This window comes from Meles meles, chromosome 18 (genome assembly GCF_922984935.1).
Source record: "Meles meles chromosome 18, mMelMel3.1 paternal haplotype, whole genome shotgun sequence".
Taxonomy (NCBI): Eukaryota; Metazoa; Chordata; class Mammalia; order Carnivora; family Mustelidae; genus Meles; species Meles meles.
Genome location: NC_060083.1, coordinates 25382943 through 25902633, shown reverse-complemented (window position 1 = coordinate 25902633; position 519691 = coordinate 25382943). Strand labels below are relative to the sequence as shown.

The window sequence follows — 519691 nt, the reverse complement described above, 5'->3', positions numbered from 1 at the left end:
ATTACAAGGCTTCTGTGAGAAATGGAGAGATGATGCTGCATTTGTGATATATAGTACCTTAGTGGGGAATCCTAGGTAATCATGTAACCATTTCTGCTGCCTGATACCAAAGCAAGTTTCCTTTTCCAGAGAAAGATTGTCTATATCCCTGATGCGGGGCTCTATCCCAGGACGCTGAGATCATGACCTGAGCCGAAGGCAGCGGCTTAATCCACTGAGCCACCCAGGCGCCCTAAATCAGTTGTTTTTAAAACGAATGTTCCAAAAAAAAAAAAAAAAAAAAAAAAGAATGTTCCAAAAGCCAACAGAATTACCCAGAAAGAAATCAGACTCACATTGATAAACACCGATTTAAAACAAATAGGTAGTAGCGATTGCTGTAAACCTTGAGCTCATAGACTCATGTATTTAGAATCTTTAAAATCTGTTTTTATATGATTACGCACTAAATTGAGATCAGCTTTTATTTCTGTAGCACTCCTTTAAAGTACAAACCCCCTTGGGAGGAATGTATAAAAACTTTCCTTGGATTATAATTTTTCCAAATGGAAATGAAACTGTGTTATATGCCTAACTTGATGTGGAGTGATGTGTTATGGTTCTGTGCACTTTCTTTTCAGTTGCTCAAATGATCGCTCCATCTTCATAAACACTTGTCTTTTAAGAATGGAGAATCAGGACATCTATGCCATCCATCATAATTCATAAGGACTTACACAGAACCTACTACATCTATCCAGGAAACATTTAATAATGAATATTGTGGATGATGTTTCTTGAGAAAAGAAACATCATCCTAACAATCTCCCCATTCATTTGAATTGCAGATCTTTATTTTTTCAGCAGACATTTTCAAAATGGAAACATTTGTTTCAATTGCTGCAGTAAAATTAGTGGTAGTTTAAACAATTCTGCAAATAAGCTGACTGGAAGAAACACTCCAAAATACTATTGGGGAGAGGGCAAAATGTCTTCTAAAATATGTTTACAATGAGCACAAATTTTTTTTCTTTTTTTAAATTATTACTTGTATTATTACTTTTTAATGCCACTATAGTTAACATACAGTGTTATATTGGTTTCAGTTATGACAATGAGCACAAATGTTAAAACTTTATTTTGAGAATTCAACTGTCCTTTGTTTATAGGCAAAGACACATTGTTGTATGTTCATATCTCATAGAAAGCAATTAGCAAATGGTGAGAAGATAGCTTTCAGGTATACAATTTATGTGAATCAAAGTCCCATCAGAAAGCCATGACCCAACTGGCAAGAGACTCACTGTAGGAGATTTTAGCTAATTAATTTGTGTACCTGCGTTTCTCCAAAGCATGGGCATGTCAGTGAGGGCAGGTCCAACTAAACCAGTCATTCTTCACTTAGCATCATGTCATCCTCATGTGTCACGAACATTGGGAAGCCGTAGAAACAAAGACGATAAGGTGAAACTCTCAACCCAGACATAGAAAAAAATGTTTACAAGCTGCACTTTGTAATCTGAAAACTTTAAAAATATATGGAGAAAAATAATTTGTAAAATGCTAACATAAAGAAACAATACAAAAGGCCATGTCAGATTCATTCTAGATATCATCACAATAGACCATGAGGAAAGTAAAACAAGCTTTCTTCCTTTTATGTCTGTGTGTATACCTAGTACAGTAAAAGATTCTGAGAGAACTCAAAGAAGGCTTTATGAGGGAGGTGATTTAAAGCACACTTAAAAAAATGGCTAGAATTTTAATTCACTCATTCACCAAATATTCATTGAGTACCATCTATGTACCAGACACAATGAACAAAACAAATAGAATCCCCGAGGTCATGGAGTTTGTATTCTGGTAGAAGCCGCAGGAAAAAAGGTGACAAAACTATGATGGCAATAAACAATATTGAAATGAAAAATTATGAAAGACTACACTAGTGAGGGTAGTAAGAGAAAACATTTTTGAATGAAGGACATTTAAGCTAAGACTGGAGTGGCCAAGGGATTGCAGTTTAAGGAACAAGTGCAAAGGCCCTGAGACAAGAAAAGGCTTGCTGTGTCCCAGGAAATGAAAGAAGGTCCTGGCAGGTAGAATGAAATGATGGTGAGGAAGGAGGCTTCTTGACTACACTGGTCCAGGGGACACCATTCACATTTTATTCTCTAATAGCCCAACAAAAGAAGTAGGAGACAGAATCAGAAAGACAAGTAGGAATCAGATCATGCAGGGCCCTGAGAACACAGTAGAGGATTTGGATTTCATTTTTTAAATTATCATTTATTTATTTTTCTTTTTTGAGAGAGAGATGAAAGAACAGGAGTTGGGGAGGACCAAAGGGAGAGAGAGAATTTCAAGTAGGCTCCACACAGCACGGAGCCCAATGCAGGGCTCAGTCTCAGGACCCTGAGATCATGACCTGAGTCAAAAATCACTCAACAGACTGAGCCACACTGACACCCCTGGATTTCATTTTATAGCTGTGGAAAAAGATAAAGACAAAAACCAAACAAACATATTTTGACCCTGCCTTTTGATCTCAAGGACTTAAAAATAATTATATTATTGGGGAGTCTGGGAAGCTCAGTCGATTGAGCGTCAGACTCTTGGTTTCAGCTCAGGTCGTGATCTCAGGGTTGTGAGATGGAGCCATGCATGGGGCTCCAAACTCAGCAAAGAGTCTGCTTAAAAAAGAAAAGACTCTCTCTTCCTCTCCTTCTGTCCCTCCCCTCCCCCTGCGCTTTCTGTCAGATAAATCTTTTTAAAAATTATGTTATTATTTTACCTTTTTTTTTGTTTCATTCATTTATTTGACAGAGAGACACAGTGAGAGACGGAACACAAGCAGGGGGAGCGGGAGATGAAGAAGTAGGCTTCCCGCGGAGCTGAGAGCCCTATGTGGGCCTCGATCCTAGGACTCTGGAATCATGACCTAAGCCAAAGGCAGACACCTAACGATTGAGCCACCCAGGCACCCCTATTTGACCTTTTTATGTGTAAAATTTAAAATATAATCAAAAGTAGACGGAATGTTATAATGAACCCTCATCATATGCCCATCAGCAGGTTTGATAATTATAAACTCATGGCTTATCTTATTTCATATACTCCCATTCATTTCCTCTCCAGATTATTATTATTTTTATTAAGTAAGTTCTATGCTCAGTGTGGGGCCTGAACTCATAATCCTGAGATCAAAAGTTGCACACTCCACGATCTGAGCCAACCAGGCTCCCACCATATTATTTTGAGGCACATTCTAGATATATTATTTCACTCATTAATAGTTTAGTATGTCTAAAAAAAACTTTTAAAAAACATAATCATGATACCATTATTACACTAAAGAGAATAACAATAATTCCTTAAGGATATTCTGACCCTCTCCTTTGATCTGTGTCTCACCAAAGGCATGGAGTGATCAGAAGTTATAGAGAAATCAGACAAGCAATACAGTTAAGAGATCTTGGGCAAAAGAACTACCCTAGATTACTAAGATCCGCCCACAACTTTTCAGGCATAAATTTAAAATTTGATATAAACAGTTGGTCTTTTACCCAATTACTGTGAATATTACTAGTGGAAATGGCTAAAACAGTACATAGTAGGAGCACCTGGACAACTCAGCTGGTTGAGTGGCAAATTCCTGGTTTTGGCTCAGGTCATGATCTCAGGCTCATGATCTTAAGGTCATGAGATTGAACTCTGAGTCAAGCTCCCTGCTCAGTGGGGAGTCTGCTGGAGATTCTCTCTCTCTCCCTTTTCCTTTTTCCCTCCCCCGCTCATGGTAGCACTCACGTGCTCACACTCTCTCCCTCTCTCAAATAAACAAATAGATCTTTAAAAAAATAAAATGGCACACAGTAAATTTTTTAGCTATAACATTTGACCCAGGAAAATTGCATATGATCAAAATCATGACCACAAAGGATACTCAAAGAAGACATGAAAAAGAGGGGAAAAAAAAACATTAAATAAACTGTAAGAAACCCTGATAAGTCAAATTTCTTTTAAAAAATTATTAGAAGGGGCGCCTGGGTGGCTCAGTGGGTTAAAGCCTCTGCCTTCGGCTCAGGTCATGATCCCAGAATCCTGGGATCGAGCCCCGCATCGGACTCTCTGCTCAGCAGGGAGCCTGCTTCCCTCTCTCTCTCTCTGCCTGCCTCTCTGCCTACTTGTGATCTGTCTCTCTGTCAAATAAATAAATAAAATCTTTAAAAAAAGAATAAAAAATTATTAGAAGAAAGAACTGATGCCAATGAAAATAATTTCACTAAAATCAAAAGTGAAAATAGAAAAATCGGAAGTGGTTTAACTCTGCTAAACAGAGAATTGATCAAATAATTAAATCGGTTAATAGAGATTATTCTGATAAGTTCATTTTCCCTAAAAATGCATTGAAGTTGCTATAATTATGACTAAAGCACTTGGATTTGCAAATGTTGAGGTATCATGTCCTTAAGGTCAATATATAAGGGTCAAAACTTCCTGGCTCTAAGGCATGTTGTAGACATATAATACAAACCATGCATGTAATGGTAAATTCTGTGGCAGTTACATTTTCAAAAGTAAAAAGAGATGGAATTAGGGTTTTTTTCCATACTTTTTGAAATCTGGTGTTTATTTTATATCTATAGTATATCTCATTCCACACTAGCCACATTTCAAGTTCTTAATATCCCATGTGGCTAGCAGCTACCATACTGGGGAAAGGAAATCTAGGTGGAAAGAATGGCTTGAGCAAAGATATGGAGATATAAATGTGGAAAGCAAGTTCTGGAAACAAGAAATGGTACGAGGCCCCTGGGTGGCTCAGTGGGTTAAAGCCTCTGCCTTCGGCTCAGGTCATGATCCCAGAGTCCTGGGATCGAGCCCCACGTCGGGCTCTCTCCCTGCTTGGCAGGGAGCCTGCTTTCCCCTCTCTCTCTGCCTGCCTCTCTGCCTTCTTGTGATCTCTCTCTCTGTCAAATAAATAAATAAGAAAGAAAGAAATGGCTCCAAGGCAGCTGAAAAGGAATGTTTGTGTATATGAGAGAGATGGAGGGCTGGAGAGGGAAGAAGGGAGAAATATACGGGCCGTAAGACTGGAAAGATAATCTGGACTGGAAGGTTTTAAAGATTTTTTTTTTTTCCAGACAGAGATCACAAGTAGGCAGAGAGGCAGGCAGAGAGAGAGGAAGGGAAGCAGGTTCCCCACTGAGCAGAGAGCCTGATGCAGGGCTCCATCCCAGGACCCTGGGATCATGACCTGAGTCCAAGGCAGAGGCTTTAACTGAGCCACCCAGGTGCCCCTGGACTGGAAGGTTGAGAGCTTCCAGTTGAGAGCTAGACTGTCCTATTGGTTATGGAGCTGCTTTCATTGTCTTTGTGTAAGACCATAAACCAGGAGCCTTCATCTTCCAAAGAGAACGTTCCTGACTCCCTTAAGAGTACACTTTTTCTCTCTCAGTTGCTATTTCTACTTTTCTCTCTCCCCTATTGACTGTACAGAGAAAGGAAGGACTGAATTTTGGGTCTCCAAATGATGGTCCAGAAAAACCACTAATACTAAGTTACATCAAGACATACCCTAAATCATGGTTTTTGTACTTTCTTTTTCTCCAAAGTTTATTTTTTTCGAACAAAATATTACACAGAATGTCTACATATATATATATATATATATTTTAACCCCAGAGCTTCTCTGTTCTGTTTGAAGTAAGGTCTGGGGACACAAACTGACACCCCCTCTACACCTGCAGAAGAAAGTTTCTATAATCTCGCTCTCCGTCCTGAAGAGCATTCACAACTCACACCACATTCATTTCTTCATTGAAAAAAATTAATGCACTAACTCAATCCTTTTTTAAAGGTAAGTTGATATGGCTACATGTCCAGAATTTATTATTTCCTTCTGTACTCCAGTGTACAGTACTTACAATATTATTTTCCTTAATCACTTTTGACACATCTATATTTAAAAGCATGTAGTGTTTTGGAGCACCTGGCTGGCTCAGTTGGTAGAGCATACCATTCTTGATCTCGGAATTGTAAGTTCAAGCCCCATATTGGGTACAGAGATAACTTTAAAATAAAATCTTATAATATATACAAAATAAAAGCATGAAAAATTTTGTTCCAAACTCCTTCCTTGTAAAATTCAATGGTTTTTGCGGGGGGGGGGGGTTGTTTTTTTTTTTAGTGTCCCTCACAGGGCCTCTATTGGCATTTTGGATGGGACAGTTCTTTATTATTTTAATATAATTATAATTTATATAATTATATATAATTTAATGTAATATATGTACATATGCAATATGCAATACATATGCAATATGTACATATATTATATTAAATTATATATATAATTTTAATTACATTTTTTATTTTAGGGGGCACCTGGGTGGCTCAGTTAGTTAAACATCTGCCTTTGGCGCAGGTCATGATCCCAGGGCCCTGGAATTGAGTCCCATGTCAGGTTCCCTGTTCAGTGGGGAGTCTGCTTCCCCGTCTCCCCCTGCCGTCACTCCCCACTCATGCGCTCTCTCTCTCTCTCTCATTCTCTCTCAAAGAAAAAAATAAAATCTTTTTTTTTTTATTTTATTTCTTGGGGCGCCTGAGTGGCTCAGTGGGTTAAGCCGCTGCTTCCGGCTCGGGTCATGATCTCAGGGGCCTGGGATCGAGTCCCGCATCGGGCTCTCTGCTCAGCGGGGAGCCTGATTCCCCCTCTCTCTCTGCCTGCCTCTCTGCCTACTTGTGATCTCTGTCTGTCAAATAAATAAATAAAATCTTTAAAAAAACTTTTTTTTTAAATTTCTTTATTTGTCAGAGAAAGAGCACAAGCAGGGGGAGCGGCAGGCAGCGGGAGAAACAGACTTCCTGCTGAGCAAGCAACCCAATATGGGATCATGACCTGAGCTGATGCTTAACTGACTGAGACATCCAGGCATCCCAAATAAACAAAATCTTTAAAAAAAAAAAAAAAAGCCAGCTTTTTATTTTAAGACAATTATCGGTGGGTACACAGCTGTAAAGAATAATACAGATCCCTTAGATACTACCCCAACAGTAACATCTTGCAAAACTATAGTACAATATCACAAGTAGTAATATTGACATTGGTACAATCAAGATACAGAACATTCCCATCTGTAGAAGGATCCCTCCTATTGCCCTTTTAGAGCCAAACCTAGTTCCCTCCCTCCCTACCCGTTTCATAACCCCTGACAACCACTAATCCATTCTTTATTTCTAGAATTTTATTAACTTAAGAATGTTTTATAAATGGAATCAAACACTATGTAAGCCAGTTTTTTTGAGACTGGCTTTTGTTTCACTCAACGTAATTCTCTGGAGCTGGATCTAGACTGCTGTGCGTGTTCACTAGTTCATGCCTTTTTATTGCTGAGTATTAAGCCACAGTACGGATGTAACACAGTTTAACAACTCACTTGTTAAAGAGCATCTTGTTTGCAGTCTGATGCCATTATGAGTTAAGGAGCTCTGAAATTTGTGTAAGTGTTTTTGTGTGAACATTTTCATTTCTCTTAATATTCATTAAGTTTTCATTTCTCTGGGATAAACATACGGGACTGCAATTGCTGGATCACATGATAGTTGCATGTTTAGTTTAAAAAAAGCGGGGGAGGCGCCTGGGTGGCTCAGTGGGTTTAAGGCTCTGCCTTCCGCTGGGGTTGTGATCTCAGGGTTCTGGGATGGAGCCCGCGTCGGTCTCTCTGCTTGGTGGGGAGCCTGCTTCCCTTCCTCTCTCTCTGCCTACTTGTGATCTCTATCTGTCGGATAAATAAATAAACTCTTAAAAAAAAAAAACAAACCCTGCCAGACGATTTTCCAGAGTTGCTCTACGATTTAATATTCCCACTAGTAATATATGAGTAATCCTGTTTGCCAAATCCTTGCCAACATTTGGTGTTGTCACTAATTTTTATTTTGGCCATTTTTAATAAATTTGTAATGATATCTCACTGTGATTTTAATTTACAATTACCTGATGGCTAATGATACTGAACATCTTTTCTTGTGCTTTTTGCCATCTGTATATTCTCTTCAGTAAATTGGTTCTTCATGTTTTGGCTCCCTTTCTAATTGGTTTGTCTCTTACTGTTAAATTTAAGACTTCTTTATATATTCTAGATACTAGTCCTTTGTTTCCAAACACTTTCACAGAGTTGGTAAACTTGACTTTTCATGCTCTTAACAGGGTCTTTCACAGCAAGATTTTAATTTTGATAAAGCCCAGTTTATCAATTTTCCCTTTTATAAACTGTGTCATCTAGTGTCGATCTCAAGACCTCTGCCTAACCCTAGATTGCAAAGATTTCTTCTTATTTTTTTCTGATATTACTATAGTTTTATATTTAAGTCTGTGATCCACTTCAGGTTATTTTTTTATTTTTTTTAATAATTTTTTTTTTATTTGACAGACAGAGATCACAAGTAGGCAGAGAGGCAGGCAGAGAGAGAGGAGGAAGCAGGCTCCCCGCCGAGCAGAGAGCCCGATGCAGGATTCGATCCCAGAACCCTGGGACCATGACCTGAGCCGAAGGCAGAGGCTTTAACCCACTGAGCCACCCAGGCGCCCCACTTCAGGTTATTTTTTATATAAGGTGTGAAAATTAGGGTGATGCTCTTTTTTTTCTTACTATGGATGTCCATTTACTCCAGCCCCATTTATTGGAAAGACTATCTTTCCTCGACTGAATTGTTTCTTACACGTTTGTCAAAAATCCATTAGGCTTATTTGTGTAGGTCTCTATCTGAAGTTTTTATTCTGTCCCATTGATCTGTGTGTCTACCTCTTCACTTGTCTGTCAATACTACACAGTCTTGGTTACTATAGCTACGTGATAAAACTTAACTGACACAAGTGATTCCTCCTACTTTATTCTACTTTTTCAAGATTGTTTTAGTTCTTCAAGTTCCTTTGTCTCGCTGTATACATTGTAGAAAAATCTCGTCTGTATCTAAAAAAAAACCTAGGTGGGATTTTAACAGTAATTTCATTAAACCTATATATAAATTGGGAGAGAATTGACATCTTTACTATGTTGAGTCTTGCAATTCATGAATACCATATGCCTCTCTTTTTCTTTATGTCCTTTTCCCATCAGCAGTTTATATATTTCAGTATATAAGTCCTGTACACATTTTGTTAGATTTCTACCTAAGTAATTCACATTTTTTCAGTGATTATAAATGCATTGTATTTTTAATTTGGGTGGCTACTGTTCATTGCTAGTATACATAAATGCAACTGATTTTTGTATGTTTATCCTTTATCTTCAAACTTTGCTAAAGTCACTGATGAGTTTGGATGTTTTCTTTGGAGATTCCTTGGGATTTTCTATGAAGACAATTATGTTATATGAAATAGGGACATATTTATTTCTTCCTTTATGAGTATATGTCTTCTATTTCTTTCTTGTGCTTATTGCATTTGCAGAATGAGGTTAAGAGTGATAAGAGCAGGTATCATTGTCTTGTTCCCAATCTTAGAAAGAAAGCATTCATGATTTCTGAAGATGTTCTTTTTTTTCTTCTTTAAGATTGTATTTATTTATTTGACAGGGAGAGACACAGCTACAGAGGGGACACAGCAGGGGGAGTGGGAGAGGGAGAAGCAGGTTTCCTGTGGAGCAGGGAGCCCAATGCGGGGCTCTATCCCAGGACCTGAGCCAAAGGCAGACGCTTAATGACTGAGCCACCCAAGCGCCCCTCTGCAGATGTTCTTTATGAAATTGAGGAAGTTCTCCTCCATTCCTATATTTGTGAGTTTTTATCATGAGAGAGTATTGGATTTTTTCCAGATGATTTTTCTGCAGCACTTGTTATGACCATGTGATTGTTTCTTCTTTAATCTGTTAATAAAGTAGATTATATTAATTTCACATATTGAGATAGCCTTGCATCCCAGGAATAAATGCCAGTTGGTCATGATGCATAATTATTTTTATATGTTCCTGAAATCTATTGGGTAGTATTTTGTTCAATATTTTTGTGTATGTACTCATGAGGGACATTGGTCTATAGTTTTATTATCTTTTTTTATGCTGTCTTTTCTGGTTCAGGGACCAGGATAATACCAGGAGGGAAGTGTTCCCTTGTCTTCTATTTCCTGGCAGAGATTATGTAGGATTGGTGTTAATTTTTTCTTTAAATGTCTGATTTCTATCTGGGTCTGGAAATATATTCTTGGAGGTTTTAAAATTCTAACAAAGTGAGAAACACAATTTACCAATATCAGGAATGAAAAGGGGGATATAATTATAGACTCTGCAGACACCAAAGAGATAACCAAAGAATATTATGAAAGACTCTACACACAGAAATTTGACAGCTTAGATGAAATGGACCAATTCCTCTAAAAGCAGAACTATTCCAATTCTACACAATGTGAAATAAACAACTCACACAGCCCTATTAAGGATATTGAATTTATATTTTACAGACTTCCAATTCTAAGTGGCCTCTGATCTATTTTGAGTTGATTTTTATATATGGTGTAAGGTAAGGGTCCAATTTAATTCTTTTGCACATGGATATCCAATTTTCCCAGCACCATTTGTTGAAAAGACTGTCCTTTCCACATTGCAGGATCTTGGCACCCACACTGAAGAGCAACTGACCATACATACAAAAGTTTATTTCTGGGTTCTTTCTTCTGTTTCACTGATCCATGTGTCTGTCCTTATGCCAGTTTCACAGGGTTTTGATTACTGTGACTTTGTATTAAGTTTTGACATTATGATGCAAGTCCTCTAACTTTGCTCTTCTTTTTTGGCTGCTTGGGATCCCTTAAGATGCCTCATGAATTTTAGAATGGGTTTTTCTATTTCTGAAAAAATAACAAAGAAGCATATGAAAAGATAGTCAACATAACTAATCATCAGAGAAATGCAAATCAAAACCCAATGAGATATCATCTCATATTTATGATGGCTGATATAAAAAAATAGGAAATAATAAGTGTTTCCAAGAATGTAGAGAAATGGGAAACTGGAACGCTTACACCCTATTGGTGAGGGGTTGTAAAATGGTGCGGCCACTGTAGAAAACAGTGAGGTGGCTCTTTAAGAAATTAAAAATAGGGGGCGCCTGGGTGGCTCAGTGGGTTAAAGCCTCTGCCTTCAGCTCAGGTCATGATCCGGGTCCTGGGATTGAGCCTGGGATTGAGCCCCGCATCGGACTCTCTGCTCAGCAGGGAGCCTGCTTCCTCCTCTCTCTCTCTCTGCCTGCTTCTCTGCCTACTTGTGATCTCTGTCTGTCAAATAAATAAATAAAATCTTAAAAAAAAAAAGAAAGAAATTAAAAATAGGAGTGCATGGTTGGCTCAGTCCATTAAATGTCTGCCCTCTGCTGGGGTCATGACCCAGGGTCCTGGGATTGAGCCCTGCACCGGGCTCCTTGCTGAGCAGGGGAGTCTGCTTCTCCCTCTCCCTCTGTCTTTGCTCCTCCCCCAACTCGTCCTTTCTCTTCTTGAGAAAGAGAGAGAGCACAAAAGTGGGTAAGAGACAGAGGGAGAAGCAGACACCCCGCTGAGCAGGGAGCCTGATGAAGGGCTCAATCCCAGGACTCTGGGATCATGACCTGAACAGAAGGCAACCACTTAACTGAAACAAAACCACTCAGGTGCCCCAATAAATAAAATCTTTTAAAAAATTAAAAATAGGTCTTCTGTGTGATCCAGTAACCCTACTTTTAGGTATCCAAAAGAATTGAAATTATGGTCTTGAAGAGATATTTGCTATGTTCATAGCAGCACTACTCACAATAGCCAAGAGGTGGAAGGAACCCAAATGCCCATGGATGGATGGATGAATAAAGAGAATGTGATATAGACATACAATGACATATTATTCAGGCTTTAAAAAGGAAATAAATCCTGTCACATACTACAATGTGGATGAAACTTAAGGCCATTGTGCTAAGTAAAATAAACCAATCCCAAGAACAGAAATACTGTATGATTCCACTTATATGAGCTATCTAAAGTAGCCACATTTGTAAAAACAGAAAGTAGAATGATGGTTACCAGGGACTGGGGAGAAGGAGAAAAAGCAGAATAGTTCTTTAAAGGGTATATCAGTTTTGCAAGATGAAAAAGTTCTGGAGATCTATTTTAGAACAACACTTCTGATATATACTTAACATTTCTGAATTATATACTTGAAAATGGTTTATGTTATGTGTTTTTTTGCCACAATAAAAATATTAGCATATCAAATTTTTAAGTACATTAAAATAATAACACTATGACCAAGAATAATTTATTCAAGGAACTATAGGATTGTTTGACATTTGAAAATGTATTAATATAATTCATAATACTATTTTTTTAAAGATTTTATTTATTTATTTGACAGAGAGAAATCACAAGAGAGGCAGGCAGAGAGAGAGGAAGGGAAGCAGGCTCTCCACTGAGCAGAGAGCCCGATGTGGGACTCGATCCCAGGACCCTGAGATCATGACCTGAGCTGAAGGCAGCAGCTTAACCCACTGAGCCACCCAGGCGCCCCCATAATGCTATTTTTTAAGGTTTGTTTGTTTGTTTGTTGTTTTTTATTTATTTGACAGAGAGAAATCACAACTAGGCAGAGAGGCAGGCAGAGAGAGAGGAGGAAGCAGGCTCCCTGAGGAGCAGAGAGCCCGATGTGGGGCTCGATCCCAGGACCCCGGGATCATGACCTGAGCTGAAGGCAGGGGTCTTAACCCGCTGAGGCACCCAGGCACCTCTATTTTTTAAGGTTTTATTTATTTATTTGACAGGGAGAAAGACAGTGAGAGAGAGAATACAAGCAGGGACCGAGGGAGAGAGAGAAGCAGACTCCCCACTGAGCAGGGATCCTGATGTGGGGCTGGATCCCCGGACCCTGGGATCATGACCCAAGCTGAAGGCAGACGCTTAATGACTGAGCCACCCAGGCACCCCCATAATATTATTTAAACTAAGGAGAATATCTATATGATCACCCTAGTGGATGAACAAAAAAGTCTTTAATAAAATTCAACAAACTAAGCCGATAAAATCTCCTACTTAAATAAGAATAACGGGGTACTTTTTAGCATGTCAGAAACCAACAGCCAATATTAATCGCAAAATATTAAAGACATTACCAGTGAAGTCAGGAGCAAGGCAAGGGTATCATCTCTCTCTCTCTTTTCTTTTTTAAGATTTTATTTACTGATTTGACTGAGAGAGAGAGAGCACAGGTAGGAGGGATGGCAGAGGCAGAGGGAGAAACAGATTCCCTACTGAGCAGGGAGCCTGATGTGGGGCTCAGTCCCAGGACCCTGAGATCTTGACCTGAGCCGAAAGCAAGGGCTGGACATGTAACTGACTGAGCCACCCAGACCCCCCTACACATGCATTTTTAAAATAAAATTGGGATCATAGTATATTATTATCCCGCAACATGTTTTCTAAACTTAGCAAAATAGCATGGACTGAGTTCATGGCGGCTATTAGCCATCTACCTTATCCTTTTCAATGGCTGCACAGTATTTCATAGTATAAATGTGCCATAATTTACCTAACTATATCCTACTGATGAATTTTAAGTTGTTTTAATTTTTTTTACCATTAAAAAGTGCTTCAATGAATACCTTTATATATACATCTTAGTTCACTTGCGAAAGATAGTCTTTTAGAATTGAAATTGCAGGGACACCTGGGTGGCTCAGTGGGTTGAGCCTCTGCCTTCAACTCAGGTCATGATCCCAGCATCCTGGGATTGAGTCCACATTGGACTGCCTGCTCAGCGGGGAGGCTGCTTCTCCCTCTCTCTCTGCCTGCTGCTCTGCCCACTTGTGCTCTCTCTCTTTCTGTCAAATAAAGAAATAAAATCTGAAAAAAAAGAAAAAAAAAAAAAAAAGGTTGGGACACCTGGGTGTCTCAGTGTGTTAAAGCCTCTGCCTTCACTCAGGTCATGATCCCAGGGTCCTGGGATCGAGCCCCGCATCGGGCTCTCTGCTCAGCGGGGAGCCTGCTTCCCCTCTCTCTCTCTCCCTGCCTGCCTCTCTGCCTACTTGTGATCTGTCAAATAAATAAATAAAATCTTAAAAAAAAAAAAAAGGCAATTGCAATTGCTAGGTCAAAAGATATGCAACTTAAGATTTTTGCAAATACTCAAATTATTCTTCGAAAGTATGTACCAGTTTATAGAGTTTTAGAGCATCCATCATGCATATTCTCACCAACAAATATAAATTATGAAATCTTGCAACTTTTGCCCATCTGGTAGATAAAAGCAAAAAGTCATGGATGTGAAGGTGATCTGGCTGAGACATCTGTCACTCCACTGATCGTCAGGGTCGAGTCAGCTGATCTGGGGGCTAGGTTCCCCTCCACCCTCCCCGTACCATGTGTGTCACTCCCAAGACTGTGGCTTACCCGATAGAGGAGGACCATTCTTCAGTCTGGGGTATAAGAGCAGCTGCAGTCCTCTGCTGGAACCTCTAAACAAGCTCTCAAAAGTCGATTTATGGGAGAATCTAGGGTGGTCAAGCTTCCAAGGCTCCCGACATATCCAAATGGAGTGCCGCATGTAGCAGTCAGGCTTTGTTTAAAAAAAAAAAAAAAAGTCATTATTTGTAGATTATATGATCATTTACCTGGAAAAAAATTAACTAAGTAAAGCTTGGACTTTTAAAAAAAAATTTTTGGGGGGGGTGCCTGGGTGGCTCAGTCATTAAGCTCTTGTCTTCGGCTCAGGTCACGATCCCAGGATCCTGGGATGGAGCCCCGATTTGGGTTCCCTTCCTCAGTGGGAAGCCTGCTTCTCCCTCTCCCACTCCCCCTACTTGTGTTCCCTCTCTTGCTGTGTCTCTCTCTGTCAAATAAATAAATAAAATCTTTGTAAAAAATTTTTTTAAGTTTTTTTGTTTAAGTAATCACAACAGCTAACATGGGACTGGAACTCACAACCCCTGAGGTCAAGAGTCCCATGCTCTTCCAACTGAGCCAAGGAGGCACCCCTTAACTAAGTAAAGTTTAGACTGGAGAGCTGGGTGTGTGTGAAGGAAAACACTTTCATACTGAGAAGATGTATACATTGTATTCTGGAAGGAATTTTTCAGTCTGAGTCAACTGTAAAAATACGCATCACTTCTGACCCAGCAATCAAAATCCAGGATTTCTTTCCAATGGAAATAAGGAAAGATGCAAAGTTTTAGTTATAATAATTTTTACTGAAGCATGGTTTATAGCTATGAAAAATTGAAAACAACCTAAATGTCCAAGAAGTGACTAGTTAAATAAATGGTGGTTCATTCATACAGTCACACACAACACAGTCATTAGTTGTATGGTAGATTAAAGTTTGTTGACAACTTTATATTTTTGTATTAGACTGCTCAATGAATATCACAAAACAGCATATCAATATAATATCAATACAGATATGTATGCATACTTCTGAATTACTCATCAAATTAATTTTGGTCAAATTTAGTCTGTCTAAAGGTAAATTATTTGTGAAGTCCAAGTCAAATCCAATCAATCCAAATGTACATCAGTCCAAATGTAAGCTTAACACTTGACATCCCAGTTAAGTTACAAGGAGTGGATGCAGAATATAAAACTCAGAGATAATCCTGACATAATAATAAATACCAGTTCTGGGATCTTAGAACGAGACTTCTTAATGAAATTAAAGGTGATTTGAATAACTTCTCTCTGTTTGTTTACAAAGATCACCAGCTCTGTCAGGGTAAATCAGGATTGTTTTAAGTGCCCCTGGGGACCCTGGGAACCCATGGGAACCCCATATTGCGCCAGTCATTTAGATGCTTATCCACTGGTTGGAAGAATCCAAACAAGATGCTTTCAGCCAAACATTGCAATGTCCCCAGCAAAAAGGAGGGCCACTATTTGCTCTGTGACGATGCACTGTTTTCCCAAACCATGAATCAGCCCCATTGTCCCACCCTCTCCTTTTCATCATTCATTTTGTTCATCAAAGTTAATGGCAAAGGCAGGAAAATGGCAAACAAACAAACAAACAAACATACCAAACCTGAGACTCTGGGCAAGGCGGAAAACACAAGGCCACAGTATTTAATTCTGCTTGTAAAGAAAGAGTCATTTCACAAAGGCTGCTTCAGAGAAATGGCTGGAAATGTGTCAGAAAGTGAATTTCACAGAGAACATATAATTTACAAAATAATACTTGGCAACTGATCAGCATCTTTCATCCCAAGGTACAGGGGTTTCCAAATGTAAATGCATACAGATTTCCTGGGCACTACATCATGTTACACTTTTTTTTCCCTTTCTCTACTGGCTTCCCTCCCACCCTCCTTTTTTTCTTGCTCCTCCTCCCTGCTCTTTCCCAGTTGGAAACAAATGATAGTTCAACCTGGATAATACTCTCCATTGTCTCATTGTACAAGCTGATGTTCACTTAGTGGCCCAAACTTTTCAAGCAATTTATTTTAGAAAAAAAATGGGGGGAAATTTTGTCTCCCAGTTACAGCACCCATTGCCCCAAAAGTCAGCTCTATTTTTAAATCCCCATAAACCAGTTCAAGGTCGTTGTCTTTCAACCCGATGATAACTCAATTTACCTCTATGGTACTAGTTAGGACTCTTTGGTTATCAGTAGCTTAAGAAAAAGGGGCAACTTTTTTTTTTTTAAGATTTTATTTATTTACTTGACAGAAAGAGATCACAAATAGGCAGAGAGGCAGGCAGAGAGAGAGAGAGGGAAGCAGACCCCCTGCTGAGCAGAGAGCCCGATGCGGGACTCGATCCCAGGACCCTGAGATCATGACCTGAGCCGAAGGCAGCGGCTTAAGGTGCTTTCACAGAGCCAAAGACAAGTAGGCCATTGAAATGGTCTGAAACCAGAAACATAAAGCAATCTTGAGTTCCTACTTCTCTCTCCCTACTTCCTTCTTTTTCTCTCTGTGTATCTGTTTTCTTTCTGCCTATCTGCTTTTATTTCTCCTCCAATTCACCTGATGGGCAGAATATGGCTGCTGTGCATCTCCCAGTTCACAGGTTAAAATTCCAGCCAACTACAGACTCAGTTCAGTCCTACATTCCCCAAAGAAACAATGTAATCATCACGCTGAGTGACGTGTCCACCTCTGGCCGGGGAAGCAGAGTCAGGTAGTAGCAAAATGGCTCCAAACAGCCCATGCCAATGGTGCGACATATGACTGTGCTTCCCAAAGAAAGGGGGATGTCTAGTGGGTTGAAGAAATGATCAAAACCATAAACCAAATCAGTTTGTTGCTTTGATATTTGGACTATTTGGTAACTGATTTTTTTCTTGCTGAAGCTCAGTAATATTCTAAAGAAAAAAGAAAACAAAAAACACAACAACAACAAAAAACCCTACATGTTAAAAAAAAGAAAGAAAGAAGTCATAGACCTAAATGTAAGCCTAAAACTACAAGTCTTCTGGAATAAAATAGAGGACAAAATATTTGTGATTTAAGGTTAGGCAAAATTTTGTAGATAAAAAACAAAATGTGGAATACCTGGGAGTCCGTTAAAAACCAACTCTTGGTTTTGCCTCTGGTCATGATCTCAGGGTCCTGGGATTGAGCCCCACATTAGGTTCCATGCTCAGTGTAGAGTCTGTTTGTCCCTCTCCCTCTGCTCCTCCCTCTGTCCCCACTCTCTCTCTCTCTCTCTCTCTATGGAATAAATAAATAAAATCTTAAAACAAAATCTTGAACTATAAAAGAAGAAAGTTGGTAAATAGACTCATTAAAATGAAAACTTCTACGCTGGAAGAGACACTGTTAAGAAAATGAAAAGACAGAGGGCACCTAGGTGGCTCAGTTGGTTGAGCATCTGCCTTTGGCTCAGGTCATGAACCCAGCGTCCTAGGATCAAGCCCAGAGTTGGACTCCCTCTTCAGCAGGCAGTCTGCTTCTCCCTCTGCCTCTGCTCTTCACCCTCCCTCGTGCTCACTCACTCTCTTACTCTCTCAAAATAAATAAAATCTTAAAAAAAAAAAACGAAAAGAAAAGACACAGAATGGAAGAAAATATTTGCAAAACACACATCTGATAAAAGATATGTATCCAGGGATACCTGGGAGGCTCAGTCGGTTACAAGTCTGCCTTCGGCTCAGGTCATGATCCCAGGGTCTTAGGATCGAGTCCCGCATAGGCTTCCTGCTTAGCAGGAAGTCTGTTTCTCCCGCTGCCTGCCGCTCCCCCTGCTTGTGCTCTTTCTCTGACAAATAAAGAAATTTTAAAAAAAAGTTTTTTTAAAGATTTTATTTATTTATTTGACAGACAGAGATCACAAGTAGGCAGAGAGGCAGGCAGAGAGAGAGGGGGAATCAGGCTCCCCGCTGAGCAGAGAGCCCGATGCGGGACTCGATCCCAGGCCCCTGAGATCATGACCCGAGCCGGAAGCAGCGGCTTAACCCACTGAGCCACTCAGGCGCCCCAAGAAATAAAATTAAAAAAAAAAGATTTTATTTTTTTCTTTGAGAGAGAATGAGAGAGAGAGAGAGAGCACATGAGTGGGGAGTGACGGCAGGGGGAGACGGGGAAGCAGACTCCCCACTGAACAGGGAACCTGACATGGGACTCAATTCCAGGGCCCTGGGATCATGACCTGCGCCAAAGGCAGATGTTTAACTAACTGAGCCACCCAGGTGCCCCCTAAAATAAAAAATGTAATTAAAATTATATATATAATTTAATATAATATATGTACATATTGCATATGTATTGCATATTGCATATGTACATATATTACATTAAATTATATATAATTATATAAATTATAATTATATTAAAATAATAAAGAACTGTCCCATCCAAAATGCCAATAGAGGCCCTGTGAGGGACACTAAAAAAAAAAACAACCCCCCCCCCCCGCAAAAACCATTGAATTTTACAAGGAAGGAGTTTGGAACAAAATTTTTCATGCTTTTATTTTGTATATATTATAAGATTTTATTTTAAAGTTATCTCTGTACCCAATATGGGGCTTGAACTTACAATTCCGAGATCAAGAATGGTATGCTCTACCAACTGAGCCAGCCAGGTGCTCCAAAACACTACATGCTTTTAAATATAGATGTGTCAAAAGTGATTAAGGAAAATAATATTGTAAGTACTGTACACTGGAGTACAGAAGGAAATAATAAATTCTGGACATGTAGCCATATCAACTTACCTTTAAAATATTTGAAGCACTTAGTACACGGAGTGAACATTCATTAAGATATGTTTAAAAAAACTAAAAATAGAACTACCAGGGCTCCAGGGTGGTTCAGTCAGTCAAACATCCGACTCTTGATCTCAGCTCAAGTCTTGATCTCAGGGTCGTGAGTTCAGGCCCCATGTTGGGCTCCACACTGGGTATGGGGCCTACTTTTAAAAAAGAAAAAAAGAAATAGAACTACCATACAATCCAGGATTCCCACTTCTGGGTATATATCTAAAGGAAATGAAAACAGGTATTCAAAACGATATCTGCACACCCATGTTCATTGCAGCATTATTCTCAATAGCCAAGATTGGCAAACAACTTGAATGTCTATCTACAGATGAATGGATAAAAATGTGGTGTGTATTTATACAATAACATACTACTGAGTCATGAGAAAAAAAGAAATCCTGATAAACTAACAACAACATGGAGAAAGCTTAAGAATATTATACACGGGACATCCAGGTGGCTCAGTCAGTTAAGTATTTGCCTTTGGCTCAGGTCATGATCCCAGGATCCTGGGATCAAGTTGGGCTCCTGGCTCAACAGGGAGCCTGCTTCTCCCTCTGCCTGCCCCACCCCTGCTTGTGTGTACACTTGCGTGCGAGCTCTCTCTCTCTCTCTCTGACAAATAAATAAATAAATAAATAATCATTAAAAAAAAAAAAAGAACAGGGGCACCTGGGTGGCTCAGTAGATTAAGCGTCTGCCTTTAGCTCAGGTCATGATCTCTGGGTGCTGGGATCAAGACCCTCAAGGGGCTTCCTGCTCAGCAGGGAGTCTGCTTCTATCTCTCTCTCCCTCAGCCCCTCTCCACTGCTTATTCTCTTTCTCTCAAATAAATAAATAAAATCTTAACAAAAGAAGAACATTATGCCAAGTGAGATAAGACAAAGACAAGTACTGCATTATATCCTTTACTTGTGGAAATATAAACAACAAAAGCCCTCGAAAAACACCTCCAAAACAAAAACAAAACCCAGAATGGAATGGTGATTGCCGAAGACGGGAGTAGCAAAAAGGGAGAGATGTTGTTCAAGGGTACATACTTGCAATTAGTAGATAAATAAATCCCAGAGATCTAATATACAGTAAAATACACAAAATTGTATTATCAATGCTAAATTTGCTAAGAGCCTAGATCTTAATGTCTTCACCACTAGAGGAAACAATAATTACACACAATAGAGGTGTTAGCTGATGATGGCAATCATTGCATTATCAATGTATGAAAAGAAGTATGTTGTGTACCTTAAACTCACACAATGTTATAGGTCAATTATATCTCAATTTAAAAAGTGTAATGTTCTATCCAGCTTCATAGTTTTATCCTGAGGCTCAAGAGCAAGGTGTGGAATTACTGGATCTGCTTGATAAAGTGTCTGCTGTTGGCCTCCACAAGTTTGTAGGCAAACATTTGCTTCTCTCACCAGTGTTGTGCTCTAGACAGAGCTCTTTGGGTTTTAAGAAAAAGAAACCTGATGGAAATAGATAGCTCAAGTAAAATGAGGGTTAGTATAAAGATAAAGAAATCAGAGAAAAGTAAAAACGAACTAGGAGCCTCATGGAGGGCTGGAGCTCATCATTCTGGAACCAACCACCCTCTCAATCTCTGTGTTCTGGTTTACCTGCTTAGCTTTTCTCTAGCTCCCTCCCCACTGTCTTCCTCTGGGTCTTACTTCTCCCTGACTCTAGTTCGCCCATGCTCACAAACTTGCTACCCCATCCTTGAGTCTTTTTTTTTTTTTTTAAGATTTTATTTGTTTATTTGACAGATAGAGATCACAAGTAAGCAGAGAGGCAGGCAGAGAGAGAGGAGGAAGCAGGCTCCCTGCTGAGCAGAGAGGCCGATGAGGGGCTTGATCCTAGGACCCTGGGATCATGACCTGAGCCGAAGGCAGAGGCTTTAAACCACTGAGCTCCCCAGGCGCCCCCCCATCCTTGATTCTTCATGGCGTTTCCGTTCATTTGGCTTCTTTGGACTGACTACTTCCCTCTATGTTATTTCCTGAGAGAGGAACATGTGAGGTCAAACTCACCTTTTCCAACTTCATCATGAAAACCCGGAAATAGTTAACCTGATGGTGAATTGGCTCCCTTTAGATAAGGTCTCTGTCTCTTGACAAATCAACTTTGGTTCTTCCCATTTCCTGGTTCTGTCAGGTGGCTTGCTGATCAAAGACTGCCGATGGGGGAAGGCTATCTGTAAATAGGAGGTGAGTGGGACAGGCATCCAAAAATATGCTTAGTAAAAAGTGAATATTATCAGGGCCCCGAGGTGGCTCAGCTGGTTGGGCATCCAACTCTTGATTTCGGCTGGGGTCCTGATCTCACGGTGAAGGAATGGAGCCTGGTGTAGGGTTCTGCACTCAGCGGGGAATGGGCTTGAAGTTCTTTCACTCTGTCTCTTGGCACCACCCCCCTGTTTGTGCCCACAGGTGCATTCTCTCTCTCTCTCTGGTGAATAAATAAATCTTTTTTTAAAAAGTGAATATTATCATAAAAATCTATCATGCTAATTTAGTACATGAAAAATGGTATTCCATTTTAATTTGCATTCTTTATTAGGGAAGCTGAACATTTCCCCCTTTATTTATTTGTAATCTCTTTTCTGTTTGTCTGTGTTCTTGGTGCATTTTTCTACTGCTGTTTCTACCTTTTCTTTGTTTAAAAAAAATTTTTTTATATTTATTTGTCTTAAACCAAGAGAGCATGTGTGTGGGCAGACAGGGGAAAGGGTGGAGCGAGAAGGAGACAGAAAGAATCTCAAGCAGACACCCCGCTGGGTGTAGAGATTCCTGGGGTAGGGCTCGATCTCAGAACACTGAGATCCTGACCTGAGCTGAAATCAAGAGCGGGATGTTTAACCAAATGAGCCACCCAGGCACTCCTCTACCTTTTCCTTGTCTATTAGTAAAAGGCTGTTAATCATTTGTCTATTTCATCTATTACAAATATTTCCCCGAGTTTGTCATTTATATATTAACTTTGTATGTGGTAGGAGTTGGCATAAAGAAGTTTTTATGTTTTGGGTTTTGGTTTTATCTTTTGTTTTTTTGTAAAGAGCTGTTATCTTTTCCTTCATCCTTTCTACCCTTAGGGTCTTATTTAGAAAGTCTTCCTGGTGCACCTGGATGGCGCTGTGAGTTGACCATCTGACTCTTTGCTTGGTCTCAGGTCGTGACCTCAAAGATGGGAGATGGAGCCCTAAGACAGGGTCCACACTTAGCTTGGAGCCCTAAGACAGGGTCCACACTTAGCTTGGAGCCTGATTAAAACTGGCTCCCTCTCCCTCTGTTCCTCTCCCCGCACTCTTTCTCTCTCTCCCTCTCTCTCTAAAATAAATAAATAAGTCTTGAAAAAAATAAGTCTTCCTGCTTCCTAAGATAATAATAGTACTCATTTATTTTCTTTCTGGAACGTTTATGGTTTCATTTTGTACATTACTCTGCATGTAGTAGAAATAATAATAGCTAACATTTATGAGGCACATTTTGTGTGATAAAAACCATTTTTTAAATTATTTATTTATTTGGGGCGCCTGGGTGGCTCAGTGGGTTATGCCGCTGCCTTCGGCTCAGGTCATGATCTCGGGGTCCTGGGATCGAGTCCCGCATCGGGCTCTCTGCTCAGCAGGGAGCCTGCTTCCCTCTCTCTCTCTCTCTCTCTGCCTGCCTCTCTATCTACTTGTGATCTCTCTCTGTCAAATAAATAAAATAGAATCTTTAAAAAAAAAAATTATTTATTTATTTATTTATTTTTAGAGAGAGGGAGACAGAGCGTGTGCAAACAAGGTGGGGTGGACAGAGGAAAAGGGAGAGAGAGAGACTCACTGTTGAGCACAGAGCCTGACATGGGGCTCAACCCCATGACCCTGAGATCATGACCTGAGCCAAAATTAAGAGCTGGATGCTGAACTGACTGAGCCACCCAGGTGCTCCTCTTATTTTATTTTATTTTATTTTTTAGAAAGAATATTTTTAAATTTTTTAATATTTTTTAACACCTACTACTGCCCCTCCCCCCACCATGCGTATGTGCTTTCTCATAAATAAAGAAATAAAGAAAATCTTTTAACAAAATTGACACTTCGTGCTTTTCTTGTTATAACCATGTAAGATTATTCACAGCTGAGCCATATAGTAGGCTATGCCCTTTCTTTGACAACTCTCTACTTTCCCTGGCATTAAAAATGACATTACATTGGGGCACCTGGATGGTTCAGATGATTAACATCTGCCTTTGGCTCCGGTCATGATCCCGGGGTCCTGGGATCGAGCCCCACATTGGGCTCCCTGCTCCATGGGAAGCCTGCTTCTCCCTTTCCCACTCCCCCAGCTTGTGTTCCCTCTTTCGCTGTGTCTCTCTCTGTCAAATAAATAAAATCTTTTTAAAAAATGACATTGGATTGTTTTTCTATGTACCCATCACATACTCCAAGTCTGCAAAATACCTCTAAAACTGCTCTCAATCTTGTCAAACAGTTGTCTTTGTAACTCTGCCTCTGAAGCTTTCCATCCTCCTGCTCCAGCATAAGCCCATTACTCCGAAGACCTGCGGAAGCACTAGTATCCCAGACTTCCTCACGTGTCCACCCTTGGTCCCTAATGTAGGCTGGAGCTCCTGTTTCATTGACCTCTAATGTCTTCATTGTGGTGGAAATTGTACTGCTGGAGCTTACTGGGAAATGTATTTGCAAGGGAGATACATTTTGGGAGACCAGTGCTCGCTTCGGCAGCACATATACATTTTGGGAGACCATACGTGTTCAAATATGTATTCACTAACCTTTCAAATTTGAATTATCGTTTGACTAGATTTTTAGGTTGGAAATAAGTTTTTCCTCTGAATTTGGAGGCATTTCTCCATTGTCTACTAGCTGCCAGTATATATTTATAAGGCTTTATTTTGTGCTTATATAGATTTTATTTACTTATTCATTTAAAGTATAATTGGTATGGAACAGGTTTCAGGTGAACAGCATAATGATTTGATGTTTGTATATTAACTGCCAATATTTATGATGAGAAATCCAGTGTCGTTCTGATTCTTGATTCTTTACATGTGACCTTTTTTTTAAAAAGATTTTATTTATTTATTTGACAGAGATCACAAGTAGACAGAGAAGGGGTGCCTGTCTGGCTCAGTTAGTAGAGCATGAGACTCTTGATCACAAGTAGACAGAGAGACAGGTGGGGGGTGGTGGAAGCAGGCTCCCCACTGAGCAGAGAGCCCGACGCGGGGCTCGATTCCAGGACCCTGGGATCATGACCTGAGCCGAAGGCAGAGGCTTTAACCCACTGAGCCACCCAGGCACCCATCTCATTCTCTCTTTCTTATTCTACATCTTAGGAGATTTTTTCAACCTCGTCAACCTTATCTTCCTCATCTTCCAACTTTATCTCTTTTTATATTTTTATGTCAAACAAGTACTTCTTCCTTGTTGATTTTTTTTTAAATCAACCTGTGTTATTTCATAAATATGACACCTCTCAGAGTGCTCTGGGAATATTAATTACAGTTGGGGTTTTTTTTTATATATTCTCTTGTCTGCATTGTCTACATTTCACCTGAGCACCATCAAATGTCTGTTCCTCATCTGTCCATTTACTTTTAAGAGCAAGGTACAGAAAAGGTAATTGGAAACTCTGCATGGTGAGGCTCATTATCTGTAGTCTCACTGTCGGCGAGTGACCCTGTCATTTGGTTAAATGACCCACACACACTAGTATCTGTAGACCTTTTCATGCATGTGGTCAGTTTCTCCAAAGAGAATCCTCTGATTCCAGACAGGAGATTAGTAAGAAGCAATAATAATCCTGGCGGTCAGTGTTCCTGAATCCAAGAGAGGGAAGGAGGTGGGTCTTAAGTGACCGGACCTCTGTGCTCTCTTCCTCCTTTTGGTAAAGTATCAAAATATAGCTATGCCTCGTTTGCCTGGTCCAGAGCCTCTTCATTCTTTCCAGGTAATGAACCTCCCATCTCCTACTTGGAGAAATTACCTGCTTTTTCAGGCTTGGAGAGAGAACTACTTCTTACACAAACTTTCAGCTAATGCTCCTGTGTTTTGCACGTTAGTTCCACCCTGAGCGATATTCAATCTTCCAACTCCTATAGCTTTCTACAGCCATTCTTCAAAGTGAGTGTGCTGTGTCTTCCTTCTTGGGGCCTTATTTCTCTGGAGGACTTAGTAAAAAAGCAAAAGCTGAAACCGAAATCAATAATCCTTAATCCATCCTCTTTCCATCTTTCAAAATGGGGTTGACATCATTTATATGTTTTTCCTGCTATTGTTCCCTTTGATCTGTGGGCTCATCATATTTGTACTCTTTCACTGTGACTTTCATGGGGCAACAGGAGAGACCAAACACACATTTACGTACAGTTGGCAAGATTAATCAAATAGTCGTGACTGAGATTTTTACTCTATTTCTTAAAATGTGGTAAAATATACATAAAACTTACCATTTTTACCATTTTAACTGTGCAATTCAGTGGCATTAAGTATATTTACAATGTTGTTCAACCATCACCACTATTCATTTCCAGAACTTTTATCATTCCAAACAGAAACTTTGTACCCATTAAACGGCAACTTTCCATGTCCGCTTCCACCTCCTGATCCCTATAACCTCTATTCTACCTTCTGTTTCCGTGAAATTGCCTATTCTAGGCAGTTAATATAAGTGGAATCATACAATAGTTGTCTTTTTTGTGTCTGGCTTATTTCACTTTGCATACTGGTTTCAGGGTTCATTCATGTTGTAGCATGTGTCGGAATTTCACTCTTTCAAGGCTAAATATTAGCCCATTCTATGTGTACAACACATTTTGTTTAACTCTACATCTCTCTATTATTACCGAGTTCCATATGTTGATCTTCTATCTGACCCTATTGCTAAATTCTATTTATCCCTAGAAACTCGCTAAATCTGTGGGGTTTACTTGTAGATACTTATACCATCAATAAATAATGATAATTTTGTCTCTTCCCTTCTGTATTAATTTCCTATTGCTGCTGTAACAAAGTACTACAGATTAAGTGTTCAGAGCAATACAAACTTATTATCTTATTACAACTGCTCAGAAATCCATGGGGTGCCTGCATGGCTGAGTCATTAGGCATCTTCCTTTGGCTCAGGGTCCTGGGACACCTGGGACACCCACATTGGTCTCCCTGTTCAGCAGGAAGCCTGCTTCTCCCTCTCCCACTCCTCCTTCTTGTGTTCCCTCTCTTATTGTCTCCCTCTGTCAAATAAATAAATAAATAATCTTTTTTAAAAAGGGGGTGCCTGGGTGGCTCAGTGAGTTAAGCCTCTGCCTTTGGCTCAGGTCATGATCTCAGGGTCCTGGGATCGAGTCCTGCATTGAGCTCTCTGCTCAGCAGGGAGCCTACTTCCCCCTACCACTCTGCCTGCCTCTCTGCCTACTTGTGATCTCTCTCTGTGTCAAATAAATAAGTAAAAATATATATTTTAATCTTTTTTTTTTATTTGACAGACAGAGATCACAGGTAGCAGAGAGGCAGCCAGAGAGAGAGGAAGGGAAGCAGGCTCCCTGCTGAGCAGAGAGCCTGATGCGGGGCTCGGGACTCCATCCCAGGACCCTGGGATCATGACCTGAGCTGAAGGCAGAGGCTTTAACTCACTGAGCCACCCAGGTGCCCCTATTTTTTTAATCTTTAAAAAAAAAGAAATCCAAAATTATTCTCACTGGGCTAAAATCAAAGTGCTGGCAGGCCTACATTCTTTTCTAGAGTCTCTAAGAGAGAACCCATTTCCTTGCTTTTTACGCTTTCTAGTGGCTGCCTGCGTTCCTTGGCTGGTGGTCCCTTTCATCTCCAAAATCAACAAGCCTTTCTCACATACCATCACTCTGGCCCTCCTTTTCTTTGACTTGTAAGTATTCTTGTAATTACAAGATAATCCAGGATAGTTTCATCTCAAAATCCTCAGGTAATCACATCTGCAAAGTCCCCTTTGGCATGAAAGGTAACAGTCAGGAAATCTGGGGATTAGTGCATAGACATCTTTGGGGGCTATAATTCTGTCTACCACATCTTCAAATCCTTAAACAACTTCTTCTTCTTCAGAGAGAGGGGGTGGGGAGGAGCAGAGGGAGGAGAGAAGGAATCTTAAGCAGACTTCATGCACACCCTGGAACCTGATGGGGACCTTGATCTCATGACCCTGAGATCATGACCTGAGCCAAAAATCAAGAGTTGGACACCCAGGGCGCCTGCGTGACTGACTAAGTCAGGCGGGAAGCCTGCTTTTCCCTCTCTCTCTCTGTCTGCTGCTCTGCCTACTTGTGATCTCCATTTCTCTGTCCAATAAATAAATAAATAAATAAATAAATAAATAAATAAAATCTTTAAAAAAAGAGTTAGATGCCCAACTGACTGAGCCACTCAGGTGCCCCCTATACTTCTAATTTTTAAATTTGCCCTGTTTTGTTGGTGATGACATAAATGTTGAACAACAATAGCATTAGTAGTTATCCTTGTTTTATTCCTGATCTTAAAGGGAATGTTACCTAAAGTTTCTCTGTTAAATATTATGTTTATACATAATAGATGTTTGATGGATAATCAGATTTACAGAAGTTCTGTTCTATATTCTCTGGGAATTCTTCTGATAAATAGGTACTGAAGTTTATCAAATTATTTTCTGCATTATTTAGATAATCCCATGTTTAATTTTCTTTTGTTTGCTCATGAATTACCTTGCTAGATTTTCTGATGTCAAATCATCTTTACTTACATTCCTAATTTGATCATGATGTATTATTACTTTATATATAATTGGATTTGATTAGTTAATATTTTATCTAAGAGTTTCACATCTATGTTCGTAAGTGACATAAAAAAGCGTTTTTTGTTTGTTTTTGCTTTTCTTTTATTGTCATCATCCGGGCTAGAAACATAGCATGGACGCCTGGCTGGCTCAGTCAGTGGAACATGCAACTCTTGATCTCAGGGTCATGAGTTTGAACCCCACATTGAGTGTAGAGTTTACTTAAAAAACAAACAGGGCGCCTGGGTGGCTCAGTGGGTTAAGCTGCTGCCTTCGGCTCAGGTCATGATCTCAGGGTCCTGGGATCGAGTCCCGCATCGGGCTCTCTGCTCAGCAGGGAGCCTGCTTCCCTCTCTCTCTCTCTGCCTGTCTCTTTGTCTACTTGTGATCTCTCTCTGTCAAATAAATAAATAAAACCATTAAAAACAAACAAATAAAAAACCCACACCCACATAGTGATATTAAACTCTAAAAGGAGGTAAGAAGCTTTCAGTCTGTTTTCTAATTTCTGGAACAACCTGTTTCTAGGTTTCTATCCTATTATTTTTTTTGAAGATTTTATTTATTTATTTGACAGAGAGAGACAGTGAGAGAGGGAACACAAGCAGGGGAAGTGGGAGAGGGAGAATCAGGCTTCCTGCCAAGCAGGGAGCCCGATGCAAGACTCCATCCCAGGACCCTGGGATCACAAACTGAGCCGAAGACAGATGCTCTATAACTGTATATCTTGATGTATATTGTTTTTTTCATTCCAGATCCAAAGATCTTTTTCATTCTAGATCATTTCATTCTAGATCCAAAGATCTAGCCACTTGCATTGCATTGAAGTATTTCATAAGTATGCATTATAATTTCCCTTTGACCCAAGAGGTATTTAGTAGCACAAATTTTAGTTTTCAGACATGAGCACCTTTTATGGTATCTTTTTGCTGATTTTCTTTTTATTGCATTCTGGCCAGAAAGCCTAGTATATGTAATATCGAAGTTTTCTTAGAGACATGATACACGATTAATGTATTCAATGTTCCTAATGTGCTTAAAAACAATATATACTGGGTGGCTCGGTTGGTTGAGACTCCAACTCTCGATTTTTATCTCAGATCATGATCTTGTGGGTGTGAGACTGAACCCGAAGCTGAGCTCTGCACGCAGCAGAATCTCCCTAGATTCTCCCTCTCTCTCCCTCTCTGTCCCTCCCCCCTACTCTCGAAATAAATAAATAAATAAAATCTTTTAAAACAACAATGTATACTTTTGGGGGGGTTATTTTGGGAAGAGGCTGTACATTAATGCATATATTACCACACTTATTTATTCATTTGACCCATGTACTAGTTTAATTTGATTATGTCATTCAAATCATTTGTATCTTTGCTTAGTCTTGTCTTTTGAGTTAAACGTTTCTAAGTGGTGATGTATCTATTTGTGATTGTAGTTCTGCCAGTTATTACTTTACAGAATTTGAAGCTAAATAATTAGGCACATATATGTTAGTAGTTATTGTACCTTCTGGATCTGTTATCCCTTCCTGTTCTTCTTTGCCTCTTATGATCATTTTTTTCCCTCAAGCTCTGTTTTGTTTATTCTAACGTTAAAAATGTTACCATGGCTTCTCTTTGGTTCATATTTCCATGGTTAACTTTTCCTAATCCTCTATTTTTAATTTTACTGTATTGTTTTTGTTTTTCTTTTTTTTTTTTTTAAAGATTTTATTTACTTATTTGTCAGAGAGAGAGTGAGCATAGGCAGAGTGGCAGGCAGAGGCAGAGGGAGAAGCAGGCTCCCCGCCGAGCAAGGAGCCCGATGTGGGACTCGATCCCAGGACACTGGGACCATGACCTGAGCTGAAGGCAGCTGCTTAACCAACTGAGCCACCCGGGCGTCCCTGTTTTTGCTTTTCAAAAAAAAAAAGTCCTTTGTAGATAACATTTGCTTGATTTGTTTTTCAATACAGCTAGAGTCTCTTTTGATAGATAAGTCCAATACATTTATATTTATTGTAATTATTCCTGCCTCTTAATTTGTTTTCTTCTTATCATATTTCTTTCTTTCTTCTTCTTTCATGCCTTATGTTGGATAAATTAAATTCTCTATTGTTAATTTAAAAGATACATCTCTTTTTATTTTCCTTGTGGTTACTCTTAAATAGCACAGTGCTTGCAAATATTTTCCAGCTGGTTCTCTGGGGGAGAAAAAGTCCTTTCTTGTAGTATTTTCCAATATCCATGGTGTAAATACTCCTATCAAGGCCAATTTTAGGCTTCCAACATGACATCACTTAACATGGAGTTGGGAAGACAGGTGCAACAACACACCATTACGTATTTAATGTATAATCAACAGTGTAATAATTATTACATTATATACCACAAACTGGACAAGCCAGTCCCAGTACACCAGTGCCCCAAATCGGTAAAAATCCAAGCTTACACTTATTTCCCATTTTGACAGTTTTATTGAGGTGTAAATGGCATTCATAAGATGCACATATTTAAAGTTTACAGTTTTTGTAAGTTTTGACGTGTGTGTCTGAAAATATGACCAACATCAAGCCTATCAAACTTTGAGCTGGAAAGAAAATCAGAATCTACTACTCTTTGATTCAGAATTTTCATCTCTAAGAATTTTCCTACTGAAAACATCCATTTGCTTACAAGAAGAAAGTGAAGAGTCTGGACAGCAAAACCACGATGTAGCCATTAAGGGTAAAGTAGGAAGAGAAACTGTATGAAGGAACCATCCTTATAAAATCATTTGCATGTCAGTAATCTGTCGCTGCATTGTAAACCACCCCTAAACTTACCGGCTTGTTCATGATTCTGCGGGTCAGTATTTTGGGTTAGTGACATCTGGGCAGTTCTTCTGCTGGTCTTATCTGGACTCATTCCTCTGTCTGTAATCATCTGGAGTCTTATATAGGGCTGGATGGTCTAAAGTGGCCTCATTCGCATGCCTGGCAGTTGGCCAGTTATATACAGGCAGGCTGCCCACTGGGCATCCTCAGTTCCCCTGCATAGGGCCTCTCTATTGAACTAGCCCAGGTTTGTTCATATGTCAGTCTCAGGGGTACAGCCACAGCCAAAAAGGGGCCAGTCCTTTTGTGCAAGCACCTTTCAAACCTCTGCTTGCATCACATTTGTGAAAGTAACACTGGCCGAGCCCCGTTTCAAGGAATGAGGGATTATTCTCCACCCCTTGATGGGAAGAGCAAAGAATGGGAAAAATTATCACAGCCATCTTTGCAAACAAAATGACCACTCCCATGACCTATTTGATATATTTTTATTTAGTAAATATCATATGCCACGAGCTAGACCCTAGGTTTAGCGAGGAAACAGCACACTTTCTGTACTCACAGAAGTTCAAACACACAGACAGCTAAGCTAGCGGCACAGTGCAGTGCACCTCAAAGTTTAGAGGATACTGTGGAAGCAGGTGGGAGGGCATGTGAGGAACAGAGGAAGAGCTGCCTGGCGTAAGTGACCGCTGAGGAGTCTGGAGACCCTCTCTATTTTGCCTTGTCAATAGGTAGGAAGGGAGGGAGAGGAAGAAGGGAATGCTGGGAAATGAAGTCAAAGATCTAGCCACTTGCATCAGCCTTCAATCTCCAATCAACTTCCTTTCACACATTAAATATGGAATCACAAAATCAAGATGGAAGCCTCAAGTCATGCAGAACAAAAGAAATATGCCAAGACCATTTTTTCCAGAGGCTCCCCAGTCTCTCAAAATCTCATCGGATTACATTCTTCATAAAAGATCCTTTGTTGAAGTGACTTTCCTAGGTGGAGATTGTGGACACACTGCCTACTTGCTTTAAGTTTAGACACAGTCTTTTTCACTCGTTCTCAGCAATGCCACCTGTCACATGTTTCTGGAAGAAGGCTATGATCTGCATCACAAGACAAAATGCCCTAAAAGACACCAGAGGAATGGCGTTGAAAATGTAACAATGAGGGGCGGCTGGGTGGCTCAGTGGGTTAAGCCGCTGCCTTCGGCTCAGGTCATGATCTCGGGGTCCTGGGATCGAGTCCTGCATCGGGCTCTCTGCTCAGCAGGGAGCCTGCTTCCCTCTCTCTCTCTCTGCCTGCCTCTCTATCTACTTGTGATCTCTCTCTGTCAAATAAATAAATAAAATCTTTTAAAAAAAAAAAAAGAAAAGAAAATGTAACAATGATACATGGTCGGTGCTCAGTGAATGATTCAAATTTATAAAAAATGCTTAGAAGAGGGGCGCCTGGGCGGCTTGGTGGTTTAAAGCCTCTGCCTTCAGCTCAGGTCATGATCCCAGGATCCTGGGATCAAGCCCTGCATCCGGCTCTCTGCTCAGCAGGGAGCCTACTTCCCCTTCTCTCTCTGCCTCTCTGCCTACTTACTTGTGATCTCTGTCTGTCAAATAAATAAATAAAATCTTTATTTAAAAAAATGTTTAGGAGAAAGAACATACACCTCATAGTAATCTGTGTTTATCTCTGGTCTAGTCATCGAAATTTAATGGGAAAAGGAATTCTCATTTCCTATATTTACTTCCATATTGTTTGAATGTTTTGGGTTTTTTTGTGTTTTTTTTTAAAGATTTTATTTACTTATTTGATCACAGAGAAGCAGGCAGAGAGAGAGGAGGAAGCAGACTCCCCGCTGAGCAGAGAGCCCAATGCGGGGCTCGATCCCAGGACCCTGGGATCATGACCTGAGCCGAAGGCAGAGGCTTTAACCCACTGAGCCACCCAGGCGCCCCTTGTTTGAATGTTTTATAATCAGCAGATAGTACTGCTAGTACCATAAGTTTAAAATTTTTGAAAAAAGAGCTAAAGGTCTGAAACATTTCCCTCTGATTCTACTATTATTACCAATAATAAAAACTCTTAGTGAATAGTTGGTATGTGCTAAGCATTTTATAAGCATTTAATGTATACCTCTATGAGTTAGGTACAATCATTTTTCTTGTTTTATAGATTAGGAAACTGAGACTCAGCCAGGTTATAGAACTCACCCAAGATGACACAGCAAAGAATTGTCATAGTGAGAGTTTGACTCTGGGCTTTTTGGCTTAAGAGGTTTATGTATAATCGTTATGTTATGCCAAAATACCACTATCAGCAGGGAAAGGGAAAAATATTCCTGGAAACCTGAGAGTAAGATCCAAAGTGGCAAGTATAATGTCACAAAAGCTTTATATTTTACCCTTGAACTTGGTAAGATACTCTCTGTCTCGTAATACATGTACAGTTGTTTGAAAATGGAAGCATACAAATTATTTTCCATTGAGTCAAATGAATGATCCAGAAGGATGCCCATGTCTGTCCTGGGGCCTTGTGTGTCCTGGCCACATCACTTTGCATGTTGAGACAACTGTTTCTCAAACAAAATCAGTGGGGCGCCTGGGTGGCTCAGTGGGTTAAAGCCTCTGCCTTTCGCTCAGGTCATGATCCCAGGGTCCTGGGATCGAGCCCCGCATCGGGCTCTCTGCTTGGCAGGGGGCCTGCTTCCTCCTCTCTCTCTCTCTGCCTGCCTCTTTCCCTACTTGTGATCTCTATCTGTCAAATAAATAAATAAAATCTTTAAAAAAAAAAAAAAAAACACACAAAATCAGTTCTTCATGTTCTACCATTCTCCGGTAAATCAACTAGGTCACAATGTTTTCTTAAGTTCCTGAAAGAGACCAAACATCAGTTTGGACAAACTTCAGTTTGTCCACTGGTTCCAGTTCAGGAGATAAAGTCTTCCTATCAAATAAAGCATCCCAAACTCTGTCTGGTGACAGCTGACAGATCAGCAGGCCTGCTGGCCCAGGGCATGACATTCCTCAGGCTGGCCCCAGCTGTCTCTGACATGGTCATCTCCTCCACACAGCCCACAGCCCACTCTCTAGGAACTCGGCCTTTTGGCTAAGATCAAGTGTAGGAATTCATACACAATGACTGCTCAATGATGCAGTTCAAGCTTTCTTTTTTATAAGGGATCTTTCTGGAATCTTTTATAAGAGCACTAATCTCATTCATGACTGCTAATAACCCTCATGACCTAATCACTTCTTATGGCCCCACCCCTTAATATCCTATTGCCTTGGGGGTTAGTATTCAACAGATTTTCAGTCAATAGACTTTCAGAAAGACACAAACATTCAGACCATAGCAGGAGCCTTGGTGCCATTTAGGGGGACCTAAAAGTTACAGTACTTCCTGCATAGAGTTAAAAACAAATGACACTTACTGAGTACCTACTATGTTCTAGACATTGTCACCTAATCCTTAGGACTGCTCTAGAAGGGAGGTTTTGGTGTTATCCATTTGTTTAGAGGAGGAAGCTATGGTTTAAAGAGGTTAATGTCTTGTTCAAGGTCACATTGCTGGGAAGAAGCAGAGTGAGGACTTGAACCGGGCTCTGGCCCTGAAAGCTGGTGCTGTTAGCCATCACCCAAGCCTGTGTCGGGAGTAGGCTGCAAAGTGAAAACTCTAGGTCCCCTACTCCTCCTGCATACCAGTCCCAGGCTAGCTCAGCATCCCCCAGTGCAGCCTTGACACCTCAGACCACCTCTGTCTAATTCAACCCACAGTCTTTCGTTATAACTAAATCACTCCTAGAAAAACTAGGAGAGGAGAGGGGAAATAAAATCAGTGCTCATACCTAGCAGGATGGCTATATTTTTTTAAAGATTTTATTTATTTATTTAACAGAGAGATAGAGAGCACAAGTAAGCAGAGCAGCAGGCAGAGGGAGAGAGAGAAGCAGGCTCTCCTCTGAGCAGGGAGCCTGAAGTGGGTCTCCATTCCCAGGACCCTGGAATCATGACCTGAGCCAAAGGCCGGTGCTTAACCAACTGAGCCACCCAGATGCCCCAGGTCGGCTATTTTTATTTTTTATTTTTAAAAAATATTTATTTATTTATTATTTTTTTTTTTTTTCACAGACAAAGACAAAGCAGGCAGAGAGGCAGGGAGAGAGAGAGAGGGAGAAGCAGGGTTCCCACTGAGCAGAGAGCCAGATGCGGGGCTTGATTCCAGGACCCTGAGACCATGACCTGAGCAGAACGCAGAGGTTTTAACCCACTGAGCAACCCAAGCACCCCAGGATGGCTATTTTTAAAACAAAACAAAGCAAACCCCCCAAACAGAAACAGGTGTTGGCAAGGATGTGGAGAAATTGGGACATATGTGCATTGCTGGTGGGGATGTAAAAGGATGTACCCGCTCAGAAAAGGAATATGGTAATTCTTCAAAAATTAAACACAGATTTACTATATGACCCAGCAATTCCACTTCCAGGTAAATACTCAAAAGAAATGAAAGCAGGACTGGAACAGATACACCCACGTTTATAGCAGCATTATTCACAAGAGCCAAAAAGTGGAAGTAACTCAAGTATCTATTGATAGATGAAACAAGGGGTGCCTGGGTGGCTCAGTCAGTTAAGTGTCTGTCTTCGGCTCAGGTCATGATCCTGGGGTCCTGGGGTCGAGCCCTGCATCAGGCTCCGTAATCGGCTGAGAATCTGCTTGTCCTTCCCCTCTTCCCTGCTCGTGCTCTCTGTCTGTCTCTCTCAAATGAATACAATCTTAAAAAAAAAGAAAGAAAGAAAGAAACAAAACACGGTATTGAAATATAATGGGATATTATGCAGTCTCGAAAAGGAAGGAAATTCCGACACACACTGCACCATGAACGAACCCCGAAGAGATTCTGCCAAGTGAAATACGCCAGCTACAAGAGGGCAAATACGGTATGACTCCACGTAGATGAGGTTCCTGGAGTAGTTAAATTCACAGAAACAGAAAGTGAAATGCTGTTGGCCAGGCGTTGGGGGAAGGGACAAATGGGGAGTTATTGTTTAATGGATACGGAGTTTCAGTTGGGGAAGATGAAAAGTTCTGGAGGTGGAAGGTGGTGATGGTCGCATGACAGTGTGGATGTAATTAGTGCCACAGAACTGTACGCTTAAAAATGATTAAAGTCACACATTTCATGTTATTTACATTCTGCGACAAGCAAAAAATTAGTGTTTTCCAGTGGGACTCCCAGGCTGGGCTTCTAGGGGTGGACAGAGTGGAGAGAAGCAGGAAGAAGAGAATTGCTCAGGAACCTCGTCCGTCTTCCTTGGGCGGTCTGCCTCCAATGAGGTTGGGTGGAGAGAAGGACCAAGTTCATCTACGGAGGGTGTTATGAATTTGTTCTGGTCTCTGGATTCTTTAGCAGGGGCAGGGACAGGGGGCGTTGGGTGGGGTGCCGAGCAAACACTAGACCCTTTCTGTATCCCTGGGCCTCTCCCACCTCCAGCTGCACTTGGTGCTCTGCTGGGCCCCAGTGAGCTGTGCAGGGTCAGGATAATGAACTAACAGAACTATACCCGGAGCTCCTTCTCTCCTCTCCATTCCTGGTGTCCTCTGGCCTTTGGGTTCCTCCCAAGGATGAATGTCCCGCTGCTATGGAAACCCTAGCATTTCAATTTAGAAACATCCTCGACAATGTGGCCGCCTAAGCAAGACGATTCTGTCAGGACCCAAGGGATGTGTGCCGGGAAGTCCTTTCCTGCCCTTTTAGTCATTGAGCCTGCCTGGGCGAGGTGTCCCATCCTGGACCACCATCCCCGACAAAAATGTGGCCCAACCAGGACTAGAGCAGGAAGCGGGGATCCATTTGACATCCCCAGGAGAAGAAAAAGTCAAGGTAGTACCAGACCTGTTTTCTGGTCATTGAAGGGGATTTTGAAAAATTCCATTAATGATTTTACCTTTCATAACATAAGTGCGGAGAGCTAAAAAGCTAAAAGAAAAAGATAGGGGAGAAAAAGACTTAAAGGGGAAACAGAGATCCTCTGCTCTCCCACTCCCACCTCAAGTCCAGTTCCTCAGATCCAACCACTCCTTATTGGTGGTTTCTTCTGGACTTACATACTTCTAGCAACAAGCTTACATGGCATTTCTGAAAATTTCATTTGCAGGATGGGCTTCCTGTTAAGGACTTGAAGGATCTAATACTTTGTGTCCTCCTGACAATGAGGGTAAATATGCATGAGGGCAGACTCAAGTACATTTCTCTTTCGTTTTCCCTAGACTTAATGCTCTCTTTTTGTCACCTGCTCAGCTTTGTTTGAATCTGTGAGTCTTCTCAGACCCTCCAAGAACTCTGTAAACCCCTCTCAGGCCAATTTTCCACACAAACTTGTCCGATAAGCCCTCAATTCATCCACTGTACCCCACTCCCCATGAGTCCCTCTTATGGCCCTTCCCCACCTTGTAAAGCTTCCTTCCTGACACTTTCCTTTGCTGACCTCAATTCTGCAGAGAATTGTGTTATACAATTTTATATGATTTCCAAAGGCCTACTTGCTTATTGTAGAAAAATGTAAAAGGCACAAGAAAGAAAATAAAGGTGATATATAATCCTTCCATCCAAACATGACTGTTAACACTTTGATATCTATCTTTCCAATCTTTTTTGTGCGTATCAATATATATCAAAGAGAGGAAAATACAATTCAGAAAACAAAGCCCGGGGGCACCTGGGTGGCTCAGTGGGTTAAAGCCTCTGCCTTCGGCTCAGGTCATGATCCCAGGGTCCTGGGATCAGGCCCCACATCAGGCTCCCTGCTCAGCAGGGAACCTGCTTCCCCCTCTCTCTCTGCCTGCCTCTCTGCCTGCTTGTGAACTCTCTCTCTCTCTGTGTCAAATAAATAAAAAAAAAAAAAAAAGAAAGAAAGAAAGAAAGAAAACAAAGCCGGGACAGCCACGCTTCTGCCCTTGGGAGAGTAGCATGACTCCCATCTGAGTGGCGAATCTTTTATGGGGGAAAACAGCTTGTTGGTCCCCATGAATGGATGAATATCAAACGTCACCCTGCCCTCCACCCAGTCCCTGCAGCTGCTGGTTTAAAAGACAAGGACAGAAAATGTGCCTGAGAAAAACAGAGCAGGGACACCTGAGTAGCTCAGTCTGTTAAACATCAGACTCCTGATTTGGGCTCAGGTTAGGTTCTCAGGGTCATGGGCTCAAGCCCCCTCTAAGCTCCCCACTTAGCGGGGAGTCTGCTGGAGATACTCTTTCTCTCTCTCTCCCCCTTTGTCGCTCTCTGTCTCCTTCTGACCCTCCCCCGATCAAGTTCTCTCTCTCCCTAAAATAAATAAACAAATCAAAAAAAAAAAAAAAAAGAAAAGAAAAACAAACAACAATAAAATGTTCTGCCAGGACAAAGGAATTTAAGCATTGAAAAATTAAAATTTTTAGGGGCGCCTGGGTGGCTCAGTGGGTTGAGCCGCTGCCTTCGGCTCGGGTCATGATCTCAGGGTCCTGGGATCAAGTCCCGCATCGGGCTCTCTGCTCAGCAGCGAGCCTGCTTCCCTCTCTCTCTCTCTGCCTGCCTCTCTACTTGTGATCTCTCTCTGTCAAATAAATAAATAAAATCTTTAAAAAAAAAAAAAGAAAAATTAAAATTTTTAAAGATTTATTTATCTTGGAGGGAGGGACAGAGGGAGGGAAACTTAAGCCGACTCCATGCCGAGCATGGAGTCGAATGTGGGGCTCAATCTCACAACCCTGAGATCATGACCTGAGCCAAAACCAGGAGTTGGATGTTCAACTAACCAGCCACCCTGATGTCCTGAAAAATTAAATCTAAAAATTTAGGGAATAACAAAAATGATAGTTTGAGAGAGAAGGGTCTAGTGCCACACTGTCCAATATGGCAGCCAGCCCATATGAAGCCATTTACATTGACTAACATTCAAAACTTCAGTTCCTCAGTTGTACTAGCTACATTTCAAACACGCAACAGACACACGTGGGGCTACCATACTGGACGACACAGACCAAAACATTCCATCATTGCAGAAGACTCTGTTGGATTGCACTGGCTCTAAAAAAGCTCAAAAACTTGCAAAGCATGGGCCAAATTTAGGTCATAGTGGCAAAGCATGATGATTAAGAGGTAGTCCCTACAGCCAGATGCCTAAGTTCAGACCCTGTTCTGCCACTTGTTATCCATATGATTTTGGGCAATTTAATCTCTGTGTCTCAGTTTTGGTTTTTTTTTTTAAATATCTCTAAAGCACAGATAATGATAGTAACAACCTTCCAGGTTGTTATAAAGACCAAATAATTAACACCTATAATGTGTTTAGGAAGGTACCTGACATATAGTAAGTACTTAATAAATACCTTGATTTACTCATTAGTTACTAACAAATGAAGTTGAGGATTTTAAAATAAAAACCTAGGTTTTGGGGTGCCTGGGTGGCTCCATCGGTTAAGCATCTGCCTTTGGCTCAGGTCATTATTCCAGGGTCCTGGGATCGAGCCCCACATCAGACTCCCTGCTCAGCAAGGAACCTGTTTCACCCTCTCCCTCTGCCCCTCCCCTGGCTCAAGGTCTCTCTCAAATAAATAAATAAAAATCTTTGGAAAAGCTAAAACAGAAACCTAGGTTTCTGGTTTTTAAAAAATCTGCAAGGCCTGGCTGGCAACCTTAGTTTGCATTTCTACAATGTTACAGTTGGCCAGAGTGGAGTAGCAGCTGCCCAGGTAAGGTGGAGCCTAAACCCTCCAGTAGCCCACACAGGTATTCTTGCCCACACAGGTTCTTTCTGGACAGGTGTTACATCGGCTCCACTCAGACTCCACCCGTGTCTTTTTCTAACTGGCACAAAGGCGCGACGTAGGCTAGTGGGCAGGCCTGGGGAAAGTGACAAACACACGGACATCAAGAAATAAATGCCTTCAGGAGGGAGAATGGCAGGTGGCTCCCTAGGGCACCAATATCCAAGGCTCCATTCTGAGCTGGAACCCACACTGTGAAGTGTTGTGATTCTTACCTCAAATCTTCAGGAAGTCTGTTGCACACGGAGTTTTTGGTGTGCTGTGGTTTTGGTGAAATGAAGGTATCCAGCAAGGAACAAAAATGGTGGTAAAAACAGAGTGAAAATTGAGAATTTTGGCATGTCCAGGAGAAGAATGAGCCTCTTGGAAAAATCTTAGGAGCTTTAGTGAAGGTGGGCACCAGAGTGTGTGGGATACATGCAGTCATTCTATCTGAATAATAAGGACAGTGTGACTCTGAGGCTGGGAATATTGGCAATGTCCTGAGGCAGACATCCGGATTATAGGCTCATGTACACTGAGAAAGGAGAGCGGAGAATCAGATGATTTGTACTTTCATGATTGTCTTCTATCTCATCATGTCTCATGAACATCCTTCCATGTCATTATTCTTTTACATCAGATTCTCAAAGAGGGGAGAGGCCACATCAAAATCGAGCCACACAGGTGTATCAGTCAGGAATCAGGTGAGGAAATAAATCAATTCCTATGTTTAAAAACAGAATGGATTCAGCACAAAGATTAGGGGATGACCAAATCCCTGGAAGGGGGAGGAGTGCGCTCAAGGCTTGCTCACCTGAATGACTCCCAGAGCACTCTCGGGGGAGTCATCCCTTCCATCACCCTCACGAAGGTTGAGTTCTAGGACTTACTACGCAAGGTACAATCCAGGGAACAGAGAACTGGGACCAGGAGGCTATTGCCATCACCCCAACCTGGACACTGGAATGTGAAATTCTGCCCAGCTGTCTCCACAATTTCCTCTCAACATCTGTGCACCTGGAGATGGGACATTGGCATCTCATAGCTTTGCCAGCCGGAAGCAAACAACAGAAAGCAGCAAGAATGTGGCCCAATCCCACCTCACTTCTATTTTTCAAATCTCATAGAAATGGATCTAAGTGGCAGGACTTAATATGCACCCAGAATCCGCTGCATGCAATCTGGGAAGTGTAGCTTTATCTTTTCAGCCTCTGTAGCACAGAAAGGGGCGCTGGAGTAGAGCTCATCAACCACACCCTGCACAGAGATCCTAGTACATCACCTCTAGGAAATCATCATTCTCTCAGTTGTGGGCAGAGCTATTTTTGTTCTCCCTGCTATCCATGTCCCCTTCTTCTAATAATGGTCCCCCAGTGTTCCTTTGGAGACCCCCCTCTCCTACTTGCAATCCATGTGGTTGGGTGAGGCTTATCCCAGACCTCAGTCCCAGGGAAGGGCACAAGTCCTAGACCACGGCAACCAGCGCCCTCCGTCTCCTATTCTTGCTCAGTATGTAATCGCTCAGAGAATATGTAAAGGGATGTGATATCATCTTTCCGGAGACATCAAGAAAAGAAGGGACAGCCATTCATCTTGGACTGTTGAGACATTTACCAATCTAGAAGCTGGGACAGGGTATTGATTCATTGTTGCTTTCTGCCCTAAGATTTGGCAGTTGTCCGGCCTGGATGATACAGACAAACAAATCATTGACAGATATCTTCAGAATTCCAAACTATCTACAAAGAAGACAATCCTGACTTCAAATATTCTGCCCCTTAATTAAATGAAGCCTTAGGCCACAGTCTCAATAGTCAATTTGGAAAATGTGGTCCCCATAACACCTTCAAACTCAGCCTAAACTTTCCCGCGAACACACACGTGTGCATTCACACACACACGTGTGCATTCACACACACACACGCACACACACTTCTTTCTGTCTCTCATTTTCTCTTACTCACTTGTTCCTAGGTGAGATGTCTATTTCTTTATAACAACATCCTCAGATGCTGGGTCACTAATTTTTCAGGGAACTGAGCACAAGAACACCCAGTTAAAGGAAAGATGAGGGGCGCCTAGGTGGCTCAGTCAGTTAAGTGTCTGCCTTCGGCTCAGGTCATGATCTCAGGGTCCTGGGATTGAGCCCCACATCGGGCTCCCTGCTCAGCAGAGAGCCTGCTTCTCCCTCTCCCTCTGCCTGCTGCTCTTGTCTATTTGTACTCTTTATCACTGTGTCAAATAAATAAAACCTTAAAAAAAGAAAAAAAGGAAAGATAAAGGAGGGGCAGAGAATAGTTATCTACTACAGGAGTCCCTGGGGATTCTGTGTACCTGGAGACATGGCACTGCTATCTATGGTGCTCAGTCTTCTTTGGCCGAGAATCTGGACAGTCAGCAATGGAAATAGCTGTGAATGAGACCAGAGAGCTGGCTCTGAACCTGGACAGCCAAGAGACCCTGGGTAATCTCTCTGGGCCTCAGTTTCTCATTTGTAAAATAGGTTAAATCCATTTGTTTTCTAGTTTTGATGGCTCACAGCCAGATACAGGGTCAGTGTTGATTTCAGAATAAAATGTCACAAGGTGTAAGACAGCTTGCTTTAGAAATTCCCCATTTGTGAAGAAGACAAACAGAATTCTATTAAAGCAGGAAACAAGGGCTCTGTACTTGCTGCATCATAAACTAAGTATCACTGGGCAGGTCCCCGGATTCTCTGTGCTATAAAGGGAGAGGCTTGGAGATGACGCCTGATGGGTTTTCCAGCTCTGAGGTTCTATAGGAGCACATGATCCAAAATCACCAAGAAGATGTCAGTCCTAATATTTTGCTGGGGAAGTAAATCAGAAAGGAAAGTGAATGCCCTTGGTGGCCAAAGGGGTAGCATTTGAGATGTTTGATCCCCTCCAGTATTTGTAGGAGGCTTCCCTCCTGGTTGTTCCACCCTCATTCCCAGTGTCCAGGTTGAAGGGCAGGAGCCAGCACATCTGAGGCCCAAGCCAGCTGGATGAGGAGGACCTTGAGTTCTGCTGAGTCCTCTCATGGCTGGAGTCCAAAGGTTGAAGACCAAACTTTCCTAGCAGCTTATCAGGGCCCATTATTGGCCCAACCCAGGTGACTACTTGGCAGTGGACTTTGGTTATTTCCCCTCCTCCCAAAAAGTGCCACTTTGGCTGGTACACTGGTCCATGCCAGGCCCCACACCACAGGGGACCAAGTCTGAATGCAGTGAAGGTCAGTAAAGGGCAAACCTCCTTGGAGATTTTCCAAGCTGAGCCACTTCAGAGAGGTGTCAGAAGGGGGCAAGGCCCACTTTTGGAAAGAATGTGCACTAAGGATGGCTGGAGGGGATAGAAAAGGGACTCCTGCCTGGGAGGTCGCAGAGGCAATGAAGGGCAGGGGACAAGAAGAGAGAACTCTGGAGTTACCGCAAAAGAAAAATCAGGGCTGGGGCACCTGGGTGGCGCAGTTGATTGAGTCTGACTTTGGTTTCACTTCAGGTCATGATCTTGGGGTCATGGGATCGAGCCCTTCATAGGGCTCCCTACTCAGGGAAGCGTCCATTGAAGATTCTCTCTGTCTCTCCCACTGACCCACCCCCCACCCACCAAAGTGAACAAATAAATCTGGGGGGGAAAAAAAAGAAGAGGGACACATGGGTGGCTCAGTCGATTAAGCATCTACCTTCAGCTCAGGTCGTGATCTCAGGGTCCCGAGATCGAGCCCCACATCAAGCTCCTTGCTCAGCGGGGAGACTGCTTCTCCCTCTGTCTGCTGCTCCCCCTGCTTGTGCTCTCTCTCTCTCTGACAAATAAATAAAATCTTTTTAAAAACTTAAAAAATTTTAAAAAAAGAAGGAGAAGAAGAGTAGGACTTGAGCTGTGTAATGTGAAGAGTCACAGAGTGCAAGAAATCCATTTCAGTGCTGGTGGAACTTGACATGAGTAACAGATTAGAATGTGTAAAATAATATATTTCAAGTAGCCTAACCACATATACTACCTTTCAGTGTCTTTCCCTGCCCTGGACTTAAAAACTAATGTGTAAAGTGGCGCCTGGATGGCTCAGTGGATTAAAGCCTCTGCCTTCGGCTCGGGTCATGATCTCAGGGTCCTGGGATCGAGCCCCACATGGGGCTCTCCGCTCAGCGGGAAGCCTGCTTCCTCCTCCTCTCTCTGCCTGCCTCTCTGCCTACTTGTCACCTCTGTCTGTCAAATAAATAAATAAATCTTTAAAAAAAAAAGTAATGTGTAAAAAATATGGAAAAGAGTAACCGAGAAAAGAGAAATCAGCGTTATCATACCACTTACTGATGAATCACAATTAATATGTTGGTGTGTTTCCTTCTGGTCTTTTATTTTATGCATATGTACTCTATATAATTTTTTAAGAGATAATACTATTTATGCTTTTTTCTAATCTGTTCTTTTCACTGAGCATTATAGCATGAGTATTTTTTCTTCTCAGTCAATATTGATTCTTGTAATCATTTTTTTAAAGATTTTATTTATTTATTTATTTATTTATTTATTTATATCAGAGAGAGAGAGAGAGAGAGAGAGAGAACAAGCAGGCATTGTGGTAGGCAGAGTCAGAGAGAGAAGCAGGCTCCCTGCTGAGCAAGGAGCCCGATGTAGGACTCGATTCCAGGACCCTGGGATCATGACTTGAGCCGAAGATAGCAGCTTAACTGACTGAGCCACCCAGGCGTCCCATCTTGTAATCGTTTTTAATGATGGCACATTGTTTGATCATATGGCTATGCTATTTATTTATTTATTTATTTTTAAATTTTTAAAAAAGATTTATTAGTTTATTTGACAGACAGATCACAAGTAGGCAGAGAGGCAGGCAGAGAGAGAGGAGGAAGCCCCCTATGGGGGGCTCGATACCAGGACCCTGGAATCATGACCCAAGCCAAAGGTACAGGTTTTAAACCACTGAGCAGGGGCACCTGGGTGGCTCAGTGGGTTAAAGCTCTGCCTTCAGCTCGGGTATCAGGATCCTGGGATTGAGTCCTGCAATTTTTTTCTTAAAAAAAAAAAAAATAAACCACTAAGCCACCCAGGAGCCCTTGGCTATGCCTTTTTTATGCACCATCCTTTATTACTAGATATTTAAACAATGTCTATTTTAAACTATTATAAACATGCTTCTTTGAACATCCTAGCACATATATCCTTCCTTCAGATAAATTCCCAAAAGTGGAGGTGCGAGGTCAAAGTGTGGTCAAACAGAGGAGAGACAGGCGATTACTCATGCTCCTTGGACAGTGCCACAGTTGTTCAAAGGGTGGACCCCCGTCCACAGTCTCTACCCTCCAGAACCTCCCCTACCTTCCTCAGAGACATGAGGCCTCTGTTCATCCACAGTTGTCTGCCCTACCCTGTCTGCGAAAGGTCACTGGTGACATATGCCTAAGTATTTTCACAGCACTTGTATGAGACATGATAATACTCTGAGATGATGATTAGTGTTTTCTTTCCGTTTCCCCGAATTCTTCTTAAATCCAAGCCCACCATCCTTCCTTTTAGATTGTAACGCTTGAAGCCACCTAAAGAATTTGCCCATGCAGAACCCCAGAAGACATTCAAGAACAGTTCAGCCTTTAAACTCACCAGCTGTGTGTCATAAGTGTGAGACCAAGAGCCGTAGGAAGAGACCTGTCAAAACATGTCCACACCCCACCTCCACTCCAGCAAAGATAAGACTTCGTGAGAGAGGAAGACAGGGACAGGTGGAGGGTTTGAAGCAGGAGTGAAACAGTAGGTGCTGTGCACCTGGCCGCTTCTGAAGTTTGAGACCCACTTTCATCGGGGATGGAAAAGACCTCAATTCCTGGGCAAGGACTGGGCAGGCACCAAGCTTTCTCGGCACATCTCCCAGCAGTGCCGCATAGTGTCTACGGGATGGAAATGAGAGCTTGGCATGAAGAGGTTTGAGACCAGGAATAGAGTCTCCCGGATTCCACTCGTGGGCAGGAGTGGGGAAGAGGCTCCTGGATGGGTTAGGAGGAAGCCACATGGACAGGTGAGGATGTGGTTACACAGAGCAGATGGTCAGTGCAGAAGAGGACCCTTCCCACTCCCATACCACCACCATTACAGCCTGTCTACGAGTGGGATACGGGTGGCTCGCCTGCCACGTTGAAATAGGAGGCCACCATGGGACAAAGCAGATGAAGCTCAAGAAGAGGTTGTCCCCTCCCTACTTACTTCTTGGTGACATTTCCAGACGTCTCCCAGCAACAGAGAGGTGAAGAGCTGGGAAGAGCAGAAAGATTCTGAGTATGACTGAGTTTACCTGAAAATGACGTAATTATATTTTTTGTTTCTAGAGACTTGAGGTTTAAGAAGGAAATTTAGGGGGTGCCTGGGTGACTCAGTGGGTTAAAGCCTCTGCCTTCGGCTCAGGTCATGACCAGGGTCCTGGGATGGAGCCCCCCCACCCCCCAGTCGGGCTCTCTGCTCAGCAGAGAGCCTGCTTCCCTTCCTCTCTCTCCCCCTGCCTCTTTGCCTGCTTGTGATCTCTGTCAAATAAATAAATAAAACCTTAAAAAAAAAAAAGGAAATTTAGTTCACTTATAAGAAACCAAAGCTATATTTTTCCTCACCTGATTTCATGTAGCTGTGAAGTTTGAACCTGCCTTACAATAGTGAAAAATTAGGAAAACTGGAGCATTAAAAAGAGGGAACATAAAAGAATTACACAATCATTGACTGTTTACAAATACTAATACAGTAGCATAAAAACGTTTATGATATGTTAAGTGAAAAAGCAGGATACAAAAATGTAATGTCCTTTTTGATTACAACAATGTATAAAAGAAGATACTCAAAATATACAGTGAGATAAAATTCAAAAAGTAAATATACAAAAATATTAAGTGATTGTCTTTGGGTGGGAAAACTGCGGGGAATTATTTTCTTCTTTCCATTTTTTAAAAATTCTCCTCCATAAGCACATTTCTCTTCCTTCCTTTCTTTCTTTCTTTTTAAAATTTTATTTATTTATTTGAAGGGGGCTGGAGGGAGGATGAGTGGAGAGGGAAATGGGAAGCCGACTCCCCACTGAGTAGGCAGCCAGATGCAGGTGATCCCAGGATCCTGAGGTCATGACCTGAGCCAAAGTCAGGCGCTCAACTGACTGAGCCACCCAAGGCACCCAAGCAGTTTTCTTTATAATGAAATTTATATTTAAATATGTGTGTGTGTATTAGTTTAAACATGGCTTGAGGGGCACCTGGGTGGCTCAGTGGATTAAGCCGCTGCCTTCGGCTCAGGTCATGATCTCAGGGTCCTGGGATCGAGCCCCCCATCGAGCTCTCTGCTCCGCGGGGAGCCTGCTTCCTCCTCTCTCTCTGCCTGCCTCTCTGCCTACTTGTGATCTCTCTCTCTGTCAAATAAAAAAAAAAAAAAAAAACATGGCTTGATCTATGGCCTAGAACTGTTTTTGAAATTGAAATATAGTTGACTTATTTTTTTATTTATTATCATATTAGTTTGTTTATTTATTTATTTATTTTAGTACAATAGTCTAGAGCTTTGAAAGGGGGAAGAAGGTAAAAGGAATTTTCCGGGCCCTGTTTAACTGTGCTGCTGAGTGACTAAGTTGGTCATCAGTTGTCTCCTTCTTCTTGCCTGGTAAGTCGATGATGGGTGATGTCACGGACAGAATGAGCCAAGAAATGACGGGTTATGATGAATGGGAGCCTCTGTTCACGGGAGATACAGGAAAGCCCATAGAGTTGAAATCTGAAGTCAGTGATTCTCAAAGTGTGATCCTTAGATCCGCAGAGTCAGCAGAGCTTCTTAGAAATGCAACATCACTGGCCTGCCCCAGACCTAGTGAATCACTACTCAGGGAGTGGGCCTACCTAACCGAGGTGCGTTTTAACAAGCACTCCGGAGGATTCCGATGCCTGCTAAAGTTTGAGAACCACTTTCTTTTTGCTTTCATTTTTTTTATGATTGGGTTTTTTAAATATTTTTTTTAATTTTTGAGTAGTTTTTTTTCTTAAGTTTTATTTATTTATGTATGTATTTGAGAGAGAGAGAGAGAGAGAGAGAGCACAGGCGAAGTGAAGGGCAGAAGTAGAAGCAGATTCCCTGCTGAGCAGGGAGCCTGACATGGGGCTTGATCCCAGGACCCTGAGATCATGACCTGAGCCCAAAGCAGAGGCTTAACCCACTGAGCTACCCAGGCACCCCAAGTAGTTTTAGAGAAAAATTGCAAAGATAGTACAGAGAGCTCTATATACCGCCCCCCCCCCCAGTGCCCAGTTTCCCCTATTATCAACATCTTACATTAATATGACCTATTTGGAGAACTACTTTTCTCCTGAATAATCACTGAAGAGCTTTTTAGATTAGTCACTGGGGTAGGTATCAGTTCTGAGCCTGGAAGGAGCTAAGAGAGGTGCTTATCATCACCATCACCACTATTCACATTTGAGTAAAATGGGTCATTTCATTGGATTCTCAATAGAAGCCTTTGAAATCAGCCACGGAAGTTATCCCCACTCTGCAGATGAAAAATCCAGGGATCAAAAAGATTAAATGACTTGCCCATGATCGCACGACTAATAAAAATTGGGAAAAAAAAAATAATAAAAATTGGGAAAAAAAGGATATTTATTGAGCTTTTCCAATGGACTAAGTTTTATTGATAATATATCAATAATATAATCAACAGCTAATATATATTACCTCATTTAAACCTCACACAAATCTTCTAAGGTAAGTCCTATCTTCATTTAATAGACAAGAAAACGGAGGTACGGGAAGACTAAGTAACTTACTCTCAGACACACGGCTTGAGATAAAGGAACTGTGATTCAAACCTAGAAAGTCTGTCTCTGGGGCGTATATTCATAACCAATAAGCTATAGAGTTAAGTGTGACAACTTTGAAAGGTATCAGCTTGGCTAGGCTGAATTACATTTCCCAGAATTCCCTTTTCAGTATGTTTCCAATTAGCATGAGCCACAAGAGATTCTTGCTGGAGAGTCAGAGGGCAGAAGTGAAGCAGCAGCCATCTTGTAGCTGACACCTGTTGCCAGTTATCTGCTGTGTCATCTCATTAGCGTGGGGCAGTGGGCATGGGTGTAACTGCTTTGCCTTCCCCTGGATCTTCCTTCAGCTTCTCCGACTCCTGGGCCAGGTGTGGGTGATTAGCTCCATGCACAGAGCCCTGGTTTTTGCAGGACACCCACCCCATCAACATTAGAGGCAACAAGAACTGACAGGGGGTTCTGTTAGTCCATGTGGGCCTCAGCTCTCGCTTGTGAGTTCCAGCTTATTCTTCCTCATATCCACTCTAAATCCATTGTCCATGCCCAAATGCCTGCCCTGTAGATTTCAAGCTCCAGCATCAGATGTGAAGACAACAGTCTTCCGGAAGCTGCTTTAGCAGCTAACAATTAGAGGTCAAATCTCTGTAATTCAATGTAATGAGTATATACGGGCAGTCTTTGCTTTGCATGGTACTGTGGGACTATAAGAAATGACGGTGAGAGCTGAAACCATTCAAAGCCATCCGAATAGTCAGTGAGAAGAAGTATGATTGTTCTGTGATCTTTAAATATTTTGGTCAAAACATTAAAAACTCTCGGGGCGCCTGGGTGGCTCAGTGGATTAAGCCGCTGCCTTCGGCTCAGGTCATGATCTCGGGGTCCTGGGATCGAGCCCCACATCGGGCTCTCTGCTCCGCAGGGAGCCTGCTTCCTCTCTCTCTCTGCCTGCCTCTCTGCCTACTTGTGATCTCTCTCTCTCTGTCAAATAAATAAATAAAATCTTTAAAAAAAAAAAGCATTAAAAACTCTCTACTGTTATAAGTGTATAGAGAAATGAGAAAAAAAAGTTAATATTTATTTAATCCACTGTTATTTAAAACATTAAAACACTGAAAAATAAAATGTTTTATTTCTTTGTAAAAAAAATCAACAATGCTTCCCTTATCACATAACTTACAGAGTAAGCATCATTTTCTTAAAAACTTTTTTTTTAAGATTTTTAGTTATTTATTTGACAGAGAGAGAGAAAGCACACAAGCAGGGGAGCTGCAGGCAGAGGGAGAGGGAGAAGCAGGCTTCCTGCTGAGCAGGTACCCCAAAGCAGGGCTTGATCCCAAGACCCCACAATCATGACCTGAACCGAATGTAGACACTTAACCGACTGAGCCACCTAGGTGCCCCGAAAGCATCATTTTCTATGGCTGGGTGAACTGTCATATTCCTTTCTAAGTTTCTGCTTCCAGCTTTTTATCCTTTGAGCTTTCAATGTCATGAAATATCTGAGAGTTCCTTTAACGTTAGCTCTTCTTTACCAGCATCATTTCCTCTAGGGCATCTTCATGTTTTTGCACCTGCTTTAGAATGGAGACGCAAATGCCATAGCAGCGCCCTTAGTGACTGGTAGTCCCACCAGTTTAGCTTAATATTAATCAATTCAGGGGCGCCTGAGTGACTCAGTGGGTTAACCCTCTGCCTTCGGCTCAGGTCATGATCCCAGGGTCCTGGGATAGAGCCCTGGGTCAGGCTCTCCACGCCACAGGGAGTCTGCTTCTCTCCCTCTGGCCCTCCCCCAGCTCATGCGTGCCCTCGTGCACTTTCTCTCTCTCACTCTCAAATAAATAAAAATTTAAAAAATATTAATCAATTCGGGGCACCTGGGTCTGCCCTCGGCTCAGGTCAGGATTCCAGGATTCCCCTCCCGTGCTACCCCACACACTCTCTCTCCCTGGGTCTCTCTCTCTCAAATCAATAAACAAAATCTTTTAAAAAAAATTAATCGGGGGGCGCCTGGGTGGCTCAGTGGTTGAAGCCGCTGCCTTCGGCTCAGGTCATGATCTCAGGGTCCTGGGATCGAGTCCCGCATCGGGCTCTCTGCTCAGCAGCAAGCCTGCTTCCCTCTCTCTCTGCCTGCCTCTCTGCCTACTTGTGATCTCTCTCTGTCAAATAAGTAAATAAAAAATCTTTAAAAAAAAAAAATTAATCGGGGCGCCTGGGTGGCTCAGTGGGTTAAAGCCTCTGCCTTTCGCTGGGGTCATGATCCCAGGGTCCTGGGATCAAGCCCCGCATTAGACTCTCTGCTCAGCAGGGAGCCTGCTTCCCCCACTCTCTCTGCCTGCCTCTCCGCCTACTTGTGATCTCTCTGTCAAATAAATGAATAAAATCTTAAAAAAGAAATTTTTTAAAAATAAAAATTAAAAAAAATTAATCAATTCGTGCTGATTTCTGAAATGGTAGAACCACCCATTATAGCAGCGAAAGGGTTTTCTTCAGTCTGTTTACAATGATCATTTTCTTCCCATGTGGCTATTAACTTCAATGCTCTGGCCTGAACGTTAGCCAAACTGATTTTTAAAAAAGGTTATTATGGGGCGCCTGGGTGGCTCAGTGGGTTAAAGCCTCTGACTTTGGCTCAAGTCATGATCCCAGGGTCCTGGGATCGAGCCCAGGTCATGATCCCAGGGTCCTGGGATCGAGCCCCGCATTGGGCTTTCTGCTCAGTGGGGAGCCTGCTTCCTCCTCTCTCTCTGCCTACTTGTGATCTCTCTCTGTCAAATAAATAAATAAAATCTTTTAAAAAATTTTTAAAAATTTTAAAAAAATAAAAAAGGTCATTATGTTCTTCAGTCGGAAGTGCAGGTAAACACTCCACTTAATCCATAAGTGGCTTTCTGTTTCTTGTTCAATTTGATGAAAAGCTGTTGGAGTGACTTCTCCTTGTTTTTTTCATATTCCTCAAACTTTTTCAATATGATTCATAGGATAGCTTCATGTGGGTCTAGGTCTCTTTTTTTTTTATTTTTCTTTTTTCTGCCTAAAAATGTTAACTATGAGACTAGACGATTATTTGGAGAAACTGGAAGAAAATTCCTTCTTCCCCCTAGTTTGCTATCTACTACCGTGTCTCATTCATTTTATTTTTTTAATGAACATATAATGTATTATTTGTTTTCTTCCTATCTTTGCTTTGTTGTCACTGTCTTCAAATCTTCTAATCACATCCAGTTTCACTTTTAACATTTTCATTTTTCATTTCTTTGTTTCACTTTTTTTTTTTTTTTTAATGTATTTGACAGACAGAGATCACAAGTAGGGAGAGAGGCAGGCAGTGAGAGAGAGAGGAGGAAGCAGGCTCCCTGCCAAGCAGAGAGCCCGATGCGGGGCTCGATCCCAGGACCCTGGGATCATGACCCCAGCGAAAGGCAGAGGCTTTAACCCACTGAGCCACCCAGGCGTCCCTCTTTGTTTCACTTTTATCTTTGTTGGCCAATTTTCTCCTTCAATTGTCCCTTTTGGTAAAAATGTCATATGGGTTTATCACTCGGGGACAAGGAGGAAACACAGAGACATAATTTGCTGTCTGTGAGTGAATTGAATAAAAGATAGACAATGACCAATCACCAACAGATTTTAAAAGAAGTGACATGATCAGTCACTGATCATGACGGCACCTTATTGGCATGGAGATTTGTGGACTAAATTTGCCAGCGATGAAGTTTGCACTTTATATAGTCAATTACTCACAGGTAATATACTGTGGTAACTAAAATTAGAACTATGTTGGGGCACCTCAGTGGCTCAGTGGATTGAGCGTCTGCCTTCAGCTCAGGTCCTGATCTCAGGGTCCTGCAACTGGACCCCCAGTCGGGCTCCCTACTCAGCGGGGAGCCTGCTTCCCCCTCTCTCTCTGCCTGCCTACTTGTGATCTCTCTCTCTCTCAGTCTCAAATAAATAATCTTTTAGAGGCGCCTGGGTGGCTCAGTGGGTTAAAGCTTCTGCCTTCGGCTCAGGTCATGATCCCGGGGTCCTGGAATCGAGCTCCTTGTGGGGCTTTCTGTTTGGCAGGGAGCCTGCTTCCCCTCTCTCTCTGCCTGCCTCTCTGCCTACTTGTGATCTCTGTCTGTCAAATAAACAAATAAAATCTTTTTTAAAAATTGAAATTAGGGGCGCCTGGGTGACTCAGTGGGTTAAAGCCTCTGCCTTCGGCTCAGGTCATGATCTCAGGGTCCTGGAATCGAGCCCCGCATTGGGCTCTCTGCTCAGCAGGGGGCCTGCTTCCTCCTCTGTCTCTGCCTGCCTCTCTGCCTACTTCTGATCTCTGTCTTCCAAATAAATAAATAAAATCTTTAAAAATTAAAAAAAATTGAAATTAGAATTATGCTGTTGGGACACTGATATTATTTTATTAAACCATGGTAACTGAAATTCATGCATATTGGAAGTATGTAGAGTGAGGACAACCTGAGCATGTATGTGTAGACTTGGCAGCAATCTCGTAAAATAGCTGTTCCTCCTCCAGTCTCAGCATAATCCCAAGACACAGTAGGGATTATCTAGAAGAGACTTGTGGGTATAGCTTTTGTCTAAGGGAGTGAAGTTCCAATAATAATAATAAGATAGGGGCGCCTGGGTGGCTCAGTGGGTTAAAGCCTCTGCCTTCGGCTCAGGTCATGGTCCCAGGGTCCTGGGATTGAGCCCCACATCTGGTTCTCTGCTCCTCGGAGAGCCTGCTTCCTCCTCTCCCTATCTACCTCCCTGCCTACCTGTGATCTGTCTCTCTCTCTGTCAAATAAATAAATAAAATCTTTAAAAATAATAATAATAATAATAATAAGATAGATAATAGACCCACAAAAATTCTAAATAACTATATTGACAGAAACACTGCCAGTTTGGACTGGAAGGGACTGAAACCACATCAAATGAAAAGAGGCCTATGGGCCACACCCTGCCTCCCCAAATCTATTAGCAATAAGAAAGGTGACAAAACTAATCAGTTGAGGGCACCTGGGTGGCTCAGTCAGCTGAGCAGCTGCCTTTGACTCATGTCATGATCTCAGGGTCCTGGGATTGGGTCCCGCATCAGACTCTGCTAATCGGGGAGCCTGCATCTCCTCCCATCTGATCCAGACATTCCATTACTGGGTATTTACCCAAAGAAAATGAAAACACTAACTCAAAAAGATATATGCATCTCTACGTTTATTTTTTATTAACAGAAAACAAAAATTGACAATTTTTAAAAATTTTTAAAAGATTTTATTTATCTATTATAATCTATTATCAGAGAGAGAGAGAACGCACAAGCAAGGGGAGCCGCAGGCAGAGGGAGAAGCAGGCTCCCTGTTGAACAGGGAGCCTGATGTGGGACTTGATTCCAGGACTCTGGAATCATGACCTGACCTGAAGGCAGATGCTTAACTGACTAAGCCACCTAGGCTGCCCCCCAAAAAAACAATTTTTAAAAGAAGAAAAGCAGGGGTACCTGGTCAGCTCAGTCAGTTGGGCATGCTACTCTTTTTTTTCTTTTGAAGATTTATTTATTTATTTTAGAGGAAAAGAGAGTATGAGAGAGGGAGCAAGCGCAGAGAGAGGCAGAGGGGAGGAGAGAGAGAAACTTTGGTAGACTCTGTGCTGAACATGGAGTCCAATGTGGGGCTTGGTCTCAAGAGCCTGAGATCATGGCCTGAGCTGAAGCCAAGAATCAGACACTTAATCAGCTGTGCCACCAGGGACCCAGACTGTGCTATGCTTGATCTTGGGGGTTGTGAGTTTAAGCCCTGCATTGGGTGCAGAGATTACTTTAAAATCTTTTATTTTTTTTTTATTTTAATAATTTTTTTATTTTTTTATAAACATATAATGTATTATTAGCCCCAGGGTTACCAGTCTGTGAATCGCCAGGTTTACACCCTTCACAGCACTCCCCATAACACATACCCTCCCCAATGTCCAAACCCCACCCCCCTCCCCCTGGGCAACCCTCATAAAATCTTTTAAAATAAATAAATAAAAAGGGGCACCTGGGTGGCTCAGATGGTTAAGCATCTGTTTTCAGCTCAAGTCATGGTCTCCAAGTCCTGGGATCAAGTCCCATATCAGGCTTCTTGCTCAGTGAGGAGCCTGCTTCTCCCTCTGCTTCTCTCCCTGCTTATGCTCTCTCTTTCTCTGGTAAACAAATAAAATCTTAAAAAAAAAAAAAAATACCCCTTTCAGGGCACCTAGGTGGCTCAGTAGGTTAACCATCTGCCTTCAGCTCAGGTCATGACCCCAGTGTCCTGGAATCGAGCCCCACTTCCGGCTCCCTGCTCAGCGGAGAGCCTGCTTCTCCCTCTCCCTCTGTCTGCTGCTCTACTTGTGCTCTGTACCTCTCTGTCAAATAAATTTTTTAAAATCTTAAAAAAAAAAACCTTCTTGGGGCGCCTGGGTGGCTCAGTGGGTTAAAGTCTCTGCCTTCGGCTCAGGTCATGATCCCAGGGTCCTGGAATCGAGGCCCACATCTGGCTCTCTGCTCCTCGGACAGCCTGCTTCCTCCTCTTTCTGTCTGCATCCCTGCCTACCTGTGATCTGTCTCTCTCTCTGTCAAATAAATAAATAAAATCTTTTTAAAAAAAAAATAAATAAAAATTTAAAAAAATTTTTAAAAACCTCAAAAAAATTAAAATTAAAATTAAAATAAAGCCCTCTCTTTGTAACTAAAGAGCAAGCAAATGAGTAATCAGATATAAAAGTTATAAAATATTTCACCAATTAAAAAACTTGATTCCATTAACATATGTAAACCATTCAGCAATTGCAGGATACAAATTAGCATATATTAGCCAGATGAAACATTTACAAGAATGAGTGAACTGACAATATTTTTGAGTATCAACAAATTTTTAAGCATTTAAATCATATGGAGTATTTTCACTGACCGCAGTGTAATAAAACTCAAAATGAGTAACAGAGGGGTGCCTGCGTGGCTCAGTCAGTTAGGCATCTGACTCTTGAACTCAGCTCAGGTCTAGAACTCAGGTTTGTGAGTTCAAGCCCTGCATTGGGCTCCATGCTGGTCATGGAGCCTGCTTTTAAAAAAAATTAGTGGGGCGCCTGGGTGGCTCAGTGGGTTAAAGCCTTCGGCCTGGGTCATGGTCCTAGGGTCCTGGAATCGAGCCCTGCATCGGGCTCTCTGCTCAGTAGGGAGCCTGCTTCCTCCTCTCTCTCTCTCTGCCTGCTTGTTAATCTCTGCTTATCAAATAAATAAATAAAATCTTTTAAAAAAATTAGTAACAGTAGGATCAACTAGGAAATGCATAAAAGTTTTTAAATATATTTCTAAATAATCTGTAGATCAAAGAAGAACTCCCAGTGGAAAGGGGAGTTTTCAATTTAATTTAGTTTTCAATTTAACTTCAATTAAATGCTAATATAACTATGACGTACCCAAGCTTGTGGGATGTAACTGTGGTAATAGAAAGTTTATCGCCTTAAATACATACATTAGAGAGGGAGAGAGACTAAGAATCAATGTTTGAAGCAGCCATGTCAAGAAGCATTTTTACTTTTTTTTTTTTTTAAGATTTTATTTATTTATTTGACAGAGAGAGAGACACAGCGAGAGAGGGAACACAAGCAGGAGAAGTGGGGAGGGAGAAGCAGGTTTCCCGCTGAGCAGGGAGCCTGATGCAGGCCTTGATCCCAGGATCCTGGGATCATGACCTGAGCTGAAGGCCGATGCTTAATGACTGCTCCATGCAGGCGCCCGAAAGAGTATTTTTAAGTGACAGATTACACCCAAAAAATATAGCAGAAGAAATTATTAAGAGCAGAACTGAATGAAGTAGAAGGCAGACATAAAACAGAGAATATTAATAAATACAAATATTTGTATTTTGAAAGGACTAATGGCTAAACCCTGGCAGAAATGATCAAGAACAAGAAGAGAAAATGTTTAAATAGCCATTATCGGGGGACACCTCGGGGGGCCTAGTCAGATAAGCAATCAACTCTTGATTTCTGCTCAGGTCATGATCTCAGGGTCCTGGGATCGAGCCCCACGTTGGGCTCTGCACTCTACATGGGATTCTCTCTGACCCTCTCCTGCCCTACCTGCCTACACACTCTCTCTGTCTCCCAAATAAAGAAATAAATCTTAAAAAGAAAAATAACCACTATTGGGAATTAAAAAACCCACGTGTCATTATAGAGTCTATAAATATTTTCCATGATATTATGGACTTTATTCTAGTAATTCTGACTTATTAAAATGGGCAAATATGAGAAAAAATAAAAGTTACAAAACAAACACCAGAAGAAATGGAAAATATGTATAGTTCTATACTTATGATTGAAATCGAATCAATACTTAAAAACATTACCACAAGTCACTCCAGGCCCAGAGGGTTTTATCATTTGAATTCTACTGAAATAATTAAGAAAGAAACAATGCTAATTTTACACTAACTTCATCATTGGACCTTAGTTTCCTTGTCTGTAAAAGGCAGGTGTCTTCCAGTGTCAGCCCTTAATAACTCTCTTGGTGCCCCTCTGGGTGGCCCTGGTCCAGAGGGAAGTTAAAAGATACTTGGATTTGGGGCGCCTGGGTGGCTCAGTGGTTTAAGCCTCTGCCTTCGGCTCAGGTCATGATCCCAGTGTCCTGGGATCGAGTCCCGGATCAGGCTCTCTGCTTGGCAGGGAGCCTGCTTCCTCCTCTCTCTCTCTCTCTCCCTCTCTGCTTGCCTCTCTGCCTACTTGTGAACTCTCTCTGTCAAATAAATAAATAAATAAATCTTTAAAAAAAAAAAAGATACTTGGATTTGGTGGGAAAAGATTTCAGAATTCTGAGGTTTAGAACCTGATGATACCACTGGATGAACGGGAGTCAACCTGAGCTCTGTTCTCCTTGCTCTGTAATTCACTGTTGGTGTTGCTATTGGAACTGAGACTGGTTTTCCTCCAATGGTTCCATAATCTCCACATGCCCTTGGGGCGCCTGGGTGGCTCAGTGGGTTAAAGCCTCTGCTTTCAGCTCAGGTCATGATCTTGGGGTCCTGGGATCGAGCCCCACATTGGGCTCTCTGCTTGGCAGGGAGCCTGCTTCCCCCTCTCTCTCTGCCTGCCTCTCTGCCTACTTGTGATCTCTGTCTTTCTCAAATAAATAAATAAATAAAATCTTTAAAAAAAAAATCTCCACATGCCCTTTACTCCGGGGGAGCCTGTTTTAATTACCTGCTTAGATATCATGCTAAATACTTTACGTCTTTTTCCCTTACATCCTTCTTTCTAAGTCTAGGTTAACAAGTATGCATTATTTAGTTTTTTCTTCAGTATATAAGATCATAGAGATGAATATCAGTAATTGCAATCTCAGAGAAGGAATCAAGGAAGTTAAAATACGTATAGTTACTTACTTCTATACCAACTAAGTCCAATTTTCATGATTTGATGAATATCAGTAATTGCAATCTCAGAGAAGGAATCAAGGAAGTTAAAATACGTATAGTTACTTACTTCTATACCAACTAAGTCCAATTTTCATGATTTTTGAATTCTTGTCTCCCTTATTATTTTTTAAAAAGATTGTATTTATTTCTTTGACAGAGAGAGAGAGTGAGAGAGCACAGGCAGTGGGAATGGCAGAGAGAGAGGAAGAAGCAGGCTCCCAGCTCAGCAGGAAGCCCAATGTGGGGATTGATCCCACGTCCCTGAGAACATGACCCCAGCTAAAGGCAGACACTCAACCATCTGAGCCACCAAGGCACCCATATAATAAGTCTTGTTCTACTAGTCTCAGGGACAGTTTGTGGCTCTTAGTGAAGAATCAGGGGTTGAGAAGAGATGGGTTTCTTCTGATGATGGGGAAAAAAATTACATCTTTATTTTCACTAATATGTATCTGAAACATAGTATTTCTTTCAATGAAATAAGTAACAACAAACCACTGTTGAACTAACAGTACCTGTGTATTTGGCATCTGTAGAAATAGCGCTTTTCATATCTTATTACAGTTGCTGCAATATGTTGAAATATTGTTTACATTTATCACTATTTCAAAAGTATAAAGTTATTATATCCATCACTAGATCTTGGTATTTAATGTGTTTTTTTTTTTTTTTTTAATGTGCTTTTTAAAAAAATCCATACGTTGGGGCGCCTGGGTGGCTCAGTGGGTTAAAGCCTCTGCCTTCAGCTCAGGTCATGATCTCAGGATCCTGGGATCGAGCCCCACATAAGGCTCTCTGCTCAGCAGGGAGCTGCTTTCCCCTCTCTCTCTGCCTGCCTCTCTGCCTGCTTGTGATCTCTGTCAAATAAATAAATAAATCTTTAAAAAATCCATACATTAGTATATCAGAGGTCTGTTTTTAAAATATTTTGGGAGGCACCTGAGTGGCTCAGTCAGTTAAGCTTCTGACTCTTGATTTCAGCTCAGGTCATGATTTCAAGGTCATGGGATCACTACCCCTGAGCCTGGTGTCAGGCTCTGAGTTCCGCATGGAGTCTGCTTGAGATTCTTTCTCTCCCTTTCCTCTGCCCCTCCTCCGGGCTCACTCCCTCTCTCAAAATAAATAAAATCTTTTTAAAAATAATGAAATATTTTGACAATCCTATATCAATATTTCCCCCGAGGCTGATGGAAGGAAAGAAAGAGCGAGCAGAAGGCTGTGAGACCGTGATTCCCCGGAGGGCGTGGCAGCTCACTGCATCCAGGGACAGAGTCCAATGTCACCAAGTTGGGAGTAGAAACAGTTGACAGAGCCACTGTGACCTGTGGGGACCACTGCCTGATGGGGCCCCCAATAAAAAGTTCTCCCAAAACAGTACATAACTCATGGGTACTGAGGATCCCACCCCCCAGCTGTATTTCTTGTACAACTGAGTTTGAGACTTGAAGTTTCGGCAGTTATAAAGGCACAGAAAGGCATGGCTCTACCCTCGTCACAGAAAGGCATGGCTTCAGTTATAGGACTTCTGTCCAATGTAGACATACAGCATGGAAAAGGTTAAATACCTGTGTTCATGGGTGCCTGGGTGGCTCAGTCGTTAAACATCTGCCTTCGGCTCAGGCGGCTCAGGTCATGATCCCGAGGTACTGGGATAGAGCCCCAGGATGGGCTCCCTGCTCAGCAGAAAGCCTGCTTCTTCCTCTCCCTCTGTCCCTGCTTGTGTTCCCTCTCTTGCTGCGTCTCTCTCTGTCAAATAAATAAATAAAATCTTAAATGCAGGGGCACCTGGGTGGCTCAGTGGTTAAAGCCTCTGCCTTCAGCTCGGGTCATGATCCCAGGGTCGTGGGATCGAGCCCCACATCGGGATCTCTGCTCCGCGGGGAGCCTGCTTCCTCCTCTCTCTCTCTGCCTGCCTACTTGTGATCTCTGTCTGTCAAATAAATAAATAAAATCTTTAAAAAAAAAAAATCTTAAATGCATACCTACAAACATACATACATATGTACCTGTGTTCAGATTGTAAGATCTGGCCCAGATTTGCTATACTATATCGCCATGTTAAATGAAAAAAACTCCCCTTTGTATTACAGTCATGCAGTCTTATAAAATTAAATAATTTTTTTAGGGGCTCCTGGGTGGCTCAGTCGGTGAAGTGTCTGCCTTCAGCTCAGGTCATGATCCCGGCTCCTGGGATTGAGCTCTGCATTGGGCTCCCTGCTCAGTGGGGAGCCTGCTCCTCCCTCAGCCCCTCCACCCCCCGCACACCACTTGCGCGCTCTCTCTCTCAAATGAATAAATAAAAATCTTAAAAAGTAATAATAAAAAGTCTAATTGGGCTGCTCAGAGACCTTTGATGGAATTCCTGAATAGTGGCCATGTTTCAGATGGGGGCTTAAGTATGACAGTCTGTGTGCAGGTCAGGGTCGTGAGAGGTCATGTGTAGTCCTGGCCTCTCCGTTTGCTGCCTCACAGTTCAGGGGACCAAACTGGGAGCCCAGACATCTTTGCACTGGGTCAGGCTCCACTGCCTTCATTAGGCTCTCCACTGATAGCCTTACAGAACAGCTCAGCTCTCTGCCTCATTTTCTCCTATTTCTCTGTATCATATATAAACTCTCAACTCATGAGCTGAAAGAAGGGCCAACCCAAAAGCTTCTTCCTCCTCCCTTCTTCCTTGTCTGTAAATTCCCTCCCACAAAGAGAAGACCTCTTTGATGATGAGCCAGAGGACTAGCCCCAGAGAGCTGCCGCCCCGTTTCCCCTCCTCCCGCCTCTCCTCCCTTCACAGGGAGAGGTGGGGATAGTGCCCAACCTTTCTATTATTCTCTCACTCTGACCTTTCCTCTTCACAGCTGGGCCTAACGTGGGAAGAAGAATCTCAGGCCTCAGCATGCCAGATTACGCAATGGACCAGCTGATAGGTGAGGCAGACTCCTTCCACCCCCAGATAGGGCCAGCCTCATCAGCAATTTCAAAAGCAACATCTTCTAAGAATTGAGTGTGTTGGCCTTGGATGGAGCTGGGACAGAACTAAGTAAGTATGTCCTTCTCCCTCACCTCTATGCCTCAGCAAGCAACAGGGAGGCAAGGTAATGGAAAGACAGGAAACCTGAGTTCTACTCTAATATCTGCCATTAAATCATTCCTGACCCATCCAGGCCCCCTCCCCATCCTAGCTTTAGTTTTTCCATCTTCAGTATAAGTGAATTGGAGGAGTGTCTAACTCTTAATCTTGGGGTCATGAGTTCAAGCCCCACGTGGAGTATAGGGATTACTCAAATAAAACTTTTTAAAAAGTGGGTTAAACTGGATGAACTTCAAGTTCTTTCTATCTTGTAATGGTCCTTGCACATTATCAACATCCCAAAAGACAGCTAACCATGCAATCAGAGGCCATCACTTAGTGACAGGTACAGTCTATGAGACACAGACAAGGAAGGGGATAGAATACGTGCTTGCCCCAATCTCTGAATGGTCAGATGGAGGTGGATTTTTACAAGCTTCTCTTGGCCTGTTTAGGCTTGACAGCTTACTTCCTGGTCCCTAGTGTCTTTTGGAAAGATGGGGTGTGTGTATTATTGAGACACTGCAACTGCAGCCAGGGGATTTCAATTTTCTTTCTATTTTTTTATATTTTGAAATACTTGATATACCCAGAAGAATTTGTTATGTATATACAGTCATATGCATAATAATAAAATAAATGCCCGTGAGCGCACCACCCACTAAAGAACTGAAACACTGGGGCGCCTGGGTGGCTCAGTCGTTAAGCATCTGCCTTTGGCTCAGGTCATGATCCCAGGGTCCTGGGATGGAGCCCCGCATCGGGCTCCCTGCTCTGCGGGAGGCCTGCTTCTCCCTCTCCCACTCCCCCACCTTGTGTTCCCTCTCTCACTCTCTCTCTCTGTCAAATAAATAAATAAATCTTTAAAAAAAAAAAAAAGAACTGGAACACTGTCTGTGCTCAAATTTTTCATCCCCTGCCTGACCCAAGGTGACCACTATTCTGAATTTGTCCCACAATATTTTGCTTTTCTTTCTACTTTTTCATATACAAATCTCCATGCAGTATAAGGTTTAGATTTATTTTTAAACTGAACAAGAATAGGGGCACCTGGGTGACTCAGTAGGTTAAAACCTCTGCTTTCGGCTCAGGTCATGATTCCGGGGTCTTGGGATCGAGCCCCTCATCGGGCTTTCTGCTCAGTGGGGAACCTGCTTCCTCCTCTCTCTCTCTGCCTGCCTCTCTGCCTACTTGTGATCTCTCTCCCTCTGTCAAATAAATCTTTTTTTTAATATTTTATTTATTTATTTGAGAGGTAGAGAGAGACAATGAAAGAGAGACAGTATGAGAGGAGAGAGGTCATCGGGAGAAGCAGACCTCCTGCTGAGCAGGGAGCCTGATGTGGGACTGGATCCCAGGACTCCAGGATCATGACCTGAGCCGAAGGCAGTTGCTTAACCAACTGAGCCACCCAGGCGCCCCTGTCAAATAAATCTTTAAAAAAAAAAAATAAATTGAACAAGAATGTATTTATTTTATGAATTAATTTTTTTGCTTATTATTGTTTCTAAGATTCTTCCTTGCTGATGTGTAAATGGTTCGTTCATTTGTACTGTATATAGTTTGTCATTGTGTGAATACATTACAATGAATTTATCCACTTATTTATCTAAGGGCTTTGGATTATTTCTAGTTCTTTGCTGTTTTCAATAATGCTGCTAAGAACATCCTGGATGTTTATGTTTCCTGGAACCCATGTGTAAGAGTTTCTCTGGGGTATATATCCTGGAGTGGAATTATTGAGTTAAATTGTTTTTAAGAGTGGTCGGACCAATCTATATTCACTTATGAGAGTTCTTGTCGCACTATATCCTCTCCAAGACTTGGTATTGTTCTTTTCCTTCCTTCCTTCCTTCCTTCCTTCCTTCCTTCCTTCCTTCCTTCCTTCCAAGATTTTATTTATTTGAGACAGAGAGACAGGGAGAGCACAAGCAGGAAAAAGAGGAAGAAGCAAGCTCCCTGCCAAGCAGGGAGCCCAATGCGGGGCTCGATCGCAGAACCCTGGCATCGCAGACACCCAATCGACTAACCCACCCAGGCACTCCTGTCCTCCCACTTTCTAGCAGCATCCCTAACTTTGGCTACCTCTGCGGATGACCTAGGATGGCTCCCACCTTTTCCAGCCAGAGCCTGGGGGGAAATGCACTGAGATGTTTCTATGTACCCCTGTATTCCTAACTGAATAACATTGACCACAGGGAAGGGAGGAAATGTAAGTTCAGGGATAGACTGGGAGACTTGAGGTCTGTCTATGTGACTATTAGAATCCTTGGATCCTTTTGGAGAACAAAGGCCAGTGGATAAATCTGTGGGTTCTGCCCTAACCCTAAGCACACTAAAGCCTGGTCTCCTGCAGGTGACCAAAGACGCTTAATTCATTTTCCTCCCTATCAGCCCCCATAGCCTCTCCTGTTTCTTCTTCTTCTTCTTTTTAAGATTTTATTTATTTGTTTGAGAGATAGAGAGAGTGAGAAAGAGCAGAAGTGTAGAGGAGAGAGAGAAGCAGGCTCCCGACCGAGCAGGGAGCCTGATGCGGGAGTCCATCCCAGGATCCTGAGATCACAACCTGGGCCGAAGGCAGACGCCCAGCCGACTGAGCCACCCATGCATTCCTGCCTCTCCTCTTTCTTAAATGAATACTCTTTCCCTCCCCACACATCCCCCTTCACTCTGTGTCCGTTTTCTCCAAGTGTGGCCCAGCAGCCATCTCCAGAATCAGCTGGGGTGCTTATAAAAAATGCAGATTCTCAGAAACCTTTTCAGATGGAATCAGACTCTCTGAGGTCGGCTTAGGAAGCTGCTGTTTAACAGGTTCCTCTGATGATCCATGTGCACCTCGAGGTTTGAGAGCTGCTGCTCTAAGCCCTACCATTAGGAAGGTCAGGTCAAGGACCTCTCCGAAGGTTCAGACACTCTCCCAACAGTTCCTCCACGAGGGCCAAGTTGAATCTCATCCTTCCATGACCCTTCCCCTACCTCTACTGTCCCTCAGGGCAGAAAGGATAAGGAGATGACTTTAATCAAAGCCATCAATGGAATGCTATGCGACTATTTAAGTGAATTCATGTTGCTAATATTGCCTTTGCACTTCCAGCAAATCTTTAAAAAGTGTGTTAAATTTTACAGTTTCTGGTATTTGAGTTTTCTACATAAGCATGCATTATCCTTTTATTTTTTTAAGATTTTATTTATTTGTTTGACACAGAGAAAGATCACAAGTAGGCAGAGAGGCAGGCAGAGAGAGAGAGGGAAGCAGGCTCCACACCGAGCAGAGAACCAGACGCGGGGCTCAATCCCAGGACCCCAAGATCATGACCCGAACTGAAGACAGAGGCTCAACCCACTGAGCCACCCAGGTGCCCCTGCATTATCCTTTTAATCAGAAAAACACAATAAAACACAAAACAGAGAAACATCCAGAAGCATTTGCTGGATACTTATAAAGGAATGGGTTTAGATTATTCTACAGGCACTGATAACAAGAATCTCTTTGAAATATCAAAGGAAGGGGTGCTTGGGTGGCTCAGTAGTTTAGCCTCCACCTTTGGCTACAGGGTCCTGGGGTCGAGCCCCACATCAGGCTCCCTGCTCAACAGAGAGCCTGCTTCTCTCTCTCCCTCTGCCTGACGCTCCCCTTACTTCTACTCTCTCTATCTCTCTGTCAAATAAATAAAAAATATTAAAAAAAAAATATATCAAAGGGGGGCACCTGGGTGGCTCGGGGGTTGAGCCTCTGCCTTCAGCTCAGGTCATGATCTCGGGGACCTGGGATCGAGCCCCGCATCGGGCTCTCTGCTCAGCGGGGAGCCTGCTTCCCCCCTTTCTCTCTGCCTGCCTCTCTGCCTACTTGTGATCTCTCTCTGTCAGGTGGATAAAATCTTAAAAAAAAAAATATCAAAGGAAATAGTATAGGAAATTTTCTCATAGCTGAAGAACCTGGGTTTCTAGGTTGAAAGAGTTCAACAAAAGGCTAGCACAACAAACTGTTGTTTAATGATTTTGTTTTTGTCTTTTAAGATTTTATTTATTTATTTGAGAAAGAGAGATAAAGAATGAGCACAAGTGGGGAGAGGGGTAGAGGAAGATAGAGAATCTCCAGCAGTCTCTGCACTAAGCATGGAGTCCAGCTCTGGGCTTGATCATGACCTGAGCCGAAATCAAGAGTCAGACACTTAACCCACTGAGTCACCCAGGTGCCCCTAATGATTTTGTTTAATGATGCAGGTATTTGTCCTCACCTCGGATGAACTTTCATTACTGAGTTTTTAGTACTTACTATTTTATTATTAAACTTTTTTTTCGAAATACCAAGAATGAAGAGAAGATCCTAAAAGCTTCCAAAGAGAAAAAAAGGAAAAACAGGTCAAAGAAAAGCATCAAGAATCAGAGTACCATTTGGGTTCCTAACAGAGGCAATGGATATTAGAAGACCATGAAGCTTTGCTTTCCAAAGAATGGGGTGCCTGGCCCAGTCAGTAGTTCATGAGACTCTTTTTTTTTTTTTTTTAAAGATTTTATTTATTTATTTGACAGAGAGAAATCACAAGTAGACAGAGAGGCAGGCAGAGAGAGAGAGAGAAGCAGGCTCGCTGCTGAGCAGAGAGCCCGATGCGGGACTCGATCCCAGGACCCTGAGATCATGACCTGAGCCGAAGGCAGCGGCTTAACCCACTGAGCCACCCAGGTGCCCAGTTCATGAGACTCTTGATCTTGCGTTGTGAGTTCAAGCCCAATGTTGGGCATAGATAGAGATTATTTTTTTTAATTTTTTTGTTTTTTGTTTTTTAGATAGAGATTATTTAAAAGAAAGAAAGAAAGGGGCGCCTGGGTGGCTCAGTAAGCCTCTGCCTTCAGCTCAGGTCATGATCCCAGAGTCCTGGGATCGAGCCCCGCATCAGGCTCTCTGCTCAGCAGGGAGACTGCTTCCCCTTCTCTCTCTGCCTGCCTCTCTGCCTACTTGTGATCTCTGTCTGTCAAATAAATAAACAAAATCTTTAAAAAAAAAATACTTCAACCAAGGGGTGCCTGGGTGGCTCAGTGGCTCAGTGAGTTAAGCCTCTGTCTTCAGCTCAGGTCATGATATCAGGGTCCTGGAATCGAGCCCCGCATTGGGCTCTCTGCTCAGCAGGGAGCCTGCTTCCTCCCTCTCTCTCTGCCTGCCTCTCTGCCTGCTTGTGATCTCTCTCTGTCAAATAAATAAATAAAATCTTTAAAAAATAAAATAAAATGAAATACAGAGAAAAACTAGGGGAAAATAATTAAAAGAGTTGGAAGTGTTTGCCTCTTGGGTAGGAGACATCTTGGGTAAATACAGTTGTATTTTGCCACAAATCTTGTATTTTTTTAAAAAAACTGTTTTTTTAAAAACTATTCAAAACTATTTAAAAACTATTTTTAAAAACTATTTTTTTAAACTATACTCATTCTCTCTCTTTTTAAAGATTTATTTATTTATTTGAGATACAGCATGAGAGAGAGAGAGAGAGAAAATGAGCTGGAATCAGAAGGAGAGGGAGAAACAGGCTCCTCGCTGAGCTAGGACCCCAACATGGGACTTGATCCTGGGATTACAACCTGAGCAGAAGGCAGACCCTTAACCAGTTGAACTACCAGGTGCCCCTACACTCATTATTTTCATAATAAAAGTTGGAACATTCATACACTGCTGACTGAATACAAAATGATGCAGCCATTAACTTTAAAAAGTTAAACATAGGGGCACCTGGGTGGCTCAGGTGGTAGAGCAACTGCCTTCATGATCCTGGAGTCTGGGGATCGAGTTCTGCATCAGGTTCCCAGTTCCACGGGGAGTCTGCTTCTCCCTCTGACCTTCTCCCCTTTCATGCTCTCCCTCACTCTCTCTCTCTCTCAAATAAATAAATAAAAAATCTTAAAAAAAAAGTTAAACATAGAGTCATTACATGAACCAACACTTCCACTCTTAGGAATATACTCAAGGGAATGGAAAACAGGTGTTCAAACAAAAACTTGTACAGGACTAGTTCAACATCATTTATTCCAACAACCAAAAAAATGGTAATGTCCATGAACTAATGAACAGATAAGAAAAGTGTGGCTTGGGCGCCTGGGTGGCTCAGTGGTTTAAGCCGCTGCCTTCAGCTCGGGTCATGATCTCAGGGTCCTGGGATCGAGTCCCGCATCGGGCTCTCTGCTCCACGGGGAGCCTGCTTCCCTCTCATTTTCTCTCTGCTTGCTTCTCTGCCTACTTGTGATCTCTCTCTGTCAAATAAATAAATAAAATCTTTAAAAAAATAAAAAAAGTGTGGCTTATCGGGCACCTGGGTGTCTTAATCGACTGTCTTCGGCTCAGGTCAAGATCCTGGAGTCCGGGATTGAGTCCCGCATCAGGCTCCCTCCTTGGAAGGGAATCTGCTTCTGCCTCTGACCCTCCCCCTTCTCATGTTCTCTCTTTCTCTCTCATTCCGTCTCTCTCTCAAATTAAAAAAAAAAAAAAGTGGCATATGACATGGAATATGATTCAACCATAAAAAAAAAAATGAACTATTGATACAGGCTACCACATGGATGACCCTTGAAAACATTACCCTAAGTGAAAGAAACCAGCCACGTAAGGTCACATATTACATAATTCCATTTTTATGAAATGTTCAGGATAAGTAAATCCACGGAAACAGAAACTAGATTGGTGGTTCCTTGGGGTTGGTGGGAGGGGGGAGATGAGGACGGATTACTTAACGGATATGGAGTTTCTTTTGGGGTGATGAAATGTTCTGCTGATGCTTCCATAACATTGTGACTACATGAAAAACCAGCAAATTATACACTTTAAAATGATCAAATGGTGAATTTCATTTTAAGTAAATTTGGTCTCAATAAGCACACCTTGGGTCGTAGCAGAACACCCAATTCAAGCTGCCTTAAACAATAAAAGAGATGTATTTGGGGATGCCTGGGTGGCTCAGCTGGTTAACAGTCATGATCCTGGGCTCTTCACTCAGCAGGGAGCCTGCTTCTCCCTCTGCCTACCACTCCCCCTCCTTCTGTGCTCTCTCACTCTCGCTCTCTGGCAAGTAAGTAAATAAAACCTTTTTAAAAAAATCATAAAAAATAAGAGAGATGTGTTTTGAGTTGAAAGTGGGGTTTTTTTGTTTTGTTTTGTTTTTGTTTTTTAAGATTTTACTTATTTATTTGACAGACAGAGATCACAAGTAGACAGAGAGGCAGGCAGAGGGATAGAGGGAGGGCGAAGCAGGCTCACTGCTGAGCAGAGAGCCCGATGTGGGGCTCAATCCCAGGACCCAGCGATCATGACCCAAGACAAAGGCAGAGGCTTTAACCCACTGAGCCACCCAGGTGCCCCGAAAGTGTTTTTTTTTTTTTTTAAAGAACAACTACCCAGTGTGCATGTTTTCCCTCCACTCTTCCAGGACCTAAAATCCACTAGGCCCCAAGACCCCTGTACACAGGACCTGCAGGGGTGCTGGAGAGGACACTTGTACTGTAGTAGTAAATAAGCTCTTGGGACCCAGACAGATTAGAGTTCCACTGCCTTGCTTGCCAGACCTTGCACAGATTCTTAGTAAGTCTTACTTTACTCGTCACTAAAACTTGGCAAATAACAGCCCTTATCTTATCGGTACTTGTTAAAATTAGGAGAGATAGAGGCTCCTGGGTGGTTTTGTCGGTGGAGCATCTGCCTTCCACCCAGGTCATGATCTCAGGATCCTGGGATGGAGCCCCTTGTCCGGCTCCCTGCTCAGCGGGAGGTCTGCTTCTCCTTCTCCTCCCTGCTCCTGCTCTCTGTCTCTATCTCTGTCAAATAAATAAAATCTTTAAAATTTTATTTTATATAGAAGAGATACCCTTTTTAGGAACCCCAGGCGCAGTGCCTAGCCCATAGTAAACACTCAGATCTGTTATCTGGGGGTAAAGTTCTGCTCCCAACAGGAGCAGTCACGTTAAGCATCATGGAGCAGAGCAGGTTAGAGGAGAGGATTTCAGGAAAAAGCAATACTATCCAGTATTTATTGAGCGCTACGTGGTGGCCGACCCTGTCCCACGGCCTTTCTACGCATCCGCTCGCCTCGCTAAGGCACTAGGGCACCCGGCCCGCCGCCGACCCCCAGCCAGGGAGCGGTGCCCGTGGGGCCTGGGCTGAGAGCGGCCGCGACCGCGCCCCAGCGACGCGAAGGCGGCGGGCGCCTGGGCGACAGGCTCGGGTGGCGCTCTGCGGGCCGTGCCGGCCACCCGCGCGCTCCTGCAGCCTCAGCGCTGCCCGCAATCGGGGCCCGGGCCCAGCAGCCACCCTCCCCGAGCTCGGCCCCGCGGGCGGTGAAGGCCTGCGCCGACTTCGGTGCTGGCCGCCTGCGGGAGGGCCCCAGGGGACGCGGGGATCGAAGATCCGGTCCCGCACTGCGGCCCCGGGCGGCACCCAGGGCGGAAGAGGCGGGAATCTGGGGATCCGAGGGCCGTGGGGCGCGGCGGCCAAAGGCTGCTGAGACCTGGTGGTGCACGGGGCGCGGGGGGCCAGTGGAAGCCCGGCCTGGAGGAACCCGGAGCGCTGCAGGCATCGCAGGAATCAAACGGGCGTCGGAAAACCCAGGACAGCGCCGCCCCAAAGTCGCCGCTGACCGCGCGCTGTCTGCCCCCTCGGCTTAGAGGGCGCGCTGCGGGTGGGCTTGGCGCTGACCCTCTGTTCACCGGGCTCGTTTACTCACTTGTCTCCGCGAGTCTGAGATTGTTGGTGCAAGTGCTTTGTCTTCATTTTAAACAGCGGACAAAGGAGCCAAACGGTGTCCCTCCCTCGGGCTCCGGTCGGCCTCCGGGGTCCTTGAAGGCAGAGCTGGCCCTGCACCACTATGTCCCCACAGCGTGGCCCATGGTAGGCTTCCAGTGGAGCGTGATGAGATACACAAGAAATGGTTGTGTGAGAGAACGGGTTCCCTTGAGACACTGATCTCGCTCTGGGGACTCGAAGCAAAGGTGGAGGGCTGTGGTCGGCGGCCTGACTCGGAAGCGCTAATAGCTACTGGAACCCCCATGCGTCTATCGGTGGACAATGTGAAAGCACACTCATTGCTCTTCTCTTTTCTGGGCCTCACAGTCCTTGGAAAGAAGAGGCTACTGGGGTTACTGTCCTTTGACAGACGAGGAGACCAAGATTCAGAGAAGTAGCCCAGCTAGCTATGTGTTATGCAAAATCCAGTCTGGCGTGCTTTCTGCCGCCAGGCTTCCTGGAGTTCCCGCACCAGGCTTGTAGCTCTGGATTCCCATAGAGCTGGCATTTCTCCTGTATTTTCTGTGCCCACTGAAGTATTCGGGCTGTAGGGTACAAAGGTGGGGGGGGGTCTTTGTTGAAAACTATTGTGCTAATGCAAAATTGTTGATTGTGGACCAATAAGAGAAGAACACAAATAACTACAGAGAACATTGGGGTGGGCACCTTAATAAAGAGACACAGTTTTTGGGGGGAGGCTAGGGAGTTTCAAGTCACATCTGGATGGAGGAATCAGGAAGTATTAGGGTGATGTGGCGTTTGTGATGGGACATAAAGTCTGTGCAGGATGTGGGCCAGTAGAAATTGTGAGAAGGAGAGGAGGACGTTTCAAGATTGAAAGACCAACCAGAGAAAGGAAAGAGAGACAAAAAAGAACATGAAGGACGTTTGGACACCAGATTATTAGGGAGTTGGCCTGGAAGGAGACTGAACATGGCTGGGAAAGGAAGGGTGGGACATGGCTATAAATCGTCTTGTATGCTAGGATGAGTTTAACTATTATTAAATACAAACGAAAAGTCAATAGTGTGGAGAGGCTAACCTTCTCAAACTTGGTCTGTATATTTAATGTAATAACAATGTAAAAAAATCCCCAAAGGATTTTTGTAGAAAACTTCACAAAATGGTTCTAGAGTTTATTTGGAAGCATAACTATGTGGGAGAAGAGTTAGACAATAGAAAGCTACAATAATTAAACCGGATGTGTACATGTGTGGAAACAGGTAGACCGGTCAGGGAAACAAGTGTGGAAATGAACCCAAGCCTATGTGGGAACTAATGAATTACCAAGAGAAAAGTCCAAATCAATGGGTTCAAATGGTATTCAAATGAGAGAACCCAGTCACAAAAAGACAAATACTGTATGGTTCCACTTGTATAAGCTATGTAAAATAGTCAAATTCACGGAAACAGAAGGTAGAACGGTGGTTCCCTGGGGGAACACCTGGGGGAAGGAGGAAATGGGGAGTTGATGCTTAATGAATATAGGGTTTGAGTTTTGCAAATTGAGAAAGCTCCAGATCTGTTTCACAATAATGTTCAAGGTTAACACTACTTAACTGAATACTTAAAAATGGTGGGGCAGGGGCGCCTGGGTGGCTCAGTGGATTAAGCCGCTGCCTTCGGCTCAGGTCATGATCTCAGGGTCCTGGGATCGAGCCCCGCATCGGGCTCTCTGCTCGGCAGGGAGCCTGCTTCCTCCTCTCTCTCTGCCTGCCTCTCTGCCTACTTGTGATCTCTCTCTCTGTCAAATAAATAAATAAAAAATCTTTAAAAAAAAAAAATGGTGGGGCAGCTGGGTGGCTCAGTCGTTAAGCATCTGCCTTCGGCTCAGGTCAAGATCCCAGGATCTTGGGTCCGAGTCCCACATCGGGCTCCCAGCTCAACATGGAACCTGCTTCTCCCTCCCCTCCCTGTTCATGCTCTCTCTCACCATCTCTGTCTCTCTTTCAAATAAATAAATAAAATGATAAAAAGAAAAACAAACAAACAAAAAAACCCCAAAGACATTACCAAAAAAGGAAACTACAGATCAATGTCTCTTATAAACACTGATGCAAAAACAACAGATTCTTAACAAAACACTAGCGAGTTGAATTCAACAGCATATTAAAATGATTATACAAGTATATTATACCAAGTGGGTCTACTCTTGGAATGTAAGAATAGTTTACCATATGAAACTCAATTAATATATCACATCAATAGAATAAATGGAAAAAAATGCATCATTTCAACTGACACAGGAAAAGTACTTAGCAAAGTTTGGCACCTTTTAAAAAAATTTTCTAATTATTTTTATTAACATATAATGTATTATTTGCCCCAGGGGTACAGGTCTGTGAATCATCAGGCTTACACATTTATTTCACAGCACTCACCATAGCACATACCCTCCCCAATGTCCATCCACCCTATCCCAACCCCCCCACCAACCCTCAGTTTGTTTTGTGAGATTCAGAGTCTCTTATGGTTTGTCTTCCTCCAGATCCCATCTTGTTTCATCTTTTTCCTTCCCTACCCCCCACAACCCCCCACCGTCTCTCAAATTCCTCATATCAGAGAGATCATATAATTGTCTTTCTCTGATTGACTTATTTTGCTTTGCATAATACCCTCTAGTTCCATCCACGTCGTTGCAAATGGCAAGATTTCATTTCTTTTTATGGCTGTATAGTATTCCATTGTATGTATATACCACATCTTCTTTATCCATTCATCTGTTGATGGACATCTAGGTTCTTTGCATAGTTTGGCTATTGCGGACATTGCTGCTATAAACATTCGGGTGCACATGCCCCTTCGGATCACTACATTTGTATCTTTGGGGTAAATACCCAGTAGTGCGATTGCTGGGTCGTAGGGTAGCTCTATTTTCAACTTTTTTGAGGAACCTCCATGCTGTTTTCCAGAGTGGCTGCACCAGCTTGCATTCCCACCAACAGCTGGCACTCTTTCTGGATAAAAACACTCTACAAACCAGAAATAGAAGGAAATTATCAACTTACGAAAAGCCCATAGCGAATGTCATACTCAGTGGTGAAAGACCAAATGCTTTTCTTAAGGATTAACAAGTCAAAAATGTCTGCTTTTGCCACTTCTGTTCAACGTAGTCTAGAAGTTCTAGCCAGAACAACTAAGCAGGATTAAGAAATAAAAGGCATTCAAATTGGAAAGTGTAAGGGCCTATTTAGCCAGAGCGACTCCATCTTGGTTAAAAGCCATTTTATTGTTTGTGCAGTAAAACTTAAACCGACCCTGCCTACCCCCCCCCCCCACCCCCGAGAAACTTACTTAGAAGCAAGTCTGGGAAGCCAGTAAAATATGGTCAGTCAGTTCCTAATAACAGAGCCCAGAATACAAGGATGAGTCGGGCCGGGTGGAGACATCCGATCAGTAAGAAACACATATACTCGGAGCGTCTGGGTGGCTCAGTGGGTTAAAGCCTCTGCCTTCAGCTCAGGTGATGATCTCAGGTCTGGGATGGAGGCCCACATTGGGCTCTCTGCTCAGCGGGGAGCCTGCTTCCCCTTCTTTCTCTGCCTGCTGCTCTGCCTACTTGTGATCTCTCTCTCTGTCAAATAAATAAATAAAATAAAATAAAATTAAAAAAAGGACAGAAAAAGAAACACATATACTCTTTCCCTAACCACCAAAGAATGTAAACCCCACCATTTGGGTGCCAACCTTGAGCACCAATTCTGACCAGAGTAATAGGTTAGGTCAAACAGCTACTATAGGGTAAATTGTAATTCAATTGGCCACCTGCACGTGGCCTAACATGACTATACAATGTTACAATCTTATTGGCTACCTATATGTCGCCAGGTTTTTGCTCTATAAAAATTAGTCTGTAAGGCTGGGGAGGGGTCGCTCTCTTTGGAGACGGCCCTGACTGGTCAGTCTGACTTCTAATGCTTGGCATAGAATAGAGCTTTGCTAACTTTAACTTTGTTTCAGTCTCATTCCCCTGGCCAATCAGTTTGATTTCTAATACTTGGCATAAAATAAAGCTTTAAATAACTTTTACTTTGTCTCAGTCTCGTTTCATTTAATAACGGACTTAACAGAAAGAAAGAAGTAAAATGAGTTATATTGACCGATACCATGATGTTACATGTAGAAACCCTAAAGATCCACCAAAGGACTGTTAGAACGAATTTTAAAAATTGGCAAAGTTTCAGGATGCAAAATTAACATACAAAAATCAGTTGCATTTGTATACACTAAAAATGAGCAAAAGAAAACTAAGAAAACAATTACATTTACAATGGGAACAAAAAGAATAAAATAATAATAAATGGAACTAAGTAGACTGTATTCGTTTGTTAGGGCTGCTATAACAACAAAACAACAACAACAGAAAACACGGACTGGGTAGCTTAAACGACAAAGACTTATTTTCTCACAATATGGGAGGCTAGAAGACCAAGATCAAAGTGCTGGGAGATTCTGTTTCTTCTGAGGCCTCTTTCTTTGGCTCACAGATGGCTCCCTTTTTGTTGTGTCCTCATATGGTTGTTCCTCTGTCTGCATTGTGTATGACCTTAATCTCTTCACCTTATAAGGATACCAATCATACTGGACTAGACTTCACACTAACAACTTGACTTGGCATGGGCCTTTCAGAATTCATTCAGTTTGGTAACAGTGAACTCTTCCAATTTCAAGACATATCATCCTCCGCTTTAGGAAATTTTCTTCCATTATTCCTTTTTTTCCTCCATTATTCTTTTCTGTGTTTTTACTTTCCAGAACTCCTACTAAACAGAGTTGGAGCTTCTGGATATATCTTCTAAATTTCTTTTATCACATATTACCCAACATTGTTTTCCCCTCCAAGCTGTCGTTTGGTTCTTTTTTATTTTTTAAGACTTTCATTTATTGATTTGACAGAGAGAGAGAGAGAGAGCCCACAAGCAGGTAGAGCAGCAAGCAGAGGGAGAGGGAGAAACAGGCTCCCCGCTGAGCAGAGAGCCCGATGTGGTACTCGATCCCAGGACAGTGGGACCATGACTGAGCAGAAGGCAAACACTTAACAGACTGAGCCACCCAGGAGCCCCCAAGCTGTCATTTCTTACGTGAGTTTTAAGCTGTGGGGGATTTGTTTTTTGTTGTTGTTTTTTTTTTTAAGATTTTATTTTATTGGGGCACCTGGGTGGCTCAGTTGTTGAGCGTCTGCCTTCAGCTCGGTTCATGATCCCAGCTGGGGTCCTGCGATCAAGCCTGGCATTGGGCTCCCTGCTCAGCAAGAAGCCTGCTTGCCCCTCTCCTTTTTTTTTTTTTTTTTAAGATTATTTATTTATTTGACAGACAGAGATCACAAGTAGGCAGAGAAGCAGGCAGAGAGAGAGAGAGAAGGAAGCAGGCTTCCCGCTGAGCAGAGAGCCTGACGCGGGGCTCCATCCCAGGACCCCGGGATCACGACCCAAGCCGAAGGCAGAGGCTTTAACCCACTGAGCCACCCAGGCGCCCCTGTCCCTCTCCTATTACCCCTGCTTGTGTTCCCTCTCTCACTGTGTTTCTCTCTCTGTCAAATAAATAAATAAATCTTTTTTAAAAAAGATTTTATTTTATTTTATTTGAGAGAGAGAGAGCACAAACATGAGCAAGGAAGGGGCAAAGGGAGAGGGAAAAGTAGGCTCCCAAGGAGCCTGATGCAGGGCTCGATCCCAGGGCCCTAGTATCATGACAGGAGCCAAAGGCAGAGGCTTAACCAACTGAGCCACCCAAGTGCCCCAAAGTTGTGGGGTCTTTTTGACAAACCTGATTTTGTCTTTTCTTTTCCTTTTCATTTTTTTTAGATCTACTTTTAAGTTATACAAATATATCTTGTCATTATAAAATACTTAAATGATGCAGAAAAAACATTTAAGGGCACCTGGGTGGCTCAGTGGGTTAAACCTCTGCTTTCGGCTCGGCTAGGGTCATGATCCGAGGGTCCTGGAATCGAGTCCTGCATTGGGCTCTCTGCTCAGTGGGGAGCCTGCTTCCCCCTCTCTCCCTCTGCCAGCCTCTCTCTCCGTGCTTGTGATCTGTCAAATAAATAAACAAAATCTGTAAAAAAAAAAAAAAAAAAGGAACACAAACGAAGTCTTCTTCTAGTCCTGTCTTCCAGTCATTAGTACTTCACTCCAGAACCAATCATTGGCATCAGTTTCTTCCTTTCACAGGTATCCAGGAGGATTGGATGTTTTGGAATTTAAAATGTATATTGCCAAACGAGCCCTGAAAAGACAATTTATACTAGCTATGATAAATTGCAATTGGCCATATTCTTTGCTGTTCCTTCTGCCCAAAGGTGAATTCTGCCTTCCCACTCCTTGCATTTAGGTTGGCCTAGGCCTTAAGCGCTATTTGTAGCTTACTTTCTCACTCTCTTGGAATGTTGCTACCATGTAAATAAACCCAATCTATGCTACTGGATTGGGAGAAACTGTGAAGCAGAGACAAGCACTCCCCGCTTGGGTTTCCTAGACCAGGGGTTAGCAGACTTTTTCTGTAAAGGGCCACATGGTAAGTTTCAGCTTTGTGGGCTGTGTGGCCTCTGTTGCAACAACTCAACTCTGCTGTTGTGTTGTGAAAACAGCCATAAACAATTTGTAAATAAATAGGTGTGGCCAGATTTGGCCCAGTGGGAGTAGTTAGCTAACCCTGACATTAGATCAGCCAGCCTGCCAACTGTTAAGCATGTGAACAAGGTCATCCTGGGCCACCCGACCCCCAACTTAAGGGAAAAATGCAGAGATCAGTGAACCAGAACAACTGCCCAGCTGATACACAGAATTGTGAGTGATAATTAATATCATTGTTTTAAGCCACTAAGCTTTAGGGTGGCTTGTTACACAGCAAAAGCTAACCAACACATTAACATAATTGAACATTATCAATATATTTTTAAAATATCTCATTTACTTATTTGTCAGAGAGAGAGAAATAGAGCACAGGTGGGAGGAGCAGCAGGTAGAGGGAGAAGCAGGCTAGCCTCTGAATAGGGAGCCCGATGCAGGCCTCCATCCCAGGACCTGGAGCTCATGACCAGAGCTGAAGGCAGATGCTCAACCAACTGAGCCATTCAGGTATCCTTATCAATATTTTTTATTTTCATAATATGACACATTACATTTTAGGCTTTTTCATAGCCCCTGAATTCAGAATAAAAGACTTACTTAAAAAAAAATGATACATTACAAACAGTAGTTATAGTTATTTAATTATGTCTCTCTATGATTACTTATGTATTTGAGCATTTTTCCTATATATTTATTGATTTACTATATATACTCTTTTGTGAATTTCTTTTTCATATCCATTGTTCATTTTAACATTGGATTACTGCTGATTTGACACTGTTTGAGAATGTATTTTGGATATTAATTCTTTGTTACATATATTGCAAATATTTTCTTCCTGTTCCTTATCAATTATCTATAGTATCTTTTATTATATTGAATTTTTAAAATTTTTATATGATCAAATTTAGCAACCATTTCCCTTATGGTTTTTGAGTTTTGTGTCTTTAGGAGACCCTCCCTATTCTTTTTGTAAAAAACATTCTTCTACATTCTTCTGACACTTCTATAGTTGATAATGTTTTTATAATTGTTTTGTTTATTATCCATATGGGATTTATTTTACATGTGGTATAATTTTTTTCCAACTGGAAAAATGAGCTATTCTTGCACATTTTGTTTTCCAAACATATTTGAAAATCATCTATAGTTCCCTATAAAAATCTCTTGGCATTTCAGCTTTTATTCCTATTTGTGTCCTGTTTTTTCAGAGTATCCTCAAAATTTCTGGTCTGTCAAGGGCACCTGGGTGGCTCAGTGGTTTAAGCCGCTGCCTTCGGCTCAGATCATGATCTCAGGGTCCTGGGATCGAGTCCTGCATCGGGCTCTCTGCTCCACAGGGAGCCTGCTTCCCTCTCACTCTCTCTGCCTGCCTCTCTGCCTACTTGTGATCTCTCTCTGTCAGATAAATAAATAAAATCTTTTAAAAAAAAATTTCTGGTCTGTCAATGCTGTTATTTCTGGGTTTTCAGTCCTATTTGGGATTTATTGGTTTTGAAATTAATATATTCTGGTTCATGGGATTTGGACCAGGAAGGAGAGTAGTCAGATGTACATTTAGATCCAGTTCTTCCGCCAACTATTAATTTTTGAAGTTTACTTTTCAAGTCTTGAAAGCATTCAGCATTATTCTTATTCTTATTATTTAAATATTTATTTATTTACGAGAGAGAGAGAGAGAGAAAGAGAGAGAGAGAACGTGTGCACGGTACAGGGTGGGAACAGAGAGAGAGAGAGAAAAAAACTTTAGTAGACTTCTGCACTGAGGGCAGAACGCAGCACAGGGCCCGATCCCAGGACCCTACTATCACAACCTGAGCTGAAAGCAAGAATCCGATGTTTAACCAATTTTACCACCCAGGCACCCCACTATTATTATTATTATTTTTAAAGATTTTATTTATTTATTTGACAGAGAGAGATCACAATAGACAGAGAGGCAGGCAGAGAGAGAGAGAGAGAGAGAGAGAGGGAAGCAGGCTCCCTGCTGAGCAGAGAGCCCGATGTGGGACTCGATCCCAGGACCCCGAGATCGTGACCTGAGCCGAAGGCAGCGGCTTAACCCACTGAGCCACCCAGGCGCCCACTGACAGACTTTTCTTACAAGATTACATTCTTTGGGATTTGAAGGTAAGTCAGAGAGATAAGACCTAAGAGGCAGATGCTTAATATGTTATTAATATATTTTGTGGAGTCTCTAGACAATATTCATTTAATGTAAAAAAAATTTTTTAATATTTTATTTATTTGACAGAGAGAAATCACAACTAGGCAGAGAGGCAGGCAGAGAGAGAGGAGGAAGCAGGCTCCCTGTGGAGCAGAGAGCCCGATGTGGGGCTCGATCCCAGGACCCTGGGATCATGACCTGAGCTGAAGGCAGAGGCTTTTAACCCACTGAGCCACCCAGGCGCCCCAATGTAAAAAAATTTTTTGAATGAGAAGTACTTATCATTGTACCATAATTTCAGGAAAAAGCTAATATATGCCCATCTATAGGGAAATTAATTTTAAAAATGTGGCACATCCGTACAATGGAATACTATGCACCCATCACAAAGGATGGTATAGAAATATATTCATTGAGGTAGGACAACCTCTAAGATTTATATCTGAGAAAAAATATATAATGTTATTTCTATAAAAACGTTTAGTTATATATCCATATATATATCCATATCCATATATTTTGTTTGTTTTGTTTTCATATAGAGGTCTGGAAGTAAGGTTAACAAATTTTTTTTAAAATATTTTATTTATTTGACAGAGAGAAATCACAACTAGGCAGAGAGGCAGCCAGAGAGAGAGGAAGGGAAGCAGGCTCCCCGCTGAGCAGAGAGCCCGATATGGGGCTCGATCCCAGGACCCTGGGATCATGACCCGAGCCGAAGGCAGAGGCTTTTTAACCCACTGAGCCACCCAGGCGCCCCAGGTTAACAAATTTTGACAAGTAGCTCTAGATAGTGAGATTTGAGATAATTTTTGCTTTCTTTGTTATAGTCCCCTGTAATATTTAAAATTTTTATAAATTTTCTATAATGAACATGTTTTATCATTATGAAATAATGTTTATTTATTTTTATTTTTTAAAAGATTTTGTTTATTTATTTGACAGAGAAAGAGAGATCACAAGTAGGCAGAGAGGTAGGCAGAGAAAGAGGAGAAAGCAGGCTATGCACTGAGCAGAGAGCCCAATGCAGTTCTCGATCCCAGGACCCTGAGATCGTGACCTAAGCTGAAGGCAGCCATTTAACCCACTGAGCCACCCAGGCACCCCATGAAATAATTTTTAAAAATGGAAACTGAGGGGTGCCTGGGTGGCTCAGTGGGTTAAAAGCCTCTGCCTTTGGCTCAGATCATGATCCCAGGGTCCTGGGATCAAGCCCCGCATCGGGCTCTCTGCTCAGCAGGGAGCCTGCCTCCCTTCCTCTCTCTCTGGCTGCCTCTCTCTCTGGCTACCTGTGATCTTTGTCTGTCAAATAAATAAATAAAATCTTTAAAAAAAAAAAAAAAGGAAACTGACCAAAGGAATTGTAAGGAATAATAACAGTAATAATACTAATTATAGCTTACTATGTGCCAGAAACTGTGCTGTTTTGTATGTATTACTTGATTTACAACAACCTATGAGATTACTAACCTGTTTGGCAATATTGAACAAACCCAGGCTTGAATAGTTTTTTTTTTTTTTTACCTGCTATTATTAGGAAAGAGGACTTTTTTTTTTAAGATTTTATTTATTTATTTGACAGAGAGAGATCACAAGTAGGCAGAGAGGCAGGCAGAGAGAGATGGGGAAACAGGTTCCCTGCCAAGCAGAGAGCCCCATGCGGGGCTTGATCCCAGGACCCTGGGATCATGACCTGAGCGGAAGGCAGAGGCTTTTAACCCACTGAGCCACCCAGGCACCCCCAGGCTTGAATAGTTTAAGTAAATTGTTCATCATCACAGGGTTAGTATTGTGGTTGGGGGCAAGATTAAAGCCAAAATTCTCTGGCTACAGAGCTAGGATCTCTTCAGTTTGACCCACAGGGGAGTTGGATCTCTGTTTGGAGCTAATAAATTCACTGGCATCTAAAATATAATCCACTTACAACCCTACAGTCATACCTCCAGTGCCGTTTTCTCTTTTACATTTCCAGAAGCAAACACTAAATACTATAAAAATGACAAGTACCAAAGTCACTACCAACCAAAGACAAAAAAACCTTCTGTGGTGTTCTGTTCATTGGTAGATCCAGTGAACCTCGGCTTGTAGTATTGTAGTATATCATAGCATAGTGCCCTCCTCTTGAACCTGGACTAGCCCTTTGAGTTGCTTTAACAAATATAACTGAGTGAATAATGAAAGTACCAGTTCTGGGCCTAAGCCTTAAGAAAGCCTAGCAGCTTACACTTTTGCCCTTTTGGGAGCCCTGAGGTAACACTTAAGAAGTCTGGCTACTCTGCTGGAGAGATTATATGGAATGGTCACAGAAAGAGGGAGAGAATTTAAGACTACAGGGAGAGAGGGGCCCAGCCACTCAAGCTGAACCAGTCACCAGCTGATGCTACCATCAGCAGCAAGTACGGAACAAGAATGGTTGGGCTAATTCCAACCCAGACTGCAGAACAGTGAGCAAATAAAACAGTTGTTGTTTTAAGCTATTCATTTTAGGGTGGTTTGTTACACAATAGATAATGAGAACACCTCCTTGCTTTCCTTGGGTGACTAATGGTACACTTTGTTGTACATAAAACTTAAATCTTCATTTCTTACACTTTATCTCTCAAGTTTATGGCTATGCTTTGCCAGAAGCTTTCGCATTAATTACTAGCACACAGGGAAGCTTTAATGGAGTTACTAAGTGGGGGTCCAGAGGCTGACTTTAGTTCCAGCCTTAGCTGTATGCCTTTTGAAAGTGACTTACCTTTTTGTCTCAATCGTGAAATGAGACTAATGCTATTCTACCTACTAGAGAGTAAAAATTAGTATAACCGAGTTGAAAAGAAAAACGCAAAGCATTGGATAGAGATTCCGGCTCAAGAGGCAGGTGAGGAAGCACAAAGAACATGGATTTGATGTCACCTGGGTATAAGATCTTGAACAAATGACTTAATATTTCTGATCCCCAGTTTTTCCCGCTGTAAATGAGATCATTCCTTCTCAAATCTGTAATGATTAAATGAGACAATACATGAAGCAAGAGACTTGTTGCAGAATAAATGCTAACCGCCCGCCAGCCATCAAATCCTAAAGCTCTCCGCCTCCTCCTTCCGCCATCCTCATAGTCCCGCCTAACCGCAGTGTGATTTAGTAAGTCTAAAGTGGGACCCAAAAAGCTACATTTTCCCATTTTTAAAAATCTACATTACAAAAAAACCAAATTTCCCAAACAGATTCTAATGCAGGTAGCCCTCACGCAAAAGACTCCACTTGCTACCACGCCCCTTGCGTCAGGAGCCGCAAACTACAGGTATCGCGATGGTTTTTCTTTCTTCAGACTCTGCTACAGGTCGCGCGAGAGTGGTTCGTCCAATCACGAGGCTGGATGCTTGCCCAACATGGCGGCGCGCTAGGAGCGTAACATTTGCGTTTCTAGGTGTGCTTCGCTCTGCGGGTGGTTTAAGACTCTGAAGTTGTAGAGGCATACTCCAGACCGGTCATTTGGAAGAAACTTTTGATTTCAGATGTGAGTCATTCAGTATCTCTCGGGCGGATTGAGAGGTCATTTAACTTATATATGGTCCAAGTTCCTTATTCTTGGGTTCGGGGCTGGTGAGTGGCTGGTTTGGGGCCTAGGGAGACATACCTAATGGGTGGGTAGTTATGTTTCTGTGTATGTGCGTGCGTGTTGCGCGAGCGGGTTCTGGACCGTTGAGGTGACTGGGGGTTTAGGGAGAGAGACCACATGAGTGAGTGAATAAGGTTGGGGTGGGTGGGTGGGTGTGTGTGCGCGACTGCGCACGTGGAGTAGGTTAATGGTGGTGGGATGAATGGGAGGAGTTGGCGCCTAGAATGGAGACTAGGATTGAAGTACGAAAGACCCTAGAGGCTGAGGAGGTTTAGAGAGATGTGAAACTGAGGCGGGAAGACTGAGTCGATAAAATGAGCGTATGGGAGGAGTGGAGGAGATGGGGAAATGGCAGTAGCTGAACTAGAGGAAAAAGTCGGATTTATGAAGGAAGGCGATGAGAAAAAACGGAGACTGGAGTTGAACTGGGAGAGGTCGATAGAGAAGAAATTCGAAGTTAGAATCGGAAATTAGAATTCGAAGAGGAATTTAGATTCTTTTGAGTGTTAAGGTAAATGGTAGTTGAAGAGTGGGAGAAACCAAGGAAACAGTAGTATGGAGATGGCAAAAATCAAAGAAAGTCGAAGCGTCAGCTTCAAGGGTGTACTGCTTTGGCTTTCTGCAGTGACTCGGGTAACCCAGCAGAAGAAAAAGGTCCAGCCCTGAGTAGGGCTGATTCTTTTTGAGTGCCAAGATGAGGACTGTTTACAAAAAATGAGAGTGCTGTATTTCAGTGGCTTGGGACAGTGAAAAGAGTTCCATCATGTTTTCAGTCAACAAATAACTTATGAGTGCTTACTCTCCCAGACCCTGATTTAGGCACTGGGATATAGCAGTGAACAAGACAGACAAAATATTTTCCCTCACGAAGCTTATTGGCAGGGCAGATTTTTTTTTTTTTTTTTAATATACTAATAATATTTATTTTTTTTTTTCAGCGTAACAGTATTCATTCTTTTTGCACAACACCCAGTGCTCCATGCAAAACGTGCCCTCCCCATCACCCAACACCTGTTCCCCCAACCTCCCACCCCTGACCCTTCAAAACCCTCAGGTTGTTTTTCAGAGTCCATAGTCTCTTATGGTTCGCCTCCCCTCCCCAATGTCCATAGCCCGCTCCCCCTCTCCCAATCCCACCTCCCCCCAGCAACCCCCAGTTTGTTTTGTGAGATTAAGAGTCATTTATGGTTTGTCTTGGCAGGGCAGATTTTAAAGAGTAAGTAAATGCTGTATGTGAAATGTCAGATGCGTAAGTTCTGTGTTGAAGACGGAAAGTATTAAGGGAGAGGAGTGTGTTCACTCACTCACTGCACATTTAAGTGTTCACTCATTACACTAAGAAATGGTTTCAGGGTCACCTGACTGGTTCGATCCCTATAGCATGCTATTCTTGATCTCGGGATGGAGAGTTCAAACCCCACCTTAGATGTGGAGCCCACTTAAAAAAAAAAAAAAAGAGAAGGGAAAGGCAGTGAGAAGGTGAGGTTTTATCAAAGGCCTGAACAAGGCAAGGATACCTATATATGTATTTTTAGGGGAAGAGCAGTCCATTCAGACCAACCCAAAAATCCAAGGAGACTAATGTGGCTAGATAAGAATGAGCCAGGAAGAGAAAAGTAGATTAGACTAGAGAGAAGGCGGAGTGACAGAGTTAATGCCAGGTAAGAGTTTGACACTTGATTAAATTCTGAGAAATAGGATAGATTTAGCTGCGGTTCCATGGCCTTCATTAGGAGGTTAGCAAAAAAGTGGATTTATTGACTCTTTATCTGTTCTGACCAGAAAGGTTGATTAATGTAGGATATAAATGAAATCTGCCATATCTGTAATTTAATTTGTTCCATATATGTTCAGAGTGTCATGTGTATACACTGATGTTAACTATGCAATCTTCAGAATAGTTGCAGAGCCCTAACATATCAGTGTCTTTTGAAATTACTGTTGGAATACTTTTCTTTTTTCTGTTGCTTGCCAGAATCACAAGAAAGGAAAACATTTTCCTTTTAAACTTTTTTTTTCTTGGGGCGCCTGGGTGGCTCAGTGGGTTAAAGCCTCTGCCTTTGGCTCAGGTCATGATCCCAAGGTCCTGGGATCGAGCCCCGCATCGGGCTCTCTGCTCAGCAGGAAGCCTGCTTCCCCCCCTCTCTCTGCCTGCCTCTCTGCCTACTTGTGATCTCTGTCTGTCAAATAAATAAATAAAATCTTTAAAAAAAAATAAACTTTTCTTTCTTTTCTTCTCTCTCTCTCTTTTTTTAAAGATTTTATTTATTTGTCAGAGAGAGAGTACACACAAGCAGGCAGAGAGAGAGAAGGAAGCAGGCTCCCTGCCGAGCAAGGAGGCCAATGCGGGACTCGATCCCAGGACCCCAGGATCATGACCTGAGCCAAAGGCAGCGGCTTAACCAACTGAGCCCCCAGGCGTCCCTCTTTTTTAAAGATTCTTTAATCTCTCTACCCAGTGTGAGGCTTAAACTTAAAACCCTGAAATCAAGAGTTCCATGCGCCATTGACTGAGCCAGCCAGGCACACCTTTTTCATCTTTTTAGTGGGGACTGATTCTTGTCCTAATTTTATGCTCCCCTCTTTTTTGAGTCTGTAAAGGATATGTTAGGAAATTGCAACTTGTACATAGTGAGTTTCTGTGATAACACTGGGGCAAAAGGTGGTAGCTTAGAATGCTGAAAAACTTCCAGGTGACTATTAATTCCCCTAAATTCTGAATTATTCACTCAACAAATACTTATTGTATGTCAGTTGTTGGAGGAATACAGTGAAGAGTAAGATGGATGTGATTGCAGCCTGGGTGATGGGGTGGAGGTCGGAACAGACAAATGTAAAGAGCTTTGAGGGAAAGCATAGAACGCTTTAAAAGTATATAGAGTGGGCACCTGATTGGATATGTGGTGTCATAGAAAGCCTACCTGAGAAAAGGATGCTTAGAGTATGATTTGAAGGACTAGTGGTCCTTCTCAAGGAGAAAGGATGGTAGGCGGGTGAAGGGGGTATTAAGGGAAGGAAAACTTTCCTGAAGAAGAGACGCTCGAACTGAGTAAAGATGAGTAGGAATTCATCAGGTGAAGAGGAGAAGGGAAGAACTTTAGAGACAAAGGAAATAAACTGTAAAGACCTGATTGCCAGGGGCGCCTGGGTGGCTCAGTGGATTAGGCCACTGCCTTCGGCTCGGGTCATGATCTCAGGGTCCTGGGATCGAGCCCCGCATGGGGCTCTCTGCTCTGCAGGGAGCCTGCTTCCTCCTCTCTCTCTGCCTGCCTCTCTGCCTACTTGTGATCTCTCTCTGGCAAATAAATAAATAAAATCTTAAAAAAAAAAAAAAGACCTGATTGCCAGAGTGGAGGGACAGAAAGAACGACACGAGGTGTGACTCAATCTGATGGTGAAAAAATAGGTAAGGCCACATCATGCTGGGCTTTACATGTATGTTGAAATAATTTTTGGTTTTTTTTAGATTTTTATTTATTTGACAGGCAGAGATCACAAGTAGGGAGCAAGGCAGGCAGAGAGAGAGAGGGGGAAGCAGGCTCCCCACCCTGTGCAGAGAGGTCGATGCAGGGCTCGATCCCAGGACCCCGGGATCATGACCTGAGCCGAAGGCAGAGCCTTAACCCATTGAGCCACCCAGGCACCCCAAGGTTTTTGTTTTTAATCCTAAGTAAAGTTTTGAGCAAGTGGGCACAGGAGAAGGAAGACATAGTGAGATTTGTGTTTAGGAGATGATCTCTGCAAGGTGGAAAAAGGAAATCTGAGAGAGGAAGAGTGGATTCAGGGCGACCAAGTAGGAGGCTGTTCTAAATCTAGGTGACTTTTACTGGGCTGATATTGGTGGAGATAGGGAAAAATACGTGGATTTGAGAGGTATTTAGCAGGTAAATTCCACATGACTGTTGATTTCTTGGGCTATGAGATGGGTATGGAACTGTCAGGTGATGCCTAGGATTCTGGTTTACATAACACTCTTTAATGAATGCACCTCATAAAAAACAGTGGGAAATACAGAATGATATAACAAAGAAAATACAAATCACTTACTACCCAGAGATAAGCACTAAAATAATTTTTAAGATTACCAACTGCATAACTTACTAAACCACGACCATCAGGGCGCCTGGGTGGCTCTGTTGGTTGGGTGTCTGCCTTCGGCTTGGGTTGTGATCTTGGGAGTCCCTGGATGGAACCCTGCATCAGGCTCACTGCTCAGCGGAGAGCCTGCTTCTCTCTCTGCCCTTTACCCTGCTCATGCTTTCTCTCACGCTGTCACTCTTCCTGTTGCAAATGGATAAATCTTAAAAGAAACAAAACAAAACACTACAGTCAATGGTTTTTCTTCAGTTTCATATCTTGCTATAAATGTTAATTTTTTTCTTTTTTTGTAATCTGGAAGAAGACAGATTGTTTGTTTTCATTTGGTTTTAACTACCTCCAAATGAAAGACTGAAATTTATAAAATAGGAGATACATTTTGAAACATTAGTGACTTAATGATGTGTTACCAAATATTCAGTCCATATGAGATCCTTGTAAAAACTAACCTCTGACTGTTAGTTCTTGGCTGTAAATTATACTGCCTTCTGCCCCTTTGGTACTTTCAAAAGAATAGTTTGCAGTTTCCATGGTTTAAAAAAAAATGGTGTGTATACTTTTCAAACTGTGATAAAATATACAGAACATAAAATTTACCATTTTAAGCATTTAAAAAAATTTTTTAAAGATTTTATTTATTTATTTGACAGGCAGAGATCACAAGTAGGCAGAGCGGGGCGGGGGTGGGGGAAGGATGCTCCCTGCCCAGCAGGAAACCTGATGCGGGGCTCCATCCCAGGACCCTGAGATCATGACTTGAGCTGAAGGCAGAGGCTTTAACCCACTGAGCCACCCAGGTGCCCTCATTTTCAGCATTTTTTTTTTAATATTTTATTTATTTGACAGAGAGAAAGCACAACTAGGCAGAGAAGCAGGCAGAGAGAGAGGAGGAAGCAGGCTCCCTGCGGAGCAGAGAGCCCCATGCAGGGCTCGATCCCAGGACTCTGGGATCATTACCTGAGCCGAAGGCAGAGGCTTTAACCCACTGAGCCACCCAGGCACCCCCCCATTTTAAGCGTTTTTTTTTTTTTAAGATTTTATTTATCCATTTGACAGACAGAGATCACAAGTAGGCAGAGAGAGAAGGAGGAAGCAGGCTCCCCGCCGAGCAGAGAGCCCAATGCGGGGCTCGATCCCAGGACCCTGAGATCATGACCTGAGCCGAAGGCAGAGGCTTTAACCACTGAGCCACCCAGGCGCCCCCATTTTAAGCATTTTTAAGTGTACTGTTTCCTGGCATTATGTACATTCACACAGTTGTATAACCAGCACCACTCTCCATTTCTAGAAGTTTTTCATCATCCTAAGCAGAAACCCATTAAATAATAACTCAACATTCCTACCTCTTCCCCAAACCCTGGTAACTTCTATTCTACTCTCTGTATGAATTTGCCTATTCTTGGTATCTCATTATGAGTGGGATAATACATTTGTCCTTTTGAATGTGGCTTATATTCCTTAGCATAATGTTTTTAAGATTCATTCATGTTGTAGGGTGTATCACAGTTTTAATCCTTTTTATGCCTAAAGGACATTGGATTGTATGTATGTATGTACCACATTTTCTTTATCCATTTGTGGACACTTGGGGTTGTTTCTACTTTTTGGCTCTTGTGAATAATCCTGCTGTGAACATTGATGTGCAAGTATCTGTTTGAATCCCAGCTTTCTGTTCTCTTGGGCATATATACCTAGGAGTAGAATTGCTGGATCCTATGATGCTAATTCTATGTTTAACTTTTTTTTTTTTTTAATATTTTATTTATTTGACAGAGAGAAATCACAACTAGGCAGAGAGGCAAGGCAGAGAGAGAGGAGGAAGCAGGCTCCCCGCGGAGCATAGAGCCCGATGTGGGGCTCGATCCCAGGATCCCGGGATCATGACCTGAGCCGAAGGCAGAGGCTTTAACCCACTGAGCCACCCAGGCGCCCCTATGTTTAACTTTTTAAGAACTGCTTTACTGTTTCCACAGACATTGTATATTTTCCCACATGCAATGCTCCGATTTCCTAACATCCTCACCGGCACTTCTTAACTTTTTTTTCTCTTTTAATAATAACCATCCTGCTGGGTATGAAGTGATACTGTGGTTTTGATTTGCATTTCCCTAATGACTCATGGTGATGTTAAGCATATTTTCTTGTGCTTATTTGTTGTGTACATTTAAAAAATATAACCTACTTTCTCAGTTGATTGGCAAAAATATGTTGGCTATAATTGTTGACTTGGCAACCACCACTTTTCCCCATTAATGTATTTTTTTGACTAAATATGCTGACTTTTTTCCTTTTTTTTCTTTTTAAAGATGGCTCTGAGTAAATCAATGCATGCAAGAAATAGATACAAGGACAAACCTCCTGACTTTGCGTATCTGGCCACCAAATACCCAGATTTTAAACAGCATGTTCAGATAAATCTGAATGGAAGAGTAAGGTAGGTTACATGAAGAATTCTTTTTTTTTAAAGATTGTATTTATTTATTTGACAGACAGAGATCACAAGTAGGCAGAGAGGCAGGCAGAGAGAGAGGCAGAGAGGGGGGGGAAGCAGGCTTCCTGCTGAGCAGAGAGCCCGATGCGGGGCTCGATCCCAGGACCTTGGGATCATGACCTGAGCCGAAGGCAGAGGCTTAACCTGCTGAGCCGTCCAGGCACTCCAACATGAAGAATTCTTATTACTGTATTCTAGCATAATCTGAATGGAAACAGGGTAGTGGAAAGCATACTGGACTGATAATACACCTGAATGCTAATCATAGACATTTCCTGAAATTTCTCATCTAATTTTGGACAAATCACTTAACCTGTCTGGGTTTCCTTTTTGTTTGTTTTTGGGGGGGTGTGAGGCCGGGGAAAGGAGAGGGAGAGAAAGAATCTTAAGCAGTCTCCGTGCTCTGCTAGGAGCCCTACTTGGGGCTTGATCTCACAACTCTCAGATTGTGACCTGAGCCGAAATTAAGAGTTGGATAATTGACTGACTGAGCCACTCAGGCACTCCTGGGGTTCATCTGTTTAAATTATAAAATGAGAAGATTGGACCAAATACTTTTCAGTTTCTTTCTGACTTTATGAAACCTTGATGTCCAAATTATTGCCTACCCAGTAGGGATCCCAGAGTTAAATGCAGAAACCTTGGGATTGTGCTCTAAAACATGGTGCTGGGGCGCTTGGGTGGCTCAGTTGGTTAAGCGTCTGCCTTCATCTTAGGTCATGATCCCAGGGTCTAGGTGTCGAGCCTCATGTTGAGCTCCCTGCTCAGTGGGAAGCCTGCTTCTCCCTCTCCCATTCCTCCTGCTTATGTTCCCTCCCTTGCTCTCCCCCCCCATCTCTCTCTGTTAAATAAATAAATCTAAAAAATAAAACATGATGCTGATGTGGGCCTAGAGTTCTTATTTTATTTACTTATTTTTTAGCAAGGATTCTTTATTTTTAATTTTTATTTATTTTTTATTTAAAGTAGAGTCCTAATTTTAAGTGTGTTTTTACTTTAATGTATGTAGAAAAATAATAACCAGACATCAAAACTGATTATTTCAGTGTTGATAAATTTATTTAAAACAATTTTTTTTTTTTATTAGAGAACGAGAGCCCAGGCGGGGGTAGAGGGGGCATGTGGGGAGGAGCAGAGGCAGAGGGAAAAGCAGACTCCCCCTGCTGCGCAAGGAGTCCGATGTGGGTTCTTTCCATCCCAGAACTCCGGGATCATGACCTGAGCCGAAGGCAGCTGGTTAAGTGTCCAACTCTTGATTTTCTCTCAAGTTACAATCTTAGTGTTTTAAAATCAAGCCCCACATCAGTCTCTGTCCTCAGTGTGGAGTTAGCTTGTCTCTCTCCCTCTGCTCCTCCCGTGCTCACACTTTCCTTCTGTCTCTCTCTCTTTCAAATAAATAATTAAGTAAAACCTTTTTTTTTTTTTTTAAGATTTTATTTATCTGACAGAGAGAGATCACAAGTAGGCAGAGAGGCAGGCAGAAAGAGTGAGAGGGAAGCAGGCTCCCTGCGGAGCAGAGAGCCCGATGCGGGACTTGATCCCAGGACCCTGAGATCATGACCTGAGCCGAAGGCAGCGGCTTAAATCACTGAGCCACCCAGGCGCCCCAAGTAAAACCTTTTTTAAAAAAAGTTAAATTTAGTTTAAAAGTTGATTTTTAAAAATTAAGAAAATACTGTGTGCTGTGGGAAATGGCAAACATGATAATGTTGTGGGAATAACTGATACGTGTCTTATACTGTTGAGAAGGAAATCTTTAACTGCATTACTAAACTCTGTGGGAGTTAAAGGCTGGACATTCCAAGCCTTCCTGGGGAAAGTTGTGATTTAAGTATGAGGGCAGGAGGAGCAAGATTGTGGAGAAAAGGGAAGGTAAGGAATAATAGTATCACAGGACTTGAGGCATTTTGATGACCTCTTCCTACTAGCAGTCTCCTTTTGGCTTTAGAAATGGAGGTCCTAGGGCAGGATTTAACCTGAGGAGCAAGATAGCCTAGAAATAATATAAAAGTTTAAAAATGTGTATTGAGGGTGCCTGGATAGCTTGGTTGGTTAAGTGTCTGCCTTCTGCTCAGGTCATGATCCTGGGGTCCTGGGATCAAGTCCTGTATTGGGCTCCCTGCTCAGTGGGGAGCCTGCTTCTCCCTCTTCTACTCCCTCTGCTTGTGCATGCATGCGCTCTCTCTCATTGTCAAATAAATAAAATCTTTAAAAAATATGCATATTTATACTCATATTTCTGGGAGATAATCCTTAGTTTTCATCAGATTTTGAAAGCAATTTGGGCCCCTTTCCTCCCCCAGTACTAAAGGTTAAGATCAAATGCCCTAGGACTATGGTTTCCAAGTCTTTTTGTCTACTTAGTTAAAAGTTGAGAATAGTTCCTTATCAGTGTTTGTACAACTGACCGTGTTCCTATATTAAGCACATTAGAAAACAGTTCAAACTAAAAAACATCTTTAAATAAGAGTTATAATATTTTCTTTGCATGCTTTTAAGAATTATTTTCAGCACCTCACTTTGGTGAAAACCTTAGAGAGATTGAGTTGGTATTTCTCTTTGTTTAAATCCCTGCCATTGTTCTTTTTTTTTTTTTTTAAGATTTTATTTATTTATTTGACAGACAGATCACAAGTATGCAGAGGCAGGCAGAGAGAGAGAGAGAGAGAGAAGCAGGCTCCCTGCTGAGCAAAGAGCCCCACGCAGGGCTCGATCCCAGGACCCTGAGATCATTATCCAAGTTGATGGCAGAGGCTTAACCCACTGAGCCATCCAGGCGCCCCCCCTACCATTGTTCTTAAATCTTTGTTCCATAATTATATATGTGAATGTTTTATTTAGTCCATGTAGTGTTAGGACAGCTACAGTTTTGTTATTCTTTGTTTTCTCTGTATACCTATCATTGTACTTAATTAACAAATTCCTATTGATTAGCCATTTTGTGCAAAGTTTTAGGAAAGCCATAATAAACAAGAAACACAGTGACTGGGACGCCTGAGTGGCTCAGTGGGTTAAGCCGCTGCCTTCGGCTCAGGTCATGATCCTAGAGTCCTGGGATCGAGTCCCGCATCGGGCTCCTTGCTCATTGGGGAGCCTGCTTCTCTCTCTACCTCTGCCTGCCACTCTGCACTCTGCCATCTGTCTCTCTGACAAATAAAATCTAAAAAAAAAAAAAAAAAAAAAAAAAAAAAGAAACACAGTGACTGCTACATTTGGAGTTTACACATTAGTGGGGCAAGTGGACACATAAATAAGCAGTCAAGCTTTTGGTGTGGCAGAATCTGTGGAATCACACAGAAGGGAGACCTCATTGTGACTTTGGAATGTACAGAAAGATTTGAAGCGGAAGTGGTGTCTCGGTTGTGCTGAAGAATTGAATAGGAGTTAATCAGAAGTGTTACAGGCAGAGGGGGCAGTATGTGCAGAACACTGAGTAGTAGAGGAAATGGAAAAGCTCAGTATGTCTAAGATGTTGTGGACAAATGACAGGAGATGAGGTTGGTGAGGATTATGCTTGTAGTACTTTATAAGGTCCACTTAGGAATTTGGAATTTTTAATTTTTATCCTTTTTTTTTTTTTTTAAAGATTTTGTTTATTTGAGAGAGAGTAAGCGAGAAAGACTTGAGTTGGGGGAAGAGCAGAGAGAGAGGGAGAAGCAGACTCTCTCATGTGGGGCTCGATCCTGTGACTATGGGATCATGACCCGAGCCAAAGGCAGACGCTTAACCAACCGAGCCACCCAGGTGCCTGAATTTCTTTCTTTCCTTTTTTTTTTTTTTAAGATTTTGTTTATTTATTTGACAGAGAGATCACAGGCAGGCAGAGAGGCAGGCAGAGAGAGAGAGGAGGAAGCAGGCGCCCCGCCGAGCAGAGAGCCCGATGCGGGGCTCGATCCCAGAACCCTGGGATCATGACCTGAGCCAAAGGCAGAGGCTTTAACCCACTGAGCCACCCAGGTGCCCCTGAATTTATTCTTTTTGAGAGAGAGAGCTTGCTCCCACATGGGGGCAAGGGGCAGAGGGAGAGGGAGACTTAAGCAGGCTCCACACCTAGCGCTGAGCAGAGCTCATTCTCATGACCTTAGCTGAAATCAAGAAAGAGTTGGACACTTAACCGACTGAGCCACCCAGGTGCCCTAGGAGTTTGGAATTTAATTTTAAGGACATGGTATAAAGGGTTCTTGTATCTTCAGAGTTACCCATCCCTGTCCTAATCCACTAAAGTTTAAAGGCAGAGGAATAACATGTTCAGAGTTGTGGTTTTTTTGTTTTTTTTTTAAGATTTTATTTATTTATTTGACAGAGATCGAGATCACAAGTAGGCAGATGCAGGCAGAGAGAGAGGAGGAAGCAGGCTCCCTGCGGAGCAGAGAGCCCGATGTGGGGCTTGATCCCAGGACCCTGAGATCATGACCTGAGCCGAAGGCAGCGGCTTAATCCACTGAGCCACCCAGGCGCCCCCAGAGTTGTGTGTTTTTTTTTTTTTTTAAAGATTTTATTTATTTATTTGACAGAGAGAGAGATCACAAGTAGGCAGAGAGGCAGGCAGAGAGGAGGAAGCAGGCTCCCTGCAGAGCAGAGAGCCCGATGTGGGGCTCGATCCCAGGACCCTGAGATCACGACCTGAGCCGAAGGCAGCGGCTTAACCCACTGAGCCACCCAGGCGCCCCCAGAGTTGTGTTTTAAAGAGAAGTATTTTTGGAGCATGAACGAAGATGGGTTGCAGGATAAATTAAGATCAGAGGTACAGAGAAGTGAGTAGGAAATGGTTTCAGTGATCCAGATTAAACACTGGTGGCCTAACTAGGTAGAGGCAAGAGGGATAAGAAATCACTGATGAATTTGAATGAAATTCATGAATAGAATTAGCAGGACATAGTGGAAATTAAGGAATCTGAGCCAGATATGGTGCTTGTGGTTGTAATTTAGCGAGAGGATGGGTGGTAATACCTAGTTTATTGAGTTAGGGAACAAGGAGGAATGAGCTCATTTGTGGGGAAGATGAGATTTTCAGTTTACGGCATATAGTATCTGAGAAGGCTGTGGGATAAAGTTGGGAGAGAGGGACAAAGCAGTGATGTGGAGGTGGTGGTAGTGAAGGTCATGGGTCTTTGAGCTGAATCCTGAAGAATGAATAGAAGGGGGAAAAAATTCAGGTATAGAGAACAGGTTTTTGTGTAAGGTGTGTTTCAGGTTTGGAGAGCTGTGTCTAGATGGGGCTGAAGTGAATATAGGATAGCGGGCTCAAAATAACAAGATGAGACTGAAGGGAAAAGAACAGGTCACAAAGAGCCTCTCATAGCATGCAAGTTCACTTGATTGCTCAGATACTGGAGGAGTCAGAGGAGGGTTTTTAAGATGGTTTAAGATTAACATTTTTTAAAATATGGCTCAGAGAAAACCAAAGAGATCTGTTATTACAGTGTATCTGAATGGATTAAAGGTATCTGGCAAGTAATAGACATTTAGTAAATTTGTTAAACTCTTGAGAGTAGGGATGCCTGGGGTAGGGATGCCGTCTGCCTTAGGCTCTGGTTGTGATCTCAGGGTCCTGGGATTGGGTTCTGCATCTGACTCCTTGCTCAGGACGGAGCCTGCTCCTCCCTCTGTCTGCTGCTCCCCCAGCTTGTGCTCAGTCTCTCTCTCTCTCTGGCAAATAAATAAGTAAAATCTAAAAAAAACCACAAAAACAAATAAGCAGCCCTGCATCTACCACATGACCCAGCAATTATAATCTGGGACATTTACCCTTAAAAAAAAAATTCTGTAAAATCTAACTCTGTGCCATTTACCAGTGGCATACTTTTTTTTTCCTCCAAGTTTTTAATTTAAATTCTAATTAACATACAGTATTAGTGTAGAATTTAGTGATTCATCACTTACAGATGCCTGCTGCTTATCACAAGTGCCCATCACTTGTTTAATCCACCCCCACCCACCCACCTCACAAAGAGTTTACTTAATTACAGATAAATGAAAAATAAAGGGATGGGCAAAAACATACTGGGCAAATGAGAGTTCCCCCAAATTAGAAAAAGTAAAATAGAAGGCAAAAAATTATCAAATTAGAAAAAGAGGACTAGTTTACATTAATAAAAGCAATAATTTTTGGGTACCAGGGTGGCTCAGTGGGTTAATAAGCAGCTGCCTTCGGCTCAGGTCATGACCCTGGGGTCCTGGAATTGAGCCCTGCATGGGGCTCCCTGCTCAGTGGGGAGCCTGCTTCTCTCTGCTTGCCACTCCCCCTGCTTGTGCTCTCTCTGTCAAATAAATAAATAAAATCTTTTTAAAACAATTTTCATTGAAAGTTTAAAAAATGATTTTAGCACTTTAGAAAATATAACACAAATATTTTTTAGTAAGTGTTTGATATAACTTGGAGACGTTTTTCCTTATATTTCTAACCAAGTAGACATAAATAGAGCAATTGCCTTAGGGACTTTGAAAGGATTCAGGAATGCTTCAGGAACAATTAGATAAAGATACTTGTGTTGGGGCCATGTCTGACTGGCTCAGTTTTAGACTCTTGATCTCAGGGTCATGAGATGAAGCCCCATGTTGAGTGTAGAGCTTACCTACAAAAAAATAAGTATGTTTTTTTCTTGAGATAGGGTTCAGAGCTCTAACCTATAATTTAGAACTTCACTTTTCAAAAGGGTCATTGACCCAAAAAAACATAAAGTACTGCTGATAGGGGTCTAAATAATATAATCAATAAATTTGATTCAGTGATATGTGTTTTTTTTTAAAGATTTTATTTTATTTATTTATTTGACAGAGAAGAGATCATAAGCAGGCAGAGAGAGAGAGGGGGGAAGCAGACTCCCTGCCGAGCAGAGAGCCTGATGCGGGGCTCGATCCCAGGACCCTGAGATCATGACCCAAGCCGAAGGCAGAGGCTCAACCCACTGAGCCAGGCAGGCGCCCCAGATTCAATGATACGTTTTGAACATTTAACCTGTAAACATGAATGCATATTCTCTTTTTTTTAAGAGTTATTAATTTTGAAGACAGCTCAAGAACAGGGGGAGAGGGAGAGGGTAAGGTACAGAATCTCAAGCAGACTCCCTTCTAAGTGTGGAGCCGGGTGTGGGGCTTGTCTCAGGACCCTGAGATCATGACCTCGGCTGAAATCAGGAGTTCAACACTTAACTGACTGAACTACCCAGGTGCCCCACTTTTTTTAAAAGTTTGATTTATTTAAGTAATCACCCCATGTGGGGCTCAAACTGATGACCCCAAGATGAAGAGTTGCATGCTCTACCGACTGAGCCAGCCTGGCACCCCATGAATGCACATTCTTTTAAAATCATTTGCTCAGGGTTGTAACAGTAAGAAATGACTGAGCTGGGGGTGCCTGGGTAGCTCAGTTGGTTAAGTGTCTGCCTTTGGCTCTCAGGTCATGATCTCATAGTCCTGGGATCAACTCCTGAGTTGGGGTCCCTGCTCAGCAGGAGAGTCTGCTTCTCCCTCTGCCTGTTGCCCCTGTCCGTGCTTGTGTGCTCTCTCTCTCCAATAAAGAAATAAAGTCTTAAAAATTGTGTATGTATTCATATACATGTATATGTACATGTGTATACATATGCGCACACACGTATATACATGCGTGTACATATATGTATATGTACACGTACACACATGTGTATATATGTATATGTATACACACATATAGTTATATATAACTACATATGTATATAGTTAAAATGTTGCTGCTTCCCCCAGTCAAAATCCTGTTTTGGGGAGGAAAATTGGTATGTGTCCAAAATTCAAAGAAAAGATGCTCAAAGCAATAAAAGAGTAATGGGTGGTAAACAAGGTGTGTGTGAACTTTAGCTTTACAATATATTTTAATATCTATCTGGATATTTAAGATACTTAACATCCAGATCTTTAGGTTCGAGCAATTAAAATATTAGTACAGTATTGGAGCAAGAATGGGCATTCCAAAATAGTGTGGCATTCCAGAACACACCTAAGTGTGTGTCTAAACAGCAGAACAACTGCATGTGCACGTTAATGGGTGGGATGATTCCTGTCAAATGACTCCATAGCGTACCTCCCACAGGGAGTGCAAAGTGAACAGGGTGAATCTTTTTTTTTTTTTTCAAGATTTTATTTATTTATTTGACAGACAGAGATCATAAGTAGGCAGAGAGGCAGGCAGAGGGAGAGGAGGAAGCAGGATCCCCGCTGAGCAGAGAGCCTGATGCGGGGCTCAATCCCAGGACCCCGGGATCATGACCCAAGCTAAAGGCAGAGGCTTTAACCCACTGAGCCACCCAGGTGCCCCAAATCTTCTTTCTTAATCAGTCTTGACTCCTGTGTATTTCTCATCATATGAATATCATACCATGCTATAAATGATTAAAGAGATTTTTCCAATCTAAAAGTTTTGAGCATAACTGGATTTTTACTTTATGTGCTTACTTTAGAACCTGTCAGGTAAGTCTATAGTGTAGAATAGGGTAGCATTTCAGTTCGTATGGGGTGAGGCAGATAGTAATGAATTTCTTTTTTCGTAATAGATTTTTTTTTTTTTTGGAGTGAGAGGGCTGAGCATGTATTAGTGGGTGAAGGGGAAAAGGGGGAGAGAGAGAGAGAGAATCCCATGCCCAATGCAGAGCCCAATGTGGGGCTTTTCCCCAGGACCTGAAGATCATAACCTGAGCCCAAACCAAGAGTTGGACACTCAGCTGACACCAATCTAGGCGCCCCCAATAATGGATTTTTAAAAAAAATATTTTATTTGTTTCACAGACAGAGATCACAAGTAGGCAGAGAGAGAGGAAGAAGCAGGCTCCCTGCTGAGCACAGAGCCCGATGTGGGGCTTGATCACAGGGCCCTGGGATCATGACCTGAGCCAAAGGCAGAGGCTTTAACCCACTGAGCTGCCCAGGTGCCCCAGTAATTTTTAATAGATGCTGTTGGGACAGCTATGGGGAGGGTGCATTTAGATTTCCTTTCCTATATGTTATGCAAAATATATTCCTGATAACTGAATGATTTCAATATTTTTTTTTAAGTACTAGAAAAAAATGTAGGTGAATATCTTAACTTTGGGTATAGAAATGGACTTTCTAAACATACTCCAAAGGTAGAATTCATAAAAGAAAAGATGGCTGGATTCAACTACATGAGGTGTAAACAATTTTACATGTCAGGGAATACTAAAAGTAAAACATGACAGAACACTACAAATATTTACAGCATATGGCAGAGAATTAGCCTTCTCAGTATAAAGAATTCTTTTTTTTCTTTAAAGATTTCGTTTATTTATTTGTCAGAGAGAGTGAGTGAGCACACAAGCAGGTGGAGCAGCAGGGGAAGGGGAAAGCTGCCTCAGCTGGGAGCCCAATGTGGGACTTGATCCCAGGACCCTGCGATCATGACCTGAGCTGAAGGCAGACACTTAAACGACTGAGCCACCCAGGTGTCCCTCAATATAAAGAATTCTTAAAAGACAGTAAGAAAAAGAAACCTTTATAGGCAAAGGTAAAGGTTAAAAATGGGCAGTTCATAAGAGGAAAGACAGTGGACCTAATTAGCAAAGATAAAGTATTTTTTTTTTTAATTTTATTTATTTATTTGACAGAGAGAGAGGTCACAAGTAGGCAGAGAGGCAGGCAGAGAGAGAGGAGGAAGCAGGCTCCCTGCGGAGCAGAGAGCCCGATGCGGGGCTCGATCCCAGGACCCTGAGATCATGACCTGAGCCGAAGGCAGCGGCTTAATCCACTGAGCCACCCAGGCGCCCCCAAAGATAAAGTATTAAAATACCCATTGGGACACTTGGGTGGCTCAGTCAGTTGAGCATCTGTCTCTTGATTTCGGCTCAGGTCGTGATCTCGGGATCATGGGATTCAGCCCTGTGTTGGGCATCATGCTTAGTGTGGAATCTGCTTGTCTCTCTCCCTCTTTTCCTCCCCTTGCTCACTCACTGACTCTGTCTCAAATAAATGAATAAATAAAACATTTAAAAAAAGGAAGAAAATATCCATTAATGGCCAAAATGTAGTCAAATGTGGGAAGCCTGGGTGGCTCAGTGGGTTAAAGCCTCTGCCTTTGGCTCAGGTCATGATGCCAGGGTCTTGGGATCGAGCCCCGCGTTGGGCTCTCTGCTCAGTGGGGAGCTTGCTTCCCCTTCTTTCTCTCTGCCTGCCTCTCTGCCTGTTCGTGATTTCTGTCTGTCAAATAAACAAATAAAATCTTTTAAAAAAAATGTAGTCAAATGGTATAGAGAAAATGCTGGGTAAAATTGCAACTTTGAAGATAATGTTTGTTTAAGGATGTTTATCCTCAAGCTGTTTATAACAAGAAAAATTGGAAGTAATGTAAGTATCCAGTGTGTAGGTTCTTAACAGTGCAGTTCCATGGAATATTGTGGAGCTTGTAGAATGGATGTTGCAGGTGATCAAATGTGATAATTTTGTTTCAGGCTAAAACCATAGAAAGGGACTAAAAAGTCTTGAGTTGTGATGTTCAAACACATTCATGTTCTTTTTGGAATAGGCAAAAGTTTTTTTTTTTTTTTTAAGATTTTATTTCTTTATTTGAGAGAGAGAAAGAGTATACAAGGAGGGGGAGGGACAGAGGGAGTAACAGAGTCCCTGCTGAGTGGAGAGCCTGATGCTGGACTCATCCCAGGACCCCGAGATCATGACCCAAGCCGAAGTCAGACGCTCAACCAGCTGAGCCACCCAGACACCCCCAGGCAAAAATAATTTTTAGGGGCACCTGGGTGGCTCAGTGGATTGGGCCGCTGCCTTCGGCTCGGGTCGTGATCTCGGCGTCCTGGGATCGGGCCCCGTGTCGGGCTCTCTGCTCTGCGGGGAGCCTGCTTCCTTCTCTCTCTGCCTGCCTCTCTGCCTACTTGTGATCTCTCTCTGTCAAATAAATAAAATTAAAAAAAAAAATAATTTTTAAATTTTTTGCAGGATAGGGATGCCTGGGTGACTCAGTTGGTTACCTCTCTGCCTTCAGCTCAGGTCATGATCCCAGGGTCCTGGGATGAGTCCTGCATCAGGCTTCTTGCACAGTGGGGAGCCTGCTTCTCCCTCTGCCTCCTGCTCTCCCTGCTTGTGTGCATGTGCGCGCGCGTGCGAGCGCACGGCGCGCACACACTCTCTCTGAAAAATAAATACAATCTTTAAATTTTTGCAGGATAAAACAGGCTAGTCTAGGGTGCCTGGGTGGCTCAGTGGGTTAAGGCCTCTGCCTTCGGCTGGGGTGGTGATCCCAGGATCCTGGGATTGAGTCCCGAATCGGGTTCTGTGTTCAGCGGGGAGCCTGCTTCTCTCTCTCTCTGCCTGCTTGTGATCTCTCTCTGTCAAATAAATAAATAAAATCTTAAACAAAAAAACACAGGCTAGTCTGTGAAAGAATAGGAAGATGATGAGGCAAGCTTGAGGAGAGCCTCATTTGTTTCTCTTTTTTAAAATAGTTTTTTCAAGATTTTATTTGAGAGAGAGTGAGCACAAGTTGGGGGAGGGGCAGAGGGAGGTGGACAAGGAGGCACCCCACTGAGGGGGCTGGCTTCTGGAATCGTGACCTGTGCTGAAGGCAAAGGCTTAACTGACACCCAGGCATCCAGAGCCTTCTCTTCTTTAAAGATGGAGGCAATATGAGCTTATTAATAGGTGGCAGGGTAGCATATTTAGAAGGACTCCCTCTTCTTGATTACTTAGTTAAGAGTTCTTGATGATTGTCTATACTGATAATTTTTATTTTATTTTATTTTAAATATTTATTTATTTGAGAGAGAGAGAGTGAGAGAGAGCATGAGAGGGGAGAGGTCAGAGGGAGAAGCAGACTCCCCGTGGAGCTTGGAGCCTGATGTGGGACTCGATCCCAGGACTCTGAGATCATGACCTGAGCCGAAGGCAGTTTATTAACCAACTGAGCCACCCAGGTACCCCCATTATTTTATTTATTTTTATATTTTTAGCATGGCTTTTTATTTTTGTAATGGCTTTTTATTTATTTCCATGAGATGTATGAGAAAGAATGTCAAAATATAAACCCAGCTGGGTGCCTGGGTGGCTCATCCCAGTCACCTTATCGATTACATCAGGCATAACAACCTATCATTTTCAAACTGTCTATAATGCTGTCACCTTACATGCATTATCACTAACCTTTATGACAAAAATCCAAAGCATGTCCTTTTATCCCTCTTCTTTAGATGAGGAAATTCAGTATCAGTAAAGTTAAGAAAATTATGTAAAGGGGTGACTGGGTGGCTCAGTGGGTTAAGTGTCTGCCTTTGGCTGGGGTCAAGATCCTGGGGTCCTGGGATCAAGGTCACTGGGCTCCCTGCTCAGCAGGAAGTCTGCTTCTCCCTCTCCCTTTGCCTGCCACTCCCCCTGCTCGTGGTTTCTATCAAAACCCCTAGAACTGCTATGTGGCACCCTTAAAACTGGTCCTTATGATGACTGACTCAGAAATGAATCCCCTCTCTCCATACAACACCCTGCTTAAGAGTTGAGCAAACAAATGACACTTTGATCAAGTCTACCCTTTTGTCTGATACTCCTTTTTCATAATTAGCTGGGTTTATATATATATTTTTAAAGATATTATTTATTTATTTGGCAGACAGAGATCACAAGCAGGCAGAGAGGCAGGCAGAGAGAGGGCAGAAGCAGGCTCCCCACTGAGCAGAGAGCCCGACACGGGCCTCGATCCCAGGACCCTGAGATCATGACCCGAGCCGAAGGCAGAGGCTTAACCCACTGAGCCACCCAGGCACCCCAACTGATTTGTTTTTAAACCAAAGACCCAGCTCTTGAAAGGTTTTTTCATATGTTATGCCTGTACATTTTTAACCCCTCAGTGAAGATCTAATAGAAACCAGCATCGGAAAATTAGGTTGGGAATAATTACCCCTTATTGTTGTTACATGAGGTTCGGTGGTCTCTATAGTGTTAGAATGATTGTTATTTTAACCATGGATCACAGAATGTACCCTTCCAAACTCTATAATGGTAATACTGTATTCACCAGTAGCAGAGCAGGAGTTATTCTGGGGAAATCAGACATGAGTCTGTTGACAATAGGCTATTTTGTGAAGTTGGAAGTGTTAAACAATAAAGACTTGATGGAATAAATTGCTAATTTCCACGTGAGAGCTAATTTTAGTTCCGGTGATCTCAGAAATGAGAATGAAAAAAGATCTTGCCTGTATTCAGGATTTTTTAATGTCCCAGGGTGCTACAGTGACCTAGATATTTAACTAGTAAAGCGGGATGACTAGACTTTGTCCTACAAAAGGATTTCCAGGGGCGCCTGGGTGGCTCAGTGGGTTAAAGCCTCTGCCTTGGGCTCCGGTCATGATCCCAGGGTCCTGGGATTGAGCCCCATATGGGGCTCTCTGCTCAGCAGGGAGCCTGCTTCCTTTCCTCTCTCTCTGCCTGCCTCTCTGCCTACTTGTGATCTCTGTCTGTCAAGTAAATAAATAAAATTAAAAAAAAAAAAAAAGGATTTCCAACCCTTAGATTAGTGTCTGTGTTTTCTCAGAAGGAAGAAAATGAACGCTTGCCTTGCTAACAAAGTCTAAGAATCAGCTCTTCATAGATGTTTTTCAGTTTCTTTAATTTGACTAGCCTCTGTTTGATGTCTTGCATGTTTTGGTAATAGGATGTTCCTGTTGGGACACCAAGTGTCCAACTCTTGATCTCAGCTCAGGTCGTGATCTCAGGGTCGTGAGTTCAAGCCCCGTATTGGGCTCCATACTGGGCATGGAGCCTACTAAGAAAAAAAAGAGGTGTAGTTCCGTATTAATAAATTGTATGCTATAGTCCATCAAGGTGAACATATATATATTTTTTTAAATAACAATTGTTTATATAAACAGTAACTTTCTTTGAAGCCACTAAGAAAACATTAATTATTATGCTGTTTCTCTTGCTCCAAATGTTTCATGAGGCCGTGTAATTAATGCTTAAGCTGCAATACTCTCTTTGGTGATTGTTGTCACCGTGGGAAATATCCTGGTTTGGTTTTCAACAGAAATGTCCCTCTTTCATGGAAAAGTATCCTGGAACCATGGGCCTGTTTTCCTATTTTGGAAAGGGGATTTTTGTTATCATACAGATATTATAGAACCCTTAATGGGATTATTGGGAAAATTAATGGGAAATTATATGGGGAAATTACAATGGGAAATGGGAAAATTTTAGAAGTATTTCCTTCCTAACTACATTTATAATGGTAATGTTGCATACGTAAAAGAAAAATGTCACCATTCTTCCATCCCCAGAAGATCAAATTGCTTTGTGTTCCTTTCTGAGTCTTTGTCCTTACGCATAGATAGTATTTTTTGTGATTGTAATTTTGATACAGATATAATAATAGGACTTTTTTTAACCGCCCCAGACTTTTTTTTAACCGTTGACATTATAAACATTTTCCATATAGTTATAAAACAGTTATGAAGGTGATACTATGTAAAATGTATTCAGGTAAAACAAAAATAGGAGGCGAATGGAAGTGTCTGCCCTACTTACCCACCCACCTATTTGCATATCCAGAAGTGGCTATTAACACTTCCAGACTTTTTTTTACCATATACACATGGGATCATTTTTGTTTGGTTTTGGGGTTTGTTTTTTTGTACAACAATGTGATCACAATGTATATATATGTTTTCTTTTTCTTTTAAGGTTTTATTTATTTATTTGTCAGAGAGAGAGACGGAGCACAAGCAGGCAGAGTGGCAGGCAGAGAGAGAGAGAGAAAGAAACAGGCTCCCGGCTGAGCAAGGAGCCTCATGTGGGACTCTATCCCAGGACTCTGGGATCATGACCTGAGCCTAATGCAGTGGCTTAACCCACTGAGCCACCCAGGTGTCCCTATATATATGCTTTTATTCAAAGGTGATATATATATGTATCAAGGAATATTCTTGATGCAATAATATGTGGACCAGCCCAGTCTCTCTCCTATTTATTTATTTATTTGAGAGAGAGTGAGAGAGAGAGAAGAGTACACACACACAAGCAGGGGTCAGGGAGGGGGATGGGGAGAGGGAGTCTGATATGGGGCTCAATCCCAGAACCCTGCAGTTGCATCCGGAGCCAGAGGCAGATGCTTAACCAACTGAGCCACCCAGGCAACTTCTTAGTCCTTTTAATGAATGCAGACTAATCTCCTTATTGGTTACTATTAGATTGTTCCTAAAATTTCTGTATATGAAACTTAAATTTTTTTAAGATTCTTTTACTACTGAACTTTTTAAAAGTTTTTTTTTTTTTTTAAAGATTTTATTTATTAGAGAAAGAGAAGGAAAGAACACAAACAGGAGTGGCAGGCAGAGGGAGAGTGAGAAGTGGGCTCCCCACTGAGTAGAGAGCCTGATTTGGGACTGGAGCCCAGATTATGACCTAAGCCAAAGGCGGATGCTTAACCAACTGAGCCACCCAGATGTCCCCCATATTTTTTTTTAAAGATTCCTTATTTGAGAGAGAGAGCAAGGTGGGGGTGGGTGGAAGGAGAGGGAGCATACTCCCCTCTGAGTGTGGAGCCAGACATGGGCTCTATGGGGTTTGATCCCAGACTCTGAGATCTTGACCTGAGCCAAAATCTAGAGTCAGCAGCTTAACTGCCTAAGGTACACAGGTGCCCCCAAAGTGTGTTTTTTTCCACACAGCCACCCCAGAAGTGTGTGTGTGTGGTTTTTTTTTTTTAAGTGTTTTGTTTTTGGGGATTTTTCTTAAGTGAATTTAGGGTAAGTTGCTGGACTTTGCTAGAAAAGTTGCAGTACTCTTACCTGTACGTGGAAGGCTAAAGAGGTGTTTGGATGACTAGGTTTTTATTTCCTGTTACCCACTTTTTTGCTACCACAGGGATTTGCATTTATGAGATTAGTTTGATCACAGTTTCTTGTCATTTGGCAAGTAAGATTTTGGGTTGTTTAGTCTAAGATTATTAATAGTCATTTGCACTATTCCAGAACCTTTTTTTTTTTTCATGATATTACTATCTAATTGCTTATTTGACCCATAGGATATAAAAGTTAAAAAAATTTTTTAGGGGGCTGCCTTGGTGGCTCAGTTGGTTAAGTATCCAGCTCTTGATTTTGGCTCAGGTTGTGAGATTAAGTCCCATGTTGGGGTCCATCTGCTTAAGATTCTTTCTCTTTGCACTTCTTTCCTCTTTCTCCACCCCTCCCCCCGCCAAAAAAAAATGAGTCATGGATAAGTATGATTTGGTGGAAGACACAACAAAAGACCATGGGTCTGCTTTTGGTTTTGTTCAACAAATTATTATCATAATTCTCACTATTACTATATTCTAATCAGATCTGTCATGTGGAACCCATAACTCATCCCCTCATCTCCGTAGTCCTAATTTTCCTTCTCCTAATTATTTAATCTTTCCCCATCAATTGGCTTCTTCTCTTTGACTTTTTATAAATTTGAGATAGAATTCACATACTATAAAATCATTTTGTTTCATTTTTAAAAGACTTACTTATTTGAGAGAGAGAAAGAGAGAAAGCACACGTGTACCGCCAGGAGGGTCAGCGGGAGAGAGAAACTGAAGCAAACTGCGCTTTGGCTCAGTCTTCCATGCAGCTCTGTCCCATGACCTGAGCTGAAACCCAAGTCAAATGTTCAACTGACTGTGCCATGCAAGTGGCCCTAAAATCATCATTTTAATATGTTCAGTTCAGTTCTTAATATGTTGCAGGGTTATACAAGCATCACCACTAATTCTAGAACATTTTCGTCACTCCCCGAAAGAAACCTATTCAGCAGTCACTCCCAACTCTGTCTTCTCTCTCTTTAGCTCCTGGCAACCACTAATCTTACTTTTGCTATATATTTCCATGTTTTGGATATTTCGTATAAGTAGAATCATAATGTGTGGTCTTTGTGACTTTCCATTGACTTTTTTTTTCTTTTAAAGATTTTATTTCTTTATTTGATAGAGATGTGGCAAGAGAGGGAACAAAGGGAGGGGGAGTGGGGGAGGGAGAAGCAGACATCTGTTGAACAGGGAGCCCAATGCAGAGCTCCATTCCAGGACCCTGGGATAACGACCTGAGCCGAAGGCAGATGCTTAATGACTGAGCTACCCACCCACTGACTTTTAAACATGTTTGAGTCTTCAATTAAAAAATTACTAATAGGGGCGCCTGGGTCGCTCAGTGGTTTAAGCCTCTGCCTTCGGCTCAGGTCATGATCCCAGGGTCCTGGGATCCAGTCCCGCATCGGGCTCTCTGCTTGGCGGGGAGTCTGATTCCTCCTCTCTCTCTCTCTCTCTCTCTGCTTGCCTCTCTGCCTACTTGTGATCTCTCTCTGTCAAATAAATAAATAAAATCTTTATAAAAAAATTACTGGGGCGCCTGGGTGGCTCAGTGGGTTAAAGCCTCTGCTTTCGGCTCAGGTCATGATCCCAGGGTTCTGGGATCGAGCCCCGCATCAGGCTCTCTGCTCCGCGGAGAGCCTGCTTCCTCCTCTCTCTCTGCCTGCCTCTCTGCCTACTTGTGATTTCTGTCTGTCAAATAAATAAATAAAATCTTTAAAAAAAAATTACTAATAAAATCTCCATCAATACTACCACTTATGCTGTCCCATCTCTCTTCTCCCTTGTACAACAACTTCTTGAAGAATTGTTTATTTTTACTGTCTTCATTTTTTCCCATACCATACTTAATCTTCAGCTCATTCCAGGGTGGTTTCTAATTCCACCTCTACCAAAGCAGCTCTTGGAAAAGGTCTCCAGTGATCTTGTGTCACTAAATGCAATTTTGGTTTTCAGTTGACTTTTGAGTGGCAGGTTACTTTGCTGACACTGTTCTTCATGGACACCTTCTTCCCTTGGCTTCCTTGGCACCACACTTTCTTTCACCCTTTCTGTCTCCTTGTGTAGCTTCCTTTGTAGTGATTGTATGCACAGCCATTAAAGAAAGGAGTCTTTAAGGCTTCGTGCAGAGCTCTCTTCTTCTTCTTTTTTTTTTTTTTTTAAGATTTTATTTATTTATTTGACAGATAGAGATCACAAGTAGGCAGAGAGGCAGGCAGAGAGAGAGAGAGAGAGAGGAGGAAGCAGGCTCCCTGCCAAGCAGAGAGCCCGATGAGGGGCTTGATCCCAGGACTCTGGGATCATGACCTGAGCTAAAGGCAGAGGCTTTAACCCACTGAGCCACCCAGGCACCCCAGAGCTCTCTTCTTCTAATCTTGTATTTTCCCTTTAAGCATTCTCATCACTCTGGGGCCTCACTCCTTTGTTTGCAAATCGCTCCTACATTTGTTTCTTCAGACCCGTTTTCTGGACTCTCTACCTGGAGGTCACTGCTTCCTCAGTATCCCTACTTGGATATCTCAGATTCAGCTCAGATTTAGGATATTTATCCTAAAAAATGGTTCTCTGTTAGAGTTCCCAATTTTAGTGTATGGCACAGTTTATCCTGTTGAACAAGCCAGAACCCTAGGAAACATCTATGAATACCTCCTTTCTCACTTCACATACAAGTCCTCTAGCAAATTTGGTAAATTTTCCTTCCTGAATATCTCTTTTTTTTTTTTTTTTATTTGACAGAGAGAGATCACAAGTAGAGAGGCAGGCAGACAGAGAGGGAAGCAGGCTCCCTGCTGAGCAGAGAGCCCGATGCGGGACTCGATCCCAGGACCCCGAGATCATGACCTGAGCCGAAGGCAGCGGCTTAACCCACTGAGGCGCCCCTCTTCCTGAATATCTCTTAATTCTTTTCACTTTCCTCTGCCTTTGCCACCACCACCTTTATCCAGCCTCTTAACTCATGTTAATGCGGTATTCCCTTCCCCCACGTTTTTTCTTTGTTAATTTTTATTCTGCTCTCAGTAATTAGCTAAGTTACCTTTTCTGACTTATTCTAAGGTAATTCCACGAATTATTTAGGTTTCCTAGCACCTTGTACCTATCTTTTACAGCATTCATCACAGTGACAATTTTAAATGTATTTGAGTGATTCTTGGATGAATACCTAACCTCTGTCAGACTGTCACTATCATGAAGGGAGAGATCGTGTCTGTATTTGCATGCTGCTGTATCTCTAGCACTTTGCCCAATGTCTAGCGCATAGTTGATACATGATAAATGTGGAATGAATAAAGGAATAAATGCCCACTGTCAAAACTTCTTGAAAATTCTCTTTTATTCTGTATAACTCAGTTGAACAAAGTGAAGTAATCTCTGCACCCAGCGTGGGGCTCAGACTCACAGCCCTGAGATTAAGTCAGCCATGCACCCTGGGATAGAAACTTTTTTTTACTTCATCTTTGAAAATACAGGGGAGCCAAGTACCCCAGCTTTTTTTTTTTTTTTAAGAACTCCACTGTTTACAATATAGGTACAGCCCGTCAGCGTGTGAATTGTTTAAGGCTTGCAGTTGTTTATTGCCCACATAGATTTTAAGAATCAGGGAAATTTCATATAAAATTATGGTTTGTTGGTTTCCTTTAGAAATTTTTTTTTTTTAAGATTTTATTTATTTATTTGACAGAGAGAGAGATCACAAGTAGGCAGAGAGGCAGGCAGAGAGAGAGGAGGAAGCAGGCTCTCTGCGGAGCAGAGAGCCCGATGCGGGGCTCGATCCCAGGACCCTGAGATCATGACCTGAGCCGAAGGCAGCGGCTTATCCACTGAGCCACCCAGGCGCCCCAGTTTCCTTTAGAAATTTTAAAGATCTGGCAAAATGGCTGGTAAACTCACTTGACATTAATTACCTGGAACTGAGTAGTGATCATACTCTTTGAAATGGCCATTTGTGTCATCTGGCATAATGCTACTAAAAGTGTGGTTATTAAACTCGTGGCTTGTCCACAGACTGTTACTGTCTACAGAGTTAAGGATCTTGTGCTACATGTTTAAGTTCAACAGACATTTCTTTTTTTTTTTTTTTTTAAGATTTTATTTATTTATTTGACAGAGAGAGAGATCACAAGTAGGCAGAGAGGCAGGCAGAGAGAGAGGAGGAAGCAGGCTCCCCGTGGAGCAGAGAGCCCGATGCGGGGCTCGATCCCAGGACCCTGAGATCATGACCCGAGCCGAAGGCAGCGGCTTAATCCACTGAGCCACCCAGGCGCCCCTCAACAGACATTTCTTTGGTCAAATGACTTTCTTTAGTGTTCTAACTTACAGGCCAGCACAAGCTCTCTATCTTGTTAGGGACTGGCATTTTGAATAGCACCATGTAAATATTTGAGTTTATATTCCCTGATTTTCATAATTTTATTAAAAATGTCAGTGCAAGGGACGCCTGGGTGGCTCAGTTGGTTAAGCCGCTGCTTTCGGCTCGGGTCGTGATCCCAGGACCCTGGGATCAAGTCCCACATGGGCTCCTTGCTCAGTGGGAGCCTGCTTCTCTCTCTGCCTCTGCCTGCTGCTCTGCCTGCTTATGTTCTCCCTCTCTCTGTCTATGACAAATAAATAAATCTTAAAAAAAAAAAAAAGTCAGTGCAAAGTCACATTCAGAAGTTGTGGGAAGGTAATTATGTCATGTCAGGTGTCCTGCTGTTTCTGTTACACTGTTTAAGGTAATACTGTACCAGCTTATTTTATAAGGTATCTAGCCTATTACGTTTCTTTGACAGAAAAATTGTGAATTTTTACCTTTCAGATTTTAAGGCTTTGAACATAGACACTATACTGGGACATAATTCATTTGTGTGTTTAGTCATGAAGCTTAATAGAGTAGGCTACTTTTACAGAATAAAGGTTGTGAATTCATTTCAGTGCCCTAATGTGGTACTCAGTGAACTTTACATATGTAAAAATTCGATTATTTCTCTGTCATTGAAGGAAATGAAGTCCCATCTTTTTCACAGATTTCACAGGAGTCAAATGCAGTATTCTTTTTTAAAAAAGAATTTATTTATTTATTTACAAGATATTTATTTATTTGACACAGAGAGAGAGGGGGAAGCAGGCTCCCTGCTGAGCAGAGAGCCCGATGTGGGGCATGATCCCAGGACCCTGAGATCATGACCTGAGCCAAAGGTAGAGGCCCAACCCACTGAGCCACCCAGGCACCCCAAGATTTTATTTATTTGACAGAGACATAGTGAGAGAGGCAACAGAAGTAGGGGGAGTGGGAAAGGGAGAAGCAGGCTTCCTGTGGAGCAGGGAGCCCAGTACAGGGCTCGGACTCAGGACCCGGGGATCATGACCTGAGCCAAAGGCAGACACTTAATGACTGAGCCACCCAGGCACCCACCCCTAAAATGCAGTATTCTTATTAGAATGAAAAGTTTTTGTTGTTGTTGTTTTTTAAGATTTTATTTATTTGACGGAGAGAGAGATCACAAATAGGCAGGCAGAGAGAGAGAAGAGGAAGCAGGCCCCCCGCTAAGCAGAGAGCCTAATACAAGGCTCAATCCCAGGATCCTGGGATCATGACCTCAGCCGAAGGCAGAGGCTTTAACCTGCTGAGCCACCTAGGTGCCCCTAGAATGAAAAGTTTTTATAGATTTAATCCCCCCCCTTTTTAAAAATATTTTATTTATTTGACAGAAATCACAACTAGGCAGAGAGGCAGGCAGGAAGCAGGCTCCCCGCGGAGCAGAGAGCCCGATGTGGGGCTCGATCCTAGGACTCTGGGATCATGACCTGAGCCGAAGGCAGAGGCTTTAACCCACTGAGCCACCCAGGCGCCCCTACCCCCTTTTAGCTACATTTATCTTGTTGACCCTGAGATTGTACTGCTTTTAATTGAGAAAAAAATCCAAAAGTAATAGAAGTCCTTTTTTTTTTTTTAATTGATTGAGGCAATTGCTGTGCAATAGCAGAAATGTGTTCGTGGTTGCTTGCCCATGACTAATTCTCTTTTATTAGCCCCCACAAATGACAAAATTAATATATATCTACTTAGATGTCTAGGAAGAGACTTAATTTTCCTTTAAATCGTCTTAATATATTTTAATGAGAATTTTTATTGCTAGCATATATTGTTACAATAAACTTCTACTTGTACTGTTCTGTAGAAACTGGTCTTTAAAAGCTCATCAGTCCCCACCTAAATGTAAGAGGGTTATCACTTTTGAAATTACTGTCCTCCCTGGGGTGCCCGGCTGGCTTGGTTGCTAGAGCATGTGATTGTTGATCTTGGGGTCATGAGTTAAGCCTCATGTTGGGGTAAAGTTTACTTTCATAAAAAGATAATTCCTCTCTTCCAAATTTTGCTCTGACATTTTGTATTTCTGCCTGTTCCTGCATATTTGCTTTTTCATCTCACTGAATGCTTTTTATCCCCCCTCAAAAATTGATTGTTATTTGGTGAAAGGTAATGCCTGGGGGGCAGAGGGAGAAGCAGGCTCCCACTGAGCAAAGAGCCCAGTGTGGAGCATGATTCGAGGACCCTGGGATCATGACCTGAGCCAAAAGCAGACACTTAACTGACTGAGCCACCCAAGCGTCCTTCCCTGAAGCATTCTTTTTTTTTTTTTTTTAAGATTTTATTTATTTATTTGATGGAAAGAGAGCACAAGTACAGAGAGGCAGGCAGAGAGAGGGAGAGGGAAGTAGGCTCCCTGCTGAGCAAAGAGCCCGAAGTGGGGCTTAATTCCAGGACCCTGAGATCATGACCTGAGCCAATGGCGGAGGCTTTAACCCACTGAACTACCCAGGCGTTCCCCCTGAAGCATTCTTAAAGGTCATAAGAAACCATATATTCAAGTGTACAGTGCAGTTTTTGTATAGATAACAAATTTTGTGTATATTCCTGAAATCTAATCCTGCTCATCATAACTCTTCGCAAATTGTTTTACTGTTAAAACTGTGTTTTTCTGAAGTTTTTTAAAAGAGTAGATCATATTTCTCAGGGGTGTGAGATTGAGCCCTGTGTTGGCTCCGCACTGGGAGTGTAGCCTGCTTAAGATCCTCTTTCTCCTTCTGTAGCCCCCCTTCAAAAATATAAAAAATAAATCATGTCATCGACAAACACTGATTGTATATTCCTTCATATGTGTTAATAGTGTTATTAAATGCTTAACTGTCATAAAGCAGAAGGATAATGTTAGGTATCAGACTGGGGGATAATGGAAATGTTTAATGATGTTTGGTTATTCATAACCATTTTGTTCAGTAACTGTATTGATTATTCCATGTCACTATAATTTGCTCTACTATTATTTAAGTGAGTACCATCTTACTAATTCATAGTATGCATCATAAACTCTTAAAATTTTACTAGGAAGGACCCTTGGATTTTTGTTTTGTTTAATCCCTTAGTTTTATAGATGGAGAAACCGAGACCTAAGAATTGAAGTGACCTTCAGTCCATGGCTAGTTAATTGCAGACTCCAGATTTCTGAACTCCCATACCCTAGAATATTTTGCTGTGGGTGATGGTGGAGCTTGGGTCCCTGGTATATACCTGAAGTTTCCATGGTAGCCAGGTGGATAAAGCACTCTTCCTTCTATCTGGGCATTGAGTTTTTCAAACGATTGGTCACTTGATCGCTAAGATGGGAACATAAAACTTAGGCCAGAATTTAGAGCAGTTTAAAGCTCCTTTTCTTAGTTCAGTCCCATCTACTGGCTTTCTGCTCCCTTTTCATTGCCCCATTTATAAATAAGATCTTTGGTTTTGTTTTAATGTTTCAACTTCAGTAGCATTTTAACATTAAATTGGCATAAGTTTCTTAAAAAGTTAAATAAAGGGGCGCCTGGGTGGCTCGGTGGGTTGGGCAGCTGCCTTCGGCTCGGGTCGTGATCTTAGGGTCCTGGGATTGAGCCCCGCATCGGGCTCTCTGCTCGGCGGGGGGCCTGCTTCCTCCTCTCTCTCTCTGCCTGCCTCTCTGCCTACTTGTGATCTCTCTCTGTGTGTCAAATAAATAAATAAAATCTTTAAAAAAAAAAAAAGTTAAATAAAAATATCGTATCAGATGAAGACTTGCATGTGAAAGTTTAAAACACCATTGTTCATGAGAGCCAAAAAATGAAAGAATCCAATGTTCATTAAGTAGTGAGTGGATAAACAAACCACTAATGCAGTTATTCCTGCAATGGAATATTATTTGGCCACATAAAGGTAGAAAGTACTGATACATGCTGCAGTATTCGTGAACCTCACAAATGTTGGGGCAAGTGAAAGAATCCAGACATGAAGACCACATATTTTATGATTTGATTTAGATGAAATGTCCATAAGAAGGAAATCTGTGGAGACAGAAAGTATGTTAATGTTTGCTTAGAGCTGACAGTGAAAATAAGGAATGGCTTGCAAATGGCCATGAGGTGTCTTTTTTGGGATGATGGAAGTGTTCTAAAATCGGATTGTTGTGATGGTTGCCCAACTCTTAATTTAATAAAAACTGTTGAATTGTATACTTACGCATTTTATGCAAAATATACCTCAGTAAAGCTGCTAAAAATAGTTGTATTTAAAAATTGTTATTTGTAATATATAATATCTTAACCTGTTTTCATTATTAGGCATTTTATACTGCTTTCCACTTTTTTTTTTTGCTTTCTACTTTTAAATGTGATTTTTAAAAAGTGCCAAAGTCAAATGATGTTAATGATAATAGTAAAAATAGCCAGCATTTGTATAATAGTTACTATGTACTGGGCATAATATATATATAATGCCCAGTACATATATATTATATATGTGTGTATATATATAACTTCTCAGATTATCTCATAGCAATACTATGATGGAGGTATTATTATCCCCATTTTACAGCTGAGGAAACAGTCTTTATGGAGGTTAAAAAACTTGTTCAAAGTCCTATAACTAAGGAAGGAGATGATTGGGCAGGAATTGGAACAGAGGCACTCCTGTCCTCCATGTTCTTGTATGAAAATGCAGTGTTGGTGGTGGACATTTATACTGCCTTTCATACAATATGCCTCTGTAAACACCCATATGTGTTTGTCATTGCCCTGAACATTCTATATAGCCATTTACGTATGGTCTCCTAGAAAATTCAAACAGGTGTTGGTATTGTCTGGCTGCCATAGTTTGTATATAGCATAGTGAATCTTACTAATCAATGTTCTTTTTCTCCACTCCTCAGTCTTAATTTTAAAGACCCTGAAGCAGTCAGAGCTCTGACCTGTACTCTCCTAAAGGAAGATTTTGGACTTTCTATTGATATTCCGTTGGAAAGACTGATTCCTACGGTTCCCTTGAGACTCAACTACATTCATTGGGTAGAAGATCTGATTGGTCATCAGGACTCTGACAAAAGTACTCTCCGAAGAGGAATTGACATAGGTATATAAGGTTCTAAATTCCATGTAGTTTTAATTTTTAAGATTTTATTTATTTGACAGAGAGAGAGAGAGATCACAAGTAGGCAGAGAGCAAGCAGAGGAAGAGGTGGAAGCAGGCTCCCCATTGAGCAGAGAACCTGATATGGGTCTTGATTCCAGGACCCTGAGATCATGACCAGCGCTGAAAGCAGAGGCTTAATTCACAGAGCCACCCAGGCACCCCAATTCCCTTTTTTTTTTTTTTTTAATTTTATTTATTTATTTTTCAGAGAGAAAGAGAGCGAGCACCAGCAGGGGGGTGGGGCAGAGGGAGACGCAGACTCCCTACTGAGCAGGGAGCCTGAAATGAGACTCAATCCCAGGACCCTGGGATCGTGATCTGCCCTAAAGGCAGATGCTTAACCAGCTGAGCCACCCAGGCATCCTTTAAATTCTTTTTTAGCTAAACATAAGTTTCATTAATTTTGCAAGGTCAGTTTCTTTGTAAACTTCTCTTCTGGATATTTGTGTGAAAGCTGACTACAGATACTACTGTTCTTATTTGCTACACTTGGGCTTTTCTGCCATTTATTTCTCTTGAGAAGGGATTTTTAGCACCAAACAGGGAGCAAGGGTGTAATGGTGCAGAACGCAAATGAGACTCTCGTTTTCTTAGCTTTTCAGATTACCATATTGATGTCTGTATCTTTTGGACATTATTTTATTTTTTTTTTAAAGATTTTATTTTATTTATTTGACAGAGAGAGAGATCACAAGTAGGCAGAGAGGCAGGCAGAGAGAGAGAGGAGGAAGCAGGCTCCCTACGGAGCAGAGAGCCCGATGCGGGGCTCGATCCCAGGACCCTGAGATCATGACCTGAGCCGAAGGCAGCGGCTTAAACCACTGAGCCACCCAGGCGCCCCTGGACATTATTTTTACTCTGAATTATTTGGTGTTAGTATAGTAGTCCGCGTATTGAGATATTATAATGATGGCCATTTGATAAAAGATCATGTGGGCTGAATACTTCCAGGAATCTCTTGGATGATTATTAGTCATTTAATTGGCATTTAATCCAAAATTAAAAATAGGAAAAAATCATTAATTTTAAGATGTTCTCTTAATTGTAAACTTTTACAATAGAAAAGGCTGTCTGGTTTATTCATTTGGGAGATTAAGTGGAAATATAGAAGGAAATGAAGCTAGGGTATGTTTTGTAATTGTAAATAGGTAGTGTGTTATTTTGATAGGGTTAAGAAAATTTTTTTTTTAAGATTTTATTTATTTATTTGACAAACAGAGATCACAAATGGGCAGAGAGGCAGCCAGAGACAGAGAGAGAGGGAAGCAGGCTCCCTGCAGAGCAGAGAACCTGATGTGTGGGGACCCCGGGATCGTGACCTGAGCTGAAGGCAGAGGCTTTAACCCACTGAGCCACCCAGGTGCCCCTATTTTTTTTTCCCTAAGATTTTATTTATTTATTTGAGAGACAGAGCCAGAGAGCATAAGTGCCCCCAGGTGCCCCCGTCTTTAACCCTTTTCTTAGCATCCTAACTCTAGGCAATTTCATCCACATTTATGACTATTTTCCACCTCCATGCAAATAACCCACAAATTTATGTATTCTACCTTCTAGTTCCCAGTGTCAGAAATATGCATATCTCAAGAACATTTCAGACTTCTCTATGTCCAAGACCAGACTCATATTCTTTTCTTTTTGATCTTGGTCCTCTTTCTTCGTTCCTTATTTCAGTGAGTCCACCGCAGTCCACCTGTCATCCTTGATACTCCTTAATACACCTCCCCATTCTCACTGAGAATGTCTGTCATCATTTCCTTTTGGTTGGTCTCTTATTTCTTGGGGCACGCCTGGGTGGCTCAGTTGGTTAAGCATCTGCCTTCGGCTCAGGTCATGATCTAAGGGTCCTGGGACTGAGTTCTGTGTTGGGCTCCTTCCTCAGCAGGGAGCCTGCTTTTACCTCTGCCTGCTGCTCCCCCTGCTTGTGCCTTCTGTGTGTGTGTGTGTGTCTCTCTCTCTCTCTCTGACAAATAAATAAATATATAAATCTTTTAAAAATGTATTTTTAAAATCATACACTTCTCTCCATCTCCAGTGTCACCATCTCAGTCCAAGTCACTGTCATCTCTCATGGTCTGCAGAATTACTTTTTTTTAAGATGTTATATATTTGTCAGAGAGAGGGCACAAGCAGGGGAATACAGCAGGCAGAGGTAGAAGCAGGCTCCCTGCTGAGTAAGGAGCCTGACACGGGGCTCGATCCCAGGACCCTGGGATTATGATCTAAGCCGAAGGCAGTTTGCTTAACCAACTGAACCACCCAGGTGCCACCCCACCTCCAGCAGAGTTTCTGGCACATAGTAGGTGTTCAGTAATTAATTTGTTGAATATTTATGGATAAATACATCATTCAACATTCAAAATTCTGAACACCTTGTATGAGCTAAGTACTATATAAAAATGAGGGGTTTAGCAAAGGCTAAAGGCTTTTATGTTTGCAGCAAAAGATTGGCTGATGGGTTATAGAAAGCTTAAAAAGTGTAAGAGCATACTTCGTACTAATTTATTTTAATTATGCCCCAAACTGTCAAAAATAACACTTGGGGATATAGGAGGTTAATGGGTTTTAGTTCTTCACAAGGGGCACCCTTGCTGAAATCCCATTCATTCTAATTAGGGTTTTATATAAATTCTTCCCCCAGACTCCATCATTTTGCTCTAATTCTATGATTATACACTTTCCATTTTTATTTATCATTACAAGGATTATTACCCATTTTAAAATGTCATTCAGCTTTCTGAGGGGACTAGGATGTTAGAATTCAAGTCTTCTTGGTCTTAAGAATTGAGAAGTTTGATTTTGGGGGCGGGGGTCGCAGAGGACAGGTCCTTTACCTGTGTTTATTACCGTGGAGGTACTTGATCTGTGAGCAGTGGAAGGAAAGTATTTTTTCTTTTTTGCTCTTTGGTTTTAAATGAATTGAAGTACGAAAAGAAAGGCAGTTGTGTGAGAATCAAGGGCCTGGTATCTGGTCCAGATATGTTTTCCTACAGAGCTTCTTCCTTATTGTGAATGACTCTGGCTTACCAGAATGGCGAGCAGGGACTAAATAATTGTGGCCTCTGAGAGGAGCTTGAGTTCCCTTTACCACCCATTCCTTCACTGCCTCATATATCCCCAAGGAGGTGTTTGTCCAGTAGCCTCAGGGCCAGGATGCTATAAGTAAACATGATGGGAAGTATAATAATCACAGTGACTGTCAGAGGACTGTTAGTTATTGTCTTGTCTCTTATCAGCCTGTTCAGAATACTTAATAAAGAAGCAGTATGATGACCCTGGGTTTCCTTTGGGTGAGGAATCTGTATCTCTAGCCCTCATCTCTTCTTGACAAATCGTTAGAAGACTAGACTGGCACCAAGATGTGGTATGGGAAGGCAGGCCTGGAGTGGCTGGTAGGTGCTGACTACTACAGGCCTTTAGGAGAATCACTGGCTTTTCTTCTCTCAAATATGTGCTTTGGATCTTAATTGGCCAAGATTAGTCAGTGGTCATAAAAGCAGTTATTTGTGGTTAGTATATAGTCCAGTCCATGGTTGGGGAATCTACATACAAGTTTAGGACCAAACCCTAGTTGTCAAACAGTGATTTTTGCCTGGAACATTTGCCTTCGAATGTCTCCCTTGAAACTATGGTGGGGCAAGCCAGTGATTGATGTTTTGGATCTGGAGCAGATGTCTTTCCATGCCATCACATCTAAGAAATGAATTCTCTCTTTAGTTGTTTTTGTTGTTGTTATTTTTAGTTTAGTTTAGTTTTGTTTTGAACTTCTGATTTTCTTCAAGTAACAGCTTACAGATATGTGGGGATATGTGGGCAAATTGGTCATTTAAATAATCCTAACAATTTTATACCCTCTGTATTTTTTTCTGCTTTTGGGGAATGGGATATACATTGATCTAGTTTAAGCTTTGATTTCAATTTAAGAAGATTGAGTTTTGTGTGAGATTTTTAAAATGAAAAATTTTCTAAAGTAAATTAACTTGTTTTGATAATTTTTGGTTAATTAGTCCTGTGGTCCTTAATCACCAGCTAGTTAGGCACACTTCATTTTACATACAACGTACAAAAGAAGAGGATAGCAAAATTTTTGTCCTCTAAGAAATTTGAATCCAGTTAAGAGGTAAGACTGCCATACCTGAAATGATTAGAGAACCCAGCAGCTATAGTATGTATGTAATCAGGTACCAGCCGAGGTTATAAGAATTCTAAGAAGGAAGAATGGTGTTTTGGCTTGTTCTTCTCACGTCTCTGGTGTGGGTAACATGTTCTATATTTTTGTTTTACTAGGTACTGGGGCATCCTGCATCTATCCTTTACTTGGAACAACCTTAAATGGCTGGTATTTTCTTGCAACAGAAGTAGATGACATGTGCTTCAACTATGCAAAGAAAAATGTGGAACAGAATAATTTATCTGATCTTATTAAAGGTTAGCTCTACAGAATAAATATCCCTTTCAAGCAGTGTTTATTAACCTGTCATTATAATGGAATACATCTCCTTTTTTGCTTTAATATACAGACTTTGGTAATTTAAAAAAATACGGCACATTGTGGAAGGAAAAATAAAATAATATATAACAAAGGAGGAGGCAAACCATAAGAGACTCCTAACAATATAAAACAAACTGAGGGTTGCTAGAGGGGAGGTCGGTGGGGGATGGGCTAAATGGGTGATGGGGATTCAGGAGGGCACTGGATATTATGAGCACTGGGTGTTACATGTAAGTGTGATGAATCATTAAATTCTACTCCTGAAACTAATACTACACTTACATGTTAGTTCTAATTTGAATTTAAGTAAAATCTTGGAAGAAAGAAAATAAATGAAACAAATAGAACAACAAAAAAAAATATGCTACACTATGGGGTTTGTAGCTTAACTCAGAAGGAAATATGGTTGGTAAATACAGTCACTCCTCATAATTTGTGAATTCTGTATTTGTGAATTTGCCTGCCTGGGGTTATGTTTAACCCCAAAATCAATACTTGAGGTACTTTTATGGTCATTTATAGGCATGTACAGAGTGGCAAAAAATTTGAGCCCTCCAACACACGTTCCCAGCTGAAATTGGACAAGGTGATGCTCCTCTGCCCTTTTGTTTTAGCTCTCTGTTGTAAGCAAGTGTCCTTGTCATAGTCTATTTAATGTCACTTACTTTTGCATTTTTGTGCTTTTTCTTGATGATTTTGCTGTTTAAAATGCCCCCTACACGTAGTGCTTAAGTGCTATCTAGTTGGTGTTCCTTCAGAATAAGAAGAATGTGACGAACCTCACAGGGAAATGTGTTAGATAAGCTTCATTCAGACATGATCTAGTGTTGTGGGCCATCATTTCGGTATTAATGAATCAGCAGTGTATATTAAATGAGGTGTCATAAATAAATAAATAGAAATATACCTAAAGTAAAATTATATATTGATCAGTTGTGGAGAATGTTTGACCAGAGGCTCACAGTTACCTAACCTTACCATTTCTCTTAGGAGCCATTGGTTCCAATTCAGCGTTCATGGTGACTTTACAGAACATAACAACCACAAATAATGGAAATCAACTGTATATGAAATAACCTAGTCACCAAGATTTTATTTTTTATAATTTGACAGAGAGCATGAGTGGAGGGAGGGGCAGAGGGAGAGGGAGAGAAGCTGACTCCCCGCTGAGTGGGGAACTAGTGTGGGACTCATTCTCCCTACCCTGGGATCATGACCTGAGCTGAAACCAAGAGTCGGATGCTTAACCGACTGAGCCACCCAGGTGCCCTGTCACCAAGATTTTAAAAGGGAAACCCTGCTGTTGATTAAAGTATACCATCTTTTTTATTTCAGTACATGGAACTATGCCACAGACAACCAAGTTCCCTTAGTGACTAGTTACTTTTAATTTTGTGCTTACTGTATATTTGAAGAGCTGTTCATTTTTTCTTTTTTTTAATTAAAGAGAGTTGATGTCTCTTTGTGGAAGAACTAGGCTTCTCTTACTGGTGTTAAGCATATCATTATAAGGGGAGATGTTAACATTGTTAATGTGTTTTTCAGTTGTCCATTTCTGTGTTACAAATTACTCCAAAATCTAGCAACTTTAAATAAGTAATTATCTCATAGATTGTGTAGGCTGGAAATTTGGGCATAGCCTACTTGGGTGGTTCTGGTTCAGTTTGATGAGTCTGCAGTCATCTGAGGGATTGACTGGAGATAGAGATTTGCTTCCAGAATGGTTCATATAACTTGGCCATTGGTAAGAAGCTTGAGTCATTCACATGGATCTCTCCTCTAGGCTACTTGAGCAACCTTACAGCGTGTCAGTTGGCTTCTCTTAGTGCAAGTAATTAATGAAGTAGGGTAAGGAAGAAGCTACTCTTTTATGGCCTAGCCTCAGAAGTGACATCCTTTCACTTCATATTCAGTCTGTTCAATAAAAGTGAGTCACTGAGTGCAGCCTATATTCAAGGAGAGGGAAATTAAACTCCACCTATTGAAGGAATTAGTGTCACAGAATCTGTGGTCATACTTGAAAACTACCACAGCATTAATAGTAGTTAACAGTTCCTGTTTTTTCTCCTAGTGGTAAAAGTACCACAGAAGACACTCTTGATGGATGCTCTTAAAGAAGAATCTGAGATAATCTATGATTTTTGCATGTGCAACCCTCCCTTTTTTGCCAATCAGTTGGAAGCCAAGGTAAAGTACCTTCTGCTTTAAGACAAATGACTGTTTTTAGGGGCGCCTGGGGCCCAGTTGGTTAAACCTCTGTCTTTGGCTCAGGTCATGATCCCAGGGTCCTGGGATTGAGCCCCACATCAGGATCCCTGCTCAGCGAGGAGCTGCTTCTCCTTCTCCCTCTGCTGCTCCCCCTGCTTCTCTCTCTCAAATAAATAAACAAAATCTTTTTTTAAAAAAGAGAGATAATTGACTATTTAAGTTGTTCATGTTTGCAAAGATAAGAGCAAAGAATAACCTTTATTTTGGAAGCTACATCAGGATGCTTCTGGTATCAAGCACCTGAGGACTCAGTTCAGATTGACTTAATAAAGGAAGTTTATTGGCTTAAATATCTGAGAAATCCGGCAGCAGTGTAGTTTATGTATACATGAAGATATATACATGAAAGTACCTCTGCCGTAAGTGTAAATTGGATTTAACAAAGTGAGCCCTCCTGTGGAACCAGAATCGAGATGAAGAAATACATTCCTTTTTGTTTCATTTTTATTGAGATATAAGTCACATGCCATACAATCCACCCACTTAAAGGGTAGAATTTAATTATTCTTAGTATATTCACAGAGTTGTGCAGCTATCATCACAGTCCATTTTATTTTATTTTATTTTATTTATTTTTTTTAATATTTTATTTATTTATTTGACAGAGAGAGATCACAAGTAGATAGAGAGGCAGGCAGAGAGAGAGAGGGAAGCAGGCTCCCTGCTGAGCAGAGAGCCCGATGCGGGACTCGATCCCAGGACCCCGAGATCATGACCTGAGCTGAAGGCAGCGGCTTAACCCACTGAGCCACCCAGGCGCCCCTCATCACAGTCCATTTTAGAACATTTTCATCACTCTCCCTCCCGGCCCGCATTCCCATTAGCAGTTACTCTGTTTCCCACAGCTCCTAAAGTCCTAGGTAAGCACCAGTCTACTTTCTGTCTTTATGGATTTGCATGTTTGGACATTTCATGTAAGTGGAATCATACAATATGTGGTCTTTTGTTACTAAGATTCATCCACATTGTAGCATGTATCAGTACTTAGTTTCTTTTTATTGCCAGATAATATGCCATTATATGGAAATACCACATTTTCTTTTTTTTTTTTTTTAAAGATTTTATTTATTTATTTAACACAGAGAGATCACTAGTAGATAGAGAGGCAGGCACAGAGAGAGAGGGAAGCAGGCTCCCTGCTGAGCAGAGAGCCAGATGCGGAACTTGATCCCAGGACCCCAAGATCATGACCTGAGCCGAAGGCAGCAGCTTAACCCACTGAGCCACCCAGGCACCCCAAAATACCACATTTTCTTATCCATTCATTCATTGATGGATGTTTGGGTTACTTTACTTTTTGGCTATTAAGAATAATTCTAGGGGCGCCTGGGTGGCTCAGTGGATTAGGCCGCTGCCTTCGGCTCGGGTCATGATCTCAGGGTCCTGGGATCGAGCCCCGCATCGGGCTCTGTGCTCCGCAGGGAGCCTGCTTCCTCCTCTCTCTCTGTCTGCCTCTCTGCCTACTTGTGATCTCTCTCTCTGTCCAATAAATAAATTAAAAAAAATAATAATGCTAATGAGAGCATTTATATACAGATGTTTGTGTAGATATGCCTCCCTGGTATATACCTAGGAGTGGAATTACTGGGTCAAAAGGTCACTCTGTTTAGTTGTTTGAAGAAGTGCCAGACTGTTTTCCAAAGTGGGTGCACCAGTTTTCATTCCACTGGCAGCAGTGTGTGAGGGTTCCAGTTTCCAGTTTCTCCACATGCTTGTCAACACTTGTTATTATATGTCGTCTTGATTATAGCCATTCTAGTGGGTCTGAAGTGGTATCTCATCTTGGTTTTGATTATTTTTTCTGATGGTTAATTATATTGAACATCTTTTTATGTGCTTATTGGCAATTTTTATATCTTCTTTTGAGAAATCCTTTACCCATTTAAAAATTGGATTATTTTTCTCTTTATTATTGTTGTAAGAATACTTTACGTATTCTAGACACAAGTCCCTTATTAGATTTATTATTTGCAAATATTTTCTCCTGTTGGTTGTCTTTTCACCTTTTTTTTTTTTTAATTTATTTATTTGTGAGAGAGCCTGAGAGTGAGAGCACAAGTGTTGGGGGTTGGGGGAGGCGGTTAGAAGGAGAGGGAGAAGAGGGAGAAGAAGGCTCCCTGCTGAATAGGAAGCCTGACTCAGGGCTCAATCCCAGGACCCTGGGATCGTGACCTGGTCTAAGGCAGGTGCTTAACCCACTGACTCACCCAGACACCTCATCTTTTCACTTTCTTGCTGTCCTTCGCAGCCTAAAAGTTAAATTTCAAGGAGTACAGTTTCTCTAAGAAACCATTGCCTAGGGGCACCTGGGTGGCTCAGTGGGTTAAAGCCTCTGCCTTCATTTTAGGTCATGATCCTAGGGTCCTGGGATCGAGCCCTGCATCAGGCTCTCTGCTCAGTGGGGGAGCATGCTTCCCACCTCTTTCTGCCTGCCGCTCTGCCTACTTGTGTTGTCTCTCTCTGTCAAATAAATAAATAAAATCTTTAAAAACAAACAAACAAACAAACCATTGCCTAATTCAAGGTCATAAGGATTTACTCCTTATTTCGAAAATTTCGAAAATTTTATGATTTTAGCTTTTCTATCTAGATCTTTGCTCTGTTTTAGTTAATTTTTAAATATGATTTGAGGTGGAAGGGGATTAAATATTTAATTTTAAAAAGTGAAACCTTAAGAGTACTAGAAGAAAACATAAGTAAATATTCATATAATCTTCGGGTACAATATTTTCTGTGTATAATACCAAGACAAAACATTAAAAAATGACATATTAGGTTACATAAAAAAGGTAAAGTTTTTATATGTTAAATCACAAAGATGGAAGGTAAAAAGGATACTGGGGAAGTACATTGGTAGGAATGCAGTTGCTTAAAATGTAATATTGCAATGGCTGTATGATTTTTAAATCCTAGATTTAGCATAGTAGTTGGAAACTAAATTACATCTAAGCATTCTTACTTAGAACTGGATTATAGTCAAAGCCTTGGTCTTATGGTGTACAAATTTTTTACCAGATGTTGTTGCTTTTGTGCAGGGAGTAAACTCTCGAAATCCCCGGAGACCTCCACCTAGTTCCGTAAATACAGGAGGTATCACAGAAATCATGGCAGAAGGAGGTGAATTAGAGTTTGTTAAAAGGATCATCCACGACAGTTTACAACTTAAAAAAAGATTAAGGTAAGTTAGTTATTACAACACAGGACTGTTTTCTCCCTGTGTAATTCTAAAAGAAACCATGTCACTTAGAGGAAATGTAATCACAGTAGTCTGAAGAATAAACAGATAAAAATGGAAAAGGTTGGGCGCCTGGGTGGCTCAGTGGGTTAAGCTGCTGCCTTTGGCTCAGGTCATGATCTCGGGGTCCTGGGATCGAGTCCTGCATTGGGCTCTCTGCTCAGCAGGGAGCCTGTTTCCCTCTCTCTCTCTGCCTGCCTCTCTATCTACTTGTGACCTCTCTCTGTCAAATAAATAAATAAAATCTTAAAAAAAAAAAAATGGAAAGGTTGCAGATTCCACAGGCTGTAAAGACCTTGTTTCTGAGGATGCTCTTACGCTTTTAATTGATTTGTGTTTCTTGTACTCCTGGATAGAAAGGAGGAAAATACTGTATGATTGTATTGCTCCCATTGGCATGGTACCGTGGTGGAACAAGACTGATTCAAATATGGTTTTTGATTAGAAAACAGATGGCTTCAGATCTGTCCCATTGACCAGAATAAATTTGTTGCCTAGTCCTTGATGCAATTTATGCTCTTGGAATTAGTTTCCCAAACAATGACAGATGTGAGGACATTGAGCTATCAAGAACTTAATGAAGAGAAACTGAGATCACTAACCAGTTCCAGAGGAGAGTTAAGGCTATTCCTTTTTAAATGCTAATTATTTCTGGGGCCCCTGGGTGGCTCAGTTAGTTAAAGCCTCTGCCTTTGGCTCAGGTCATGAATCCAGGGTTCTGGGATCTACGCATCGGGCTCTCTGCTCTGCAGGGAACCTGCTTCCTCCTCTCTCTGCCTGCTTCTCTGCCTAATTGTGATCTCTGTCTGTCAAATAAATAAAATCTTAAAAAAAAAAAAAAAAGCTAATTATTTCGGACAACACACCTGTCATTAAGCAGCATAAGGTACTTGAAAAGTGCTATTTGTCATGCTTGACTTCTCACCCTGCCAAGTGTTGTTGAAATGATGGATAATGTGACAGTTGAAAGGTAAAAGGGTTTTTAACCCTAGGATTGTTTTGGGACATAGAGAAGATTTTTTAAAACTGTGATAAAATAACATGAAATTTATAGTTTTCACATAAAATTATACATTTTCAAGTATACAGTTTAGTAGTGTTAAGTACACTTGTATTGTTAGGCACCTAATCTCCAGAACTCTTTCTTATAGAACTTAAACTCTCTACATCTTAAACAGCAATCCCTCATTCCTCACTTTCACCCCAGCGTCTGGCAAAAACCATTCTGTGTGTCTCTGTGAATTTGATTATTCTAGGGACTTTTTATAGTGTTTGACCTTTGTGACTGGGTTCTTGCAGTTAGCATGGTGTCCTCGGTGTTCATCCATGTTATAGCATGCATCACAGTTTGCTTCCTTTTAAGGTTGAATAATAATAATATTCCATTGTATCTGTATACCACATTGGGTTTATTCATCTATCTATCGATGGACATTTGGGTTGCTTTTCCCTTTTGGCTATTGTGAATAATGTTGCTGTGAACACAGGTGTGCAAATATCTCATATAAGACCCTAAATTTCTGTTCTTTCGTGTATAAACCCAGTGAAATTGCCAGATAAAGAAGACTTCTTTTCTTTTGAGTTTTTATGTGTTTAAAGCTGCTTATTTTACTTAAAGGCCAATTCCAAGGCAATGAATATCATAATTTGTTAAATGTGAGTTTATACACTTGTGGAAAGCAACTGGATTATTGGGTGGTCTGCCTTTCGGAAGATTTACACATTGTTGAAGCCAGAGGTTAACAAATTTCTGCTTTAAATTGATTTCTTCAAAGACTTACTAGGGTATGAAGAAGAAAGTGACTTAAGTTACACTGAGCATTGAGAAGAGTTTGAATAATTAAAATAACCTTAAAGGAGGTAACAAAGCAGTGAAACTGAAAAGAGGTAACCAGGGCCATGTGGCTGCTTCAGAATCTGCTATTGGCTTTTGAGGGGACTGGACCCGACCAGGAAAATAGGGAAGGTTGCTTTCAGGAGGCTTTTAACTAGTAAATATCTTTTCTTTTCTTTTTTTTTTTAAGATTTTATTTATTTAGGGCGCCTGGGTGGCTCAGTGGATTAAGCTGCTGCCTTCGGCTCAGGTCATGATCTCAGGGTCCTGGGATCGAGTCCCGAATCGGGCTTTCTGCTCAGCAGGGAGCCTGCTTCCCTCTCTCTCTCTCTGCCTGCCTCTCTATCTGCTTGTGATCTCTCTCTGTCAAATAAATAAATAAAATATTAAAAAAAAAAAAGATTTTATTTATTTATTTGTCAGAGAGAGAGAGTGAGAGCGAGCACAGGCAGACAGAGTGGCAAGCTGAGGCAGAGAGAGAAGCAGGCTCCCTGCTAAGCAAGGAGCCCAGTGTGGGACTCAATCCCAGGACACTGGGATCATGACCTGAGCTGAAGGCAGCCACTTAACCGACTGAGCCACCCAGGCATCCCTTCTTTTCTTTTTTTTAAAGATTTTATTTGTGTGTTTGATAGAGATTTCAAGTAGGCAGAGAGGTAGGCAGGGTGGGGGGTGGGAAGTAGATTCCCTGCTGACCAGAGCGCCTGATAGGGGGCTTGATCCCAGGACCCGGGGATCCTGACCTGAGCCAAAGGGAGAGGCTTTAACACACTGAGCCACCCAGGCGCCTCTAACCAGTAAATTTCTATTATTTCTGAAGTCCCATTCAAACTACAAACGGATGTTTTATTTTTATTTTTTTAGGGAGGGGTTGTGGGACAGGAGAGGGAGAGAGAGAATCTTAAGCAGGCTCCACACCCAGCATGGAGCCCTGATGCAGGGCTTAGTCTCACAACCCTGAGATCCTGAACTGAACAGAGATCAAGAGTCAGTCAGATGCTTAACCCACTGAGCCACCTATGACCCCAGGAACACTATTCTGAGGGAAATTGATCTGTATGTTCCAAGTCTGCCTATACCTAGCTCAGTGGCAGCCCCCAAATTGAATGAAAGGTACATATTTGCTAGGAAGGATAAATTACTAGAGCCCATCATATGACTGGAGAGTTGACCATTTTGAGCTTGGTATTGTAAATGGAAAACACTGTTCATTTATGATTTATTTAAAAATAGGGTTCAGCAGTCTTGTCTGTGCTGTTAGGACTCAGGCAGATTGAGAGAGATAATAAGGAAGATAAGAAGAGAAGAAATTAACTTATTTTTATTGAAAAGAGAATAAAGCAATGTTTTTTTGAGAGTATTTCTTACATTGTTTACAGTTTGACATTTGTTCCATGTTGATTTTTATTAGTACATAGTACCAGTTCATGTCCTCCTACATATTTTTATAGTTGATATAATGTTTATATAAACTTGGCAACTCTCAAATTTTAGAATGCTGTGAAAATGCTTGCAGCCATACTTTGGCGATACCGTGGGTTTAGTTCTAGACCACAGCAATGAAGTGAATATTGCAATATGAAGCAAATCAGATGAATAGCTTGGTTTCCCGGTACATATATTATATGCACATCCGTCTATACCCTAGTTTAGTACATACCTTTATTTAAAAACACTGTATTGCTAAAAAATGCTGACTCTCATCTGAGCTTTCAGTGAGTTGTAAGCTCTCTGCTGGTGGGGGAATCTTGTCTCAGGGTTGATGGCTGCTCACTAGTGGTACCCGAAGATTGGAGTGGCTGTGGCAGTTTCTTTAAATAAGACGACAGTGAAGATTGCTGCATTGACTCTTTTCATGCCATTTCTCTGTATCATGTCATGGTGTTTGATAACATTCCACTCACAGCAGAACTTCTTTCAAAATTGCAGTCAATTCTCTCAAACCCAGCTGCCCCTTCTATATGAAGTTTATGTAATATTCTAAATCCTTGCTCGTTATTTCAACAGTCTTCATAGCATTTTCACCAGGAATAGATTCTAGCTCAAGAAACCATTTTCTTTGCTCATCCGCAAGAAGCATCTCCTCATCCACTCAGGTTTTATCACGAGATTGTAGCAACTGAGTCACGTCTTCATGTTCTACTTCTAATTCTGGTTCTCTTGCTATTTCCACCACATCTGTGGTTTCTTCCTCCACTAAACTCTTAAATCCCCAGAAGCCATACATGCAGGATGGAGTCAGCTTCATTTCTAAACTTTTGTTAATGTTGTTATTTTGACTTCTTCCTGTGAATCCTGGACATTCTTAATGGCACTAGAATGCTGAATCCTTTCTAGAAGGTATTCAGATAGTATACTTTGTCCAAATCCATGAGAAGAATCACTGTCTGGTGGCTAGAGCGTTATGAAAGGTGTTTCTTAAATACAAGATTTGAAAGTCAAAATTACTGCTTGATCCATGGGTTGCAGAGTGGATGTTGTGTTAGCAGGCATGAGAACAACATTTATCTCATCGTGGTCTCCATCAGGACTCTTGGGTGATAAGGTGCATTGTCACTGAGCAGCAGTATTTTGGAAGGAGTCTTTCTCTGAGCACTAGATCTCAGCTTTGGGCTTAAAATACTCAGTAAACTATGTTGTAAACATTGTGTTGTCATCCAGGCTTTATTCCCTTTATGCAGCTCAGGCAGGGTAAATTTAGCGTAACTCTATTTTTTTTTCTTTAAAGATTTTATTTATTTATTTGATAGAGATCACAAGTAGGCAGAGAGGCAGGCAGAGAGAGAGAGAGAGGAGGAAGCAGGCTCCCCACTGAGCAGAGAGCCCGACTCGGGGCTCAATCCCAGGACCCCGGGATCACGACCCGAGCCAAAGGCAGAGGCTTTAACCCACGGAGCCACCTGGGTGCCCCATCTGCTGATCTATTTAGAAGCTTCGGTGAGTGAGTCTCTGAAAAAGAAAATGCTGGGGCGCCTGGGTGGCTCAGTCAGTTGAGCATCTGCCTTTGGTTCAGGTCATGTCATGGTCCTGGGGTCCAGGGATTGAGCCCCGCATCAGGCTCTCTGCTCGGTGGGAAGTCTGTTTCTCCCTCTCCCTCTGCCTGCCGTTCTGCCTACTTGTGCCCCCTCTCACTCTGTCAAGTAAGTAAAAAAATAAAATAAAGAGAAGAAAATGCTATGAAGCAAACTCAAGACACAGGCACAAAACAAGAACAGCAGGATGACAAACACTCCTGCCTGCCACTCTGCCTTGTTGTGCTTGCGCGCTCTCTCTCTCTGACAAATAAATAAATAAATAAACAAATAAATAAATAAATAAAATCTTAAAAAAAAGAAATACTGCAGGTGCTGCTGCGTGTCACTTAGGTGCGGCATGAACTGTAACAGGGAGATAAGGCATCCGAAGTGCCATCACTGAGATCAGTCCAACAAATTTAACTGATTTCACCCCATGTTACAAATTCTGCTTAGTTCTTACACTTTTTCAGTAATAATAAGAAAAAAAAATCTAGAGGGATAAGCAACAGATGGTAGGGTTAAAATACTTGTTTTTAGTCCCTTATTCAGAGCTTCAAAATATAAGCATATGTCATTTTAGTGTGCCTTCTTTTATTGCACTTTACAGATCTTTTTTTTTTTTTTTTAAACATACTGAAATTTGTGGCAATCCTGCCTCCAGCAACTCTACTGACATCATTTTTCCAATAGCCGTTGCTCACTTTGTGTCTCTGTGTCACATTTTGGTAATTCTCCCAGTATTTGAAACTTTTTCATTAGTATAGTATTTGTTATGATGATCTGTGATGGTACTATTATAATTATTTTGGGTGTCATGAATCACACCTATGTAAGATGATGAACTTGATCAATGAATGTCATGTATGTGTATGTTTTTAAGATTTTACTTGTTTATTTGAGAGAGAGAGCACAAGCAGGGGGAGGGGAAGGAGAAGCAGGCTCCTTACTAAGCAGGGAACCCCATTTGAGTCTTGATCCCAGGACCCTGATATCGTAGCCCAATCTGAAGGCAGACACCCAAGAGACTGAGCCGCCGCCTAGGCACCCCTGTTGTGTATGTTCTGACTGCTCTACCAACCAACTGTTCCCACGTTTCTTTCCCTCTTTTCCTTATTCCCTGAGACACTACTGTATTGAAATTAGGGCAATTAACAACCGTACAATGGCCTCTTAAGTGTTCAAGTGAAAGGAGGGTTCACATCTCTCACTTGCCAAGATAGGCCAAAACTTATGCCTCTTGTGACTGTTAGCCAAATTATGAATACAAGAAAGTTTGTGAAGGATACCGCAGTGGACACATGAATGATAAGACAGGAAAATGGTTTTATTGCTGATATAGAGAAAGTTTTAGTGGTTTGGATAGACGGTAACACCAGCTGCAACATTCTCTTAAGCCAAGGCTAACACAGAGCTAGGCCCCATTTCTCTTCAATTCTATTCAAAGTTGAGAAAGGTGAGGAAGCTGCAGAAGAAAAGCTTGAAGCTAGCAGAGGTTCATTCATAAGGTTTTAAGGAGAGAAGCTATCTTTATAACATAAAAATGCAAGTGCTGATACAGAAGCCGCAGCAAGTTCTCCTGCTCCGCCGGGAGCCTGCTTCCTCCTCTCTCTCTCTGCCTGCCTCTCTGCCAGCTTGTGATCTCTCTGTGTCGAATAAATAAAAAAATCTTAAAAAAAAAAATAGATCAGCAGTCTTGGTCATACTCCTCATGGTCTGAATTCCAGTCTTGTCATTGGTTAGTAGGTCTGTAGCTGATGCCCTTTATTACAGTTATTTTATGATTTTTCCAGGAACCAGAGATCTGTATCTGGCAAAGTTCTAACTTAATACAGATTTCACCATTTTTTCTCTTTTTGCTTTTTCCTTTCTGATCTCTACTCCTCTACCAGATGGTAGATATTACTTGGGTTTGTATATACTTTACATATTTGAAGAGGCAATAAATGAATAATCTGTGCCTTTTGAATGTGATTCTTGGACTTAAATTTTGTTTTCTTATCGGTAAAATGGGATAATAATAGCTACTTCATAATAGCTACCTCACACCTCCTAGGGTGGTCATAGAACTAAATGAACACATATTTGATATAATGAATATCAAATACGATCATCTCAACTCTTGACTGTCCTGGGAATTCAGTAGATTTACATCCTGTGGGCCATGTGTTGAAAGGATGTTAGAAGTACTTAGTTATTTTAATAAAGAGCTCCCCTTCTCCTCCTGTTTATTTTTTTATTTTTAAGATTCTGTTTATTTATTTGAGAGAGAGGACTAGCATGGGTTGAGGGAGAGGGAGAAGCAGTCTCCCTGCTGAGCAGGGAACCCACTGCGGGGCTCGATCCCAAGATCCCAGGATCATGACCCGAGCCAAAGGCAAACACTTAACCAACTGAGCCACCCAGGCATCCCTCCCCTTTTGTTTTTCTAAAGTACGTGCCAGTAGAGTTATGGGGTACTATAAATAGTACTTTCAGGGAATAATTAGAGATTTTATAACTGAGCTTTTAATCATTTCTTCAGTGGAAAGGCTCCTAATTTTACTATAAACTTTGACTTGCCTTCATAAAAGGGTAAGCCACTTGATTTTTCTTGTCTATGATGTTGGGATAATACCTTTTACAGTTGTTCAGAGAATGAAGAGAAATACATAATTTTTCTTTCTTTTTTTTAAAAAAGATTGGTCAGGTCACCTGAGTGGCTCAGTGGGTTGAGCCTTTGCCTTCGGCTCAGGTCATGATCTCAGGGTCCTGGGATCGAGTCCCGCATCGGGCTCTCTGCTCAGCGGGTAGACTGCTTCCCCCCTTCTCTCTCTCTGCCTGCCTCTCTGCCAACTTGTGATCTCTCTGTGTCGAATAAATAAAAAAATCTTAAAAAAAAAAAGATTGGTTGATTGATTTTAGAGAGAGTATGCACGAGTAGTGGGAGGGACGAAGGGAGAGAGACAATCTCTCAAGCAGACTCTCCACTAAGTATCGAGCCTGACGTGGGGCTCAGTCTCACAACCCCGAGATCATGACCTGAGCCGAAACCAAGAGTTGGACACTCAGCTGACTGAGCCACCCAGAGGCCTCTATAATTTTAATCTCTTAAAATAATCACACTTAAAGAAAATTAGAAAGCAGAGAAAACATTGATCTCAGCACATTGACACAACTGTTAGCTTGTTTTGGGTGCATTTCCTGCCAGTTTCCTTTTTTTCATTCACACGGTTGTAATCATGAATACCAGTAGTTTTGTGTTGTGCTTTTGTTTTTAATTTCACTTTTTTAATTCCTTTGTTTCCTTGTGGTTAATAGTATGTGCATAGCAGTAATTTTAAACAGCTTGGCAACAGTCTAAAATTAAGTAATTCCTTATTATTGGGCATTATATTCTTTTTTTCATTGTTTCATTTGTTACTAAACTGCCACAGAGAAATCTAATGAGGCTATTGTTGTGGATGGCTGTCTTTGACCTCTGGTTTAATCTTTGATTGGGACCAACCCAGGGCTGCAAATCAGTAAAAGTGTTTTTTGGTTGTCATTAGAAAGAAATGCACCCCTTGCTCCAGTGAACCAGCTCACTACACAGATACAGAAGGTAGAAATGTATTGGGGGATAGATAGTATATGAGCCTGTTCTCCAGGTAGAAGAGCTTTTTTCTCAATTTAAACCTAAAAGAGTATTTTTCTTTCTTTTTTTAATTTTAAAGATTTTTATTTATTTATTTATTTTACAGAGATCTTAAGTAGGCAGAGAGAGAGGAGGAAGCAGGCTCCCCACTGAGCAGAGAGCCCCATGCAGGGCTCAATCCCAGGACCCTGGGATCATAAACTGAGCTGAAGGCAGAGGCTCTAACCCACTGAGCCACCCAGGTGCCTCTGAAAGAGTATTTCTTAATTGTGAGGTGCACAGAAGGCAGATGGTGGTTTTGATTGTTTTCTTCCTACTAAAGTAGGATGATGAAGATTAAGTAACTTGAAGGATAAGGGGCTACTTTATTTTTTTTTTAAGTAATTAGGTTATGTACTTTTCATCACCTCTAATTTAGGTATCATAGTTTAATTCCCTTTCAAGTTTGAAGTGGCAGAGCATCATTGGTTGGTGACTGCTCTGAGGTCTTCGGGAGAAAAGGTTGAATCCGGTTGCTCATGCCATGACAAGCTAGCTGTATCAGTTTTTATGGCATATCCACCTATAGTAGGTGGTCACTGGTTAGTTCTACTTTAAATGGTCAAAGAAGAGAGTTGTTACAATAAAAAGAACATGTATTTTTAGTTCATCAGGCAATTACAAAAAAGAATACCCAGGGGCGCCTGGGTGGCTCAGTTGGTTAAGTGTCTACCTTTGACTCAGGTCATGGTCTCAGCATCCTGGAATCAACCCCACATCAAGCCCTGTGCTGGGCTCCATGCTTGTTGGGAAGTCTGCTTCTCCCTATCCCTCTGCCCCTCCCCATGCTCATGCACTCCCTCAAATAAATAAATAAAATGTTTTTAAATTTTTGAATGAAAAAAAAAATTTTTTTTTTTTTTTTTTTTTTTTTTTTTTTTTTTGATGAAAAGTGTTGGCCCCACTGCCTTGAAGAATCTTGCTACAGTGTTTCTTGTAAAAAATGTGTGAATAATTGAAACTACTTTTTAAGAAAAAGATAGAGGCATGCCTGGGTGGCTCAGTCATTAAGCATCTGCTTTTGGCTCAAGTCATGATCCCAGTTTCTGGGATTGAGCCCCACAGGCCCCTTGCTCAGCAGGGAGCCTGCTTCTCCCTTTGCCTGCTGCTCTCCCTGCTTGTGCTCATACTCGGATTCTCTCTTTCTGACAAATAAATGCAAATCTTAAAGAAAAACATAGAATAAACATTTTTTTTTTTAGCTGCACAGATTTGTAATTTATGGTAGTTTAAATATTAAATTTTGAGATTGGGTGGACATTAGGGCTGCTCTGCTGTATGTCTAGCAGTATTTATTCTGGTAAATTGGTAGAGGCAGCAAAATGTTAGAAGTTTTTAAACTAGTTTAAAAACTAGAGAAGTTTTTAAACTATGCTCATAGCCACTTAAATGCCAAACCTCTGTTTTTATTTATTTTTCTATATCACACTTCAGTTTAAGGTTTGGTGTTTTAAAATAACCAATCCTGGGGCGCATGCTTGGCTCAGTTGGTTAAACGTCTGCCTTCAGCTCAGGTCATGATCTCAGGGTGCTAGGATCAGCCCCGCATCAGGCTCTTTGCTCAGTGGGGAGTCTACTTCTCTCTCTACCCCTCCCCACTTCTCATGCACACACATTCTCTCTCTCTCTCTGTCTCTGTCTCTCAAATAAATACATAGTCTTTTTTTTTTTTTAATATTTTATTTATTTGACAGAGAGAAATCACAACTACGCAGAGAGGCAGGCAGAGAGAGAGGAGGAAGCAGGCTCCCCGCCGAGCAGAGAGCCCAATTCGGGGCTCGATCCCAGGACCCTGGGATCATGACCTGAGCCGAAGGCAGAGGTTTTAACCCACTGAGCCACCCAGGCGCCCCAATACATAGTCTTTTTAAAAAATAAAATAACTGGGGTTCCTGGGTGGCTCAGTGGGTTAAAGCGTCTGCCTTCGGCTCAGGTCATGATCCCGGGGTCCTGGGATGGAGCCCGGCATTGGGCTCTCTGCTCAGCAGGGAGCCTGCTTCCCCCTCCCCCCCACCCCCACCTGCCTCTCTGCCTACTTGTGATCTCTGTCTGTCAAATAAATAAGTAAAAACTTGAAAAAAAATTAAAATAAAATAACCAATCCCCACTAAAAAGAACTAGGCCCCTTGGAGAAATGGGTGATTCCAGTGCTGGGTACGGATAAGCGTAAGAGCCTGGAATGTCTTACAAGACCAAAAAATAAGCAAGTGCTCAAAATATGACATCAAAAGGATATAAGAGCCAGCTCCAGCCAAATCTGGGACAATATGATTTCATAATGAATAATGACAATAATGGGTTTTAAGCCATTAAGCAAAGGGGAGAGAGGAAAAGTTCTTTGTTACAACAGAATGCTAACTAATACATGTAGAAAAACTAATTAGAAAAATTAGAAAAATCACCATTTTGCCATCATTATTATAATAACTGATGGATGAAAGATCAGTAATGGAAAATTTGAGGAGGAACAGGATGTTAATAGTTTCTGAATATCTCCCCACAGATGACTTTAAAATCACAAAGAAATAGGGTAACATTACAGTAGAGAAGTCTGGAGGATCCCACCTCACGCAGGTGATCACTTTCTGATACGCAGCACCCAGAAGGACACAGTAGTGCTCTCTTTATGCCCAGCATGTATAGCTTCAGCGTAACTCTGAGGAAACTTAGAGTTGGAGGGGTTTTGTAAAATATTTCTGAAGAAATATAAAGGTCATGAAAGTTAAAAAAAAAAAAAAAAGGCTTAGTGAGGAACTGTTCCAGATTGAAGGAGACTAAAGAGACTTGACACGTAAATGAAATGCAGGATCTTAGATTGGATCTTGCATCAGGGGAGAAAATTGCCATGAAGGACATTATTGGGGTAATTGGTGAAATTTGAAAATGGACTTTATTCTCAATAATAAATGGTACTCTGTGAGTGTTAAATTTTCTCAATTTGATAATTGTTCTGTGGTTATGAAGGAGAATGTCCTTGTTTTTAAAGGGTACATGCCAAAATATTTAGGGTGAAAGGGGCATGCATGATGTCTGTAGCTAAGTCTCAAATGGTTTTAAAAAAGCACAGTGGGGGGCGCCTGGGTGGCTCAGTTGTTGACCATCTGCCTTCGGCTCGGGTCATGATCCCAGAGTCCTGGGATCGAGCCCCATATTGGGCTCTCTGCTCCGCGGGGAGCCTGCTTCTCCCTCTCCCCCCACCCCCACTACCTGCTTCTCCCCTGCTTGTGCTCTTATCAAATAAATCTTTAAAAAAACAAAACAAAACACAGAGCAAACAAATGGAGGAAACTGTTGATTGATGAGTCTGGGTGAAGAGTGTACTGGAATCATTTATACTAATCTTGTAACTCTTCCGTACACTTGAAATTATTTCAAAATAATTTTTCTTGAAAGCTGCTGTCTCAGAGGAATTACTAAATGCTGTAATGAGTAGAGTGCTACTTTCATCATTAAAATAGTATAATGGGTTCAGAGTCTCCCGGGTAACTAGATCTTCCTTTTGTTCATTTTTTTTCTGCTTGCATTTTGATTAGTTGTCACAAGATGCCTGTTGAGAGTAGGTAGGACCTAATGGGTAGGCATTTTTTGAAGTGAAGTCAACTCAATTTTAATACACCCTGTTACTTCTGCTTTTCCTGTAAGAAATATAAATGCTGTAGAAAAGTTACTGATGAGATTAAATCTTAGAAGATTCACAATGCAGTATTCTGCTTCCAACAAGGATTAAAAGAAATGTGAACTTTCCCAAGCTATTATTAACTACCAAGGACATATTTAACTGTTAGAAAACTTACTTATATAAATACTTTCTTTCATCACCTGAGGAAATATATACTGTCTTTCTTTTGTCTCTGTTTTGAGCTATTTCTTAGTTTCTGGTGATTCTGATCTACTCTGTTCAGGAATGCTGATTTTAAAGGAAAGGTGTTAACCTATTTTATACTATTGCTGTGTGAACACTAATTGCTCTTAATTTCTTCTTTCTTCCTTGTTCCTAATATACCAGAGGCTTTGAATTCCTGGTTAATGATTTCTCTGTTAATATACTCTTGTCTTAAAGGAGCGTATTGTTTTTGTCCCAGGCATTTTAAAGCCACCTAATGAAATTGATTATGTTCTAAGTAAAATTACCAGGGTTGTTTAAAGTAGTTGAGATAAAACAGTTATTTGTGACTAAACAAAAATAGGGGCAGTCACCTGCTTGAATCCACAAACAATGAAAACAAAGTTACTGGTTAGTGCAAACTATTTCTATAGCAATATACTAGTATTTCTCATACTTGCATAAACAATGAGATTTTTATTTATATTACTTAATGTATTAAGTTGGAACCATATGTATATACAGTATAAAGCCAGAAACAAAAATACTCTGAGTGCATTTATGTAAGTCTGGAACAGGCAAAACTATTAAGACAGACTGACTAGTGGTCACTAGAGGACGGGGTAGGGGGAGGAAAGACTGCTGCAGAGCACTGGGAAAATTTTTAGGGTGTTGTAAATGTTCTCTATCTTGATTGTGGAAGTAGTAATATACACATTTGTCAAAACTCATTGAATTATATACTTAAAATTGGAGAATTTTACTATATATGCTATATCTTGATAAAACTGTTGTAAATAGGGGCGCCTGGGTGGCTCAGTGGGTTAATCCTCTGCCTTTGGCTCAGGTCGTCTTCTCAGGGTCCTGGGATCGAGCCCCACATCGGGCTCCCTGCTCAGCGGCAAGCCTGCTTCCCCCTCCTTCTCTCTGCCTGCCTCTCTGCGTACTTGTGATCTCTGTCAAATAAATAAATAAAATCTTTTTTAAAAAAACAACTGTGGTAAATACAAAAATTCATGTTCCTTGTATCTTTGCTGTCATTCATTTATACATATATATTTATAAGCATACATAATCAAATACATTGTTGGTGTTGTTATTTTTAACAAACTGTTACCTGTTAATTAAGAATTTTTAAAGTTTTGGGGCACCTGGGTGGCTCAGTGGTTTGGGCCTCTGCCTTCGGCTCGGGTCATGATCTCAGGGTCCTGGGATTGAGCCCCGCATCGGGCTCTCTGCTCAGTGGGGAGCCTGTTTCTCCCTCTCTCTCTGCCTGCCTCTCTGCCTACTTGTGACCTCTCTCTGTCAAATAAATAAATAAAATATTTTTTAGAAAAAAGAATTTTTAAAGTTTTGAAAAATAATGAAAAAAAAAAGTTTTGGGGCTCCTGGGTGGCCCAGTCAGTTTAGAGTCTGTCTTAGATCAGGTCATGATCCTGAGATTCTGGGATTGAGCCCCGCTCAGCAGAGAGTCTACTTCTACCCCTGCCCCTCCCCCTCATGCTCTTGTGTGCTTGCTTTCTTGCTCTCTCAAGTAAATAAATAAGTTAAATAAATAGATTTTAAAAGATCTTTTTTTGAAAAAATAAGTTTTTATTAGCTTCACTTATTTCTTCTCCCTTGTTCTTTATTTTTTTTCATTAACATATAATGTATTATTTGTTTTAGAGGGACAGATCTGTGATTCTTCAGTCTTACACATTTCACAGCACTCACCATAGCACATACCCCCCAATGTCCTTCACCTAGCCACAACATTCCCCCCCGCTTTGTCTTGTTTCTCAAATTTCCTCATATCAGTGAGATCGTAGGATAATTGTCTTTCTCTGATTGACTTATTTTGCTTAGCATAATACCCTCTAGTTCCATCCATGTTGTTGCAAATGGCAAGATTTTGTTTCTCTTTTCTTTTCTTTTTTTCTTTTTTCTTTTTTTTTTTTTTTGGTAAAGATCTAAGTTTCTGACCTGATACCACTTTCCTTCTTGTAAGGTCTTGTAAATATCAGGAGAAGCTCTCTAGAGAAGAAACTGGCAGCAAATTACTTCAATTTCTGTTTGAGGAAGTCTTATTTTGCCTTTGCCTTGAAGGACAGTTTTGCAGGGTATAGAATTCTATCTAGGTTGGTGGGTTTTTTTCCTCTTAACATTTTAAACATTTTACTCCACTCTGTTCTTGCTTGCATTTTTTTTTTTAGGATTTTATTTATCTGTTAGAGAGAGAGAATGAACAAGCAAGGAGAGCAGCAGGCAGAGGAAGAAGCAGACTCCCCACTGAGCAAGGAGCCAATGTGGGACTTGATCCTGGGAGCCTGGGATCATGACCTGAGCCAAAGGCAGATGCTTAATTGATTGAGCCACCCAGGAGCCCCATGGTTTCTTAAGAGAAGTTTGATGTAATTCTTTCCTTTGTTCCTCTATAAATAATGTAGCTTTTCCCCTCTGGCTTCTTTCAGGATTCTTTATCTTTGATTTTTCCATATTTTGAAAATCATGTGCCTTAGGTATAATTTTTTTTTGGCATTTTGCCTGCTCAGTGATCTCTTAGCTTCCTGAATTTGTGATTTGGTGTCTGACATTAATTTGAGAGAAATTCTCAGTCATTGTTTCAGATATTTTTTCTGTGCCTTTCTTTTCCTTTTGGTATTCCAGTCACACATATTTTACATGTTTTGTAGTTGTCCCACAGTTCCTGGATATTGTATTCCGTTTTTTTGTTGTTGTTGTTGTTTTCCTGTGCCTTTTTTCTTTCCATTTCACTTTTGGCAGTTTCTATTGAGATATCCTCAGTCTCAGAGATTCTTTGTTCAGCTGTGTCCAGTCTCCTGAATGAGCCCATCAAAAGCATTATTTCTTTCTGTTACAGTGTTTTTGACCTCTAGCATTTCTTTTTGGTTCTTTTTAGAATTTCCATCTCTCTGCTTAAATTGCCCATCTGTTTTTGCATGCTTTCTGCTTTATCCATTAGAGCCCTTTAGCGTGTTTAAAAAAAAAAAAAGATTTTATTTATTTGTCCAAGAGAGAGCTTGTGCACAAGCAGGGGGATGTGGCAGGCAGAGGGAGAAGCAGGCTCCCTGCTGAGAAAGGAACCTGATGTAGGAGTTGAACCCAGGACCCTGGGACTAAGGCAGACACTTAACCAACTGAACCATTCATGTGTCCCAAGCCCTAAGCATCTCAATCATAATTGTTTTAAATTTCTAGTCTGTTCTTGCCATGTATCGTTCTGATGCTAGCTCTGTGTCTTCAAAGTGTTTTTTGCCTTTGAGTATGTTTTGTAATTTTTTCTTAATAGAAGGACATAATATCTGGGTGAAAGAACTGCTGTAAATATAAATAGACCTTTGTAATCTGGTGGTGACGTGTAGGGAGAGGGAAACATGTCCTATGAATAGGTCTCAGTCTTTTAGTGAGCCTGTGCCTCTGGATTGTGAACTCCACACATACCTCCTCCCCCTTCCCTTGTTGGGACAGGATTGCTAGAGTGGGCTGGAGTTGGATGAGGCCATTCTTCTAGGTCAGTTAGGTTCTGATCATACTCCAAGAGGCTAGGATCTGGTTAAGTAGTTTTTATTGAGGTCAGGCTTTGTTAAGAACAGGATGCTCTAACCTATTTCAGAATTGCCCCTTTTTCCCTTTCCGTGCTGGAAGCACAGAGATTTTTTTTTCTCCCATATTTATTATGAGAACCTGGTCAGGCTCCAGGAGATACTATTCACATAAATGTGGGGTCCTAATGATGGGGTCCTCCTCGGGTTTTTATTCTTCCGATTTGTCAGTGCTGAGTCTCCAGCAATTTGTCAGTTAGAATTCGGGTTTCCCTAGCTTAGCACTGATTCCCATCGCAGTTTTGCTTCTGGATTTCTGCTCTAGTGAGTTGTGGTTCTTTGTATTCACTTGTTAGTCTCTCTAATTTTAGAGGCAGTTCTTTCCCCTTTGAGTTGCTTCTGTGAACGATCTAGGAAGAGTTGTTAGCTTTTCGGATGGCTAAGCTTTTTACTTAAACAGTGTAGTGACTTCCAACTTCTTCTTTTTTTTTTTTTTTTAAAGATTTTATTTATTTATTTGCCAGACAGAGATCAGAAGTAGGCAGAGATAGAGGAGGAAGCAGGCTCCCCGCTGAGCTAGAGCGCCCGATGCGGGGCTCGATCCCAGGACCCTGGGATCCTGACCTGAGCCGAAGGCAGAGGTTTTAACCCACTGAGCCACCCAGGCGCCCTGACTTCCAACTTCTTATATGTTGGACTAGAAACTAGAAGTCTCCCTGTATATCTCTTTCTTATCTGTTTATTAAGGAGTTCCTTATATATGCTGGATACACGTACTTTGTCAGATGTGTTTTGCAAGTATTTCTTCCCAGTCTGTGGTTTGCCTTTTTATTTTTATAACAGTGTCTTTTGAAAAGTAAGCTTTGGGTACCTTGGTTTAAAATCAGCTGATGATATAAGTGAGTCTATTTCTGGACTACATTCCACTCTCTTGATCTGTATGTCTATATTTATGTCATTACCATACTGTCTTGATATCAGAGCCTTATAGTAAGTCTTGAATTCAGTAGTGTAGGTCCTCTGATTTTGTTCTTTTTCAAAAATTTGCTCTGGCCTGGGTGGCTCAGTCGATTAAGCAGCTGTTTTTGGCTCAGGTTGTGATCCTAGGGTACTGGGATCAAGTCCCGCATTAGGCTCCCTGCTCAGCAGAGAGTCTGCTTCTCCCTCACCCTCTGCCTGCTGCTCTGCCTACTTCTGCTCGCTCACTCGCTTTCTCTCTGTCAAATAAAGAAACAAAATCTTTTTAAAAAAAAAAGAAAAAAATTGCTTTGGCTATTTGAAATCTTTTATTTCTGTATAATTTTTATTTATTTTTTTTTTAAGATTTTATTTATTTATTTATTTTTTTGACAGAGAGAGAGATCACATTTTTAGAATCGGTTTCTATGAAAAAGCCTACTGGGATTTTGGTTGGGACTTTATTGATTTTGATAGACCAAATTGGAAAGAACTGATAGCTTAACAGTGTTAAATTTTACATCCCAACATGCTGTAGCTCTTCATTTATTTAGATCTTAGAATTCTTTCAGCAGTTTTTGATGATTTTCTTGCACGTATTATGTTAATTTTATTCCTAAGTATTCATGTATTTTGAAGCTATTGTAAATTGAATTTTTAAAGCTTTTATTTTTTATTTATTTATTTATTTATTAGATTATTTATTTATTTATTTGACAGAGAGAGAGATCACAAGTAGGCAGAGAGGCAGGCAGAGAGAGAGAGAGGATCGATGCGAGGCTCGATCCCAGGACCCTGAGATCATGACCTGAGCCGAAGGCAGTGGCTTAATCCACTGAGCCACCCAGGCGCCCCTGTAAATTGAATTTTTAAATTTTAATTTCTAGTTTACAGAAATACAGTTGATTTTATATTGACCTTTTATTCTGTGACCTTTCTGAATTCATTTATTCTAGTAGCTTTTCCCTAGATTTCAAAGTATTTCCTACATAGATGATCACGTCTTCTGTTTAAAGAGACTGTTTTCAGTCTCTTGTCAGTCCACGTGCATTTTGTCACTTTATTGTATTGACTAGAATCTCTAGTATAATTTTGAGTAGAAGTGGAGGGTGGACATCATTCCTGGTGTCATCATACTTTTAAACATTTTATGTAAGATTTAAGTGTTTACGAAAACTATGATTCTCTTGTTACTGGTTTTTAGTTAATTATTATTATATCCCTTTTCTGAAATACCGCTTAATGTGTGTTGCTTTATAGTGTCCCACAGGTCACATGTGCTGGGGTTTTTTTGTTGTTGTTGTTGTTTTGTTTTTTTGTTTTTCAATCTTTTCTTCCTCCAATGTGCTTTATTTTGGATAGTTTCTATTGCTGTGTCTTCACAGGTCTTTTCTTTTTTTTCTTAAGATTTTTCATTTATTTATTTGACAGACAGAGATCACAAGTAGGCAGAGAGGCAGGCAGAGAGAGAGGAGGAAGCAGGCTCCCCGCCAAGCAGAGAGCCTGATGCGAGGCTCAATCCCAGGACCCTGGGATCATGACCTGAGCTGAAGGCAGAGGCTTTAACCCACTGAGCCACCCAGGCACCCCTTCACAGATCTTTTCTTTTTCAGAGTCTAATATGTTGTTAATCCTATCCAGTGAATTTTTCATTTTAGGTATCATAACTTTCATGTCTAGAAGTTCCATTTGGTTGGTTTTTATATCTTCCCTCATGCTCCTCACCATGTCTGTGTTTTGTTACGGAACATATTTCTTTTCTTTTTAAATTTATTTATTTATTTGACAGACAGAGATCACAAGTAGGCAGAGAGAAAGGGGGAAGCAGGCTCCCCGCCAAGCAGAGAGCCCAATGCGGGGCTCGATCCCAGGACCCCGGGACCATGACCCGAGCTGAAGGCAGAGGCTTAACCCACTGAGCCACCCAGGCGCCCCTGTTATGGAACCTGTTTCTAATGATTGATTTTTTTATCCTGGTTATAGGTAATTTTCCTGCCCCTTTTACAAACATCTGGTCATTTTTTATTGGATGTTAGACATTGCAAATCTTACATTTTGGGTGTTGTATTTCATTGTGTTCCTTTAAAGAATGTTAGATTTTGGTGCTTAAGTTACTTGTGATCTTTGATCCTTTTTATTTTTAAAAATAAAATTTTTAAAAATAAAATAATATTTTTATTATTAAATATTTAATATTTAAAAATAAATTTTTTTTTTTTAAGATTTTATTTATTTACCTGACAGAGAGAGATCACAAGTAGACAGAGAGGAAGGCAGAGAGAGAGAGGGAAGCAGGCTCCCCGCTGAGCGGAGAGCCCGATGTGGGACTCGATCCCAGGACCCTGAGATCACGACCCGAGCCGAAGGCAGCGGCCCAACCCACCGAGCCACCCAGGCGCCCCTAAAAATAAAATTTTTAAAAATAAAATAAAATAAAATGAAGCTTTTAAGCTTCATTAGGGTAAACATAGAATAGCCTCTAGACTCATTCTAGGACTCCACTAGATAGATGCCCCTTTTATTAACGAGTGCTTTCTGCTCTCGCCAGTAGAACTGCAGAATAGTCTGGTGATGTCTGGACTCCAGTTGTTCAGCTTATTGTTTTCTGGGAATTTTTTTGAAGATGTATTTATTTATTTTAGAGATGGAGCAGGGAGAGGGAGAGAGAATCCTTAAGCAGACTCCTGTTGAGCGTGGAGTCCATATCAGGGCTTGGTCCCAGGACCCTGACATGACAAGAGCGGAAATCTAGAGTTGGACACTTAACTGACTAAGACAATCATGTGCTCTTCTGGGAATTCTTTCCCTAGTCTGGAGTTCCACCTCACAGGTGCAAATCCTTATTCTGCAGAATATTCCAAGGAGGGGCACTGGGTGGCTCCGTAGGTTAAGCGTCTGTCTTCTACTCAGGTCACGATCCCAGGGTTCTGGGATCCAGCCCCGGCATCCGGCTCCCTGCTCCTCAGGAGGCCTGCTTCTCACTCTCTCTATCCCACTGCTTGTGTTCCCTCTCTTGCTGTGTCTCTCTCTGTCAAATAAATAAAATCTTTAAAAAAATATATTCCAGGAAATTTTTCTGCAGATGCCCAGAATTCTCTCTCTGTGCAAGTCCTTCCTCTCATGTTTTGCTCTTCAAATCCTTTCTGCCTGGGCCTTTGAAATCTAGTCTGTCATTCACCAATTCAAGATTATTGGGCTCTGTTTGAGATTCCTTTCTGGGCATTGCTCCTTGGAAATTTCCTTCAGGCAGTATGCTCTGACAGTTAGGGGACTCACCCGGTTTGTTTCTCTCCCAGAGGTTATAGGTCTTCCCTGCAGTTGTCCAGTGTCTGAAAAACAATTGTTATATATATTTTGGTAAGTTTCCTAGTTAATTATGATAGAAAACATAGTAGTTAATCTTTTGTAGACTAAATTCTATGTTGTTGTTGTTGTTGTTTTTTAAGATTTTTTATTTATTTGACAGAGACACAGTGAGAGAGGGAACATAAGCAGGGGGAGTGGGAGAGGAAGAAGCAGGCCTCCCGCTGAGCAAGGAGCCAGATGCCGGGCTTGATCCCCGGACACTGGGATCATGACCTGAGCTGAAGGCAGCTAGCTACTCAATGCCTGAGCCACGAGGCAGCCCTAAATTTTATGTCTTTTTAACTGGACACTCCCTTTAACTAGTTCACTCCCATCTTTTACCTTTTAACTACTTCACTCCCATCTTCTCCCCATTCCCTCTTCTAGATTTATGTTTACTAATAAAAGAAATTGACTTCATACTCTTTTGAAATAATATATATCCTTAAATCCTTTGCAGGTGAGGCCATCTCAAAGTATAGGTCCATGTCAGATTTTACAGTTTTTATTAAGATGGTATAGGGGGTTGTTTATACTTTTTAGTTGAGGTATAATTTGACATACAACATTGTAGTACTTTCAGGTATACATGTTTTTACTGTTACTTATTAAATAATTTCTGTCCTAGAGCTAAACGGCCTTTATTCTGAGTGTCACAGAGGAGAGCTTTCTCTTTTTCACTCTCCTTCCAAACATGTACAGTCCTGAATCCTTGGAGAGGCTTAGTGGGTTTTTGTTTTTTTAAAGTTGCTTTGGGTTTGTTTTCCCTTTTTAAATTTCTATTTTTTTATGATTTTATTTATTTATGTGAGAGAGAACACAAGCAGTGGGGAGGGCAGAGGGAGAAGCAAACTCCCCACTGGGCAGGGAGCCCTCCCAGTACATGGGACTTGATCCCAGGACCCCAGGATCATGACATGACCTGAGCTGAAGGCAAATGCTTAACTGACCAAGCCACCCAGGTGCCTTTGTTTTCCTTTGCTAGGTTTGCTCTTTGTCTAAATATAATTTTTGTTATTGTTACTTGTAACTTAACTCAGAATTTTTTTGCTGTTCTCATTTTGTTCATGTGAAAAAATGCTTAATTAAAAAATGTAACCACATAAATGGTGTTTTACTTCTCTGATTTTTTTCTTCCTAGGTGGTATAGCTGTATGCTGGGGAAAAAATGCAGCCTGGCTCCTCTGAAGGAAGAACTTCGCATACAAGGGGTCAGTCTTTGTCGTTATTATTCTGGTATATCTACTTTTGATGGTAATTAGAGTATGGGAATTTCCTTTATACCTTAAAACCCTAAATGTGTTTTTTTGTTTTCTTATTTTTTAATTTTGTAAAAGGTTTTTTATAAATTATTTTTAAAAGGTCTACTTTGACAATCATAACAGAGAAAAGATGGGGGAAAACAGGATGAGTACAATGTCAGAGAAGTATTAGAAATCAAAAAACCTGGTTCTATCTGCCACTCATTCTACATCTGACTCCTTTATGATTGCAGAAACTGAAGGTTACATAAGTTAAAGGGGCTTGTTCTGGGTCACATACCTAGTTATCAAAGATCAGCTAGAACTAGAGTGATAATCATTCAAGTGTGCTTCTCTTTATGGTGCAGTCCACATGAATTCAGCCCCTTGCTTCTCTTTTGAAAAGCAGGTGGCAAATTAATACTGCCCCCTGACTCCTCTCCCAGTTTATATTGTTTGGGCACAGGTAAGCTTGAGCCAGGTGGCTTTTCAGAAAAGGGGGTCAAATGTGTGGTCAGTGGTAGAAACTAAGTTTCTGATTTCTGGTTTCTTTTAGACATTGTACCTATTCTATTTTCCCTGTCACACCTTTTCTTTGTTAAAATTCTAACAGCCACAAAGTTTTCCCCCTAAAATCTGATAGACAAAAAGATCGACTACACAGCTTTATCTAGCTAAGCTTTGATAGCTCTTTTTCCAAAAAAAGAAAAGGGAGAAAAAAAAAACATTTGAACCATTTACCAGTGGTTCTTTGAAGAGTTATGTTATTTTGGGTGTTTTGAATATTTGGACCTTCAAACCAGAACTCTAAATTCTAATATTTTGGGAGAGGGAAAAAACCCACATCTTTGTTGAAAGATAATTTATTAATTGATTATTAGACAGCTATGCATAACTGTTTTGGGGTAGTGTTTTGTTATCTGATAAAAATGAAAACGAACAAATAATTAGCATGAGGCAGCAACGCAGAACATTGCTAGAATTACTTCAGTTTAATGAGATGCCATGTTTGTTGGTTTCAGGTTCCTAAAGTCACCTACACCGAATTCTGTCAAGGTCGGACAATGAGATGGGCTTTAGCTTGGAGTTTTTATGATGATGTTACAGTACCAGTAAGTAGAGACTTTGCTTTAGCTTCTCCGAATGCCAGCACAGGGTGGGCTATAGTAGGTCAGAAATTAACTAAATCTGTACTGCCTCAGTTTCCCTGAAGTTTGTCCCAAATGCTTATTTAGGAATGGGAAGTGGTTGTGAAACAAGACAGTCCTAGACGGCTGACTGTGGTGATCATGGAGCCTTTCTTTGGGTTTGTGCAACGCAGTGATTCTTTCTCAGCAGATATAAGTGAATTAGAAATGTGTCTTTAAGGAATTAAAAATTCTGGTAATATAACCTATAGAAACACCTTGCGGGTATAATTATTCTGTTGGATATTCCTTAAGAACTGAAATTGAAGTCTGTTTATTTTCCTTTACTATTGATGCTTTTGTAGAGTAGCTATCTCGGGTTATTGGTGAATGCTATTTGGAGTTGTAGGCTTTTGATGCGTAACACTTAGGGATCATTCCAGTAAAAGGTTCTGTGTTAGCTTTAAAATTACCACTAGAATATTGGTGAGTTTTGAAGCTGGGTGGTAGGTCATTTTTCTAGTCTCTCTATTTTGCATATGCTTAAGCTTGAACATTTTTGGGAATAGAATGTTTTTATTTATTTATTTATTTGATAGAGAGAGAGAGAGAAATCGAGATCACAAGCAGGCAGAGAGGCAGGCGGGGTGGGGGGAAGCAGGCTCCCTGCTGAGCAGAGAGCCCGATGTGGGGCTCAATCCCAGGACCCTGAGATCATGATCTGAGCTGAAGGCAGAGGCTCAACCCACTGATCCACCAAGGTGCTCCGGTGCCCTGAATGTTTTTGTTTTTAAAGATTTTATTTATTTTGAGAGGGAGCACAGACAGGAGGGGAGGGGCAGACAGAGAGGGAGAAGCAGACTCCCTGCTGAGCAGGGAGCTCGATGTGGGGTTCTATCCCATGGTCCTGGAATCATGATGAGAGCCAAAGTCAGAGACGCTCAACTACTGAGCCACCCAGGCATCTCTGGAATAGATTGTTGTAAAAAAATAATTTGTTCCACAAACTTCTCTTTGTCCTCTGTGTTACCATATGTAAAGGAAAAATACTTCTGAACTGGTTAGACTAAATAATTGAGTCTCTACTGAGAGGTGGTAATAGAATAGCATCTGTTTGTTCTCATAGTTACTTCCCAGGATGATGGACCTTATTGCCTGGAGCCTCCCATCTTTAGTTTATGCAAACATTGCTCAGCACTCTCCCTCTTCCCATAGTATTTGTGGAGACCTCGTACCTGGTACTGGTCCCTCAGGTTTCTGATCCCCTGTCCATACAGTATGCTTGTTCTGAGTGCTCAACTCCCAAAGGCTTCGATGCACTTGGTCTTTAAAGTCATCTTAACTGTTGCAGTGTCTGTGAGCCTCTAACCCTTCCTTCACTGCAGAGGAATAGGGACATGTGCAGAACTACAAGGAGACAATTTGCAGGTATTTCTGAATACATGGGCTCACATTTAAAACAGCCTGTCCTTTCTGGATTCTGCTGTTAGGTGTGCTGCTGGTTGAAATAAGTCTCCCAGGGGCACCTGGGTGGCTCAGGTCATAATCCCAGGGTCCTGGGATCAAGCTCTTCATCAGGCTCCTTGCTCCTCAGGGAGTCTGCTTCTCCTCTGCCTGCTGCTCCTCCAGCTTGTGCTCGCTCTCTGACAAATAAATAAAATCATTTTAAAAAGAGAGGGAGAGAGAGGAAGAAATCTCCCTGTCAAGTTTGAATGACCTGTCATGTGGAAGTCTAGACCCACCTCTGAACAATGCAGTAGGGAAACTAGAGGTTAGTGTTTGAAATGTTTACTGTTTAAAAAGATGGTTCTAATTTTTTTTTACCTCCCTATAGGATTATCCTTTCTGTTATTTTCTAGAATATTGGGCTTTCACACCAAATTTTTAAAATCATTAGTAATGCTTTAGATTATTCCTGTGTAAACATTGGGTTATCCCTGTGCAGATACTAACAGCTGCAGGAAAGTGAAACTGTACCTGTTTCCAAATGCTTTCTGTTTAACCTGCTTTCCACATTTGTTGGCACCACAGGTAGAATAGCTTATAATGGGCTCTGGCACTTTCCATGTCATCTCAGGGCCCAGAGTCACCTTTGCCCTCTTGGATTAGTAGCTGTTTCATATCAAAATAGCAAAAGGCACTGTGTTTCTGTGTTAGCAGAATCAGTTTATTTTGAAAATGAACCTTCTCCCTCCTTGTCTTTTAGGCCATCCTTGAGCCCTATTCGTAGTTTCAGCCATCAAAGAATGCCTCTTGCAAAGGGCCACAGGTTTCTGCCATGCCAGAGTACTCCCTCCCGACTGCTGCCATCAACCCAAAACTGTTAATAATGTGTTCCCAAGTGTTCCATTAGGTGCACTCAAACTGCTACAGGGAAAATGGCAATTTCTGATTTGCAGTAACCCAGCAACAGTTTCTTAGCACTGGTTCCCTTGATCAGCAGCTGCTTTCTCAGGGGTAGTCCTAGGGTGCTCCTGAGGTTTTCAGTGGGCTGTCCTCTTGGTTCTCCTTCCTTCCACCTGGACCACTCCCCACCCCTTGCTTTTTGAAATGCTCACCTGACTTCCCCCCCCAGCCCTTGCTCCTTTAGGGATAGGGAGATAAGAGGATGCTGCTTTCAGTGGGAGGAAGCCAAGGACTAGAGCTAGTTAAGTAGAAATATTGACCTACTTCCCCACCCCAACCCCACTCTTGCCTTTTTAGGGTAAATGTGCAAGTTACTATGGCAACTTCTGTTTTCACTTATCTCAAGCCCACTGACTCTGTTCTGTTAGGGCTGAATGCTAAAAAAAAAAATCTGATTCAAGTGCCTACAGTAAGTCCATTGCTCATGTCTGGATTTATTTTAGCAACAAAAAGATGAGTCCTAGTGTTGATAGAATTTTTGTACAATCAATCCTGACTGATGATGAATATAAGGAAGTGTATTGTGAGGACTGTTCTTTACAAATTTAACATGCCACTGAGAATCCCTCTTTGTCCCAGCTTCTCCTCTGATTGCTCAGGGTGTTATTTTAGCTTTGCTTTGCTTTCAGAAGTTTAACACTTGTCAAACTAAGAGGGAAAAATAGTGTGGCCCAGTAAGTTGTGTACTCTTGGTATGAGCATTGTCCTGGAACTCTGGTTTTTAGAAAATTATCACCCTGTGTTCAAGACATTTCTTTTAAGCCTGGAGACTTTCCTGTCTAGGGAGTAAAACTAGAGGGCTTTTGGAAATCAGATGGAGGGAAGGGGTCATATTAATCAGGTAACCTTGTTAGTGTCAGAGCTGGGGTCTCCTGGCAATATTTTCCTTACTACTGCAGAGGTATTCACACTGGTTCTAGATAGATTAGGGATTCTGTATCGGGTGCCACAGGGGATTGGCAGCTGGGGGCAGATGTCAGGTTGGTAATTCAGGCCTTTCGCTTCTTTTAATCAGAGCTAATCTGCTTGCATTGATATTATGTATTGATTTTATTTCTTGAAAGGATTCTGTTGTTAAATGGTTTGAAAACCAGTACCATACCAGGCTATACCGCAGGCTGTAAAACGGAAGCAATGTATCTTTTTTTTTTAAGATTTTATTTATTTATTTGACAGAGAGAAAGAGATCACAAATAGTCAGAGAGGCAGGCAGAGAGAGAAGGGGAAGCAGGCTCCCCACGGAGCAGAGAGCCTGATGTAGGGCTCGATCCCAGGACCCTGCGATCATGACCTGAGCCAAAGTCAGAGGCTTAACCCACTGAGCCACCCAGGCGCCCCAGAGTGCAGTGTGTGTTATTAAGGATGACCTTCATTGTGATAATACCAAAGAAAGAAGACACCATTTTCTGTCCTTAACAATGACAAGTTTTATGGGTGGGAAACACACACAAGCATTGCTGCGGAATTGCATGTTAGCAAATGCTGAAATGAATGGTTGGGAGTTAGGGAGTTCCCAAAACGAAAGCAGTTCTGGCTGGCCTAGTTAGAGTTGACTTCTTGGAGGAGTTGTCAATATCTGACGGGCGCTCAGTAAGTTTTCTTCGAATGCCAAAGGAAATGGTGTAGGATTTGTACTAAGGTGCAGCAATGTCAACAGGATCTTAATAGATCTAATAGAGTTGAAGCCCTGGAGGTAGTCTTTGTTATTTGAATGCATCACACAGGTTAATGTCGTTTTTATTTAAACCTGACAACAATCAAGTCAAATTAGATGGTATTATCCCCACTTTCTTTTTTTTTTTTTAAGATTTTTTTTTTATTTATTTGACGGAGAGAGAGAGATCACAAGTAGGCAGAGAAGCAGTCAGCGAGAGAGGGGAGAAGCAGGCTCCCTGCTGAGCAGAGAGCCTGATGCGGGGCTCGATCCCAGGACCCTGAGATCATGACCTGAGCCGAAGGCAGAGGCTTAACCCACTCAGCCACCCAGGCACCCCTATCCCCACTTTCTGTATGAGGAAAGTGAGGGCTCTAAAAAGTCAGGCTGGTCCTGTTCCATGTGTCATTATAATTTATCCTTCTGTTGTATGTGTGTTTCTTTTAACATAGGAACTATATATGTACGGTTCAGACCACCACCCCTGGCTGGCTCAGTTAGAAGAGCATGTGACTCTTGATCAAGGGGTCATGAGTTTGAGCCCCGTAGTGGGTGTAGTGATTACTTTGAAAGGAAAGAGAAAGTATTTATTCATTTATGTATCTATCTATCTATTTGGGGGTGGGTGAGGAGGGTAGAGGAACAGAGGGAGAGAGAGAGTTTTTTTGTTTGTTTTTTTTTTAAGATTTTATTTATTTATTTGACAGATCACAAGTAGACAGAGAGGCAGACAGAGAGAGAGGGGAAAGCAGGCTTCCTGCTGAGCAGAGAGCCCGATGTGGGGCTGGATCCCAGGACCCTAGGATCATGACCTGAGCCGAAAGCAGAGGCTTTAACCCACTGAGCCACCCAGGTGACTCTGAGAGAGAGAATCTTTTTTTTTTTTTTTTTTTTTTTAAGATTTTTTTATCTATTTATTTGACAGACAGAGATCACAAGGAGGCAGAGAGGCAGACAGAGAGAGAGGAAGGGAAGCAGGCTCCCTGCTGAGCAGAGAGCCCAATGCGGGGCTCGATCCCAGGACCCTGAGATCATGACCTGAGCTGAAGGCAGAGGCCTAACCCACTGAGCCACCCAGGTGCCCCTGAGAGAAAGAATCTTAAGCAGGCTCCACACCCAGTGCAGAGCCTGACCCAGGACCTGATCCCACAACTCCGAGATCATGACCTGAGCCAAAATCAAGAGGCAGTTGCTTACCCAACTGAGCCACCCAGGTGATCCCCTGCAAAATCTTAAAAACAATAAATAAATAAACCACCCCTTCTTAGGTCACATTTTACATAGATTTTTCTCCCCTTGCTTTTTTTTTTTTTAATTGACATATAATGTATTATTTGTTTCAGGGGTACAGGTCTGTGATTCATCAGTCTTAAAAATTCACAGCACTCACGACAGCACATACCCTCCCCATTGTCCATCACCCAGCCACCCCATCCCTCCCACCCGTCACCCCTCCAGCAACCCTCAGTTTTTTTTCCAGAGATTAAGAGTCTCTTATGGTTTGGCTCCCTCTCTGGTCCCATCTTATTTCATTTTTTTCACTCCCTCCCCCCATGACCCCCTGCCCTGTCTCAAATTCCTCATATTGGAGAGATCATATGATAATTGTCTTTCTCCAACTGACTTATTTCACTTAGCATAATACCCTCTAGTTCCATCCATGTCATTGCAAATGGCAAGATTTTGGGGTTTTTGATAGCTGCATAGTATTCCATTTTATTTGTTTGTATAATTTATTTGTATATGATTTATATTTTAATATATTAATATTATATAATAAAATATATTTATATATACTATAACATATAAATTATATGTATACATATACACATATATGCATATGTATATACATATGTATATATATCTCAGGAGGCACAAGCTCTTTGGGGTGCTTAGCTGGCTCAGTAGAGCATGTGACTCTTGATCTCAGGGTTGTGAGTTCGAGCCCCACATTGGGTTTAGAGATTACTTAAAAATAAAATCATTTTTAAAAAAGTCCCAGCACGCCTGAGTGGCTCAGTTGGTTAAGCATCTGCCTTCAGCTTAGGTCATGATCTCCGGGTCCTGGAATCAAGTCCTGCATCAGTCTCCTTGCTCAGAGGGGAGCCTGCTTCTCCCTGCCTCCCTCTCCCCCTGCTTGTGTGCTTGATCACTCTGTGACAAATAAAAAGTCATGGGGTGCCTGGGTGGCTCAGTAAGCCTTGGGCTCAGATGGTGATCCCAGTGTCCTGGGATCAAGCACCAGTCAGACTCCCTGCTGGGCATGGAGCCTGCTTCTCCCTCTCCCTCTGCTCCTCCCCCTGCTCTCTCTCTCAATAAATAAAATTTTTAAAAAATAGTAATAAAAAGGTGTCACATGCTCTATTAACTCAGCCAGGCAGCCAGGTGCTCCGATTTCAGGACTTTTTTTTTTTTTTGGACACAGAGAAATCACAAGTAGGCAGAGAGGCAGGCAGAGAGAGAGGAGAAAGCAGGCTCTCCGCCGAGCAGAAAGCCTGATGCGGGGCTGGATCCCAGGACCCTGAGATCATGACCCAAGCGGAAGGCAGAGGCTTAACCCACTGAGCCACCCAGGTGCCCCTCAGGACATTTTAAAAAGGAACCTGTCAGATTAAGATAGCAATAGATAAACCTACTGAACGGTTTGTTAATCAGGAAGTTACACCCTTAGACAACAGATTATTCAGTCCTCTTCCTGGCAGCAAAGCTGATAACACATTCAAATAAGGCATAGTTGGTAAGGTAGTCTGGCTCTTTTTTTTTTTTTTTTTAAAGATTTTATTTATTTATTTGACAGACAGAGATCACAAGTAGGCAGAGAGGCAGGCAGAGAGAGAGGAGGAAGCAGGCTCCCTGCAGAGCAGAGAGCCCGATGCGAGGCTTGATCCCAGGACTCTGGGATCATGACCTGAGCCAAAGGCAGAGGCTTTAACCCACTGAGCCACCCAGGCGCCCCAGTCTGGCTCTTTTTTCCTGGCACACTCCTCGTCTATATTCTAGTCAGGTGTCACTGTTGGCCCTTGGCTCTCTTTCTCCAAATAGTTAGAGCCTGTGCAGAATCACAGCTCCCAGGCATTGCACCTTGTTTCCGGGGGCAGGGGAATCAGCCATTCAGAGTATAGCAGAACGGCAGGACTCCATTCCTGTGGCCAAGAGCAAGAGCACTCCTTTCCCCTCAAGACCATGCTGGAGGGGCACCTGGGTTGCTCAGTGGTTTAAGCCTCTGCCTTCAGCTCAGGTCATGATCTCAGGGTCCTGGGATCGAGCCCCACATTGGGCTCTCTGCTCTGCAGGGAGCCTGCCTACCCCTCTCTCTCTGCTTGTCTCTCTGCCTACTTGTGATCTGTCAAATGGATAGATAAAATCTTAAAAAAAAAAAAAAAAAGACCATGCTGGAGTTGGTGTATCAAAACAAGGAAGCTGCGGCCACATGCTCCGAAGATTCTAGTGAATGATACCTTTTCTTGCAGAGCCTAGGGAGAACTTAATGGATTTCATGTATCTTGTGGCTTCTTTGGGAGGTTTTACCTTAGCTCTAGTTAACAACAGAAGCATAACAGGCACTACATGGATATGTGTCAAGTTGTACCTCATTTGGAAGTCTCTTGATTGATTGCACCACTGAGATCTAGAAATTAAAGTAAGAGGGGTGCCTGGGTGGCTCAAAGCCTCTGCCTTCGGCTCGGGTCATGATCTCAGGGTCCTGGGATCGAGCCCTGCATGGGGCTCTCTACCCAGCAGGGAGCCTGCTTCCCTTCCTCTTTCTCTGCCTGCCTCTCTGCCTACTTGTGATCTCTGTCTGCCAAATAAATAAAATCTTTAAAAAAAAAAAAATTAAGAGCAGGATTTCAGAGACTTATAGACAGCCCTGCTAGGTAAAGCCTATTTTAAAGTTTAAGAACTGTTTTTGTTCAGTTATGGTTTCAATCTACTGTATTTTTAACGATGCAACAAAATAACACTTGAGGCCCATCTCAATGTAATTCAAAGCTACAAAGCCAGTATCCCCTATGGGCTTTAGAGTTCCTCACCAAACTTCTTTCACATTGTCCTTTCAGCTGGGGAATACAGTAGAACATCTTCTAATACAAAATCAGTTCTAAGTTCACCTTACAGTTCTTCACATTAGACGAAACTACCCCTTGTAAATAAGTGATTTTTGTTTTACACTTTAAAATGTTGAATTATTGGGGTGCCTGGGTGGCTTAGTCATTAAGCGTCTGCCTTCTGCTCAGGTCATGATCCCAGGGTCCTGGGATTGAGTCCCACATTGGGCTCTTTGTTCAGTAGGAAGCCTGTTCCTCCCTGTCCCTGTATTCCCTCTCTCGCTTTCTCGCTCGCTCTCGCTCTCTCTCTCTCTCTCTCTCACTCTGTCAGATAAATAAAATACTTAAAAGAAAAAAAATGTTGAATTATTTATCTTATCTTGCCTGCTTAAAGTACCTTATGATAGTTTGAGTATAGTATAGCACTATTAGTTTAAAATATTTGTTGTTCTGGGCGCCTGGGTGGCTCAGCCAGTTAAGCGTCTGCCTTTGCTTGGGTCTTGCTCCCAGAGTCCCAGGATCAAGTCCCACATCGGGGGGTCCCTGCTCAGCAGGGAGTCTGCTTCTCCCTCTGCCTTTCACCCTGCTCATGTTCTCTCTCTCTCTCTCTCTCAAATAAGTAAATAAAATCTTTTTAAAAAAATACTTGTGGTTTGAGATCATAAGCATATTTGCAAAGTTCATCTCAATTGGAAGAAAACAGCTTCTGTACTAGTGTTGTGGCAGGGTATAAAATTACCTGCTACTAGAGACCTGTGGGGTTGAATTTAACTATTAATTTCTCAAGGCCTGCTCCTGTATTTTACTCTGGCCCTGCCTACTAAGAAATTTCAGTACAAACACAAAGGGGAAAGGAATGATTGCTGTAAGCCAAGCTTATGTTGAACTTCAGTCATTTAAAAACTTTAAGAATTTTGGGGGCCTCATGGGTGGCTCAGTCAGTTAAGCATTTGACTCTTGATTTCAGCTCAAGTCATGATCTCAGGGTCATGGGATCAAACCCTATGTTGGGGCTCCAGTCAGCAGGGAGTCTGCTTCTCCCTCTTCTTCCTTTTCTTCTGCCTCTCCCCCTGCTCATGGGTGCATTCTCTCTCTCAAATACATCAGTAAATCTTTTTAAAAATGTTTGAAAAACTGAGAATCCCAGGATGCCTGGGAGGTTTAGTCGTTTAAGCGTCAGCCTTCAGCTCAGGTCATGATCCAGGGTCCTTGGATTGAGTCTTGCATCAGGTTCCTTGCCTCTGCCTGCTATTCCCCCTGCTTGTGCATTCTCTCCTTTCTCACTCTCTCTGACAAATAAATACAATCTTTAAAAAAAAAAAAAAAAAAAGTTAAAATACAGTGAAAAATAAAAATGGAATTTCTAGAGTATGAATTATCTGTCTCTTAAGTGCCTAGTTTCTATAATAGAATAAAACTAAAACAGTCCTGTGACTGTGTGTATGTACATGTGTATTAAAGCAGTTCACTAAAGGCACTCCTGAGTGGCTCAGTCAGTTGAATGTCCGACTCTTCATTTTGGCTCATGATCATGGGATGGAGCCTGACTGACTCTGTGTTCAGCAGGGAGTCTGCTTGAGATTCTCTCCCTCTGCCCCTCTCCCTGTGTCCGCATGCCTATGCGCTCCATCTCTCTCTCAAATATATATATATGTAAATCTTTAAAGCAATTCACTAGAAGTATTCGGAAGTACCAGATTTATTTGTTGGCCATTATATATGAAAAAGTGGGGCCACAGTGTCAGGTAAAGGACCTGTTTTTGAGATACAGAAGTTTTCATGTTCATCCTGGGGTCATAGTAATAAGTTGTCTATTTTGTTATTTCTGACTCCCTCAGAAGTTGGAAAATGGATCTAGAGCTCTTATTAGGTTCAGTGAGGACGCATTTCTCTCCTGTAAGTTCTAGAAATGATGAGTCCTTTTTTTCTTTTGGAGAAAGACTTTGGAGGCCACACAGATTGAGGAACAGCAGAATCTTCATTTTGTTCATTGGAATTTAAGCACAATGATTATCATCTCTGTCAGAAGAGATATGAGGCGCTGTTCTTTCAGCCTTATTTCTTGGTGACTTTGGTGTGCAGAATGGGCTGTCCGGGATGATCCTGGTACAGTAATCTGTCCGTAGTAACAGCCTTGGATATTGGGAAGTAAGGTGGGGAATCTGGTTCTCATTCCCCAGCCCCCTCCTACACACTGCTAACTTTCTTCCTCCCCAGCTTAATAATCACATCTTAATAAGCTTCTTAGTAAAAAGTGTTAGACTCTAAGTAGACTGTAGAAATTATCTTATGCTAGGTGATTGAGTAATAACAGTACTTCTGTGTTAATATCAATATGAATTTGTCTCATCTTGTCTGAAACATTATTTGAACAAGTTCAGACTCGGAGCTTGGAGTCCATGATTCATTTTTCAAGAGCAGATTCTTAGTTATATACAAAACCTTTGTTTTTGGTCCTTTCTTTCTTTCCTTCCTTCTTTCTTTCTCTCCTTTTTAAAGATTTTATTTATTTCTTTGATAGAGAAGAGCTTGCATGAAAGCACACAAGTAGAGGGGAGGGGCAGAGGGAGAGGAAGAAGCAGACTCACTGCTGAGCAGCAATGAGGGGCTGGATCCCAGGAAGCTGGGCTCATGACCTAAGCCAAAGGCAGAAGCTAAACCAACTGAGCCACGTAGGCACCCTGCCTTTTCTTCTAAGCTTGTTTTCTAGTGTTCTTTAATTTCATTTTTTAATTTTTATTTTATTTATTTTTAAGATTTTATTTATTTATTTGATAAAAATGAGAGGACAAGCAGGAGGAGTGGCAGGCAGAAGGAGAAGAAGCAGTCTACCTGCTAAGCAAGGAGCCTGATGTGGGGCTCGATCTCGGACCCTGGGATCATGACCTGAGCCGAAGGCAGGCGCTTAACCAACCGAGCCACCCGGGTGTCCCTGTTTTTATTTTTTTAGTTGATAGCTGGTATAAAGGGAAAATATAGATTATTTCATAGAAATATGATCTAGAAGTTTTCTAGCATAGAAAAAACTGGCTGTTTTGTTGTGTATTTATATGATGTGGAGTTGCTGGTTAGTCTGTACAAGGCCTCTCCCAGTAAGTGGACGTGACTCCGTGTGCTTACGCATTTGTTCCGTCCGTGTTTCTAGGTGGATTTGCAGTGACATCACCACTTGTGGGGCTGCTTTTTGCAGGAAAAGGTCTTCATAACTGACTGAGGTGTTTCCTCTTTATGAGCCTTCTCCTTATAATCCTTACCTGCTCATTTTGACCCTAACAATTAGAATTATCTTAATTTTTTAAAGTTTTAACCCACTGAGCCACCCAGGTACCCCAATTTTTTAAAGTTTTGATAAATTTTGCCGACAGGTACAGGTCTGTCTCTTAAAGTGTTCGTGATATATCTGTTCTTAGCTAAGAGTCACTAAAAAATTGGTAAACTTTAACTTTAGAGAAATTAGTTTTAAATACAGCAATGTCATTTAGCTTTTAAAGTGGAACTTGAGTCCCTCTAGTGGGTATAGTTCACTTCCTAAGCTTGAAATTGAAAGATGACAGTCTTTTTTTTTTTTTTTTTTTAAATTTGACAGAAATCCCAAGTAGGCGGAGAGGCAGGCAGAGAGAGAGAGAGAGAGAGGAGGAAACAGTCTCCCTGCCAAGCAGAGAGCCTGATGTGGGGCTCGATCCCAGGACCCTGGGATCACGACCTGAGCCGAAGGCAGAGGCTTTAACCCACTGAGCCACCCAGGTGCCCTTGAAAGATGACAGTCTTGAAATATGTGGAACTAGGTTTAAAATCTACTCTTCTTGTCACTACTGGTGTCTCCTCTTCCAGCAGAGAGGCAGTGCTCAGCTAGCTGTTGGTTTGGTCCTAACATTAACCAAGGTGCAGCAGGCCTCCTGCTCTGCTCATTTGATCCTAGTGGCCCTGGTCTTTCCTCACATATGATCTCACAGGCTGTGGCTAACCAGCTGCTTTCCTTCAAGCCTCAACAAGTATCAACTTAAACTACACATAGGCGATTTTAAGCCATGCAGTTCTTTTTCTTTCTTTTCTTAAAAGATTTTTGTTTATTTATTTGAGAGAGAGAGAGAGCATGAGCAGGAGGAGGGGCAGAGGGAGAGGGAGAAGCAGACTCCCTGCTGAGCAGGGATCCCAATTTGGGGCTCAATCCAGGACCCCTGGGTTATGACCCAAGCGGAAGGCAGATGCTCAATGGCCTGAGCCACCCAGGTACCTCTAAACCATGTAGTTCTTTATAGAGAAGAGAACACAGTGCCCCAGGGCCTTTGAGTTGCCATGAAATAAATAATTGTACAGGCATGTGTTGGGCACAACTTGTAGATTAAGAGCATTTAGTAATTGGGGGGTATCATATACGGATAGCCTATGGCAAAGAAACTGGGTTTGGGGTTCAGTTCTAACTTTGCAAATTACTAGCTACGTGACCTTGAGCTGGTTACATATCTTTTTTGTATCTTAGTTTTCCTTTCTATAAAATGAAGAGGTGATAAATCTATTGGGCAGAGTTGTTTTAGTATTGAAATTAAACATGCAAAGGCCTTTCTTTCTGTTTTTAGTGCTCTGAGTTTTGTAGTAGAAGTCATGGAAATGTCCCTAGTTGAGTTCAATTAGCAATAATGGCGCCTCGGATAAACCTCATTGGCTACGATACTGCCACTGCGCAAAGCTCCTAGTTGAGTTCATTATAACGCATGGGATTTGATTATTTGGATAACTTTCCCTTCCTCCCCCATCCCTTCTTGTTCTTTCAGTCACCACCCAGTAAACGAAGAAAATTAGAGAAGTCAAGGAAACCCATTACGTTCATAGTGTTGGAGTCTGTGATGAAAGAATTGTCCCTCAAAGCATCATCTCTGGGCTCAGAGGCTGTGGAAGGCATAGTAGTGGTGACAGCATGGATTGAAAAAATCCTCACCGACCTGAAGGTACCTGGTTAATAAGCACATTGAAGAATCTTATACAACAGTGTCTTTTTTCCTTTCTCCTCTTTTTTGTTTTTTTAAAGGAGTTAAGACAAAAGTGATTTCCTCTAAAATTCTCTTTTTCCTCCAAATAGGTCCAGCATAAACGAGTTCCCTGTGGAAAGGAAGAAGTTAGCCTTTTCCTAACAGCAATAGAAAACTCCTGGATTCATTTAAGGAGAAAGAAAAGAGAACGAGTGAGACAATTGAGAGAAGTTCCCCGAGCTCCTGAGGATGTCATCCAAGCCTTGGAGGAGAAAAAGTCCACCACCCCCAAAGAGTCGGGCAGTAGCCAAGATTTGGCCCAGGGCCCCCAGGAGAGTTTCCCATGCGAGCCTGCCACACAGGAAGGCGAGTCTGCCACTGTTGAGGGCCATTGCTCAAACCAGGATCCACTTTCCCAAGAAGAAAACCCAGAACACCTGGAGGATGAAAGGAGTGAGGAGAAGGGAGGGATGGAGGTTTTGGAGAGTTGTAAAGGCTCTAGCAATGGATCCCAGGACCGAGAGACTTCTGAGCAGTTCAGCAGTCCAGTGTCTGAAAAAGGGAGCCATCTCCAAGGAGTGGCTGGACATTACCTATTCAAGTGTTTGATAAATGTGAAGAAGGAAGTGGATGATGCTTTAGTTGAAATGCATTGGGTTGAGGGCCAGAACAGGGATTTGATGAACCAGCTTTGTACCTATATACGAAACCAAATTTTCAGACTTGTTGCTAGTTAACTGCTTGCACAGTTGGATAAGTTTCTATAAAGTAGCCTGCTTGGGGATGGCAAGAAGCATTCATCCCACCATAGGCCCACTGATAACATGTGCAATTATCTTAAAAATAAATAAATAAACAAATTCATCTATTTTAAAACACTCCCACCCCACCCCCTTTTAAAGTTATTGGGCATTAGTATCATAGTTCATGAGGAAAAATTGTTACCAGCATCAACAAAAAGCTATCAGTAAACTCAGGAGGGATTTAAACCTGACTTGAGCTGACCACCTTCGCTCTAGGCTGAGGCTGAAAGGACTATTTTTAGAGTCTGGTCTGGGTTCGAACTACAGAGCGTCCTGCTGTGTCAGCCCTCGTTGCTTCGTGAGGAGGGGTGGCTTTCTCTTTCTCTGAATGGAGGCAGTACACTAGACAGGCCCTGTGCCCTCTTCTAGAGTCACCCGCAAGACCCCTGGGTACATAGGATTGAGTACCCCTGCATCAGTCCTGAGGAAGGACCTGGCCTAATGGTAGGTGGTGGGACAGTCAGGGAGAGAAAGCTTAGTAATGCCAGGAAGAAGGGCTGACCTGGGAGGGCGCTTGGAAACGTCACATTCCTGACTTATGTCTGTTTTGAGGTGCTTATTTCAGAAACAGAATTAGGTGAGCAAAACTCGACTGAGACACAACAGAGTGAAGCCATACCCCTACCTCCAACCTGTTTGAGAGGACTGTTCTGTCGCGGTTTTACTATGTATGACTTTTTTCTTTTGACATCTGAAGTGGAGCTTTGTTTTATTTTTAATATAAGAGTATTCAGAATTGAAATCTGTCAGTCCTGTTTGAATGCTGGGATTGAGGGGTGTATTTTCATAGCTTGAACAGATAAATGACTGATGGTAGAAATAAGAAATGGAGCAAGATAGTTATGAGCAGTAGGTTGCTTAAGAAGGTCTCATCTGTTGGCAGAGAAGTTATAGCTGATCAGCTGTTGCTTTTTGTGAGTTTCCTTGTGATCTCTTCGGTGCTTACCTATTGGTACTGGAGAATTCTGAGGCCAGGGTGACCATGTTCTTAAAACATGTTTCTCATTGGAACGTCTCAGGGCTCAGCAGGAATGCTTCTGGAAAAGGGGTCTCTTTTTTTTGTTCTCTTGGTGTCTCAGTTACCCTCTGCTGTGCTTAACTTTCATACCTTGAGTGTGATTTTTACATCAGCGGTCTAAGGCTCTGTCTAGACCGAACTCTGAGTACAGTGCCAGAGCCCCTTCCTGTCCACAGAGAAGACGGGGCTGAGCAGTTAACCCATGCTTTTGAAAGGTGGCTGTTGGTTAAGGCAGAAAACTGATGATCTTGGCCTGTCTTGGCAGCACCTAGACCCGGCCCTCAGCAGAGATAAAAGAACTAAAAATAGGACTGTACTATACTTCCCTATGTCAGCAAAGACAGAGCTGCCCAATAGAACACATTAACTAGTGTTCTTCACTAGAAGTCCAAGGACCTCAAAAGAATCCATAAACCTCCTGCATTATTTCTGAGAGCTCTATGAACACCCCCAGGCCCCATCCCTTCAGAAGAATCTCTGACAGGATGAGAAAACCAATACCCAGGGTCACACAGAGTAGCACGTGCTCATTAAAGATGTGGAAAATGAGAGTAGAAAACAGCAACAGGGTCACTCCTCGTCACAGTCTCATGACCATTATTGGTATTTCAGGATTTCCTTCTGGTCTCTCTTTCCATAGATAATGTGGGTGTGCAAGGATGTGCTCACGTGTGTATTTGATTTTGTATTATACTTGATTTAACATCTTGTATTTTTCTCTGTTAAAGCAATAGCATATTTACAGACACTCAGGCATAGTAGTAACATTCGTTTAATGCTGGTACTGAGGGCTGCCTGGGAAGTGCTTTGTGTGACTAGAGGCACAGAAGATGGGTCTTGCATTCCTGTGTGTTTCAGTGGCCCAGGTTTAAGGCTCCGTGTCCTGGAGGAAGTTTTATAGGTGGTAAGCTCACACTGGGCAAAAACCGGGTGACAAGGGACGCTTCCAGCTAGAGCTGTGAGTGCCTTCTTTGCACTGGAATGTCTTCATTTTCTTCTCTAAGAAAAATAGTTTCTTCTGTCTAACAAGAGAGCATAGAAGACATTTTTTTAAAGACATCCAGAAATTATTTTAATTATGCATATATTGCATAGCTGTGTGATGTGTGGTGGCATACACCTCTGGTATAAGGGAGAAGGGATTTTTTTTCTTTTTTTTAAAATACTTTATTTATTTGCCACAGAGCACAAGCACGGGGAGCAGCAGAGAGAGAGAGAGAAGCGGGCTCCCTGCTAAGCAGGGAGCCTGATGAGGGGCTCAGTCTCAGAACCCTGAGATCATGACCTGAGCCAAAAGCAGCCACCCAAGTGCCCTGGAATTTTTTTTTCTTTAAAGAAATAGGTTATTGACCAATGTATCATAAGGTGGATTGATGCTTGTGCTAAGTGCCTAGAGGTCAAGTTCATGTTGATGGATTTTATGGACTTAAATCTTTGTGGTATTATCTTAAATTCTATTCTGGTCCTGGCATTGGCTTCTGATCTCTTGGTAACTAAAGTAGAAACAGAAGCTGAACTTGTTTTCCAAGGCACACCAAAGCTGCTTTTGTTCTTTGGAATCTGCTTTGCTTCTGGCAGTTTGGTTCCTTCACCCCACATCCTTGCCCTGCTGTTGAAACACCAGAGCACTGCTGTGTGTCCTAGAAGGGTTGATGTCGCTGTGGTGGAATTTCAGCTGATCTTTTAAAATTTTCGTATATATTTTTTGAAAGAACGAAGCCTCTCTTCTCTTGATGGAAATGATGTGAGCACACCAACGTCTAAGTTCCAACAGGTAATAAACCTGCGAGTTGTGAAAAGGATGCAAAAGCCTGTGGAAAATCCGGGGCGTCTTTAAAAGAAGGGAGTAGTAGCCCTTCATCTTATCTAAACCACAGCATTTTCCTCTCTAGCCACACGGGGGCATCTTTGGCCCTTTGATCAAACACCTTAACTTGACTGCAGGAATGGATAAAATGTGTCCTTGGTATTTTCTTGAAATGTCCATTTGCTACACAGATAGTATTTTTTTTATGCAAACAAGTACATTTTCACATAAGTCAAATTTGAAAAATGAAAGTAGAAAGACTGGAAAACCCACCACCCCATGGTCTTTATCTGGGCATAGTATTTCAGTTCTTTTCTGTTTCTTGATGGTCTCAGCTGACAATATTTTCTTTTATTTCCATATGTCCTGATATTCTAGAAGATATCCAGGTTGGGTCAGTCTTTGGGATTAACTTTTACATAGTTAATAGGGGTACGGGAGCGGGGGCTATTTGGTTATCTTAAACAGTAGTTTTCCAGAAGTCGTGGGTTCCAGGAAGAGTTAATAGAGTTCTGAGAAAATGTTTTCGCTGTTCTTTTGTCTTTAAATTCGTGTTTTGGTTTATCTGAGTGGTTGACTGGCATATATGTTGGCACAGTTGGCTCTGTGTCGGGTACGTGATGTAGGTGAGCTAGGCCTTGTTTCCCACAAGGGATGTTTCTCTGTAGTACATCGATATTACTAACTCCAGGGTCTGTGTGGGTTTAGGGAAAAGTTCCATATACCCTTATTGTTACGGCACAGAATGAGACGTGATAGGGGACCACCCAGCAGATCTGTCTGCACATTAGGAGGGAGAAGGTCCACTTTGGAAAACTAAGGAGGCTCTCGGAGAAGGAAGGTCTCAAAGGTGCAGCAGATTTGCAGCCAACAAAGACGTGCCCCTAGGAAAGGGATGGGACACACCTTGTTTAGAGAAGTTGGTGCCCAGGAGATTGGGTTTGCTGAATGGGCACTAACCCCAATAAAATGCAGAAGAGGTTTACTCCTGAGACTGAATTGGCTTTTGCCTCCTGGAGCAGAGCGTGCATTGTCTTGAGCCTCCCTGAACGCTGCGCAGGACCGAGTGTTGGTGCCGGTGCCAGCGCAGTACTTGAAAGCCCTCGGGGGGGCACCCCGCAGGCAGCAGGGCCTCACACATGTACCCAAGAGCTCCCGCTCGGCCCTGTGAAGACACTCAGATCCTCTGCTGTGACTCACCCAAATGACTAAAACAGCAGTTTGGTTTTTTAATTACTGGTTGGAACAGCTAATGCTGCCTTCTGGAACAGCTAATGCTGCCTTCTGGAGGTTGTGCTTTTACTGCAGGGGACTGTGTTGTGACTGAGTGAGGGCCTTGCACCTCTGAACGTCCTTTGAGGTGTGGCCTATCTGCCTCTCAGTGCAGGCAAAAACATTAGGGATTCTAGGCTCTCCCCCGAGAAGTGGAGGGTCACAGGTGCTTGTGGTGAGCCAAAAAACTGAGATAAGAAGGCATGGACCAGAAACTGCTGCTGGACTTGGCAGAATTGGCTTGTATGTGATGTTCCCAAGAGGGCAGAGGATATTTGATCCCAGATGCTTCTCCAGCACCCTAGGAGAATGAAAAGCAGAAAAGAGACTTTGCATCATCAGACCTGGCTTTGTGTTCCGGTTCTACTCGCAGGGTAAGTCAGTTTCACTAAGCCTTGGTTGGCTTCCTTGTGCAATGGTTGAGGGATTCTTGCTTTGCAGAGTTGTAGCGGCAGTTAAGTGAGAGAAGTGCTAAGACACCTTAGAAGAGTGTATGAGCAGAGTGGTTTTCTCAACTTGCTCATCTCTTTGTACTCTTCTTTGAGTTTTTCATTTGTGGTCAGAACATCTACCAATAAGCAGAAGGCCAAGAACTCAAGTGTGGAACTGCAGGTGTAGGGTCCCACTTCTTGGCCAAGAACAAAACCCACACTTCCATGTACTGGAGTGACGAACAGGGAACCAAGTTGATTGGCCATCTTCTACATAAATTGTCTCATTTAGTAATCCAGCACAGTGGTGGGGTGTCCCTCTGAGTGAGAGCTTTAAAAAATGGAAGCTGAGCTTAAGTGACTTGCTCTAAGGTTATCCACAGAGCTAAGTCAGAGATGGGATTTGAACTCAGGTCCAGAAATCTGAGACAGGGGCCTTGTACCAAAACTCAAAATTTGTAGCAGTTGCTACACTTAAATGGAAATGGACTTTCAGGGTCATTTGACCTACCTCTAGGGAGGGAGACTTCTATTACATGGCACAAGGAAGAGAGAAAAAGTGTCTCAACCAGCTTCACTTCATTTAGCACTTTAAGGTAGTATTTTCAAGCCTGTGATCAATGAGCAAGATTTGATAAATGAAATTGCTTATAATTAGTTCTTAATTTGTGCTACCAAATCTTCATAGAATTTTGTATTTGGCAGCAGTGCAGATAACTAAGTAGTTAGTGAAACCACATAATAAAATGTCTAGTGCAAGCACATGTTGGATCAGAATCAATGTAAAATAACTGATAATTAGGTAATGACTCTTTGACAATACATAATTGTATAATAACGGGAGAAGGGTTTTACTTTTTTAATATTTTAATAGGCAGCTCGAAATATTTCACTGACAGAATTGATGAGCTTTTTGATCTTGCTGGAGAAAGTCGCAATTGTCGGAAAAACAGCAAGTCATCTTCCCCAGGTGGGGTGAATGAACTCCTGTAAGTCTAGAGAAAAGAAGAGGCTGCCTGCCATCTGGTGGACCCGTTCAGGGAGTGTGGCCCAAGAGTCTAGAAACTAGAGCCAGGAAATTCCCAGCTAGGGGACTTGGCTGGCTTTAGCAGCCAATCAGCCCCCAGGGAAATGGCAGCTTGTGCTCCTGCTGTCCAAAAGGAAAAGGCTCTGCAAAGAGCACTGTGGAGCCAGAAGGCTCCTGGGACAGCAGAGGAGGCATGGGCCCGCTCCCATAGATTCTGTGATTCAAGAGATTGGATGTCTCTTGCTGGGAAAGGGGTTTCCCAATCAGCCCTAGTATAGGACCCTTAACCCAGGTGTGTTTGTCCCAGGTTTCCTGCCTTTTGTTGGCACATGTGGGGCTTTCTGAACAAAACTCTAGCCTGTATTTCTCTGAAGTCTAGATGAGCACTAATAAGGACTTGATTCATTCATAGAGGGAAGTATTTCCTCATGCTCTGTATAGCAGGAGCCAGGCAAGAAGGGATGGAGCTCATGTTCTGACTAAAAGGGAGTAGCTTTTATTCAATTCCTGTGTGGTTGTTGCCATGCAAAAATAGTGTTTCTTGGGTCTTTTGAATTTTTGCAAGAAGCAGAAATCCAGATTTATGAGAAATTTACTTAATTGTAAAGCCCAGCGGCTAATTCAGTAGTCTGTAAAAACCTGGTAGACCATCAGTTTTGTGACCTTTCACCACCAGGCGGTAGAACTGTCTAAATATTTGCTACCTCCATTTCCCTAAAACTCTCATTTGCCTCTTCTACTTGGCTTGCTGTGTGCTTGCCTGCCTGACTTTTTTATAGAGTCCTTCTCACCTCTTAGGAGAGAATCCTGAAGATTCCATCCAGGGTCCTTGTTTGCTTTTTGCTCTGCACTTCTGGCTAACAAGTCCATTCCCATGACTTCAGCTACTGTTTACCCATAGATTCATTGTTCCCAAATATGGACCTTTCCTGAACATTCAACATCCACATATCTAACCACCTACTGGACATCTGCCCCAGGACCATGGCAGTGTCAAACTCAACTTACTGTCTAAACCTACTTCTCTCCCATATTCTTGATCACCATCCATCAAGCGGTCCAGATTAGGAATCTCTGTTCCTCTCTCTCCTTTACCACCAGGGACTAAATTCTGTCACGTTAGAAATACCTCCCCAGGGCGCCTGGGTGGTTCAGTTGGTTAAGCAACTGCCTTCAGCTTGGGTCATGGTCCCGGAGTCCTGGGATTGAGTCCCATGTATGGGGAGTCTGCTTCTCCCTTTGACCTTCTCCCCTTTCGTGTTCTCTCTCTCTCTCTTTCAAATAAAGAAAATCTTAAAAAAAAAAAAAAAAAGAAAGAAAGAAAGAAATACCTCCCCAGTTCAGCCCAGCATTTCCATCCAGACTGCCACTACCTTAGTGCCCTTCCTCATCTCTCACCTGGACTGGAAGGGTCACCTGAACCATTTCTGGGGGACTTCACAGCTGAGTAGCAGAAAGAGATTTAGATACGTTTGGTGGCAAGGAGGGAGATGGAGAAACCCATGTTGGGAGGTGAAGCAGGAGCACTTTCAGAAGAAGGACGGGTGGGAAAAAGATTCATAGCAACTTGTCACATTGGTCGGTATCAAGAGATATAAGGCCCTTCCTGAGAAAAGCACAGAACTCCTTTTCCCCTTTAAATTGTTTCATAGTTACAAAGGTAATGCTTTCTCATTATAAGAATTTAGAAAATAATAAAAATGTATAATTCCATTATGCAAATGGAGTTACTTTATATTTTGTTAGTATTTTTATATGCATATATATTTTTAAATAGCAAGTGTGGGATCATATTGTATATGATTTTTTATAATCTTTTTCATGTAGCAATATATTGTGATAACCTCATTATAAAACTAATCTCTATGTCAGAAAAACCTATAAAAATAAAAGTTACCAGTAATCACACGGCCCAGAGACAACCACCACTAATATTTTGGTTTACTAATAACCTGTTTTCTTTACATGCCGTATTGTGTTACTTCAGTAAACCAGTTCCTTGCTGGAAATTTTAGTTTTCTGGTTTTTACTATTATAAGTAATGCTTTAGTGGGGCGCCTGGGTGGCTCAGTGGGTTAAGCCTCTGCCTTCAGCTCAGGTCATGGTCTCAGGTCATGGTCTCAGGGTCCTGGGATCGAGCCCCACATCGGGCTTCCTGCTCAGTGGGGAGCCTGCTTCCCCCCTCTCTCTCTGCCTGCCTACCTCTCTGCCTGCTTGTGATCTCTCTCTGTCAAATAAATAAAATCTTTAAAAAAAAAATAAGTAATGCTTTAGTGAGTATCTTTGTATAAAAATCTTTATGTGTGTGGGGGGCACCTGGCTGACTCAGTAGAGCATGTGACTGTTGATCTCCGGGTCGTGAGTTCAAGCCCCATGTTAGGGATAGAGTTTACTTCAAAAGAAAATCATACTGTGTTTTCTTACTGCTTTAGGATAAACTTAGACAAGAATTACTGAAGCAGAGGAACATTGTTAAAGGTTCTTTGTGTATAATTTGCCAGTTTGGTCACTAAAAAGGTTATGCTAGTTTACATTTCCATTAAGTGCCAGTTTTTGGTGGTTTTTTTTTTAAGATTTTATTTATTTATTTATTTGGCACACAGAGATCACAAGTAGGCAGAGAGGCAGGCAGAGAGAAAGGAGGAAGCAGGCTTCCTGCGGAGTAGAGAGCCGGATGCAGGGCTCGATCCCAGGACCCTGGGATCATGACCTGAGCCGAAGGCAGAGGCTTTAACCCACTGAGCCACCCAGGCACCCCTGTGTTCATTTTTCAACACAGGTGTTCTTTTTGTTATTGAACTGCAGGAGCACATTTGCCAATATTACCGTCCATTCTGTCATTTACCTTCCCCTTTTATTTATGGGGATTTTGTTTTGTTTTTACAATTAGGAGCCTGTAGAGGTGTTTTGGTTTTGGTTGTGTTTTGTTTTTTTTAAGATTTTATGTATTTGACAGTGAGCACAAGCAGGGGGAGCGGAAGGGAGAGGGAGGACAGCCTCCCTGCTGAGCAAGGAGCCCCATGAGGGGCTTGATCCCAGGACCCTGGGATTATGACCTGAGCTGAAGGCAGCTGCTTAACCAACTGAGCCACCCATGCGTCCCAGGAGCTTGTAGAGGGTTTATGTAATCAAATCTGTCATGTCTCTGCCTTTACATTTTCTTTTTTTAACATTTATTTATTTTCTTTTTTAAGAGAGAGTGCATGAGGGAGGGGTGGGTGGGCAAAGGAAGAGGAGGGGGAGAGAGAAGCCGACTGCCCACCTGACCCAGGGCTCTATCTCAAGACCCTGAGATCATGACCTGAGCCAAAATCAAGAGTTGGACGCTTAACCGACCAAGCCACCCAGGCGCCCCATCTGCCTTTATATTTTCTTTGTTTGCCTTCATGGGTAGAACTCTTAACTGCTCTTGCAGCAGAAAAAATGTTTCCTTGTATTTTCTTAGGACTCTTTTTGGCATTATTTTTTACATGTAACATTTGAATTTATGTTGATATATGATGTGACATTTAAGAACCTAACTGTGTTTAACAAATGGTTACTAGTCCTCACAGAGTAACTCTCAGAGAGATGACTGGTAAGCTCCAGCACTGCAATCTGAGGTGTCTGTGATGGGAAAGGTACTCCTGCAGGTTGGGGCGTGGAGGGGTGGGGTCATGGACTGTAGCAGCCCCCAGCCTGGAAGCGGCAGGAGAGGCATAGGCTGGTATGTGGCTCCTGGAGTGTCCCCAGCACTGTCCAGTAGAGATTTTTCCCAATGGGCCCTGGGTCTTTAGAAAGAAGTCCAGTTGTAGGTGTGGAGCTGAGCCTTGGATCTAGGCAGTCTGGTCATTGACAGGCCACTGCTCAGGGCCTTACATACTATTCTGAGAGGGCGTCAGTTATGATGAGCACAGGTAGCTGATCTCTTGGGTTTTAAAGACTTGACTGTGCAGCCTGCCTTTTAGGTGAGCTTGGATTGCTGGGACAGTCCACCTCAGTCCTTTCCATGGGGCGTTACAGTCTAGCTGCTCTGCCCTGGGGGGGCCTCCCCTGTCATGGACACACCCCACCCCCACTTGACCCAGTTGGCTCTTGACTCACAGTACAAAACTGCACCTTGCTCTGCTCATAACCTCGCCCCCTCTCGCTGCCAATGACCTGAATTCATTTTCTCTCATAAAGCCTCCTCTTTTTTTCCCCCCAGAGGAATAGCTGAAGTTCTTATCCTTTCCCTCATGCCTTTCTGCTTTGATCAGCTTCTTCCTACCAAGTCTCTAGAGCCCCCATCTCTAGCTACAGTGTTTAGTTAGCGCCTTTGGTTTCTCAGAAAAGCTCAAAGTGCGCGGCTCCTCCCTTTTTGCTTCGGAACTGCATTTCTTTCCTTATTACTCAGTGTCCACACCCAGGGCGGTTGTCTGGATAAAAATCTGCCCCTTTCCCCCAGTCACCTTTTCAGGCCAGACATAGGCACCAGTGAGGAATGGCTGTCTGCCCAGGCCCAGTTAGAAGCTCTTATTTCCTCAGTGGCCTGAGTCTCAGATCGTCTGGACCTCTGGATCCTAAGTCTAGTTCTCTTTCCTTGCCTCCTCACTCCTCTGCTAAGTTTATTTATTAGGCATCACTAAGCAAAGTTACTGACTATTCCTGTCTTTAGCCAGAAGGAGAGAAGTTTATCTCCCTATCACCTATTTCTGTGAGGTTTTCTAGGCCTCTGGACCCACTTCCCAGGTTAGGCTATTCAGCACAGTCAGGGGAGAACCAGGCCATTCTTCTCATCCCAGCTGACACTAAGCAGCTTTGTGACATTGGATAAGACATCTTCTCTTGGGAGGATAGACTAGATTATCTCAACTCTTCCAGCTGTGAGATCATATGAGGCAAGGGAGAGGGGAAAGTATGTGACTTGATTGTACCTGTTTTGTAGGTTCAGAAGTCCTTTACTCAGTGGGAGTGGAGGAACGTAATTGGGGACTTTAGTGGAAACTGCTGGCTCTGAGGGGCCCACCTCACTGATGACTGGATGAATACCATATGGGATACACCTATCAGAGCCATTCACAAACCTGCTCATTCAGACTGGGCTTGTCAGGAATCATGTGTGGGCCACTTAATTTCTTCTTATCCCTTCTTAGGAACTATGCTCTGGGAACCTAAACTAAATGAGTACATCAGCATGCTTATGTGTCTTTGTGTGGTCATAGGATCTCTATGCTGTGTCCAGTGTGGTGGTGGTAGAGAGCAAAGCTAACCTTTCCCAGGTATTACTGTGAAGTGGAGTCCTGCTTTGTGACCTCTTACGCCACCCTGGCTTACCAAAGGTCACCTGGCCTTGGCTACAAGGCTGCCTAGCCCAGTGCTTGGCACATGTGGGGCACACAATAAATATTTGTTAAATGAACGTAGTGCTGTGACCCTGGGTGTACTACTAGTCTTCTGTCCCTTCTTCGTCCTGGCTGGCTTTCTTTCTCCCTTTGGTCTTGTCTTAATTATGATATGTGAAAAGCTCCTTAAAACCACTTGCAGAATTTGAGAAGTTGGTCCTGAACAGTTAGGACATCTTCTGGGATCTGACGCAAATACCTGTACTTTGGCTTTACTTCCTTTCTGCCATCTCATTATGTATGCATCTTAGGGTCAGGAAACTGATCTTCATACGTCTTAGAGTTGCATTTGTATGGATGTATGCAATGCTTTGTTTGAGGGAGTGGGGTGGGATGGAGGGTGGAAGACAGTCTCATTAAGAGAATATCTCTAGCTTGGCATATTAAAAAATTGAGGGATTTGAACTGGGCATTGGGATGCAGAGACTTGAGGAGGAAGACTAAAAATAGAAATCCTTGCATGAGAAAGTACACAGTGATGGGTGGCCTAGGTGTCCTCCTGCTCTAAAGGTACTAAGCACCTAGAAGCCATAAAAGAACTTTAGGAACAACTTTTTGGAGATGGCTGGGCTTTGGATCATTCCCAAAGTGCTCACCTTTATGCTGAAACATCAGAAGGCTTCTTTTCACTTTGCTTTGAATGAATACAGTTGCCAGCTTCTACCCCAGTTCCATCCCTTTGGAACAGGGAGCTGGGGCTAAAATGTTAAATGACTCTCCTATTCATTCCCCTCTCCTTTTATACCCCCCTTGTAGGTATCTCCCACTCCAACTGTGTCCATTCCCCAGTTGGGGAAACCCTGGCTGATAAATTCTGTTTAGCCATTTTCAGGCTCCTGTAGGCAACAATGGCTCAGAAAAAAAGCCTCCTTTCTAAACCCTTGCTTTTGCCTAACATCCCCTGGCTGCTGTCCCCACATGACCCAAATAAACAGATGATCATGTGAAGCCAGTAAGGCTGTTTGTTTTAAATAACAAGCATCTCCACTAAGCTCTGGAGCAGATGGGGTATTGGGGGCAAGAGAGAGACTGGCATTTGACTCTGTTCACCCCACCTTTATCTCGTGCTTACCCACCCGTGAAGGAAAAGGTGTCTTCAGAATGCTCCTTTTCAGAGGGGTGCCTACTTAATGGAATAGAGCTGGTACCCGACAAGAAGTCAAAAATTGGGCTTCGGCCTCTATAAGAGACTTCAGGACTATATGAGTGCTATGACCACTTGAGGATGGCAGAAGATACAGCTGGATGGAGCTCTCTGAGCATCTTGGGCCACTGGACAGAGTAGTACAGTGCTGACCCCAAACAAAATGAAAATTTGGTCAACGTTGTTGCAGGTCACTATTATGTATATACACTGTTTCATGCCCCACCCCAGCAGCATACACACCTGTGTATTGCCTTCAAACTTCTCATTTTCTTTGGTTGTGCAGTGGGCCAGGCCAGCCAGACTAGTAGCAGGTGGCAGATACCTAAAAGGAAGCAATGTAAGGACCAGCACAGATCTCGCCCTCCCAGGAAAAGGGCATTCATCCCAGGGCACCTGGGCTCCGTTGTTCCCACCCTCTCCACCTTTCTTTCCAGCTCCATCATAAGCCAAACTAGTGCACCTGGACGTGTGTAATGGCCTCTGCTCAGTTACAGATGCTAGGGCATCAAATGTGTAAAGATCAGATCCTTCTGTAGACGGCTGCTGGCAAACAATCCCCTTCCTTCTGTTCACTAGGTTCTTGATTTCCAAGATCCGTGCAGATTTTCTTTCCTTGGTATGCATTATGCCCTCAAAGGAAGGTAGCAAAGCCAGCAGGCATGCATTTGTACCGGCTTTCTGTGTCTCTAAGCTAGACCCCAAAATAGGAACATACCCCTCTAAGGGCACAGTGGGGATGGGATGGGATGGGATGGGATGGGAAGAGATGGGTTGGCAGGGTGGTCTGCCACTCAGTGATGGTGAAGCCCAGGCTGCAGGATTCTGAACCCAGCTGGCATTGTCTCATTCTGAACTGATAGCAAAAAAGGAATTTGTGGCTAGGACGCAGGGGCCAAAGGACTGCTGGCATTGAGCCCGCAGAGCTGTACATGTGTTAGGGTGCTACCAAAGTGCCTTCAGCCGTCATTTGTGTCACTACCAACTCTACCAGTGGGGCTTGTGTGGCCTGTGCCAAAGAAGCAGAACAGCAGGGTTTGAGGTGAAGATTTTGGAGACCCAGACTACAGTATATTAAGTGGGCAGACAACTTCCCGTGCAGGCAGTTTGATATTCCTCCACGATTTTTTTCGAATTGGGTGCCCTGCCCTGAACTGCCCAGAACTGCCTTCAGAAGAGTCGTCGACGGGGTCAAGGATAAATACTCCTTCCTCCAGGGCACGCAGCAACTGGAATACCGAGTGACTTCAGACAAGTCCTCTCTCGTGTCTGGGCCTCAGTTTCCTTATCTGCAAAATGAGACTACTTGGGTACGCTGACAAAGGTCTAACCTTATGATCGTACCGCAGGCAGCCTCAAACATCAGCGCAAGCAGCGGCGGCAGCGAGCGCCAGCCCGGGGTCCCGCCCTCTTGGCGAGCGTGGTGGAGACCAGGCAGAGCGTCCCGACCCCGCGCCCCGCCCGCGGCCTCGGTCGCCCAGCAGCTGGCAGGGCCAGGCTTCCGCCCTCCACGTTGTTGTTCCCGATTTGGGCCCCGCCCCCTTGGTCTCGACCGCGGACGCCCTGCGTTAACTGCCCCCACCCCGGCTCCGTAGCAAAGGGTGGCCTGTGGGGCGTCCACATTAGACAGGCGTGGACAAAGACAAGAATTTGGGGGTAGGAAAGAAAGAGACTTGGTTTAGAAGGAAGGGTGTTGAAAAGTAAAGGGTAGGCCACGGCAGAACTGCAGAATTTCCCTCTCGGCGTCCCACCCTCCGTTCTTAAGAGTGGACCCATCCGCACCCAAGAATGTGACCGTGTTAGACACTGGCCCTTTAAACAGAAGGCTGGCGGCGCGGGGTGTCCATGTGGAGCTGCTCCATGCCGTGTTGTCCTGCCCGCCCATTGGCTCGTGGCCCGGTGACGTCGTCTAATAGGATGCGAACGCACTGCGGGGGGAGGAACGGAGGCAAAACGCGGAACCGGATTATCACTCCGCTCCCTCCGCAGGTCTCTGGCAGCCTCCTGCCGTCAGCTCCGCCCACGGGCGGATCCCGGGGGAATTGCGACAGCCGGGGTGGTTGCGGGAATTAGGTCACGTGTGGGTAGGGAGCGGAGACCCAGGGGTCAGGCCAGTCTCTACCATCCTAAGGCTTCCCTGACCTGGAATATCCTTATTTGAGCTAACTTAAGTCTTAAATTTTCCACCCCTCTTTTCCTCCAGCAGGACACGCTTCGTTGTGAATGACCGCAACACGCAGCCCTTGCTCAACTTGTGGCTAGCCATCGGGGCGGGGCGAGGCGAGAAAGCGGAAATGCAGGGCGAGAGCGGGGCGGGATATTCTCCCACCCCCACCCAGGCCACGTGTGCGCGCGCCGTCTATAGTGGGCGGGGACAGCCCGCTCGGGACCCCGCCCCTCCCTTCCTGAGACGCCGCGGCCCTGCGGGCGGGGGCTCCGGTCCGGGCTTTGGCTGCGGCCCCGGTGTAGTAGCGGGGGCGGCGGCCGGGGGCAGCGCGGCTCCTTCCCTTGTTGTGTGTGTCGGTGCCTCCTCGCCATCTTGTTGCAAAGCCTTTTCTTGTCGGCGGGACTCCCGGGGGCCGCGGGGCGGGAGGCATTAGAGGGGGAAAAAGAGAGGGAGAGGAAGGAGGGAGGCAGTGCCGCCTTTTGTTTTTTTGCACCAAAATTTTTTTAATTTGCAAATTATATTTTGCAAATATTTTGGGAAACATTAATTTTTTCTCTCCGTGCTCTCCCGTTCTTCCTTGCGGAGTGCGCTGCGCCGCCCAGCCCTGTCGCCCCCCGGAGGTGATCCCTCCCTCCTGCCTGCCCGCCAGCCTGACCTGTGCCCGGCTCGCGGGCCGCAGTCTCGGCCCCGGCGCGCCCCCGGCAGCTCTCGGCGCGATGAGCATAGAGACGCTACTGGAGGCGGCCCGCTTCCTGGAATGGCAAGCGCAGCAACAACAGAGAGCACGTGGTGAGCGGCCGGGCTGGGCCCCTGGGGCACCGGGGAAGGGGAGACGAGCGACCCTGGTCTCCGAACCCACGCGAAACCGCGGGCAGGACGCCTTCCTGGGCGGCCCGCGAAGCCGGGCAGCTCAAGGTTCCGCACAAGAGCCGCCGCCCGGGGAAAAGTGTTGGGGACAGTAAAATTAATTAATGAATTCATTAACATGCAGTGAGGGACTCGGCTCCTGTGGGCGCCACCTCAGCTGCCTGCCACCCCGTGTGCACCTTTCGTGGGGGGCTCCTTTCGCGTAGGCCAGCGGCGCCCTCGGTATCGCTGAGGATGTGTGAGTCGGTGGGGGGTGGGGTGCGGAATGGTGTTGCGTGGGGGTGGCAGACCCGCGTGTGTGTGCGTGTGTGCACGAGGGATGTGTGATGCGAGCCTCGAGGAGAGCGGATGAACGGACGTGTACACGGGCGAGTGTATAGTGCACACGAGTGGGCGTGTGTGTAACGGAGTTGGGGGGTGGGAATTACTCTACGCCGAGCAGCTCCCCGGCTTCCCTGGTCCTGTGGGGAGGGTGCGGGGGGCGCTCCCGGCCGATCTACGCGCCGCTTGGGGCGGAGGCGGCCTTTGCAGAATGAAATGACATCGCGTGTCTTATGATCCTGGCCAGCCCCGCCTGACCCCGCCTCCCGGGGCTGGGCTGGGTCGCGCTTCAGGGGTTTGGGTGAGACCTGGGCGGATTGGGTGTCTGCGAAATGGCCCGCAGGTCGCTGGGGGCAGTCCCCGGGCCCCCCTTGCTGCGCCCCACTTTAGCCGGTGTGGAATGTGGCGTGTCTGCGCGTTCCAAACCCGCTCTCGGCTGGAATGTTGCGTGTGCCTGCGTTCCAAGCCCGTTGGTTACACCGGGTGGTGACGTGGACGGGCCCCGCCTCCGACCACGTGCACGGGGGACACTCCCGCTGGGGACAGAGCGGCCCGGCCCCTCCCAGCTGCCTCGCGCTCGGCCGGGGGCGGGGCCAGGGCGGGGCTGGCGAGTGGCCTTGTGCGGGGTTGGGCCCTGGCTCCGGCCGCCGGGCACCTCCCAGGGAGAGCCTGTGCACTGGGAGGAGGAGCCGCCGAGCTCACCTGTCGGTTCTCGCCCCAACCTCTGTTTTTGATCCTGGGGCGAGGGAAGCCCTCAGAATCGCAGAGCGACAGGACATTTAGAACTCACATATTCCCATTGACGTTTAGGGGAACGTTCTCACCAGGACCTCCTGGCTGTAGCCCTAGCCACATTGTGGAATGAGCCAGGCGGAGAAGGGGCAAACTTTGGCGTTCCCTCGTTAGGAAACGAGGATTTCAGATGCTTCCAGTCCCACCCGCCCTGTCGGTGGTCCCCAGCTTCAGGGTGCTGCAGAAATAGGGGTTGGAGGGGAAGACCTCCGTTTTCCGACCATTGCGAGGCCCTCGGCCCTGGATCGGTGTGTGTACGATATCCGGGGATTCCTGTCCCTTCCAGCCTCCCTTCCCCTCCTCCTGACGGGTTCGTTGTGGTGAAGAGAGTGCTTCGCCCTCCTTTTCTTTCTCTCTGCCTATTGTTGCTTCAATGATGAGTCATGCAGGAGGTAGTAGTGTGTGTTGTGTGCGCGCGCGCCCTGCAGCTTTTGCCGCGGCGGCGGAGGGGGTGGGGTGGGGGGAGCGGCAGCGGGCCAGGGGCGGGGGAGCGGCAGGTTCGCCCGGCCTAGTAGGTCGACCGGCCTCTCAAGGTCAGGAGTCACTCGAGATCTGTGAGACTGAGATGCTTGGATTTTGCGAGATTGATGGGCTGGGACCTCAGCCCGCGTGCCCCTCCTCCTTATCTCCGGGGTCCCCAGTAGGGTCAGGCCCTGGGCAGTGCTGGTTGTGACCGAGAATGTCTCGTCTGCGGACGAGTGGGCGAGGGGAGGAGGGTGCGTGGACAAGAACTGGAGAGACTTGAGTCACCTGCTGCCACCATCAACACAGTGCATTTGAGGGGTACCTATTATGTCCTCTCAGGCACTGTGCTAGAGGTGAGCAGGATTGACCCTGCTCTTTCCCCAAGGGAACACTCACTTCACCTTCAGTTTGCCCTCAGGCTGATTGGTTTTGTGGGGAAGGGGAGAAGCCCGCCCCGCCCCCACTGCCATCTCCCCCACCCTTTCCAAAATACTAAGGCCAGAGCTGGCAGTAAGAAGGACAGGGATGATGTGTGCAACACTGTGAAGGAGCCTGGGAATGGTTCCCTCCTAAGAAGTTGCAGAGCCCTGCCCCTCCCCCAGGTGGTGAGAACTGGGGGCAGGGAGCTGAGTAGAGGCCCTGTTTTAACTGACCAGTCACAGTTCCTTCTTGTTGGGGCCAGGAGTTCTTAGGGAATGGGTGGTGCAAAGCCAGATGGACTCCAAAAGCCCACATGCCCATGTGGCTGGACTTAGCTGCAGCACTTACATCTCAAATTCATTTCTTCCCCCTCCTTGAGGTTCTGTCCTCTGACTTGGGGTGGGGATGGTGGGAGAAAAGAGGTCGCTGACCTGCTGAGCAGCTCTGAACAGGGATTCTCATGTCCATGCCCCATTTCAGTTTCAAGGGTGGATGTGCGCACACGTGCATGTGGGAGAGGGAAGAAGTGGTCAGCAGCATTGAAAAAGAAGTCATTTCCAGCATTCACGGAGGTGGCTCAAATGGGACGGAGGTGGCTCAAATGGGACCGACTCTCTTCTACCTGACCTAGTCACGTGGCAGGTGGGGGGTAGGGGCTGCCCTATCCACAAGTTCCCTGTTGTCCTGAAAAAGGGGCAAACTCCCCCTGAACACTGGAGGCTACCTAGTGTTGACTCTGGCCCCTGAATCACCCCAGATGTGTCATGCTGAATTCTCTGGGGCCCCCTCATGTGCATGTTTGGGAATGGGAGAGGGAGTGCACCCCTGGGTGCCCCACAGCGTTATTTCACAGGGACTCAATCTGTTTTGTTCCTGAGGGAGTCCCCTGACTGCCAGTTTGCTCCCCCCCTTTTGTTTCCCCCTCCCCAGGGCATAGGAAGAGGGTCGCTGCTGGGTGGGGAGGAGGCAGGAAGCTTTGGTGGGCTGGATCTGGCCCAGGACACCCCCTCTTCATCACCAGTCAAGACTTTCCATGCTGATCCAGGTGTGATACAGCTTGGCCATTCACCTGGGTCCCTCCTGGCACCTGTGAGGCATACCTGCCTGACCCTGGAAGAGAGAGGATAGGTGAGGAGGTTGTTGCCATCTCCTGGATGAGCTGTGGAGTTGCTTTAAAATAAGGGAATATGAGGTTTACTTTCAGTCTAGGTTCCCAGGGCACCTGTCTTTGGGGCTTGGGGCCCTCTCTGTTGCACTGCTAATGGGAGAGTGGAACCCTGGTCCCAAAGCCAATGAAGGAATTTGGGTTGTTTCCCAAAGGAATGAAGGTGGGCTGTGTTGGGCCCTGGAGCTCTGCGGAAGGAGATGGGGTGGGGGGAGGTGGGGAGCAGTGTGGGGGATGGACTAGGTAGCTGGTAGGTGGAACTCTCCGTAGACTTCTCTGCTAGTGTGGTCTCTGGGAACCTGGAATGCTGTTAGCTGGTTTTCTCTGGGGCTGTAACATAAGCCAGTGCCGGCCTAAAAGGCCTGGGAGAGCCCTCGTTGGAGCAGGCCTGGCAGCTCCCCTTTCTGAAGGGCAGGGGAGCTGCGGAAGAGGCCTGTGCTGCTGGGAGACTGCCGAGTGCTTCCCCTCTCACAACCCTGCTCTACTTCCTCCTCCAGCCTCTTCTCCCCTGCGGGAGGGAGGAGCTTGGAGCAGGCCTGGCTTGTGCACACTTTGTTGGTTGGCTTGAGGGCCCTCAGCCCCAGACACCATTGGAGGGGTTGATGCCCTCCTCTGTAGGGGGCTCTTAGCTTACCGGGTCCTCCAGCCCCACCCCTTGTGGCGTGGTATGTTTGGGGCGTGTCTTCGGGCTCCTGCTGTCAGCCCCGTTAGTCTGCAGTGTGGCCAGTCCCCAACCGCAGAAGGGCTGGTTGACCAGCCTGCACCCTGGCCTGGGGGGGCTACGGCTGCTCCCCAGGGACCCTGCCCAGCCCTGTAGCCAGGGAACCGGATTGGTGGGGCCTGGCCAGCCCTGGGCAGGGTGGAGGTGGGGAGGTACTTGTGGCTCAGGAAGGGCCCTCCCCTTCCCCTGGTGCAGGCCAGCCCCTTGAGCGGGCCTCACCTTGAAGCAGGGCTGGCGTGGGGATGCTGAACAGACAGGTGTGGGCTGCTTTCTTTTCCTTTCTGCCTGCCTCTTCCCTTTCTGGTTGTGCTGCTGGTGGTGGGAACGGCCAGGGGGAGGGATTTGGGACCCATGAGTTCTAGCACCACAAAAGGCAGAGAAGGACTGAATGGGTTTTGTGTGGTCTCCGAGGAAACCAGACACTGGGACCTGGCCTGGGACTCCTGGGCCTGATGTCCTCATGTGTGAACTGAAGGTGATGTCCCTGCCCTGCCTGTGGCATGGACTTGCATGAGGATTCAGACAGAGGGGGTGTGTGTGTGTGTGTGTGTGTGTGTGTGTGTGTGTGTGTGCACGCGCACACGCGCCAGCACGGCAGGTATGGGCATCCACCAGGCGTCAGAATTCCTGGCTGGGTCTGGTTCCAGTTTACCTGTTACTTGCTCTGTGACCCTCAACAAATCACTTTACCTCTCTGAGCTCATTTATTTCATCTTGAAATGAAGATGCTGCCTGCCTTCTGGAAGGTACTTGGCAAATACCGTTGAAGACCTTCCCCCAAAGCTGTGCTCTGTTCACCTCTCCTACATACTCCTGTGGTGGCTTGTGAGGTCTTTCGCTGAACTGGCCTCTTTCTGCCCAGGGTGATCCACCTATCACCCCATGCACCTCAGCCTTGTTGTTCCTGAATTTCCCTGCCCCCCTAACCCCTTAACCTTCAGGTCGCCAGGCCTCCAGCATCCCCTCGGACAGCTCCTGCTGTCCTTCTACCACCCTTCTCCTCTCCTAGCATGGATTATTCTGTTACTTGTCCTTCCTTTCATCCCCTAGGTCTTGGGCTCCTCAAAGGCAGAGACCAGGCCTCTTTTCACTGTTCACTGCCATGCCCCCAGCATTTAGCCCCCGTGCCTGGCTGGGTGTGGATAGGCATTTGTGGTGTCTCAGGCTGAGTAGGCGTGTCCCTGAGCACTGACTGGGACAGCGTCAGAGGATGCCTTGTGGTTGGAAGACTTCAGAAGCCGAAGCCCAGGACTTTGGCCTACTGAGAAACCCCTTGTGTTCTCTCTGCGTAGAGGAGCAGGAGCGGCTTCGCTTGGAGCGGGAGAGGGAGCAGGAGCAGAAGAAGGCCAGCAGCCTGGCCAGGCTGGCCCATGCCCTGCCCGTGGAGGAGCCCCGCATTGAAGCACCACCCCTACCTCTGTCCCCCCCAGCACCCCCTCCAGCGCCCCCACCCCCACTTGCCACCCCCACCCCACTGACTGTCATTCCTATTCCAGTAGTGACCAACTCTCCTCAGCCCCTGCCCCCGCCCCCACCGCTGCCTCCTGCAGCCCAGCCTTTGCCTCTGGCACCTCGCCAGCCAGCCCTGGTTAGCACCCCTGGACTCAGCATTAAGGAGTCTGCTCCCTTGCCTACTAGGCCACAGGTGCCCAATCCCACTCCCCTGCTGCCAGACTCCAAGACCACCCTTGCACCCACTGGCAGCCCCAAGCCTTTGCAGCCACTCCCCACACCCATCCTGACCATAGCACCTCACCCTGGAGTTCAGCCCCAGCTGGCCCCGCAGCAGCCACCCCCACCCACTCTTGGGACCCTGAAGTTGGCACCAGCGGAAGAAGTCAAATCCAGCGAACAGAAGAAGAGGCCTGGGGGGTGAGTGAGGTGTAGCCGAGTCGGGGCTGGTGGGATGGAGAATTGCCCACATTTTGGGCAGTGTGTGCAAGAGAAGGTAGCCCCCCCTCCTAAACTCATCCTTCAAAGCGGTATCCTACCTCACCAGTTGAGAAGTACCCTGCTGTATTTGGACAGTTCTCACTGTGCCTGTGTCTATCCCCACCGAGGGAGTGGGGAATGGCCATGGGCCTCTGTTGCCAGGCTTCTTTGTTCTCTGACCCCCTCAAGGATGGGTCGATGGCATTGCCAGGCCTTTGGACAGAGTATTGGATTGGAGATCTCTTGGGTGAGGGCTGGGGCCAATTGGCTATTTCTGTGAGCCCCAGGAGACCCTCTGTCTCCTCAGAGGTGGACAAGAGCAGGATGGAGGGTTAAAGGATTGTGAATTATGAACGTACATGTGCCCTCCAGGGGGTATATCCACCTCCGTGCAGGGTGAACGTCTCCCATGGCAGCTTTGTACGGAGAATCTGGGGAGCAAACCACCTGTGGCATTTGGGGAGTGGGGGCAGGGAGCAGGAAGGCCACCGAATTGGGTCCTCCTCCCTGAACCTCCTTCCTGTCTGTCTGGGTTTCAGGATCGGAACCAGAGAAGTACACAACAAATTGGAGAAGAACAGGTGTGTGTGCTTGCGTGTGTATCTCTGGGCCCGACCAGCCTCCTATGGGGACTGCTCCCACCCTTGGTCCCCCAAACTCTCCTGGGGCCTTCCTCCCCACCCCCATCCCCCAGGTGCTGGCTAACCAGCGCCACTCCCTCTCCCCAGGAGGGCCCATCTGAAGGAATGCTTTGAGACCCTGAAGCGCAACATCCCCAACGTGGACGACAAGAAGACGTCGAATCTGAGTGTGCTGCGGACGGCGCTGCGGTACATCCAGGTATGGGGAAGGGAAGCACCGCCGAGAGGAGGGCGGGCGGTGGCCGCGGCGCCAGCTTCCTCCCCACTCCCGCCCGCCCTATTCCCCTAGCCGCGGCCCCGCCCCGCCTCGCTCCCTCTCCGGCTCCCCCGCCCGCCTCCACGCGGGCGCTGAGCACATGGCTCGGCTGACGTCAGCGGGGCTCCCCGCCCGCGAGGGGGCGGGCGAACCGGCGCGTGCGCGGGGGAGGGCGGCAGCGGCGTTCCCCTCTCCCCCTACCCCAGCAGGGCCGCCCCACGGAGCCCCGCCATCTGCACCACCACCGCAGCTCGGTTTTGAGACCAGGCGCCGGGGTTCGCGTTAGCGTCCGGCGCAGTTAGTGTCCCAGCGGGTGAGAAGGGCGTGGAGCGGCCCCCGGCGCCTCCACCCCCCCCCCCCCCCGCAGTGCCTGGGCGGGAACCCGGACTCGGCCCGAGAGTCTGTCGCTCGTGGAGGGGTGGGGAGTCCCCTGGGCGTGGCTGCTTGCAGACGGCGGCGAGCCGCTGAGTCCCCCCCCACTCCGACTCTGACCCCAGAATGATTACGATCCTTCAGTGAGAGCGTTGAGGTGCCACGACTGGATTTGGGGGGTTAAACCTGGAGGCTGGGGAAATGTGGTCTGGGTGACCAAAGCAGTCCTGGGGTTACCGAACCTTTAAAAAATTACGCTCTCCTCCTGCTTAGGTTTTTAAAAGCCTCTTTTAAGGGGGCCCTCCTGGCCGTGTGCCCCAACCCCCTTTGGGCACTGGCTTCTCTCCGCTGTACGGGAGGAGGGGGAGCGGGCTCCCGCCAGATAAGACAGTTGCCATGACGGCCCCGTGTTTCGGTTTCCCTGGAAACCGGCCGAGGGTTCCGCGTGCCGGGTAGGAGACTGTGGGGGTGGGGCGGGTGGCCACGCTCGGCTGCCGCGGAGACGGAGTCGGAACCGAGCCGTTGGGGAGTGGGAGGGACTTAGAGCTCCCTGCCCGCGCGGGGTGGGGGCGGGGGCAGCTTGGGGTCCCCCAGTCGGCACACTCGGGCAGCAGGGGGTGAGGGGGAGCCGGGCAGCGTCAAAGGTCCCGTGGTCAGGGGTCCGACCGAACTACGAGGGGGGAGGCGTGGCCTCCCCCCTCCCCCCCGGTCAAGACTGCGGGGTCACAGCCCTGAGGTAACCGGAGCCTGACTCGTTCGAGAGGCGGAGGCGCTGTTACGCCACTGCTCCCAGCCAGCGGCTCCCTCCCGGCCTCCCGCGAACGCGCGCCCTTCCGCCCGCCCTGCAGGCGAGAGGGCGTGGCTGGCGCGGCTCCAGGCAGCTTCCCGGCACCCGAGAGGGGTGGAACCGAGCTCGGGGATTGGCAGGGCCGGGTGGGGGCGGGGCTTCCGCGCGCCGAGCGGTGGGTTGCCGCGGGCCGGGAGTGACGCTGCAAAGCCGAGTCCGCGTGGGTGCGCGCGTGCTCCGGGAGGGGCGGGGCCTCGATTGCGGCAGGTCTGGCCTCGGAGGAGGAGGGGCCGGAGGTGCGGAAATTGGAGGGTCCCCAGGAGGCTTACTTTTGACAAGTCTTTGTACAACTTGGTCTTGAGAATATTACTGGTTCTTCAGTCATTCACAGTCACATGACCTAGGAGCAAATCCTTGTCCAAATGCTGTGATGTTTTCTGTGAATATCAGTTTCTTCTGTACTGCCATTTTGCTAAATAAGAAAAAAATAGTATCTTCCTCGTGGGGATGTTAGGAGGATTCGCGCTCTAAATACCAACTTAATCACAATTACTGAGACACGGGAAGGATGGAATAGCACATTCCACTTTATAGGCCGGTAGCAGACATGGGCCTAGGCTGAGTAGGCGGTGAGGCGTACCCAGGCTGTTCGTAAGAGATACTTGTATCGGGGCTGGCAACGGAGTCAGAAATAGAAAACTTACAAGGCCTTCTAAATCCTTAACCTCACTCATTTGTTTATTCATTTAGGTACTTTGGACAGCTCTGTGTTTGATTCTGAGAATAAAGCAGGGAGCAAAGAAAAAAGTGCGGGTTTCTGTCTTCATACGTTAGTCACGTGTTTGGTGTTGGTGGCAGAGTAGAAACAAAGGACTGTGCCATGGGGATGTAATAGGGACAGGGGTCACAGAATCTGTTCTAGGGAGTGAGGGAAGTTGTAGCTGAGGAAGGGGCATTCAAGCCGCGACCTGAAGGTTTCAGGATGACCTAGGCAAAGCAGAGGGCAGAAGGCCCAATGCCTTCTCTGAAGCTTCTCCAGCACTGGGGAGCAGAATGCAGTTTTGGAAGTTAAAGGTGTTCACGAGGGTTGCCGTGGAGAGATGGGGACAGCAGGGCACTAGCTGGGAGTGAATGGGAATAGTAGAGAGACCACGTGAGCTGTGTAGACTCAAGGCTTTGGGTGTGTGCTGAGGTGGGCAGGCTGTCACCCCTGGCCAACTCAGGGTGGCTTGGAGGTGCTTAAGGGATTTGAAGCAAGCCACTGTGAAATGGACGAAAACAGGAAGAGGAGTAGGCAGGTACCAAACTATGCATCCAGGCAGTCTTAGGGAATGTGTTTAAAATGAAGCAGTGTGGACAAAGCTAGAATCTGGGGAAGCTTTCCAGGGGCCTCTAGGCTTGTGGAGAACTGGGCTAGTTAAGAAAAAGAGGTCTTGACCTCTGAGTTCCTCCCAGAGCCAGAAATCTGCTCTCCCTGCTGGTGTGTAAAGTTTAGGACAGCCACTTCTAGCCCCCAGCAGCCAGGTTCAAGTGAGAGCTTACTCACCACAGGCCCCATCATTGGTATGGCATCATGTCCAGCACAGGCCTCTCAGGGTAGAGCCAGGTGAGAAGCCAGGTGTGTGTGTGTGTGTGTGTGTGTGTGTGTGTGTGTGTGTGTGTAAGGGAGGGATCTTTCTGGCAGAACTGTGGAGAGAAGCAGGTTAAATCTCAAAAGCCAGGTGTGTGTGTGTGTGTGTGTGTGTGTGTGTGTGTATGTGTAAGGGAGGGATCTTTCTGGCAGAACTGTGGAGAGAAGCAGGTTAAATCTCAAAAGCCAGGTGTGGGTGTGTGTGTGTGTGTGTGTGTGTGTGTGTGTGTAAGGGAGGGATCTTTCTGGCAGAACTGTGGAGAGAAGCAGGTTAAATCTCAAAAGCCAGGATGCAGAGGAGGCTGTGTGTGACCCGGGACTGCTGGCAGAACTGTAAAACTACCGGGTTTCAGGCCAGAACAGAGTAAGGTTCTATCTAGGTTATGTGTTGTAGCAGTCATGGTCGAAGGCATCTTTGAGTGGTGAGGTCAGAAATACAAAGAGTTTGGAGCTACTGGAGGGAGTGGGTGAAGTCGAGGATCTTGCCATACCCAGGAGGGAAGGCTGCTCCGCTCATAGTAAATGGAGTCAAGGGAAACCTGGTGTGATGGGTGACTGATTCTCCTGTGATAAAGGAGAGGGACAGGATAGAGGTGGGAATCCACAGGCTCACTTCCTCACAGATCCTTTCCGTGGGGCTAAGATATGCATAGTTCTGTCATAGTTCTGGTAGAGTCAAGGGAGAAAAGCTAATTATGGAGTAGTCCAGGCTTTTACTCACAGCATAGGATAGGGACAGTGTGTATTGAGGTTGAAAGACAAAACAGGAAGTTTTTAGGGGTGATTTTAGTGTGTGATTAAGTACTAATCGTCTTGTTAAGTGCTCGGGTGTGGGCTTGGAGCGCAAGCAGATAAGAGGCAGAGAGGTGAAAAAGGGTCTGTGTGTGTGAGAGGATTCAGAGAGGAAAACGGAGACTAGCTGGGTAGTTTGGTGTGTGCAGGTTCGGTGGGTTCTGCACCTGCGTGGCCAACAAGCCTTGGAAGCCAGGAGCTCAGGAGCAGCGTGGGTTCCCAGGCTTTGGGATGCTGCAGGGCAAGAGTGGCCGTGTTTGGTGGCCCCAGCACTCCTGACATGCCTGGGCCAAGGAGAAGCTGGCAGTGGGGAGGCCTGCGAGGCTTCAGGGGGTCCGTTTAATAAAGCGTCAGAGTCAGGAGGTCACAGAGGAACAGAGGACGGGAGCTGAAGCAGAGCGCTGGCCTTTTGGAGCTGCAGAGAAGTCTCTCGTGTGAGGGGAGACTGGGGATCCTTCTGATAGGGGAGGCATGGCCTGTGTGAGGGGCCCCAGCTGCCCGTGCGCCTGGAGGGGCTGAAGCAGCTAGGGGTCCCGTGGCCAAGGGCGCTCCCTACTGGTGTTCTTAGTGAGGTGGGTGCCTCCGGGTCATGGGACAGGGCCAGCCCCGACCCTGTGGTGGAGGTGGCGGCAGTGCTCGTTGTGAGAGGTGCTGTGGAACTGTTCGTTGTTCGTTGGTCAGTGCAACTCAGCTACAGGTGTGGAAGGGGGGGGCACATTCCAGGGTTAGGGGGTCGGTCAGCAGCCTGGAGAGGAGCCCAGAGGGCGCAGGCAGTGAAACCACATTGTTGAGAGACAGCCCAGGGAGGCACCATGGGGAGTACCCCATGGGGGGCCGGCGGGGTGGGACAGAGCCAGCAGCTGCCCGGGATGAAGGAAATGCTCTGCCCGGGATGAAGGAAATGGAGGCAGGTCGTGAAGAAATGGGGGGGGAGGGGTCGGTGTGCCACAAAGTCTCAGGGGCATGCTGAGGGACACTGAAGTGGAGGAGACTAGGGGATGATGCTGTGAAGAGAAGGGCATGATAATGTGGGGTTCTTTGGGGAATGAGTTCCAAGGAGGGTAGCTTGTGGCTCGGTGACTGACAGTGTGGTATGAGTGGTGTCTTGAGCAGCACTGAGAAGTCTGTTTCCCCTTCTGTTCCCCACAGGATGGAGGGAGGAGGCTGCAGGGAGGGTGGAGGGGAGGGCGTTTATCCCAGGGTAGGGAGAGCTGACCTGCATCCATGCTTTCTGTCTGTGGTGCCCGCTGGAGCGCCTGCAGTCCACAGGACATGGGGCCCCCCCGGGCCTGGCCACGAAACAGGGGCGGCTGTGGTCTCCAGCAGCCCCCTCCCTGCGGGCCTACCACTGGGGGCTGAGAGACCTTGAGAGCAGGGTGCCCCAGGGGAGCGGTCGGCAGTACTGGGGGCCTTAGAGCTCCTGCTCAGGGTATGCTTCAGGCCCTTGCCTTGTTCTCCAGTCTCTGAAGAGGAAGGAGAAGGAATACGAGCATGAGATGGAGCGGCTGGCGAGGGAGAAGATTGCTACCCAGCAGCGGCTGACAGAGCTCAAGCATGAGCTGAGCCAGTGGATGGATGTGCTGGAGATCGACCGTGTGCTCCGGCAGACCGGCCAGCCCGAGGACGACCAGGCCTCCACCTCCACGGCCTCTGGTGAGCACCCTCCTGCCCCTCCCTGGCCAGGCCCTTGCCCCCCAGCTCCCTGTCCCCGGACCCTGGGGGCATTTACTGCTCCGACCTCTTGTTTCCCAACCCTTTCTAACCTGTTCCTGTCCCCATGTCCCCCCACAGAGGGTGAGGACAACATAGACGAGGATATGGAGGAGGACCAGGCTGGCCTGGGCCCACCTAAACTGAGTCATCGCCCCCACCCGGAGCTGCCGAAGCCCCCACCCAGTGCTGCCCCGGCACCTCTGCCTCCCCATCCACACCCCCACGCCCAGCCTGTGGCCCTGTCTCCCGTCCACCTGCCTGGGCAGCAGCCCCCGCCACCACAGAAGACACCGCTGCCGGCCCCTCCACCCCCAGCGGCTGCCCCTGCCCAGACGCTGGTGCCGGCTCCAGCCCATCTAGTGGCGGCAGCTGGCGGGGGCTCCACGGTCATCGCCCACACGGCCACCACCCACGCCTCAGTCATCCAGACTGTGAACCACGTTCTCCAGGGGCCAGGCGGCAAGCACATCGCCCACATCGCCCCCTCAGCCCCTAGCCCTGCTGTGCAGCTGGCCCCCGCCACGCCCCCCATCGGCCACATCACCGTGCACCCTGCCACCCTCAACCACGTGGCCCACCTCGGCTCCCAGCTGCCCCTGTATCCACAGCCCGTGGCGGTGAGCCAGCCCGTGGCGGTGAGCCACATCGCCCACACCCTCTCACACCAGCAAGTGAATGGCACAGCTGGGCTGGGGCCCCCGGCCACTGTCATGGCGAAGCCAGCTGTGGGGGCTCAGGTGGTGCACCACCCCCAGCTGGTGGGCCAGACAGTGCTCAACCCTGTGACCATGGTCACCATGCCCTCCTTCCCAGTCAGCACACTCAAGCTGGCTTGAGGAGGAGGCCACTCAGAGGCCCCCAGTGGGGGCAGGGAGGGGGACCCGTCCCCCGCTCTCCCACCCACCAGCTCCACACATTCCAGCCAGGCCCAGGCCCGACCCCCCCCCCCACACACACACACCCACCCCCAGGCCTCCTAGGGGAAGGGGGTGCAGAGACTCTGAGCCAGGGGAGGGAGGGTCACCTAGGGAGCTGGGCACAGGGCAGGGGGTTACCCTCACTGCACTAGGACTTGAGCAAGTGACGAGACACTCTGGTGAATGTGTCACTCTGTCTGGCCTGGTGCCAGCTCCAGTGCCGTTCCTGCCTCCCCACCTTGTACCCTGCAACCCTGTGCGATGTGGCTGTTGTGTTCTCCCAGCTTCCCCACCCTGCCTGCCTTCCTGCGCTGCTGCTGCTGCTACTGCTCTGGCTAATGAGGTGGCCGAGCTCCCGGCCCTCTGTCCTGAGCCTCAGCCTTCTTTTCCCAGGCGCTCAGAGGGGAAGTGGTTAGGGAGCAGGACTGAAGCAACTTGACCTGGGGAGCTGGGGAGCTGGGTGCCTGGGGGGGCTCTGCTCTGAGTACAGGTGACAGATCCTAGCTGCTGTGCAGTCCCATCCGGACAGCTGGGCACCCCAGCCTGGGGCTCTCCGACCCAGTCGTAGTCACTGATTTGTTACCACAGAAACTAGTTAAGAGGAGTCTCTACCAGCAACTTATCCCATGCTGTTGCTGAGCTCCCTGAGTCCCCCCCAAGTCCTTGCCACTGGGCTCCTGACCTCAGGCGGGGAGGCTGAGGGTGGGGGCTGGGAAGGAAGGGCTTGGCCATCCTGCCCCCACGCCCACCCCACCACTGGCCTGAGGCTGAACTGAGGAGAGAGCTTCTCTGGGTCTCTGTCCCCAGCCCTGGGCCTGGCTCATGGCTTCCCAAAAGCAGAGGGGCTGGGGTGCGGTCACTTCTGCTGCTCCAGTTCCCTGGCCTCTGGTCAGAGCCGTGCGCGCCCTGAGGGGTGGGTATGCTGGAGTGCCTGCTGCAGCCTCTGGTCTGGGTCTTAGGAAGTCCAAATCCAGGGCCTGGGCCAAATCCCCAGCATCACCCCCCGCCCCCAGCGTCCCTGGTGCCCTGGGGGGACCTGTAGAGCAGGGAGGACGACTGCTGCTTGTGCCCCAACTAATTTGTCTTTGGCATCCTCTCTCTCCCCGAACGTCAGCTTTTCTCCACTGGGCTCTTCTGAGTGTCCCACAGCCTTTCTCTGAGGAAGGTCCTTAAGTTGGATCTAGGGCAAGGCTGAGCTTGGGGTGGGTAGTGAGGGGGCCTTTGTGCAGGGCCTGCTTCTTGCCCTGCCTTTGCCTCTTCCCACTGCTTTGGCTTCTCTTTTTATGTGGCTATTTATTACAAGTGGCCTTGTGTTAGACACACAGTTGTACACACGTGCACACTCGCCTCCCCACCTGAACGCGCATGGTGGCCTTTCAGCATGGGGCAAGGAAGCCAGTGTCCGTAGGTGTGAAGTTTGCTCTGATGAGCAGGGGGAGCGACCTACAGGATACTGAGGAGGCTGGCAGAGGTCCCTTTCAGTTCTTTCCTAGTCTTGGAGACCTCCCAGGGGCCTATTCTCCTTTGTCTTGCCTGGGGTGGGGAAAGGGAAGGCCTCTGGTCATCCTAGAGGCCCCCAATAGGGAGCTTCACAAGCTCTCTGCCTTCCTGCCCCTGCAGCCACCTCCTGCCACCCTGGTTCTTGGGGAACCAGTCTCCGCTTTTCCCTGAGTGATACCAACTGAAAGAGCAGAGGGAGCCGGACGGGCCTGGTGCCCAGGGAATAGTCAGAGAAGCATTGGGGAGCCTGCCCTTTCAAGCTCTCTTCACCTCCCTGCATCCTGAGGCCATTCCAGAGTTGAAAGAGTGTCAACCAGTGGCCTCTCGGGCCTGCACAGATACCTCATCCGCCCGCTCACCGCCCCTGCCCCTCCCCACCCCTAGCAGTGGGGGCCTTCGAATCTAGTGCCGAATGACTATGTCCAGATTGGTGACGATGGGTGTTGTTGCTGTTGTTTTTGTTGTTGTTTGTGAATGCTGTGATGCTGTGTGCCCGAGAGGGCAGCCGCCGCCCAGCCCTTCCGTGGGCATCTCCCCTCTGAGAGCTGTCAGGACCACGTCTGTCCTCACCCTGTGGGACCGCCTGCCCCTCCCCCTCCCCAGCCCTTCCAGCCTGGGGGACGCGTGCGTGCACACACACATACACACACACACACACACCTTACCTCTCATGCGTGTTTTACTTTTTGACGTTAAGAGTGGCTCACTGGCTGGGAGCCTTTACCTCGGGGAGAGGGGGAGGTTGGTTCCTTGGGGGCCAAAGAAGGGCAGGGAGTGCCTGGAGGGGAATTGGGGGGTCACTATAACTCCTGCTCTCCAGGAACAGCTTCTCCCCCATCCCAGGGTTCCATCCCCATCCCCCAAAGAGGTGGCCCTTGTTTACAGTGAGGACTCGGTCACTGTGTCTCCGTTTCCTGAAATATAAACTGTAGCGACCCCAGACTGTAGAGATTTTTATGTGTTTGGATACATCTGCTGTGTGGGAAAAAAAAAAAAAAAAACAACTACAAAAAACCCTAATTTTGTACATATTGTATTTTTACTATTGAACTGTATTCTAGTGGCTGTTCATGCTCCAAGACTTTAGGTATTGAGACATGAATACTATCCATGTAATAAGCACTTGCCTGGAATAAAATACAAAACTGAAATAAACCTGCACTGAAACCAGAGACGGAGCCGCCAGGCTGCAGCATCCGGGTCAGTCTGTTGCCACAGGACGCCACGACCGCTCGGGAAGGACCTCCAGCAAGAAGCATCGGGGGTCTCACCCTGTCGACAACCCTCAAAGGGTCCTCTAGCAGCTTTGGAGCTGGTCGGTTTTAGAAGACATGGCCTGCCAGTTCTGACACCAACGTTCAGTCCTCAGCAAGCCTTGAGAACTGTAGTGCTGGTCTTCCTTACGCTTGTGTAATACTTTCTACTTCCTCAAACCATTCCTACAAACACTATCTTGTTTCATCTCTTCACAGCATGGTGGAGTACATAAGCCAAGAACTAGCCCTGTTCTGGCAGGTAAGGAAACAGGTTAGAGGTGGCCAAGTGACGTGTTGTGGTCACAAAGCTAGCCTGGGAGCTTAGGGAGTCAGAGCTCTGGGCAGGGTTCCCCAGCGTGTGCCACTCTGCCTTGGGGCCTGCCAAACAGCTAGGGATCCCCAACTGGAGAAAGCTCCAATAGGAAAGGTGGAGGACTCCCAGGGGGCCGGGGATTGGGGTTCAGTGCATGGAAAGGGGAGAGGCTTCCTGAGAAGGGAGGTGCTTCTGAGGTGCTAAGTCAGGCCAGGTCATCTGGGGAGTCCATAAGGGAAAGGAACAGAAGTTGGAAGTCAGGACTCAGAGAACCGTGTTCTAAGATGGACCTGGAAGACCCTTGTCCTTAAAACTGCATCCCTCCCAAGTTAGGGGAACCCAGCCCTTTGGCAGGCTGTCTCAAGGAGGAAGCGGGGTCGGTGAGGAAGAGGCTTTGCTATAGACCAGGCAGGCCGCCTTGTCCAGCTCCCAGACTATATACAGCTTCCCCACTCCCAGCCCCAGCCAGAGGAATGAAGTTAGCTTCTCTTTCTGGGAGGCGTTATCCCTAGGGAAAGACGGGGTGGCCACCAATGTCTTGGGGTCTCCTCCTCTGAGGAAACGCTAACCTCGAGAAAGGCTGATCCGGTGCCCCTCCTTGGCCCAACAACGCCGCAAGCCCCTTCGCGTGTGAGATGCTAGCTCCCTCTGCTGGTAGCTACAGGGAGAGGCGTCCCTTGACTCTAGGGAACGTCTATAGTTAGGGTTAGTGTCCCACTGTCTGGCACGGACAAAGTTGAAGCCTCGGCCTCTGGCAGTGCTAACCCAGTGTCCTCTGAGGGCTGTCACTGGATCTTAAGGATAGGCAGAAACTCCCCCAGCTGGAGCCTGCCAGAGGGGCCTGAGTAGGAATCCAGGTGCCTCCATTTAGCAGCTCTGTGCGGGCAGGGCTTCCAGTGTTGGAGGGCCAGGAGACCTATCGCTGTGGCTGTAGAATTCCCTCTGGTCCCAGAAGCCCAGCCGGGGGGGATAGGGAGTGCCAACACTCACTACCCAGCGCCAGCCCCCATGCAGCCCCCAGAGGCTCAGGCATTGCCAAATGCTATGTTTATTGGTCTGTTAACACTGAAGAGTATAGTTTCCAAGGAAAAACAAAAACATGAACACTCTGCTTCTCACAAAACCACTGAGTTACTAAGGCAGGCACACAAGGGCCACCATGCTTGGTGGCAGCCAAGGACTCACAGACAACAGGGGTAGGCAGTGGGGCAGCTGGTCCCCAGATGGGCTATGCAGTGCCCAGGACAGGAATGGGCTGGGGAGACTGTGCTGGAGGCAGAGGCCACGGGGCCCTTTCCCTGTTCCTCAGATGCAGGAAGTCTCCAGAACGAAGTGACTGCCGGACAGGCCCTCACGCCTGTGGCAGAGTGGCCTCCTGGCCCCAAGGCAAAGCCTTAGCCTCACGTGTTTAGGGGTGGAGGGGAAGTGGGGGTGGCAGAGCAAGCAGTGTGCCAAGGAGCCAGGCCCCTCCTAGCACCCCTGCGAGTGAGGCTCCTCCAAGGGGGTTCCCGGGTCTCTAGGCGTCTCTGCACCCTGAGAAGCATTGGGGCAGGCAGAGCTGGCCTTGCTTCTCACCAGGGATAAACGGGAGATCCAGACATCCTCCCCTTCCCCCAGACCCAGGGACTCATGCCTGAGATTGGCGATAGGCTGCCCCGAAGCTCCAGGGCCTGTTCCTGAGAGGAGGCTATGAGAGGATTTCCTCCCTCAAGAGTCACCCTGGAATTCCTCTCCAGAGGGAAGTGCTCCCCCTGCATTCTAGATCATCCGGCTGGCGAAAGTGTCACTTACACTGTTGTCAGGGAAACAACTAACGCATAAAGCAAGAGCCAGGGGGTGCGAGTGAAACCGTGCAGGTGCACGCGGGCACCCCGTGGGGCCGGGGCAGGACATGGGGTCACCTCGGGCGGCCAGAGGTGGTGGCAGGGCAGCTGTGGAGGACGGCTCCCACCCACATCTTTGGACTCCTGCACCGGGACCCAGGCCCGAGCTGGCAGCCTGCACTGGGGCTGGGGTGGGCACATGCACGTCGCCTGCCAAGGGACTCAAAGAAGAGATTCAGCACAGAATCCGTTTGCCCACATGACCCATGCGGGGTTGGGCAAGGGCGGGGAGGCAGGCGACTACAGCCCTGTTGACTCCACAGGGCCTCAGGCTGAGCTAGGAGAGGCTGTGAGAGCATCCAGCCCCCTGTCTCGCGACCCCGCAAGGCTAGCACGGAAGTCAGATCCCGGGCTCACAATCACTTTGTTAGGAAAGCGAGTGGGCAGGCGGGGCCGCTGGGGGTCCGGCAGTCTCAGCGCCGCTGCCCCACTCCCCGCCCCGTGCTTGGGCCCAGAGCCCGGGCTATAGTCGGCCGCCGCTTCCCGTCTGCAGCCATTACTTGTTCTCTATGAGCATCTGCACTTTGTGGACGAGCTCCCGGGCAATCTGCAGGATCTCCTGGGCGTCGTGATGCTCGGCCCGTTCTGGAGGACACACACAGCTGCAGGTTGCCGGGGCAGGGACAGGCGTCTAGGAGGAGCCCTGTGGCCACCCACCCTGCTGTTCCACCTGCTTCCAGGGACGGGAGCCCTTCCAGCCCTGCCCAGCCCAGGAGTGGGGGCCCCCGCGCCCCCACAGGATGGCTGGGGCAGCTCCTACCATTGAAGAACCTGATGACGTCCGTGAAGTCCATATTGTTGTCGCGGACGATCTCGCGGTAGGCCTCCACCAGGGCCAGGGCGATGAACAGGACAAAGTGCTCTGACGAGATGTGCCGGGCTGCCCAGATCACCTCCCACACAGCAAACACATCCTCGTAGAGCAGCTCTAAGGACAGTCGGAGGCTAAGGCTGAGCCTGGCTCCCCAAGGGCTCAAATGGAGCCAAAGGTGGAGACAGAGCTCCAGGGACCAAGTCCTGGGTGTCTCCCCACTACACAGAACCTAGTCCAAGAGGAGGGTTCCAGGCCTGAGGTCACGCCTGGCCCTTCTCCTCAGGGATGGACTTCTTGGGTACTTGTCACCCGGAGCAGCTCTACTTGGACGGGCCTTGCTGCTTGAGAAGACTTGGCTGGAAAACAGTCCCCAGAACCGCTGGCTGAGGGTGACTGCTGGCAGCACTTTGGAAGCACCGAAGGAGCTTTTAAGACTGTGGATGTCCAGGCAGCCAGGCTTCCTCAGGCTGGGGCCAGGCGAGGCCGAGGCCCCAGGTGGTTCCGAAGTGCAGGGAGGGTTAGCAGCCACTGACTCTGGGGGAGAGGGTCTCCCACCGCCCTGAGCCCAGCCCCACCATCCCACCCACACCTCTTACCTCTCTTAAAATCCAGCAAGAACCAGCGGTAACAGAAGTAAAAGTGGGTGTAGTCTCCATTCTGGTGCATCAGCTCAAACAGCTCCGAGTCCAGGATCTTGCAAAAGTAAAGAAAAGGGAGCAGCTCTGAGCCGCCACCGCCTCTCTGGGGGCGGCCACCGCTCCCCACCAGGTCCCTCCAGCTGCCACCAGAAGCGCGCTGCCCAGGGAGAGTCCCTCGGGTCTCCTGGGGTGGAGGCTGCGCTCTGCTGCCCCAGCCGGCTCTCAGGGAGGTGCTCCTCGTGGAACTGTACCACTTTCTGGGTGTTCAATTCACTGTCAACCACACCTCTCACCAGAACTTTCAGGAGTGCCGCGTTCACATGCTGACATTGCCCCTCAATTTGTAATGTTGAAACAATGGTTCTCGAATGAAAGATACTGAGCTTATGTGGAAAGGGCACGTTGGGAATGCTCCCTGGCCTCTCTGTGGGGGACAGATGAGCCCAGCGGTGCCTGGTACCCAGCCCACGGGCAGCTGCTGACCTCACCTGGATGAGGGAGCGCATGTTGGCAAAGTGGGTGTCCATGGCACCCCCATTGGGGAAGTTCTGGCTCATCCGCTTCATGTGGTGGCTGAAACAGCTATAGGCCAGCTGATCTGAGGGGAGATGGGAATGAGGCTGGCAAGACAGGGGACCCCCATGCCTCACTTCACAGGGGGTGTCCTGTGGCCCAGAGGACAGGGCTGGCTTACACCCCCGCCCTGCCAGACCTAGCGGTCTTCCTTTCCTCTCTCCAGCTGCCATCAGCCCAATCCCAACAGCACTGGGAGTGTGCTCTACCCACCCCCCACCCCAGCTCGGTCCCTCACCATTGTCCAGGACGACCAGGAGCGGTGCAAGCAGGTCACACATTCCCTGCACATAGCCCACGTCCAGATGCTCCCACACGTAGCTGAAAAGCCAGGGGTATGGTCACCGTTGGGGGTGTGCTGTCCTCTACCCTGTGGGGGTCCCTGGGGAGCTGATCCCTAGAGCAGCCTGCTACTCAGAAGTTGGTCTTTCCACGACCCTGAAACACTGGGTCGACCATGATCAAGAGCCCACGGTTTCTGTCCTTGAGGCCCTCGGGGGCTCAGGGGAAGAGATGGTGAACTGGCTGGGGCAGTTAGGGGGCAATCAGCTAGGTTTCCTGGAGGAGTCTGGCTGAAGCTGCAAATTGACAGACCTCAGACAAAGAAAGGGGTGGAGCGGGGAGCACGGCAGGGAACGCGTTCCAGGCAGAGAGCACCAAGCATGACTCAGCGCAAGGGAAAGGAGCAGGGCACCTGCCAGACCTAGCCTTCTTCCCCTCCCCACCCTGACACGCCCCGCCCCGTAGCACCTGCACATGACGTCTCTGAGCCTCTCCAGGTTGGGGGGCGTGAAGTACCAGTAATTGCGGTCACAGCGCTGCACATCCTTGTCAATGCGGTGCAGATTTAAGGCCATAGTATCCAGTAATTCTATCTGAAAGAGCGGGGGGCCCTCAGGAGTGAGTGGGGGCTGGCAGGGACCCCTAGATAGCGGAACGCAGAAACCCCGGGACTCTGAGGACAGAGCCCTCCAGGGATGCCGAGGGATGGGCTTAGTGCCCCCTACGGGGCGGTCAGGGCGCCCCACCTGCCACCCACCAGCCCCTGTCCCCAAGCCTCGGGGTCAGGGTCAGGAGGGCCTCTGGGGCTGGCTGCGAGCAGTGCCCAGGGAACGTCCACATACAGTGTAGGCAGCAGCACACGCGGCCGCCAGCTCCTCCCCTGCCTCTGGCTCGCTAGCCCGAGAGGCCTTCTGCTGGCTGGGATCTGGGGGCTCCGGGAAAGCACCGGCTGCTGGGCGCAGCCTGCTGGAGTCTTCCTCCCCACCGCCATCCTCCTCTTCGAAGCCCACGCTCTGCGTCTCGTCTATGCTCGACTGGATGCCCGAGGCCACGGAGTAATTGCGAGAGGATGGCAGTCCTGAGTCCGGAGAGTCAAACTCCACAGACTGCTGCTGTCCCACCACGGCGGTGCCCGGAGGCCCTGCTTCTAGCTCCTGTGCGGGCTCCGGTCTGCAATCTTCAGTGCCTGGAGGCTGTGGGGGCTCCAGGTCATCCACAGAGAGAAACACCTGGTTGGGGGTGAAGAGATGGTGGGGCTCATACCCCTACTCCAGCCCCTTCTCTCAGCGTGCGGTCTCCTTCCTGGGGTCTGAACCAGGCCTCGTCCTGGCCTCCACAATACGCCTCCACCCGGCTTGCCCAGCCTCCCCTTCTGACCCAGGCAACCAGCTGGAGAGCGATCAGGCTCCAGGCAAGCGGAAAGACACCATATTTAGCCCTATCCAGTCCCCTTCCTGGGCCTCTCTCTGGGGCCTGAGAAAAGGCGGGAAGCATATGCCAGGACTTCCTGTCGTGGCCGCAGGGAAGGGGAACTGGAGGCTCAGACACTGGATGGCCAACATGAGCCACATGTAGATCTCCAAACACCAAAGTCACAAGGAGAGCTGCGTGCGAATGAAGGCTGCCCCCAGCCTTGGGGTGGCTGCTGGGGCAGCCCAGCGGGCGGCAGGCCGGAGGTGTGAGGAAAACAGGTTCTTCCTATGTTCAGAATCGGACATTTAGCAGAACAAGACAGGAATCTTCTCTAGCCTAATCGGTTACAGGAGCTTCACACAAACTTAGGAGGGGGGCTTTAAGAAGTGGAAGATAGGGGCGCCTGGGTGGCTCAGTGGTTTAGGCCACTGCCTTCGGCTCAGGTCATGATCTCAGGGTCCTGGGATCGAGTCCCACATCGGGCTCTCTGCTCGGCAGGGAGCCTGCTTCCCTCTCACTCTCTCTGCTTGCCTCTCTGCCTACTTGTGATCTCTCTCTGTCAAATAAATAAATAAAATCTTAAAAAAAAAAAAAAAAAAAGAAGTGGAAGATAACCTGTTCTAGATTTGTAACAGTCTGCCCCTGTGGACAAGTCCTACGAAAAAGAAGAGAGCCATGTACAGACTATATGTATACAGATTTTCTATTTGGACTATGTAGGGAAAGGGACGCTGAAAAGAGTTTTCACTCTGGCAGCAAGCATAAGGCATTGGGTTAGAATCAGGAAAGGCTGCACAGAGCCTCGCGTCAGTGCCAGCAAGGAAAGCTACTGCTGCTTGTGGGCTAAGCAGCGGGGGCACCAGTACAGACCCAGGACGGCACAGAACCCAAAGGCGGAGAGAGAGAGCATGCTCACGAATAGGGGAATAAGAATAAGGCACATGGAGAGGAGTGCAAAGAATTCTCTTAGTGGTTATATTTCTTTAAGTCTTGTTCCAGCTTCAGTTCTCTGTTAGTGCAAGGATTTAGTAAAGTAACAAGAACAGACATTATCTAGAGAGACAATTTTAAAGGGAAAAAGCATAAGTTAGTCAAAGAATAGGAACTTCTTATCGTTTCTGGCTTGGCCCAGCAGCCGTAGTGTGGAACTCGCTGTTCATCTAAAGGCCAGGGTGAGGCCAGGAGAACTACGTAAGTTCTGAACTAGCTTTGCACCATCAGTTCTATAGGGAACAGAGGACACCATGGTGGGTGGTGGGTGGTGGGGCTGGGGGATAGTCTTCCCAGTAGATGCCGATGGGAGCCCTCTGTCCTGGTCTCTGATCAACAGCTCTTGGTGAAACCTCCACGGTCAGAGGACAGCAGAGCTAAGAGGGGGACACCAAGCCCCAGAGAAAAGGAGTTGCTCATCTCACTGGCCATGGACCTGGGTCTCCAACCCTGGGTACCTGTTTCTAGCTTTGAAAGATCTCTCTACAAGGAGGGAAGACCTCCCTAAATCCTGACCCAAGCTTCTTTCCCCGTTTGTCCATTAAAACGAACACAGTGCACTATCTCATTTTATTCCTGCGACACTCAGAGAAGTGGGCGGCAGGGGGACCGTCAGCCGGCTTTTCAGCAGAAGAAAATGAGACACAGACACATTAAGCCATTCTCCCAGTGACTCCTAGAGTTCAGGCTGGTGCTCAGGACTCCGCCTTAATCCTATAGAACGCCAGCGGCCCCTGCCCCCAGCTCCCCCAGGTCCCGTCAGGCTCACGTCATTGCTGATGGTGGAATCTCGGTGGATGAGGCGCTGAACGTGGCTGTCGATGCTGCTGCCCGAGGAGAACTTGGTGAGTGTGGCTGGCTGGGCCTCCCGCTCCCGCTGCCTCACCGCCGCCTCGCAAGCCTTCCACTCGGCCAGCACCCGCTTGTACCTTGCTGCCACAGCTGAGTCCACCTGTCCCAGAGCACACCACGGCCATGGGCGGGGGGGAGCGCCCCAGGACAGCTGGAGACCAGGATTGGGCCTAGCAGTGAAGACAGCGGGGCTGCTCTGCTAACACCTTCCTCTGCCATATTTCTTTCCAGCTGGGAAGGGGCCAAGGCTTGAGAGGCCCCTCTCTGGGGCCCCTTGGCCCAGCTCCCCATCTCTCTACCCCATGGGAGTGGGGTCCCCTTACCTGCTCCATCTCTTTCTTGCTCATGCCAAACTTGTAGTGGCCAAGCAGAAAGGGCCAGACGTCCTTACGGATCTCGTGCTCCACGCCCCCGTAGTAAACCTGCCGGAGCAGCTCCAGCTCCTTGTAGTTCTGAGGGACCCGGGAAGGAAAGATCGCAGAGCCCCCGTGGTCACTACAGCCCCGTGGGATGACCCTGCCTCCACTCCTCCCATGGGGGGCTGGGGCTGGGGACAGTGATACTGTCACGCCACTGAAGCCCAGGCCAGCCCTGCTTTGGGGTGGGCATGTCCTCCCTGCCCCAGATCCCAGCTGGATGAGATCCAGTTCAACCTCCTTTCCTTCCAGGACAGGCAACAGAGATTTGCCCGAGGTTTCAGAATAATGTGAAGCAGACTAGGACCTGTCCACCCCGTCCCCACAGAAGCCCACAGACCCAGCCGTCTGAGAGTCCACCATGACCTGGGCCACCCCAAGGCTCTCAGTCCCGACCTCTACTACATTTGACTTGAATGCCCATCCGGTCGATGAGAGCTGCTCCCGGGGCAGCCTGCCCCATACTCGCTGCCGCTTTTGCCTGCCCCCCACCCCCAGCCCCTTGACCCAGCCTCCTCAGTGTGCACCTTTTCGTCCTTCTGATATTTGCTCCACACATCCTTGGTGAGGCCCCCTGAGGCCCCCGGGGGCCGGGTGGGAGGGATGATGTTGTGATGCACCAGCGCTGACAGGTGGGTCCGTACCGTGGACAGGTGGCGGCAGTAGGCCAGCCCTGTGGGGGGCAGGGGTAGCCAGGACCCGTGACAATGGTGCCTCCCCCAGCTCTCCCTGCTCTCGGCCCCACCTCACCCTACACTCACAGCCATAGAAGGCCCGGGACACGATCTGCCTCTTCATGCTCTCACACAGCAGCCTGAGGGGCAACCTGTGGAAATAACCTGGCTCAGAGGGGAGGGGATCCGGCCCCTCTGGTGGGAGGAGGTTGAGAGAGGACATTCTGGCCTAGGGGCAGGTAAGGTGCTCGGGTGGTGTGAGGAGTAGGACCAGCTGCCCAGTGGCACGTCTGTGGCCTTCCTGGGTCTGTCAGTCACCCTACACGGAGCTGCTGGGGACTTAGCCTTGCTCCCAACCACCCAAGAGATTTTGGGCAACGAACTTCACTTCATATTAGTGAATCTTGGTTTTCTCAGGTGAAAACAGAGAACCATCTCAGGGTCACGAGGAGTCACAGGCGAAAAAGGAAGTTAACAGGTAGAAGAGAACAGCCTGTGAAAGCATCAGGGGCTGGCGTGTGGCCCTCACGCAAATGCCATCCATCTACCCGGCACCTGGCAGCGCCCAGATATCTGGTGTGTGCCCTCAGAAGCACAGCCTGATGGCAGAGTCCCTGTCCACACTGGGAAGGAGCGCGCCTGCATGCTGAGTACCTACTATGTGTGGGGCACGGCTCTGGGCACTGAGTCACACACCTCATTCGGTCCTCACAAGTACCTTAGGAAGGAGGTGCTATTACTCCCATTTTACAGACGAGGAAACGGAGGCTCAGAGATGTAGAGGCTCACAGGGACTCAGTAACGCGTCAAAGGCACATAGGTAGCAGAAGGGAAATTGAACCCAGTTCTGTCCGGCCTGAGGCCACCCTGTCAGACAAGTGACACAGCCACTGAGGACAGAATGCGCACGGGCAGACCCAGCCACAGGGCCCACTCACCGGTCGGGGACACAGCTGCGGTGGCTGGGAGTGGCATATGGGGAGCTGCGGGTGGAGCAGAAGAGACAGGAGCCCTGGCTGCACAGGGACTCCAGGTGCCAGGCTGGCAGGCTGGGCCCGAAGCCCTGCATTTCGATCATGTCGCCAGCATCTGAGGACAGGAAGGGGGCCATGGTCAGGGCCTGGCGGGCCTCCCTTCCCACTAGCACCCTATAGCATGCCCACCTCTGTGCCCAGAGCTGCAGCATGAAGTCACCCATTGGTAGAAAACCACCAAGGTGGCGCCTGCCTGGTCCAGAGCCCGGAGATGGAAATGGTGGATAGAGAGGGCGCCTGATGTTTCCCACCCTCTGCCTAGTCTTTCTGCATGCGATAAAATACTTGGTCTGAGTTGTGGATACTTGTGTCTGTTCTCTCCATCTTGCTATTGGCGATGGAATAAATACTTGTTTTTCTAGAGGGAGGAGCAAAAAAAAAGAGAGAGAGAGAGAAAGCCTAAGCTCTTTAAAACGCTGCCAGCTGGCTTTGCCCTCGATGATTCAGCCTGGTCATCCTGGACAAACTCTGAGCTGGGCAGGAAGGTGCCAGGAATGCGGCAAGCCTTGGAACATTTCCACATCAGGAGTCTCCACTGATCAGAGCTCCTGAGGATCCCGGAGCCACTCGTCCCAGTCCCCAGACCTTACCCCTGAGGGTTCTAGAACCTGTCACAGTTAAGGAGGAGCAGTGCTCCCCCACCCAGCCAGGTGCCCTTCTGCCAACTCACACGGGCTCTCCCCGAGTTCTCCGCCCTCGCCCAGCCAGACTGCATTGAGCATGGCGGCCTCCTCCACGCACACAGGTGAGCTGGCAGGAAGGGCAAAAGTCCCAGCGCTGCCGCGCCATAGTGGGGCGGTGGCTGGGCACCTAGTTCCACCACCCAGAACGTGCCCAGTGCAGCCTCAGAAGATGGCTCCCTGGACACAACTATGCCACCAGCAGATGGAGCCTTTCAGTCAGCCCAGTTAGTCTGAGTCCGAACTCAAGACCCTTGAGAGTCCCTAGGGCCCAAGCGGGGCAGAACACTGCCCACAGGGGACTCTGTGAGTCACAAAGACGAAGCAAAGTGAGGGCAGAAAGCGTAAGGACCAGGAGATGACGCCAGGAGAGAACGGGAGAGCACAGAAGAGGGCAGAAGGAGGAAAGACAGCTGTACGTCAAAGTACAAAGAAACTTTTTTCAAGCAACACTTTTTCATATGAATCACAGCCTGGGCCCTGGCCTGCTAGGAGTCTGGAGCAGACCTAGGCCCGATTTTTGTCAGAGTGAGCCTTGGTGGGGGAGGGTGGAGCCAAGCCCCCCATCTCCAAGACAGGAGACGCCCTGTCTTGGCCTGAGGCTCTCTTCTCAGACCCTCAGCTGGGATTTTTGTAGCTACCTAGCCCTTCAGCTCCACCAGGAGGCAAATTAAGGGAACATACTCAGTGTGGAAAGGGCTGCGGCTCTGGGAGTGAGGAGTTGCAAGCCATGCCCAAAACTGGGAAGAAGAGGGAGGGGACAAATGCAGGTTCGGTGGGCTGGGCTCCTGCCCTTGCAACAGGCAAGAGAAAGGCCAGTCATGAGAGGGAGGGTGGGAAGAGGCCCAGCCAGGCAGGCAGCAGGCAACAGGCGGGCAGGCGGGGGTGGGGGCGGGGGCGCCACAGGTGCAGAGGATGAACGGTGGGCACGTAGGGAAACGAGCTCATGCCCCAAAAGTAGGGCCCAACCAAGGCAAGACTCCTGGGTCAATGCTCTTCACCTTAATTCTCCAGGAAGGAGCTGAACCAGCCAGCATTGAACACTGCATCTCTGAATTAACCCAGTGCAGACAGCTGGAGCTCTGGAGTGACTGGGTGAGGGGCAGCAGGCTGGACATGGGGGGGCGGGGGAAGAGGGATCTGCTGGGCCAGCTTTGACTCTGACTCTCTCCTCTGAACATGAGGAAAGTTTGAAGCAAAAACGATCAGGATGGTTGAACCCCACAGCCCCTAAGACTCCGAGTGAAAGGTGCCTGGCCTGGAGCAGAATTAGAGTGAACAGCATCTCTGCTCTGTGGGGAGGTAGCAGGAGAAGGAGGAGAGGTGGGGGGAGGGGGAGGAGAGTCTGGACACCCGCCCCTTGATTCACATGCACAAGTCAAGCATGTGGCAGGCCTGAAAAGCAACGGCTAGTAGAACGGACTCGACAGTGTTGTCATTACGGACTGGGGCGGGGGTAGGGGCTCCCATCACAACCCCAACCACCTGCCAATTCTCCTCTCCTGCCTCCTCTCCTCTCCCCAAGTACTGAGGGCCCAGGGCCTGCATACTGGGTTGGTCTGGTTCCCGAGTTCCCCCAAGAGGAAGCCCAGACAAGGCCTGAGGCCTCTGGGCTCCATGGACACAGAGGCTTCTCTGACCCTGGAAGCCTCGGCCCCAAGACTGGTCAGGGTTGGGCTTCCTAGTGCCAAGTCTGCCAAGACAGGGGCTCTGTGGGAACCCCCCCCCCCCCACCCAGGCCTCCAGCCTGATATCCGCTCACGCTGTAGGAAAAGGATCCTTGTCCTTCCTGACTCAGCCTTCCTACACTGCTCCGAATACCTTAGCCTGTAAATAAGCATCAGCCCCGAGCCCAGGTCTGCAAGGAGCCAGATGGCGAGCTCTGTGCAGACAGTATCAGAAGTGAAGCTCGCTTGCACTTCTACCCGGGGGACCTGTCCAGGAGGGCTACAAGGGAGGAAGGGCACAAGGGCAGGCATGTGGCACGTAGGGGGCAGCTGCTAGGGCTGTGCTGAGGGTGTGCCAGGTGGGTGCTAGGCCACAGACTTAGTTTCCCAGGGTTGGAAGTGGGGGCGGGGGTCTCATTGCTGATTTGGTGTCTGGGCTAAGGAACTGGGCTGTTTGGCAGAAGTTTGTGGAAGCATAAAGGGCGTGTCACATATTCTTCGATACCCGCTGTAGGGTCAGGAAAAGGGGAGAAGAAATTAATTCTATGGCACAGGAATGGGTGGGGATGGAGAAGTTCCCTTAAACTCCAAGAAAGCAGGCCCCAGCCCTTTCATAACCGGTTTTCCTTTGAGTATCCTGGCCTCGACTTCTCAGGTTACCTGGCCGAATCACTCTGTAAAGAGTGGGTTTCTCCTTCTTTACCGACCTATCTCTGTGCTAAGAAGGATGGGTGGTGGACAGAGGAACCAACGCTGAGGAGCTCTGGGCGCTGTGCTGGGTCGTTTACAATGAAGGGACCTCCTCTGTGATCAGTGGCTCTGAGGACTGGGAGGGTGGGAAACACCTGTCTTAGATCTCTGGCCCGTTTACTTCTAGATTTCATGCTGAAGCACCAGGCAGTACCTGCTGGAGCCATCAGCCTCGCTGGGTAAACCCAGCCCTGGGTCCCTTTCCACCGTGGCTCCAACCCCTGGCCTGAGCCAGAGACTCATTCAGGTGAGCTGTCGAGCCCTCACCCCTGCCGGGGAGGGGCCTGTACCTCTATCCTGTTTCTGTTAAGTCACAAGTCAGAGGTACAGGGCCAGGAGGCCAGTCTTCCCAGCCAGCAGGGGAGAAAGAGAGAGACACTGCCTCAGGTTTGCCCACATGACCCCCAGGTACAGTGCTTGGAAAGACATTCGGGGTTCCTGAGAGGCAACCAGATGGTCTGATCTTCCTACCAGAGGATCCTCCCTCTCGGGCATGAAGCCCTCTCCCTTACAGACTCGATGCGGAGCCCCGAGCCCCCTGCTCTTTGTACCATCCCCTCTTCTTGCCAGCGCCTCTTTCCACCCCTCCTGACCTGCCTCCTGCTGGGGGACCACCCCAGTCCCATAAAGCCAACACTGCCGGCCGCCGAGCCCCTGCAGAGGGTGGCAGGTGGGCCAGGGGGCGGGGTGGGGCGGGGCGGGGCGGGGCAGGGATAAAAACCTTTCATCGGATTGGGAGCTGTGAGGTTCCGCGAGCAGATCATTGAGAGCATCGCGTGCAGTTTATCCTCCTCTTCCTCATCATCGTCCACCGAGGCCGCGCGGCTGGCCGCTAGGTGGTGGTAGTTAATAGTGACTGCTCAAAGAGAACAGCGAGAGAGGCAGAGGCATGAGCACCTGGTCCTGGCGGGAGGCACCAGACTCCCTCCTTGCAGGCAGGGGGCCAGAGAGTCTGGGTCGCCTTGAACCTGCTGGCGCTGAGAACTGAGAACGGGCTGGGGGACCGAGACCTCTCTGGATGATTTACTGGGGACAGTGTGGAAGAGAGTGAGGGCAAGGTGGCAGCTCCAGAGCTCCGTAGGCGGAGGCCCTGTCTAGAAGAACAGAAGACGGAGAGCTGACAGGGGAGCAAGGGGAGTGAAAGACGGGGACCAGTGGGGACAGGCAGGCAACTCAGGAGTCCCCCAGCCCTGGCCAGAGCCGGCACGACTGCTGGCAGACGGATCCTGATCGTTCTCCAGCTCATGCCATGGTCAGGCTGAACCAAATCTGCAGATTACCCCAAACCCCCCTCCTGAGACTGTAAATCCAAACTGTGTCAAGGTTTGCCCAGAGCTGCATACGAGGAGCCCGACTGACTCCATTGGGTTTCAGTTCCTGGGGGCCCCGGCTTGCCCTCTGGGGACACAGTCCTTAAAGCAAAGTGACCAGAACTAGGAGATGCCAAGGCTTAAAGAGGGGATGTGGGTCATCTCAGCTGAGCAGCAGCCCAAGATTAAATGGCAGGTTTGCAAACATTCTACATAAGGCGTGGCTCCTAGTTAAGCACCTCTGGGAGGGGGGTCCAATCCCCCATGGCTCATGCCCATCAGGCCTGCTGGGGCTATCTGGGCTATGGCTGTGTGTTTGCTGTCTGGGTCATCTGTCTGCTAATGCAGAAACAACTTGCTGACAACTTATTGGCCCAAGTTAGGAAATTTAGGGACCAGGTGGCCTAGTTGGCAAAAAATGCTCTGTGCTCATAAATTCCCTGAGCTTATCCCGGAGACTGGGGAGTCTGGCCCAGAGAAACCTACAGGGAGCAGCAGCACTCACACCAGAAAGGGAACACTGATGTTGGCAGATACGTAGACAGGCCCCGTGGGCCCAGCGGTGTGTGTCCAGGTGGGGCAGGACCCACGAGTGCCAAGCCATCTCTCGGACCCCAGTCACCGAGGATCCCTGACCACCTCCAAGTTTCCCCTTCAGGTGCACCCCTACTCCAGCTAAGGCTCCTCTGACCAGTAGCTGGTCCGAGGAGGGCTCTGGCTCTGGGGGAGTCAGGAACAACTTGCGCCATCCAAAAGGAAGCACCGATCCTGCACCCAGGCTGCCTTGTGGCAGGCCGGCCGTGGGCCCCGGAGGAATGGAGTTCTCCACCTTCCCTTTCTAGTCTCACTTTTTTTTTTTTTCCTCAGGCCAGGGCAGGAAAGGCTAAGAGAAAACTGTACAGTATTGGCTGAGGCAAGTATCTTGGGGTGACGAGGTGGGGGAAGACAGCCAGGTAGAAGAGAGGCAGCTTCTCTGAGGGTTGATCTGCAGGGGAAGGTCTGGCGAGAGGCCTGGTCGGTGAGTGGACCCAGCCTGCCACCCCTCCTGGGTGACACGGCACTCCCCCACCTCCCTGAGCGTCTTTCTCTCTTCCTCCACGGATGAAGCTTGAGACACTCACTGTGCTCGTGCCTGTGGCCGGGGTAAATGATGCGGAACACGTAGTCTGTGGCCCGCCCGGTGCCCATCTCCTCCATATCCATGGTCCGCACGCTGCTGCGTTTCCGTAGCTTGGGGAACACTTTCCCCTGTGGAGGGAAGGGTGGGTGTTGGCCTGTGCAGGGCAGTGTCTGATCCCTGGTCCTGCCCGAAGGAGCCACTAAGAACTCCAGTGTGAAAAGGAAGGAAATGAGCAGAGAGCCCCCCCTCACACATCCCGAGCCCTGAGGTACCTTCCCCTGCTGGGTCCAGAGCGGGGGCTCTAGCTGTCCTCGAGGCAGCAGCCCATTCTCCAGGCAGGACAGAAAGGACAGCAGGTGACCTCCCTGTGGGAAGTGCAGCGGGGGCCTCTGGATGCCATCCTGGCTCACCAGCACGAGCGTGCCGCCGCTCTCTGTGGGGTGTACGTGCACGGGTGAGGCTGGGCCTCCGAGACCCCGTAGTCACCACCACAACCCAGTCAGCCAGGCCTCCCGACCGGACGCATGGGCATGACGGGAGGAGGCCAGGACACCCAATGGGCCCTGCACAGCATGTGGCCGGGAAGGGGCTGTCTCTCTCTGTCCTCAACCCTGTGCCCAGGACAACGGAGGCTCACTTTGCTGGTGGCAGTGGATGCAGACGATCTGACTGAAGGGAACAACCAGGGCATAGTCCCAGTAAACGCTGGAAAGCAACCAGATCGATGTCACTGTGTCGCGAGACCCGTCATCCCGCTTTCTTCATTTCCCACCGCCAAAACCTGTGAAATGACCCTGAAGACAGGAGGACTGTGGCCGAGAAGTGACCTCGCCCCGGCATGTCCATCTGGGCCTGTGCTCTCATGGCACAGAGCCTGGCAATCTCAGCTGCCTCGAGCTTGGCTCAGGCCAACCTCTTCATGCCCAGGCCTGGCTTGATCTTAGAGAGCTTGGGACTCTCTCTAGGCAGCCTATTCCTGTAATTCTTGGCATCAGGATAAGGAGTGAGGCCTGCCTCCTGGAGCAAGCAGAGTCTGTGCACACCCCTGCCTGGAGTCCCAGAGCCCCCACCTTTTCTCCAGCTCGGAGTCCCCCAGAGTCCCGTTCATGAGCTGGTTGGGGGTCCACTTCAGAGTTAGGCTCTCTGCAGCCTGGTGCAGGGAGAGGTAGCCAGGGACGGCCTCCATGTCCTCCTTCTGTGGGGAGGAGACACAGCAGAAGGCAGAGGTGACAAGGTGCTAAGACTCCCAGGAGAGGCGTCTGAGACCTAAGCTCCAGGCGGGAGCTGGGGAGCCCGAGCTAGCGCAGTCCCAAGACACTGGAATGGTGCCAGGAGGAGGGAGGGGAGAACATGAGCCGCATGCAGATGTGGGTCCCTCCTCTCCCTGGCTGGCCTGGGGCTACTGGCTCTGTTCTCTGTTCTATCAGCCTCCTGGATACCAGGTATGTCCCGGGCCAGCCATACCCAAGCCAGGAGTTCACCCTGCCAGCCTGCTGCCATTCCCACCTCTGGACAGCCTGCCTCTCAGTTAGCAGCACAGGTGCTAACTAACAGAGTCGGCTGCTGCCAGCTCAACGCTGGACACGGGGTGTAGGAGGGCAAAGTAAGGGGGAGCGGGGGGTCCCGCTCCACCTTCTCTATAGTCAAGCCCCTGAGGAAGGGGACACATGTGACTGGAAGGTTCCAGTCCTGGGCCTTTCTGAAGAGGGAGAGGAGTGCATTCAGTTTTCTTACCGGCTGCACCAGCACGTTGTTCTTGCCGTAGAGAAGCCGTGTCCTTGAATTCTGGTGCAGGGACTCCACGTACTCACGGGCACAGGCAGCCAGCCTGTCCTCTGCCGTGCTGCCGCTCGAATGCCGCTTCCGGATCTAAACAGGAAGGCACAGCTCAGCCCGCAGCCCCAGGATATCTGCCTCAGACAACATGAGGCTTCCACACAGACCCTCTCTAGCTGACCCAGGGGTCCATACTGTCCCGGGTCTGCTCTCGGCCACCCTCTGCCTTCCAGCCACGGGCCACTGGTGTGGCCACTGGTGTGCTTATGTGTTTGTTTATGTGAGTTTGCTTATGTGTGTTTATGTGAGTGCCAGCAGGGATAAAAGGCTCTCCTCTCCTGCGGTAGCCATGACCTTGATGCATCTCTAAGGTCCAGCCTGTGTCTGCAAGGAACACAGAGGCCAAGCCGCCCTTTCCTACAGGGCCATGGGCATAGCCTGGATAAGTATAAGGGGTGGGGAGAGGGATACCTACTCCAAGGGCTGGGCGCTTTGCAGGGGAGTCCTGGCGATTAGGGGGACCCCGGATACGGTGCCTCTGTACCAGCTCATCCGCGGAGGGGTCAGTCCAGTAGTGATCAGCCGTCTTGAGCTTGGTGTACTCCAAGGCACAGGGTCCCACTGTGGAGACAGGGACAGTTAGCTCGGATGGGGCCCCTTTAGCACCTGCCCCTCAGTCCCCACCGGCCCAGCACAGGCCTCTCTGCTCTCAGGCTCACCTAGAAGAGAGGCCAAGATGGGGCCAAACACAGGATCTGCCAGTAACGCCTCCTTCTCGTAGTACTTGCTGCCACGGGGAGAGACAGACAGGGGGCTCATTCCAGGACAGTCAAGCTGACCAAGTATGGACATCCCCAAAAAGACCCTTTCATGGGAGTCACTAATAAGAAATGAGTCCACAAGGACTGAGCTCTGTGGGGTGCCCAGTGTGGTCTATGCTTTCTGGATGCGAGAGGGGAAGATGGGGCATGCCTAGAGACAGCTGGGGAAAATCACGTATGCTGAAGGATGGGGCTGAAGGGCTGCTCAGGAGGTAGGCCCCAGGGAGGGGCTGCCTGGGGGATGGGGCAGTCACCTGCAGTTCTCTACCAGGTACTGCATGACCCTGTCCAGCACTTTCTCGATGAGTGCTGTGCGCACCCATATGTGCTTTAAGGCCTGCAGGCTGAGTGCTGGGGCCTTTCCGCCGGCAGAGCCCTGTCTCCGAGGGGCATCCTGGTTGCCCGCCAAGGGTTTCCTGCAAAGAGATGGTGGGCTTCAGAAATGGAGGGTCTGGGGGGGAAGCCCCAGATAGGCAGTGCTAGGAGCAGAGTTTGGTGCCACAAGAACCCAGAGGGGTGACGAAGATGAGGATGACGTGGGGGCTTGTGTCCAAAAGGAGCCAACCCCCCACCCTGAGACTGGTCTCTCACCCCAGGGACCCTGCAAAAAACGAGCCCAGGAATCCAGCCTGGGAAGTGGCAAATGTCAAGTGCAAGGAGCAGAGGGGCGTGATGGGAGGAGCCAGCCCAGGGCTCACCTGCTCTCTACTTGTTGCTGTAGCTCCTGTACCTTGTGGCAAATCTCCCCAGCCACCGGGCACGTCTTCCCCACCTTGGTGAACAGGGCGGCCATCTTGTCACTGCGCAGGAAGCCGGCAGTACGCCGTCTCAGCTGATGGAGGAGGCAAGCCTCCACTGCACCTGAGCCACAGAGAAAACCAGCACCTGAGCCTGGGTGCAAGGGGGAAAGGGAGAGCGGAGTATGGAGTACGGGCAGGCCCTGACCCATGCTGGGATGAGGGAGAGGGGCAGGCCAGGACCATATGCCCCGACCTCCTTCCGAAATTCCCCTCCCTGTCTCTCCGTCCCTGCCCAGGGTGGACCTTCAGGGACTGACATGCCATAACATCCCTCTCCCTGTCCCTTGCCTGGTGTGTACATGCCTCCTGCGTGCAGCACTCCCCCAGGACTGTGAGGACCAAAGCTGCCAGTTCCAGTGGCTCCTCCCCCACCCACGAGGTCAAGCATGGACAGTCCCAACAGGACAGGGGCTGTAGGGAGCACACAGCCTGGCAGCCCTCCCGGAAAGCACAGATGATGTGGTTGCTAAGGAACAGGGCCCTGGGAAGGTGAAATATTGATGAGGCCGCGGTAGAGATCAGACCCAAAAACAGCTCCTGAATTATTGATGAGCCCTGCAGGCGAGAGTGAAAGATTTCTATTTCCCATGCTGGCAGGATTTCCCTTTACTCATTCATGTTTTTAGGGGCTAGCTTATTCCCTCCATCTGGATCCTGCAGGAAGGAAAGAAGGACTTGGGGGGAAAGAGTGGGGAGTTGCCCCAGGCATGTGCAGAGTCTAAAAATATTAGTATGGGGGTGCCTAGGTGGCTCAGTGGGTTAAGCCTCTGCCTTCGGCTCAGGTAATGATCCCAGGGTCCTGGGATGGAGCCCCACATCGGGCTCTCTGCTCAGTGGGGAGCCTGCTTCCCCTCTCTCTGCCTGCCTCTCTGCCTACTTGTGGTCTCCGTCAAATAAATAAATAAAATCTTTAAAAAAATAAATAAAATTTTAAAAATAAATAAATAAATAAATAAAAATATTAGTATGAAGGGTGCTCGTCCATGATGAGGAGGGAAAGGCCCAGAAAGAGGAAGGGAGTTGATCATAGTCACGCAGTGGCAGAGCCAGAACCACGACCCAGGATCCTAAACCCTGGCCCAGGCCCTTTCACTTCTTCCAGGTGTGTTGGGCGGCCCCACAGGTGGACGGAAGAGGGGTCCCCTCATGTCACACATGCTGACTGACGACAGTGTTACGATAGAGGTGGGAGTCAGAACAGGGTCTGGAGCTTAGCACACAGCCACTGGGAAACGTGGGGGAAAACACTCTGAGCCTGTTTTCACCTAAGAAATGGGGCTGCTTCTTAGGACTGGCATGAAATGTCACACAGGATGAACTGAGTAAAGTCCTTGCATGAGTCTGGCACGCAGGAGGTACTCTGTCCTTGTCGGGTGCCTGAGTCCTCAACCCTTTTTAGCGAGATCCTGTTCCACGGTTAACCTGCAAAGGCTGGGTTTTTGCAAGACCCTCCCTGGCAGGAAGAGGAGAGGGGGAATCACAGGCTGCCCAGAGGTAGGTGGAGAAGCTGTTCTCTCAGGAAGAGGGCAATTAAGGCCCCACCGGCTTGACTGTGCCTAGGGTCATTAGAATATTAAGTCTGGCCTTGGGAAATAACCACTGATCCCAGGCTCTCATCTGGTTTGTGTTCTCATTTTCAGTACCGACAGGCAGTCACTGCTGTCCTATGAGCTGTGCCTGACCCTCTCTTGTACTGAAGTCAAGAGGTTGGAAAGAGTCCTGGGACCGACCTGTAGGTCGGACCCAGGGGAAATAAGGCAGGACCCTCCCTCTCCTAGGAGCTTCCTACTGGGCTCCTCCCTGCTCAGGTCTCAGAGGACTTTATTTTACAAGGCACAGCCTTTCCTTCCCAGCATGTTCACACATGTGTGTGCACGTGTGTACACAGATGGATATACGTACACAGATCATGTGTGTGGGGGGCATGTGGGAGAGTCTCTCCTTAAGTGTCCACAAACTCTACTCCATGGCTGTCCCCTTGGTCCCTGGAGGTTCACAGGTGAATGAGACCTGGTCTCTTGAACCTGGGGTTGCAGCACCAATAGGAAAGTGGTGACCATTTCCTGGGGTTGCACTCCCCGTTTCGGGAGGAGAGAAGCAGCACTGAATGTGACCAGAGTGGCAGCAGGTGGCACCAGTCCTAGAGGGAATCATGCGCCTCAGTAATGTGACTAATTGCTGGCATAATGAGCCATTAGCCTTCCCACCTTCCCCAGGAGATTGCAAGTGCAGCCAGGCTGGGAGCCGGGACTGGCGGGTAAGTAGTGCTTCCACCCGCCGGGCCACACCCACACTCTCAGGAAGCCTCTGGGCACAGGTGTTAGGGTTCTCCGGGGTGAGCAGAGGCAAATACTGCAAGTAGAGCATATAAAGAGAAACCCAGACATCATGCCCAGTACCCTCCTGCTCATGGCATAGCCCCTAAGTTCCTTCTACGGAATGCAGGCAAGATGCCAGGAAATGTCTGGGGAAGGAGGAATCCCTCGCAACTCTCTACCTTCCAAGCAACGTAAATGACCCTCTATGCCAGGTGTTCTTAACCCAGCCGTGCGCTCCTTGGCCACGGACTGTTCAAACTGCACTTGTCCTTCCCCATCCCCACTGGGCTGTCTGCCCACCTTCCACCGATGTCAGCACATGCGATGAAAATTATTGCGTGCAGCATGTAGCCCGATAGTAATAACAATAACACTAATGATAATTGAGAACTACTATCCTAAGAGGGTTTGTGGGTGAGCTTCTGTGCCTTCCAAAGACCCCCAAATATTGCATACAAAATCACTGGTGTGCTCCAGCATGCTTATGTATTTTTCCAGATAAAGTATCCATGATTTTTAGCTTCTAAAAGGGGTACTTGACCCCCAAATGCTTTAGAATCCCTGCTCTAATACTTTTGGGTTGAGCTGAACCACAGAAAGTTCCACGGGTCGAAACTCAGAGGTGCAAGTACAAAGACTCTCCCTGCCCCACAGTGTACAGTGAACACCACTCAGAACTCAGTTGCAGAACCATCAGAAATGAGGTCCAATTCTCTCGCTGCCCTCACTGCCCAGGGAGGGCCTCTCATAGACCATCAAGCACCCTTTCCCGGGAGAAGCCATCCAGACGCCCATGCTTTGCCTTTCCTGACTGAAGGCCCAGAGCACCAAGGAGAACTCCAGCACCTTATTCCCCTTTCTGCCCCACGCTGCCACCATGACCCCTCCCTAGAGTGGAAGGCTGTGGTAGGAGATGCCCATCGTGGCTTAAGCACCAAGTCAGCCCAACCCATTCTAAGTGAAGGCTCAAGACCCCCAGTTCCACTGGGTCCTGGTACCACCTATAGCCACTCTGGGTCCACCAGAAGTGGGATGAGACTTCCCTGACATCATCCAGCTTATGTCATATGGGACAAATATATACTAAGTAACACAGATCAATACTATTTTTGGTCATTGGTTGGAGTGGAAAGGTTTGGGTGAATAAATCAAAACACACAAACAGACATGGTTCCATAAGCACAACCCTCTCTCTCCTCACCTTGGTCTTCCAGTAGAACTTTGGAGCCACGGTGCCAGCTGAGCCCACGGAACCCTCTCTGCTCTGTTACCCCATCCCACTGACAAGCAGCCTCGGGGAATGACAAGAACTACAAGCCTTGCTGTGGACATCTCTCCCAAAGGGTCTGGCATCATCTTCGCAGGGAAAAGCTGGGAATTACAGGCCATGACTAGCCCTGGGACTTTCCCTCCCAGCCTCTGATATTCCAATAAGGTCTATTAAGTTATGGGGCTTAACCAATGCTAAATGGGCTGAAGACCACAAGTGCTAAGAGACTCCTCTAGGACTCCCTCCCACAAATCCTTACATACTGATTTAACCATTCCAAGGAATCCAATTTAGAAGAGGAGACACTGGTATACAGAGATGGAAGGGACCCAGGAAGTTACTGAATCTTCTCAGACCTTGCCGTGTGGAGGGCTGACTTTCCCTTCCCTGCTCCTCTGCAGGCAAGGTGGCCTTCTCTCTCAGTAGTGCAAATAACCTCGGTCCCGGTGACCCCTCTTCTGAGAATCTAGTCTACAGATATCACTGCAAGATTACTTCGTTACAACAGCAAGAGACTGGAAACTATCCTCGTGTCCATCAACGGGAATGGGTTAAGTAAATATGGTATATTCATACATCGGATTATTCTACAGCTCTGAAAACGAGTGAGGGTGTTTTCTAGGAACTAACAATGAAATGTCCCCTAAAGCAAGAAGTATGACTGCATACCTTTTTGTTACAAAAAGGGTGTGTGTATGGGAAACAAAGAATATAATTCTATTACTAGGATAAAAAATTCTGGAAGAATACATAAGAAACAAAAAGTGGTAGTGGTTACCTGTGTGCAAATGGGTAAGTGGAGGGAAGGTGGGTGAATGGAGCCAGGTAAAGGAGTAAACTTTAGGGGCACCTGGGTGGCTCAGTGGGTTAAGCCGCTGCCTTCGGCTCAGGTCATGATCTCAGGGTCCAGGGATCGAGTCCCGCATCGGGCTCTCTGCTCAGCAGGGAGCCTGCTTTCCTCTCTCTCTCTCTGCCTGCCTCTCTGTCTACTTGTGATCTCTGTCAAATAAATAAATAAAATCTTTAAAAAAAAAAAAAAGACTCTCTTAAAAAAATAAAATAAAATAAAGGAGTAAACGTTACACTGTACACTTTTTGTACACTTTTGATTTTTTTTTTAAAGATTTTATTTATTTATTTGACAGAGAGAGAGATCACAAGTAGAGAGGCAGGCAGAGAGAAAGGGGGGGGGGGAAGCAGGCTCCCCGCTGAGCAGAGAGCCCGATGCGGGGCTCGATCCCAGAACCCTGAGATCATGACCTGAGCCGAAGGCCGCGGCTTAACCCACTGAGCCACCCAGGTGCCCTACACTTTTGATTTTTGAACCAGGTAACATATTACCCAATCAGAATACTAATTATAATAATTAAACAGGTGACCACGCCAACCCAGATCCCGTGATTCTATTATGAGATGATGCGAGATACTTTCTCTAGCCTGGAGGTGAACCAAAACTCACAAAACCCAAAAAGGCTGGGTCTGTCCATGGGCACCCAGTCCTTTACCAGCTCCCTCAGTAATCTCTCCCAACTGGCTTGGTTCCCCATCCTCCCAAGAGCACATGGGCTCTACTGAGCTTAGCCACAGACCAGAGGACCCATTCAGCAGGTGAGACAAGCTGAGGTAGCTCGAGGGGCCATAAGAATGGCCTAAAACTATGGCTGCCCAGGACAGGCAGCAGTGGTTGAGAAGGATCCTCAATCAGCCCAGGGAACCTCAGCAACAACCCTGGCTCTCACATACATACCTGTGTTTAAAACTGTGCTCAGCAGCCAAGGGGCCTGGTAATTGGGGGATCCACTGAATGTCCTTCAGAGAACCAGGCCAGTTGGTTGAGATGTAGGGACACTGCGTCCAGAGTTAGCACAGTCTGATGTGAAGGCTAAGCCCAAGGCTCTGAGCCACGAAGGGCTGGTAATGAGAACACCAAGTGTGGCAAGTAATTTCTGCTCCCCCACCTCTGCTGGCTGCCGTCTGTGCAATGGGGGCGTTTGGTTGTAGTCTCCATAGGGAACCCAAGCGAGGATGGTGCTGGGTGGAGCAGTCAGCCCCAGGTGGCTGGTTTGGATCCTGGAGTTTTTGAGGATACTACTTAGAGCAGAATTTTGTTTTTAAAATTTTATTAGTAAAATTTTTAAAATATTTTATTTATTTGAGAGAGAAAGAGCACGCGCATGAGCATGAGCAGGGGTTAGGGGCAGACTCTCTGATGAGTAGGGGGCTGGACATGGGACTCGATTCCAGAATCCTGGGATCATGACCCAAGCTGAAGGTAGATACTTAACTGACTGAGCCACCCAGGCGCCCCTTAAAAAATATTTTATTTATTTATTTAAGGATTTTATTTATTTTATTTGACAGAGAGACCACAAGTAGGCAGAGAGGCAGGGGGGGAGGGACAGGCTCCCCAATGAGCAGAGAACCTGATGCGGGGCTCGATCCCAGGACCCTGAGATCATGACCTCAGCCGAAGGCAGAGGCTTAACTCATTGAGCCACCCAGGTGCCTCTAAAAAATATTTTTAAAGTAAGCTCTATGCTGCACATGGGGCTCAAACTCATGACCCTGAGATCAAGAGATGCACACTCCACTAACTGAGACAGCCAGGTGACCCTAGAGCGGAATATTTAAAAGCTGAATGGCAAAATAAATAAGTAAGTAAATAAATAAATAAATAATAAAAGCTGAATGGCTTGGATGGTGGAATCAAGACTGCCAGAACAGCACCCTCCCCGGAGATAAAGGAACGGGTGGGATGGGCAGCCTTTTTTTTAAGTAGGAACTTCCTCCAGCTGCCAGGGGAAAAATCGGTATTTTGAATGTAGCAGATGAAGTGGGAAGGGCAAAGGGGAGAGGGCAGGCATCATCTCTCTCTCCTCCCCACTTCCCCAGCTGGCTGCTTCCACCCTGGATCTGTAACAGCTGCTTCCACCCGGAACGAGCATTTCTGTGGTAACTAGAGTATGTTTTTCTCTCGGCCAGCACTAGTGACGCTGACTGCTTCAGCTTTCCGGGGCACTCAGCCCTGTTCAGTGCCCCAAGACAAGAAAGCAACGCTCCCATTCAGGCTTTCAGTGTGAGGAGAAAGCATGGCCCTGATAGTCCAGAACCTGGCAGGTGAGGAAAATGAAATTCCTACCACATATACCTCTCTTCTTTGCCCTGATGGAGCCGCAGGGCAGAATCTGCGGGTAAAGCACTCACAGTGGCTTTGCAGGGAAGCAGGCCAGAGCTGGCCTCGCTCAGCTCAGCCAGGGACCCACTGTCTCCCAGAGTATCCCTGAATACCCCGAGTCCACTGCTGGGTGACTTGAACCAGCCATGTCTCCACAGGGGCCAGCTGCAACTCAATGCCCCAACCTCAAGGCTCTCTCCTAGGTAGGCCACACGGGCAGACCCATCCCTGGGTAGCATGGGCTTTGGAGCAAGAGGGATAGGGATTCCTACCAGCTATTTGACTTTGTGCAAACCGCGAAATCGCTGTGTCTCTGTCAAATAAATAAATAAAATCTTTTAAAAAATTAAAATAATGGCTTCAGCTGCAAGGAGGGAAGAGAACAGGTCCCATCTCAATAGGTTTTGAGTGACTACAGCAACAGGCTATGCAGAGGTGCAAAAGTCTCCTTTATTACTTCTCAAGTACCCTGAAGGTATCATTCACATCGGTGCCTTTCTTCCCCACACCTCAGGCCCAACCCCTGCCTTCTCTCCTGTCCCTACAGCTGGTCTGGCTGTGCTGTTCTCTACAGTACTATGTCTACCAACATATTGGGTTTCAGCCCCTTTCACCTTTCAAGGACATCATTCCAGCAAACATCACTTCCCTTCCCTGTGTCTTTAATGCTTCCCTATTAGGTTCTCCCCATTTGCACATAAATGTTCTGTAGTTTCTCCAACTCAAAAAAACAAAAAACAAAAAAACAAAAACCACCACCACGACCACCACCCTTGGTCCTATATCCCCATTCAGGTATTGAGCCATTTAGCTGCTCCCCTCTATGAAAAATTTCTCAAGAGAGTTGTCTTTACTCACTGTATCTCTTCCTCCTCCTTTTATTTATTTTAATTTTTTAAACATTTTAATTTTTAAACATTTTATTTATTTATTTATTTGACAGAGACACAGTGAGAGAGGGAACACAAGCAGGAGGAGTGGGAGAAGGAGAAGTAGGTTCCCTGCATAGGGAGCCCAATGCAGGGCTCGACCCTGGATCACCAGCCGAAGGCAGACCTTTAACCACTGAGCCACCCAGGCGACCCTTTTTTTTTTTTTTAACTTCGTTATGGAAAATTCCAAATATATATATAAATTAAAGAGAATGAACAGAATGAACATCATGTACCTATCACCTAATCCAAGCAACGGTCAAGTCATGACCCATCTTGTTTCAGCTATACCATCTCTAACCACTTTTTCACTTATCCCCAGATCATCCTGAAGTAAATCTTAGATATCATATAATCTTATCTAGGACTATTCAATACATACCTGTAAAAGACTTTTTTAAAAAGATGTATATAATACCTTGATTGCACATACAAAATTAGTAAAACTTTCTTTTTTAAAAAAAATATTGCAAACCATATATGTAAGGGATTAGTTTCCTTTTTTAAAAAAATATTTTATTTATTTGACAGAGAGAGACGTAGCGAGAGAGGGAACACAAGCAAGAGTGGGAGAGGGAGAGAAGAGGCAGGCTTCCTGGCGAGGAGCGAGCCCGAAGCGGGGCTGGATCCCAGGACCCTGGGATCACAATCTGAGCAGAAGGCAGACACTTAATGACGGATCCACCCAGGCGCCCCTCACTTTTTGCTTTTTAATTCCAATGTAATTAATGTACAGTGTTACATTAGTCTCAGATGTACACCCTAACGATTCAATAGTTCCATTATTAAGTGCTCATCACCGCGGTAAGTGTGATCTTTATCCCCTTCACCTATTTCATCCATGCCCCCACCCCGTAGGATCATTTTGAGGAACAAAGTAGAAAGTTGCTGCTGGTGGTGGTGATGATGATAAGAGCAACATGTACTGAGCACCTAATGCACACCTGGCTCCATGCTGTGTGTTTCACCTGTGTCCCTCTGTTAGTGCTCCCATCAGCCTCCGGGGGTGGGTTCAGAGCTGCCGAGTAACTGGCCATGGTCACCCTTGTGCCTGGGCTACAGACCACCAGCACCACAGGTCCTCAGCCCCATATCAAGGCAGAGGAGAGGAATCCCTTCCCCATGGGGCATTCCTTCCTACTTGATTTTTTGCAGATGGAAGGCAGAAGCCAGACACCCTGAGAGTGAGCTGTTCATTCAGTCTGGGTGGGAAGAAGAGAGAAGGAATCCCTTTCACAGACTAAAAACGGCCTGGAGTCTGAATCTCAGCGTGTGCTGAAATAGCTCTGGGTGCGGCGTCGCAGGTGAGAGGCAATCCCGCCGCAGCACCTGCTTCTCTCCCAGCTCATTAGCGTCGCCATTCCCCAGAGGAGTTCACCACGGCCAGCCGACCTTCCAGGCTAATGAAAGCTGCTTAGCAACGGGGAGCGGGTTGTTAATAAAACCCTGGTGCCGCTTGGGCTCCACAGATTCCACCCGTCTCCGATTAGGCTCATCTTCAGCCTGAAGCAACAATCCTCACACTAAGATCTGTGCAGGGAGAGCTGGGACCCTGGTCACAGAGGAGCAAGGCTGAGCTGGGCCTACCTAGGCCCTGCCCCCAATGCCTTCTTTTTTTTTTTTTTTTTTAAGCATTTTACATATTTATTTATTTGACAGAGGGAGAGAGCCTGTGAGCCTGTGCATAAGCTGGGGGAGCAGCAGAGGGAGAGAAGGGGGCTCTCTGCTGAGCAGGGAGTCCCAATGTGAAGGCTTGATCCGAGGACCCTGGGATCACGATCTGAGCTGAAGGCAGATGCCCAAAGACTGAGCCACCAGGGAACCCCCCCACCCCAAATGCCTTCTGTGCAGAGGAGACATTTAGAGTCTCAGAACCTGCTGTGCCAGGCCAGCAGAAACCTGTTCTACCCAGCAAAGGTTAAAATCCAAACTCAGTGGCCAATCAGAACAGAACACACAGAAACACTGTGGAGGCAGCCACACCCAGCCGGGAGCCAAGGAAGGGCAGGTTCAGAAAAAGGGTGGCTTCTCCCGTGCTCAAGTGTTGATGCCTGAATTCCCTCAGATCCCTGACGGGGACTGTAAACATGTCCTCTTTAAGCATGTATATTATTATTACAAATGCAGAGCTCAAAAGCGAAATCTGGGACAGTTTGGTGTTTAACCCTAACCTTGAGGTGCCCCAAAGCAAAAGCTAAAAGCACCTGGGGCACTTGGCTGGCTCAAGAGGAGAAGACTCTTGATCTTGGGGTTGTGCATTTGAGCCCTACATGGGGTACTTATCAAATAAATAAAACTTAAAAGAGGTTGAAAGCCCCTTGCCCTTGGGGGGAGGCAGAGGCAGGAGACAACAGCTTACACCTGGGGACTTAAGAAACCACAGAGAAATCAAGGTGCAGGAGGACCTGGGTGGCTTAATGGATTAGGCCTCTGCCTTTGGTTCAAGTCATGATCTCAGGGTCCTCGGATCGAGCCCCACATCAGGGTCTCTGCTCAGCAGGGAGCCTGCTTCCCCCTCTCCCTCCGCCTGCCTCTCTGCCTACTTGTGATCTCTCTTTCTCTGTCAAATAAATAAATGAAATCTTTAAAAAAAGAAAAAAAAGAAATCAAGGTGCATTAATTTGATTCAATAGTATGTCTTTATATTAAACGTTTCAAGGACCAGATTATGAAATGAAATGCAAACTTGACAAGCCTTTTTAAGATAAAAAAAAAAGTGGTATCAGAGAACCCTTTCCTACCGTGGTAGCTTTGGGTTTATTCCCCAAGCCTCTGCCTGCAGGAGGGAGCAGCCCTCCCCACTGCTAGCCATAGCTTGCCAGCAAAGCTTCCTCACAAGGTTTCTACCTACAGGGCCTGACCAGCCTCTGGACAAACAGGTTTAGGAACAACCACACTTCTCGTCCTCCTGTAATAGGAACAGGGCAGATGGCACAACTCCCCTAGGTCTGCCCAGGGTCAGGGCTCAACTCCGGGATTCTTCAGTTCCATTTCCAAGGCTTTCCGGGAAGATTCTGTTTCCAGTTCAAACATCTCTACTCTAAGGAAGCTGAGGGCAGCTCATCTTGCCCAGGCCCTGCTCTCCTCTGCCAAGAACAGAGGGGCCCAGGCAGAGCAGAGGGGCCCAGGGCCCCAGTGCTCTCCAAGGCTCTAGGGAATGGGGCCACTCCATGGTTAACGCAACCTTCATAGCCTTTGCTCTGCTCGGATCTCTTAGTATCTTCTCCACACTCCGATTCCTCCCAGAACAAAGCTGAATTCTGGATGTGGTTGGGACAACAGCAGGAGCCAGTGTAAGACTGGATCTACTTCAGACTAGAAATGCATTTCTGAGCATTTATCCAGTGGTGAAGGAGACTGGCATATCAAGTCTTCAAAAAGCCAGAGGGGGCGCTCGCTTCGGCAGCACATATACTAAAAAGCCAGAGGGGGCGCTTGGGTGGCTCAGTTGTTAAGTGTCTGCCTTGGGCTCGGGTCCTGATCCCCAGAGTCCTGGGACTGAGCTCCACATCAGGCTCCCTGCTCAGCAGAAGCCTGCTTGTCCCTCTCCCACTCCCCCTGCTTGTGTTCGTTCCCTCTCTGGCTGGGTCTCTCTCTGTCAAATAAATAAATAAAATCTTAAAAAAAAAAAAAAAAAGTCAGAGGGGTGGAGTTTTCCATCAATACATACCAATTCTTTCCTCTATCTTCTCCCAAGAATCCCTGGTTATGATTCTGTTGCACGATGGGTGTAAATGGTTTGCAGACAGGAAAAAAGTTTGATCATCACTACTTTAACCTTATTTTGAGCTCAAACTGGGATTTATCTCACCACTGAATACCAATTTGGACAAAGCCCAAGGATTCCTCTTTATTTGGGATTGACTTAGCTTTATACTGTTGGCAACACCTCCTGCTAACATTCCCCCTCAGTGACAGCACTGAGCCGGAGGCAGGGGCAGCAAACTGGCAGAGACCTGGAGATGCCTTTTGTTTGGCCCACACGTATTTAAAATATGGGAATTATGGGGGCGCCTGGGTGGTTCAGTCATTAAGCATCTGCCTTCGGCTCAGGTCATGATCCCAGGGTCCTAGGATCCAGCCCTGCATTGGGATCCCTGCTTGGTGGGAAGCCTGCTTCTCCCTCTCCCACTCCCCCTGCTTGTGTTCTCTCTCTCTCTCTCACTGTGTCTCTCTCTGTTAAATAAATAAATAAAATCTTTAAAAAAAAAATATGGGAACTATGGGGTGTCTGTGTGACTCAGTCCTTTAAGCGTCCACCTCTTGATCATGAGTTCAAGCCCTGTGTTGTGCTCCATGCTCGGCATGATGCCTACTTGAAACAAATACACAATGGGAATCAGTTATCAATCTTTAAAAATTAGGAAATTTCATATAAAAACCCAGACTTCTAGCTTCTCTTAATAAAGCAAAGGCCATGGCAACCTGGGCTGGCATTCTTGCAGGAGCTAAATGGGGGCAAGCAATATTCAGTTTACCCAGTCCCCAACAGCACTGCCTGCAGTCTCACACCTAGATAGCTTCTTGTGCGGACAATTCTTTTTTTTTTTAAGATTGCATTTATTTATTTGACAGACAGAGGTCACAAGTAGGCAGAGAGGCAGGCAGAGAAGAGCGGGGGAAGCAGGCTCCCCACCGAGCAGAGAGCCCGATGTGGCGCTCGATCCCAGGACTCTGGGATCATGACCTGAGCCGAAGGCAGAGGCTTTAACCCGCTGAGCCACCCAGGCGCCCTATGTGGACCATTCTTGTCTGATTTTGGACATTTAAGTTCGCACTGGCAGACCTAAGGCACCTCCTGAGATCCAGTAGAACCTTGGAGACTTGGGTCTATTTCAGAGACCCCTGTTCTGTTTCAGCATCTAAACCTGGCTGAAAGTAGAAGCATTCCTTTTGAGGGGACTATCTCTGCCTGTTAGAAAGAACTCTGGGCTTCCAGGCAGGAGACAAAAGTGAAAGCTCCACTGCTTCCTGGGGGCCCTGGACTGATCAGAGGAGAGCTGACAGTTGCTGCTCATCCTAATTGGCCTGAATGTGGGAAACCCACAACTCTTCTCCCTGCCTCTCCTTCCCCTAGTCCCCCTGGGCCACCCACGTGTGGCGCCCATGCACAAGCTGTTTGCGCTATTTTATTCTGTTGTCTGTATTTGTTGTATGCGGTCTGGATAAGGAATTAAGTCATGCATAAATGGCCACCAGCAGAGCCCTTCTGGTGAAAATGATAGAAAGTGGCTGATGTCAGGGGCACACAACACAGGTGGAAAGCAGTAGAGTTCGAATATTCTTCGAAGCCACTTACTGCAAGACTACCATGCTTCTCCCCTAACATAGGTTCTGTCTGAGAAAAAGTGAGATTAGATTGCTCCTCGTAAACCTGGAAGTCATAATGTCATCCCAAAGAACTGGGAAACTTACCCAAAGGGAAGATGGTGGGAACTCAAATCCTCCAAACCCAGTTTCAGCCTCAACATCCAAAAGAGAAGGAAAGAGCCATTTCCTGAGCTCTTACCACACTAGAAACGCTCACATACATCGTCTCAACCCCCATAAAAATTCCTTGAGATGGGAATCATCATCCTGTTTTTAGAGGAGTCAACTAAGGGTGACAGAAGTTAAGAAACTTGTCCAAGATGACATAAGTAAGCAGAGCACCGGGATTCATGTGATTCCTCAGTCTATCACTCAGGCTCTGCTCACAGGCCATCTCTCCCCAGCTGCTCTCCCTCACTTCTCTGCTTTATTTTTCTTCATACCTTTATTACAGGACATATTTATGTGTGCATTTGGTTTTCTCTCTCCCCACAAAATGTAAGCCCTTGGGGGCAGAGGCTCTGTCGACCTCGTTACTGTTGTTTCCCCATCTGGAGAACAGGATCTGGCTTCTGGCAGACCCTCAGATTTGTTGTGAGACTGATGGTGGGCAGTTCTATCTGCCTCACCACAGTACTGTCAAACAGTGTCCCTTCCCTTACTTGCTCCTTCCATTCCTTCCTCTCAGAAATACACAACCTCCCTTCCACAAATCCCAAACACCAATCTCAGAGGCCAACGAAAACAACACGGAGATGGCAAGCTGTCCCCTCAGAAAGGGAGCTGAAAGGAAGCTTGAATTCCTGGATATCCAAGAAAACTCTAGTGTATGTAGAAAGGCTTGCCCCGCAAAGGCAGGAGTCTTCACAGCAAGGGATGCTTCATCATGGACTTTTCTCTTTGTAGGGCAGGAGGGCTTTTGGCTTTCCCTCCTATTGTAGCTCATGTTGTTTTGCATCCAATCCAGTGCTTGGAGAGGTGGGATGCCAGAGCAACATAGGTGGGGTTAATTAGAATGTAGATGTGCAGGGTGCCTGGGTGGCTCAATAGGTTAAAAGCCTCTGCCTTCCGCTCAGGTCATGGTCCCGGGGTCCTAGGATCGAGCCCCGCATCGGGCTCTCTGCTCAGCGGGGAGCCTGCTTCCCCCACCCTCTCTCTGCCTAATTGTGATCTCTCTGCCAAATAAATAAATAAGATCTTAAAAACAAACAAACAAACCAGAGCAGTGGTTCCCAAACCAGAATTTCCTAGGTCAGTGGTTTTCCAGGTGTGGTCCGTGGACCAACAGCATCAGAACCCTCTGTCAGAAATGCAGATTCTCAGGCCCAGCCCAGCTCTACCAGAATCAGAAGTTCCAGGGTTGGGACTCAGGAATCTGTGTTTTAACAAGCTCTTTGGGTGACTCTGATGCACACAAAAAAATCAAAGGAACTAGATATATGTAGATCCTTGGGCCCTAGAGATCCTGATTCAGTAGATCAGGGTCCAGGCCCAAGGAGATCTCAAATGCTTCAGACTTCGATTCTAATTTGCAGCCCTACCTGAAAACTACTAAACCTGAGGACTGTTCTTTCCTTGGCCTGGAACAGTGTCCGCAGTTCTCAATCTACTTCCCATCGGCCCCCAGTCACTCACCACACAGTGCAATGATATGGCTGCTGTCCTCATGCACAAACTTCCTGGTGACAGCCTCCTCCATGATTTGCTTCACCTGTGGACAAATGGGCAGCACCTTATTTATTTTTCCAATCCCAGACCTGTGGGCAAGTCAATAGCTCGGCCCTGCTCTCCTGGCTTGGGTTCGGATACTTGCAGGGTGGAGAATAAGTAGGGATGGAAGAGGTGTGGAAGCAAAGTGTCTTCCTGGAAAGGCAACCAGGAAGAGAGGGCAGAAGTCCACCAAGCAATCAGTGCAGATGTGCAGTTCAGGAGGCAGTGTCCCACTGTGGAGGACAGGATGCTGTTTGCTCATCCGTACTTCACTGGAGAAGGGCTTCTGGGCAGACACACCATCCTTTCGGGACAAGCTAGCTCACTACAGGGTGTAGATAAGCAACCTGCCCCTCATTTACTCTCTCTGCTCCAAGGTTAGGGGAAGGTTCATCCAGGCCTCAGAGACACTCTCCACATGCTTGCAAGCCCAGCCTTCTTTCTGTCTCAATAAAACCCTGATGTTTTGGGTTCCTACCCAGATATAAAAGCTTCCAGTTACCTTCTAAGATGAGCAGTCACATCTTTCTTTAAGAATGCACTTTAAAAAAAAAAAAAACATATACACATACAGCCTTTTTATTGACGGATAGTAAAACTACAGAAAAAAGTATGTATCATGATTATACAGCTTGATGAATTTTCACAAGCTGAACACACCTGTCAAACCAATATACAGATGCAGAAACAGAACATGTGACCAGCACCCCCAAGCACCCACCAATGTCATACTTCCTTCCAGTCACTACTCTCCTCTCAAGGATATCTGCTTATCCTGACTTCTTACATCATAGAGCCCTTTTGTGGTTTTTTAATGCTTCTTATAGATGAAATCAGTATGTAGTGTTTTGTGACTAGGTTTCTTCTGCTCTCTGGTATGACTGTAAGATGTGTTCATGTTGTATGTAGCTGTGGATCATTCATTCTCTATTTATTAACACACTGCAATTGACTGACATGTGGGTAGTTTTAAATTTGTGGCTGTCATGAACAGCGCTACCATGAACATTACAGATATGTCCGTTATTGAACATAGGTGCTCATTTCTTTGGATTTATAGTCCTGGACAAGGCATTTGATACCTATATTCCACTTTGCTAGATTTTCCTAAACAGCTCTCCAAAGTAGTTATACAAATTTACACTCCCATCAGCAATGTATGAGGTTTTAGTTGCTCCCAACACTTAAGTCAAGCCCTTTGGACGTCCTGGGGGAACCTGCCAAGAGACAGCTACTAATACAGGAGATTAGAGGGATGGATTACCTCAATCCCAGTATAAAATCTTACAGATCAAGTAAGCTCTGGGCAGTGTGTGCCTTTGCCATTCTTTGGACAAGGCATGCAGTGTTCGATGCTGCCTTCATTCCCAAGGCCCTCACCTAGGACTGTACAGTTTGGAGAATGGTAAAGCTTCTAAAGCCTGGGGAGGAGGGAGGAAGGACCTGGAGGCTTCTCTCTACTGGAAACTGCTAATGATTAGCAGTGATGTAGAGGGAAATCAGATTGATCCTGCAATCTAAACTGCTGAAAGTTTCCTAGATTTCTTCCCAAGGAGTGTTTGTATTAAACAGAGCATAAAGTCACAGCTCAAACACCTGTAGGCATCTGAAACAGGCAGGGAGGGCAGATTTGGGGCTTTGAAGGACCTACAGATTACTCTAGAATTACACCAGAGGTTTTGTGTTGAGAGACCAGCCTTGCCTAAAATTTTCTGCACTGTTTCTACTCACAGAAGAGGAAAGGATATGTTTCTCTCTCAATCAGGTGCTGAAGGCAGAAAGGAACTAAGAATTGAGAGAAGGTTAAACTTTGTCAGGTAATACACATAGCTGTGACATATTTTGGATATTTCTCACATTTGTTTAGGGATCATTCTTGGAGTAGTATAAAGAGCCTTCTAAGTATTGAAAAAAGAATCACGGTCTTCTCAGAAATCTTTCCTACATCACTGATCAACTCTAAATTTGGATCACACCAACAATCCTAGCACATATGTCCATAGTTTAGGTAAGGTTACTTTTTTGTTCTTGTTTATATTGTTCATATGAGTCTCTGTCACTAGATTGCTTGTTTCCTCAGGATAACCTGAGAATTGGGATTTCCCTTTTCCTTGGGGAGACCAGCGCTGGGGTTTAAATGCTGATCTGATAATACTCCTGGCCTAAAATACTTTCTTGGCCACTTCACAGGAAAGTCATGAGGGAGCTTCTCACACAGAGCTGGAAAAGGTGATGGCTTCAACTATTCCTCTTCAAACAAGAGAGAAGGGAACAAATAAATGTTAGGGCACAGTAGACAGGCCATACTTAATGCAGGAGAACCATCCAGAGCCTTCCAGAAGTTTGAGAACCCAGAGTCTTCTCTAATCCTGAAACTCTAGGAAAGGGTAAAGGAGCCAATATGGTAAACTTTTAGATATGAAGTACATATCCTTCTTTCAGACATGAACAAATTAAAACTCAGAGAGGTTAGGTAATTTACTCAATCACACAGAGCAAGGTTCAGAGTATTCCAAGGTTATGAATGCCCACCATCTTGCAGTCTCCAAGATATTTACCAAATACTCATTGAAGGCCTACTGTGTGCCAGGTCCTGGATACAGAACAGGACAAAAAGGACGGATTTCCTGCCCTCATGGAGACTGCACATCTGGTAGAAGACAGCCACAAAGGTAGGTGGGGAGTTCATGGTTCCAGAGGCCTAATCCATTCTAATTCACGCTGCAGGTTTGAGCTCTCCAGCTCTCATACTCGGTGAGTCATTCACATGGGTACCCCCCCCCCCAACACACACAATGAAATTGAAATGGGCTTTAGGGCAGGGCCAACGTAAAGGACATTAGTAGAGGAGAGGACTCCCTTCTTCTTGACATTTGGTGTCGGGGTGGGGGGTCCTCAAGCGGGGATAAAATCTGAGCCATAAAAACCATTGTCAACCCGCCTCCCCCGTGGTCTCTGGGTAGGGAGGTGGGCGTGGAGTGAGAAGCAGTGAGGTGTGCGATGAACCCTCCCGAAGCCGCGACTCACTTCCCAGAGGGATCCCTGAATTGGGTTTGGACAAACCGGAGCTAAGCCCCCAAACCACCGGTTTAGCGTTCTCCGGGGCCCCCAAGGGGCCCCGCCCCCTCCCTAGGCGGCACCGGCAATGAATGGTCAGCACCACCTCTCCAAGAAATCGCCGCCGCCCCTCCCCCGACCTTGGTCTCCCAGGGCTGTTGCCGTCACAGGGCGGGGAACTGCGGGATCGCGGAGCAAACATGCGCCGGAGCGCCGCCCTGGCCCCTCGGACCGAGGGGTGCTGTCCCCAGATCCGGGAGAAAGGCGGGAGCCGCAGCCAGTCCAGGACCCCGCCCCCGCCGGGCACCGGGCGGTGAGCGCTCGCGCCCGGGAGGGGGAAGCGAGAACCCTCTCGAGGCCCCCCAGTCCCGGTCCCGCGGGCAGGGACGCGAGCCCCACGGGGTCATTGCCCCGACTTTACCTCCTTTTTCACGTTCCACAGCAGTTTCTCTTTGACTGCGTCCTCCGCGCTGCCCATGGTGCGGCGGGTGGCGGGGAGGCGACGCCAAGCTGCCCCCCCAAACCCCCCGCGCGCCCTCGTCGCCTCCGCGCCTCTCCGCTCAGCACCCCACGCGCTAGGCGGAGCCCCCGCCCGCCGCGCTCCCCGCCCGCCGCCGCCGCCGCCGCCGCAGCCACTGCCCGGTGCTGGGCTCCGCAGCCATCTTCCGAGCCCCGCACAGACGTCAGGCGGCTGGCCCGGCCCCTTCCCACAGCCGGGGGCGGGGGGTGCGCTCTGCAACCAAGAGTGGGGGGGGTCGGGGCGGGGGGGAGGCCGCGCGCGCCTGGGGGTGGCGGGCCCCCGGGCGCGCGCCTCGCGTGCCGCTGTCATGGCAACGCGCTGGCGCCCGCCCCGAAGGTGCGAACTCGCATTGTGAGCGCTGGCAGCCAGTTCCGCGCAGCCCTTCGTTGAGTGGTTGGCGCGTCCCGGACCCCACGGCTGCGGGGAAAGTTGCTCACATCGGAGCTGGCCTCAACCCAGCTAGACGCTCCTGGATTTCTACTCTCTCGTCTTCCCGACAGGGAGGACCGGGGTCCCTCGCGTCTCGCGTATGGCTACGGGGAAGCCAGCCTTTTTCTCCTGGCTGAAAGGCCAGAGCTCCCTTTTTCCTCTAAATCCCCCCGGAGGGCTCGAGTGTCAAGGCCAGCTCTCCCTGTCTGTCCCGTCCTTCCTGAAGCTGTGTGAAGGGTGGGGACGCAGATTGGAGTAACTGAGATCAGCGGGAACTTGTACGGAGCCCGTGAAGGTGAGAGAAGTGCCTGCCACGCGATTTGCCTTGTAGCCTTGAGTCCCCCAAGAGAAAGAAAGGGTGGCTCAAAATTGTAACCCCTGCTGCTTCAAACTGAGGAGCTACGTGCAAAAATCTAGGTGAGAGGAGGGTCTTAGCCCTTTTTCGCACGAATGGTGAAACTTCAACAGCTTCCTAAGTGATACAACTTGATAGCGCAAAAAACGAAAATACATGTAACAAAAAATCCCTCCAGGACCTAGAGCCCCAACCTCGAATGTACATGCGATTTTTCAAGGTCCCCAGCCGCAAACCGCGGTCAGGGAAAAGTTTACTCCGCGGTTTTGCACAAACGCGAGCGTCTCACGCTCTGAGCCTGGTTGGGAAAACTCTCGCGAGAGGAAATGGTGAGCCCCGCCCCGCCACGGTGAGAGCTGCCCAGAGGGGGAACCGGAAGCGCTTGGTCCGGCCCGGAACTGGTGCGAACTGGGTACACGTGAGTGGCGGCATGGCGGCTCACCGTTCTGGGCCGCTAAAGCAGCAGAATAAAGCTCATAAAGGTGGACGCCATCGGGGTCGGGGATCCGCGCAGCGGGACGGCAAGGGTGAGAAGATAGGGTTGGAGGAAGAAGGGCTGTTTAGTCTATTAACTGCTTTGCTTTATGTCCAGACTGAGCTCCTACGTGCGGCCTGGACCCCGCGCAGAGGCCCTAAAGCTGGCGGAGAGGGTCCTCTTTCTTGACCATCTGGTACCTTGCACAAGATCCCTTACTGATCTTATTCTAGGTCGTCTAGCACTGAAAACCCTAAGCAAGAAGGTGAGAAAAGAGCTCAGCAGAGTAGACCAGAGGCATCGCGCGAGCCAACTCCGAAAGCAGAAGAAGGAGGCGGTGAGAGGAGCAAGGATCGGGGAGTGGTGTGGCTTCACAAGTGTTCTAGGCGGATAATGCCTCGAACTAAAAGATGTGACCCTAGGAGGAGGCTAGGGATATCACGTGTCAGGCGTGCAGATCTAGGCGCACGCTAAGGCATTCTTTGCCTTGGTCGGAATTCCGGCCCACCCTCCAGGCATACGTGCTTTTTTACAAGGAAAATGCGGTGGGCTGGGAGTGGGGGGTGAGGAAGGGGCATCCATACTGTGGGAAAAGCAATACATCGATTGGTTCTGTTAGGTTCTGGCAGAGAAGAGACAGCTGGGCTGCAAGGATGGCCCTCCTCATCAGGTACTGGTGGTGCCCCTGCATGACAGGATTTCCCTGCCAGAGGCCTTTCGGTTGCTTCAGGATAAGGACACCGGAACAGTACACTTGAATGAATGGGGAAGCACCCATAGCTTTATGCTGTTATGCCCCCGCTTGAAACATCGGTGGTTTTTCACATCTGCAAGGCCAGGTTAGAGCATACAACTGTATTTTCTCTTGTTTTGTTTTGAGTAGTGGTAATATTCTTAATAGTATAATGTGCTGGTGTCAAATACTGCTTCCCACCAACTTTGTTTTATATGTCTAGGAGATCTGCACACTGTTTTAGACATGGCCAAAGTCGCGGATACCATCCTTTTCCTCCTTGATCCACTAGAAGGCTGGGACAGCACTGGGGATTACTGCCTTTCCTGCCTCTTTGCTCAGGGCCTTCCCACTTATAGTAAGTGAGTTGGGAGTATTAGAGGCAAAAGAGGGAAGTGAAATGGCATTTCTTATGTACCTATAATTTGCCAGGCATTATGTCCAATACGATATAATAGTATAGCTGGTGGGTTGTATTTGGCTGATGGTGGGTTGTACATGGATGGCCTAAATTTGGTCAATCCCTTAGAAATTACCTATCAAGGTCCCTTTTTGTTTCTGGACTGCCTTTTGTTTCACTATAAAAACTTTTTAGGGTAGTTGAGTGTTGTGTTTCTCAGTGATCTCTGGGCTCACAACTGAACTGTTTGTGAATTACAGGGGGCATTTACATGTAGTAAAACCACAGGTAACAAAGCCCTTTCTCTCTTCTTCACAGCACTAGCTGTCCAGGGTATTTCTGGCCTCCCACCAAGGAAACAAATAGATGCCAGAAGGAAGCTAAGTAAAACAGTAGAGAAGCGTTTTCCTGATGACAAACTTCTCCTGTTAGACACTCAACAGGAGGCAGATATGCTGCTCCGGCAGTTGGCTAACCAAAAGCAACGGCATCTTGCCTTTCGAGATCGACGGGCATACCTGTTTGCTCATGCTGCTGACTTTGTGCCGAGTGAAGAAAATAACTTGGTGGGCACTTTGAAAATCTCAGGCTATGTTCGTGGGCAGGCTCTGAATGTAAATAGCTTGTTGCATGTCATTGGACAGGGTGATTTCCAGATGAAACAGATAGATGCCCCTATGGACCCTTTCCCTTTAAATCCTAGAGTGATCAAATCCCAAAAGGACCCAAGCATGGCAATGGAGGTAAGACTGATGTTCTTAAAGATTTTGTATCGTTGATTCATGTGTAACCTGGTGTAGGCTGTGAACTAATGTCAGAGAAGTACTCTGTACTCCTAGACAACTATACTAGTCTCTGGAGGTGACTGCTATATGAAGTAAGGCAGTTGTCAGCTATGAACATGTTGACATTTCACGTATTTATCCAGCACTTATAGGTGCCTTGCACAGCATTCGGCTTTGAGTTTATACAAGACATACAAGATGTGGTCTTTCTCCTTGGACTGCTTAATTAGATAGAGAAGAAAGGCAAACAACTGTGAAATAAAGATTGAAAAAGTGTAGTTAAGCTATAGACCTGCTGTGGAAGTTGAGAAATTAGACTAGCAAGCTTCATAGAAGAAACCAGACTTGAGCCAGGTGTTGAGAGGGATAAATGGGATTTGTGAGTTGAACAGAGATGAAACAGTATCGAAGAAGATAGAAACAACATGAATCTAGGCACAGTGACAGATCAGAGGGTTTCTTTGAACTCTGAAGAAGCAGCTTGAAAGGGGGTAAGGTATGTAATAAATAGATAGGCGTGAGACCAGATTGTGAAAGGCCTCAAAAGCAAGCAGAATAGACCTAAAATGCTAGGAAATTGAATGTTTGAAACAAATTTTGGCTTTCCATTTCAGTCTGTTCCATTCTTTTACTTGAGAACTGTGTTATTTTTGGATCTTTCTGGTTACTATGTTAGATTTGGTAGGTTTTTGGGTAACGTCTGATTGGAGTCAACTATTTTCATTTTTAGATTTGCACTCCAGATGCTGTAGCTGATATGGAGGAAGACCTTAAGGTCCTAATGAAGGCAGACCCTGATAAACAAGAGTCTTTGCAAACAGAGGTTATCCCAGATCCAATGGAGGGGGAGCAGACCTGGCCCACAGAGGAGGAGCTGAGTGAGGGGAATGGTTGGTATTGGCAGACTTGTTTGTAATTCATCTTGCCTGGAATTGTGGATTTTCTCTAGATGCTCACAGTTTGGGTAGAGTGGGATGAGGATTTATTTGGAGGTCAGTTTTTCTCTTTTTAGCTCTAAAGGCTGTATGTTTGCACCAAGCACACATTGGACACAGCGTTGCTCTGTTTTTCAAAATTACTTGTATTACTGCTTTTCTTTTCTTAAGATTTTATTCATGTATTTGACAGAGAGAAAGAGACAGCGACAGAGGGAACGCAGGCAGGGGGAAGGGGAGAGGGAGAAGAAGGCTTCCTGCCAAGCAGAGCCCGATATGGGGCTCAATCCCAGGACCCCAGGACTATGACCTGAGCTGAAGGCAGATGCTTAACGACTGAGCCACCCAGGCAACCCTTGTATTATTGTTTCTTAGCAAACAGATAAACAACTTTAATTTGTTGCAGTTATTTAGCTGTGTAGTATTGCTAGTTCTCTTTTTTCTTTTTTCTTTTTTTTTTTTTTTAAGTATTGCTAGTTCTGAGTCAGCCAAATTAAATTTGGAAGTAGTCTGTTCTATTTATAGAGTCTGTTGGAATTTCTGGTGTTGGTAGCAGTATCTAGTATCTTGCTTAGGTGAGAATACCCTAGTAGCAGAAAGGAGGTGTATAATTTAGCTTAACTCATTTGGGCTTTTACAGACTTCTTGAAGAAAAGACCCAGGTTGGTAAAGAAAGTTCCCAAAGGGACATCCAGTTACCAAGCTGAATGGATTTTGGATGAGGATGGTGAAAGTGGTGGGGAAGATGAATGTGATGATATGGAACACGAGGATTTTATTGAAGAGGAATCTCAGGTAAAGAAATGGATCCTTGGGCCACTTCTGTGTAGAGTCCCATATGCAAGGCAAAGTGCAGCCCTCACCTTGGGAGGTGTGTGTGTGTGATCAGTTTCCTAGGAATGACTTGTAACTGCCAGAAATGAGAATTTATTTATTTAAGATTTTTAAAAATTTATTTCACACACAGAGAGAGATCACAAGTAGGCAGAGAGGCAGGCAGAGAGAGGGGGAGAAACAGGCTCCCCGCTGAGCAGAGAGCCAGATGCGGGGCTGGATCCCAGGACCCTGAGATCATGGCCTGAGCCGAAGGCAGAGGCTTTAACCCACTGAGCCACCCAGGCGCCCCAAGAATTTATTTTTTAATTTCTGTTAGAATTGATGTTGGTTTGGACTGGATGTCTAGTAAAAATTATTTTACTTCTTTCGTTCTTTTTTTTTTTTTTAGATTTTACATATTTGGGGTGCCTGGATGGCTCGGTGAGTTAAGCCCCTGCCTTCGGCTCAGGTCATGATCTCAGGGTCCTGGGATTGAGTCCCGCATCGGGCTCTCCACTCAACAGGGACCCTGCTTCCCCCTCCGCCTGCCTCTCTGCCTCCTTGTGATCTCTATCTGTCAAATAAATAACTAAAATCTTTTTTATTTTTTTTATTTATTTATTTTAAAGATTTTAGTTATTTATTTGACAGAGATCACAGGTAGGCAGAGAGGCAGGCAGAAAGAGAGAGGAAGGGAGGCAGGCTCCCTGCCGAGCAGAGAGCCCGATGCAGGGCTCGATCCCAGGACCGTGGGATCATGATCTGAGCGGAAAGCAGAGGCTTAACCCACTGAGCCACCCAGGCGCCCCCTAAAATCTTTTTTTAAAAAAGAAAAGGTGGCGCCTGGGTGGCTCAGTGGGTTGACCTCTGTCTTCGGCTCAGGTCATGATCTCGGGGTCCTGGGGTCGAGCCCCGCATCAGGCTCTCTGCTCTGCCCTCTCTCTCTCTCTCTCTCTGCCTCTCTGACTGCTTGTGATCTGTCTGTCAAATAAATAAATAAGATATTTTTTAAAGGGCGCCTGGGTGGCTCAGTGGGTTGGGCCGCTGCCTTCGGCTCAGGTCATGATCTCGGGGTCCTGGGATCGAGTCCCGCATCGGGCTCTCTGCTCGGCGGGGAGCCTGCTTCCCTCTCTCTCTCTCTCTCTACCTGCCTCTCTATCTACTTGTGATCTCTCTCTGTCAAATAAATAAATAAAATCTTTAAAAAAAAAAAAGATATTTTTTAAAAAAAGGATTTTATATAATTATTAGAGCATGAGTGGGGTGAGGGGCAGAGGGAGAAGCAGACTTCCGCTGAGCAGGGAGCCCAAGGGGGAGCTCCATGTGGGGCCTCCAGGATCACGACCTGAGCTGAAGGTAGACACTTAACTGACGGAGCCACCCAGGTTCCCCAAAATTATTTTATTTCTAGTTCAGTGCCTGTAAGGTAGAGAGGTATGAAACTGTAATCTTTATTTTACAGGATGAGGGCAGTGAAAAGGAAGAGGAGGAGGAATATGAAACTATGACTGTGGGAGAGTCTGTGCATGATGATCTGTATGATGAGAATGTGGATGATGAGGCTGAGGAAAAAATGTTGGAGAAATATAAACAAGAGAGACTGCAAGAGATGTTTCCAGATGAAGTAGATACTCCCCGGGATGTGGCTGCAAGAATTCGGTTAGTCAAGAAGTCGAAAATCAGTATGTTTTTATTTGAAATTTATGTGGCTCAGAAAACTATGTCATTGTGATGCAAAAGAAGAAAAACACATTGTCCCTGCTCCTGAAGGGCGAGAGTAAAATGAACATACAGGAAACAGTAATATATAATCAATTTCTAGACTGTGTGGTACAGACTAACAATGTTACAGTACTTTAATGAAAGAGAAATGCTAAGGTGAATCAGCAAATGCTTCCCTGTAGGAGCTAAGACTAAAAGTATAAAATATCTGCAGATGTGGGGGAGTTTGGGCAGGCATAAAAGCATTGATCAGTCTGTTCTGGAGGGGAGTGACTAAACCCAGAGAGTTTATAATGGGTATTAGGGAGGTAAGACTTTTATCAAGGATCTTGTTTGCCAGATTAAAGAGCTGCTCCCTGAAGGAGCCACTGAAATGACTTTGTCAGTGAGGAACTGGGGCTTGGTTCTGATATATTTGTTAGAAGCTATTTTTTTGTTTTGTTCTCTTTATTTAAAGATTTTATTTTTTAAATTTTTTAAAGATTTTATTTATTTATTTGACATAAGAGATCACAAGTAGGCAGAGAGGCAGACAGAGAGAGAGGAGGAAGCAGGCTTCCCGCTAAGCAGAGAGCCCGATGCGGGGCCTGATCCCAAGACCCTGGGATCAGGACCTGAGCCGAAGGCAGAGACTTCAACCCACTGAGCCACCCAGGCCCCCCTCTTTAAAGATTTTATTTATTTATTTGAGAGAGAGATCGTATGGATAGGAGGGCCAGAGGGAAAGAGAGAATCCCGGCCAACTCCATGCTAAACTTTAATAAAAATCTTAAAAAAAAAAAAAGATCCTGATACGGGGCTCGATGCCAGGACCCTGTGATTCTGACCCAAACCAAAACCAAGAGTTGGACACTTGACTGACTGTGCCACCCAGACACCCTTGTTAAGAAGCTCTTTTGAAATGTGATTTTAGGGGCAACTAGATGGCTCAGTGGTTAAGAGTCTGCCCTTGGCTGAGGTCATGATCTCAGGGTCCTGGGATTGAGCCCTGCATTGGGTTGCCTGCCCAGCAGGAAGCCTACTTCTCCCTCTCCCACTCCCCCTGCTTGTGTTCCCTCTCTGGCTGTGTCTCCCTCTGTCAAATAAATAAATTAAATCTTTTTTAAAAAATGAAATGTGGTGTTAGGTTATTAGGTTATCTTGAGAAATAATGGTAAAGGTTTTTTGTTTTTTTTAAGATTTTTATTTATTTGACAGACAGAGATCACAGGTAGGCAGAGAGACAGGCAGAGAAGGAACCAGGCTTCCTGCTGAGCAGAGAGCCCCGTGCGGGGCTCTATCCCAGGACCCTGGGATCATGACTTGAGCCAAAGGCAGAGGCTTTAACCCACTGAGCCACCCAGAGTGCCCAAAGTTTTTGTTGTTGTTGTTTTTTTTTTTAAAGCTAGAACCTTAGCTATTTTAGAAGTGACTTGAGTGAAAAAGTAAGTAGTACCGTATAAATTTGGCTATTTAAAATCTCCTATATCTAGATTTCAGAAATACAGAGGCCTCAAGAGCTTCCGGACATCTCCATGGGATCCTAAGGAAAACCTTCCTCAAGATTATGCTCGGATCTTTCAGTTTCAGAATTTCACTAATACGAGGAAACGCATTTTTAAAGAAATTGAGGGAAAAGAAGTTGAAGGAGCCGAGGTATCTGCCTTGCTTTGCCCATCCCTATAATGTGCTTTTGTTTGCTGGGGTGCCCTATCTTTTACTCCTCTTGGCGTGACTACCTTAGATTTGTGCTGCCCATAGTTGAATTAAAGGAGCCACTGAGTCACTGGTAAGAGTAATATTGAGAACTAAATTGGTTTCAGATGGTAACTGTGAAAAAGTTTAATCTGGGTAGTTGAGGCATCTGTGAAAGGCAATTTTGAAGGGTGAGGGTAGGCTTTAAGAGTAGACTAAATGAGGGGCGCCTGGGTGGCTCAGTGGATTAAGCCGCTGCCTTCGGCTCAGGTCATGATCTCAGGGTCCTGGGATCGAGCCCCGCATCGGGCTCTCTGCTCCGCAGGGAGCCTGCTTCCTCCTCTCTCTGTCTGCCTCTCTGCCTACTTGTGATCTCTCTCTGTCAAATAAATAAATTAAAAAAAAAAGAGTAGACTAAATGACATGATCCCAGGGTCCTGGGATTGAGCCCCACATTGGGCTCTCTGTTCAGTGGGGAGCCTGCTTCCCTTCCTCTCTCTCTGCCTGCTTGTGATCTCTGTCTGTCAAATAAATAAAATATTTAAAAAAAAAAAAAAGAGTAGACTAAATGACTTTTAACATAATTGGAGAAATGCTTTATCATTATTGAGACTTTAAGGGTAACTGCATGATTATTTTCTGCTTTCTTCTGGCAGGTTGGCTGGTATGTCACGCTTCATGTCTCTAAAGTCCCTGTCTCAGTGTATGAGTACTTTAAGCGAGGAGCACCCTTGATCGCATTTTCTTTACTACCTCATGAACAGAAGGTGAGTTAGTGTCTTGTGGGAAATGGAGAGTTATGAAACTTTCCAACCAGCTTTGTATTGTATGACAGTGTAAAATTTTATGTGACTGACATTTTGCTCATTGGGATGTGAAAAAGCTGCTTTAGGATTAGAAATCAAGAGAATATGATAGAGAAGTCAATGATGGTGTTACCCAACACGTCTGAACCTGTCTGAAGCATCTCAGTGATGCAGTTTCTGTGTTCTGAGACTTCTCTAAGTATGCTCATCAGATCAGATTTTAACCAAGGGTTGGCAGCCTTAACAGGGGTGGGGGTGATGCCACGGCGTAGATCTCTTTTATCTTGCAGGCCAGTAGCCATGTGTGTTGGCGTGGATGAGAGCTCTTGGCCCTTGGTCAGTCTGAGAGTTGAGGGAAGGGTCTTGAATGAGTATGGGTTTGAGGCATGTAGTGAGTGAGTAACTGATCTGATTTTGTGGCAGATGTTGAGCTTTTGTAGTTGGACACCGGAAGGTTAGCTCATATGGAAGGATATGTGAAAGGCTCTAAAAACCAGCTGCTGGTAAATGTAAAAGGTGAACCACGTTTTGTCAGCTGTACTTTTCCATAAATAAGTATTAAAGGGAATCTGAACCTGCTAGTTTGGTTCACCTTCTTTCAATTAAGGCTGCTCTATTTTAAAGATTTTATTTATTTGAAATAGAGTGGGAGAGAGCATGAGAGGGGAGAAGGTCTGAGGGAGAAGCAGACTGTCCATGGAGCTGGGAGCTCGATGCGGGACTAGATCCCGGGATTCCGGGATCATGACCTGAGCCAAAGGCAGTTGCTTAACCACCTGAGCCACCCAGCCGCCCAAGGTTGCTCTATTTCAGATATGAAGGTCTGTTATTCTTCTGCGGTTCCCAGATGTCAGTACTGAATATGGTGGTGAGCCGGCACTCTGGCTACACTGAACCCGTGAAAGCCAAAGAGGAGCTGATATTCCACTGTGGGTTCAGGCGCTTCCGAGCCTCACCTTTATTCTCTCAGCACACTGCAGGTAAGGCAGTGGGGAAGCTTCTGGGTTCTTGTCCATCTTAATGTCTTCTGGGGGACTGCAATTTGTAGTGGGGGCATGCAGAATGCAGTTTCAAACTCTAGGTTTCTGGGTTAAGGATATTTTCAGTACTCTGGTCTAGGAGCCAATGATGTTTTAATTCACAATGTCTGAACCTGTCTGAAGCATCCCAGTGATGCAACCTCTGTGTGGTGCTGAGGCTTCTCTGCCATGAGTATCTGTTGCAAAGTGGTTTTAAATGGCGTCCGTGGCTCTATAAAATGGTGTGTCACAGTGTAGAACTCTTGGCATCTGATGGTCTGTGGCAGTGTGGGTGAAGGCTGAGGGTGGCCCACAGTTGGGTAAAAGAGGCATGTGGCTGGCATCTGAGAGGATGAGACTAGATGTTGAAGAGTGGTGACCAGGGGCACTTACAGTAAAATGATTATACTTCTACGCATGAGGAGTGGGAATATACTTTGCACTAACTTGGAGGCTTCTGAACATCACCTACACACATTCCGCTCTCAGCAATGGCTGGAGGAAGATGATGAAGGCAATATTAATGGGAGCTCTGGATAATTTTTGTTTTTCCTGGCCATACTAACTAAATGAGGGATAGACCTGTCTTTCCCTTAAAATATTTTATTTCCCTAAAACTTCAGTACTAAGAAGGGCAAAGGGTTTCAGTGAAGATAAAAGCAGAAACTTAGGTAGGTCTCAGAATCAGAGATTAGCAAAGTACGGCCCTTAGGCCAAATCTGCCCCACCTCTTGTTTTTGTTAAATAAAATTTTGTTAGAACATAGTTGTGGGTTTTGGGGTTGTTTTTGTGTTTTTTTTTTTACCCTTTTTTTCCTTAAGTATTGTCTGTGGCTGTTTTTCTGCTGTAGTGGCACTGTTGAACAGTAGTTGGAACAGAAACTGTATGGCCACAGGCCTGAAATATTTACTATTATCTGGCCCTTTATAGAAAATATTAGCCAATCCTTGCCCAATTAAGAGCTGTTGATTTAGTGGAGATATTCTCTGTAAAGCATTGTTTTTCAGATGAGGTAGGGGTGATAAATATCAATCAACTGGAGAACTTTTTAAAACCCCAAGTATATAGTCCAAGCTCCAAGATTCTGCATCCAGTTGAAAAATCACTCTGAACAACGGAATTGTATCTTTCAGTTGTATTGAGGTAGGAAAATATTGTGAGAACTAGCCGGGTAAAGAAACATAAGTTGCCTTAGGTTTAAGAGTTGCAGTGATACAGCTTTTCACAGGTTTCTGGATTACCTATGGTTTCTCAAAATGTGTTGGGTTTTTCTTTTTTAACCCCGATTATGGTAGCGGATAAACATAAATTTCAGAGATTCCTGACTGCCGACGCGGCCTTGGTGGTGACGGTATATGGCCCAATCACGTTTCCCCCTGCATCTGTGCTGCTTTTCAAACAGAGTAGCAATGGTAAGTTAAGTTCACTGAGGTGAACAGGTCTGTAGGTCCTTTGTAGGTTTAAAACTATTTTCTGTATTTAGAATTAAGAGCCATTTGGTATGAATAAGGTAATGATAGTTTTTGAAATATCCCAATCACACCCTCACAGTGGTCTGAAGCAAGGATGACAAACAGGGTTTTACTTTGCTTACAAAGCATAGCTAATTGGTAGATGCTGCTCAGACTGTTATATTTAGGATAGGTTCTAGGGACAGGCTTGGGGGGAATTTCATTTAATGATCTTTGCGTGGACCCAGGAGGGCAGCATAATATAACTCTAGTGTAAGGTTTCTGTAAGATTTGTTGAGGTCTTTCAATGGACTGGAGCAATAAATGAAGGCTTTGGCTTGTAGACTGCCGCTGTCTGCTTTTGCTCATTAGGAATGCACAGCCTCATTGCCACAGGCTATCTGTTGTCAGTGGATCCGGACAGAGTGGTCATCAAGAGAGTTGTTTTGAGCGGTCATCCTTTCAAAATTTTTACTAAGATGGCAGTAGTGCGTTACATGTTCTTCAACAGAGGTAGGTGTGAAGGATAGGATCAGATTGCCTTTTTGGAGTGAGGGTTGAGTTTACATGTTGTGGGTATGTGTTTCATCTTGGTCTTCTGTGTGTTTCATTCTAAGAGGATGTGTTATGGTTTAAACCAGTGGAACTGAGAACAAAATGGGGCCGCAGGGGACACATCAAAGAACCTTTGGGTAAGAAAATGTGGGATTTGGTGGCTTGCCCAGGTTTTCCCAGTGCTACTAAATGACTATTGGGTTAGAAGACTACCGCTTTAGAATTTTCTATTTTAATGTGACCAACTTGGCTGTTTCCTTTCTAGGTACTCATGGCCACATGAAGTGCAGTTTTGACGGGAAGCTAAAATCTCAGGACACAGTACTGATGAACCTCTATAAACGAGTTTTCCCCAAGTGGACTTATGATCCATATGTACCAGAACCAGAACCGTGGATGAAAAAGGAGATTTCTTTAGCAGTGCCTGAAATGGACATGGAGTAATGGATTCATTGGGATTCTGTCTCATTGTTACTAGTAACACTCTAGGAATGAGAACCTACAGGCTGTAATTAGGCAAAGTTTGTGTTTTCTACTTTAGCCTAGAGGTCTACTGCTTTTTGCAAAAGGCTTTTCTTGGCCTTGACAAGGTATCTCCGTAAACCATGGATATTTTACTCTTGCTACTTAGTTTAAAAAAAAAAAAAAAAACAACTGTTACTGAAACATCCACTCTTCATTAGGAACATGAAAGTTGTTTAAAAGAGGAATATAGGAAGTTAAAGTAACCAAGAAACAAAATTTCCAAGTGACTAGAGATACTGAATCCCATCTCTTTTGCATAAACTAAACAGAAACAGATTGATAAGGAGCTGGCCTTTCAGCCTGTTTCACCCAAGTTAGGGAGGTTAGGTCTACATTTCCACCACTCAGCACAATACAAATGTTCTTTACTTCTGGGGAAACTGTTTGAAAATGCTGAGACAGGACAGCGGCCACTGCAACACCAGCTGTAGGTTCAATAAGCAGTTTCATCCTCTCCCACACCAGCTGGGTTGCGTACTGTTGGTATGGAAGGGAGTAAGAATTAGTGAAATGGGAAAAGGGGAAAGAGCCTAGTTGGTTGACCTTTACAATTAAAGGTCAGATGGGGTTATATGCCCAGTCTAAATTTTCCTTCTTGACCATATATATATATGTTCACCAATGAAGGACAGGGATTTTTTCCCATCCTAACTCTGCTTCTACTGTTGAGCATCTGGGGCACTCTCCCATGTCATGAAGTCACCTAGTCAAGTCCCCAGGGAGTAAGTTGCTACTCAAAACAGGAGAAGACTCTATTGCCTAAGAAGTTGCTCCATTCTTTCGTATTTTCCTTTCTTGTCAGAGCCTCACCTTAATTTCATCCTCTGTGACTGTGAAGACATCATCGACAAGGTCCCTTATAATAGGCCAGGTGTTTAAGCCAATGCTGGATTTGACACCATCTGCTATGGTTTCTGGAGGATAGGGATTGGGAGTCAGTTCCCCTTTCAGCTTGGACTGGTAGCAGTCATCTGCATTCAAGGGTTCAGCAGCATACACCTTTACACTAGGTCTCAGAGCCTAGGAAGAGGAATATTAGACATCTTAATACTAGCCACAGCATTTTGCCTGCATACCTGTAGTAAAGTAGGCAGTACAAGTAACTCATTTCTGTTCAAGAGCCTTTCCCTTGATTGATGTAATAAAAATAGACCTTCAGACATTTTAAATTGTATGCCTAATAGCCTTTAGTTGCTTAAGTCACATCTAGTTCTCCTGGTAACTAGGAAAAAGAGAAGCCCTTGACTTGGATAGTGGGTTCTTGAAATGGGATTCAGGGAAAGGACTGTGAGGATGCCACTCATGACTGCTTTTGCCTTGTGAAGTTGTTACCGATTAAAAACAGGGTAGTGAGGCAGAGAAGAGCCTTCCATTTCAAGTGCCAAGGGTTGGTGGGAAAGAACAGCAATTTGGGGGAATGTTGAGCAAAATTCTCGGGGCGCCTGGGTGGCTCAGAGTTAAAGCCTCTGCCTTCGGCTCAGGTCATGATCCCAGGGTCCTGGGATCGAGCCCCGCATCGGGCTCTCCTTGGCAGGGCGTCTACTTCCTCCTCTCTCTCTCTGCCTGCTTGTGATCTCTGTGTCAGATGAATAAATAAAATCTTTTAAAAATTTAAAAAAAAAAATTCACTAAGCCTGAAGCAGGGAGTCCTCCAGAAGCTATTTTCTTACCTTAACTGTAATCGCTATTCCAGCAACCATTCCTCCTCCTCCTACAGGTACCACCAATGCATCTACCAAGGGTACCTTTAGTGAAAAGAATATAAGGTATAAATAGGTCTATTAATAACCAGTTTTATATGTGTATAAAATAATTATACAGCCAAACATGAGCTTTACAGGTGACTAAACAAGAATTAACAGCTCTTACCTGGTTTAGTACTTCCATGGCAATTGTCCCTTGCCCAGCTATCACTGCAGGCTCCTGGTTGGGATGTACCATGATGCCTTCTGTTTCTTCCATAATTCTTCTGGTAACATTTTCTCTGGACTGAAAGTACATTAAATTACTGTATTTTGTTTGTATTTAAAGGTTCCCAACAAGGGTGCCTGGGTGGCTCAGTGGGTTAAAGCCTCTGCCTTCGGCTTGGGTCATGATCCCAGGGTCCTGGGATCGAGCCCTGCATCAGGCTTTCTACTCAGCAGAGAGCCTGCTTCCCCCTCTTTCTGCCTGCCTCTCTGCCTGCTTGTGATCCTTCTCTCTCTGTCAAATAAAATCTTTAAAAATAAAATAAAAGTTCCCAACAAGTTTGATTTAGTCACTTGACACTTTATTGGCCATCCTACTTTTTTCAGACTTACTGGGGACTGGGGATATAACTGAACAAACTAGTCTCTGCTCGGTGGAGTTACGTTCGAATATGCAGAGGGGTGGCATATAAGTAAATATGTCTAAATGCTATGGAGAATAGTCTGTTTTATAGGGGGTGCTTAGGAAGGGTCTTCAGTAATGTGACATTTTAATAGGTTTGAACAAGTGCTGTAGATCTCCAGAATATTCTAGAGGGAGAATAATAGCAAATGCAAAGACCACAAAGTAGTAGTGCTTGGCTCTTCTGAGAAAAGGCTAAGTTAGTATGATTGGTGTGAAATGTTTGGTGGGACAGTAATAGTGGGAAAGACTGAAATAGGCCAGTTCATCCAGGCCTTAAGTGATTTTAATTTTGGTTACCACTGTGTATAAGATGGGAAACCATTGGAGGGTTTTCAGCTAATGAGACAAGTTTTAACATATTAAATGGATAGTGCAAGGGTGGGAGGAGGGAGACCACTTAGGCTACTGTACCTAGCTGAAAACATGTTCAGTTGAATCAGGGCATTGATGGTAAAGCCTGTTAGAAGTAGTTGGAGAACAGGGGCGCCTGGGTGGCTCAGTGGGTTAAAGTCGCTGCCTTCGGCTCAGGTCATGATCCCAGATTCCTGAGCTCGAGCCCCGCATTGGGTTCTCTGCTTGGTGGGGAGCCTGCTTCTCTTCCTCTCCCTCTCTGCCTGCCTCTGCCTCCTTGTGATCTCTGTCAAATAAATAAATAAAATCTTAAAAAAAAAAGACATTCCAAGTGGGAATATCATCAGGGAATCATTGGAGATACAAGTCTGGGTTAAGGGCAAAGGTCAGGACTGGAGTTAGCATACAGACTTTTTTTTTCCAGGTAATTTTTAAAAGGCTTTTTTTTTTTTTTTTTTTTTTTTTTGAGAGATCGCGAGAGCAGAGGGAGAGAGAGAGAAGCAGACTCCCTCCAAGTACAGAGCCCCACACAGGGCTCAATCCCAAGACCCTGAGACCATGACCTGAGCCTAAACCAAGAGTTGGTCGCCCAACTGCAGAGCCATGCAGGCACCCCAGAGTATAGGTGATATGTTAAAACCATGAGATTTATGATCTCATCAGAGTGAGTATAGGCAGAGAATGGGTGGAGCATGCTAACAGTGAAAGGTGAAGAGGAAACCCGGAAGAAACCGTAGGCTAGAAAGAAGTTTCATTTGATGGTGAAAGTTGGTAAGCTGACACTGAACTGCTCTCTTCCTTACCTCCTCACTCTGTTCACTGTACACTATGGAGGCTCCGTAGGCTTGTATTGCCAATTTTTTACAATTGGGAGCTGTTTCGGGCACCACGATATAAGCAGGAATCCCTGGGAGGAAGAAACATGTTTAGTTAGTCAAATCAGGAGAATTTAGAATAGAAACTTATGTTTAATTTGCTTATAATGAGATAGGAACCTGGAAATAACCTTCCCACAGTAGTCACCAATCTCACTGAATAAGAATACTTTTCCAGGGCGCCTGGGTGGCTCAGTGGGTTAAGCCGCTGCCTTCGGCTCAGGTCATGATCCCAGGGTCCTGGGATCGAGTCCCGCATCGGGCTCTCTGCTCAGCAGGGAGCCTGCTTCCCTCTCTCTCTGCCTGCCTCTCTGCCTACTTGTGATCTCTCTGTCAAATAAATAAATAAAATCTTTAAAAAAAAAAAAAAGAATACTTTTCCACTCTTCTCAGATGATCCTACACAGTACCCTGAGAAGTTAGTCAAGTACCTTCCAATTTAGCAGCATAGGCGAGAGCCTGGCCATGGTTTCCACTGCTGTGAGTAACCACGGCTTTGGGCTTCTCTTCCAAGGTGGCAGGAGTCAAGCCTTTGACTGCATTAAGGGCACCACGAATCTGGAAAAGGGATGGTGAAACCACGTATTTGATTTCAAGGTTTCTTTTCAAAACACCAAGGAACTTCCCTAGATTTTCTCTTCTAACATCGCACATCCATTCTATCAAAAAATCTTATTGATTGTACCTCTGAAATATCTCCTGTGTTTTTGCCACTACCTTGGTGAAGCCTCACTTCTCAACTTGCATGTTATCAAACCTCAACTAGTCCTGTCCAGGGATCATTCTCTAATATTTCCACTAGATTATGAAAGTGACCTTTTAAAAATGTTCTCTTTTTACTGACTACCTATTTTGTAAATACTAACTCCTTACAAGTTGCAGTCTTTCTAAAACATACTTACTGCTTCTGTCACCGTTGTAGCCATCCTAAATTACTTCCAGTTTCCCTCCTACAGGTTAGCTCACACCCCTGTACGTTTCAGCATGCTGGTACCCCTACATATAGTTATTTTCCTTCACTTCCTGATCTGGCTAAAAGTACTCATCCTATAAAATGTGGATCAAACATCATTGGTTCAACTTCCTTGATCTCCCAACGGCATTTCATTCCATGGTATTTTATTTGTACCTCTCAAGTTACTTGTCATTAACCTGTTTGTTGACTGGCCTGTCTTGCAAGTGTAACTAATAGTACAAGACTGTGTGTGTGTGTGTGTGTGTGTGTGTGTGTATGCCTCGTATAGTTAGTTAAAGTAAGTATGTGATATGTGATCATTGAAAAATAAACCATGGTGGAAGCAAAGGGCCAAAGAGAATGGAGAGTTTAATATAAAAGTTCTCATTAGGGACACCTGGGTGGCTCAGTCAGTTAAGCGTCTGCCTTCAGCTAAGTCATGATCCCAGGGTCCTGGAATCTAGCCCTGCATCAGGCTTCTTGCTCAGTGGGGAGCCTAGCTGCTTCTTCCTCTGCCTGCACCTGTGCTCCCTCTCTCTTTCTCTCCCTCTGACAAATAAATAAATAAAATCTTTTTTAGGGGCGCCTGGGTGGCTCAGTGGGTTTAGCCGCTGCCTTCGGCTCGGGTCATGATCTCAGGGTCCTGGGATCGAGTCCCGCATCGGGCTCTCTGCTCAGCGGCGAGCCTGCTTCCCTCTCTCTCTCTCTCTGCCTGCCTCTCTGTCTACTTGTGGTTTCTCTCTGTCAAATAAATAAATAAATAAATAATCTTTAAAAAAATTTTTTTAAGGGGCACCTGGGTGGCTTAGTGGGTTGAGCCGCTGCCTTCGGCTCAGGTCATGATCTCAGGATCCTGGGATCGAGTCCCGCATCGGGCTCTCTGCTCAGCGGAGAGCCTGCTTCCCTTCCTCTCTCTCTGCCTGCCTCTCTTGTGATTTCTCTCTGTCAAATAAATAAAATCTTAAAAAAAAATTTTTTTTTAAATCTTTTTTTAAAAAAAGTTCTCATTAATGGGTGAGGAAATGTAGTCCTAAAACTACCACTATCAGGCATAGTGATAAATGCAACATTTAGATTTATACCTGAAAGGATCTTAAAACTCAACTAACAGAAATTAACTGCACTGAATCAACACAGAAGTCTTTTACCTTTCAAAGTATCTATGTAAGTAATCTCTACACCCAATGTGGGGCTCAAACCTCAAAATCAAGAGTTGCATGCTTTTCTGACAGCAAGCCAGGCGCCCCCAGAAGTCTATCTTTATGCAAAGGAAAGGCTCTGACATATTTCCTAGAATAAGGGGTTAGCTAGATTTAGATCTTTTACATTCAGAATAAGGTATCAATGAATAGCAAGTTGACACAACTTGGTTGTATACAGGGTGATCACTCTTGCCCGTATTGCCTTGCAATAATTAAGGTTAATGTCTATTGTCTGAGTTTAATCACAAGGTGCCCCTTTCATTCTCAACCATGTCCTAGTTTGGATAGTAAATTACATCATCACCCCAATTATAAGAAATTTTGAGATTATGTAAAAGTGGGTTATCAAGGGACTCCTGGGTGGCTCAGTTGGTTAAGTGGCTGTCTTCGGCTCAGGTCATGATCCTAGCGTCCTGGGATCGAGTCCCATATCGGGCCCCTTGCTCGGCAGGGAGCCTGCTTCTCCCTCTGCCTCTGCCTACCTCTCTGCCTACTTGTGATCTTTCTCTCTCTGTCTCTCTTTCTCTGACAAATAAATAAATAAAATCTTTTTTTAAAAAAGTGGGTTATCAACACCATAATGCTAAGTAACCAGTACTTTACCGAAGGAAAACTACAACCCTTTCCTCAGCTATAAAAATAGTTTACCTACCTCACTGGGTGGTCAGGAGGATCAAATAAATGTGCATGGGAAAGGGATTTGAAAAGATACATATTATCAAATTATTACCTTAAAAGATCCAGTTTTCTGGAAGAGTTCACATTTGAAGAAAAGATTGCGCCCTGTTACTTGATTGAAAATGAAACTTGTTAGCACTGGTGTGAGGTGAATAAAATCTTGAATGTTGACATGAGCTTTTTCAACATCAGCAAAGGAGATGCAGTACTGAGCACACATGGTTCTGAAACCCAGGAATAAAAAAAAGGGGTCAAAGCAAAGCCCAAAACAATATGTTTAATGAAAAGATTTTGAAAATGGCTAATAGGGGCGCCTGGGTGGCTCAGTGGGTTAAAGCCTCTGCCTTCGGCTCAGGTCATGATCCCAGGGTCCTGGGATCGAGCCCCACATCGGGCTCTCTGCTCCGCAGGGAGCCTGCTTCCTCCTCTCTCTCTGCCTGCCTCTCTGCCAGCTTGTGATCTCTCTCTGTCAAATAAATAAAATATTTAAAAAAAAAAAAAAGAAAAAAGAAAATGGCTAACAGACCCACAGAATGTACAAGAGTGAACATAATGTAAAACATGGACTTTGCTAATGATGCAGGTTCAATTGTAACAATCCCATTCTCATAATGGGGGAGGCTCTGCCTTTGTGTGGGGGGTGTGAGATATATGGGAAGTCTCTTCTACTACCCATCAATCTTGCTGTGAATCTTTTTATTTTATTTTAAAGATTTTATTTATTTATTTGACAGAGATCACAAGTAGGCAGAGAGACAGGCAGAGAGAGAGAGAGAGGAGGAAGCAGGCTCCCCGCTGAGCAGAGAGCCCAATGTGGGACTTTAACCCACTGAGCCACCCAGGTGCCCCTCTTCCTGTGAATCTTAAATTGCGCTAAAAAAATATTTTTTAAAAAGGGGGCGGGGGAGGCGCACCTGGGTGGCTCAGTGGGTTAAAGCCTCTACCTTTGGCTGGGGTCATGATCCCAGAGTCCTGGGATCGAGCCCCGCATTGGGCTCTCTGCTCAGCGGAGACCCTGCTTCTTCCTCTCTCTCTCTCTGCCTGCCTCTCTGCCTACTTGTGATCTCTGTCTGTCAAATAAATAAATAAAATCTTTTTTTAAAAAAAAAAAGGTTTTTTTCCCCCTGGTGAAGCTTTATAGGAAAGGCTTAAAGCTTACCCCTCACTCATACCATCCCTTACCATCCAAGACTGTTACTGGTCTCTACTTTTTCATCATTTTTGTAAAGCTTGAATGAACCGGGTTCAAAATCTATTAAAAATTTTTAAGGGGCGCCTGGGTGGCTCAGTGGGTTAAAGCCTCTGCCTTCGGCTCAGGTCATGATCCCGGGGTCTTGGGAACAAGCCCTGCATCAGGCTCTCTGCTCGGCAGGGAGCCTTCTTCCTCCTCTCTCTCTGCCTGCCTCTCTGCCTGCCTCTCTGCCTGCTTGTGATTTCTGTCTGTCAAATAAATAAAATATTAAATTTTTTTTTTATTTAAAAAACTTATTTGGAGCACCTGGGTGGCTCAGTCGTTGAGCAGTTGCCTTTGGCTCAGGTCATGATCCTGGAGTCCTGGAATCCAGTTCTGCATTGGATTTCCTGTTTGGCAGGAAGCCTGCTTCTCCCTCCCCCACTCTCCCAGTTTGTGTTCCCTCTCTCACTGTGTCTCCGTCAAATAAATAAATAAAATCTTTTTAAAAAATATTTTATTTATTTTTTGACAGGCAGAGATCACAAGTACGCAGAGAGGCAGGCAGAGAGAGAAAGAGATGGAGAGAGAGAGACAGGCTCCCCGCTGAGCAGAGAGCCCAATGCAGGGCTCGATTCCAGGACCCTGAGACCATGACCTGAGCCAAAGGCAGAGGCTTAACCCACTGAGCCACCCAGGCGCCCCTACACAACATTTTAAATGACTACTTTTTTTTTTTTTAGATTTTTATTTATTTATTTGAGAGAGAGAGAGACTGAGAGAGAGAGCATGAGAAGGGGGAGGGTCAGAGGGAGAAGCAGACTCCCCGCCAAGCAGGGAGCCTGATGCGGGATTCGATTCCCGGACTCCAGGATCATGACCTGAGCCAAAGGCAGTGGCTTAACCAACTAAGCCACCTAGACGCCGCTAAAGGGCTACTTCATTTTACAAAAATACCACAGTTTTTAAAAGTTTTACATAACTTTTTGAATATTTAGATTCTTTTTTCTATAATTTTTTGTCTATAATAATGTAATGAACAGCTATGTTGCAAGATCTTTGTGGGAAGATTCTGTCAAAGGGTATTTTGCATCAAAAAGTATGCACATTAAGACTATTTGATACCCACTGCCAAACTGAATTCCAGAGGAGTTGTAGATTTTATCAATTTACACTCCAAACAGCAGTTTCTAAAGGAATGCCCTTTTCCCTTCACCCTGCCATATCATGGCCACATTCTTTTGTATCTTTAACATACCACTTCCGAACAGATCATCTATTTTTTTCTGAAATGCCATGTTTATCAAAAATTAAATTTCTGGGCAACTGGATGGCTCAGTGGGTTAATGCCTCTGCCTTCAGCTCAGGTCATGATCTCAGGGTCCTGGGATGGAGCCCTGCATTGGGCTCTCTGCTCAGCGGGGAGCCTGTTTCCCTCTCACTCTCTGTCTGCCTCTCTGCCTGCTTGAGATCTCTGTCAAATAATAAATAAACTCTTTAAAAAAATTAAATTTCTTGGGACACCTGCATGGCTCAGTGGGTTAAGTCCTCTGCCTTCGGCCCAGGTCATGATCTCATGGTCCTGGGATAGAGCCCCACATCGGGCTCTAGGCTCAACGGGAAGCCTGCTCCCCCCTCTCTCTACCTACCTCTCTGCCTACTTGTGATCTCTGTCAAATAAATAAAATAAAAAAATCTTAAAAAAAAATCAAATTTCTTTTAACGCTTGGGACCTTTCTGGACTTTGTATTTTGTTCCACTGATCAGACTGCCAGTTCCTTCTCCAGTTGTTCACTGTATTTAGTACATTCTACCATTGATTACTCCAAAATGTATTGGATTTTCTCACACATCAGTTCTTTCAAAATCTTTTATTAAGGTTGCCAGTTTAAGATATACAAATGAACTGGTGCATAATTGATATTTAAAAATACTGAGCCGGGCGCCTGGGTGGCTCAGTGGTTTAAGCCGCTGCCTTCGGCTCAGGTCATGATCTCAGGGTCCTGGGATCGAGTCCCGCATCGGGCTCTCTGCTCGGCAGGGAGCCTGCTTCCCTCTCACTCTCTCTGCCTGCCTCTGTGCCTACTTGAAATCTCTCTCTCTGTCAAATAAATAAAATAAAAAAAAAATCTTTAAAAAAAAAAATACTGAGCCTTCCCATTCATGAACATGGGTGTCTTTCAATTTAGTAAAGTCTTTTTGTTTTAGGTTTCTCAAGGATTCATTATGTAAGTCCTGTGGACATCTGATTAAGTTTATGCCTAAGTACAAAGTATTTTTGTTGCTTTTGTGATAAGGTATATTTTTAAAGATTTTATTTATTTATTTGTCAGAGAGATAGAGCACACACAAGCAGGGGGAGGGGCTGAGGGAGAAGCAGTTTACCTGCTGAGCAAGGAGCCTGATGCAGGACTCCGATGCAAGGCTGGATCCCAAGATTCTGGGACCATGACCTGAACTGAAGGCAGCCATCCAATGGACTGAGTCACCCAGGCGCCCCAAGATAAGGTAATTTTAACTATTTAAGTTGCTTACTGATGATATATATGAAAAGTAATAGTTTTTGTATATTTAGCATGTGATACTTAAGTAGATTACCTTGTTAGATCTAATAGTTTTATAGTTCACTCTCCAAACAATCACACTATCTGCAAATAAAGATGATTTGTTGGGGGAATTTGGGTGCCTCAGTTGCCAAGCGTCTGTCTTTGGCTTGGGTCATGATGCCAGGGTCCTGGGATCGAACCCCGCATTGGGCTCCCTGCTTGGCGGGAAGCTCCCTCTCCCACTCCCCCTTCTTATATTCCCTCTCTTCTGTGTCTCTGCCAAATAAATAAATAAAATAAAATATGTAAAGATGATTTGTCTTTATAAGTATACCTCTGGTAACTTTTTCAATGACTTCACAGCTAATTGGTTTATCTGGATTTGCTACTTCCTTCTGAATTTTGGTAATTTATATTTAACTTTTTGGGGAAATCATCTAATTTAAAATATCAAATGTATTAGTATAAAGTTGAACACATTAATATTTCTAAGCTTTCTTCCTATCTTTGGTATTTTTTTTTAATTCAGTCAACAAACATTGAACACCTCTATGTGTCAGATATTATTTGATCCTGGGATATAGTGTTAGAAAAATAGAGTTGTCCCTGCTTTTAAAGCTTATAATCTAGTGGAGAGATATGCTATAAATAATCTGAAAATAAATATATATTTACAAATATTGATAGGTGGTATCAGGGAAGTATGTTAGGATACTGTAATGGGAGGGTCTTTAGATCAAGGAAGGAGGTTAAGGAAAGCCCTCTATGGAGAAGTGAAATTTATGACCCATAAGGTGAATCGGCAGAGTAGATGGAAAAGTGTTTCAGCAGGAGGGAATATTCATGAAGGCTTTACAGAGGAAAGGAACATGGCATATTCCAGAAACTAAAAGAAGGCCAAAATAGTGATCAGTGAGAAAGAGCGAAATTGGCAGGATCTACATCATAAGGGACCATGAGTCATGGATTTTTTTTCTGAAGAGCAATGGAATACCATTGAACAATTCTGAGCAGGTAAGTGACATGTTAGAATTTGCATTTTCAGAAAATCACTGTGGCTACATTGTTCTAATGAAAAGGAAAAAAATAACATTGGAATCAGGGAGTCCATTTAAGAAGTATTGTCTACATGAAAATGCACAGGTGTTTGAATGGTGAAAGTGAGGGTAGAAAAAAATAATCAATATACTTTCTGGAAAAACAAATCTCATTTAAAAATGGGCAAAGGACTTGAATGGATGTTTCTCTGAAGAAGATATACAAATGGACACAAGCACATGAAAAGATGCTCAACATCACTAATCACTAGGGAAATTCAAATGAAAACTACAATGAGATATCACCTTACACCTATTAGGATGACTACTATTAAGCAAGTGTTGGCCAGGATGTGGAGACACTGGACTTTTTGTGTGCTGTTGGTGGAAAGGTAAAATGGTATAGCAGCTATGAACAGTATGGTAGTTCCTTAAATAATTAAACATAGAATTCCTCATGATCCAACAATTCCCACTTCTGGGTATATACCCAAAAGAATTCAAAAAGTGTTTCAAAGATGTATTTGTACACCTATGTTAATAGCAGCATTATTCATAATAGCCAAAAGGTGGGAGCAACCCAAGTATCTATCAACAGATGAATGGGTAAACAAAATGTGGTATATACATACAACGGAATGTCATTCAGCTTAAAAAGGAAGGAAATTCTGACAGATCACATGGATGAATCTTGGGGATATTAGGCTAAGTGAAATAAGCCAGTCACAAAGAAACAACTATTGTATGATTACACTTATGTGAGGTACCCAGAGTAGTCAGATTCATAGACAGAAACTAAAATGGTGGTTGCCAGAAGCTGGGGGCAGGGAGGATGGGAAGTTGTAAAGTTTCAGTTTTCCAAGATAAAAGGAGTTCTGGAGATTGCTTGTACAACCAGTCAGTGCACTTAACACTACTCAACTGCATACTTAAAAAATGGTTACAATGGTATATTTCATGTTATATGGACTTTACCACAACTAAGAAAAAAATCACACACACACACACACACACGAGATACATTTTGGAGATTATAATTAGGCCTCTTGGTTGCAAGTCATTAGAATCCCAATATGAACTGGCTTAGGCACAAGATGGAGGTAGTAAGATTTACTGGTTCATGGAATCCAAGAAGAGTTGAACCACGGGAAGGGCAGGAATATGAAATCTCAGGAACAACTGGAACCAGAGACTTGATATTTTTCCAGGACTTTCTCATTGTTTCTCACCTCTGCTGTTTTTTGCATGTTGGCTTCATTCTTTTTCATTGCAGACCAGCCGGTTCCACATGGCAGGACATTTGGCTGCTGACAGCTCCTGTTTTACATTTTATGGCTTCCACACTGGAAAGGGATTTTTTTTTTCTTAGTTTCAGTTCAAAAATTCTGGATAAGGATTCTGATTGGCACATCTTGGCCCAGGACCAGTGGTGTGAGGTCATTTGACAATACTATGCAACAGTCACAAGTATTTACAGAAACATGAAAAAGAAACAATGATTTCTATAACACAGTATCAATTACATACATTTAAAACACATACATAAAATGATACAATATATTATTCAAAGATACATGTATATCCAATGACATATATTAAACACAATTAGAATGGCTACCTAAGAAGGGAGGGAAGGAACATGAATAACTGAAAGAATAAAAGATAAAACGAGAAAGGACTTGTTGATGAAATCATATGACTGCCTCAAATCTCTGTACCTGAGGGAAAAATAGCAAACAAAAGTGAGAAGAAGAAAAAAAATGAAAGAAAAAGAAAAGGTACTTCTGAGTGATAATGGGACAGGGTGGGGGGCAGCTTTTAAGAGAAAAGATGAGAATGTTGAGATAATACCATAGCTGGCCACTACAGAGATAGAAAGCACATATTCTTTTTTTTTTTTTTTAAGATTTTTTATTTATTTATTTGACAGAGAGAGAGATCACAAGTAGGTAGAGAGGCAGGCAGAGAGAGAGGAGGAAGCAGGCTCCCCGCGGAGCAGAGAGCCCGATGCGGGGCTCGATCCCAGGACCCTGAGATCATGACCTGAGCCGAAGGCAGCGGCTTAATCCACTGAGCCACCCAGGCGCCCCAGAAAGCACATATTCTGATATTGGATTAAATGTGGGGAGTGAGGGAGGTGGAGGTTAAGGGTAACTCCTGGGTTTTAAACTTAGATGATGGCATAATTAATTGAGATACGACTAGTGAAGAAACAAGTATTTCAAGGGAAAATCAGAGATTTCATGAAATAAGTTTGAATTACTTATGAGACATCTAAGAGGATGTCCTTTTTTTCTTTGCCAGAAATGTGTCAATTTTTAACGTCTACTATATTTCTGAAAAAATGAGCTCTTTATCAAGTGCTATTCTTTTTCTTTTATTAATTTTTTATTTTATCTTTATTCTATTTTCTCTTGTTTAATAATTCTTATTAACTTTCATTTTTTTTTAAAGATTTTATTTATTTATTTGACAGAGATCACAAGTAGGGAGAGAGGCAGGCAGAGAGAGAGAGAGGAGGAAGAAGGCTCCCTGCTGAGCAGAGAGCCGGATGCGGGGCTTGATCCCAGGACCCCGGGATCATGACCTGAGCCGAAGGCAGAGGCTTTAACCCACTGAGCCACCCAGGCGCCCCTTTCATTTTTTAAAAAAGATTTTACGTATTCATTTTATAGAGAGAGTGTGCAGTCGGGGAAGCGGCAGAGGGAGAGGCAGAAAGAATCTGAAGCAGACCCTGCACTGACTGACAGCAGAGAGCCTGATGTGGGGCTCAATCCCACCATAGTGAGATCATGACCCTAGCCCAAACCAAGAGTTGGATTTTTTTTTAACGATTTTATTTATTTATTTGACAGAAAGAGAGAGAGAGATCACAAGTAGGCAGAGAGGCAGGCAGGGCGGTGGGGGAAGCAGGTTCCCTGCCAAGCAGAGAGCCTGATATGGGGCTCGATCTCAGAACGCGAGATCATGAACTGAGCCAAAGGCAGAGGCCCCACCCACTGAGCCACCCAGGCACCCGTAAGAGTTGGATGTTTAACCGACAGAGCCACCCAGATGTCCCATTATTAATTTTCATTCTTTAAAAACTTTTAAGTTTTTTTTTAATTTTAAAATTTTATTTTTTAATTGTTTTAAAATTATAATTCCAGTATAGTTAACAGTGATCTATTAGTTTCAAGCATACAATGTAGTGATTCAACAATTCTACACATTGCTCAGTGCTCATCAGGGTAAATGTACTCTTTAATCCCCTTCACCTATTTCACTCATTCCCCTCCAAATTCCCCTCTGGTAACCATCAGTCTCTATAGTTAAGAGTCTTTTTCTTGGTTTGTCTTTTTCCTTTGTTTGTTTCTTAAATCCCATATGAGTGAAATCATGTTATTTGTCTTTTCAAACAGACTTATTTCATTTAGGCTTATACTCTCTAGCTCCATTCATGTTATTGCAAATGGCAAAATTTCATTCTTTTTTACAGAATAATATTCCTTTTTTTTTTTTTAAAGATTTTATTTATTTATTTGACAGAGAGAGAGAGAGAGAGATCACAAGTAGGCAGAGAGGCAGGCAGAGAGAGAGAGAGGGAAGCAGGCTCCCTGCCGAGCAGAGAGCCCGATGCGGGACTCGATCCCAGGACCCTGAGATCATGACCCGAGCCGAAGGCAGCGGCTTAACCCACTGAGCCACCCAGGCGCCCACAGAATAATATTCTATTGTATATATCTATCACATCTTCTGTATCCATTCATCTGTTGATGGACACTTGGGCTGCTCCCATAATTTGGCTATTAAAGCTATTTAATTTATTATTGGTGCAATAAACACAGAGGTACATGCACCCCTTTTGAATTACTGTTTTTGTATTTTGGGGGTAAATACCCAGAAGTGCTATTACTGGATCGCTTTCTTTTACAATTAATAATAAAAGCATGCAGGCTATTAATTTTCCTCTGAGTACATCTTTAATGATATACCCATAGGATGGGCGCCTGGGTGGCTCAGGTTGGTTGAGCATCTGCCTTTGGCTTGGGTCATGATCCCAGGGTGTGGGGATTGAGTCCTGCATCGGGCTCTCTGCTTGACGGGGGGCCTGCTTCTCCCTCTCCCACTCCCCATGCTTGTGTTCCCTCTCTCGCTGTCTCTTTCTCTGTCAAAAAAAAAAAAAAAAAAAAAAAAGAGATATACCAATATACCATAGGTTTTGCTATGCAGTATTTTCATTAATTTTATTATTTTTTTAAAGATTTTATTTATTTGAGAGAGAGAGAGAGATACCATGAGAGGGGGGAGGGTCAGAGAGAGAAGCAGACTCCCCACTGAGCAGGAAGCCTCATATGGGGCTTGATCCCAGGATTCTGGGATCATGGCCCAACCCAAAGGCAGATGCCCAACTGACTGAGCCACCCATGTGCCTCAGTTTTAATATTTAAAGAATCCACAGTCTTAGCTTTGTTTACTTTTTGACCTATGAGTTATTTATGTTTAGGCACCTGGGTGGCTCAGTTGGTTGAGCGACTGCCTTCAGCTCAAGCCATGATCCTGGAGTCTTGGGATGGAGTACGGATAGGGCTCCTTGCTTAGCAGGAAGTCCTTTTCTCCCTCTGATCCTCTCCCCTCTCGTGTTCCCTCAAATCAATAAATAAAATCTTAAAAAATTTTTTTGTTTAAAAAATTTCCAAGTTGGGGCACCTGGGTGGCTCAGTGGGTTAAACCTCTGCCTTTGGCCCAGGTCATGATCTCAGGGTCCTGGGATGGAGCCCATCGGGCTCTCTGCTCAGCGGGGAGTCTGCTTCTCCCCCACCCCCCGACCCCGCCCAGCTCTGTGCCTACTTGTGATCGCTCTCTCTCTGTCAAATAAAAACAACAACAATAACAAAAACAACAACAAAAAAACACTTGCTTAAAAAAAAATTTCCAAGTAGCTACGTTTTGCTTAATTTGTGATTATTCATTTCAAATTTTACTACTCTGTGCTCAGCAAACATGACCTGTACAATTTTTGTTTTTAGAAACTGAATTCCTCCCAGGTCACCTGGGTGGCCAGCTGGTTGAGCATCTGCCTTGGGCTTGGGTCATGATCCCAGTGTCCTGGGATGGAGCCCTGCATCTGGCTCCCGGCTCAATGGAGAGTCTGCTTTACCCTCCCCCGCCCCAATTTCCTCTTGTGTTCTCACTTTCTCCAATGAATAAACAAAACCTTAAAAATTTGAATTCCTCCCTTCTCCACTATCCAAACTTGTTATTTTTTGGATTACCCATATGTGACCAAATTCCTACTGTAAAAATTTGAAACATTACAGAAAAATAAAGAACCTTCACTCTCTAACCCTTAAATCTATTCTCTTCTACAAAGATAACCATTTAAAAAAGTTTAGTATGTCTTCTTGCATACCTTTTTGGGATGTATTTATATAGAAACTTACATATACAATAAATGGTTTTTTTGCTGTACTCAAATGGAACCATACTCTATGTATTGTTCTGCGACTGGCTTTAAAACATTTTTAAAAATTATATATCTTTTTTTTTTTTTAAAGATTTTATTTATTTATTTGACAGAGAGAAATCACAAGAGAGGCAGGCAGAGAGAGAGGGAGAAGCAGGCTCCCCGCTGAGCAGAGAGCCCGACGTGGGACTCGATCCCAGGACCCTGAGATCATGACCTGAGCCGAAGGCAGCGGCTTAACCCACTGAGCCACCCAGGTGCCCCAAAAATTATATATCTTGACTGTTTCATGTCAAACACATTTTAATTCTTTTTTTTTTTTTTTAAAGATTTTATTTATTTATTTGAGAGAGAGACAGTGAGAGAAAGCATGAGAGGGGAGAAGGTCAGATGGAGAACCAGACTGCCCCTGGAGCTGGAAGCCAGACGTGGGACTTGATCCCAGGACTCCAGGATAATGACCTGAGCACAACGCAGCTGCCAAACCAACTGAGGCACCCCGGCGCCCCACATTTAATTCTTTAAACTCAGAAGCTTTCACTGTAATACAGGCCTAAATATGATTGTTCATTTATTTTTACCTTGTTATTTCATGAACCTATAAATCTGAAGGTTAAATTTAAGTCTTAAATTTAAATTTTCCCATCAACTTAGTAAATTTTCTTCTATTATTTCTTTGATTCCTGTTTCTCCTCAGTCAGTTCCCTTATCACCTTCTGGAACTTGTATTTTATTACTAATTTTCTGGATCCATTCTCCATGTCTTCTATTCTTTTTTTTTTTTTTTTTCTCCATGTCTTCTGTTCTTGTCTCTCATAGTTTTATATTTTCCCCTCTGAGTTCTGGTAAATTCTCTTGAACTGGTTAAACTTTTGACATATCTCATCGGCAGTACAGAGACTGTTGCATTAATTTGGTAATCATGTTTTTCCTAAGAATTTTGTTCAGATTATTTTCCCATCTTTTGAAAAAAAAAATTATCCAGTGTCTTAATTTCAATGTTAAAACAATGTTCGTTTTGGGGTGCCTGGGTGGATCAGCTGGTTTACCATCTGCATTTGGCTCAGGTCATGATCCCAAGGTCCTGCCATCCAGTCACTTATCTGGCTCCCTGCTCAGGGGGGAGTCTGCTTCTCTCTCTGCCCCTCCCCTGCTCTTGCTCTATCTCTCTCTCTCAAAAAAAAAAAAAAAAAAGGATTATAGTTTTTAATGTTTCTCCATATTTTGTTCATATGTTTTAAATATTGCCACTTGCTCTGACCACTCAAATTAATCTCCTTTCGAAACACTGAATCTTTTCACATATCTATTGACTTTCTCCATCTGCTTAGCCTTCTGGTGGTGAAACCTGTGTCACATAATAGGGACTGAATGAGTTCTGTCAGAGACTGATCAAATCTTTTAGATTCACTCAAAGGAAACTTACTGGTAACTATTCTATGGTGTACAAGTCCAATAGACTGTATGGAATCAGTAAAGAGGAACAGGTGGAGAGAAGCAGTCTTGGGGGAGGGAGTTTCCCCACAGTTCTGAACATGGGCTCAGGAACAAGAAGTTAAAATAGGAGTCTTCTGATGCGGTTACATTTTAAAGATGGAAAAAACAAAACCACCACCACAGATCCAAGGAAGCCAAGTAATTTTTCCAAGAATCCACAAGGATACAGAACTTCCCAAACCGACTTACAATACCTCCTGATTTACTTCCACACAACCTTCCTTCAGCAAGAGCCAACCATATATATATATATATATATATATATATATATATATATTTTTTTTTTTTTTTTTTTTTTTAAAGAAAGGTCGGGGAGTGGGGAATCAGGGGTCTTGGGGATGTAGTCCGCCATAAAGAAAAAGACTGATATACTCTGATACTTACCCACTGTGTCACCCTGGGCAATTTGCTACGCTTCTCTAGGATTCAGTTTCCTCATCTAAAAAAAGGGTGGGGTGCTCGTACAAGACCTTTAAGGTCCTCAAGTAACAGCCTGGGACGCTAGTCCGGGCCTGTGAAGGCAGACCCTGGCCTAAGATGACTGGAGGCGGCCGGATTGTGGGGTGTCTCCGTCAGCCCGAGCCCCAGACCAGCACCAGTGTCCTCGATGGCCACCACAGCAGCAACAGCAGCCACCGCCGCGAACGCCCGCGACGCCTGGCCCGGCTCCACCCGGTCTCTTCTCACCTCACAGGCGCGGCGTTCCCAACTCCAGACTCAGCTCACCTTCCCGACCACACCTCTGCGCACGCGCAGTGCCCGCCTCCCCAGCTCTCTGGAGCCGCGGAACGTGCGTTCAGAGCTTTTCCTCCCAGTGCGGCCACCGTCGTTAGGGGAGGAAGGCGGGAGGGGGCGGGGACACGGGTGGGAGGTGGGTAAGCGCGCGCGCCGCCCGTCCGTCGTGGTTTCCTGGCTGCGCGCGGCGGTGGTGGAGTGGCTGCAGCTGTAGCAGCAGCTGCGAAGATGGCGGAAGGGTTGGAGCGTGTCCGGATCTCCGCGTCGGAGCTGCGAGGGATCCTGGCCGCTCTGGCTCCGCAGGCCGGGAGCAGAGGTGAGTCGCGCCGCCCAGCTCCTGGGTTGGGCCTGCCCGCCCCGCCTCCCTCTCCTCCTCTGCCTCCTCCCAGCTCAGTCCGCGGCGCTCTTGAGCCCCCGCCCCTTCCCCAGCAGTGGGGGCGGGGGTCGAGGGCGGTCCCCTGGCCGCCCCAGCAGTCCGAGGGCCAGTGTAGGATCGAGCTCTGCCAGCCCCGGCGCCCTCCGGGAGAGCCCGACCCGAGTTCCTGCCTCCGCCCCCTTTCTCACCGCGAAGGTGACTGTTCCCCATTGCCCCAACCTTCTGAGACCAGTTTGTGGATTCCCAGTCGTCAGGAGAAGAGACGAGGAGTGGGTGCTGGGGACTGGGGGAGGCCCTGGGATGTGTCGTTCCCAGAGGAATCCTCCTCGTGCCTACCTTGTTATCTCTTTAGAGTTGGGGAGAAGGAACTGGGGAAGTCGAGGAGAAAGATTGAACAGCTTGAGACTTCTTGCCGAACTTTTTCCCCCAAGGCAGGGTTCTGAAGGCTGCGCCACGGGAGGGATCCAGGACCTCCGGTAGAGAGCTCACTCTACTCTGGTTTGCCCTTCGCATGTGTGGGAGCAGTTTTTATCAGAGAGACTGTTCATCTTGCAAATTAAAGTCTCCATCCACGCCAGGAAAGCTCCAAGGAAGATTCTAGTATATCATCTCTCCTTTGTGGGGTGGTGGAGTTGTATAGAATGGTAGTTGTGCTTCTGCAGGCTTGTGGCCAAAGTCTGTGAAATTGACTTTCTTTGGTCATTTGAATGGGATTATTCAGGGTGTTTTCTCCCTCTGCTCTGAATAGTAGTAGCTTTTCTCTTCCTCCTCCCCACCTCTCACCTAAGTTACAAAGGCTTCTGGGGGTCAGTTATTCTGGAGGTAAGCTGCTTTACTTTTATTCATACTTGATGAAATAGTCTTTTAAGCTTTTGATAACACTGAAGCAGTATCTTAAACTTCAGGGGTTTTTGTGTTTTTGCTTTCTGTTTTGTTACACCAATGAGTTAAATGCTGGAGGATAATATTTATTTCTGTAATGGGCTTGTTTGTATTGTTGTTTATAGAACAATACTAGGATTTTATAAAGCATTCTGGTTTTTTTTTTTAATTTTTTTAAATTTATTTGACAGACAGAGATCACAAGTAGGCAGAGAGGCAGGCAGAGAGAGGAGGAAGAAGGCTCTTTGTGGAGAAGAGAGCCCGATGCGGGCTCGATCCCAGGACCCTGGGATCATGACCTGAGCCGAAGGCAGAGGCTTTAACCCACTGAGCCACCCAAGTGCTCCTAAAGCATTCTGTTTTTTTTTTTTTTTTTAAAGATTTTATTTATTTGACAGATCAGAAGTAGGCAGAGAAGCAGGCAGAGAGAGAGGGGGAAGCAGGCTCTCCGCCGAGTAGAGAGCCCAATGCGGGGCTCGATCCCAGGACCCTGAGACCATGACCTGAGCCGAAGGCAGAGACTTAACCCACTGAGCCACCCAGGTGCCCCAAGCATTCTGTTTTGAGTACTCTATAATCTCACTAATTCCTGTCAGTTTCCTATTGACAAGTTTCATGGCTATTTGTAGTAGTCTCTTCCCTTAATAGTCAAAGGTAACAAATACAAAAAATAGATACTTGCTTATTTGTCATTCAGTAAGTTTAGGGAGCCTGGGAGAGTAGTTTTGAAAGTCCTGTACCCTTATTTTTAAATACTGCAGTCCTTGGTATTTTGGGAGCATGTCACAATACTTCCATCATCCTCCTGAGAAAGCTCCTTTATGGAACTTTTTCCTTCTCATATTCCACATCATAGTAGCAGTTAGTCGCAGTATTCCAATGATGATAGTCTGAGCAGTATTTCCTTGGAATGACTGTTGGTTGCTGTTAGAGAGTTGGTGAGCATGAGTGGAGTTGAAGAATGTGAAAGGAACTACTTCCTGTTTGCTTCAACAAGAGGTATGTGTTTGGGCAGTTGGTATCCTGAAAGAAGAGGATTGTCCTGGCCAAGTTCAGAGACTGGAGTTGCACATTTTTTCCCCCAGATATGTCCAGAACTCTGGATTGTTGTGCATACCCCTCTTTTTCTCCTTTACCCCCAACTACTACTATGTTAAAACGGGCTTAGCCACCCTTGGAAAAAAGAAGCACTAGAAGAAAAGACTAAAATGGATCCAAGGACTCCATAGCAGAGAACAGTCTGATGCCCAAATTGTTAGTCATCTTTTATTCTGGCAATGATAAGGTATTTGGGGTCTTGGATACCTGGATATGACTTGGGTAACACAAGAGAGTATGTTTTTTTTTTTTTTTTTTTCCTATTTGCCTAATCCAAGTGTAGATAGTGATAACATAATGAAGTCCTTAGCCTTGCCAGTTGGTAAACAAATACTGTAAACCTACTAGAATTTCTGCTTCTTCAAAAATTTCCTCCCATGTTCACCAATATTAGCATTTCGATGTCTTATTCTTGCTTGGCTTTTCTGTTACTTAAGCAGAATGACAGGTTTTTTTTTTTTTTTTTCCTTCCCTCCCCTTTTATTCTTTTCTTCTACCTATTCCTTCCCAACACTTTCTCTAACATCATAGAAAACATGAAGGAGCCCAGGCAACGCAGAGATAACCGGCGCCCAGATCTAGAAATCTATAAGCCTGGTCTTTCCCGACTGAGGAACAAACCTAAAATCAAGGAACCTTCCGGGAGTGATGAATTTAAGGATGAAATTGTTAATGACAGAGATTCCTCTGCTGTTGGAAATGGTACCCAGCTCATTAAAGATGTCTGCAGGGAACTGGATAACCAACATCAAAATGGTCCTGTAGACCCCGAAACTATTGGGACACAGGAGTCTTTTCCTAGGACTTCTGGACAAGAGGATCGAAGTCTAAGAATTATCAAAAGAACAAAGAAACCTGACATGCAGATCTACCAGCCTGGAAGGCGTTTGCAGGCTCTTTCCAAAGACACAACTAACAGGGTGGGTGAGGAAGAAATCCTCAACCAGGTGGAGCAACTGAGAGTAGAAGAAGATGAGTATAGGGGAAAAGTGAAAGAGGAGGTTGTGAATAAACCAGACAAAGATGAGGCAGAGAAGAGCCTAAATGGTGACAGAGTAAGGGCTGCAAAGGGAGAAAAAGGAAAGAGGATTGAGAAGGGGGAGGGATTAAAGAAAGTGACTGATGACCTGGCACAGGGGAAGCCAGGTTCTGCAAAACGCTACTCCCGCTCAGATAAACGAAGGAACCGCTACCGCACTTGTAGTACCAGCTCTGCGGGCAGCAACAACAGTGCTGAGGGGGCTGGCCTGACCGATACTGGATGTCGTCGCCGCCGACAGGATCGGGCCAAGGAGAGGCCACGACTGAAGAAGCAAGTATCTATGTCTTCAACTGATTCTTTAGATGAGGACAGAATTGATGAGCCTGATGGGCCCAGGAGGAGCTCAGAGAGGAAGAAACATTTAGAAAGAAGCTGGTCTGGCCGTGGGGAGGGAGAGCAGAAAAGCAACGGGAAAGAAAATCGAGGCACTCTCCGTGTTACCTTTGATGCAGAAACCATGAACAAAGATTCTGCCGTGGTGAGATCAACCAGGGAGGATGTGGATAGGATAAAGCCTGACAAAGGCTTAAGCAGTGGGGGCAAAGGCTCTGAGAAGCAGGAATCCAAAAACCTGAAACAAGAACTTCGAGGCCGTGGACGTGGCATTCTGATTCTGCCTGCCCATACCACCCTATCTGTCAGTTCAGCCGGTTCTCCAGAATCTGCACCTTTGGGACCTCGGCTTTTGTTTGGATCTGGTAGTAAGGGATCTCGGAGTTGGGGCCGAGGAGGCACCACTCGACGATTATGGGACCCAAACAATCCTGATCAGAAACCTGCTCTAAAGAGCCAGACACCCCAGCTACATTTCTTAGACACTGATGATGAAGTCAGCCCTACCTCTTGGGGTGATTCCCGCCAGGCCCAAGCATCTTACTATAAGTTTCAAAACTCTGACAACCCCTATTATTACCCCCGGACACCAGGCCCTGCCTCTCAGTATCCTTATACCGGCTACAGCCCTCTGCAGTACTCCGTGGGCCCTACGAATGGTGTGTACCCTGGGCCTTACTACCCAGGCTACCCAACTGCTTCAGGACAGTATGTCTGTGGCCCTCTCCCTGCCAGCACCATGAGTCCCGAGGAGATGGAACAGCACATGAGGAACATGCAGCAGCAGGAGCTACATAGGCTTCTCCGGGTGGCTGACAACCAGGAACTGCAGCTCAGCAACCTGCTCTCCAGGGACCGGATCAGTCCTGAGGGCCTGGAGAAGATGGCTCAGCTCAGGTACACTGTGTCCCAGTGGGGATAAGCTGGAGGTGTGTAGGCTCCTGTGGCTGAGGAACGTAGAAACGTCTTTGGGAAGGTAGTGGGTATTAAATCCCTTTCACATTGATTTTTGTAAGGAAGGGGCTTGGAAAAAGAACAGAAAATTTTATTTCTAGTCTTAGAAATGATTATGCTTCCCACTCTTTCTTTAAGAAAAAATTTTTTAAGAGAACATGGAATCTGGAAATGAAAAAAGAACGACTTTCCAGAATGCCAAGAAGTGAACAACATATAACTTGTGGTGAAGATCTTATTTTAGCTGTGAAATTTAGGTAGAGACATATGGGGAAAAACTACTTTCCTAGACATAACCATCTTTAGAATGGCATTTCTACTGTGCAGAATGAAAAGTCACATGAGTACTATACCTGGTGACATTTTGGATTTCCTGCCAAAGAAGGTGTTTAATTTGCAAGAAGCCTTTCTTGTGGTGTATTTGGAGTTAGAAGTTGCATGTATTTTATTCCAGAGCTGAACTGCTGCAGCTGTATGAGCGCTGTATCCTAGTAGATATCGAGTTCTCTGATAATCAGAATGTGGATCAGATCCTGTGGAAGAATGCTTTCTATCAGGTGATTGAGAAGTTCAGGCAGCTTCTCAAGGATCCGAATGTTGAGAACCCTGAGCAGATTCGGAACAGACTTTTGGAGCTCTTGGATGAGGTAAACCATCATTTTTTGTCCTCAGGATAAAGGCTTTAGCATTCTGTAGCTGTGATGGGTCTTTATCACCTGAAATAATGATGATGTATAGCAGAACACTGACAAAAAACTTGATGCTCTTTTCTTGGATTTGGGCCTAACCTGCCCTGTTGCTTCCTTGCGACCTTAACTTATTGGCATTTGGAGTTAGTTCTGAGCTTGGAAATTTTCTGAATGTCTTGTTTAGGGGTGGGTGGCCGGGGGGAGAGAAAGTGTGTATGGTGTGTGTGAGTGTGTGTGCATGCACGTGCACACACGCATATTTTTAAAACCATGGAGGGGCTTATGCTATGAATTTGTCCTGTGTTTAGTTGGTGACCACTAAATACTGTGTATGCCTCTCTTTACATGGGATGGCTGAACATTAGCCAAACTGTGAACAGGTTATTTGCCCTAGTTTCTGGTGGGTAAATTGGATCAGAATAGTCTGATTCAGCTGTTTTTTATTTTTTGTCTTTATAGGGTAGTGACTTCTTTGATAGTTTGCTTCAGAAGCTGCAGGTTACTTACAAGTTCAAACTGGAGGACTACATGGATGGTCTTGCCATTCGCAGCAAGCCATTACGCAAGACAGTAAGCCCCCTTCTTTATCTTTAATCATCCATTTAGTAAGCATTTGTCTAGTGTTATGTGCTATGTACTACGCTAGGTATTGATACAGAATGAAAGACATAGTCCAGTGGGGGTATAGACCAATTAAACCAGCAATTATCATGTATTAAGTACTATGGTAATTTATATATACAGCGTAGAAGGGGCATAGAGCGAAGTGACCCTGATTCAGACTGGTGGAGTCAAGGGAAACTTCTGAGAGACTGTTGAGTCTTGAAACCTGATGAGGAGTAGAAGGGGTAGTACAGGGCACAGCAAGAGAGAATCGGGCCTTGTTGTAAAGTGTAAGAAGTTCAGTATGCTGGTTTTTGTAATGTGGAGTAGGCCTGTTGTAGGAGGTAAAGCTAATGAAGTAGAAAGGGTTAGATCTTTTGTATGCCATACTGAAGAGTTTATATGCCAAAGTTAGAACTTTTGATGCCATACTAAAGAGTTTGGACTTTATTCTGAAAGCAGTGAGGAGCCATGGCTTGATTTTCACTAAATGGATAGCATAGATTTCTTCTTAGAACCAGTCCCTGGCAAATGGATGAATTTGGACAAGAGTGGAGGTAGGAGAGTCAGGTTGCGGGCCTGAACTAAGGTAGAGGTAGTGGAGGTGGAAGAGAGACAAATTGAGAAGATATAAGGGAAATAGAATTGAATTGCTGGCTGATTTGTGTGAATGGTGAGATAGGAGGCATAAGGAGTCTAGATCATCTCCCAGTTTGTAGCCTAAGAGAGTGGCTGGGAGGAAGAGGTTAGTTCAGTTTTGGCTGTGTGTAAATGTATGAACTTGAAAATGAATGGATGAATATCCTGGTCTTTTTGAAGCTCAGGGGAAAGAGCTAAGCTGGTTCTATAGATTCAGCAGACATCAGTGTATATAAGTGATAGTTGAAGCAGAAGTTTGGATACTGGGATACTGGCCAGGCCCTATCTGTCAGCCAGAGATTGGGGGTGGGGGAATGAAATTTCAAGGTAGTGGTGGGTAGAATTGTCAAGTGCCGTAGCATCTTTGAATGCTGAGATTACTGAAAGTGTCCATTGGATTGGATGAGCTTATCACAATTAATTTCAGTTGGAGAGAATAGAAGACAGATTGCAGAGAATGAAATGTGGGACAGTAGATACAATGAAGGGAGTAATATAGACTATTCTTTTAAGAATCTTGGCTGTGAAGGCAAGGAGGGAAGATAGTTAAAAGAGTACATAGTGTCAAGAAGAGTTTGTGTTTAAGCTGGAAGAGGCTTAAGCATATTTATACATTGAGAGGAAAGGGTCAGGGGAAAGGGAGAGGTTAAAGATTCATAAGAGAAAGTCATGTGATTTATGAAGCAGAGACTTCCTCTTGTCTTTCTACTCCTGATGGTTGCTGTGCACAAACTCTGTTACTAGTCTATAGGTATTTATTAAGACCCTCCTACGTGCCATGTGTCTTTCTAGGACACATGATTCACTGTGGAACAAGAAAGCCATGATCCCAGCTCTTGGAGTTTAGAGTTTGCTTAGGGGTGAGTACGGATGGTGGATTAGTAATTGCAGATGCAGTGACTTCTGCAGAGGATGTCATGATGGGGGTATAAGGTAAAGGGGTTTAGAGAATCATGGAAGACTGAGGAAGTCACGGTTAAGCTGAGGCTGAAGACCTGAGCTGTTAGCCAGGTGAAGGTGTATGGGAAGATGCTAGAATATTCTATGGAGAGGAAGTAGTATATGTGCAGGTCCTGAAGCCGGAAAGAGCGTGGTGTGTTAGCGAGACTGATAAAAGTCTAGTCTAACTGAGGTGCAGAGAAAGAGGGGGGAAGTTGTGCTGCAGAGGTGACCAGAAGCTAGATCATCTGGGACTCATCCAAAGGATAGTGGAGAGCCTTTGGTGGAATTTGGCTCCCCCACTCCCCCTCATTGAGATAGCAGAGTGCTGTAGGATGGAAACATAATCTGTTTTCTTGGTTCCTTTATCAGCTAACTGCAAAGTGTTCTTGGTGTTCATTCAGAGAATGTGTGGAATAGTCGGGACTCTGAAGGTATATGGCTTGTAGGTGGTATAGAACTTTGCTGAGGCACACGTTTGTTATGTAATAGGAGGTTGATGTGCAGTGGCTATTTAGCTAGTGGATGAGCCTTCCTCAGGGACAGTATCTGCTTCTCCCTGAAGCTTTGTTCTTTATTCAGTGATGTGTTAATTTCTTATGTGGAGTGGAATTGCATGTTATGAGGTGATGTTCTGTAGGTTTTTTTTTGGATGCATGTCTTGGGATTGTTAAGGGTCTACTCTCTTGTTTTCTCATGGAGGGACAGATGCCAAGCCCATTATTGAGAAAACAGAAGTATAGAGAGGGAGAGAGAACTACTCAGGGACTGGCAGTATTGTAGGTGTTTGGTAAAGGGTAACTATGTTACCGTTTTAGGTAATTGTTACTGTTTTGCAGAGTGAATGTAGTGAAGTAACACAGTGCAGTGATACTTATAGTTTGAGGAGAGACTGTAGTGAGACAGGAAAATAACAGAATCAACAGTTGTTTTAGTATTTGTCTATCACTTTATAATTTGTGAAGTATTTAACACTTACTCTCTTCACTTACCCTATGGAATATGTTTTGTTTTTGTTTGTTTTTTTTTTTTTTTATTTATTTGACAGAAATCACAACTAGGCAGAGAGGCAGGCAGAGAGAGAGGAGGAAGCAGGCTCCCCGCAGAGCAGAGAGCCAGACGTGGGGCTTGATCCCAGGACCTTGGGATCATGACCTAAGCCGAAGGCAGAGGCTTTAACCCACTGAGCCACCCAGGTGCCCCTGGAGTATGTATTTTTATATTCAGATGAAGAAACTTGAGTCTCCAAAACAGTTCCAAAGATGCACAGAAGATCACACTTACATAGAGAGTTAGGTTTCCTGGTTTCCAGGTTTCAGAATGTTTTTTTTTTCTGTTTACCTGGGCTTAAAATAAGAATGACCGCCTCTTTTCTGCCTTCTTTCTCAATAAATTTGTGTCACATTGTTGGCTATTTTTCGCTAGGCAAGTTTAGACCGAAAACTTTTTACTTTGTTGAGGATGACTAGTGCCTTATTTTTTTTTTTTTAAGATTTTATTTATTCGATAGACAGAGATAACAAGTAGGCAGAGAGGCAGACAGAGAGAGAGGGGGAAGCAGGCTCCCCGCGGAGCAGAGAGCCTGATGCGGCGCTCAATCCCAGGACCCTGAGATCATGACCTGAGCTGAAGGCAGAGGCTTAACGCACTGAGCCACCCAGGCGCCCCGATGACTAGTGCCTTATTAATGCTGTTCTGTCACTTTGATCCTATCCTTGTACTTTGGGGTTGACGTTAGAGTTTCTTGGGTACACTACTAACTGATCATTTTTCCTGAAGGTAAAATATGCCTTGATCAGTGCCCAGCGATGTATGATTTGCCAAGGAGATATTGCTAGGTATCGGGAACAAGCCAATGACACAGCAAACTACGGGAAAGCACGCAGGTACTTTTGCCTCTTATTCATTGCTTCTCTTTCCTTGTGGCGTTAAGCTAAGCCCTATTAAGAGCAATGGGCCACAGAGCAGCCTTTCATGTGGAAGGTCTTACAGGTGTCCCTATTGGGCTTTGTAATCAGGCTTTACCACTCCAGCATTACATCTAACACTCCAGCTTATGTCTTAAGCAGTTAGGGCTGTGAGGTAATGAAATGGGAAAGCGTTGATGTGGAGCTAGCATTTTTTACTGTTTTTCTATTCCAGTTGGTACCTAAAGGCCCAGCATATTGCTCCCAAGAATGGGCGCCCCTATAACCAGTTGGCTCTGCTGGCAGTGTATACGGTAAGCAATCCTATGGACAGGGGAAGTATTTTGCAGGCAGTGACTTAGAAAGAATGGACTTTGATAGTGTTAGCTCCTGGAGCTCGAATTCTCTGAACAACTAAACTTAAAAAATACCCTTTCCTGCCATCCTCATATTCCTGTTACTTTCAGAAGTGAGTTGTCAGTGATTCCTTACTCTGGTTGAACCTGTGCTTCATCCCGTTTCATTGCACCGAAGTTCCTAAGAACACTCATGCTCCAGCCAAACACCACTCTTTGTTTTTGACCAAGGCTTCTGCTCTGAATCTTGTCTTGCTTCCCTTCCCTATCCTGTTGAATAAGGTTACTCATTTCCAGAAGGAAAATAAGGCTCCCTTAACCTCTTTTCCTTAAAGTCCTAACTGACCCTAACTAGTGAGATCCTTACTTCTTTGCCCCAGATTATCCCCTTAAGTTTTCACTTAAGGAGCCTTCTTAGCAGAAGCACTTAGTGCCAAATTGTATCTTCCTAGATCTTATCAAACTCTGCTAAATATGCCTCTAACAGAGAACCTTGGGAGCTTCCTCATAAGCCGAATTGAAGGGGGGAAGGTCAATGGTAGATATCAAAGATTGACGTATAAAGCAGCTAATCTGGGGCACCTGGGTGGCTCCGTGGGTTAAAGCCTTTGCCTTCAGCTCAGGTCATGATCCCAGGGTCCTGGGATCGAGCCCTGCATCAGGCTCTCTGCTCAGCAGGGAGCCTGCTTCCCCCTCTCTCTCTGCCTGCCTCTCTGCCTATTTGTGATCTCTGTCAAAAAAATAAATAAAATCTTAAAAAACAAACAAACAAACAGCTAATCTGCTCATTTAGCAGGGAGAGTTTTCATAGTGCTATAAAATTTCATTGCCCAGATTTTAGTCAATAAAAGATTTAAAGAAATTCATAACACTTCATGATGGATTGAAATTGTTGATTTAGCACTGTGGTTGACTGACACAATTCCTTCTACATCTGTAGAATATCTTCATTCACGCCTTCTTTTTTTAGATTTTATTTATTTATTTGAGAGAGAAAGAGGGAGAGAGAGATCACCAATAGTGGGAAGGAGTAGAGAGAGAGGCATACTCCCCAGTGAGCAAGGAGCCCGATGTGGTACTGGAATCCCAGGACCCTAAGATCATGACCTGAGCCAAAGGCAGACACTTAACCGACTGAGACCCCCAGGTGCCCCTTTTCATTTGCTCTTTATTCTCTTTAGTAAACTAACAGTATTGTGCAACCATCAACTCTAGTTATCTAATTCCGAAACTTTTTCAGCACCCCAGAAGGAAACCCCATACCTTTTACTCTCCATTCCTTCTACCTCCCAGCCTCTGGCAACCACTAGTCTACTTTCTGTCTCAGGATATACCTATTGAATGTTTCATATAAATGGAATCATCCAGTATGTGAGCTTTTATGTTTGTCTTCTTGCATTTAGCATAAAGTTTTTGAGGTTCATTTATGTTGTAGTATGTCTCAGTACTTCATTTTTATGGCTAAATCATATTCTGCTGTGTGGATATACAGTACTTTATTCATTAGTTGTTGGACATTTTGGTTGTTTTCACCTTTCAGCTATTGTGAATAGTGCTTTGTGAAGTACAGGTATTTGAATATCTGTCTTCAGTTCTTCTGAGTCTATATCTATGAGTGGAATTGCTGAGTTGCTTGGTAATTCCATGTTTAGCTTTAGGGGGATGAGCAGAAGCAAAGAGAGAGAGGGAGAGAAGCAGACTCCCTCTTGAGCATGGAGCCCAATATGGGGCTCGATCTCACGACCCTGGGATCATGACCTGAGCTGAAATCAAGAGTCGGATGCTTAACTAACAGAGCCAACAGGTGCCCACTAAGTTTAACTTTTTAAGGGATCACCGAACTTTTTCATAGAAGTTGCACCATTTTACAATCCCAGCAGCAATGTACAAGGGTTCCAGTTCCTCCATGTTCTCACCAACATTTTCATTTCTTTGAGTATGACCATCCTAGTAAGTATAAAGTGATACTGCACTATGGGATTTTCCTCCCCACTTGGGGACATTGTTTTTCCTTTAATGTTTTCTTTTTCCCTCCCATCCTCCCTCCTTCCCTCTCTCTCTCTTTCCTTCCTTCCTTTCTTGCTTGCTTCCTTTGTGAGTTTTAGGTTTGCAGAAAAATTAAGCAGAAAGTACAGAGATTTCCCATATACTTCCTCAACTCTTCTCCATGTCAATTTTCTCTGTCATTAACATCTTGCATTAGTGTAATACATTTTTTTAAAAAGACTTTATTTATTTGACAGAGAAAGACACAGCAAGAGAGGGAACACAAGTTGGGGGAGTGGGAAAAAGGAGAAGCAGGCTTTCCACCAAGTAGGGAGCCTGATGCAGGACTTGATCCCAGGACCCTGAGATCATGACTGGAGCCGAAGGCAGACACTTAATGACTGAGTCACCCAAGCGCCCCATACATTGTTTATTATTGATGAGCTAGTATCAATACTTTATCACTAATTAAAGTTCCTACTTTACATTAGGGTTCACTTTTATTGTACAGTCTATGGATTTGAACAAATCTGTAATGACATGTATTCATCATTATAGTATCATACAAAGTAGTTTTACTGTCCTAAAAATACCCTGTGCTCAACCTGTTCATCCCTCCTCACTCCTCTGAACCTCTAGCAATCTTAATTTTTGCTGTCTTTAGTTTTGCCTTTTCCTGAATGTCATATGGTTGGAACCATACAGTATATAGCCTTTTTTTTTTTTTAAAGATTTTATTTATTTATTTGACAGACAGATCATAAGTAAGCAGAGAGGCAGGCAGAGAGAGAGGGGAAAGCAGGCTCCCTACTGAGCAGAGAGCAGGATGCGGGGCTCAATCCCAGGACCCTGGGATCATGACCTGAGCCAAAGGCAGAGGCTTTAACCCACTGAGCCATCCAGGCGCCCCAGTATATAGCCTTTTCAAATTCACTTGTTTCACTTAGTAATATGCATTTAGGGTTATTTTTGTGACTTGACAGCTCTTTTCTTTTTATTGTATGGATGTACTGCAGTTTGTTTATCTGTTTTCCTATTGAAGGACATCTGGGTTGTTTACAAGTTTTGGCAGTTATGAATACAAATGCTGTAAACATTTGCAGGCAGGTTTTTGTATGGACATAAGTTTTCATCTCATTTAGATAAATGCCAAGGAGTGTGATTGCCAGATTGTATGGTAAGAGTGTATGTAGTTTTGGGGCGCCTGGGTGGCTCAGTGGGTTAAAGCCTCTGCCTTCGGCTCAGGTCATGATCCCAGGATCCTGGGATCGAGCCCTGCATTGGGCTCTCTGCTCAGCGGGGAGCCTGCTTCCTCTTCTCTCTCTGCCTGCCTCTCTGCCTACTTGTAATCTCTGTCTGTCAAATAAATAAATAAAAACCTAAAAAAAAAAATGTATGTAGTTTTGAAAGAAATGTCCAGGGGCGCCTGGGCGGCTCAGTGGGTTAAGCCTCTGCCTTCCGCTCAGGTCATGATCTCAGGGTCCTAGGACTGAGCCCTGCGTTGGTTCGGCAGGGAGCCTGCTTCTCCCTCTCTCTCTCTGCCTGCCTCTATACCTACTTCTGATCTCTTTCTGTCAAATAAAAAAATAAAATCTTTATTAAAAAAAAAAAGGAAAGAAATTGCCAAACTATCTTCAGAAGTGGCTGTGCCATTTTGCATTCCCGCAGGCTGTGGATGAGAGTTCCTGTTGCTCTGCATCCTCATCAGCATTTAATGTTGTCAATAGTCTGGATTTTGGTTATTTTGTAATAGATGTATAGTCTTATCTCATTTTAACTTACATTCCCTAATGAGGTATGACCTGGAATATCCTTTCATATGCTTATTTGCCATTTGTTTATCTTCTTTGGTGAGGTGTCTGTTTTGATCTTTTGTCCATTTTTAAATTGTGTTGTTTGTTTTTTTATTATTGAGTTTTAAGAGTATATTTTGAATACCAGTCCTTTATTAGATATGTATTTTGTGAATATTTTCTCTGTATGTGGCTTATCTTTTTTTTTTTTTATAAAGATTTTATTTATTTATTTGACAGACAAAGATCACAGTTAGGCAGAGAAGCAGGCAGAGAGAGAAAGAGAGAGAGAGAGGAGGAAGAAGCAGGCTCCCTGCTAAGCAGAGAGCCCGATGCAGGGCTCCATCCCAGGATCCTGGGATCATGACCTGAGCTGAAGGCAGAGGCTTTAACCCACTGAGCCACCTAGGTGCCCCTGTATGTGGCTTATCTTTTCATTTATTTAGCACGGAACAGAAGTTTTTAATGAAATCCAACTTACCAACTTTTTCTTTTGTGAATTTTGCTTTTAGTGTAATATCTAAGAATTCCTCACCAAACCCACGGTTATCTAGATTTTCTCCTGTGTTATCTTCTAGGAGTTGTATAGTTTTATATTTTGCATTTAGGTATGTGATCGATTTTGAGTTAATTGTTGTGAAAGATGTGAGGTCTGTGGCATTGACTCCTTGTTTTGCATGTGAATGTCCAGTTGTTTCAACACCATTTGTTGAAGAGATTATCCTTTCTCCATTGAATTGCCTTTCCTCCTTTGTCAAAGATCAGCTAGCTGTATTTGTGTGGGTCTATTTCTGGGCTCTCTATTCCATTCCACTGATCTGTTTGTCTCTTTGGCCAGTACCACATTTTCTTGTTTACAGTAGCTTTATGGTAAGTCATGAAGTTGGGTAGTTCGGTCTTCCGACCATGTTCTTCTTTGTCAGTATTGTGTAGGCTATTCTGGATCTTTCACCTTTCCATATAAACTTTAGAATCATTTTGTTGTTATCTATAAATCTATTGACTTTGAAGTAGTATCTCATGGTGGTTTTGATTTGCATTTCCCTAACAACTAATGATGTTGAGCTGCACTTATAGGCCATCTGGAGAAATGTCTATTTAAATCCTTTGCCCATTTTTTTCTTAAAAAAAGTAAAAAAAAAAAATTAATTGTAAAATATACATAAGATGAAATTTACCATCTTACCCATTTTACATTCACATTGTTGTGCAATTAATCTCCAGAACTCTCTTCATCTTGCAAAACTAAAACTTTATACCCATTAATTAAGCAACTCCCCATTTTCCCCTCCCTTCAGCCACTGACAACTACCCTTCTACTTTCTGTCTCTGAATTTGTCTACTTTAGGTACTTAATATAAGTGGAATCATACAGTATTTGTCTTTTTGTGACTGGCTTATTTCACTTAGCATTATATCCTCAAGGTCCATCCATGTTACAGCTTGTGTCAGAATTTTCTCTTTAAGGCTGAATAGCACTCAGTTGTGTGTATATACCATTTTTTTTTAAAAGATTTTATTTATTTATTTGACAGAGATCATGAGTAGGCAGAGAGGCAGGTGTGTGAGGGGAGCAGGAAGCAGGCTCCCTGATGAGCAGAGAGATTCGGGCCTTGATCCCAGGACCCTGAGAGCAGGACCAGAGCCGAAGGCAGAGGCTCAACCCACTGAGCCACCCAGGCGCCCCGTATATACCGTATTTTGTTTATCAGTTTGTCTCTCAGTGCCATTGTGAATAATGCTGTCTTGAATGTGAGTGTACAAAAATCTCTTTAAGATCCTGCTTTCAGGGGGCGCCTGGGTGGCTCAGTGGTTTAAGCCGCTGCCTTCGGCTCAGGTCATGATCTCAGGGTCCTGGGATCGAGTCCTGCATCGGGCTCTCTGCTCAGCAGGGAGCCTGCTTCCCTCTCACTCTCTCTGCCTGCCTCTCTGCCTACTTGTGATCTCTCTCTGTCAAATAAATAAAATAAAATCTTTAAAAAAAAAAAAAAAAGATCCTGCTTTCAGGACACCTGGATGGTTCATTGGTTAAGCATATGCCTTTGGTTTGAGTTCCATGGTCTTGGGATCGCGTCCCACATCGGGCTCCTTGCTTCTGCCTCTTCTCCCTCTGCCTGCAGCAGCTCCCCCTGCTTGTGCTCACATTGTCTCTCTCTGACAAATAAATAAATAAAATCTTTAAAAAATTATTTATTTATTAGAGAGAGGGTGCATGCATGGATGTGTTGGGGGAGGGGCCAAGGGAGAGAATCTTTTTTTTTTTTTTTTTTAAGGATTTTATTTATTTATGTGAGAGAGAGATAGAGAGCACAAGTAGGCAGTGTGGCAGGCAGAGGGAGAGGGAGAAGCAGATTCTCCGCAAAGCAGAGAGCCCGATGCAGGGCTCGATCCCAGGACCCTGGGATCATGATGTGAGCTGAAGACAGCCGCCTAATCGACTGAGCCACTCAGGTGCCTCAAGAGGGAGCAAATCTTCAAGCCAACTCCCGGATGAGCGCTGAGCCTGATGCAGGGCTCGATCTTATGACCCATGAGATCATGACCTGAGCAGAAACCAAGAATTGGACATTTAAGTGACTTAGCTACCCAGGTGCCCCTCTTCTAAGAGTTTTTATAGTTTTTATATTTAGATCTTTGATTCATTTTTCATTTATTTTTATCTGTGGTGTAAAATAGGGGTCCAACTTCATTCTTTTGCATGTGGATATCCAGTTCTTCTAGTGCCATTTGTTGAAGAGGTTGTTCTTTCCCCATTGAATAGTCTTGGGATCCTCGTTGAAAATCAGTTGGTGCCTGGGTTTTTTTCTGGACTCTCAGTTCTCTTGCATGGATCTGTATGTCTATCCTTATCCCAGCACCACATTGTTTTAATTACTATAGCTTTGTGGTAAATTTTGAAATCAGGATATATGAGTTTTCCACCTTTGTTCTTCTTTTTCAAGATGAGTTTGGCTGTTTGGGGTTTCTTGTAATTCCGTATGGATTTGAAGATCAGCTTTTTCATTTCTGCAAAAAGAGTCATTGGGATTTTCATAAGAATTACATTGACTGTGTAGTTGCTGTGGGGAGTATTTACACAGATGTTTTTGATTTATTTAGGTCTTCTTTAATTTCTTTCAGACATGCTTTATAATTTTCAGTGTATAAGTTTTACACTTCCTTGGTTAAACTTATTCCTAAGTATGTTATTCTTTTTGAGGCTATTGTAAATAGAATTATTTTCTTAATTTCTTTTAAAGATTGTTTATTACTAATATATAGAAATATAACTGATTTTTGAGCATTGATCATAATGTCTTACAACTTCATTGATTCCTTCAGTGGCTTTTTGCCATTCTGATTAAACTGGTATATTTTTCTTTCACAGACCTCTGACCTAAATTAGTGGTCCTTTCAAGCTCTTTTCCTCTGTCCCTCTTTCTCTGTTTTCCTTTTATCCTAGTTGTCTTTTTTTTTTTTTTTAAAGATTTTATTTATTTATTTGACAGACAGAGATCACAAGTAGGCGGAAAGGCAGGCAGAGAGAGAGGAAGAAGCAGGCTCCCTGCTGAGCAGAGAGCCGGATGTAGGCCTCCATCCCAGGACCCTGAGATCATGACCTGAGCCAAAGGCAGAGGCTTAACCCACTGAGCCACCCAGGCGCCCCCTAGTTGTCTTTTAACATCACTGTCTCTATTTTCTGTCTCCTCTAGTCATTCAGTGAATTTCAAGAATTGAGTGAGAAACTGTGCATGGTGCTTTGCTAGGTGCTGTGATTGATGAATATGTGGTATGGTTTCTGTTCTGAAAAATGTGTTGAGAACATAAGTGAGATGTGTAGACAGTGATACAAATTAGACTTCATGAAATGTGATGTAATTGATTAGATGTGCCATTATTTTCTGGACCACTAAAATCAAATATGTGAATTATAAATAGACATAATGGTAGATATTGATTGTAAGTTCTGTTTTAATTTCAGAAATGTTAGAATATGAAAAAATCATTATAGAATGGACAAAACACAAACTAAAATCAAGTGAGTGGTATAGGCTGCGATCAGTACAGATTGGGATAATATTAAAAATAGTCCCCATTAGGGTTGCCTGTCTGGCCCAGTTAGTAGAGCATGTGACTGTTAATCTCGGGATTGTGAGTTTGAGCCGCACATTGGGTGTAGTAGAGATTACTTAAAAATAAAACCTTAAAAAATAAGAAACAAAAAAATAGCCCCCATTTAACTGACGTAACAGTATATCAGTCATACAGTAAGTATGAATCTTACTCATTTTAGGAGCCGTAGCTGTGTAAATATCTTCTAATAAATATCTACCCAATAAATGGCAGGACCTAATTTGAACTCTGGCAGTTGACCTTAGAATGTGTACGTTTAACCATGCTAGTTGAATAGAAGATGTGAGGTGTTTTTTTTTAGTTTTTATTTATTTATTTTTAAAAGATTTCATTTACTTATTTGACAGACAGAGATCACAGGTAGGCAGAGAGGCAGGCAGAGAGTGGGGGGGAAGCAGGCTCCCTGCTGAGCGGAGAACCCGATGTGGGGCTCGATCCCAGGACCCTGAGATCTTGACCTTAGCTGAAAGCAGAGGCTTTAACCCACTGAGCCACCCAGGCACCCCGTGAGGTTTTTTGTTGTTGTTTTTTTTTAAGATGCAAGTTTTGAAGAATGAGTTACTGGGGTGAGAAAGAAGTTAGTGTTCTAAATGTATTTTGAGACAGAAAAAAAGGGAAAAATGTATATGAAGTTGGAGAAAATGTCTTTTTGACATTCTTTCCCCCTTTGTTTCAGTGTTTTTTCCCTCCTTTCTGAACTCCTCCTTTTCTTTTACTTCTTTTCCTTATTAATTGGTTGTAAAACAGACTTGAAGTATTTATTTGCTGAATTCATTGGATAATAGTTGTATATTTCCCTTTCTCTGCAGAGTCAGTATGGTATAGTACAAACCTGAACTCAGGAGCCAGACAGACATAGGTTCATATACCGGCATACTCAGGATTTGGTTTGGAGGCCTTCTTGGAAATGTTATGTTGTTGGACAACAATCTGCCTGGGCACCCATTTCCTCATCTTTAAAATGGGACTAATAATGCCTATGGGGCAATGTTCTTAGGTTTAGAGGTAAAATCTATGAAGTGATAGTCACTTGTCTCACTATGCTTAAGTCAGTGATGTTGCCATTGTTGTTAAAATGTTTTTAGCTAACAACTAGTGAGTTGAACATTTTCTTTCTCTAAAAACCAAATGTAATTGGATTTTATATTTGATGAGGGTCTTTATTCTTTTTCCCTCCTGTGAGTGCTTGGCTCTTGGAGTACCTCTGCATGTAAGACAGAGTCCTGTGCCAGGAGAGATCCCTGACATAATCGCCGTGGTTCCTCCCATGGATAGCATTCTGATGTTCTTATTGGAATTCCTTACAGCCTGGGAGAGATAGTAACGTTTTCTAGGTCAGCTGACTCAGGCTGGAGTCAGGAAAAGGATTGGTTGACTTGATGTTTCTGGCCTCTTTTTGCAGAGGAGGAAGCTTGATGCTGTCTATTACTATATGCGCAGTTTAGCTGCCAGCAACCCTATCCTGACTGCCAAGGAGAGTCTCATGAGCTTGTTTGAGGAGACCAAACGAAAGGTGAGTGGGGATGCAGGCAGACTCATTCCTTCCTAAAAGAACATGTTTCTCTTAGTGCTTCTCTGTCCTCAGGGGAATGCCTTATAATGTCCTCAGGGGGTCCCATTGGGCTATGCTGATGGAGTTAGTCAGCCCCTATGCAGAACCAAACTCATCTTCAGGAGAGTTCTCCAGGGCCTTTGGGTATGCATCTAGATTATGGAATTAATAATGTCTGTGAGACAAAGCAGATAATTCTTTGCTATTAGGGACTATAGCAAAGTCTTTACTTTTTATAGCCCCTGGGCAACAAACTCAGATGAGGTGAGTGCCTCTTTTTATTAGCTGAATCCCAGGAGAGTCTGAGCTTATGTGTTTATTTATCGTACAGGCAGAACAAATGGAAAAAAAGCAACACGAGGAATTGGAACTGAGCCCTGACCAGTGGCGGAAAGGAAAAAAGTCCACTTTCCGGCATGTTGGAGATGACACCACTCGCTTAGAGATCTGGATCCATCCATCACATCCCCGGTCCTCCCAGGGCACTGAATCTGGGAAGGATTCTGAGCAGGAGAATGGGCTGGGAAGCCTGAGCCCAAGTGATGTAAGTTCCTGAGAGTGATATAATGAGCAAGACTAAGTAAAAGTGGATGCCCCAATACATGCAACTGGGAGGCACTGCACAGACATTTCCCATGAATCCCAGGGAAGGTAAATCACGTCAGGCTTTCTGCCATCCTCTCTCCAGCTACATAACACTTCATCTTTATTATGTGCTTCTCTGTCTCACCACTATGTGGCACTACGGAATTTAGTAAAACTCGTTTTTCTGAAGGAAGATCTACTTAGTATAAGAGGAGAATTTTTTGCTGCTTTGTGTTTGGAGTCACCAGTATGATACTTAAGGATTTTGTTGGGATTCTGTGAAGCTAGTCGGAGAGAGAGCATAGTAGGAAAACTGCACTGTGCCTTGAGAGTAAAATTCTCAGTGGAGTGGATGGTGGGGTGAGATGGGACCACATCTTGAAGGGTTATGTAGTAAATAATTTGACCTTTATCCTGAAGGTAGTAGGAAACTATTGAATGCTTTAAATAAGGAAGTAACCTGTCAGATAACACATTTCACAGGCTGTTTTGTGAAAAATTTGTAGAAGGGTAAGACTAGAAATAACAAGAGAAGGAGGGGTGCTGCAGTAATCTGAGTACGATGTGGAGAGGACCTGAACCAGGAAATGGGTCGGGAGATGAGGAGAAGGGAACAAATATGAGGCATATTAATGAGGTAGAATCCAAAGGACTTGATTGGACAGGGGGAGCTGAAGGACAAGAGGAAGTCAAAAGTAACATCTACCTCGGTATTTCTGGGTTGGAAACTGGGTGAAGGCTGGTGTATTCCTTGAGATAGGGAATAGAGGTAGAATTGGTTTGAGGAGAAAATGAGTTTAGTTTTAGACATTTTGAAATTTCTATAGGACATTGAAGAGAGATTTAAAGGCTATCATATCTGAAGCTGGGGAGCGCATCCTGGGCTAGAGATGAAGGTATTTGAAGGCAGCCTGTTAACAGATGGAATTGAAGTCATGAGAGTTGTTTCAGTCACTCGAGGGAAAAAAACGATAAGTAAGTTGACAATCTAAGAGAGAAAAGAGATGGATGGCAGGGAGAGTTCCTTGCAGAGGATTGGAAGGGAGAGAAATCTGGAGCACAAGTGCAGGAATTAGCCTGAATGAGGGGGAGAGATCCCTCTTTCTTATATTTGAGGTAAAGGAGGAACAGGTAATAGGGGTCAGGACAGTTTGTGAGTGTTGTGGGAGGAAGATGAGGGAGGACCTTTTTGATGTTTTCTTTTTGAAGTTGGAGACATGATTGTCTGCAACCAAGAATGAATCAAAGGTTGGTGGGTTAGGAATACTTCTTTGGGGTTTAATTTAAAATTTCCATTTCTCTGGGGTGCCTAGGTGGCTCATTCGGTTGATTGCCCAACTCTTGGTTCCGGATCAGGTCATGATCTTGGGGTTATGGGATCAAGCCCTGCATCAGGCTCTGTGCTCACCACAGAGTCTGCTTGTCCCTCTCCCTGTGCTCTTCTCCTGACCTTCTCTCTAAAATAAATAAAATCTTTAAAAAAAATAAAATTTCCACTTCTTTTCCTTTAGCCTTCTTAGTCTTTAGCTGTTTTCTGCATGACTTGTAAAGTAGTCGTTACTTATAAATGAAACTTCCAGTTTGCCATGTTCCACGGTTTGCATGGGCTGCTTCAGAGGAGTTGCAGCTCTGGTAGACTGTCTTGCTGCTGTCCTCTTCTAGTTTGGATATTACAGCCCCAAATGGGAAGCCTATTTGAGTAAGAGAGAAATTGTTCTATTGTGTTAGCTCCACTGTCTGTCTCTAAAATGAAAGCAACAAGGGTGCCTGGGTGTCTCAGTCCGTTGAGCGTGGACTCTTGATTTTGGCTCAGGTCATGATCTTAGGGCCCATACCAGTCTTCATGATCAGCAGGGAGTCTGCTTCTTTCCCTCTGCTCTTCCCTCTGTGCTCTCCCATCTTTTTCTCTCAAATAAATAAATCTTTTAAGTAAATAAATAAAATGCAAGTAACAACAATTTGAGAAAGCTTTTTGTGGCTTTCTTTGACCTTTAACTCAAGGTTGGGGAGTATTCTTCCTAAGAGTTAAGGTTATAACTAATATCCCATAGATCTCTCTCTTCCATTAGGTATTTCATTGATTTTTAAGGAATGTGTTTATGAGTCTGTGTGTGTTTTTTGGTTTTTTTTTTTTAAGATTTTATTTATTTATTTGAAGAGAGAGATCACAAGTAGGCAGAGAGAGAGAGAGGAGGAACAGGCTCCCTGCCGAGCAGAGAGCCCAATGCAGGACTCGATCCCAGGACCCTGAGATCATGACCCGAGCCCAAGGCAGAGGCTCAAACCACTGAGCCACCCAGGTGCCCTGAGTCTGTGTTTTTATTCTTTTTTTCTTCTTCTTCTTCTTTTTTTTTTTTTTAAAGATTTTATTTATTTATTTGACAGAGAGAGATCACAAGTAGTCAGAGAGGCAGGCAGAGAGAGAGAAAGGAAGGGAAGCAGGCTCCCTGCTGAGCAGAGAGCCCGATGTGGGACTCGATCCCAGGACCCTGGGATCATGACCTGAGCCGAAGGCAGAGGCTTTAACCCACTGAGCCACCCAGGTGCCCTATTCTTTTTTTCTTCTTTAAAGATTTTGTTTATTAGGGAGAGAGAGAGTGAGTGAGCACAAGTTGGGTAGGGAAGCAGAGGGGCAGAGGGAGAAGTATGGTCCTCGCTGAGCAGGGAGCACAATGCAGGGCTGGATCCCAGGACTCTGGGATCATGACCTGAGCCTAAGGCAGACGCCTAACCAACTGAGCCACTCAGGCATCCCTAAGTCTGTGTTTTTATTCTTTTTTTTTTTTTTTTTTTAAGATTTTTCTTTATTTATTTGACAGACAGAAATCACGACTAGGCAGAGAGGCAGGCAGAGAGAGAGGGGGAAGCAGGCTCCCCGCTGAGCAGAGAGCCCGATGTGGGACTGGATCCCAGGACCCTGGGATCATGACCTGAGCTGAAGGCAGAGGCTTTAACCCACTGAGCCACCCACGCGCCCCTGTGTTTTTATTCTTGTTTGCATCTCAGAGAAGGCATTTTCAGCACATGGGCTGGCATTAGATCTGTTAATTTTTACTAATTATTTTATTTTCAATCATATTAATAATATATGGATGTACTTTTGGTAGAAATTTCAAATAATTAGAGACATATACAGAGTAAAATGGTCATTTCTTTTTTAAACTATTTGTGAAGCTGTTTTTATATTTTCAGCCTTATCATCATTGCCCCAGGTGCCCCTGTAGTTTGCTTTTTTGACTTACGAATTGGACATACAGTCCTATTATAATGTTATAACACACACAGTCCTAAAAATCACTGTGCTGTGTAAAATCGCACAGAAAAAAAGCCACAGAGCTCATGGACAAGATGTGGTTAGGGGCACGACACTGAAAAACATCCTCAGTGACTTATTAAAAAAAAAAAAAAAAAAGATATGAACCTAATAAGACAGTTATGCAATTTTATACATGTATAAAATGTATGCATGTATACATTTTAAGAATATTTAAGAAATAGTATTATACATATGTGTGTGTATATATATACATATATATACATGTATATATATATATACATGTATATATACATATACATATTTATACATTTAAGAATATTTAAGAAATGTATAAATACTATTTTGGAAAAGAACTCTAGAAGCGGACTTCAGAAGGATTGCAGCTTTAGTGTTATTGTGAAGTGGTGGAAGGAGAGTTATTTGAAATTGGATGTAAGACCAGATGTGGATTGGTGTGGCCTAGAACAAGTTCATGTGGTGAACTGTGGTAGCTGGTAGGTATCTGGAGAGTGTGTATATTTTCTATTTCTCTGTAGTTCGGTTCAGCTGAGTGCAATTTTCTGTGCTCACTCAGTGTTTCTCATGAACAAAATCACTCATAAGGAGATGCAAAATTTGTGCTATGCTCAAATTGTTCCCCAATGTATTTATCACAGTGGAACAAATGGATATTTTCAAAACAAGGATTATAGCAGAACTGACTGTATTTCCACCTAAGAATATCTTTTTTTGGTATGTTCTTAGTGTGACTGAGTGATATTTCATTATACAGGTATAGGTCATTTGTTTACCTTATCTGTGTAATTTATGTATTTTCTGTGCATGCTTGTTCATTTTAGTTGTCTTTTTTGGGTGATTAGCCTTACTAGGAATTGCTTCCTTAGCAATTCCTAGAGAATTTCTAGCACAAACTACTAAAATTCACATCCATGAATAAGAAGCAGAAGGTTTGGCTTGAGGTGGTTGTTATTAATGATAGTACAGTCCCAACTAGTTTGTTTTCTCTCTACCAGGCACAGACTTTGGATCTCTCTCTGAATGGCTACAGGAGGTTAGCTTGTGGGTTGTTGGTTTTCAGCCTTGAGATGTGGTTTGGGTTGAGCACGCTAACTGGGGAGGGACTGCCAACCTCAACTGTAAGTGGCATCCTTTTAAACTAATTGAGACTCATATTTAAACTCTACCCCTGCCAGCTAGGCTACTCAAATTCAGTGTCACCAGGGTTGCAAACATTATTTAGTGGATGTGCCTTCTGCTATACCGCAGCTCCCATTGGAGATCAGAAAAGGGTTGCTGCTTAGTAAATGAGTTTTTGCAGGTGGTGAGTTAATTAAGGAGATTATAGCATCAGAAATAGTTTTCACACTGAGAGGCCAGGGTCTCTGATGAAACTGCTCTGTTAATATCTTGAAAGAATGTAACTCGAATCTGTCTACTGGGGAGGAATGAACAAATGAGAATAGGAGCCATTGATAGATGTTTGTCTCTGAAACCTTAGTGAGTTCTTATGTGTTGGCATGATTTCATTTACCATTTCCCAGCATTCTTACAAACTGACTGTGGTTATTGTTTGGTGCTATGTGTGGAAAATGTCTTTAGGTAATGAAATGTCATTGTGTATTTGGCCAACCTCTTGACAAATCTTTCTTCTCCCTCACCCTTCTCAGTGTGTTTTGTGGTTCAGACTGGACCATACCTCAGTAGGTCCTAATAACCTATTGTTCAGCCTTTCCTTATTTGAATCTCTCTTATTGCACCCACCCAGTAGTTTTTAAACCATACCAATATTTATTTTATTTCTTTTTCTTTTTCTTTCTTTCTTTTTTTTTTTTTAATATTTTACTTCTTTATTTGACAGAGAGAGATCAAAGTAGGCAGAGCAGCAGGTGGGGGTGGGGGGTAAGTAGGCAGGCTCCCCACTTGAGCAGAGAGCCCCATGCGGGCTTGATCCCAGGACCCTGAGATCATGAGCCAAAGGCAGAGGCTCAACCCACTGAGCCACCCAGGCACCCCTATTTTATTTCTTTGGATCGTATTTTTTTTTTCAAGACTTGTTTATATCCAGAATTTACTGCAGTTTATCTTGAGTTTTTTTTTTTTTTTTAATATTTTATTTATTTATTTGACAGACAAAGATCACAAGTAGGCAGAGAGGCAGGCAGAGAGAGAGAGAGGAGGAAGCAGGCTCCCTGACAAGCAGAGAGCCTGACTCGGGATTCCATCTGAGGACTCTGGGATCATGACCTGAGCAAAAGGCAGAGGCTTTAACCCACTGAGCCCCCCAGGTGCCCTTATCTTCAGTTTTTAGAGTAGAGGGCTGCTTCTGGGTTCCATGCTTAACCAGACTAAAGTCTGTTCTGTCCTTTTGTGCCAGCTTTGTGCTAGGGTTGTAAAGATGAATAGGACATTATTATTACCTCAAAGAGCTTAGAGTCTAGTACATGGGTCAGGAAGCTTTTTCTGAAAAAGGCCAGATAGTCAATATCTGAGACTTTTCAGGCCATATGGTCTCTGTTACGGCTACTTGCCCAGCTTTTGGGGTGCTAAAATAGACGTGGACAGTGCATAAATGAATGAGTACGGCTGGGTTCCAGTAAAACTTCATTTATAAAGACCGGCGGCAGGCAGCCTGCCTCTGGCCTGTAGGCCTGGTTTGCCAGACTCTGATCTGGTGTAAGTAATGGCGGCAAAAACAGAATGTTTGGGTATACAGTTGGTTATTGTCTTTTGTGGTAGTTATATCCTAGAAAGTCACCACAGACACTGAATTAGTGAATACTGAACCACTGCTTCTTCCTTTTTTTTTTAAGATTATTTATTTATTTAACAGGGAGAGAGAGAGGGCACAAGTAGGCAGAGCAGCAGGCAGAGGCAGAGGGAGAAGCAGGCTTCCTGCCGAGCAAGGACCCCAAGGTCAGGGCTCGATCCCAGAACCTTGGGATCATGACTTAGCTGAAGGCAGATGTTTAACAGAACTGAGCCACCCAGGTGCCCCTGAACCATTGCTTCTAAGGGAAATACAGGCTAGATTTCTGTGAACCCCTGGTTATAAGAATTTCATCAAGTAATCAGTACATACCTTTTTCGTTTGTTTGTTTGGTTTTTAGAGAGAGAGAGGGGAGAAGAGGCAAGGGCTGAGGCACAGAAAATCCTAAGCAGGTTCTATGCTCATCGTGGAGCTCAAAGTGAGGCTTGATCTCACAACCCTGAAATCATGACCTGAGCCAAAATCAAGAATTAGATGCTCAACCAATTGAGCCACTGAGGTGCCCCATAACCTTGTTTTATGTAGGTTTCTGTTTATTTAATATATATTATTGATTCATTAACATTGAACTCATGACTGACATCACGATAACTTGTGCCTCAATAGACACACATTTTCTTTGTAAGGCACATCACAGCCTTGGAGGCCATTTTAAACAGTGAAATCACCAACAAAAAGCATAAAAAACATGGCTCTAAATAGACCATGAAAAGGGCGCTTGCTTAAAGTACGAGAACTTGGACAAGAAGCCAGAGAGTCTTCTTGCTGAATCCCAGCTGGGAACATGTGTATCAGGCGACTTGAATTTTCTGCCATTTTGGGTACGTCCATGAATGACTGCAAAAGCACCATGGGTATTGATTTTGGTGATTTTTGATTTTTTTTTTTAAAGATTTTATTTATTTATTTGACAGAGACACAGTGAGAGAGGAGCAGGAGAGGGGAAAGCAGGCTTCCCGCCAAGGAGGGATCCCAGTGTAGGGCTTGATCCCAGGACCCTGGGATCATGACCTGAGCCGAAGGCAGACGCTTAACGACTGAGCCACCCAGGCGCGCCCCTGATTTTGGTGTTATTCATGAGTTTTAGCAAGTAGCTGAATTCACAAATACAAAATCCACAAATAATGTGGTATTATATATTGTGGTAAGTGGTGTGAGGGAGATATGCATTGAGGACCATGGAAGCACAGAGAAGAACACTTGGTTTAGTCCCAGTGGAAGTATGGGTTGTAGTGAGGAAAAGGAGAATGACTTTGGAAGGCTTCCTGGAAGTTAACTAGGCCAAGTGAGAAGAGAGTGTTCCAAGTAGAAGGAACAGCATGGGCGAAAGGCAGGGGAGGTGTGACACAGCAGAGGGGTTGCAGGGTGTCTAAATCTATGATAATTTGGGGGGTCATATGAGAAAGTTGGCGTGGGAGAGAGACTGAGCCTTCCGCAGGAACACTTTCTAGTTTGGTGCTGTGGTATGTATGGGTAGTGGTCAGTGGGCTGGACCCAAATAATGTACTTTGGGATTCCGGAAGCAGTTGTTTCTAGAATTTCTTATTGTTTACTTCTCGTGTCTGCATTGTTAATTCAACAAAAGCAGTACTATTGCATTCATTAAATTAGGTAGGGTGGAAATTGACTGAATGTTTTGCCCCACAATTTGTTGATTAAAATTTGAGGGCTATTCTTTTAGACAGTGCTTTAGGCATTCCAAACTCACAGAAGATACTAGTGTTTTTCTTGGTTGTTGGAAGAAATTGCCAGTGGGTTCAATTAAGTAGGGCAAATCTTCTTTTCTTTTCATTTTGATACTTATATTGCCTTTAAAAATTTACAAAGCCGTGGTGCCTAGGTAGGGTTAAGGTTCCAACTCTTGGTTTCAGCCCAGGTCCTCATCTTAGGGTTGTGAGATCGAGCCCCGTGTGGGGCTCTGTGCTCCGCATAGGGTCTGGTCGGGATTCTCTCTCCCTCTCCCTCTGCTCCCTGACCCCACAAAAATAAATAAATCTTTTTTTTTTTTTTTTTTTTTTAGAATTTATTTATTTATTTGACACAGAGATCACATGTAGGCAGAAAGGCAGGCAGAGAGAGGGGGAAGCAGGCTCCTTGCTGAGCAGAGAGCCTGTTGCGGGGCTCGATCCCAGGACCCTGAGATCATGACCTGAGCTCAGAGGCTTAACCCACTGAGCCACCCAGGTGCCTCATAAATAAGTCTTTTAAAAAAATTTACAAAGCCAACACATCCTTAAAAAGTATGAAAATGCAGATAAACAATGTGTTTTTACCATCTATCAATAACTACCATTAACATCTTAGGGAATGTTTTTCATGCGTGTTTACATAGGTCATAGCACTTAGTATTGGAAATCTCTAATGCCCATTAACCGTCTACGGCCATACCACCCTGAACGCGCCCGATCTCATCTAATGCCCATTAACCTGGGAAATCAGAAGAAAAAAAATCCATGCCTAATTATCAGCTCAGAACTTGACTGGAAAAGTAGTACTCTAATTTCTTTCTTTCTTTTTTTTTTTTTAATTTTATTTATTTATCCGATAGAGATCACAAGCAGGCAGAGAGGCAGGCAGAGAGAGAGGGGGAAGCAGGCTCCCTGCTGAGCAGAGAGCCCGATGTGGGGCTCCATCCCAGGACCCTGGGATCATGACCTGAGCCGAAGGCAGAGGCTTTAACCCACTGAGCCACCCAGGCGCCCCTGTACTCTAATTTCTGAAGTCAACATAGGTACCATATCTTGCCGTTTATCCAAGTACACAGAATGACGCTGTAATTAATGTCTTCCCTCTCCTGTGTAAAGAGAAACGTCTTAAGCCACATGAACAAGGAAGAACTTCAAGAAAGATTAGACATCTAATAGGACTGATTATTGTTTTGAAAGATTAGTCTGAAAGGGTCTATTTTGTGGGGAAGCATCTAGAACTAGTGATAAATTGGGGCATGATGGATTAATTTGAGGCCCCCTGAGCGTGGAACCTTCATGACTTTGTTTAAAAAACTGGGTTCTCCCCACATCACTTTCTTAAATAAAGAAGCCTGGGACACAGTAGGTAAAAAAAAAAAAAACAAAAAACAAAAAACTGGGTTCTAGGGGCACCTGGGTGGCTCAGTGGGTTAAGCCGTTGCCTTCCGCTCAGGTCGTGATCTCGGGGTCCTGGGATCGAGTCCCGCATCGGGCTCTCTGCTCAGCGGCGAGCCTGCTTCCCTCTCTCTCTCTCTCTGCCTGCCTCTCTGTCTACTTGTGATCTCTCTCTGTCAAATAAATAAATAAATAAATAATCTTAAAAAAAAAAAAAAAAACTGGGTTCTAGTTGGAAAAGTTTCTAGGCAGCAGTTTTGGGGTTGACTTCTAGGTTGGTAGGAATAGAGATTGAAAGTTCTAGCAGAGGAGTGATTGCCTTTTTAAATATTTTATTTAAAGAAATATTTTTTTTTATTTTTTATTTTTATTATTATTTTTTAAAGATTTTATTTATTTATTTGACAGAGATCACAAGTAGGGAGAGAGGCAGGCAGAGAGAGAGAGAGGAGGAAGCAGGCTCCCTGCCAAGCAGAGAGCCCGATGCGGGGCTCGATCCCAGGACCCTGGGATCATGACCTGAGCGAAAGGCAGAGGCTTTAACCCACTGAGCCACCCAGGCGCCCCTAAAGAAATATTTTTGAATAGGTAAAAGATAGTGTGTGTGTATGTGTTTGTGTATGGTTCTCTCTCATCTTTTACACTTAGTGTCATACACAGTTACGCATTTTTGTTTCTTTCCCCCCTCATTTTACTGTTGGATTTGGGAGATCTTACCATGAGTGCTTGCCTACAGGTGTGTTGTATCTCTCTTAGAGTCTGGCAGCTTGATAGATTTAATTTTATTTTAAAGATTTTATTTATTTATTTGACACAGAGAGATCACAAGTAGGCAGAGAGGCAGGCAGAGAGAGAGAAAGAGGAAAGCAGGTTCCCTGCTGAGCAGACAGCCCAATGCGGGACTCTATCCCAAGACCCTGAGATCATGACCTGAGCTGAAGGCAGCGGCTTAACCCACTGAGCCCCCCAGGTGCCCTTATTTTATATTTTTTAAAGATTTTATTCATTTATTTGATAGAGAGAGATTACAAGTAGGCAGAGAGGCAGGCAGAGAAAGAGAGGGGGAAGCAGGCTCCCCGCTGAGCAGAGAGCACGATGCGGGGCTGAATCCCAAGACCCTGGGATCATGACCTGAGCTAAAGGTAGAGGCTTTAACCCACTGAGCCACCCAGGCGCCCCACATTTTATTAATTTTGTCCAGCATTTGCTATATCAGAGGGAGGATAGTGCAGAGTTTAACAGCTTGGGCTTTGGGAAGTTCTAAGTTCAAGTTTTAGTTTTATCGGTTAGCAGGGAGGCTTCAAGCATGCACTTCAGTTTCTTCATCTGTCCGATGGCGATACTGATAGACTTAATGAAGTAACGCACGTGAAGAACGATGAGTGGCATATTGTAATGTCTCATGTATTGGTGGCAGTAGTTGTTATTTACATACTTACGTTTTTGTTATAATCTCTTAAGGTGTTAAGTTTTTTGCCTTTTTTACTGTTTCTAACCAAAGTGAACAATGAGGCTTGATAAATGTACATACTGGGAGCCCACTCTTTAAATGCAGACCTGTTTTGTTTCACATGTTTAAAATGTAAGACATTTTAAATAATAATGGACTTTTTAAAAATACCACAGTGCCATTGCCATGTCTGTCCATGGCATCATTTGGTATCTGATCCATAACTTCACTTCCCACATTATTTTGCAAATGAGGTCTTAGAGTTGGTCTGTTCAAATGAAGACCTACACATTATATTGGATTGTATTATCTTCTAAGTTTCTTTTAGTCAAGAACAGTTCTGCCTTCCCATTTAAAAACATTCTTCATGTCATAAGGTTTTTAAGCTGGTTAGTTTTCCTGTAGAATTTCCATATTCTGGATTTGTCTTAGTTTGCCTTGTGGTATCATATAACCTTTCCTTCTGTCCCTCATATTCCTGTAAATGAGAGTTAGCTCTGGAAACGTTTTTAGATTCGGGTTCAGCCTTTTTGGCAAGAGTACTTCATAGGTGGTGCTGTGTGCCTCATTTTGCCCTGCATTAGCAGATGTCTGATTGTCTCACTTTTAGTGATGCTAAGACTAATCAGATGGTTCAGGTGCCCCAAATAGTAGATTTTTGCTTGTTTTGTTTTTAAGGTTTAATCAGTTGCCAGCTAATTTACGAAAACAAATCAAGATCTGGCAACAGTTTGCCAGAACCAAGTAGCAGCCACCCCCTTTTAATCAGGCTTGTGTTCTCCAGTTTACCCCTCCTCCCCCCTCCTGTACTTGCATACTGCTCACTTTCATCGCCTACCTTGTCTCTGTAGGCATTTGATTTTGTGATCAGTGCTTTCAAAGTGCTGCCAAAATGGGTTATTGCATTCTAGGCTTTTAAGTTGTTTCTCAGAGATTGTTTAGTATTGGCAAGTCCCTCCAATCAGTCTTCATTTTGGTCACGGTTTGGAAATGTCTTAATCATTGGACCATAAGTGTTGTTTTGGTTTTTCTTTTTCTTTTTTTTCTTGGGTGGCGGGGGGCATAAGTGTTTTGCTTGGCTTCATGTGGTATTGTTATTGGTGCTGATCCAGAAACTAGTTAGCAGTATGTCCTGCTACCAGGCCGTTTCCCTCTTTGTTCGTAGTCTAATAGTGAGCCTAAGGAATCTGAAGGTATCGCTTCTGTTTCCTGATGAAATTAGTACCTCTGGGAATGGAGGCCTACACACACAGCTCTGGGACAGCTTCTTTCCTCAACATCCTCTTGCAGCCGAACTTGGTGAAAAATGAGAAGTTACTCTGCCTAAGTGTGTGAACTGAAAAGCGTCAGGCTGTGACCTAGAAAAGTCTGAATGCCACCCACCAAACCAGTTGACTGGGAATAAACTCTTTGCACACCTGGGTGGCTCAGTTGGTTAGGCATTTGCCTTCGGCTCAGGTCATGATCCTGGGGTCCTAGAGTCGAGTCTTGTATTGGCTCCCTGTTCCATGGGGAGCCAGCTTCTCCCTCTGCCTTTGTTCCTGCCTGCCCCTGTGTGTCTCTCATGAATAAATAAATAAAATGTTTTTTAAATAAAAAAGGAAGTTTTTCTTGGGCACCTGGGTGGCTCAGTCAGTTAAGCACCCGCCTTTGGCTCAGGTCATGATCCCAGAGTTCTGGGATTGAGTCCTGCCTTGGGCTTCCTGCTCAGTGGGGAGCCTGCTTCTGCCTCTCCCTCTGCCTCTTCCCCTGCTTGTGTGCTTACTCAGTCTCTCTCAAAGTCTTAAAAAAAATGCAAATAAAAATAGTAAGAAAACATTTAAAAAAAAGAAAAAAAAACTTTTCTTATCTTTTGTAGTTTTCTCTAACCCTAGGCTTTTTAGTTGTTACCTGAAATCTCTGGCAGCGTGAGAACCTTATTTCTCTAGGCTTGGAAATCATAGTTTCTGTCTGAAACTTTGCTTGCTGCCCCTGCCTAAATTTCATGTGTCCCATGTTTCCATGGTGTGTGTTTTTTTTTTCCTTAGAGAGTGCTATTAAAAGTTGAGAATGATGATTTTTCTTTCTGACTGAAAGCATGGCTCTGTGAGGCTGGGTAGTACACAAGTATATTTTTTCTTGCATTTAATCAAGAGTCCAGCAAAGTAAACATTGGCCAACAAAGGAGCACGGCTTCACTGCGAGAAACCCAGGTCAGGCAGCCTGTAGCACAGAGCTTTCACATACTCAACTTGTTAGATTTGTTTGTAGGCTTTTTTATTTTTCAAGTGTGTTTTGCAGGTGGCATTTTCTTTAGACCAGTTGTCTTGTTTTTTGGTGCCCCTTGCTTCGTTTGTGCACCTGAGCTGCCGCTGCTTGCCGCTGCCGCCACCACTGCCACCGCCGTGCTGGAAAGAAAGCTGTGATGTGTGGGTGGTACACATCTAATACCTCCACCCTCCCCTCACCCCCACTGCCCCGGGAGCACAACGAGAGCTCAGAGCACGGCTTTAGAAGGCCTGCTTTCTTAGGCAAGGTGAATCTTGGAGTGAGTTTTAGGTCCCAGTGCAGTATTGTAAACCTTTAGATTGGCACTTTTCAGAGTTAGTGCCATTAGGTACAGCTCAAAACTCTTGGTCTGATTTTCTCTGGATGGCGTAAGCATTGATTTGACTTATAGCGAAGAGTTGAGTCTATGTGCTAATCGGTAAATGTTTGTGTCTGTGGTAACTCGATTATTTCATTGCCCCATCATTATCATAGCAGAGAAAGTTAGCTTAATTTCTTGGCCTTGTAAAGATAACCTATCTGTAGGCTGGGTACCATACAGTGTGGCAGGGTTGCTGTGTGAATTACATGAACATCATGTCATTTATATAGCCCTTTACTTTTGTGAAGTAGTTTATAGGATGTGCCATATGTCATACTCCTCCACCCTGGAAGCTGTTTGAAAGTATTCTGTGACCTGAGACTTGGCAACCTAGGATGACAGGAGTTCGTAAAGCCTCTTTCTGTAGGAAGAGGCTACAGGTTGGCTCTCTTTTTCTTAGGCCTTAAGAAACGGAACTCGGTGAGATGGCTTCCAAGGTAGAACCAGGACTGGGTTTTTCAGATATTGATAATGTGTTCTGTATGAAAGAGCCCTTAACAGGCAAGGACTGGGGCTGCTTGCCCGGATTGTTGCTGGACTCTCGGGCTGATGTCTTTCTTTGTCTCTTTGTGGTTGGCAGTGAGTGGAAGTTTCTCAAAGTACTTGGGCCCTACCTACAAACCCTTAACGCCCCATATGACCTCGGTCACCAAACCACTTCAGGGCTTTATTTTTATCCTAGCCGTTTCGTTTCAAGATGTGAGGTTGGTTTCTTTCCTCTAGCAGAGCAAAGTTCTCTGGGGGAAGAAACAGAGTGCCAGGGTGCAGTTGAGGCTGGTTAAACACCAAAACCACACTCTTCATCTTTCTGGGCTTGAGACGTGACATAAGCCATGCTGCAAGCACCAGCTTGCACACGTAAAGAGACCTTGTCAGATACTAACTTCGTTTATTTTGTGTGTATGTGGTGTTCACCTTTTCAGACAAGTAAAATGTGGGGGGAAAGAGGTGTACCTGCGCCTTCTGCTCTAGCCTGAAATTCTAATTCTAAGAATGGACACTGTGTTAAAATCCAGTATTTCCGAGCTTAAGGTTTTTCATCTTCCCCAACAGTGCTGATGAGAACTCTCACAACTCACCAGGTCTCAGGAAACCGGATTACCAACATATCCTGTTCGCGTGCATGTGTGTATTCTGTGTTACCCACAGGCCACTTTCCACCCCACGTGACCTTTAGTTACCATCCGGAAAGTCAGGACCCAGATACCAGTCAGAATTTCCAGGCTTTGGTTTGGTTTAGACATTTTAGAAAATGTTAACAGTAGTAATTTTAGAGAGACTTTCTGAGTGGCACACATAGTGACTAGGAAGTAACACGTCCTGAGAAGAGGGGGAAAGGCAGTACCGGTACTCTTCGAGAAATGTGTTTGAAAAGGAACATTTGGGTGAAAACCTGAAGTGAAAATGCCCAGGGGAGGGGGAGAGGACGAGGACAGGAGAGAATTATTTAATTAATTAGAAGTAAGCAATACCCCAGTTTTTAGGTTCTGAGGCTAAATTCTGAAGCTCTTATTACATTCATTAAAATTAAAACATAAAAACATTATTAAAGTTGTTTATTGCACACTTCATCACATTTTATTTTAATCAGCATCTCTCTGTGAACAGAGGTAATGGTTAGAATAGCGGTAGATAAAAGACTGCCAAAGGCCTGCAAGCTAGGAGTGGTTTGTAACATACTTACATAAGGACTTGTTTAAAAGGAAGAACATATGACAGAGATGTATGTGGCCTGCAAGGCCTAAGCAATTTACTGTCCGACCCTTTACAGAAAGAGTTTGCCCACCTCTGCTCTAGAATGGGAAGGGTGAAGGCAGTTACTACAGTGGCGGTCCTTCACTTAGGACATTGTTAATAAGGCTGTTACTGCCTTCTCGCGGGCACAGTTCCTCATGTTGTGGGACTGTCACTGCAAGATGTTTAGCATGCCCGCTGGATACCAGTAGTGGCCCCCACACATTTCCAAGCACTCCCTGGAAGGAGGGCTACTGTTCTGGTTGAGAATCACCGATACAGGAGCTTGATGAGAATCAAAAACACCTTGTTAAGGTTTCTCCTCTCATTTCTTCTCAGTCAGAGGTACAGATTTGGGATTTGGCTCTTCGTGGCGTAAGGTTTGACCATAGTGAGAGAGAATGTGAGTAACTCATAGAAAATGGAGGGTGCTCAGTTGGGTAGAATAAAAAGGTTTTAAGGAGGCCATTTAATGAGTATGTTACATGTTCCCCTTAAAGAATTGTTGAGATTGATGTTTAATTTATGAAAACTTTGTTTTGATGTTGCATGTGCTTTGTAAAGCATATTCCTCTCTATGTGAGAAGAAGAGTGGCCATCTTTGACCTTAATGTCCAGATGATCTGAGATCTGTGGGAATCTGTATGGTATACTTGAGAGACTTGTTCAAAGCTGATATAAGGATGTAGTTTTGGCATCCTGTGAATAACCTGATATCCAGACTTAAGCCAGAACTCTGGGGTTGGAGAATTTTCCAGCCTGGGAGAGTTGACTCAGAAAAGTCCTCCTTTGGCTTCTTACCAAGTTAGACAAGGGAGCAATCAGCTGCTGAGTTCTAGCCAACTGGAATGTATGTGAGGGTGTACTATAAATCGTCCCGTAGGGTCCAGCTCCTAGTCTGTGAAGAGCCTCCCAAACAAGAATGAGACCCTTACGCGGGATCCTTGTCACTCTGCAGCTGCTTTAGGAAGGAATAGAGTGGTGATTTGATGTTACTGTGCGAGCAGCTCACTTTCTATAGTAACATACTGCCTGTTGTGTGGGGCAAGAGATTCCACTGACCTTTTCGTTTTCCCCCTGTTGCCTTTCTCACCAATTTCCTATATCGTTTTTTATTTCTGACCATACTCTTGGGGAGATGTATCTGCAGTCCTATCATTCTGTAATCCCTCTCTACTCGTAAAGGTTCCAGAATTTCATCTGTCTACTCTGTTTTCACTGTCTTGGATGTAATGTTTGGGCTTAAATAGAGAATATGAAAAAGTTGTTTTCTTGGCTGGTGATCTTTTCCCCGTCGGCAGACTATTTGTTAGGCTTCAGGGGAAACTCCAGGTTTTCCCCCACTCTTGGAAGCCTTTCAGTTTACTCATAAATATTTAATATTGGAGTTACTGCTCAGTTTTATTTTTCCAAGTGTTACAGTATAGACATTAGACCAGAAGAACTTTAAAATACTATGGAGACTCTTTCTGATGCTTGAGTCTTTATAATATGTATTTACCACACATTTTTATTTTTGAGAGCTTCAGTGGTTTTTCCAGTTGTCTGTCTTCCATCTGTCCACTGATCAAGAATTTTATTGAGCATCTTTTATGGAAATCACTAGGCATCTCCTACTGTTGTTCTTTCCGTGTCATTTATGCCTAGAACCCCCAGAGAACTGTATACATGGGTAACGTATTGGTCCCCAGTAGTATTGCTTTGACCAAATTGTACTTTGATGTAAGGTCATTGGCCTGTAGTCAGACAAATAATAATAAAGAGGTCTAGGGAATTATTGCTATTTTGTATCACGTGCTGTCTTCTTTCTGGAAACCCATGGGAGAAATTTCTGCTTTTAGTATCAGAGATAGTCGTTCCATGTGGGTTTTCTTGTTTAATTTAACTTTATGCACATTTATGAATTTGTTTTTAAGAATATTTCTGTCTTGGGGCACCTGGGTGGCTCAGTGGGTTAAAGCCTCTGCCTTCAGCTCAGGTCATGATCCCAGGGTCCTGGGATCAAGCCCTGCATCGGGCTCTCTGCTCAGTGGGGAGCCTGCTCCCCCCCTCTCTGCCTGCCTCGCTGCCTACTTGTGATCTCTCTCTGTCAAATAAATGAATAAGATCTTAAAAAAAAAAAAAAAGGAGTATTTCTGTCTTAATTGTCCCAGAGTTTAGTGTCAAACTTGTAACTTCCTTTATTAAATGTGAAGGACTTTCTGACATGTAGTTTGTGTCATGACCTTACTACTAGCGACCTCTGATTCTTTCCTTTTGTTCCTCTTTCTTGTTTTCAATTTATTTTATGCTGCAGTATAGTATATACCTTCGTACGCTGCCTGAAATAACAGTTTGGTTTTTTTTTTTTTTAAGATTTTATTTATTTATTTGACAGAAATCACAAGTAGGCAGAGAGCTGGGCAGAGAGAGGAAGGGGGAAGCAGGCTCCCCACTGAACAGAGATCCCGATGCAGGCTCGATTCCAGGACCCTGGGATCATGAACTGAGCTGAAGGCAGAGGCTTTAACCCACCAAGTCACCCAGGTGCGCCTGAAATAACAGTTTTTAATGGACATTTTACTCTTTTTCTCCTGCTTATTCAGTTGTAAAACCTCTTCGGTCAGCTGGTCCTCTCTGAGGGGATCAAGGTTTTCCCTGTCCCCATTGAGGTCCTTTCTGTAAATATAGTGAGTACGTTTATGTGTTAATCATTGTTCTAGGCACTGCACACAAAAAGGTGAATGATACTGATCTTTTCTCTCAAAGGTAGAGTCTAGTGGGAAAAGCAGATATGTAAGTAAGTACTTGCAGTAGGGTGTTACAGATGCGATAGTAGAAATATGTACACTATATGTATAGGGATAATACAGAGGAGAAAGAATTAATTCATGATGAACAGGGAAAACTACCTAGAAAGGTGGTCTGTCCTTACTTTTGAAGGATGAAAGATGTACTTTAGGTAGATGGGAGTAGCTAGCTTTTCTGGCAGAAGGAGTATCATAGATAAAAATACAGTGTGGTTAGAAACTACAAGTGGTTGCTCCTAGGATTCCTAGCCAAGAGTCTGTAATTAGACTATCTTAGGCCATGGTACAGATGTCCAGATCGATGCTGTTTAATCAGTCAGCTGGAGCTGAAGATTCATCACAAAGTAGATACTTTGGGCTTTTGATTTGGCCCAGGCTTAGACGTAGATCCTTCAGATAGTTCTTCTCTGCTTTATTTTATGCATTAGCAAAAGTTGAGTCATCCTAAAGTCATGCCTTCCATCATTCTGGGAAGCTTTCTGAGCCAAGGGCAGTTTGGCTTAGGATTAAGTTATGCTTTGTGTTGTAACCATTGGCAATAAGTCCTCTTCTTGCCCTGCACACGCAGTAGGACTGCAGCTACTGAAGCACTTGGGAAGGAGGAGCTGGGATGATACCCTCAGTGGATATATGTTTTTCTGGAATGTTTCTTGGTGAGGATGCTAAAACTTTACTCTGTCTAATAAGATTCTGAGCTGACTTATGCCACAGATCTCTGAGATACTGGGTCCTAATTTGTAAAGCAAACTGTGTATAGTCAGTTGATATTCTCAGTGAGGAATTTTTTTTGGCAGATTTTCCTTTAGACTTCTGGATAGATCTGTAAAACAGTATGGCTTTTTAAAATACTTCAACGTGGCACATATCAAGAGGTTGAATAAGGCACTAATAGATGCCCTTGGTGTTTCCAATAAGCTGTCCCTTATGGCTAATGGAGACTAGGACTTATATCTTCTGGAATGCATTCCTAAATTTTTTTTTTTTTCAATTTCCATGGACACATTTCTTTTTTCTTTTTTTTTTAAATTAATTAATTTATTTTTTCAGCGTAACAGTATTCATTGTTTTTGCACAACACCCAATGCTCCATGCAATACGTGCCCTCCCTATTACGCACCACCTGGTTCCCCCAACCTCCCACTCCCGCCCCTTCAAAACCTTCAGGTTGTTTTTCAGAGCATGGACACATTTCTTAGCCTCTTTCCTTGTTTCTACATCTGTAAAATAGGTCTATAGTCTACCCATCAACAGATCTGGCATTTGACATTAATGTAGCTTTCTGCATTTAGATGGAGTCCCAAAGGATTGTTGGCTATGGAATAAAGGCTTTCTGTGGAATGGCAGAAAAGATTGTGGTAATTAAAAAAAAACCCTCTTATTAAAAAAATAATATATGTACAGAAAAGTGTACATATCAGAGCCATACAGTTTGATAACTTGTCACAAACTATAAGCATTCGTGTGGAACCAGCAGAGTTTAATTGGGTTTTGACTCATATTACTTTTGTTCTTCCTTTTAAACTCTGAAGTCCAATTTTCCCTATAAGTTTAATAGTTAGTGACAGGGATAGAGCATTGTAAATAAATTAGGAAGAAGTTAATGTTCATGTTTTCCCTTGCTAATACTCTTTGGTATGCCCAAGATTGATTTCTCATTGTTGAGAGAAGAAAGGAGAATTGGATCAAAGATGAGAGATTTAAAGCTGTTTGCCCTGTCTTTTGAACTAGATATTTTGGGTCTGGGAACAAGTACAGAAAAGACATGATTGACAAAAAACTAGATGGAAGCAGGCCTTGCCTTCAGTCACAGCGAAACTGAGTCTCTCACCAAAAGTGCTGTGGTTTTTGGCCTTAATATTGAACTATCTGGCTCTGTCTGGCTGTGAGGGGCTGGGGGTTGTGTGACATCATGGCCCACCAGCTTCTGGAGACACTTGGCGTCAGCTGGGATGTGGAATCCCTGAAGTTCTGCGCTGGCGTGTTTATAGTTTTGTCTTTGGTGTCCAGGTAAACGCCACGCTGTACCAGGTCATGTTGTCTGTGTGTAACCCATTTATATTCTCACGGTTTTCTTCTCTTTTTGCTGCCAGCTGCCAGTGAGGTAGAGGTGTCTCTGTTGAAAAAGAACAGATACAGAAGTTTGCATCCAAACCTGAATAACCATTTTTAACTTGAAACACTTTTCCTAGGAGTTGATGCACCAGAATCCTTCCCTTATTTGGTGCCCTGCTTAAATCTGAAGTTTGCATGAGGTTGCCAGAGCTCTCTGTATGCTGATTATTTGCTTTTTGGTACCCACAGCGTAGTGGTTTGTGAAACCTTCTTTGTGACCACATCTTTCTTAAACTGAAGCTTTGTTCTCCTTTGGGTTCTTAGATTAGTTCTTGCTCCTCCCTTTCCTGAGAGATTCAGGGGTTTTCCTGTATTGTGGTAGGTGGGTAGGCAGGAGGGTATGTTTTCAGGTATTTTTTCTGGATTATACACAGTCCTTGATGATGGTATGTGAATGTACATATACTCTTTGACTCTTGAAGAACTATTTCTCTATTAACCAGGCAGTTTGTGGATTTAGAAAAAAATGTTAGTGTTTATTTTACTGGTTCTATTACTGCTATTTCACTTATGGAAAGCAAGGTTTTACTCACTTTTCTATCTTCCTATTGGCATTATCCTAGGGTACATTTGTTAAGTACTTCCACTGATTTGCAAGATATGATATGAACTGGAAGTATCTACTTCTCTTAATCTGTGAGACTTCTCAGTTCGTTTGAAGTAGTGGTCTCTCAGTGAATGATAACTGGAACCATTGGCCGTTTTTGTTTTTTTTTTAAAGATTTTATTTGACAGAGATCACAAGTAGGCAGAGAGGCAGGCAGAGAGAGAGGAAGGGAGGCAGGCTCCCCGCTGAGCAGAGAGCCCGATGCAGGGCTGGATCCCAGGACCCTGAGATCATGACCTGAGCGGAAGGCAGAGGCTTTAACCCACTGAGCCACCCAGGCGCCCCTATTGGTCGGTTTTTGCTTGGGGTTGCTTTAGCTTTGGGCCTTTATTAACATCCTCAGTGGCTGTCTTGGTTCTGCCAAAAAGATTCCCTTCTTTAAATGTGAAAGATTAAGAGCTCAGACTCTGGAGCCAGGCTGCCTGGGTTAACCTTGGACAAGTCACTTAACCTCTCTGTTGCTTCATTTTCTCATCTGTAGTATAGAAATTATAGTATTACTGAACTCACAGGATTGTTGTAAGGTTAAATGAGTTAACAGACAAGGTGCTTTGAATAGTGCCTTACGCACAGGTTTCTCCAGAAGTTTGGACTTTTATTATTAAGGTGCTTGGGTGTGTCATACTTGTTTTGTTCAGGTGGAAAAACCTGAATTCTTATTACCTGAATTGTGTTTGAGTAGCCTGGGTTACTTCTAACTCCTAAAGCACAGAGCCAGCTTGGTAAATTCAACCCATCCTCAGTGGGGGGCTGTCCCCAAGCTTCTGAAAGGTACAACTCAATAAGGTGTTAGGTCACACTCCCCTGCACTGTGTAGATTGTAAGTTGGGTAGAAGAGTAGAATACTGGATAAGTTCTCCAGTTCTTTGCTCTCATTGGCTGAGCCTTGTTTGTGCTTCAGAGTGTGTCCTTTGCTCTTACTGTATGTCAAGCCAGAAATTGTAAACGTATGGATATTATAATCTTCAGAGCCAACTTTCTTCCATCCATCCATCCCTCCATCTACCACTCTATCACTGTTGATGATTCCTGTGTCCTGGGTTATAGAAATGAAACATTAACTAAAGTACATCACAGTCTAGAGCTGTGGTGACTGGTGTGGTAACCATATTGGCTATTTACATTAATTAAAATGAAATACAATTAAAAATTTAGTTTCTCAGTCACACTGGCCACCTTTCAAATACTTATTACCCACATGTGGCTGGTGGCTGCTGTATTGGTCTGTGAAGATAAGGAACATTTCTGTCACCATGGGTAAAGTTCTAGGGACAGAGCTGGTCTAAAGACAGATGTGTATGTATGTAAGACGCACTATGATACACAATATCAGAAAGGTATATGAAGTATTCTCTAAGCCCGCAGGATACAGTATCAGGCTCAGCCTGGGGGTAGAGAGGGTTGGGAAAGCAAGGAAAAATAAGACTTTATTAGATTTAGAAAGGCATGGCAGCAGAAGGAACATGGTGAATTTCAGGCACCATGAGTAATTCTTTGTTACTGAAGTATAGGCCATATCAGCAAGGGTGGAGAAAGGAGGAGCAGCCGAAGGCCAGACTAGAAAGGCCATTTGCTCACCAAGTATTTATTGGTTACCTCCTATGAGCCTACTGTTGTGAACAAAATATAACAAAGTCCTTGCTGTCATGGTGTGTGTATATGTGTTTGTGTAAAAATTGGTGATAAATGCTATCAAAACAGGGTAAACTGGAGCAGTGGTTCTCAAACTTGTGTCCAGAAACCTGGTGAGCTTTTAAAAATCCCAGTGCTCAGGTCTCACCCCCAGGTGTCACACCCTGCAGCTTAAATCAGTGTTTGGGGATGGAGGCCAGGCATCTGTATTTTCAAAAGATTTGTACACCATTCCATTGTGCTGTAAAGGTTAGGAGCCCTTGGACTGGAACATAAAACTGGGAGGATGCTTGGCACATTCAAGGGACAGGAGGCTACAGGGGTAGAGAGTGAGTATTGGATAGGCCTTTTGTAGGTTACCGTAAAGACTTTGGCTTTTTTTTTTTTTTAAGGTTTTTATATATTTATTTATTTATTTTTAAAGAGTTTATTTATTTATTTGACAGACAGAGATCCCAAATAGGCAGAGAGGCAGGCAGAGACAGAGAGGGGGAAGCAGTCTCCCCGCTGAGCAGAGAGCCCAATGTGGGCTCAATCCCAGGACCCTGGGATCATGACCTGAGCGGAAGGCAGAGGCTTTAACCCACTGAGCCACCCAGGCGCCCCTAAACATTTTACTTTTAAGTAATTTCTATACTTATCCCTAAGATCGAGAGTTATATGCTCCACCAATTGAGCCAGCCTGGCGCCCTGGATTTTATCTTTTGTTTTGGTGTTAACTGTGGTCTCTTTTTGTCCAGTCTCTTGGGCCAGAATGTAGCAGTGGGAACTGCTATTACTCAGGATCAGAGTGCTTAATTCCTGATAGAACTCTATTTTTCTTTGAATACCTTTGCCTGGGTTTTGTCAAATTATCCTCCAAAAAGAAATAGATTTAAAGTCTCATAAATAGTGATGAGTATGTTACTTCCTACAGATTACTATTAATACTGCACTGTTTTTCTTAAGGGTTTTGTGTATAGCACCTGGATATTCTGTTTAATCACTATCAAATCTATGTGTTTTATATGTTCTTCAGTCAGTTATCGAGTATGTACTAAGTACCAACCACCATGCTAGGTAGGCCATTTAAAATTACTGAAAGGAAATAAGAATATCCAAAGTATCTCTAAAAATGAAATCCCTGTTTCATTTGGTTTGGGACTTTTTCTAAAGACTCATACTTGGTTCTGGGTCACTGCTGGTCTCTGTAGATGGAGTTATTTAGAACTAGAACCTCTGGGAATTAGGGAGAGGGATCATGATTGTCTGAGTGTAGAATGACTGTATCTTCCCTCTCTTCTCTGTTTTCATTGCCATTGGGTGATTACAGTAGCTTCTTCTTCTTCTTCCTCTTTTTTTTTTTTTTAAGATTTTATCTATTTATTTAACACACATAGAGAGATCACAAGTAGGCAGAGAGTCAGGCAGAAAGAGAGGGGGAAGCAGGCTTCCTGCCGAGCAGAGAGCCCGATGCGGGGCATGATCCAGGACCCTGCGATCATGACCTGAGCCAAAGGGAGAGGCTTAACCCACTGAGCCACCCAGCAGCCCCATACAGTAGCTTCTTAATTGGTCTCCTGGCCTCCACACATTTGACCCTGACCAACTCCCCCTCCCCCAAAACAACTCTTTAATTTCTAAACAGTAGCTAGAATGTCCTTTCAAAAATGGAGGTTTGCTCATGTCACTTCCCTGTTCAGCATTTCTCAGTAGTTTGATTAAGATCATACTTTTTTTTTTTAAAGATTTTATTTATTTATTTGACAGAGAGAGATCACAAGTAGGCAGAGAGGCAGGCAGAGAGAGAGGAGGAAGCAGGCTCCCTGCCAAGCAGAGAGCCCGATGTGGGACTCGATCCCAGGACCCTGAGATCATGACCTGAGGCAAGGGCAGCGGCTTAAACCACTGAGCCACCCAGGCACCCCAAGATCATACTTTTTAACTAAAGAGTACAACTTGACTCAGCCTGTTTCTCCAGCCTCCCTCTTGGAGAATCACTCACCTGGTTATGCCAGTCTACCACATACCACTCTTGGGACCACCGCACATGCTATTCATCTATTCATTTACTTGTGACACATAGGCAGTACCCTCTGTCTGATCCAAACCCAACTATTTACTCAGCCTTCAGGTTTCAACTCAAGGATCTCTTTCTCTGAGATCCTCGAATGCCCCTGCTGTGGAAATATAGAGCGTCCTGTATGTCTCTAATTACGGTACTTTATTATGATGTCACCCATAGAGCAAGGATCATCTCTGCCTTTGTTCTTGGTTCACTCAGTGTCCTGTATGTAGAAGGTGGACAGTTAGTTTTTGCTGAGTAAACAGAAGACTTCAGCACCCTCACACTCCGTCGACCCACTCATTTATAGGATGGGTTTGAGCTTGTGTATGTGCTTTTGGAGAACTTTTTTTCTGCTTACCCACCTGATCACCAAGTGGGAGCTTCAGCCATTTCCTCTTCTCTCTCGCTTTGTGTAGTGCAGACACAGGGTGTCCCAGCTCACCTACTTTTCAGGTGGATGGGCATGAGAGTTCCCAGGCGCTGTGAGAGATGAGTCAGAAGGAAGAGTCATTCAGAAAGTAGCCCAGTCAGAGCAACAGTGCTGCCCTTTGGCTGAACTTTCTCTCTTTCTCTGTATACCTTGAGATGTCAGGCTGGTGGCACTTTTGAGCTGGTTGTTACAGATTGTCAGACCACAGCATAGGGATTCATAAACCTTAATCTGGCACTTTCCCTCGATTACGGATGTTTTGGGAAGTGTCCAGGGGCCCTCTGGCCTAAGTAAAAATTTTATTGGTTTTGGGTATGTTCTGTTTCCACTTGGTCACTTATCCCCATAATGGCATTGAAGGTGGAAACCTGGAGAGCCCCGTTTATATTTCTTTGTAGCCTTTGGGGCTTTTGAGTTCAAAAGCTTTGAGAACAGCACTCTTTCAGCATTTGCTGGGGGGTTTTTTTGTTTTGTTTTGTTTTTTGGTGCTATCATAGAACAGGATGGCTCTTACTCAAAAGCTGACAAGAAAAGTTAGATTTAGTTAGAATCACACTTTTGTAGGCTTTTTAGAATTGGAAGAAATGCTGTAGATGGGTGATTCCCCTCCTCTTCATTACCCTTCTTTTTTTTTTTTTTTAAGATTTTATTTATTTGACAGACATCACAAGTAGGCAGAGAGGCGGGCAGAGAGAGAGGGGGAAGCAGGCTCCCTGCTGAGCAGAGAGCCCGATGTGGGGCATGATCCCAGGACCCTGAGATCATGACCTGAGCCGAAGGCAGAGGCTTAACCCACTGAGCCACCCAGGCACCCCTACCCTTCTTTACCTGTCAGCATGTGAGAGTCATTGCTGTTTCCAGTAGATGTGTGTGGTAGCCCTCAAGTGTTGTGCAGGTAGAAAAATTTTTCAGACCCTAGTGTTATAAATCTAGCCAAGAGATCAGCAAACTTTTTGTGTAAAGGGCCAGATAGTAAATATTTTAGGTTTCTGGGACACACACTCACCTTGCCTTTGTAGGGGTAGCCACAAACAAGATGTAAAGAAGTGAGGGTGGCTGTGTTTCAATAGAATTTTATTTGTGGATGCTGGAATTTACATTCCATACAATTTTTCTGTGTCATGAAATACTCTTTTGAGTTTTTTTCAGCCATTAAAACAATGTAAAAAAGCAGGGGTGCCTGTGTGGCTCAGTGGGTTAAGTGTTTGGCCTTCAGCTTGGGTCATGATCTCAGGGTCCTGGGATCAAGTCCTGCATTGGGCTCCCTGCTCAGCGGAGTCTGCTTCTCCCCCTCCTTCCCACTTGTGCTCTCTCTCACTATCTCTGTCTCTCTCAAATAAATAAATAAAATATTAATAAAAACAAACATTCTTATCTCCTGGGCCATATAGAAACAGGTGGCATGCTACCTGTTGACCCTTGGGCTGTTGTTTGCTGACCCCTGAGCTAGCCCAGTGGTTCCTAAATCTGGCTGCCTTTCAGAATTACCTGGAGACCTTTTGAAAATGCTCATTTGTGGTCACCTTCCCCCTCCCTGAAGATACTGGTCCTGTAGGACCGGGGAACCCATTTTTTTACAGAAGGTCTTATTGTGATGCATACACACTCAGGGTTATAGAGTTACCAATATTGATCTCACTCACCCTTCTCATTTTATAGTTGAAGAAATAGCTTTAGAAAGTCAATGTGACTTCGGGTAGTGATAAAGTAAATGGCACAACCAGAATTTGAACCCAGGTCTTTAATTCTAAGACTAGTAGTCTCTGTTCATATCATTCTGTACTCATCCCTTTGCCCAGTAAACAACAAGCAATAAATGCAAGATAGTCACAAACTCAGGGTTCCTTCTTTTCCTTTTTATTATTATTATTTTTTAATGAAAAAGAAAGTTTATTGAGCCCCTGAGGCCTTGATTGAGCTGTCATTTTGCCCAGAACAGTTCAGGAGTGGAGAAACTAAAGGTGAGAAGTAATCATTATCCCTAGTCTACCTCAACCTTGGTTTGGTTCAAGTCAGAAATGGAAGGATTGATTTTGATTTGCTCTGTCTTCCTGTGAGGCATTTGAGTCATACTACTTGGCTTGCCTGTACTTTATTCTTTTTTTTTTTTTAAGATTTTATTTATTTATTTGACAGACAGAGATCGAAAGTAGACAGAGAGGCAGGCAGAGAGAGAGAGGAGGAAGCAGGTTTCCCGCTGAGCAGAGAGCGGGGCTCGATCCCAGGACCCTAAGACCATGACCTGAGCTGAAGGCAGAGGCGTCAACCCACCGAGCCACCCAGGCGCCCCTGTACTTCTTTCTTTATGTGTATCCTGGAAGGAGGAATATTGAAAGTCTAATGAATAATTTTATTTATTTATTTGAGACAGAGAAAGAGCACACACGCAATCACACACAAGCATGGGTGGGGAGAGGCAGAGAGAGAGGGAGAAACTGACTCCTTGCTGTGGCTAGAGCCTGACGCGGGGCTGGATCCCAGGACCCCAAGATCAGGACTTGAGCCAAAGGCAGACTAACAGACTGAGCCACCCGGGTGCCTCCAACCGTGAATAATTTTTACCTTTACCAGATGATTGTTCCATTACTAACTTACTGATAGGTTTCCACATTTTTGTGCCAGGCCTCCTTTCTTCACTTTCTTTATAATCTCCTTAGATCTTGCATTCTTCAAAGACTTCCGTTGTCGAGGGATAGTAACAATAAGGGAAATAGAGTGTCCCCTGACACCTTCATAGCCAACAGGCCTTCTCTTAGGATTTGGAGCATAAATGGGGAGTTGGCAAGTTGGGATATTATTTGTCTTTTGTTCTTGGACTACAAGTTCTTTTTTTATTTTTATTTATTTATTTGACAGAGAAAAATCACAAGTAGGCAGAGAGGCAGGCAGAGAGAGAGAGAGGAGGAAACAGGCTCCCCGCCAAGCAGAGAGCCCGATGCAGGACTCGATCCCAGGACCCCAAGATCATGACCTGAGCCGAAGGCATAGGCTTAACCCACTGAGCCACCCAGGCGCCCTTGGACTACAAGTTCTTTAGCAGTGGGGACCCTGTCTTGTCGGTTTGTTCTTGATTGTGCCTGGGATGGGAGGAGCACAGGGATGAAAGTGGACAGCATCACCTCTGTGCTCACATTTGCCTGCACCCTGTGAGCTCAGTGCTTTAGGGAGATGGCAAATGGTCTTTAATTGCATGCTCTGAAAGTCCTGAACATTTGCTAACAGGTACCATTGGAATTTGGGGTTCCACTTATGTTGGCTCCTATATAAGAGGATAGAGCCTCTGGGGCGCCTGGGTGGCTCGGTGGGTTAAGCCGCTGCCTTTGGCTCAGGTCATGATCTCAGGGTCCTGGGATCGAGTCCCACATCGGGCTCTCTGCTCCACGGAGAGCCTGCTTCCCTTCCTCTCTCTCTGCCTGCCTCTCTTGTGATTTCTCTCTGGTCAAATAAATAAATAAAATCTTTAAAAAAAAAAAGAGGATAGAGCCTCCCTTTTTTTTTTTTTATATTTTATTTATTTGACAGAGAGAAATCACAACTAGGCAGAGAGGCAGGCAGAGAGAGAGGAGGAAGCAGGCTCCCTGCGGAGCAGAGAGCCCGATGCGGGGCTCGATCCCAGGACCCTGGGATCATGACCTGAGCCAAAGGCAGAGGCTTTAACCCACTGAGCCACCCAAGCGCCCCTAGAGCCTCCCTTTTAAAACATTACGAGGTTCTTGGGGCATCTGGAAGGCTTAGTTGGTTAAACATCTGCCTTTGGCTCAGGTCATGATCCCAGCGTCCTGGGATCGAGCCTCGCATCAGGCTCCCTGCTCAGCAAAGAACCTGCTTGTCCCTCTCCCTCTGCCTACTTGTTGTCTCTCTCCATCTCTCTAATAAATAAGTAAAATCTTAAAAAAAAATACATAGGTTTTTTTTTGTTGTTTTGTTTTAAATACTTGGCATATCTATAGAGGTGCTGCAGATGGATAAATTAAGAGAATGATAATTTATGCTGTCCACAATACTGGAAAATCCACACTGAAATTTCTTTTATTTATTTATTTTAAAGATTTTATTTATTTATTTGACAGAGAGAGATCACAAGCAGGCAAAGAGGCAGGCAGAGAGAGAGGGGGAAGTAGAGTAGAGCCCGGTATGGGCTCGATCCCAGGACCCTGAGATCCTTACCTGAGCTGAAGGCAGAGGCTTAATCCACTGAGCCACCCAGGCACCCCTGAAATTTCTTTTAATACTGAGTACTCTTACTGTCTTTAAAATGATTCACTTCTCAGAAATTCAGTTTTCTACACAGCTGTTCGAAAGGAAGAGCAACTATTTAGGAATTGAAATTGGGTATATTTTGAGAATTCTTACCCCCTGTATTGTATTGCTGCCTCTGAACAGCTTCTCTCTCCTTCCTTGCTCCATAGTTCACAAAGCATTTAGGCAGTTCTAAGTGACAGTTACTAGGGCTTCCATAAAACCTTTATTCCTCAAAATGTTCTAATTTGTATTATTTCATTTTATTCTTTCAGCTCTGAGGTAGGTGGTGTCAATGGTGGAAATTCTCTTTTATAGCTAAGGAATAGCCCAAACGATTTCACTCATAGTTCTGAAGTTAATGGCAGGACAGACTTTATTGTGAGGGTCCAGAGACCTACCCACCCGGCCAGTGCCATTAATATCTCTTTGGGTCATTGCTTTTAGATGGTTTATAAAAGACTCAGGAGTCCATAGTGAATTGGTTTTGGACTTGAACTGAAGAGACAAGAGCCCCTTAATAATTCTAATGTTGCCTGTCAGGGTAGACCCAAGAAGCATTTTTAAATGTTTTTGGTGAACAGTGTGTAAATATGTGAGGAAGATCTGGAGGCAGATAGTCTCACATTCAAAGAGTAACATTTCCTTCTGTACTTGAGTGAGACCATCTGAGTGTATTGTTTTCTGTGTTTTTTTAAACATTTTATTTATTTATTTGACAGCAAGAGAGAGATCACAAGTAGGCAGAGAGGCAGGCACAAGGAGAGGGGGAAGCAGGCTCCCCGCTGAGCAGAGAGCCCATCTGAGTGTATTGTTAAGAACCAAAACGTCACCAAAACGGAAGCCAGTACAAGGTGATGTGTTGGAGAGGGAGGAGGTTCAGACTAAGACTTTCCTACTGTGGGCCTGGTATCCAAAGTTTTGTTTTCCAAAAATTAGGCTGGAGTATTACAGGCAGTGTTGCTTAGGCCCATTTGATCAATGTGTAACAAATCTGTTTCCTCAATATAACATGCCTTACCTCTCTCTATAATGCATCTACATTTTTAGCTTTTTTCTGACTTGAGTATTGACGATAAAGAGAAACTATATTTAGGGTGACAGAGACTTTCATACTAAAAATAAAACAGTGGTTCTTATTAACCAAGGTCAGGGAGAATGTGTGTACGGTTTGAAAAAGTTCCCTAAGATTCCCTTCACTCTCACTAGTTGAAAAACAATGCATTGAAATCTACTTTTTGCTAAATTCAGTTGAAGTATGATAATGGCAAGTATTAACGGAGGTAGTTTCATGAGCTTCATCTACCATCCTAAGGGAAGAGTGTATAGGAAGGAAGTATAGGTAGAACCACAGTATTTTTTTTTAAGATTTTTAAAAAAATTTATTTATTTGACAGAGATCACAAGTAGGCAGAGAGGAGGCAGAGAGAGGGAGGAGGAAGCAGGCTCCCTGCTGAGCAGAGAGCCTGATGTGGGGCTGGATCCCAGGACCCTGGGATCATGACCTGAGCCGAAGGCAGAGGCTTTAAACCACTGAGCCACCCAGGCACCCCTACCACAGTAATTTTTAAAAAAAGATTTTATTTATTTATATATTTAGAGAGAGAGAGAGCTTGAGTGGGGTGGCAGGGTGTGAGGGGACAGAGGAAGAGGGAAAGAATCTCCAGCTGACTCCACGCTGAGCACAGAGCCTGATGCAGGACTCGATCTCATGACCCTGAGATCATGCATGATCTGAGCTGAAATCGAGAGTCTGACACCCAGCCAGCTGAGCCACCCAGATACCTGGATAGAACCACAGTATTTTTTTTTTTTTTTTTATTTGACAGGGAAAGAGGTCACAAGAGAGGTCACAAGTAGGCAGAGAGGCAGGCAGAGAAAGAGGGAGAAACAGGCCCCCCACTGAGCAGAGAGCCCGGTGCGGGGCTCTATCCCAGGAACCTGAGATCATGACCTGAGCCGAAGGCAGAGGCTTAAACCACTGAGCCACCCAGGCGCCCCTAGAACCACAGTATTAAAAAAGCTTCTTGGTGCTCTTAATTTTAATCTAGGAGGTATTGTAGGTCATAACAGTATGCGTTTCCTACCTCATGGGAAAACTTAAAAGTAAAACTGAAGTGCTTTTTATTCTTATTTTCTCATTATCCCTTCCTTTATGAATAATCTCTCAGTTATCTTCCTGTGATACAAAGGAAAAAACACTTTTTTGGAACCACAAGACCTGAGTTCAGGGTCTAACTCTGCCATTTGCTGGTTTAAGTTGCTTAAATTTCTGAGCTGCCTTAGGGCTTGGGCAATGTTAATTGGCTTGAATGAGGTGAGTTAGTATTATTCTGTGCCTACCTGTTATATAAACTTAACCAGCATTCCTCCTGGTTATGGGTGAGTTAACTAGTTCATGATTGATAGCTGTGGGAAAGGGATAATTAAGCTAAAATAGGAATAGAGAGAATTAAGAGAATTAATAAAGAGAAGCTAAAATAGGAATAGAGAGAAAAATACACATTTTTACCTTTTAAAAAAATTTTTGTTATTTTTTACATTTTTACCTTTTTATTTTGAAATGATTTTATATCTGTAGAAAAGTTGTAGTAATCATCCAAGGAATTCTGTATATCCTCTACTCAGATTCTTCAGTTGTTAACATTTTACCACTTGCTTTGTCATTCATTGGGAGAGAATGTTCAGTTAACAGCTGAGTGTTTACAACATGTAAGCATGTTTTTACTTGCCTTATGCCATGCACCAATCCATTAACATATAGGCACTGTTATCTCCATTGTGTAGAAAGAAAACCTAGGGAGGTTAGGTCAGTTGCCTGAGATTCCATGGCAGGTAAATTGCAGAGGTTTGATAGGAAAGTCCATGTTTTTCACCACCTTCCTCTACTAGTCGATCTGGAGACTTGCATTCTAGCCCAGGTTTTGCCACTAACAGTGATATGGTCACTGGCAGTTTATTTCACAGCAGTGCCTTTGTTTTCCAGCAGTTTCCCTTCTTTTCATGGAACCCAGCGTTCCTGGCCCTGACTTACCTCGCTGTAGAGACAGGTTACCATCAATGAAGTATCTTGAGCTTTTTAGGTATATAAATCAATGCTTGATCTAGTATTGCTGATTAAATATAATTTGTTTAAGCAAAAATAAAAACTAAAGTTTGTATGCAGAGTTCGTTATTGAAGTTATGGTGAGGTGTGAGTACACTCCTTTACCCACACTTAGCTTCCATATGAAATGGATGGAACTGATGTGATTTGATCGGTGTTCTCTTTTGCAAGAGCCTAAACCAGCAGAGTTTTTCTTACTGGGCAAAGGATCCAGAGGTGCTGGACTATTCCTTGCTCTGAGCACCCTCCTGAGATGAAGATTCTTACCCTTCTTTCTGTTTGACCACTGGGCCCTGAGCATTTTGATTCTAGGAGACCGGGCAAGATGACAACAAGGTTTGGTCTTTAGATTATCTCCACTTTCTTTGAGTTGAATTCCCGCCACCCCCCAACCCTTGGTTTGATCAGTCATCTTTCCCCTCGGTGTTGATAGAAGAAGATTTTGTAGAACCTTGAACTGAAAATTGTAAATTTGGTAGCTTGTGGGCCAGATGTGACTGGCAAATGTGTGTTTTTGGCTTGCCTACAGTCTTAACTTTTCCCATTAGTAGCCAACATTAAAAAAAGCCAGAGGTTTTCACATAAAAACCTAGCTTTTAACTTTTCTTTAAAAGGGGGAAAAATGAAAGGAAAGAGATGATGATCCTGGGCCTACAAAGAACAGAACTGGAGTGGAACAGCCGTTGAGCACTACTGTCCCCAGTAACCTATTTTATACCTGGCCCCTATAGACACTGGAATTTTCAGCTTTAGACATAGAACTTTAATTTTTGTTTTAAAAGCTGGAGAAGTACAATTTGATGGGTTAGTGTTGAGTTACCCTATCCATGGTTACAGAGTTCCACTTTCTTGGGTAGGGAGAAAAATAGCTTATAAATAAGATTAGGGACTTACAGAATCAGAGTATTTTCCCATCCTTGTCATTGTTTCATTTCCATCTTTGTGGGGCAGAATGACTCCTAGATCTGAGAGCGCGGGTGATCAACACTGTATTCCCTGCACACAGGCACCACTGCCAGCAGAGGGTGCTATCCACTCACTGAGCCTGCTGTCATGTTGGCTCAGCTGATGAGCAGCTGTTGGGCATGTGCCCTGGGTCTGTGAGACTTTGGGCATGTTCATTTGGTTCCCATCCCTAGTGCCCACCCCTTAGACCCTGGCCAGGTTATTGTGTCACTAGGGACTCTGTTCAGTAACAGGAAACTGGGGAAAGTTTAATTGTTTTCTCCTCTCTATTTTTCCCATGCAGCTGAACAAAAGGTTCATCCTCAGTTTTCTCCATGCCCATGGGAAGCTGTTTACCCGGATTGGGTAAGTGTGCAGGATGTTTATTTTATTTTCCTACATTACAAGTCGTTTTGGAATTTAATATTGTTAGCAACTAGACTGTGTTTGTAACTGAGGGCACAGGGTGTGAATTCTTAGAGGCCTCCACCTTCTCTTCACTCACTCTGCTCATGAAGTTTGGGAAATATTATTCTGCATCCATCTGTCTCTTCTTTCTCTATCGTCATTAAAGCCCACTATTAAACATCCAGCCCCCCACCTCTAATCCCACTGATTTCTCTTTCCTCTGCCTTACAGCTCAGCCTCTAGTGAGCTCCTTAAGGAAGTGATACTTGATCCCTGGGTACAGCTACCAGGGGTCCTCCTTGGGGAGAATGCTGTCCACTAATTTTCCCTTTAAGGAGAAGAGTAACATTTTCTTTCCTCTCACATTTTCTTGTCCTTCTGAACCATACCCCTTTCTTCTCTGCTCAGGTTCCTGCACCATATTGCTGATCTCTGTAAATGCTAAGACTTCTCTTTGGTTTCCCCATCTGCCATGGATTTACGTAAAAATCTCAGGGAGGATGGTGTGTGCAAAACTCTGTTACTTCATCCATTAAATCACTGGAAAGAGATCGTGTCTTGAGTATTCCTTTCGTGGATCAGAGATTTTCTTCACTGTATAAAACTAGTGATTCTAAAGCCTGATGACTACACCGGGCTAGAGGTGTGCTGAGTGCCTCCATAGTCTAGGAGATGAGTAAGCGGCAGCGTGATTTTTCATGGGTCTTCATCTGCGTCTTCATATTTTCTGAGTTGGATGTTTTATTATGAACTACCGTTTGAGTTATCTTTTGGTTATAGATCCCCCATCGTTGTCAGTGTTTCCTTGACTTTCCGCTGTAGCCTTCTGAGTTTCTCTGTAATGCTCTAGAAGTTTTCCTTAGTCGGAGAAGCAGAAAGGCTTTGTCCTGCTTCAAGAAACACTGTTAAAAAAAAATCATGGTGAACTAGAAAGTGTGCTTGTTACATACTCATTTGTCATCAGCCTGGGCAAGAGTGACAGTGATGGCCGGCACAAGGGTAGTCTTGATTTTGAAATCACATGGGAAACTTGGAGTGGTGCCAACAGATGCATCTCTATTGGGAGAATTAAGTGTAAAGTAATTCACTTGGGAAAAGGAAATCAGGTGTGTCAGTAGTTCCTCTCCTCCCCCATCCCCTCTCCCCATAGGCTCTATCCTGGCAAGAATTTTCGCTCAACACTGTTGTATCCCCAATGCCTAGCGTATAGTAGGTCCTCAGTAAATGTTTGCTGTATGAATAAATAAGTCATTATAAGAAATGGACAGATTGTGAAAGACTAGAGAGAAAGATCTAGTATTGTAGTAAGTTACAGTAGACCCAGGGCAATCACTGGTGAGTCATGTAAAGCTGTAGCTACAAGGTGGGCAAAATGTTATTATCAAGGTCATTTTGTAAAATAACACATCACAGCAGGAAATACTAGTAGGCTGCACTTAAAATAGGAACGATGGCTCCTCTTCTCTTTATTATCTTTTTTCTCATTTTAAAAATCTTTCTTACTACCTTTCCACTCTGTATTTCTCTACTTTTTCCCCCTTTCCTGTGTTCTTTAAATTTTCATGTACTGTGGTGTTCTGAGTCAGTATTTCTCAACCTTTGTACTGTTGATATTTTGAGCCTTACAATTCTTTATTGTTGGAGGCTGTCCTGTGCGTTGTAGGTTTAACAGCATCACAGGATTCTCCCCACTACGTGCCAGTGCTATCTCTGCCTCTCCTCACCAGTCATAATCATTACAGATGTCACTAGGCAATGCCAAATATTCCCTGGGGGATGGAATTGCTCCTGGCTGGGACCACTGTTCTCTTAGAAATGTAGAGAGCTAAAGTTCTAAATCTTGGTCTAGAATGTAGGAATATTTAAGATATATTTTTGTTAGGTCGAATCTTAATTTTGTTTCCTTTAAAAAATCCTCATAGTGGGGCGCCTGGGTGGCTCAGTGGGTTAAGCCGTTGCCTTTGGCTCAGGTCATGATCTCAGGGTGCTGGGATCAAGTCCCGCATTGGGCTCTCTGCTCAGCAGGGAGCCTGCTTCCCTCTCTCTCTCCCTCTGCCTGCCTCTCTATCTACTTGTGATCTCTCTCTGTCAAATAAATAAATAAAATCTTAAAATAAAAAAAATCCTCATAGTTACAAATATTTTGGAGGAACTTTGCAAAAGAACCACAGTAATGATTAAAAAGCCAGAAAATTCTTTCTTTTTTTTTGTTTTTTAAGGATTTTATTTATTTATTTAACAGACAGAGATCACAAGTAGGCAGAGAGGCAGTGGGGGGGGGGGGGAAGCAGGCTTCCTGCCAAGCAGAGAGCCCAATGTGGGGCTTGATCCCAGAACCCAGGGATCGTGACCCGAATTGAAGGCAGAGGCTTAACCCACTGAGCCACCCAGGCGCCCCTAGAAAATTATTTCTGAGAGAAAAATTTAATCTCAACAAAATGAAAGTTAGAGGCACCTGGCTGGCTTAGTTGGTGGAGCGTGTGACTCTTCATCTCAGGGTTGTGGGTTCTAGCCCCACGCTGGGTGTAGAGATTGCTTAAAAATAAAGTCTTAAAAAAAAAGCACACACAGAAAGTTAAGGTAAAAAAAAAAATCTATTTAGAGATAGCTGTGGGGTACCCTGTGTTTAAATACAAAAGAGTCATAACCAGATAGTTTTGATTTCTATGGGATGACAGTAAGAGAAAAATAGGCTTATGTTGCTGCTGAAGAGATTTGGGTTAGGTGTAAGAAAATTTCACAGAGGGAAGATGTTTGGGAATTTTCTTCTCTGGAAGTCTTTGAAAAAGAATAGATTATCTCATTTGTCAGAGGTGGTTTGCTGTGGTCCAGATTATTTTTCAGGACGTCTTCCATTCCTGCATACAACGTATTCTGTTGGCAAATAAATAAGGCTAGTCTACTTTCACCTTCATACGAAATGAGTTACAGTTGTGTTCACATGAGGAAAATATATGTAAATTCTAGGCACTCCAGCCCCTTGATGAGTATTCTTCTTGTGTTCTCCTGGAAGTAAAAGAATTGAGCCCCATGTTTATTCTGGAAGGCAGAAACAGCAGTAACTTCTATTGGGGGGGGGGAAAAAGCATAGTAGTCTGTAAGACTAGAAAAAGAGTGAGCCCAAGCCACACACAACAACATGGACTGTTGCCCAATTACCAAGAAGATGTGAAATGTGGGAGGCGTTGAAAACGAATTAAGAGTGAGGAGATTGTAATGGGGAGCAGCTGAAGACACATCCACTGTCCCGCCTGCCTTTTGAGAAAAGCCCGGGTTGCTTTGCTCTCTGGGCCTGTGTCTTCTCTGTGCCAGGTGTTCCAAATCGCATCTGTATCTGCTTGAATGCCTACTGTGTGCAACACAAGTCTCCCTCCTCTGTGTGCAGGGAAAAAAAGAGGTTCAGAGCATTAGATGGAATCAGGTGCTGAAAAGTTTTGTTTTCACCACTGACTAATTACAAGACCTTGAGAAGGAAGAAGTCAAAGCCTCAGTTTCCTTATCAGCAGTTTAAATAGATGATGTCCAAGGTCCATTCTAGTCTTTATGTTGTGTAGCACCATGTTTTTTTTTCTCTCATCTCTAGCCTGTCACATGGTTTAGTTTTGTTTGTTTTTGTTTTGCTACTGGATTGCTCCTGTCTTGTTCAGTTTTCCTAAAAATTAAGAAGTTGAAAAAAGTTAGGAAGCCTGATTCTTTTCTGCAGAGAATGTCATCTAGCCCAGCTGTGTTCCTCAGCATCTGAGAGGTTGGGTGCTGTCCCGTTAGTCACTGTCTGAGTCACTCCCCGTGTAGGTCCCAGCGTTGTCTGAAAGACCGATTTCTTGAAACTGCCATTCAAATGAGACAAGGTGTCTCTAGAGATCACTTCAGAAAGCAGTCACTTAAGTCTGCAAAACGCTTATCCTGAAAATGATTGTATTTTCTGCAGTTTTTAAGGATAGGGCCCGAATCCTCTCAGGTCTCAGTCTCAGGAAGAGGATTCAGGCAGGGATCCCGTATGGCTCCTAACAGACTTTTCCTGGTGAGAGGCCGATCAGACCTGTGCCTGGACTCCACTGAGAGAAGTTGGGAAGTCAGCAGCCTAGAGACTTTTGATTTGTGACAAATAGCATAATTTTGCTTCCCATTATTGCCTTGGTTAAAATTACCGCTTTAGTTTTTACTTGCTTGCTTAGTCACGCTGTTTGCACAGCTTCAAGGTCTCTTGGAATTCAAAGACTGATGTATTTATCTTGGTCTTTGAATTGTGAAAAATGCAATGTTTATGTCTTGATTTATTTTTAAAATTATAAATGTTTTATATACAAAAGCCAGACGTATTTGTTGTAGGGAAAAATCTATTTACTGCATACAATGCTCATTGTAAAATATTAAGAAAACCCAATAAAGAAGAAATAAAAAATTACCCATCTTCTCACTGTCCAGAGATAATTCTCCACCCTTAATACTTGGTGTATATTTTTATCTTTTTTATCTATACATATCACACATTAATTTTTTTTACAAATATGCATAACAAGGGATATTAAACTATTTTAAAAGTGTTTTCATTCAATATATATTGAACTTCCCCACATGATTAAAAATCTAATACAACTTTTAAAAAATAGAATTCGAGCACTGGGTGTTTTATGTTGTGATCTGACTGATGAATCACTAAATTCTACCTCTGAAACTAATAATATGCTATATGTTAAGTTAATTTAAATAAAAATTAAAAAGAAATAGAATTCAATTATATGGATGTGCCGTCTTAATCTGCTATTGTTAGGCATTTTAGGCTGTTTCCAATTTTTTGCTTTTATAAATTACCATCTTTTTATGCTTTCTCTCCTCTGCTGCTACTGCTATTGCTGTGTTGTGGTTTTTTTTTTATAATTTTATAAAACTCTAAACATAAGCTGTGCATTTTATTTATCTCCCTTTCAGTATAATTTTTATCCTGTAATATTGGGTGGAGCAAAGAGAAGGACGTAAAAATACTTGCAGGTAGTTTGAGGCCCAAATCAGCATTTTAGTAACAAAACTGGGAAGCAGAAACCCCATTATTGAGCCTTGAGGAAGGATCTTTCATCTCCACATCCCTCATTTATTGCCTAACAAAGCTACTTTAGTCTGAGTGGATTCATCTTCCCTCGTATCTCGGAATTGAAGTTATTCTAACCTAAATCCTTAAGTATTTGATTTTTTCTTTTGTTATAGTCATGTTGAACTAGTTGAAAGGCAAAGGGAGGATCTTTTTTTTTTTTTTTAACTCAAATTAAAAAAAAAAAATAGGTGTGAATATTTGACCTGGTCTTCATTTGAGACTTCAGTCTGACCTAGGGAGTTAATGGATCTGTTTCAATTCCATCCCAGGGAAGAGGCTTCCTCAGACACAGCTTCGAAGCAGGACTGTCCCACATGACACCTCTGTCATGTCGTTCTGTGTTGGCTCTCTGCTGCCTTTCAACACGGAGACACATGGCTCTGAAACTTGCCCATTGTGGCTGCTTTTCAAGCAGAGTGAACACTGCTATTCTCGTAATGAGAAGTGCTAGCCCCCCTCCCCACCTCCAACCAGAAAGAGTGCTGCACAGTGTCAAGATTTAAAATGAAACCTTTGTTATAGCCCATGGGGAAAAATGGATCCATTCCAGCCCCAAACATATCACTCTCTGCCATTCCAAACCTACCAAGAGTTTTAATGGTTCTGAAACTTTTGGAAGGAAAAATAAGGTTCTTTTTTTCCCCCTTGTTTTTTGGAAGGGGGGGGCACTTGAAATGGCACGCTGGGGAAAAAAGCAAATACATGGCATGTTTTATGCCAATGAAAATGAGGACAGCTCAGCAGAGGAGGGAGTTGGAGTATAAACTGTAATTGACCCATAGCTGTGGCATGACTCCTGGGTGCTAGAAGGTCGGTAATAGGAGTTGCCATCCAGGGGCAAGGAATGAAGATTGCTAAGATGCCAGAAAGCTCTGGAGTTTTTTTCCTAATATGAGGACGGTACTTCTCATTGGTAAAAGGGCGAAGGTTCAGGTGAAACCAGAAGCACCTTTCTCTAGGACTTGAAACTGTTTTGTATCTTTTGAGAAGGATTCCCTTCCTTGTGGCTTTCTAGAAGCTATTTATTAATCCAGCCTGGAGGTATTCCTCACCCACCCACCCCGCCACCTCCGAGTGTACCACAAGGAGTTTGTTTGTTTGTGGGGAGGGGGGTAGAGGATGGATAAAAGATACTTTGCTAACCACGAATTGTTCGGTGTGGCTCTAAGGCCCATGTGCCTGGTTTCTCTCTCTAGCACCAAGTTTGAATTTGCTTTTTATTTTCTGAGGACTAGAGCTGTGGTTTGTTCATGTAGCCAAAGGAGCTCCAGGCATGCACCACTGTTTGGGATTCAGTGGCCACATTTGGCAAGCAGTGGTTTGAATGACCTCTCTTTAGGAGCCCTAGGTCACTGGCTGGATTTCTACCTCCCTACATTATAGGCTTTTCCTGTATTGGGAGTGGCAGTTGGCCAGGGCGTTAGATTTCCACTGGCCTGAAAACATACAGACCCTGATGAGCAGAGGCTTGTGAGAGGGAGGAGGACAGCAACACAGGAAAGACTGAAACAGATCATTTGGGGGGTTGGGGCGCTTGGTCTAGGGTTTCTTGGAGGGGAAGTGTGGGATCCCTAGGTGGAGCAATTAGTGCGATAGTAACCAAAAGACAGCAGCAGAACTATGTCTGGTTTCCTGAAGCAAAGTCTGAGTGAAGACTCTCTAGATTCATGAACCTCTTTTTTTTTTTTTTTTTAAAGATTTTATTTATTTATTTAACAGACAGAGATCACAAGTAGGCAGAGAGGCAGGCAGAGAGAGAGGGAAGCAGACTCCCTGCTGAGCAGAGAGCCCAATGCGGGGCTGATCCCAGGACCCTGACAATGACCTGAGCTGAAGGCAGCAGCTTAACCCACTGAGCCACCCAGGCACTCCTCATGGAACCTCTTTTTATGGAACACAGTTTTCATACCAGAGAGTTTGGGGGATATCTAAGTTGTAGAGCTTTAAGGAAATTTGTTCACTGTTCACAAAAAATGAGTGTTTCAGAGAGAAACTTTGATTTCAGCTTGAATCCAGTGGTTGCCAGAGGTTAGGAAACAGCATACCAAAGCCTCATAACTCATAGCAACGTATCCAGAGGTTGAGTTGTTTCCATCTCTGATCCCTGATCAGTTGTTTCTCTTAAACGTGGTCACAACCTTAGAATACCAGGAAGGTTTGTGAAAGAAAACATCCTAGACATTAGTGGTCTGCTTTTAGAGAGACACGGCGGGGGGCGGTGAGAGTTTGCGTGCATACATGTGTGTGCATCCTAACTGCTCTTGGGCACAAGCCTCCCTGAATGAGCTGGCTCTATTTGCAGGATGGAGACATTCCCTGCGGTGGCTGAGAAGGTCCTCAAGGAGTTCCAGGTGCTGCTGCAGCACAGCCCCCCTCCTATTGGAAGTACCCGGATGCTGCAGCTTATGACCATCAACATGTTTGCTGTACACAACTCTCAGCTGAAAGGTAAGGAATGACTAGCGTCTTTAGCTACACAGATAAGTCTGAATCTAGCTTCTTTCGTATGCTACCACACATTCCCCCTGATATGCACACACACACTTCCCTATCATTGCCTTTCAGATTTTTAATTTACTCTCTGAAATCTGTATGACTCTCTAGTGCTTGGGTGGGATGAAAGGAGGGAATCATGGGTATAGAGCTTAATTTGCAAACCCAGAGATGCTGTTGCACATCTGGCCATGCTAAAGGCAGCAGCAAGGCCTCTTGGAGGCTACAGACCCAGAGCCTCTCCCAGGGGAGAGGCATTGCTGAAATGTTTCATTGCAGAGACCATACGCTTGGCAGGGATTGGGAATAGCTGTTTCTGGACTCATGTACCCTGTTTGTTCACTATGGAAAAGTCTAGTTCCCTATGGGCTATCCCTTGTGGGAGCCTGCCAGGGAGTACGAACAGTGAATTGATGAGCTTTGGTGACTCAAGCTGGAAGCACAAAAATCACCAGGCCTAGAATTTGGCCATTATACTGGTGTATATTCTGAAATGCTTTTCTGAACACTGAGGTTTTTTGACATGGGGGGTAGGGAGGGAGGGGCTGATTGGCAAGATTTTCAAATGTTCTGATGACCAGGTCACTGTTGCAGGATGTTACCAGGATCCCTTCCCTCCCCCTCCACCCCATTTAGGTAAGGATGATGTGGTTTGACTTGATGGAAATATGGGGGACATTGGTTTGCATGTTTATTTGGTCCATGTTGCCAAAGAATCATTTCAGAGCATTGACAGAGTGTGTTTGGTCTTAGGGCTGGAAGGTTATTATCTGAAATGCCAGGAAGTGGAAATTGTCCTGTGCAGGTTCTGTTGTAAAACAGACCTTGTCTTTCTGGACAGTGTCGCTAGTTCTCTTGTTGCATCTTTTCCTAGTGCTTTCTCACTCTGAAGTTGACTTACTTCCCTTCTCATTTGTACTTGGGGGTTATGCCTCAGCTTGCTGGTGTTGGGGGTGGTGGGTTTCTCCCCTGATGAGTGTATATGCCTTTCCCTTGAAAACTTGGCTCCTGGGGCGCTTCAGTGGCCCAGATGGTTAGGTGTCTGCCTTCGGCTCAGAGCCCCACATCGGGCTCCCTGCTCAGTGGGGAGTCTGCTTTTCCCTCTGCCTCTGTGTGTTCTCTCTCTCTCAAATAAATAAAATCTTAAAAAAAAAAAAAAAAAAAGAAGACAAGAAAACTTGGCTCCTCCTGGGACTTTCTCTGCAAGGTCCTCTGCTCGTCCACCTGGGTTTTTCAGTCATATCTGATTTTCTTCTCTGTGCTGCCTCCTACAGCACTGAGAATTCCCAATAGAAGTTGAGATGTGGAGGCTTAGGTGCCTTTTTGAGCTTGGCTAATTATTCCTGAGAACACCTCTGAGGAAACATGCCATCTTGAGAGGCAGTGGTGCTTTTCAGGAAGGAGGAAATAAAGTTTGTGAAGTGCTGTCATGGAGGGCCGTGAAGTCCTAAGGGGAGGGAGATTGATCCCTTCACCGTTACTCTGCTGGTTTTCCTACCAGGTGGGAAGCTCACCCGACTCAGGAGATGGGCCTCCTGCGCTGCCCTCCTGTTTATTTTCCTGCCTACCTCTAACAGCAACACGGAGTTCAGTGAGTTGCCTGTCACAGAGCTGCAGCCTCTGCCGAGGTATCATTCCAGCCTCAAGTGACCTCTGGTCGCAGAAGGTGTGAATGTAGAGGACCTGTGGCTCTTGCCTGTGAAGCATCTGTTGTCAGCAGCTTCGGCTCCATGGAAAGGTGGGCCTTTTCCTAGGCCACCAGTGAGTCCTTTTCTTGTAGCTGCTGTTAAGTAATGGTCAAGAAAATATGGGTGAAAGGAAGGTGAGGTGGCAAGAACAGAGAAAGAAGAAAATAGGTGGTTCTCCCATTTGAGGCCAAGGTTCTTTTTCCAGAAGTCTTCTCCATCATGGTTGGTTATAATGAAGACCCACTCGCCAAGAAGGACGTGTCAGAGCCTGGGCTTGAGATTGCTCGTTTCTGGCCTTGTCCTGACGCTCACCTCTGGGAGGCAGCTGGGGCCAAGGGGTGTCTGAGCTGAGGTGGTCAGAAGCTCCAAGGGTATTTCAGGGAAAAACAGCCTGGGCCACAGGATATAACACTCAAGTAGGACAGAGAGCTCTGTGGACGTGCTGCCAAGTACCCGGTGTGCAGTTGAGGCGGCCGTCCAGACCCCACTGTGTGGGCTGCCATTGGGAGAGGGGTGAGCAGAGCACTCAGCGGGGCTGGTTGGTGGGAAGATGCACTTTTCCATTTCCCAGCACATGAGTCATCTTCTCTGGGCCCCTGTGCTGTGCTTGCACGGACAGTGGCAAGAAGGGGGTGTTGTGGCTGAGTAGCAGCATCTGTGCCGGGGGTGGAGAGAGAAGGGGGTTGGGGAGAGGGTAAAGATTTAAATCCTTCACTAATCAGCAGCAGTTTGAATCACATTTTTATGAGTAAGGAAGTGATAAATCAGCCCTGAGTGTTCAGCCCCCAAGTCCTGTCAGCTGGTGCCCTTCTGAAGACTTCTCTCCAGGCCAGTCCGCTTGCTGTCAGAGTCGCCACCCAGCCACAGAACCCTGGCTGGCTGAAACTGGGAAGCGAGGGCCTGATGCTGCCTGGCCCTCCCAGGTGCTTGGGGTCTTGGCGATTTGGCCGTCACTACAAGTTACAGAACATCTGGACCATCATTTTTCTTTCCATTCTTTCTTGGACATGTCCTTCTGGGTGGGTGTTTGCATATGTCAGTTCCTGGACTCTGTGGAGAAGGAACATTCCAGCCTGAAGCAGGGGTGATCTGTGGCCCCCAAGGCAGTTGGGATCCTTTCAGTCTGTGCCTGGGCCTTCCTTGTAGACGTGGTACCTAAGGAGTATGATTTGAAGAGCAACAGGGACGTCCTTACTAAAAAGTATGTTGTTTGTCGATGACTCTGATTCATTTTTTGTTTGTGTTCAGTGCCACCCTTGTATAACTGTCCTCTTTTCAAAATACCAGTCGTTCAGGATAGAAATGATACTAACACTTTAGCGTGATTTTTAAATGTGCTTTCCTTGTGGTAAAGAGAGATGTAGAACTGTTTAAAAGCTACAGCTCACAAGTAAAAATGGAGGAAAAAACCTCAGCTGGTGGTGAGTAAAAGGCATCTTTTCCCTTTTCCCAGGTTATAGTTTTCCCTGGAGCTCAGGAAGACAGAGGATGAGAGGTCACATTTGCCCCCCTTCACACAGGGGGAAATAAATGGAGTTCTGTATCATTTAACCAACTAAATTTTCAGATCTCTGCAGTGATCTCAAAATCTATGAACTGAGGACTGTTTATGGGAGAGACTTCTATCTATTTCCTCCTCTCATGGGCCCTTTTGCAAAAATTCTACTTCAGTGCAACTGCAGATCCTAGAATCCTGCCCTGAAGTGGTTGGGGACAGATAAAATTGAGAGATATTTGGAGGGGTTCTTAGCAATAAGTCTGTATTGAATGCATGGATGAAGAAGGCCACAGTTCCAGGCAAGCCAGCCCTCATTGAACAGTGTGTTCCTTACCTGGCCCATGTCCAAAATTGTCCTTCGGCGACTGATGGGTGGTGGTGAGATAGGTGGTTCCCAGAGTGATGTCACAATTGTAATCTCTCTGCAGCATTCCTGAGCCGGAAGGGAGAAATGGGGCCTTCTCCACGTGCCTAAGCATTTAACACTTCAGTGGCCATCTGATTGGCTGACATGATGTTGGAGGGTGAACTGTTGATCTAAACCACAAACACTCCCAAGAATTTTAATTTTTTGAAAATTCTGTAATTTAAGGAAATAGACTCTAGTTTCTTGAAGAGGAATAATTGAAGCAACATTTGTGGTAGGGCATCACTGAAACCCATTGCATCTCCCATCTGTGCCCAATTTGCTCCAATCTGGCCTCCCCACCCCCTTTTCTCTCTCCCTCTTGCTCTCTCTCTTTTTAAAAAAATATGTTTTATAATTCCTGGAATCAAAACCATCTCAGGCACACACTGTTTTATTTTACTGTATTATTGGATTATACTTCCTATAAATCATTGGATGTTATTCATTGGCCACCACTGGAATAACTTCCCTTTTCTGTGCCCTGGCCCCCTCTTTTTCCTCCTCCTTTTCCTCCTCTACCAGTTCATAGGCTAGGCCTCCATTTTAGCCTTGCAAGAAAAGCCCTGGTGGCAGCAAGAGGGCACCCAAGAGACACTTGTCTTGTGTGCCGTTTGTGTTCCTTTGCTTTTAGGGAACATTTCGGGGCTGGGATTGAGGTCGGGCTGTACTGGCATTCCTTCCGTTATCAGTTACTCTTGCTCTTAGGGTTCATTAGTAACCCTGAATTGCAGGAGGCAGAGGGAGTGCCACACATGTGTCTCCAGAGGGATTAGAGGATCACAGCTGTCTACATGGGACTGGTAGTGGTTAACCCAGATGCTGGGATGCTTGAGATGGAGACCTCACACCTTCACACTGCTGTTGTGTATGCTGGTTGACTCTGGTTGAGAAGTCTGATTCACAACCAGAGTTCTTTGTTTTCCAGCTACAACCATCTCACAGACCTTGAGTATAGCAGTCTGCTTCTCTGTGGCATTTCACTTCTGTCTGAGTCTCTTACCAAAGCAGAATGTATGGCGTGCCTAATCCTCTGCTTGTCAGAACAGTTGTACAGGAAATCCACCTTTCATAAGGGGTTAGGCTTGAGTTGAGCTGTATAAACTGTCCCTCTCGTTCCTCCTTCTCTATATCTAGTGGCAGAAGCCCTTGGGCTTTTCTCCTAAAGGATCCACGCCGGGTAGATTTCTCCAGATAATCAGTACTTCCTGACCTTCATTTTCAGAATGGCTCAGTTTAGAGTAAATTAGCAAAGAAAGAGCCAGCTTGGACAAAAGGTTTTGTGAGAAATGGATTCAAAGGTCAGAAGAGTCTAGGCTTTAGAAGGCAGGCCAGAGGAGGACGCATCCTTCAGCTATGCCCTCTATCCCTCTGGGGGAGATATAACTATCAGCAGGTTGCTTAGCACAGACTTCTTCCCTCAGAAGTCCCTGGAAAAGAAGAAAAAGCTAAAGAAGCGAGTGTGTCAGGGGGACCTCCCTATCTTTCCTGACTCTGATTTCCAGGGTCCTTGCTTTTAGAATGTATCTGTTACTTTAGGTTGGGGCAGGAGAAATGGTAAACTGAGAAGCTAACGAAATGAGAAAATTCAGTCATATCAATAAAATGAAGCCTCTTACCGTGTCAGTTGAAGGAATGGTTTCTGTGTTTGCCCCAAGGTGGCTGTGTGGTTTGGTGTCCTTGGTGCCTTGGTTTGGAGTGCTGAATGAAGAGCAGTGTCTCATCATTGCCCAGGAGTTCTATGGGCCGGGTATCTCCTCTCTCTTGCCATTTTATAGCTTCCCAGTTTGGTTTTCTTTTGCTCCAGGAAGGACTTACTCTGAAAGGAAGGCATTATTGGCAGGAATGTTGGCAGCAGGGCTCTCAGCTGCCTTTCCAGAGTTCTCAGGAAGCTTTTCCTGAGGAGAAAAAATTCACCATGTGTAGCTTACCAGGGGCTCAGGCCAGATATGTACTGTGTGTTGAATACACAGGGGAAGCGGGTGTGTTCTGGGGATGGGCTGAGAGGGCATAAGTTGTACTTTGTATCCTACCCAACCAAACGGTGGTCTGAGGAAGAACTATAGCTTTCAGAGATAGTGGCCGATAATAACTACAGCAAAACAACACTGGGATGATGCCTGATGACATTTTTATAGTTGCTGCATGTGTTTTCATTTGACTTCTCCTGTCAGCTGTCAGAGACGGGTGGGACAGATATTTTGTGTCCTGTTTTATAGATGACCAGGAACATACCAGAAAGGTTTAATAATTAAGCAAGGTTGCACAGCTAGCAGATTACACCCACATCTTAAGTGTCCAGCCTTCTGTATCAGAAGACACAAAAACTTCTCTGGACTTAATTGAGACAGTTAATTATGCAAGCATCTTGCTCTCCCTTCCCCCCAAAACTGAGTGGCTGCTGGTTTTTGATGTAAAAAGTGATCCTTGAGTCTGATTTGGGACTGAAGAGGAACAGTGATAGAGATGAGGGAGTTAAGGGGGAGTCAGAATTCTCCCAGGCCGCTTGCACCTCTGGTGGGGCCAAGGTAGTAAGCTGGCAGAAGGCTGTGGTTTGAGGGAATCAAAGTTGTTGGTGTTCCACGCTTACCATCCTCATGGTTTGTTTTTTTTTTTTTTTTAAACATTTTATTTATTTGACAGAGAGAAATCACAACTAGGCAGAGAGGCAGGCAGAGAGAGAGGAGGAAGCAGGCTCCCTGCGGAGCAGAGAGCCCGATGCGGGGCTCGATCCCAGGACCCTGGGATCATGACCTGAGCCGAAGGCAGAGGCTTTAACCTACTGAGCCACCCAGGCGCCCCGACCATCCTCATGGTTAAAGGGGACTCTCCCTCTCACAGCAGAAAACATTGTTCATGACCAGTTGGGAAAAGAAATATTCGTCTTTGTCTTACTTTGGGAAATGTAGTCTCCTTTTCTCTCTCTCTCCCTTTCTTTCTCAAAGGACTTTTTAGGAACATTTTTTTCTTATTTTCATGATCTTTTCTATTATCTTTGTTGCTTTTGCTTTTAAGAAAGAGGCTTTTCTCATGCCATTCTTAGAGGATACTGTGGTTCTTATTTTTGGCCTGGGGGAAGGTAGATACATCATTCATGCAGAAATGAGGATGAGAGTACAAAACATTTGAAAAGATGAAAAAGTAAATATACATGGAACCCCTCTCTGGGTTAAGAAATAGAATGTTGTTAGCACTTCAGAAGCTCCCTGTTGTGTTTTGTGCCCCTGGTAGTTCTCCCTCACCCTTACAGGTACTTGTCATCCTGACCTGTGCAGTTCATTCCCTTACTGTTCTTTATAGCGTTGCTATAAGCATGTACTCTTAAACAAAACATAGTTTGGTTTTGCTTGCCTATAAATGGAATCATGCTTAATCATATTATTTACATTCTTTTCTCTCTGGCTTACTTTGTTCCATGTAATGTTTGTGAGTTCTGTCCATATTGATGTGCTTGGTTGTAGTTTATTCATTTTCATTGCTACAGTACTACATTTTATTCATATATCACAGTTTACCTATTCTTATTTTAAGGATATTTGAGACAGTGGAGTTGTTTTCTCTTTGGGGCTGTTATGAATATTGAATCCATTGACAGTTGTAATTTTTTTTTAAGATTTTTTAATTTATTTGACATAGAGAGATCACAAGTAGGCAGAGAGGCAGGCAGAGAGAGAGAGAGAGAAGCAGGCTCCCTGCCAAGCAGAGAGCCCGATGCAGGACTTGATCCCAGGACCCTGAGATCATGACCTGAGCCGAAGGCAGTGGCTTAACCCACTGAGCCACCCAGGCAATTATTGTAGTGTTGTAATTATTGTAATTATTGGAGTGTTTGGATTTATACATACTATAGTATTTTTTAAAAATCAGTTTTATCAAGGTAAATTTATGCACAATAAAATGAACCCATTTTAAGAGTGCATTTCAGTGAGTTTGACCAATTTATATACCAGTTTATATACCCGGATAACTAATCATCACAATCAAGGTACAGAATATTCCATCATCCACAAAGTTTTCTTTGTGCCCATTCCAGTTGATCTCCATTCCTACCCCTGGTCTCGGGTAAACCACTGATCTGACTTCTATCACCATACATTGGATATGTCTTTTCTAGAGTTTCGTATAAATGAATCATACAGTGTGTACTCTTGTTTCTGGTTTCTTTTGCTCAGCTTAATGTGTCTGAGATTTACTCATGTGTTTATGTGGATCAGTATTTCATTCCTTTGTATTACTGAATAGTATCCTACTGTAAGGATATACTAAGTTTTGTTTGTCTAGTTTACCTGTTGACGAATATTTCGGTTGTGTCTACTTTTGGGTTCTTATGAATAAAATTGCCATGAACCTCTGCATGAAAGTCTTTTGCGAACATATATTTTAATCTCTTGGGCAAATACCCAGAAGTAGATGTCCTGGGTCATACAGTAAGTATATATCTAACTTCATAAGAAACTGCTCAGCTGTTTTCTGAAGTAGTTGAATCATTTTACATTCCTCACAGCAGGGCGCAAGAGTTCTAGTTCCTTCGCATCCTTGCCAACATCTGGTACTGCCGGTCTTTTTTACTTTAGCAATTTTGGTGTGTATGCGGTACCATTTCCTTTTGGTTTTAATTTCATTCTGTGTTTCCCCTCAGTGACTGAGGATGAGGAGTGACTTCTCATATGCTTATTTGCCATTTGTATATCTTCTTTGCTGTGTGTGTGTAAATCTTTTGCCCATTTGAAAAATCAAGTTGTTTGCCTTTATTATGAAAAATTTTAAAAGGTTTTTATTTATTTATTTGACAGAGACATAGCGAGAGAGGGAACACAAGCAGGGGGAGCGGGAGTGGGAGAAGCAGGCTTCTACAATCTGGATATAAGCCCCTTGTCAGATATATGTGTTGGTTTTTGTTTTTTTTTTTTTAAAGGCTGTATTTATTTGAGAGAGAGAGGTGAGGAGCAGAGGGAGAAACACACTCTGCTGAGTAGGGATTTTTTTTTTTTTTTTAAGATTTTATTTATTTATTTGACAGAGAGAGATCACAAGTAGGCAGAGAGGCAGGCAGAGAGAGTGAGAGGGAAGCAGGCTCGGCCCGATGTGGGACTCGATCCCAGGACCCTGAGATCATGATCTGAGCCGAAGGCAGCGGCTTAACCCACTGAGCCACCCAGGCGCCCCTGCTGAGTAGGGATCTTGACGCAGAACTCCATCCCCAAACTCCGGAATCGTGACCTGAGCTGAGGCAGGTGCTTAACCAACTGAGCCACCCAGGCTGTATGTTTTGTAGATATTTTCTCCCAGTGCTTTCCCATTATCTGTTCTGTTTCCTTTTTTCTTCTTTCTTACTTTCTTTCAGATTTATTTCCTATTAGTCTCCTTTCTTTTATTAGTGGTTACCCCAGGAACTAAAAGCATGTGTACTTACCTTGCCAAAAGTCTAGTTAATTCAGTATTTTCACTCTCCTCCCAGGTAATACAGGGACTATGGAATACTTAAGTGCCCACCATTCTCTTCTCACTATGTCTAGTTTATATGCTACCATTGTCATGTATTTTCATTCTTTTTTTCCTTTCAAACCCTCCAGGACAAATTGTTGTTGTTTATTTTGTTGGTAAATGTTTGTTTAGACCCACCCATATATCTACTACTATCTTTTCATTCCTTTTTTGCATTTCAGACCCTCCACCTTGGGATCATTTTCCTTTCGCCTGAAGTATATTCTTTAGAATGTATTTAGTGAAGTTTATTTATTTGAAAGAGAGCGAGCCCCCACATTTGCCCATTAGGTGGAGGGCAGGGAGGGGCAGAGGGAGAGAGACAAGCAGAGTCCACGCTGGGTGCAAAGCAGGGCTCAATTCCATGACCCCAAGATCATTACCTGAGTCAGACATCCCAACTGACAGAGCCACCCAGACGTCCCTAGTGAAGTTCTTTTGATGACATATTTTTTTTCAGTTTGTATTTGTCTGAAAAGTCTTTATTTTCCTTATCCCTGAAAGACCTATGTTCACTGATAATAGAACTCTAGGTTAACAGTTATTTTTCCTTAAGCCCCCATTTCAGATAATTCATTGTCTCTGAGCTTTCACCATTGCTGATTAAAAGCCAAGCATCAGTCAAATTGTTTCTCTTTTAAAAGTAATCTCTTCTCTTTGGATGTTTTCCTAATGTTGTACACTTTTAATGATTGGTTTAAGCTTGGGTTTATTATTTATTTTTCTTGCTAGGGATTTGTTGGGCTTCATCTATCTGTGAGTTGGTTTCAGCAGTTTGGGAAAACTGTTAGCTTCTTTTTAAAATATTATATCTGCCATGCTTTCTCTTCTTCTGTGACTCTGCTTAGTCAAAGTTTAAACCTTACTCTGTCTTTAATGTTTCTTAAATCTGTCTTTCATTTTTAGGACTTTGTTTGTGTGTGCTGTATTGCAGATGACTCTTTCAGTTCACTGAGTCTTTCCCTAGCTTTATCTAATGTGATAAATATGCCCCCAATGAGTTTTTTTACTTCAATTACATACTTTTTTAAAAAGATTTTATTTATTTGCCAGAGATCACAAGTAGGCAGAGAGGCAGGCAGAGAGAGAGAGGAAGGAAAGCAGGCTCCCCACTGAGCAGAGAGCCCGGTGTGGGGCTCAATCCCAGGATCCTGGGATCATGACCTGAGCCGAAGGCAGAGGCTTTAACCCACTGATCCACCCAGGTGCCCCTCAATTACATATTTTTATTACCAGATATATTTTTTCAAATTTGCTTTTTTTTTTAATATAGCTTCTTGTGCCCTGAACACATTTGTGAGGTTGTCTTTTCTTTTTTTTTAAGATTTTATTTATTTTTTTATTATTAGTATTTTTTAAAAGATTTTATTTATTTATTTATGTGACAGACAGAGATCACAAGTAGGCAGAGAGGCAGGCAGAGAGAGAGGAAGGGAAGCAGGCTTCCTGCTGAGCAGAGAGCCTGATGCGGGGCTCAATCCCAGGACCCTGGGATCATGACCTTAGCCGAAGGCAGAGGCTTTAACCCACTGAGCTACCCAGGTGCCTGTCTTTTATTTCTTTAAAATATATTAAACATGATTATTTTAGAGACTCTCTATAGAAGGGGTCCTTTTAGGTGAGTTTCTGCTAATCTCTTATTTCTGCTGTGCCTTGTTTCCTGTGCAATTAAATTTTTTTTCTGTAATCTTATTTTCTGTGAAATCTCATTAGTGGGAATTCTTGGAAATCTGGGATGAATATGGGAAAAGGACTTGGGTGTTGTTCTGTCCACAGCCTGGTGATGTGCAATCTAAAATAATCATTCTAAATTCAGATATCTGCTTGAGGTTTTACAGACCACTCAGGTAATGTGAATTCAGGCTGCTCACTCCTGTGAGGGCTTGTGCATGGTCCATATTTTCAGTGCAGTATTTTTTCTCTTCGAGTCAGCCCCAGGATTTGACATAGTCACTTTTCCAGCTGTCTTTTCAAGGGGCTTTATTGCTGTCTTTATTTCTGATTCACCCTCATACCTTGGATGTAGCTCTGTGGGATGCCAGCTTAATGACAGAGATCTTGGGCACCCTCTTAGGTTAGCTGTACCCATGAAGTCTTGGAAACCAAAGCACCAGTTCATCAGGTGGCACGTTCTTAGGGTAAAGTCTGGCTGTATCCCACTTTAAATGTCTAGTTTCCCATCTTTACTCAATCTCTGACCAGAAGATTCCTTTTTAATTTCCTACCTCATATATGCTTTCTGAAAAGATTTTTAAAATACTTTTTCCAGGATAATTAGTTGTTTCCTTGGGAGAGGAGATCAAGGTCCTAGTCTGCCTGACATGTTATTAGAGGAAATGCTGTGACTCCTTTTTTCTTTTTACCACCAGGCATGAGCGTTTGTGTAGCTCTGCGTGAGTAATGTGACTGGGGCACCTGTATCCAGGATGGTGAGAGCATGTGTAGGCTGCTTTTCAAAGAGTGGCTCTTTTTCCATCTCCTGCAGTCGAGTTCTACGGCACGTGGTGTTAGTGGGCTCACATTTTAAAATTTTTCCAACAAGTGTTCAAGGTATAGACTACTTAGAAGGCTCACTGGGTGGGGAAGAAAGGTAAAGGGAAGGGAGAGGGAGACCTCCAGCTGAAATGGCAGAAACCAGTTATTACCAAGAGGGTCTGAGCTAGAGATCTGGAAAAGAGAGTGCTCTCTAGTTTCAGCCACACATAACATTACTTATCTGGTGAACCCTGTTGGCCCATAAAATCCTTTCCATTAGTCAGGGTACTCTGTGCTTTTGTTCTTGACTTCTGCTGTTCTTAGAGCTGTTTGGTTTGCTTGTGTGTGTCCGTTTCCTTTTTAGAAGGCAGATTGTCACATATTTAGAAATTTATTTTACTGTAATTGCTGTTTTCTGGCTTCTTTAGGCCTCTTTTCAGATATAGGACTCCCATCTTGAAGCTTATTTCAGAAAATGCCCGTGTGATTCCTTGCCCCGAGTGCCAACAGCAGATGCAGCAGTTGACACGCTGTAGGGAATTTCCAACTGCTGGGCAGGTTCTGAAATCCAGACACGTGCTGTTCACACTTTGGCTTCTGAAGCAAGGATCAGCAGTTGAAGAGGGGAGGGGCTGGCAGGGGACTGGAGGGAGAAGGATCTTACAATGCCTGCCCCAGGCTTATGGCTGTGTCGGCTTGCTTCATCCCTTTTCCAGCTGGCGTTGGCAGGGTAGAGTAAATCACTGTAGAGTGGTTATGAGCTGAACTCACTGGGGGCTTCATTGAGGCACACCTGTGACATCATCCTGTTATCACTGCTTGTTCTACATAACCTCTTTTCACCTCTCCCCTGAGATAGGGTGATGCCCAGAACTCATGTCAGGGCAATGAGCAGAGAGAAATGTTTGGTAATCATTATTTTGAGATGCCTGCTAAGGACACAATTGCAGGCTGTTGACACATTCTTCAAGATTCCACATTGGAAGAGAAAATCATCCTTGCAAACATGGCCTTCATACCCCATATACTTCTTTTTAAACTCTAAGACAAAGACAACCCAGAAAGACTTGAAACTCCTAAGTGGTCTCTCTTGATCCTCCCATCTCTCCCTCTGAACACACACACACACACACACACACACACACACACACACACACACACACACACACACAGCTCTCTATACAGCAGCGATTCTTTTAAAAACATCAGATCATGTCACTCTGTTTAGAATCCTCCACTGGCTTCCCATTTCAGTCAGAGTAAAAGCCATAGTCTTTACAAGAGAACTCCCCCTCCTCCCCACCCTCCCACGTCACCTCTCTCTGACCTCATTTGCTGCTACTGTTCTCCCCCTGGCTTGCTTAGTGTGCTTCAGCCATACTGGCCTTCTTGCAGGTTCTCTGATGAGCAGGGATTCTCCCACCGTTGAACCTTTGCATTAGCGGTTTTCTCTGCTTGGAATGCTCTGCTTCAAGCTCTTTGCATGGCAAATACCTCATCTCTTATAAGTCTACTGAAATAATACTGCCATGACGCCTGCCCTGATCATCCTATTAACACTGCTGCACTCCCATCCTGAATTCCTTGATTGCCTCTATCGTGCTCAGTTTTCTTTTTTTTGACAACTTGTATTCTAAATACTAAGTAATTTATTTTTTTTAAAGATTTTTATTTGTTTGGCAGATTGACAGAGCAGGAGAGCACAAGCAGTGGGAAGGGCAGAGGGAGAGGGAGAAGCAGGCCCCCCGCCAAGCAGGGAGCCTGATGAGCAGGGAGCCTGATGCAGGACTCCATCCCAGGACGCTGAGATCCTGACCTGAGCCAAAGGCAATCGCTTAACCAATTGAGCCACCCAGGTGCCCCAGCAACTTATTTTTTGTGCATATGTTGATTACTCATTTTCTCCTACTGCTCCTCTGTTAGAATGTAAACTTCCTGCAGTTAGGGATCCTTGACCTGTTTTATTCACTGATGTTTTATGAGCCTCTAGAATAGTGTCTAGTGTGCTGTAAGTTCTCAATAACTGTTCAACAAGTCAGGCTGGGGCAATGCAGATTGAATGATAAGGCCAGGGGCATCTGTTATCTGGGGTCATCGCTCATAATTTCACGATCTTTCCCTTTTTTTGGTATGGTGACATTTCAGAAAATATAATTTCCAAATACAAATTTTATATCCTGATATTACAATACATTAAATGTGTTTTGGTATATACTGCTAATCCTGGAGTCAATGTCTTTGGGACTCTGCAAAAAAAAATTTCTTTGAGAACTGCGTAAGTCCCTTCCTTTTCATCCCCTAAATCTTCCATCATTTATTCTCTGTTCTTTCTTCCTGAACATAATAGTTTTATTTCTCCTTCCTTACTCATTTACCGTATTTTTACTCTCACTTTACTGGAGTAATTCTGTCCTATTTACTTAAACTAAATAATATTTTTAAAAGATCTAACACTTTGGGTTTTCTTGAGAGTACCAAAACAAATAGGAAAAAAAGCTGGAAACCACCTGTAAACCAACTTCCCAGCAATGACATTCATTCCTATGTGTATGTGTGAATTCAAGTTCTTTTTTTTTTTTTTAAGATTATTTATTTATTTATTTGACAGAGATCACAAGTAGGCAGAGAGGCAGGCAGAGAGAGGAGGAAGCAGGCTCCCTGCTGAGCAGAGAGCCCGATGCGGGGCTCGATCCCAGGACCTTGGGATCATGACCTGAGCCGAAGGCAGAGGCTTAACCCACTGAGCCACCCAGGTGCCCCTCAAGTTCTTTTTTAACACAGTTGAAAAAACACTGAATATAAAATGTTTGACTCTACTGTTTTCACTTAGAGATATTCAGTTATAAAATTCTTTATAATTGTGTTTAATAGCTAAATAACGTTCTCATATGAATATGTTAACATTCACTTAATCTTTACCCTATTTTCAGACATTTTTTCCCATTTTTCTAGTATTGTGAATTATGCTGTAATTAACATCTTTGTACATAAAACCTTTGTCAGCGTTTCATATTATTTAGAAGCTCGGTTGTTGGGTTAAAGGGTTTGAAGTCTTCTAATTTTTGATACATGATGCTGGATTACTTTCTTAAGAAGTTGTGCCAGCCTACACTCTTAACGGCAGTGTTTGAGAATGCCCAGCTACCACCTCTTGCTGGCATTCAAATGGTTTTAATGTTTTATAGTCCTTGGCACAATGTAGACATTAGTATATTTGTTGAATAAATGATAGAAGAAAACCCATCTTTTTTTTTTTTAATCGACTTTCTTTTTTAGAGAAGTTTTAGGTTCACAGCAAAATTGATTAGAAAGAGCAGAGTTCCCATATATCGCCTGCCCCCAAACATGCACGATCTCCCGCATGTCAACATTGGGAACCAGAGTGGTACATTTGTTATAGTTGATGAACCTCTATGGGAATGTCATTGTAACCTACAGTCCATAGTTTACGTTAACCGTTACTATTGGTCTTGTACATTCTGTGGGTATGGACAAATGTATAATTAGATGTATCCACCATTATAGTATAGTATAGAAGAATTTAACTGCCCTTAAACTCCTCTGTGATCTATCTGTTCATCTTTCCCTCTCCCTAACTTCTGGTAATGACTGATTTTTGTACTGTCTCCATAGTTTTGCCTTTTCCAGAATGTCATATAGTTGGAATCATAAAGTATGTAGCCTTTTCAGATTGGCTTCTTTCATTTACTGATAAACATTTAAGGTTCCTCTGCCATCTTTTCATGGCTTGATAGCTCATTTCTTTTTAGTGGTGAATGATGTGCTGTTGTCTGAATATACCACAGTTTATTTATCATTTAACCTGTTGAAGGACATCTTGGTTACTTCTGAGTTTTGGCAATTGTGAATAAAGCTGCTATAAACATCTGTATGGAGGTTTTTATGTGGACATACATTTTTACTCATTTGGGTAAATCCCAAGGAATGAGATTACTAGATCGTTTGGTAAGGCAATGTTTAGTTTTGTAAGAAACTGCTAAACTGTTTCCAACTTACCTTGTTTTATTTTATTTTATTTTTTTAAAGATTTATTTATTTGACAGAGAGAAATCACAAGAGAGGCAGGCAGAGAGAGAGGAAGGGAAGCAGGCTCTCCGCTGAGCAGAGAGCCCGATGTGGGACTCGATCCCAGGACCCCGAGATCATGACCTGAGCTGAAGGCAGCGGCTTAACCCACTGAGCCACCCAGGCGCCCCCAACTTACCTTGTTTTAAATTGCACATCTTTCGGGGTGCCTGGGTAGCTCATTTTGTGTAGCTTCTAACTCTTGATTTCAGCTCAAGTCATGATCTCGGGGTTGTGAGATTGAGCCCTGAATCGGGTTCTGAGCTAGGCGTGGAACCTGCTTAAGATTCTCTCTCTTCTCAATTGTGAGAATCTGTGGACTCTGAGAAACAAACTCAAGGTTTTTTTTGGGGGTGGGGGATGGGTGAGCCTGGTGGTGGGTATTAAGGAGGACACGTATTACATGAGCACTGGGCGTAGTACATAAATAATGAATCTTGGAACACTGCATCAAACACTAATGATGTATTTTATGGTGACTAACAACACAATTAAAAAAAAAAAGGATTCTCTCTCTCCCTCTTCCTTTGTCCTACTCCTCCCTGGTCGCGCGCGCGTTCTCTCTCTCTCTCTCTCTCTCTCTCTCTCTCAAATAAATAAATAAATGCATTTCTTTGGTTATTGGTGAGAATGGACATTTTCTTCCCTTTTCTTAAAAACTGTTTATAGTTCTGTGTAGCCTTATTCTCTGCTCATTTTCCCATTCCAACCTAGTATCTTTGTATCAATTTATATAAGCTTTACAGATGGTAAATATAGCAAGTCCCTTCTATGTTCACTGGCAATTTTCTTATTTGTGTTTGTTTTAAAATGTGTTTATTGTTTTTTTACTGTACAAAAGTTTTAAATTTTCATTTATTTTTTAAAAAGATTTTATTTATTTATTTGAGAGACAGATCACAAGCAGGCAGAGAGAGGAAGGGAAGCAGGCTCCCTGCTGAGCAGAGAGCCAGCCGACGTGGGGCTCTATCCCAGGATGCTGAGATCACGACCTGAGCCGAAGGCAGAGGCCTTAACCCACCGAGCCACCCAGGCGCCCCTTAAATTTTCATTTAGTTAGAAATGTCATTCTTTATCATTTATAATTTATTCCACTTATAAAGCTCTTAAGCTTTATAAGGTCTTTCCACTGGGGAAGGTTTTTCTTTTTTTTAATTATTTTTATTAACATATAATGTATTATTTGCCCCAGGGGTACAGGTATGTGAATCATCAGGCTTACACATTTATTTCACAGCACTCACCATAGCACATTCCCTCCCCAGTGTCCATCACCCAACCGCCCTATCCCTATCCCTCCATCCCACAGCAACCCTCCATTTGTTTCCTGAGAATAAGAGTCTCTTATGGTTTGTCTCCCTCCTGATCCCATCTTGTTTCATTTTTTTCCTTCCCTACTCCCCACAACCCCCGCCCTGCCTCTCAAATTCCTCATATCAGAGTTGTCTTCCTCTAATTGACTTATTTCGCTCAGCATAATACCCTCTGGTTCCATCCACGTTGTTAAATGGTAAGATTTCATTTCTTTTGATGGCTGCATGGTATTCCATTGTATATATATATACCACATCTTCTTTATCCATTCATCTGTTGATGGACATCTAGGTTCTTTCCATAGTTTGGCTATTGTGGACATTGCTGCTATAAACATTAGGGTGCATGTGTCCCTTCGGATCACTACATGTCTTCAGGTTAAATACCCAGTAGTCTGATTGCTGGGTCTGTAGGGTAGTTCTATTTTCAACTTTTTGAGGAACTCCACTGGAGAAGTTTTTAACTAGCTCTGCAAATATATTTTCATTTCCATCAGCTGGAGGGAATTCTAGCAGTATTTGTTAGGTAATTTCATTCAGTTGGAAAGAAATGTGAGGAACCCTGTATGCTTAATAATGTGACAGCAACACTGTGAGAGTGGGGGTTCGAACCCGTGACCCTGAAATCAAGAATCAGAGGCTTAACTTATTGAGCCACTCAGGCACCCCTGTGAGAGTAGATCTTTTGCATCAGATATAAAAGTTCCTAACTAGCAGATCAGCCTGGTGTATATATTACTTTGAGAGAGGTAGGGTTGGAGTTGTCATGAACTCCATTGTCAGGGTCAGACCTTGTACTTCACCTCACCTCATCTTGGGTAGAAACTTGCCAGCTGGGAATAGTTTAAGCTTGGAAAGTTGGCATGGGTAAGTCAGTGAATAGTCATTTTGTCCTGCCATTTCAGGGAGGAAAGACTACGGTTGCTTTTTGTGGCTCTCCTACTTTTCACTAACTAATGAATCATCTCTGCACTTATAGACTATTATTACTGAGGAAGTAACATCTTCGAAGGACATCTTTCTTTTGGAGTATAAAATACCTGGAGTAAACCATCTTTTGAGCTGATTACCAAGGGAGTAAGGCCGTGCCAGTAGGGGCCTTTGATCCACCAGTGCATGGTTCTATGGAAGGTGTATTGAGAGTAGCATTTCTGCTGAGCGAGTCAGTGTACCTGACTGTCCTAGGCTTAGGGATATACAGAAGAGTAGAGGATTATGAGATATTTTTGAAATTTCTTCAATTTTAAGGAACTCAGAGAGAGGTATAGGCGTAAAACAGATGTATGTTGCGCTGTATGGAGTCAGGTTGTGACATTTCTATTTCCTGGGGGATTGATCTTGGGGGTGTGGTCATCTGCTAAAAATGTGATCTCTCTTTTCTCTGAAAGTCATGTGGTATTGCGGTTATGAACTTCGTAATTAATCACATTTGTGTAACATTATACATACATTTATTTAAAAAGACTGATGGATGTACTTCAAAACTTAATTGTGATTCTGTAAGGTGGTGGAATTTAAATTTTTCTTTTGTTTTTTCTTTTTTGTTTTTCCAAGTTTTCTGTAATTACAATATCTTTGTAAGAAATATATTTTTAGAAATTGTAATGACAAAAAATATTTGAAGTTAGATAAAACTAGGTTCTAATTCTGATTGTGTTATTTGCTGTAACATACAGATTACTTAACCACTTCTCAGTCTGTTTCTACTTCTAGTCCCTTGTGCATAGAAGACATTTAAGAAGTAGTAAATGAGTTAGGCCTTCTTATGTGGTCTATATACACACATACACGGGGGGTGGGGGGATATTACTCGGCCATCAAAAAGAATGAAATCTTGCCCTTTGCAGCAATGTGGTTGGAGCTCAAGTATATTATGCTAAGCAAAATAAGTTAATCAGAGAAAGATACACCATATGATTTCACTCATATGTGCAATTTAAGAAACAAAACTAATGAACAGACAGGAGGGGGAATAAAAGAGAGACGGGAACAAACCGTATGAGACTCGTAATGATGGAGAACAAACAGGGTTGATGGAGGGATATGGGAGGGGCTAGATGGAGGGGGATGGGCTGGATGGGTGATGGGTATTAAGGTGGTCACTGGTTATGATGAGCATTGGGTTTTGGATGTAAATGATGAACGACTGAATTCTACTCCTGAAACCAATATTGCATTCTCTGCTAACTAATTAGAATTTAAGTAAAAATTTGAAAAAAAAAAAATTAAACCTTTTTGCTATAGTATGTTTGCCATAGATTTGTCAGTATTTCTCATGTTCCCTTAAGGGAAAGTGGTTTTCTCTTTTGAAGTTTGAATTTCAAAAAAAGCAATTTGGTTTTGAGGGTTTACCAACTGTCCTTTCTTTCTTTCTTTTTTTTTTTTTTAATGATTTTATTTATTTATTTATTTGACAGCGAGAGAGAGAGATCACAAGTAGGCAGAGAGGCAGGCAGAGAGAAAGAGAGAGGGAAGCAGGCTCCCTGCCGAGCAGAGAGCAGAGAGCCTGATGTGGGACTCAATCCCAGGACCCTGAGATCATGACCTGAGCCGAAGGCAGCGGCTTAACCCACTGAGCCACCCAGGCGCCCCCAACTGTCCTTTCTTTTGACATTGCTAGTTCTTTGAACTCTCTTCTTTCACTGCAGAGGAACCAACAACTTGATAGGTCAAGTAGGAAATATTCAGCTATTCTAGAAAATACAATTATTTTGTCTTCATAAAATGCATAGATCTCTCTTGGGGCGCCTGCATCACGCTCTCTGCTCCGCAGGGAGCCTGCTTCCTCCCCTCTCTCTCTGCCTGCCTCTCTGCCTACTTGTGATCTCTCTCTCTGTCAAATAAATAAAATAATAAAATCTTTTTTTTTTTTTTAAGATTTTATTTATTCATTTGACAGAGAGAGATCACAAGTAGACAGAGAGGCGGGCAGAGAGAGAGAGAGAGAGGGAAGCAGGCTCCCCGCCAAGCGGAGAGCCCGATGCGGGACTCGATCCCAGGACCCTGAGATCATGACCTGAGCCGAAGGCAACGGCTTAACCCACTGAGCCACCCAGGCGCCCAAAATAATAAAATCTTTTAAAAAAAGTGCATAGATCTCTCAACTAGAGTATGTACTCCATGAGGATTAAAGATTGTATATTGTTTTATCAAATCTCTAACAGTGTTCAAGGTAGATTTCAAAATTAGGTACTTAATCAATAATGGTTGATTGGTTAACTAACTAAGGGTCTGGGATTGTAAAAATGAGTTTAGACACATAAGAAATTATATTTAAGTTATACTTATGTGAGTTTACATAGAATGAGTTCAGGCATATGAGAAATTATATTTACATTCTTGTAAACTGCCTTATGCAAGCTCCATGATGATAAAGCCATCAGAGAACTCTCTGAGATGGTAGTGCTACAGGAGACTGCTTTGAGAAACCAAGATTTTCCCCCTTTTTTCTAGCCCCAAACTATGGGGGTTCTCCCTCTGAAGACATTAGGAAGCCAAATTTATAAAGAAATTCCTCTTAATTGATTAATGCTCTTTAGCCGCTGATGTTCCTTCAAAAGGGAGACTGGAACAGCTCATTCAGCCACTGTGGTACCTGCTGTCAGAGTTCTGCCCTTACTTTGAGGCCCTTAAAGGCAAAGAGAGTCCTGTTAGGAAGTGGTAGAAATGCCTCCACATATGTGTGCTATTTCTTTAAAAGAAAGTCTAACGGAAGTGATGCTGTAGGGAACATCTGCACTTGGGGCTGAGTGGAGAGAGCGAGATGCGCTGCAGCTGGTGGAAGGGCCTGGCAGGCTGAGGCGCTGCTGTCTATTGGGGTTTACTTCTGTCTACATTGAAACATGGCTTGGGAGGGGATTGGTGGCCTGCCGCCAGCCTCAGTTAGTCTGCCCTTCTCTTTCCTCTTTCCTCCTCTCTACGCCCCCCCCCAACTCCCCTCCCTCATGCTTTAAAGTCACATTTCCAGGCCAGACGTAGAATTAATCTCTGGGCACTTCACATTGCTGGCAGCTGAAAGCAGGATGTGGGATCTTTTTTTTTCTCTCTTTCTCTCTCTCTGCGTCTTGGCTGACTTTTTTACCTCTCGAAGAATTTGGAAGGCCGTGAGATTCCCCCCCCCCCAAGTACTGTGGAGTTTTTCAGCACGCTGATCACCCTGCTGCGGCTTCACCCTAATAGACTTCATATGTTGATGCAGTTGACATCAGTATCAAACTATTTTACATGTGATCTGGTGTATTTCCTGAGGAAATCTGCAAGATATTTATTAAGAACTAATAAAATAAACCTCTCCATGAGTTTTTAGGTAGTTTTCAATTTTTCATGTCTCTCTCGTTTCCTCTTATCAATGAGCTGCTATTTTCTCTCTACTCTGACCATCACAAAAGGAAACAAAAATAAATGTTTTAAACTGTTCCTGAAGGGACAGAGAGGGAATAGTTCTGCCATGATGTATCAGCCGGGGCTGTATTTTTAGTGCAGCATTGTAGAAACTAAAAATATCCTGTTATAGTGGATCCTTTTTATAGGTCTGTGTGTGTGTGTGTGTGTGTGTGTTTATAATGTTGTACGTACAAGTGCCTTTGTGCATCGGCAGCCGCTCTTCCCATTACAGCTGGACTCCATTAGTCCTTGAAAATTAATGTAATCCCAGTTAAGAAAAAAATTAATTACTCTACCAGAGCTGCGTTTTATCCAGAGCTAGTGTTAGCTCCCTAGCTGGCAGCTTAGTTTGAGAGGCTCCAGGGGCCTATGGAGTTGTGGCTTTGGTATCACAGCATTTGCTGCTGTGTTTTTCCTGTTGAGAGCATTCCTCAGTTCTTTAGGGTGAGACATGTGGCACACAGAGAGTGACTGCAGACCCCTCCGCCTCAGTGAAAGACCATGTTCCATTCTGGTCATCCCCCAAAGGGTTGTCTGCTACAGGTTTAACTCACCTGCCAGAGCAGGTTTTCTTATCAGGATTCTTTTAAAAAGAGATTCTTTGGCAGTGGTTGATTCTTTTTTTTTTTTTTTTAGTGTTCTCTGGAGGAGAAATACGATTTGTCAAAGTCCAAGAGATGCATGGGATTTGCCTAGGAGGGTTCTTCGTGGACAATTAAGAATGAAGGTCACATTTTGTCCTTACTTTTTGTCTGAAGTTGGACTAGTCTGCTTAATACACACCTCTTATTATAAATGAGGATGTCAGAGTTGACTGCTGGCTTCCAGTCAGACTTCTCAGCACCAGCCTGGATGAGGGGCTGCCTGGCTCCGCCTGTGAGTAACGTCTCCAGCTTTGTAATCAGGGTTCCGGGATGAGGTGCAGGGCACAGCCCAGAAGTTGTTGTCGTTTGCCTTGCCTTCATGGTACAGCTCTTGTGCAATTAGTTACCTGCATTTGTTGTTGTTGTTGTTGTTTGTTTGTTTTTCCTCCTTGGAGTCTGGACTGGGATGGAAGGGTAGAGTGGGATAGGTGGGAAGGATGGTTGTTTGTTTCCTTACTGGTCAGGCTCTCCAGGCTTTCCGCTGAGAGTCCAGCCAGGGTCCATCTGTGTTGGACTGCAGTTCTCTTTTTGTACTGAGCTGGGGCGTGGGCAGCATAGGCCTGTGTAACTCGTGACAGGCCTCCCCAAATCCCATGATGGCATGTATCCTCCCGGTGCTGTTCGGAACAGGGTTAGTGCCCTTTTGTTTCTTTTTGGACATGGGCTCTGCGGCTTGTCCGTGGACCTCATGTTCTCCTCTGCTGGTGACTCCAGATCCTCCCCTCATCCCCTCCCCATCATCCCCTAGCTGACAACTAGTTGAGCCCTTGGCTTCCTGTACTTGATCCCCAGGCAGTGTAGTTCAGTAAAAGTAGTAATTAGACCTTTTACAAATTTATTTTATTAGTGAAGAGAGTTGGTAGGTAATGGGCTGTAACTCTAACACAGCCAGTTTAGAGATTAATAAAAAATTTAAAAAGAGCATTTTTTACCAGAGGCAGTGGGCCTTTTATTTTGAGTTCTCAGCTGAGCCGAAATCAGAGCGGCGTGGGACCCATGGCGGCCTGGCTGCTGGGAGATGCAGAGCCACGTTCCTTGTTGTTACAGTCTGTGCAGTGCCCGTCCTTGAGGGTGTTTTACGCTGGCATTGGAAAAAAGGAAACCTTGTTTTCCAAGAACTCTGCTCTCTCTCAGCTTGATAAGCATTTAAAAATAAAAGCTGCACAATTGAAATTGGCAGTGCATCCTCATTCTTTTGTCTCTCTGTTTATTTTTTTCCCTCATCCCTCAACATGTGTGCTACAGCCCATGGTTATTACACCCTCAAGAATGATGGCCTGGAACTCAGCAAACTTGCACCAGGGTCTGCCCGCCCTCCACTCGGCTGTTTGAAGCTGGCTGAGACACCAGGACCCAGCACTGAGAGGTCTGGTGGATCAGCCTCAACAGCTCCATCTGTGGCACATTTCCCTTTTCCCCCGAAGCTGCTGCCTGGAATTTTTAGCTTCTCCAGAATCCTGATTGTCAGCTCAATCTTTCTTGTTAGTTTTTGCAGTTCTTAATTGATTTGTTTACCTCTCCATTGGAGGAGCTCGAAAAGAAAGTGCTTTGGCACTAATCAGGAGCAGCCCTGGCTTTTTCTAAAGATTTTTGTGAGCAAAAATTTTAGAATACCGACCCAGGGAGGAATAAAGCTCCTGTGGCTTAGGCTAGGGTGATGGTAAGTCCTGGTTTGCCCAGAGATAGACCCTGTTTATGAGTTATTAATAGCACACCTTTTCGGTCTCACAAATAGCCCAGTTTGGGAGATAAACTTTACCATCGCCCTAGCTTAGATGAATACAGCAAAAAAAACCAAACAAACAAAATCACTCACTCACTACAAACTGTTAATACTTTGTCCAGAAATGTAATGATTTGCAAGCCCATGCCAAACCCTGCCCTGAGCATTGCATGCAGATTCCACTGGAGTCATGCACATGTGACCTCAGAGAGAATTGCCATATCTCTGGCTCTGTGAGTGAAGACTGGCCTTCCTGCTTGAGTAGGGCCTGGTGAAGCCAACTTTGAAACACCGTGTCACTTGTTCTAGCATTTCTGATTATCACTGCCTAGTTGGTTGAGTCAGAACCTGGAGTGAGTTTTTGGTGGGGTGTGGCCTCAGGTTTGCAGACTTCCCTGTTGATGCCTGTGAAGGGTTGGTGCCTGATGTAACTAAATAGGGTGTTACTTCAGGTTAGTAGTCCTTGTTTTTGCTTGGCTGGCTGGGCTGAACCTGGTATTACTGTTTCCCAAAGAATATTTTTGGTTTGAAAACTGAAGGTCAGCAGTTCGCAAGTGCGGCACTGAAAGCCAACTCTGTGGTTTGTCTTGTGCCACTGGGCCAGCAGCACTGCAGCCCTGATCGATTGATCTGCAACAGTCTGAGACCACGAACAGCAACTGCCAGACAAAACTCTATCTCACCCTATTTCCCTGTCCAACCTGTCTCCCGGCCCAGATCCCCTTTCTTTTTCCTTGTATGTTTGTCTCACTCTTGGTTATGTATTTCACTTTTTTGAGTCTATCTTTTTCCATCTCCCTGTCTCTTTCCATAACAGTTTTTAATAATGTTTTAGTTAGTTCCAGCCTTTTCCCTGAATGGATCCCATTGGAAAATGCATTTGAAAGGAAACAGTTATACACTTCCCTTCCTTTGAAAGTCTGTTGGCACCTTTTCCAGTGCAGTAAACCATACAACATGTATTTTCAAAGTTTCCAAACACAGACATGCTGGCGTTAAATTTATGAAAAAATATTTTATTCAGCTGTATGTAACTGTGACTTTCAGAGATGCTGATCAGATTTGAAATTGGTGCTGACTTGGGACTCCGACAGGTTTATAGATCTCTGCGGGAAATACAGCCACACTGGCTCCTGGGGAGTCCACGATGCTTTGTGCCATGGCCTTTGACTGTAGGTTGGGCAGGAGGAGTCCAGGCAAGAGACATAGATGTGGGGATCCCCCAGCTGCACCCAGAGAAAAACAGAGAAAGTCAGTGAGTTACTGATGAATGTTGCATGGCTTTGTTGTGCACTGAAGCAGGAGGTAAATTCCTTCTGTTCATAGAAGGTAAATCTTTCTTTTTATTACTTGAGCCAAGGACTGGAGGTCAAATAACACCTGTTTGTGTCGTATGTTATTTACTTTAGAATGCCATGGCTAGGAGGAGTGTGTTTATTTGTATTCAAAGCAGTGATGATGTTGCTAATGTCTGTAAGTGATGATGTTGTCACTCCTCCCTTTTTACACCCATAGGCCAGTCCCCCCCCCCCAAAAAAAGTTAGAATCAGTTCTGTGTATTTAAACATCTGTGGGTTTGACTGAGGTTTGAATTTGGTCCATAAGGACAGTTATCCTTCTCAAGGATCCTGGCTGTTTATTCAGGAGATCCCTGGGAATGTTCTTGATAGAAGCCTTTCAGAAGGGGGTTTCTTTCAAATTGCTCTAGCAGCTAAACTCACTTGGCTCACTTAGCCAATAGAGAGTTTATGGCTAAGGTTTATGTACCATTTCAACTTTCCTTTGCTTGCCAGCCTAACACTGGTCTGCTGCAGGTCATTCGGACAGATTCTGTGCCTGCTGCCATAGGACAGAAGTTGCCCAAGACAACCAACCAAAAACCTGAGAATCCTGCGGGCTCAGTTAAGTTAACAAGTGTTTGTTAAGGGGCACCTGGGAGACTTATTGGGTTAGGCGTCTGCCTTCCGCTCAGGTCGTGATCCCACAGTCCTGGGATCCAGCCCCTCCTGGGGCTCTCTGCTTAGAGGGGAGCCTACTTCTTTCTCTCTGCCTGCACCCTGCCTAGTTGCGCTCTATCAAATAAATAAAATCTTTTTTTAAAAGATTTTATTTATTTATTTGACAGACAGAGATCACAAGTAAGCAGAGAGGCAGGTAGAGAGAGAGAGGAGGAAGCAGGCTCCCCGCTGAGCAGAGAGCCCGATGCGGTGATCGATCCCAGGACTCTGGGATCATGACCTGAGCTGAAGGCAGAGGCTTTAACCCACTGAGCCACCCAGGTGCCCCTCAATAAAATCTTTAAAAAACAAAACCAAGGGTTTGTTAAGCATCCATTCCTTGTCTCATTCTCCTTAGGTTTTTGGGTAGCATTAGCCTTCGTTGACTGCAGACTTTCCAGAAATGTTTTCAGTGATCATAACTCTTTATTCTGTTCTCCCCTTCCTCTTCACCTGTTTCTTGGGTCTTCCCTTTCTCAGCCAACGTCCTAAATATCAGTACTGACGAAAGATACCATCTTGGCCTTCATCTCTCCAGTCTTTTCCCTATTGGTATATTGTAAAATCTCAGGGTTTACCTGTCACCTCTCAGTGGATTGTTCCCAAATCTCTTTCCTGCCCAGATCTTCTTCCTGAGCTTTAGCTCACATTTCTACCCTCTTGGGCATTATCACCTGAATTCCTAGTCTTATTAAAAATTTATGCATCCTGCTTTTCATGTGTTGCAAGTCAGGTTTCCCAGGAAGCAAACTCTTGAGATGAGATTTGCATCCCTGGAAACTGGTTGGGGAATGTTCTCGAGGTCAGTACCTTGAGGGTGCATGGAAGAAGCAGGGTAGGGCACAGGGAGAAGTTGAATTGCACTGCAGCTCTAACAGAGGCTTTAGCCAGTCCTCTGTGGAGTTCTTCAGAGTAGTCCCAGTTGGACCAAAGAGGCTAGATCTTTCTATCCTTTTATACTTCTTCCATCAACCAGCAAATAGAAAGGAGTTACCCCTGGGAAGGGGCGGTAACATTGGGGAACTGCTTTTCTTCAGCTGAGAGCAAGCTGGGGAGAGGGATCAGCTGAGATCTGCTGCCAACACTCCTGGTAGTTGGGAGAATGAGTGTTTCAATCCTGGGCAGTGCACCAAACCACCTCCTGCCCCACCAGAACAGTTCCTCCCATGTTATAATATTTCTCTTATCGGTAACAGATATAATACAGATATATTGCATCCTCCATATACTTGGCCTCTCTCTGCCTCACTGTTTCTATTTTTAAGTTGAGGTATTCACATAGAAAAATAATGCACAGGGGCGCCTGGGTGGCCCAGTTGTTAAGCATCTCTACCTTCGGGCTCCCTGCTTGGCAGGAAGCCTGTTTCTCTCTCTCTCACTCCCCCTGCTTGTGTTCCCTCTCTCGCTGTGTCTCCCTCTGACAAATAAATAAAATCTTAAAAAAAAGATGCACAGATTTTAATTTCAGTTTGATGAATTTTGACAAATGCCAACCCCCCTCTTTATTCTTTTTTTCTTTACCCTGTATGCTGGGATTGTTTGAAAATAACAAGAACCGGGGCACCTGGGTGGCTCATGGGTTAAAGCTTCTGCCTTTGGCTCAGGTCATGATCCCAGGGTCCTTGGATCGAGCCCAGCCATCCTGGGATCGAGCCCTGCCATCGCCATCAGGCTCCCTGCAGCAGGGAGCCTGCTTCCCCTCTCCCCCTCCTGCCTCTCTGCCTACTTGTGATCTCTGTCAAATAAATAAATAAAATCTTGAAAAAAAAAGAGAAGAAGAAAATAACAAGAACCATTTTTAATAGCTTAAATGAGAAATGTATTGCAAGGAACTTGAGGACAAGGATATAGCTAGGCCTACAAGAAGGGATTGGAACCAGGAGAGCCATTTTCTTTTCCTCTGCTTTCTTCTGCATATTTCTTGCTGTTCTACTTTCTCCTCTCCCTGGCAAATTAATTATTATTTAATTTTTGTGTAATACATCTTTACTGAAAGATTTATCTCACCCTTTTCAGTGGTTCTCTCTTCCATTGTATGTATGTTCTATAATTTAAGAAATTCTCGGGGGCACCTGGGTGGATCAGTGGGATTAGCCTCTGCCTTTGGCTTGGGTCATGATCTCAGGGTCCTGGGATCAAGCCCCACGTTGGGGGGGGTGTCTCTGCTCAGCAGGGAGCCTGCTTCCCCCTCTCTCTGCCTGCCTCTCTGCCTACTTGTGAGCTCTCTGTCAAATAAATAAATAAAATCTTTAATAAAATAATAATTTAATTCTCTATTCATGGATATTTAGGTGGTTTGCAGGCTTTTCTGTCCAAATTATGTAGCGGTGAATTTCCTCATTCATATCATTTCATACATTATCTTTATGTCTTAAGATATTTTTCACTTTCCTCTTTTGATTTACAGTTAACTACATGTGTGAATCCTATTAGAATTCAGCTCTTTGGGGGTCCAGTTCACGTTTGAGTCATCTCTGAAAGCTAAATGCCTAACACAGGGCCTTGCATATAGTAGCCACTTAGTAAAGGCTGACTGTGTGAACAAGAAAATGGATTAATGCGGGACTTATTGGCATAATACCTAGAACAAATTATCTCTGATGATTAGCTAATCCCTGTGATAAGTGCTTGGGAGTTACTGGAGTCCATACTGTAGATCCTGCCTTAGTGGGATTTCCAGCCTAGTGAGGGATGCTTGATGGATTTTGTGCACCCTGTGCTGGGACAGCTCTGAGCCATGCGCCCAGTATATGTTGCAGATAGAAGTATTTTATCAGACAGCACAGTACAGGTTTCTTTTTGGGGAGGGGGTAGAAGGAGGATGGTTGCATCTTGCCTTTATTCTTTTGGAAAGCTTTATAAGAAACACCAGAATGCATAACTGGCTCCAGGATCCCTTTATTGGAAGCTAATTCAGAGACAGACTGCATGTCCTCTGACCCTGAGAACCAACTGAATTGCATTTCTCTAGATTCCTGACTTGGCCTAAAGGAGGAATGAGTGGAGTGAAGAGAGAATATGGTGACAATGTGAGAGGAAACAGAGATGGCAGGGGAGACGCTGGTGGTAGGAGGGGTGACAGGGAAAGACTAGAAATATGCTTATTGAGGGCCTGTGCTCTGGGTGGAAATCTTCTCCTGGAAGATCAGGGCAGGTCAGGAATAACCTGCACACTCTGAGGACAGATGGGAATGTTTGGGGGTGGGTTCCATGGCTCTGACTGGTGCAGTGGTTTCTATACCTACAAGTTAGCCCTAACCTTCAGAACACCCAAGTGACAGCTGGTTGAAGATGAATTGCTCTGTGCTCTCCTTCTGCTGGTTTTCAGTCTTCAGAATCTCAGCTGGGCTCTGAAGGAGACTCTTGTTTGCATAGTTTGATTCTTAGTTCCAGAATTTCCCTCTAGTGGAATTTCCCATTTAGTTCCTAATCTTTGGGACTTGTGGGTCTGAGAAGGCAGGTTGATATTTGGGACAGAACCCGTGAAGGATGCTGTCTCTTACCTTGTGCGCACAGGACTGTGAGCACAGCAAGGCTGAGCAAGGTGTTGCAGGGAGAGGGAGGAGGAGTGGTAACAAAAAACCAGAGAGAAGATGGAGGAGGCTTGGAGGGAGAAAGAACTTGAAGAAAGGACTTAAATAATAGGGAGGAGAGAAGTGGGCTTTGGAGAGTAAGGGTAGGAGAATTGGCCATTTAGGGCCACAGAAGCAGGTTTGCCGTTTCATTTCTTCTTGGCTCCTTTCATTCGCGGTCTTTTGATGTGTCCCTCCCTTTGTAATTTTTTTTTTCTAGTTTTACTGAGAAATAATCGATAAACATCATTGCATTAGTTTAAAGCATACAGTGCAGCGTGATGGTCTGATTTACAGGCATTGTGAAAAAATCACCACGATAGGTTCAGCAAACATCCATCTCTTCTCATAAGAAAAAAAGAATAAAAGAAAAATAAATGTATCCTTGTGATGAGAATGTTAAGATTTATTCTCTTAACAACTTTCCTATAAATCATACAGCAGTGTTAGTTATAGTCATCAGGTTGTATGTAACATCCCTAGTACTTATTTATCTTAAAACTGAAAGTTTTCACCTTTTGACTACCATCTCTATCTCCCTGGCCTGCTCCCCAGAGCCTTATCTCTTCTGGTAACCGCAAGTCTCATCTTTTTTTCTGTGAGTTTGTTGTTTTTTGTTTTTGTATTTTTTTTTTTTTAAGATTCCACATATAAGTGAAATTGTACAGTATTTGTCTTTCTCTGATCCATTTATCGTAATGTCTTTCTGGGTCCCTCCATGTTGCAAATGGTAGGATTTCCTATTTCCAGTTTCTTATGCTGAATAATATTCCATTTTATACACATAAACACTGCAACTTCTTTTTTCATCCATTGATGGACACTTAGGTTGTTTCCATGTTTTTTTTGTTTTTTGTTTTTTGTTTTTTTATTAAAGATTTTATTTATTTATTTGACAGAGAGAGAGATCACAAGTAGGCAGAGAGGCAGGCAGAGAGAGAGGAGGAAGCAGGCTCCCTGCGGAGCAGAGAGCCTGATGCGGGGCTCGATCCCAGGACCCTGAGATCATGACCTGAGCCGAAGGCAGCGGCTTAATCCACTGAGCCACCCAGGCGCCCCAGTTGTTCCATGTTTTGACTATTGTAAATAATGCTGCTACGAACATGGGGATCCAGGTATCTTTTTTTTTTTTTTTCTTTCAATTTTTAAAGATTTATTTATTTGAGAGAGAGAACATGAGAGAGGTCAGCGGGAGAAGCAGACTCCCTGCCAAGCAGGGAGCCTGATGTGGGACTCGATCCCAGGACTCCAGGACTCATGACCTGAGCTGAAGGCAGTCGCTTAACCAACTGAGCCACCCAGGCGCTGTCCAGGTATCTTTTTGAGTTGGTATTTTCATTACCCATGGATATACAATATTTCCAGAAGTGGAATTGCTGGATCATATGGTAGTTCTACTTCAAATTTTTTTTTTAAAGATTTTATTTGTTTATTTGACAGACAGAGATCACAAATAGGCAGAGAGGCAGGCAGAGGGTGGAGCTCCCTCTCTGCCAAGCAGAGAGCACGGTGTGGGGCTCAATCCCAGGACCCTGGATCATGACCTGAGCTGAAGGCAGAGGCTTTAACCCACTGAGCCACCCAGGTGCCCTTCTACTTTAAATTTTTTAAGGATCTTCCAGTCTGATTTCCACAGTGTTTGCACCAATTTATAATCCCACCCAATAGTGCATAAAGGTTCCCTTTTTTCCACATCCACATCAGCATTTGTTACATCTGGTCTTTTTGATATTGGCCATTCTGACAGGCATGAGGTGATACCTCATTGTGGGTTTGTTTTTTTTTAAGATTTTATTTATTTATTTGACAGAGAGAGATACAGCAAGGGAAGGAACACAAGCAGGGGGAGTGGGAGAGGGAGAAGCAGGCTTCCCTGCAAGCAGGGAGCCCGATATGGGGCTGGAGCCCGATGTGGGGCTCGATCCTAGGATCCTGGGATCATGCCCTGCTCCAAAAGTAGAGGATTAGCAACTGAACCACCCAGGCGCCCCTCATTGTAGTTTTAATTTGCATTTGCCTACTGACTAGTGATGTAGAGCATCTTTTCATGTGCCTATTGACCTTTCATGTATCTTCTTTGGAGAAATACCTATTTAGGGCCTTTGTCCATTAATATTTTTTTTCTTTTTCTGGCTGTTGGGAGGTATGAGTTTTTAATTTTATTTTTTAAGTTTTATTCATTTATTTCTGTATGAATTTTTTCTATGTTTTGGGTATTAATCCCTTATCAGATATATGGTCTGCAAATTTTATTTTTCATTTCATTGGTTGTCTTTTCACTTTGTGAATGATTTCTTTGGCAATGCAGAAGCTTTTTAATTTTATGTAATTGTTTATTTTTGCTTTTGTTGCTATGCTTTAGGTGTCATATCCAAAAAATTATTACCAAGCCCCACATCAAGGAGCTTTTTTCCTGTGTGTGTGTGTGTGTGTGTGTGTGTGTTTTTAAATATTTTATTTATTTGACAGAGAGAAATCACAATAGGCAGAGAGAGAGGAGGAAGCAGGCTCCCCGCAGAGCAGAGAGCCTGATGCGGGGCTCAATCCCAGGACCCTGAGATCATGACCTGAGCCAAAGGCAGAGGCTTTAACCAACTGAGCCACCCAGGTGCCCCTTTCCTGTGTTTTCTTCCAGGAGTTTCATGGTATCAGGGCTTACATTTAAGTCTTTAATCCATTTTTTGGAGTCTTTAATCCATTTTGAGACACTTTTACTTTAATCCAAAGAGCGACATTTTTACTTCTTCCTTTCCAATTCTGATACTTTTAATTTCTTTTTCTTGCATAATTGTTCTAGGTAGGATTTTTAGTACTAAGTTGAGTAGAAGGGGGTGAGGGGGCACCATTGTCTTGTTCTATTTATTTATTTATTTATTTATTTATTTATTTATTTTAAAGATTTTATTTATTTATTTGACACACAGAGATCACAAGTAGGCAGAGAGGCAGGCAGAGAGAGGGGAGGAAGCAGGCTCCCCGCTGAGCAGAGAGCCCAATGTGGGGCTCAATCCCAGGACCCTGGGATCATGACCTGAGCTGAAGGCAGAGGCTTTAACCCACTGAGCCACCGAGGCGCACCCCCCCCCCCCCCGTTGTCTTGTTTTTTATCTGAGAGGAAAAGCTTTCATCCTTTTAGCCTTGAGTGGTAGGCTTGTCATTATAGGGCCTTTATTATGTTGAAGTATGTTGCAGAATTCTATGCCTAATTTATTAAGAATTTTATCATGGTTAAATATTGAATTTTTGGGGTGCCTTTTCTGCATCTATTGAGATAATCATATGGTTATTTTCTTTCATTCGAATAATGTGATGTATCACATTGATTGAGTTGCCTATATTGAACCATCCTTGCATTCCAAGAATAAATCCCACTTGACCGTGGTGAATAATCCTCTTAGTATGCTGTTGAATTAGGTTCACTAGTATTTTATTGAGAATTTTTGCATTTGTATTCATTAGAGATATTGGCCTGTAGTTTTCTTTTCTGGTTTTGGTGTCAGGATAAGGCAGGCATCGTAAAATGGGTTTGGAAGTGTTCCCTTCTCTTTGTTTTTTGTTTTTTGGGTTTTTTTTTTTTTTTGAAACTGTTCCAAGGATTGGTGATAATTTCTGTAAAACATTTGGTAAAATTCACCAGTGAAGTGATGTGCTCCTGGACTTATCTTTGCTGGGAGATTTTGATTACTGATTCAGTGTCCTTGCTAGTAATTAGTCTATTCAGATTTTCTATCTCTTTCTGATTTGGTCTTGGTAAGCTGTATGTTTCTAAGAATTTTTCCATTTCTTCTAGGATGTCCAGTTTGTTAGCAGATAATCTCTTAAAATCCTTTGAATTTCTGTGGTATCAATGTCATGCCTCTTTTTCACTTATGATATTTTTGATTTGGGTCCTTTATATTTTTTCTTGGGTTAGGCTGCTAATGGTTTTTCCATTTTGTTTATCTTTTTAGTAAAACAACTCTTAGTTTGGTCAATCCTTTCATTTGTTTTTCTATTCTCTATTTCACTTATTTCTCCTCTAATCTTTAGTAGGCCCTTTTTAAGAAGTAAGGTGGTACTCTATAAATAAATCTGTTAGGTCTTTTCAACTAGCAGGTCAATTCTGTCCTCCAAACATAGGAAATCTCACAAGAAAACGAAGTTGAATTGGTGCTTAAAAACTGTTTGACAGGGGGCACCTGGGTGGCTCAGTGGGTTAAAGCCTCTGCCTTCAGCTCGGGTCATGATCTCAGGGTCTTGGGATCGAGCCCCACATCGGGCTCTCTGCTCAGCAGGGAGACTGCTTCCCCCTCTCCCAAAAAAAAAAAAAACAAAAAACTGTTTGACAGGGAATGCTAATCCCAGAATTATAGAGCTTTGTTCTCTGTACCAGTGTTCAAATATTAAATTTGGCTTTTAAATCTCTTTACTTCATAGCTTGTTGTTGAACGTTATTTTAGGAATATCCCCATAATGTACAGAAATTAAATTTTACAGATAAGACAATTTCCCATTAGTATCTATACATCTATGTTATATACATATATACACATAAGTATATATGTATATACATATATAATATATACATATATATACATACTCCTATAATACAGATAATTATATATCTGTATTATAAATTATGCTTTTATTTATGTTATATATACACTTATTTTTAATAGCGTATATATTTTGAATTGTCACTTGGTCCTTTAAAACAAGACTCTCTTAGAGCATATGATAGCATATGTTACTTTCTCACTCATCTAGGGTTTTTCTTTAAGATTTTAGAATACTTCAGTCTTTAGTCATCAACTGCATGTAGCACTTGCACTCGGGTTTCTCTTACTCTCACAGTCTTTCTGTCACAGACTAAATGTTGAGCAAACAAATGCATTGAACATCAGGCGTCTGTTGCTTAAACAAACCCTTACGGATCCTTTTGAAATAAGAATCATCATCTCCTAACTTAGTTATTACTTTAACTTAGTTTTAAAGATTTTCTTAGGGGCACCTGAGTGGCTCAGTGGGTTAAAGCCTCTGCCTTCGGCTCAGGTCGTCAGGTCATGATCTCAGGGTCCTGGGATCGAGCCCCACATCGGGCTCTCTGCTCGGCAGGAAGACTGCTCTCCCCCCCCCCCGCCCCGCCCGGCCCCGCCTGCCTCTCTGCCTACTTGTGATCTCTGCCTGTAAAATAAATGAATAAAATCTTAAAAAAAAAAAAAAGATTTTCTTAAAGCACTGTATACCTAACCTGTAAGTGTATAAAATACTCCTATATCTGTGTTTTTGGAAAAACATTGTTAGATTGTGATACTTACATGTTTTGTCTCACCATACAAATAGCTTTAGGATAATTTTTCTTGGGTATCTTTTAACAGTATGTAGTATAAAGCTGAATGCTGTAAAGACCTTTCAAGAGTATTTTTCATTTTTTTCACACAGTATCCCTTGCAAAGAGTCCGTGTTAAAAAAATGATTTGAGAACTCAATGCTGAGAAAAGATTGGTTTTTCCTGAGTAACTGATAAATTTATTCTTTCCCAATAATGACAACTGTATATTTATAGTTATTTATTTATTATTTAGATATATTTATTCTAATTATTTATTCTAATTCTAGTTCTAATTCTATCTAAATATAATTTAGATATATTTATTCTAAATATTTATTCTAATTCTTGTTATTACTTAGATGTATTTATTCTTTCCCAATAATGACAACTGTTGGTATTTCCATTTTTGCTTTGGCTGCCAGGAAAGTCAGAGGTAAATTTTAAGTTTATTCATGGCACCAGATTGACATATTTGTATTTTACTTTTTCTTTCCCCTGATTTTCTACATCTACTTTAACATTACGTAATTATAGGTGATTTTGCCCTAAGTTTTCACAAGTCTTTTGTGGGATGAGGTATAAAAGAATAAATATAAACAAAATAATTAAATTTAGTTTAAAATAATGTTTATAGGTGTCAGTTTATATTGTTGACAAATTAACCGGTTAGCCAACTGATTACTAATTTGGAATGGCTGTTACTAAACGGGATGTCATTTCTAGAGCTTCTAAGTCAGAGGACTAGCTGATGCCTCATTGGGTTTCTAGTCACCTTCATCAAGCTCTACCTTTCCTTGGCATAACTGCTTTATTTAGCTATTATTCTGCTGACCCCTTTTCTGCTTTAAAACTGTATGATCCACAGAGGAGGAGGTTGGACGAAGTCATTGCTTACTCAATCTATTTTGGGCATTGATCTTGAATTATAAAGCTTTGAGGAACTTTTTATTTTTATTTTTATTTTTAAAGATTTTATTTATTTATTTGACAGACAGAGATCACAAGTAGGCAGAGAGGCAAGCAGAGAGAGAGAGGAGGAAACAGGCTCCCCGCTGAGCAGAGAGCCTGATGTGGGGCTCAATCCCAGAACCCTGGGTCATGACCTGAGCCGAAGGCAGAGACTTTAACCCACTGAGCCACCTAGGCACCCTTTAAGGAACTTTTTAGAGTGAACTGCTAGAGTAGAGTATGATGAATGTGCAGATTTGGATATTCACAAGGCATCCACCCAAGAATTATGTTTTCTCATTGGCCTCATTTTTTAATATTGAGTCCTCAAGATTTGTTTGATGGCTCAAATCTTTGGGTTCTGGAAGCTTCTCAGAAGGAGTCCAAGAGATCCTTCCTTTTCTGAGTACCTCTGTGCCCTACCTGTCTCAGAATTGTCTTATTTTGGCATTGTTTGCAAACTCTGTCATGCTCTTTTTTTTTAAAGATTTTATTTATTTATTTGACAGGCAGAGATCACAAGTAGGCAGAGAGGGAGGCACAGAGAAAGAGGGGGAAGCAGGCTCCCTGCTAAGCAGGGAGCCTGATGTGGGGTTCGATCCCAGGACCCTGAGATCATGACCTGAGCTGAAGGCAGAGGCTTAACCCACTGTGCCACCCAGGTGCCCCTCTCATACTCTTTTAAAAATGCTTCAGGAAGCCATAAAACAAAAAGAAATTGAGTTAATCTGTTAAAATGGAAGCTGAGCATTTCCCCACCTTCTGCCTGCCATATCAAAGGAGCTTTCTCTGAATTAGGTTGTCTGCAGACATTATCTCTCATTAACTTTTACATTAGTCCCCAAGTGCTCTGGAAGCTTCATACCAACAAAAATGGGTTTCAAGCTGTTTTTCTAAATCAGCTGCCAAACCTGTCTACTCCGTCAGAAGGGTTGTGGCATTATTAATTTCTTCTCACTGCTACAGCAAAAGTTTCCTTCTAGATTGGCTCATGGGTATGACTTTTTTAGGAAGCCTACTTCACTTCTCTTTTCCTCCAGAACCCTACATAATTTCTGACTCAAGATACCCCAGTTCTCTTAATAGAATTCCACAGGGACACTTACCTGCCTAATGTAATTAAGAAGCTGCTAATCTTTTTCACTTCTGCTTTGTTCCCCCCAAATATTGTGAGAGAAGCAAGCCTTACAAAACCTCTGGTAAGCAGTGTAGACGCAGAAACTCTGTCCTTCAAGATTTACTTGTAAATCTTCCAGATGAGATGCTAGAATGGCAGACACTCTTCTCCCAGGCCCCATCCTTGAGGGACTTAGCTGGTGCCAGCATGCCATTCCGCTTGCAGCAGCTCTTCTTGCCCAAAAGGGGACTTGTATTTGAATAACCCTGGATCAGGCAGGAAATTCGGAGTGACAAAAATATCAATCCAGAGACACAACTAAAGTGGAAATGGCCAGAGTGTGTTTTGACTGGTTGCCTGCTCCTTCCTCCTCCTCCTTTCTCTCTCTTTCTTTCCACTCCCCACTACCTCTATCTCTTCCTCCTCCTCCTTTCTCTCTCTTTCTTTCCACTCCCCACTACCTCTATCTCTTTCTCTGCCCGCCCCCCCCCCCCCCCGCCCTCCCTCCTTGCCTGCCTACCTGCCTGCCTGCCTTTTCCAGGAAATCTATAGTGTACCATTTCTAAAATGGGTATTCTCTGGAAAAAAATGAAAGCACTCCTAAATTTCTACTCCTTATAGAGAGTAGAAATGGTTTGTTGTCTGTCTTGCCAAGATGTTTTGATAGAGTCCCCAGGACACTTCTTGGCCATAGAGCTTCATATAAAGGAGGAGGGTAAGCCAGGCTGTCGTTTGGAGAAGGCCTAGCACTTGTGGAAATCATTTTGTCACTTTCAGAAGGTAGCAGTTGTGTTGTAATGGTATAATAAGCTTTAGAATCAACCACATCACATGTTTGAAATCTTTGCCCAGCCATTTATCAGCTGTGTGACCTTGATGAAGAAAGTTAACTTACCCTCTCTGAGGCTTAGTTTCCTTGTCTGTAAACTGCAAATATCGGTGCCAGTTTGCAAGGTTTTCCCGAGTGTCAAATTGTGTATTACGCACTCAGTAGATGTCCAGCTTTATCAAATCAGCTTCTAAGTTATGATTTCTTAAAATCTTAAATGATGAGTCCGCCTAATGGCCTCTTAATGGCATTTTGTTATTTAAAAAAAAATCTTTTAACAGTTTTATTGAGATCTGATTGATGTACATCATACTATACATATGTAGACTGTACAGTTTGTTGAATTTGACATATGTATACATTTGCGAAACCATCATCACAGTCAAGATAGTGAACATACCCTTCACTCAGAAAAGTTTACTTGTGCCTCTTGGTAATCCATTCTTCCCTAACCTTACCTCCCAATCCCCAGGCAACCACAGATCTGCTTTCTGTCACTATAAAAGAGTTTGTATTTTCTAGAATTTGACAGTATTTCCTTTCTCTCTGTCTCTCTCTGTCTTTTGGCCTGTCTTCTTTATTTCACAGTAATGATTTATACTTGCTGTTGAATGATTCAGTTGTTTGTTCCTTTTTGTTGCTGAGTAGTCTTCCATTGTATGGATATACCACAATTTGTTTATCCATTCTCTTGTTGATGGACGTTTGGGTATTTTCAGGGTCACACTGTTTTGGAATAAAACTGCTGCAAACATTCAAGTGTAAATCTTTTTGTGGACATATGCTTTCACTGCTTTTACGCAAATTCCTAGGAGTGGTATAGCCAGGTCACTTGGTAAATGAGTGTTTTAACTTTGGTTTTAAGAAACTTCCCACTTCCTTTTCAAAGTGGCTGTATCATTTTATATTCCCAAAGCAGTGTGTGAGAGTTCCCTATACTCCATGTGCTCAGCAACACTTGTTCTCTTTTTGGGTACAGCCATCCTAGTGGGTATGGAGTTTTATTGTGGTTTTGATTTCCCTAAGGTTTGATAGTGTTGAGCATTTTATAAGAAGTGCATGTTGAGCACACACATATTTGCCATCCATATATCTTCTTTGCTCATTTTTCTGTTCTATTAAGTTGAAAGAGTTCTTAGATATGAGTCCTTTGTCAGATAGGTATTTTGCAAATATTTTCTCCCAGGAAGAAAATTTTCTCTGTGGGTTCTCTTTTCATTTTTGTCTTTTGGAGACAAGTATATGTGTGTATGTGTTTTTTTTGATGAAGGTTTTTTTTTTTTTTTCCAGTTTGGTCTACAGATTTATTGACAAATATAGTTTCACATGGTATTGAGGCTAATACTGCCAATTAAAAGAAAACTTAATATCCATCTAATTAATGGTCCAAAGCATTGCACGCTGAAAATGCATAAGCAGTTTCGCTTACGAAGAAAACAGCACTAAGCAACATGTTTTAAGTAACATTTTCCCCCCGACTGTCCTTGATGGTGAATTACACATACCACCGATTTGAGATTTATACTTTTCCTTATTTTTTTGAGCAGCAAGAACATGTTTAAACAGCTCACTTAGCTTCTGCAATTTGTTGTTCTTGTCATCTTTCTTCACTTCCTCATCACCTCCAGTCCGTGCTTCTTGACACGGATTTTACTGATCCGATGATGAAGTTCTCTTGCTTTACTCCTTAGTCTGTAGATAGAAGTTCTGTCTTCAGTGAACTTTTCCGTCTTTTTTCTTATTTTCCTTTTGGTTGCCCCTGGCAGTTTCTTGCTCAGTCCAGGTAAAGAGCCACAGTAGCCCCCAGTAGCTCAGGCCCGGCAGCACAAGATGCAAATGAGGGGCTGCATGCAGCGTCTGTGCAGAGTAATCTGCTGATTGGGAAAATGTCCCCCAAATGTCTAAGAAGCCCTGTTCTTTGTAAAAGAAAAATGTTTCTGGAATCTTAGATCTTTTGGGGGATCTGCTTAGTGGTTTTAAATTTTATATTTTGAAATAATTATAGATTCACAGGACTTTGTAAAAAAAAAAAAATGTAGAGAGAAGTCCTGTGTCCCCTTCATCCCTCCTTCCCTAATGTTAGCATCTTTGACTTTAGCACAATATCGATCCCATGAAATGGACATTGGTACAGTCCACAGACCTTACTCATTTCACCAGTCACACATTCATACAGGTATATATTTGCCAGTTGCACATATGTATATATAGTTCTGTGCAATTTTATCACACAGGTAGCTTCCTATAACTGCACACGGTCAAGGTGCAGAATTGTCCCATCACTGCAGAGCTTCCTATGGCTACCTCTTTAGAAATACCGTGTCCCCATCTCTCCCCAAATCTTAACCCCTGTGCTCTGTCTCTATAATCACTTTGTTTCAAGAATATTCTATAAATGGGATCGTATAGTATGTAACCTCTTAAAATTGGCTTTTTGGCTCCACTTAATTCCCTGATGGTTTATTGAGGTTATTGTACATATCACTTTTCTTTTTATGGCTGAGTAGTATTCTGTGCTCTGGATATTCACTGTCTAACTGTTCATCCATTGAAGGACATTTGGGTTGTTTCCAGTTTAGGCTGTTATGAATAAAGCTGCCATGAACATTTGTGTACAGACTTTTGTGCAAACATAAGTTTTCATTTCATGTGATAAATGCCCAAGATAATTGCTGAATCATATCATAAGTACATTTTTAGGTTTAGAAGATACCGCCAAACTATTTTCCAGATAGTTGTGCCATTTTTACCTTCCAGTCAGCTCAGGTTGTGTAATCCCGTTCCTCTGCATCCTCACCAGCTTGCTGGTATCATTACTATTCGGTATTTTAGCCATTCTGGTAGATGTGTAGTGATACCTTGTTGTACTTTTAGGTGTTACTTTCCTGGTGACTAACAATATTGGACATCTTTTCATGTGCTTACATTTCATCTGTATACCCTTTTTTGGTGAAATGTTTGCTTGTATCTTTTGTCCATTTTCTAATTACATTGTTTTCTCACCGTTGAGTTTTGAGAGTTTTTTATATCATCTAGATGCCTGTCTTTTGTAGTTTATAGATATATTGTACCAGTCTGTAATTTGCCTTTTCATCCTCTTACCGTTTTTTGCAGAACAAAAGTGTTCAATTTTTATGAGGTTCTGTATCTCAATTTAACTTTTTGTAGATTGTGCTTTTGGCAGTAAGTCCAAATATTCTCTTGGTCCTAGGTCCTGAGGATTTTCTTCATTTTTTTTTTTTTTTTCTAAAAATTTTATGGTCCTATGTTTTTATATCTAAGTCTTTGATCCATTGTCACTTAATTTTTGCATAAGATGTGAGACTTAGGTCAGGCTTCACTTTTTGGCCTGTGGATGTCTAATTGTTCTAGCACCATTCGTTGAAAAGGCTCTCCTTTCTTTGACTTAATTAATACGGGGAAGAACGATTACTCCTACTTCGTTCTTTTTCAGAGTGGTTTTAACCATCCTAGGCCCTTTGCCTTTCCATGTAAATTTTAGAATAAGCTTGTCTGTATCTACAAGAAACTTGGCTGAGATTTTAATGGTATTTGCATTGAACGTATAGATCTGTGTGGTTGAGAATTGACATCTCTGCAATGTTGTGTCTTCCAGCGTACAAGCAGGGTAAATCTCTCCAGTTATTTAGGTCTTCTTTGATTTCCTTCATCAGTATTTTGTAATTTTCAACATAGAGATGCTGTACATATTTTGTTAGATTTAATATTTAAAATAGCTAATACTTCGGGCGCCTGGGTGGCTCAGTGGGTTAAGCCTCTGCCTTCGGCTCAGGTCATGATCTCAGGGTCCTGGGATCGAGTCCCGCATCGGGCTCTCTGCTGGGCAGGGAGCCTGCTTCCTCCTCTCTCTCTCTCTGCCTGCTTCTCTGCCTACTTGTGATCTCTCTCTCTGTCAAATAAATAAATAAAAATCTTTAAAAAAAAAATAAAAAAATAAAATAGCTAATACTTCATATGTAAGTATTTTGTTTTCTTTGGTGTTATTATAAGTGGTATGGTGTTTTTATTATTATTTATTTTATTTCTTGAGAGAGAGAGTGTGTGCTCATAAGTTGGGGGGGTGCGCAGGAGGGGCAGAGGGTGAAGGAGAAGCAGACTCCCAGATAAGCAGGGAGCCCGACATTGGGCTCCATCCCAGGATCCTGGGATTATGACCTGAGCCAAAGGCAGACTTTTAACCGACCGAGCCACCCAAGCACCCTAAAACGGTATATTGTTTTTATTTTAGATTCCACATAGTTGTTACCTTAGAGCTTTTTGTGCAGAACTACGGAGATTCTAAAGTTTTCATATTCACAGAAAAGAGAGAGGAAGATTTGGGGCTTGCAGCTTGAATCACAGGCATGTGACAATCAAGTATGGAAACAGTGTATGTACAAGAGCAGACAGACTTGAATTCAAATCCCAGTGCTGACACTTAATGGCGTTGTAACCTTGGGCAAGTCATTTAACTTCTCTGGCTCTGTTTCCTCAACTGTCAGAGAGGGAAAATAATACCTCTTGTGCAAATCTTATGTGAAGTTTTGAGATTTTACACACGTACACACAGTCTTTATGCCTAACACAGGTCTCAGTGTATCTTACTTATTATTTCAGGCCACAGTGGAATCATGTTGTTTATGATAAGGATTCACAAATGAGAGGCATAGTGTACCTACTATTGTGAACAGCACACATGTCCTGAACCCCGTCATGGTGCTAATTTTCAAGGATGTGAAGTCTTGACATAGCTCTTGTCCTCAGGGGGCTTATAATTTTGTTGGGGAAGCATGCTATATGTATAAAAATTCCAGGACAAGCTATCACTTGTTAAGTTCCAAATGTATGGGGCAAACAGTGGGTACACCAAAGAACTTTGTCTTCCTGGGTTTTGTTTGCCCTTTTGTACCCTGATCAGTGAGGTGGCTTTGGGATGTTGTTGATGAGAGAATGTGTGGGGGTGGGAAGGAGTGTGTACAGATTTAGAGGAAGGGATTCATGTGGGAATATGTAATTAATTTTTATACTTTCCCCAGTAAACCATCGACCCTTTTTATGATGTCATGAGGGATTCCTTAATTTTGCAGCTGCTTCCTGATTACGTCAGAGAGGAGCCTCTCACCCCACAGCCTGGAGCTGCACTCATACAAGAATTGGAAACAAATGAAGTGCTGAATATCTAATGGCTTCCACAGGGAGAGCCAGTTCAGACTTCCCCAGGCCTCCTTCTGCAAGGTCTTCCTCAAGTATTTCTGACCCCCTGAAGTGTCTTTGTTCTGGAAAACAGGACTGGCTCAGAGCCAAGTGGGTGGGAGCCTGGGGACTCCTTGATGCATACCTCCCTCTCTCCAGGTGTTCTGCAATCCCAAACTTCTGCCCCTTTCCTGGACCTCCTTTGGTAGGTGTTATCCTTTTTGAGGTCTCAGGATCCTCTGGAACCTGCCGAGATTATTAGTAAGCGTCTTTGGCCCCTTCCATTGAGTCCCTTCCCTCCCACACATCATTTCCATCGTTCTTGATTTTCCTTTGGCAGCATTTCTCACATCCATACACTCCTGTCTGTTCCCTCTTCTAGCTCCTATAAGAAAGATGTTACATTTACTTGGCGTTATAGTTTACAAAGTACACTACACATAATTTCTCTCAGTTCAAACAAGTTCATGCCTTCTTGGCTTCCCAACAAGTCTCCATTCCTTTTATATTATTCCAGCTACCCTAATCCATTCTAAATGGTTTAGCTAGATTAATCATCATAAAACACTCACCTGTGGTTCATTTGGAAACCTTGAGCAGGTGCCCTCCTCACCCCGTGCCAACTTAGGTCTGCATTCCTTGCTGTGGCCTCACAGGCCTGGTGCTTTGTGGTCTCTGAACGGTGGCAACTCTTGAGTCCCTCGCTTGCCATGTGGGAGGGTACCTGGTATGCCCTGATCTTCGTGCCTCCTTAGCAACACGCAGTCTCTCCTTCGTCCTGCCCGTTCCAGCTTTGTTCATTTTTTGCAGCCTTGCTCAGAAATGCTTTCTTCCATGCAACCTTCTCGGCTATCCCATAGCTGGAGATGATTTTCTTTCCCTCTGGTGAAAGAAGGCATCTTACTTCCATCTTCCCTGAATTATAGTTATTTGAGTCTGTGTATTCTTCCTGTCTTCCTCATTAGATTATCATCTTCTTATGGATGGATCTTATTTTCCTTCATATCCTCCACCACTTGGCTGAATAAATAACTTTGTAACTAATGGAAGATGTCATTTTTTTAAAAAGTTATTTATTTATTTATTTGTCAGAGAGAGAGAGAGAACCCAGGCAGGAAGAGGGAGAGGGAGAAGCAGGCTCCCCACTGAGCAAGGAGCCAGATGTGGGACTTGATCCCAGGATGTTGGGATCATGACCTGAGCCAAAGGCAGCCACTTAACCAACTGAGCCACCCAGATATCCCAGGAGAGGTCATTTTGTTAGGTTGGGATTTTCTTTGCCCTCACATCTGCCCACCAAAAAAAGTCAGTTTTACAATCCTACAAAAAGGAATAGCAGGCATGACAGTAGGGGCCCTTGGGGAGGAAACACTACCTTCCGTGTTCCTTGGTTTTGTTGCGACTATACCATTTGGGAATGTGTTGTTCATGGCCAGCCTTGGATCAACTTGTGTTCTACCATTATGCATGAATAATTTGCTTGGTCTATTGGTGCCTGGTTTCCCTCACTCATTCATTTTACTTCTCAGGGAATAAAACGATGCCCTGATGGCCTGGAGAGCTCTGCTTTTGCTCTGGGCTTTTATCTGGTTTCTATACAATGACTGCCTCTTCCACCCCTCCTTCAGTCAGCAACTGCCACAGGGAACTCTGTAGCCCAAACAGCAGCCGTCAAAAGATGCTCTCACTGCCCACTTCCTGCAGACAAGGAGGTTTTGGTGGGCTGCTCAGGAACTGTGCCAGCCCTGTGTCTGACTGGTGACTGACTCATGAGAAAAGCAGCCCTATGTCTGAAAGATAAGAGCCAACAAATCGCCTCCAGGTGGTGTTAGTTTGGAGGTGACTGACCATTCATTTCCTGTCTTTGGGAGGAGCCAGTGGGGAGGGAGTCAGTGAATAAAGTGGTCTTGCCTGCATTTTTCTCCAGCTATTAGTGAAGCAGCTGAGCAAATAGTTGGTTCTCTCTCCTGGAATGGCTAGTGGACCCCAGTGGCTTCTGAATCCCTCTGCTCCCGTCAGGGTACCAGACTTCTGTGTCATCTGTCCTGTGTCTCCCCTTCGGCACTCTTGTCATCCCCTTGCCAGGAAGCTGGCTGTGTGCATCAGGGAAGCTCTGCTTATTTCCTTGCTGCCAGATTTTTCTGTGACCAGCCACACCTCATCCTTACGGGTACTGGTGTGCTCACTTCGGCAGCACATATACTTAATGGTACTGGTTGCCTCCAGTGCTCTCCCTGACACAGGAGCTGATCAGAAGCGATAGTTCTGAACTGCTGTCCCTTGGCTGGGCACAGAGGGTCCAGGCAGGTGGGCCCTCCTCCCCTCCCCTTCCCTCTCCCCTTCCTTCTGCCTCATTCCCATTTCCTGCAGGAGGATGCTTTGCCATCCTGGAGCCGTCAAGCACAGCTTTGCTTTGGCAGCACCGTTGCACACACACGGGTGGGAGAGGGGACGTGTTTATCACTTTTCCTGGAGATTATCTGTTTAAGCACTTCTCTGACAGTTACAATAACAAGGGCAGTGTGTTGTGTTTCCCAGCAGAAGGACACTTGCTGTTGAAAGATGTATAGCACTAATTAGAAATACATAACATCCGGCCACATGGCAGCCTTCTCCCGGCCGCTCCATTTCCTGATTTCATACAACTTTGACGACAGTTGGTTTATGTTTTCCATGAATATGTTCTCAGAAAAATGAGAGAGTCTCCCTGTTACATGGGAGTGAGAAGACTATTTCTGCCTGTGCAGGTATTTGGGCACAGGAATAGTGGGAGCTCTGGTCATCTGCCCATCTGAGAACATGTGGGAAAGGGCAGAATCAAGTTCAGACCTCAGGTGACTTTCTTGGTAAGAAATATTTCCGTCTGACTTGCTTAGCCAAAACTGTCCACCTAAACCCTTGAGCGAGCCTGCTTTTGGAAAGAAGGGGAAAGGCTATTTCACAGTGTTAATGAGTTCCTCAGCTCATGTCAGGCTCCCGCTACCTGACACAAAGCCAGAGGAACCCAGGCAAATACCAAGGCAAACAATGCTTTTTCCTTCCCCACCCCACATCATTTGTTGGTCTGACCCAGCCCAACTCTAGGGATATATATGGGCATTTGTCAGACTAGGGCCAGTTTCCTAGCTCTACCTCCAAAGTGGGTGGACTCTGGGAATCTGGATGCTGTTTTCCTCCTCACTTGTATGAGAATGGATACCTCCCAAGGAGTGGCATCTTATGGCTGCTAGCCTACAGAAGCCTGCTCAAGGCGAAGAGTATCTCTGAAGATGCCATAGCACTTAATATAGTTCTCACTGGAGGCTCTGGGTCTGAGTTGCGATGGTTACTTGGGTAAATAGCAGGTTTTTTTTCACCCAATTGTAAGGTCCTGAGGTTGCAGGGACTCTGTTTTATTTGTAGCTGTGTTCTCCATAATACCCAGCACAGGGTGAAGAATACTGTAGGTGCTCAGTACATGTTTGTGTACCACCGAACCATTGCGGGGGGAGCCCTTCCAGAAAGTATTCTCTGTGATGTGGTCAGAAGGCTCACTGAGACCCAGGCATTCTGACCCCATATTGCAGTGATATCACCACCGCCTGCTTGATCAGAGCAGAATAGCTTAGTGGTTTGTCCCTCCCGCAGACCATTTCAGGGGAGTACTCTCAGGCCCTTTATGGAGAGGCGGGAAGAGGTGAATGAAGATTTGAGGCTCCGTGGCTAACACTAGAGCATCATGAAGCTGCCTTTTCAGCTGCTGCTCTGAGAGGTAGTTGAGCTCTTCCACACTTACAGCAAAGAGGCTGTTGTTTCTACCCTTCCTGATCCCTAGACCTTATTGCAGGAGGCTTAAAAAAGAAGCCACCCTGCAGGGGGGCTGGATAGTGAGGTTGGTTAAGCATCTGACTCTTGGTTTGGGCTCAGGTCATGATCTCAGGGTCGTGGGATCAAACCCTGTGTCAGGGTCCATGCTCAGTGTGGAGTCTACTTGGGACTCCCTTTCCCTCTGCCCTTCCCTGCCCTCCCTCTCTTTGTCTCTCTCTCTCTCTCTCTCTTTCTCTCAAATAATAAAATCTTAATTTTTTATTTATTTTTAAAAATATTTTATTTACTTATTTGTCAGAGAGAGAGAGAGAGGTAGGCAGATGGTGAAGCAGGTTCCCTGCTGAGCAAGAAGCCAGATGCAGGACTCGATCCCAGGACCCTGGGATCATGACTTTAGCCAAAGGCAGATGCTTAACCCACTGAGCTACCCAGGTGCCCCTAAAATTTTAATTTTTAAAAAAAGATTTTATTTATTTCTTAGCACAAGCAGGGGGAGCTTCAGTGGGGAGAAGCAGGCTCCCCACTGAGCAGGGAACCCAACTTGGTGCCTGAGGCAGACATGAGCTGAAAGACAGATGCTTACCCGATTGAGCCACTCAGACGCCCAAATAAAATCTCAGAAAGAAAGAAGGTCAACTTTGACTCCCCAGAGGCCCCAAGTATCATTGTTTTTAAGCAGTTCATTCTCCCGCTTGAGCCCTAGTCACAACATTTCCCTCTGAGGAATAGCCTAGCCTGTGATTGCCATTTGTCATAAAAATAGAAATGGGCTTGGTGAAAGTAATCTTCCTTTGTCCCCTCTTATCCTTATCCAGGTTAATGAGAGTATCTTATTGTAGTCTTGGGCTTCTCAAAATTCCAGTCTCTTCGAGCTAAGACACCCCCTTCTGTGCCTCTTCGGGGCCTTCTATGTGCAGGTAACTTATGCCTAAGGTGCCCAGTTGTTAAGGGGTCACTAATGTCAACTCCCAGGATGTGGCCTCTGTTATACTACTCTAGCTTCCTCTGTTCTGGACTTACGCCCCCATTCTGGGCTGGCCTTGTTGCTAATTAGAGGCAGCCTGCTGGCAGTGTTTGGCAGGGGCCTGGGCTGAGCTGGGGCAGTACAGACAGTGATCGTGCCCAAAGTAAGAGATAGAAGGGAGAAGCTGCCATTTTTCTTAGGATGGCATATACATCTTCCCCTTGCCTGCTTTCTACCCTTTCCCTTCTTGATTCTTGGTTGCCAGTATCCTGGTTTCTCTAGCGGAGGTTTAGGGGGCCTTACCAGAAGAAGAATGAGAGTGGTGACCTATTCTAATCACATGGATTGTTACCACGTTCTTACTGCCTGCTACAGTTGAGTTGGAAAGTTAGAGGGTGACATTTGGGACCAGTGGGCATCTGGAAGGGTGGCAGGAAAGCCACAACAGACGAATACTTTGCTACACTGATGCTATTCATATGATGCGACCTTCTGAGCAGCAGCCTGTTCCTTCTCACTCCCAGGGCTCTCTAAAGTGGTTTGGGCCTGGCTCTGTATACTCCAATCATGTTTGCTCCTGTGGCCAAGGCGGTTAGGAATAACTGTGGTTGTGTAGCATCTCCTGGAGTAAAGACTTCAGTTAGGCCCCATTGACAAGACTAGTGTCAATGAGGAGGGAGGCAAGAAGGCTTTCCTCTGGCTATTGAGGTTAATGTGCAGGCAGGCACAGAGATCAAACATGTGGTGGCTAATATTCCTTTTAACACTTGGGGATTCTGAGCATTCTCCTGTGTTACAGAGAGAATGAACAGATTAGCGGATGCCAGAGCAAGTGAGCGGGCGCCTCATTCCATCTCCTGTGCGTATTGGGTGTCTCCTCCTCTGAGGCTGCAGTTGGATGGCTGCCTTCTGTTTGTCACTGATTCCTCTCAAGTCTGGATTAAGTGGCCATCAGGGCGGGCCACTGACAAGGAGTAGGTACAGATAGCGTTTTGAGAGTGTATATTGTAGCTCCTGGCCACCACCAAGGTGGCTCCTTTCGCTGACCCGCAGCCAGAAGGAAGTCAGCCAGGCTGAGAAAGTGAGGGGGAGAGGGTGCTGGTATTGGGAGCCAGATTTCTTTCTCAGCCCTGGGGGAAAGAATTTGTGAAATAAAAAGTACCACTGGTTAAGTGCTTATCATATGCCCATTTTCCCATGTAAAATTAACTCATTCAGCGAAAACAGGTTATTTGTAAGTGGAGGAGTGACGGAAGGTAAGGATGGAACCAAAGGTTAGTGATTCAAGAAGATAAATTTGTATTTTTTGTGATCTTAATTAATATATGTACTCCTAGTGCTATGTGAGAGAAACTGAGTGAATTAAATATGACTTGTTACTATAGCTTCCCATTATTAGTAGCCAACTAAATACAGAAAGTCTGTAGCTCTAGCCCAAACTGTCCACCTTGGGGTACCTGGTCCTGGGGAAGCAATGCTGAATTTACACAGGAGATTCCTGTCATAATGTTATCAAGTGCTTACCCATAGACCAGCCATTGTGGTAAATGCTTCATGTGCACTATTTTACTTAGCCTATGGCGGTGCTTTGAGAGAGGAAATACTACTACCACCAGTCTTAGATGAGGAAAGGGAGCTCAGTGACAAGACTAAGGAAGTGCACCTAGTAAGCTGGAGAAGAGTAGCCCTTGACCCCCCCCCCCCCCCCCCCCCCGGGCACTGATGGAGTTTCATTTGTCTCTCCTCAGACTGCTTCTCCGAGGAGTGTCGCTCTGTGATCCAGGAGCAAGCCGCAGCGTTGGGCTTGGCCATGTTTTCTCTCCTGGTGCGGCGCTGCACCTACTTGCTCAAGGAGTCTGCCAAAGGTAAGCAGAGGAGGGACCCCCCTGACTGATGGCCTTTCTCCTGCCGGGGCCCTGTGCAGACCAGCTCAGGAGGCCACCCTGCCTTCTCAGCATCTCCTCCCTCTACTTGATACTCTTGCTCAAGTAACCCCTTTTCCTTCTGCCCACCTAACGAGCCCCACCTCCTTTTGCTTTCCCTTTACCTCTGTAGCCCTCTGTCCTTGGGGAACTATCCCCTCCCCCTGTTCTCTAGTAGTTAAGATTTTCACTGTACCTACGAGCTGCTGCGGGTTCCTGCAACATTAGAAAACCAGCAAAGAGCATTTCCGTTTTTGTTCATTATTGATGTTTTGGTTTCCCTGCTCTATCTCTGTGTCCCTCTTTGTCTGGTACTGGTGGGTGTTGTAACCACTGTGGACCAGCCACCTTGGACGACTCACTGAACCAGAGCACAGGCTGTTTTTAACCCTTGAGTTGATCAGTGTCCCCATATGCATGAAGGTTGCCCTTAGAAATCTAAGCCTGCCTGCTGAGCCATGTAAGGTAGGGCTGAAGATTGCCTCTTTCTCTCAGCTCCTGGATCAGTTTTGGTGAGTATTGAGGCCCCTCTCCTGTCCCCCTGCCACTTCAATTTTGTGAATGCCTCCAGACTCTGGAGCTGCCTTTTTTGGGAGGGAGGGTCGAGGTAACTTTATTTTGAAGCAATTTCAAATGATTTTTAGAAAAGTTGCAAGAATTATACAAAGAACTTTTACATACCCTTCACCCAGAGTCCCCATTTGTTAACATTTTACCATAATTGCTTTAAGTTCTTTCTCTTTTTATATACACACACGGATGCTTATTATTTTTGTTCTGAACTATTTGATTGTAAGTTGTAGATGTGGTAGCCCTTTACCCCCAAATGGTTGACTGAGCATTTCCGAATAACAAGGACGTTCCCTTACATGACAGTGCAGTTATCAAAATCAGGAAGCCAACACTGATACAATACTGTTGTTAAGTCTGCAGACTTTATTGAGTTTGTACCAGTTGTCCTGAAAAAAAATCATTTTCTGGTCTAGGACCTGGTCCAGGACCCACCCCAGGTTCACATATTGCAATTTAGATGCTGTGTCCCTTAAGTTTTCCTGCAGTCTGGCATTGAATGGTTTTCTGAAGTCTTTCTATGTCTTTCCTGACCTTGATATTTTTGAAGCGTACAGGCCACTTATTTTTCAGATATCCCCCAGTCTGAGTTTCTCAGATATTTTCTCATGGTCAGACTCAGGTTACACAGTTTTGGCAGGAAATCTGGTGCCATCTCAGTGCTGTGCTGAAGGAAAGCTAAATGGGGGTGGTGGGGTGGGGGCTAGAGGCCGGAGTGGCGACTTCAGCAGGCCACAGGTGGAGCAGAAACAGCTGTCTGCAGGGGCAGACTCAGTGTACTGGTTCTCTCTTTGTCCTGCTTTTCAGAATCCTCTTAGGTGCTGCTGGCACTTGTCCTCCGCTTCTGGGCCCAGCTTTCCTGTGGACTTGGTCTCCCTTCCCTAAGAGCTTGCTGCCGTCCCAGCGCCCCAGGCCTCACTGGTGGGCCACAGCAGACCTAGGCCCAGTTCTCACCCTTTGCCTCTGCAGCTCAGTTGTCCTCTCCTGAGGATGAGGATGACCAAGATGACATCAAGGTGTCTTCCTTCGTCCCGGACCTGAAGGAACTGCTCCCCAGTGTGAAAGTCTGGTCAGACTGGATGCTCGGCTACCCAGACACCTGGAATCCTCCACCCACGTCCCTGGACCTTCCCTCACAGTGAGTCGGCCTGCTTATTCCTTTGGCCCTGCTGGCCTTGGCCCACTTGTGCTCCCACGGCTACCCTCCTGGTCCTGTTTCTTTCCACCCACCGCCTGCTTGTTCCTCTCTTCCTTCCTCACTTGAGCTTTGCTTTTTCACTTCCTTGAACACCTTCCTTGTCCCGTGATACCTGAGGCTGTTTTCCCCTGTTGTCCTATCTGTTCCTCCTCTTCTCAGTCTAGAGAAGTCTAGACTCTAGAGAAGTCTAGTCTAGCTCTTCTCTCTAGCTTGCTTTGTTTTGATCTTTGTTCTTGCTCTCGTTCTCACGTCACGCTGTTCATGTCTACGGTCTCTGTGGCTGCCTGTATGGGTGTGTGTCAAGTGTGGGCATGTGTCCATGTAAAGGCGAGGCCTTGTCTTTTACTCTCCCTTTTAGTTTCTCTCCACACGTCCTTCAGGCTTGTCCTGCTGCTTCTTGTGCTGCCTTATACACTCTGCTCAGGCCTTCCTCTCACACGTTGTAATGGTGTGAATGTGCACACTTCTATCTTCCATTCCTTTCGTTTCCCATCTCCCTGTCTCTGTGTGTCCATGTGCTATCTGTCACAGCATTTGAGGTGTGGGGTGTGTTGGTCTGGGGAATATGTGTGTCTGCCTGGGTGTGTTTACGTAGATCTGTTTGTATGTTTGTGTGACTTTTTTCTTTTAGTAAATTGTGGTAAAATATATATGTAACAAAATTTGTCATCTTAACCATTTTTCAGTATACGATTCGGTGGCATATATTTACATAGTTGTGTAACCATGTCTGGCTATTTTTTTTTTTTTTTTTAGATTTATTTATTTGATAGAGAGAGTGTGAGAGGGAGAAGGGGCAGAGAGGGAGGAGACAAGCAGACTCCCTTCTGAGTGGGGAACCCAACTCGGAGCTCGATCCCAGGACCCTGAGTCAAAACAAGGAGTCAGACGCTCAACTGCCTGCGCCACCCAAGCCCATAGCATAGCTGTTCCTTACATCCGTACCTGTCTGTGGGTTCCATCTCTGCGTGTGCCTCTTTGTCTCTGGTTGTCTGTGTATGTCCGGGTGTCTATCTGTGTCTGAGTGTGAAGGTCTGTATGTATCTAAGGGTCTTCTGGTGTACCCGTACATGTCTGTCCATGTATATGTGTCCACATATTTCTGTGTGCTGTGTCTGTGTCTCTTTCTAGCCTTGGGTGTAGGCGTTTCTTTGAGGGATTCATGTGTCTCCATGAAGAGTCTGTTCCAGTGTGTCTGTCTATGTCTCTCTCTGATTCTGGGTGCATGTCAGTCCATGTGTGCTTTGGTCCTGTCCATGTCTCCATGTATGGGACTGTGTGTATATGTTCCTGAGTATCTGTGTCTAAGACTGCCTGTGTCCATGTCCATGTTTGTCTGTGACTGTGTCTCTGTGTGTCAGTCAATATCTGTGTGTTGGAAGGGGAATTTTTGTGGATGTGGGTCTCCCTGAATCTACCTGCCTCTGCCTGCCTCGTCTGGGTCTCCCTGCCGGCGTCACCTGTAGCCTGTCTCTGCCTGTCTTGGCGTATACCTGCCTGCCTGCCTCTATTTATCTGCCTCTCGTGTATTAGGGGTCAGTGAACTGTGGCCCAGGAGCTAAGAATGGTTCACATTTTTAAACAGCTGAGAAAAAAATCCAAAGAATAGTATTTCATGACTTGTGAAAATTATTAGGACAGTCAAATTTCAGCATCCATGAAGTCATATTGGAGTATTGGAGCACAGCCATGCTTATTTGTTTACACTTTGTCTGTGGCTGCTTTTGCACTACAGCAGTGGAGCTGAGTCGTTACAGTAGAGACGTTATGGTCTGCAAAGCCTAACATGTTTATGGTCTAGCCCTTTGCAGAAAGTTGGCTGACTCCTGGTCTCTGTGTGTCCCGTTCTTTTCTTGTGTTAGTATTACTGTGTGTTCATATTTGCACAATCGTTTCTTGATGTGTGTGCACATTGGTGCTGCCCATCTCTGGTCAGCTCTGTTGATGGTCCATCTCTCTCCCTCCCTCCACCTTCTCTTTCTTCCTGGCTCTGTCTCTCGCTTTCTCCTTTTCCTTTCTCTTTCTCTCGTGCCCCCCCACCCCCACCCTGTGCTCTGTTTTGCAGTGTCTGGCAGGTTCAGTGTACTCAGCTCCTTTAGGCTCTGTGCTGGGGGTGTGTGTGTGAGTGTGTGTGTGTGTGAGAGAGAGCGCGCGTGCGAGTATCCATGCCCAGCATTTCATCATTCTTCTTCATTGCTCTGCTCTGGGAGGGGGCACATACTGGAGGACAGAGTGTGGAGACCTAGGCTGCTGCGCGATGGTACTTCTCTGGGCTGGGGGCTGCCCATGTGAGTCTCTCCACTTATGGGTGACCTACAGAGGGAAGGCTGCAGGAGAGATTTCCAGCTAGTAGTTTCTTGACCTTTCTGTGTGGACTGTGTGCTTCTTTCTACCCTTTTCTTCCTCAAACTTCTTCCTTGTTCCTCATGCCAAGAACTCCCCTGGACTCTCCAGCGCTTTCTCTCCCCCTTCCCTCCCAGCCCTAGCTCAGTAACTGTGTGGCTGATGTTCACAGCACCCTCCCGTAAACCCTCCTAGGTTCCCAAATGCACCCCAGGCTGAAGCCTTAGGAGCCAGGGTTGAGCCGTCTGCTAGGCGGCTGGGGTCACACAAAGAAATGGAGTCATCTGCTGGCTAGAGGCAGCCGTTTCCCGGCAGTGTTCTCTAAAGAGTTAACCTGTACAGCCTCAGACATTTCAGGCTGTTAATCTATAATGCCGACTAGGCAATTTGCAGTTTTGGAAAGAAACTGACAAGGAAGGTCTCAGCTCTCCAAGTATTCGAAGCCACTGCTTCTGAGCCTGCACAGGGGTCACAGTGTGTTCCTCCCTTCCTCTCAAGGGGTGGGGAGGCAGACCATCTGTCCTTGGAGCTTGGGTTTTCCCTGGGTCACCTCACTTCGCAACCACAGGTCCCTTAGATATAGTCCACCCAACCCCTGTTTATCCATATCCTGGCCATCAGTCCTGTTAACTCTCTTCTGTGACCTGTCTCCCTTCATCCCTCCTCCCTCTCCCACTCCCTTTGGCTTTTGTTTGGCTGAGGAAATGGAAAGCTCACACAGGAAGTGCTGGGCCTCATTTGCTTGAGGTGCTGAGTCTGTTTTCTCTTTGGATGCTGTAGCAAATGGCCCGTTGCCGGCATATGCAAGCTGCTGCCCATCTTTGGGCAAGGGCTCAATCTGCAGCTGGGCACGTGGTCCAAGCTACAGCCATCCCCAGCTAGGCTTCCCCTCCAAGGCTACAGACAGGCAGAAGGGGTTGGGACACATGAACAAATTTGCTTTTTCTTTTCAGACTCTTCTTTGCAGTATATTGAATCTGATTGCCTAGTAAACAAGTTCCTGTATAGCTGTGGGCACCACTGATGAATCCAGTCTAGGCTAGAGCAGCCGGCGTGGTAGAGAATGAAGTCTCCTTTTGCACTTTCTCTGAAGTCGGGATCAGCAGCTGGTCGTTTCTGGAATGCAGGTTTAAGCATAAAGGAGGAGCTTTGCTGTCTTGGGGACTGACCACAAGACATGTTGGTTTGAGGGCTGGGGCCTCTGTTGGACAGAGCAAACCTGGCCTGACCACCACTGTGAGGGTAGTCCCACCTCACAGATGTCAGATCCAAGTGCTGGAAAAGTGGAATGAGAATTAACCTCCCTCACTTCCACTTTCTCATACAGCTGCTGAGTAAAGAACTATGGTTGAGAGATTAGCAGGGTGTAGTGGTTCTGTGGATTTCAAAGTGGCCTCTTATGCTCATTGATCTTTCATACTCTGGAGACTTTTCTTTTAAGGCCACTGGGAATAACACACTCCAGAGAGTTCTGTGGATTTCAGAATAGTAATCCCTGTGACACTCCCAAGGTCCTTGTGCTGATCTCCATTTTGGAGGGTTTAGGAATGCTCTCAAGAGAATAGGAAGGAAATGGCTTCTACTTAACATCTCTCCTTTGGAGGTTTTCACTGGTTTTTGCCAGCATTTGTTCTCTGCAAAGATGGATCCATCATTGATCCTAACGTAAGGTGATCAGATAGCTTCCCTCTCAATTTGCTTCTCCTCCAGAAACCCTCATTCCCAAATTGTCTCCCTGACACACTTGGACCCTTATTCATCTATCCCCCTTCATTCCCTCCCTTTCATTTCGTTACCTTCTTTCTTTGTACAGTTAGAAAATCATTCCAAAGGTTTCTTAGGGGAATTCCAGAGCTCAGCATTAGTCTCCTTGGTTCTCTCCTTTTTTGCCCATATTTCTCTTTCTAGTCCAATATACATTTCCTAGGCAGTAGCCACTTAGGCACGTGTGGCACACATAGGACGATGACGACAGGACATCACCAACACCGCACAGTGATAAGGGCAGGATTTCAGGGCTCTCGTGCCTTCCACACAGGGGCACTCATAGGTATGTGTGTTGTAGTCAGCAAGTAAGTAGATGGACTTTCCCATTTGTACTTGTAATAGGATGGCTTTATATCCCCGGAGATTTTGGTACAGGGGATTACAGCAGGGTGTGGAAAGTTGCCTTGGGCTGCTGTGAAAGACAGTGTAGAGTGCTTTGGTCTGTTTAAAACAGACCACAGTGTTTGGAGGGACCATCTACTTGTGGGGTTTGGGGGAGGAGGTGTGGGGAACACAGTTTATACACTAGGTCTCTTGTTAGGAGGGAGAGGTAGCTGCTCCCCACTTAACCATGTGAGCATGAAGTAAGCTGTGAATGTCAGGTGATGGAGAGGAGCAGAGCAACAGGCTTTCACGAGCCTAAGCATAATGACCCCTCACGTCCTAGGACCTTTGGCAAGCTAGGGCAGTGGGACAGCCTACCTCATTTCATAGTCTCTGGTGAAGCCAAATCTTCCCTCATCTTGATCTCTAGTTCTCAGTAAGTGAAAGAGTCAGGGGACTTTGAGAACATCCAAACCTAGCCCAGCTGTGGCAGTTGGTTTATTGCTTTCAGCTGGTACTTGAACCCAGGTCCTGGTCTTGGAGGCTTTCCCAGGTTTAATCCCCAGAGCTTTCTCTGCAGCTGTATGACACTGCGCTGACCCCGAATGAGGATAGGAAAATAGAACCAGTGCCAAGCCAGAGTCTCTTTTTCATTTGGAGTCTGGCTGTCTGCCCATGACCAGGGTTACATAATGGGAAACATAGCTGGGGCTCTGGAGAGCCCGCGTTTCACCAGGCTGCCCAGACCTTCGCATTCTGATGCTATATATCTTCCTAATTGTAGCTCGGATGCATTTATCACACTGTTGGATTGGAGTACTGTTAAAAAAAAAGAAGAAGAAGAAGAATTAAAAAAAAAACTCCAGAAATTCCTGGACTTGCTACTTTTCCATGGTTTGTCTTGTATAGTCTACAGAACATGCTGGAAAAGGCTTGTAGGGAGCTCTCTGAGTGCTGTCACATAGGGAGACTTAGGGATATGTAGGGAGTATGCAGTAAGCTGATTTCCTCAGGGAGCCTACATGTGTTGACCCTGTAGATGAGATAGAAATTCTTGAGTTAAAAAACAGCTAGTTCACTCTCACGGGGCAGCTCTGAAAATAAGAACTAATCCCAAGTCTAATCGGCACCCCTTCAAGGACGCTTAATACATCTTCCCAAAAGGGCATTTTAGGAGGTCACTAAGTAATAGTCCATCAGCACTTCCCTGAAGGAAGTGGTGGTGACTGTGGGAAGCCCCTTTGCTACCCTGGCTCCCCACCCAGTCTCCCTGGCTCCGTGTTGGGGCGTCAGCACTACAGCCTGGCACCAGGGGGTTCCTCTTCCTCCAAGTGCTGAGTGTGAGACACACGTGATCTCTCCCACGGCAGGAGCCTCTGTCCCCTCCCAACTCCTCTCACAGGACTTGTGAGAGGAAGGGGTGTTGGCCTAAGGCTCCAGTCTGACCCCAGCAGGGTACAGCAGCTGACCCCAGGGAGCGTACTTTCCAGCTCTGGGCTGAGGTTATTTGGGTCCAGTGTGCTAAACTAAGAAGACGTGTTGGAGTGGTTACAGCTAAAAGTTTAGAGAGGCAGGAACCGTGAGAATCCGCACCAGGGAGGCCGCCGAGGGCTCCACTCATGCCGTGGAGATGTTGAGGTCCCCTGGGGGCTGCTCTTTCCCAAACACACAGTGTTGATGGGTTTAACACACCATAGTGATGCAACAGAGGCCATACATGTTGAGCGTGGCTTGGGAAAACTGCAGTCACGTAAGGCACTGACCTAGATGGAGGCTGAGGGAGGCACAGTAGAGGTACTTGAGACATCCTGGAATGAGGTTACCGTGACCTGTTGTTGGCCAAAGGGGTTCCAGCTGCGCTACTTAGAACATGCAGAAGTTTATGTTCCTGGAGTAGTGCAGGGTGACTGGGCTTCAGAATTCGATTTGCCCTATTGGGTAGAATTAATTTAAGTTGGACACTTTCCCAAGGGCCCCAGTTGACTTGTTTGTATAAATCAGAAAGGCAGAATGGATTATCTTTTATCAACTCTTAGGTTCTTATATTTACCTAATAAACAGCTGTTATTCTTGGAGGATGATATCTTGCTGCCCATGTCTTAACTCCTAAAACAGTGATCTCTGACACCCGTGTCTCCTCTTTATATCATGGCATCATCTGGAAAATACACTACAGTTCCTTAATCTCTGAGAGAGCTGCAGAGATTCCTACCATCCTCATCTCTACCCTGTTCCAGAGCCCGTTGAAGTACTTGGCATTGTCACCAGACCAAATCCTCAGCCCACTGAAAACAGAGTTGGCGTGACATCTCAGCTTAACAAAGGGGCTTCCTAAGGGGTTCATTCAGGTCCTTTCTGCCTATTAGACGCTCACCACCTGCAGTTGAGTGTGAAGTCCTCAGGGCTGCAGTGGTCTTATGTTGGCCATGGAACCCCATGTTGGGAGTTGTAGGCTGGGGTATAATGGTCCTTAGGCAGACAAGTTTTTAAAAGAGCATACTGCATATCTTAAGAGTGTTTCTCTTGTTGTGGCCTTCTGTCTTTCCCCTTTGTGTGTATAGTCCACGGGCTTTCTCTTTTCCAGCTTCCTCATGTCTAGTTTCTGTGCCACCTTGGCTATATTTCCAGAACTCCTCATTCCAGGAACCGAAAGACCCAACTTGTTTCCCATCTGTACTACAACTCTGATCTTCCATAGCTCTGAAACACAATGCAGGGCTTCTTCTCACTCACCTCTTTCCGGGTTTGTTCTGCAGCTGTGGAGTTTGAATGTTAGTGTTTAAACAAGCTGGTATTACACAGGAAATGGCCACCTCCACAGGCCCCTGCAGGCTTGTAACATGGGGTCATTGTACTTGATATTAATCACCAGTCAGCCTGTTCCCCCGGTAAAAATATGAAGGGGTGTGTGAGGGCTCAGTCCTCCTTAGACTTGCCAGAAGGATGGCCTGAGACCTGGTTGGACCTTAGCACTCCACTCTCCGAACTCTCTACCTCCCTGGGCCCCACCCCGGATGGAGCCTTTAGAAAAGTTCCTACCTGATTTCTTCCCTATAAAGCTGGTAGATCTGCCTTTCGTTCTGAGTTCTAGAAAGGAGATCTGTTGTGGTATAACTTGCCTCACCTGTCTCACACCTTACTTAACCTTGTGGAGCATTTTGTGGGATAACACCTTGTGTGAGAAAACTCCAGAGTGCAGGAACACAGAAGCCTGTTAGTCTACCTGACACCAGGGCTTCTCAGTTCCTTGGACTGAAGCTTCTTTTCCAGGGGTATATGCAGAAATAACCCAGCCTGAAGGGTTAATCTGATTCCCCAAGTCAATATCCCCCAAACAACCAGCCAAGAGTGTGTGTTGGTTCATTTCTGTGAAATGTGTTTCCCCAGTCACCTGGGCTGGCCTGGGCTGCATTGTATCGGCCAGCAGCTGCACTGCACTCAAACTGACAGCTACATTAAACCTTGGAATTCTGAGGCAATAAAAAGTAAATTAACTCTTATTTTTTTCCTTCCTGGTGGAGTGAGTGAATGCATGTCTGTAGGGAAGTGAGTAAGCCTTGGTCCTGAGTACATACCTCTAACTAGCCACTGCTGGTCTGTCCCAAGCTAGGATCTGGTGTTCAGATTCCAGCCAGGGGTCTACTTTCCTGGTGTGTGGTGTTTCTGTGGGGTTGGGCCACTGGGTCACCCAGCAACTGCTGATCCTTGCTCACTAATCACATTACAGCTGCTTGAGAGGTTCCCTTGCCACCATTCTGAGAGCCGTAAACGGACTTGCTGGACGCAGTTTCATATTCTCTGGCTGCTTTGTGTCTGCTTGGTAAAGAATGCATCCTAACTGTAGTGGATTTTGTGGGTTCTGAGATCTTCCCCAAAATATGACTTGGGACCAGAATAAGCCAAAGGCACTCGCCCAGGCTCCTAGCACTGTTTAGAACCAAAGGTTGTATGAGATTGTCTGAAAAACCTTTTGGAGAGTCATTTTCCAAGTGTTTCTAGAAGATTGGAAAAAAACTTGTAGCCGCCAGAATTTGACTTTGGGCTCCTTGGCCCAGGCCAACTTCGAACCCTCAGAACCCAAGGGCTGCTGAGGGTTGAAGTTTGGGAGGCACTCCTATCTGGGATAAGGAGCTAGAGCAGGAAAAAGCTAAGCTTTTCCCCCCTTTCATGCAGATAGGAAACCCTGTGTTCACCCACAGAGCTGACCTCTCAGCCCAGAGGCCTGGTTGGGGGTAAGCTGAGGTGATGATGCCCAGGTACCAGGAATTACCTCATAGTTAGCTTTTGAGGTTAGGCATCTCACCTAGGTTTTTTGGTTTTGTGTGTGTGTGTGTTTTAAGTAAATGTATTTATTTGAAAGAGCATGCGAGGGTGGCGGGGGGCAGAGGAAGAGAATCTCCAGCAGACTGCCCGCTGAATGCAGAGCTGATGTGGGGCTTGATCTCATGACCCTGAGATCATGACCTGAGCCAAAATCCAAGAGTCGGATGCTTAACCGACTGAGCCACCCAGGTGCCCCTCACCTAGTTGAAGTACCTCTTCCTTTTAGTACTAGTTTCCTGACACTCCTCTTCCCTTCCCTCTGTGGAGAGTCACGGTACGGTGCCTGGGTGCCTAATTAGTGTGTTTGTGTCCATGGTGCTCACTGGGAGAGGAGGTAATTGATGAAGTGATCTTCGGCAGTCGCACTAAGACACCAGAAGAAAGTAGCTACTTGGAATCAGAGTTCAATCACAAGACCAGTCTGAATGGATCAGGGTAGAAGTGACCTTTCACTGAAGCATTTTGTGTATTCCCTTGGTTCTGGTTAGTCTAGCATGGCCCTCAGGCCCCTTTATATTCCTCATCTGGGAACTCGGGACACTTCCTATGTCTTTTGGCACTAGCTGCTATCTTACAAACCAACCCTGAGGTAGGAACTCTCATCCGCTTCATTTTTGCAGTGAGTCTTAAGATTTTGGCACAAGGTGGGTGGTAATGGGCAAAAGGCAGCTGTGGGCAGGGGTCCCTAGTGGTGGCCAGCAGTCTCTGGGAGGAGTCAGTTTTGGTTTATCTGAGCCTTAGGGGACAGGGGAGCATGGTAATGAGAACCACATGATACCACATATTTCTTCGTCTTGGATCCAAGATGGTAGGGGTGGGAGGATGAGAGAGGGATGTGGGGCCTCCCACTGTGGCAGCCGTGGGTAATTTTCTGCTGCCTCTCCCTGACTGGGGATACTGCTGCCCACACCTCCCTACCCCCCACTATGTCCTGAAGTGATCAGGTCCTTGACCTGCACAGCACCAACCAAGGCCTCTAAGCCAAGAATTCAGCTGGGAGACTTTTCACCTTCTTCCTTCTCACTGTCGTCTTTCCTGTTTATTTTCCAAATTGCTGCTCTGCAGCCGAGCAGTGTCTGTTGGCCAGAGCTCACCAGCGCTGTGGGATTGGACTCAGGCAGTGGGCTCAAGTGGCCAGCAGGGCACTGGGGGAGGAAGTGGGGAGCTGGAAGAGCCTCCCTGTGCGTCTCCCATGGGCAGCGCTAACCTCGGAGGCGGCCCTGAGCAGCCCTATCACATCCGGTGCTTGTCTCTGCAGCCGGGACCGGAGGATAAACTATCAGAGCTGTGGGGCAGTGCATCATTCCTCTTATTATTTTCTTCTCTGCAGATGGGGTCGTGGAAAGTTCAGTTCCTTTTAACCCTCGAAGTTCTGTTTATTCTACAGCTGGTAGCCTGAATGCCGCGTTTCCCATTACATCACAAAGGGGCTCAGGCAGATCTCTGCACAGAAACGTGTTGCAACTGTTTATTTTTTTCCATATTTAAACATTTCTGACAGCCAAACTCAGCTGAGCCAAAAGATGGAGCTTTGTGAATGAGTCTGGTTGTTGGTGTCTGTGCAGGGAGAAGGCTTTAGAAAACTCTCATCCCTCCGGTGATTCTTCCCAAACATGTTCTTTTTCCTGGGCAAAGCCTGTGAAGCAAGTTACTTCTGCAGTACACGTGTGTTGATTATGTGCTGTTGTGTGATTAATGGGGCTGTGTTCCGCCTGGTTCCCAGGACACTCTTGAAAACAAGATGTTTCATTTCATTGCCTTTTCCTAGTGTAGTGATTACAGTAAATAAACCAGTGCAGGCTCCTTCCACCTGGAGTCAGTCAGGGAGTCCCCACACCCCTACTCCACTTTCTCTCCCAGCATCACCTTCAGTGGCATGTCCCTTGAATGCCTTTTTTTCTGCCATCTCCCAAAGGCTCCTAGACTGCAGGAGAAACAAATTGCTTAAGGCTGAGGCCCCTCCCTAGCAGATTTGGCTCATACGCAGTAACTCCTCTGGGAAGATTCCAGGATGTAGCTCATTCGTAGCTCTCTTTACCTCTTGCCACTCCACCTCTTGACCCTATTGTAAAGCTTTATTTATGTATTTATTTATTTATTGGTAATTCTCCTGCGCAACTCACTCCTTTTGAAGTACAACTTAGCATCAGTAGGTACAAAAACTGGGACAGTCCCAAGGAAGGCAGAGTGGTTGGTCACCCTGTATCTAACCTTCTACAAATGAGAGAAAGGAGAGGGAGTGGGCTGGCCAAGACAGCACTGGGACTGATTCATCTGCTGAGATGCATGGGAAGCTTTAGTGTCCTGGGATGATCTTGGCAGGTCAAGAATGAGGTTTTTTTATTGGGTGGGTGGGTGGGGTAGGAGGGGATGTTTAATTCCAGTACAATTAACATACAGTATTATATTAGTTTCAGGTGTACAGTATAGTGTTTCAACAGTTCTGTACCCTACTTGGTACTCATCAGAACAGATGCACTCTTAATCCCATTCACCTATTTGTATTTGTTTGTTTTCCTGCTTATATGTAGGAGAAGATTTCTAAAGCATCATAAGGGGGAAAAAAATCCCACGTGACTCTCTTCATGGTGTGACTGGCCCCTCTGGCTGCGTGGGAGGAGGGGAGATTGGCGCTCTGTTGCTATCTTGTGGCATATACTTGGCTGGACAGAAGTGGGGGAATTCTGGGAGCTGCCTCAGGCACTGGGTGTCTAGAATGTTTGAGTAAGTGTCTCAGGCACACTGTCTGGAAAGGTGACAGGACCTGCATTAGGCAACTGATTCTCTAAATTCCTTTTCCTCTCTGGTTAGGATTTTAAAAACTCCCCCTAATCAATTTCAACTTTGCCTAGATGGACACTAGCCCACCAGATTGCTGCCATGGATGCAATTTTGTACCCTAGCTTTTTGGGTAAGAGTTTCTGGAAGTTGCCAGCCATAGGCAACATTTGCCACCAGTACCTCCCTTCTCACAAGTGCTTAAAATACTTTAACTGGTCCATCTTTAGAGCTGTTCTTTCTGCCCTTATTTCTCACAGGGTTGCTATGGATGTGTGGTCGATGCTGGCTGATTTCTGTAACATACTGACTGCGGTGAATCAGTCTGAGGTGCCACTGTACAAGGACCCGGACGATGACCTCACCCTTCTTATCCTGGAAGAGGATCGGCTTCTCTCCGGCTTTGTCCCCTTGCTAGCTGCCCCTCAGGACCCCTGCTACGTGGAGAAAACCTCGGATAAGGTCAGCCCCAGGCCAAACATCCCTCCCCATTCACCCCTCCTCTTAATTCTCCAGACTTTTTTATTCTTGGGAAGTTTTCTGTGCAAACGGAACATGATTAAGTCATTGAGAAGGGTGTTAAGGGAAAATATCGACCTTTTAGCCGCTGACATCCAGCTCTGTGTCCTGAAAAAAAAAAAAAGCCCTCTCGACTTCCTTTGGTGTGTGTGTGTGTGCTCGCTGGCATGTTGTATATACGATCATTTCCTCACTTGTTTAAATAGTGCAGCTTGTGTTGGCAGTGCTCTCACTCAGCTCCAAATGGTTTGCATCATGCTTAAAGCACCCTCCTTCCTCCCCCCTCTCCTCCTTCCCCCCAGCCACAAAACTCTGCGCTAGGAAAACAGCCAGGGCTTTTTCCCTTCTCTAAGGAGGGGAGTGATAAATAGGTGACTAGAGAGAAGCAGACACCATGTGTTAACTTACAAAAAAAGCTTTTAGGAATATGAAGCATTCCCCGCTGCCTGGTTTCTATTTTTCTTCCTCTAAGGACTGTGTTTTAACCTGAACTTTTTTCTGGTCTGTTTATAGAAAACAAAGCTCGTTGCCTGTTGTCCCGGTGGGGACTGTGGACCTCTTAGTCTCTGCTTAACAGTTGGGTCTTTGGCCAGGTGTGGAGGGTAGAGCAGGCTGCTCCGCTTCGTCTTCCCATGTAGCAGTTGCTTGGGTGGGGAAGGGGCACCCACACACCCTGGAAACAAAATCTCCTGTGTTGAGCTGGGGAACCCTGTGTCTGACCTCTCTGCAGAGTTGTTAACATCATATCCCCTGGGGAGGCCTTTGGGGAAGAGGCCACAAATGGCTTCTTGAGTGGAAGCCTTTTGGCCTACATGAAGTATATATAGAGAGACATAGGTGCATGGCTTTTTTTTTTTTTTAAAGGTTTATTTATATGGGGGCGCCTGGGTGGCTCAGTGGGTTAAGGCCTCTGCCTTCAGCTCAGGTCATGATCCCAGGGTCCTGGGATCGAGCCCCGCATCGGGCTCTCTGCTCCACAGGGAGCCCGCTTCCTCCTCTCTCTCTCTCTGCCTGCCTCTCTGCCTGGTGTGATTTCTCTGTGTCAAAAAAAAAAAAAAAAGATTTATTTATATGTTTTAGGGGGAGAGAGAGAGCATGTGCTAGTGGTGGGGAAGGGGCAGAGACAGAGGGAGAGGGAGAGAGAATCCTCAAGCGGACTACCACTGAGCACAGAGCCCAGTACAGGGCTTGATCCCAGGACTCTGAGATCATGACCAGAACCGAAATCAAGAGCCAACTGTCTAACCAACTGAGACATCCAGGCACCCCAGGTAGATGTTTTTAAAAAAATACCAAATAGTAAAAACTAAATCCCAGCCATAAACTGCAAATATTAAAGAGATTATATTGAATAAAAAATAGTGCTATATTGAAGATTTAAAATGTTTAAACTTGTTCTTAGTAGCAATGAGTTATATGTTCATTATAGACAAGTAAAAAAAAAGAAAGAAAAATTTATCCACAGTCCTTTTACCTAGTGGTAACATCACTGTGATTTTTGCTAATCATAATCATATTTAACTACTAGCATACACACTTTTTTTTTTAAGATTTATTTATTTATTTATTTGATGGACAGAGATCACAAGTAGGCAGAGAGGCAGGCAGAGAGAGAGTGGGGGAGGCAGGCTCCCTGCCGAGCAGAAAGCCCGATTCGGGGCTCGATCCCAGGACCCTGAGATCATGACCTGAGCTGAAGGCAGAGGCTTAAACCACTGAGCCATCCAGGCGCCCATACACTTTTTTTTAATATAAAACTAAGAATTGTTATACAGACTATAATCTGATTTTTTTCACCTAATCTTTTTTTTTTGTGTATTCTTATATGGAATCACTTTTTAAAAAGATATTTATTTATTATTTGTTTATTTATTTTAGAGGGAGAGATAGAGGAGAACAAGTGGGTGGGGCAGAGGGAGAGGAAGATAGAATCTCAAGGAGATTCTGTGTCAAGCGTGGAGCCCAACATGGAGCTCGATCTGTGGACTCCAAGGTCTTGACCTGAACCACAATCAAGAGTCGGATGCTTAACCAACTGAGCACCCTATGTGGAATCATTTTTGATTATCACTTTGTATTCTTCTGTATGCCAAGATTTCTTTAACTAGTCTTTGCTTCATTGAGCCAAGGGACTATTCTCAATTTTTGTACTGCTGTAAACAGTGACATGATCCTTGTAGCATAATTTTTGCATATTCCCCTTGGTTAAACCTATTGACATATAAAAAACCTCTTCCTCTTTGGATGTGTTTAATGACTAATATTTTAGGAATGTCAGACTCTCTCTCTCCTAAGAGGAATACTCATTTTATGCTTTTCCAATGAAAAGTTGGGAGTGAAATCCTGCTCTTCTAGTGTCAGAAGGGGATAATAATGGGGAATTGTAGTATGTGAGGCTGAGGATAACTAACACCATGTTTATATGTTGTGGGAGAAGGTCAGTTAGAAGAGAAACTGGGTAAGCATGGCTTGGGCCAGGAGATCTTAGTACTCTTCTTCTGTGATCACAAGGTGAGTTTGACTCTGGAGGGTACTTCTGGGAATCAGCTACTGGCTTAGCTGCCTTTTGGTGCAGAACAAGGAAGGAGGCCTAACCAGCTTCAGACTTGCTGACCCCTAACTCTTCATCAGTGTTCCCAGTGGTAGTGTCAGTATGATAGGTGTATGTGATACAGCATATGGTACAATGCAGCATATGACGAGTGTATGATGTGGCCAGAGAAGAACACAGAGCCAGCAGCCCATGCTCTCAGCCTGTAGTAGTGGTTCACAGGCTGCCCCAGGGCAGTTGCAGCTCGTGGCAGCTCGAGACTAAGGTAGGTCTCTGCCTCAAGGACTATGAAATAACATCTGAGACATAACGTCTCCAGATCTATACTCTCCCATAAACCTGGTCTGTCTGTCTTCCCATCTTGGTAAATAACAGCTTTGACTTTGGGTAGCTTATATCAAAATTCTTGGGGTTATTCTTGGCTACTCTCTTTTTCTCACACCTCCATATCTAACTTATCAGCTGTTCATGTCTTCTTTACCTTCAAAATAAATGCAGATAAACTCTTTCTTACCACCCCACCCTAGATCAGCTCATTGCAATGCCTTCTGACTGGTTTCTCTAGTTCCTCCTTCCTCCTACTCCCCAGTCTTTTTTCAGCACAAGTGGAATGATCTTTTTAAAACATCGATAAGATCATGTCACTTCTTTGTTCAAAACTTTCTGATAGCTGCTTCTCTCACTTGGAGCAAAAGCCAGAGTTTTGGTGTTTTGTTTTGTTTTGTTAAGATTTTTATTTATTTGAGAGAGAGAAGGCATGAGAAGGGGGAGAGTCGGAGGGAGAAGCAGACTCCCTGTTGAGTAGGGAGCCCATTGCAGGACTCGATCCTGGGACTCCAGGATCGTGACCTGAGCCGAAGGCAGTTGCTCAACTAACTGAACCCAGGCACCCCAAAAGCCAGAGTTTTAACAACATCCTGTAGCGCTCTCAGTGATATGACACCACCTCTACTCGCCCTTAACTCTGATGTCAGCTCCTACTGCTCTCCTCCTACCTGATATGCTCTAGTCACATTGGCGTCCTTGCTATTCTTCACACAAGCCAAGCACTCATGTCTAAGGGTCTTTGCACTTGCTTTCCTCTTAACTTAGAACACTGTGTCCCCAGAGAGCTGTGTAGCTCTCTCACTCCCTTCTAAATATCATCATCTTGTTAGAACGGTCTTCCCTAGCTACTCTGTATAACATGTTTCTTTCCTTTTCTTTTTATTCTACTTTATTCTCCATTGTAGAGGAAAATAACATTCTATATCTAGCATGTACTGGTCCCAGGATTAGGTACTTCTATATAGTATCTCATTAAGTTCTCCCAATAAGCCTGCCAAGTAGGTATTAGTACCTTTGTGTTGTTTGTTCTGTTGTGAAGGTGGTGGTGGTTTTTGAAAGAGGTGACTGAGGTTCAAGAGAAAAGTGAAAAAATGTTGATAAACTCGTGTGGGTCATCTGCAGAGCTGACCTAGAATCTTTAGGTCAGCTATGGAGGGAATCTTTAGGGACTTCAGCCTTCTCGAAATCTGAAAGAGATCAATATTTTCTCCAGCTCTTAAGTGTTCAGTACCAAGAAATGTAACATATATCAAGGACTTGTCAGTAGCAGCAACATGTGCAATTTCAGTGTTGTCCAGATTGGTCCCATGTTTGGTCCCACCTTGATGCGCATTCAACAGGTATTTACTGAGCATGTATGTATTACACTATTTTACACACAGAACAAGAGAGATCTAGACTTGCAAGGCAAACATCCTAGTTTGGGAAGCAGTTGGTGGCATGTACAAACGTGAGAAGCAACATAAGTTCAAATTAACTTAACCTGTAATTAAGGAGGAACTCTTGAAATTTTGTTGAGCTGGTAGTATTCCAAAAAAGGCATTGCTTAAGGAGCATTGATTTGGCATTAATGTATCATTGTATTTCCTAAGCATGTTCTGTGGAGCTCTAGTTTTATAGGTTCTTAATTGTTAGATGAAAGAAAAAGACTTTCATGATCATACAAGTTATGGTAAAGTAATATTAAGCAGGGATGCCTGGGTGGCTCAGTCAGCTAGGCATCCAACTCTTGATTTCGGCTCAGGTCATGATCTCAGGGTTGTGAGATTGAGCTCCAAGTCCTCGAACTCCCTGCTCAGTGGGGAGTCTGCTTCTCACTCTTCCCCTCTCCTTCTGCCCCTCCCCCCACTTATGCTGTCTCTCTCTCTTTCTTTCTCTCTCTCTCTCTAAAAACAATAATTTTTAAAAACAACATTAAACAGGATTTGAACTCATTCACATTTAGAGGGCATTTGAAATTGAGAACCAGGCAGATCCACACTCAGGCCCTAAATAGGGCCCTGAAGTAAAGACATTGGATCCCAAAGATTACAGGTGGGGAGTTCTTAAAGTATGTCCATATTCAAATGGAGATGCAAGAAACCCAGCTGAAAGAATTCTGGAGTGACAGTGATGACTGTGGATCAATCAAGTTCTTTTTAAAAGGGCTGTTTTGAAGATTGATTCTAACTTTGGAGGAACTATGGTGATGAGCAGGGACTGGCAGTGGGAGGAATCACATGTAAAAACTCCTTAAATAAAAATTTATTGGCTTAAAAAAAAAAACAAACCCAACATTAAACAGAACCCAATACTGTAAGACTTATTGGAGCTTTAACATAATGTACTGTGAGAATAGACTTCTCAGTCTTTCCCAAACTTGATTCACCTGTGATCTTTTTTTATTTAACATCTTGCAGGACTAGTATTTAGCTTAAAAAAAAGGTAAGGGGCGCCTGGGTGGCTCGGTGGGTTGAGCCACTGCCTTCGGCTCGGGTCATGATCTCAGGGTCCTGGGATCGGGTCCCACATCGGTCTCTCTGCTCAGCGGCGAGCCTGCTTCTCTCTCTCTCTCTGCCTGCCTCTCTGTCTGCTTGTGATCTCTCTCTGTCAAATAAATAAATAAAATTTAAAAACAAACAAACCAACCAACCTGGGTGTGGGATGAGCAAGAGGTAAGAAAACAGGTTGCTATTGGATCATCCAGAAGAAAAATCAGATGAGGATAAAAGCAGAGTGGAGCTGGTTACATTCTGAGACAGACATCACAGATGTTGAAACAGAGCCAGCCAGGGCAAAGAAAGTGACCTTAGGTTCATTGTGTGACTGCTGGACATCAAAATTCAGAAGGGTAAGTAATTTACTTACCCAAGGTCATGTAGCTAGTAAGGAAGTGTAGGCTTAGAACCCTTCCTTTTCTGTAGTACTTTAAAACCTCATGTTCTGGGACTCCTGGCTGGTTCAGTCTGTATAGCATGGATTCATTCTTTCTTTCCTTCCTTCCAGAGAGGGAAGCGGGGAGTGGCAGAGGGAGAGGGAGAAAGAGAATCTCAAGCAGGCTCCCCGCTGAACATGGAGCCTGAGGGATCAGCACAGGGATCGAACTCGTGACCCTGAGATCATGACCTGAGCCAAAATCAAGAGTTGGACGCTTAACCAACTGAGCCATCCAGGCACCCAAGCATGAAGCTCTTGATCTCAAGTTCATAAGTTCGAGCCCAGTGAGGTTTACTTAAGAAAAACTAAAAAAAAAATTTTTTTTTAAATCCTCCTGTTCTAATGATTTGATGTCTAGGATTTCATTCAAAATAATTTATGGATAGAATCATGAATGAAAAAAAGACCAAATATTGATCATTATTACAGCTGAATAATGGGTGGATTGATTTCATTATAGTGTTCTACTTTTGTGTATGTATGAAATTTTCTCTAATAACTTGTGGTTAAAAACAGTAATATATAGCCATCCTGAAAGGAAGCAAAACAAATAAAATTCTATGTCTTTCTGCCACATTATGTGCATAAGTGATTGAAAAAGTAATCGAACTGTAATAATAATGAAGTTAAGCTCTTGCAGGCACTAATCGCCTTCCAGGCACTGCGCCAGACTCTTTACATGCATTTTCTCATTGAAACCCAAACAACCCTATCCGCAGATAGGAGAAATGATGAAAAGGAAACTGTTTTAGGAGAAAGATGTTCAGTTCATGTTGTGCTTTAGTCAGTGTTAAAAAAAAAAAACAAAAAAAACTTAATTGTCTTCTTCGAAATCTATGTATGTGACTGGCGATACTAACCAAGGATCTATATATAGTCTTTCCTTAGGCTCTAAAGAAATTTCCTGAAGCTCTAGTATTTAATGGTACTAATGCATTTATGCATGCAGAGGTGTAAGCAGTGCTTATTCTAGCATCCCCATAGTAGTTTTATTTGTCTTCCTCCCCATATTGTCTGACCAAGAACTAAGTGAAGAACTTTTCAGTAAGCTAATGCTGGGGCCATTCTTTGGGTTGATTGGGGGAATAAATTATTATGAGTCACATTATAAGTCGGTGCTTTGAGTCTCATATCACATCCCATTCATTCTTACAGTCATTTTTGCTTTCTTTCTGGATGTACGGTCCTAGGAAACTTCGTCATTCTTAAATATGTTTTTGAGGTTAAAGATGGGGCTTAAATTGTCCAAGTTTTGGAACTCCTGGCTTGTCTGCTTATTTATTTGTTAAATGACATTTTTGGATTGTTGTTTGTTGTATACATAATTACCCCAAAATGTTTTAAATGGAAAATATAGAAAAGCACAAAAAATAAAAATCACCTGCAAACTACCACCTAAAATTAATCAGTGTTAATAGCATAGTTTAAGTCCTTCCAGTCTTCCCCATGCTTAAATGTGTATACTTATTCTTTTCTTTTCATAAAATTAGACTGTCGAGTGTATGCTTTGTTCTTGTTTTATGTCTTTTATATATTTATATATACTATACATATATTTTTAAAGATTTTTAAAATTTATTTGACAGAGATCACAAGTAGACAGAGAGGCAGGCAGAGAGAGAGGAGGGGAAGCAGGCTCCCTGCTGAGCAGAGAGCCTGATGCGGGGCTTGATCCCAGGACCCTGGGTTCATGACCTGAGCCGAAGGCAGAGGCTTTAACCCACTGAGCCACCTAGGTGCCCCGAGATATATGTATTATATATACATATATATACTTATACACGTGCATACATACATGTGTATGTGTATGTGTGTGTATATACATGCATGTAGTTTTGGGCAATATATTGCCTTTTGTTTGGTGGTCTAGAAAATATTCAAGTGCTACCAGTGACTAATTTCTTAAAAACATACTTGGTCCTCTATTCTCAAAGTATCAACATCAAGAATAGAAAAAAAGCCAGAACTATTGAATCATATATTTAAGATATGGAAATTGGGGCTGCTTACAAATATGTATTTTCTTTTTCACACAATTCCATGTTGTTTCTAAATTTACAATAGTTATTTAGAATTATTTTTATATTAAGTGTTTTCAGTGTTCACCACCAGGTCTTTTACTCTATGGCTCCCCCCCCCCCCTTTTTTTTTTCAAGATTTTTATTTGTCAGAGAGAGTGCCCAAGCGGGGCAGCCACAGGCAGAGAGAGAAGCAGCCTCCCTGCTGAGCAAGGAGCCCGTTGCAGAACTCAATCCCAGGACACTCTGAAACCATGGCCTGAAGCAAAGGCAGTTGCTTAACCGACTAAGCCACCCAGGTGTCCCGGCTTTCCCATTTTTATTATGTCCTTTCACTCATCTGCTATTCAGTAGTAATATACATACTTACGCAAAAGAATCAAATAATTCACAAAAATACATACAGTCAAAAACTACCCGCCAGGAGTAACTGCTGCTAACAATTTGATATTTACCTTTTTAGACTACTTATATACTGACTAAAACATATTTATACATGTATATACCTAAATGATCAAAATGATAGTGTGGTGTGCATTCTTTTCCTTACTTTGCTCTTTTTATTGAGTGATCCGTTAAGGACATTCTTCATGACTACTTTTGAACACTTGCATTTTGGAATAGTTTTTATTTTGCCCTTGCATATGAATGGCAGCTTAGCTTAAGTCAGCTTTTTTTCCCCTTTAAAACTATAAGTATTGGGCGCCTGGGTGGCTCAGTGGGTTAAAGCCTCTGCCTTCGGCTCAGGTCATGATCCCAGGGTCCTGGGATCGAGCCCCACATCGGGCTCTCTGCTCTGCAGGGAGCCTGTTTCCTCCTCTCTCTCTGCCTGCCTCTCTGCCTACTTTTGATCTCTGTCTGTCAAATAAATAAATAAAATCTTAAAAAAAAAAAACTATAAGTATTATCCCATTGCATTAATGGTTAGGAAAAATTGGAGAAAAGTCTGACTTTTCTTCCTTTGAAGTCAAACTCTTTCTTTGGTCCAAAGGGGGTAACTTACAACCTTTTATAATCTTGAATTTCAAATTGTACGAGGATTTGTTTAGATGTTGGGCTTTGTACTTTAATTTTTTATGGATACCTAATGAGCTCTTTTTAATAAGCAGATCCACTTCTATGTTTGGACCAGAAAAGTTTTCATGTCCTTGATTGCTAATGTTCTGTTTGTTCTTTTCTTCACTGTCTTCTACATCTCTTTTTCTGTCGTCATTTTCATCTCTTTTTGCTTTGCCTCTGCATAGTCGGAGAGCTTCGCAAGTTTATATTCTCTGGAATTGATTGAGATTTTTAGAATGCTGATTCTGCTTTTTACTCCTTCTAATTCAGTTTTTAAGTCTGCTAATGTATTATATGTTTACTTATATTACTTCCCTGTTTTATCCTGGAATCTTTATATTTTTGCCCACCTTTTATTCAAGTCTGTTTATTCTATCTTTGTCATTTTTCTTTTATCATACTTCACAGAGTCTGATTTTAAAAATTCAGTTTTAAGAATATCTTCTTCATTTGACATTCCCCACACTCCCTGCAAATATGCTTTGTTTCTCTATCTTTTTGTGTGCTGTGTTCTCCCCTTTTAATGTTGCAGACCCTTTTCATAAGCCCCAACTTGGATTTCTATAATCTGATTCTGGCCAGTTACATTTCTTTGAACAAAGAAAGGTTTCCTCAGGTCTGATAATCTGCTTCAAAATAGGTTATGTAGATTCTCATGGGATTTCTCCTTTGTCTACAAATACTGTTTAAAATCTTGTCAAGTCTATAGCTGGTTGTTATAAGTTTTATAAGTCTTACCAAGTCACAACCCTGAAGGGAGTGGGGAGGAGACCAGGTGGTATGCAATCTTATTAAATGAATTGATTTTCTACATTTGCTACTCTGTATATAGTGGAGCTGCTACACCAGAGCTGGTTTCCTGTGTCTGATCTCTATTTCACATAAATGATACGGCAATTTCCGACCTCCTCACTGGAGCTGTGTCCATGTCTAGAGGAAATTCTACTCTCTGGACACTCTATTTATTTAAAGATTTATTTATTTGTTTTGGGAGAAAGAGATAGCAAGAGGAGGGCCCAAGGAAGAGGGAGAGAGAATCCCCAGCAGACTCTGCACTGAGCTCAGAACCTGAAACAGCGCTCTGTCTTACAACCCTGAGATCATGACCTGAGCTGAAACCAAGAGTCGGACACTTAACCAGCTCTGCCACATAGGCACCCCTGGCCTATTTAGTATGGTAGTTTACCCCTGAAATGCTGATTGTGAGTGTTACTGATTTGTAGCTGTGAAAAAGCTTCCAAGTGGTGTTCTGCATCTACCCTACATCCTCACACTTCACAGTAGACAGAATAATGGCCCATTGAAGATGGTCCACATCTTAATTCCTGAGACCTGTTGAATGTTACCTTACAAGGCAAAGGTGCCTTTGCAGATGTGATTAAGTAAGGATCTTGAGATGGGAAGATGATCCTACATTGCCCACGTGTGATTAATGTAATCACAAGGGTCCTTATAAGAAGGCAGGAATGTCAAGAGTCAGAAAAAGATGTGATGATGGAACTAAAGGTCCCAGTGAGAGAGATTTGGAGATAGTATGCTGCTGGCCTTAAGGGGAGGGACCATGAGTCAAAGAATGCAGGTGGCCTCTAGATGCTAAAAAAGACAAGGTGGCTCAGTGGGTTAGGGCCTCTGCCTTCAGCTCAGGTCGTGATCCCAGGGTCCTGGGATGGGGCTCTGCATCGGGCTGTCTTCTTGGCGGGGAGTCTGCTTCCTCCTCTCTCTCTGCCTGCCTCTCTGCCTACTCTGTCAAATAAATTAATAAAATCTTGAAAAAAAAAAAAAGACAAGGAAGCACCAAGAACTCCCAAGAACACCAAGGGTCCGAAAACACTGTCAACACCTTGTTAACTGACAAAACTGACAACACCCTGTGAACACCTTGATTTTAGAATTTCTGACCTTTAGAAGTGTAAAGTAATAAATTGTATCGTTTTAAGCCATTAAATTTGTAGTAATTTTGTTACAGCACCAATAGGTGACTAATACACCCTTCCAAACTGGAGAATTTTGCAGACTTTTCATTGTCTACTTCTCTTGGTGCTTTTTCTTTCTTTTTTTTTTTTTTTAAGATTTTATTTATTTATTTGACAGAGAGAAATCACAAGTAGGCAGAGAGAGAGGAGGAAGCAGGCTCCCCACGGAGCAGAGGGCCCGATGCAGGGCTCCATCCCAGGACCCTGAGATCATGACCCGAGCCGAAGGCAGCGGCTTAATCCACTGAGCCACCCAGGCGCCCCACTTTTTCTTTTTTTTAACCTTTTAAATTACAAAATGTACATATGGAAATGCATTAAACAAAAAGACTTGGCACAAAATGAGGAACTTGACCAAGCAGGTCAAGAAATAGAACAACACAGGGATGGTAATTACCAGTTCTATTCAGTTTATGTAGGAGGTCCTAGCCAGTACAGTAAGATAAGAAAAAGAAATAAAGTATTAAAAATATGATTGGGGGGCACCTGGGTGGCTCATTTGGTTAGGCATCTGCCCTCATCTCAAGTCATGATTCCATGGTTCTGTGATCGAGTTCAGCATTGGGCTTCCTGCTCAGTGGGGAGTCTGCTTGTTCCTCTTCCTCTGCCCCTCCTCTGGCTTGTGCTCACACATGCGCTCTCTCTCTCTCTCAAATAAACTCTTACTTTATTTTATTTTTTTTAATATTTTATTCATTTATTTGACAGGCAGAGATCACAAGTAGGCAAAGAGGCAGGCAGAGAGAGAGGTGGAAGCAGGATCCCTGCTGAGCAGAGAGCCCGATGTGGGGCTTAATCCCAGGACCCTGGAATCATGACCTGAGCTGAAGGCAGAGGCTTTAACTCACTGAGCCATCCAGGTGCCCCTAAACTCTTACTTTATTTTATTTATTTATTTTTTAAGATTTTATTTATTTATTTGACAGACAGAGATCACAAGTAGGCAGAGAGGCAGGCAGAGAGAGAGGAGGAAGCAGGCTCCCCGCAGAGCAGAGAGCCCGATGTGGGGCTCGATCCCAGGACCCTGGTATCATGACCTGAGCCGAAGGCAGAGGCTTTAATCTGCTGAGTGACTCAGGCGCCCCTAAACTCTTATTTTAAAAAAGATGTTTTGGTAATACATTATATGTTAATAAAAGTAATTGAAAAAAAGATTTGGAAGGGGGAAAAATCAAGCCTAATGTGTCTTTGTTGGCAAATAATGTGATACATACTTTGGAAAATCTTAAAAAAAACAAGGATAAATTAATAGGATAAGTCAGTTTAACAGAGTTGCTTCATATAAAGTCAGTATACAAAAATCAGTTCCTTATCTCCATACTAACATTGTAACCAAATAAGATTTTTTTTAAGTTGACTTTTTAAAAAAATAAAATGTAAGTGGATTTCTTAGGAGTGCAAGCTGTTAATTGGCTCTTAGTGATCTGCTTCCATCTCTCCTCTGTCCATCTGGTAGTAATTCTTTATGATTTATGGCGGATGGATGGCATTTTCCTGTTTAAGAGCTATTGACGGCTGCCCTTCAGGTACTATTCTCATACCACAACCATGGCAGTGAACACAGTAGACAGTGGGCAGATCCCAGGGCATAGGAGTATATTCTGTGTATCCAGTTTGGTCACTTCATTTGGGATATTGGAAGTAGAATTATTTAATTCAGAGGTCTGTGCTTTTTTTTTTTTTTTTTTAAGATTTTATTTATTTATTTGAGAGTGAGAGAGAGCATGGGAAGAGAGAGGTCAGTGAGAGAAGCAGACTCCCGGATGAGCCAGGGAGTCTGACGCGGGACTTGATCCTGGCAGTCCAGGATCATGACCTGAGCCGAAGGCAGCCGCCCAACCAACTGAGCCACCCAGGTGCCCAGGTCTGTGCTTTTTAAGGAGCTTTTTTGTTTGTTTGTTTGTATTTTACAAAAATAACCTTTCTGGGGTGCCTGAATGGCTCAGTTGCTTAAGGGTCTGCCTTCTGCCTTCAGTTAGCTTAGGTCATGATCCCAGGGTGCTAGGATCCAGCCCCGTGTTGGGGCTCCTTGCTTGATGGGGAGCCTGCTCCTCCCTCTCCCTCTGCTACTTCCCCTACTTGTGCTCCCTCACTCTTTCTCTGTCAAGTGGATAAATAAAATCCTAAAAACAAAAACAAAAACAAACAAAAAAACCTTTCTTTGTATTATAAAATAGATGCTCATTTTAGAAATACTAGGAAAATCAAGATTTATCAGTAAGGAGAAAAAAGTTTCTGTGATCCTTCTTTCCTGGTTGGGTAGATGGATAGATAGACATGTGTGAATTTTTTTTGCCTTTTTTTTTTTTAAGATTTTATTTATTTATTTGAAAGAGAGAAATCACAAGTAAGCAGAGAGGCAAGCAGAGAGAGAGAGGAGGAAGCAGGCTCCCTGCCATGCAGAGAGCCCAATGTGGGACTCGATCCCAGGACCCTGAGATCATGACCTGAACCGAAGGCAGAGGCTTAACCCACTGAGCCACCCAGGTGCCCCTTTTTTTTTGCTTTTTGATAGAAATAGAATCAAATCATATATACTGTTTTGTAATCTACTTTGTTCACTTGGCAGTAAATATAAGCTGCATATATTTCCATGTTCACCTAACATGAATTTTAGTGGCTGCATTATATTCATTTGTGTGGACATACCATAATATTTGCAGAGTCCTCAACTATTAGGCATTTTAGGAAGTTACTGACTTTTCATTTATTTAAATGAAATAAATCGGGCAGAAATCTTTACATATATCTTTTGTTAGTTGATTTTTGAATTGCAATTACTAGGTCAAAGAGTATATGTATATTATTAAGAGTTGGTTTTTTTTTTTTAAGATTTTCTTTATTTATTTGACAGACAGAGATCACAAGTAGGCAGAGAGGCAGGCAGAGAGAGAGGGAAGCAGGCTCCCCACTGAGCAGAGAGCCCGATGTGGGGCTCAGTCCCATGACCCCGGCTTCACGACCTGAGCCAAAGGCAGAGGCTTTAACCCACTGAGCCACCCAGGTGCCCCTGTTTTTAAGACTTTCGATAGGTAGTGCCAAATTGCCCTCCTAATAAAGCATATAAGCCATTTAAACTACAGAGTATAAGAGTATGTGTTTTCTAGCATCCTTACCGATACGGAATGGTTTAATTTTTCCTAACTTTTCCAGAGATGGGCAAAAAGCAATACTTCATTGTTTTGATTTTCATTTTTGATTACCAGTAGGGTTGATTTGATTACTAAAACTTCTGTACTTATTGGCATTATCATTTCTTATAAACTGCCTGTGTTCTTTGCCCATTTTACTATTAGAATGCTCACCCATTTTTTTTCTTAATTTATGATGGCTGTTTTTTTAATTTTGAGAGAGAATGAGTGCATGAGTAGGGGGAGGGGCAGAGGGAAAGGGAGAAAGAATTTCAAGCAGACTCCCCACTGAGCATGGAGCCTGATGCAGGATTTGTTCCAAGAACCATGAGATCATGACCTGAGCCAAAATCAGGAGTCAGATGCTTAACTCATTGAACCACCCAGGTGCCCCTGTGATGGCTGTTTATGAATATCTTTTGAACTTTCTTTTTCTTCTTTTTTTTTTTTAAGATTTTATTTATTCATTTGACAGAGAGAGAGAGATCACAAGTAGGCAGAGAGACAGGCAGAGAGAGAGAGGAGGAAGCAGGCTCCCCACCAAGCAGAGAGCTTGATAAGGGGCTTGACCCCAGGACCCTGAGATCACGACCTGGCCGAAGGCAGAGGCCTAAACCCAGTGAGCCACTCAGGTGCCCCACTTTTGTACTTTCTTTAGTTGCCTTTGTATTAGAAGTGTTTTATTTTTATATGAAATGAGATGAGAACTTTCGGAAACTTGGGAGGGATGCAACATTCTATGCTTTAGGTAGTAAGAACATGGATGTTCCTTTGTCACTGCGCTAGATAAGATCTTTTGTTTGTTTTCACCCTTTGAGTCTGTTTCTCCTCTTCATTCTTCCGTATCAGTCCCTAGATATCTTAAGAAAAACCATGTCCAGCCAGAAATTTAGAAATGAACTATGAACTGTATCTATTTCCTTTTCTATTTTGCCTCTTTAGTGGAAGAAGTTCTTGATAAGAATATAAACTTAGTAAAAGTTATGTAGTGTTTTGAGAAGGTCTCTGGTTTCTATCTAGCAAGTGTTATAAAAAAATGTTCCCCTTCTCACTTGAAGTGCAGTAAATACCTTGATGGGCTGCTTTGTTTGATGATTCATTTCACCAGTGGCCCTTTGGCACTAACCATTTGTATTGTTTGTATCTCTCTGCCTACCTCATTGTGGCTCTCCCTCACCTTCTCTGTGCTCTCTCTTTCCTCTTTACTAATTATTGATAAATTTACAGAATTACTATTTACTACTTCTGTTTACTCCAGTACTTTCAGATTTATCAGTCATTGCCTGATTTATAAACTTAATTTCCCAAGTGGGCCCTATTGAACTCCATTATCTTTATGCTTATGCTATGGATAGTCAATGACTAGGTGTTCTTTTTGTTCTTGGATAATAATTCTCATACTTTAGCATTCATCAGAATCACCTGGAGGCCTTGTTAAACCACCCAGTTCCTGGGCCCAGCCTCCAGTGGTTTATGATTATTTGGGAGGAAGAGACAGAAAAAAATTGCATTTCTAACCAGTTCCCAGGTGATGGTGATGCTGATGGTTTGAGAACAGCTGGTTTTTGGTGGCTGCCAGGGTTGTAATCATCTGGTAAAGATTTTGGTCCAGGTAAAAATAGTAAAGATTTCTGGCATAAATAGTCTTCCTCATTTTGTCTTTAACTTTGGAATGTAGGGCATATTACCTAAGAGTTCATATACTTTGCCCTCATGGTTGCCAGACAGGTTTCTGAGTTCTTCAAAAAGTTTTACTCAGAATGCTATAAATATATTTTTCCGGAGTATATATGAAGAGTCACATGTCTGGATCTCTTTTCCCAAGAGGGCCATGAACAAAACATCTGACTTTTAATGAGTGTTTATCATGTGCTAGGTACTGTTTTAATGCTTTACATTATCTCATTTAAATGTCACAGAAGCCCCATGGGAATTTGAACTTTATGAAAGAACTTGCCCAGGATGAACACAGGTAAAAATGAACCAAATCCAAGCAATCCAAGTTGCGAGCATGTACTCTTTTTTTTTTTTTTTTTAAAGATTTTTATTTATTTATTTGACAGAGAGAGATCACAAGTAGGCAGAGAGGCAGGCAGAGAGAGAGGAGGAAGCAGGCTCCCTGCAGAGCAGAGAGCCCGATGCGGGGCCCGATCCCAGGACCCTGAGATCATGACCCGAGCCGAAGGCAGCGGCCTAATCCACTGAGCCACCCAGGCGCCCCGAGAGCATGTACTCTTAATTGGATATAAATACAGTAGTAGAATGGTTGAACTATTATTTCCTAGTATACCTCCAGTTCGCTTCTTAACTTTGATCATTCTTTTATTTTCACTGGGAGCTTGACTTTCCACCAGGAGCTTGGGAATTCTTTTTTTTTTTTTTTTTTTAAGATTTTATTTTTTTTATTTTATCAGTGAGAGAGCACAAGCAGTGGAGGAGGGCAGGCAGAGAAGGCAGAGAGAGGAGCAGGGGGACCCCCCCCCCCCACCGCCATGCTGGATTTGATCCCAGGGAGTGGAAGGCAGACACTCAACTGACGAGCCACCCAGGTGTCCCGAGCTTGGGAATTCTTCACCTGGTTTGGGGACATTATCTGATCTCACATAATAGTTCTTGAGAATGAACAAAGAAATAAAAGTTCATGTGAGGGGAATGGATGCTCAGATTGAATTTATCTGCTTCTTTCTCTCTGGGTTGGATGTTCTTCACATCTTAGACTGAATGCCCTGACACCCAAAGACACCTGAGTGTCCAGAATATGAGTCTTTGGAGAGAGAACTTAATTTATTTTTGGGAAACCCTAGAGAGTGCTCTAAGAGGATGAATTTATGCACAGGGTGATCTACATCATTTTAGAGGTGTGTCCAAGAGCAAAAAAATCTTACGAGTAGTGGCAGTGCAACGTATAAGAACCAAAAAAACCAGGACAATGCCTTGGGCTCCAGACTTTGCAGGCAGAATCACTTAGAGATAAACAAGCACTCTTGGAGTTGGTTGATGGGGGTAAGTGATACATAAAAACCTGAAGGTGAGTGATGAATGGAAGTTTGCCTGCCTATCCACAGATATACATGCAAACCATCTTTGGTTCAAGACTAAATAAATATGAGCCATAATTAAAAAAAAAAAAAAAGTTGAGGTGGCTCAGTCAGTTAAGCATTTGGCTGAGGTCATGATCCTGGAATCCCGGGATCAGCCACCACATCAGGCTCCCCACTCAGCAGGGAGTCTGCTTCTCCCTCTGACCGTCTCCCCTCTTGTCCTCTCTCTCTCTCTTTTTCTCTCCGTCTCACAAATAAATAAATAAAATAAAGTTGAAATGGGTGAGAGGATGAAGTATGTTACCTAGATTGAGGATTTAACTGTTGACACAAATGTCTGCCTCTGTACTTCCTGTCCCACTCTTTATTTTCTTTAATGTAATTCTCATATATGTAAAAGAATATTATGTTTTTACTTTATAATTTTAGATATCTGAAAATCATCTTTATTAAAGTTAATACTTTTATTAATCAACTTGTTGGCATATAATTTACATATAATAAAATCTTACATTTGAATGTATTGATGGTGTATATATACCTATATATATATACCTGAGTAATGACCACCCCAATCAAGACAGAGAATGTTAACCTTCCCCCAAAATGTTTCTGAGTGCCTCTTTGCAGTTAATCTCCCTAGTCTCACTACCCATCCTGAGCAGCCACTAATCTAATTTTTTTTTTTAAGATTTTATTTATTTAGGGACGTCTGATTGGCTCAGTCGATTAATTGTCTGCGTTTGGCTCAGGTCATGATCCCAAGGTCCCGCATTGAGTCCTGCATCAGGCAAGGAGCCTGCTTCTCCCTCTGCCTGCTGTTCCCCTGCTTGTGCTCTCTGTCTCTCTGACAAATAAATAAATAAAATCTTTTTTATTCTAGAGAGAGCATCGGCAGGGCAGGTGGGTGGTGGTTTATGCAGAGAGAGAGAGGAGGAAGCAGACTCCCTGCTGAGCAGGGAGGCCAAGGTGGGGCTCATCCCCAGGATCATGACCTGAGCCAAAGACAGATGCTGAAGCAACTGAGCCACCGAAGTGCCCCTGATTATTCTTACTATAGATTAGTATTACCTATTTAGAATTTCCTACAAGTGGAATCCTACAGTGTGTTCTTTCACTCAGCATAGTATCTGTGAGATTGATTCATGTTGCTCTTTTCTAGTGGTTCATTCCTTTCCCTGATGAGTAGTATTTGTCAGTTTATCCATTCACTTTAAGTTTGGACATTTGGATTTTTATTCTTTGGCTGCTGTGAATAAAGATGCTGTGAACATTAATGTACAAGTCTTTTTGTGGACATATGTTTTCATTTCTCTGGGGGTAAATAGCTGGAAGTAGGATTGCTCAGTTATATGGTAATTATATTGCTAACTTTAAAGAAACTCTTTTCCAAAGTGATTGCACCATGTTATAGTCCCACTAGCAATGCTTGAGAATTCTAGTTGTTTCCCGTCCTTGCCCAGCATTTGGTATTTCCAGTCTTTAGCATGTTAGCCATTCTAGTAAAGTGTGAAGTGGTCACATTTTAGTTTTAATGGCATTTGTGTAATTAATGATGAGGATTTTTTTCGTGTGTTTATTAGCAATTTATAGGTCCTCATTTGTGAAATGTCCAAATCCGCAGCCTGTTTTCAAAATTTGGGATACTGATGTTTTCTTACAGAGTTGTGAAAGTTCTTTATATATTCTGGACACAAATCCTTGTCAGACACGTGTCCTGTGAGTATTTTCTCACCTGTATGGCTAGCTTTTAAAAAAATTTTTTAAGGGGGCACCTGGGTGGCTCAGTGGGTTAAGCCTCTGCCTTCGGCTCAGGGTCCTGGGATCGAGCCCCGCATCGGGCTCTCTGCTCAGCTGGGAGCCTGCTTCCCCCTCTCTCTCTGCCTGCCTCTCTGCCTACTTGTGATCTGTGTCTGTTAAATAAATAAATAAAAATCTTCAAAAAAAAATTTTTTAAGACAGAAACTTGAAAAGCAAATGTTTTTAATCTGATGAAATTTGGGTTTTTAAAATTTTCTTTGTGCATTTTGTTTTAAGAAATCTTTGCTTTTGCCTTTTTAATTATACCCTTAAAATTTTTTTAGTTGTTCTAGGGCTAATGATTTGCATCCTTACCTTTTCAGAATATATATTAAGGTCAGTATTGTAACTTTTTACACTTCACACCTGTGCTTCCTGCTTCATGGTTTACAAATGTAATCATTGCAAAATAGTATAATTCCGTTCACCCATTCCCTCTTGTTCAGTGCATTTATCTTCTTTTTTTTTTTTTTTTAAGATTTTATTTTTTTATTTGAAAGAGAGAGCATGAGAGAGGAGAAGCAGACTCCCCGTGGAGCTGGGAGCCTGATGCGGGACTCAATCCTGGTACTCCAGGATTATGACCTGAGCCAAAGGCAGTTGCTTAACCAACTGAGCCACCCAGGCACCCAGTGCATTCATCTTCTCTTTGACTTTTCATTTGGTATAAACCTACCATATACCATTATTATTTCTACTTTGTTATCTTTTAAGTAAATTACAAACAAAAAGAAAATACAAACTTTTACATTTATCTACTTATTTACTGGTGCTTTTCATGCTTTTCTTTAGAGTTAAGTTTCCAGATGATAATCATTTCTCTTGAGCCTAAAGGACACAGTGGGTGGCAGGTGACAAATTCCTGTAGCTTTTGTTTATCTAAAAATGTCTTTTTCTCCACACCCCCTTTTATCTTTGATTTTAAAGAATTTTTTAAAAAACTGGATATAGAATTCTGGATTGAAGTTTTGGTTTTTTTTTTCTTTCAGCATCTTCAAATGTGTTTCTCTTATTATCTGATACCCACTGTTTTCTCAGGAGAAATCAGCATTCATATGCCTCTCTGTATAATGTATCTTTAGGGGGGAGTCTGCTTTGAATATTATCTTTTTATCTGTGGTTTTCAGAAGTGATTGGGATGTGCGTAAGTGTATTTCTTCTTACATTAATTCTGCTTGATGTTCACTGACTCTTTTGGATTGGTGTTTTCATCAAATTTGGAGTATCTTTCAGAGATTATTCTCTTTTTTTCTACCCTGCTTAGCCTCTTTTCTCTTTCTGGAATTTCAGTTATGTATATGTTAGACATTTTTAAATAATCCCACACATATGTGAGGCTCTGTTTATCTTTAGTGTGTTTTTCTCTCTAGTCTTCAGATTACTTAGTTTCTTTTTTTTTTAAGATTTATTTATTTTAGAGAGAAGGGGAGAAAGAGAACGCGTGAGTGGGGTGAGGGGCAGAAGGAGAGGGAGAGAATCCTAAGCAGACTCCCTGTGTGTGCATCCCCCCCAACCCCCCCACCCACTGTCCCAGTATGGAACTCATGCAGGGGCTCCATCCCAGGACCCATGAGATCACGATCTACGTTGAAACCAAGAGTCAGATGCTCAACCGACTGAGCCACCCAGGTGCCTCCGGATCACTTACTTTCTATTAATCTGTCTTTATATTCATGGGCTCTTTTTTTTTTTTTTTTGCCATTTTCAATATAATGTTTATCCAGTGAATTTTTTTATTTCACTCTTTTGCTTTTCAGTTTAAGAATTTCTACTTGGCGGGGGCAGGGTAGGGGAGGGTTGTGGTGCACCTGGGTGGCTTAGTCAGTTGAGCCCTGGACTCTTGGTTTCGGCTCCAATTGTGATCTCAGCGTTGTGGGATTGAGCCCATGCTCAGCAGAGTCTGCTTGAGATTCTCTCCCTCTCCCTTCCCACTCTGGCCCTTCCTACACACACTCTCTCGATCTCTCTCTCTAAAATAAATAATATCTTTAAAATAATCTCTCTAGGGGCACCTGGGTGGCTCAGTGGGTTAAGCCTCTGCCTTCAGCTCAGGTCATGATCTCAGGGTCCTGGGATCGAGCCCCGCATCGGGCTCTCTGCTCAGCTTGGAGCCTGCTTTCCCCCTCTCTCTCTGCCTGCCTCTCTGCCTACTTGTGATCTCTCTCTGTCAAATAAATAAATAAAATAAAATCTATAAAATAATCTCTCTAAAATAAAATCTTGTAAAAAAAGGAATTTCTACTTGATTGTTTTTTATAATTTACTTTTCTCTGCTGATATTCTCATTAAGGCTATATTTCCCTTTAATTCTTTGAACATCTTTCTTCCTAATATTTTGGACATATTTATAATAGCCGACTTTAAAGTCTTTGCCTGCCAGTCCCAACATGTGGGCCATCTCACATTTGATTTCTGTTGAATGTAGATTGCATTTTCCTCTTTCTTTGTGTCTCATGATTTTTGTTTATGGTCGGTGGACACTGGATAATTTGCTAGAGATCTTGTTACCTTCCCCTGGAGAATACCTTTTTGTTTGTTTTTTTAAATCGGCACTTAAATTTCTGCTTGATCATCTTGAACTTCTTGATCATGTTGAACTTGTTTTTTACATATTATTAGGGCAGTTACCTAGGAACCTCGGATATTTCCCAAGCCCCAGTAATATGTCAACCTCCAAACTCTGTCTCCCCTGCAGACTTTGTTTCAGGGTGCGTTTTAGGATGTATGAATGCAGATTTAGTTTAGCTCTCCTCTAGGGTGTGGCTCCTCTGGAGTCTCAGGTGGTTGCCACGGGGTGTTAACAAGGTGTTAAAATCTTCACTCAGGCAGTGTTGGAACTCCCAACTCCCCCATCCCAAGGCAGTGCTTTTCCTGCACCACTGCTGGATCTTTAGTATCTCTTTCTGTTCCGCTGTCAGCCTCTGGTGATCTTGGCTACATATGTACAGTCCAGCCTTTACTCCCTTAGCCACTGAAGATGTACTCTGCCCTCTGTAAACTTCTTCCTGTCCATTTCCCTGCTTGCTGATTCCATCCCCTTTAGCTACCTCAAATTCTGCCTCTGCCTCTTCAGCTCAGCAGGACCACCAGAATTTCCCCGGGACCCAGCTTTCAGTGTCATGGTTGGAAAATTATCCCCAAGCAGAGGACTGAGGGATCATGGGTTCATTTTATGAATTTCTCTTCTCTCAGATAGCACAGTCTCTTTTTCTCTCATGAAAGGGGAACAAACTAATCATAAAAAAATATTTCTAGTGTTTTTCCCCAGTTGTATTGAGAAATAATTGACATACATCATTGTATATGTTTGGTGTACGTACATGGTATACAAAATGATGGTTTGACTTACATATATTTTAAAATGATTGCCACAATGAGTTTAGTTAGCATCCATCATCTCATACAGATGCAATAAAAAGCAAAGAAAATTTCTCCTTGTGATGTATCATACAGCAGTGCTAACTGTAGTCATACCGTGTTGTATATTACATCCCTAGTACTTGTCTTACAACAGGAAGTTGGCACCTTTTGACCACCTTCCCCTAGTTTGCTCTCTCCCTATGTCCACCGCTGGTAACCACAAATCTGAACTCTCTCTCAAGGAGTTTGGTGTTTAGGGATCACAGTCTCACACTGCCTCTTATCCACTGCCGATAGACAGTTTCCTCAGATATCTTTCAACTGTGTATGGTCAAAGGACTAGTCCAGTACTGCCTGATCCATCATGCTAAGAAACAGAAGGTAGGCTGTCTTTACTTTTAAATTACAGAAGTAATCCATGCTATCAGAAATACTAAAATCGGGGGGCACCTGGGTAACTCAGTGGGTTAAGCCTCTGCCTTCGGCTCAGGTCATGATCTCAGGGTCCTGGGATCGATCCCTGCATCGGGCTCTCTGCTCGGCGGGGAGTCTGCTTTGTCCTCTCTCTCTGCCTGCTTCTCCATCTACTTGTGATCTCTCTCTGTCAAATAAATAAATAAAATCTTAAAAAAATAAGTACTAAAATTGGGGCGCCTGGGTGACTCAGTGGGTTAAAGCCTCTGCCTTTGGCTCAGGTCATGATCCCAGGATCCTGGGATCGAGCCCCGCAGCGGGCTCTCTGCTCTGCAGGGAGCCTGCTTCCTCCTCTCTCTCTGCCTGCTTCTCTGTGATCTCCGTCTGTCAAATAAATAAATAAAGTCTTAAAAAAAAAAAAAATACTAAAATCGCATCGAACTGTAGAGTGTGAGTACCAGCCCCTCCTTCCAAGTTTGTGTCTACTTTCTAATAAAGTCTACAGCTGACCTTGAAAAGCAAAATAGGCAAAACTGCTAATTACAGTCTGATAACCATTCTTGCAGACATACATTTACAGAATATTAACCTTTCTGGGGTGCCTGGGTGGCTCAGTGGGTTAAAGCCTCTGCCTTGGGCTCAGGTCATGATCGCAGGGTCCTGGGATCGAGCCCCGCATCGGGCTCTCTGCTAAGCGGGGAGCCTGCTTCCTCCTCTCTCCCTCTGCCTGCCTCTCTGCCTACTTGTGATCTCTGTCTGTCAAATAAGGTAAAAGGAAAAAAAAAGAATATTAACCTTTCTAATAAAAATGCATGTTGTATATACATTACTCTTATTTTAGCTTAGTATATATATGTTGCAACGGTTTCTGAATCAGTATGTATGAATCATAGTTACAGATGTAATTTACCCATCTTTTTTTATTGAGGTATAATTGACACACAGTGTCCTCTTAGTTTCAGGTGTACATCATAGTGATTTGGTATTTTTATGCATTATGAAATCCCCGTGATAAGTGTAGTTCACCTGTCACCATACAAAGTTATTACAATATTATTGACTCTATTCCCTATGCTGTACTTTTCAATCACTGTAACTTATTTATTTAATCACTGGAAGTTTGTACTTCTTAATCCCCTTTACCTGTTTCACCCACCTTCCCCTGAACCCCTCATCACTCTGGTAACCAACAGTTTGTTTCCTATATCTGTGAGTTTGTTTTTGTTTTGTTGTTCATTTGTTTTATTTTTTTTTTAGATTACACATATAAGTAAAATCATTCAGTAATTTGTCTTTCTCTGACTCATTTCGCTATGGCAAGATTTCACCATACATGGCTGGATGATAATGCATTGTATACATCTATCACATCTTCTTTATCCATCTATCTTTTTTTTTTCAAGATTTTATTTATTTATTTGCTTGTTTGTTTATTTATTTATTTTAGATTTTATTTATTTATTTATTTGATGGAGAGAGAGATCACAGGCAGAGAGGCAGGCAGAGAGAGAGGGGGAAGCAGGCTCCCTGCTGAGCAGAGAGCCCGATATGGGGCTTGATCCCTCACCCTGAGACTGTGACCTGAGCTGAAGGCAGAGGCTTGACCCTCTGAGCCACCCAGGCGCCCCTATCCATCTATCTGTTGATGGACACTGGTTGCTTCTATATTTTAGCTGTTGTAAATAATGCTGCAGTGAACATAGAGGGGTGCTTATCTCTCTTTAAATTGGTGTTTTCATTTTCTTCAGATAAACACCCAGGAGTGGAATTGCTGAATTTTTATGGTAGTTCTATTTTTAATTTTTGAAGGAACCTCCATAGTGTTTCCATATTGGCTACACCAGTATACATTCCCACTGTCTGTCTTTTAGGTGCTATTTAGTTCTGTCCAATTTTTGTTACTACATACAGTACTAAAATGAACTTCCTTGTACTTAAATCCTTGTATATTTATAAGACTCTTCTTTTAGAATAGATTCCTACAAGTGGAATTCCTTTATCAAAAAATACACAAATTTTACTGTTTTACAAATACTGTGAAATTGCCCTCCAAGATGATTATTGCAGTTTACATTCCCATAACAGTATACAAGTGTCTGTTTCTTCATACTTTACAAATACTGTGTTATGCTAATATTTTTAATTTGTGCTAATTTTCAGTGTTAAAAATGCATCTTATTTTTTTTTTTTTAAGATTTTATTTATTCATTTGACAGACAGAGATCACAAGCAGGTAGGAAGAGAGAGAGGAGGAAGCAGTTCCCCTGCTGAGCAGAGAGCCCGCTGCGGGGCTCGATCCCAGGATCCTGGGATCATGACCTGAGCCAAAGGCAGAGGCTTTAAGCCACTGAGCCACCCAGGCGCCCCCCAAAAATGCATCTCATTTTAACTGCAATTTGCTTACTAGTGGAATAAAGGGTCTTTATGTATATTTACTGTCTGTTTATGTTTCTCTGATTCTGACTTGCATATTTATGGCCCTGCTTATTTTTTTTAATATTTTATTTATTTATTTGACAGAGAGAGATAGATCACAAGTAGGCAGAGAGGCAGGCAGAGAGAGAGAGAGGAGGAAGCAGGCTCCCTGCCAAGCAGAGAACCCGACTCGGGGCTTGATCCCAGGATCCTGAGATCATGACCTGAGGGGGAGGCGGAGGCAGAGGCCCGATCCACTGAGCCACCCAGGCGCCCCGGCCCTGATTTTTTTTATATTGTTATATATTATTGATATGTAAGAATTTGTAAACTAGGTATTTTTATTTTATATGTTGCAAATATTGTCTCCTGGTTTCTAGCTAGTATTATAATCTTTATATTTTTTACTGGGTACAACTTAAAATTATTATGAAGTCAGATCTGCCTGTCTTTTCCTGCATGACCTTTGGGTTTTCTTGTCATGCTTTCCTCATCTTTGTATACACTTATTACTGTTCTTGTTGATTCTTTAACTAGATTTCTCGAAAAGGAAAGGTTTGTGATTAATAAGACACTGTGATTTACCCAGGCTTCCACTGGAATTTTGGCTGCAAAGCAGGGACTGCTACTTTTAAGTACTCCAAATATTTCAGAGTAGCAACCATTTGGAACAAAGGCTTTTGAAGGTTCGATGTTTTTGTGGACAATTTTTTGTGATATCGTTATTGTCAGTGACAGGAAAAATGAACCTTTAGCTGCCTAAGAGTAAATCCAAATGTTTCTTAACTACAAGTAAACTCAGAAATAACCAGATGAAATAATGTAAAACCTCATTTGTAGTGAATGCTTATCTAGCAGTAGATTTTTTTTTCCCCTCATGCACATAGGCCCCCTAAAGTGAAGAAGAGAAAAATGAGAAACTGTTCCTATTCTACAGTGCAGTGGAAAACGTGGTTTGCACATGTGCAACAAGAAGCTTTGGAGGGCTGGAATTGCACAATGCCTGTAGGTTGAGCAATTGCTTCATAAGGCATCCACATTGGGGGGTGTCCTTTGCTCTTGTGCAATTAGGGAACTCCAGAGCTGCCTGAATTAGGGGATTTCCTTTTATTTCTTACATGCTATTTTAAAAATTCACTTTTTCCCTTCTTTTCAATGTTCATTCTTTTTTTCCCCCAGTTGTTCTTTTGAATTCTTACTTACTTGTAGTTTTCTTCTTCTTCTTCCTTTTTTTTTTTTTTAAAGGGAAGACATTAATTAACCACACAGCCACATGTCCCTACCTCTGTGATTAGAAATGAGCCTGGGCCGGGTCCCACAGACAGTGGGAGGATGGTTGCTGACGCTGTAAAGATTTCTGGTTCAGCTTCTTCTCACAGCTGTGATACTCGGCTGGTTCAGAGTGTTTGAAACATGGGTTACTGATCAGCCTGTATTCTGCTTTCTTAGTACTGGAATTTTGCAGGCTTTGTAATGAGTTTGCTGAGGTTTTTGCCTATTTTGCTTTTAATGGCGACTGACACCTCCTGATGAAGATCAGCTGCAGACTTTACTAGAAAGTAAAGCCAAACTTTAAGCTGAAAGCATAGGAGCCAACCAGTGAGAGCCAGAGCTTTATAGTACTTGTTTCTCTCTTGGCAAAAGAAACATCCTTGTTTTCTTCCTTCCTCCCTTTAGCTTTCTCAGTCATACTCATGTTAGATAGGACTTAGTAAGCATGCATCTGATTCTGATTCTCTTCCCCTTACCTTTATGCTCGGGGTACTAGAATCTCTTTTCTCTCAACTTTGCTGTGTTCCAGAGGAGCAGGAGAGGTAGTTGGGTCTGAGTGCCAGAAAAGCAGAAGTTAAGTATGTGGATTTCATAGCCGCATGTATGAGTGTTTGTGGGGCAGGGAACTTCTAATGGAAAACATTTGTGTTGCATCGAAAACAGAGCAAGGCCTGGTTAGAGTCTGTCTGCTCTGTCTGTCAGTCTGTTCCCCACCAGCACTAGTCATTGTTCTCCTGGGAGTCTCAGGCGTATTGTGGTTTCTTCTGCTCTTGCTATCCTCTAATCTTGCCAGAGTTTTTGTGTCACGGGTGGCCCGGTTCGCAGTTTGGAGTGAGGATGCAAGAGCGGTGACTAATAGCTTTGAAGGCACTCAAGCCCGCATACTGGCTTGGAGACCCTTTTTAGGGTGAACCTGAGGAGAGGGAAGGGTCTCCAGCACAGACAGTGGGAGAAGCATGCTTGGACTCATTCAGATGGTGTATCAGTCCCTGCTTCTACTGCTAGCGAAGCACAAACCAGAAGAACAGAGAGCAGAGGCAAAGGCTTGCTGTTTGGACTTGCCATTTCATTTGTAAATGCTCATAAGGGATGCACCTGGATGCCCAAGCTTGTCTCTCTGATGGGCTGATATCGATCAGATTGTGTGGCTGGATCCCCTTTGGGAAATAGAGAAGAGAAAGTGCTAATTTCCCTGAGGATAGTGTCACTCCAAGATATGAGGGACCTGTAACTTGAGCTGTTTCTCCCCCCTCCCCACCCTCTGAAATTCACATTTATTCATCATTTTAAAAGAAAGAAAACAATAAAAAAGCAGCAGCTCAGAGTTTTCTGGGTCCCCAAGAAGGCACTTCACCAATGTGGTTTTCACATTTTCAGGTTTTTGGCTGGTGAAAAAGATTGAGCAGAAATGCTCCTTCCCCTGATAACAATACATTCAGATGCAGGATCAGGAGCGTGTGGATTAAAACCAGACGGTGGATGATTAATATTTTTGCTTATAGAGGTAGACATGGCAGCTTCCTCCATTTAAATGAAAACGCTCTTTCCCCGCATTTGTATATGTGCGGATCCGTACATGCTTGGGCTCTACGAAGGTGGGAGCTCAGAGTTTCTGGTTTAGTTAGAGTTTCCAAGTACCATTTCCTTCCTCTAGCTTGAGGCACCCAAAAAGTACTAAAAGGAGTGAGCTGTGAAGCAGAGGTGTGAAGATAAGCTACTAAAATGAGAGTGGGAATATGCTCTCTTTTCTAAGCTGACTGCTTTCACAGCGCACCAGGTACTGATGGAACACACATCTTTAGCCACTTGACCTTCTCGCTCCCTATGGACCTGTGACCACATTATAAGAGGTATAATTTTTCTTTCAAAATATTGCCCCTTTGGAGGTGCCCATCCCCATCATTTCACTATTAGATAATGATGACATTAAAAGAAATTTTATTGTTACAAGTATACTTTGTTTTTTGACCTCACTCACTGACAGCATGGCAGATTCTTGGAAAATCCTTTTAATTAGAGTTTGGCAGGTGTTCATTATTTTTAAAAAATGTTTCAGGATGTACTTTTGGTAGGTTCTCTGCACGTTAACCCATTTAGACTAAGAGGTCTCCAGTTAGCCTTAGTCTTGGATTTTCCCTCCTGATTTTTAAACTTGCATATACTTTGCCCACTGTAGAAACAGAGATTTCTGCCCAAATGAAACAGGAAATGAAGGGGGAGAAGGAAAACTGGGCCGAGGCTTGGTATCTTTTTATCTGCATAAAGAAGATTGCATTTTCTCTGCAACAATGAAAAGTTTGGGGGACAAAGTATAAAGTTCCTCTTACTCCAACAGAAATCTGGGTCTGTTTTAATGTTGTCTCTAATTTTGGGGTGAAAACAGGCTCTGTGTCAGCCCTGTCACATTCTAGCCGTATGCGTTCCCAGATAGCCCCAAACACAGAGTGCAGCGATGTTGTCTTTAGTTTGTTGCCTTCCTGAGAGACCCAGATTTGGGGTTTTTTTTGTTGTTTTTTGTTTTGTTTTAATTTTTTTTATTTAAAGATTTTTATTTATTTATTTGACAGACAGAGATCACAAGTAGGCAGCGAGGCAGGCAGAGAGAGGAGGAAGCAGGTTCCCCGCTTAGCAGAGAGCCCGATGCGGGGCTCGATCTCAGGATCCCGAGATCACGACCTGAGCCGAAGGCAGAGGCTTTAACCCACTGAGCCACCCAGGCACCCCCCAGATTTGTTTTTAACACACATTAAAATCCGCTCTTTGTTATACAGTTCTGCCAAACATACAGTCATATAACCATCACCACAATTAAGATACAGAGCATTTCCATCTTCAAAAAAAACTCCCTCATGCAGCCAACCCCTTCTCTCTACCCCTAGTCACCTCTGATCTTTTTTCTGTCATAAGGATGACATTGCCTTTTCCAGAATGTTGTATAAATCAAACCACACAGCAGTTAGCTTTTTGAGGCTTCATTATAGCGTAATGCATTTGAGAGTCATCGATGTTTGCCTGTATCAGTAATCCATGTTTTTTTTTTATCTCACAGTAGTGTTCCATTGTAGGAAAGACCACGATTTGCTTATCCGTTCACCGGTTGAACATTTGCGTTGTTTGCAGTTTGGGGGATTATGGATAGAACTACTACAAACAATCATGTATAGGTTTTTATGTGAACTTAAGTTTTCATTTCTCTTGGGTAAATATGTAGGTATGACTGTATGGGTCATTTGATAACTGTATTTTTAATTTTGTTAGAAACTGCCAAACGTCTCCCAAGTGGCTATAACCATTTTGCATTCCCACCAGCGCTGTATGAGAATTACAGTTTGTCCACATCCTTGCCAGCACTTGTTTCCACATTTTGGTGGTGGTGGTGTTTTAAAGTCATTCTAACAGGTACCTCATTGCAGTTTTAATTTGCATTTCTCTAATGGCTAATGATGTTGAGCTTCTCTTCATGTGTTTGCCATTTGTGTATCTTTAGTAAAGTGTCTTCAGATCTTCTGCCTTATTTTTAAATTCTTTGTTTCCTAAGTTTTGAGAAGTCTTTGTATATTCTGGACACAAGTCCTTTGTCAGCTCTATATGTGTCACATATTTTCTCTTGATCTAGCTTGTCCTTTTACTTCAGAGACTAGGTTTTGACTGATTAAATGCTGAGAGCTAGAGGTTTCAGGCTCTCTTGGTAGAGGAAAGTAAGGAAATCAAGACCTTAGTCAGCAGAAAAATGTGAGGACCACCCCTTTTGAAGCTGTTTATTTAAAAGAAAAGAAGGGGGAGAAGGGCGGGCCAAGATTGAATTGTGCAGACAGATGTCTGAGGCTTTTTTAAATTCCTTCTCTCTCTCCTGTCCCCACCTACAATGTGGATTTGGGGCTCTTACCTTCAACTGGGTTCTTCAGTTTCTGCCATCACTCCGTATCCACTGAAGCCTCTCCAGCTCTGCAAACTCCAGTGGAACATCCAATGGGGCAAGCCAGCTTCTTGCCCAGAATATATTCCAGTCTGAAGGCGTTTTTGATAAGTAATCATTCCCAAGCCCTAAAGTGATAGCCTCCAAGGAGTCACCCACTTTGAAGAGCTTCTTTCATCTCTAGCTGGACTCTTTTCCAAACAAGCATCGGCAGAGCCTAGTCAGGCCTCTGCCACGCAGGGTTTTGCCATGAGAAGCAAATTGGCAGCAACAGGCAGCCCCCTGAGGCAGTGGAATTCAGTTCTCAGAACATGCATTAAATGTGGATGAGGTATTTATTTATCATGGGACTCTTTCATGTGGCATGGAATTTTTTCCAGAAGGCAGCTCATTTAGGTGCACTGCAGAAAATAGATCCTGCCCCATTGGACAAAAGACAAGGAAAGGTATTATGTGGAATCTTGTCACTTTTTAAGAGAATATACCTATATTTTTATGCTGGGGAGAGGAAGTAGATAAGAAAGTCCCTATACTGGGTCCTACTCAGTGGCAGCTTCTTGTTCCATCGGGTTAAGGAAGACTTTGAGGAAATAAAGTTATTTGGAAAGATCCAGGTGTAGTTGCTTTGCATTTGTGATGGGTGGGGGTGGAGGATGAAGTGTGGAGCCTCCTCCCACCCTCCCATTGTGCCTCAGATTCTGTCCTAGAACCCTGGGGCAGAGAAAGGCCAGTTTCGTTCCTATTTCTTGGGATCGTTGACAGCCACGTAATGATCAGAGAGCAGCAAGCAGGAAGAGCAATACGCCCAGCATGTTGGCAAAGATGGTGAACTGCACTTCTGTGATCCTCCTGATCAGCTGGGCTTGTTCCCGGACTCTTGTCCTTTTTAATTGCGGACATTCTTAAGGTATTTTTCTTAAATAATATTTGCCACTGACTAGATGCTAGCAGAGTTTCTTTGTGCACGTGACATGGATCACTAACACTGCATGTGATGGTCAGAGAAGGCCTGCTTTAGTCCCAGAAGTCTGTCCACTTCTCCAGGATAATGTAGTCTGGTCAAGGCTTTCTGGCTTTTGACCCCAGTAGGAATGATGTATACAGAGAAGAATTTCTGACCCTTCACTAATCTCAGTTATTTGAATGCCTTTTTATAAATAAAACATCTTTTAGGCAGGCTTTAAACTGTTTCTGCTCATGTAGGTACAAATTTCTCACTTTACCCAGGACAAATAAATTTAATTAAAGATAAAATTGTAACATGGAATAATAGTCCAGGCTTTAACAACAAAGGGAGGGGTTAAAAACAAGTTCTGCAGTAAATCTGCAAGTGTGGAATCTAAGGGAAATGATCCCATCTGGAAAACTCTACCAGTGGTGCCGCGGCTGGTTTGTAGAGCAGTGTGGATCGCAGAGTGAAAAAAGACCCTGCAGTCTTGAAAGATGACAGGTTCCTTAATTGATGTCCATTTCAGCTGGTGCTGTGCCAGCTTATATTGGCCCCAGTCCAGCGTTCCTGTAATTTGGGAGCCAGGTGTGAAGCATTTTTGTTCCATCTTGTTCCCTAGCATCTACAGAAGCCTCACGCATCTCACTTGTGGCAGCAGCACTCTGTAGGAAACAGATGTACAGGTAGAGGTGGAAGGAAGTGTCACAGCTGGGTTATGGATATTAAAAAAAAAAAAAAAAAAACCCTCCTCTACATTCAAGTGAAATCTGGGCTTGCAAGCTGGGGGAAGAGTATTTCATCCCCTTGGTATGAGGTGTAACTACCACGTACCCTAATTACTCTGATATTCATTTGTGGTTGTTTTTTTTTAAACCTGTCTTATTACTTTCAAGTTAACATTTCGTATAGGCAGAGATCTACAGTGATCTGCCCTCTGTGTAACTCTGGAAACAGCATATAAAGAATATCAGACCGGGGCGCCTGGGTGGCTCAGTGGGTTGAGCCTCTGCCTTCGGCTCAGGTCATGGTCTCGGGGTCCTGGGATTGAGTCCCACATCGGGCTCTCTGCTCAGCAGGGAATCTGCTTCCCCCTCTCTTTCTGCCAGCTGCTCTGCCTACTTGTGATCTCCCTCTGTCAAATAAATAAATAAAATCTTTAAAAAAACAAAAAAGAATATCAGACCTGGGGCTCATCCCTTCCATAGCATCCAGGAGTCAAGGGAACAAAACCTGCTGGGAGATTAGCTACTCCTGACTAGGTGGGGACATAGCTGTGTTCTTTTGGGGGATCACAATGAACACAATAGAAAACATAACATCACCTGTCCAGTACACTGATACTAGGCCCTTGATGCTCAGGAGTATGGATGCAGTTGGACCCCCAAGAACACCTTCCCAGAATTCAGTCTGCATTCCCTCTAGCCCTCAGGTTTAACTGAACATTAAAGAGCAGGCAGTTCTGCCTTTCAGGATTACAAAACATGAGCGGGATCCTCCCTGTGAGAACACTGAAGTCCTGTGGACATGGAACTTAAATGTTGGAATTAGTGTTTTGCCACTGGCTTACATTTTGATATAAGGTAAGTTTTAGCCTTCTAGACTAAGAGTCAACTCTGTTTCCTTGGTGGGGGGGCAACCTATAAGCAGATGACTAAAGAGAGGCTTTGGTGTTCCTTCCTTTAACTCAGAATCTCATGCAAGGAGTCAAAGACAGTTCTAAAATCAGACCATGAAGTCAAAGAGTAACTACAGGCCTGCATGGGTTGTCTTTTGCTCCAAAACGTGCCAGGGTCAGAGGGCAGCTGTTGGTTCACCGATAGCTTTAATCTGTTCTTCCTTATGTTGTCAGTGTATCAGAAGGTGGAAATGGCTATGTTTCAAAGAGGGTGAGGAGCTAGGAAGGGAGGTTTTCCTCCCCCTGCCCCCTTTTTTTAAAGATTTTATTTATTTATTTGACAGAGAGATCACAAGTAGGCAGAGCAGCATGTGGGGGTGAGGGGTGTGGATGCAGGCTCCCTGCTGAGCAGAGAGCCCAATGTGGGGCTCAATCCCAGGACCCTGAGACCATGACCTAAGCCAAAGGCAGAGGCTTAACCCACTGAGCCACCCAGGCGCCCAGAATTTTCCATTTTTAAGTGTGCAGTTCTGTGGCAATAAATACATTCACTTTGTTTTGCAACCATCACCACCATCTATCTCCAGGACTTTTTCATTTCCCCCCAACTGAAACTGTACCCATTAAACACTAAGTCCCCATTTCCTCCCTCTTGCAGCCTCTGGCAACCATCATTTCACTTTGTTTCTCTGAATTTGACAACAAACCTCATAAAAGTGAAATCATTCAATATCGGTCTTTTTGTGACTGGCTTATTTTACTTAGCATAACATCTTTTTTTTTTTTCCATTTTATTTATTTTTTCAGCGTAACAGTATTCATTCTTTTTGCACAACACCCAGTGCTCCATGCAAAACGTGCCCTCCCCATTACCCACCACCTGTTCCCCCAACCTCCCACCCCTGACCCTTCAAAACCCTCAGGTTGCCCCAACCTCCCACCCCTGACCCTTCAAAACCCTCAGGTTGTTTTTCAGAGTCCATAGTCTCTTATGGTTCGCCTCCCCTCCCCAATGTCCATAGCCCGCTCCCCCTCTCCCAATCCCACCTCCCCCCAGCAACCCCCAGTTTGTTTTGTGAGATTAAGAGTCATTTATGGTTTGTCTCCCTCCCAATCCCATCTTGTTTCATTTATTCTTCTCCTATCCCCCTACCCCCCCATGTTGCTTCTCCATGTCCTCATATCAGGGAGATCATATGATAGTTGTCTTTCTCCGATACTTAGCATAACATCTTCAAGGTTCACCCTGTTGTGGCACATGTCAAAAATTGCCTTCCTTTTTAAGGCTGAATAATACTCCATTATCTACATACACCACATTTTGTCTGTTTATCTATTCAACCATAGGATAGACAGTTGGGTCGCTTCCACCTTTTGGCAATTGTGAATAATGCTGCTATGAACATGGGCAGTGTACAGACATCTGTTCAAGTCTGTCCTTTTACATCTTTTGGATGTGTGCACAGAAGCAGCAATGCTGGATCATATAGTATTTCTGTGTTTAGTTTTTTGAGGAATTGCCATACTGCTTTCCACATGGCTGCACCATTTACATTCCCACAAGCGATGCACAAGAACTCCAGTGTTTCCGCATCTTCACCAACACTTGTTATTTTCTAGTTTTTTGATAATAGCCATCTTAGTGGGTGCAAAGTGATATCCCTTTGTGGTTTTGAAGTGCATTTCCTTAATGACTAATGATGTTGAGTGTCTTTGTTATGTGCTTATTCATTATATACATTTTAAAAATATAATTTCTACTTTCTCATTGGATTGGCCTTGGGATACCTGAGCATTAACTTATTCCCTTTGAGGCAAAGGAGGGTAAAGTGGAATAAAAGAAAGTGTCAATTGTGAGCTCTGATCCTGACTGCTGTAGGCTGGTTTTGTAGACTTGGACAATTCATATAGACTCTCTGGGCTTCTCTTTTTCTTTTTTTTTTCCCCCTCCCCTCTGGGTTTCTGTGTCTTTTTCAGTAAAACTAGGAAACCTATAACTGCCTTATCGACCTCAAAAAGGATAGAAGAATTTACATGTTCAGACATGTGAAAGGATTTTGTAAAGGTATTATAAAAGTGGGGAAAGTGTATTCAGAAAGTTTGCCCATTTTTAAAATTACTGCCTTTTATTGTTGAGTTGTAGAAGTTCTTTATATATTCTGGATAAAGTCCACTATCAGCTACATGATTTGCACATATTTTTTCCCTTTCTGTGAGGGCTGATTGTTTTTTCACTTTATTAAAATTTTAATTTTTTTTAAAAGATTCTATTTATTTATTTGAAAGAGAAAGAGAATGAGCAGGGGCAGAGGGAGAAGCAGACTCCCCAGAGTTGGGAGCCCCATGAGGGCATCGATCCCAGGACCCTGAGATTATGACCCAAGCCAAAGTGAGATGTTTAACCAGCTGAGCCACCCCAGTGCCCCGAAGTTTTTAATTCTGATGAAACCTGGGGCACCTGGGTGGCTCAGTGGGTTAAAGCTCTGCCTTCAGCTCAGGTCATGATCTCAGGGTCCTGGGATCGAGCCCCGCATCGGGCTCTCTGCTCCTCAGGGAGCCTGCTTCCTCCTCTCTCTCTGCCTGCCTCTCTGCCTAGTTGTGATTTCTCTCTGTCAAATAAATAAAATATTAAAAAAAAAATTCTGATGAAACCTACTATATTTTTTTCTTTTGTTAGCTGTACTTTGGTATTACAAAGTCATTTTTAAACAATATGAACTGGGAAAGTTTATCAACCAAAATACCCTTAAAAAGGAAGTTCTTTCTATCTGAAATAGTTGCTTTAGAAAACTATCCCAGATTCAAAAAGGGATGGTTTGCATGATAGTAATTATCAAATTGGATCGAATTAATTACAAAAGAGTCGTGAAATTAGAAAACATCATGATCAGTCTTCTAATTAAGAAGTAATCTTTTCGGGGCGCCTGGGTGGCTCAGTGGGTTAAGCCGCTGCCTTCGGCTCAGGTCATGATCTCAGGGTCCTGCGATCGAGTCCCACATCGGGCTCTCTGCTCGGCAGGGAGCCTGCTTCCCTCTCTCTCTCTCTGCCTGCCTCTTTGCCTGCCTCTCTGCCTACGTGTGATCTCTCTCTCGCTGTCAAATAAATAAATAAAATCTTTAAAAAAAAAAAAAAAAAGAAGTAATCTTTTCTGTCCTCATCACCTCTGCTTCAGGTACTTCCCACCGTTTAATATATCATGAGATAGCCACAGTTAAAAAAGTTCTTTCCCAGGATGCCTAAGTGGCTCAGTAGGTTAAGCTTCTGCCTTCGGTTCGGGTCGTGATCCCAGGGTCCTGGGACTGAGCCCCGCATTGGGCTTCCTGCTCAGCAGGGAGCCTGCTTCTCCCTCAGCCTCTGCCTGCCTCTCCCCTGCTTGTGCGCTTGTGCTCTCTCTCTCTGACAAATAAATAAAATCTGAAAAATGGAAAAAAAAGTTCTTTCCCAAACTGAACATAGTCTGCCTTTCTGTGATTTCCATTTACTGGTTTTAGAGAGATTCTCTTAGAGTCTTTGTGGTTTTTTTTTAAGATTTTTATTTATTTATTTGACAGACAGAGATCACAAGTAGGCAGAGAGGCAGGCAGAGAGAGAGAGGAGGAAGCAGGCTCTCCACTGAGCAGAGAGCCCGACGCAGGGCTCGATCCTAGGACCTTGGGATCATGACCTGAGCCGAGGCAGAGGCTTTAACCCACGGAGCCACCCAGGCACCCAGAATCTGTGTTTTTAATACCTGACACATCTTAGCGTATATGAAATTGTCCTTAAGTTTTCTTTTCTCTAGGCTAAATATTCAACAGCAAAATCAAATAGATTTTTTTAAGGTTATTTTTTGTAAGTAATCTCTATGCCCAAAGTGGGGCTTGAATCCACAACCCTGAGATTAAGAACTGCATGCTCCATCAACTGAGCCAGCCACATGCCCCAAAATCAAATAGATTCTTGACAGTACTATCATATAAAACTTCCTGTGATAATGGAAATGATCTGTTTCTACACTATCCTATATGGTAACCACTAGACACATGTAATTATTGAAATGTGACTAGTGCAGCTGAGAAACAAATTTTTAAAGATTTTTAAGGATTTATAGAAATGTTAATTAAATAGAAATATCCACATGTGGCTATTGGCTACTGAATGAGACGCTCCAATTCTCAGTTATTCTCCGGGCCAGATTCCTCTATACCGCTGGTTCTCAAATTGAGGTACTAGGACCAGCAGCTTGACATTCACCTGAGAACATGTTAGGTATGTAATGTTTTAGGCCCTTTTCCAGACCCATAAATCAGAAACTCTAAGGGTGTGAGCCCAGTAGTCATTTTTAACAAGCTCTTCTGGTGATTCCAGTGCACTAACATTTGAAAGCCAATTCTAGTTCTTCAAGGTTCCTGTTGAAAGCAGTGTTGAGACATGGTCTGATATGCATGGATTTCACCTGAAGAATGTTTTAGTGGCTTAAAAAAAAAACAACTTTGGGGCACCTGGGTGGCTCAGCAGGTTAAAGCCTCTGCCTTCAGCTCGGGTCATGATTCCAGGGTCCTAGGATCGAGCCCCGCATCGGGCTCTCTGCTCAGCGGGGAGCCTGCTTCCCCATCCTCTCTCTCTGCCTGCCTCTCTGCCTACTTGTGGATGGCAGAGTATGATCTCTGTCTGTCAAATAAATAAAATCTTAAAAAAAAAAAATCTTTGAATACTATTACCTAGATAGCACATTGACTGGTATGTTGTAAAATAAATAAAACATGGTTATGAAGAAAAATTTTTTTTAATTTTTTTTAAAGATTTTATTTATTTGACAGAGAAATCACAAGTAGGCAGAGAGGCAGGCAGAGAGAGGGGGAAGCAGGCTCCCCACTGAGTAGAGAGCCCGATGTGGGGCTCGATCCCAGGATCCTGGGATAATGACCTGAGTCGAAGGCAGAGGCTTTAACCCACTGAGCCACCCAGGCACCCCATGAAGAAAATTTTTAAAATAAATACCAGTTGGGGCGCATGACCTTTGGTTCAGGTCATGATCTCGGGGTCCTGGGATTGAGCCCTGCGTTGGGCTCTCTGCTCAGCAGGGAGCCTGCTTCCCCCTCTCCCTCTGCCTGCCTCGCTGCCTACTTGTGATCTCTTTCTCTCTGTGTCAAATAAATAAAATATTTTTTTAAAAATGGTAAGTAAAATAACTACCAGCTGCAATTCCAAAAGAAGAAGAGTTAAGGAGAACTTTCCCCCCAGTCTCATGCACAGTCTTATAAGTACTGGTATTAGAACCCAGAGCATCTCATTCTCAGCCTAGTACGCTTTCCATCTATCAGGCTGCTTCATGAAATAGGCCCTACCTCTGGTTTGGTTTGGTGTCTCCCGGAAGAGAAAAATCTGGTTCCTCTCGGCATGTATTTCACTCTTCCCCCCTTTGGGGGGCGTTCCTGCCTGCTCTTATACCACTTCCCCTTCACTAGGGTGCCTCTTTAGTCACAACTGACGCCTTGGGAACATCTCCTCTCTTCAGGGTTTAACACACTTCACCTATATAGTTCTCTTCTTTTAACATGATTTTTGTCCTTTTACGCTTAAAACCTAGAAGAGGAGCTGGCTTGTTCTGTTGCTGGCCGTGAGCCAGATGTCATAACTTCAGGCAGTGCCACGCTACATATCTCCAGCAGTTTGAAATGGAGAACGGAGTTAGAGATAAGATCAGCAGCTTTAGGTGATGGCATTGTTTCAAATAAACCATGCATGACCCAAAGCTTCCACTTCAAATGGGGAATGAAATTGCTTCATCCTTTGACAGTTTGCTCCATGAAAGAAATTTATCTTCACTTAATTGCTTTAGATCCCAAGAGGCTACATACAGTAATTTCTAGGAGATAATTATATCAAATTTTTAAAATATGCGACTGTGAACGTGAATGTGCAACTGCAGTGGAGGACCAAATCCTGGTGAACTTGCTGGTGGGTTTCTGTTCTCATTCTTGGAGTTCCCTGGGGTCCTAGACCACCAGCTCTCTGAATCTGCTGATTGAGATTCGGGGTCCTTGGTATAGCCCTGTGCTGCTAGGGTTAAACGGTCTTGCCTGCTACTACTACTGCTGTCCTGCTGCTGGATAGCATTTTGCTCAAACTCCTCTCAAAGCTGGGAGGGGTCAGGCTGGCTGGCTGACTTCCGGCTACATGTGTTCATCTAGTCCGGCTGGGCACAGTCTGTCTACACTGTGGGCCAGAGCCACTGGGGGTTCCGGTCAGTGGCAGCTGAAAACCAGCAAACTTGTTGATTTTAAAACATGACTATTTAGATGTTAGGGATAAACTTCCTGTAGTTGGGGATAGGCTCCTTAATCTAGGCATGTTTCAATTTCCAGGCCTCCTTTCCCTGGCCTTCATGTTTGAGAGTCTAATGCTTCCACTCTGTCATTTTCATTAATCCTAAATACTACCTGCCTTTACTCCATACTTTTTTTCTCTCATTTCTGAAATTCCAGGGTTTTTTTTTTCCCCCTCCACCCCCTACTAAATAACTATATTTTCATGTTGTAGTGTAACAACTCCTAGAAAGATTGGGGGCATTTTTCTGAGTGTGGACACAGTTCTTCTGAGAGCATCTCTCACCCCTTTCTGCCTACATCTGCCTTTAAGACTACACACTGAACTTTAAATTGTCAGCTCCTTGAAACTGCTGTCCCATAGCCACCCCAAGTGTCTAGTCTGATGCTGCAGATTTCCTGAGGGCGTGATAAGTATTTTCTGTGTAAGTAAGAACCAGTGGGGTATAGCTGGATGCCATGGTTTATAGACACTGCTGCCCTAAAGACAAGGAAGAGCTGACTTAGAGGTCCGGGGGACTTTTGGATTCTGTACTAAGATCAGTGAATATCTGAGCCAACATAGGAGGGGAAGGGGCTGCCAAAAATCAAAGTGGTCCAACTCAAGTGAGAATCTGCAGAGGCAGAGATTTCCATTTCGCATCGAGTTCTGTCCCAGCCAGTCCCATGGAGCTTTCTCACAGGGTCATTCTCCAGGTGTCCTTTGTCCCTCCTTCTCACTTTGTCAGGGTCAGCCATACTCTCCAGATCAGAGCATAGTGTTGCCTTTTCTTCCCCCAAGAAACATGACAGCTATAATGAGTAAGCCAATTTGCATTTGAAAAAGGTCAGAGTGGTATGCCTCCCAGGGAAATCTGCAGCAAGTACTGTCACATCATTTCTTGGATTCACATCAAGGAGTTTTTGAAGGAATTACACTTTTGCTCACATCTAAAACATGAGCACCTGAGTAGCAGCCTGGAGGGGTCATCAGGGTCAGGGTATTTGTTCTAGTAGGTGTTTTTGAAGCTAGAAAAACATTTGTCTGTATTATCACCACCTCTGGGACCTTTTTCTGGAGCTTCTTTTCTTTCTTCCCTGTCAGACTAATAGTAGACACCTAAGAGAATTTTCCCAGTCCTGAGCTGAAATATGTCAATCTTAGAAATGCCTAGAGTTGTCCAGGCAAATGGAGTGGGCCAGTAAATTATTGAGTTTTACTCCATGAGACTGAGTTAGCATTGTTGAGAGGTCAGTCCTTAAAGACAAGTTAAATTACCTGCAATATTATTTTAACCAACCTCCCATCCCCCATCATGAAGATACTAAATCCTCAACTTGACAGATTGCTTTTTGTTTTTAAGATTTTATTTATGTGAAAGAGCACGAGTTGGGGGGCAGGGTGCCCCAGGTAGGCAGAGGAGAGGGAGTGGAAGAAGCAGGCTCCCCTCCAAGCAGAGCAGCATGCCCAGCTTGGGGCTCAGTCCCAGGACCCTGAGATCATGACCTAAGCCAAGCAGATGCTTAACCCACTGAGCTACCCAGGCCCCTGGACCGATTGCTTATTTTGACAGCTTTATTTACTATACCAAGCCTTTCTTGGTCAGTAACATTGCTTCAGGCCATTTCTTTTAGTTTGATCTCCTAGGAGCAGAACTTGTCTGTTCCTCAACCTGTTTTATTTAATTAGAAGAACATAGTAGTCTTATATTGGATATATAAGGACTTATCAAGAAGGATAGTTGATGATGTCTTTTTTTTTTTTTTAAGGTTTTATTTGAGAGTAAGAGAGAGAAAGCATGAGCAGGGGGAGGGAGAAACAGGCTCCCTCCTGAGCAGGGAGCCTGATGTGGGGCTTGATCTAGCCGAAGGCAGATGCTTAACTGACTGAGCCACCAGGTGCCCAAACTTCTGATGTCTTTAGACCAAAAAGCCAAAAAATAGTCTATCCTTTTCAGTAAAGTTATCATCTTTTGTGCACTCTTTGGTGGATTCACTGAATCCAGTCATTTTGGTGTGTTCCATGAAGCTTTGCCCGAAGGATGTTTATCTCAGAATTGCTCAGAATTGTGTGTGTGTGTGTGTGTGTGTGTGTGTGTGTGTGTGTGTGTTGGACAAATCTGCTTATTCCTTTGAAAAGAAGACAATAATTACCCAAATCCCTAGTAGGGAAATGGGTACTCTCCAAGGCAATCAAGAATAGGCTAAGAGAAAGTATTTTGACTTAGGTATTGTGAAGAAATGGGATTAAATAGGAATGAGGAAATGACAATTTCCTCCTCTTTCCTAGAGCTCACTCTATAGGCTACACTGTCCAGAAGCAGCAGCCAATAGCTAAGTGAGTCTATTTAAATTTAAGTCACTTAAAATTAAATAAAATTCAAAATTCAGTTCTCAGTCACACTAGCCACATTTCAAGTGGTTAATAACGACATGTGAGTAATTCTACCATATTGTTAAGAATAGGTATAGAAAATTTCTGTCATTGCTAGAAGTTTTGTTAGACAGTTCTGCTTTGCGGTGAACTCAAGAAGTGTGGCTTGATTATTAAGATTGGGGTAATGACAGAGGAAGAACATAGAAAGGGAGACACTGGAATTTGAAGGGCAAAATTCATCTAATTAGGCATGAATCAGGATCAGAGATAGTAGACTCCAAAGAATGGGACATAATGAGATTCCTATGGAGGTAATTTAGTAATGTATTTTATAGGATTTAGGATACAGGGTTTTATCTCTTATCTCTCTTGAGTGATCAGCTCTCCTGTAAGAACTTTTCATAGTCCTGTAAGTACAATGTCTATTCCTGGACTTTTTCTAATCCTTCTCTAAGTCTGTATCTTTGTGTTTCCCACTTACCATTATCACACCTGCGTTTTCTTTCTGTCTCTTGTTTCCATTGATAATAGTTACACCATCATTTTACATACTGCTTTTATAATTATTTCACTTGATTCCCACAACTCTATGAAGTATTATTCACATTTTATAAGTAAGAAAGATTTAAAGACTAGTGTACCTGCAATTGTGTAATAATAATAGGTCAGAACCCAGATACATCATTAAGTTCAAGTGAATGTGAACCCCAGCTACAAAGTCCTGCACACATAAAGCTTTATTGTCTCACATCACAGTCAAGAAATAGTCCAATGCTAGTGTGAGGGCTTCCCAAGTTGGCAGATGCCGGGGCCTCTTCTGGCTCACTATTCAAATATCCCAGAATGTAGCCCCATCCTAGCTTGCCCTCTAGGGCATCAGTGTGCAGCATCATGGAGGAGGAGGATGGAAAAGATCCCCCTCAGACTTTCAAAAAGATTTCTTTGAGGTTTTACATAAAACTTCTACTGATATCTCAGCATATGGCTACCCTAGGTGCAGAGAAGCTAGGAAATATAGTCACCTAGTCAGACAGAAATGTGCCTGGCTAAAAATCAAAGTTCTTTTACTGAAGACAAGGAAACTGGGTATTAGGAGGTAACTGGCAGTCTCTGCCCCAACAGGCATTTTGAGTTTTGGTCTGCTGCTTCCCCAGTGTTTTGTGTTGTCTCTGTTTCATTAGCTCATGATTTAGTCATCCAAGTCTCCAGGATAAGCAGGTTTTTTCCAAAGAATTAAGCATTTATTGAGGGCTTGCTGTGTCTTAGGTATTATTCTAAGAACTCTACATGTATGAAAACATTAATCCTCACAAGCCTGTTCAGTAGGTACCATTATTAGCCTCCATTTTGTGTTTAAGAAACTGAGGTACCATTAATTGACTTGCCCAAGGTTACACAGGTAGTAAATGGCAGAGTCAGAATTCAAGCCCAAGAAGTCTAATCCCGGAGCCCATTTGAACCACTGTTACTCTATAAGGGCCTCTTCAGGAAGTGCCGTAATTACGTAAAGGTGAATGGTAGCCTTCACCGCAGCCCAAAGGAGGAGCCTCTCCAGATACCTACTATAGGCGTGCATTCTCCTCCTCAGGATGACGCAGAAACTGTGTGAAAAGCAATACATTTGATGTGCCTTCTTGTTTTTCCATTCCCTGTTCTCTTTCTTCTTCTTTCTTTTCCTAAACCTGAACCTGGAAAAGGGGATTAAGTGATATGCTTTATTTAGGTTTTTAGAAAGTTCACATCCCTGAACTCATGTTGGAATTCATATGAGATGATTGTACTGAGTAATAGGTATCTGTAGATAATCCAGAGATTTGAAGTTTCTATATCTTGTTAATAGAAATTTTGTTTCCAAATATAATTTTGTATTTTTTCTTCACTCCACTCCCCCTGCTTCAGTGTTCTAGCTGTAACTGTGGCTGGTTTCTTCCACATGGATGCCTCACAGAGATGGGTACTTGAATTTACAGCAGGAAGTAGCATGGGCTTCTCTGTAAGAGTTAGACATCTTCCCTTAATTTACTCTGGTAGGCTTGACTCCTAATATTCACTTATCATTAGATATTTATTGACCACTCGCTGTTTTCCAGGCACTATTCATGTACTAGGAATTCTGTGGTAAATGAGGCAGATACTATCTCCTACCTCATGGAACTTACGCTCTAGTTAAAGGGAGATGGAGAGTAATCAAGTAAAGAAATAAACTAAATAGGGGCTCCTGGGTGGCTCAGTTGGTTGAGTGTTTGATTCTTGATTTCAACTGGGTCATGATCCTCAGGGTCATGAGATGAAGCCCTGAGTCCCACTCCATGTTCAGCGGGGAGTCTGCTTAGGATTCTGTCTCCCTCTCCTTCTGCCCCTTCCCCAGCTCGTGTGCTGACTCTCTCAAATAAATAAATAAATATTTTTTTTAAAACCCAAAAATAAGCTAAATAAATCTAGCTTCTGTCAAATACCAAGAAGGAAATAAAGTGGCACAATTTGACTGAGTGTGGAAATGGATAGAATCCGTCATATAACCTGTTCTAGCACCTTCCACTTGGAGCTGTAGTTTTACCACCCTTAAAGTAGAACGGTGAATGGTGTCACAAGCAGAGGCTGATCTCCACCCTTTTGCAACACAGAACTATCTTGGTAACTGATCCTGATCTCTGCCCACTTGTTTGAGGGATTTTTTTGTTTTTTTAAGAAATCCTTACATAAAGAAAAATAGAATAGTTAATAAACACCTGGGTACATTCCACTTATTTTCAAAAGAAATAATACAGGGGCTCCTGGGTGGCCCAGTTGAGCATCCCACTCTTGTTTTCAACTCAGGTCATGATCCTGACCTGAATGAGATTGAGCCCCGGCATGGAGTCTGCTTGTCCCTCTCCCTCTGCTTCTCCCCCTGCTCTCTTTCTCAAATGAATGAATAAATAAAATCTTTCAAAAATAAAAACAAAATGAATAAAAGAAATAATATATTATAGATATGGTTGAAACTCCTTCTGTATCTCTCTTGAATTCCATTTCTCTTTCTCCTTCCCTAAAGGTAACTACTATCCTGAATTCATTGTATCTGTGTATCTTTATATATAGATATATAGATAGATACCTATATATATGATAGATATATAATATACATATATATGTATGTATTGTATATATATAATTACATACATATACATATATAATAGGTAACTACTATCCTGAATTCATTGTATCTGTGTATCTTTATATATATTCATTGTATATATGAATCAATAATAATGAATTAATAATAATAATGAATTGATAATTCATTGTATCTGTGTATCTTTATATATATCTGTGTATCTATATATAGATACACAGATACAGTGAATTCATAGTAGTTACCTATTCTATATGTATATTATATATATATTTATATAAAAATATATATATACTGGCAAAATATATCCATAAACAATATTATTTTGCAGGTTTAGATTTTATGCACATGACATATTGTGATTGTCATCTACTTTGCTTTTCTTACTATATATGACAACTTCTAGATTTATCCATGTTGATTTGTGTAGTTCTGCTTCTTTAATTTTAATTGATGTATAATAGTCCATTATATGAATATACCACAATTTATTGATCTCTATCTTACAGATGCACATTTTTTTTACCACTACCAACAATACTGTGCTTTCTTTGTACTAATACAGGATTTTTTTCCTAAGAAAATATATCTAGGAGCAGAATTGCTGCATTGTAAAGTATGTTCACCATCACCTCTGCTAGCTATTGCCAAATGGCTTTTCAAGGTGATCATACCAGTTTACACTACCTATAAAAATATATGAGTTCCTACTTTTCTACATTCTCACCTATATCAGATGTTTCTAAACTTTTTATTTTTGCCAATTTGATGGGTTTTAAATCCTATCTTGTTTTATTTTTCATTTTTCTTAGTAAAGGGGTTAAACATTTCTTCATTTATTATTAGCCATTTGAATTTCCTCTTTGAATTCCATGTCCATATTCTCTGCCCATTTTCTGTCCTTATTTCTTCTGATTGCTTCTTATTTATTTGCAGGTTTGGATATGAATCCTTTGTCAGCTATGTGCATTGCAAATCTTCCAATCTGTAATTTATCTTCTAAATTCACTTATAGTGTTTGCATTTGAATAGAAATTCTTTTTCTGACATTTATTGATTAGTTCCTTTATGCCTTATATCTTATTTAAGAAATTCCTCCTAGGGTGCCTGGGTGGCTCAGTTGTTAGGCATCTGCCTTTGGCTCAGGTCATGATCCCGGGGTTCTGAGATCGAGTCCTACGTTGAACTCCCTGCTTGGTGGGAAGCCTGCTTCTCCTTCTCCCACTCCTCTTGCTTGTGTTTCCTCTCTCGCTGTTGCTCTCTGTCAAATAAATAAAATCTTAAAAAAAAGAATTCTTCCTAGATATGCATATAATACTGGTCATGTGTTGAAGCTGGGTGGGTGGTAGTCAGATTTACTTATAATAGTCTTAAAATTTTAAAATTTAAAAATTTTAAGTAAGTACACTGGAATACATTTAATAGCGAATGTGCTTTAGGTTTTATTATGTAGAAAAATCAATTGCCCTAATAATTGGCCAAGGCTTATAATTTGTTAGGGTAAAGGGTTACTTTCATCTCTGTATAAGATTTGTCATTTGATCTTTTTTTTAAAACCACTTTGTTGTTAGGTTAAACTGTCAACAAGAAGAATTGCTATTCTACGGGGCAGGGGGAGAAGGGGTGGGAAGAGAGCCTTACCTACCCTGAGGTCACAAGGAATATATACCTATATTTTTTTCTTCTTAAAGTTTTATTTTACTTTATACATTTACATCTTTAATCTGTCTGGAATTTATTTTTATAAATCAGGTTTCCCTCTATGTGGGTCAGTTTCATGGTTCTCTGTTCTATTTCATTAATCCATTGGTCCAGTCAGTACCACCATTATGGTTTATAAATCTTTAAAACTAGGAGGGCAAATCTCGACCTTTTTCTTGTTTTATAGAAATATCTAGACTCTTCTAGTCCTTTTTCTGGGTGAGATCAGCTTTTCCAAACCCACTAGAACCACTGTAGGGATTTTATTTGTAATTGCACTGCATTCAAAGATGAATTTGGGGAGAATTGCCATATTTATTTATTTATTGCCGTATTTATTTACAGTGTTAAGTCTTTCCATCCATGAACATGATATACTAATTTAATTCAGGTCTTCTTTTATGCCGTTTTAGGGTATTTTATAATCTTTTCCATAAAAACACTTACACAGCTGGGGCACCTGGATGGCTCAGTCAGTGGAGGATTCAACCTGATTTTGGCTCAGGTCATGATCTCAGAGTCATGGGATCAACCCCCATGTCCAGCTCTGTGCTGAGTGCAAAGCCTGCTTGAGATTCTTGCTCTCCAGACCCGTCCCGGTACCACACTCATGTACTTGCTCTCTCAAATAAATAAAAAAAATTTTGAGATTTTATTTATTTATTTGACAGAGACACAACGAGAGAAGGAAGACAAGCAGGGGGAGTGGGAAGGGAGAAGCAGGCTACCCATTGAGCAGGGAGCCAGATGTGGGACTTAATCCCAGGACTCTGGGATCTTGACCTGAGCTAAAGGCAGACAGTAAGGACTGAGCCATCCAGGCGCCCCTAAATTTAAAACAAAAACAAAAAAATAGTTGAACAGCTTATATTTTCCAGTTGACTATTAATGGTATGACTGTGAGTGCTGTTTTTCTGTTGATCTTCTACCAATTCTACTATTAATTGTTCTGATCATAGTTCCATAATAAGAGAAAACTTTTCTGTTTCTTTTATTTTTTTTTTAAATTTTATTTATTTATTTTACAGACAGAGATCACAAGCAGGCAGAGAGGCAGACAGGCAGAGAGAGAGGAGGAAGCAGGCTCCCTGCTGAGCAGAGAGCCCGTTGGCAGGGCTTGATCCCAGGACCCTGGGATCATGACCGGAGCCGAAGGCAGAGGCTTTAACCCACTGAGCCACCCAGGTGCCCCTTTACTCTGTTTCTGACTTTAATAGCAATGCTTCTAAAGTTGTGTCATTAAATCTGCTCTTTGCTATAGATTCTGATAATCTTCTATCAGGTTAAGGCTATTCCCTTAAAAAAAAAAAAATAAGATTTGGGCACCTGGGTGGCTCAGTTGGTTAAGTGACTGCCTTTGGCTCAGGTCATGATCCCAGAGTCTCAGGATCAAGTCCCACATCAGGCTCCCACCTCCACGGGGAGTCTGCTTCTCCCTCTGACCTTCTCCCCTCTCATGCTCTCTCTTTCTCTCTCTCTCTCTCTAATGGATAAATAAAATCTTTTAAAAATTAAATTTAAAAATTTAAGATTTTATTTATTTGAGAGATAGGGAGAGAGAGCATGAATGGGGCAGAGGGAAAGGGAAAAGCAGACTCTCTGAGTGGGGGTAAATTTTATTAAATATTTTTTCTTCATCTGGTGATGATCATGTGGTCTTCCTTTTTTGACCTATTAATATGGGGAGTGAGGGTGCCTGGGTGAATTGGTCAGTTGAATGTTTGACTCTTAATTTCGGCTCAGGTCATGATCTCAGGGGGTCGTGGGATCGAGCCTCACATTGGGCTCCACGCTCAACACAGAGTCTGCTTGCCCCTCTCTCTCTGCTCCCTGCCCACTTGCTCTCTCTCTCAAATTAAGAAAAACCTAAACTAAAAAATGGGGTTATACATTAATAAATTTTTTTTTTTAAATATTTATTTGACAGGTAGAGAGTCAGCGAGAGAGGAAATAGAAGCAGGGGGAATGGGAGAGGGAGAAGCAGTCTTCCCACCAAGTAAGGAGCCAGATGCGGGACTCAATCCCAGGACCCCGGGATCATGACCCAAGTCAAAGGCAAACTCCCAAAGACTGAGCCACCCAGGTGCCCCCATTAATAAATTTCTAATGTAGAACTATCATTTCCTTCTTAAAATAGCTGTGTGTTCTTAAACTTACTCTCCCATCCCCAAAAAGAACATATTCTTGACCTTACTTACTTTTTTCATGGGAGATATATCTTGTTTTTCATTTATTTTCTTAAATGTTTTTATTCTGCCTGCCTGCCATTTATTCTTTCTGTACATATTATGTGAGTGACAGCTACATGCTTTATACCATTCATTGTGTTAAGGGAATACAAATATGAGTGTGCTGCACTAAAAGGAAAACCTTACCTTAGTGAGGATTTATTGGAAATCAGTTTTAAAAGTATTAAAAAATACTTTATACTTAAAAAATGTTTTTATATAAGAATAAAATGTTGGGGAAGGGAATAGCATAACAGAATTGGAGATACAAAGGACTAATCTGGTGGCAACATTTAGGAGGGGAGGAAAAGTACAAGCAAGAGGCCAGTTCGTAGTGTAATGTCTAAGATTATACTAAAGACAATCTAGTTCAGACTAAGATCCATAGTAACAAAAGGGAAAGGATGGATATGAGGACACCATTACAGTCTGACTTGGTTGGTTGTTTAAAAATAACTTTGGGGATACATGTTTGAGATTGGACACCCCTAAGGAGTGAAGACCACCTATGTACAGCCTCTCTGATATTATCATATGCAGCTGAGTGGACGCTTTTTGGTGATGTCTATGTGATGAAAATGACAGATCTCTTGGAGAGGCAGTGTGATATAGAGGTGGAAAGAACACAGTTCAGTTAAGCGTCTACATTTGGCTCAGGTCATGATCCCGGGATCCTGGGATCAAGCTCCGAGTTAGGCTCCCTGCTTAGTGGGGAAGCCTGTTCTCCCTTTCCCACTGGTCCTGCTTTGTTCCCTCTCTCACTGTCTGTCTTTGTCAAATAAATAAAATCTTAAAAAAAAAAAAAAAAAGGAACACAATTCAAAACCAAGAGTTTGCATCCCAACCCCATTTATAAAACTATGGACCTTATGGGGCACCTGAGTAGCTCAGTCATTAAGCGTCTGCCTTCAGCTCAGGTTATGATCCCGGAGTCCTGGGATCAAGCCCTGCGTCAGGCTCCCTGCTTAATGGGGAAGCCTGTTTCTCCCCTCTCCCACTCCCCCTGCTTGTGTTTCCTCTCTTGCTGTCTCTCTCTCCATCAAATAAATTTTTTAAATCTTTAAAAAAAAAAACACACACGGGGGAGCGGGCTATGGACATTGGGGAGGGGAGGTGAACCATAAGAGACTATGGACTCTGAAAAACAACCTGAGGGTTTTGAAGGGTCAGGGGTGGGAGGTTGGGGCAACCTGAGGGTTTTGAAGGGTCAGGGGTGGGAGGTTGGGGGAACAGGTGGTGGGTAATGGGGAGGGCACGTTTTGCATGGAGCACTGGGTGTTGTGCAAAAAGAATGAATACTGTTACACTGAAAAAATAAATAAAATGGGAAAAAAAAAAAACCACACACACACAAAGGGGCGCCTGGATGGGTCAGCGGGTTAAAGCCTCTGCCTTTGGCTCAGGTCATGGTCTCAGAGTCCTGGAATTGGGATCGAGCCCCGAATCGTGCTCTCTGCTCGGCAGGGAGCCTGCTTTCCTTCCTCTCTCTCTGCCTGACTCTCTGCCTGCCTCTCTGCCTACTTGTGATTTCTGTCTGTCAAATAAATAAATAAAATCTTAAAAACAAAACAAAACAAAACACAAAGAGTATGGACCTTAGTTTTTACACCTAAGAAAAAGGAATACTACCACCAGCCTCTCAATTGTTTTGAATATTAAAGGAAATGGCACTTGTGAAGTAATATTGTAAACTTTCAAATTGATAATATTAAGGTAGTTCACAGTGGTTAGAGAGACTATTAGGTGATTGTATGGAAGGAGGGATAAAGCAGCTAGAGGCAGCACATAGGGCAGTGCTACTGTAAATAAGATCAGCAAAGTCTTTAATGTAGTTCTAGAGCAGCACTGTCCCACAGGCCTTTCCGCAGTGATGGAAATACTCTACTCTGCATTGTCCAGTATGGTAACCACCAGTCACGTGTAGCTATTGAGCCCTTGAAATGTGGCCGGTGCAATCTGAGGAGGTGTCTTAAAGCATTTTTTAAACTGTGGTACAATATACATAACATGCAATTTAACATTTTAACCATTTTTTTAAATTTTTAAAAAATATTTTATTTATTTATTTGACAGAGACAGGGAGAGAGGGAACACAAGCAGGGGGAGTGAGAGAGGAAGAAGCAGGCTTCCCGGTGAGCAGGGGGCCTGATGCAGGGCTAGATCCCAGGACCCTGGGATCATGACCTGAGCCAAAGGCAGATGCTTAACAACTAAGCCACCCAGGCGCCCCACATTTTAACCATTTTTAAATGTAAAATTTAGTGTACCACCAAACTATTTTCCATAGCAGCTGCATCATTTTACATTTCCACTAGTAATGCACAGGGCTTCTAATTTCTCTGTGTCTTCCCCAAAACAGTATTTTCTGGTTTTCTTCCTAAGAGGCATCCTAATGGGTGTGAAATGATATCTCATTGTGTTTGGGTTTGCCTTTCCCTAATAACTAATGATGTTGAATATCTTTTTACGTGCTTATGCCATTTGCCTGTTTGGAGGAAAGTCTTTTCTAGTCATTTGCCTATTTTTGAATCAAGTTATTTGTTGTTTTGTTATTTAGTTGTAGGAGTTCTTTATATATTTTGAGCATCACTCCCTTAGCAGACACATGGTTTGCAAATATTTTCTCCCATTCAGTGGGTTGTCTTTTCACTCTGTTGAGAGTGTCCTTTGATATGCAGATGTTTTTAATTAAAATCTTTTTCTTTTATTTTTTAGTGAAGTATAGTTGACACATAATGTTACATCAGTTTCAGGGGTACAACATAGTGATTCAGCAGCTCTATATGCTGCACTCATTACAAGTTTAGCTATCCTCTGTCACCATACAACACTACTATAGTATCATTGACTACATTCCTCATATTGTACCTTTCATTCTCGTGACTTATTTATTCCATAACTGGAAAGAAGCCTGTACCGTCCATTCCCTTTCACCCTGTTTTTGCCCATCCTCCAGCCCCTTCTCCCTGGCAACCACGAATTTATTCTTTGTATTTATGAGTCTGTTTCTGCTTTTTTAATTTATTTTTTTGTTTGCTTTGTTTTTTAGATTCCACGTATAAGTGAAATCATATGGTATTTGTCTTTGTCTTGGCTTATTTCACTTGGCATAATATCCTCAATCCATCCATGTTGACTCATAGATCCCATTCTTTTTAATGGCTGAGTAATATTCCATTGTGTATGTGTAGCATATCTTCTTTATCCATTCGTCAGTGGATACTTACATTACTTCCATACCTTGGCTGTTGGAAATAATGCTGAAATAAACATAGGGGTGCATATATCTTTTCAAATTAGTCTTTTGTTTTCTTTGGGTAAATGCCCAGTAGTAGAATTACTGGATCATATGATATTTCTGTTTTTAATTTTTTGAGGAACCGCCACACTGTTTTCCACAGTGGCTGCACCAATTTACATTCCTACTAGCAGTGCATAAGAGTTTTTTTCTCCACATCCTCTCCAACACTTATTTCTTAGGTTTTTGATACTTGCCATTCTGCCAGGTGTAGCGTGATAACCTCATTGTGTTTTTGATCTGCATTTTCCTGATGATGAGTGATGTTGAGCATCTTTTCATTTGTCTGTTTGCTATCTGTATGTCTTCTTTGGAAAATGTCTGTTCAGGTCCTCTGTTTATCTTTTAATCAGGTTATTTGGGTGGGATTTTTTTTTTGGTGTTGTGTACATCCTTTAAATGTTTGGGATATTAACCCCTTTTGGGATTTTTCATTTGAAGATATCTTTTGCCATTTAGTAGGTTGCCTTTTCATTTTGCTGATGGTTTTCTTCACTATGCAAAAGCTTTTTATTTTGGTGTAATTCCAGTAATTTATTTTTGCTTTTGTTTCCCTTACCTGAAGAGGGGAAGTCCATTTCATTTATTTTATTTTTTATTTTGTTGGCTATGCTTTTGGTGTCAGATCCAAGAAATCATTGCCAAATCCAGGGTCATGAAAATTTCCCCCTGTACTTTGTTTTAAGAATATTCTGGTTTGGGGGTGCCTGGGTGGCTCAGTGGGTTAAAGCCTCTGCTTTCGGCTCAGGTCATGATCTCAGGGTCCTAGGATCGAGGCCCGCATCCGGCTCTCTGTTCAGCAGGGAGCCTGCTTCCCCAAACCCCCCCCCCCCCCACCATCTGCCTCTGCCTGCTTATGATTTCTGTCTGTCAAATAAATAAATAAAATCTTAAAAAAAAAAAAAAAGAATATTCTGGTTTGGGGCACCTGGGTGGCTCAGTGGGTTAAAGCCTCTGCCTTCGGCTCAGGTCATGATCTCAGGGTCCTGGGATCAAGCCCTGCATCAGGCTCTCTGCTCAGCAGGGAGCCTGCTTCCTCCCTCTCTCTCTGCCTGCCTCGCTGCCTACTTGTGATCTCTCTCTCTTTCAAATAAATAAAATCTTTAAAAAAAAAAAGAATATATTGGTTTTAGCTGTTACATTTAGGTCTTCGATCCATTTTGAGTTCATTTTTAATATGGTATTAAGGTAGGGGTCCAACTTCATTTTTTTGCATAGGAATATCCAGCTTTACATCACCATTTGTTGACAGCTCTCCTTTCCCCATTGAATGGTCTTGGAACCTTTGTCAAAAATCAGTTGATCACGTAAGTGAAAGTTTATTTCTGGGTTCTCTATTTGTTCTACTAGTCTGTATGTCTATAACAATACCACACTGTTTTGATTACTGTAGTTTTGTTTTCTTTCTAAAACATTGAACTACAGTAATATCTACAGAGATTTCGTAGCACCTGAACCATCACTGGTCTCCCGATAACTGCACCATATGGAAAGTATGGTTAGAGAGAGCTGCACACAGGATAGTTTAGGTTCCTCCAGGTGATCGCTGTCTCCTTTTCTATTTTCCTTTTGGAAATGCCTGCCTTCCTCTGGAACCAAAGAGAACCTATTGCTTTCAAAAAATTAGCAGAAAAACAAACTCTGCCTCTGGCCGAAATGGAACTTCTGCCTTCTCCTGTTTCCATAATAGCAGAGATGATAGTACCCTAAATGGGGTACATATTTTAAAAGAAATTCCCTCTCTAAATGAAGATGATGATTATATTAAAGCACCTATACTTTATTCATCACTTTGTCTTATGGGAACAACAAAAATGCCTTTAGGCATTGTCGTACATCCAATTCCATTTTCAAACAGTGAACATTTAGGTTGTCATACTAGGAAACTCCTTACCCTCTCCATTTCTTTTTCCTGCCAGGTAAGAAATAATGATAAGATACGAAAGTGGTAGGTCCTTAGTATTCTTTGTAACAGTCTCCCTGACACCCTGTTCCCTATCATCTCTCTAAAGACTCCCTAGGGAGTTCTGCAAATCTTGGAGTAAACAAGAAAACTCAGTAAATAAAATTGGGAGTCTTAAAACCAAAAGGCTGTCAGACACAATTTTCTAGGAAGAAGATGCCTTTGGCCTTGGACAGTCAGGAACAGTAGGTTTGTGGTGTTTTGTATAAGCACTCTGTTATGACTCTCCTGCAGAGGAGTCCTCCAGTCAATTCTTAGACCAAAAATGGAGCTTGTATATCCTGGCCTGCCCATAATCACTCTGCGTCAGCTTCTCCTTAAAAGAGGCTGGAACATCCCTGTGTATTCAGAATTAGACTAGCTCAGCAGCTACCCAGTTCTCTAAAAATGATTCCTCTACCTTATTGCCCTATAGTCTACACCCCACCCTTGTTCTCACTCCTCTTCTTATACAGAGATAAGTTATTTATTACAGAATTTGGGTTTTCCCACATTGGAATTGACCTATCACCAGTCTACCAAAATGCCTGTACTAACCACTTGGGTGTTCTGGTATCAGAACTTAGAAGTGTCCCAACTGTCCCACCCAGCCTCCTAAGCTCTCTTCTCCCTCCTGGATTATTATACTGGAATGATATTCCTCTTGGATTTCAGTGTGTGCAGTCTTATTTGGGTGGAGCCTTGAGCTGCTCACAGGAGTGCTGGTAATGTCTGGCCTTCAGTGCTGCCAAAGGCAAAAAGCTGGCCTTGTCTCAGTTTAAAGCACATAGTTGGATTGCTGGGCCAGTGTTAGATGGAGGGTGGGGTGAGCAAATACCACTCTCTTCCTACTGTGTTTTCAGGAAATGATTATAAAGCAGCTATAAGTGCGAATGAAGTCAAAAGAATGGATTGGTACCCTCCCCCCGCTCCCCAGAAAAACCAGATGAACGAAACACACACACACACACACACACACACACACACACACACACGCAGTCCTACCCTCTTTAAATTCCATCCCAGATCCACACCCTTATTATTCTGCAGGATTTAGCTTTGCTACTATTTCAGAGCAAAAAACCTTTGTTAAACTATCTCCATTCTCTTCTCTGGAAGAGAACTCAGCCATAGTCTGCTGAACGAGAGCTGAACTTCCCTTTAGGCAAACTGTGGGTTCCACTTCCCTGTCTTCTCCCTTCCCAAGAGGAGTGTGGGCAGAAGCATATAGATGGGAGGAATAACCAAGGCCAAGATTTAATCTCTCTGTTAGGGAGTGGGGTTTTCAGAACTAGTAGTAAAATTGTTTGCAGAGACCATTGCCAGTAAAAGGAATCTCTATCCCATCAACATACTTCCATTCCTTTCTTCCAGCTGCCTCTTTCCCTTTCACCTGGTACCTTTGTGGGGTTTCAGCCATATGGCTCTTAATGAATCTTGTCTGAAAGTGGCAGGTTGTGCTGTGCAGATCACAGTACCCCTGGGTCTGCCTCTCCCCTCTCAGCAGCTGTTTGCCACTGACCAAGGTGGCGACTGAGCCTGTGTGTGTGGCCGGAGTCAGTGATGAGACTCCCACCCAGGCCTGGGGAAGCCCTCAGCCAGTGTGGTTCCTGTGGCAGCAGCCAAATACTCCAGAGCTCCTCATACCTTCAGGGCTGTGGTGTAACAGCCAGCTTTATGCGGTGGCATTGTTTAGTGTTGGTTGACTTGACTTCTCTGTCCCCACCCTCTTTGTTTAAGGGAATCTGGCCATGGCTCAGTAGAAAAGAAACTGGCATTTGCAGAGTGGCTTCCCGCTGCCTCTCTTGTAGTAGGAGCCAGGACCACCTTCCATTTCTGCCTCCCTACCCATGTGGCAATGGCAAGGGACCCCTCTGTGTTCAGCCTCCCGTTGTGGGGTTTCAAGTTGCCTAAGATCAGGACGTGGCTATCTGCCAGGTTATCTGCCCAGATAAACATTTCTTGTTTACAGGGACGTGTTTCAGCTGCTCTGGCTGATCCCACTGGTGAGATCTTCTAGTTTCTTGAGGTTTTTAGCTAGTATGTGGGGCTGACATCCAGAACTAACTGTTGGAGCTGCAGAGACTCTAAGTGACCAGCCACTTCTAGCTTAGCTTAGCCATTGCCTCCTCTCTACCCAGTGCTAGAGCCAAATTTGTCTCTCAGTTCCCTGTCCTGCCTCCAGGTATTGAAACTGCCTCTGTGTTTTGAACATTTCTGGCCTTTCAAATTTGGGGGTTTATATAAGAACCAATGTTATGACAGAAGCAGCTGAAGACTTGTTTTAGGTGGCAAAACCAGTATTCTGACACTTACAAGTTTTCCTTAATAGCTAGTGAGGCAACTTTAGGGAAGGCAACAGGAATAAAGAGATTTTCTTTAATTCAAACAACTCTGTCTACTGCATCCAAAGGTACATAGTCTTTTTATTTTTTAGTGATATAACTGATTTCCAACCTTTTTTTATACTGCAAATTGGATGAATTTTACAGTGAACTCACTTATCCTCGCATTTAGATTCTGTCATTCTCCTTTTATTATACTTGCTTTATCATGTATCTGTACATCTCCCTGTACATCCATCATCAATTTGTTGTGGGTTTTTTTTTGTTTTTGTTTTTTTTCAAAATTTTAAAGTAATCTCTACATCCAACATGGGACTCAAACTCACAATCCTGAGATAAGAGTTGCATGCTCTACTGACCAAGCCAACCTGGTGCCCTTTTCATCAGTCTCTTTTTTATTTATGTCATCAATATATTTTCCCTAAATCCTTCAGCATGATATGTGTCATTAACTAGAGTTCAGTGTTTGTTTATGGCTTCTTCTTTTGAAAAGCCATGATCCTGAGATCATGACCTGAGCCAAAGGCAGACACTTAACCATCTAAGCCACCCAGGCACCCCAGGTCATTTCTTTTTATTCCTGAATAATATTCCATTGTATGGATGTACCACAGTTTGTTTATCCATTCACCTGTTGAAGGACATCTTGATTGCAACTAGGTTTTGGAAGTTATGGATGAAGCCACTTCAAATTATAAATATAGCTCCTCTTTTTGTGTGTGGAATTTTGTGTGAATATGTTTTCACTTCCTTTGGGTAAATACCTAATTTTACCAAAATCTGGCAATTGCTAGATCATATGATAAAACCATGTTTAGCTTTGTAAGAAACTGCTAGACTGCCTCCAGAGTAGCTATACCATTTTGCACCCTACCTGCAATGAATGAAAGTTCCTATTGCTCCACATCCTTTCTAGCATTTGGTATTGTCTGAGTTTCGGATTTTAACCATTCTGATAGCCATGTAGCGGTATCTTGTGTTTGTTTCAATTTGCAGTTCCTTAATGGCTCATGATACTGAACATCTTTTCATGTGCTTATTTGCCATCTGTATGTCTAGTTCAGTGAGGTGTCTTTTCAGATCTTTTGCCCATTTAGTTGGGTTGATTGTTTTCCCATTAATAAGTTTTAAGAGCCACTGATGGATTTTTATTTATTTTTCATAGAAGCAGTCAACCTTATTTCTTTAAAAGATTTTATTTATTTATTTGCTAGATCACAGGCCGGGGGGAGCATCAGGCAGAGGGAGAAGCAGGCTCCCTGCTGAGCAAGGAGCCAGATACGGGACTCGGTTCCAGGATCATGACATAAGCCAAAGTCAGAAGCAGGCAGAGAGAGAGGGGGAAGCAGGCTCCCCGCTGAGCAGAGAACCTGATGCAGGGCTTAATCCCAGGACCCTGGGATCATGACCTGAGCCGAAGGCAGAGGCTTTAACCCACTGAGCCACCCAGGCGTACCCCCAACTGATAGAGTTTTAAATGTTTAAGCAACCTTCCCTTACTTGAATAAACCTTACTCTTGCCAATATTTTGGTAAGGAACTTTGTGTCAGTGTTCATGAGAGATACTTATAATTATGCTGTTCTCATATCTTGTCAGGTTTTGGCATTAGAGCTATGCTCACCTCATTAAATGACTTAGAAGTATAACTTCCTATTCCTCCATTTTCTGAAAGAGTTTATGTAATATTGGTGTTAATTCTTCCTTAAATGTTTGATAGAATTTACTGGTAAAACCTCCTTGGCCTAGAGTTCCTATGGGAAGTTTTTGATAATGAATTCTATTTATTTAATGTATATGATATTTAATGTACATGAAATATGATCATATTTTCTGTTTTATCTTGTATCATTTTGGGTAAGTTGTAGGTTTCAGGGAATTTGCCCATTTCATCTAAGTTGTCAAACTTGTTGGTATAAAATTGTTCATAACAATTCCTTGCTGTTATTTTTATATCTGTAGGATCTATAGTGATGTGTAGGTTATTTAGAAGTATGTGATTTCATTTCCAAATATTTGGGGGTTTCCTAGGTATCTCATTGTTACCAATTCCTAATTTATTTATTTATTTTATTTTATTTTTTTTTAAGATTTTATTTATTTGGCAGAGAGAAATCACAGAGAGACAGGCAGAGAGAGAGGAAGGGAAGCAGGCTCTCTTCTGAGCAGAGAGCCCGATACGGGACTCGATCCCAGGACCCTGGGATCATGACCAGAGCCGAAGGCAGAGGCTTTAACCCACCGAGCCACCCAGGCGCCCCTCGATTCCTAATTTAATTCCATTGTGATCATAGATCATTATTCAGCCCTTGTAAATCTATTGAGGCTTGGTTTATGGAGCAGTACATTTCTGTCTTGAAGAACATACTGTATGTACATGATAAGAATGTATTCCATAGTTACTACGTGTAGTGATTTATAAATATCAATTAGATCAAGGTGATTGATGTGTACCGATCCTCTGTGTCTTTTTTTTTTAGATTTTATTTATTTATTTGAGAGAGAGAGCGTGCATGCACGTGAGCGGGGGGAGGGGCAGAGGGAGAAGCAGACTCCCCACTGAGCAGGGAGCCCAATGTGGGACTCAATCCCAGGACCCCGAGATCATGCCCTGAGCCAAAGGCAGACCCCTGACTGAGCCACCCAGGCACCCCTTCCTGGATCCTCTCTGTCTTTAATAATATTTTATCTGGGTGCTCTGTTAGTTTCTGAAAGAGGAGTATTAACATCTCCAAGTATGATCGTAGATTTTTTTTTTCTTCAATTCTGTTAATCTGCTTCCTATATTTTGGTTCTCTATTATTAGCACATACACAATTATGATAGTTTTATCTTCCTGATGAATTGACTGTTTTATCATTATGAAATGTCCTTATTATCTCTTATCCTCTATCACTTATCTTTGGTCATACTTTACTTTGAAATCTATTTTTTCTGATATTAATATAGCCACTCCAGCCTTCTTATGTTTATTATTTGCATGGTATATCTTTTCCCATCCATGTGCTTTTAACCAGTCGGTGTCTTTACATATAAAATGTGTCTTTTGGGGCACCTGAGTGGCTCAGTCTATTTTTGGCTCAGGTCATGATCCCAGAGTCCTGGGATCAGGCCGCACACTGGGCTCCCTGCCAGGCAGGAAGCAAGCTTGTCCCTCTCCCACTCCCCCTGCTTGTGTTCCCTCTCTCGTTATGTCTCTCTCTGTCAAATAAATAAATAAAATATTTTAAAAAATGAAATGAAATGTGTCTTTTATGGACAACGTATAATTGGTCTTAGTTTTGTTGTTCTTGTTGATTTTGTTTTTTGTGTTTTTTTTTAATATTTTATTTATTTATTTGACAGACAGAGATCACAAGTAGGCAGAGAGGCAGGCAGAGAGAGAGAGAGGAGGAAGCAGGCTCCCTGCTGAGCAGAGAGCCTGATGCGGGGCTCCATCCCAGGACCCCCGGCTCATGACCTGAGCCGATGGCAGAGGCTTTAACCCACTGAGCCACCCAGGCGCCCCTAATTGGTCTTAGTTTTTAATCCATACCAACAATCTCTTCTTTTTAATTAGGGTAATTTAGTTTATTAATATTTGATGTAATTATTCTTGTGGTTGAGTTTAGACTTACAGTTTTGTTATTTGTTTTGTTTGCCCTTTCTGACGTTGTTCCTCCTTTTCGTACCTTTTGTACCTCCTTTCCTGACTTCTTTTAGATTATTTGAATTTTTTTGGATTCCATTTTAGGGACACCTGGGTGGCTCAGTTGGTTAAGCATCCCAGATCCCAGAGTCCTGGGATCAAGTTCCACATCGGACTCCTTTCCTCAGCGGGGAGTCTGCTCCATCTGGCCCTCCCCCTGCTTGTCCGGGCATGTGCTCTCTCTCTCTCTCTCAAATAAATACAATCTTAAAAAAAAAAAAAAAAGAATTCCATTTTAACTTACTCATTAGCCTTTAGTTATATCTGTTTACATTTTTTTTAGTTTTGGCTCTGTAGATTATAGCAAACATTCTTAACTTTTCAGTCTAATTAGAGTTACTATTGTACCACTTCCCATAACACATAAAAACCTTGTAACCATACAGTTCTAGTAGCTCTGTATTTTATTTTTATGGTTGCTAGATAGTATATACCATAACATACATATATATGTAACATACTACATATATTATAAACCCCAGAAGACAATGTTATGGGGTTGTTTTGTTGTTTTTGCTTCAAAGACATGCAAACTTTATTCCTACTAATTTAATATTAGAAAAATTTTTGAATAACACTAAAGCCCATGGTGATAAGGTTCTTGGTATACAGTAAAATATACGTAACAAACTTTGCCATTTTATCTATTTTTTTCTTTTGTTGCATGTGCTCTTGGTGTCATATGCAATAAAACGCTGTCAAATCCAATGTCATGAAGATTTTTTTTTTCTTAAAGCTTTTATTTATTTATTTGACAGACAGAGATCACAAGTAGGAGAGAGGCAGGCAGAGGGAGACAGGGGGAAGCAGGCTCCCTGAGCAGAGAACCTAGTGCGGAGCTCAATCCCAGGACCCTGGGATCACGACCCCAGCCAAAGGCAGATGCTTTAACCCACTGAGCCACCCAGGTGCCCTCAATGTCATGAAGATTTTCCCCTATGTTTTTATTCTAAGAGTTTTAGTTTTGGTTCACAAGTTTAGCTCTTTGATCCATTCTGAGTTAATTTTTGTATTTGGTGTTAGGGATCTAGCTAAATTCTTTAGCATGTGGTTATCCAGTTTTCCCAGCACCATTTGTAAAATGTTATGATTTTTGCTTTAAACCGATTTATATTTTATTTATTATTATTTTTTAAGTAAACTACCCCCAATGTGGGGCCCAGATTCATGACCCCAATATCAGTAGTCCCAAGTTCTGCTGAGTCAGCCAGGCACCCCAGATCTTTGTATCTGTTTTAACTTAGAGGGTAGAAAAATTGTTTTCTTGGGCATCTGGGTGGCTCAGTTGATTAAGCATTTGCTTTGGGTCCCAGGGTCCTGGGATCAAGTCCCTTGTTGAGCTCTCTACTCAGTGGGAATCCTGCTTCTCCTCTCCCACTCCCCTGCTGTGTTCTCTCTCTCACTGTGTCTCTCTCTGTCAAATAAATAAAATCTTTTTAAAAATAAAATAAAATAAAAGATCTGACCTTTTTTTTAAATTGTTCTCTGTATCCTGTGGCTGCTTTCAACATTTTCAGTAGTTTGACTATTAAATGTCTAAGAATAATTTTCCTTGTATTTATCCTGCTTGAGGTTTGCTATATTCTTGAATCTATAAATTGTCTTTCACTAAACTGGGGAAACTTAGACATTGTAACTAAATAAAATAAATAAATAAATTTTATTTTCTTTTCCAAGCTCTCTCTTTTGCTTCTGGGATTCAGTTTCACATATGTTAGGCCTTTTTCTATTGTCTCCCAAATCTCAAAGGCTTAATTAATTTTTTTCTCTCTGTTCTTCAGATTGGCTTATTTCCATTGTTCTGACTGAATTTACTCACGTCTTTGTCATCTCCATTTTCTTTTAAGTCCATCCAGTGACTTTCTTACTTCAGATATTGGTGGTAGTTTTCATTTCTAGACTTTACATTTGGTTCTTTTTCATATTTTCTGTTTCTCTGCAGAGATTTCCTGTCTTTTCATTTATTTCAGTCATTTTCCTTTATTTCATTGAGCACAATTATGATAACTTCTTTGCCAGTCTTGCTGTTAATTCTAACATTCGTGTCGTTTCGAAGTTGGTCTCTATTTACTATATTTTCTCTTGAGAATAGGTCACATTTTCCTGTTTCTTTGTATATTGAGTAATTTTAGATTTCATCCTGGAGCTGTAAATGTCCCATGGATTCTGTTTTATTCCTCCAGAGAAGGCTGATGGCTTTATCTTAGCTGGCAGTTCAATTGGTTGGACTCAAACTGTAAGTCAAACATCCATCCAGTTTGTCTGGTTTCTTGGCTTACATTAATTTATATTACATTTAATCTGTGCATGCACCATTGAAAAGTCAGCCAGAAATTTAAGCATTATGTGTATGCAGAATATGAGACCTCCTCTCTGACTCCATCCTTTATAGGATTTCCTCACTTACTTTTAGCAGCTATGATTGTCCCAAACTTTGCCCTCTAACTCTTTACACTATTAAAGACTATGGATTTTCCCACAGATTTTGAGCCGTCCTGTATTTGATGCCTTCCCTAAACCTGTAAGTGGGGAGGAGGAGGTAAAGTTAACTCTCCCAGCTCCTTCTTCTGAGTATCAGTACCCCTTTCAAATCTTGCCTGTTTTGGTTCACTCTCTAGGGCCATAGGTATTTGTTTTAATAATTTTGCCTTGAGTATTATAATTGTTACCTGCAGGAAATGTGATCCAAAATGGGTCTTTGACATAATGAAAATTACCACTCTAACTAATAAGCTGATTTTGAAAATGTTTAAAAGAGGAATCCTCAGGTACTTTTGAACATTGACATTTGTATATCTTTGTTAGGGAGTTATCTTGTCATGTTCTTTGCCCATTTATTGGAATATTTTTCACTTACTGTTTTTTTAAGGCTTTTTTAGCAAGGGTTGTAACTTTTTTTCAATCATTTATATTGAAAATACTTTTTTTTTTTAAAGATTTTATTATTTTATTTATTTGACAGAGAGAGAGATCACAAGTAGGCAGAGGCAGGCAGAGAGAGAGGAGGAAGCAGGCTCCCTGCGGAGCAGAGAGCCCGATGCGGGGCTCGATCCCAGACCCTGGGATCATGACCTGAGCCGAAGGCAGCGGCTTAATCCACTGAGCCACCAAAGATTTTATTTATTTGTTTGACAGAGAGAGAGGGAACACAAGCAGGGGGAGTGGGAGAAGGAGAAGCCGGCTCCCCCTGCTCTGCAGGGACTCGATGTGGGACTTGAACCCAGGATCCCGGGATCATGACCTGAGCCAAAGGCAGTTGCTTAACCAACTGAGCCTCTCAGGTGCCCTATATTGAAAATATTTTTATATAGCTTGTCACTTACCTTCCATTATCTATGGAATTTTCTCAAATGCAAATGATTTACAATTTTATATAGTCAACTTTCCATTTTCCCTTTATGAAATTTGTTTTTATGCTTACAGAAGTCTTCCTAGCCTCCAATTAGATGATTTATTGTTCTTATTATTTTACCTTTTGAAAAATTATTATTATTAAAACTTTTATCTGAAGGGGCACCTGGGTGGTTCAGTGGTTAAGCATCTGCCTTCGGCTCAGGTCATGACCCCAGGGTCCTGGGTTCGAGCCCTACATCAGGCTCCTTGCTCAGCGGGAGGCCTGCTTTTCCCTCTCACACTCCCCCTTTTTGTGTTCCCTCTCTTCCTGTCTCTCTCTGTCAAATAAATAAATAAAATCTTAAAAAAACTTTTATCTGGGGGCGCCTGGGTGGCTCAGTGGATTAAGCCGCTGCCTTCGGCTCAGGTCATGATCTCAGGGTCCTGGGATCGAGCCCCACATCGGGCTCTCTGCTCTGCAGGAAGCCTGCTTCCTCCTCTCTCTCTGCCTGCCTCTCTGCCTACTTGTGATCTCTCTCTCTCTGTCAAATAAATAAATAAAAAATCTTTAAAAAAAAACAAAAAACAAAAAAAACTTTTATCTGGAATTTATTGTGCTGAATGATGTGAGGTAGAGATCTAACTTAAATTTTCAAAGTAGTGTACAAATGGTCTTACTGTCATTTATCAGATAATTTATTCTGTCCTTATTTAAATAAAAGATAAGCTTCATCATATACTAGCTATATATATGCTCTACTAGAATATGTGTAGATAGATAGACATGCATACTATTTTGTTTCTCAACTGTTTTATGTTTGTATATTCTTGAAACACAACTTTACTGTTTGAGTTACTGTAGCTTTGTGATATGTTTTAATACTAGTGATGTGGCTTTACACACACCCTTTTTTTATATTTGGTTCAATATTCCCTTGGTTTTTCCCACCTACATATACTTTATGCAAACTTCAGAATTTTTTTTTTTAATATTTTATTTATTTGACAGAGAGAAATCACAAGCAGGCAGAGAGGCAGGCAGAGAGAGAGGAGGAAGCAGGCTCCCCATGGAGCAGAGAGCCTGATGTGGGGCTCGATCCCAGGAGCCTGGGATCATGACCTGAGCCGAAGGCAGCGGCTTAAACCACTGAGCCACCCAGGCGCCCCTCCCCTTTACATCTTCTAAATAGTACTTGGGAAAAGCTAACTTATTTATATCCAGCTATCACATCTGCTCTCTTATTGTTGTTTTTTTTTTTAGCTGATCACTTTGGATTTTCTAATTATATTTACTTTAATGACAATGTTAATCTTTTTTTCAGTAGTCATATCTTATTCTGATTTCTGCCTCATTGCCTTACCTGAAACTAGATGCATTTAAATAATAATGCTGTGATAGTAAGAATTTTCAAAATTTTAATAGGAATATTTCAGTATTTTGAATATTTGCATAATGCTTCTGTTATTTTAAAAGATAATTAGCATATTAAGGAAGTGTTTTTCTTTTATTTTTAAGATGTGTTTTGAGAGAGAGTGGGCACAGCAGGGAGAGGGGCAGAGGGCTGAGCAAGGGGAGGGGCAGAGAGATAGCAGACTCCCTGCTGAGTGGGAAGCCCACCCCCTATGCTGCCACCTCCTCAGTCCCAGAACCCTGAGATCATGGCCTGAGCCCAAGTCATACACTTAACTGACTGAGCAATTCAGGCACCTTGTGTTTTTCTATTTTTTACTGAGTCTCTACATACAGAAAAAAAAGGAAAGAAAAGTATGCTGAAGTTTTGACAGATGCATTTTCATTAAAATGCCTTTAAAATGGGGCACCTGGGTGGCTCAGTTAGCCATCTGCCTTTGGTTCAAGTCATGATCCCAGGTCCTGGGATTGAGCCCCACATCAAGCTCCCTTCGCAAGGGAGAGCCTGCTTCTCCTCTCCCTCTGCCTGCTGCTCTGCCTACTTGTGCTCTCTCTTTGTCAAATAAATAAAATATTTAAAAATAAATAAATAAAATATAAAATGTTATTAATAATCACTTCTTTCTTTGTGTGATATGTTAAATATATTTTCTAAACTTGTCCAGTTCTTACTGGGATAAACTCTGTTTGGACTCAGTGAGTTGTATTTTAATGGTCTGCTAAATTTGATTTGCTGTTATTTTACTTAGGATATTTACATCCACTTCCATAGTGGGCCTGGCCTCTCCTTTCTATCTTTGCTGTTTATTCTTCAGATATTTGAATATTAGGTTGCGCTGACTTTGTAAAAAGAATGGGAAGCAGCTTTGCTTTTTCTGTGACTTGGAAAGTGCACATTACTTTGAGAGCCATTCTTGACTCTTTCTCTCAGATTCTACCTTCCGACCCTTCAGCAGTCCTATCACTCTGTCTTTGAAATTCACATAGACTCCGGGGCACCTGGGTGGTGTAGTCGATTGAGTGTCTGACCCTTGGTTTCAGCTCAGGTCATGATCTCAGGGTCGTGGGATCGAGCCCCACATCAAACTCCGTGCTCAAGAGGAGTCTGCTTGAGATTCTCTCTCTCTCTCCCTCTTTCCCTCTCCCTCTGCCCCTTCCACTCATTCTGTCTGTCTGTCTCTCTCAAGTAAATAAATCTTTAAAAATACCATGCAGAATCCCTTTACAGTAACACGACCGTGGTCTAAAATTAAAATGTTCCTTTCTCTTGCTTAATCTGTTACAGTAGTCTTACTCTGACCTTTGTCCCTTCCATACAGTCACAAAACAGCAATCAGAATGATCTTTTAAGTTGTAAGTTGGATTATTTAACACTACTGATCCAGGCTCCTCCAGAGGGTTCCTCTCACTCAGAAAGAAATATCAAGCCCTGACTGGGGCCTTCTTCCTTTCTGACCTCATCCCTACCACTCAATCCTTATTGCTTACTCCTCACTGGCCAAACCAGCCTACTCATTCTTGAGTCATGCCAGACAAGTCATACTCTGGGCCCTCTGCACTTCTACTGCATTCATTGCATAGTTTACTTTTTGTGTCCTTCAGATCTCTGTTAAGGAGTCAGCCTTATCAGAAAGTTCTTTTCCCATGAACTATAGAAAGGAATACTCTACCCCAGCCACACTCTGTCCCCTACTGGGCTTTATTTCTTAGCACTTAACCATCACCTGACAATAGGTTTTTGCTTTTGTTTTTGCTTTGCTTATTTATTGTCTCCCACCAAAATGTACTAACTTTATTTTTATTTACTGTATTAATCTCTAGTGCTTAGAACAGTTCCTGGAGAATAGACCCCTTCCCACACCACTAATAAGTATTATTGACTGAACACATGGATTTTTTTTTTTTTTAAGATTTCATTTATTTACTTGACAGAGATCAGAAGTAGGCAGAGGGGCAGGCAGAGAGAGAGGAGGAAGCAGGCTCCCTGCTGAGCAGAGAGCCGGATTCCGATTCCGGGTTCGATCCCAGGACTCTGGGATCATGACCTGAGCGGAAGGCAGAGGCTTTAACCCATTGAGCCACCCAGGCGCCCCCACATGGATGATTTGAAGGAACTCAGCCTGTAGTAGTTTTGGAAAGAAAAACTTGGACACCTCACTCCTTTTACTGTTCTTTGCTTATTAGTCTTTTCCAGTTTTTTAGCTCTTGTGTCAAATTTTTAGGCAGAATTATTGAGATATAACAAACACATAGAATGAGTAATTCAGTAGTTTTAAATGTTCAGTTGGATGAGTTTGACAAAAATATACACTAGTGTAAACACCACCACAATTGTGATTATGGAACATTTCCATCACTTTTGTATCGATTTTGTTAACTTAACCTTATCCAGAAAATCATCCATTTCTCTAACATCACATTTTTTATAGTCTCCTTACTAACAAAAAATTAAGACTATATTGTTATATCCACTTTCCATTGCGAATTTATGTTCTCTAATTTTTTTTCTTTGTTAGCAATGTGCATTTCTTAGTTTTCAAAAACTAGCTCTTATAATTTTATACTTTCTATTATTTTTTTAATTTTTACTTCTAATTTATTTATTTTTTTCAGCATAACAGTATTCATTGTTTTTGCACATCACCCCAGTGCTCCATGCAATACGTGCCCTCCCTATTACCCACCACCTGGTTCCCCCAACCTCCCACCCCCGTATACTTTTTATTTTTATCTTTATTTTCTTTTACTTGTCTCAGGTAAGGTTTATTCTACTTTTGTTGAATCTTCTACTTTTATGTTTTTTATTATTTTACTTAAAAGATCTATAGCTTTGAATATGCCATTACTAGTACTTTGGCCACATTCTAATCCCTTTATTTATTTATTTTTGAGATTTTATTTATTTATTTGAGAGAGAGTGAGTGAGAGAGTATGAGAGGGGAGAGGGTCAGAGGGAGAAGCGGACTCCATGGTGAGCAGGGAGCCCTATGTGGGACTGGATCCCGGGACTCCAGGATCATGACCTGAGCTGAAGGCAGTTGCTTAACCAACTGAGCCGCCCAGGTGTCCTAGTTTAATCCCTTTCAATGTGTACTAGTCTAATGATCATTTTCTAAATAAGCTTTGATTATCATTTTGATTTTCTCTCTTGAGAAAAGATTTTTTAAAGATTTTTAAAAAGATTTTATTTTTTTTAATTTTTAAAAAAATTTTTTAAAAAGATTTTATTTATTTATTTGACGGAGAGACGAAGAAAGAGAGGGAACACAAGCAGGGGAGTGGGAGAAGGAGACTCGGGCTTCCCAGTGAGCAGGGAGCCTAACGCGGTGCTAGATCTCAGAACACCGGGGTCATGACCTGAGCTGGAGGCAGATGCTTAACAGCTGAGCCACCCAGGTGCCCCTTCATTTTCTCTTTGATTCTAAAGTAATTTGGGAGAATTTTGTGGGGTTTTTTTTAGTTTTTTAGTTGGATTTCTTAAACTTTTGTTATTAATTTCTACTTCAGAATATCTTTTTTAAATTTTTGTGACTGAATACATAATACTTTTTTTCTTTGAACTTTTATAGATTTTGACATACAAAATTCAATATATAACTATTGAATTATCATTACTTAGAGTATTCTAATTATATTATTTTTACCTGCTTGATGTGTTAAAGAATGAATGGTGGTATTAGTGGTATTAGTCTACTGCTACAATTGGGCTTTTGTCAGTTTCTCCTTGTATTTCAAAGGGTTTTGTTTCTATATTTTCATTTCAGTTCATTCTTGCCTTGTATCCTACTTTGGTTTTTTTTGTTTTATTTTGGTATTTATCTTTGCCTAATAGATTTTTTTTTCTATGTTCCCCCTCACCCCACTTTTTTCCTAAATCTCATTGTCTCTTCTAAACTGTATTTATAACATTGCATTCAAAAATTATTGAGATGAGGGGTGCCTGGGTGGCTCAGTAGTTGGGTGGCTGCCTTCAGCTCAGGTCATGATCCCAGGGTCCTGAAATCGAGCCCCGTATCAGGCTCACTGCTCCGCGGGAAGTCTGCTTCTCCCTCTCCCACTCCCCCTGCTTGTGTTCCCTCTCTTGCTGTGTCTCTCTGTCAAATAAATAAATAAAATCTTTTAAAAAAAATTATTGAGATGAAATTCATGTAACATCTAAAATTAGCCATTTAAATAAATAATTCCCTGACACTTAGAACATTTACAGTGTTGTGCAACCACCACCTCTATATTAATTGTCCAAAAGATACTTTAAATTATTTTTCTCTATGTATCAGGAAGAATTAAACAAGATATAACAGTCTCTCATTTTAGGTAGGATTATATTCAGCTGCAAGAAACAGAAAATTCCAAAATACAGTAACAGTAACTTAAACAAGATAGAAGTAGATTTTTGTCTCAAGTGAAAGAAGCCCAGAAGTTTTCTGGTTTAGCACTTCATGGTGTCATGGACCAAGGCTCTTTCCATTTTGTTGCTCTGCTGTACATTGTTTTCGTTTCCAAAGACCCATAAAGTCTGATGGCTAATGGAATATGATGCCTTTTCATCTGCATGCAAGCCTGTGGGAAGTAGAAACAGTTAAAAGAAGGCAGGCAGGGCTGCCTGGGTGGCTCAGTTAAGCTTAAGCGTCTGCCTTCAGCTCAGGGAGCCCCACATGGGTTCTTGCTCAGTGGGGAACCTGCTTCTCGCAGCTGCCCTCCCCACATGTACCACTCTCTGTGCTTTTGCACACGCACTCTCTCTTTCTCTCTTTCTGTGTCAAATAAATAAATAAAATCTTAAAAAAGAAAAAAAGAATGCAATTCTAAAAAAAAAAATTAAAGATGCCTCTCCCTTTAAGTACCTATCCCAAGAGTTCATACACACTTCTAATTCTGTTGGCCAGAACTGAGTCACATGGCTAAACCTAGCTGCAGAGTAGACCGGGAAATACTTTTATTCTAGGCAGTCATATGCATAGCTAAAAATCAAGAGTTCTGTTACAGAGGAAGAGTAGGAGAACAGATAATGGGAAACAATGTGCAGTCTGTCACACCTCCCCATGCATAAATGTAGGACTTCCTGTATCCCCCTTCTCTCACCATTCCTCCATTTCCTAGTTTTTATGGGTGTTAGTGAGATTTTTAGATAATAGCAGCTATTTATTTAGGCTTGCATTGTGTCAGTATTTAATCTTCACAGTGGTCTTACCTGGGGTAAGCACTGCTATATCCCCATTTTACAGATAGAGAAACTGACACTCAGATTAAGCACTTTACCTAAGGTCACATATTTATAATTCAAGCCTGTGCTGTCGTGTTCAGATTAACCACTTTACCCTCTCATCCCTTTTATCATTAAATGTTTTTATACCATGAGTACATTGTGTATCATCTCTTTAAAGAATAATTTTTAACACTGGTACTATTTTTAGAATCCTGTTAACATTGCTAAGATAGAATGAACTATCTTTTACTCTTTCGGCTTTTTGCCATTTGTTTTTTAAAACACTGTATCTACTTTTGCTCTTGGGTTTTGGTTTTTATTGTTGACATTTTCAAACATACAAGAAAAGTGGAGAATAGTATAGTGAATTGCTTGAGCAGGGGTCAACATTTTGCCCTTTTTTTTTTTTTTAATCATTCTCCTTTTCCCCCGCCCAGATTTTTATCCCTGGAGGCTTTAAATCCAACCCCATCCATCATAATGAAAATACTTCAGTAGACATCACTAACTTGTAAAGCTTTTTTCCCTAACATAACCTCTATAACATTATTATATATATCAAAGTGAATAATTTGTAAATATCATATACTCCATTTTTGATTTCTCCAGATTATCCCCAAAATGCCATTTTACAGGCTAGAATCAAAAACACAAGAAAGTCTGCGTTGGTGGTATAGTGGTGAGCATAGCTGCCTTCCAAAAACACAAGAAACAGCAAGTGTTGGCAAAGATGTGGAAAAAAAAGGAACCCTCATGCACTGTTAGAGGGAATGCAAACTGGTACAGCCACTGTGGAAAATAGTGTGGAGTTCCCTCAAAAAATTAAAAATAGAACTGCCACAGGATCCAGTAATTCTACTTCTTGGTATTGACCCAAAGAATATGAAAACACTAACTTGAAAAGATATATGCACCCCATGTTTATGGCAGTATTATTTACAATAATCAAATTATGGAAGCAACCCAGTGTCCATTGATAGATGAATGGATAGATAAAGAAAAGGTTGTGTGTGTGTATGCACATGCACACATACACACAATGGAATAAAAAAGAATGAAATTTTGCCATTTGCAGCAACATGGATGGATCTAGAGGGTAAGTGACATAAGTCTGAGAAAGACAAATACCGTATGATTTCACTCAGAGGTGGAATTTAAAAAACAAAACAAGCAAAGAAAATGAGACAAATAAAAAAAAAAAAAAAAAAAAAAAACCCAGCAACGGACTATAAACTATAGAGAACAAAATGGCAGTTACCAGAAGGAAAGTGGGTGAGGGGATCAGTAAAATAGGTGATGGAGATTAAAAATACACTTATCACGGGGCACCTGGGTGGCTCAGTCGTTTAAACATCTGCCTTCGGCTCCGGCCAGGATCCCAGGGTCCTGGGATCGACTCCCACATCGGGCTCCCTGCTCATTGGGGAACCTGCTTCCCCCTCTGCCTGCTTCTCTCCCTGCCTGTGCTCTCTCTGTCTCTGACAAATGAATAGATACAATCTTTAAAAAAAAAATACCCTTACCACAATGAGCACTGAGAAATATATAGAATTGTTGAATCACTATATTGTACACCTGATATTAATATAACACTATGTTAACTATAACGGAATTAAAATTTTTTAAAATGCCATTTCACAATGGTGCCATTAGAATTAAGATCTGAGGGACACCTGGGTGGCTCAGTCAGCTGAGCGGCTGCCTTCGTCTCAGGTCATGATCCCAGCGTCCTGGGATCAAGTCCCGCAATGGGCTCCTTGCTCGGCAGGGAGCCTGCCTCTCCCTCTGCCTGTGCTTTCTCTCTCTGACCAAAAAAAAAAAAAAAAAAGAATTAAGATCTGAGAGGTAACCTCCATACTTTGTTTTCGGTTGATATGATATCAAGGTCCTTTTCACGTATTAACAGTTTCCCCACCTCCCTTTTTGTTTTACTTTTTTGTTGTTTTTATTATTCAATACATTAATACACTGCTTAACCTTCTAGGATTAGATGAATATAACCAAGTTATTTTTCATCAATCAGGAAAATGCTTCCTTAAAAACCTTTTGACAGGAGCACCTGGGTGGCTCAATGGGTTAAGCCTCAGCTTTTGGTTCGGGTCATGATCTCAGGGTCCTGGGATTGAGCCCCGCATCGGGCTCTCTGCTCAGCAGGGAGCCTGCTTTCCCCCCTCTCTCTCTGTCTGCCTCTCTGCCTACTTGTGATCTCTCTGTCAAATAAAATCTTTAAAAAAAAAAAAAAAACCTTTTGACATAGTAACAATTAACTTCACTTCAGAGTCCGCACCAGTCTCTTTCCATCAAATTCCACTGATATGGATAATGGGCAGCCCTTTTTTCCTTGCCCCCATTAGTGAACCTGTGGTGTGCACAGTGGCTATGCTGGGGTGACTAAGCACTTGGCCAAGATGCTGATCTGGGGCAGAATCTCACTCCCCCCCCCTTTTGTTTTAAGATTTTATTTATTTATTTGACAGAGAGCACAGGTAGGCAGAGGGAGAGGAAGAAGTAGGCTCTCTGCCGAGCAGGGAGCCTGATGCGGGGCTCGATCTCAGGATGCTGGGGTCGAGCTAAAGGCAGCCACTTAACCGACTGAGCCACCAAGGCACCCCTCACTTCCCTTTTTAAAAAATGCCATTTAATGCTATTTGTTGAAGATATTCTTGATTTCTTTTTAAACAACGCTCTTGAAGTTTTACTAATATCTTGTTTTACTAGGATACATATTTAAGGTAATATTTTTTTCTGAAAGAAAAATGTTTATTATCTTTTTTTAAAATTTTATTTATTTATTTGACAGACAGAGATCACAAGCAGGCAGAGAGGTAGGCAGAGTGGGTGGGGGAGCAGGCTCCCTGCTGAGCAGAGAGCCGATGCTGGGCTCGATCCCAGGACCCCGGGATCACCACCTGAGCCACCCAGGTGCCCATAAATGTTTGTTATCTTTTTAAGTCTTAGTTTATCTGAAAAAATTTTTTCTTTTGCTCTTCTCCATGCATGGCTAACTAGTGTTCGGGCAGAAAAGTCTGAGGCCAGTCGGATTTGTGTGTGTGTGTGCATTTTTAATTTTTTTTCTCATTATCCTTGGAAATTAAAGACAAACCAAGATGTGTCTGGCAAATGTCTGATAGGTATCCTTTCGTTCTGTGCCAAAGAAAGGCATTACTAATTGATCACAGCACACTTTCCCACTAAACACAAATGAAGCCTCTGATTCCTTAAAACAAAAACAAAACACTTTTTTGCCATCACTAATGAAGGTGTTGGTCTCGTACTAAATTTCTTAACATGCCTTCAGAATGTTCAGCTTTAAATCTTTCAGGAGGATTTCCTTTTCTCTCTTTTAATCCTTTCTCATTTTTTGAAATCATTGCTCTTCTCCTATCTATCTTGATCTCTCTGAGTAACTTTTAAAGATGAGGGATCTGGGGCACCTGTGTGGCTCAGTTGTTTGAGCATTAGCTCTGTGGTTTCGGCTCAGGTCATGATCTCATGGGTCCTGAGACCGAGCCCGCATCATGCTCCACACTCAGTGCAGAGTCTGCTTGAGATTCTCTCTCTCCCCCTGGCCCCTCCCACACATGTGCTCTCTCACTCACTCTCTGTCTCTAAAATAAATAAATAAATCTTTTTTTAAATATTAGAAAATAAAGATTAGGGATCTGTCTCCACAATACTTGATTTTCATCTCCATTTTTAATTCTGTGTTGTAGAAGAGGCTCAAGCGAGCGTTCTGTTGCACTGTTCTTGGTTTTCTGTTGTACAGAATTGCTCCTGACTGCCTTACCTATAGTTTTTCCTGATCATTTTCTTATTTAATTGCCTGATTTGATTTGAAATACAATTTAATATGTGGTTTTTTTACTTTTTTTAATTGAGCTTTAACTTTCACAAAGTAATGTATACTACTCTTAAGATTAAGCTCAGTACAGTTTTGTATAGGCTTGTATTCATGCTAACTGCCACCCAGATCAAGATACAGAATATTTCTGTGGGGCACCTGGGTGGCACAGTTAGTAAGCGTCTGACTCTTGGTTTTGGCTCAGGTCATGATCTCAGGGTCGTGGGATCAAGCCCTGCATCAGGCTCCACACTCAGCATGGAGTTGGCTTGAGATTCTCTCTCTCCCTCTCCTTCTGTCCCTCCCACTAATTCTCTCTCTCTCCCTCTCAAATAAAGAAATCTTTGGGGAGAGGGAGGAGTTAGAATATATCTGACATCTCAGTAGGTTCCTTTATACCCCCTCTTATTTATAGTCTCCCTCACACAGGTAACTATTATTTTCACCTCACTCACTATCAGTTCATTTTGCCTATGTTTGAACTGTATATAAACGGACTCATATAGTACATACCCTTTGTGTCTGGCTTGTTTTGTTCCACACAGCCTATAAGAGATTCATCCTTGTTGCTGCATGTAAGTAGTTCATTCTTCGTGATTGCTGTGTGTTACTTCCTTGTATGAATGTACCACAATTTGTTTATTCTACTATTGGTGAAAATTTGTTTAATTTACCAGTCTTGGCTATTATGACTAAAGCTCCGTGAACATTTTTATGGTCTTTTGGTGGAGTTAGGCTCTAATTTATTTCTCTTTGATATAACCTAGGAATGGAATTGTTAGGTCATAAGGTAAGTGTATGTTACTTCAATAGCTACTGCTAAACAGATTTCCATCATGGTTATACCAATCTGCATGACCATCTACAGTGTATGAAGTGTATGAGAGTTTTGGCATTCTTGGCAACACTTGGTTTGGTTTGGTTTGGTTTGGTTATTTAAATTAATTAGCCAACATATAATACATCATTAGTTTCAGATGTAGTGTTCAGCAGTCCCTCGGTTGCCTTAAAACCCAGTGCTCATCACATCATGTGCCTTCCTTAATGCCCATCAGCGACTTACCTCCTCTCCTCACCCCCACCCCTGCAGCAACCCTCAGTTTGTTTTCTGTAGTTAAGAGTCTCTCATGGTTTTTCTCCCTCTCTGACGACTTCCCATTCAGTTTTCCCTCCCTTCCCCTCTGATTCTCTGTGCTGTTTCTTATATTCCACATATGAGTGAAACCATCTGATAAGTGTCTTTCTCTGACTGACTTATTTCTCTCAACATAATACCCTCCAGTTCCATCCATGTTGATGTAAATGGTAAGATTTCATCCTTTCTGATGGCTGAGTGTATATGTACCACATCTTCTTTATCCAGTCCTCTGTTGATGGACAGTTGAGCTGTTTCCACTGCTTGGCTATTGTAGACATTGCTGCTATAAACATTGGGGTGCAAGTACCCCCTCAGGTCACTCTACTTGTATCTTTGGGGTAAATAATAGCTCTGTTTTTTAACTTCTTGAGATACCTCCATCCTGTTTTCCTAAGTGGCTGTATCAGCTTGCATTCCCACCAACAGTGTAAGAGGGTTCCCCCTTTCCCCTTTACCAACATTGATTGCTTCATATCTTGTTAATTTTAGCCATTCTGACTGGCGTGAGGTGGTATTTCATTGTGGTTTTGATTTGTATTTCCCTGATGCTAAGTGATGTGGAACATTTTTTCATAACAGTTTATTTTTATTTTGGTTATCATTCTAGCCATTCTGGTGGGTGTGTAATATCTCATTGTAATTTTAATTTGCATTTTCCTGATGAATAATATTGTTAAGTACCTTTTCTTCTGCTGTCGGCCATTTGGGTATACTCTTCCATAGAGTGCCTGTTTCTGAATTTTTTTCCCCTTGAGTGGTTTGTCTTTTCTTACTGATTTGTAGAATTATTTTTTTAGTATTCTAAATATTAAGATCTATTTTGGATGTATATATGGAAAATACCTTCTCTCAGTCTGTGGCTCACATTTTTATTGTCAGTGGTATCTTTTGATGAACACAAGTTCTTAATTTTAATGAAATCAAATTTTTTTCTTTTATGGATAGTGCTTTTTGCATCCTATTTAAGCAATGTTTGCCTACTCAAGGGGCACCTGGGTGGCTCTGTTGGTTAAGCATCCCCTTTTGAAAGAGAGAGACACACTCTTTCTTCTTTTCTTTCTTTCTTTCTTTTTTTCTTTTTTTTTTTAAGATTTCATTTATTTATTTGATAGAGACACAGCAAGAGGGAACACAAGCAGGGGGAGTGGCAGAGGGAGAAACAGGCTTCTGCTGAGCAGGAAGCCCAACCTGGGATCATGACCTGAGCCAAAGGCAGACGCTTAACGACGAGCCACCCAGGCGCCCCTGCATTCTCTCTTTCAAAAAAAAAAAAAGAAAAAGAAAGAAAGAAATGTTTGCCTACTCCAAGACCATGAAGATATTCTGTATTTTCTTCTAGAAGTTATGTTACCTTTCACATTTAGTTCTGTAATCCATCTCAAATTTTTGTTTAAGGCATGAGGTAGAGAGAGGCAAGGTAAATTTTTTTCCCAATATCTAGTTGCTCCAGCACCATTTACTGAAAGTTACATTTTCCCCACTGAACTGCAGTGTTGTCTTATCATAAGTTGGGTGTATGTATATGTTTGGATATTTTTCTGACTTTCTGTTCTGTCCCAGTGATCTGTTTATCTGTCCATGTGCAATTACTGTTAAATTATAATTCATATTAATTTCAAGTTTCCAAAATTTTCACAGTGACTCTCCTAGAGAGATATCTACTTATTCCTTAGATTTATATCCTTCTGTTCAATTGTAATACTTTCTTTTTTTAAGTAATCTCTACACCCAACATGGGGCTTGAACTCACAACCCTAAGATCTAAGAGTCACATGCTCCACCAATGGAGCCAGCCAGGCACCCCCAAATATAATACCTTTTCATATGTTTTGTTATTTTTTTTTCATCCTTATTGAAGCAGTGTCTATTTGTTCATATTGGGATCTTTGAAGGGTCTCTGTTAAAATTTTCAGGTTCAGGGGTGGGTGCCTGGGTGGCTCAGTCAGTTGAGCATCCAACTCTTGATTTGGGCTTGGGTCATGATCTCAGGATCATGAGATTGAGCCCCTCACTGGGCTCCACACTTACCAGGGAGTCTACTCCAGATTTTCTCCTTCTTCCTTTCCCCCTTTCCCACTTGTGCCGTCTTTCTCTTTCTCTCTGTCTCTCTGTCTCTCTCTCTCTCTCTCTCTCTCTCAAATAAATAAATAAATCTTTAAGAGATTTTCAGGTGCTGAGGTGCCTGGGTGGCTCAGTTGGTTAAGTGTCTGCCTTCAGCTCAGGTCATGATCCTGGAGTCCCTCAGCAGGGAGTCTGCTCCTCTCTGTCCCTCTCCCTCTATGTGTGCTCATACTCTCTTTCTCTAGCTCTCACTCTCTTTCAAATAAATAAATAAAATCTTTTTAAAATAAATAAATAAAAGATTTTCAGGTGCAGATAATAGGCAAAGAAAAACATTTGCTAATGTCGAACTCTGCTAGAGGAGAAAGGAAACTAGAGCTAGAGATAGTTACAGCAAAGAGCTAAACCCTTGTTTTCTGTGGTAGACCAGGTTTCTCCACTTAGGGTTCTTGTTTTGGGTTATTTGCCTCTTTTAGAAGCCAACCTCAGCTTTGTCTTTCCTCTGCCTCATGTGGCCACCCACACCAATTATAAGCAAGCAACTGCTAAGTTTCTTCCAATACCCTGGTGGGATCCAGTAGTGCCCTTCTAAGCGAAGCATGACCCACCTTGGTTCTTGTCCTAGTCGCTCCACGATAAGGGCATTATGGGATACAACTGCTAAGGTCTTATCTATGTACTTATCAAACAGGCAGAGGATTGAACATCAGTTATGTGTTCCTCATTCCAGTCCCATCTGCAGTTTGTCTTGCAGAAAATTCCTCATAGTTTCTGGTATGTGGTTGCCTGGGTCTGATATACGCTTTTCAGTGGAAAACTGGAAGGATGGACAACATAGTTAGAAACATGTACTTAAAGCCATTCTAATTACAAGCCAGTGCTAGTTTTTTGTTTTTTTGTTTTTTTTAATGAGTTTCTTGCCTTCCAAGTTGAATACTTTGAAAGCCATGTTCATTTTATTAAGGTGAGCATTGCTCTTAAAATATATTTGCATGGATTTATATGTATGTCTTAACGCTTCATAACGAGTAGCTGTACTCCTCTCCTGGAAGACTCCGGAAGAAGCAATCCAGGGATTCATGAAGATGTCCTGTACATCTTTCTGTGTTCGTTTCAGCTCTGCAGCTTGGCTTACCCCCTCCCCCACTGCCCCCACACAGCCCGAGTATGAGTGGCCCAATGGCTCAGTAGGCTGTGCTGAGAAAGATGAAGGCAATGTCAGAAATTCAGAATGGGGTAGGAATGGTTGTTTTGAAACTCAGGAGTTTCAGACAATCTGCCTGTGTGCCTTTATTTGATAGAAGTTCCTTGTGGATCTTTGCCAGCTGTGTAAGAGACACTGGCCCTGGGATTAGGGCTAACCCAGAATTTTGTGTTCTTGTGGAGCCAGAACCATTGCCCAAGCCAGTTCATGAAGATGCAGCTGGGGAGCAGGAACTATTTCCTATATTCTCTATAACTCTAGTGCTGATTATAATTTGTAGGAATCGGTATGTAAATAAGAACACACATCTAGAGGTTTGGGGCTCGTTATACCTGGGTTCTTTTGTTTATTTTCTTTGCTTTTTAATGTAGCAAAAGCACACAGATTTACTAAGTTTTATTTTTTTATGCTCTAATAGTGAAAAAAAAAAAGCACAGAAGTTTTTAAATTTTTACATTGTAATTCAAATACAAGAACTCAGAACTGACTGCCAGTGATATTTTTTGAAGAGGAAAGCGGTAATAGGAAATTTAACTAGGAAGACCCTACACTTCAATTGTAAACATATCTCTTTCTCCAAGCATTAGGCCTGATTAGGGTTCAGGCTCACTTCTGTGGAGTGGGAGGGGGTAAATCACAACTAAAGACCTTGGCACTTCCAAAGAAATTTAAATAACAGGCAGACATATAGAGATTCATAAATGTGTGCTTGGTGCCAGCTAAACCACAGAGAAGATACTGCATTTGTGGCCCAGGGAAGTTAAATATTTGTGGTCAACTTAAAATTCAACATAAAACTCTCATCTGTGATGGAAACTATCCAGAAACTGCGTGGAGGGCGTGCACATCACATCAACTCTCCAAGGCTTCTCCTCTCACGTGGCCAGGCTAGAAGAGCCTCTTCTCCTTTCCTTACCCGTGTGGCTGGCAGGCCCTTCTCAGGCTGTTCCGGCTTTGTGGCTTACCCTTCACGTCTTCTACACTGGCACTTTTCCCGGGAGCATTTCCCTTGTTCATCTTCTGTAAAAGAGCAGCACCCGCCCCACCCTGTCACTCTCTGTCCCTCTTACCCTATTTGACTGTTCTCATAGGACTTCTCACTACTTGTCCTGTGCTTATTTGCTTGTTTCTGAGTCTCACAAGAACATGAAGCTCCGTGACAGTGGGAACATTGTTTTATCCACTGTTCTATTCCTTACCCCTTGAATAAGGCCTGCCACACATAGCAGGTGCTTATTATTTATTTTTTTTATTATTTTTTAAATAATAATATTATTATTTTTTTAATTTGACAGAGGGAAATCACAACTAGGCAGAGAGGTAGGCAGAGAGAGAGGAGGAAGCGGGCTCCCCGCGGAGCAGAGAGCCCGATGCGGGGCTCCATCCCAGGACCCTGGGATCATGATCTGAGCGGAAGGCAGAGGCTTTAAACCACTGAGCCACCCAGGCACCCCATGGTGCTTATTATTTATTGAATGAATTCAGTGGAATTCCTTAAAATGTTTTTAGAAGTACAGTCTAGGGAGCAAAATTATACCCTGCCCCCAGTAGAGGGTACCTTTATACAGTAGAACCTCAGACTGTGAGATCGCCCTGAAACACTTCAGGTATCTGACTTTCTGCTCAGAGGTAGCTGCATATTGTCCCCAACAGCGACACTAGTACTTGCAAGCAGTGCCTGAGCCTTCAGATTTGCAAGGGGCCTCTTTGCCTTAATATCGGGGTTACACTTAATGATGGAATTAATACATTTTAATTTTTGCAGTAAAAAATGTTAGTGTTTGTTTCTGGCCTTCACATTTGTTGAAGACCCTCCTGATGTTGATTACTGTGATAAAAGTGAGCTAGAGAAAGTACTATTAAGAAAATAATAAGGGGGGGCACCTGGGTGGCTCAGTGGGTTAAGCCTCTGCCTTCAGCTCAGGTCATGATCTCAGGGTGTTGGGATCGAGCCCCACATCAGGCTCTCTGCTCAGTGTGGAGCCTACTTCCCCCCACTCTCTCTGCCTGCCTCTCTGCCTACTTGTGATCTCAATCTCTCTCTCTCTCTCTGTCAAATAAATAAACAAATAAATAGAAAATCATAAGAGAAAATGCATTTTACATTTTACAGTACTGCAGGCTATATTTATTGAAAAAAAATCTGTGTATACATGGATCTGTATAGTTCAAACCCGTATTGTTCAAGGGTCAACTGTAGTTTATGACTGTTTGCGTGTCTTCCTGTGTGCAGGCTTCAGAATGAGTGATCATTCTGGGCAGCGTGCAAACCAGAGCACATATATACACTTCTGGTATTCTTTTGTGATATGTAAATGCAGCCTCTTTTGCCCAACCTTTGTGTCATTTGAGACCATGTCTGGTTGAGGGGTCTCTTGTTGCAGACCACTCCCAGGCCTGATGGACTGGTATAACAAACAGGATTTTTCTCCAATCTGCTTTGTTTTGTTCCTTTTCTAAGTTTTTCAGTCCTCCCAACACAGAGAAACTCTGTTGCAATAAACTCATTAGGTTTTCTGGATGTGTTCCAGAACTTTATTGTTGATGATCTTTAGCATTTGGTATGAAATGTGGTTCACAAATGATGTTGGTGATCTCTAAGATATGCTGTTAAGTTAAAAAAAAAATGGCAAATTGTATCATCATTGATATAAATATATTTATAAAAGGTAAAGGGAGCGCCCACAGTTAATCATATGGCCCTTGTATGCATAAATATCTCCGAAGCACACACCGGAAACTGGCAACGGGGCTGGGGAACAGAGGGTCTAGAAATCAGAATGAGATTTTGTTTTTAAAATTCAGCCTTTTATACTATTTGTTTATGCCATGTGCCGTGTGTTTATTTTTTAATTTTTTTAAAGATTTTATTTATTTATTTATCTGACAGAGAGAGATCACAAGTAGACAGAGAGGCAGGCAGAGAGAGAGAGGGAAGCAGGCTCCCCGCCGAGCAGAGAGCCCGATGCGGGACTCGATCCCTGGACCCCGAGATCATGACCTGAGCGGAAGGCAGCGGCTTAACCCACTGAGCCACCCAGGCGCCCGTGCCGTGTGTTTAAAGTACACATTACTAAGCAACTTTAGTTTGCCCTGCCACTGGAGGCCAATGTGCCACCATATATCTTCAGTGCCTTCTGGAAGGTGCTCTTATTGAACTTCTTTTCTGCTTTATCAGTAGCAAGAGTGGTTTTAGTCTAATTTAAAAGAAGTTCAGGCTGTGTGGGGGCTTCCCTAGGATAGGCTACTACAGAAATTTTGTCTGTCTTACCAGTATGAAGCACTGAAACTGTACATCAAAGTACATTTGACCCCTGAATAATGTGGGCTTGAGGGTGCTGTTCCCCCCTGCACAGTTGGAAATATGCATAAATGCTTGGCTCCCCCAAAACTTGTTTTTTTTTTTAATTTAAGATTTTATTTATTTGTCAGAGAGAGAGAGTGAGAAGCGAGCACAGACAGACAGAGTGGCAGGCAGAGACAGAGAGAAGCAGGTTCCCTGCCGAGCAAAGAACCCAATGTGGGACTCGATCCCAGGACGCTGGGATCATGACCTGAGCTGAAGGCAGCCACTTAACCAACTGAGCCACCCAGGCGTCCCTTGGCTCCCCCAAAACTTAACCGCTAATAGCCACTGTTGACTGGAAGCCTTACCAATAACATAAACAGTCAATTCGTACCTGCTTTGTGTATTATATGTATTACATACAGTAGTTTTTAAAATAAAGTAAGCTAGAGAAAAAAATGTTAAGGAAATCATAAAGAAGAGAAAATATGCTTACAGCGCTGTACTGTATTTTCAGAAAAAATCTGCATCTAAGCAGACCCATGCAGTTCAAACCCGTGCTGGTTCAAGGGTCAGCTGTAGTCTGTGATTGTCTGCCTGTCTTTCTGTATGCATGCTTTAGAAGTAGCATAAGCAGCATTCATAGTTCCTGGCTTGCTATCTCCAAGCCTGCTCTTAGTCCAATGACTTGGAAATATTTAATGAAGAATCAGAAATATATTCTAACAGCAGCTTTTTGGACTCTTTTGCAAATCCGGTGAGGATATACTCCATAGGCTTGGTGATCTGAAATGGATCAGATGAGATACCATTCATTCTCATGTTGTTTTGCCAGAATGACCTGTAGAAAAATAAATCTCCCTGAATTACATGAAAGTCATAGTCTTCATTATATTCTGTTTGGGTTGTAAGTAATCTCCATATAGGTTACTTATTTTGCCTGGGCTTGAGTTTACTCTCTGTAAAATGGGGGTGACAGTAGATTATCCATTCATAATATCTCATTAAGGATTAAATGAGATAACATAAGTGAAAATGCCTAGATTTTTAAAAAATAGAAGCCTCCCTCAACTTCTATGATCTTCAGGGTGAGTGGAGGGGCAGTTAAGGAGACTCGGTGCAAACAGTCACAATTCAGTCCCACACCGGATTCCCATATCCCTTCCAGATCACCTTGCGGTTGCTGTTGCTCTTTTCTCTAATTCAGATTAGAGATTCCCTCAGAACCCCACCTGGCTCCATTTTCTGCCCTTCCAGCTGTCACCATTATCTTGTGACTTTGGATGCAGAAAACCTTCTCGATCCTCCTAAGCTAGGATTCAGGCCTCGTGAGAAATTAGGCAGGATTCAAGGAGTTACTCTGAAGGCAGGGCAGGTGTGCTTAACAGTTGCATTATCGCAGGATTCTCCTATAATGGAAACCCTCAAATGAGGGTTTGTGAGCCCTTCAGAGAACAGCAAAACACCTTGGAAATAAAATCATGCTGCCCTGGGCGTTCCAGCACTTCCCATGCTGGCCCCCTTCCGGCACCATTCCTTTCTGCAATCCCACCCCACTCTCAGTCCTGGCACAGAGTCTCACGAACATGCCACCTGCCTTTCTCTCTCTCTGGCCCCATCCTTTGGCTGCTCAGTTTATTTTTTCCACATCCTCACCCTCTTCCAGTTCCAAGCTAAATAACCCTCACAGATGGCTTGTTCCATCAGAGCTGTTTAAGAACACAGGACAGTGAACTGAGGTCCTGAAGGAGCTGCCAAAGCCCAAGGCTGCCCTTCCCACAGAGTTCCAAGACAACTTTGTCATCAGCTCCCTAGAAGTCCATGAACAACCAGCAGAATGGCTAGCAGGTTGGGTGGTAGAGATTATACTTTAATAGTATAATCCTCTAGAAGCTAGCAACTAGTTCTCACTTAGATTTACAAGTCAGAACCTGGAGCAGGATGCACTGCATACTCCCATTTTCCACAGAAGACCGAGCACTTCATAGTTGGCATTTCTCCCCCCTCCCCCGTTTTTTAACGGCATGGAAACCCAGCAGGAAATGGCAGTCCCATTTGTGTTTTGGATCGTGGTTTGAGTCCTTACTGAATCTCTTTGTGAACTGTGGAGAGGTCTAGACCCCTGCCCTGCCTGACCTGAAGGGCAGTATTCCCAGCTGTCAGCACATCCTTGGGAAGAGGGTGAACTTCAGACGCCTGTTAAAAATCCTGCAGATGAGAGGAGACCCAGAATTTCACTATTTCTTTCCTGTCAGCAGGGACATGTAAGTTTCCTGTCTGCCTTGTCATCAGCTTTGGAACACTTTTCTCCTACATCCCCTCATGCATGTCATGGTCTGTAAGCTTCTGCCCCCATTCATTATCCCAGCACCCTCCTTCCCTCTGTCATAATCAGATGGGTCTGGTTAATTTTGCCCTCATGACAAGATGGCCTTTTCCTCGTCCTCACAGTTATTCCAGTGGGACTTAAAACCTCTCTGATCACGGTCTCCCTCTCTTTCCCTTCCTTTTCACTCCCCTAACTGTACCCTTTATAAGTAGGTTCCTCTGAGGTCACTGAGGAAGGGCATTCTGTGCCATTTGCCACTCTAAGAGTCTCTTTTTCCTCAGTAAGAAGAGTTCCCCTGAGAGGCCCCTTCCCTTCCTCTACTAAAAGCCACGTCTTTGGCTTCTCTGCCTGAATTCAGGCATAACGGGGCAGAGAACAATGGCATGTGTGGAGTGGTCTGGCTAGACAAAGGGAAATTCACTCTCAGCCAAGAGAGCAGACAGTTGAGGAAGCTTCCCCTGGAAAGAAGAGACAAGGAAAGACAAAATTCTGTGACAGGGAAATACTCCCTGAGAACTCAATCAGAAATCAGCATCTCCTCCCAAGCCTGATCTTTCTACTGAGAACTAAGCTATTGTTCTTTCCCTTCTCTGCCTTCATATCATGCTACAAGATCAAGAGTTGACAGATGAACAGCACACCCTGTTGCTTGCACAGTAGAAGTTTCTCAGATTAATGGATTTGAGGAACCTTTGGGTGCCAGGTGGAAAGAGGCAACTTTGATTTCCTTTTTCTTGTCCCCATGCTCCCTGGTGAACTTTCCTCTCTACAGTACATCCAGAATTCGAGACCGTGTCCTGCAGAGAACTTTCTGGGGACACTCATATATAACTTGGCATCCCCCAGTGACGAGTTTCCCATATTCATTCAGTTCATGAACTGATCAGCTAAGATCTTGCCCATACTGGGTCCAGAGAAATGAAATTAATCTGAATGATAGAACTCCTTTTAGGACAGATACTCTGAGAAATTTTAAATTTCAATATCTTGGGATGCCTAGGTGGCTCACTTGGTTAAGTGTCTACCTTCAGCTCATGACCTCAGGATTCTGAGATAAGAGTCCCACATCGGGCTCTCTGCTTAGCGGGGAACCTCCTTCTCCCTCTGCCTCTGCTGTTCCCCCTGCTCGTGTTCTCTCTCTTGCTTACTCTCTCTCTTAAATAAATAAAATAAAATCTTTTTTTAAAAAATTCACTTTTCTTTTTCACAAATCTTTGTTCTAGCGCATAGCTTAGCCAGGCATCCATTTGGTTTGTGTTCACCTGAATGCAGACTCCTCAGAACTGTGTATTTTGTCCTGGGGTTGGGCCTTTGGGCTGCTGCTCAGTGGGGGTGGGGGTGGGGTATGAAAAGAACTTGGAGTAATTTCCCTTTCTCCAAAAGTTCCATTGCCTTCCTAAGAGGCTACGAAGTATAATGAGCACAGACTTTGGAGTTAGACAAATCTGAGTTCACATCCCAACTTTGCCACTTATTAGCTGTTTGTTTCCTCCGCGCTTCAGTTTCCTCTTCCTCTTTCTGTCTCAAAGGATTACTGTGATAGTCAAATGAAATAACAATGCCTGGCAACCAGCAGTTACCACTTCATCTCCACCACAGCTTTCCCAGTAAAATGGGATATTGCAGCCTCTGAGAAGCTGTGACCAGTGAAAACTGCAGAGGAAGTAAAATGCTGACTGGTTCTACATACTGTTATCCTGAACCTCCCTAATGGGCTTCTTGCACGCTCATGAGTTTTTGTTTCTAGAATGTGCCCTGCCCTGAGTTTGTGTTCTAATCTCCAGAGACCACTCCTCACATCTTTACCACTTGGCGTTTTTTAAGGGGCCCTTCTTGTCTTTGAATCTGGCAAGAGGTTAGCCAGAAAGCTTGCCCTGAGCCTCCTATGGGGCGGGCACGCAGTTTGGCTCATTCCCTCCAAGTGGCCTGGAGAGAGCTACAGGGTGTCGGAGATGACTATGGGAAAGAAATGGCTGACAAAAAGATCATGGTGTGTGAGCCAACAGCTCCCCACTGCCTGCTGGAGCAAGCTCAGTGAGGCCGCTGACAAGAGCCTTCAGAACACTAAACAGGTGATTAAAACATCAGTATAAGTCTTTCCAAACTTTACAGAAAGCCAAAAACTTAGTTTGGACACCAACAGAAATTTTCCGCTCTGGAGCTTTATAAACTGATCTGCTGTTTCTTCCTCTGCTCTGTGGCCAGAGGGGAGCTCTGTGCTAATGATTCCATAAGACCCTCCAAGTCCTCCTGAGTGGCTTATCATATGAGAAGAACTGATACCACCTTTTTCCATCATGAATTGTCTCTGGCCTCTCCCTTGAGTTCAGATTCTGAATCTTTAGCCCTCTGCAAAGGCCAAGCCCGGCTCTTGGCACTGTCCCCTGTGACAGAGCTCAACCCCAGCATCAAGGTCAGTGGCAGAACTTGTCTTTTCTCACCTCCCTTCCAAGATGACTGCTCAGAATCATAGAGACCTTTAAGAATGGAAAGAAACCTTCAGAATCATGTGTATTTTGCAAACAAGGTTCAGTAACTTGCTCAAGATCACATGAGTTAAGAAAGCATGCTCTCCTAGACCCTGCTCTCCCCTGAGTTGTGGCACGTCAGCTGCCTGCGGGGAGAGTACACCCCCAAAGGAGGTCAGTCTTCCAAGAAGTGAGCCACAGGAGACTGCCCGCTTTGAATTTCTGTACTAAATCAGACCTTTTTCCTTGTGGGGTTTGCGGGAGTTTCTGCCTGAAGCACAGGTAAATGCTCTGGATGCCTTGAGAACTGTGGGCAGGGGAACACTGATTAATAGCAGAGGCCTATGGATGGAGGAATGGGGATTAAAGAGTACACTTACCATGATGAACGCTGAATAATATAAAGTATTGTTGGATTATTGTATTGTACACCTAAAACCAATATAACAGTGTAGGTTAACTATAACGGAATTAAAATTAAAAACTTAATTTAAAAAAAAAGAGCAGAGGCACATTTCCAGCTCCTGCATTTACTAGCCTTGAACAAGTTACTAACGTTTACTAACATTTACATTTACTAACCTTGAACAAGTTACTTCTCTGTGCCTTGATTTCCTCATCTGTAAAACTGAGATAATGACGGCACCTACTACATAGGGCTGTGGGGATTAGATGAATTGGTGCACGTAAAGTATTTGGCACAGTGCCCGGCATGTAGCAGCCATCCACTAAGTGTAGCTGTAGCTGTTAAGGGGGAGTGAAGCACACAGCGGGTTTTGTTGTTGTGCCTAAAGCCCTGTGCCAGAAAGCTCTTCCAGAAAGTGGCTCGGTGGCATGAGCACTGGGCTAGGAAGTCCTTGCATCTGGCTTCAGAGCTCATTGAATTTAATCAGATTTGTTTCATCTTCCCTATTATCATTAGCTGAATGTGATAGTAACCGCTTCATAGGGTGCTGAGGATGGCCAGATCCCTAAAAGGGCCATGAAAAATGTGACATAGGATTTTTTTGTACCTTAGCTGAAGAAGAGTTGCCTTATGAAGAATGGACTACAATGGTGACCACCTTCACCTAGTCTTCCAGCCTTTAAAACACTGGATTCTCAAATGTCAGTGTTCATAGGTACCTGGGACACTTGCTTGGAGCGTACATTCCAAGCCCCAAGCCCCTAGCCCTAGAAGCATTCACGTATTTAGTCCAAAGTGGAATCCAGGATTCTGCATTTTCAGCAAGCTCAGTATGTGATTCCGGTGCAGGTGGTTTTTTGTTGTTGTCGTTGTTTTTAATATTTTTTAGTGTTGGGGTGCCTGGGTGGCTCAGTTGAGTGTCTGCCTTGGGCTCAGGTCATAGTCTCAGTGTCCTGGGATCGAGCCTTGCATCGGGCTTCCTGCTCAGTGGGGAGGCTGCTTCTCCTTCTCCCTCTGACCCCCACTCATGCTTGCTCTCTCTCTCTAGTGCTCTCTTGCTCTCTCTCAAATAAATTTGTTTTAAATGCTTTTTAGTGTTTAGAGGTTTAGAAAAGGGAACTGTTTATTTCTTGAAATTTCTTCTGTGTCCCAGACATTTACCTTACCTACACCTTATCTCAAACTGTGGGTGGACTTTTTAGTTAGTTAGCTTTAGTTAGCCAAGCTTGTCTTATCTCCAGCTGTGAAACACGGGCCACACATAGGATCCAGGTCTCTAGATGCAGAACCTGAAAATATGACTTAATGTGGCCTTTCTACCTCAGCCCTAATCTCAGAAAATTTCTGTGTGCCATATTTTTAATATGCCATGGGGAGTCTGGAGATACGGCAATTTCTTCTCAGAGCATGACATTAGTGCTTTGAAGGACATAAGTCTTACCTCTTGCTTGAGGTGTGTTATGCCTTGCCCTGGGGCAGCAGCCTCCAGTTAAGACAAGGCAAAACGTGCCCAGAGCTTCGCTTGTTGTGGTGTCTTATTTCAAACCCAAAACTGTGTGCCGCCTATCGAAAGAGAGCACCTGTCCCTCACTGAGCCCAAACCTCCACGGGAAGCACCACGCAAAGCAGAAAGTAGCATCTCTGAGTGTGTGTTGCACAACACAAGGAGCCTGATTCACATATGGTACAGTGTGGCTGGCTCCCCTCCACGGTCGTGTCCTCCATGTTGTCCACGGAGCCAGTGCGTGTCAGGTAGTGTTTTAAAGATACGCTTACTTACGTGTGTGTGTGTGTGTGTGTGTTTATACAAATTACAGTGCCTACCCTCAAGAATCTTAAGAGAGAAAACAGGACAGATGAATGGGAGAGAGATACTGAGAAGCATAAGCAAATCAACAGATACAGATTTATGGATGTCATGAATTTGAGAGGGAATGCATTCTCAGGTGACAAATTTAGGATCCAAATAGAACTTGATAAGCTACAAGGAAAGAAGTAAATAACAAGATGAAATCAAATAGGAATAAGTGTGAAATCCTGCCTTATCCAAAAAGTCAGCTGCACATAGCAAGTAGCATGCAGCACAATAATAAATAAACAGGTTTGTTCTATAGCGTGGGGAGGCCTCTGTGAAGGACTGTTTAAAAGGGAATAGTGGGGGCACCTGGGTTGGCTCAGTCAGTTAAGCATCTGTCCCCGGCTCAGGTCATGGTCCCAGGGTCCTGGGATCAAGCCCTGAGTCAGGCTCCCTGCTCAGAGGGGAGCCTGCTTCTCCCTCTCTCTCTGTGCTCTCTCTCACTGTCAAGTAAATAAAAAAAAAATTTTTTTTTTTAAGGAATAATAGTGGTGGGGAGGCTGGGTGGCTCAGTTGGTTGAGCATCTGACTCTTGGTTTTGGCTCAGATCATGATCTCAGGGTCATGAGATTGAGCCCTGCATCAGACTCTGGGAGCAGGTGACAGGGATCTGCTTAAGATTCTCTCTCTCCCTCTGCCCCTCACCCCTCAAATAAATGAATAAATCTTCAAAAAAGGGGGGGTAAGGGCTCCTGGGTGGCTCAGTCAGTTAAGTGTCTGCTTTAGGCTAAGGTCATGATTCCAGGGTCCCGGGATCGAGCCCCAAGTTGGACTCTGCTCAGTGGGGAGCCTGCTTCTCCCTCTACATCTACCTGCTGCTCCCCTGCTTGTGATCTATCAAATAAATAAAATCTTTTTAAAAAATTAATAAAATTTAAAAAGGGAATAGCGGAGGACTTGCACTTAGTGCAGGGAGATGCTAGCCATTTATGTGGAAACAATTTGGGGATTTGTTGATTAAAAAGCTCACAGTGTGAAGCCACCAAGATGGCTTAGTTGGTTAAGTGTCCTACTCTTGGTTTCGACTCGGGTCTTTTTTTAAAGATTTTATTTATTTATTTGAGAGAGCATGAAGGGGAGAGGTCAGAGTGAAAAGCAGACTCCCCACCGAGCAGGGAGCCCCCGATATGGGACTTAATCATGGGACTCCAGGACCATGACCCAAGCTAAAGGCAGTCGCTTAACCAACTGATCCACCCAGGCACCCCTCAGCTCAGGTCTTAATCTCAGGGTCGTAAGATCAAGCCCCACATCAGGCTCCATGCTCAGTGTGGAGTCTGGTTGAGATTCTCCATCTCCCTCTGCCCCTCTCCTGCTTGCGCACTCTCTCTCTCTTTAATATAAATAAATAAATCTTTGGGGTGGAGGGGGGAAGCTCACAATGTGTCCTTATTACAAGGTGGTGGACAATAAAACCAGCACAGTTCTGGCCTCCATTCAGAGAACTGAGGTATCCAGAATGGGATACCTCATCAGAATGGGATAGAAAGAGATGTCCCATCTATTCTTGGCTATCAGATCACATATGGGCACTCATCTAAGAGACGTTACTCAGTCTTAGTGAAAGTCTTAGTGGAAGAATAAGCAGGATGTTGAGGAGACATTTTAAGTGAAGGACAGTTGAAGGAAGTGGGACTGTTTAGCCTAGGGAAGGTATAAAATAGCTTCAAATAATTTGAGGCTGATCAGATAGAAGCAGAATTTGGGCTTTTTTACGTGGTTGCAGAGAACAGAATTAGAAGCACTGGAGGCAGATTTGGGCTTAAAAGCGGTAGTCATTTCTACCAATTAGAAAAGTCCAAAATGAAAAAAAAAAAAAAAAAAGTCCAAAACGGAACAGGTTCCCTAGTGAGAAACGAATCCCTGTAAAGTCAAGACAGTAACAGACTTCTCCAACAGCATGACCAAGAGTGGAAGGCAGCAGGGAAAACAAAGAAACCCGTTAAGCAGGTGATAATAAAATTACTTACACATTTTTTAAACAATAAGTAATGATGGTTTTAAAATCTTCCTGAGGGACTTACATCCTCCCCACCTGAAATACTCAAAAAAGGGTTGGGTCCCTAGGAGATGATACCCAGACAGTTCTAGTGTGACTCTGACTGACCGGTAACTCTTTGTGGCATGGAAGTAATACACATGCCGAGGGCTGCTGGTGAGGTCAGAGAAGGTGAATGGAGTGTAAGCCTAGCCCACAGGTGCCGAAGGGACACCCATGGACTTGGGAGAGTTCGTGTACATTACTCTGGAATCCCTCCCTGGGCTTAAAGTTCTGTGAAGTCAAGAACTGCCATGCATCTGCCTTGCTCTGTCTTACCTGCCCAGGATGTCTAGCATAGTCCCTGTCGCATGGTAGAGCCCCAGGAAGAATATGTGGGCAGTGGGCTGGCACATTAGATTTCTATTTCTTTTCTTTCTTTTCATTTTATTTTTTTAAGATTTTATTTACTTTGAGAGAGCATGAGCAAGGGAGAGAGGCAGATGGAGAGGGAGAAGCAGGCTCCCCACTGAGCAGGGAGCCCAATGTGGGGCTCCATCCCAGGACCCTGGGATCATGACCTGAGCCGAAGGCAGATGCTTTACCGACTGAGCCACCCAGGCGCCCCTAGGTAAGACTTCTTAAGAAGAAAGACTTTTTCACCAAACTTAAAGGAAGGTGAGGGAATGAATTGATTGCATAAAGGCAAAGTCACTCTAGGTTGGGGGAATAACCTGTAAGGTCTCTGAGGTGCAAAAGGGAGCAAATGGCAGGTTGGGGAATCTCAAACAGGGTTGCCTGGGGCCTGGAGTTGAGGATTATGGAATAATAGCAAGAAGCGAGAGTGATAACATACAGTGGGGTGGGGTGGGGTGGGTGGGTGGTCAAGGGCTTGGACAGGTCACAGAAAGCATTAAGAGAGGTTGGGATTTCACCTTTTAGCAAGGCTGAGCCCAAGGGAATTAATTCTCCTTCCTGACTTCTGAGGACCTGTGCCTAAATGGGATAAAGGAGCAGTGTGTCAGGTCTCTACTACAGGGAGGGAGCTCTTCTCCATGGGCTGCGTCTTCCTCCTCCTTGAGGGAAGAGGAATGAGGATTCGCACCCCCCCACACCATGTGCTGTAGGTAACAAGGCCAGAGTGATGTATTTCTGTCTTAATACAGAGCATCTTCCATATACCTGATCTGAATATGACCCACTGCCCACTGGCGCCAGCCAGGACCCTGTTTTCTGCTGAATCCTCAGGGTCTGGAATAGTGCCTAATGCACGCAGTAGGCACTTAGTAAATATTTGTTGAGTTGACTGTCAACTAAATGTGTTGAATGCTGCAGGTGTCACAGAGAAGGTACTCTCCCTGACATGCATAAAATCAAACTGGGAACAAATTTGGTGAAGGAGCTTGACCACACACCTAAAGGGTGGCCCCCTGATCCTGGCTGTTTAGAAGGCAAATAAGAATGTAGCTCAGAGTGACTGGAGCCCAAGATGTAGTGCTCCTGGCCCAGAACTAACTGGCAGTGTTGAAGCAGACTGCATGTGGATGTTTGCAGGCTGAGACAGACAAGAGGACTTTCATCCCCAGGGGCTGAGCTTGTAGCCTCCCCTGCTGGTTCAGTAAGCGAGGGCCCCGGCGCCTGTGTTCCAGGTTTCAGACCAGCTGAAGCCAGCCAGACCTGAAAGGCTTGTGTTGGCAGTGCCAGTATCCGCCCCTGACTCCTGCCAATGTGGGTGGCTGCTTTCAGAGCACTCTGCAGGGGAAGCGGATTGGACTGCAGCCCAAGCTACTGCTGCCTATAGTTTGCTCTCTGCAGCGGGCTCATGTCAAGAATATACCTTGCTTATTCAGCCAGAGCTCAGGGCTCTAGAAGCAAATAGTTTCTTTCCATGAGGGAACCGTACAAGAAAAGCAAGCTGTACTTTGCGCAGGAGAATCCAGACTCCTATCTGGCTTTGTTCAGAATTCCAAGCTCAGGAAATTCAGGTGAGTAGAAAATGCCACTTTGGGGATTTTCTCATCATTTCCTTTGTATTGAGGAACCTGGAGCAAGGATCCAGCTGGGTCTCATTTAAGGAGGATATCATTAACAAAGGCAAAGCCACCACACAACCCCAAAATGAAGGGACCAGGTGAGCAAGCCAATCATGATATTCAGTACAGGATTTTACTTCTGTTGTGTGAATTAGTGGCAGACTTGTCTTAAGTCTGGGGCCTTGAGGCCTCTAGAGTCCCGTAGAATTCGTGTCTCTGGTTAGGTCTAGGAATCTTTTTAGAATAGGAAGAGACACAACTAGAGAGAGGCTGGGCCTTGCCTCCACCAAGGGATCTACCCCGAAGCCTGGATCCAGTACCTTAATTCTGAATAAGTTATTTTCAACAGCTTCAGCAGGTAGGTGAGCATTCCAGGGGTGTGAGTGCCTCCCCCATGCTTCCTTCTGTACCTCTAAGTCTGGCTTCCACACATCTCTGGGCAGAGTGAGGCAGCCAGAAAGAAAAAGAAAATTATAGCCTTTCATTTATCATTGGCTCAGGCACCTTGCTAAATATTTGATATGCATTATTGCTTTCAAACCTTAGAACAACTTGAGCAGAGGCTCAGAGATGCCAAGTAACTTGTCTAAGGATACACAGCCAGGAAGTTGTAGTTAAGCTTGAGTTTGGGGGGTGCTCAGTTGGTTAAGCGTCTTCCTTCAACTCAGGTCATGATCTCAGGGTACTGGGATAGAGCCCTGCATTGGGTTCCCTGCTTAGTGGGGAGCCTGCTTCTCTCTCTCTCTCTCTCTCTCTCTGTCTAGCTGCCTCAAATAAATAAAATCTTAAAAAAAAAAAAAAAAGACTTGAACTCGGGGCACTTGGGTAGTGCAGTTGGTTAAAGATCCTACTCTTGGTTTCCACTCAGGTGGTGGTCTCAGGGTTGTGAGATAGAGCCCTGTGTGTGGGGGCGGGGGAGTTCAGTGCTCAGTGTGGAATCTGCTTGAGATTCTCTCCCTGCCCTTCCTACTTGTGTGCATGTGCACACACTCTCTCTCAAATGAATAAGCACATCTTTAAAAATAAAGATTTTTTTTTAAATCTATACTTTTTGTTAAAGAATTTTTTTAAAAAAGCTTGAATTCAAGGAGCACCTGGGTAGCCCAGTTGGTTAAGCATCTGATTCTTGATCTCTGCACAAGTCATAATCTCAAGGTTGTGCGATCAAGCCCCACACTGGGGCTCTGTACTCAGGGGAATCTGCTTGAGGATTCTCTCTCTCCCTCTCTCTCTCTGCCCCTCCCCTTGCTTGCATGCTCTCTTTCTCTCTCTCTCTCTCTCAAATTGAATAAATAAAATATTTTTAAGAATTAAAAAAAAGACTTAAGTCTATGAAGCCCAGATTTTTTTTTTTAAGATTTATTTATTTGAGAGAAAGTGCACACATGTGCATGGTAGGGAGGGGCAGAGGGAGAGAGAGAATGTCAAGCAGTCTCCCCAATGAGCAGGGCTCTAAGCAGGGAGCCCAACGTGGGGCTCAGGCCCACAACCCAGAGATCACAGCCCTGACTGAGACCAAGAGTCAGACACACAACCAGCTGAGCTACCTACACGCCCCCAAAGCCCAGACTCTTTATCAACCCCCTTTATTTCTTCAGTTTGCCTCTTTCCAAAATGGACCCATTGTTCCTACTGTTGTACTTACCTTCTTACTGCCAGCTCCATAATGCTGTTCTCTCAACTCTCCAGGATGAACATAATCTCCCTTTCAGTAGCCAAGTACCTGTACCTTTTGGAGTATACAGTAAAACTATGAGGGTAGCCTCTTCCCTCTCCCCCAAGTCTTCCCACCTGCCCATTTTCCAGTTCCCACCCACCCCTCTCTGTGAGACGTCCAGGCAACGCAGGGGTGCAGGTGCCTGCGCACACACACAGTGGATGTGGGTGAGGCGAGCAGGCTGCCATCCCTCTCTGAACAGGCATCTGTGCATTGCCACCTGATGGAAAATGGCCCCCGTTGCCTCCACTAGGAAAAAAACATAGCCGTTGGGACCAGCCATGTGGGCTGGGATGGCTGCTGTGGGTTGATCGATGACATTAACATCTCATCTTGTGATTCACTGACGAGATCTCAACTAGCACAGACTCAGGGCTCAGGAGTGCTGGGTCTGGACATTGGCATCCAAAGTGACTGAGGGAGGGGCCTTCATTTAGCTGCCTTGCAGAAATATGGCCCTGCTGCACTAAGGACAGGGAAGGAGTGAAATGCTGATTGATTTCCTTGGGATGGCACGCCCAGAGGTTACCAGGTTATGCTTTTGGTGCCTGCATAGTCTCCTTTCTTTCTTCTCTGACCTGGGACCCACTCTCACAGTTCAATACCAATTTCTTCGGACTCAGGTAGGCTGCCAATGTCTGTCTCTCCATTGTAAGCTACTTCCTGTGTCTTCAGAGTACTTACTTGTACATCCTTATGGCCAGCTTCCCTTCTGCCTCTGGATTTTGCTCCCTGCCTGGAAGCCCCTCCCTCTAGGAATGTGAGTAAACCACTTCCTCTGTCCTCCCAGCTCCAGAGGATTCCCTGTGTCTGAACTTTCATTGGCAGACCTCTTAGGCTGACCCACCCTTGGCCACTACAGAATTGTCCTTCCCACCCTGCAGTCTCCTGTGAGGGTGAGTCGTGAATAACCGGAGGTTCCCAGTTTTTGAAAACGCTTTTTAGTCTGACTTGAGCTTCTTGTAGCCAATCCTGTAGGCTTTGCTTATTAAAGATGATAATTAACCCATTGCTCTTTTTTAAGATTTTATTAATTAACCCATTGCTAATTGACCTCAGAAGCCAAACAAGCAGCCTCTATTCACCAGCCTCGGTGGTGGATTTGTAGGCTATTTTAAGCTTTCTTAATAATCTCAGCAAGACTTCACTTTCCTGTCTGCATCTTATTTGCTCTAAGGACATTCTGTAAAATTAACAAGCTATAAAGTTTGATTGAAGGTTTCAACAAATGTGAGAATAATTGGCTCCATTTAGAGAAACAAGAAAAACAACCTGTAAACTTAAGTTTGTAGAGGAAAACCCATGTGATTTTTCTCTTTAACCAGAGGAGCAGTAGCAAGCAGGACTTTTTTAAGACCAGAAAAAAATAGAACTGGCTGATAGTATAGGTTTAAATTCTGATTCCCAAACCAGAAGTTCAGAAAAAGAAGTTTTGCAAAATCTAACCCGCCACCGCTGTGCTCTTGTGCCTTCCAGGAGGCCTGTTTGGAGATAACAGGAACCCAGTAAAGATGGCATGAGCCCCTAGTTCCCTAGGGCTTGCATCCAGAGACCTGGTTCAGCTCTGTGATACCTCCTCCTATTCCTTTGCTACCTGGGCGCAAAGGAAGGAAGAATGTGTTCCCTTCCCCATGGCAGCTATAAGGTGCTAAGTCTTACAACTCAGAGTACATCAGTCTGTGGTACCTGGTGCTCAGTTCCTTTTTTTTTTTTTTTTTTTAAGATTTTATTTATTTATTTGACAGATGGAGATCCCAAGTAGACAGAGAGGCAGGCAGAGAGAGAGGAGGAAGCAGGCTCCCTGCTGATCAGAGAGCCCAATGCAGGCCTTGATCCCAGGACCCTGGGATCATGACCTGAGCTGAAAGCAGAGGCTTTACCCCACTGAGCCACCCAGGCGCCCTTGTGCTCAGTTCCTTTACTCTCTGTCTCTTCCCCCCTCCCCCATCTTCCATAAGACAGCTTAGATCGCTTTTTCTGTTCCTTCCAAGGCATATCTGACCAGGCTGGGCTTGTCCCCTCCCAAGTAGCTATAGAGAGTTTCCAGAGAACTCTATTCCTTGCTTATCTACCACCCCATCCCAAGGTGCCCCAGACAGGTAGCTCAGTCTGCCTTCCCTCTTCTCTTTTAACCTAGAGGTTTCTTTCTGCTTTCCACAAGACCTAACCTTCTGTGTAGCTCCAACCTCCACATACCCCATGCCTCCTCACGTTGTATCTCTAAGGAACTGAGCCTCGGACAGGCCAGGCTCTTGTATCGCCTTGCCACATCTCACTTTCAGTTTTCCTTTCTGTCTGGTTCTTTGCGTGTGGATCTGATCCAGTGATAACTGGAGCCCTGAAGCTAGAGGTTTCAGTTCCCACTGGTGGGGCTCACTGCCTCAGATGGGCTTCAGGGGAAGGGAAAGGGGCTTTCTCTGGGTGCCTTTCTTTTAGCTCTTCCCTGACCTAAAGCCTCAGTTTTCTTCTCAGTGCTGACTAGAGTGATTTGTGTGAGACATTTTGTTCATCAGCTTGGGAGTTCTGGTAACCTCCTACACAGTGAGTCTCCCTCCAGAAAGGCCAGGACTACTACTGAGACGGTGCTGGATCCCAGGTTCCCAGGGTATTCCCTGGCCAGCAGCCCTTATGCCTCCATCTAGCTCTAGGCCAGCCCCACCTGTAAACAGCACGGGAAGGAGTCCTCTTCTGCCCAGCTCTTTCTCCTCTAGAGAATCTAGAGTTTGCCCAGAGCTGCAATGTACAGATGACTTACATTCTGTGTTTTTCATTGATACTGAATGGAAAAGTGTGCTCATGAACAGAGCTATCGTGGAAATTATGTCATAGACTTCAGCTGGATTCCTTCCTCTCCAAGCTGGGAGCCCAGCTTTAACCCCTGTCCTACCAGGAAGTCGTCCTTGGCCAGCCAAAGGTCATCGTGGAGTTGGCCCTTTGTGAGGGGTTTAAGGGGCTTCTTCTGTCATGATGTCTCTTATTAACTACATTTACACTTTCTTCCCCACTCAGGTGCTGGAGGCTTTGTCTGGGAGAATATTGCCATAAGCCTCTAGTAGACCATGGGACCAAGAGAATTGTAGTGCTCACCCTGCTGGGCTCATTCCTCCTGTCTTAAAGCAGAATGCTTTAGCAGATAGGCCATTGGGCTGCAGACAGAGGTTTCTCTAAGACCTTAGGCAAGCCCTGGACTTGCCTCAGTTTCCCCATTTGCTAAATAACTAGAAGCACATTCTCACTCACAGTGCCCTTTGGGAACCTAAGGAGACTGCACAACTTTGGCTGTCCTCCCTACTAGTTGGACTGTAGGGGAGAGAGTTCGCAGTTCTAAAAGGCTAGGTGGCTTTTCTCTCTCCAAAGGCATAGAATTCTCTCCACACCTCTCAGTGCAGCTCAGAGACCCCACTGGATCAAAGCACTTTGAGAATCAATCAGGAGTGGCCTTGCTCTAGGGAAGAAACTAATGGCCATAGCAGACAAAATCCCCAAGGAAACCAGGGTGACAATCAAAGGTGGGGGGCACTCCTTTTTGCTTTCGTGTCCATGTGAATGACAATCCCTGCTGATCCCCTAAGGATATTCTGCAGGCAGGCTCAGGATGTCTGCATCCCTGGGTCCCGCTGTGCCCTGGAAATCCCCACCTCCAGGAGTCCCACGTCCACACATGTGTCCTTTCTCCCTCTTGGCCAGGAATCACACTCTCTTCCTGAACCTTTGAGCATGCCACCCAGCGCATGCTAGAACAGCAGGAACTCTCCTCATTGCCTATCAGTGGGCACACACAGCCACGGACACACTCTTGCTCTGGGCAAATTTCTGCCGCATGTTGGGCAGGCGTGCCTCCATACTTCTCACCATCCAGGTGGTGCCAAGGACCATGGCAAGCTTTTTCTCTGTCTCCTTCTCACCCCTCTACCCCCACCTCCTCTCCATTCAGTGGTAATAGCCTCACACTGAAAAGGAAAGTCCTGGACCCATTACATAATTCTCCATAGTGCGAGCAGTAGCTGGGGCATAAGGTCAGAGGTCATAGTGGGGTCAGGTGGCTGACACACACTGTAACGACAAGGTGGTTAAAATTAGACCACAGAGAGGAAACTGGCAGTCTTGTGGAAATGCAGAAGTTTCCTCTGCAAGTGAGAGGCTGGGGATGCAGGGAGGCTGCTGTGCGTGCTGCCTGCCAGGCCATTACTCATTGCAGCTCTGTCCTTTAATGCGTTTTAGCCCCTGCTTCTGTATTTCTAGCCTTCCTCGTGACGTGTTTGAACACACGCAATGGAACTTACGGTTACCTGCCCTGGCCCAAGCCCAGGACTGGACACCCCAAACTCAAGATGGCTGTCCTTTCCTAAGCCTTCTCTGGGTAGCCGAGCACCTATTCGGTCAGCTTCTCAGGTGGAGGTGGTCAAGGTCCTTAGCCCAAGATTCAGGCCTATAATGTTCCCCAGAGCCATCGGTGAGGGTGCGCAGGGGCCACTCCCAGGCAGGGGAAGAGCAGGTTTGGCGCAGAGAGGCAGCAGAGGCTAGAGCCACAGAGTTGCAGTCACAGTTGACTGGTGTGTGCTGCCGTTGGCCCTGGCTGGCCAGCTGGCACAGTAGTGCTCGTTTCCACAGTGTCCTAGAAGACTTGGCCCGTGCCTGCCTCATGCTCCCATGGTGTCCAGATAAGGGACAGATACACCTGTGAAACAGTGAGCCCACAATCAGAGCCAGTCTCCAAGTTAGTACTTGACTGTGTGATCCAGACGTAGAGGTCATGTTCGCGTTCTGGAATGGGGGGCTCTCTACAGGGGCTAGAGTCAGTGCTGCTGAAGGGGTGGTGGTCTTCAGCAGTTTCCAAGCTCCAGATCGAGCAGGGCTCTTCCTCTCCCTTGGAGGAAAGGACCTCAAGGGCAGGGATGAACAGCAGGTCATGAGAGGGTGCCCGCAGTGCAGATGGGTTTGAAGGAAGGACGCACCTGTGTGGTCTAGCTGGAGAAGGACTCACGACAGAGTGACTGTGGAAACGTCATCTGAGACAGTTTCGACGATTGCTCAAGATACTGAATTTCATTTTGGCTCAATCAGCCCCAGCTTCTCTGACAGCACTGGCTTACATGCTGATGTGGCCACATGGGAGCAGGATGGCACAAACCCCTGGAGGAGCAGAGCTTTGGTGAAACACCCCCCTACCTGCTTTGCCTGTCTCCCTTCTCCTGATAACAACTTCCTGCCTGACCCCAGTCTCTTGAGCATGAGAAACTCTTGGGTGGGGCAAGAACCTGTCAGGGGAAGCCCAAAGTGATCTAGCTGAAATGAAACAGCCAAGAAAGCCCTCCTCATTCATTTTGCACTCAGGCTGGAAGTGCTCCTCTCAGGAGCCTAGAGAGGGGAGCTGGGAGGGGAATGGAGAGTGCAGTGAGGGTACCAGGAAGCTGTGTTCTGTGAAAGCTGTGCTCTGTACTCCACCCTGCCTTCTGTCAGTTAAATACTATACTCAGATGAATTTAATTTATTCTTTTTTTTATATCAGGACCTCAGCAGAAGAAAGGCAAAAGCCCCAGAGGGTACCTATCATTGGTCATGGAGATGTCTGCTCCCCCAGGGATGACCTAAAGAGAGACCATGACTTTCTTCCTCTAGAGGATCTTAGCCCTCAAACCCCCGCCCCCACCCCTCCTTCACAAGCTCCTACACACTCAAAGTCCCACTTGTCCGCTCAACAGCCTTGTCCAGTAACTTTGACGCGCTCCCTGTATGCCCCTCTGCTAGCGAAGAATGCCTGTCATCTTCGTCTTCCCTTTCAGAAAATGCTGTTTCTCTTCTCTCCCTCTCGCCCTGTAGGTTATTGCAGCCGACTGCAAAAGGGTCACAGTGCTGAAGTATTTTCTGGAAGCCCTTTGTGGACAAGAAGAGCCTCTGCTGGCATTCAAGGGTGGAAAATATGTGTCAGTGGCACCCGTCCCAGACACCATGGGAAAGGAAATGGGAAGCCAAGAGGGAAAACAACTGGAAGATGAGGTACTGTGCGGGGAGAGCCCGTTGTGGCAGAGGGGAAGGCTCCCCTCCCCACCCCCAATCCTGCTCTGCCCATGGCTACCACTCCTACCCGGTTATTTATAACCACTCCAAGCAGTATGGATGTGGACGTGACCAGCCAGCTTCTCAAGAGTGCACTCTGCTGGTGCCCCTTCCTGCCAGTTCCACCCCAGTGTCTCCATCTCCCTCTGCTACGAGTTCCAGATGCTTCTTTTTAATGTTGCATTGGAGGAGAAGGGAGGGAAAGAAAGAGTTTAATAATGTGCAGCTCGGGAGGCTTAAGAAAGGGAGTGGGGGGGGGTGTTAGGGTTCAGGCTGAGGATCAAGTTTATAGATGTGTGGAGCTCAGCGCAGCACAGGCCTGAACTCCAGCCTCCAGCACACGTACAGGAAGAGCTGACATTGCTGGCCCCGTGTGGAAAATCACCCCCTCCCCCAGCCTACTCTCCCTCCCTCCCTCCTCAGTCCCTCCCTCCCTCCTGCACATCCTGATGTGATTAAGGAATTCTCCTCTTGTTTGTTTGCCCTTGGTTGTTCCTGTAGCCTTTGCTTCACTCCAGACCGTGTGTATATGTGTGTGCGCGTGCGCACGAGCCTGTGTACCCACCCCGGCCAGACCCCACCGACAGTTGCCCTCCCGTGCGCGTGTGTGTCTTTCTGAGGGGGATTGTCGTCGTGGGTCTGTATGTGTGGGGTTTGTGTGTCAGCTGAAGTTGGAGTCCGCTGCCAGCTTCCCTGCTGGCCATGGGTTCGGAGCAAATGTGAGTGTGTGACAGTGTTGGCCCATGCTTGCGTGGGTCAGCACTGTCGGCTGCCCTGCTGTATGTCTGAGTGACTCCGTCTGGGCGTGTGTGCACGCACAAGCCTCACTTTTGCCTGTCAGTGGGCTCTCCTTTGTTACCTCACAACGTTAAAGGCAGAGGAGACTTAGGTGGGAAGGAACGTGGGACTTCAAGAAGGGACGGAAGTGATTCTAGCCAGAGGCCAGGTCAGCCGTAGGCCAACATAGTCATTTGGCCCACAGCAGTCTCAAGCGCCTGGTGGAGCAGGGTGGGGTGCAGGGATGAAATCAGCAACAGGCTAGGGAAGCCAGATGTCAGCTGGAAGCTGTCGTCTGTGATCTGAAGCAGTGATAGAGAGGCCACCTTTGGTTCGAAGTCTTCAGGGCAGCAGAGTCTTGGACTGGCTTCATTAGAATAGCTGGAGAGCCCCACCCCACCCCTGATGACACAGGGCTCAGTTTCCAGGACAGAGGTGGTTCCAGGGATGAAGCTGAGCCCATGATTCCAGAATCCAGATGAAACCTGGGCAGGGAATAATGGGAAAGAATGAGCTGTCATTACGGGAGGAGGCAGCAGGCTTGCTAAAGCCATCGGGGTGTCCAGGCTCCAGGCAGGACAGACCAGTGCCACCCAAGCCTTGGGCACTGTACAGGGGGAAGCATGGGTGGGGTGGCACCATGGCCAGCTCATTCACCCGCACCTCCAGGCTGAGACAGACAGTAGAAAGGAAGCAAGGCCAGCCCTCCAGAATTGCTGGGACACATGTCCTCTGGCCAGCAGAGTCTATACTACCGAATCCCATTAGGCTAGTAAAGCCTACAGATAAGGGCACAATATAAAAGCCAAGGAGGGTCTGTGCCACTCGTGAGGAGCAGACCAGCGCTTCGGTCCCAAAGTTTGGCTGTGCCACTCTCTTTCTCCTGGGCTTATTGACCAGACAGAGGTTGTGACCCATGCCGTGCTGCCCACTTCTTCCTTTTCCCACGAGCCTCCTGGGTTCCTTTATGTTAGTGGCCCCTGGGAAACCCTACTTACCCTGGTCTGTGTAATTTCATAACCCTGCACTTCCTCGTTTGCTGTGAGAGCTGAGTGAACCTCAGACAAGCCTCACTGACCCCCTTTTGACCTCAGTCAAGCGCACCCCAAGCCCCATGATAACCCTGTGTATCCCTGATCAGAGCAGGCAGAGGCAGTGTTCCCCACAGGCTGGTCAGCACCCCACTCACTCCGGCTCAGGTTAACCCCACGAACAAGGAAGTAACGTGTAAACGGAGTCTTCCTCGTTCTCATGTGCTGGGCCTCCTGGCAATGAATCCTGTGACCCTATAGCCTATGGGTTGTGACATGGACAGTCACTATAGACAGTGTCCCAGACCCCTGAGACTTCTGGGATAGTGACACTTCTAGCCCAGACCCCAGTCTCTCCCGAAACTGCAAGACTGAGTCACTGAAGCTAGGCAGGGGAGGAAGAAGGGGGTGGTGATTCTGTTTCTTCAGACATCATTCTTCATGAGCAGAAGAGAGCCCTTATTCCTTAGGGTTGCTGCCAAAACACCTGCCTTCCTATCCCCCTAGAGTCTGCTCCCAAGACAGAGCATCCCCTTGGGGCCCTACACACTTTACCAACCACTTTTAGCCAGAAGAACCCATCAGAATATCATCTTGAGATGGACAGTTAGAGGAGAGAGCAGAGTGTACCAGACACATCCCAGCTGGGCCTACTGGAAGCCTGGCGAAGCTGAGCCACTCAGGACTGGTCTGGCCTTGCTGTCTAGATTCCAGATCCCAGCCCTGTGCTTCTTGCCCATTCTTCTTCGTAAGAGCACGCGCTTTGGAGTCAGACTCACTGGGATTTGAATCCCTGCTCTGCCACTTACTAACTTTTATCCCTGAGCAAATTGGTTTAACTCTCTAAACCTCAGTGTTTTCATTTATAAAGTAGTGATGATAGTAGCGTCTATTTTAAAAACCACCATGAGTATTAAATGAGTTGATACGTGAAAAACACACTTAGCCCAGTTATCTGGCCAGTAGTGAGCATTCAATAAATGGTAGCCGTTATTGTGATAATCGGTGTCATCATTGTCATCCAGGTAGAAGCATAGGAATCTTCTACTGATCACTCCATTACCCAGGCTAATCCTGTCCCTCAGAGGACATGCTCTTGGGCAGCTGCATGTTCTCTGCTGACCAAGGTCAAAAGTGAGAGAGGGAGGAATGGAGTCTGGGACCACCCGGGGTGTGGGGGCTTCTGAGAGTGAGACTACAAGCAGGGAGGGCCATCCCTGGGGGAGGCTCCACCAGCCTGGCAGGAGGCTTCTGAAGCTAGCCAGCCGTCTCTGAGCCTGCCCAGGCCCCGAGAGGGCAGCTGAGCAAGGTCATGTCATGTGAATTCCTGTAATGGGGCTCAGCAGCCCCCACACCGCAGGCTGTGGTCTTAAAAAGAAATCAGGGCAAGGTCTGCTGAGCTACAGCATCTGCTCCCTGAAGCCATCTGGGGGCAGGAGAACTTCTACGCCTAACTCCCAGCTCTTGGCCAGAATTGATTCCTATCAGATCATTAGCAGGAATTAGATCTAAATCGAGTGATTTAACTTTCTCTGTTGTTTTCCCCTTTGGTGATTTCAAAATGAAATTTGGTGCAAAGCTTCCTTGGTGAGTGTGTGTATAAGCATCAAGTACTTGTGTGTGTGAGTGACTTCTGGTGTGGACCTGTGACTCTCCAGGAGGAAAGAGCCTGGAGTGCAAAACAGAGCAGTTGGTCGAGGAAGGGGAGGCGGCAGCTTCTTTCTGTTCCCTATCTGCCTGAATTGAGAGAAGCGTACACTTTGGGGCCCTTTGCAAGGAACATCCAAAAAAGCATGGAATTGGGAGTACTGGAAGGACAGGAGGGTGGGTCTGGTAAGTGCCACGGGCTCACAGTCTCCTCTCTCCCCTGGTGTGCTCCACCACCCAAAGGAGGAGGATGTGGTGATTGAAGACTTTGAGGAAGATTCAGAGGCGGAAGGCAGCGGGGGTGAAGATGACATCCGGGAACTTCGGGCCAAGAAGCTGGCTCTGGCCAGGAAGATAGCCGAGCAGCAGCGCCGCCAAGAAAAGATCCAGGTGGGGCCTGCCTGGGGAGGGTGGTTCCCATCAGGGTGGTGGCAATATAGGACGTGAGGGGGGTGTGAGTCACGAGTAGGGATAAACAGGACCCTCTTAGGAAGAGACTGTCTTGCAGTGTCCTTTACTGGTTCTACCCATTTTCTTTTTACATCACCAAATTCTGGTAGCACTTGTGGTGCCCAGAGTCTCCCTTCTCATGGACTCCAAGGCAGAAGCAAGTTGTTCTCAGAGAATCTGATGAAAGCTTCTTCCCGGGTTATGATCTGTGAATATACACCCACACATACACAGCCTTCCACACAATTTCAGGGGCTTCAGAGTTCCCCTGAACCTTATCCAGATGCTCCTGGAGACGTCATGGATGCTCTGTAGCGGACACCTCTTACCGGGAAGAGGGTGTCAGAGCCACTGTCTGCTTATCTGGATCCCCAGTGTAGTGGCTGAGCCCCTCTAGACAGGACACTCTGGACCCGCCCAGAGAGAAACTGCTTCATCTCCATATAGGGTTCCTCCACCATCAGCTCTCTGTGGACCCACACCTGCCCTTCCAGCAAGTTTTTCTTTATGGCTCTCCCAGGTCTGTCCTTTTGCACTAGAAGCTCAGTTCCTCTTAACTAGGGTTCAGGGCAGACAGGGAAGAGCCAGTCATGCTCCTCCCTTTAAAGACTTCAAAGGCCGTGAGCATGGGGAAGCATTAGGACTCTTGAGGAATGTCTTATTTTCAATCCTCTCTTCAGCCGCCTCTGCCTTTGGCTCAAGCCGTAGTGCATTGTGGTCGGACAGACCTGATCTAAGGCTCCACCACTTAACTGGCTTTGGGACTTTGGGCACATTGTTTAACTTCTCAGAGCCTGTTTCCCCATCTGTAAAATGAAAGTGGTAACAGCGCCTACCTCCTAGAATTGCTCTGCGGCCTGCAGGAGCCAGTGCTGCAGGTACTTAACACAGTGAATGGCACACAGTGTGTACTCCTTAAATGGTCGCTGTGGTCTGATATGTGTCTGAACACCAGTCAGAACTCTGTCCTGGGAAGCGGAATGAATACCAGTCAGGATCCACTGTTCTCGGGGCATTCATGTCCCCCTTGACAATTGGAATCAAGTGTGTGCTACCTCTGCCGGGTCATCGTCATGGCAGGGCTGCCTCCTCAGCCCTTCTGGGGTCTGTATGGAACTCTCTGTTGTGGCCTACAAAGCAACTTCATCCTCATGCTGTCTTTCTTCCTGTCCTGTGGTTCTTTTCTTCCTCATCCTCAGTCTCCCAAAGGTTCTATCTATACTCAGCACCTCCATGTCTTGACCCTCAACCCAGCAGTTATGGAAACTGTTCTGTCAGAAGTCCCCAGATACCTTTTTGAGGTCTCCATCCCCATCGTAGTTAGCTTCCCTGTAGCACTGGGCCCTCCACCCGCAGTTACGCACAAGTGAGTCCTCATCCTCTCCCTCTCTGTTGGCCACACCACCCTCCTAGGCTTCCTCACCACCATTCTCTTCTTGGTCCCCTCCTGCCTCCCTGTTACATCTTAGTCTCAGCATGCAGAGCAGAGTTGGCGCTCAGCAAATATTTGTTCAGTGACTTAATAGACAGTAGCAACTAGAGAATCCTCTTAAAATCCTTACTGGCTTTTAACCCTGTATGTTTGATTTCTTATCAAACCCTATCTATTCATGTATTCCCTTCTCACTTGTCTGTTCCCATTGCCACAACTGCTCTTCTGGTCCACGTACAGACTTGGATTGTAGCAGTCAAGGCCCACGCACTGCACAACCCCGGGGGGTGGGGGGGAGTGCTGTTCACTTGATAGTCTGAATGGCAGCTCCTGGAGTCACGTGCTACCCTGCTAACCCTGTCCACCTCAGCGCCTCCAGTGCACCTCCTGTGCTCTCATCATGCTCTTCCCAGAAGAACCACTCCCCTGCTTAGAAACTGGCAGGGCCTTTGCTTTGCTAGTAAAGTCTAATTCCTTCCTATGGCATTGGAAGTTTTTTTCATCTGTTCCCAGCCGTTTTCCAGCCTCTTCTTCTATCCCCATGGGCCTTACTAGCTGTATGACTTTGAGCAAATTATTTAACTCCTCTAGAACTGTTTCCTCATCTATAAAATGAAAGTGGCAAAAAGCACCTACCTCAGAAAGTATGTGTGAAGCGCCTGTCTAGACACTAAGGCCTTTCTACCTGGACAACAACACTTAACTGTCCTCTCCTCTCACTGTCCCCTGACGTGCTCAACCCTTTCCCACTCTCGGCTCTTGGTTCATACTGTTCCCTCAGATCAGGATTCCCTTTTTCTGCCCCACATTTCCTGTTACCTGTTGAAACTCTATTCTTCCTTCAATCCTCAGATGAAACTTCATCTCCCCAGTGAAGCCTTCCCTGATACCCCTCAGGAGGAATTCATCTCTCTTTGCTCAGTGTTCCTGTGGCACTGATTTATACCTCATTTGTGATACTTATATCACATCTCGTATTACAGTTATTTCTGGACTTGTTCCCCGCCGGTACCCCACCCCCACTGCTGGTACTGTGAACTCCTTAGAAACAAGTACTGTGTCTTCAGCTCAGTTTCCTAAGTGGTGATGAGCATCTGCGAGGCTGGTGGTCAGGGGACACAGGAGTGTTGAACCAAAGAGCTCTCAACACCAGAAAGTACAGAGTGTACAGTGAATGGAGAAGCCAGCAATTTGAGGTGTGAGTGTGCATGGTTGCTGTAGGGGAGTACGGGATGCCACGGGAGTGCGTACCATGGGGGCATGGCCTCGTCGAGAGTGCTGTGCTCCGCCTGGCCTTTCCAGCAGCAAGCAATACCTTGCAAATGCGAGGGGAGGTCTTGTATGAGACTTGATGTCCGGTGCCTGGAGCCACCCCTGCTTGGGAAGCTTGTTGTCCCTGTCGCCTCCTTTGGAGCCAGCTGCTCGGGCCTGGGCACCGAAGGCCTGCTGTGGACCAGCTGGGGCTTGAGGTTGCTGTGGCCCCTTTAAGAACGGGCCCCACATGTACCACTGCTGGCGGCCCTGCCTCCTGTCAGCCTTCTTCCTCCAGCCTCACAGCCACAGGAGGATTTCTCAGCAGAGGAAAAATTCCCCCCTTCCTCCCCCCCCCTTTAATGCCCGGGGCCCTTCACTTCCATAATTCTTCATTTTCCAGCCTTGAACGTAAGCCAGACACATCTGTCTGGCCATATGCGTGAACCCCGGAGTCTGTGCCGAGGTGGCTGTAAAACAGGGCCGGTGAAGGCCCTTCTGGGAGAGCGTGCACATGTGTGTGCCCTCGGGCCATTGGCTCCCTGCCCAGAACCACGGGGCTGCAGCACTCCAAACCCATGTTAACCTCTTCTTCTTTTTCCTCTTTTTGTTTAATTTAAGGGGGGAAAATCCCAAGGAAAAGGTATAAATTGTCCTGGGAGTGGGGGAGAGGCTCCTAGCTAGAGAGGCCATTATTGTTGGCAGGTACCTGGGTCACACTAATACAATAAGGAAGAGAGGAGCATCGGGTGAATTAAGATTGGAGAGATGGGCTGTAAATTACACTGCTCTGAACTCCATCAGTCTCCAGGGGTGTTAACCGAGAGGTGTAAGGCAAGTCCCCAGCTCCCGGCGCCTTTTACAGATACAGCAAAACAGGAACCACACATGTTTGGGGAAGGGGATATGAAGATGGAGTTGAAAAAAATCCTCCTGGCCCCCATGATGACTATAAAGTCCAACTGAGATCTGGGGCTGTGGCCACACCCCCATTTCCCTTCTCCCACCTAGACCCCTGGGCCCAAGCTCATCTGTGGGGTGGGGGAGGCGAGACCTGGCCTCCCTCTGCAGCCTGTCCCTGCCTGCTTCCGGCGTTGCACAGAGGCTGGTGAGTGGGGCCGAATGGAGGTCAGAATAGGGGTGTGGGCAGCTCTTAGGGCCTGTGCAGCTGGAGCCACGGCACCCAGGCAAGTCCCTGAATACTGAGGGGCCAAGTCCGCCCACCTGGGGCTTTGAGGCCGCAATCTCTGGCCCAGCCCAGGCTTTGCCTGTTGCCTGAGACACCCATTCGTATTAGGTTGGTTCTGCCCACCTCAGTGCTTTCTCCTGAGTCCTTTTCATTCTCCGTTGCCATTCTTGGGGGCTGTCCAGAGACTAGAGCGCAGGGTACATGGTTTGTTGGGGAAATTGGTCAGAGGTGTCTCAGTCCTAATCAGGCCCCTGGGGCAAAGAAGTCACTGAAAATCTGCTTCTAAGCATGAGGCGTGGCTTCTTGGCACCTCATCCTGGCCCTGTGAATCCCCCGCCTCCTCTCTGCCTCCACGAGGCTTTGCTGTGATTTGTGCTGCTGTCGGGCGGGGTCGGGTTTCCTGAGCAGTTGCAAACATCCCACCTGAAACATAACAGGCTCTTCCTCTGGCCACAGCTATTGTTTCCCTCTGCATTATGGCCACAGTCTTGCTCTGTAGCCAGCAATGACATGTGTTCTGAAAATAGCTTGGCTCCCCTGTCCCCTTCCCGCCCACCCACCCTCCTGAAGATGCAGTCACTCCTTTGTGGTGGCCCCAGGAGTTTCACTCTAAATATAGCTGCAGCCCATTCACACTGCCACCCAGCTGGGGGAGGGTGGTGCTGTGGAACAATGGGGCACACACAGAGCCCCCCACACCTGTATGGAAGCTAGCGGAAGGCAGACACTCAGCCCTGGCTCCTAGCTGTCGGAGGCAGGGTGGGAGCCGGTGCACTACCAGGCCAGGGGCACGTTCACGCCGGGGCAGGAAGGCACATCAGCCTGCAGAGCTGGGCAGCCGCCCACCCTGCTTGAGCGGCTCCAGTGCGCATTCCACCTTCTCCGCAGACTGTGGTGCTGGGCCTCCAGTTTGCCCCAGCAGCACCCACAAGCTCCCACCCTCCTCCGGAATGGTCAGGCTGTTGGCTGGAACACCCTTAGGCTGGCACTGCTTAGAGCGAGCTCAGAGGTGTCATGCTAGCCCTGCCATTCTCTCTCCATCGGGAGAGGGCAGTCTTCTTGGGCATTCTCACAATAAGAGTGAGCAGAGAAAATTTTGTCAGGTTATCTTTTTTTTTTTTTTTAAGATTTTATTTATTTGTCATAGAACACAAGCAAGGGGAGAAGCAGACTCCCTGCTGAGTAAGGAGCCTGATGTGGGACTCGATCCCAGGACCCTGGGATCATGACCAGAGCTAAAGGCAGACACTTAACGAACTGAGCCACCCAGGCGTTCCAATCAGATGAACTTTAAAATGCCCTCCAACTCAGAGATTCTGTGATTGAGCTCAATGAGCTCCTATAATATATTAAACCCTATGCTAGGTATTATCAAAGAAACTACAAGAAAAGAAGGCCATTCTTCTTCCAGTCTAGTTTGAAAATACAATCAGTCCTCATAAAATGGCAAGAAGTAGCAAGCAAGTCATCCTCATTGTAACTTTTAAAGAGAAAGCAAGTGTACTTAAAGTTCTGTGGTACTGACTGAACATCCAGGGGAGGGACCCTAAGCAGAAACTTTCCCACGAGCGCCCACCCTACTAAATGCGGAGGTCTACCGCGCCATTCCCAAGGGCGGCAGACGGCACTGCCTGCTTTCTATAGCAAATGCAGCATCTGCTCCCTTTGGTTTCTGTGGCTCAAGAAAGAACTGCCTGTCTGCACTTTTGGTGGTTATCTCACCAACCCTTCCTATTTTCTTTATTTCATTTCCATTTTTCCATTTTTCATTTTAAAAACCTTCAAAGTCATTAAAGAAAATAGGTATCATGAGTCTTATCATAGAAATCAGTAGTCCTCTCTGTCACCCCTCCGCATCTCCCAGTCTGCTCCCAAGTGGTTTCCCCAGAAGTCTCCCTGCCCCCAGATCTATAGAAGGTGACCCAGGGAGCTGGACAGGAGGAAAGGAAAGCAACACCTGTGAAGTTACTGATACGTGGATCAGGCATTTTCCTAGACACTTTCCCATACAGAGTGAACACGGAAGCTTGCTGTGGGACAGCATTTCTCATTTCTGCTGAAGACATGGCTTTGGCCAGAGAGGCCCAGGGATAAATGACTCCATCACCCAGGAGAGAGGAGGAAGCAGCCCCACTCCCTGTGGAGCCCTAAGCAGGAGGAAGACCCAACACATCCTTCTCTTGATGTGGCTCTGGTTCATGGCGTGCACTGTGTGAGCTAACTGTGTCACCTTTAATTTGCAATTCTCAGTGTCTCAATTTTTAGTGGGTCAGCATCCCTAAATCATCCCCACTGTCTAGAAGGAACTAACCTGTGAAAGAGCCTGTCAGCTTCCTCATTAGATGTTACTGTGGATTATCTCTTTCCCAGTTTCCCACCGGCTTGCTCAAGGATGCTTTCATACTTCAGAGAAAGTTGGTTACTTAGCACCTTCCCGAAACAGAACTGAGTTCTTCTTTCCTTCCACGCTTGATGACAACTTGGTCCTTATTTCCACTGATCTGATTCAAAACCCCCATGCTTTCCTTGAGTTCTCAGTTCATTCTCCAAAGACCACTGTGGCCCAGTCTTAGCTGCAACAAGGAGGGTTCCTGTGGAACTCTCCTTCCGGGTCAGCACACTTGATTCCAGGCCAGGGCCAGTCTGTCTGAATCACAGCATTCCATTGAAGCCCCCCCCCACCCCCACCAGAGGCTTCTGCAGCTTTTTACTCATACAAACAAAAATAAATCTCACTACCGGCCTCTGAACTCCGCAGCAGCTTGCTTCCCCCGTCTCCCCAAGCGTCCCGTGGCTGTGAGTGGGGACTTGGCACTCTCCCCACCGACATCACTTTTTCACTCCCTGCGCATCCTGTGTCCTTCTCTCACCGTGCGACCCAGAGATCGGAATGGGACGTGACGGCCGGCACAGGCGCCGTGCACAGCTGCCAGGAATCTGACGGGTAAAATCTGGAAAAGTTGGGAGGGCAAATGCTAAATGTGCGCGTGCGCGCGCGCGTGCACACACACACACACACACACACATACACACACACACACACAGCGCCACTCAGAGAGGGCCGGAAACACAGACACCCACAGAAGAGGGCCGGTGGACTCCGGATCCCTCCTTGGTCTGCCATTCTTTTGAAAGGGACTGGGCCAGTCTCATGACCCAGGTATGACACCCCCCCCAGGCCCACGGGTACCGCAGGAAAAGGGGGAGCAGCTTCGTGTCACCTCCTGAGACTCAGGAGGGCATGTGGGGAACAGGAAGCAGTTGTGTGGTGACTCACTAGGCAAGAGTTAGGTTAAGGGAAGTTGTCTGCGGGCGTCCCTGGGACCGGATGATGGCAGCACAGCTCCAACCACCCTCCTACAGCTTGACCCCACCCCACCCCCGGGGAACCAACGAGGCTGCCACCTCCCTAAGAGGCTGTGGCCTTTGTTCACCTTTCTGGCCCTGAGCCAGAGCTCAGAGAACTCAGAGGGTTAGAGCTTCCTTGTAGCCTGCTCCTAGGCGCTCCTTCCACCCGTCCTTAGAACACACAGGAGGCTGTCAGCCCCCAGGGTCCCTTGGCCACCTGTCTTAAAGGCCAGCTCTCCCAAGGTGGGATGGTACAGGGTCCAAGAAGCTCATTCTCATTTGCGTAGCCAGTTCCTCTTTCAAGTCAAACCAGAGCTGGGCTATCATTTCTGGAAGCAGGAAAATGAAGATGTGAAGAGTTGCAGTGGGACGGTGGCAGAGACCTGGTGCTCACTTAGGACTGTGAGCCCCTGCCCTGTTGTAGCCTGTGTTCCCCCTGTCTGTTCTGGGTGCCTTTGATACCCAGAAAAATGTTCCTGGGAGTGGAAAAGCTGGATAGAGAACAGTAAGACCTGAGTGAATGAGCAGGAGGAATGCTGCTGCTCCCATGAGGAGAAAGGCTAGCATCCCTGTCCTTACGGAATGCCTGGGCTGCTGAACGATGTTATGTGTCAGTTACATCTTAAGAAGAGATAAATGTTTTTTTTAAAATGGCTCAGTCAGTTAAGCTGCTGCCTTCAGCTCAGGTCATGATCCCAGGGTCCTGGGATCGAGTCCCACATCGGGCTCCTTGTCCAGCAGAGATCCTGCTTCTCTCGCTGACTCTGCCTGCCACTCTGCCTACTTGTGCTTTCTCTCTGACAAACAAATAAACAAAATCTTAAAAAAAAATTTAAAAAATGCCCCAAGCAGAGTTTAGCAGAATGCATGTCACCCTGTAGTTGGCAGCCGCATGGGGAGGGCCTGTGACCTGAGTCCCCTGGGAAGATGGCCAGCATCAGGGGTACTTTCCCCTGATGAGGTGAGAGCAGGAGGAAGATTTCAGCAGAATGGGCCTCTCAGCCGCATTTCTCATGCCTGCCAATGGCCTGTGGCCTGTGCCTTCCACCAGCTGTGGTGGCAGTGGCAGCAACGACTTAGTCATAGGAAGAGGTCCCCAGTAGGTCACAGAGAAGCCACCCCCAGCATTCAGAGGCATGCCCTTTCAGTTTTACTGTCGTTGCCAGTGAAACCTGAGCGCCTCCCTCACTGACTGTTAGTGGCCAGGCCCGCCACTGTGGGACCCGTCTGAGTTGGCACGCACATCTCCTCCCCTGCCCTGAGCCTGTGTCTCTGTCCTTGTGAATTCGTGTGTGGTGGAAGATCATGGCGGAGGTGGGGGTGGGAGTGACAGGACTGGTCCCTGCCGGGTTCGTGCCAGTGCCCTCCTCCTGCTCTGTACACAGGGAGCACATGGGGCAGATGCCAGCAAATCATTCTGCTTCTTGGCCGTGGTCCCTGTAAGAGGAAGCAGCGCAACAGTGACCATGGGCTGTAGGGACATACCTACCCAGAGCCTATCTCAGAGGGCCCCTGGCACTCAGGGCTCTGTGAGACTTGAGAAAGTGGGGCTTTCACAGGTGCACATGGAGCCGCCCTGAATGAGGGGAACATCCATCAGACAGACGGGGCTGCGGCCATGTGCTTTTCAAGGCGTGGGGTGCAGAGCACTCCCTCGTGCTATGTGACATGGTTTTCCAGGGGTGCCCAGGAGACACATTGGCTTTTTATTATGGAAGGATGGCTTGCACTAGTAAACTTGATACCGTGGTCATCATTGCTTAAGAAGTGGCTAAGCCAAAAAGAAAGTCAGTTGGCTTAAAGTCCACTTAATGAAAAACGTCAAGTAAATGATGGTATAGATTGTACAGAACTGCAGCCAAGGAGCAGGAGTAGAACACCAAAGACTCATGTTTAGGAAACGCTCCGCCGGGGGGAGGGGGGCGGGCTTGGGGAGGTTGGGGGGGGGTCTCACCAGCCTGGGTATTGCTGTTTGCAAGCATGTGAGTTGGGTCCAAATCCATCACGCCGTTCGGACTCCTGCTGCTGTGGGTAGTAATAATTCGTTGTCAGCATCACTATTCTTGTATAGCCTTTGACTGTGACCTTTTTATTTTTTCCCTAACTACACAATGAAATAAAGTGAAATAACAAATGATACTTGTATAATGTGTTTGCCCTGAGCCGTACCCGTCTTCTCTGCTGTCTAGATAAAGTGTACAAAACCATTTTCATGTCCAAGGAACCTGACTGTCCCTTATTGACTTTTAGCCCAGGATCTTACTTTCAGAAACCTGTTATTTTTAATACCGTCAGGGTCCTCCTGTCCTCGGCAGGGTTTTAGTCACATCCCATCCCTCAGGCCATTTAGTCCCTGTGGATTTTTATTGCAGTACTTCGCCCAGCCCTTGCGCCGGTCTCTCAGGCCTGAGGGGCTGGCTGTCCCTGTGGAGGGGAAGAGTTTCAGGGGGCAGGATGCTGACACACTGTGAAGTCAGGGCCTTGGCTCATCCAGCTACTTGCCTACTCACTCTGGCTCACTCACCGTTTTGTGTCCCTGTAGGCTGTCCTGGAGGACCAGAGTCAGATGAGGCAGATGGAGCTCGAGATCAGACCCTTGTTCCTTGTACCAGACACCAACGGCTTCATTGACCACCTGGCCAGTCTGGCACGGCTGCTGGAGAGCAGGAAATACATCCTGGTGGTGCCCCTCATCGGTGAGTCAGGCCAGAGCACCCCCGCACGTGTGCTGCACACACGCCCCACGGCCCCGGGGGCCGGGCAGCCAGAGAGCCCCACTCTGTGTGTGTGACAGGATTTGCAGGGAAGTAGGGTATGCGTGGGGCAAGAAAAATTGTTTAATAATCAAAGCAGTTCGAATTATTATGGCTGATCCATGGCTTAAACTGCTTGAGCAAATGGACTCCTGTGTCCCGGCAACCAGAGGCTGCCTGAGCCCAGCCCTTGTTTTTATCCTTATAAAGCTTGCAGTAAAACAGCAAAGCTGGTTCCCGTTATTGGTAAACACTCAGCCCTGGCAGATAACGGCAGTGCTGCTGGGTGGTCTGGCAGGGAAGCTGGGAGGATTTTGAAGTGGTTAGATGCCTTTGGTCTGATTGTCTTGTAGCTTTTCATGATCATTCTGTTGGTTCGAGGTAGCATTCTTCTGGCCAGTGTCACCCTAAGGCCAGGCTGACGGAAACCCTCCAGAGCAAGCCCTTGGCTCATGCCTGTGGATTCCTGCCACTTGGGCCCTTACCACTGTCTGGTCACTGATGCTGGTGCAGGGTCAGCATCTCAGGACCCAGCTAGCTTGCTTCCACCCTCAGGCCAGAAGAGCCCAGCTGGGCTGTCTCCAAGGGACTGTCTAGGCACTGTCTTAGTTCTTGGAGCTCTGTGGTGGGTCAGCCTGAGGATGGGCTTTGGGCCCTGGGCTCCTAATATAATTGATACAGTGAATATGGCTGATGGCTATCCTGTGGAGGGAGAGGGTCTAGGAGGTGATTGGCTTTTCAGTGTCCCCTTCTCAGCAGCCACTTGGAGCAAGTTCGGGATCCTTGTCCTCTGGAAAAGCTGCCAGATTGGCAGTCTGCCTGCCAAGCCACCTCTGACATCCATGCCAAGATGTTCCATTGGGCCTCCCCTCCTAGTCCCAAGTGTCTTAGTGCCAGATGAGGGTGGAAACAAAGGGCAGGAAACATCCGCCCCTGCAGAGGCTATAGAACCCTGGGGGGTTGTGGGAAACACGTTAGCACCACCTGAGAATGTTGGCACTGAAGCAGCCCTCGTCCCGCCTCCACCCTCCCTGTCTTCCTTCCCCCTCCCCATGTGGCCTGGCCAGAACCTCTTAAACCCGGGCCTTTAGACCTAAGGGAAGACTTTCTGTTCTTCAGAAGTAGAGCAGCAAGACCATCAATTTGTTCCAGCTTCCCCTCTTCCCTCACTGCATCCTGGGGTGGGGTAGCGAGCAGGATAATATGTCTCCGTGCTTTCCTACCCTGGGAGATTTTTAGGGGAAAGAGAGTGAGTGGTCACTTTTCCTCATGGTCAGGAAATGGTATAACTGAGCGAGGTTGCTGACGTCTGAGGAGCTCCCAAAGACTTGGAAAGAGCCTCAGACACCATGCCAGGCTAGCAGAGGTTCTTGATCCCCAGCACTGATTGTGCCCCTCCTGTGTGCCAAGTCTCCTTATTCCTGCAGGGGTCCAGGGAAAGGCAGAGCTGGAAGCCCTTGGCCTCTAGGAGCTTGTGGTTCAGTAGGGAAAGCCAGATGTGGTGTGGAGGGAGCAAATACATGCGCAGACCCCCGGGAAAGGACACACATCAGATAAATAGATGCCCCCTGCGGATGCTGGGAAATAACAGCTCTGCCACAGAGGTACACCTGTCCGTCTGCTTGCCTCTTTGTACTTTCTTCCGGGGGTGGGGGGGGGAGCGGGGCAGGGCCCTCGACTCTCAGGGGCTGTACAGGCGACTCCTGTTCAGTGAGGCTCCCTCAGTTCATTTCCACTCTGGGTCCAGAGCACAAAGGGTTAAGCCAACCGCCTTCCCTGCTTATTTCTTGTGCTCTTTAACCTGCTCCTGCTCCTTAGGCCTGACCCTAGCATCGAGAAGCCCCGCCTGGTGCAGAAGCACAAACAAGCTTCCCCTTTGAAGCCTGTTTAGTTTGGAAGCAGGAAAGGAGATTTTGGGATGGAATACCAGTTTTTCGTGTTTGATGTTCTGTTTGCTGTACCGTACACCATCTACCATTACTTCCCAGCCTCAACCATACACTGTGTGGACATGCAGCAGCCTCAGGTTGCGGAAAGCATGGGTTGTGTGTGTGTGTGTGTGTGTGTGTGTGTGTGTGTGTGTATTCCCACATGGGCCCTTTCCAGAAAGTGTCTCTGAATACCCAGACAGTGAGTGCCAGGCTCACCATGGAACAGCATGCTCATGCCGACTCCCCGGGCCATGAATCATTGCACTGAGGAGAGGCCTCAGACCCCAAACTCTCCCGGAGCCCCCAAGGAGTGCATATTTCCCACTTGACCTCAGGCTTTTGGCTGGAATTTTGGAAAGAATCTTCACCAGAAAATGAAGCCGTGTCCCAGACACATAGGCAGGCAGGCGGACACACACACACACACACACACGTACACACAAACACGTGCAGTATCAGAGGAGTAGATGTGCCAAGGGCATGGTTTGAAGGATACCAGAGTCCTTGCAAGTAAGGCTGTGACTGTTGCTTCCCACTTGGTGACCTCCCTGCTCTCTGCCAGGGGTTGGTGCATAGAACTTTGACCCTGTGAACTGCTGTGGCTGGGGTTCCAGACTGATGAAGGGGAGTGCCTCTGGTCCTTTAGCCGTTACCCTTGCTTCTCCTGAGAGACCCTTTCAACTTAACCCTGTAACTGAGGAATATGATAGCAGAGGGGCCAGGTTTCTTCCTCTGGATACAGCAGCTATAGAAAATCCTGTAGGTTCCTTGGAGGAGGTTGGGACCCAGGGGAAGAAACAGAAAGATAGAGCTCTATGGAAAGTCTGGAACACTCCTGCCCCCCAAGTTCCCCTAGTGTCCTTGGAAGACTCCCATGGAGCAAGGTGAAGTCTGTGGTCTGGGAAGGGGCTGGGAGGGAAAGTGAGCCTAGGATGAAGGCAGACGTAAGTGCTAATGGCTGAGGCTGATGATACCTTGTGGGACTGTGTCTCATCAGTGATCAATGAACTGGACGGCCTCGCCAAGGGGCAGGAGACAGACCACCGGGCTGGGGGCTATGCCCGTGTGGTGCAGGAGAAGGCCCGGAAGTCCATCGAGTTCCTCGAGCGGCGATTTGAGAGTCGAGACTCCTGCCTACGGGCCCTGACCAGCCGTGGCAATGAACTCGAATCCATCGCCTTCCGCAGTGAAGATATCACTGGCCAGCTGGTAAGACCTGGGGCAGAAAGGGAGAGCCCATAGCGAGCCTCAGAACAGGGTCTCCGGGCGCTCAGGGACCTCAGGCAGCTGAGGGGGGGCGCCACCGTCCAGGCCCAAGAGGGCCAGTTCTCTGTCCCTTAGATTACTCTTGGACCCCACCAAGCAGGACCAGAACATGTATGGGAGGGACTCTGGGATGTGATTCTCCCCGGGACCCCAGAGGCAAAAGTGTATCTGTGCCTTCTCCGAATGGCGCCCCCTCCTGCCCAGTGGCACTTCTCACACTTTCTTCCTCCAGGGTAACAACGATGACCTGATCCTCTCCTGTTGCCTCCACTACTGCAAAGACAAGGCTAAGGACTTCATGCCCACCAACAAAGGTACAGCTTTGCCTCTGCCTCAGGATCATCCATCCTTCCCCCTCCCCTCGCCCTACCATCCCTCACCAGCTCTGGCCTGGGGAGTTTGATGCAAGCCTCTGGCCAGCCTTCTAGAAATCCCACCTCACTTGCACGGCTTCCCCACTCCCAAGTGGACCCTGAGCCATCTAGGGGTGGATCTAGCCCTGGAAGCCGGGCTCTAGGCAGTGAGCTTTCCCACTCGGCATGCATCCATTTCCTTTCTTGGGTCCTCAGTGAGACTTCTGACAGCAAGAATGTCTTTATGATTCAGTGTAGCTTATTCTGGCCACGATCTCCTGAACCCAGCCCTCTGGAGCTCTGAGAGGACAGTCCCCACTGGTCCCTAGGGCTCACCTCCCTTTTCTTGGCCATGCTTACCCTCTCAGTTCATCCCTGAATGTTTACCCTCTATCGGGCCGGTAGTGGAGGTACTTCCCCAGTGAGTAGTGGGCCTTTTCTTCCTGTCCTTGTGTCATGTGCTGTGGCACTTTGGGGGCGTTTGACAGCTTGAGGACTGAGCCCGCAGCCCAATTTTCAAGGCCTTTTTGGCAGCCGGCAGCCCCATCTTTGAGCCGGAGGCCCACCCTGGGACTCTTCCAGGTGCTTCAGCACCTCCTCCTCAATCCAGAATGCCTTCCTGCACAGCCCCTCAAGAGTCAGCAGGGCTCGGGTTTTCTGCTCCCGGCTCCCGGGAGTCTGATATTTCTTCCTAGGACGTCCCCATTCCGTGTCAGCTACAGACTTGGGCATTCTTACCACTTGGTTTCTATCTATGTATAGGTGACTCCGTCTTGTCATTTTCTTTTGGTGGTGGTTGCCCAGCTCTCTTCCCTGCTCAGTTTCCTAGCCCTGGCTTCCAGGCTGGTCGGGAGATTGTCTTCTCTCCTCTTGCTCCTGCCCCGAGTGTCACGGCAGCTCCTCACTCCCGCCTGAGTCTCTGCCCCAGGGGCGGAGAATGAGCCCACAGGTGCTGTTCTTCAGAGGGGTCCTGCACGTTCTGTGCCTCGGGGCCAGACCTGGAGTGGTGAAGTGGGGTAGGAAGGAGTCCGAGCTGAGCCAAACGGCGGAGCTTGGGCTCTGCTCCCAGGCAGCTTCCTGGAGGGGCACCTCCTGAGGGAGAGGTGGGCGGCATTGCAGAAGGCCTTGTTGGGAAGTACGGTTCAGATCCTGCTTTGGCCCCACCCAGCCTCAGAGCTGTTCCTGTCTCCGCAGAGATACATTTTGGCTTCAGCTTTACTAGTCTCTCCACCCCCCACTTCACCCCAAACAGCCCGCAGGAACCCATTGCCATCCTGGGGACCGCCCCCATCACAATTACATCAGCAACGGCTAGTGTAATCAAACCCCATTTGTCAGTGTGAATTCTTAGCAGATTAACTTGTCAGATTCACAGAGAAACCGTCACTAAATGTTTATGTGTAAACGATGTTGAATTTTAAAATCATGTGGATTATGGCGGATGGGGCCTGACAAGATGACAGTCTCTGGTTTCTAACAAAGTGAAGTTACCAGTGTCAAAACAGAGGATGTTTATTGTTAAAAATGTCTGAAAGTATCCACAGAAACCCCTGCAGACCCCTGCCAGCAATGCCGGGCCTTAGTCGACTATCCTAAGGCCTAGGACTCTCTCGGTCTGAGCCCCAGGACAGTCAGCTGGGAACCCCAGAAAGCACAGCACGGCACCACCCATGCCCTAGGGGCCCGGCCCAGCTGTGGAGCCGAGCCGTCTGAGAGCATCCTCTCTGCTCCTGTGGCCTTCCTTACCCCGTCTGCCCACTGCAGACCTCACCTCCCACCCATTCTCCTTCTACCCATCCCCATCTCCCGCCAGTGTCAGCCTCAGGAGCCTCTCCCCCCTCCTTCCCCCAGACTCCTCCCAGGCTGACAGCCAGTTCTCAGCCTCCCTGCCTGGAGCTGGCAAGCCTGAAACTGCTCAGGTCCAGACCTGGACATTTGCAATTGCCCAGCCCCGCCAGCCCCCTGCAGTCAGTAAGCCCCGCAGGACATTTCCTGTGCCTCACTGTCTGCCGGACCTCCGTCAGGAAATACCCAGCCTGTGGCTGAGGAGTGGGCCTGCCACTGAGCAGCCTGACCAGGGGTGGGGATGTCATTTGGGTGGGTGCTTGGCCCTGGCTTAAATCCTCCCCAGTACGTTAAAAGGTTAGGGAATTAGGAGAAGAGAGGTAATGGCAGACATCTTGCTAAGAGGTCATCCAAAAAGAACAAAGGCTGCTTGTGCTGATACAGAAAGAGCTTTAAAACACATGACATCTGACTAAAGTAGATACGGCTAGTATGACTGCAATGTTGCTGGGGAAACGCCGGCGTAACAAGTATGTATGCTTGCACGTGTACTTAAAAAATCCAGAAGTCTGCACAGATCTAGCCCTGGGGGACAAGACAGAGACACACGGAGGGAGAGCGCTAGGGGATGGCTTTGAGTTTTCTCTTCCTTTGTCCTCTTCTGTACTGTTAGAGGTTCTCACCCTCTACATCGATTACTTTCATGTAACAGGGGAGATCAGCTGGCTCTCCTTCAGGGCCATCTTGGCACAGCTCTGCTAGGGACCCTTGCCCTCCTCTCCTCAGAGCTCCCTTGAACTAAACCCCCTTCTCACATCTGGGAGCCTGGATTCACTTTGGATTCCACCTTGAGCTTTCTACCTCTTAATATCTAAAGCATTGACCTCCCAGCCTTGGAGGGAGAGGATGTGCAAGAAGAGAAGAGTAATTATGAGCCCAGGCCCAGCCGTATTGTCCAAAGGAGCAGAAGGAAAGGGGCTTCCTCTACTCCCCTCGGTTCCCGGGAGAAGGGTCTGGGGTGGCCCGTGGCTTGGGCAGACCTCTGGACAAGAGGCAGCGCGGTCCCAGGCTGGAGGCGGGGGTCTGAAGCAGAGAGCCAGCCCTGGCCCAGCATTATCCCATCTCAACCACGTAGGGGAGGGATACCCTGGTTGGTTGCGTGAGAGAAAGACTTGTAGAAGGGCTGACCCTGACCCCTCCCAGGCTATGCCCCCCCGAGAGAGAGGAGAGGCCGCCTGTGCCCTCAGTGAAGTCCTTCTGTTCTCTCGTGCCTACAGAGGAGCCAATCCGGCTGCTACGGGAGGTGGTGTTGTTGACAGATGACCGCAACCTGCGTGTGAAGGCACTGACAAGGAACGTGCCCGTGCGGGACATCCCGGCTTTCCTCGCGTGGGCCCAGGTGGGCTGAGGGGGCCGCACCAGGGCCCCCCGCCATGGAACCATTCCTGAGAGGCCACCAGGCGCCCAGCGTAGCACCGAAAATGCCCACGTGCCTGAGCCACCAATCCACCCAGACAATAAACCATCCTCTTCGAACCCACGCCGTGGCCGTGCTGTGGGGGAGCTGCTCCTCACAGAGCCCCTCCTGAGGGTCAGGCGGAAGCTGCTGGGACCCTCCTGGGCTGCCAAGATTTAGCAGGGAGGTGGCTGGCTGCAGTGACATCAGTGAGAGCAGGTGGGTGAGCCAGATAGGCCGCCCACGGTCTTGGCCTTTCTCCCTCCCCCTGTCTAGTTCAAGGGCTTGCTGAAGGTCTTCTCAGCCCAGGGACTCAGCCGCTTTCTCAGCTGGAGATAGGGCAGGGGGTTGTGTTTCCATCAGGTGCAGGTGAAACGATAGGTCCCCTTAATCTTCAGAACCCCTGTACCAAATGTGTCCCAAGAGGCCTTGGTCATGCCATGAAGAGAGTGCCCAGGGTGTGTGTCTCAGGCCTGGATTCCCAAATGGACCCAAAGTTGGATTCTGGACACCATGTCCCATACAGCAGCCCTAGGCCCCACCTTTTCTACCCCCTACCCCAAACACACATCCATCCTGCTGCTCTTCTTCCTGTCCTTCTCATTCTGGGTCCATTAATGCTTTGTCCCTTGTTCCCCCTTGGATAGTCATGGGTCTAGAGAGAAGGGACATCTGGTCTCAGGCTCATGCTTCCTGGGAGGCCTTTGCCTGCTCCTCTCACTAATTGGCCTTCCTTTTGCTCTAGTTCCCATTTCATGAAATTTCCTCAGATTCTTCTCAGTTCCCCACTCCTCTCTCCTCCCTCTCTCCCTCCTGAATCATCGCCTTGGCCTCCTTGCCTTTCTAGTTGATCCCTCTTACCTCCCTGATCCCCTCAAATTCTTCACTTCAGGTCCTTGTCATTGGGGTTCCCGGTCTGAATCTTCCTCCTCTTCCAGTACCTCTGCCTTGTGTGTGCCAGGAACCTAACAAAACTTTCCTGCCCTGACCTCCTTTCTCAGGCCCCTGTGCTCTGAGAAACTTCCAGGCTTCTCCAGCCCAGCCGTGAGGGTAGGGTGGGCCAGTGCCTGAGAGGAGCATTTGCCGAGCCCAGCACGTACACCATTTCTAGCTTTGCCCTAGAAGAACTTGACACAGGGGCCTTATGGCCTTTAAGGTTTTTGTTGCCTCTCTAGCTGGCACCTATGTCCAAAGCCTCACTCGAAGGGCTTCCTACTGGGAATGAGTTCTCCCAACCCCGGGACAGGGATGAAAGGAACTTGGAGGAAGAAAGGACTTTGAGGAGGAGACAGGAGTCAATTTTGGTGGGATCAGAGGAGGAATCCCCCAGAGCTCCCTGTCTGGAGTGTACAGCCTTCCCAGAGGATGGGAGCACAGCTGTACCCTCCCTGAGGCCCAAGATTATACCAGGAGGAGGGGGTACTGTGCAGGAGAGCCACCAATGTTTTGGGGTTGTGAGTCCCCCAAGGGCCTCAGAAGACTGGCTCTTTGGGGTAGAGGGTCCCAGCCTCTCTTTTGAGATCCTTTCCACCGGATGAAGGCCAATGACTGGGTGGGAGGGAGACCCATCTCCTCTCTGTCCCATTTGCAGCACTGGTTTTGTTTCCTTAATAAATTTTTAGTTATGAACATGCCTGACCTCTTGCCGGTCTGTCTCTGGGACTGGGGAGGGAAAAAGGCCCAAGCGTCTCACTGCACCTGTATGACGGTGCAGTGTCTGGCCCCTCCACCCACCCAGGTCCTTGTGCAGGGTAGAAGAGAGCATCGGGGTCCAGGGTCCTTGGTTACTGCTTTATTGCTGTTTGGTTCGAGTATAGAAAATGGAAGCGGCTCTGAAAGAGCCTGTGTACAAGGTAGGAAATATACAAACGGGGAGGAGGGAGCTAAAGAGACCACGGTTCCAGCCCAGCCCAGCCTGGGCTCGGGGTGGGGGGCCACCCGGGGCGCATGCAATAAATATGGTCCGGGGCCCCAGGGAAGGGAGGGATGGGGAGGACACCGCGGGAGTGGGAGACCGGTAGGCTCGGGCTGTCTCAGCCCTCTGACTCCAGAGGGAGGGAAGGGTTGGCCCTGGGGCTAGTGCCACTTGTGCAAAATGAGGAACTTCACATTATCAGTCCCGGGGCGGGCGGGAGCGGGGGCGGGGGGCCCCTCCGGCCGGCTCAGTCCCCTCCCCGCTCCCCAACTCTGCCCGACGCTCCGACCCCAGCGGGGAGATTCACAGTGAGAATGGGTGTGGTCGCAAGGGCCGGAGGTAGGGCTGGGAGCGCCCCAACAGTGACACCCCTCCCTCCAAGAGCAGCACGGAGCAGGGCGGGGGAGGGGGCCAACGAACCACAGGAAGAGGCGGAGAAGGGCCGGGGGTCTCCTTTGGTCAAAGCTGATATCAAAAATATAAATCTCCCTTCCCCCATCCCACCCCCGTCCCGGGGTTTTACCCCCACCCCCACCCCCGGGCTAAGGCACAAAGCGGTGAGGCCAGGTGGGACCGCCGCCAAGGCGGCGATGCTGCCGCTGCTACTACAGTTGTCCCGGCGCGGTGTGCCTGCTCGCGGCTGCCGCCGCCGTCCCCTGGGGAGCACGGGCTGGGGGGGCCACGCGACGGCGACGACGAGGCGGGCCGGCAAGAGGCGCTCTAGGTTGGGGAGAAACGGTCGATGGTCCGGCCGTCGGGTCCGGCGGCCAGGTGAGCTCCCTGGCTCAGCACCTCGGCCGCCTTGTCCGGGCTGAGGCCCAGCTCCGCGGTGAACTTGGCCAGCGGGTAGAGGCTCTCGAGCGCCACCTTGGGGTCGTGCAGGAAGTGCGTGGTCTGCGCCAGCAGCTCGGCCGCGGCTGCCTTGTCCTGCTGCTTCAGGCTCAGCTGTTCAGCCGTGAGACGGGCCACGGCAAAGACGCCCTCGGGGAAGTCGAGCTTGCCCTTGCCGTCGGGGCCAGGGACGCCGGGTAGCCCCCCCAGACCCGCCAGCGCCCCGGCCGCGCCCGCCGCGCCCCCCACGGCGTGCATCTTCATGTGGCTGATGAGGTTGCGTTGCTGGGCGAACTTGCCGCCACACACCTGGCACTCGTAGGGCTTCTCGCCCGAGTGGATGCGCATGTGCTCAGTAAGGCGGTACTGGCGCGTGAAGCGCATGCCGCACGCGTCGCACGCGAAGGGCTTGAGGCCCAGGTGGCTGCGCATGTGGCGCGTCATGGTCCCGCGCTGCGTGAACTTCTTCCCGCAGATGGTGCACGGATAGGGCCGGGTCAGCCAGTGCGTCTTCTCGTGCTGTCGCAGCGTGGCCGGGTCCTTGTAGCTCTTGTCGCACGACGCGCAGCGGTACGGCCGCAGCAGCTCGCCCAGGCCGCCCGGAGCCCCAGCGACCTTGTCCCCACTGCCTCCGAAAGGGGGCCCCAAGCCGGCGGCCCCCGCAGCTACCTCAGCCGCCTCGGCCCTGCCGTAGAGCGCCTCCTCCTCCTCCACGTGAGCTTCCACGTGTGCATTCAGCTGCTCCGAGCTGGGGAAGCCCTTGCCGCACGGGATGCACACGTACAGGTTGTCCCCGAAGCTCTCGGGCTCTCCGTACGCCAGGTGCGGGCACGGGTAGCCCTCCAGGTGGCCGCCGGGCGGGCTGGGATCCTCGCTGCTGCCCGTCTCTTCGCTGCTGCTCTTGTAGTCGTCGCCGTCGCCGCCCGCGCCTGGCCCGTCCAGGCTGCCCTGGTAGCGAGGCGGCGCCAGGCCTAGTGGGGGCACCCCGGGCGAGGCAGCCGGGTCCCCGCCTCGCTCCTCGCAGCGCTCGCTGGGCGAGCCGCGCTCCCGGCCCAGCTCGTCGCCGTAACTGCCCAGGCCTGGCTCGTGCTTCATCCAGCGGTAGAGGAGGCTGGGCCCGTCGGGGCGGCCCGGGGGCTCGGGTCCCGGGCTGCCGCCACCGCCGCGGAACGGGTCCGGAGGCGGGCCGGCTTCCTCCAGCTTCTGGAAGGGCAGGGGCGGCAGCGGCGGCAGGGCGAGCGGGGGCTCCTTGTAGGCTGCGGGGCCGGCGCTGGGAGGGCTGTCTGGGCGCGGGGGCAGTTCGCGCTCGGCCGCCGGCCGCTCGGAAGGCGCGGAGCCCGGCGGGCTCTTCTTGGACAGGTCCAGGCCGCAGAGCGGGGAGCAGCGGCGCTCCGGGGCGCAGAGGGCGGAGGCCGGGCCCGGGCCCGGGCCCGAGGCGTACAGCTCCGCGCAGTGCGTGTTCACTGCGGCCTCGGGGCCCGCAGACGGCTCGCCGGTGGGTGGCGGCGGAGGCCCGGCCGGGGACGAGTAGCAGGCCTGGATGACGGGCGTGGCGGCCCGAAGGCCCCTGCCCGGCCTCCCGTAGGGTGCGTAGCCGCCGCCGCCGCCGCCGCCGCCCCGCAGGTGGCAGTACTTGCCGTGGCGCTTGAGGCGCTTCTTGCACAGCGCCACGAGGTCGGGGATCTGCAGGTAGCTGGCGGCGGCCAGCACGGCGCCCAGGCTCGGCTCGGCCCCCGGGGCCACAGCCGCCGCAGCCGCCGCCTCCGCGCCATCAGCCAGGCGGCCGGTGTAGATGAAGTCCAGCACCAGGCGGAACACCGCTGGGCTCACCATGTCATGGTCCAGGTTGAGCAGGTTGTCATGCACCACCAGGGACTTGAGGTAGGCGCTGCTGGCCGCCAGCACGTTCTTGTGCGCGCGGAAGAGGGCGTTCTGCACCACGATGATCACGTCGCACAAGAAGCCCTTGGTGCGCTGGTTGTTGAGCTGCAGCAGCAGCTGCCTCGAGTGGCCCGGCGCCTCCATCGTGTCCAGCATCGTCTGCCCAGCACACTCTCCTGCGGGGACACACAGCCGCGGGGTCAGAGCCTCAGCGCGCCCTCGCAGCCTGTATCCAGCCCGGCGCTGCTCCCCGCCCCAACTTCCCCTTCCCCTTCCCCTCAGCCGGGCAGGGGCATCGAGCCCCGCGGCCTGGGCATTGGCAGAGGACCGGCCGCCTCCTGGTGTGGGAGCCTGGACCGGTGGCCTGGACCAGAAGACGGCGTAGGAAGAGTGGCTTTGGAGAGGAGGCCGGGCCGGCCTGCACGCCCAGCCCCGGATGCCACCGGGCACACAGGCTGGGTTCTGGGGACTTCCGAGGAGAAAACTGTTTGGGGGAAGTGACCCCTTCGGAGACAGTTACCGGATTTGAGGAAAATGTCCGCTTCAGGAAAAGTCATTCAGGGCCGAGAAGTTTGCCCAATTGGGATATAAGGGAGCCGATTAAAAAGCGCCTCCCGCCTCGGGAGAAGTTGCCCCAGCTGGGGGAAGTGATCCAGTGGAGGGGAGCGCGATGCCCGCCGTGGCGCCGCCCTGCCCGGGGGCTGTCAGGCCCTCCGTTGGGGCCGGGGCGCGGCCGCGGCGCGGGGAGCGGAGGCAGAGGCTGCCGTGGCGGGCAGAGCACGAAGGCCGGCCCCGGCGCGGGGAGGGCGTTATATCGGGGCAGGAGGCTGAGGCAGGAAGCAGGTGGGGGGGAGGGGGGAGCCACGCAGCTCCCAGGGGAGGGAGGGGGCAGCGCCCCGGGCGGGCACGGCGCACAGCCGGCTGCGGCCCTGACCCCGGCCTGCGCCCCACCCGCGTCCCGGCCCCGGCCTCGGCCTCGGCTCTGCATTCGCGGGCCCCGGCGCCTCCCTCCCCAGCTCCCTTCAGCCCCTTCTCCACGGGAACTCCGCCGCCCCAAACTTGGGGAAAAGTTTCCCAACTTCAGACAGGCCCGGAGAAGCGCGCCAGCCCGAGTCCCTCGACTCCCAGCTTTTCCTCTCGGCCCCCAATCTTCGGCAGCCAGGCGGCCCTGGAAGCCTGAGCCGAGCCCTGAGCTCCCCTGCCCGCTCGCTCGCCCGTCCACCCAGTTCTCCGCCTGGCCCGCAGGGCCTCGCGGCCCGTTACCTGCGGCCGCAACCCGACCCGGCTTCCCTCCCCGTGGCGGTGGCAGCTCCTAGCCGGCGCCCCACCCGCCCCGCTGCCAGGCGCCGAGCTGTGCCAGGGCAGCGCCCCTGCCAGCCCCGCCCGCCGGCTCCCCTTCCCTTCCCTTCGCCTCCCCAGCCCATGTGCAGGCAGAGTCGGCCCCGGGCCACTGACCCCGCCGTGAACCCGGCGCAGAGCAGCGGCCCGGCGGTCCTGAATCCTCTAGGGGCGACACCCCGAGTCCTGAACGCCAGCCGTATTGGGGCACCCGTGCCGGAGGATGCGCCCGAGGCGGCCAGCGCGTTAAGGACTGGGCTGTCCGGGTCCCCTGTCCCTCCCGGTCCCGAGCCGCAGGACCTACCTGGGGGGCATGTCGGAAGCCCCGGCCCCGGCTGCCGGCGGATCCAGGGGGGGACGTGGCTGCGCTGCGCTGCCCTCCGCCCGCCGGGCCCCCGGTCGGTCTGTCCTGCTGGTCCGTCCTCCCCGCGTCCTGGTCGCGTCTCAGCCCCGCCGCGCTTTCCGCACACTCTTATCTGGAGCGGCCCAGGCCGGCACGCGCTGCTGCAGTTATGGCGCCACCTCGCGGCTGTGCAGGGCTTTGCGCGGCACAGCCGCGACCTCCCTCCCGCGCACCTGGGTTGGGTTGAAGGCTCACAGATGCGGAGCTGGACCCGGGAGAGGGGTCTGTTCCACAGGTTCACCCTCCCAGATGTGGCCACGTTAGAACCCAGGCCCCAGAACTTCGAGGCCCACAAGCTCTGGGGTTTTGAGCTAAACGTTCCCTTGTACATGTTTCTAGATTCTCACATTACCTCAGTTTGGAGAAGTCCTGCCCGCAAGGAGAGGACTCTGGGGACAACTAGATGGGGGGAGGGAGGTTACGGAAGTCGTAAGAGAGAAGAAGGTAGACAAGATCTTGGGGAGCGACTTCTTAGACATTCCTGGATGGGACTGTCCGTTTATACCCACCCCACCCCCAACACGCCCACCTTCACTCAGCCACCTGGGTTTAGGTATGCACGGAATAAATCCGTTTGCACCCAGACCCTCTCCAGGTACTGACACCTGCGGGCGCGCATGTCGGCACAAATACACGTCTGCCCCCTTCCAAAGTTCAAGTCCTGGCTCTCTGGGATAATCCCGAGGCTGTCACTTAGGGCCCTGCATGAGCCTGGGCGGGGCTGTTACCCAATCTGCCTGCCCCAAGCTGAGAGGCCTCTGGAGGGACCCCAGGATATTTGACTGGGAGTGGCTGGACAGCGCCTCCTGGGGATCCCGCAGAAGCGACCCCAGCCCCCAGATTCCCCGTGTGAGCCATTTTGAGGGACCTGCTTGCTCGACCTCGTCTCCAACCCGATAACCCGGAACGTGACCCCAGGGATCCCCCGGCAAGGTTCTGCACCCCACAGGAAGTCTTGGTTCTTGCAGGTGACGCCCCTTCTGGGAGGGAGGGGACCCCCGCACTGGCGCTTGGGCACTCGTGCGGCTACTCCGGAAGTGTCCCCGCGCGGCCCCGCCGCCGCATCGGGCCTGTAGTGAGTGCCGGGTCTCCGCGGCCCACGCTGCACCTCCTCCCGGCACCTCCTGACCCCTGCCCACACGTCGGAGGGTGGGAGTGGGTCCCCGAGAACGCCTGCAGCTTCTGATTGGCTGCGCCTTCCTCAGCCGTGGCGCGCGAGAGGCTGGGGCGCAGAGTTACCATAGTAACCGATGAGGTTCGCGCAGATCGCGTCTCTCTAAGGCCTTGGAGAGCTTAGCAACCGCGCAGAGCTCCTGGGCGGGTGGGTGCCAAGCTCTCCGCCCCTCGCGCGGTCCTCCACCCCTACTCCCCCGCCAGAGGTAGTAGCTGAGTCACTCATTGACGGGCCGCCAGCGCGGCCACTCGCAGTCCCTGACAGACACTAAGGTCTCGGGCGCCCCCCAGAGGCTCTCTTTCCTCTGCTGACATCTTCGTGGTCTCGGAGCCCTGTGGTGGCTCTTGGTCCCCACCGGTCCTTCTGACTCCCACCGTGTCCTGACCCTGTCCTCACCGTTTCTACTCCATGTTCTGGATCCATTTTATCCCAGTCCTCTCCTCCGTCTACCCACGGTCTCCTCACTAGGGTTGCAGTGAGCTTCCAAGAATGAAAACCGTGTGTTCAGAGCTGCCAGCCTCTAGGGAAAACGGACCACGACATCTTGGCCGAGGGATGGATGCGTTGTGCGCTGAAGCAGAAAAAGGTGTATGGAGTGCTGGAGAAAGGTGGAAAGGCTCCTCGGAAGAAGTGCTCTTAGAACTGGGTTTTGGGGCACCTGGGTGGCTCAGTGGGTTAGGCCGCTGCCTTCGGCTCGGGTCATGATCTCGGGGTCCTGGGATCGAGTCCCACATCGGGCTCTCTGCTCAGCGGAGAGCCTGCTTCCCTTCCTCTCTCTCTGCCTGCCTCTCTGTGATTTCTCTCTGTCAAATAAATAAAAATCTTAAAAAAAAAAAAAAAAAAAAAAACAAAAAACTGGGTTTTGATGGATGAATAGGAGTCCGTCCCCCCCCCACACACACACAGAAAAGTAGTCCGGGAGAAAAGAACCACAGGGACAAAGGCTGGAGGCAAAAGAAAAAGAGGTGTGTGTGGGGGGGGGGCTCCTGGAGGATAGACTCCAAAAGTTCAGGACTTCTCCCCCTGCGTTTCTGCTGGAATCTTTTATCCTCTTGATGGGACCAAATCCTAGCCCCACAAGGAGCCCCTCAATCCAGTTTCACTTTTGTACACTGTCCACTGTACCCACTGTCTTTTTTTTTTTTCAACACTCTCCCCGGGTCCCCAGTCCCTGAATTAACTCATTGCCCCATCCCTATCCTCAGGCTGTCCTTACATCCCTATGGAAGGGTCTCACAGACCTGCAGCCAGCCTTGCTGCCTTCCTGTGGACTTCACTCTTCAATCTTTGATCTTTCCCTTCCTCCCTAGTTTCTATCTACCCTACTAGCCTGGCACTGTTCTCCCTCAACACCTGCTCCTCACCTCTACCCCCCCCCCCCCCGCCGCCGCCCCCCCCCACACACAATCCATCTCCTCTCTCTGTGAACACATTCACCCTCCTCCATTTAGAACTCTCCTCAATTGATGGAACCAGGATCATTCATTTCCCTGCTCTTGTTCAGGGGAATTCTGCCCCACATGGCTTAGGGCCTTCCTGTCAATTCATACCTCCAGAAACTCTAACTCCTCCGGGAAGTGGTCTTGCCACTCCATCCTCCAGAGATCCTTCTCGGTCAAGCCGCTGAGCCCTTGGTCTCCCTCACTCATCACCCACAAATGGGTACTGAACGTGGTCTGCTTGGTGCCAGGCTCTGACCCTGGCACTGCCAACCTGTCCTCCTCCATTTGCTGAGGTTTCCTCCTCTCCTGTCCCCCCCCAACTCCTCCATAGAGGAACCCCTTGCTCATATCCGGGGAGTGCAAGCCACTCTTCTCAACTTTTCCGTGGTCTCCAGCTCCTGACTGCTTCCTAGACCTCCGGGACATGCACCCCCCACCCCCCAATGCGCCATTCCTCCCAGGCCCAGACTCCTACAAAGCTTCTGCGAGCCCTGGGCTCCCCCACTCTTCTTCCCCCATTTCCCCGACGCCACAGCTCTAGATGCTGTTTTAGGCCCCTCCTCAGGTCTAGCTTCCTTTCCTGTACCTCCCACCCCAGGGTGATGACACTGCAGTGGCCATGCGTGGTGTAACGCCACCGAAGGTCATCTTGTGACGTCACAGAGCCGTCGAGTCCAGGAACTGAGGAGTGGGAGAGGGGGGTGCCTGTTGAGCACCTCTGAAGGCCCGGCGGGATGTGAGATTGCATCCCCCAGGTGTCCCAGGGTGCTTAAGGGTGTAGGACCCGTCCGCCCTCCGGGCACTGTCCTCCCGCCGGTCCCCAGTCCGCAGTTCCGGAAAGTTAACCCTTTGTAGACCGGTACAGGGACCCGGGCTCCCCCTCCCTGCTCCTGCTTCCGTGCGCCCTCCTCCCCCTCCCAGCTCCCGGTCGCCTTAGTCCCCCCCACCCCCTGCCTCGCCACTATAAATAGCCCCTCTTCCCGTTTCCTAAATTCCCTGCTGACGTCGGCAGCGCGTCAGTGTGTAGGAGCCGCGGCCGCATGAATGAGCCGCCGCACGAGTACTACGCGCGCCTATAAAAGCAGCGGCGCCAGCCGGGCTGCGGGAGGCGAGCGGGAGCCGGCGCGACGCGGCCCGACAGGTAAGTGGGACTGACCGACCGACGGTCTACAGATGGACCGATGCACGGACACGGACGGAAAGGCAATGAGGAGACCGGCAGACAGCAGGTTGGCTGGCCCCTAAGGGGTGGGATTGGGAACTGGGTGGGGGATGAGGATCCCCTCGCAGCTGGTGGAGCCCGGCCGGAGGCGTATCCAGAACCCCGTGCAGCACTTGCCCACATCCGGATGAAGACGCAGCCACTTCGGAGGAGCATCGAACAGAGGACGGACCCCAGGGTCCCTGCGACATTTCCTGGGGCTCCTGCGCCATCCTCCCAAGAAAGTGGGGCTACGGTGCTGACGCCCCAGAAGACGCGCCCCCTCCTCCCCCTCCCCGCACCGCAGTGACTCAGCCTCGCTGCCCCCGGCCGACTGAGCGGGGCTACCGGCGAAGGACAGACGCCCACCTGCCCGCCGACCTAGCCTCGGCTCTCTCGGGACCCCCACCCCGCATCCAGTCGGGCACCCCCTCCCCGTCCCATCCCGTCGGGCTGGTCCCTTTGCGCCCCCGACTTCCCGCCTCTGCGCGAGGAGCTGTCCTCTCAGGACCAGGAGGGGGCGGGGCCTCGGTCGGGCTGCCCCGCCCCCCCTGAGCGCCCCCCCTCCCCGCCACCGGAAGCGCCTCTCCGCAGGGACATATTTGACGTCACAGGGCTTTGACGTCAAGGCCCGCGTGCCTGTCCGCAAGCGCTGGGGCCGAGAAAGGCGGGAGACGCGGGGGAGGAAGAGCAGCAGCGCCCCCAGCTGCGGGCAACGGAGGCACCCCCGCCCGCCCGGGCAGAGCGCCGGCACCTTGGCTCTAGACTGCTTACTGCCCGGGCCGCCCTCAGTAACAGTCTCCAGTCACGGCCACCGACGCCTGGCCCCGCCCCAGGACCGCGGACCCGGCCACCTGCCGCGCCCCCGGCCCCTCAGTTCCCCAGGGTCCCTCAGCCCCGCGCGCGCTCTCCGCGCCGCCGCTGTCCGCGGTGCTGATCCAGCGCTGCCACCCGCCCGTCCGGTCCCGGGTCTCCAGAGGGTGCGAGGGGAGGCAGCTCACACGCACATCGCACAGCCCCCGAGCCCGGTCCCCATCGCGCCCTCTACCCCCCCTACCCCCTCCCCAACTAGCTGTCCTGACGTCTGCCTGACTGGAGCTACCACGGTGCCGTCAGTAGCGCGCGCCCCGCCCCCGCGTCTCCAGGGCAACCGTGGCTTTCGATTGTTACTGTGGGAACCGGAGGTAACAGTCTACAGCCATGGTCGCCCCGCAGCACGCCCACGCACTGCGCCCGCCGCGCACTGCCAGCCCCGGATGGGGGAGACCAGGAGCAGGAGGAAGCGGAGGCGGCGAGTCAAGATCCCATGTATCTATGGGGGCGGAGGGCGGTGCGGTGCTGGGTGGGGCGGACTACTCTCCGGTCTGACTGCTGCGTGTCTACCAAGGCAGGAAAGGAAGCACGGTCTGGGCAGTATGTCTGACCGTCCGCCTCAGTGATCATCCTGTCCTCTTGGCCGAGGTTGCAGCCAGGGAATGACGAAAGAAGGGGTAGTTCTGGGATTTGTGTTCTTTCTATCTCCTCGCTGGGAGGGAGGCGGCTGGGACCTTAAGGCCTCCTGCAGACTGAAGGGAGTAGATGGAGCAAAGTTTTCCTAAAATGCCACAACAGCATTCTTCCGGGAAACCCTCTGCTGAGCAGGCAGAAAGCGTGACTAATCCTTGAACCCATTTTCTGATGCAGCCTTCCCTCACTCTTCTCCCCACTTTTTCATCCTCTGATCCATGTAGGGTGATAAGAAAGGTCCCCAACCCTCAGGAAGCCAGTGTACTTGTAAAGTTAACCTGGTCAGTAAAGCATTGTCTGAATGTATCAAAAGCCTCACTTCAATCAGTGTCTCAAATTAGTTCTAAAGTTCTGAAGTCCTATTGGTCCAGTGAAGTGTGAGCAACGACCTTTTCAAAAATACACTTATGTCACCTACCACCACCAACATCACCCAGTGCAGGGGCTGACTGGTGGATACCGGGTGCAGGACTTCCCTAGGCACAGTCCTGGAAATGGTTAATGAAATCCAGTCCTGCCTCTCATTAATCCAATTTTCTGTTACTTCTCCATAACCCCTCCTTTGTTAAACTACTTTTAAGGCAATTGGTGCTGGTTTTCCCACACGCTTCCTTCCTCCCGCTCAAGGACCCCAAGGTCTTAGATTAAATGTTCTTGATTCTGGAATTCAGAGGACATCTGTGGGCAGACCGTAGTGTGTGCTGATGGGAGTAGTGCACTGAGAAGCAGGAGGTCCAACCTGGCCTTATCACCAACTGGTTATCATTTAAGGGGCTGGTTTCTGAGCCTTGTGTAACATGGGAAAATAATCATTCCTCTCTGGCCAACTTGTAAGGATCAAATAGGATCACGTGAGTAAAAACCTTTGAAAACTGCAGAATGCTATTTCAATCTTAAGTATTCTACTAGGCTGTTATGTCTTTGTGAGGGGCTGGTAGCATTGAGGAGACCCCAGCTCTGGCCACTTAGGCAGAATGAACACGGGAAGGGGGCCCACCTTTCTGAGCAGCTCTTGGACTCGGGCTATCGAGGGGGCTTCTTTGCTCAGGGACTACTCTCTCTCAAGAGCTTTAGGTATCGAAGGTGGAGTGAGAGGCAGAGAAGAGAAATGGGAGCAATATTCTTTTTTTTTTTTTTTAAGATTTTATTTTTATTTATTTGACAGTGAGAGAGAGAGAGATCATAAGTAGGCAGAGAGGCAGGCAGAGAGAGAGGAGGAAGCAGGCTCCCTGCGGAGCAGAGAGCCCGATGTGGGGCTCGATCCCAGGACCCTGAGATCATGACCTGAGCCGAAGGCAGCGGCTTAATCCACTGAGCCACCCAGGCGCCCCGGGAGCAATATTCTGAAGGGACCAAGCTGTCTGCAGTTTGAACCCATCTGGAGAAGATGGTCAGAGGGGGAAAACCAGAAAAGTGACTTTAGAGAATTTTTTAGTATCTTAGAACCTCACTGAGTGCAGCCCAACCCCAGCCTATTTTATGGATTAGGAAGACGAGACCGAGACAGAACACCTAGCCCAACTGTCGTGAGTGCTGGGTGTCCTCTGTGCACTTCTGAGGTTGCAGGAGAGAAAGCAATGACTAGGAATGGTTAGGAATGTGAGTTCTGGATCTGAATCCAACTTTGGGTAAGTTACTTAACTCCTCTGCGCCTGTTTTCCTCAGTTGTAATATTAAGTTAATAGTGGCTACCTCAGGAAATTGTGAGATTAAATTGGGCAACTCTAAAGTTTCTGCTTTTCACAGTATCGGGCGTAGTTACCGCTCCACCAAGGGTACTCCTCTTTCTAACCTCTGGACCTCATTTCCCTTAGATACAAATTGCAAATGTTGCATGAATGGTTAATTGGAGAGCTTTCTTCCCCTCCCCAGCAGAGCGCAGGAGAATCCCATGTGTGTGTTGTGTGTTTTCCAAATAGCGATGTTTACCAGAGACTTATATTCTACTCTCTAAGGCAATGGTTTTCAAATATCGTGTTGTATGGGAGTGTCCAGTCCAGGGAGTTTGCCGAAATGCAGATTCCTCGGTCCAGCAATTGGCTCGGTAGGTCAAGTTTTAACATGATTCTGATGCAAGTGGTCCATAGAATCTGCGTGTGAGGTGGGGGGCAGTGACCCCAAAGATTCTCTGTTGTTCCTGGAGGATGTGATGGGAGAGGACATCTCACTTGTTGGGAAGCAGTGGACCACATGATCTCTTTCCTTCTAGCTTGGACATTTTCTGATTCTTAAGGCAGGAGGTGGGGGAGGGAGAATTCTCACCCAGAGCACTGAGCACTTCTGCTCCCCCTTAATACTGCTCTTCTCTACCCTCATCCTTCTAACTTTAAGCCCTGGCTTAAAATTTATGCCCCGCTCTGGGGCACCTGGGTGGCTCAGTGGGTTGAGGCCTCTGCCTTCGGCTCGGGTCATGATCCCGGGGTCCTGGGATCGAGCCCCGCATCGGGCTCTCTGCTCCACGGGGAGCCTGCTTCCTCCTCTCTCTCTGCCTGCCTCCTTGCCTAGTTGTGATTTCTCTCTGTCAAATAAATATTTAAAAAAAAAAAATTTATGCCCCGCTCTATCTTGTCTCTCTTTACATTCTCACAGGAATTCCAAGTAGCAAGGGCTGTGGTAGCAACTGTCATCGTTTTCATCTCTTGGGACCTCGCTGAAGGGGGCAGGCTATGGTGGCCATGGGGGCACGTGAGCTCTGAACTGCATACTCACTGCATTCCACTCTGAACTCATGTCCAGAGAAACCGGAGATCTGTGTGTGAAATCCCCAAGATATTAAATACTATAAATCCAGTATTTTCTAAAATCCTACGGGCCAAATTCAACAGGTCTGTAGCAGTAATTCAGCCCATTTCTGAGTCCCCTCCTTTTGTCAAAGGGATCCCTTTAAAACACCAAGAGCAAGCAGAGGCCGACTGTAGCAAGGGGGACCTATCCTCCCATCCCCACTTTCTGTTGTAAAGATCCTAAATTCCAGTAAACTGGGTCTGTTGGGGGAGGGCGGTGTAACTCCAGCTTTTTTTTCCTTAGACAACCACTGTCTTTAAGTGAAGAATTCAGAATTTGGGGTAATTTAAGGGATATTAGTCTGACTGTCTCAGAATGGGAGGGAATATTTGTGCTATATCCCCTAACCCAATTCCTACTCAATTCCTAAACTCCCTGGGAACAACCATGCTTGAGGGCTAGATCAGGGCCTCCTGGGATCTTCGAGAAAAGGAATGAAGTCGTGATCCTGCAGAGGCAGGGCTGAAATCAGAGAGCAGGGTGGGCCACTGGAAGCAGGGCAAGGAGCTAAAGTGGGCAGTCTTTACAGTGCCTGGAAACAAATGATCTCTAAAACTGGAGAGGCTACTTGGGCCCTGGCTGGACCACTACAAAGCAGCATCAACCCCAGAAACTCTGCAGGCGAGGGCAGGTTTGTAAAAGGGTTTCTTCTGTGTGGTCTTGGGCCTCTTCCCAAGGTCTAGTACCAACCCATCCTCCAAGCTTATAGCTCAGAGGGGCTAAAGCAGTTCTGGAGGAGAAAGCAGAGCACCCAAGAAGCCAGAGTTTGACAGAAGGCCAGTACACAACCCTCAGGGTTCAGAGGAAGCCTAACTCAGTGGAGCCCAGGTAGCACCTTGCCCGGCGATCTCTTCCTAGAACTTCTCAAATGTAAAATTCTTCCAACTCTGCCACCAAGGCCTCCTTTCCTTCCGCTTGGGACTTGAGATTTCTACCAAATGTGGGTACACATGAGCTTGTCCTGGGGGGTTCGTAACTAGAAACACTTCCTTCCCTCCTGGGGCTGCCCTGGAAGCTGTGTGGATGCC

The 519691-nt window shown here is 44.8% G+C and overlaps 7 protein-coding genes, 1 long non-coding RNA gene, 2 other non-coding genes and 1 pseudogene across 19 annotated transcripts; 6 read left to right on the top strand and 5 right to left on the bottom strand.

Annotated features, from left to right (window-relative positions):
• The first annotated feature begins 81677 nt into the window (after positions 1 to 81677).
• Positions 81678 to 160246, top strand: METTL16 (methyltransferase 16, N6-methyladenosine). Its single transcript, XM_045985662.1, has 10 exons — positions 81678 to 81811; positions 88318 to 88445; positions 113505 to 113704; positions 118049 to 118189; positions 120325 to 120440; positions 123557 to 123699; positions 145071 to 145140; positions 146193 to 146282; positions 159176 to 159349; positions 159481 to 160246. Exons 2-10 carry the CDS (start codon positions 88318 to 88320, stop codon positions 160105 to 160107), a joined length of 1689 nt encoding a protein of 562 aa, XP_045841618.1. The 5' UTR covers positions 81678 to 81811; the 3' UTR covers positions 160108 to 160246.
• Positions 158934 to 159092, bottom strand: LOC123930315 (annotated as a pseudogene).
• Positions 160247 to 160367: 121 nt separating the features above from the next.
• Positions 160368 to 173727, bottom strand: LOC123929691. The gene is made up of 3 exons (XR_006815950.1): positions 173567 to 173727; positions 172479 to 172560; positions 160368 to 164571 (listed from the first exon to the last, which is right to left on the bottom strand). It is a non-coding gene; the product is annotated as an uncharacterized LOC123929691 (long non-coding RNA).
• Positions 173728 to 174313: 586 nt separating this feature from the next.
• MNT (MAX network transcriptional repressor) lies at positions 174314 to 190865 on the top strand. The gene is made up of 6 exons (XM_045984706.1): positions 174314 to 175191; positions 180446 to 181025; positions 181625 to 181666; positions 181814 to 181925; positions 187024 to 187216; positions 187355 to 190865. The coding sequence occupies exons 1-6, from the start codon at positions 175119 to 175121 to the stop codon at positions 188110 to 188112; spliced, it is 1758 nt and encodes a 585-aa protein (XP_045840662.1). The 5' UTR covers positions 174314 to 175118; the 3' UTR covers positions 188113 to 190865.
• A 1427-nt stretch (positions 190866 to 192292) lies between these two features.
• Positions 192293 to 228752, bottom strand: SGSM2 (small G protein signaling modulator 2). Of its 2 annotated transcripts, XM_045984704.1 has the most exons (24): positions 227949 to 228752; positions 224396 to 224471; positions 209654 to 209816; positions 209210 to 209371; positions 208854 to 208921; positions 208610 to 208755; positions 208093 to 208227; positions 207429 to 207553; positions 206996 to 207063; positions 206631 to 206791; positions 206360 to 206486; positions 204650 to 204784; positions 200736 to 200886; positions 199885 to 199949; positions 199651 to 199796; positions 199031 to 199159; positions 198625 to 198807; positions 196295 to 196681; positions 195921 to 196045; positions 195409 to 195491; positions 195086 to 195195; positions 194556 to 194652; positions 193906 to 194073; positions 192293 to 193730 (listed from the first exon to the last, which is right to left on the bottom strand). In XM_045984704.1, exons 1-24 carry the CDS (start codon positions 228354 to 228356, stop codon positions 193642 to 193644), a joined length of 3507 nt encoding a protein of 1168 aa, XP_045840660.1. In that variant the 5' UTR covers positions 228357 to 228752; the 3' UTR covers positions 192293 to 193641. The 2 variants fall into 2 exon arrangements, with proteins under 2 accessions (XP_045840660.1, XP_045840661.1); XM_045984705.1 differs by lacking the exon at positions 204650 to 204784 and having other exon boundaries at positions 227949 to 228751.
• Positions 228753 to 229235: 483 nt separating this feature from the next.
• On the top strand, positions 229236 to 240832 carry TSR1 (TSR1 ribosome maturation factor). Its single transcript, XM_045984070.1, has 15 exons — positions 229236 to 229358; positions 229540 to 229643; positions 229926 to 230145; positions 230263 to 230397; positions 230758 to 231182; positions 231955 to 232114; positions 232800 to 232954; positions 234438 to 234634; positions 236170 to 236332; positions 237028 to 237138; positions 238025 to 238157; positions 239492 to 239608; positions 240020 to 240160; positions 240265 to 240339; positions 240468 to 240832. Exons 1-15 carry the CDS (start codon positions 229262 to 229264, stop codon positions 240644 to 240646), a joined length of 2412 nt encoding a protein of 803 aa, XP_045840026.1. The 5' UTR covers positions 229236 to 229261; the 3' UTR covers positions 240647 to 240832.
• On the top strand, positions 237287 to 237378 carry LOC123930377. Its single transcript, XR_006816088.1, has one exon. It is a non-coding gene; the product is annotated as a small nucleolar RNA SNORD91 family (small nucleolar RNA).
• On the top strand, positions 238292 to 238386 carry LOC123930376. The gene has a single exon (XR_006816087.1). It is a non-coding gene; the product is annotated as a small nucleolar RNA SNORD91 family (small nucleolar RNA).
• Positions 240833 to 240978: 146 nt separating the features above from the next.
• On the bottom strand, positions 240979 to 259652 carry SRR (serine racemase). 4 transcript variants are annotated; one of them, XM_045984072.1, is made up of 9 exons: positions 259546 to 259652; positions 253145 to 253258; positions 247214 to 247385; positions 244758 to 244884; positions 244255 to 244358; positions 242597 to 242716; positions 242398 to 242472; positions 241538 to 241747; positions 240979 to 241204 (listed from the first exon to the last, which is right to left on the bottom strand). In XM_045984072.1, exons 2-9 carry the CDS (start codon positions 253171 to 253173, stop codon positions 240989 to 240991), a joined length of 1053 nt encoding a protein of 350 aa, XP_045840028.1. In that variant the 5' UTR covers positions 253174 to 253258; positions 259546 to 259652; the 3' UTR covers positions 240979 to 240988. The 4 variants fall into 4 exon arrangements, with proteins under 4 accessions (XP_045840028.1, XP_045840027.1, XP_045840030.1 ...); XM_045984071.1 differs by having other exon boundaries at positions 259243 to 259577; XM_045984074.1 differs by lacking the exon at positions 253145 to 253258 and having other exon boundaries at positions 259546 to 259634.
• A 130-nt stretch (positions 259653 to 259782) lies between these two features.
• On the top strand, positions 259783 to 505813 carry SMG6 (SMG6 nonsense mediated mRNA decay factor). 5 transcript variants are annotated; one of them, XM_045984065.1, is made up of 20 exons: positions 259817 to 259909; positions 260401 to 260791; positions 262481 to 264221; positions 264733 to 264925; positions 265427 to 265537; positions 268928 to 269034; positions 269291 to 269369; positions 278706 to 278816; positions 279187 to 279399; positions 312592 to 312653; positions 320087 to 320232; positions 369464 to 369580; positions 371177 to 371345; positions 383201 to 383402; positions 483283 to 483459; positions 487218 to 487364; positions 497187 to 497340; positions 500326 to 500537; positions 500827 to 500908; positions 504010 to 505813. In XM_045984065.1, exons 2-20 carry the CDS (start codon positions 260677 to 260679, stop codon positions 504138 to 504140), a joined length of 4269 nt encoding a protein of 1422 aa, XP_045840021.1. In that variant the 5' UTR covers positions 259817 to 259909; positions 260401 to 260676; the 3' UTR covers positions 504141 to 505813. The 5 variants fall into 5 exon arrangements, with proteins under 5 accessions (XP_045840022.1, XP_045840021.1, XP_045840023.1 ...); XM_045984066.1 differs by lacking the exon at positions 260401 to 260791 and having other exon boundaries at positions 259783 to 259909; XM_045984067.1 differs by lacking the exons at positions 259817 to 259909; positions 260401 to 260791; positions 262481 to 264221; ... (6 more) ...; positions 312592 to 312653; positions 320087 to 320232 and adding an exon at positions 342361 to 342486.
• A 145-nt stretch (positions 505814 to 505958) lies between these two features.
• Positions 505959 to 510824, bottom strand: HIC1 (HIC ZBTB transcriptional repressor 1). Of its 2 annotated transcripts, none has more exons than XM_045986602.1 (2): positions 510458 to 510824; positions 505959 to 508991 (listed from the first exon to the last, which is right to left on the bottom strand). In XM_045986602.1, exon 2 carries the CDS (start codon positions 508969 to 508971, stop codon positions 506824 to 506826), a length of 2148 nt encoding a protein of 715 aa, XP_045842558.1. In that variant the 5' UTR covers positions 508972 to 508991; positions 510458 to 510824; the 3' UTR covers positions 505959 to 506823. The 2 variants fall into 2 exon arrangements, with proteins under 2 accessions (XP_045842558.1, XP_045842559.1); XM_045986603.1 differs by lacking the exon at positions 510458 to 510824 and adding an exon at positions 509336 to 509752.
• Positions 510825 to 519691: the final 8867 nt, after the last annotated feature.

Excerpts from the sequence above, each read along its gene's own strand:
- MNT (XM_045984706.1), top strand. The coding sequence starts at position 175,119 with ATGAGCATAGAGACGCTACTGGAGGCGGCCCGCTTCCTGGAATGGCAA. Across the intron at positions 175,192-180,445 it reads GCAACAACAGAGAGCACGTG|AGGAGCAGGAGCGGCTTCGC; the intron begins GTGAGCGGCCGG and ends CTCTCTGCGTAG. Across the intron at positions 181,026-181,624 it reads CAGAAGAAGAGGCCTGGGGG|GATCGGAACCAGAGAAGTAC; the intron begins GTGAGTGAGGTG and ends TCTGGGTTTCAG.
- METTL16 (XM_045985662.1), top strand. The coding sequence starts at position 88,318 with ATGGCTCTGAGTAAATCAATGCATGCAAGAAATAGATACAAGGACAAA. Across the intron at positions 120,441-123,556 it reads CCAATCAGTTGGAAGCCAAG|GGAGTAAACTCTCGAAATCC; the intron begins GTAAAGTACCTT and ends GCTTTTGTGCAG. Across the intron at positions 145,141-146,192 it reads AAGAACTTCGCATACAAGGG|GTTCCTAAAGTCACCTACAC; the intron begins GTCAGTCTTTGT and ends TGTTGGTTTCAG.
- HIC1 (XM_045986603.1), bottom strand. The coding sequence starts at position 509,372 with ATGACTTTTCCTGAAGCGGACATTTTCCTCAAATCCG. Across the intron at positions 508,992-509,335 it reads GGACATTTTCCTCAAATCCG|GAGAGTGTGCTGGGCAGACG; the intron begins GTAACTGTCTCC and ends GTGTCCCCGCAG.
- TSR1 (XM_045984070.1), top strand. The coding sequence starts at position 229,262 with ATGGCGGCTCACCGTTCTGGGCCGCTAAAGCAGCAGAATAAAGCTCAT. Across the intron at positions 230,398-230,757 it reads TCAGGGCCTTCCCACTTATA|CACTAGCTGTCCAGGGTATT; the intron begins GTAAGTGAGTTG and ends TCTTCTTCACAG. Across the intron at positions 240,161-240,264 it reads TTACATGTTCTTCAACAGAG|AGGATGTGTTATGGTTTAAA; the intron begins GTAGGTGTGAAG and ends TTTCATTCTAAG.
- SGSM2 (XM_045984704.1), bottom strand. The coding sequence starts at position 228,356 with ATGACAGCGGCACGCGAGGCGCGCGCCCGGGGGCCCGCCACCCCCAGG. Across the intron at positions 195,196-195,408 it reads CCTGGTCGTCCTGGACAATG|ATCAGCTGGCCTATAGCTGT; the intron begins GTGAGGGACCGA and ends ATCTCCCCTCAG. Across the intron at positions 194,653-195,085 it reads ACATGCGCTCCCTCATCCAG|ATCCTGGACTCGGAGCTGTT; the intron begins GTGAGGTCAGCA and ends TACTTTTGCAAG.
- SMG6 (XM_045984065.1), top strand. The coding sequence starts at position 260,677 with ATGGGATTATTCAGGGTGTTTTCTCCCTCTGCTCTGAATAGTAGTAGC. Across the intron at positions 260,792-262,480 it reads GGGGGTCAGTTATTCTGGAG|AAAACATGAAGGAGCCCAGG; the intron begins GTAAGCTGCTTT and ends CTAACATCATAG. Across the intron at positions 279,400-312,591 it reads GAAGCCTGAGCCCAAGTGAT|CTGAACAAAAGGTTCATCCT; the intron begins GTAAGTTCCTGA and ends TTTCCCATGCAG.
- SRR (XM_045984072.1), bottom strand. The coding sequence starts at position 253,173 with ATGAAGCCAACATGCAAAAAACAGCAGAG. Across the intron at positions 247,386-253,144 it reads ACATGCAAAAAACAGCAGAG|AACCATGTGTGCTCAGTACT; the intron begins GTGAGAAACAAT and ends CCTGGGTTTCAG. Across the intron at positions 241,748-242,397 it reads GAATAGCGATTACAGTTAAG|GCTCTGAGACCTAGTGTAAA; the intron begins GTAAGAAAATAG and ends TCCTCTTCCTAG.